This window comes from Pan paniscus, chromosome 20 (genome assembly GCF_029289425.2).
Source record: "Pan paniscus chromosome 20, NHGRI_mPanPan1-v2.0_pri, whole genome shotgun sequence".
Classification (NCBI taxonomy): domain Eukaryota; kingdom Metazoa; phylum Chordata; class Mammalia; order Primates; family Hominidae; genus Pan; species Pan paniscus.
The window spans coordinates 61,254,814-61,777,559 of record NC_073269.2 but is presented as its reverse complement, the minus strand read 5'-3'; the positions used below and the strand labels follow the sequence as shown (position 1 = coordinate 61,777,559).

Sequence of the window (522,746 nt, the reverse complement as noted above, 5' to 3'; positions counted from 1 at the left end):
TCCACCAGCTCCTCTGCTTAAAATCCTCCCTATAGTATAACTCCCTCAGCCTGCCATGAAAGGCCTCTCACAACCTGGCCTCAGCCACCTTTCCCACCCTTGCCCTCACCCAACCTGTTCCAGACAGCTGCAGCGAATCATTCTGACTTCTCCATTTACACCTCAAATCTTGGGCCACTGTGACTGATTACTCATGTCCCCAAACTTCAGTTCACACTGCATATTCATATCCAGGGTCTCGATGAATCCTCTCAACGGTCCAGCGAGGCTGGCAATCAGATGCACTCCACAGCGCAGAGGGGGCAGAGGCCACTCAGATCTCCGGCCGGAGTGACCGATTGACCCCCGCTCCAGCACCCTCACCTCCCTCTGGCTGCCCAAACCCTCCCCAGCCTGCAGTCTGGCTCCTGCCTCCTTCAGGAACCTTTTCCTGGCCACCCCCTCTTCTCAAGGTCCACTATTCATCCCACTTGGTCTTCCCATGGGAAATAGCCCCTTCTCCCCTCGGGAAATAATACAGTGATGCCCAGGCCTGTGCCTCTGCGGCAATTGGATCCAAGAAGCCCACCCTCAAGGCTTTCCGCCCTCCTCTTCCTATACCTCGTTCCCTGGTCACCGTAGCCCCTCCCCAAGCCTCCTTCGCAGGGCCTCTCAGTTTCCAACGCCCACTGCCCTGGGGGCCACTCTGTCCCACACCCCAAGTCCCTCACTTGGGCAGGACTCTTAAGAATGCCGTCACTGCTGAACCTGCTCACTCCCCGCAATCCGGCCCGGTCTCCCTATCCCTACGCAGCAAACTTTCACGTCCGGAAGCGGCCGCAGTGACGACTTCCGGGATGCTCCGACTTCTCCGGCAGCTTCCGGATTCGGAGAGCAGCAGGAAAGCACTCGGGCCAGAAACGCACCCACAAGAGAAAGGTTCCTGCGTCGCGCACCTTGCTACTCCACACACACACTACACAAAAGTTAAAATGAAATCACTATTTGGCGCCGTTCCGGATGCTGAGGGAGGGAATACAACAGAGATGGCTTTTGTCAAAAAAAAAAAAAAAAAAAAAAAGGACTTATTTCTTTTTTTTTTTTTTTTTTTGAGACGGAGTCACGCTCTGTTGCCCAGGCTGGAGTGCAGTGTGTGATCTCGGCTCGCTGCAACCTCCACCTCCCGGGTTCAAGCTATTCTCCTGCCTCAGCCTCCCGAGTAGCTGGGATTACAGGTACACACCACCACCCTCGGCTAATTTTTGTACTTTTAGTAGAGATGGGGATTTCACCATGTTGGCCAGGCTGGTCTTGAACTCCTGACCTCAAGTGATCCACCCACCTCGGCCTCCCAAAGTGCTGGGATTACAGGCGTGTGCCACCGTGCCCGGCCAGGAAAGACTTTCTAGAGTAGGAAAGACAGTACAAAGTCTTTCTACAAATAGGACCTGAAATCAGAAAGGTCTAGTGATTTGTCTGTTGCTACAGAGCAAAGGCAGAGGGCTGAAATTCTTCAACTCATGAGACAGTTGAAGACAGTCAGGCCCTAACTCTTGATTTGCTCCATGGCAAGAAAATGGAGTACCGTATCCCTATTGGTTAGGTGGTAACGCCAAGGCCATAGAGGGGCAGTCATTGGCCCTGGATCACACTGCTAGTCAAAGCCGGCTAGTAGGATGTAAAGACTTTTATTTTAAAAGTCTCAGGGCTGCCAAATTCATTATGCCAAAAGGAAGGTTAAGCCTGGAGACTGAGTTATGCAACACTGCTATCTGCTTCCCAAATCAACAGCTGTTGCTTCACAACCTTGTGTCAAAGCATTACACGTTAGCCAGACCCTCACAGAAAAACAAAGCGCCTCAAGTATCTCCACATGACCACCAGTACAGACTGTTTGCTGTCCTCCATCCTCCCATAAAACAAGAACATGGGCTGAGTGCTGTGGCTCACGCCTGTAATCCCAACAATTTGGGAGGTCGAGGCGGGCGGATCACCTGAGGTCAGACGTTCAAGACCAGCCTGGCCAACATAGTGAAACCCCATCTCTACTAAAAAAAAAAAATACAAAAAAAAAAATTAGGCGTGGTGGCGCACACCTGTAATCCTAGCTACTTGGGAGGCCCAGGCAGGAGAATCGCTTGAACCTGGGAGCTGGAGGTTCCAGTGAGCCAAGATGGTGCCACTGCATTCCAGTGTGGATGACAGAGTGACTCTGTCTCAAATAAAAATAATAAGAAGAAGAAGAACATGTCCCTTGTAACTTTAGGTTTGCAATCTAAGTCTAGCTCCTAAAACTAAAGTCTGTTAGGTTTCACACTGATAATGCTTATCTTCCCAGGTACAGAACAAAAACGATGAGCTCAATCATTCTTCCATCTGTCACCCTCTTCCTACCTGCCTTCCCTCCTTTAAGGAAATGTATAAATACTAAGCCTCCTGAAAACCTTTCCATAAGCCACAGAGGTTTTCTGTGACTCTTGCCTTTCCCAGGTCTGCCCTCAAGCTCTGGATATATGAGCTCTGGAGTGATTGAGGCTCTTGCCTCAGTAACTTATTTTGGTTAACAATGATGTCACTTCCCTCTGCAAGGCTACGTGATGGAGGGAAATGATATCCAGCTCTAAAGATAACCTAAAGAGGCCGGACGGGGTGGCTCACACCTGTAATCCCAGCACTTTGGGAAGCTGAGGCGGAGGATCATCTGAGGTCGGGAGTTCGAGACCAGCCTGACCAACATGGAGAAACCCCGTCTCTACTAAAAATACACAATTAGCCGGGCGTGGTGGCGCGTGACTGTAATCCCAGCTACTCAGGAGGCTGAGGCAGGAGAATTACTTGAACCCAAGAAGCGAAGGTTGCAGTAAGCCGAGATGGCACCATTGCACTCCAGCCTGGGCAACAAGAGTGAAACCCTGTCTCAAAAAATAAATAAATAAAATAAAGTAGGTGGCCTCAGCCTTCTCAGCCAGCCAGGATATGCTGGGCCAACTCCTGGAAATGTTGGGAACAGTGGGCAGAGAGGCAGTGACCGTCCACCCAGCTGGTTAGCCTGTGTTGGCAGAGGCTGCTGGAGTACTTAAAAGACCTTTCCACTGGACCACACACATGTTCATATCATAGGGCCAGGAGGATGCTGAGTGTGAGACATGATGCTGTGTGAAGTAGAGCAGGCTTGTGAAGGTTTGTAGGAACTCAGGGCAAGGCTGGGAACTGGGCCCTCTTTCTTTGCCTCCTCCTGAGCTGTCTTCTTAAACCACAGTACTACATGTGTAGGGCACCCCCTGGTGGTCAATAAGGTAATGACAGTTTGGACTTAAGGATACAAGTGAGGACAAAATAGGTGAGCAACTCATCCTGGTTTTGGAGAAGTCCTGGGACTATCCAGTTTTAAAACTGAGAGGAAAAAATAAAGAAGAACAAGGCAAGAAAATAGATGTCTTAGATTTGGCAAATCACCACCATCTGGCTGTTGACAAGGAGACAAGTTATTCCCATTTTATCGATGGGGCTGCTGAGACCAGAGAGTAAACTGCCCATTCACAAAGTCCAGCAGGTGCAGAGTTAAAATAGATTACCCGCCTCCTGAGTGAGACTAACGGGGGAAAGAAGACCAGCAGTTACCCTAGGTGGCAAGTAAATCTTTCTCACTTTTTTTTTTTGAGAAGGAGTTTCGTTCTCGTTGCCCAGGCTGGAGTGCAATGGCGAGATCTCAGCGCTGCTCACCGCGACCTCCGCCTCCCGCGCTCAAGCGATTCTCCTGCCTCAGCCTCCCGAGTAGCTGGGATTACAGGCATGTGCCACCACTCCGGGCTAATTTGTATTTTTAGTAAAGACGGGGTTTCTCCATGTTGATCAGGCTGGTCTGGAACTCCTGACCTCAGGTGATCCGCCCGCTTCGGCCTCCCATAGTGCTGGGATTACAGGCCTGAGCCACCGCACCTGGCGGATTGATCTTTATTGGACACCTGCTGCGACAGTGAACCCTCCTAGGCCTCGTGGGGGCGACAAAGACCAAAATATCAAAATGTCTCACCCACCTTAGAACCTGGAAGAAGCAGGTAGGGACTACTGTGTTTCCTCTAGCCTGCAGAAGCTCAAGTTCAAAGACTCGTTCAGCCTCACTAAGGAACCTTACGTAACTCACGACTAGAATTTGGAAGAAGGCCCTTTGGTTTCTCAAATTCAGCAGTAACATTTCACAGATAAGGAAACTGAGGACCAGAGAGGTTGAATGAAATTACGGCGATAGGCCTGGTGCAGTGGCTTACGCCTGTAATCCCAGCACATTGAGAGGCCGAGGTGGGTGGATCAGGAGGTCAGGAGTTTGAGCCCAGCCTGGCCAAGATGGTGAAACCCCGTCTCTACTAAAAATACAAAAATTAGCTGGGTGTGGTGGCAGACGCCTGTAATCCCAGCTACTTGGGAGGCTGAGGCAGGGAACTGCTTGAACCCAGGAGGTGGAGGTTGCAGTGAGCCAAGATCGCGCCACTGCACTCCAGCCTGGGTGACAGGGCGAGACTCCGTCTCAAAAAAAAAAAAAATAAAGAAATTATGGCGGCTAGACACGGTAGCTCACGTCTGTCATCCCAGCACTTTGGGAGGTCATATCGGGAGGATGGCTTGAGCCCAGGAGTTCAAGACCAGCTTGGGCAACATGGTGAAGCCCTGTCTCTACAAAAAAATACAAAACAGCCGGGCATGATGGTGTGAACACTTGTAGTCCAAGTTACTCAGGAGGCTGAGGTGGGAGGATCACTTGAGCCCAGGAGGTCGAGGCTGCAGTGAGCTATGATTGTGCCACTGCACTCCAGCCTGGATGACAAAGCAAGACCCCATCTCAAAAAAAAAAAAAAAAAAAAGAAACAAAGAAAGAAAAAGAGACCGGGCGTGGTGGCTCACGCCTGTAATCCCAGAACTTTGGGAGGCCGAGGCGGGCGGATCACGACGTCAGGAGATCGAGACCATCCTGGCTAACACGGTGAAACCCTGTCTCTACTAAAAATACAAAAAAAAAAAAATAGCCAGGCGAGGTGGCGGGTGCCTGTAGTTCCAGCAACTCAGGAGGCTCAGGCAGGAGAATGGCGTGAACCCGGGAGACAGAGCTTGCAGTGAGCCGAGATTGCGCCACTGCACTCCAGCCTGGGCGACAGAGCAAGATTCTGTCTCAGAAAAAAAAAAAGAAAGAAAGAAGGAAAAAGAAAAAGGGGCCGGGCACAGCGGCTCATGCCTGTAATCCCAGCACTTTGGGAGGCCGAGGCAGGCGGATCACTTGAGGTCAGGAATTCGAGACCATCCTGGCCAACATGGTGAAACCCTGTCTCTACTACAAATACAAAAATTAGCCGGGCGTGGTGGCAGGCGCCTGTATTCCCAGCTACTTGGGAGGCTGAGGCAGGAAACTCGCTTGAGCCCAAGAGGTAGAGGCTGCAGTGAGCCAAGATCGTGCCACTGCACTCCAGCCTGGGCGACAGAGTGAGACTCTCTGTCAAAAAACAAACAAACTGGCCCGGCGCGGTGGCTCACGCCTGTAATCCCAGCACTTTGGGATGCCGAGGCGGGCAGATCACGAGGTCAGGAGATCGAGACCATTCTGGCTAACACAGTGAAACCCCGTCTTTACTAAAAATACAAAAAATCAGCCGGGCGTGGTGGCGGGTGCCTGTAGTCCCAGCTACTCGGGTGGCTGAGGCAGGGGAATGGTGTGAACCCCGGGGGCAGAGCTTGCAGTGAGCCGAGATTGCGCCATTGCACTCCAGCCTGGGAGACAGAGCAAGACTCTGCCTAAAAAAAAATAAATAAATAAAAAATTGCATAGTAAACATCCATATACCTACCATACCAGGTTTATAGTTTTTAAATATCATCTGCAGTTTGATCCTGAAAGGTCATCATGTTCAGCCGATTATTTTTTTAAACTGCTTTATTGAGGTGTAATTCACATATCACTACATATATAATTCGCCCATTTATTTAGAGGTGTGTGTGTATGTGTGTTTGTTTTTGAGACATATTCTTGCTCTGTGCCCAGGCTGGAATGCACTGGCACGATCTCGGCTCACTGCAACCTCTGTCTCTTGGGTTCAAGCGATTCTCCTGCCTCAGCCTCCGGAGTAGCTGGGATTACAGGCCCAGCTAATTTTTGTATTTGTAGTGGAGACGGGGTTTCACCATGTTGGCCAGGCTGGTCTCCAACTCCTGACTGCAGGTGATCCTCCTGCCTTGGCCTCCCAAACTGCTGGGATTACAGGTGTGAACCACCACGCCTGGCCTCTTTGTAGTTTTTTTGAGACGGAGTCTCACTCTGTTGCCCAGGCTGGATTGCAATGGCACGGTCATGGCTCACTGCAGCCTCAACCGCCTGGGCTCAGGTAATCCTCCCACCTCAGCCTGCTAAGTAGCTGGGACTACAGGCATGCACCACTACACCGGGCTTTTTTTGTTTTTGTTTTTTGTTTTTGTTTGTTTGGTTGGTTTTTGGTAGAGATGGCTGTCATGATGTGTTGCCCAGGCTGGTCTGGAACTGCTGGGCTCAAGGGATCCTCCTGCCTCTGCCTCCTAAAGTGCTAGAATTAGAGGCGGAAGCCACTGAACCCCACCCAATTCAACCATTTAAAGTGTATAATTCAATAGTCAGTATATTCATAGTTGTGTGCACATATCATGATAGTCAACGTTAGAACACTTTCATCACCTCAAAAAGAGATCCCATGCCCTTTAGGTATCACTCCTCTATTCTTCCTTCCCCCCAACTCTCTATCCCCACCCAACCTAAGGAACCACAAAGCTACACTCTGCCTCTATAGATTTCCCTATTCTGGTATTAATAGAATCTTAATAATATGTGGTCCTTTGTGCCTGGCTTCTTTCACTTAATATATTTTTAAATTTTATTTTATTGACATAATATTTTACGGAGTTTGGGGTACATGTATTTGTTACACGCATAGAATGTGTAATGATCAAATCAAATCGGGGCATTTGGGGTAACCACCATCTTGAGTGTTTATCATTTCTATGTGTTGGGAACATTGCAAGTGCTCTCTCCTAGCTACTTTGAAATACACGGACTGGGCGTGGTGGCTCACACCTGTAATCCCAGGACTTTGGGAGGCCAAGGCGGGTAGATCACTAGGTCAGGAGTTCTAGACCAGCCTGGCCAACATGGTGAAACCCCGTCTCTACTAAAAACACAAAAATTAGCTGGGCGTGGTGGGCACCTATAATCCCAGCTACTCAGGAGGCTGAGGCAGGAGAATCGCTTGAACCCGGGAGGCAGAGGTTGCAGTGAACCGAGATCGAGCCACTGCACTCCGGCCTGGGCAACAAGAGCGAAACTCCATCTCAAAAAAAAAAAAAAAAAAAAAAGTATGTCTTCTATGTAACTATGTTGGTACCCATTAACCAACCTGCATTCATTCCCCCCTTCCACCACACACCCTTCCCAGCCTCTAAGTTAGCATAATGTTTTAAAGGTTCATCCATGTTGTCATGTGGATCAGTATTTTATTCATTTATGGCCAAATAATATTCCACTCTATGGATATACCACATGTTGTTTATGTTTATGGACATCTGGGCTGTTTCTGCTTTTTGGCTGTTAGGACTAGTATTTGTTTACAAGTTTTTGTGTGAATGTATATTTTCAGTTTTCTTGGGCACATAGAAAAATGAAAGGGAGAGGAACTGCAGAGCCATCTAGCTAATTCTATCAGCCAATTTCTTTTAAAAGGCAGGAAATCTAGGCTCCGTGAGGAGAAGTGAAGTGCTCAGGTTTTACAGGAAGATAGAGATGGAGAGAAGCGAGGCAAATCTGATTCCAAGTCCAAGACTCTTCCTGGCATTTTCTTTTCTTTTTTTATTTTTTTCTTTTAAGATGGAGTCTTGCTCTGTCTCCCAGGCTGGAGTGCAGTGGTGCAATCTTGGCTCACCGCAACCTCCGCCTCCCCAGTTCAAGCAATTCTCCTGCCTCAGCCTCCCGAGTAGCTGGGATTACAGGCGCCCACCACCACGCCCGGCTAAAATCTTCTTGCAATTGTCTAATGGCTCCGTGTAGCAGGGCTTCTAGCCTCAAGTCACGCAATAGCCTGTTAGTGTTATGCCAGGTACCGAGGGACTCAGAAGCCAGACAACAGGTGAAAAGGCAAGGAACCCAGATTCATTTTTAAATTTTAAAATTTTACATTTATTTTATTTTATGTTTATTTATTTGTTGAGATAGGGTCTCACTTTATCACCCAGGCCAGAGTGCAGTGGTGTGATCTTGGCTCACTGCAGCCTCAACTTCCCAAGCTCAAGCAATCCTCCTGCCTCAGCTCCCCAAGTTCCTGGGACTACAGGCGTGCTCCACTGTGCATGTTAATTTTTGTATTCTTAGTAGAGAATACCAAGCCCAGCCAGAACCCACATTTATTGAGCACCAGTTGGTTCCAGGCATCACACAGACCTTCGGCATTCTCAATCAGTGGCATTCTAACTACAACCCTGCCAAATGACATTATGGTGCCCACTTTGTAGATGTCAGCTAGACACTTAGAGGGGACATTGCTTGCCCAGAGTTGCACAGCAAGCGGATAAACGGATCTGGACCCAGGTTTGCCTGATTTGAAAGCTTATGGTAATTCCACTAAACAGTGCTCTCCTCTGAAAATATTTAATAGCTTTAGTGGGGGTGGGGAGGAAAAAAAAGGCAAAAAAATACTCAATAGCCTTAAGCTCTGGTACAAAGTTCTTCTATCTGCATGAATTCAATTTCTCACTCATTCATTCACCAAACACTCACTGAGCCATATACATGCCTTCTCTATAGGGATGTACAGAGGGGATACAGAGATGACATACTTCCAGCTCTCAAAAAAGGGAAACCGGAGGATGAGTTCTGGGTGCTATGAATGATCTCTTTTCATAAAGAGCTTCTCAATAAGAAATAGACCAGGCGCAGGGGCTCATGCCTGTAATCCCAGCACTTTGGGAGGCCGAGGCGGGCCGATCAGCTGAGGTCAGGAGTTTGAGACCTGCCTGGCCAACATATAGTGAAACCCTGTCTCTACTAAAAACAAAAAACAAAACAAAACAAAAATACAAAAATTAGCTGGGCTGTAACACCCTGGGAACAAATCCGAACGTTCCTTCTAAACCAACGCAGGCCGACTCGAGGCTCTAGCAGTCAGTGGAACCTCAGCGGAACTGAAGAGGCTTTGCTTTGTTTCCACAGTAAAGGTTTTTGTGGTTACCTCTGCACCACTTGCGATAACGTAATGACGTGTCACACCTGTAGTCCCAGCTACTTGGGAAGCTGAGGCAGGAAATTTGTTTGAATCAAGGAGGTGGAGGTTGCAGTGAGCTGAGATCACGCCACTGCACTCCAGCCTGGGCTGTTTCTCAAAAAAAAGAAAAGAAATGAAATTATTTCACACCCAAGAGATTAGCAAACATTTTAAAGTTTGAGTATCAGATATTGATAGGAATGTTAAGCAACAAAGGTCCCTATTTATTGCTAGTGGGAGTGCCAAATGGTAGTAATTATTATAGCTAACTCATAGCACCTGCTGTGTGCCATATATTGTCCAAAATACTTTATATATAATGACTTCTTTAATCATCATAGCAACTGTGTGAAGTAGGTTTTATTATCACCCTCATTTTGCAAATTAGGAAACCTGGACAGAAAGAGCTGACTTAAGCATTAGATACAGTAGTAGATACAGTGCCTAGGGCCCATGATACTCTTAGGGACCCACAACATTTAAAAATTTATTTTAGGCCGGGCGCAGTGGCTCACACCTGTAATCCCAGCACTTTGGGAGGCCGAGGTGGGCGGATCACCTGAGGTCAGGAGTTCGAGACCAGCCTGGCCAACATGGTGAGACCCTGTATATACTAAAAATACAAAAATTAGCCGGGCATGGTGGCGGGCACCTGTAATCCCAGCTACTCAAGAGGCTGAGGCAGGAGAATCGCTTGAGCCCGGGAGGCAGAGGTTGCAGTGAGCCATGATCATGCCACTGCACTCCAGCCTGGGCGACAGAGTGAGACTCCATCTCAAAAAAAAAAAATTATTTTAAAATCAAAAGAAAAGAGGGGAAATATAGCTTTGGAAGACCAAGGCAGAAGGATCGCTTAAGGCTAGGAGTTCAAGACCAGCCTGGGCAAGGCAAGACAGCAAGATCCCCATCTCTATAAAAGAAGAAGAAAGGAGGAGGAGGAGATAATTCAGCCTAAGTGGTGTTTATCTTTATTTTATACCAATATATCACAAAATATAATTTCATATATATTTATGAATGAAATGATCATGATTAGGATCATGTTTAAGTATCTCCTGTCCTGCCCTTTCAAGAAAACTATTTAAAGATGTTTCCAAACTCTTCCATATCTCTTCTCAGTGGTTTGTCACAATGCTTCTACAGTGCTATACAAAAGAAAGAGAAATGGTCCAGAGAAGTGTAGTGACTTATCCAAGGTGACACCACCAGAATGACTAAACGGGGCAGCTAACAAGAGCCCCGTCCTTGATGCTGCCGAAAACCCCGCGTTTTTGAGCTCTTTCCTCCCAAACATAACATCAGCTTGCGGGTTTTTGCGTCCTCCCAGGACCACCTGTGTTGCTGTTTACTGAATATTTTTCTCTACACTGCCTTTTTTTTTTTTTTTTTTTTTTGACAGAGTCTCTCTGTCACTCAGGCTGGATGCAGTGGCGAGATCATGGCTCACTGCAGCCTCCTCGACCTCCCGGCCTCAAGCGATCCTCCCACCTCAGCCTCCCGAGTAGCTGAGAATACAGGCATGAGCCACCGCACCCGGCCTACACCGACGTTTATAAACTTGGCGTCATTACGTTGTCATGAGCAGTGCAGAGGTAATCACAAAAACGTTTACCGTGGAAACAAAGCAAAGCTTCTTCAGATCTGCTGAGGTTCCCCTGACAGCCAGAGCCTGGAGTCGGCCTGCGTTGGTTTAGAAGGAACGTTCGGATTTGTTCCCAGGGTGTTACAGGCATCCAACAGAGCGTACCCTCGGAGGGACCGACAGGTAATTAGAGAGGGAACAACTCACATTCTCCCGGGCTCAGCCGCCACGCCCCGCCACGCCACGCCCCCTGCTGCACCACGCCCCCTCGCAGCCCCGCACTGCGCCTGCGCAGTAGCTCTTACGCCAGTTCGAGCCCCACCCCCTTTCAGAGCGAACATTGTCCTTGGGGGCGGGGCTTGGGCACAAGATGGCCGCTGCGCGCCCAGAGGCCCAGAGTCCGAGCTCACCGACCCCGGAGTCGCGATCCCAGGAGCCACTGGACCTGGTGCGGGCAAGGAAGGGGCCTGGGCGTGGGGCTCGAGGTGGGAGGAGGTCGTAGTGTAGGGGGCGGGTCCGGGGCGTGGCCTATGAGGGGGTGGGCGGGGGAGGTATTTAGTGCTATGGCCCTGGGGGTGGGGCTTCTTGGGGTTTCGCGAGGGGCGGGGCAGGGGAGGAGACTATGCCATGGTGGGCGGGGTGGGGAGGGACCTATGGGTGGTGGGCGGTGCCTGGATGGGGGCGGAGTCTGAGGACGGTGTTGTCTTGTGGGGCGGGTTTGGGTCCAGGGAAGGGGGCTTACCAGGGATAATTTGCATAATTTGGGTGGAGCCTTGTAAGGGGCGGGGCCTCATAAATTCTAGGGCTAATTCTAGGGTGGAAGGTTGGGAAGGTGACCCTGAAAAACGTGGGGGATTATGATTGGAGCACCTATGTTGGGGTAGGGGATAATTCTTCAAGGGTCTTAATGATGCTTCTCGAATGCCCAAGGGAGAATTTGGGGGTAGAAGTGGGTGGTCTAGGTGACTTTGGAACTTCCTCCACGTTCCCCCACTCAGAATTAGACTAATTGAGGACATTCATTCATTCAACAAACATTTACTGAGCTCCTACTTCGGCTCTGTAAATAGAGAAGTGACCAAGACAGACAAGGGCTGTGTTCTTTTGGAGCCTGCAGTCTCTTGACAGGAGAGAGACAATAAAGGAGAGTTACTGTGATCTGTTCTATAAAGGAAATAAAAATTCAGCTAATTTCTATAAATTGAGCCAAGAGTGGGGGTGGGGCAGCTAAATTTAGACGAGAGAAGTCAGCTGGGTGCCGGCTTATGTTTAAGCTGGGGTCAGAGAGATAAGTGGAGCTACATCGCCACAGATATTATAGTGACGATTTGGGATAAGTCATTTGGAGCCATTGGAGGGTTTTGAGTGCGAAAAATGACTTGATCTGATTTACATTTTCAAAAGACCTTCAGGCTATTCCTGGGAGGTGGGTTACAAGCCAGCAGAAGTAGGAACCGAGATGCCCTTGGGTTTTTCAATTTTGGAGGCGCCAAGTGATGGGGCTTTAACTAGGGTGGAGGAGAAAAGGTGGGATCCATGATATATTTTGGACAGGAGAGGAAACGTTGATGAGGATACAACAGAATCCTGGAGGATGGGCCGGGCGCGGCGGCTCATGCCTGCAATCCCAGCACTTTAGGAGGCAGAGCCAGAAGGATCTCTTGAGCCCAGTAGTTGGAGACCAGCCTGGGCAACATAGTGGGACTCCCTCTACATTAAAAATAATAATAATAATTTTTGTTTGTTTTGCTGTCTAAGATGGAGTCTTGTTCTGTCGCCTGAGCTGGAGGGCAGTGGCATGATCACATCTCACTGCAACCTCCACCTCCTGGGTTCAAGCGATTCTCGTGTCTTAGTCTCCCGAGTAGCTGGGATTACAGGCAGCAGCCACAACACCTGGCTAATTTTTGCATTTTTAGTAGAAACGGTATTTGCCGTGTTGGCCAGGCTGGTTTCGAACTCCTGACCTCAGGTGATCTGCCTACCTCAGCCTCCCAATGTGCTGGTATTACAGGCCTGAGCCACCGTGCCCAGCCAGAAATAATTTTTTTTTTTAACTAGCTGGATGTGGTGGTGCATGCCTGTAATCCCAGCTACTCAGGGAGATGAAGTGGGAAGATCGCTTGAGCCCAGGAGGTCAAGATTGCAATGAGCCACGATCGCGCCAGGGCAACAGAGTGAGGCCCTGTCTGAAAATAACCGAGGAGCCCAAGCTTTAATAATTGGGGCGTGCTGGGGCGGTCCTGAGGCAGGTTCCACAGGCTCCTCTTTCTTCTCCTCTTGCCCAGGTCCTGGTGCCTGATGACTGCCGGCCTGGCACACCCCCGAGTGACCTCATCGAGATCCAGGTGGTGAAGGTGACGGACACCACGCTGGTCCCTGAGCCCCCGGAGCCAGGTTCTTTCCACTGTGCCTTGTGCCCTGCTGCCTTCCGGCTGGTTTCCGAGCTGCTGTTCCACGAACATGGCCACTTGGCTGGGGCCGAGGGAGGCGGGCAGGGTGGGGACCCGAGCCGGTGCCACGTGTGCGGCCACAGCTGCCCGGGCCCCGCCAGCCTGCGCGCGCACTACAGCTTGCACACGGGGGAGCGGCCCTACCGCTGCGCGCTCTGCCCCCGCGCCTTCAAGGCCTTGGCGCCCCTGCTCCGGCACCAGCACCGGCACGGGGTGGAGCCGGGCACCTCTCGGAGGCCTCCGGACGCAGCGGCCGTTGCAGAACAGAGGCCCGGGGTGGCCCCGGAGAGGGCGGAGGTGGTGATGGCGGCGGCGGCGGCGGGCGCAGCGGTGGGGAAGCCTTTTGCCTGCAGGTTCTGCGCCAAGCCCTTCCGCCGCTCCTCAGACATGCGAGACCACGAGCGCGTGCACACTGGCGAGCGGCCATACCATTGCGGCATCTGCGGCAAGGGCTTCACCCAGTCCTCGGTGCTTAGCGGCCACGCCCGCATCCACACTGGCGAGCGCCCGTTCCGCTGCACGCTCTGCGACCGCACCTTCAACAACTCCTCCAACTTCCGCAAGCACCAGCGCACCCACTTCCACGGGCCGGGGCCGGGGCTGGGAGACTCTGGAGGCCAGCTGGGCTCGTCGGCGGCTGAGGGGTCGGGGAGCGGGTGTGGGGTAGGGGACCCTGCGGAGGAGGGGCGGGGGGAGACCGCGAAGGTGAAGGTGGAGGCCGACCAGTAGGCTGCAGACCAGGGACATGGGTTAGTTAAGGCGGAGGTAGGAGGCCGACCCGGGGAGGGGGACGGGGGTGGGGAAACGGAGGCAGGGGACAGAAGAGGGGAGATTGGGGGAGAGATGACAGCTGCAGGGATGGTTGTGAGCCGCTAGTGATGGAGAGCAGAGGGAGAGGGCCAGGCTCCAGACTCCCACACGCCCACACAGCACCTCTGCCAGGCCTAGGAGAGGACAGGTGCAGCTCTTGCAGCTCTGCGAGTGTGCGGCCAAAGGCAAGGCCCACGGGCTGGATGTCACTTCCCCGACTGCCTCTTGGTTGGCTTGTCCTTGTGCAAGACCCAGCCTGTCACGACAGAACCTGGGCACTTCAGAGGAGGAGCCAGGATCGAATGGAAGGGGGGAATTGGGGTCCACCATAGTGTTCTGCTCTGGTCCTCCATGGGTGGACCAGGATGGAGTCTCTTGCCTACCTCACTGCATTGCACTGGACCTGGGATGCCTATCCACCCTCAGGCAGAAGACACTTACCAGGTTATCTGTGAAGAGACTCTGGGATCCCATCACCTCAAAGCCAGAGGGTCCCCAAGTCACCGCTGAGAGCACCTGAGCCTCAAGGATGTAAGCCTGACCATAGGATCTTGACTCCAACAGCGGCAACCCCCACCCCCACCCCCATTGTGGTCCGTCCTTAACCCATCCACTCTTCTTCGGAGGCAACTGAGAACACATAAAGCAAGCAGCTACCTAGCATCCCCCTCCTAAAGCTTTAGACTCAGAGCCCAGGGTCCCCCACAAGCCTCAAGGTAGCCTCAGGTTTCTCTAATTTCCTCCACTCCCAGTTCGAAGCAAACAGCTTACTGCCTAGTCCCCGCCAATCCCAAGGGCGGGCGGGCTGGCTGATGGCAGCATGGTGGGCTGGCCTGGGTGTGGAGTGAAAGAGTCACTGTGGTGGGGGCGAGAGGAGGACTTGGGAGCTGGAGGTGTGACACCTTCAGTTCTGTTCCTATTAAAGGACCTTCTGAAGGGCTTCTCTGTCGCTCTTGTATTCGGATTGTCCGCTTTGGGGAGTTGGGGGAGGAGGGGGCCACACCATGGTTTTGCCACCAGCAGTGAGTTGCATCATATCTTCCTCCAAGCTTCTGTTTCCCCATCCTCAGAATGGGGGGTGAATAGGCCCCACTGTGGTTACGTGTTATGTGGTTCAGCTGTAGGAGGGGGGGGGTCAGGGAAGTTTGGCAAAAGCACACTCAATGTGCTTTGCATGCTTGTTGAGTGAGAGCCTCTGATTTGCACACCTTTCTGTTCACCCAGTGGGCCCCATGAGATAACTCACAGGCAACTCACAATGTGAACAGAACGCATTCCATTTTCCTCAAAGATACCTCCATGCTTCTGATGTCATTGGCACCACCACCCAAGCTGGATACCTGGGCAGGTTTAAACCTTCTTCATCCTCATTCTTATGTCCAATCCCTTATCAGTTTCCCTCAGTTGAGCCAGTTAATATCTTTGGAACTGGAACGTGTTTTCGGCATCACTACACTTGTAGACCAGCAGTGGTCTCGCACACAGCCAACTCACAGCAGTCCAGTGCCTGCATTTTTTTTTTTTTTTTTTTTTGAGATGGAGTTTTGCTCTTATTGCCCAGGCTGGAGTCCAGTGGCACAATCTCTGCTCACTGCAACCTCTGCCTCCTGGATTCAAGCAATTCTGCCTCAGCCTCCTGAGTAGCTGGGATTACAGGTGGGCGCCATCACGCTCAGTTCATTTTTGTATTTTTAGTAGAGATGGCGTTTCATCATGTTGGCCAGGCTGGTCTCAAATTCCTTACCTCAGGTGATCTACTCGCCTCGGCCTCCCAAAGTGTTGGGATTACAGGCGTGAGCCACTGCGCCCGGCCACCTGCCCTCTTCATTCTCCATATGGCATCAACGCAGATCCTTGTCACCAAGCCACAGCTCCTTGTGGCTTTGAGACGATTTGGAAATGTGAATGCCTACAGGAGCTGGGTGAAAATGCAAATACACGAGCAAGATGGCCAGGTTCAAGGGGAAAATATCAGCAACATGAAATAATGGCGATTGCCACCAGGTCTCAGAATTGGTATTCAACAAATTGGAGAGTGCCTCTTCAGAAGAGGGTAACGGCTGCTCAGCTCCAGAACACAGGTTGGGTTGCCACATCTTCCAGTTTCTTTCAGAAGTTCCATTAGTTCACATTATGTAAAATCTTTTGATTTCCCAATGTTGGCAGTCAAGTCAAACTTTTTAAAAAATGCACAGACTAAACAAAAATGTGTTGGTGGTCATATTCGGCCCTGCAGCTGCCAGTTTCCAGCCTCTAGCCTATAAAATCACCCAAGCCCCACAGTTTGGAATTCAAGACCCTTCAGGGCTTAGCCCCCAAGAACCCAACCTCCAGCCATAGTAATTTGTCTTAAATGCTCCAGAATAGCAGGGTTTAGTTCAACACACTAAACTCTCCGCCTGGAAATCTTTGCCACTTCTTTTTTTTTTTTTCATGTTTATTTTTTTGAGATGGAGCCTTGCTCTGTCGCCCAGGATGGAGTGCAGTGGCATGATCTCGGCTCACTGCAAGCTCCGCCTTCTGGGTTCATGCCATTCTCCTGCCTCAGCCTCCCGTGTAGCTGGGACTACAGGCGCCCGCCACCTGCTCCCACCACCACACCTGGCTAATTTTTTGTATTTTTAGTAGAGACAGGGTTTCACCGTGTTAGCCAGGATGGTCTGGAGCTCCTGACCTCGTGATCCACCTGCCTCGGCCTCCCAAAGTGCTGGGATTACAGGCATGAGCCACTGTGCCCGGCCTCTTTGCCACTTCTTTACCTGGAAAACTCCAGTTGGTTTATGTCATCGTTCAGGGATCACCTTCTCCCCAAGAAGCTTTTCTAGCCCCCCTTCCACTCTGACAGGTGACTCCTCTGTGCTCCCTCAAGCCTTAGTGATACATCCAAGTCCCTTACACTGTGAGGCTCCATTTCCATGTTACTGCTGAACCCTGAACCCTGGAGGCACTGGCACAACGTCTGTCTCATGCTGGGTCTTCAGCATTAAAACATGGAGCCACACAGGGTAGCTGCTCTCCCATGGGTCACACAGGACTCACCCAAGCAGCGCTCTTACCTAGTTTCATCTTCAAGTTTCTTTTTTTCCTTTTTTTTTTTTTTTTTTTTTTTTTGAGATGGAATCTCGCTCTTGTCGCCTAGGCTGGAGTGCAGTGGCGCAATCTCAGCTTACTGCAACCTCCACCTCCTGGGTTCAAGTGATTCTCCTGCCTCAGCCTCCCGCGTAGCTGGGATTACAGGCGCATGCCACCACGCCCAGCTAATTTTTGTACTTTTAGTAGAAAGGATGGTTCACCATGTTGGCCAGACTGGTCTCGAACTCCTGACCTCAGGTGATCTGCTCGCCTTGGGCTCCCAAAGTACTGGGATTACAGGCATGAGCCATTGCACCTGGCCTCATCTTCAAGTTTCTGTACTGAAGTACTCTGGGACTGAAGTCCAAATTATTTATTTGTTGAGATGCAGTCTCACTCTGTTGCCCAGGCTGGATGCAGTGGTGCGATCTCAGCTCACTGCAATCTCTGCCTCCTGAGTTCAAGTGATTCTCCTGCCTCAGCCTCCTGAGTAGCTGGGATTACAGGCGCCCACCACCATGTCCAGATAAGTTTTGTATTCTTAGTAGAGATGGGGTTTCACCACTTTGGCCAGGCTGGTCTCAAACGCCTGACCTCAAGTGATCTGTCCGCCTCGGCCTCCCAAAGTGCTGGGATTATAGGCGTGAACCACCATGCCTGGCCTGGAGTCCAAATTCTGTGGATTTTTGAGATGTCCCTGGAGCACCTTTGTTCTTCAGGACCCCAGGCCCTTCTTCTAACAAATGAGATAACTAAACACACATTGCCAGGCATACATCTCGCTGTTCCCAGAGCCAACATGAGCTGTGAACGGGCTTTTGAATCTCCCAATCATTATCCTGGAGGACAAGTGCTAAGAGGGAGCTGTATCATGACCATCAGTCTGCACATGGTTGTGAGGCAGCCACGGCAGCCAGATGGGAGTTCTCTTTCGTGTTACTTGAGGCCAAGGGGCACGTCCAATTCATCTGTTTCCCCAGTGCCCAGCTCAGGGCCTGGCAGGCAGGAGGCCTCTGGAAGTGGTGGTGGAGTGAACAAAGGCTGAAAGCATCAGGAAGGGGAAGAGTCGGGGCATGTTAAGTCAGTTCCTGAGAGCAGACACTTACCTGTCTTGTCCATCTCCATTTGCCCAGCTCAGACTAACGCTGGGAATACAGCAAATCCTCAGTAAGTCCCTGTTGAATGAGAGTGAGTGAGAGACAGAGGCGCCCGGCATCAAAACTGCAGAGGAAACAAGTTTTAACTTTGTGCTTTGCCACCATGTGATCCCCACTCTCCCTGGGTGGGATGCAAGGATGGACTCCAGCGGCCCTCATGGTAAGATTTATTATTCTCCGCTTTGTACAAGCCGCGTCTGCCACCCCGCCCCCCACCCCCCCACCCCAAAAAGCACCCAGCACTCCCTTGTGCCCTCCCAACTCTGCTCATACTCCACTGTCCAGCCAGATTCCTAAGGAGGGGGAGGGGCGATTCAGACCCATCTCCGCCAAAACTTACTGGGGGCAGAGTGCTGCTGGGGCGGGGGCTGATGCGGGTCACAAACGAGGATTGGACGGAGGATAGGGTTCAGTGTCTGATGGGATGAGGGGAGGGCAGAGAGATCGAGGATGGGAGTGATTCAGTCTTGAGCCTGTCGGGCGTGCGCCCTGAAGGTCGCCAGTCCGTCTGAAGTTCTGAAGGATGGGGCAACAGCGAGGAGGGGGGAAGAGTCTGATCAGTCCTGGGAGGTGGGAGTCCAGAAGGGGGCTTTTGATGGGAGTGGGATGGGAACCCCTCGGTCAGGCATCCTTCCCGGCCAAGGTGCCCGCCCCTGCTCCAGGCCCCCCGAGGTTCTCGGCCTTGTGCGCCAGGCGGTGTTTCTTGAGGCCGTAGGTGTTGGCGAAGCCCTCGCCGCAGGAGGAGCAGCGGAAGGGCCGGCCGCCCTGGTGGGCAGCCAGGTGCTTACGGAAGTAGCCGGGATCCTTGAAGGCCTTGAGGCAGGCGGGGCAGCGGAGCTCGGGCCGCGGCGGCTCATGGGCGCGCTGGTGGCGCAGCACGGAGCTCAGGTAGAAGAAGCCCTTGCCGCAGTGCTCACAGCGGTAGGCGCGCTCGCCCAGGTGCAGCCTCTGGTGCTCCAGCAGGTTGGAGCGGTAGCGGAAGGTCTTGCCACAGGCGCTGCAGCGCTGGGGCCGGGCCACAGCGTGCAGCCGCCGGTGCTCTGCCAGGCTGGACGACTGCGCGAAGCGCTTGGCGCACACGCCGCACTTGAAGGCCCGCTCGCCAGTGTGCACCACGCGGTGCTGCCGCAGGTACCAGGAGCGCAGGAAGCCTCGGCCGCACACGCCACATCGGTACGGCCGCTGTTCCGTGTGGCAGCGCTGGTGGCGCATCAGCAGGGCTGCCTCCCAGAAGCGCTTCCCGCACACCGGGCAGCGGAAACCCCGCTTCTGCCGATGGCTGCGGCGGTGTAGGAGCAAGTCGTAAGCGCCCGCGAAGCTCTGGCCGCAGAGGCCGCAGCCCAGGGTCCGTCGCACCAGGTGCACGTACTTGTGAGTCACGAGGCCCAGGAAGTGCTTGAAACTCTGGCCGCACGTGGCACAGCTGAAGCGCTCGGGGCCGGAACTGGCACCCCCGCCAGCACCTGCCACCGCCGCCCCGCCTGCGTCCTCACCCCCAGACACCCCTGCCAGTGCCGCCACGGCCGCCCCCACCTCCCCCGCCAGCCCGTTGTCCAGCACGCTGGCCGCATCCGTGCCGCTGGAGCCGTCCGGGGGCTGCAGGCCGCCGGGTGCGGGCGGGAGCAGGCGCTCGGGGGCGGCCTGGTGGACCAGCTTGTGCCACATGAGGTTCTCGATGAAGCCGAAGGTCTTGCCGCAGGCGTCGCAGCCGTATGGCTTCTCTGCCATGTGGACCTCCTTGTGACTCATGACGTGAAAGAGATCCGGGAAGTGCTCGCCGCAGTCCGAGCAGGCGTAGCTCAGCCCATCGGTGGGCCCTGCAGACGTGCCCGAGGCCCCGGGCCCACAGGCCCCCGGTGTGCCTTGGGTGGAGGGGAGGCCGGCTGCCCCGGCCAGGGCGCAGGGCAGCTGGAGCCGGTGCACCTGGCGGTGGCGGGTGAGGCTCTGCGGGTAGCCGAAGACCTTGCCGCAGAGCTCGCACTTGTAGGGCCGCTCGCGCGTGTGCACCACGTGATGCTTGCTCAAGTGGAAGGATTCGCGGAAGCGCTTCCCACACACGGGGCACTGGTGCGGCTTCTCGCCCGTGTGGATGCGCTCATGGCGTTTCAGGGTCTCGCGGCGCCCGAAGCCGCGCCCGCAGATGCCGCAGCAGAACGTCTTTCCCGGGACGCTGGCGCCCGAGCCTCCCGCCCCGCTGGTCCCCGCGCCGCCGAGCAGCAGCGGGTGAGCGCCCAGGAGCGGGACGGGCACAGCGCCGTACACCACCGCCGCCGCGGCCGCCGCCGCCTTCTCGCTGTCTGTGGTGGGAGGGTCGGGGGGCAGGAGGTACGGGCCCGGGGGGAAGGTGGGCGGGGGCTGCGGGGCCGAGGACGCCCCGTCCTTGGGCGCCTCCGCAGCGGCAGCGGGCGGGGCGTGGGCGGCCTTGTGGCGGAGCAGGCTCTGCGGCGCCGAGTAGGACTTGCCGCACAGGTCGCAGGGGTACACGGGCCGAGGCCCCCCGGCGCCCGCCCCCGCGTGGGCCGCCTGGTGCTTGAGGAGGTAGGAGGCATCGCGGAAGGCTTTCCCGCAGATGCCGCAGGGCAGGCGCAGGAGGTCGGCCGAGTGCGTCTTCACGTGGCGCTTCAGACTCTCCCTGCGGTTGAAGCTTTTGCTGCACACGGAGCAGGAGAAGGGCTTCTCGCCCGTGTGGATGATCTGGTGCTGGTGGAGGTGACTGGGCTTCTTGAAAACCTTCCAGCAGAGTGGGCAGGCGAACGGGCCATCGCCACCCCCGGTGGCAGGAGGGGGCACCCCAACACCAGCAGGGGCGGCGCTCCCGTCTGCGGAGGGGGCAGGCGCCACGGGCGTGGCTGGAGGGCCCGAGGACACCGTGGAGGGGGCGGCGGCGGTGGCAGCGCTGGCAGCGGGTGCTGGGAGGCCCAGCGGCGGGAGCTGGGGGCCGGGCTGGGGCGGGCCCCCCGCGGCCGGTGGCACGTCCTTGTGGCAGCGGCGGTGGCGGATGAGGCTGGACACGTGGTTGTAGGTGCGGCCGCAGACGCCGCATTCGTAGGGCCTCTCCCCCGAGTGCACCAGCATGTGCTGGACCAGATGCGAGGACTGCTTGAAGGACTTCTGGCACACGCCGCAGGGGAAGCGCCGCTCCATCAGGTACTTCAGTCTCCGGAAGTAGCCCTTGTCGTCCTTGGTGGGGTCGCAGGCCGCCGCCGCGGGGGGTCCTGGCGGGGTCTGCGAGGGGGCAGGAAGCGGCCCTGGGGCCCCCGCGGGAGCGCCCAGCCCAGGCGTCACCCCCGGCCCGGACGCGGGCCCTCCTCGCTTCAGGTTCCCAAACAAGTGCTGGTGTCCCGAGAGGTCCACGATGCCCCACTGCGGAGTGGGGAAAGCAGCGTCAAAGAGGGGAGGAGGGGGCGCCCCGAAGGCGGGCGGCAGGGGCGGATCGGGCTTCTTGGCTTGGGAAGAGGAAGAGGACGAAGATGACGACGAGGAGGACGAAGAGGAGGAGGAGGAGGACGAGGACGAGGACGAGGAGGGCACCTCCGCCTTGGGCTTGAAGGTGGACTGGGGCGGGTAGTCATACTGCGGGGGAGGGGGCTGCGGCGGGGGCTGCGGCGGGGGGCCGGGGGCGCAGGGCAGGGCCGCCACCGCCTTGGCGTGTTCCCCATACAGTTCCATGGGCTCGAAGCGCTGGTGGTTGAGGAATTCCAGGAAGTCGAAGGGGTAGCTCTGGAAGTGCACCCCGTCCTCGCCCCCGATGCCGCTGCTCCCGCCACCCCCGGCGCCGCTGCCCGCTGGGTTCGCCTCCATCTCCGGCGGGTGGGAGACGGGAGACCCTGTGAAGAGGAGGACGGGGCTGAGGACACGGCCGCGGCGCTGGGTCTCCCCGCAGGTGAAGGGAGCTGTGCGCCCACTCATCCATCCTTGTGCGGATCACCCCCTCGCCTTCCAGGTTTAGGCTTCCAGTGCCTCTGCCTGTCCACCCCAAAGGGCGGCCCTTCCTCTTGGCTCCCTGGCCCCAGGACTCTCCTACTCACCTTCACCTTCCCTCTCTGTGTTCTCAACTCCCACCCACTCCCCACCTCTTTTCCTTCTCTAATTCCTTCCATCTCTCCCCATCTTTTCTGGGGTCCTGACACAGCTTTGTAGAGGGGACCCTCTCCTCCACACCACCTGCAGGCCCTCTACTTTATTATTTGTAGAAACGGGGTTTTGCTTTGTTGCCCAGGCTGGTCTGAAACTCCTGGACTCACGCCATCCTCCAGCCTCCACCTCCCAAAGTGCTGGGTGATTACAGATGTGAGCCAGCGCGCTGGCCTGGGCCGTCTCTACTTTCTCTCCTTTTCAGACTCCAATTGTCCAAGCATCCTGGGGGCCTCTGGACTCAGTTTTCTTTCCAAACCCTCTCAGACTCTCTGCTGTCTCTCCATACTCCTGCACCCTACCCCACCCACAGCCCTCCGTCCTCATCCCTTCAGGTTTTATCCTAAAATGAGCATAATGATAAGGGGAATCACAGTTTCTATCAGCGTAATTAGGAGGGAGGACTCTGGGGCCAGAATCAAATGTAAGCCCTGCCACTTTCTAGCTGTGTGGCCACGGGCAAGTGACTGAACCTCTCTGTGCCTCCATTTCCTCATCTACACCTGGGGACCACAAAGCACATGCCTACCTCACAGGACTGTGAGGATTCAACACACACATATGTGCAAGGCTCTTAGGGGGCGGTTCCTGGCACTCTGTAAGCACTCAGTACATAGAAGGTATGGACTGGGCACAGTGGCTGACAGCTGTCATCCCAGCACTTTGGGAGGCTGAGGCAGGAGAGCTGCTTGAGCCCGGGAGGTGAAGGCTACAATGAGCTGTGATCACATCACTGTACTCCAGCCTGGGTGACAGAGCAAGACCTTGGCTCTAAAAACTAAAATTAAAAAATTGAAGACATGATACTGTTATCACTGTTACTACTAGTAGTAGAAATGGGGAAGTCAGGACAAGCCTAGAGAACTGAAAAAAGTCAGTATGGGGAGTGCACTCTTTTAATATTAATAGACGGTAGAAAGGAGAATTTGCTTGCCTGGGAGAAACAAATTCCAGCAAGGGGGCTGGCATATAGTCAGAAGGTGGTCTGATACAATCAAAACACAGACCCTGGGCTTGGACAGACCTGGGTTCAAATCCCATCTCCACTGGGATCCACACTTTCTCCATGTTTAAAATGGGGGGACCCCTATACCGCAGGGAGATTCAACAGGGTTGGAACAGAACGTAATGAAACACATGCATCAGCAGAACGCATTCAACCCCCTGAGCTATTTGTACCATCCATGACATCACACACCTGGGCTAAGCCTAGCAACAGGAGCAGGGAGCTTGAGTTCCATCCTTGCCCTTAGTGGGGCTTCTCCTGACCCCCGCCCCCCATGTCCTTGCCCTTAGTGGGGCTTCTCCTGACCCTCCACCCCCGGCATCATTCTCTGGCACCTCCTTTACACGACTTTTCATTCCAGATGGCAGGTATCCGTGTGTGTACCCCACACCACACCAGACCCTCAGCACCCGTAACTGATCTCCGAGTTCTTGGTCTACTTGCTGGCCTGGGGAAGCACCTCCACCAAGTGGGCGGAGGGTGAGTGGGTGAAGGGCCCATGAGGTCTGACCCGCTTCCTGTCCATCATCCCTACCCGATGGGGGCCAGGCTCTAAGCCCAGCCCACTATGGGGGTCAAGGGGGTTCCTACCAAGGCCTGGACCCTTTATCCTCTATCCATCGGGCTGCTCTCTCCTCCCACAGGTGAGGGGTGAGTGTCTCTTCCACCCCCACCCCAAACGCCATCCTGGAGTGAGATATTTTTAGTCTCCAGCTCCGGGTGTCCTTGTCCTTGGACAAGACTCAACATCCCATGCCCTTCACACCCCCTCCGTTTAATCTGATCTCCGGAAAGAGGACAGGCGTGGCTGGGGTGGTAATTGGAAGGCTGTAGGTGGAACCTAAGTTGGGGAGACAGCTCTGGAGGGGGCTGACTGGCCAGGGAGGCAAACACAGGCCATAAGGATGCAGGGAATAGGGGGTGATTTAGGGCACTATGGGGAGGGAGGGCAAGAGTGTTTGGGGAAAGAAGCCCCTGACTAGCTTGTCTCCACTAGAGCACAGGTTAATCATAGCTGTCACTGATTGGACATCTCCTAGAGGCCCGCCACGGTTCTAAGCACATTACACATATTAATTCACTGACTCCCCACAACTCTAAATAGGGGCAGCTGTTCCCGCCGTTGGGTAAATTAGAAAACTAAGGCACTAAGGCATGGAGAGGCAAAGTGAGTTGCCATGGTCACGGAGTAAGAGTCTGGATCAATGGGCTTGAACCCCATTCCCACCCTTGCCCCCACAGCAGTGTTTCACTGGGCTGTTCCCTGAGTGAACAAAGGTGAGGGGAGAACTATCAGGATAAGAGCTTTATTTAGGGATGTCTTCTGGGTTATGAGGGGTGTCTATACAAGGGGCCTGGTGGGAGAGGGTGGTGGTTACTTTCTCTTCTGCCTACAGTGTTCTTCGCCAGATTTCAACAAGACTCCCTCTGGAGCCTCCTTGGGTCTCTACTCAGCACTCCCCACCCCATCACTCTCCAGTCCCTCATCCAGCCGCAGGTGTTTCATTATAGTTATTGCCACCAACTCATGTCATTCCTTTTCTGTGTGTTTACTGTTTGGCCCCCCTCTAGGAAAGCAAGGACTTGGCCTGTCTTGCTCGCCCCTGTGACCCCAGCACTTAGCGTAGCACCTGGCCCAGTGTGGGTGCTTGACAAATATCTGCTGGTATGTGAAAAGGAAACACCACCTTCCTAAATTACCAATGGGTCCACAAAGAAATCATACATTAGAAAATGCTGGCCAGGTGCGGTGGCCCACACCTGTAATCCCGGCACTTTGGGAGGCCAAGGCGGGAGGATCACCTGAGGTTAGGAGTTCGACACCAGTCTGGCCTACATGGCGAAACCCCGTCTCTACTAAAAATACAAAAATTAGCCAGGCTTGGTGGTGGGCGCCTGTAATCCCAGCTACTTGGGAGGCTGAGGCAGGAGAATCACTTGAACTCGGGAGGTGGAGGTTGCAGTGAGCCGAGATCGTGCCACTGCACTCCAGCCTGGGCAACAAGAGCTCGACTCCATCTCAAAAACACAAACAAACAAAAAGCAAAAAAACTGCTTAGCAATTAATGAAAATGAAAACACAACATACCAAAGCTGAGGAGGTGCAGCCAAAGCAATGCTCAGAGGGAAATGCACAGCTGTGAATGTCTATCTTGATATTTGTGGAATGAACAAAGTGATGAGACTAAGCTGATCAAACTCCCAGAGGAACGGAGGGGGACATGTAGCAGAAATGGAGCTAAATGATCCCAGGAATTCCTGGGAGAAGCAATTCTGGGGACAGTGATGTTATGAGGAGGGCACTGAGGGCAGGGTGTGGAGATGCTGAAGGGGATACATCAGTGGTGGACAGAATTGATCAGGCTCATGATAATCTCCACTAGGAAACCAGAAACATTCCCTCTTTCATACAACTCAAGCCTAAACTGGTATCTTTTTAAGAGGGGATGTCATAGGAGGGTTTTATGCGGAGAGAAGCATGATGGGGAGGGACCCACCCCTCCACCACCACCACCAAGGGACAGGAGTCCCACAGCAAGTGTATTAACGGTTCACATTTATTGTTTGACCAGTTTGATATTTGTTATTGCCTGGAGGCAGCACAGTCCTGTACCATGACTGGGCCCATCTTATAAGTGGGGAAACTGAGGAGCAGCATGGGGAAGGCATTCCTCCAAGGTCATGTGGCCAATAAAGAGGAAAGCAGGTAACTGATTCCAGGTCTTTCTGATGCCAGACTGTGGGCCGTTCTGCTGCAACAACGCTGCCTTGTGATGAAATTCTGGTTTGTTAATAAAGAGTAACGTGCGCATATAACACTGGATGTGTGCTTTCTACCAGCCCAGCACTCTTGTAACTCTGATGTGTGTGAGCTCAACGAATCCTCCCAGTAACCCTAGAAGATGGTTACAAGCATTGACTCTGAAATACAAAGGAAGAGATTGAGGGCCAGAGAGGTAAATTAAACTTCCAAAGTCAGGCCAGGCATGGTGGCTCATGCCTGTAATGCCAGCACTTTGGGAGGCCAAGGTGGGTGGATCAACTATAGTCAGGAGTTCGAGACTAGCCTGGCCAATATATAGTGAAACCCCGTCTCTACTAAAAATAAAAAAATTAGCCGAGTGTGGTGGTGCACACCTGTAGTTCCAGCTAGTGGGGAAGCTGAGGCAGGATAATTGCTTGAGCCCAGGACACAGAGGTTGCAGTGAGCTCACGCCACTGCACTCCAGCCTGGGTGACAGAGTGAGACTCTGTTTCTCAAAAACAAACAAACAAACAAACTTCCAAAGTCACATTGTTAACTAGTGGCAGGGCCAGTGGTTGAAGAAAGGCAGCAAGACTCCAGAGTCCCATCACATGCTGTCTTTCAGTATTTCTCCCTCCAAAATGAAGGAGGACCCCCCCCCATCCCACTTCATACTGAAAACATGCATTGCTCCACCCATCTCCCTGCCAACAAATCCCAAGTCTCTTGGCTTGACCCAAGACCAGAACAAGTCACCAACATTTGTTGACCTCTAACAAGCATTGTACTTAGGTGCCTTATGTGGCTTGTTTCATTCAAACTTCACAACAAATGTGTTATTATTATTCCCATTTTACTGACAGGAGGACTATAACCAAAGCATGTCTATCCTCGGTCCCAAACCAAACAGTAACCCCATCTCATTCAAAAGCCACAGTCCTGACTGGGCACAGTGGCTCACGCCTGTAATCCCAGCATTTTTGGAGGCCAAGGCAGGCGGATCACCTGAGGTCGGGAGTTTGAGACCAGCCTGACCAACATGGAGAAACCCCATCTCTACTAAAAATACAAAATTAGCTGGGCGTGGTGGCACATGCCTGTAATCCCAGCTACTCGGGAGGCTGAGGCAGGAGAATCACTTGAACCCGGGAGGCAGAGGTTGCAGTGAGCTAAGATCACACCACTGCACTCCAGCCTGGGCAACAAGAGCGAAACTCCTTTTCAAAAAAAAAAGCCACAGTCCTTACAATGACCTCCACAGTCTCCTGGCTGCTCTTCCCATGTGCCCACTCTATTCCTGCTGCAGGGCCTTTGCGCTGGCTGTTGCTGTTGCCTGTAATATTCTGACTCTCAGGCAACCATCTCGCTCACTCCTTCACCTCCTCCCCATCTTTGGTCAACTGTCTTCTCAATGAGCCTCTCAGTAACCAATGACCTGTCACCCAGGCCCACATCCTCATCTCCCTAACCCTGCTTCATTTCTCTCCTTACTGCTCAGCATCATTTATAACCTCACATAATCTACTTCTTTGCCTTGATTTTGTTGGTCTCCCCATCCAGATGATCGGCTTCCTGAAGGCAAGGATTTTTATCTCTTGCTCACTGTTCCATCCCCAGGACCTACAACAGTTCCTGGCTTGATACATTTTTGTTTGAAGAAGTGAATGAATGAGGCTAGGAAAGGAGGGAGTGATTTGCTCAAAGCTGTGAACCCCAGTGGAATCCAGGGCTCATCCTCCTAATCACTTCGCTCCTGGGGTTGGGGCGCTGTTAAGAGCAGCCCCCCAGTGGGCCACAGTTGTCCAGGAGAAGGGGACTTTTTACTCTTGTATAACTTTTTGGTGTGTGGCTTTTGGGAGGGACAAGATGACAAGACATAGGAAAATCCTGGGGGAGGCCATCCTGAACCACAGCCCCCCAGGTCTATCTCTTTATCCCATGATATTCTGAACACGCACATATACTCTTGGTTTTTGTTTTTATTTTTTTTTCACTGCAGCCTCGAACTCCTGGGCTCAAGCAGCCCTCCCACCTCAGCCTCCTGAATAGCTGGGACTACAGGTGCACACCAACCACCCCCAGCTTTTTTTTTTTTTTTTTCCTGTAAAGACAGGGTCTCACTATGTTGCCGAGGTTGGTCTTGAACTCCTGGCCTCCAGCGATCCTCCCACTTTGGCCTTCCCAACTGCTGAGATTACAGGCATGAGCCACCTCGCCTGGCCTGTATTTTGTCTTTTAATCATCTGCCCCCTCAACTAGCATATCCACTCCATGAGGACAGGGATTCTTGTCTATTTTGTTCTCTGTTGTACCCCCAATGTAAAGTAGGTGCTCATTAAACAGTTGTTCGACCAGTGTTTACGAATGAACGTATGAATGAATGAAGAACATTCTGGGCTCGGTAGAGCTGACAAAGGCTAGATAATTTATCCCAGTGCCCTCACCTCCAAAGCCTTTTGAGACCAAAGCTTCCTTCCTCTTGTTCTTGCCTTCAAATCTTCCACTCCACCCTCACCGGCCTCCCCTGCTGCTCCTCCACTCACCGTGCTCACCGCCACTTCAGGGCCTTTGCACTTGTTGTTCTTGCTGCGTGCTCACCCAGATCTTTGCATGGCTAAGCTGCCTCTCGTAATTCAGCTTTCACCTCTAAAGTAGTTCATCAGGCTCTCAGAGAACCCACAAAACCCCGTGTATCTTTGTCGACTCGTGTCTGATCAACTAGACTGAGACCCCGCACAGTGAGAACACGGTGTGTATCGACCCCCTTCGTGGCTGTATATTATACCCTTCAGCTAGAATAGTGAATATGCGTTCAACGCAGAAGGGATGCCTACGAGAAAAGAAGTCACACCCTAGTGAAGTCCAGGGTCTTCCCTAGGGAGTCCAGGACGATAGCCTGAGAGCTGGGTGAGAAGCTGCAGGTCAGGGCAACAGTTGTTCACGCCATAGGAAGAGGATGAGGCACATTCTGGGAAGGAAGGCTTCACCGCGTCACTGCGGGACACTGTTCTGTGGCAGAAGCAATGAAGACGGGCTGACCGCGATGAGGGTGGGGTGAGAGGAGGTACGGGAGTATTTCATGGGAGCCTGGAGCTAAGCAGGCGGATATTTCTACCTGAGGCGGGAGAGGATGTGAGTGTGAAGGAACTCTAGAGGGAGCTGTGCCGCTGCGATGGGGGGGTGGCTTTGAAAGGGGCATTCTTAAGGGGAATCACTGGAGGACCTGCAGAAGGGAAAAAGGCATTCTTGGTGCTGACCAGAATAGAAAGTATTTTCACACCCACGAAGGGGCGTTCTGCTGGGGAGGGAGGTGGTCAGGGCCATTGGGGGCTATTGCTGTATGGACAGAGATAACGGGGGACAGTTCTGCTGCAAGGCACTAAGGAAACACTCTGGGGAGAATTATATAGAGGATACTAATAAGAGGGTTCACGAGCAGCTGCCCTACATGGGGAGGGGCAATGCTGATGGCATCTGGAGGCTGACCTGGAGGAAGCAATGACGGGGAGCGCTATGTGGAGGGGATCCTACGAGGAGGTATCATTTGGGGGCCCTGGCAGCCGTTTAGGGGATCGCCACGAATGAAAGCGCTTTGGCAGTCATCCTAGCTGGGGGCGTTCATGGGGGAGCTATCTGCAGTGGTCCTACCGGGGAGCAGTGATTGGGGGTCCCTTGGCAAGGGCCCGGCGGGAGCTGCACTGACTTGCTAGGGGTTGGGGGACGTTCTGGGGACCACAGCGGGCCAGGGCGGGGCCCCCCGCCCCCGCTGCACCCGGGCCCCCGGGCCACGCACCCCGTCACTCACCGGCGCCGGGGTCTCCGCCGGGAGGAGGCCGAGGAGGCGGAGGAGGCGCCGCCGCTCCGGGGAGACCCGAGGGCCCGACCGGAAGTGCCGCCCCCTCCCCCCTCCCCGGCAGCCCCGCACCGCCCGCCTGCCCGCCCGCCCGGAAGCGGAAGTCGCGCCCGTTCCCGAGGCGCCGGCGTGGAGGATCGGAAAGAGGAGGCGGTGGCGGGGACCAGGAGGGGGGAAATGCGCTTGCGCACTGACTCGGGGACGCGAGCGGTGAAAGCCCGGGCCGCTTCCGGTGGGCGAACTGAGCCAGGTGCGCCTGCGCTTTGAATGCCCGCCTCTTCTCCGGGAACCCCGCGACACGCTCTGGGCGTCCGGTTAAGCCACACCTCCGGCTCGGGTCTCACACTGAAGCCCCGCCCCCTGGCCCTGAACCACGCCCATCTCACAGCGTGATTATAAGCCCCCTACTGCCTCAAAATCTGTCTTCTTCCCCTCGCCCTCATGCAGTTTCTCCTGTTCTTCCCCCTCTCCAAGCTCCCACTCTCTGGAACTTCACCCCTCCCTAAGCCCCGCCCCCTCCATCCAAGCCACGCCCCTTGCATGTAAGCCCCCGCCCCTTCACCCCATAGCATTTAAGTTGCACCTCGTGACTTTTGAGTGCCTCCCACCTCTAAAGCATTCTTTTAAATCGGTGGTTGTCAAGGATAGTTGGGAGGCCAGCAGCATCCGGCTGCCTGCTCAGACCATGCGGAATAGAAGCCCTGGGGTTGGGGGTCTAGGGATCCGTGTTTTGAAATACTCTGATTCTGCTGCATGCTGGTCAAGAGCCATGGATTTACCACACTTGACACTGCCCGCTCATATAATCGCTATAATCCCGGCTCCCAACTCAGCCCCATCCCAAACAGCCAAACCCAGACCCATTCAGCCCCTCCTGCTAAGCTTCCACTCTCCCAGGAACTTCCCTTAGATTAAGTACTTCCTTCTCTCCCCACCGCCTCCATAGCAGTCGTGCGCCCCCCTCAGCACCTTCTAAGTCCCACCTCTAATACCCTGTTCCCTCAGAGTTTCTCCTTTAAGCCCCGGCCCCCGGCCCTCGGCCCTGAACCACGCCCACCTCAGAGCTGAATTATTATAAGCTCCGCCCCTCACCTTAAAATCCGTTCTCTTGGCCTGGCGTGGTGGCTCACGCCTGTAATCCCAGCACTTTGGGAGGCCAAGGCAGGCGGATTGCTTGAGCACAGGAGTTCAAGACCAGCCTGGGCAATATGGCAAAACCCCGTCTCTACAAAAAAAAAAAATACAAAAATTAGGCTGGACGCGGTGGCTCACGCCTGTAATCCCAGCACTTTGGGAGGCCGAGGCGGGTGGATCACGAGGTCAGGAGGTCAAGACCAGCCTGGCCAAGATGGTGAAACCCCGTCTCTACTAAAAATACAAAAATTAGCCAGGCGTGGTGGCGGGCGCCTGTAATTCCAGCTACTCGGGAGGCTGAGGGAGAGAACTGCTTGAACCCGGGAGGCAGAGGTTGCAGTGAGCCAGATCGCGCCACTGCACTCCAGCCTGGACGACAGCAAGACTCCGTCTCAAAAAAAAAAAAATTAGCTAAATATGCTGGCGCCCGTCTGTAGTCTCAGCTACTCCGGAGGCTGAAGCGGGAGGGTCGCTTGAGCCTGGCAGGTCGAGGCTGCAGTGAGCGGTGATAGGGCCACTGCACTCCAGCCTGGATGACAGAGCGAGACCCTGTCTCAAAAAAAAACATTATCCGTCCTCCTTGCCCCACTCTCACGCAGTTCCTCCTGTTCTTCCCCAGCTCCAAGCCCCTACTCTCTATTAGATCAACTCTATCCATCCTCTTTAAACCGCTCTCACTTTCTGCGGACCAACCCCTAAACCTCTTTAAGCCCCACCCAACTCTAACCCTCTTCTAAGCCCCCGCCCCAGGTCCCAGCCTAACTGCCCCGCAATCTCAGCCCCACCCCTCGCTCCTTAGCCCCGCCCCAAGCCACACCCCTTATCTCTAAACCTTACCCAGACCGTCAGTTCTGCTCATACCTTTGTCTTAATTTTTCCTTCCAAACAGTAGGTCCTCAGGACAAGGAGGTGGGGCAAAGTGGCTGCAGAATTTCTGGGAATTGGCTAGGAGAGAGGCGGTCGGACCTACAGTCAGGTCTGCATGGAAGGTTCAATGTTTTTAGTTAGATTGGATGTGTACTGGGAATACAGCTGACCCTTGAACAACAGGGGTTTGAACTGCAGGTCCATTGAGAGGCGGACTTTTTTTCACCCAAACACCGGTGGAACATACAGTATACGAAGGGCGGATTTTCCAACATCCGCGGGTTCCGCAGGGCCCACTGCTGGACTTGTGTATGCCCAGATCTTGGTATCTGCGAGGTTCGCGGAACCAATTCCCCGCGGACTCCGAGGGACCTCTGGACTTTGGGGTCTGATGGAGACGGGGAAGGGGCCAAGGTTCCCCCCAAAACCATTCTTTGGCGAGCACCACGCTCATGAGGCACAGGAAGTGGGGTCCTCTCCAATTCCCCGCACTCCCGACAGGACGGTGTAGCCGAGGAAGAACATTTGAAGGCAGGAGAGGATGGCATCCCGGCACGGAACACACACAGGCAGCCAGCAGGCAGAGATTTATTTCCACAGCCCCTGCCTCCAAGGGTCTGTTAGTCTGGGGGAGGGGGGCTGAAGGCAGCTGGACCCAAAAGTTTAGGTCTCCACCCTCCACCTGCTCCCACAACGGGAAGACCACCAGAAACAAGGGTGTCCCGGCCCCCTGGCTCAGGCCCAGCACCAGCCAAACTCCCTGCTCTAAACCTGGCCCAGGGAGCGATGGCCGGGGGTGTGGGTCAGGCCGGCTCCCCTTTCCCCTCTGTCTCGTCCTCTTCCTCGGCCCCTGCTGTGGCCGGGATGCCCTCCTCGTCCCACGGCGGTTCAGACCCTGGATCTGGTGCACACAGGGGTACCCCCATGGCCTCCGGGTGCTTGCGCTTGGCATGGCGCCGGAGCGTGTTGGCCTCTGTAAAGCGCAGCCGGCAGATGGGGCACTGGTACGGGCGCTCCCCCGAGTGCACGCGGTGGTGGTGCGCCAGCTCGCCCGCCTCGCGGAAGCGGCGGGGACACAGCGGGCAGCGGAAGGGCCGCAGGCCGGCATGGATGTTGCAGTGCCGCCGCAGGTGGCTGGAGCGCTTGAAGGTCTTGCCGCAAACCTTGCACTGGTGCGGCTTCAGCTCTGAGTGCGAGATGCTGTGGCGCTCCAGGTCGGAGAGGTAGGGGAAGGCCCGCAGGCACACCGGGCAGAAGTGTGGGGCCTTCCTGGGGCCAGAGCCCTCAGGCCCAGCCGCTGAACCTTCAGAGACCGTATAGGGCACACCCTGATCATCGATCAGGAGGAGGTCGCTCCCACCACTGCTGCCTACTGGGGCTGTCACCCCCTGCACCTGCACCAGTGGGGGCTCCTGCCCTGACTTGGGGGGGCGGCCCCGTTTGCGAGGAAGGGAGGCCTTGAGTGTCCGATTTGAGGAGGTGGCTCCCCCAGGACGACGGCCTCGGCGGCCCCGGGGAACAGGAGGAGGTAAGGCCAGAGGTTTCTCTTCCTCCCCGGGCAAAGGCGAAGGCAACGGGTCTGGGCTGGGGGTGTCCATTGAGCAGTGGGGGGCTTGGGTCTGGGCACTGGAGCCAGCTAAGAGGAGAGAGGGGCAGAGTCAGTGCTCACAGGGTCTAGAGCACCCCTGTGTCCCCCAACACCTCGCCCATCCCTCTCTCCAAGTCTCTTGACAAAGGTGTGTTTGACATTCATCCAGATACACAATTTTAGCTATGCTGGTGGGTAAAACAGTGAGATGATCTTATATCAGCTGATAAACAGGCACTTCCCTGAGCTCCACCAGACATCCCTATGCCTCCCTAACTCTCCTTCTGGATCTAGAAGTTCAAGATCAACATGAGCAACACCCCTCCCCACCTCCCCCCAAAAAAAACCTTCCAGAGAGGATAGAGTCCAACTGAGAGTGCAGACCAGTATTGTGATCCTTGAAACGGAGAGCCCATCAAACTCCAGAGCCATAGAGGCCTCACGAATGCTCTCATCCCTCCCTGCTGACTGGCAGAAGTGGGGAAGGGGTTCCGGAGTGGAAAAAAGGGACTGGTCCCAGGTGATACTTGACCCTGATTCCTGGATGAGGAAACACATCTGCGATGTTAAGAGCCTGGGCCCTGGAGTCAAGACATCATTCGTTCAAATCTTTACTCTCTGCGTGGCCTTGGGCAAGGTGTTCGCTTCTCTAAGCCTTAATCAAGACTTTTGCAAAATGGGACACATAGTTCTACGTACTTGCCCAGACATGCCATGAGCATAATAACCACAAAGTGTTCATACACAGAAGCTTTCAGGACACATTAGCCATTGTTATCAGAACAGCTAAGCCTCACATCAACCCTCTGAATAGGGCATATCTGTCCCATTTTGCAGATGGGGAAACTGAGGCACAGGAAAGCCAAGTCAGTTGCCTAAGTTCCTCTGCCAGTAAATGGCAGGGCCAAAACTGGAAACAGGTCTTGTGACCCGAATGTCCCAGAGAATGGAGAACAAATAAACCCAAGGAGGAAAGGGGACATTACGAGGGCTCAGTCCTAGGTTTGAATTCAGCTCTGCCTGTAACTAGCAATTGACTTTGCCAGTTTCCTCCTCTGAAAAGTGAATAAACCAGGGTTGTCAGGAGAATCGAATGAGACAGTGGGCTTTAAAATGCCCCTCGAACACTGCCTGGTGCACAGTAAGCACTCAATAAACTTCACCAACGCCACCACCATCTTCCCGGCGCCCACTCAGATACTGGGAGCATGGGATTGGGGTGTAACGGAGGAGAAGGGGAGGCACAGGTGCAGCTGGAAGCAGGTGCTGTAGGTGCCCCCCTGCACCCCCCCCCCCTTTAACAGCCACATAGACTGCTGTCCAGAGAGGAGCAACCACCTTTCCATACGGTTCGCTCCCACGGGGTAGCCTAGTCTAGGAGTCTGGTCTTTCGAACGGTGGAAAGGGGGAGACTGGTCCCCCGACCCTCCCCGTCCCCTCGCCCCGGTACTGACGCGCCCATCGGCCCCCGAGCTGCGAAGCCCAAGCGCGGGGCGGGCCCTGCGGGGGCGACGGCCAATGAGCGGCGCCGGGTAAGCGGGCGGCGGGGGCTGCCAGGAAGGGGGTCTGCGCGCGCGCGCCCGGACGGCTTCGCGGGGCGCGAGCGCGGGAGCAGGAACAGGTGTTGGAGGCGCGCTCCGGGAGCGCGCGGCCCGGCCTCCCCTACCCCCACACTCCCCCTCCCGCCTGCGCCCCCCGCCTCTCGGGTACCTCATTTGCATGTCGCCGGGGCTCGCGAGTGTGCGCGCGCGCGGGGGCAACGGGGCCGGCGCGTGGGAAGGGGAGGGGGTGAGGGGGCCCTGCCCCTCGGCGGCGGCGAGGCGGGGGCGGCGGCGCGCGGTGCCGGCCCCGCCCCTCGGAGAAGCGCCGGGCCCCTCCCTTCCTGCCCTTCCCGCCCGCCTGCGCGCCCGCGGGAAACAAAGGGGACTCGCTGGGTCCTAACGACCGGTCGCGGCCACGCCCGGAAGCCGCGCCTGCGCACCGGCGGCCCTGGTGTGTCCCCATTGGGAAATAACCCAGCACCACATCCCTAACCACCTCGAAACGCCTTTCCTCTCACAAAGCACACAGTCGGGTGACCCAATCAAAGACAGATACCGAACGATGAGGAGCGGGAAAATGGCTGCCCAGTGCCCGTAATTAACATGGCACCGGAGAGGCTTCGAAGCCCATGGAGGGCTAAGTGGATAAGATGGTGCCGGTCTTTTCCAGCTCTGTATTGCAGTTGGCGCACTTCGCTTTCTTTTTTTCCCTAGTCCAACTGTACATCCTAATCGGGGGAGTCCGAGGCTGTGAAAAAGAAATAGTATCTGCTCTCATTTACGTTAGCATCGCCTAGTGTCCCCACGGAGAAGCCGCCGCGCTCTCAGCTCCTTGCCCTTAGTCTGTACGGCGCCGTGCGTGTCCCTAAGCCCCGCCCCTTCCCGTTGCCCTCACCCAAGATGGCGCGGGCCTGGCTTCTTCAACCTCCAGGGCTGGGAGAGGAAAGGGAAAGAGGGAGAAGGGCGGGGATGAGGAAGGGGAGCCAAGAGGGCGGGAGAAGGGGGGAGTACGGCGGGGGAAGGGAGCTGAGGCGGAAGTCGAGGGGCCCCCCGGGTGGAAGTGACGCTGCCCCCGCTGCCCAAAATGTCGGCGCCCAGAGGGAGGTGTAAGTAATTAAAGAGGAAAGCCGACGGACTTCCCCGGCCTCGCGGGGCCGCCCCGGGTCTCCAGGACCAACGCTCCGTACGAGCGAGGTGGACTCGCCTGGCTCCGGGGCCTGCCCCACCTGCCCCCCAACCGGGCGCCCAGGGCTGCACCTTTTAGGGGCAGGGGGAGGGGCACAAAAGGCCGGCTCTCGGGGCCTGGGGCCTGGAGCAGACTGGGCAAGAGGGGGGGGGGCCCGCTCCTCAGGCTGCGGGGTGGAGGAGGAGGCGGGGCCTAGTGGCTGCTGGGGCGGAGCAAGGGCTGGGAGGAGCCTGAGTTGGGCGGAGCTTAGAGTGGAAGTGGGAGGGGCGTGGAGGAGGGAGAGTCTGGATAGAAAATGGGAGGGTCTTAGGCAAAGAGGTGGGGTTTGATAAAGGGGCGTGGCTCAGAAGGAATGGTGGGTAGGCCCTGGATTGAGGGGTGGAGGGAAACTCATTGAGGCTGGTTGGGTAAAGGGAGCCCAGGAAGCAGGAGGGAGGAGTTTAGAGTAGAAGGGATGGAGTTTGTCTGGGGTGTGGCTTAGAGAAGTAGGTAGGCCTAGTGAGGGGGGTGGAGTTTAAGGGTGTAATTTGGAGGGGTTTAATGCAACTATCAGGTCTTTATAATGAATTGGAAAGGACTTGCAGGGGATGGGAATAGACTTCGTAGAGAAGGCCTGAGAAGGTGACGGGAGTCCAGTGGAGAGTCTTAGAAAGGATGTGGCTTCTTTAAAGGAAAAATTGGGTGGAGTTTTGGAAGTGGGTCGTAGTGGACCCAAGAGGGGCTTAGATAAGTCAAATAACTTAGCAATCATGGTAGGACTTAAGGAGGAATCCAGGAGGAACTTACGGGATAATAGTCATCCAAACAGCTTACTTGTTGCGTCTTTGCTGTGCACCAGCTTAAGTAGGCACGTAGCATTTATTGCCACAATTTTACTTAATTCTCGCCACCACTCCATGAGGTAGGTACTACTATTCCCATTTTACAGATGAAGAGTTTTTATTATCTGATGTTACAGGACTAATTGTGGTCTCCCTGCAAGGATGACTCCAGTGTGCTTAGCCCCAAATGTTTGCCCTCCCATTCGCTAAGTGGTCATCCTGGAAGAGGAGTGGGAGGAGCTTAGAGGGGAGTGGGAGGGCCTTTTGGAAGGAAAAGGGCTTGGCAAAGAATACAAGATCCTCAGGGAACACTGTGGGGGACTTTGAAGGGAGTAGGTGGGACTTAAGGAGGAGTGGGAGAGGCTTAAATTACAGTGGGAGGGGCACAGAGAGCAGTGGCCGCGCATTGGCGAAGAGCGAGGAGAGGCTTAAAAACACTCCGTGGAGTGAGGAGACTGTGAAGTGATTAGGAAGATTTTGCCAGAGGAGTGGAGCCGCGAGAGAAGGGTTTCTAAGAGAGTAGGAGGATTTTAAAGAACAATGAGAGTGGCTTAGAGAGGTGGGCAGTGGGAGGGTCTCCCAGGGGACAGGTGGTGGGTCTGGGAACCTGGGAGGAGAGAGCTGATGGGGAGGCGACCCCCTCACCTGCTCCTCTGTCTCCCCACTACTCCAGAGAGAGCCCCCACATACCACTGTATTCCCCGCCACCATGGATGACGTCCCCGCCCCAACCCCTGCACCAGCACCGCCCGCCGCTGCCGCCCCCAGGGTCCCGTTTCACTGCAGTGAATGTGGCAAGAGCTTCCGCTACCGCTCAGACCTGCGGCGCCACTTTGCCCGGCACACAGCGCTCAAGCCCCACGCATGTCCGCGCTGCGGCAAGGGTTTCAAGCACAGCTTCAACCTAGCCAACCACCTGCGCTCGCACACCGGGGAGCGGCCCTACCGCTGCTCTGCCTGCCCCAAGGGGTTCCGCGACTCCACCGGCCTGCTGCACCACCAGGTGAGTCCCACAGGCCGGCCCTAGGCTGGCCTCCCTGGTCAGGACTACGGTGGGATCCCGCGCCCCACTGTACTCTGGGCAAAAGGAAGCTGGCCCAAGGCCTAGGCGCCCGCCTCCTCCCATTAGAAAATGTCCCTCCCTCCCTACCAAAGCACCCTGACCCTTGAAAGCATGCGCTATTTCTCATTCAGTAACCAGCAACCCACGAACTGGAACATTCATAGTAAATTTCCCCATCTATAGGCTCCTCCTGGCCCCATCTCCCTGCCAATACCCCGCGTGCACGCACCAGCATCTGCAATCTAGTGTTTATCCTTTCCTTCCTTACCGTTTTAAGACATAGGTTTATCAGGTGTATACTTAATTCCTTTATTCATTGATTATCAGTTATATACTTAATTCCTTTATTCATTGACTATCAGCTTTCCCTGCACCAAACGGCTGTGTTGCCAAGGCAAAAGCAAATTCCATGCCTTCAGAGAACTTACTTTCTTTTGGAGGTGGTCAGTAGCCAAGTAGACAAGAAGCAAGAAAGCAAGTATGCTGGCAAGAATGTTCTGGAAAAAGATAGGAAGGAAATTTTAAGAAAAAAATACTGGCCAGGCACAGTGGCTCACACCTGTAATCCCAGCACTTTGGGAGGCCGAGGTGGGCAGATCATGAGGTCAAGAGATCAAGACCATCCTGGACAACATGGTGAAACTCTGTCTCTACTAAAAATACAAAAATTAGCCAGGCGTGTTGGCATGCACCTGTAATCCCAGCTACTTGGGAGGCTGAGGCAGGAGAATCGCCTGGACCCGGGAGGCAGAGGTTGCAGTGAGGTGAGATTGCACCACTGCACTCTAACCTGGGCGACAGAGCGAGACTCAGTCTCCAAACAAACAAAAAATACAAATCAATGTGTGAGAGTAAAGAGAGGAGAGCTATGGGCTACTTCAGACAGGGTGGGGAAGGTTAGGGCAGGTGATACTTGAGCCAACCTGCAGTGTGAGGAATCCTCCCTGGGAAGAGCATTCCAGGCAGCAGGAACAGCAAGTGCAAAGGCCCTGAGGAAGGAAGGAGTGTGCTGTGTTCCAGGAAGTGATGGGAGACTGTGGGGTTGGGGTGGAAGGAGGTAAGGTGAAAGATGGGACGGGCTAGGTCACACTCTATGTGCCAGACACTTGCACAACCAGGGTGAAGAAAACCAGGCATCTACGGATGGTCTTTCACACTTGGCTGTCCTCTCTGTCCCCATGCATCTGCCTTGGTTCAGGACTTCACATCCTGAATGTTGGCCCCGGCATTCTCAGTGGTCTCCCTCCTTCCTGTCTCTCTCCCTCATGTCCAGTCTCTGCATCTATCACAGAGTGACCAGGTGACCCCTGCTTAAATCCCTTGATCCTTAGGATGAAAGGGGAGCTCCTTAGCTTGATGCAACAATTGACAGTCCCCTGAGGGGCCTCACCCCCACCCACCAGTAGGTTGTGATTCAACTGAACCATTTCATGAGCACCTACTGTATTTAGATACAGTGCTAGGCTCTCTGGGGGAAAAAATAGCTAAGGGAACAAAACAGATACAGTCCACCCTTTGTATGGCCTCGAGTCAAATGTGGGAGATGTGAACTGAACAACCAGGTTAATCAATGTTAGGCTGCAGCCGAGACGTCTGAGGATGGAGGATAACCATATTCTGAGGCTAATGCAAGAGAGATCTGAAGCAGTCTGGATCGGGGATGGGGTCAGGGATGCTTTTCCCGAGAAAAAGGTGAGGAATGATCTGCCTCTGGGGTCCAAGGCTTTCCGGATCCAGGGAACAAGATGTGTACTTTCAAGGAAGCAAAGCAGGCTTTGGAGGAACTGGAGGAAGGCCAATGTGACTGGAGCATGGAGAAGCAGAAAGTGTGGCTCAGGAGAAGTCTGGAGAGTGCCGGACCCTGGAAATACAGCTGTGAGCAAAACCAATGTGGTCGCTATTTTTATCGTCCTTAGCTGGTGGGGAGACAGACAACACTCAAGTTATATGTAGACACTAAGTGTGCTATGAGCCATAGGCTTTAAAGAAGGAGGGTGGAAGAGGATCACTGATGAGCCAGGGGGCCAGATTCCGGGAAGGGTTTCCAAGGAGCTGACAGATAAATAGACCTACGGGCATTCCAGGCAGTGAGAACAGCATGTACAAGGGCCCTGGGACCAGCATAATCTTGTTGTGTTAAAAGAGTAGAGAGAGAATAAATTTAGTGACAAAGAGGATAGAGATCCCTACACCCACACTGTACAGCAGGTGCATCCAGTCTGGAGCCAGAAAGGCAAATGAACATCACTTCCTGTTCCTTCTTCAGATCTGTGCCCCTGGCAGACATTACTAATCAAGCACTGCACTCTTTCTCATCCAGCCTCACCCTTCTCCTCACAGGCCTCCAGGAAGACATTACCATACTCACAAATCTCTCTCTGCTATTCCAAAATCTTAAATCAACAAGGACAAATATCAATACAAAAAACCTCTCTAAGGCACGGTTTTACACAGTCTACAAGCCTGGCAATGCCTCAGAAAAAAATACAGATTCCTGGACTCCCTCCTGGGAGATTCGATTCCCTAGACTTGGAAGTGATTCCCTGGATCTGTATGTGTGAAAAGCGTTCAGTGGGAGAAACTCTGAGCAGTAGCCGGATTCGGTTCAAAATCACTTCTCTGCCCTAACACACCTAAGGGCTGTATTCAGCTCATGATAACTGGCTCGGGATAGCAGGGCTTGACAAGGGAGAAGACACACCCTGCTAGGGCTGGCTGCTGTGTCACTTTAGAGCTGCACTGTCCAGTATAGCCATTAGCCACAGATAGTGATTTCTTTTTTTTTTTTTTTTTTTTTTTTTTTTGAGACGGAGTCTCGCTCTGTCGCCCAGACTGGAGTGCAGTGGCGCGATCTCGGCTCACTGCAAGCTCTGCCTCCTGGGTTCATGCCATTCTCCCGCCTCAGCCTCCTGAGTAGCTGGGACTACAGGCGCCCACCACCACGCCCGGCTAATTTTTTGAATTTTTAGTAGAGATGGGGTTTCACCGTGTTAGCCAGGATGGTCTCGATCTCCTGACCTCATGATCCGCCCGCCTCGGCCTCCCAAAGTGCTAGGATTACAGGCGTGAGCCACCGCACCCGGGCTTTTTTTTTTTTTTCAGACAGAGTCTCGCTCTGTCACCCAGGCTAGAGTGCAGTGGCACGTCCTTGGCTCACTGCATCCTCCACCTCCCGGGTTCAAGTGATTCTTCTACCTCAGCCTCCTGAGTGGCTGGGACTACAGGTGCCCGCCACCAGGCCCGGGTAATTTTTGTATTTTTAGTAAAGGCAGGGTTTCACCATGTTGATCAGGTTGGTCTCGAACTCTTGACCTCAAATGATCCACCCACTTCAGCCTCCCAAAGTGCTGGGATTACACACGTGAGCCACCGCACCCAGTCGTGGTTTTTTTTGTTTTGTTTTTTTTGAGACACAGTCTCACCCTGTCATGCAGGCTGTAATGTGGTGGCATGGTCACGGCTTACTGCAGCCTCAAACTTCTTGGCTCAGCCTCCCAGGTAGCTGGGACCACAGGAGTGTGCCGTGTCCAGCTAGTTTTTAAAATTATTTGTAGAGACAAGGTTTCCCTGTGTTGCCTGGGCTGGTCTCAAACACCTAGGCTTATGCAATCCCAGAGTGCTGGGATTACAGGCGTGAGCCACCATGGCCAGCCAGGACATGGTCTTTTTAAGGACCGAAAGAATCTACCGTGACCCCAAGCAGAGAGTGATAGGACGAGCGTTTCCCTAGATCATGGCCCTGTAGGTGTGACAGAGAGCTTGTGCCACAACCCTCTGGGAGTCCAGGAATCCGTTGTCCGGGCTAGGTTCTCAGCCCTGACGTTGTGCCCTTCCTCCCGCACCCCTAGGTCGTCCACACTGGTGAGAAACCCTACTGCTGCCTGGTCTGCGAGCTCCGCTTCTCCTCACGCTCCAGCCTGGGCCGCCACCTCAAGCGCCAGCACCGTGGGGTTCTCCCCTCTCCCCTGCAGCCCGGCCCTGGCCTGCCCGCCTTGAGTGCGCCCTGCTCCGTCTGCTGCAATGTGGGGCCCTGCTCGGTGTGCGGGGGCTCAGGGGCCGGCGGCGGAGAGGGCCCCGAGGGGGCAGGCGCGGGTCTGGGCAGCTGGGGGCTGGCAGAAGCGGCAGCTGCGGCCGCGGCCTCCTTGCCCCCATTTGCGTGCGGCGCCTGCGCGCGGCGCTTCGACCACGGCCGCGAGCTGGCGGCCCACTGGGCGGCGCACACCGACGTGAAGCCCTTCAAGTGCCCGCGCTGCGAGCGCGACTTCAACGCGCCCGCGCTGCTGGAGCGGCACAAGCTGACGCACGACCTGCAGGGCCCGGGCGCGCCCCCAGCGCAGGCCTGGGCCGCGGGGCCAGGCGCAGGGCCCGAGACGGCGGGCGAAGGCACCGCTGCGGAGGCTGGCGACGCTCCTCTGGCTTCGGACCGCAGGCTGCTCCTGGGCCCCGCGGGGGGCGGCGTGCCCAAGCTCGGGGGGCTGCTCCCCGAGGGCGGTGGGGAGGCGCCTGCACCTGCGGCGGCCGCCGAGCCCTCGGAAGACACCCTGTACCAGTGCGACTGCGGGACCTTCTTTGCGTCGGCCGCGGCCCTGGCCAGTCACCTGGAGGCCCACTCGGGCCCGGCCACCTACGGCTGCGGCCACTGCGGGGCTCTGTACGCGGCGCTGGCCGCCTTGGAGGAGCACCGGCGGGTCAGCCACGGTGAGGGCGGCGGGGAGGAGGCGGCGGCCGCGGCCCGGGAAAGGGAACCGGCGTCCGGGGAACCACCGTCTGGCTCCGGCCGCGGCAAGAAGATCTTCGGCTGCTCCGAGTGCGAGAAGCTGTTCCGCTCGCCGCGAGACCTGGAGCGGCACGTGCTGGTGCACACTGGCGAGAAGCCGTTCCCGTGCCTGGAGTGCGGCAAGTTCTTCCGCCACGAGTGCTACCTCAAGCGCCACCGGCTGCTGCACGGCACCGAGCGGCCCTTCCCTTGCCACATTTGTGGCAAGGGCTTCATCACGCTCAGCAACCTCTCCAGGCACCTGAAGCTGCACCGGGGCATGGACTGACTGCCAGGCTGCGTGCGCCCTGCCCTCCACCCAGCCACCTGGACTCGGCCTGGACCAGGGGACCTCGGGACTGCGCGTGAGGCCCCGGCCCTCCAAATCCAAATCCAGACGCAGGCCCTGAAATGAGGGGACCCTGACTGGAGAGGTGGGGGCCACCAAAAACCCACAAAGGCCCCGGAGCTGGGGGACCACAAACAAACAGGGTCCTTAGCTGGGGCAGGGGAGCCCAAATCTAGGGAGAGACTCCTGAGCCTGAGGTCCCTGGAATGAGTGTGGGTAGCCCTAAGTCCCCAAGACATGGGGACTTTGCAGTGAGCAATGGGTCTCCACAAGTACCTCTCATCTTGAGAGCCCTAATAATAAAAGATGGGCACCCACCCCCACCAAGGGAAGACTGCCCCATTCCCTGAGAGCCATCATTCCTAACGACCTTGATCTGGAGAATGTGGAGGGAGCATGTCCCTGAATTTTCCTAGATCCCTCCAAATGCCACCCACCAGAGTCACTGGTGACCCCAGAAAATGGATATAGCCGAAATCTGCCTTTCCCCTTTTTCATTCCCTGTGCTGAAAGAGGGACCAGGGTAGATGCCCCCTGCCCTCGAATCCCCCCTCCCCGACTGTGGAATGGATCGGCCCTAACGATCTTCCCCACCCCAAACACTAGAATAGACTGACCTGAAATCCCCTTGCCCAGTAGAATGGACTGATCTATATGCACACACCCCCATCACATGGAATGGGCTGGTCTAGGCTGTGGCCTGCCACCTTCCTTAGAGTGAATAGGGCAGACACTCCTCTCTTTTCCTGTAGCGTGTGGACCGGTCCACGCAATTCTTTATCCTGTGAACTCATCTGAGTGGGAGGTGGTGGACACTGGGGTTTCCCTCCCTCTCTCCGTAGCATCCGTTGGTCTTTCTCTCCATCTCTGTTGGTTTGTCTGTCTCTGTCTTCCTCCCAATCCCTAGGGGAAGGGGGCACTTGGCTAGGGGGTGCCCCTGTGAGCCTCGACCTTGCCCCCTCGTCCCTCTCCCCAGTGTTTCCAGGACCCCCAATAAACCTTGTCCTGTCAGTCGCTGATGCCTCATTTTCTGATCCTTGGCTCCAGGCGGGGGGGGATGGGGAATCTCTTAGGACAGACTCCCTAAATAGAGACGGGTCCTCGTTTTCTCCTGAGAAGTTTCAAAGCTTTGAATAGTACATGCCCTTTTAAATTAGAGTCGGTTTAGGCTGGGCTTGGTGGCTCACACTTGTAATCCCAGCACTTGGGGAGGCCGAGGCAGGCGGATAACCTGAGGTCAGGAGTTCAAGACCATGCCTGGCCAACATGGGGAAACCCTGTTTCTACTAAAAATACAAAAATTAGCCGGGTGTGATGGCACATGCCTGTAATCCCAGCTACTCGGGAGGCTGAGGCAGGAGGATCTCTTGAACCTGGGAGGTGGAGGTTGCAGTGAGCCGATATCGCACCACTGCACTCCAGCCTGAGCAACAGAGCGAGACTCTGTTTCATAAATAAATACAATTAGAGTCGGTATCAATCAAAATGAGTCCCGTCCCTTAAATACATGATCCACCTCCAACAGACAGACACGCCCCCTAGAAACTAGACACGCCCTTTAGAAGTCACCAATCTTATAGGACACACCCCTTGGAAACCAAACTGCCTCATTAGAGGCGTGTCTGAGCAGAGGCCCCGCCTCTTAGATGCTGCCTTGGACCCTATACCAGACCCCCAGAATAGGACTCGCTCATCAGAGAATTGGGGGTGGGGGTGCCTTCAGACTGTCTCCTGCACACTGCATTGCATTCCCGCACTGAAGGCTTATTCTGAGCCAGGCATTGGAACTCCCTGTGGGGATCATCCCAGCCCTCCTGGGGTTTATGTTCTGTCGTGTAGGCGACGGGTATGGAGAAAAGAGGAATCAGGTAAATGTAGAAAATAATTTCAGATCGTCCTGAGCATTCTGAAGGCAATAGGGAAGGGTGGTAAGAAAGCGAATGGCCACCTTACTCACTTTTTATGCCACCTTACTCACTTTTTATGCCACCTTAGATGGGGTGGTCCACGTGGGCTTCTCGGCGGAGGTGGCATTTGATCTGAGCCCTGGAGGGTAAGGGTGAGCAAGGACCGGCCAAGAGGATGCTCAAATGGACACAGGAGGAAAGTGAGCTCAGGGAGGGAAGGATGAGATGAGGTTAACAGGTGGGTAGACGTCACATCACAGTAAGCCAGGCAAGCCAAAACAGGTGTTTGACTGTGTTCTCTGGGTGATGGGAAGTAAAGTGTTAATCGAGGAGGGAAGGGACCACCCTTGCATCTTACCAAGATCCCTGTGGCTGCTGAGTGTAAACGAAGCTGCAGGACGCAGAGTCAGGAGAGTGCAGCGCTCCTGCAGTCCAGGAGAAACTTGTGGGAGCCTAAACCAGAGTGACCAACAGAAATCACGCCTGTAACCCCAGCACTTTGGGAGGTCGAGGCGGGAGAATCACTTGAGCTCAGGAGTTTGAGACCAGCCTAGGCAACATAGTGGGACCCTGTCTCTACTAAACATAATAAAATAAAACAAAACAAAGAAATGGGTGGGTTGGAGATGAACTCTGGAGTACGAATGCAGAGGACTGGTTGTGTGCATGTGTGTATTGGTTGGGGGTGAGTGTAATGGGAAGGGAGAAATCAGGAGTAAATGGTTGAGTGGTGGCATTTCTTACTAAGACCAGGAAACTGGGGGAGGACACATTTAAGTAGGGGTTTAGGAGAATCAAAGTTTCCTCCCCTTTAGTTCCTTAAGATTTTTTTGTTTGTTTTTGAGATAGGGGCTCACTCTGTTGCCCAGACTGGAGTGCAATCGTGTGATCTCGGCTCACAGCAACCTCCACCTCCTGGGTTCAAGTGATTCTCATGCCTTAGCCTCCCAAGTAGCTGGGATTACAGATGTGCACCACTACACCTAGCTAATTTTTGTATTTTTAGTAGAGACGGGGTTTCACCATGTTGGTCAGATTGGTCTCGAACTCCTGACCTCAGGTGATCGATCTGCCCGCCTCGGCCTCCCAAAGTGCTGGGATTACAGGTGTGAGCCACTGCACCCTGCTGAGTTTCTTAAATTAAATGCCCCATAGGTTGCCATTCTCAAATATTGAACATACATATATCCTGTGATGCAGGAATTCTACTGCTAGGCGTAAATGCTAACTCAAGTCCCCCTGCACCCAGAGACATACAAAAACATTCATAGTAGCAATACTTTCAACCCCAAACTCAGGACAACCAAAATGCCCATCAGCAATACAGTGGATAATTAGCGATGGCATATTATGCAGTGGAATACTATACAGCAACAAGAATGAATGAGCTGCAGATAAACACAGTATCATGAATGAAAGTTACAAAGATACAGGACCCAAAAAGCCAGAAACAGAGCATGATTTCATTTACATAACATTGAGGCCAGGTGCAGTGGCTCACGCCTATAGTCCCAGCACTTTGGAAGGCCAAGGCAGGAGGATTGCTTGAGTCCAGGAGTTCGAGATCAGCCTGGGCAACATGGCAAGACCCCGTCTCGAGTAAAAATACAAAAAATAGCCAGGTGTGGTGGCGTGTGCCTGTAGGCCCAGCTACTCGGGGGGCTGAGACAGGAGGATCGCTGGAGCCTGGGGTAGGGGGACGGAGGTTGCAGTGAGCTAAGATCATTCCATTGCATTCCAGCCTGGCCAACAGAGGGAGACCCTGTCTCCAAAAAAAAAAGCAAACCCATTATAATGCACATAAAACTAAACTGTAATGTTGTTAAGGATACATTGTCAGTAGTAAACCATATAAAAAAGCAAGGACAACAATGTTCTATAAAACTCAGAATAGTGGACTGGACAAGTTAAGCGGGAGGGGATATCCTGGAAGTTTCCACGGTTGCTGATAGCCGACAAAGTTCTAGTTCTTAATCGGATGATCATTTTATAATTATTTATTCAATTGTGTGTTTGTATTGTGCATTTTTTGTCTGTGTGTCTTATATTTCACAAAGAAGATATTTTAGGCTGGGCGAGTTGACTCATGTCTGTAATCCCAGCAATTTCAGAGGCTGAGGCAGGAGGATGGCTTGAGCTCAGGAGTTCGAGACCAGCCTAGGCAACATAGTGAGATCCTGTCTCTACCAAAAACAAAACAAACAAACAAACAAAAAACCGGCATGGTGGTGCACGCCTGTAGTCCCAGTTACTTGGGAGGCTGAGCTGAGAGGATCACTTGAGCTCAGGAGGTCGAGGTTGCAGTGAGCTATGATCGCACCACTGCACTCCAGCCTGGGCGACAGAGTGCGACCCCGTCTCAAAAATAAAAAATAATTCCGAACGTGGTGGCTCACGCCTGTAATCCCAGCACTTTTGGAGGCTGAGGCAGGCGGATCACTTGAGTTCAGGACCACCCTGGGCAATATGGTGAAATGCCGTCTCTACTAAAAATACGAAAATTAGGTGGGCATGGTGGTGCACGCCTGTAATCCCAGCTACTCGGGAGACTGAGGCGGGAGAATCGCTTGAACCTAGAAGGCAGAGGTTGCAGTGACCCAAGAACATGCCACTGCACTCCAGCCCGGGTGACAGAGCGAGACGTCCGTCTGAAAAAATAAATTAATTAATTAAAATTTAAAATATAAATTAAAAAAGAAAGAAAAAGAAAGGAAAATTTAAAGGAGGAATTTAAATTTCTGGGAGGAGAAAACAAGTAAGAGTTTAGCACTCAAGGGAGACTTTTTGAATGGAGATCCACTGTTGCCTGTTTGAAAAAGCTCAACCTTTGGGAATAAAATCAGCTAAATCTTAGAGATATTCCTCTCCACTCTGCAACCGCCACTCAAAAACCAGACATGCTTTCTGGTTTGAGAAAAAAAGTATCTTCTTTCGAGAAACAAGGCCCGCCCACTTCGAAGCAGGCACCGCCCCCAGGGACAAGACCCGCCCACTCCGAGACCGGCTTAGAGACAGGCTCGGCCCCGGAGCTGCGCACTGGAAAGGCGCCAGCGTTGCCATGGAGATGGCCGCCGGCCAGGGAGTAATGAATAGGGACCTCGCGAGGCTGAGGTTCCCACCCACCTCACCTGCACCACAGTCCTTTCTCTTCTGGGGCGGTAACGAGAAGGACCCATCCCGTTTCCTCCGAGTCTCACAAGCGCCCGGTGCTGGGCTGGACACTGCACCCAACGCGTCACATAGCGGCCCCATTTTATAGATACGCTGATTGAGGTTGGAGGGGGGGTGGGAAGCGAGGAGAGGACAGGAGCGGGAATTTTACCCTGAGGACGATCTCAACCGTTGCAAAACATTAATTACCAGCCAGACGCCGGCGACTCACACGCCTGTGTTTGGCGAGCTGATTCCTGCGTGCAGACCTTGGAGCCAGCCAGCGTCCTGCACGCTTGCCTGAGCGGGAGTCTCCCCCGGGCCCCCGAGCCTTCTTCCTTTCAGGAACAGCCTCACTCCTCCCACCCTTCATCCCTTTTTATTCATCCACAAATGCTTGTTAAGCCCCTTGTCTGTCCCGGGCAGCCACCTGTGGGCAGAGCCGTTAAGCAAACAGGCAAAACAAGCCCCTTCCCTTGTGGAGTTTTTATTCTAGTGGCAGGGGAGATAGGGAATCCATGGGACATTCACACGTTGCCTAGTGTGTGTTCGTGATAAGTACCATGTTGAAAATTAAAGGCCGGCGCCGTGGCTCACGTCTGTAATCCCAGCACTTAGGGAGGCCGAGACGGGAGGATCACCTGAGGTCGGGAGTTCGAGACCAGCCTGACCAACATGGCGAAACCCCGTCTCTACTAAAAATACAAAAAAGATTTAGCTGTGCGTGGTAGCAGGCGCCTGTAATCCCAGCTACTCGGGAGGCTGAGGCAGGAGAATCGCTTGAACCCAAGAGGCGGAGGTTGCAGTGAGCTGGGATTGCACCACTGCACGCCAGCCTGGGCGACAGAGCGAGACCCTGACTGAAAAAAAAAAAGAAAGAAAGAAAAAAGAAAAAAAGAAAATTAAGGCAAGGTGAAGGCCAGAGGGTGACGAGAGGCTATTTTAGCCTGGGTGGACAAGACAGGTGTCTCCAGGAAGCTGTAGGAGTGAGGGACGTAAGCGAAGCTGGATGGAAACCTCGGGAGGGCTTTCCAGGCCGGGGCAACCGCAAGTGCAAAGGCCCTAACTCGGGACAGAGCGGAGAGGGCGGTGTAACGCGGAGAGGAAGGTAGGAAGGCAAGCAGGGCCTTGAGGACGGAGGTGCACGTGGGGGTCATTAGGGAAGCTCTGGGTGTTATTCCGAGGGAGTTGGGGAGCCATGGACGGGAGGGTGTTGGGCTCAGGAGTGAGGTGATATGATTTCTGGGTGCTGGAGGCTGCACGGGAGGGAGGGGGGCTTGGAAGCAGGAGAGCCAATGAGGAGGGGGAGACGGTGGGCCTGGCATCGGGGAGTCCAGCCCTGAGCCAGTCAGCGACAAGCCCCGCCCCCTGCCCAGGGAGCCGCCTTCCCAGCCGGAGGTCGAGGGGCCCAGGCCCCCCTCTAGCACCTGGGCCCGCGCCCCTCCTTCTCCCAGCTCCCCGCCTCGGTCTCCCCAGCATCCGGCCCGGCCTCCACGCGGGTCCCACAGGAATTTCTCTAAAACACTAATCGGATCATGTGACTCTCCTGCTTAAAACCTTTTCAATGGCTTCTCAGTGCACTCGGAATGAGTCCAAGCTCAGCCTGGACTCAGAGGCCCGGCACGGTCGCTGGGTGCAGCTCTGGCCTCTCTCCGCCACACTGGCCTCCTTTATGCCCTAATGCAAGACCCCCAACCCCATCCCCCGCCATGTGCTGGGGAAGCAGAGCACAAACCCCCTTCCATGTGCTGTGCTCTCTGCTTAAAGTTTTCTTTTCTATCACCTCCATTCCTGAATTCATTATTATTTCTCCTCCTCCTCCTCCTCATCCATCTTTCAAGCCTTCAAAATATAGATGATAAAATAGTACACACATCCTTGGTATACACCCAAAAGAATTAAAAACAGCTGTTCAAACAAAAACTTATACACCAATGTTTATAACAGCACTATTCACAATAGCCCAAAGATAGATGCAACCCAAATATCCATCAACAAATGAATGGATAAACAAAATGTAGGTGACAGCGGCCCTCCACATCTGTGGGTTCTGCACCCTAAGATAGGAGGCTGTAAGGGACTCGATCACCCAGGGATTTGGAATCTGAGGAGAGTCCTGGAACCAATCCCTTGGACACCGAGGGATGACTGCACTCACGCAGAGGAATACTATTCAGCCACAAAAAGGAGTGAAGAACCAACTCATGCCATGGCACGCATGAAGCTTAGAAACATTATGCTGGCCGGGTGCGGTGGCTCACGCCTGTAATCCCAGTGCTTCAGGAGGCCGAGGTGGGCTGGTCATCTGAGCCCAGGAGTTCAAGACCACACTGGGCAACATGGCGAGATCCCATCTCTACCAAAAACAAAAATTAGCCAGGCGTGGTGGTGCATGCCTGTAGTCTCAGCTATCTGGGAGGCTGAGGTGGGAGAATCGCTTGAGCCCTGGCGGTGGAGGTTGCAGTGAGCCGTGATTGCACCAATGCACTCCTGCCTGGGCAACAGAGAAAGACCCTGTCTCAATTTTTAAAAAGAGGGGGTGCAATGTCCTTTGTGGAGGAGGAGGAGAAACTTTTATGCAAAGTGAAAGAAGCTAGTCACAAAGGAACACATATGGTATGATTCCATTGATATGAAATGTCCAGAATAGGCAAATTCATAGAGACAGAAAACTGATTATTAGTTGACAGGGGCTGGGGATAGAAGGAAGTGTGGGAATGACTGCTGATGGGCTTAGGGTTTGTTTGGGCTGATGAAAAGGTTCTGGAACTAGGCTGGACACGGTGGCATACGCCTGTAATCCTAGCACTTTAGGAGGCTCAGGTGGGAGGATTGCTTGAGACCAGGAGTTCGGACCAGGCTAGGGAACAAAGCAAAACCCCATATCTACAAAAAAAAAAGAAAGAAGGAAAGAAAGAAAGAGACTCACGCCTGTAATCCCAGCACTTTGGGAGGCCGAGGCAGGTGGATCACCTGAGGTTGGGAGTTTGAGACCAGCCTGACCAACATGGAGAAACCCTGTCTCTATTAAAAATACAAAATAAGCTGGGCGTGGTGGCACATGCCTGTAATCCCAACTATTTGGGAGACTGAGGCAGGAGAATCGCTTGAACCCAGGAGGCGGAGATTGCGGTGAGCTGAGATCATGCCATTGCACTCCAGCCTAGGCAACAAGAGCGAAAGTCTGTCTCAAAAAAAAAAAAAAAGAGTTCTGGAACTAGACAGCGTGGATAGTTGTGCAACATTTACTTAGTGCCATTGAGCTGTGTGATTTAAAATGGTTACAATTATAAATTTTAAGTGTATTTTACAAAAAACATGTTAAAATACACACACCCATATTCTGACTACCAGCTTTGAAATATTAGGGATACAAATGACTCCCCGCGGACCACCCCCTCCAAGATCTGATTGCCTCTCCTATCTCAAACATAACTTATATCTTGAATTTGGCGCCTATTATTACCACAGACATTTTTAGACTTTTATTCCATGGTATATATTCTTTAAAATATAGTATTATGGACAAGGTGCTTTTAAAAAGCATGCTCCTAGTCTGGGCACAGTAGTTAATGCCTGTAATCCCAGCACTTTCGGATGCTGAGGTGGAAGGATTGCTTGAGCTCAGGAATTCAAGACTAGCTTGGGCAACAGAGTGAGACCCCATTCCTATTTTATTTATTTATTTATTTATTTATTTGAGACGGAGTCTTGCCCTGTCGCAGGCTGGAGTACAGTGGCACGATCTCGGCTCACTGCAACTTCCGCCTCCCGGGATCAAGCGATTCTCCTGCCTCAGCCTCCGGACTAGCTGGGATTGCAGGCGCGCACCACCATGCCCAGCTAATTTTTGTATTATTAGTAGAGACGGTTTCACCGTGTTGGCCAGGCTGGTCTCGAACTCCTGATCTCAAGTGATCTGCCACCCTCGGCCTCCCAAAGTGCTGGGATTACAGGCATGAGCCATCACGCCCGGCCTTTTATTATTTTTTTTAAATCATGCTTCTGATCCACTATCATTTCTCCTATCTGTTTGTGAAGTGAAACTTCTTACTGAGACTCGCTAGGTTTGGAAACTTCTAGTATCTCACTTTTATCCTCTGTAAAAGGGAAAAATAATGGTACCTACTTCATAAAGCAAGGAGTAAATGGGTTCACATTTGTAATACGCTCACAAGAGTAAGCTATTATTTTTCATTTCATTTATTTTTATAATCCCCATGTATTTCTTTTTCCTTTACTATTTTCTTTTCTTTTTTTTTTTTTTTGAGGTGGAGTTTTGCTCTGTCGCCCAGGCTGGAGTGCAATGGCACGATCTCAGCGCACTGCAACCTCTGCCTCCCAGGTTCAAGCCATTCTCCTGCCTCAGCCTCTTGAGTAGCTGGGATTATAGGCATGTGCCATTATGCCTGGCTAATTTTTGTACTTTTTGTAGAGATGGGGTTTCACCATGTGGGCCAGGCTGGTCTTGAACTCCTGGCCTCAGGTGATCTGCCCACCTGGGCCTCCCAAAGTGCTGAGATTACAGGCGTGAGCCACCATGCTTGGCCTCCTTTACTTTCTTGAGTATATAGCACATTCACACGGTTTTGAATTCAAAAAGTACAAAAGGCTGGGCACACTGGCTAATGTCTGTAATTCCAGCACTTTGGGAGGCCGAGGCAGGTGGATCGCTTGAGCCCAGGAGTTCAAGCCCAGCCTGGGCAACATAGGGAGACCCCATCTCTACAAAACATACAAAAATTAGCCAGACATGGTGGCACACTCCTGTAGCCCCACCTACTCAGGAGGCTGAGGTGGGAGGATTGCTTGAGCCCGGGAGGTCGAGCAGTGAGCCGAGATCACACCACTGCACTTCCTCCAGCCAGCCTGGGCAACAGAAGGAGATCTCATCTCAAAAGAAAACAAAACAAAACAAACAAAAAAACAAGGATAGAGTGTAGTAAATTTCTGTCCTGGAAGTTAGACTATGTTGCCAGTTTCAGTTTCTTCTCTCTTGTTCCAGTTCATCTGGACACAATCCCAGAACACACACAAACCCAGAACAGGCTGCAGGCTGTACTTGACCTTCCATTTTTCTCTTCTACAGGTTATCACTTGGAGACTTACCATATATGCACACGGTGAGCTTCTTTGTTCTTTTCTATGGACACCTAGTATTCCACTGGGTGGATCAGTCATGATTTATTACTCAGCTCTCCTACAGATGGGTGTTTAGATTGGTTTCAGCTGTTTGCAGTGATGTGCAGGACTGCAATGATTAACCTGGTGCAGACATTATTTTGTGCAGTTCCGAGTAGATGCCTCTGAAGAATAAATTCCTGGAATTGCTGGCTCGGTAAGAATGTTCCAGGTTCTACTTGCCCCAGCCGTGTATGAAAGGACCTGTTTGCTCGCACTGTCATTAGCACTGTTTGGCAGGAATGTAACCTTAAACAAACAGCGTCAAGCTGTGGGTATACTCCTGCAAAATGCCTTTTCTGCTCCAGAATAGGTTTCTGAGATGTCGCCAGGTTGGTTTCATTCTGCCAATTTCAGCTGAAACATTGCTGCCTCCAGGAAGACCTCAGGAATCACCTCCTTCCAGTGTGAGCTCAGCTCAGTGCCTTCTGTTCTCTGCATTCTCATAGCAGTTCCCTGCCTCGGAGCACACGTTCCCCCACATGCACTGCAGCGTGATTGATCCGTGTCTATCTGCCTTCCCCATCAGACAGTGAGCTCCAGTTTTTGCCACTGTGACTCCAGCACCAAGGACAGCACCAGCCCATAGTAGGTGCTCAGTAAACATTGGCTGCTAAGGTCCCAGTGAATATGCGTATATGTAGACAAATATATGCAGGCTGGCCCGTAGTAGATATTCAGTAAATATTGGTCGCTTAGAGTTGAATGAGTATATGCAGGGGCTTTCACAAAGGGGGAAACCGAGGCTCAAAGTGGGAGACTCCTTCACCCAGACAGCCAAGGGGGAAGGCTGGAGCCAGGTTCTGATCCAGAGTGCCAGTACTTTCTGAAGCCTCTGTCACTGATTCATTCATCTTCCTCCCCCAGCCACTCCCCTGGCCTGACACAGTGCCTGGCACAGACAGGACCTGATAAATGTGTATTTGTTGAAGGAATGAATGAATATGTGTGTGTGCATGTTGGGGAGCCGGGAGTAGCTGGACCCAGTGTTCCAGGCCCTCAGCACCCTCCGCCCTCTGGGAGCCCGGGGGACAGACCCCCAGCCCCCTCCCCTCACAGGACCCTGTAGTGCAAGCTGCCTTCCCTCCCCTCTCCAGGTTCCCCGTCCTCCCGCTTCCGGCTTCCCAGCCAGTCTTTCCTCTTTCAGGCTCCGAGGAAAGGCCAGGTTTCCGGGGGGAAGGCTTAGGCAGTGACACCGAGCCCAGCCTCCTCCTCCACCCCCCACCACGCTCAGGCCCCCCTCCCTCCCCGCCACCACCGTCCGCGTTTGGCCGGCCGTGGGGAAGGAAGAAAGGAGCCAAGGAGGCGAGGTAAGAACCCAGCCCCAGCGACCAGGACCAAGCCCCAGGCCCAGGGCTGAGAAATCCTCGAGGCCTCGACCCGGCCCCAGTTCTGCTGATCATGCCTTCGGGGAGCTGCAGGCTTGGCCCGGAGATCGGCCCCCCTCTAGGACCTGGGACCCCCGACCCCCACCAGCCTCCCTCCCGAGTCCAGAGGTCCGGCCCTCAGTCGCGTCCTCCCTGGGGATTCCCGGCAGCTGGGTCCCCAGCCCCCACCTCCCCCTTGTCCTGGGAGCCCAGCCCCCTCCCCAGCCCCTCCTCCACCGGGACCCAGGAATCCACACCTCCTCCATACCAGAGTCCAGATTCCCCAATCCGTCATGACCTGGACCCAGGAGTCTCAATCCCCAGCTCCCATCCCCATCGGTCCCAAGAGTCTGGGCCCCTAGCCCCCTCCCAACTCAGACCAGAAGTCTGAACCCTCCTACTCCCCGACCTCTCCCAGCCCCTGGCCTCTGAGAACACACTCTATTTCCGGGGCCTACCGGCTTCGAATCCCACCCCCTCCACTCAGGCCCCATGGGCTGTGTCCCAGCCCCTCCCAAAACGTTCAGCCTGGCCGGGGGACCTGGAGCAGAAGCGGTTCGCTGACTTTGTCCCCCTCCGTGCCTCTGCCCAGTTCACTCCCTCTGTGTGTCTGTCTCCCTGTCTCCCCGGCCCCCAAACCGCCACTGCTCTTCTGATCTCTGCGCTTGCACTATCTCTGCCTCTGGTTCTCCAAGTCTCTTTGTTTCCTCTTCTCTGTGTCTCTGTCTCTCTGCTGGGTGTTCCTCACTCTCCTCTGTCTCTTCTATGCTCTGCCTTTCACCATCCTGTCTTTCTGCGACTCCTGGTCTCTGTCTGTCCATCCCCACTTCTCCGTGTCTCCCATCTCTGCCTTCTCCTGTCTCTATTCCCTGCTCTGTCGCTCTGTCTCTGATCTCTCTCCTCCTGTCTCTCCATCTCTGGCCTCCCCTCGGTGTCTCTCATCTTTGTCTGTCTCATATCTCTCTCCTGGCTAAATACCTGACCCTCTCTGCCTCTCCATCTCTGACTGTCTCTGCTTCTCTTTCTGCCACACCCCACGCACCTCTTTTTACCTCTGCCCCGCTTCCCATCTCTCCCCTCTCTCCCCACAGGCATGGATCCGCAGCCTCCTCCACCCGCCCAGGGCAGCCCACCTCACCGTGGCCGAGGCCGGGGCCGTGGCCGAGGCCGTGGTCGAGGCCGTGGCCGTGGCAGGGGGGGCGCTGGAGCCCCTAGGGCGCCCCTGCCCTGCCCCACCTGCGGCCGCCTCTTCCGTTTCCCCTACTACCTCTCCCGGCACCGGCTGAGCCACTCGGGGCTCCGGCCCCACGCCTGCCCGCTGTGCCCCAAGGCCTTCCGCCGGCCGGCCCACCTTTCCCGCCACCTGCGCGGCCACGGGCCCCAGCCCCCGCTGCGCTGCGCCGCCTGCCCCCGCACCTTCCCAGAACCGGCCCAGCTCAGGCGCCACCTGGCTCAGGAGCACGCGGGCGGCGAGGTCGAGCTGGCCATCGAGAGGGTGGCCAAGGAGACGGCCGAGCCCAGCTGGGGCCCGCAGGAAGAGGGCTCGGAGCCGCCTACCACGGCTGCAGCGGGGGCCACGGAGGAGGAGGCGGTCGCAGCGTGGCCTGAGACGTGGCCTGCGGGGGAGCCTTCCACGCTGGCTGCGCCCACCAGCGCCGCGGAGCCCCGGGAGTCGGAGTCGGAGGAGGCCGCGGCCGGGGCAGCAGAGCTGAGGGCCGAGCTGGCGCTGGCGGCCGGGCGGCAGGAGGAGAAACAGGTCCTGCTCCAGGCAGACTGGACGCTGCTGTGCCTGCGCTGCCGCGAAGCCTTCGCCACCAAGGGCGAGCTCAAGGCGCACCCGTGTCTGCGCCCCGAGGGCGAACAGGAAGGGGAAGGGGGGCCCCCGCCACGCCCCAAGCGACACCAGTGCTCCATCTGCCTCAAGGCCTTCGCCAGGCCCTGGTCCCTGTCGCGCCACCGGCTGGTCCACTCCACCGACCGCCCTTTCGTGTGCCCAGACTGCGGCCTGGCCTTCCGCCTCGCCTCCTACCTCCGCCAGCACCGCCGCGTCCACGGCCCCCTCAGCCTGCTGGCCCCGCTGCCCGCGGCGGGCAAGAAGGACGACAAGGCCTCGGGTGCACGGAACTCAGCCAAGGGGCCGGAGGGGGGCGAGGGGGCGGAGTGCGTGGGTGCCTCGGAAGGGGGAGAAGGCGGGCAGAACGGAGGCGACGCTGCCCCGGCTCGGCCCCCCGCCGGGGAGCCCCGCTTCTGGTGCCCAGAGTGCGGCAAAGGTTTCAGGCGCCGGGCGCACCTGCGGCAGCACGGGGTGACCCACTCGGGAGCGCGCCCCTTCCAGTGCGTGCGCTGCCAGCGGGAGTTCAAGCGCCTGGCCGACCTGGCGCGCCACGCACAGGTGCACGCGGGGGGCCCAGCCCCGCACCCGTGCCCGCGCTGCCCGCGCCGCTTCTCGCGCGCCTACAGCCTCCTGCGCCACCAGCGCTGCCACCGCGCAGAGCTGGAGAGGGCCGCCGCGCTGCAGGCACTGCAGGCCCAGGCCCCGACGTCGCCGCCACCGCCCCCGCCGCCCCTGAAGGCCGAACAGGAGGAAGAAGGGCTCCCGCTGCCCCTCGCAAACATTAAGGAAGAGCCGCCCTCTCCGGGGACCCCACCCCAGTCCCCGCCGGCTCCCCCTGTCTTCCTCAGCGCCTCCTGTTTCGACAGCCAAGACCACTCAGCCTTCGAGATGGAGGAGGAAGAGGTAGACAGCAAGGCTCACCTGCGCGGGCTGGGGGGCCTGGCCTCCTGACCTTCGCCGCCCTGCCCTCCGCCGCTCCGCCTGAGCTCCCCGGTTTGCAGAATGGAGGAGGGAAGTTGAAGGAGCCACCTCCTCTGTCTACCCACCCGTCCCCTTGACGCCCTTGACACTAAGGAGTGGGGGGCCCTGGACTGCCCCTTCCTCCCCCATCGCCCGCCCCCAGAACCCCTGATGCTGGTTAGGAACCGCTCACCCCAACATGTGTCTTAAGGCAGGACGACTTGGAAAAAAAGGCGGCGGACAGTTGGCCAGAGGGATGGAGACTGGTGGGGACGCCCCCGCCTGCCTGTCCCCCGTTTCACACACTGGACACCATCACCTCTTTGGAACTGCCAGACCCTGGGGGTCCCCAGTGAGCAAAGGTCTGTCCTTGTCCCTTTGTCTGTCTGTGAATAAATGTGAGTTCGTGAAATCCAAGAGAGCGAGGTGTTCTGTGGAGGTGGGGCAGGCTGGGGGCGCTGGGGCGAGTCAGGATTTGTCCAGCCAACTCTGAACTTGGGTTCAGAGCAGGAAGGACACAGATGCATCAGAAAATATGTGGCCCTCAACCAAGCAAGAAGCCGGTGAAGGCTGGGTTGAGAAGAAACAGGAATGTGAGAAGATAGATCATCGTCACCGCTGCCCTGTGGAAGCTCCGCGCCTTACTCAGTCAATCTCTACCACACCCTTACTCTGTGTCAGCGGTGGTGCTAGGCACTGAGGAGGAGTCCAATACCTTCCTCTGAAAGAGCTGGAATTCTAGCCCTGCGTTGTCCAACATAACTTTTTTTTTTCTCAGAAAAGTTTCCATAACCTTTCTTCCCTCACTCTGTTGCCCAAGCTGCAGTGCCGTGGTGCAGTCATAGCTCACTGCAGTCTCAAACTCCCAGACCCAAGCAATCCTCTTGCCTCAGCCTCTCAAGGAGCTAGGACTACAGGTGCATGCCACCACACCCAGCTGATTGTTTCATTTCTTGCAGAGACAGAGTCTTGCTATATTGCCCAGTCTGGGAGAACTTTTTGTGATGATGGGATATTCTACATCTTCACTGTCCAATATGATATCCAGCAGACACACGTGGCTATTTCCGTTTAAATTTAGAATATGGAAATGTAAAGACATTAAGATGAAATAAATGTAAAAGTTCGGTTCCTCAGTCACACTCTTCACTCTTTTTTTTTTTTTTTTGAGAGAGAGAGAGTTTCACTCTTGTCGCCCAGGCTGGAGTACAATGGCACGACCTTGGCTCACTGCAACCTCCACCTCCCAGGTTCAAGGGATTCTCCTGCCTCAGCCTCCCGAGTAGCTGGGATTACAGGAGCCTGCTACCACAACCAACTAATTTTTTGTATTTTTAGTAGAGACGGGGTTTCACCACGTTGGCCAGGCTGGTCTCGAACTCCTGACCTCAGGTGATCCGCCCGCCTCAGCCTCCCAAAGTGCTGGGATTACAGGCGTGAGCCACCGCACCCGGCCTCAGTCTCACTATTTCAAGGGCCAAAGAGCCCCGTGTGGCTGGTGGCTGCCATATTGGACAGCACAGATCTAGAACATTACATCATTGAAAAAAGTCCTAGCAGGATGCAATATAGCACCAGGTATAAGGGCTACCAAGAGTAAACCACCAGACAGTATGATGGCAGAGCAGGACTGGGGGTTGGGGCTTCTCTGGCCAGGCGATGTTTGATTTGAATGAAGATGGAGGGAACCAGGTATGAGAAAGAAACATCTGTGAGAAGACAACACCAGACAAAGAAAAAACAGGGGCAAAGGCTAGGAGGTGGGTACTACAGGATTTTTTTTTTTTTGGACACAGGATCTTGCTCTATTGCCCAGGCTGGAGTGCAGTGGTGCGATCACAGCTCACTGCAGCCTCGACCTCCTGGCTCAAGGGATTCTCTCTTCTCAGCCTCCCAAGTAGCTGGGACTACAGGTGTGCACCATCATGCTTGACTAATTTTTATTTTATTTATTTATTTATTTATTCTTTTGAGATGGAGTCTCGCTCTGTCACCCAGGCTAGAGTGCGGTGGCGTGATCTCCTCTCACTGCAAGCTCCACCTCCCAGGTTCACGCCATTCTCCTGCCTCAGCCTCCCGAGTAGCTGGGACTACAGGCACCCGCCACCACACCCGGCTGATTTTTTGTATTTTTAGTAGAGACTGGGTTTCACCGTGTTAGCCAGGATAGTCTCGATCTCCTGACCTCGTGATCCTCCTGCTTCAGCCTCCCAAAGTGCTGGGATTACAGGAGTGAGCCACTGTGCCCGGCCATGCTTGACTAATTTTTAAATTTTTTGTGGAGATGGTGTCTCCCTATGTTACCCAGGCTGGTCTTGGACTCCTGGGATCAAGGAAGCCTCCTGCCACAGCCTCCCAAAGTGCTGGGATTACCAGCATGAGCCACTGCACCTGGCCATTACTACATATTTTAGAAACTGCAGGTAATTGGAGGTGAGGTGGGAAGTTTCAATTTCTACACATCTTCAAGTTGTTGGGTTTTTTTGGTTTTTTGTTTTTTTGGTTTTTTTTTTTTTTTTTTTTGAGATGGAGTCTTACACTGTCACCCAGGCTGGAGTGCAGTGGCATGATCTCAGCTCACTGCAACCTCCGCCTCCCAGGTTCAAGCAATTCTCCTGCCTTAGCCTCCCGAGTAGCTGGGGTTACAAGCACCTGCCACCGCACCCAGCTAATTTTTGTGTTTTTAGTAGAGATGGGGTTTCACCATATTGGCCAGGCTGGTCTTGAACTCCTGATCTCGTGACCACCTGACCTCATGATCCACCCGCCTCAGCCTCCCAAAGTGCTGGGATTACAGGCATGAGCCACCGCACCTGGCCCAGTTGTTTTCTTTTTTACCCATTTATTTAGGTTCCAGGAGTGGAAGGAAGAGGGATATCTCTCAGCTAATCTTCCTTAAACACCTTTCTCTTTCCTTCTCTTGACATCCTGCTTTCCCCCAGCACCTTCGATGATTCTCTCTTGCCCTATGCAAATAATGACGGGCGGGGTGCAGTGGCTTATGCCTATAATCCCAGCACTTTGGGAGGCCGAGGAGGGTGGATCACTTGAGGTCAGGAGTTCGAGACCAGCCTCACCAACAAGGTGAAACCCCGTCTCTACTAAAAATACAAAAATTAGCCAGGTTTGGCAGCGGGCGCCTGTAGTCCCAGCTACTCAGGAGGCTGAGACAGGAGAATTGCTTGAACCCGGGAGGTGGAGGTTCCAGTGAGCTGAGATTGCAACACTGCACTGCAGCCTGGGCGACAGAGCGAGACTCCATCTCAAAAAAAAAAAAAAAAAAAAAAAGACGTTGACTACTTAGGTACCTGCACACCCACAAGAAACAGCAAGAAAGGGGCAGAGCCTCCCCATTTTCCAGGACAACAAACTGAAGCTCTGAGAGGGAAGCTGTTTCCCCAGTGCGTCAACGATGCTAGATGGATCAAAGGAGGCAGAGAAGCGAGAAAGATGGTGATTGAGGGTCAAGGTGGGAGAGGATGACACCGAAAGCTTCAAATAATTCCACCTTCAATGATTTCACACATCTTGGCTGAGCCCTTAGCACTGTGCCGGCTTGTATGGATTAGTTTGTTTGTTTGTTTGTTTGTTTGTTTTTTGAAACGGTCTCACTTTTTTGCCCAGGCTGGAGTGCAGTGGCACAATCATAGCTCACTGCAGCCTCCATCTCTTGGGCTCAAGTGATCCTCCTGCCTCAGCCTCTGGAGTAGCTGGGACTACAAATTTGTATCACCATGCCTGGCTAATTTTTTTTTATTTTATTTTATTTTATTATTTTATTTTGAGACAGTCTCGCTCTGTCGCCAGGCTGGAGTGCAGTGGTGTGATCTCAGCTCACTGCAACCTCTGCTTCCTGGGTTCAAGCAATTCTCTGCCTCAGCCTCCCGAGTAGCTGGGATTACAGGCACCCGCCACCATGCCCAGCTAATTTTTTGTATTTTTAGTAGAGATGAGGTTTCACCATCTTGGCCAGGCTGATCTTGAACTCCTGACCTCGTGATCCACCCCCCTCGGCCTCCCAAAGTGCTGGGATTACAGGTGTGAGCCACCGCACCTGGCCTACTTTTTTCTTTTGTAGAGACGAGGTCTCACTATGTTGCCCAGGCTGGTTTCCAACTCCCGGCCTCAAGCGATCCTCCCCACTCAGCCTCCCAAAGTGCTGGCATTACAGTCATGAGCTACTGTACCTGGCCTGTCCCAACTGTTTATCACTGAGTTTAAGCCCAGTGCTGGATGTTGGGGCTAGTATTTGATGACACCCCTTAGGCACTCTTTTGACACCAACCGTCCAGCTCAGGAGATGAACAATAACCCAATATTGGCACGAATAGATTAGGGTTACCAAATGAGACTGGTTCCCCAAAGAACTAGATCCTATGAGAAACTATAACCAAGCGTCAAGTGTTGGGGAGATGGGAGGTTGAAGTCTGCTTTTATTACATCAAAGCTACTCCCTCCTCAGGAACCATCAGTGGCTCCCTATTACCATATCTTAATGTGGGCTCCTATTTAGTGAGAGCCTACCATGGCCAGACACCTTATCTATACAATGTCATGGACAAAACCCATCAAACGAGGGAATTACATAGCTCCACTTATAGAAGGGCCAGATTGGGGCTTAAAGCAAAGAAGCCATTTGTCCTGCTTCAGTAATCACTACTATGAAATGAGCCTTGCGTATTAAATGGGTTACTTAGTGGAAAGGGCTGAAGACAGTGCTTGGGCCTGGCAAGTAGTTGTTGCTGTTGGCCGGGCACAGTGGCTCACACCTGTAATCCCAGCACTTTGGGAGGCTGATGTGGGTGGATCATCTGAGGTCAGGAGTTCGAGGCCAGCCTAGCCAACGTGGTAAAACCCCATCTCTACTAAAAATACAAAAATAAGCCAAGCATGGTGGCATGTGCCTGTAATCCCAGCTACTGGGGAGGCTGAGGCAGGAGAATTGCTTGAACCTGGGAGGTGGAGGTTGCAGTGAGTCAAGATCGTGCCACTGCGCTCCAGCCTGGGTGACAGAGCTAAAAAAAAAAAAAAAAAAAATGGAGAGAAAAAGTTGTTGCTGTTGGTTGTTGCTGTTGGTACTTTTAGCTATTATTCTCCCTGGCTGGTATATACATGATCTCAATGAATCCTCACCGCTCCACGGGGAGGCAGGAAACACCCTCCCCATTTTCTGGATGCAGAGAGGAAGTTCCTTGTCCAAGATATCACGGTTACAAATTGGCAGACCTGGTCCTCGAACCCTTACCCAGGCCAATCTTACCCTCCCCGTCAGCTCCCACCACACAGCCCACTTTCAGGCCCCTTCCTACACACATGTTGGTCTCCAGGACCCGCGGGCCCCACCTCGGCTCTATGGGTTTGCCCACCCTTCTCATTGCAGATCTGCCGCCTCGAAGAGAAACATTTTCAGAACCAAATACAGAATTGACAAAGAGAAGACGGCCTTGGAGATAGAGCCCAGTTTTTTCATTGCGCAGGTGGAAAACTGAGGCCAGATGCGTGGGACAGACGCAGAGAATGATAAAGACACCAAATGACGGTGATTATTGAAGGAGTTGCGGTTATGTAGGGAACACGACCTGCCATTTGTCTTTCACTTGCTGAACACTTTACACGTACGATCGCAACCACATTTGTTTGTTTTTGTTTGTTTGTTTGTTTTTTGAGACGGAGTTCACTCTTGTTGCCCAGGCTGGAGTGCAATGGCACGATCTCGGCTCACCGCAACCTCCGCCTCCTGGGTTCAAGTGCTTCTCCAGCCTCAGCCTCCCGAGTAGCTGGGGTTACAGGCATGCGCCACCATGCCCGGCTAATTTTGTATTTTTAGTAGAGACAGGGTTTCTCCATATTGGTCAGGCTGGTCTCGAACTCCCGACCTCAGGTGATCCACCCGCCTTGGCCTCCCAAAGTGCTGGGATTACAGGCGTGAGCCACCGTGCCCAGCCTGCAACCACATTTGTTAATAATAGGAACCCACTTCTTGAGTATTCACCCTATGTCTGCTTCAAGGGTACTACGTAGATTAGCCCATTTAATCCTCACAACAGCCACATAAAATAGATACTATTATTGGCTCTGTTTTCATTTTGCCTTTTCATAAACAGCTTTACTGAGGTACCATTTACATATAGACTTCATCCATTTGGTCGTACAATTCGATAATTTTTTTTTTTTTTTAGACAGAGTCTCACTCTGTTGCCCAGGCTCAAGTGCAGTGGCTTGATCTCGGTTCACTGCAACCTCCGCCTCCTGGGTTCAAGCAATTCTCTGCCTTAGCCACCCAAGTAGCTGGTATTACAGGTGCCTGCCACTACGCCTCACTAATTTTTTTTTGTATTTTTAGTATGAACAGGGTTTCACCATGTTGGCCAGGCTGCTCTTGAACACCTGACCTCATGATCTACCCACCTCGGCCTCCCAAAGTGCTGGGATTACAGGCGTAATTTGATAATTTTTAATAAATGTACAGAGTTGTGCCTCTATCACCACAATCCAATTTTAGAATATTTCCAGGCTGGGTGTGGTGGCTCAGGTCTGTAATCCCAGCACTTTGGGAAGCTGAGGCGGCAGGAGCACTTGGAGCCAAGAGTTTGAGACCAGCCTGGACAACAAAGCAAGACCCTGTCGCTACAAAACATTGAACAAAAATTAGCTGGGTGTGGTGGCAAGTGCCTGTAATCCCAGCTACTTGGGAGACAGAGGTGGGAGGGTGTCTTGAGACCAGGAGTTGAAGGCTGCAGTGAGCTATATGAGTTGAAGGCTGCAGTGAGCTATGATCACACCACTGAACTCCAGCCAAGGCCACAGAACAAGATCCTGTCTCTAAAAAATAATAATAATAATTAATAAATTGATGAATTAATTAAAAATTTTAAAAAGAATATTTTGATCACCTCAAAAAGACATCCTGTGCCTGTTAATAGTCATTTTCCATTCCCACCCTCAGCTCTGGGCAACCACGAATCTATTTTGTCTCTATGGATGAACCTATTCTAGACATTTCATATAAATGGAATATGCCATATGTAGCTTTGGTGACTGCCTTCCTCCTCTTAGCATAATGTCTTCAAGGTCTATTCACATTGTAAATTGTGTCAGTTCAGTACTTAATTGCTTTTTAGTTGTTGTTGTTGCTGTTATTGAGAGAAGGCCTCACTCTGTTGCCCAGGCTAGAGTCCAGTGGTGCTATCATGGCTCACTGCAGCCTCAACCTCAAGTGATCCACCTCTCCCCAGTTTCCTGAGCAGCTGGGACCACAGGGTGCATCACGACACCTGGATAATATTTTTATTTCTTGTAGAGATGGGGGTCTCACTATGTTGCCCGAGCTGATCTTCAACTCCTAGGCTCAAGCAATCCTCCCACCTTGATCTCCCAAACTGCTGGGATCAAAGGCATGACCCATTGCACCCACCCTCTTCATTCCTTTTTTACAGCTGAATAATATTCCACTGTATGGATACACCACACATTGTTTATCCTCTCATCCGTTGATGGGTGTTTGTGTTGTTTCTACTCTTTGGCTGTTTAAGTAATGCTGCTGTGAACATGCATGTACAAGTCTTTTTTTTTTGTTTAGAGACAGAGTCTCGCTCTATCGCCCAGGCTGGAGTGCAGTGGCATGATCTCTGCTCACTGCAAGCTCCGCCTCCCGGGTTCATGCCATTCTCCTGCCTCAGCCTCCTGAGTAGCTGGGACTGCAGGCGCCAGCCACCACACCCAGCTAATTTTTGTATTTTTAGTAGAGACAGGGTTTCACCCTGTCAGCCAGGATGGTCTCAATCTCTTGACCTCATGATCTGCCTGCCTCTTCCTCCAAAAAGTGCTGGGATTACAGGCATGAGCCACCATGCCCGGCCTTTGTTTTTTTTTTTTTTTTTTGACGGGATCTTGCTCTGTTGCCCAGGCTGGAGTGCAGTGGTGTGCAGTCTCGGCTCACTGCAGCCTCTGCCTCTGAGGTTCAAGCAACTCTCCCACCTCAGCCTCCCGAGTAGCACGGATTACAGGGGCACACCACCACACCCAGCTAATTTTTGCATTTTTAGTGGAGACGGGGTTTCACCATGTTGGCCACGCTAGTCTCAAACTCCTGACCTCTGGTGATCCACCTGCCTCAGCCTCCCAAAGTGCTGGGATTATAGGCCTGAGCCACTGCGCCCAGCAACAGGTCTTTGTGTGGGCATATGTTTTCATTTCTTTGGGGCAGATTTCTAGGAGCAGAATTGCTAGGCTGTGTGGGAAGTGTGTGATTCACTTTTTAAGAAAGTGCCAGACTGTTTCCCAAAGTGGCTGTACCATTTACAGCCCACTAGCGATTATGAGGTTCCCAGCAGGCCCTGCTTTCCTGAGAAAACTCAAGTACAGAAAGGTGAAATGAATTAGCCAGGGCCACACGGCTAGTAAGTACCACGCCAGATTTGATCCCAGGCATTGTGACTGCAAAGCCTGGGCTTTGAAACTTTACACAATGCTTCATCCTTACCTCATTCATTAAGTTTTTTGTTTTTTTTTTTTTGGAGACAGAGTCTCACTCTGTCACCCAGGCTGGAGTACAGTGGCACGATCTCAGCTCACTGCAACCTCTGCCTCCTGGCTTCAAGCGATTCTCATGCCTCAGCTTCCCGAGTAGCTAAGATTACAGGCATGTGCCACCACTCCCGGCTAATTTTTTTATTTTTAGTAGAGACGAGGTTTCAGCATCTTGGCCAGGCTGTTCTCGAACTCCTGACCTCAGGTGATCTGTCCGCCTCAGCCTCCAAAAGTGCTGGGATTAAAGGCGTGAGCCACTGCGCCCGGCCTCATTCAGTCTTCCATTCACTCATCCTAAAACTCATTACTGAGCCTCTACTATGTGCCAGGCACTGTCCGAGGTGCAGCTTATTCATTGGTTAACAAAATAGATGAATCCCTCTTTAGGTGGGGCTTCCATTCTAGTGAGGGAAGTCAGGCAAGAAAACATAGCAGGAAAGTAAATTATAAAACGTCTTAGAGAAAGAGAAATGCTATGGAGAAAGACAATGCAAGACAGGGCATGTAGGAACTTCAGTTGTGTAGGCCAAGAGCTGAACGAGAGAGCAGTGCAGATAACTGGGATGTGTCCCAGAGGAAGGGCACATCTGATGCAAAAGTTCTGAGGAGGGGACATAGCTGGAGTGTTCAAGGAGCAGAGGGGCCAATGTGGCTGGAGAGGAGTGAGCAAAGGAGGGAGCAATGGGAGAGGAGGTCGAGGAGGTGATGGGGTACCAGATTGGGTAGAGAGTCATGAGAACCCAATTTCTGATCAAAATGAGATGGAAATCTTGGAGGAATTCATGCAGAGGCTGACAGGATTCGACGTTCCTTTTTCCTTTTAGTGTGTTATTATAAAAATATAAAAACATAAGGAAATAAAAATAATTGTGCAGCGAATGTCTATGTACCCATTCTCTACATTCATCCATCCATCCATGAACCCATCCATTCCCACATCCATCCATCCTTCCATACACCCATCTATCCATCCATTATCCATTCATCCATTCACTCATTTATCCATCAGCCATCCATCTATACATCCATCCATAATCCATCCATCTATTCATCTATTCATCCACCCATCCATCCATCATTTACCCATCTATTTATCCATTCACTCATCCATCCATCATCCATCCATCCATCTACTCACTCATCCAACCATTTACCCAACCATCCATCCATTCATTCACCCATCCACCCATTCATCCACCATCCATTCACCTATCCATCCATCATCCATCCATCTATGCATCTATCCATTTAGCCACCCATTCATCCATCCATCCATCCATCCATCCGTCCATCCACCCATTCATCCATCATCCATTATCTATTCATCCATCATCCATTCACCTATCCATCTATCCATTCACCCATCCATTCATTCATTCATTTATCCATCTGTCCATCTTTCCATCCATCCATCTATTCATTCATCCATTGATTCACCCATTCATCCATTCATCCATCCATCATCCATCCATCCATTCACCCATTCATCCAACCATCCATTCATCCATCCATCATCCATCCATCCATTCACCCATTCATCCAACCATCCATTCATCCATCCATCATCCATCCATCCATTCACCTATCCATTCATGCATCATCCATCCATCTATCCATCATTGCTTCATCCATCAACCATCTTTATAAAATTAATACATTTTATTTTTTAGAGAAGTTGTAGGTTCATAGCAAAATTGAACAGAAAGCACAGAGAGTTCTCATATATTCATCTTTCTCTATGCAACTTGCAATTCTCAAAGCAACATATCAGTTCACTTCACTCCTAAACACTTCAGCATGCGTAACATTTTTTTGTTGGTTTTTAAAAAATTTTTTCTTTTTTGTTTGATGTTTTATTAGCATGCATAACAAGATATCAAATATTTAAGCTGCTTGCCATTAGTAAAATTAAAATACAGTGAAATGCCACATTTCCCAAGTTACCTTTTGATACATTTGGACAAAGACATACACCTGAATAGCACAAACTCCCCTCTCCTGGTGTAACAGATTCTCCCTGGCTTCTGTGTGAATAGCCTGGTGGGGAGTGTGGCAAAAGTACCCATAAGCCCACCTGGTTTTCTTTCTTACATAAACTTTTTTGTTTAGAAACATTTAAGACGGGATAGTAGAGCTGCAGTGAGTGATAGTAGACTTGCTACAGACCCCTCACCCAATTTCCCCAAATGTTCTCGTCTCCCATTACCATGGCACGTCTGCCAAAACCAAGAAGCAAACACTAGTACAGCACAAAACTCTTCCCTTTACTCAGATGTCACGAATGTCCTTTTTCCATTCAGGATCCCACCCGGGATACCACATGGCGTCTCACTGTCATGCCTCCTTAATCTCTTACTGTCTGCCACTGTTTCTCAGACTTGCCTCGTTCTGATGACTTTGACAGTTTTGAGCAGTCCCGGCAAAGCAGACCACAGAAGTGTGCTGTCCCAGGGATCTGGGGCTGCAAGTCTGGGGTCAAGGTGTTGGCAGGGCCACACTGCCTCTGAAGCCTGCAGGGCAGGGGTGTCCAATCTTGTGGCTTCCCTGGGCCACATTGGAAGAAGAATTGTCACAGGTCACACATAAAATACACTAACAGCTGATGAACTAATACATAAATCAATCAATAAATAACAAAAACGCAAAAAAAAAAACCTCTTTTTTTTGAGATGGAGTCTCACTCTGTTGCCCAGGCAGGAGTGCAGTGGTGTGATCCCGGCTCACTGTAATCTCCAACCCTTGGGCTCAAGTGATTCTCCTGCCTCAGCCTCCCGTGTAGCTAGGACGACAGTTACACACACAAAATGCCCCTCTGGGCCAAGCATGGTGGCTCACACCTGTAATCCCAGCACTTTGGGAGGCTGAGGTGGGTGGATTGCTTGAGGCCAGGAGTTTGAGACCAGCCTGGGCAACATAGCAAGACACCACCTCTACAGAAAAAATTAAAAATTAAAAATTAGCCAGGCCTGGTGGCATACACCTATAGTTCCAGCTATCTGGTAAGCTGAGGAGGGAGGATCACTTGAACCCAGGAGTTAGAGAACCATTCTGGGCAACACAGTGAGACCCTTTCTCTTCAAAAAACATTTTTTTTTTAATTGAGATGGAGTTTCACTCTTGTTGCCCAGGCTGCAGTGCAGTAGCATGATCTCAGCTCACTGCGACCTCCGCCTCCCGGGTTCAAGCAATTCTCCTGCCTCAGCCTCCCAAGTAGCTGGGATTACAGGCGTGTGCCACCATGCCCAGCTAATTTTGTATTTTTAGTAGAGATGGGGTTTCACCATGTTGACCAGGGTGGTTTTGAACTCTTGACCTCAGGTGATCCACCCACCTTGGCCTCCCAAAGTGCTGGGATTACAGGTATGAGCCACCGTGCCCAGCCAAAAAATTTTTTTTAGTATGAAAAAAAAAATCCCTTCTCTTCGCCTCCTACCAGGAGGTGCGTGTTCTCATGTCTTCTCACCCATACTGCTAGTAACCCTGGTCACCTGGCAGGGGTGGTGTTTGCCAGCTCTCCCCACTGTATGTGACCCCCCTTCCTTTCCATTCATCCAGTCTTTGTAAACAAGCCACTGAGTGCAGCCCACGGGGCATTTGGGCTGTGGGGGAATTAAGCTCCCTTCTTCAGAATGGGGGAGTAGATAGATAGTTCTTAAGAATACAGCTGGGCGCGGTGGCTCACGCCTGTAATCCCAGCACTGTGGGAGGCCAAGGCGGGCGGATCACGAGGTCAGGAGATTGAGACCATCCTGGCTAACACGGTGAAATCCTGTCTCTACTAAAAATACAAACAATTACCCAGGTGTGGTGGCGGGCACCTGTAGTCCCAGCTACTGGGGAGGCTGAGGCAGGAGAATCACTTGAACCCTGGAGGTGGAGCTTGCAGTGAGCCGAGATCGCGCCACTGCACTCCAGCCTGGGCAACAGAGCGAGACTCTGTGTCAAAAAAAAAAAAAATTAGCTGGGCACATTGGCGCATACCTGTTATCCCAGCTACTCGGGAGGCTGAGGCAGGAGAATCGCTTGAACCCAGGAGGCAGTGGTTGCAGTGATCGTGCCACTGCCCTCCAGCCTGGGGGATAGAGCAGGACTCTGTCTCAAAAAAAAAAAAAAAAGATTTATTCTGTAAGAGAGATGTGTTCCTTCACCTTTCCCTGCTAACTCGCTCATCTGCCTCTTTCTTTCCCTTCCCCCCTCCCCCCCTCCCTCCCTTCCTCCCTTCCTTCTTTCTTTCGTTCTTTCAAGTCTCGCTCTGTCGCCCAGGTTGGAGTGCAGTGGTGCGATCTCGGCTCATTGCAACCTCCGCCTCCTGGATTCAAGTGATTCTCTTGCCTCAGCTTCCCAAGTAGCTGGGATTACAGGCGCGCGACACCACGCCCGGCTAATTTTTGTACTTTTAGTAGAGACAGGGGTCTCACTATGTTGGCCAGGCTGGTCTGGAACTCCTGACCTCAGGTGATGCTTCCGCCTCGGCCTCTCAAAGTGCTAGGATTACAGGCGTGAGCCAACACTCCCGGCCTCATCCTCATATTTCTTTGTATCAGTGTAGACACACAGATACTTATTTGATAATCTGCATTCGGGTCCAATTCCATGTGACTTGCTTCCTTGAAGCCCATCTGTTTCCACCTCAGGTGCTATCAACAAAACACAGACTGGTGCCCAAGGGGAAGCCGGGGACAGCCGGGAGATGCCACCGCAGCGAGAGCGCTCGGGGCTTCTGGGTGGGAGAAGGCTTCATACCAACCAGGGTGGAGCTGACCTGCGAAGTGTGAACCACTCTCCAGAGGGGCCCGAGGCTCCACGGGGACCCCTGCCTGCACGACCCCAGCGCCCAGCCCTCCTTCCCGGGCACCTCCCCCTGCCCGGCTCCCGGCCTCCCTGGGGCGAGCGGGTTGGAGGCCAAGTCCGGGCGCCTCCCCCGGCCCCCTTATCTCGCCACACCCAGCCCTGAGCCTGGCACAGACCCGGCTCCATAAATATTTGCTGCCGTTCGCCCCGCTGCTCCCGGCCTCCCAACCCAGGCTCCTCCCGCCGCTGGGCCTTAGTCCAGGCTGGGCCCTCCCCAGGCATCGGCTCTTTGGGCTCAGGGAGGGAGGGGGCAGTCTTGGAAGCAGATGAGGAACCAGGGAGAGGAGAGGGACCCACCCAAAGTCACACACAGTGGGAGGGAGAGAGACAGAGGGGCAGAGAGGGAGAGACAGAGGGGCAGAGAGGGAGAGACAGAGGGGGCAGAGAGGGAGAGACAGAGGGGCAGAGAGGGAGAGACAGAGGGGCAGAGAGAGAGAGACAGAGGGGGCAGAGAGAGAGAGACAGAGGGGCAGAGAGGGAGAGACAGAGGGGGCAGAGAGGGAGAGACAGAGGGGGCAGAGAGGTCAGAGGGGGATCACGAGAGATCCCGAGGTCAGGGGGATCACGAGGTCAGAGGGCAGATCACGAGAGACAGAGGGGGCAGAGAGGGAGAGACAGGGGCAGAGAGGGAGAGACAGAGGGGGCAGAGAGGGAGAGAGAGAGGGAGCAGAGACGGAGAGAGAAAGGGGGCAGAGAGTGGGAGAGACAGAGGGGGCAGAGAGGGAGAGAGAGAGGGGGCAGAGAGGGAGAGACAGAGGGGGCAGAGAGGAAGAGAGAGAGGGGGCAGTAAAGGGGAGAGAGAGGGGGCAGAGAGGGGGAGACAGAGGGGGCAGAGAAGGGGAAACAGAAGGGTCAGAGGAGGGGAGACAGAGGGGGCAGAGAGGGAGAGACAGAGGGGGCAGAGAGGGAGAGACAGAGGGGGCAGAGAGGAAGAGAGAGAGGGGGCAGAGAGGGGGAGACAGAGGGGGCAGAGAGGGAGAAACAGAGGGGGCAGAGAGGGAGAGACAGAAGGGGCAGAGAGGAAGAGAGAGAGGGGGCAGAGAGGGGGAGACAGAGGGGGCAGAGAGGGAGAGACAGAGGGGGCAGAGAAGGGGAAACAGAAGGGGCAGAGGAGGGGAGACAGAGGGGGCAGAGAGGGAGAGACAGAGGGGGCAGAGAGGGAGAGACAGAGGGGGCAGAGAGGAAGAGAGAGAGGGGGCAGTAAAGGGGAGAGAGAGGGGGCAGAGAGGGGGAGACAGAGGGGGCAGAGAAGGGGAAACAGAAGGGGCAGAGGAGGGGAGACAGAGGGGGCAGAGAGGGAGAGACAGAGGGGGCAGAGAGGGAGAGACAGAGGGGGCAGAGAGGAAGAGAGAGAGGGGGCAGTAAAGGGGAGAGAGAGGGGGCAGAGAGGGGGAGACAGAGGGGGCAGAGAAGGGGAAACAGAAGGGGCAGAGGAGGGGAGACAGAGGGGGCAGAGAGGGAGAGACAGAGGGGGCAGAGAGGGAGAGACAGAGGGGGCAGAGAGGAAGAGAGAGGGGGAGACAGAGGGGGCAGAGAGGGAGAGACAGAGGGGGCAGAGAGGGAGAGAGAGAGAGGAAGAGACACACAGAGAGACAGTGGGAGAGAGGGAGAGAAAGGGAGGGAGAGACAGAGAGATGGGAAGAGAGACAGAAAGACAGAGGAGATAGAGAGGGAGAGACAGAGACAGAGAGAGAGGGAGAGAAAGCCCTGGGCAGACAGAGACCCGGAGCGCGGGAGTGAAGCGGTTGGGCAGCCTCCAGCCTTCTGACAGTGGGATAATAACCCTGCTGCTATTTATTACCTCACCCGCTCACCAGTGCCAGCCACTCCACACACATCATTCACTCCTTTCATCTCCACCACTCTGTCGGTTCCTAGCACAGGCCACGCGCTCTCCTCTGCGGCCTCTCACGGACAACTCTCTTTGCCTGGAATGGCCTCCCACCCTTGGTTTCAGGCCTCCCTTTACATACACCCCCACGACCTTCCCTACCCCTCCCACAACCATCTCTCTCTCTATCAATCCCTGCTGTGGGCACAATTCTAAGAGGGTCCTCAAGACCCCTGTTCCCCGGGTGCTCACATCCCCGCTCCCAGCCCTTCAGTCAGACGCTGCTCTAGGTGCAGATTTACCCCAGGTAGAATTAATGTTCCAAGTTCAGGCGGGGAGCGGTGGCTCAGGCCTGGAATCCCAGCGCTTTGGGAGGCTGAGACAAGAGGATCGCTTGAGCCTAGAGTTTGAGACCAGCCTAGGCAACAAAGTGAGACCCTGCCATCTCTAAAATAATAATAATAATAAATAAGATTCCAAATCAGCTGACTTGAAAATAGGGAGATGCTCAGGCCAGGCATGGCAGCTCACGCCTGTAATCCCAGCACTTTGGGAGGCCAAGGCGGGCGGATCACGAGGTCAGGAGATCGAGACCATCCTGACTAACATGGTGAAACCCCATCTGTAGTAAAAATACAAAAAAGTAGCTGGGCGTGGTGGCGGGCGCCTGTAGTCTCAGCTACTCGGGAGGCTCAGGCAGGAGAATCACTTGACCCCAGGAGGCGGAGGTTACAGTGAGCCAAGATCGTGCCATTGTACTCCAGCCTGGACAACAAGAGTGAAACTTTGTACAAAAACAACAACAAAAACAAACAAACAAACAAAAAAAACCACAGAAGGGTGCTGTCCCAGGGCTCTGGAAGTCTGAGATCAAGAGGTCAGCAAGACCATACTCCGTCTGAAGCCTGTATGGGAGGGGTGTCCAAGATTGCGGCTTCCTTGGGCCACATTGAAAGAATTGTCTTGGGCCATACATGAAATACATTAACACCAACAATTACGGATGAACTAATAAATAAATAAATGCAAAAATGCAAAAAGAAAAATCTCACAATGTTTTAAGAAAGTTTACGAATTTGTGTTGGGCCACGTTCAAAATTGTCCTGGGCCGCATGTGGCCTGCAGGCTGCAGGTTGAACAGCCTTGCTGTGGGAGTGCTTCCTTGCCTCTCCCTAGCTTCCAGTGGTTGCCAGCAATCTGTTTGTTTGTTTGTTTGAGACAGGGTCTAGCTCTGTCACCCAGGTTGGAGTGCAGCACTGCGATCTTGGCTCACTGCGACCTCAACCTCCTGGGCTCAAGTGATCCTCCCACTTCAGCCTCCTGAGTAGCTGAGACTATGGGCAGATACCACCACACCTGGCTAATTTTTCGATGTTTTGTAGAGACGGGGTCTCACTTTGTTGCCCGGGGTGTCACCAGCCACCCTTGGCATCCCTTGGCCTGTGGCTGCATCACCTCAGCCTCGGCCTTCATCGGCACAGGCATCCTCCCTATGTGGGAATCTGTGTCCAAATCTCCCTTGTGTATATGAATAGCAGTCATACTGGGGTAGGACTCCTCCTCTCCAGCACAGCCTCATCTTAACTAATTTCATCAAAACGACCCGATTTCCAAATAAGGCCACATTCTGTGGTACTGAGGGTTAGGACTTCAACATATATATATATATATTTCTATATATATAAATATATATAAATATATACATATTTCTATATATATAAATATATATAAATATATATAAATATACATAAATATATATAAATATATAAATATATATAAAAATAAATATAAATATATATAAATATACATAAATATATATAAATATATAAATACATAAATATATACAAATACATATATAAATACATAAATATATAAATATATATATACACACATAAATATATATATATATATATATATATATATATATATATATAATTTTTTTTTTCCAGAGACAGAATCTCACTCTGTTGCCCAGGCTGGAGTGCAGTGATGCGATCACAGATCACAGCTCACTACAGCCTCAAACTTCTGGGCTCAAGCAATCCTCCCACCTTAGCCTCCCAAGTAACTGGGACTACAGGCATGTACCACCATACCCAGCTAATTTAAAAATTTTTTTAGTAGAGACAATGTCTCACTATGTTGCTCAGGCTGGTCTTGAACTCCTGGATTCAAGCAGTCCTCCAACCTTGGCCTCCCAAAGTTCTGGGATTGCAGGCATGAGCCACCATACCTGGCCCTAAGTCTTTTATATGTAGCAGTGGGCAGCTTCTGAAAATGCCCCCAGTGGTCCCTGCCTCCCAGTGCTCACACTTTTGAGTAATCCCCTCCCTCTGAATGTGAGCTGGACATAGTGACTTTTAATAGAATAGGGGAACAGTGATGGGATGTCACTCTCAAGATTAGGTTACAAAAGACTATGATTCCTGTCTTGTTTCTCTTTCTCTTCCCACCGTCACCCCCACTTTCTCTTTTTGGCTTGGCTTCCTGGCTTTGATGGGGCCAGCTGCCATGCTGGGAATTGCCCTATAGAGCAGCCCACGGGGTAAGGAACTGAGAGTGATCTCTATCCAACAGCCTGTGAGGAACAGAGACCCCCAGTCCAATAGCCTGTGAGAAACCAACTCTAGCCAAGACAGGAGTGAGTCCGGAAGCAGATCTTTCCAGTTGAGCCTTCAGATGAGACCTCAGCCTAGCTGACGCCTTGATGGCAGGCTTATGAGAGTCCCTGAAACAGAGGACCTGGCTGAGCTGGGACCAGCCTCCTAACCCAGAGAAATGATGAGAAATGGGTGTTGTTTTGAGCAGCCAAGTTTTGAAGGTAACTTCAGCAGTAGAAGCTAATCCACATGTATTAACCCACTTAATTTCTATAACAAGCCTAGGTGATATATACTGTTATTATCCCCATTTTACAGATGAGGAAATGGAGACACCGAGAGGCAGAGATGTTTGCCCAAGGCCAGTAAGTGGCAGGGATGGGGGGTAAAGCCAGATAGCCTGGCTCTAGAGTTTATACTTTTAGCCACCCCACGATTGTTGTTTCACTGTTAAATAATAATAACTGGCAGTCAGGTGTAGTGGCTCATGCCTGTAATACCAGCATTTTGCGAGGAAAAGGCAAGAGGATTGCTTGAGGCCAGAAGTTTGAGACCAGCCTGAGCAACATAGTGAGACTCCGTCTCTAAAACAAGAAAGAGAAAGAAAGAAAGAGAGAGAGAGAGAGAGAGAGAGAGAGAAAGGAAGGAAGGAAGGAAGGAAGGAAGGAAGGAAGGAAGGAAGGAAGGAAGGTAGGTAGGTGTGGTTGTTGGTGGTATGCACCTGTAGTCCCAGCTACTCGGGAGGCTGAGGTGGGAGGATTACTTGAACACCCGAGGTCAAAGCTGCAGTGAGCTCTAATTGCACCACTGTACTCCTGACGGAGCAACAGAGCAAGACCCTGTCTCAAATAAATAAATAAATAAATAAAGGCTGACATTCGTCAAAGGCATATCCTTTGCAATTTCTCCACATGTGTCTAGTCTCCATCATCACTCAATGTGATGATATATCTTTGTTTTCTTAGAATTACTTATAATTTTCAAATTTCAGTTGCAGAGAGTGGCATGGACGGCACCAGCTGACTCATAGCATGGCCGTCATTAGCCCTCGCCCCGCCACGCTGCAGCCCAGTGGAGAGAGAGCTGGACAGCATAGCACCTGTCCTCACACCTTTGCATCATCTGCTGAAGTCTCCCGTTGACTGAACCCAAAGAGAAGCCAGGTGGAGTCCAGTTGGCTGCACGCCTTCCAGTCAGAGGGGGTCACCCCAATAGAGAGGAGACTTAGATAGACAAACAGAAGCTGTCCGGCGCTTTCCGACTGCCTTCCGTTCCCATCACACACATGATGTGGCAAACGACATGTGGGAAGATCTCTCAGGGGTGTACACCCAGAAGAGGACGCCTCAGACCCATTTCCCCGCTACAGCCTCCATCTCCCCCACCAGTCTACCCCCTTCCCTTGACCAGCAATGCCTCCAGCTCCCTGCTTCCCCACGTCCTCAACCACTTCCCAATTTCTGCCTCTCTGATGGGTGTGAATGGGGTCTCCCTATAGGGGCTTACCAGGTGGTGGACGGGTAGCAGAACTGGCCTGCTCCAGACGCAGGCAATAAGGGAGGTTTTGGCTATAGAGGAGGTGAAAACAATAAAATGACCAACCAAAAGTTTGGTCTGCTTTTCTTTCTAATTTCTAAATTTTATTATGATTTTTTTTTCATAGAGATGGGTACTCACTATATTGCCCAGGCTGGTCTCGAACTCCTGGGTTCAAGTGATCCTCTTGTCTTAGCCTCCCAAAGTGCTGGGATTACAGGTGTGAGCCGCTGTGCCCAGCTTGGTCTGCTTTTCAGTGTCACCAAGTGCAGCAATTGTAAACAAGGTCAATGATTAAATATGTCTCCCTCAAAAACACTATACATATATATAATATACAAAAATTATATATAATATACAAAAATTATATATAATATACAAAAATTATATATATATATAATTATTTTTGAGATGGAGTCTTACTCTTGTCGCCCAGGCTGCAGTGCAATGGTGCGATCTCAGCTCACCACAACCTCTGCCTCCTGGGCTCAAGCGATTCTCCTGCCTCAGCCTCCCTAGTAGCTGGGATTACAGGCATGCGCCACCACGCCTGGCTAATTTTTTCTATTTTTAGTAGAGACGGGGTTTCTCCATGTTGGTCAGGCTGGTCTCGAACTCCTGACCTCAGGTGATCCACCCGCCTCGGCCTCCCAAAGTGCTGGGATTACAGGCGTGAGCCACTGCACCCGGCCGAAACTAAACATATTCTTAAAACACAATGCAGGCTGGGCACAGTGGCTCACGCCTGTAATCCCAGCACTTTGAGAGGCCAAGGTGGGCAGATCACCTGAGGTCGAGAGTTGGAGACCAGCCTGGCCAACATGGCAAAACCGCCTCTACTAAAAATACAGAAGTTAACCCGGTGTGGTGGCATGTGCTGCAATCCCAGCTACTCTAGAGGCTGAGGCAGGAGAATTGCTTGAATCCAGGAGGCAGATGCTGCAGTGACCTGAGACCGCGCCACTGCACTCCAGCCTGGGTGACAGAGCAAGACTCCATGTCAAAAAAAAATACATAAATAAATAAACCAGAATTCAGCACTCTTATTGGTATTGACTCAAATGAGTTGAAAACCTATGTCCACACAAAAACCCACATGTGAATGTCTACAGCAACTTTATTCATAATTGCTAAAACTTGAAAGTAACCGACCGGGCGCCGTGGCTCACGCCTGTAATCCCAGCACTTTGGGAGGCCGAGGCGGGCAGATCACCTGAGGTCAGGAGTTCGAGACCAGCCTGGCCAGCCTGGTGAAACTCCATCTCTACTAAAAATACAAAAATCAGCCGGGCATAGCGGTGCATGGCTGTAATCCCAGCTACTCGGGAGGCAGGAGAATCACTTGAATCTGGGAGGTGGAGGTTGCAGTGAGCTGAGATCGCACCACTGCACTCCAGTCTGGGCGATAGACTGAGACTCCGTCTCAAAAAGAAAAAAAAAGAAAGAAAGCAACCAAGATGTCCTTCAATATGTGAATGGATAAGCCGTGGTCCATCCATACAATGGAATATTATTAAGCAATAAAAAGAAATGAGATGACAATGAAAGGTTTTACTGAAAGAAAAAAAAAAGCTACCAAGCCATAAAAAGACATGGCGAGAACTTAAACGCATGTTTCTAAGTGAAAGAAGCTAATCTGAAAAGGCTGTACTGTTTGATTCGAACAATACGAGGTTCTGGAAAAGAGGAAACTACAGAGACAGGAAAAAGATCGGTGGTTGCCAGGAGCTAGGAGGGAGAGAGGGGTGAGGAGGTGCAGCCCAGGGGATATTCAGGGCAGTGAAACTATGATACTCCGTCTGATACTATAGTGGTGGGGACGTGTCATTATACATTCGTCTAAAGCCACAGAACATACAACGTCATGAACCGGGAGCGAGCCCTCATGTACACTGTGGACTGTGGGTGACGATGGTGTGTCCCATGCACCACCCTGGTGGGGATGTTGATAGTAGGGGAGGCAGTGGGGGCAGGGCAGGGAGTATAGAAGAACTTTGTACCTTCTGGCTGGGCGCGGTGGCTCATGCCTGTAATTCTAGCACATTGGGAGGCTGAGGTAGGCAGATCACCTGAGGTCAGGAGTTCGAGACTAGCCTGGCCAACATGACAAAACCCCGTCTCTACTAAAAATACAAAAATTAGCCAGGCATGGTGGCACATGCCTGTAATCCCAGCTACTCGGGAGGCTGAGGCACAAGAATCACTTGAACCGGGGAGGCGGAGGCTGCAGTGAGCCGAGATCGCGCCATTGCACTCCAGACTGGGTGACAGAGCGAGACTCTGTCTCAAACAAAAGATCTTTGTACCTTCTGCTCAATATTGCTGTGAACCTAAAACTGCTCTAAAAAATAAAGTCTATTAATTAAAAAAAAAAAAAAGGAAGAAACCCCCCCCAGCAGTCAAGAAAAAGATGCAGGTGATTATTACATGATGGTTATTGAAAATAGTTCTTCTATACAGGAGGGGGTGTTAAAAGTTAAAAACAGGCCTGATGTGGTAGCTCACACCTGTAATCCCAGCACACATTGCGAGGCCAAGGCAGGAGGATCGCTTGAGCACAGGAGGTCAAGACCAGCCTGGGCAACACAGTGAGAGTCGGCCTGTCTTTACCAAAAAAAAAATCAGCCGAGCATGGTGGCATGTATGTGTAGTCCCAGCTACTCAGGAGACTGAGGTAGGAAGATCACTTAAGCCTGGGAGGTCAGGGCTGCAGTGAGCTCTGATCATGCCACCGCACTCCAGCCTGGGTGACAGAGTGAGATCCTGCTTCAAAAAGATAAATAAAATTTAAAATGATCTGGGCATCTCACGGGCTGTGTTTGCTCTGGTCCCTCACTCACTAAAATGCAGGTTGCAATTTTTTTTTTTTTTTTTTTGAGACAGAGTTTCTCTGTGTTGCCCAGGCTGGAGTGCAGTGGCACAGTCTGGTCTCACTGCAGCCTCCAACTCCTGGTCTCAAGTGATTCTCCTGCCTCAGCCTCTCGAGTAGCTGGGATTACAGGCACTGGCCACCATGCCTGGCTATAGGCCAAATTTTTTTTACTGGCATTATTGAGATGTAATTCATATGCCATAAAATTCACCGTGTAAAGTAGACAAATCAATGGTTTCTGGTATAGTCCTAGAGTTTGTGCAAACATCAACATACTCTTTTTTCTTTTGGACAGGGTCTTACTATGTTGCCCCAGCTGGAGTTCACTGGTGTGATCTTGGCTCACTGCAACCTCCGCTTCCCAGGTTCAAGCGTTTTTCCCGCCTCAGCCTCCTGAGTAGCTGGGATTACAGGTGTGCACGGCCACACCTGGCTAATTTTTCTTTTCTTTCTTTTTTTTTTTTTTTGAGATGGAGTCTCACTCTGTTGCCCAGGCTGGAATGCTGTGGCACAGTCTTGGCTCACTGCAACCTCCGCCTCCCGGGTTCAAGCGATTCTCCTGCCTCAGCTTCCCAAGTAGCTGGGATTATAGGCACCTGCCACCACACCGAGCTAATTTTATGTAGTTTTAGTAGAGACGGGGTTTTACCATATTGGACAGGCTGGTCTCGAACTCCTGACCTCGTGATCCGCCCACTTCGAACTGCCAAAGTTCTGGGATTACAGGCGTGAGCCACTGTGCCTGGCCTAACACAATTTTAAAACATTTTTCATCACCCCCAAAAGAAACATTGCACCCCTTAGCCTTAGCCCCCCAATACTTGCCTCCTGCCCCCCATGTCCTAGGCAGGCGCAGATCTGCTTCCTGTCTCTGCAGATCCTCCCGAGGGCTGGAGTCGGCTTCGCTTTGAGGTGTGTCCCAGATGCTGCAGCAATGCTTGAGTCCGGCGTGGTAGCAGGTAGGTATCCATTGTTATTTATTATTTTTAATTAAATTAAATTTATTTATTTATTTTGAGACGGCGGCTCGCTCTGTTGCCCATGCTGGAGTGCAGTGGCATGATCTCGGCTCACTGCAACCTCTGCCTCCTGGTTTCAAGCGATTCTCCTGCCTCAGCCTCCCGAGTAGCTGGGACTTCAGGTGCGTACCAGCACGCCCGGATAGTTTTTGTATCTTTAGTAGAGACAGGTTTTCGCCATATTGGCCAGACTGATCTAGAACTCCTGACCTCAGGTGATCCACCCGCCTCAGGCTCCCAAAGTGCTGGGATGACAGGCATGAGCCACCACACCTGGCCCTCAATCATTATTTAATCGATCTTGTTTTAATTTGAATCCCAGTCACCACTGGCCTGGCCTCTCTTGCTACTGTTAATTTACTTATCCGCCAGGTCTCTGAACCCCTTCCTCACCTGCCAACTTTCCTGTCAGGTTGGCTCAGAGCCACTTCTAGGCCCCTCTTGGTCGCCTTTGGAAGAGGCACACCTTGCTTCTTGGCGGCTGTATCCTGGTTCACAGAACCTTCTGGGCACCTCCGGAGCAGGGACAGAGTCTGTCTGTGGTCTCCCAGCACCCAGCCTCAGCTCAGGGCTCTGCATACAAAGTCCCCAGGAAATGTGTGTTGTGTTTGAATGGAAAGAAGAGAAGTCAGCAACCTTGGCCTACACCTGCCCCTGGCTCCCGGCCCACAAACATCTACGAATAGCAGAGAGGCCGAGGGTGTGCACTGCAGGGTTGATTGGCGTTTGAGTCCCTCCTGCTGCTGATCTATAGTGAGACACCGGGCAGGAGGCTTAGTCTTTGTGAGTCTCACTTTCCTCAATGATGAAGCCGAGCTAATAATACGACGACCTCCCCAGGGTGCTGTGAGGATTAGCACTGGGGCTGGTAATACGTTCAGTAAATGCTGGCTATAATTATTGTTAATCACATGGGGTTTCTGAAGCCATTACAAACCTGCCATGTTCGGCCATCCATCCGTCTCCTCATTCCACACACGTTTCCTGAGAAACAGAGAGAGAGTCCAGTGTGCTCGGACATTCCGAGTTCTTCCATGTGCCTGGGTGTTGGGTGAGATGAGCCGGGTGGAAATAAGTTGCAACAGGTGCAGCTCCAGAAGGGCTCGGAGGCCAGGCGGGGGAGTGTGAACTCTATGCCAAGAGCAATAGGGAGCCATGGGAGGCTACTGAGGAAGAGAGGGCCTGGGCCAGGAGAGAGGGCCTGGGCCAGAAGTGAGTGTTAGAATGATGGCCGGTGTGGTGGCTCATGCCTGTAATACCAGAATTTTTGGAAGCTGAGGCAGGAGGATCACTTGAACCCAGGAATTTGAAACTAGCCTGGGCAACATAGTGAGAGCCTGTATCTATAGAAAATTCTAAAATTAGCTGGGGAGGATGGTGCACACCTGTAGTCCCAGTTACTTGGGAGGCTGAGGCAAGAGGATCACTTAAGTATGGGAGGTCAAGGCTGCAGAGAGCTGTGATTGCACCACTGCATTCCAACCTGGGTGATGGAGTGAGACCCTGCCTCAAAAAAGAAAGGGAAGGGAGGGACAGAAAGAAGGAAGGAAGGGAGGGAGGGAGGGAAGGAAGGAGGACAGGACAGGACAGGAGAAAGAGAGAGAGAAAGAAAGAAGAAAGACAGAAAGGAAGAAAGGGAAGAAGGAAGGAAAAGAAAGAAAGAGAAAGAAAGGAGGGAAGGAGGAGGGGGGAGGGAAGGAGGGAGAACCTTTGTGTGTCAGACGGGGCAGTCCAGAGGCGAGAGGGGAGGCCAGGAAGAAGCTGAGAAGCTGGGATGGTGATCCACACAGGAGAGGGTGAGGTCTGGGGAACAGCTTCAGGGCATGGAGAATGTAATAACTCTCATCCTGTGACCTGCAGACTTCTAGAGAGATCCATAGCTGATTCGGTGGCATCTGTAATCCCCGATGTTGTCTGCCAAACTGTGTGTTTCTATTTTTACAAAAGTAAATGCAAACAAGGTGAAAATAGTCCTGATGATATGTTTCATTTCACTCGACACACTCGATTCTCCTTATTCATGGTGGCCATCTTCCTTGAAGTTGCTGAGAACACCAAACGGGCAAATACCAAGCCATTGCCACTGGGGGAAATACAGGGTTAGATTCCTGCAGGCCGCTGGTTACATCTTCATCAAACAATCAATACCTCACTGACTTTGCCTTTCTGTTTAAAGACATCTTTTACAGACACGTTGTTGATTCATTGTCATTGAACTCACCGCCAGCAGGAGTACAGCTCATACCTGAATGAAGTTCATCTGACACACATGGACTCTTTCTTTCTTTCTTTTTCTTTCTTTCCCTCTCTCTCTCCCTCCCTCCCTCCCTCCTTGCTTCTTTCTTTCTTTTCTTTCTTTCTCACGGAGACTCGCTCTGTCGCCCAGGCTGGAGTGCAGTAACACGATCCTGGCTCGCTGCAACCTCTGCCTCCTGGGTTCCGGCAATTCTCCTGCCTCAGCCTCCCGCGTATCTGGGATTACAGGCGTGCACCACCACGCCCAGCTAATTTTTGTACTTTTAGTAGAGATGGGGTTTCATCATGTTGGCCAGGCTGGTCTCAAATGCCTGACCTCAAGTGCTCTGCCTGCCTCAGCCTCCCAAAGTGCTGGGATTACAAGCATGAGCCCCCGTGCCAGGCCAGATTTCCTACGTGAGGCACCGCAGAACATTCCTAAGCACTGAAGGGGACCCTGTTCAGCGCTGTGCGTGGGAGCCGAAGTGTAGAATCACCAACAAAAAGCACAAACCTGCAGAATCACCAACAAAAACCACAAAAATGTGAAAATCGCGGCACCAACATAAAAAAAAGAGACGCTTGTTTGTAGGAGCGGCTGACACGAAAAGGCGGAGCATCGCTTTCTTCAGCCTCAGCTGGGGATGTGTGCATTGGCAACTCACTTTTTTCACAGCTCTGGGCACACCTGCAAAAGCGCTCTTTTGTTATTGTTGTTGTTCTTTCCGCTCTTATTATTATTTTTTTTGTTCCACCTTGACAAATAAAGAATGTATACAATTGTTGTGTACAACATGATTTTTCTATTGTTTTTAAAGACAGGGTCCCGCCACGTTGCCCAGGCTGGAGTGCCATGCGTGTTTTTCACCAGTGCATCTCCAGCTCTTGAATTCCTGGCCTCGAGAAATGCCTCAGCCTCCTAGACAGACATGACATGAGAGCCTCCTAGACTAGACGTGTCCCACCATGTCTGGCTCACATGATGTTTATATAGATATACACATACACACACAGATTGGAAAATAGCTACATCAAGCTGTATAATTAACATATGCATTACCTCACGTGCTTTTTTTTTTTTTTTTTTTTGCAGTGAGAATTCTTTTTTTTTTTTTTTGAGACAGAGTCTCCCTCTGTCACCCAGGCTGGAGAGCCCCGGAGAGCAGTGGCGCCATCTCAGCTCACTGCAACTTCCGCCTCCCAGGTTCAAGTGATTCTCCCGCCTCAGCCTTCTGAGTAGCTGGGACCACAGGTGCTCGCCACGACACCCAGCTAATTTTTTGTATTTTTAGTAGAGACAGGGTTTCACCGGGTTAGCCAGGATGGTCTTGATCTCCTGACCTCGTGATCTGCCCGCCTCAGCCTCCCAAAGTGCTGGGATTACAGGCGTAGCCACCGCGCCCGGCTGAGGATTATGTTTCTTAAACAGAATGGTGGAGACATGAATACTCATTATATTTGGGGGATATGCGTGAAATATTTCATGTCACAGAGAATCCCAGCAAGGTTTTGTGCTGCGTGTGAGCAGGTCAGAGACGGCGATAAGACTTAGCACATGTGGCCTGTCTGTGCCTCGGGAAATAATAGTTCCTATGTCATAGGTAGAACATAAGGATTTAATGAGATTACTGCAAGGGTATACAAAGCCCCAGAATGGTACCTGGCCCATATTAACTGCTGTAAGCGCATTTGTCAACAACAATAATAATTGTTAAGCATTCACTATGCTTGGTGGTATGGCTTGTGTTTTCATCCATTCTTTTATTTAACAATATTTGTTCAATGTATACATGGTGCAATAGAAAGAACATAGCATTACTGTCTTAAAACAGGAGCAAAGGGCTAGCTGGCTCACACCTGTAATCCCACCCAGCACGCTGGGAGGCCGAGGCCAAGAGGATAGCTTGAGGCGAGAAGTTTGAGACCAACCTGGGCAACATAGTGAGATCCCATCTCTACAAAACACTTAAAAGGTAGTCAGCCCAGTGGCATGCACCTGTGATCCCAGCTACTTGGAAGGCTGAGGTGGGAGGATCTCTTAAACCCAGGAAGTCAAGGCTGCAGTGAGCTGTGACTGTGTCATTGCACTCCAGCCTGCATGTCAGAGTGAGACCCTGTCTTAAAAACAAAATTAAAAAAAAAACAGGAGTGGGCTGGGTGCGGTGGTTCACACCTGTAATCAGCACTTTACTCAGGAAGCTGAGGCAGGAGAATTACTTGAACCTGGGAGGTGGAGGTTGCAGTGAGCCGAGATCGGGCCACTGCACTCCAGCCTGGGTGACAAAGTGAGACTCCGTCTCAAACAAACAAACAAACAAACAACAAAAAAATAAATAAAAATCAGGAGTGAAAACATTTCCACCTTTCCTGCGAAGGTTGGTTAACTCATCAGGATGACTATTAAAGGCTGAGATTTTGGTCTACTAGTTTATAATCTAACTCGTTCCAGATAAAGCAAATCAGTTTAATGTTAACACTTTTTTCCTTCTGTTTTTCTTTTCACCTTTTTTGGCCCAAGGATGGAGTGGGATGGTGGGTGGGTTACACTGTCAACTGAACAATCTTTGAAGTGTAAATTATTTATATGTTCTTTCAGTATATATTTTCTTAATTGAATTTACTTTAAAAATAATATATAAGTATATATATTATACATAAGATATATACTACATATATCACTTAATATATAATATAGGATAGTATATATCATATCTAAAATAATTATCTTAGATATATTATAATGTACATTAGTATATGCATTATACATATCAATTTTCTTATCAACAGCGCTGTGGGTAGGAGCTGGGGATGACCTGCATTTCAGACAGGAGAAAACTGAAGCGCAGAGGCATCCCGGGAATTCAAGACCAGCCTCGAATTCCAACATAGTGAGAGGGTAGAGGCCGCATAGTGAGACCCCGTCCCTGCAAAAACTCTTCGCAACAATGACAATAATAGATGAAAACACAAGCCACAGCACCGAGTACAGTATGAGTGTTGGACACTATTATTATTGCTGTTGTTGTTAACACACTTAACTTGTGTGCCCTCGTTCGGCCAGGAGGGGACAAAGCCAGGAAACGGTCACAAAAGGAGGCCTCGGAGGCTGGTGGGCAGGACGGAGGGGAGGAGAGAGGCACACCGCCCAGCTTTAATGAGGGGTGTGTGTGTACCCTGGGGCTGCAGGACTGCAACCTCCCCCACCACACCTGCGTGCCGAGGTCACTCCGGGTGACCCCGCAGAGCGGCGTTACTAAATGGGGAGGTGCAAAGCTCTTCGGATCACCAGCGAGCGTCTGGGGGAGGGCTGGAGGCCCGCAGCGTCCCCTCTCACTCTCCTCCCGGGGGACCCAGGTGGCCGGCTCTAGAGTAGCAGATGCGCTTGCCTGTCGGCGCACAGCCAGCCCCGGGTCTCCAGTGGAGGAGCTCAGCTCGAGCCGGGCCGGGCACCTGAGGTCGGCCTCACAGGAGCTGCGTGGGCAGGGGGCACAGAGGGGCCTGGAGTCACCAGACCTAAAGGCATCCCAGCTCTGCCTCTCGCTGGCTGCGGCTCTGCGGCCCATGACTCTGCCGCTTCATGCCTCACTGTCCCCATCAGGAAATTGGAAACCATCATTCTACCGACCCAGGGCTTGTTGGGAGGACTCCACAAAGTCTTAAGTGAAAAAGAGAGACCGAGAGAGCGTGACCAGGGCCTGGCACCAAGCAAGCACCGAGTGTTACTATATTACTGTATCATCATCACTGTATTATTTCATTAAAAATTTTTGAATAAGTAACACATACTCACAGGAAAAATTCAAATAATGTAAAAGGCACAGTGGTAAAAAGTTCCCTGAAAGTCATACGGGATGTTGACGTTGATTCCTGACTCATAAAGCAAATAAGGCATTTTTTTTCTTTTTTTCTTTTTTTCTTTTTTTTGAGACAGAGTCTTACTCTGCCGCCAGGCTGGAGTTCAGTGGTCCATCTCGGCTCACTGCAACCTCTACCTCCCAGGTTCAAGCAATTCTCCTGCCTCAGCCTCCCGAGTAGCTGGGATTACAGGCACCTGCCACCATACCCAGCTAATTTTTGTATTTTTAGTAGAGAGGGGGGGTTTCACCTTGTTGGTCAGGCCAGTCTCGAATTCTTGACCTCAGGTGATCCACCTGCCTCCCAAAGTGCTGGGATTATAGGCATGAGCCACCGCGCCCAGCCAAGGCATTTAAAAAAAAATAAATGTGAGAAATTGAAGACAGACTTGTTATTATCTGATTTCAAGAAATTGTTGGGCTGGATACTGTGGCTCACACCTGTATTCTCAGCACTTTGGTAGACCGAGGTAGGAAGATCACTTGAGCCTAGGAGTTTGAGACCAGCCTGGGCAACACAGCAAGACCCTATCTTAAATTTTTTATTTAATTTAATTTTATTTTTTTAATTTAATTTTATTTTTTTGAGACAGACTCTTGCTCTGTCGCCCAGGCTGGGGTGCAGTGGCGCCATCTCGGCTCCCTGCAACCTCTGCCTCCCGGGTTCAAGCGATTCTTCTGCCTCAGCCTCTTGAGTAGCTGGGATTACAGACGCACGCCACCACGACTGGGTAATTTTTGTATCTGTAGTAGAGATGGGGTTTCACCATGTTGGCCAGGCTGGTCTTGAACTCCCGACCTCAGGCAATTTTGCCTGCCTCAGCCTCCCAAAGTGCTGGGATTACAGGCGTGAGCCATCACACCTGGCCTCATCTTCAATTTTGTTAAAAAAGTCATTATGACAATTTTACAGTAGTTGAGCTAGAAATTTTCCTTACTTTTATAGATAGGTACTCTCAAATGTTTGGGCACAATTCATCACAATGCCTGTAGTTTAGTTTATAACTTATAGCTTTTCATGAAGGAAAATTTCCAGCATAACCCAAAACAGAGGAATAAAATGAGTCCCTTCCATCTCACTTGTCTCACCACCCACCCACCCCCACCATACACACACACACACACACACACACATTTTCTTTTCTTTTGCCAGACTGTTTTTTTGTTTGTTTGTTTTTGAGATAGAGTTTTGCTCTTGTTACCCAGGCTGGAGTGCAATCGTGCCATCTTGGCCCACCGCAACCTCTTCCTCCCGGGTTCAAGTGATTCTCCTGCCTCAGCCTCCCAAGTAGCTGGGATTACAAGCATACACCACCATGCCCGGCTAATTTTGTATTTTTAGTAGAGACGGGGTTTCTCCATGTTGTTGAGGCTAGTCTCGAACTCCCGACCTCAGGTGATCCGCCCGCCTCGGCCTCCCAAAGTGCTGGGATTAGAGGCGTGAGTCACCGCGCCCAGCCAGCCAGATGATTTTAAAGCAAACACACCAGGCATCTCAGCATTTCCACTTCCAAAAGACTTCAGTATTTATCATTTACTTGAAACTAGTTTGTATGCCCCGTCGACAAAGAAATAAAGATCAAGAAAGTATGGCCAAGTGGCCACATCTGTGAAGTTTAGCCAATGGGTGTTCATGACAGCGCTTTTTTGTTTGTTTTGTTGTTATTATTTCTGTTTGTTTGTTTGTTTGTTGTTTGTTTTTGAGACGGAGTCCCGCTCTGTTGCCCAGGCTGGAGTGCAGTGGTGTGATCTCGGCTCACCACAACCTCCGCCTCCCGGGGTTCAAGCAATTCTCCTGCCTCAGCCTGCCCAGTAGCTGGGACTACAGGCACGGACAGCACTTTTTCTGCTTTTCTGTAGGTTTGCGACTTTCCCCAATCTAACCTCCGAACAGCAAAGGAAGTTCTACCTCTGCCCCTCCTTGGGTCCCTTCCAGCTCCCCAGAGGCCAGCGCCGCAGCCGGTTTCCTGCAGATCCTCCCAGCGCCTACGCGTCGCTGCCGTTGCTGTGTCTTTATTAATAGCAGGGCTGTAGTAGTAGTGGAAACACGAGTGGGGCAGGCAGCAGGCCTCTGAGTCACACAGGCCTGGCCCGGGGCCCGCTCCCCTTCTGACCTTGTGTAACACGATCGCTTCTTGGAACCTCAGTTTCCTGCTCCGTAAACTGGGGATAAATACTGACCCTTTGGGCAGCTGGGAGGCTCCAGTGTAAAGCCCCGCACAGGGCTAGGCGCCGAACAGGTGCTGAGAACATGAGAGCACCTCTGTCCCTGGCGCTTCCCACAGCTACTTCAGCTCCTGAGTCCTGCAGGAGGAGGGGCTGGGCCTGGACTCCTGGGTCTGAGGGAGGAGGGGCTGGGGACCTGGGTCTGAGGAAGGAGAGGCTGGGAGTCTATACTCCTGGGTCTGAGGGAGAAGGGGCTGGGAGCCTGGACTCCTGGGTCTGAGGGAGGAGGGGCTGGGGCCTGGACTCTTGGGTCTGAGGGAGGAGGAGCTGGGGCCTGGACTCCTGGGTCTGAGGGTGGAGAAACTGGGGGCCTGGACTCCTGGGCCTGGACTCCTGGGCTGAGGGAGGAGGTGCTGGAGACCTGGACTCCTGGGTCTGAGGGAGGAGGGGCTGGGGGTCTGGACTCCTGAGTCTGAGGGAGGAGGGGCTGGGGGTCTGGAGTGCTGGGTCTGAGGGAGGAGGGGCTGGGGGCTGGACTCCTGAGTCTGAGGGAGGAGGAGCTGGGGGCTGGACTCCTGGGTCTGAGGGAGGAGGGGCTGGGGGGTCTGGACTCCTGGGTCTGAGGGAGGAGGGGCTGGGGGTCTGGACTCCTGGGTCTGAGGGAGGAGGGCTGGGCCTGGACCCCTGGGTGTGAGGGAGGAGGTGCTGGAGACCTGGACTCCTGGGTCTGAGGGAGGAGGGGCTGGGGGTCTGGACTCCTGAGTCTGAGGGAGGAGGGTCTGGGGGTCTGGAGTGCTGGGTCTGAGGGAGGAGGGGCTGGGGGCTGGACTCCTGAGTCTGAGGGAGGAGGAGCTGGGGGTCTGGACTCCTGGGTCTGAGGGAGGAGGGGCTGGGGGTCTGGACTCCTGGGTCTGAGGGAGGAGGGCTGGGCCTGGACCCCTGGGTGTGAGGGAGGAGGGGCTGGAGACCTGGACTCCTGGGTCTGAGGGAGGAGGGGCTGGGGTCCTTGACTCCTCCTGGGTATGAGAGAGGAGGGGCTGGAGGCCTGGACTCCTGGGTCTGAGGGAGGAGGGGCTGAGGTCTGGACTCCTGGGTCTGAGGGAGGAGGGGCTGAGGTCTGGACTCCTGGGTCTGAGGATGGAGAAACTGGGGACCTGGACTCCTGGGTGTGAGGGAGGAGGTGCTGGAGACCTGGATTCCTGGGTCTGAGGGAGGAGGGGCTGGGGTCCTGGACTCCTGGGTCTGAGGGAGGAGGGGCTAGGGGCTGGACTCCTGGGTCTGAGGGAGGAGGGCTGGGCCTGGACCCCTGGGTGTGAGGGAGGAGGTGCTGGAGGCCTGGACTCCTGGGTCTGAGGGAGGAAGGGCTGGGGTCCTGGACTCCTGGGTCTGAGGGAGGAGGGGCTGGGGTCCTTGACTCCTGGATCTGAGGGAGGAGGGCTGGGCCTGGACTCCTGGGTCTGAGGGAGGAGGGGCTGGGGGCTGGACTCCTGGGTCTGAGGGAGGAGGGCTGGGCCTGGACCCCTGGGTGTGAGGGAGGAGGTGCTGGAGGCCTGGACTCCTGGGTCTGAGGGAGGAGGGGCTGGGGTCCTGGACTCCTGGGTCTGAGGGAGGAGGGGCTGGGGTCCTGGACTCCTGGGTCTGAGGGAGGAAGGGCTGGGGTCCTGGACTCCTGGGTCTGAGGATGGAGGAACTGGGGACCTGGACTCCTGGGTCTGAGGGAGGAGGAGCTGGGGCCTGGACTCCTGGGTCTGAGGGAGGAGGGGCTGGGGGCCTGGACTCCTGGATCTGAGGGAGGAGGGGCTGGGGCCAGCACTCCTGGTGTGAAGGAGGAGGGCTTTGGGAACTGTTCCCTGGTCCCTGGACACCAGCGCTCCTGGCCTCTGGGGCAAGACAGAGGCACTCAGCTCTGGGCCTGTCATCCCAGCTCAGGTGTGTGGAGGGGTCTGTCCCACCCTTTCCTCTGCCCTCAGGCCTGGGCCTTGTTGGGGGTTCACAATATGTTTTGTCCCGTCTGTCCTGGGACTGGAGCCCAGAGTCCAAGCTGGTCTAAGTTTGGAAGGGAGAGGGAGGGGGCAGCGGTCAGAGGGGGTGAGGGAGGGGTGTGGGGGGACAGGATGTCTCTGTCTCTGAGCTGTCACACACACCCCTGTCCCAGGCCCAGAGAAAGGGAGGGACAAAGGCTTTGAGAGAGAGTCAGGAACAAAGGGGAGGAGAGAGACGCAGAGACACTGGGGAGAGCGGACGGAGATGCCCAGAGGGGCCGGGAGAGACGGGAAACAGACAGACAGAGAGAGGGGAGCAGGCAGGGAGCAGAGCGTGGAGACACCCCCAGAGTTGGTGGAGAAAGAGTGGAGAGAGTGTGCGGGCAGGGGAGAGGGGCCGGCGACCCACAGAGACGGGACAGGGAGGGGGAGTCCCACCCCAGAGACCCAAGTGCAAGACAGAGACAGGGAGGGTGGAGAGAGAGAGACGGGGAGAGAACGAGACAAAGACGCACAAAGAGAGAGGATAGACGGAGCAAGAGAGAGGCTGACAGAAAGGTGTTCTTGTAGAAGGAAGGAGAGACTGGGGTTGGCTAAAGAGAGGGGAAGAGAGGGTGCGGGGAGTAAGGGCTATCACCTGGGAAGCACAGCAGGGAATACACCCAGAGGGTGGCAGGAGGGCACAGAGAGGCAGAGACACTCCTCCAGCTAGACAGACCCGGACAGACAAGGGGCGACTGAGGCTGACCTTGCAGACGAGCTTCCATCCCTTGGCTCTGCACGAGAACCTGTGGGGTGCAGGGGGCTGGTTGCTCTCTGGGGAGCCCTGACGGAGGGGGGTCCCGCCCAAGGGCCACCCCACATCAGGAAGCCCTGAGATGGAGCGCAGGGCCTCCGAGACCCCTGAGGATGGGGACCCAGAGGTGAGAGACGGGAGCCAGGGGAGGAAGACAGAGAGAGAAAAGAAGGAGAGAGAGGCAGGAGGCAACACAGGGAGAGAGAGAAAGAGAAACAGAAAACAGGGAAACGCAAAGACCTCAGAGACCCAGACCCAGGGAGAGAGGATGACAGAGATCCAAGGACACACAGCGAGACCAAGGCCCCCAGAGAAATTGACTCAGAAACACACAGCGGGATGCGCAGGGGAAGAGGACGGTGGAGAGAGAGACCAGGGTGGGCGGGGGGACTGTGTGGGCTGAGGATGCACCCCCACTCGGGGCTGGGGGCTCCTGGCCCGCTCCCACAGACAGGGGCAGGCGGGGCCTCTGTGGCAGTGACCCCTAACCTCGCCAGGACACAAAAACAGGTGGCCCGAGTCCGGGTGAGTCACTGTGACTCATCCTCCTCTCTGGGGACAGTGACCCCCGTCCCCTGCCCCACCCTCCATCCCGGGGCTGCGCCGTGACCTCCTCCCCCACCACTCTCAGTGGACCCCAGACGCGCCCCCTCCTCACCCTGCCCCTCTCCCATAGGAGGACACAGCCACAGCCCTCCAACGGCTGGTGGAGCTGACGACCAGCAGGGTGACCCCGGTGAGGAGCCTTCGGGACCAGTACCACCTCATCCGGAAGCTGGGCTCCGGCTCCTACGGCCGCGTGCTCCTCGCCCAGCCTCACCAGGGGGGTGAGTTCAGCCACCCAAGGGCAGCCTCCCCAACTGCCCCACAATAAGCATTCTCGGAAGCCACCCAGACAGGGGGCATTCCCAGGAGGAGCTGATGGGGACCCTTCTCGGTGGGGGTACTCTGAAAGTTAAGAGCTCTGGGATCTTCTGAGAAACACAGGCCCCACCCCAGAGAGGGCGAGGGGCTGCCTACGGTCCCACAGCAAGACAGGTATGCAACTCAATTTGGAACCCAAGTCACCACCGTGTCTCTTACTTGATGCCAGGGGAAACTGAGGCCCGGAGAGGGTGAGGCGGCTGTGCAAGCCCACGCCGCAGTCCGAGGCAGACCAGGGAGGGTCTTCAAAGAAGGTCTCCTCCCACCCACACTTCACAGACAGAGGAGCCCGTGCTGCCCATGAGAAGTGTGAGGCTCAGAGAGTTTACATGGCTTCCCTCAGGCCCCATAGCAGGACTGGAGCCGCCTGAGTGTCCCTCCAACCCATCTCCCCGGCAGGTCCAGCTGTGGCTCTGAAGCTCCTGCGTCGGGATTTGGTCCTGAGAAGCACCTTCCTGAGGGAGTTCTGTGTGGGCCGCTGCGTCTCTGCACACCCAGGCCTGCTGCAGACCCTGGCAGGACCCCTACAGACCCCCCGCTATTTTGCCTTCGCCCAGGAGTACGCGCCCTGTGGGGACCTCAGCGGGATGCTGCAAGAAAGGGTGAGGCCACGAGGGACAAAGGTTGGGAGCGCTTATCCCAGGTCCAACTCTGTCCCAAGCCCCATCTCTATCTCCAACTCTGACCCCCAAATCAGGGCCCGCCCAACCCATCTCCACCCTGAGCCCCCACATGACCTCCCCCTTTCTAATTCTCAACAAGGTTCCATGCCTGACCTCAACCCTAATCCATCCAATCACCCAAACACAATCGTGGAAAGGCAGGGAGCTGGGGGTGGGAATGAGGATGGACTGGAGTCAATGAAGGGGGTGGGGAGGGAGACAGGGTTGGGATTTTAGTTGACTCTGAGGTTAGGGTGTGGGCATGGGTGGAGTTGGGTGGGTTGAGTTTAGAGTTGATTATAGATTCATCGTGAGTATGGAGAAAAGCATGAATGGGGCTGCAGAGAGAAGCAGAGACGGTTGAGGATGTGTATATAGACTGAGTTGGAGATGGGCTGTAATGGGGTTTCTTCTAGAAAGGAGACCAGGTCAGGACAGAACCCATGATATTCTAGGGTCTCTCGAGTTTGGAGATTAGGGGTAGGGATAGTTTCAGGAATAGATTTTGGATTTGAGATAAAGTTAGGGATAAATGGAAGGAATAAAAGAAGGAAGGGGATGAGGAAGGTACATGTGGAGGAATGAGTCTCATTGAGAATTAGAAGGATGGAAGGATGGGTGAGTGGACAGATGGGTGGGTGAATAGATGGGTGGAAGGAAGGACTGGTAGATGGATGGGTGGGTGGATGGATGGATGGATGGATGGATGAAAGGATTGGTGGGTGAGTGGATGGATGGATGGATGAGTGGGTGGGTGGGTGGATGGAAGGATCCATGGGTGGATGGATGGGTGGGTGGATGGATGGATGGTGGATGGATGGATGGGTGGGTGGATGGATGGATGGGTGGGTGGATGGATGGGTGGGTGGATGGGTGGATGAAAGGATTGGTGGGTGGATGGATGGATGGATGAAAGGTTTGGTAGGTGAGTGGATGGATGGATGAAAGGTTTGGTGGGTGAGTGGATGGATGGATGAGTGGATGGGTGGGTGGGTGGGTGGATGAAAGGATTGGTTGAGTGGATGGGTGGGTGGGTGGATGGAAGGATCCGTGGGTGGATGGATGGATGGATGGGTGGGTGGATGGGTGGGTGGGTGGGTAGATGGAGGGGTGGATGGATGGATGAAAGGATTGGTGGGTGGATGGATGGATGGATGGATGGAAGGAAGGATTGGTGGGTGGATGGACGGATGGATGGATGGATGGATGGATCGATAGAAGGAAGGATTGGTGGGTGGATGGATGGGTGGATGGATGGATGAAAGGTTTTGTGGGTGAGTGAATGGATGGATGAGTGGATGGGTAGGTGGGTGGGTGGATGAAAGGATTGGTTGAGTGGATGGGTGGGTGGGTGGATGGAAGAATTGGTGGATGGATGGGTGGGTGGATGGATGCATGGATGGATGGATGAAAGGATTGGTGGGCGGATGGATGGATGGAAGGAAGGATTGGTGGGTGGGTGGATGGATGGATGGATGGATGGATGAAAGGTTTGGTGGATGAGTGAGTGGTGGATGGATGAGTGGATGGGTGGGTGGGTGGATGGAAGGATTGGTGGATGGGTGATTAATGGATGGTGAGTGGATGGGTGAAAGGAAGCAAGGGAGGATGAATATATGAATGTTGGATATTAAATAACAGAATAACTTATTGGATTGCTGACTGGTTGGTGGAATGGATGTTGGATGGACACACTGTTCAATACTGTTGGAAGGATAGATGGCTTCATGGATGAATTGCTGCCTGGCCAGCTGGCTGGCTAGACGGATAGATAATCAATTGATGAAATAAACTGGGGAATTTTAGAAAAGCCTCTGAGTTAGAGATGGGGTCTAGACTCATATAAGACTAAGATTAGGGTTAAGAATGAAATTTGAGTTCTCACTGGAGAAGATCTGGATGGTCAGTTTACAAAAGATATATAAGAAATGTTCACAGTGGGCCTGAGTGTTTGAGTTAGGAGAATCTTTGAAAGAAGCTAAAAGAAGGAGCTACTGGTTTTAACTGGGGTTCCAGTGGGGAAAACTGGGAGACCAGCTGGGAGTTGGTCTACAGGAGTGCAGATATGGCTGCAGGTTGAGGTTGAGGATGATGGAGAGAAAGTCTTTGGGAGCATGTGGTGGGAACACTGGAGGTAGCCACTAGTCTGGGGTTCTAGATTCTCAAACCCCAAGAGTCAAACTTTTAGGACTTAGGAATCTAGAGCCTCTTTCAAAAATTATTCAGAAGGAACCAACTGGTGCAGTGCCTCATGCCTATAATCCCAGCACTTTGGGAGGCCAAGGCAGGAGGATCGCTTGAGGCCAGGAGTTTGAGACCAGCCAGGACAACATAAAAAAGACAAAACCAAGACATTCTGACCCTCCTCCTGTCTTCTTGACCTCAGGGCCTCCCAGAACTGCTGGTGAAGCGGGTGGTGGCCCAGCTGGCAGGAGCTCTGGACTTCCTCCACAGCCGGGGGCTGGTCCACGCAGATGTCAAACCTGACAACGTGCTGGTCTTCGACCCGGTCTGCAGCCGTGTGGCCCTGGGAGACCTGGGTCTGACCCGGCCAGAGGGCAGCCCGACCCCTGCCCCACCAGTGCCTCTGCCCACGGCACCGCCTGAGCTCTGCCTCCTGCTACCGCCCGACACCCTGCCTCTGCGGCCAGCCATGGACTCCTGGGGCCTGGGGGTGCTTCTCTTCTGTGCTGCCACTGCCTGTTTCCCTTGGGACGTGGCACTGGCCCCCAACCCTGAGTTCGAGGCCTTCGCTGGCTGGGTGACCACCAAGCCTCAGCCACCTCAGCCACCACCACCCTGGGACCAGTTTGCGCCCCCAGCCCTGGCCTTGCTCCAGGGGCTTCTCGACCTGGATCCCGAGACTAGGAGCCCCCCACTGGCTGTCCTGGACTTCCTGGGGGACGACTGGGGGTTGCAAGGGAACAGAGAGGGACCTGGGGTTTTGGGGAGCGGCGTGTCCTATGAGGACGGGGAGGAGGGAGGCTCAAGCCTGGAGGAGTGGACAGATGAGGGTGATGACGGCAAAAGTGGTGGGAGGACGGGGACAGATGGGGGAGCTCCCTGACCAGGTGACGGAGACAGGTGGCCAGAGCCTGGGCCAGAGGCCCTTCCCCCAGCCCCCAGGGCCACCTGGATGGAGAGACAGCTGCACCCGGGAGGACAGAGAGGGAACACATTGCACTCTCCCTACGGAACGCTGGGCTTGGACGCGCATTCCTCTTCCAACTGAGGACCCAAGAGCCCAGCTCCTGCCCCTCCTCTCTCAGACGCAGGATCCAGGCTCCCAGCCCTTCCTCCCTCAAGGACCTTTCCTCTTCCCTCCGTCCAGAGTGTCTTCTTTTTTATTTTTATTTTTTTTAGACAGAATCTCGGTCTGTGACCCAGGCTGGAGTGCAGTGGCGCCATCTCAGCTCACTGCAAGCTCTGCCTCCCGGGTTCACGCCATTCTCCTGCCTCAGCCTCCCGAGTAGCTGGGACTACAAGCACCCGCCACCACGCCCAGCTAATTTTTTGTATTTTTAGTAGAGACAGCATTTAACCTTGTTATCCAGGATTGTCTCGATCTCCTGACCTCGTGATCCACCCGCCTCAGCCTCCCAAAGTGCTGGAATTACAGGCGTGAGCCACCGCGCCCAACCCAGAGTGTGTCTTCTTGAAGGAAGGCACTGGTCCCCCATCACCACTCACACCCTGCCTTGTGTGTTTCTGTGCTCTGAGGACATGCTGAATGCTCATCATGGACCTCTTTTTCTTTTTCTTTTTTCGAGGAGTCTCGCTCTGTCACCCAGGCTGGAGTGCAGTGGTGCGATCTCGGCTCACTGCAACCTCCCCCTCCCAGGTTCAAGTGATTCTCCTGCTTCAACCTCCCAAGTAGCTGGGATTACACCCGCACCACCACACCTGGCTAATTTTGTATTTTTAGTAGAGGTGGGGTTTCACCATGTTGGCCAGGCTGGTCTCGAACTCCTGACCTCAGATGATCCACCCGTCTTGGCCTCCCAAAGTGCTGGGATGACAGGCATGAGCCACCACGCCTGGCCATCATGGAGTTCTGATGGGATCACTCCTCTCCTCTAAGACCTTCCGTGGCTCCCGCTGTCCATGTCACAAGATCTGAACTTTAGGATCCGACACCATATAAACCTCACCCTCCACCTCTCCCATTTCTCTGGGCTGTGGGTGATGTCATGGGCGCCACTCATCTGTTCTGGACCTAAATCTACACATGTGAGAACACACACACACACACGCACATACACGTGCATGCGCACACACGCACACACACGCGCACACACACACGCATATGCACATGCGTGCACACACACACGCATGCACGCACAGCTGCTGCCAGACATTGGCGCACTGTGTGGCCTCCGAGAGCATCTTCCCCCTGTCCCATGGCTCCAGAAAGCGGCCCCCACCCCCAGCCCTCTCTGGCCTCCTGGGGAACTTGTATTAGAACAATCCATGTCTCTTTCTGACTGTCCAGGCTGGACCTGGTCTTCTCCGTATTTAGATCCTTCCCAGTTCTGCTCCCACAGAGCACCATGGACTGTGATTGTCCCAGCTCCATCCCCCTTTCTCAGACCCGTCAATCCTAAGAGCCAGGCCTGGTACCCATGGGTCTCCTTCCTCACCAAGGCCAGCCCGCGCCCCGCAGTCCCACGGCACCTCCCAGACAGGACACGGAGCCTGGCTTGTGGAGGTTCACGCCTGCAGGACGAGGACGAACTAGATCCAAATCCAAGACCCCAGCACCCAGCGGAGGGTCCAGAACTGGAAACTGTGTTTCCTAAGCAGGAAGGTATGCTTCCAGGCTGGGAAGTGAGCTCACTACATACGGACACGGCATCCTGGGCTCGATCCATCGTGGAAGCGCTGCTGAAATAACAGTCTGGTGTTGGCCCAACTGTGAGCCTCGTAGTTTTGACGAATGTCTCACGGTTTGCATCGCGATGCCGACACCGGGGGAGGCTGGGGGAGGGTGCATGGGAACTCTCCGCAGGATCTTGGCAACCATTTTATAAACCTAAAATGATTCCAAAATAAAAAGTTTATTTAAAAAAATGAAGTGACTTCACATCAGTCATGGCAGTATAAACCTGAAGGGTGGGCCAGACACGGTGGCTTATGGCTGTAATCCCAGCACTTTGGGAGGCTGAGGCGGGTGGATCACCTGAGGTCAGGAGTTCGAGGCCAGCCTGACCAACATGGTAAAACCCTGTCTCTACTAAAAATATAAGAATTATCCAGGAGTGGTGGCAGGCACCTGTAGTCCCAGCTACTCTGGAGGCCAAGGCATGAGAATCACTTGAACCTGGGAGGTGGAGATTGCAGTGAGCTGAGATTGGGCCACTGCACTCAGCCTGGGCAACAGAGCAAGACCCTGTCTCAAAAAAATAAAAATAGCACAGGCACAGTGGCTCACCTCTGTAATCCCAGCACTTTGGGAGGCTGAGGCAGGTGGATCACCAGGTCAGGAGATCAAGACCATCCTGGCCAACATGGTGAAACCCTGTCTCTACTAAAACATACAAAAATTAGCCAGGCGTGGTGGCAAATGCCTGTAATTCCAGCTACTCGGGAGGCTGAGGCAAGAGAATCACTCGAACCAGAGAGTTGGAGGTTGCAGTGAGCCGAGATCACGTCACTGCACTCCAGCCTGGGTGACAGAGCGAGATTCCGTCTCAAAAAGCAAAAAAAAAAAAAAAAAAGAAATAAAAAACCCTGAAGGGTGGGTGCAACCATCCCAGAAAAAAACAGGGGTCTGAAGTCCCACTGTGGCCCAAGGCTTGGGGACTTCCTAGTGGGGCTTAATCTCCCTGTGCTTACAGCAGGGAGGCACTCACTGGCCTGTATTCCTGTTGTGTGCTTTCAAACTATTTTTATTGTTATTCCTCTCTTTGGAATCAGGAGCCCTCAGGCCCTCCTCCCTCAGACCCAGGAGTCCAGGTCCTCAACCCCCTCCACCCTCAGGCCCAGGAGTCCGGGTCCTCAACCCCCTCCTCCCTCAGACCCAGGAGTCCAGGTCCTCAACCCCCTCCTCCATCAGGCCCAGGAGTCCAGGTCCTCAACCCCCTCCTCCATCAGGCCCAGGAGTCCGGGTCCCGTGTAGAAAATGAAATCATTTCTGGAACCCACCCCTGCCTTGACCCCACCCAGCTGCCCCATCAATGCCCCATTGACAGGTCAGACACAAGTGCTTGGAGAGGGGTGTCCAGGGGATCAGATGCTGGGGTCTAGTTTGGGGAAAGAATGAGACAATGAGATTCCAGAACGATGCAGTGTGGGATGACCTCAGACTCAGAGGGGCGGGAAGCAGGTGCTGGAGCAACTGGGAAGAGAGGCCTTGAGGGGGTGGGGAGGCCTCAGTTCTGCCGGAAAACTTCAGATGGGTGGGGGAGGCTGAGGCCTGGACTCCTGGGTCTGAGGGAGGAGGGACTGGGGCCTGGACTCCTGGGTCTGAGGGAGGAGGGGCTGGGAGTCTGGACTCCTAGGTCTGAGGGAGGAGGGGCTGGAGACCTGAATTCCTGGGTCTGAGGGAGGAGGGGCTGGAGACCTAGACTCCTGGGTCTGAGGGAGGAGGGGCTGGGGCCTAGACTCCTGGGTCTGAGGGAGGAGGCACTGGGGGACTGGATTCCTGGGTCTGAGGGAGGGAAAGCTGGGGGCCTGGATTCCTGGGTCTGAGGGAAGAAGAGCTGGGGGCCTGGACTCCTGGGTCTGAGGGAGGAGGGGCTGGGGCCTGGACTCCTGGGTCTGAGGGAGGAGGCACTGGGGGACTGGATTCCTGGGTCTGAGGGAGGAGGCGCTGGGGGCCTGGACTCCTGAGTCTGAGGGAGGAGGAGGGGCTGGGGCCTGGACTCCTGGGTCTGAAGGAGGAGGGCTCAACTCTTGGGTCAGGGTATTCACCTGACCACAGCCAGTTCCAGGAGTCATCGCACGATGTCGCTCTGCTCCCAGTGGGGGCAGAAGGGGCGGGCCCAGGGGCGGGGCCTTACGACCCCCAAAGTCGGGGCGGGGTCTTGCTCCTAGGCAGGCCTCTGCTGGCATGGGCCCTAAGTGCCGGGCACTGACCACAGCCGGCGGCCGAAGGGTCAGGAGGGCCTTGGAGGAGGTGAGGTCTGGAGGTCTGAGCCCAGATTGGGAGGTGGGCAAGGTGCCCTGGCCTGAGGTGGGCAGCACCTGAGGGTGACTGTACCAGGTGGCCCGAGTCCTCGGTCCCTCAGGGGAGCCTGGGCTGCACCTGGAGGCTGTAGAGCGGTGGAGGGTGAGGGAAACAGAATCAGGGGGTCCCCAGTTGTGTGAATTGTATGAGGTTCCGGGAGAGAGGTGGGCTGGGGGCCTGGACCCCTGGGTCTGGCGGAGGAGGGGCTGGGGGGCTGGGTCTGAGGGAGGTGGCTGGGCTGTGAAAGTGGGACCCCAGGCCTGTCAGGAGCTTGGGGACTGATCCCAAGTGCTCGGTCCCATGCAGGACCCAGGCGTCCCAGGCCCTCTGCACAGCCCGTCCTCCCAGCCCTGAGCCCAAGAGCACCTGTTTGTTCTCAGGAGACAGAGTCTACTCATCCACCCCCAGGGCCCAAGTCTGTTTGCTTTGGAAACAAGATGGGGGAGTCTCAGTTATCTGGTTCATCTTTCAACCTCAGGGTGGCGGGTGGCGGCCGCGGCACGCAGGGATGTGGGGGCAGGGACATCTGTGACCTGGGGCTTGAACTCACACCAGACTTGTCTCCCCACCTCTCACCAAGAGGGAGACTGAGTCACAATGAGAAGCGCGATGAGCCCCCAGCCCCTCCTCCCTCAGACCCAGGAGTCCTGGCCCCCGGCCCCTCCTCCCTCAGACCCAGGAGTCCAGACCCCCGGCCCCTCCTCCCTCAGACCCAGGAGTCCAGACCCCCGGCCCCTCCTCCCTCAGACCCAGGAGTCCTGGCCCCCGGCCCCTCCTCCCTCAGACCCAGGAGTCCAGACCCCCGGCCCCTCCTCCCTCAGACCCAGGAGTCCAGACCCCCGGCCTCTCCTCCCTCAGACCCAGGAGTCCTGGCCCCCAGCCCCTCCTCCCTCAGACCCAGGAGTCCTGGCCCCCAGCCCCTCCTCCCTCAGACCCAGGAGTCCAGATCCCCGGCCCCTCCTCCCTCAGACCCAGGAGTCCAGCCCCCAGTCCCCTCCTCCCTTGGGCCTGGGACCTGAGCCTGGGCACCCCTCTCTGTTCTCGCAGAGATGCCCGGCAAACAGTCTGAGGCAGGGCCGGCGGAGGCAGGGGCTTCGGAGGACAGCGAGGAGGAGGGTCTGGGCGGCCTGACGTTAGAGGAGCTGCAGCACGGCCAGGAGGCTGCCCGCGCGCTGGAGGACATGATGACGCTGAGTGCTCAGACCCTGGTCCGAGCCGAGGTGGACGAGCTCTACGAGGAAGTGCGTCCCCTGGGCCAGGGTCGCTATGGCCGCGTCCTTCTGGTCACCCATCGTCAGAAAGGTACGAGGCTGTGGGGCCAGAGGTGGCAGGGTTCAGCTGGGGGCGGGGCACGGGCCTGGGGTAGCCCAGGCTGGGAGGCTGGCAGGCCTGAATCAAGTCTTACCTCTGCCCTCCAAAGCTGTGTGTTTTTTGTTTTTTGTTCTTTTGGTTGGTTGGTTGTTTTTGAGACAGTCTGGCTCTGTCGCCCAGGCTGGAGTGCAGTGGCGCAATCTCACTGCAACTTCCACCTCCCAGGTTCAAGTGATCCTCCTGCCTCAGCCTCCCATGTAGCTAGAACTGTAGGCATGCACTACCACACCCAGCTACATTTGTGTGTGTGTGTATTTTTCTTTTTTAGTAGAGATGAGGTTTCGCTCTGTTGGCCAGGGTGGTCTTGTACTCCTGGCCTCCAGTGATCCGCCTGCCTCAGCCTCCCAAATTGCTGGGATTACAGGCATGAGCCACGGTGCCCTGCCAAAAACTGTGTGTTTTGAGGAACTCCCTTGCCCTCTCTGAGTCTCAGCTTCCTCCTTTGAAAAATGTGGGTGATGATTTCTACTTGGAAGAATGGTGGATCCTCTGAGTGAATGTGGATTGCTCTAGTTGCTGGGGGTGTATAATGCTGGGTAAGACAGAGCTCCCAGCTCAGGAGCCTCCTGTGGCAGCTGTAGTGGTCACCATGGGATGATGCAGAGTGAGGCTGTCTGCTAAGCACTTAGCAAGGCCGGCACACAGTGGGTGCGCAGGACAGCTCCCCACTACCCTGGGCCTTTCTGCCAAGCACTGTGTCCTTCCATGAAACGGAAAATAGGGAGGCAACCTGAGGTCAGTCAGTTCAGGGCACGCCTTCTGAGGCCAGCCCTGTGCTGGGGGGGTTGGGCGGGCAGTGGACCCAGAATTGAACCAGAGCCAGTCTCTGCCTTCAAAAATCTCCTAGCATGAATGCAGAAAAAGTGTGCATTCATCTGCTGGGGCTGCCATAACAAAGGCAGGCGCTTCCACAACAGAACTTTTGACTTTTTTCTTTCTTTTTTTTTTTGAAATGGAGTCTCGCTCTGTTGCCCAGGCTGGAGTGCAGTAGCACAATCTCAGCTCACTGCAACCTCCGCTTTCCAAGTTCAAGTGATTCTTGTGCCTCAGCCCCCCGAGTAGCTGGGATTACAGGTGCATGCCACCATGCCCGGCTCATTTTTGTATTTTTAGTAGAGACGGGGTTTCACCATGTTAGCCAGGCTAGTCTTGAACTCCTTATTTCAAGTGATCCTCCTGCCTCAGCCTCCCAAAATGCTGGGATTACAGGTGTGAGCCACTGTGCCTGGCCTTTTTTCTTTTCTTTTCTTTTCTTTTTTTGAGACAGGGTCTCGCTGTTGTCCAGGCTGGAGTGCAGTGGCACAATCATAGCTCACTGCAGCTTTGACCTCCTGGGCTCAAGGGATCCTCCCACCTCAGCTCTGCAAGTAGCTGAGACTACAGGCGCATGCCACCATGCCCGGCTAATTTTTAAATTTTTTTTTAAGATGGGGTCTCACTGTGTTGCCCAGGCTGGTCTCAAACTGGCCTCAAGTGGTCCTCCTGCCTCAGCCTCCCAAAGTGCTGGGATTACAGGTGTGCGCCACCGTGCCTGGCCAACAACAGAGCTCTGTTTCCTCACAGCTTTGGAGGCTGGAAGGCCGAGATCAAGATGTCAGCAGGGTTGGTTCTCCTGAGGCCTCTCTCCTTGGCTTGCATTTGGCCGTCTTCTCCCTGTGTCCTCACATGGTCGTCCCTCTGTGTGTGTCTGTGTCCTGATCTCCTCTTCTTATAAGGACACCAGTCACATTGGATGAGGGCCTGCCCACTCTAGTGACCTCATTTTACCTCTTTAAAGACCCCATCTCCAAATACAGCCACATTCAGCAATGGGGGGGTTAGGACTCCCACATACGAGTTTTGGGGATACACAATTCAGTAATAACACAGAGGGCAATAACACAGCCACACAACAGCACACCTCAGGAAGAGCTGCACAGGCAGAGATCCAGCCCTGGGTGCTCACAAAGCCGGAGGCATGAGCAGTAACAGGCGGGGGATTGCCAATGAGGCCCCTCCATGGCCGTTTCACTGAACCTGTATCTGGAGGCCTCCAGCACACCTGCCCCTGGGCTGCATGATGCTGGGGCCCTGAGCATGTCACTGTCGTTAAGAAGCTCAGGGCACCGTGGGGAGCATAGATGGGCAGGGATCGCCAACACCGGGTGGCGTGGCCATGGCGGCAGTGATCAGGAGCGCTGTGAACACGCGGAAGAGACCCCACTGCATCTGGCTGCGGAGTGGGCGGGGATGGCTGGTGTTTTTGATAAGGAAGGAACTTTTTCTTTTTTTTTTTTGAGACAGAGTCTCACTCTGTCACCCAGGCTGGAGTACAGTGGCACAATCTTGGCTCACTGCAACCTACACCTCCCGGGTTCAAGCAATCCTCCTGCCTCAGCCTCCCGAATAGCTGGGACTACAGGCAAGGCATGCACCACCACACCTGGCTGATTTTTGTATTTTTACTAGAGATGGGATTTCACCATTTTGGCCACGCTGGTCTTGAACTCCTGACCTCAAGTGATCCACCCACCTGGGCCTCCCAAAGTGCTGGGATTACAGGTGTGAGCCACTGCACTTGGCCTTTCTTTTTTTTTTTCTTCTTTTTTTCTTTTTTGAAGATGGAGTCTTGCTCTGTCACCCAGGCTGCAGTGAGTGGAGTGGTACAATCTTGGCTCACTACAACCTCCGCCTCCTGGGTTCAAGCGATTCTCCTGCCTCAGCCTTCCGAGTAGCTGGGATTACAGGCATGTGCAACCACACTGGCTAATTTTTGTATTTTTTAGTAGAGATGGGGTTTCGCCATGTTTGCCAGGCTGATCTCGAACTCCTGACCTCAAGTGATCCGCCCACCTTGGCTTCCCAAAGTGCTGGGATTATAGGCATCAGCCACTGCGCTGGGCCGATAAGGAGAGAATTTATCCCAGTTACACACGGCCTTGTGATGGGGAAGGTTGCACCCTGGCAGCTGATGGCTCAGAAATCAAAAAAACCAAGCCGGGCGTGGTGGCTCACACCTGTAATCCCAGCACTTTGGGAGGCCAAGGCAGGAGGATTGCTTAGAGCCTAGGAGTTTGAGACCAGCCTGGGCAACATAGCGAGACTGTCTCTACAAATTTTTTTTTAAAAACTTAGCCAGTTAGCAGGAATTTCTGGTGTCAGGGGAAAAAAAATCAGCTTGGTGTGCAATTAGCCCCGTGGTGGTGCACAACTGTAGTCCCAGCTACTCAGGGAGCTTGGACAGGAGAATCGCTTGAGCCTGGGAGGCGGAGGTTGCAGTGAGCCATGATTGTGCTGCCGCACTCCAGCCTGGATGACAGAGAAAGACCCTGTCTTTAAAAAAAAAAAAAAAAAAAAAAAAGGGCGGGTGTAGTGGCTCACACCTGTAATCCCAATGCTTCAGGAGGCTGAGGTGGGTCATCACCTGAGGCCAGGAGTTCAAGACTAGCCTGACCAACATGGTGAAACCTCATCTGTACTAAAAATACAAAAATTAGCTGGGTATGGTGGCAGGTGCCCGTAATCCCAGCTACTCGGGAGGTTGAGGCAGGAGAATCGCTTGAACCCGGGAGGCAGAGGTTGCAGTGAGCCGAGATGATGCCACTGCACTCCAGTCTGGACAACAAGTGTGAAACTGCATCTCAAAAAAAAAAAAAAAAAAAAAAAAAAAAAAAAAGGAAGACATCAGAAGTTCCTTCAGGGAGTTTAGCTTCTAGGAAGTCATTTCCACACGTGACAAAATCCACAATTCCTAATTGGCTTTCTTACCCAGTGTGGGTTACCTTTTCCCCAGGTGTCTCAAAAATACCTTTTTGCCTCAAACACGAGTTTGCTGTCATGAGAAGCCAAACGAGGTCATTGGAGAAATTTCATGGTATCCCTCCATCTCCATGGCTATAGGCTTGTAAGAAAGCAAGGTAGAAATTCACCACGTACTGTTATTATTTTATTTAATTTTTTACAGATGCCACCATGCCCAGCTAATTATTTTTTTAATTTTTTTTTTTCACTCTGTCCCCCAGGCTGGAGTGCAGTGGCGCAATCTCGGCTCACTGCAACCTCTGCCTCCTGGGTTCAAGCAATTCTCCTGCCTCAGCCGGCCAAGTGGCTGGGATTACACGCATGCGCCACCACACCCAACTAGATTTTTATGTTTTTAGTAGAGAAGAGGTTTCACCATATTGACCAGGCTGGTCTCGAACTCCTGACATCAAGCAATCCACCCGCCTTGGTCTCCCAAAGTACTGGGATTACAGGCGTGAGCCACAGTGCCCGGCCTTTTTAAAACTTTTTTTAGAGGTAGGGTCTCACTGTGTTGTCCGAGCTGGTCTCAAACTCCTGGCCTCAACGGATCCTCCTGCCTCGGTCTCCGAAAGCACTGGGATCGCAGGCCTGAGCCCCCAGCTGGTCCCCAGCGTGCTATAACTATTGGTACCGCTGGTGATGCTTGGGTGGCCATGCTGTTAGGATGGGCTCGGGAGGGAGGTGGGAGTTGGAGGAGGTGGAGATGGTCTATGGGAAAGAGTCCAAGCTGAGGGGCCATCGGGGGGACCACAGGGGAACACAGCAGCTGGCCCAGGTGGCCCTTGGCTGCTGCACGCCTCCCATACCTGTCCCTGCTTCCCCAGGCACACCCCTGGCACTGAAGCAGCTCCCGAAACCCCGCACGTCCCTCCGTGGCTTCCTGTACGAGTTCTGTGTGGGGCTCTCGCTGGGCGCGCACTCAGCCATCGTGACGGCCTACGGCATTGGCATCGAGTCGGCACACTCCTACAGCTTCCTGACGGAGCCCGTCCTGCACGGGGACCTCATGGCCTTCATCCAGCCCAAGGTGCGTAGGCAGACCCCAAGCCGCCTCCGAGTGCCTCAGCGGCCTCCCAGGAACGTCCTGAGCAGCCTGGGCCGCAGGAGCCACAGCCACTGCGTTGGGCCTCCCTGGGCCTCCCCTACCCCCCGGAGGCCCCTCGTGGGGCCCACAGGACTCGTGGAGTTGTTAGGCCTCTTTGGAGTTCATAGACATCACAGAACTCACGCAATACACCATGGAGACTCACCACCAGGCAGCCCCAGGTCACACTGGACCCCAATCAAGTCACAGGCCCTACAGGGTCACCCTAGGCCCCGCTTAACCTACAGGTCCTACAGGGTCACCCCAGACCCCACTAAACCCGCAGGCCTCACAGGTCACACTAGGCCTCACAGGGTCACCCCAGGCCCCACTAAACCCACAGGCCTCACAGGTCACACTAGGTCTCACAGGGTCACACTAGGCCACACTAAACCCACAGGCCTCACAGGTCACACTAGGCCACACTAAACCCACAGGCCTCACAGGTCACACTAGGCCACACTAAACCCACAGGCCTCACAGGTCACACTAGGCCTTACAGGGTCACCCTAGGCCCCACTAAACCCACAGGCCCCATAGGGTCACACTAGGCCTCACAGGGTCACCCTAGGCCACACTAAACCCGCAGGCCTCACAGGTCACCCTAGGCCCCTAAACCCACAGGCCTCACAGGTCACACTAGGCCACACTAAACCCACAGGCCCCATAGGGTCACACTAGGCCTTATGGTGTCACCCTAGGCCTCCTAAACCCACAGGCCTCACAGGTCACACTAGGCCTCACAGGGCCAACTATTCACCGTCTTCCTTACCGGCCTCAGTGTCCTGGGCCTGCTTCCCGGGCGGAGGAGAGGCCCCGCGGTCTCGGTTGCCTTCCGTGGCCCCGGGGCACTGGGCCCTGACCCCTCTCCCCGCAGGTGGGCCTCCCGCAGCCCGCGGTGCACCGCTGCGCCGCCCAGCTGGCCTCCGCCCTGGAGTACATCCACGCCCGCGGCCTGGTGTACCGGGACCTGAAGCCGGAGAACGTCCTGGTGTGCGACCCGGACTGCCGGCGCTTCAAGCTGACCGACTTCGGCCACACGAGGCCCCGCGGGACGCTGCTGCGCCTGGCCGGGCCGCCCATCCCCTACACGGCCCCCGAGCTCTGCGCGCCCCCGCCGCTCCCCGAGGGCCTGCCCATTCAGCCCGCCCTGGACGCCTGGGCGCTGGGCGTCCTGCTCTTCTGCCTCCTCACCGGCTACTTCCCCTGGGACCGGCCCCTGGCCGAGGCCGACCCCTTCTACGAGGACTTCCTCATCTGGCAGGCGTCGGGCCAGCCCCGGGACCGCCCTCAGCCCTGGTTCGGCCTGGCCCCCGCGGCCGACGCGCTTCTGTGGGGGCTGCTGGACCCTCACCCCCGAAGGAGGAGCGCTGTGATCTCCATCAGGGAGCACCTGGGGCGCCCCTGGAGGCGGCGGGAGGGCGAGGCTGAGGCAGTGGGAGCGGCGGAAGAGGAGGCTGGGCAGTGAGGAGGCCCCGGGGGATGCAGAAAGGGAAGCCGCCCCACCCGAGGCCTCCAAGGCCGACGGCTTTTGGTTTCTCCTCAGTGTGTTTACATCCATGGGGCTTGGGATTCCCCTCTGCGTCCTCCTCCTCTCTCCTCTCTGCAGGCTGCATTCCTCCCTTGGTCCATGAGGGCCTCAGACCTCTGCATGTCCCTCCATACCTGCCGCCACCTTCCCCAGGGTCTCAGACCTCCGCGTGGCTCTCGGGAGCTGCCGCCACCTTCCCCAGGGCCTCTGCACTTGCTCTTTGCTCAGGACACTTTAGGCTCATCCCCTCACCCCCTGCATTTTTATTTTTTTTTGAGACAGGGTCTCGCTCTGTCTCCCAGGCTGGAGTGCAGTGGTGCTATCTCTGCTCGCTGCAGTCTCAAAATCCACAGCTCAAGCCATCTTCCTGCCTCAGTCTCCTGAGTAGCTGGGACTACAGGCATGCGCCACCACGCTAGGCTAATTTTTAACTTTTTAAAGAGATGGTTGGGGGCGGGTCTTGCTATGTTGCTCAGGCTAGTCTCAAATTCCTGGCCTCGAGCGAGTCTCCCACCTCGGCCTCCCGCAGTGCTGGGATTACAGCTGCGCGTTGTAAATGCTTACTGTCTGCCTCCTCATCCCCTCACTCTACTGTTGCTCTAGGACGTGTATCCTCTTCTACCTGCATGGCTTATTTTTTTGTGGTTATTTTGTGAGCTCCTGGAGTCGGGGGTCTTTGCCGCCTTCCGTCTGCTGACAGACCCCATGTACTCAGCGATGGCCTGCAGCAGGGGTCAGGAAATGTCTGTTAAATAAATTAGCCTGTCTGGTGTGGCGCAGCCTCCCCTCCGTCCCTGTCCTCCCGCCGTCCTCTCTCCTTCTCTCCGGCCGGGTCTCCCTCCCACCTGGCACCACCCTCTCTGTGATGTGTTTTGCCTTCTCTCGCCCCAGCCACTCTGCAAATAAACTCCATCTGGCACTCAGATCCCAGTGCTGCTGCGAGTCTGTCTGCTCGGGAACGAGAAGGGGAGTGTGCATCAGAGGACGTGTGGAGGAGGGAGGGGGGTGCAGAGGTAGAGAGACAGAGACACAGAGAAACAGAGAGCAGGGAGAGATGGAGAGAGACAGAGACACACACACAGAGAAACAGAGACGGGGGAGAGAAAAAGAAGGAGAGATGCAGATAGAGAAACAGACACACAGAAAAAGAAACAGGTGGAGGAAGAGAGAGAGAGAGACAGACACATACAGAGATAGAGAGAAAGAGAAACAGAGACAGAGACAGAGAGAGAAACAGAGATGGAGAGAGACAAACACAGGAAGAGAGACACAGACAGAGAAAAGAGACAGAGAGGAAGGGAGAGAGAGAGACAGAGGGGTGAGGATGAGCTGCCTGAGCCTCCCTGCTGTCCTGCAGGGGGTCCTGATGGCAGAGCTGTGGGCAGGAGGGAGTGAGCCACCTGCTTCTAAGAATCCCTTTCCTTTACCAAACCAAAGTTTGTGTGCTAACAATGGAATGAAAGATATGGTCCTCAAAGCTTCCATCAAGGAACTCTATATGCATGTGTGCATGAGTGTGTGTGAGTGTGCATGTGAGTGTATGCGTGTGCATATGAGTGTGAGTGTCCACATGTGTGCAAGTGTGAATGTCGTGAGCATGAGTATGTGTGCACCAGTGAGTGTGCACGTGTGTGTGTGAGTGTGAGTGTGCATGCATGCGAGTGTGCGTATTGTGCAAGTGTGAATGTGTGTGCAATTGTGAGCGTGCGCATGTGTGTGCAAATGTGTGCAAGTGTGTCGTGTGAGCATGAGTATGTGTGCCAGTGTGAGTGTGCATGTGTGTCCATGAGTGTGCATGCGTGTGTGCGTGAGTGTGCACATGTGTGTAAGTGTGGATGTGTGTGCAAGTGTGTATGTGCGTGCGTGAGTACAAGTGTGCACATATGTGCAAGTGTGAATGTCCTGTGTGCATGAGTGTGTGTGTGCGATTGAGTGCATATGCATGTGAGTACAAGTGTGCACATGTGTGCAAGTGTGAATGTCATACGTGACCATGAGTGTGTGCCAGTGAATGTTCATGTGTGTCCACGAGTATGTGTGTGCATGTGTGCGCAAGTGTAAATGTGTGTGCATGTATGTGTGCACATGTGTGCACATGTAAATTCGTGGGTGAGCATGAGTGTGTACGCCAGTGTGAGTGTGCATGTGAGAGCATGTGTGTGCACGTGTGTGAGTGCATATGCATGGAAAGGAGGGAGGATGGCGTTGTGTCTCACTGCACGTGGATGACAATACAGCTTTGTGCCTGTTGTGTCTGCATGAGCATCCGAGCTTGTGTGTGCTGACGTACTTGTGTGTATGGGGAGTGAATGTGACTCGCTATGTGTGGACATCGGATCCGTGTGTGTGCGCGCATATGCCTGTCAATGTGTAGCCAGGGTGGGAAGGTCACGCAGGCGCCGCCGGCGGGCGCCGCCTGCGCCCTCTCTCCTTCGCACCTTCCTCCTCTCTCCCCCGCCCCTGCTTGGCAGCTGCCCTGTTTGCAAACACTGTCTCTTCCTCTCCGCGCCCTCCTTGGCCTCAGGCCCAGAGCAAGGCTACAACTCGGAGCTGGATCGTGTGTCCCGCACTCCCTGGCCCCTGCATACCCCTCAGGGCGCCTGCTGTGGCCACCGAGGTGTTGCCTGGAGCGGGGCTGACAGCAGGTGTGCTCCTGTGGAGTGACCCCAAGGAGCCTTCGAATCCAGGTTCAAGCCATAGCGTTGGGGCCTCTGACCTGGACAATCCGGGTGAGCTTCCTGGAGTAGGGATCATTGGGGAGAAGAGGGGAGTCAACAACGCGGGGCGTGGGGGGTGGGGGTGGAATACATCAAGACTTCCTGCCCCTTTATCTGTGAATCTGAAATAGCCTGAGCTGTTAGGCCAAGAATGTGTCCCAAAAAGCTGGAGGTGGCTCGATGCGGCATGCTGGGTGGGAGTGGAGACTGGGCAGGGGGCAGGGGGGCACGAGGTGTTGATTGCTGGTGGCAGCTGAGGATTATCTGGAAGGTGATAATGACCAGCCTGTCATGGGTGAAGCACAGGGGAGGACATAAACTTCCCAGGAATGGCCTGACCCCGGCAGGCAGGCAGGGACGACACTAATTAAGTAATGCTTAGTGCTGGCCGGAGGCTGAACCCCAACCAGGGATCTCAGAGGCCACGTCTGCTCCCCGACCTGTCCCCAAGATGGTGGCGGGGGTCCCTGGGCTCTGCCCATCTCACGCACGGGGCAGCCAGGTTCCCGCCGCGCCCACACACCGGGCCGGGGGGCAAAGCCTGGAGTCGAACCCGGCTGGGCTCCCACACATGGTCCCTGCTGTTAACCTGCAGGGATGTCCTGCCGTGCTCAGCGGGAGGAGGGGCTTGGGGGCACGGGGGTGTGGGTGAGTAGGCGGGTGGGGGTGAGGGTGTGTGTGCGGGTGATTGTGAGTGTGTGAGCATGAGGGAGTAAGCTTGTGAGCGTGAGCGAGCTGTATGTGTGGGGGTGAACATAAACGTTTCAGATTGAGTACAGGTGTAGATGTGAGTGTAAGGATGAGTGTGAGACTGTGAGACTATGTGTGAGAGATCAAGACACTGTATGAGAAAGCATGCACGTGTGTGAAAGAATATAAAAGCATGGGCGGGCGCGGTGGCTCACGCCTTGAATCCCAGCACTTTGGGAGGCTGAGGTGGGAAGATCACTTGAGGCCAGGAGTTTGAGACTAGCCTGGGCAACTAGTTGATTGAGAGTTTGTATTATCTTTTTTTCTTCTTTCTTTCTTTCTTGTTTTGTTTTGTTTTTGTTTTTTGTTTGTTTGTTTTTTGAGACAGAGTTTTGTTTTCGTCACCCCGGCTGGAGTGCAGTGGCACGATCTCGGCTCACTTCAACCTCTGCCTCCCGGGTTCAAGTGATTCTCCTGCCTCAGCCTCCAGAGTAACTGGGACTACAGGCGCCCGCTACCACACCTGGCTAATTTTTGCATTTTTAGTAGAGACAGGGTTTCACCATGTTGGCCAGGCTGGTCTCAAACTCCTGACGTCAAGTGATCCTCCTTCCTCGGCCTCCCAAAGTGCTGGTATTACAGGTGTGAGCCACCGTACCTGGCCTTAGTAATTTTGCTTTCAAGTATCATTATTTAAGAAATACATTTTGTAAGGCTATAGCTGTCATATATAGTGATTCCTCTGATGGACCTGGACAAAGTCAATTGAAAACCTCCTGGAAAGGATTCACCATTCTAGATGTCATTAAGGACATTCGTGACTCAGAGAAGGAAGTCAACATGTCAACATTAACAGGAGTTTGGAAGAAGTTGATTTCAACCCTTATGGATGACTTTGAGGGGTTCAAGACTTCAGTGGAGGAAGTCACCGCGGATGTGGTACAAATAGCAATGAAACTAGAATTAGAAGCGGAGCCTGAAGATGTGATTAAATAGCTGCCATCTCATGATAACACTTGAACAGACGAGTTGCTTCTTACGAATGAGCACCAAAAAAAGTGGTTTCTTGAGATGGAAAGTACTTCTGGTGAAGATACCGTGAATGTTGTTGAAACGACAATAAATGATTTAGAATGTTAATAAACTTAGTTAATAAAGTAGCAGCCGGGTTGGAGAAGATTAACTCAATTTTTAAAAATTTTTTAGAGTCAGGGTCTCGCTGTCCCCCAGGCTGGAGTGCAGTGGCACAATCATAGCTCACTGCTGCCTCCATCTCCTGGGCTAAGTGATCCTTCCATCTCAGCTTCCCAAGTAGGTGGGACTACAGGTGCACACCACCACACCTGGTTAATTTTCTTTTTTTTTGTTAGACGAAGTCTCGTTCTGTCACCCAGGCTGGAGTGCAGTGGTGTGATGTTGGCTCACTGCGAGCTCCACCTTCCGGGTTCACGCCATTCTCCTGCCTCAGCCTCCCGAGTAGCTGGGACTACAGACACCCGCCACCACGCCTGACTAATTTTGTTGTATTTTTAGTAGAGACGGGGTTTCACCGTGTTAACCAGGATGGTCTCGATCTCCTGACCTCGTGATCCGCCCGCCTCGGCCTCCCAAAGTGCTGGGATTACAGGCGTGAGCCACCGCACCCGGCCGGCTAATTTTTATTTTCTTTGTACAGACAGGGTCTTTCTATGTTGCCCAGACTGGTCTCAAACTCCTGGGCTCAAGTAATCCTCCTGCCTCAGCCTCCCAAAGTGCTGGGATTACAGGCGTGAGCCACTATGCCCGACCTTACTCCAATTTTGAAAGAAATTTTTACTGTGGAGTAAACACTATCAAATAGCATTGCATGCTACAGAGAAATCTTTCATGAAAGAAAAGAGTCAATTGATGCAGCAAACTTCATTACTGTCTTATTTTAAGACATTGCCACAGTCTCCCCAGGCTTCAGTAACCATCACCCTGATCAGTCAGCAGCCATCAACGTCGAGGCAAGATCCTCCACCAGCAAAACGACTATCACTTGCTGAAGACTCCGGTGGTCATCAGCATGTTTAGCAATAAAGTATTTTTAATTAAAGTATGTAATTAAATACCTTTTTCTTTTCTAGATAGAGTCTCGCCCTGTCACACAGGCTGGAGTGCAATGGCATGAGCTCGGCTCACTGCAACCTCTGCCTCCTGGGTTCAAGCGATTCTCCTGCCTCAGCCTCCCAAGTATCTGGGATTACAGGCACGTGCCACCATGCCCAGATTAAATACTTTTTTTTAGACATGATGCTATTGTACACTGAATAGTCTACCATATGGGCTGGGGCGGTGGCTTATGCCTGTAATCCCAGGACCTTGGGAAGCCGAGGCAGGCAGATCACCTGAGGTGGGGAATTTGAGACCAGCCTAGCCAACATGGTGAAACCCCATCTCTACAAAATACAAAAATTAGCCGGGTGTGGTGGTGTGCATCTGTAGTCCCAGCTACTCAGGAGGCTGAGGTGGGAGGATCGCTTGAGCCCAGGAGGTCAAGCCTGCAGTCAGCTGTGATTATACCACTGCACTCCAGGCTGGGCAACATAGTGAGACCCTGTCCCAAAAACAAAAGAAAAGAAAAGAAGAAGGCCAGGCGTGGTGGCTCACACCTGTAATCCCAGCACTTTGGGAGGTGGAGGTGGGTGGATCATTTGAGGTCAGGAGTTCAAGATCAGCCTGGTCAACATGGTGAAACCCCGTCTCTACTAAAAAAATACAAAAAATTAGCCGGGCGTGGTGGCAGGCACCTGTAGTCCCTGCTACTCCGGAGGCTGAGGCAGGAGAATGGCGTGAACCCGGGAGGCGGAGCTTGCAGTGAGCCGAGATCGCGCCACTGCACTCCAGCCTGGGCAACAGAGCGAGACTCCATCTCAAAAAAAAGAAAAAAAAACAAAAACAAAAATTAGCCGGGCATGGTGGTGTACGCCTGTAATCCCAGCTACTCGGGAGGCTGAGGCAGGAGAATCACTTGAACCTGGGAGGGGGAGGTTGTAGTGAGCTGAGATCGCACCACTGCACTGCAGCCTGGGCGACAGAGCCAGACTTTGTCTCAAAAAAAAAAAAGAAAAAAAAAGGCAGAATTTGCTTTGGTGGCTCTAGGCAGAGCATGAGATTCCGTGTTTGTAAACAGCTTCCACATGAGGCCAATGCTGCAGGCCCGTGGGTCATATTTTGAGATGCAAGGAATGTGAGATGACTTTAGAGTATGGATCCAGCATCGGGCCCAGCTCTCACTCACGCAAACCGCTTACCTGCTGCGTTCTTCGGGGCCTCCTGTGTCAGCGCTCATAGGAGATCACATCCATTGCCCAGGGAAAATCAAAGATACGTGTCTTCCTTCGTACCCCTTATCTGATGAAGGAAGTCCTCTCTGCTCCAACTTTGTTCTGTGTGTGTGTACCATAATGGCTGTTGAATTTCATCAAATATTTTTTTCTGCGTCAATTGAGCTTGCTGGGCCTATGCAGCTACTGTTTTGGGCTAGTTGCAAGCTGGCAGGCAGAGGATCGAGCTCAGCTGTCCCGTGGGAGGTGTCCAGAGCCAGGGCCAGCACTGGGCGGGGGCTGGCCACCCATTCTGGCCGTGGGCCCTGGGGCCAGATGTTTGGGCTTAACTGCCTGGCCAAGCAGGGATAGAGTGACTGGGTAATTAAGCACTCCCTTCTACAGAGCTGGCAGAAGGTGGCAGGGGGCGGAGGGGCCTAAGGCCAGAGTGCCCAACAGCACCCCCCTCCACCTCTGGCCTGCAGAGAGGGGCCGGGAGCCCGAACCCCAGGCTGGGCCCTCTGTTACTTTTGGTGGGGGGTGACCCAGAGCCAGCGTTCATCTGCTCCCACCTGGACCTGGAAAAGGAGCCGTTTTCTTCCATGTTGGGGTGCTGCCCTGTGACCCCCCATCTCCCCAGGGCAGAAGCTCTCCCCTCAGCCTCTCCAGGGAACCAGTCAGCAAGTTATTTAAGTCTCAGGGCTTAATGAGATCTGGGGAACAGAATTCTCAGCATGCTCGTTCGCCCGCTGGCAGGAGCAGACCGTCCATCTATCAGGACCCCCAGACGTTATCCGCACTCCGCCACCCCCCCGCCCAAGTAACTGGACCCTGTTGGCCTTTGCAGGACTGCGGGGGCGCCAGCCTTCATCACCTTCCACGACCTCTAAGCCGAGAGAGGAGGAGGAGGAGGAAATGGTTTCCTGCCTGAGGCTGCAGGACCCAGAATCAGAGTAATGGGGTCTTCCGAGACGGCCCCCAATTTACAAACCAGCAAGCTGAGGCACAGAGATGGGAAGGAGCCCACCCACGGTCGCTTGGAGTGGGGCAGTCATGGAATCCCCAATCTGGAAACGCAGGCCATGGTCAAAGCACGGAAATTCACATCACAGTATTCAGGGTTTGAGTCCCTGGCTCTGCTGTGTGCCCTTTGGCAACGGGCCTGCCCTATCTGAGCCTCAGAGTCCTTTCTGAAACGGGGATCAAAGTTTCTCCCTCAAAGGGCTGTGGTGAGGACTGGATGTACGTGGATTAACAGTCCATGCAGCGTTAGCACAGAAAAGTACAGGCAGGCGTGGTCGCAAGCACTGTCATTAACTGAGCACATCCTACATGCCACGGTGTCCTTATCTGCACTGCCACATTTAATCCTCACAACCCCATGAGGCAGGTGCTATTGCTCTACCCATTTTACAGGTGAAAAAACTGAGGCTCAGAGAAGGGAGGGAAACTGCCAGAGTTCCACAGCCGGGACATGGTTAATCCAGGACTTGAACCCAGGTCAGTCTGACACAGCCGTGGAATATTTTCTTTCTTTCTTTCTTTTTTAATAAAGATGGGGGTCTCACTATATTTCTGGTCTGGAACTCCAGGCCTCAAGCCATCCTCCCATCTCGGCCTCCCAAAGTGCTGGGATTACAGACATGAGCCACTATGGCCAGCCAAAATATTATTTTAAGAGCAAGGGCCCTGAGTGCCAAGCATGGCCCACCACGTGTTCCCTGAGTGATCTGGGGTGCACGACCAAACCTCTCTGTGCCTCGAAGCCCAGATCTGCAGAATGGGGATAAATACAATAATTGCTCTCACATGACGGGCGCTTATCAAGAGCCATCATAAGCACTCTCCTAGGTATTAACTTATTCAATCATTATAGCAACCCCATGAGGTATGTGTACTATTATTATCCCTGTTTTAAAGTTGGAGAAGCTCAGACCCAGAGGTTAAGTAACTGGCTTATGTTTACTCCCAGCAAGGACTCAAACTCAGGAATCCAGGCTGCAAAGCTCACCTCCTCATCTGCTGAGCTGTGGTAACACTACCTTCCTCAGCAGGCACTCGTTAAGACAAAATGACATCATCATCCATGCAAAGCTCTTAAAACAGAGCCTGACACATAGGAAGCGCCCAACAAATATTAGTCATGATGATGACAATGATGATGCACTCTTTCATTCAAAAGATATTTATTACTGAGTGTGTACTCTGCATCAGCTTCTGTCCTAGAAACTGGGCTTACATCCATGAACAAGGCCGTTTTTGCTCACACGAAGCTTCATCATTGTCACGACCATCACCATGATCGTCACCACCAAGATCATCTTTACCACCATAATCACCAACATCATCACCATCACCATCACCATCATTACCATCATTGCCTCATCACCAAGACTGTTCCTTCACAGTCATCACCACCATGATCACCTTTCACACCATCATTATCACCTCCACTACCACCATCACCGTCACCATCAATGTGACCATCATCACCATGATCACCACCGGCACCACCATCATCATCATCATTACCATCATTCCCTCATCACCATGACCACTCCCTCATGACCAGCACCACCATCATCACCATCACCACCACCACCATCATCGTGATGGTCACTGCCTCATCACCATGACCATTCCCTCATGATCATCACTATCACCATCACCATCATTTCACCATCTTCATCATCATCATAATTACCACCATCACCACCACCACTATCATCATGATGGTCATTGCCTCATCACCATGACCATTCCCTCATGACCAGGACCATCATCATCATCATGATAATCATCATCATCACCACCACCATCATCATCATCATGTCCACCGCCTCATCATCATGACCATTCCCTCATGACCAGGACCATCATCATCATAATCATCATCATCATGTCCACCGCCTCATCACCATGACCATTCCCTCATGATCATCAGCATTATTTCACCATCTTCATCACCACCACCATCTTACCATTATCACCATGATCCTCACCACAGTGATCATCATCCTATCATGATCTCCGTCGCCATCACCGTCATGATCATCACCATCACCACCCTCGTAATCATCTCCACCATCAACACTGCCTGGCATGGCTCCTGGGCTATTCACATATCAAAATCAGTCTTGTGATTCTGTCTTTCTAGGATTCCCCAAAAATACCATTCACACCTTGTTTTTAATTAGATACTTTGGGGTTTTTTTTGTTTGTTTTTGTTTTTTTTGGTTGGGGGTGTCTTAAGCCCCTCAAATCCTGGAGAGGGTCACACGTCTCCCCTCAGGGGTCTTTCTTCTTCCTCTGGGGTAGCGGTGGTTGGTGCAGGCATGCTGGTGGTCCAGGCCATCTCTGCCAGTCTCTTCACGGCCTCACCCAGCTGCCCCAGACCCCGGGCAGCTTCTACCAGCTGCGTCAGCCCCAGCAGCAGGGCTTGGCGCTCCTGCCGCTCCTGTTCCACGACCTGGGTCAGTCTCTGCAGCTGACCACCCACATCCCTCACAGCAGCCACCAGCTCCACCAGGGCAGGTGGCTCACAAGCCATGACCCTTACAGGTGGTGTTGGGGCCACACATGGACCATGGTGGCCTGGGCTCTGACCAGGAGTTGGCCCTAGGGTGAGGGGGTCAAGGGGAGGATGATCCAAGGGGTGGGCTGTGGGGGAAAGGAGGGGGTCAGGGGACACAGTGAGGTCAGAGGCTGAGTGTGGGGTATGGGTGGGTGGAGGGGTTAGGCTGGGGCTCTGGCTTCTGGGTGGCTTGAAGTCCTCAGTGGACAGTGGGTCCATGCTTGTGGCTGTGGAGGACCTGGAGGGGCTGGACTCCAAGGCTGGAGAGGGCTCTAAGGTGGGTATCTGGGATGTGGAGGTGTGAGGGGCAGGTGCTGTGAAGGTCAACTGGGGGTGCAGACTGGGCTTGACTGTTGGTGCTAGAGTGGGAGAGGAGAGTTCTGTCCCCAAGGAGGTTGGAAGGGACATAGTAGTGATGACAGGGGTTGAGGAAGGGTCAGGAGTTGTGGTGGGGTGAGGGGTCGTGGTGGGATCAGGAGTAGTGGTGGGGTAAGGGGTCGTGGTAGGGTCAGGAGTCGTGGTGGGGTGAGGGGTCGTGGTGGGGTGAAGAGTCGTGGTGGGGTGAGGAGTCGTCGTGGGGTGAGGGGTCGTGGTGGGGTGAGGAGTCGTGGTGGGGTGAGGGGTCGTGGTGGGATGAGGGATCGTGGTGGGGTCAGGAGTCATGGTGGGGTGAGGGGTTGTGGTGGGGTGAGGGGTCGTGGTGGGGTCAGGAGTCATGGTGGGGTGAGGGGTCGTGGTGGAATGAGGGATCGTGGTGGGCTGCATGGTGGTGAAGGGTTGAGGGGTCGTGGTGGGGTCAGGAATCATGGTGGAGTGAGTGATGGTGGTGGGTTGAGGGGTCGTGGTGGGGTGAGGGGTGGTAGGGAAGTGAGGGGTCACAGTAGGGTTAGGGGTTGTGATGCGGTCAGGGGCCATGGTGGGATCAGGGGTAGTAGTGGGGTGAGGGCTTGGGGAGGGGTCTGGGGATCTAGAATATTCTGAGACTGTACTGGAGTATGGAGTTGTGTCCAAATCTGGGGTTGTGTCAGATTCTGGGACCTGCTCTGAGGTAGGGGAAAGGCTGGTCACCTCCGACGGTGTAGAAGGGTCAGAGGTCAGCTCTTTGGGCAAGGTGGGTAAGGGCGTGGGTGAGAGCTCCGGGGTCAACGCGGGAACCACACTGGAGTCAGGGGTGGACAAAGCAAAGTCAGGGCTTGTCAAGATGAGGTCGGGGTTCGTCCGGGAGGCCGGGTCTGGGGTGGGTGGTGAAGTGTCCGGAGCGTCAGAGGTCGCCTCGGACGTCAAGGCTGAGTGGGGAGTGAGCTCTGGACTGGAGTCAGAGGTCAGCGCTGGGCCTGGGGGTCCCGGAGAGGCGGAGGGACCAGGGGACGGGGTTGGGGGCGCTGTCCTGGTCGCAGCGGGCCGCGGTGGCCGGCGCTCGGGCCACGGTTTCCTCGGGGAACCTGGAGGAGGAGGAAAGACAGACGGACGGTCTGAGGTCAGCCGGCTCCGCCCACCACGCGTCCCGCCCCGCCCCTCGAGGAGCCGACCAATGGAAAGGCACAGAGCCTCGAGACGTCATGGGTCACCGGCAGACTTCACCCGGCCCTAGGGCACCTCCTCCCTACGTCCTCCGATGGCTCCAGGCGCCACCTGGCGTCCTCCGCTGCGGGAGGATGCGGGGATGCTCCGGACTCGGGGATGCCGAGGGGCACGCGGGTTGCGGGAGCGGGTGCAGGAGGGTGAGGTGAGGGAGGGATGCGTGGGGTGCTGGGGTGCGGGAGGGGGCGGGAGTGCTCAGAAGCGTGCAGCATACGGGAGGATTCTGAGACAGCGGGGGACTGGGAGATGTGGGGAGCCAGGGGAGGCAGGGAGACCAAAGAGGGCTCCGAAGGGTAATGTTAGTAATCAAAATAAATACTTTTATGGATTTTTTTATTTTTTAAGATAAAGTCTGGCTGTGTCGCCCAAGCTGGAGTGCGGTGGCAAGATCATAGCTCACTGTAACCTCGAACTCCTGGGCTCAAGCGTTTTTATGCAATATTTTTAAACAATCAAAATTAATCCAAAAGATCCACAGTTAACCAAAGTTAACATTTTAACCAAAGACGGGATCCAACAGGGCCAGGATTATGGGGAGCCCAGCGAGGCGGATAGGATCCTGTCTTCAGTGACTTTTTTTTTTTTTTGAGATGGAGTCTCGCTCTGTCGCCCAGGCTGGAGTGCAGTGGCGCGATCTCGGCTCACTGCAAGCTCCGCCTCCCGGGTTCACGCCATTCTCCAACCTCAGCCTCCCAAGTAGCTGGGACTACAGGCGCCTGCCACCACACCAGGCTAATTTTTTGTATTTTTAGTAGAGACGGGGTTTCACCGTGTTGGCCAGGATGGTCTCGATCTCCTGACCTCGTGATCCGCCCGCCTGGGCCTCCCAAAGTGCTGGGATTACAGGCATGAGCCACCGCGCCCGGCCTTCAGTTACATTTTTGATACCGAGTTCATCATGGGTTTTTTTTTTTTTTTGCATTAATTTTCATTTTAAAAAATACTGTATTATGATATTATGTATCTTGATTTTGGCGTTTTGGGCACCCCCTTAAATTTTGGGCCTGAGTAGCAGGAGGAGCCTGACCCTCTTCTGGGGCTGTCTTCCAAGTGAGTGCCAATTTTATCCCCATTTTACAGAAGGAGGAAATTAGGACAAGAGGGCAGGTGACTCGCCCAAGGTCACACAGACATAGTTTGCAAGTTGCAGGGCTAAGACTTGAACCCAAGTTGTTTGCACATAGAGTCTAGGCAATGAAATCTCACATCTGCAGTGATGGGAATCCGCTGTGATCTACAGTGCCAATACAGTAGCCACTGGCCACATGTGGCTACCAAGCCCTTGAAATGCGGCCAGTGTGAATGAGAAACTGAATGTTTCATTTTCTTTTTTTTTTTTTTTTTTTGAGACGGAGTCTCACTCTGTCGCCCAGGCTAGAGTGCAGTGGCACGATCTCAGCTCACTGCCAGCTTTGCCTCCCAGGTTCATGCCATTCTCCTGCCTCAGCCTCCCGAGAAGCTGGGACTACAGGCGCTCGCCACCACGTCCTGCTAATTTTTTGTATTTTTAGTAGAGATGGGGTTTCACTGTGTTAGCCAGGATGGTCTCGATCTCCTGACCTCGTGATCCGCCCGCTTCGGCCTCCCAAAGTGCTGGGATTACAGGCGTGGCCACTGCGCCCGGCAAATATTTCATTTTCAAAGTGTTAATTCATTTAACTTTTTTTTTTTTTTTTTTTTTTTGAGACGGAGTTTCACTCCTGTTGCCCAGGCTGGAGTGCAGTGGCGCGATCTTGGCTCGCTGCAATCTCCGCCTCCTGGGTTCAAGTGATTCTCCTGTCTCAGCTTCCTGAGTAGCTGGGATGATAGGCATGTGCCACCATGCCCAGCTAATTTTTTTGTATTTTTAGTAGAGATGGGGTTTCACTATGTTGTTCAGGCTGGTCTTGAATCCCCGACCTCAGGTGATCTGCCTGCCTCAGCCTCCCAAAGTGCTGGGATTTCAGGCGTGAGCCACCATGCCCGGTGCTCTTAGCTACCGTATTGAACCACACAGATCTACAGATTTTCACTTGTTCCTGCAGGGCAGGGCCTTTCAGGCGCATCCCTTCCCCACCTTGTCCTTTGTTTGCAGGATTGGAGAAGTGGTTAAGTAAATGGCTTGTGCTCAAGGCAGGCTGTCCAAGTTTAAACCCCAGCTGCATGGCTTCCCAGCGGGGTGACCACGGCCAAGTTACTTCACTGCTTGAATCTCAGTTTCTTCCTCAGCTATAGACTGTGGATGATCAACGTATCTCCCTTGCAGAGCTGTCAAAAGGACTCAGGGAGACCGTGGTTGTGCAAAGCACTTAGCGTAATGTCTAGCATGGAATAAGCACTCTAATAATTATTGATGTCAGAGTCACTGATGTCTGTGCCTCAATTTCACTCATCTGAGAAATGGGCAAAATTATAGATCTACGTCATGGAGCTCATGCAGATTTCCTTCCCTCCTTTCTCCCTTCCTCCTTCCTCCCTTCTCTCTCTCTCTTTTTTTTTTTTTTTTTTAACAGAGTCTTTCTCTGTTGCCCAGGCTGGAGTGCAGTGGTGCGATCTCAGCTCACTGCAACCTCCGCCTCCCAGGTTCAAGCAGTTCTCCTGCCTCAGCCTTCCGAGTAGCTGGGATTACAGGCGCCTGCCACCACACCTGACTAATATTATTATTATTATTATTATTATTATTTTGAGACGGAGTCTCACTCTGTTGCCCAGGCTGGAGTGCAGTGGCGCAATCTCGGCTCACTGCAAGCTCTGCCTCCTGGGTTCACACCATTCTCCTGCCTCAGCCTCCCGAGTAGCTGGGACCATAGGTGCCCGCCACCACGCCTGGCTAATTTTTTGTATTGTTAGTAAAGACGGGGTTTCACCGTGTTAGCCAGGATGGTCTCGATCTCCTGACCTCGTGATCTGCCCGCCTCAGCCTCCCAAAGTGCTGGGATTACAGGCGTCAGCCATTGCACCCGGCCTAATCATGCTTAACTTTACTAAATACTGCTGGATTGTCTTTATCAAACAGCTCTGTCCAGTGGGGTTGCCTGTCTTCCCACATCCTCACTCACACTTGATAATACCCACCTTTCTCATTCTCCTCTGCACTTGCCATTGTTTTAATTTGTATTTTCTGGTTCCTGATGAGCGTGGGCATTTCTAAATACACTCAGCCATTTGGGCTTCCTTTTCTGGGAATCACCTGTTTTCCTCTTTCTCATCTAGGGTTTCCTATCATTTTCCTATTTGTCACAGTGACTTATGCCATCTAGGCTGGGGTTTCTCAACCTCAGTACTATTGTAATTTAGGGCTGGGTGGTTCTTTGTTATGGGGAATGTCGTGTGGATTGTGAATGTTTATCACCACCCCGGCCTCTACCGATCAGGTGCCAATGGGTAGCCTCTCACTTCCTGCCATGACAATCCAAAATATCTTCAGATATTGCCAAATTCCCCTTGGGGGCAAAATCGACCCTAGTTGATGACCAGTGGTCTAGATAAGAACCTCTTGGTTCTGTTTTTGTCTTTATTTGAGACAAGGTCTCGCTCTGGCACCCAGGCTGGAATACAGTGGCACAACCACAGCCTCGAGCACCCAGGCTCAAGGGATCCTCCTGCCTCAGCCTCCCAAGCAGCTGGGACCACAGGTGCGTACCACCACACCCAGCTAATGTTCATATCTTGGGGGGCTCACCATGTTGCCCAGGCTGCTCTCAAACTCCCGAGCTTAAGCAATCCTCCCAACTCGGCCTCCCAAAGTGCTGTGATTACAGGCATGAGCCACCATGCTCAGCTGATAACCCTTTGTTTTAGGGTATATTTCTGCTGAGGCTTTCTGGGGTAAGGGTTCCAGTGGGGAGTCTGGAATCCGTCTCTTTACCCCAGGACAAATACCGTCCCAGTCTCCTCACCCCAGCCACGTGTCTCACCTGTGTCTCCATGGACTCTCGGAGTTGGAGGACTGCCTGGGCTCCTGGTGGTGCCAGCCCCAAGAGTTGGTCCTAGTTTGCCTGCGGTAGGGGTCCCCTCAGCCAGGCCCCTTCCTGATGGTGTGTCCCACGTCCAGGGAAGCTTGTAACCATCTTTGCTGCCTAGAGAGATATGGGGAAGAGGGTTGATCTTCCAACTTCCCTTTGAGTTTGACTCCCCGTCTCTCTCCTCCTGGGCCAGCCCCAGTTCAGGCATCATCCCGTCTCAACTGCACCGCCACTGCAGCCCTCCCTGACCTCGTGGAGACCTTCTCCATTCAGCTGGGATGTTTTTGGCTACCAACGACAGAAACGGTCACTAAACTAGCACATAAAATGAAGGGCATTTGGGCCTGGCGCCGTGGCTCAAGCTTGTAATCCCAGCACTTTGGGAGGCTGAGGCAGGCAGATCACTTGAGGTCAGGAGCTCAAGACCAGCCTGGCCAACATGGAGAAACCCCATCTGCACTAAATATACAAAAAATTAGCTGGGCATGGTGGCACACGCCTGTAATCCCAGCTACTCGGGAGGCTGAGACAGGAGAATCACTTGAACCTGGGAGACAGAGGTTGCAGTGAGCCAAGACTGTGCCACTGCACTCCAGCCTGGGTGACAGAGCGAGACACCGCCTCAAAAAAAAAAAAAAAAGGAATTTGTTGTTTTAATTCCTCAAGGCTCCTGCCCTAGCGGGGGAAAAACCATAACATCTTTATTAATTCACTGCCTGGAACATCTCTATAATACTATTTTTCCTTTTTTTTTTTTTTTTTGGCCAAATGCACTTAATCTCTATATAATAGCAATTTTATATAACATATAAATGTATAATATATATACATATATGTATGCCATTTTATTTAGGGAGAATAGAATGATAATTCAGTCCTAGCTTTATACGAACAACGGCTTTCTTTTCTTTTCTTTTCTTTTTTTTTTTTTTTGAGACCAAGTCTCACTCTGCCGCCCAGGATGGAGTACAGTGGCGCGATATCGGCTCACTGCAAGCTCTGCCTCCCGGGGTCAAGTGATTCTCCTGCCTCAGCCTCCCAAAGTGAGCTACAGGTGTGAGCCACCGTGCCCGGCCTCAACAACAGCTTCCTTGAGATACAGGTCACGTATCATGCAATTCATCAGCTTGAAATTGCAACTGAGGGGGTTTACCCACTCACAAGCTTGCGTGACCATCGCCACAATCAAAATTGAGAACACGTTCATCACCCGAACAAAACACTCCATACTCATTGCCTATCCGAATCATCAAACCAACTTCCCCTGAGACCCTGGCCCCCCACACTGATCCTGGAGGCCTCTTAAAAACTGGCAGACACCTGCCCCTTTCCACCCTAAACCCTTCCATGAGTCCCCACGGCCCACAGACACCATCTTCCTTCATAACCAGCCCCTGCCAGCTTCTCCAGCATCGTCTCGTCCCACACGATGCTCTGCTCACACTGGACCCTGACCTTGAGTTAGGAGGGCAGGTTTGCAGTGTTTAGGCAGACGTGCCTGCTTCCACAAGCAATTCCACAAGGAGGTGCTGAGAAACCCTTACCCATGAGCCCAGGGATTCATGGGTACAAGGAGTTCACGGCAGCCATATTTGTGACAGCAAAACACTGGGAACAACCACAACGCGCAGGCTTTTCACACCTCCCAGCCTCTGCCCACGCTGCCGCCCCCACCCCGAATTCCCTTCCTCTTCATTTCCTACCCAACTGAGCCCGTTAGGATGTTTTCTCATTCCAAACGCAAAACCAGGCAGGAGGGCAGTGTCCAAGACCTTGGGCAAGTTGACCGATGTCGCCTTGAGCTCTGTGGCTAGTGGTCCCAATTACAGAAATCCCTTGCTCCGTTACCTGCTAAGACACTGCACGCTGATAGAACAAGGGTCAAATTTCACCCTCATGCCAGGCACAGCAGACACCTCCGCCATGCCTTCGTATTATTAACCATTCTTAATCAAATACATTTCCATTTCTATTAGACACCTTAAAAGGGTAGCTATAAAATCCTACCAGATATCCATACCCATTAGGAAACCTGAAAAACCATTAGTGGTAATGGCTGGGTGTGGTGGCTCACGCCTGTAATCCCAGCACTTTGAGAGGCCGAGGCAGGCAGATCACCTGAGGTCAGGAGTTCAAGACCAGCCTGGCCAACATGGTGAAACCCTGTCTCTACGAAAAATACAAAAATTAGCTGGGCATGGTGGCGGGCACCTGTAATCCCAGCTACTCAGGAGGCTGAGGCGGGAGAATCGCCTGAACCCATGAAGGAGAGGTTGCAGTGAGCTGAGCTCACACCACTGTACTCCAGCCTGGACCACAGAGTGAGACTCCTTCTCAAAAACAAACAATCAAACAAACATAAAAGCAAACCAAGAAACAAAAACAAAAACACCACCATTAGTGGTACTATTAATTAAAAAAGAAAAAAGAAAAAATAGTCCAGGGAAAAAAACCCATAGCAGTGAATCACTAAAGATGTATTTTCAGCTGGGCATGGTGGCTCACGCCTGTAATCCCAGCATTTTAGGAGGCTGAGGTGGGCGGATCACGAGGTCAGGAGTTTGAGACTAGCCTGACCAACATGGTGAAACCCCATCTCTACTAAAAATACAAAAATTAGCCAGGCGTGGTGGAACGTGCCTGTAATCCCAGCTACTCAGGAAGCTGAGGCAGGAAAATCACTTGAACCTGGGAGGCGGAAGTTGCAGTGAGCCAAGATCATGTCACTGCACTCAAGCCTGGGCAACAAGAGCAAAATTCCATCTAAAAAAACCAAAAAGATGTATTTTCAAGATGTTGGGTTTTAGGAAGACTCCATGAAGAACACAAATCAAGCTGGGCACGGCGGCTCACGCCTGTAATCCCAGCACTTTGGGAGGCCAAGGCAGGTGGATCACTTGAGCCCAGGAGTTCAGAACCAGCCTGGCCAACATGTTGAAACCCCGTCTCTACTAAAAATTACAAAAATTAGCCAGGTGTGGTGGGGCACACCAGTAGTCCCAGTTAACTGGGGGGCTGAGGCATGAGAATCACTTGAGCCTTGGAGGCGGAGGTTGCAGTGAGCTGTGATCATGCCACTGCACCCCAGCCTGGGTGACAGAGCAAGACCCTGTCACAAAAAAACAAAACAAAAAGAACACAAATTGAAGCCGTCTTCCTTTTAAAATGGCAGCCTCCTGTGTACTCTCAGAATGCACTGTCGGAAATCTGGTTTCTCATTCTCATACGCGTATTTCTTTCTTTTTTTTCTTTTTCTCTTTTTTTTTTTTTTTTTTTTTTGAGACAGAGTTTCGCTCTTGTTGCCCAGTGCAATGGCAAGATCTCGGCTCACTGCAGCCTCCGCCTCCCAGTTTCAAGCCATTCTCCTGCCTCGGCCTCCCTAGTAGCTGGGATTACAGGCGCCTGCCACCATGCCCAGCTAATTTTTTTGTATTTTAAGTAGAGACAGTGCTTAACCATGTTGGCCAGGCTGGTCTCGAACTCCTGGCTTCAGGTGATCTGCCTGCCTCAGCCTCTCAAAGTGCTGGGATTACAGGCGTGAGACTCCGTCTTGGAAAAAAAAAAAGAATAAAAAGATACACATAACTCTGGCTCATTCTGTGAACCTCTACGTACTACTCGATTGCATGGATATACAGCTGGGTATTAATCTATGCTCCTGTTGATGGGCATTTAGGTTACTCCCAGTGTTTTGCTATCACAAATATGGCTTCAGTGAACTCTTTGTGCCCATGTCCTTAGGCTCATGAGCGAGAATTTCTCGACGCCTCGTTGTGGAATTGCTGTATGGAAGCAGATGTATCTCCTTAGATACTGCGAACCTGCCCCGCTAAGTGTATGGGGATCCTCACTCACACCTTTATCCTACAGCCTTCATGCTGTCAGACGGTGTCATTTTTGCTGGTCTTATGGGGAGAGGGTGGCTGGGGAGGCTGCTGATTCACACAGATGGCCAAACTGATGCCCAGAGAGGGCAAGAAACTTTCTTGGGGTAACACAGCTAAGGGACAGCATCCAGCTCCAGACCCCAGCAGATCTACCTGGTTCTAAATGGTTCTCTTTCCCTCTGGGTACATATCTCCCAAGTCTCACCCCTTCCTTCCCTGGCAAGCCTTTATTCATCCTTTAGGAGTTAGTCCACAGGCCACGCCCTCAGGAGGCCTCCCCCATCCCCTGTGGATGAGGCCATCCCTGCTGTATAGGAGTTAGTCCACAGGCCACGCCCTCAGGAGGCCTCCCCCATCCCCTGTGGATGAGGCCATCCCTGCTGTATAGGAGTTAGTTAGTCCACAGGCCACGCCCTCAGGAGGCCTCCCCCATCCCCTGTGGATGAGGCCATCCCTGCTGTATAGGAGTTAGTCCACAGGCCACGCCCTCAGGAGGCCTCCCCCATCCCCTGTGGATGAGGCCATCCCTGCTGTATGCGCCCTGGATTCTACAGACCTAATTCTGTCCTTCCCACTCTCCAAGGCTAGAGCCAGTAAGGGTGTGGAATCTGGAGTCTGAATCCAAGTTCAGCCTTTTGCAATCCTGACCTCTCCCTACCTCAGTTTCCTTATCTGTAAAATCAAGCTGAGGATAGGACTCACCTCACAAGGCTGCATGGGGAGGAAGGGAGTTTAACCCCAGGATGCACTTTGAACAGCGCCTGGCCCATGGAGAGCACGCGATAAAATAGCAGCTACCATTATCCTCATCAACTTCCAACCTCTAAAGTTAATCTCATATTTAGTCCTGGATCCTCTTCTCCCTGCACGACCTCATAGGGTGATAAACCTCCGGTGATACCCCAAGCACGGGTCTCCCCGGCTTCCCAGCTGGCAGTGGCGGGAACTACATTAGACACAGCTGTCTATCTGTGCAGTCACATCCACTCCCACAGCTTCAAATTCCATCTCGCTAAGTTATATCCTCAGCCCAGGCGCTCCCTGGACCTCCAGGATGCACAGCTAATATCTCCTGATATCCCCACTCTGGCTGCTGTGCCCCCACCTCACAGAGCTCCCCGACCTGGTAAAAGGTACCCGTTCCCTGCCTCCCTCTCCTCACTGTCCCCAACCCATCACTCAGCTCCATCAGCTCAAACCCCAGAATATGGCTTGAATACATCCACATCTCCCTTGGTCTCCACTGCCACCCTGATCAGAGCCATTGTCACTCTCCCCTGGACCTCCCGGGCTCCCTGCATCCACGCTGGCCCCTACAGTCCATTCCCCATCTCCCCCGCTGCCACCGTTTCCACCCAACACTGCGCTCTAGTCCCATCCACCTTGTTGCTATTTCTTGAACCAGCAGAGCATGCACCCACCTCAGGGCCTCAGGGCCTTCTCACTTAAATGGCACCTTCTTAGTAAGATGTCTCTTTTTTTTTTTTTTTTTTTTGAGACGGGGTCTCACTCATCCAGGCTGCAGTGCAGTGGCTTGACCATGGCTTACTACAGCCTCAACCTCCAGGGCCCAAGTGATTCTTCTGCCTCAACCTCCCGGGTAGCTGGGACTACAGGAGCACGCCTCTGCTTGGTGAATTTTTTATTTTATTTTTATTTATTTATTTTTTTCGAGACAGTCTCTGTCACCCAGGCTGGAGTACAGTGGCACAATCTTGGCTCGCTGTGGCCTCCGCCTCCCAGGTTCAAGCGATTCTCCTGCCTCAGCCTCCCAGGTTCAAGCGATTCTCCTGCCTCAGCCTCCCGAGGAGCTGGGATTATAGGCATGCACCACCACACCAGGCTAATTTTTTTGTATTTTTAGTAGAGACAGGGTTTCGCCATGTTGGCCAGGCTGGTCTTGAGCTCCTGGGTTCAAGCGATCCCTCTGCCTCAGCCTCCCTAAGTGCTGGGATTACAGACATGAGCCACCACACCTGGCCATCCTATTTTAAACTGCAACCCTCAGTCTCCCCTGCCCCTTCCCCTGCTTTGCTCCCTAACGCTACCTCCCAGTAGTTAGTACATGCTCTGTCACACAGTAGGCATTTGACACACGAACTGACGTTTGTATCTCCAAACTCCATCATCCAGGAAGCCTGAAGAAATGCTGCTTCATAAAAATCCAAACTCCGGCCAGGCGCAGTGGCTCATGCCTGTAATCCCAGCACTTTGGGAGGCCGAGGCAGGCAGATCACGAGGTCAGGAGATCGAGACCATCCTGGCTAACACAGTGAAACCCCGTCTCTACTAAAAATACAAAAAATTAGCCGGGCATGGTGGTGGGCGCCTGTAGTCCCAGCTACTCGGGAAGCTGAGGCAGGAGAATGGTGTGAACCCGGGAGGCAGAGCTGGCAGTGAGCCAAGATCACGCCACTGCACTCCAGCCTGGGCAACAGAGCGAGACTCCGTCTCAAAAAAAAAAAAAAAAATCCAAATTCCACAGGCCTCCAATCTCATCTCCGGTGTCTCTCTAGACTTACAATGTCATCTCTCATTTGTTCATTCATTTGTTTAACAAATAACATAAAAATTAACTACTGAGTTTCAAGCACTGCCCTAGACACTAGGGATTCCAGATAGATCCATGATAGACAAGATAATATGCCCCTCGCCCAAAGATGTGTGTGCCCCAATCCACAGAAACTGTGAATATGTTACTTTACGTGGCAAAAGGGGACTTGTGGATGTAATTAAGGGTCCAGACCTTGAAATGGAGAAATTATCCTGATTAGCCAAGTGGCCCCAATCTAAGTCCTTAAACTCAGAGAACTGGCTGGGTGCCGTGGCTCACGCCTGTAATCCCACCACTTTGGGTGACCAAGGCGGGTGGATCACCTGAGGTCAGGAGTTCAAGACCAGCCTGGCCAACATGGTGAAACCCCATCTCTACTAAAAATACAAAAATTAGCCGGGAGTGGTGGCACACGCCTGTAATCCCAGCTACTCAGGAGGCTGAGGCATAAGAATTGCTTGAACCTGGGCAGCAGAGGCTGCAGTGAGCCGAGATCATACCACTGCACTCCAGCCTGGGCGACAGAGTGAGACTCTGTCTCATAAATAAATAAATAAAATCAGAGAACCTTTCAAGCCACAGTGAGAGAGAAAAATACGAAGGCAGAGGAAAGGTCAGAGAGATGCAATGTTGCTGGCTTTGATGATGGGGGATGGAGCCACAAGCCAAGGAATGCAGGTGGCCTCTGGAAGCTGGAAAAGGCAGGGAAATGGATTCTCCCCTAGAACCTTCCAAAGGGAACCACCCTGCTGGCGCCTTGATCTTAGCCCACTAAGCGAGTCTGACTTCTGACCTACAAAACTGCAAAATAATAAGTCTGCGTTGTTTTAAACCACTAAATTTGTGGCGATGTATTATGGCAGCAATTGAAATAGATACAGATCTTTCACAGAGCTTAAAGTCTAGCAGAGATGGATAACACCGATGAAAATTTCTGGCAATGCAAATTTCTCCCACCCTTTGCTTCTCTGAGAATTCATTTCTCCTTGTGGCCTGCTGATGAAATAATATCATCTCCCCTGTGAGGTTTCCTTGATTTCTCTACTACAAATAATCGCTCCTTCCCTGAAATCCTGCAGCTGTTGTTCGTTTTCAGCAAATAACCCTAACAAACAATATTCTGCGGTTTTAAACGATTTCACACACATTTTATTCATTGAATTGGGGCCTGCAGTCACCCAACTAGTTCTAATCCGGGTTGGAACCACGATTGGAACCTAGTAGGAGAGTCGGACTCCAGACTCGTGCTTCTATTTTAGCATATGGTTCCCAATCCAAGGAGCAAAACGTGTGAAATCACTTAAAACAGGTTATAATCGTGGCTCCTAAGTTAAACTTCTCTGAGCCTCACTTTTTACCCCATCTGAAACACAGGTGTAGCAACAGTTTCTATGGCCTGCAGTTGGGGTCATGCATGCCCAGCACAGACTAGGTGAGCTCTCGTTCCACTTTTCCAACAACCCTGGCGCCCCATTTTTTTTTCCAGAGAAAGAAACAGGTGGCCGGGCGTGGTGGCTCACACCTGTAATCTCAGCACTTTGGGAGGCCAAGGCGAGTGGATCACGAGGTTGGGTTTGAGACCAGCCTGGCCAACATGGTGAAACCCCGTCTCTACTAAAAATACAAAAATTAGCCGGGTGTGGTGGCGTGCGCCTGTAATCCCAGCTACACAGGAGGCTGCAGCAGGAGAATCGTTTAAACCTGGGAGGCAGAGGTTGCAGTGAGCTGAGATAGCGCCACTGCACTCCAGCGTGGGTGACAGAGCGAGACTCCGTCTCAATAAATAAATAAATAAAACAATATAAATAAGAAACGGGGACTCAAAGAGACCAAGTCACTTTTTCAAGGTTACGTTGCTCCTGAAGCTAAGAATGCATGCCTGCCTCGTCTCCCACCCCACCCCGCATACGCCTCCAAGTCTTCCTATTGATAAGGTGGCACACATGGCTGTCTTTTCATTTCACCGGCGCAGTTTGTAATTCTGCATTTATTTCTGCTCATTGGCTGCCTCCCTACCCTACGGGAGGGGTCCCGAGGCCGGACCCGCTGTCTCCGCAGCCGCTGTGCCCGGCACGTGCCCGCCTCCACCACGAGGGGGCGCCATGGGCTAGGGAGGCGCTGCAACCCTGGCAGTCCTTGAACCAGGAGCATCACCTCTCGGAGCTCCCGCTTCCGGCTCTGGAAACGGAATGATAGCTCTAACTCACAGCTGGAGCCCACCCACCCCCAAGTCACGGCGCCTCTAGGGCCTGCTTCCTCCCTCCCTTTCCCCACCTCAAGGCCCGCTTCTTGGGGCCTGGTTGCCCTTCGCCCAGCTATTATTACCGCGGGCGATGCGCCGGCTGGCCAATCAGGAGGCGCAACGCGCCTGTGACGTCACGAGGTGCGAGGCAGATGAACGCCTGCCCCATCCCGTCCCTCCATTCCCGGGCCCACCGCGCTTGCGCATGCGTGCTGAGCGCCAGAAAAAAAAAAAAAAGGCGGGAAAGGACGCTTGCGGCGAGACTCTCCTGCGGGAGCGGGAGGCTTGCGCTTCTCAGGAGGGCACAGGTACGGGGCGCGGGGCGACAGAGGCAGAAACCCAGGCAGTCCCAGACGGCGAGCAGGGCGGGAGAGTGGAAGGGAGGGAGAAGACGGAGAAACAGCGACTGCGACGGGCACAGAGGGAGGACAGAAACGCTGCCCCTTAGGTGGGGAGTGAAACCTCCCGTGAGGGAGCGGCGAGGGCGGCGGGGACGGTGAGAAACGGCCAGAGGAGCCCGCGGGAGACAGAAACGGAGGGAAGGGGGCTGACCATGAGAGAAACGAGGGGGAGAGAGAAGAGAGCACGCGGGAGACTGCAGGGAAGGCGCGGGAGATGGAGACTCAGAAAACAACCGTAAGAGACAAAGGAAAAGATACCACAGCCCTGGGCCTGGGGAGGGAACGCAGTGAGAAATGGAGACGATGAGAGTATGAGGTGATATAGCAAAACCGACCGTGAAAAATGGAGTGAGAAGCAGGTGGCGAAGCTGAGAACTGAAAGTGAAAGACAAGAGGACGGAAGATACAGAAACAGTTTGGGCCCAGTGGCTCCCGCCTGCAATTCCAGCACTTTGGGAGGCCGCAGCGAGCCGATGACTTGAGCCCAAGAGTTTGAGACCAGCCTGGGCAACATAGTGAGAACCCATCTCGACAAAAAATCAGGCCGGGAGCGGTGGCTCACCCCTGTAATCCCAGCACTTTGGGAGGCCGAGGCAGGCGGATCACGAGGTCAGGAATTTGAGACCAGCCTGGCCAACATGGTGAAACCCGTCTCTACTAAAAATACAAAAATTAGCCGGGAGTGGTGGCACACGCCTGTAATCCCAGCTATTCAGGAGGCTGAGGCAGGAGAATCACTTGAACCCGGGAGGCGGAGGTTGCAGTGAGCCGAGACCACGCCACTGCACTCCAGCCTGGGCAACACAGCAAGACTCTGTCTCAAAAAAAAAAAATTAGCCAGGCATGCTGGTGTGCATCTGTAATCCCAGCTATTCAGGAGGCTGAGGTGGGAGGATCACCTGAGCCTGGGAGTTCAAGGCTGCAGTGAGCTGAGATCGCACCACTGCACTTCAGCCTGGGCAACAGAGCAAGATCCTGTCTCAAAAAAGAGAGAGAGAAATTTACCATGAAAAATGGAGTGAGAAACAGAGGTGGTGAAGGTGAGATCTGAAAGAAAAGTGAAAGACTGAGGGGGAAAGACAGATAAATTGACCAGGAAAAACTAGGTGAGAAACAGAGATGAGAGTGTGACACTGATAATGAAACAAAAAGACAGAAGGACAAGGGAGAAAAAAATAAAGAGAAACTGACCACGAAAACTGGAGTGAGAAATAGAGGTAATGAGGGTGAGAAATTGAAAAAGAAAGACAGGGAAAAAGAAATGATGGGAATATGAAACTGACAACGAAAGAAAAAAAATGAGAAAGATGGTGAGAGAGAGCAAAAGAAATTACCATGAAAAAAATACAGCATAAAGACGAGTGTGAGAAATTGAAAATGAAAGGCAAAAAGAGATTGGCACAGAGAAGAAAAGATAGAGAATTTGATCATGGAAAATGAAGTGAGGCCAGGCATGGTGGCTCACACTTATAAACCCAGACATAAGCCCAGCACTTTGAGAGAGTGAGACAGGAGGATCGCCTAAGCTCAGGAGTTTGAGACCAGCCTGGGCAACATAGTGAGCCCGTCTCTACAAAAATTAAAAATGAGCCGGGTGTGGTGGCGCACATCTGTAGTCCCACCTTCTCAGGAAGCTGAGGCAGGAGGATCGCTTGGGCCCGGGCAGTCAAGGCTGCAGTGAGCTGAGATCACACCACTGCACTCCATCCTGGTCAATACAGAGATAGAGATGATGAGGGTGAGAAATGGATAATGAAAAAAAGAGACCAACAGCAAGTGAGAAACAGGAGCAGAGATGGATTCACAGGGATCCTGAGAGATGGGGATACAAGGAAGACAGGCAAAGAAAAAGGCAGAAGAATGTGGTGGCAGTGATGTGGGGGCCAGAGCGGGGCGTGGTCCCAGGTGTGGAAGGAGCTGCAGCAGCAAGACAGAGGCCACAGAGCAGAGGGGGATGGAGCTGTGGCCCTGGAAGCTGATTCTGCTGGCCAGAGGGAGGGGATGGCCAGGGTAAGGAGAGAAGCTGCACTCCAGGAGTCCCCACCTCTGAGCCACACCAGGCCCGGACCAGAGCGTGAGCTTCAGGAATGGGTGAGGTTTCGCTTGCTCTGGGGGAGCTGGGGTGGGGACGATGATGTGATGACAGAATGGCCCTTGGTTGTGGGTTTGACTGAGGGCCCCAGGCTTGCATATTGTGTGGCTTACAGGAGGGCCATGGGCTCAGGATTGCTGAGCTTAGCCTGATCTCTTAGATGGTGTCCTTGGCTCTGAAGAAGTGTCACCATTGAGCCCAAGGAGGTAATGCGTTTCGGGTCTTAGGAGCCAAGGAAAACCTTTCCAGGGTGCCCCGAGGCCTCAGCCAGCTCATTGAGAAGGGTCTTTCTGGAAACCCTGCAGGGAAGCGAATGGAGGTTTATGGAGGCCCCCCATGGCCACCCCAATCAGGCCTCTCACCTGTGTCCGGCAGGCGCCTTGTTGCTGGGGAGGAGCTACCCGGGCGCCGGGTGGTCCTCCAGGGGAGAGTGTGTCCAGGTACCCCCGCTGTGGTAGTCCCCTTGGCCAGGTCCTCTGTTGAGGTGGGGTCCCAGGTCCAGGGGGGATAATCGTCATAGTCTGTGTAGCCTTTGGAGAAATTGGGGTAATGGTTGACCCCATCCTCTTTCTCAGAGGTCCTTGCTGCTGCTCTTCCCTCCCCTTTTGGAATCTTCTGGAGCAACTCTGGGATCTCCCCACCCCGACCCCTCATACCCAGTTCTTTAGAGTCGACCATGGTGCCGTCACCTGGCCCCACCCTGACTCCGTTCTCCTGGCCACCCCCGACAACCCCACCACCGCCGCCATGCCCTGGTACCAGTGCAGGTGAGCCCCACGTCTTCCTCGTGGTCACAGTTGTGCTTCCCCCAAGCCCCCGAGGGGCAGTCGCTCAGTGAGGCCTCGCTTCCCTTACAGCCCATGTCATCCAGCCAGATGGGCCCAGTCCCAGGGCCGTAATGGGTTTTGCCTACTCGAGGCCGGACCTTTCCACAGCCCAGTTCCCAGCAGGCCACAGTGGCGTCCTGAAGGTCCCAGTTGTCATCACACACTGTTCCCCAGCGTCCGGCATGCCACACTTCCAGCCGGCCAGCACAGCGGTTGGGCCCATCGGCCAGACGAACCCGGAACAGGCCTGCGTGGAAGGCCCTTAGGTCAGGAGGGAGGGTCAGCCTCTCCCATTCTCTCCCCACACCCCTCACGGCCACTCACCTGATTCCCCAGTGGTGCTAACACTGGGAGAGGGGGCCGGGTCTTTGGGTGACTCTGGAGACCCTTCTGGGATCTCAGCAGATGGCTCCAGGGAGGCCTGAGGGATACTCTTGATAGTGGACTCAGAGGTCATTTCTTGGGGGCCTTGAGTGGTCAGCATTGCCATGGTCTTAGTGGTCCGTTCTCGGGGGGCCTGAGGGGTCAGCGTGGCAGTGGTGTGAGAGGTCCATCTCTGGGGGGCCTCCGTGGTCGGCCTTCTGGTAAACTCAGAGGTAGGTCTTCGGGAGGCCTCAGTGGTCAGTGCTGTAGTGGTCTGTGAGGTTAGGTCTGGGGGGCTTTGGGCCCTGGAGTGTTTCGTGGTTGGCATCACTGGGGGTTGAGTGGTTGGTCTCTTTGCATTTTTTGTCACCCACTTCTTAGTACTCTTAGGCATTTTCCCTGGGGCCTTCGTGGTTGTTTTCTCCAGAACACTGGCAGTCACACTTGCAGAGGGCTTGGTGGCCAGCTCTCCCGGGAGCCAGGCATCCCGATCTCTCCCCAGTCCAGGAATCCAGCTCCAGCTGAAGGGGTCTGAGATGGAGTCCAGGCCTGGGGGCTCTGGAAGGTGAGTGGGGCAGGAAGAGAAGATGGAGACACCATGATGACAAGATCATCTACCCAGGCCCCTCCTTCTCTCCAGTCACTCACCCAGTTCCCATTCATTCATCATTCATTCATTTATTGTCACAAATATTTATTGAGCACCTCCTATGAGCCACACACCATATTAGACCCTCGGGTAGCCTATGGCAAGCCAAACCCGACACTGCCCCCGCCTTCTTGGCATTTACAATCTGGACATAACTGACCCCCTCACCCTTTCACACCTGACCTCTCCTCTCCATCTCCTCAGCTTCTGCTCTGAGTCAGGGCCTCATTTCCTATACCTTCTGACAGGTCTCCCTACCTCCCTGTCAATTCTTACTGACCACCAGTGGGGTACCCAGGTCCGACAGGCCACTCCCGAACTCAGAATCCTTCTGTGGTGCCCCCGTGGCCCTCAGGAAGACGGGGACAGAGGGAAGAGCCGTAGCTTCCAGCAGAGGTGATGCCTCCATCCTTTGAGACACCACTCTCCATCTTCCATCTTTCTGATTAGCACACGTGTGCAGTAAAGGATTAACCTTGCCCAAAGAAAGGTTTAGCCTTTTCCCCGGCTCCTGGGAGATGACTTCGAAGCCTTTGGAACACCTTGCCTGATAAGAGATTTTTTTCCCTGGGGCACTTGGGCCATGCCAGATCACCTGTGCTAACAGTGTGATTTATGGTCAGCCACATGTACGTGGCCAAGTCCCCACGAACACTCTGGACGCCAAGGCTCGGGGGAACTTCCCTAGTTGGCAGTTCCTCATGTGTGTTGTCCCACTTCGTTGCCGGGATAATGAAGTGCTGTCTGCATAACTCCACTGGGACAGGACAGTTGGAAGCTCACACCTACTGTCTCCTGAGCCCTGCCTCAGGCGCCTCTTCCCTTGGCTGATTTTAATCTGTATCCTTTCACTGTGATAAACGATAACGCTGAGTGTAACAGATTCTTTGATTCTAAGAGTTCTTCTAGCAAATTATTGAGTCTGACAGTGGTCTTGGTAACCTCAAACTATAACGAGTCACACAGGTTTGCAATGATTTGTTAGAGTATTTCTCTTCATGAGCTGTGAGCTATTCAAAGACCAAGACCATGTTCATTCCATTCATGAGCCCAGCATGAGGACCCTGCACCTGGCTCAGCCTCTGCAATTTAATAACAGGCATTGCCTGAGTTTATGTTAACTGGCTCTCACTTTGGCTTCTTTCCATCTCCCAGTGCCCTGCCTGCTTCCTTTCATCTTAGGAAAGCTAAAGCTCCTTTCTTAGTGGGAGATTTCCTTGATTCCTGGAAGGAAGAGGAAGCAGAAGCTTCTCTGAGTGGGAATCCCAGATCTGCCAGTTAGTTGTTACTGTGTGATCTTGAGCAAGTTACCCAACCTCTCTGTGCCTCAGCTTCTTTATCAGTAAAATGGGCATAACACACACCACCCTAGACTTATTATGTGATTTCAATGTGGTTATATGTGCAAAAACACCCAGCACAGGGCTGGGGCTTAGGAAGCACTCAATCAATGTTAGTGCCCATGTTAGTTACTGTTCCCCTCCAGGAAGCCCTCCTGGAGTCAACAGATAGCTAGGGCCTCCTTACCAGTGCAGGTGACCCCAACATCCTCATTGTGAGCGCAGTTGTGCTTTCCCCAGGGAGCAGCAGGGCAGTCGGACAGTGAAGCCTCGGTCCCCACACAGCCCACATCATCTAGCCAGATGGGGCCCGCACCCCAGCCAAAGCGGCCAGCAGCAGGGTCTGGCTGCCGAGGTCCACCACAGCCCAGCTCCCGGCAGACCACAGCTGAATCCCGCATGTCCCAGCTATCGTCACACACGGTCCCCCAGCGCTGGTCATGCCACACCTCCAGTCGACCTGAGCACTTGCTGGGCCCAGCCACCAGGCGCAGCTGGGGGGACCCTGGGGTAGAAGAGACCCAAAGAATTAGAGTCGGGGAAGCCGCCCAGCCTCCTGACTCTTCATCCACCTTTCCCTGCCCCCATCTTCCTTTCCACTCATCCATCTAGGCCTTCCCTCCATTCATCCATCCTTTCCTCCAGGCAGCAAGTATTTCATGAGGCCTTTGTTGTGCCATTTTCTGCATTAGGCATGAGGGATAATGAGTCAGGCAGAGTTTGGAGGATCCTCAAAAAGCTACACATCAAATTACCATATAATCTAGAAAGTCTGCTACTAGGGATATACCCAGAATAAACTGAAAACAGGTATTCACACAGATACCAGTATGTGAATGTTCATAGCAGCACCATTCACAGTAGCCAAATAGTAGTGGTCGTACAGCATTTTGAATGTATAAATACCACTTAAGTTCTATACTTAAACTGGTTAACTTTATGTTACATGAATTTCACCTCAATTAAAATAAGTCTTTTTCCATGCAGTTGTTCACCACCCTTAATTTTCTCTCATTATTATTCGTTTAATAAGGGTTTTTTTCTTCTTTCTTAGATTTTATTTTCCTAACCACTAGACCACCAGGGATAATAAGGTGTTTTGTTGTTGTTTATGAGTCAGGCACAGCCTCTGCTTTGAAAAGCTCTCGGTCTTTAGGGAAAGTAGCATGCACACACTTCATTACAGCTCAGCGAGCTGAAGGGAGTAGTGGAAGTACCCAAAAGGCAAGGCAGACACACAACGAGGAGAAGGTGAGAAAAATTCTGCCTGAGGAAGCTGGAGAAGGCTTCTCAGAGGAAGTCCTTTAAAAGACAGGGAGCAGCAGGCCCGGCCCGGTGGCTCCCACCTGTTAATCCCAGCACTGTGGGAGGCCCAGGCGGGCAGATCACCTGAGGTCAGGAGTTCGAGACCAGCCTGGCCAACGTGGAGAAACTCTGTCTCTACTAAAAATACAAAAATTAGCCAGGCATGGGCCAGGTGTGGTGGCTCAGCCTGTAATCCCAGCTACTCGGGAGGCTGAGGCAGGAGAATCGCTTGAACCGGGAGGCGGAGGTTGCAGTGAGCCAAGATCGTGCCACTGCACTCCAGCCTGGGTGACAGAGCGAGACCCTGTTTAAAAAAAAAAAAAAAAAAAGACTGGTAAAAATGGTAAACTTTATGTCATGTATGTTTTATCACAATTGTTTTTTAAAGAACGTGCGCCCTGGAACAAGTGTTTTTGCTTGAATCCTGGCTCTCCCATTTCTCAGCGGTGCTGCCTCATCTGTAACATGGAGACCTGTCAGTACCCACACCACAGTGGCTGTAAGCATCACCTGGACTGAGACACGGAGAGAACTGGGAACAGCATCAGTCACCAGGAGCCAGTGCATGCTCGTTCAGTGTTAGCTGATATTATTATTCAGGAAAAGGGGAACGAGGCCTCTGGGAATGGTGATCATGGTGAAAATAAGTTGCTGCTTTTGTTCGGCCTTTTCCCATCTTGAGGAGACAGCTGTGTTAACCACGCCTTTTTATTTTCTGTATTTCTGATGCTTTGACATCTTGGAGCATTCCTGATCCTGAGGGACTGCCCCTCCCAGGGTTAGCTAATTCCTAGAGATGGTAAACTGCTTGAGCATGCCTTTTGTGTGCAAACCACCCTCTCCATTGGGCTCTCACACCCTGGGCCATTCTGCACCTGTCCTCATTGCCCCAGGGCCAAGTACCAGATGACTAAGGACAACCCTCTGAGTCGCCACCCTCCCCACCGGCCCCGCTGAAATTCTTCAAACCAACCAATTCTAAGCCTGCTCAACCTGTCTCACCTATTCCTTCCTGCAAAAAACACAAGAAAGACCCCTGCACCTGGCCGGGTGGCTCACGCCTATAATCCCAGCACTTAGGGAGGCCAAGACAGGAGGATCACCTGAGGCCAGGAGTTTGAGACCAACCTGGACAATAGTGAGGCCCTGTCTCTACAAAAAAAAAAAAAAAATAGCCAGGCTCGGTGGCATGCAGCTGTGTTACCCAGGAGGCGGAGGTGGGAGGATCACTTGAGCCCAGCAGTTTGAGACTGCAGGGAGCTGTGATTACACCACTGCACTCCAGCCTGGGCAACCAAGTGAGACCCTGTCTCTAAATAAATGTATAAAAGATTCCTGCCATGCTTCCCCCTCACTCCCTCTACCTCCTGCCTGGCCCTGGTGCTTCCCTGTGTGGCCCCGTGTGGCACGCCATCCTCTTGAGAACCGTCAGTCACAATCTTTTTAGTGGCTGTCATCTCCTGAGCTCCTGGCCTCACCATACCTCGGTAATAATAACACCTATATTTTAAAACAACAGTCCTTTCAATACTCATGAAAGAGACCAGGCACGGTGGCTCACGCCTCTAATCCCAGCACTTTGGGAGGCCGAGGCAGGCAGATGGTTTGGGATCAGGAGTTCAAGACCAGCCTAGGCAACATGGCAAACCCCATCTCTGCAAAAAAAAAATACAAAAAATTAGTAGTCCCAGCTACTTGGGAAGCTGAGGTGGGAGGATCACTTGAGCCTGCAGGTTGAGAGGTTGAGGCTTCAGTGAGCCATGATCACACCACTGCACTCCAGCCTGAGTGACAGAATTAAATCCACTCTCAAAAAAATAAAAAAATAAAAATAAAAATAAAAATATATATATATATAGGAAAGGAGGCAGGCAGAACCATTGATCACATTTGCTAAAGAACCAGAGACTCTGGAAAGTAAAGGTAATGTTTGAGCAGGGCTGTTCCTTGAAGCTGGCCTGAGTACCCCATGATGGATCCTACAGCCACACCGTGCAGCTCGGGAATAGAGCAGACTCTCAGCCCAGCATCCTTTCTCTTATCCAGGACTGGCTACAGAATTTTGGGGGCTTGGTAAATGACGAAAGTTAGGACCCCTTGTTCAAGAATTATCACACGCTCCCAGACGCAACAGCAGAGCATTGAACCCAGCTCAGTGTCCTGGGCGAGGCCCCTGTGCTCCTCTTCTCCACCTTTCTCTTTGCAAGAGGCCCCCCATGAGACAGTCTCAGAGCTGAGGGAAGGAAACAGAAGGAAGGACCCTGTTTTCTTGGGGAGCATGGAGGGACTCACCGGCTTCCGGTCCAGGCTCCCAAAGGACAGTAGGGGAGGCTGGAGGAGGTGAAACGCCTGCCGTCCCTGGAGCCTGGCTCGTCATGGTGGACGGGGGCCTGGAGGCAGCCTCCCTGGGCGTGGAGTTGTTGCTGTCCGTGGGGGCCGTGGGAGGGACGTAGCCCAGGGGCATGCCTGTGGAGCAGGGGGTAAGTGATTGCCACCCACACACACCCTCCATCCCGGAGCCGGCACCCCCACCTCCTGCGTCATCCTTCCTCAGTCCTCTCGGCTGCATGCAGAGATCTCTTCCTGCCCAACCTCCTCCCTAGACACAGCCCACGCTTTCCACATCCCTGACCTGGGGAGAGCGGGTGTGAATGCGGAGCACGGGAACAGAGAGAGCAGAGAAGCGGGGGTGACAGAGAAGCGGGGGGTGACCTTATGCAGAGGAGAAGGCTGGCTTCCGCCGGGGGCCAGGAAGCAGGGCCAGCCAGGGCAGCCACGGGGCTGAGGCTCATCCTCGCCTCTGTTTCCATTTGGGGCTGGATTGTTCTCAGCTGTGGGGGCGGCCTGTGCACTGCAGGATCCTAAGCAACACCCCTGGCCTCTAACCCCTGGGTGCCAGGAGCACCCCCACCCCCAGCTGTGACCATCAAAAATGTTTCCAAACACTGTCCAATGTCCCCTTGGGGGCAAAGCCACCCCCAGCTGAGAACCAGTGACGCAGGGTGAGGATTCAGAGGGGAATAAGATGGGGGAGTGGAAAGTCCGGAGAGAGGGCAGGAAGGGCGCGTAGGGACCCCCCCCGCCGAACTTGCCCCTCCGCTCCAAGCACCACCACGCCCACCTCCCGGTCCTCCACCACAGCCCCCTCACCGTCACACACGGCCCCGGCGTCCTCGCGGTGGTGACAGTCATGCTGGCCCCAGGGCCGAGCTGGGCAGAATCGTAAGGCCGTCTCGTTTCCCCGACACCGAAGGTCGTCCAGGATGATGGGTCCAGACCCCTCCCCAAAGAAGGCGCCCCCGGGGGCGGCCAGCGCCCCTCCGCAGCCCAGCTCCCGGCAGGCCACAGCGGCGTCTTGCAGGTCCCAGGCGTCGTCACACACCGACCCCCAGCGACCCCCGTGCCAGACCTCCAGGCGGCCGGCGCACCCGTGGGGGCCATCGGCCAGGCGCAGCCGGGGTGCTGGGCCTGGATAGTGGGAGAGGGAGCACAGGGCCAGGAAACGAGGGTGGATGAGCGGGGACTGTTATGCTCAGGCAGGCTGCAACCCCAAGATGACTCTGGGAAGCAAATATTCCATCTTCACTATCCAAATGAGGAAAAGGTTCCAAGACAGGAAGTCACTGGCCCGGAGTCCAACTCTGGTGCATCCCCCATATCCCTTGCCTTGGGGCGGTGGGGGCTGGGGACGCTGGGAGCTCTGGCTGTGGTCCCCTGGATCCACCTCCCATGCCTGGCCCCTCGGATCCTAGAGAGCCGGATTTCCAAGTCTCAGCACCACTGGCATTGGGCATCCTCCTTTATCGTGGCAACTGTCCTGCACTGCATCCTCTACCCACCACATGCCAGTGGCAACCCCTCCCCCTAGCTGCGACAACCAAAAACGTCTCCAGACATTGCCTGATGTCCTTTGGGGAGGAAGGGGATGAGAAAGCCCTCACTCCCTTGCCAGCTGAGAGCCACTAGTCTAGATATTAACCTCTCGCTGGCCTTAGGATACATAGGGTATATTTCATTTTTTTTATTTTTGGGGGGAGGGGATCTCACTATGTCACCCAGGCTGGAGTGCAATGGTGCAATCTTGGCTCACTGCAGTCTCGAACTCCTGGACCCAAGGAATCCTCCCCGCCTCAGCCTCTCCCAAGTAGCTGGGACTACAGGCATGCACCACCATGCCCTGCTATTTTTTTTTTATTTTATATTTTGTAGGGAAAGGGTCTCACTATGTTGCCCAGACTGGTCTTGAACTCCTGGCCTCAAGAAATCCTCCCAAAGCACGTGGGCTACAGGTGTGAGCCTGTAACCATGCCTGGCTCTTCGGGTACATTTCTGTTGGGGTAAGAGTTGAGTCATCATTGGAGGACTCTGGAGTCCCTCTCTCTGTCCCCCAACGAGGCAGGTGCAGAATTGCCCCCAGTCACTGTTCTAGAGAAGAGCACAGAACTAGGGAGGAGTCTAACACACCTCTCTGCTTTTCCTCATCTGCAGACAGGGGAGGGGAGCGTCTCCCTCCCAGGGTTGCCATGAGAATTAAATCAGATGCTGGCGAAGCTCCCAGCTTCACCAGGCGCCTTAGTTCATTTGTTTCCTTTCTTGGCACCTTCACCCTCTCCTCTCCAGAGCCTCAACTTCCCTCCAATGAACTCTGCTCTGAAGGTCCCACTTCTTCCCCCACAGCTTGTACACTAGGCACACGAAGGCACCACCCCCACCCCATACAAGCCTTCTCTGCTGCTCACTCCCACTCTGACCTCCGTGTCCCCACCACGTCCCTATGGCCGACTGTGCAGTGGGACAGGCATGGAGCGTGGGTCTATACAGACCCAGAAGGGTCAGCGGCTGGGGCTGGGGCTTGCTAGGCACCTGGGTCTTGGGCCATTTACGTCACCTCTCTGAGCCTCGGCCCCACATCTGTGAAGAGAGGGATGAGGATCCACCCCGTCCGGGCTGCGGGAGGCTCAGAGCGGCCCCAGGTAACGTGCACAGCGCAGGGCCCAGCATACAGCAGAGACTAGGGTCAGCCTCTTTCTCTCTTCTCTTCCCCCTGGATACCCACTGATGTCAGCATTTCCTACCCGTCCTGGGCAGGCACCCAGCTTTGCCTGCAGCCCCTGTACTGTCCCCACCCCAACGCTGATGAAATGCCAGGTGGGTGCCCTCTGCCTGCCGGCCTCCTACAGTCAATGGATCGGGCAGTCCAGCAGGGTGGGGCCTGGCCTTTCTCCTGTGGTTTCCAGGCCCTGCCGTGGTGGTGTGTAAAGATTTGTGGAAGGAAAGAAAGGAAAGAGAAAGGGAAAGAGGGAGGAAGGAAAGAAGGAGGGAGGGAGCCCCTGAGCTCTCACCTAACACCCCCCAACAGCTGTTTGCTGGGTTCTATCCCAGGTCCAAGGGGGGACAGGAGAGGGGAGGGACCCCCCTGGGAGACATGAGGGGAGGAGACCCCGCGCTGAGGGGGCGTGAATGAGGGGAGATGGAGGCTCACCCGTGGGTGTCCCCACCCTGCCTCAGTCTCCCTCCATGCCCCCAAGTCACCGCCCTCCCTCCCTCCTTCCCACCAGCTCCCTTGAGGATGGGGAAGGAGCAGAGGTTGGCCACAGAGACAAGGGGTCTCCGAGAGGGTCCCCTGCCGTGGCCAGCCCAGTGGCAGAGGGCAGGCAGGGCTTCTTGCGTTCCAGGACTTGGCTCAAGCCTGAGGCAGGCATTCTTAGCTCCATCGCTCCTTCAGGAAAACTGAGGCTTAAACAAACGGTCACTGGCCTAGGCCCCGGGACAGGGCTGAGCACTAGCCCAAGGCTCAAGCCTGCTCCTCCCATTCCTGGCAAGGAGAAGGGCAGGAGCTGTGGAAGGAGGGGCTGGAGAGCGTGGTGAGTGGGCGCTGGGCATGCAGAGAGCAGGCGGGCAGGAGGCAGAGCTGGGAGCAGGCCCGCTGCAGCTTCCTGGAGGGGCAAGAGGGAGCTGGGGTCTGAGGAAGACAGGAGGGGGCCAGGCCCCAGCCCGACGTACCGGTGCAGACCAGCCCCGCATCCTCGCTGTGGTCACAGTTGCTCCGGCCCCAGGGGCTTCGGGGGCAGTCTCGGAGGGCCTGTTCTCCTCCTCCACACCCCACATCGTCCATCCACACGGGCCCTGCACCAGGCCCGAATCTGGCACCGCCGGGGGCAGCCAGCGCCCCCCCACAGCCCAGTTCCCGGCAGGCTACAGCAGCATCACGTAGGTCCCAGCCGTCGTCACATACGGTGCCCCAGCGCCCGCCGTGCCAGACCTCCAGGCGTCCGGCGCACCTGTGGGGGCCAGAGACCAGGCGCAGCCGCTCTGTGGGGTGAGCAGGGAGGGGACGGTGTGGCCAGTGAGAAATGATTCAAACACCCCTTCCTCGATTTCCACCTGGGGAAACAGGCCTGAGGGAGCGGTGGCCTGAGATCTGTCCGCCGGCAGCCCGTGAAGAGGTGAGTCCACGACCTGAGCGGGCCAGGACACCTGGGCCTCCTGACAGGGCAGGAAGAAGAGGGGAGACCAGGCCTGGCCGTGTAAATCCCCGGGGGAGGGACGCGGGGAACACTGGGATCCCTCCAGGGATTTATTTATTATAAATATAAATAAATCAAGGGCCACAAGACAAGCCTAGACCTGCCCCTGTCCTCGTATTCAAAAGGACAGAGAAGACTCAGTGGAGGGCAGGTAATGTCCACACTGCTCTGGCTAAGGAGAGGGTGCCCGCAGGTCCTCAGTTTTTCTGGGCCCTGGGCCTCACAGCAACCAGCCTTGGGGTCGGGGGAGCCTGCAGGGAGCTTACCTTGGCGGGGGGCTCCTGTTGTCAGCAGAGGGGCCCGGGTGGACTTGGCCTGCTTGGGCCGGGGGCTCTTCTTCCGGGAGGCGTTCTGGGGGTTCCCAGCTGGGCGGGGGGCTGGGAGTGGAGACAGCCAGGGGTCAGGAGCTGAGCCCCTCATCCTGCCTCCCACCTGGGGGCCCAGGCCTCCGTCTCTGAGGGTCTGAAGTGATGGAGGACTCCCTAGGCTGTGAAGGAGACGGGGTGGGGCAGGGGGCGGGCTGTGTGCCCCCTGGGAGTTCATACTGCAGAGGTCCCTCTCCCCTCGGGGGGAGCAGGAGGGCACGCTGGGTGGGGGTTGGCAGGGCAGTCCCCTGGGCTCACCATGTGTCACCAGGGGCTCCTCCGTGCTGGGGCTCAGCTCCAGCAACAGCCCTGGCCAGGGAGCCCCATCCAGGGGAGATGTTGAGTCGTCCCTGGAGTTAGCCACGCGCTGACCTGCGGCGGGGGGGCAGGGACAGAAGCTATGAGGAGAGGAGGGGAATCCAGGCCATTTGGGTCCCTGGAAGAGGGAGTTAGCCACCTGGCTTTGGAGCGGATGGGAGGTTGGGTGTCTCTGAACTGCTGAACACTCAGACTTGCTGGGGCTAAGGACTTGGGGTTCCTGGGTCATCTCCAAAGGAGCTCCCCCTGAAGGAGCAGCCAGGGTGTCCTCACCTGCACAGACGACGCCCGCGTCTTCCTCATGGGAGCAGATGTGGGCCTTCCAGCCCCGGTGGTGGCAGAGGCCCAGCTGCCCCTCGTTGCCCCGGCAAGCCAGCTCGCTGAGCCACACAGGCCCTGCCCCCTCCCCGAAGAAGGCGCCTCCCGGGGCGGCCAGTGCCCCTCCGCAGCCCAGCTGCCGGCAGGCCACGGCGGCATCACGCAGGTCCCAGCCGTCATCACACACGGTGCCCCAGCGCCCGCCATGCCAGACCTCCAGGCGGCCAGCGCACCCATGGGGGCCATCGGCCAGGCGCAGGCGCTCTGAGGGTTGGAGGAATGGCTGTGACTGGGGAGGGGCATCCTGGGGGCCCTAAGGCCAGGGCAACTGTAGGGGCAGGTGGCTGTCCTGCAGGTACTGTCTGTAGGCCAGTGGCCCTGCTCACTGGCCCCTGGGCCCAGACTCCTGGGTGCTCAGAGAGATGCGGCCAGACACCTGGGGGATTCCCTCGTGGAGCTGGGGCCAAGGTCACAGTGGAATTTGGATGGGCCGGGGACCCAGTGGGGGTGAGGCCAGGCCTGGATGGGCAGAAGGGGGAGGCCTGGTGCGGGGAGGGGGGCAGATGGGAGGAGTCTGGGCACTTACCAACAGCCTGGATCCCCACCAGGGCCGCTGGAAGGGAGGGCGGAGGGTGGGGCAGAGTGAGGGGCAGGCCGGGGGTGGCCCTTTCTCCAGCGCAGGCCCCTCATCTTGAATACCCCAACACACACACAAACACACACACACACACACACACACACACACACACACGGTCCTCACACCTCTGAACCAGAAACCCCCACTGCTGGGAGGAAGGACTCTGGACAGAGGGGCTGGCTGAGACGCAGGTCTCTGAGGCGGGTGGGGCTGCAGATGTCTGGCCCCTGAAGTCAGGGCTGGGGACCACGGCTTTGGTGCTCCCACATGGGCTTGGCTAAAGGTCAGATGTCTGGGAGATCCCCCGCAGGGTCAGGGCTGGGGGGCGGGCAGGGGGCAGGTCCCTTGGGCTTCTGGGCTGGCAGAAGGCTGGGCAGATCGAGCAGGGATCCTCAGAAGGGATGTCAGGGTATGCAGGAGCACCAGCGACCAGTCCCGGAAGTTTGAGTCCCTAAACTGGACAAGCTAAGGGGTCAGAGGTGGGGGCCTAGGCCCCCTGAGTCCCCAAGGAGAACGGATCACTCACCAAGGAGGCAGGCCAAGACCCTCATGGTTGCAGCCAGGGCAGGGGATGGGGTGAAAGGGGAAGGAGAGCGGGGAGAGAAGAGGAGGAGGCAGCTGGGGAGAGAGGGAGGGAGGGAAGTGCCTGCTGGAGGCGCCCAGGCCCGAGGAGGAGCAGGCAGGGCTGGACGCTTTGCCAGGAGGAAGAAAGAGGCTGCAGGGAGGCGGCAGGGGACGGTGGGGGGGAGGGGGGGCGGGAGGGGGCTGGCCGTCTGCTGAGGCATGGGGGGGAGGGGGGTGGCGGGCGGGAGGGAGGGTGTCCAACTGCAGACACCCACACGGGAGACGGAGACGACGGCCAGGCAGGCTCCAGCCAGCAAAGTGCTGTGCCCAGAGATGCTTAGGGGGTGGCCGGCTGCAGGAAGGCAAAGGACAGGGGTTGGGGGACGTGTGCGGGGGGGCGCAGCATGAGCGGGAGGGGCGCCCACCTGCTGTCTCCTCTCTTGTCTGGTCAGGGAAATCCAGTGAGACCACTGCGAGGGTTGGGGGCTGGGCAGACCTGGGGCTCTTGGTGCAGCAGCAAGAAGATTTGCAGCCAGACACCAGGAGGGACTTCCTGGGTTAGGAAAAGAGACTGAAAGACCCGGCCCTCCAGTCCTCCCGCTCACTGGTGGATCTGAGTGTGAAGCCCCCAGTCCCTCCAGTCCTCCCGCTCACTGGTGGATCTGAGTGTGAAGCCCCCAGTCCCTCCAGTCCTCCCGCTCACTGGTGGATCTGAGTGTGAAGCCCCCAGTCCCCAGCTGAGAGAGGAGAGGTTGAACTTCACTGTCCCAGAGGGAGCTGGGGTCGGGGGATAAGCAGCACAAGGGTCAAGGCTTGGGAAGGGGAGGGGCTCCACACACTCTTCCACACACTCACACACACACACACACACCCCACTGCCTGCACACCAGGCAGCTGTGAGGCGGAAAAAATTCGGTAATGGGGAGCGTGACTCAGAAGGGCTGGCAGGGCCTCGGGCTGCCCCTGAGCTCACAGCCTCCCCTTCTCCCAGTCCAGCACCGTCCCCCAACAATTAATGTTAACTGGAGAAAGGAGAAGCCAGACAGAAATGGGCGGGGGGTGTCCGGAGACAGACTGGGAAAGCCATCAGAGAAGAGACAGGCACACAGCGGTTTCAGGCTTTATTAACAAACGGTGTAAAAAACCAGACGGATCTGGAGGAAGGGACAGGGCTGCCCGTCTCAGCTCTCAACCTTCCCAGAGAGGGGCCAGGCCTGGCAGCCCTGTGCGCGGCGCCCCCTAAGCAGTCAACCTTGTCCCCTCCAAGGACAGGCATCTGACCCAATCCAGGTCCCAGGGAGGCGGAGTCGCAAACCCTAACTCTGGGGTGTATTCTGCTCGGCCTCCTCTCCCCCTCCCCAAATAGCTCTCCCAGCCTGGGGCACGGACAGCACAGACTTTGCAGACATCACCCGGGGAGGTTTCTCAGTGCAGACAGGAGCTGAGGTAGGGGTTGGAGAGGCTGACCTCGAGAGGCCCCCGAGGGCCAGGAAGGAAAAGGAGTCATTCCACTCTGAGAAGCTCAAACACTACAGACTTCACACTGCTGACGGGTGGACAGAGGCCAGGCTCCTCCCCTCGGCAGGCCTCTGTTTCTGGGCCCAGGGTGGTTGAGGACTCACTGAGGGAGAGCAGGTAAAAGAACCCGCATACAGTAGGCGCTCATCAGGTGCTGGCGCCCCTCCCTCCTCCCCTGCCCTGGCTGTCAGTCTGTAGCTTCACAGGTCTTTGCTGAATTCCCTCACCAGCGTGTAGCCCAGGCAGCCCCAGCCCCCCTCGGCCTGGTAGCCACAGCCCTCCAGCATCCCTGCCACCCCCCAGGCGGCCACAGCCACGGGGACCACGAGCCGGGCCCGGGGCTCCCCCATGCCCCCAGCCCAGGCCCGAGCCCGGGCCTCCGCGAAGGCCAGCAGCCTCCTGCCCACGCCCCGGCGGCGGTGCCAGCGAGAGACAGACAGGCGGGTGACCCGGGCCCCGTCCCCTGCATTTGTGCCAGGGGCCAGAGCCAGGACCCCACACACGTCACCGGAGCCCCGCACGGCCACCCAGGGGCCCCCCAGGCCACCCGGCGGAGGCAGCGAGCCCCATCGGGCCCGCAGGCCCAGCTTCACGGCGGCCACAGCCAGGAACACCGGCAGGAGGAGGGCCAGGGCGAAGGAAGCCAGGACAAAGCGCAGGCCGCTGCTGGCCGCCGCCAGGAGGAGCAGGGCCGGCGGCCGTGTCAAGGCATGGAGGGCCACGCGGTTTTCCGTGTCCTTCACGCCGGCCTGTGGGCAGGAGGGGTGGCTCAGCCATCCAAAACGCTAGGGCCTCCTGGACAAAGAGAGGAGGTAGACCCTGCCCGGGGCGGGGTGAGGGCTCCCAAATGGGAAGGGAAGGCAGCACGGTACGATGTTCAGTGTGGCACACTGGGTATGGAGTGAATGAATGAACGAGAGCGAATGATGGATGGATGAGTGAATTAGGAGCTGTGGGGGCACTCAATTCAGTAGCAATGCCGCAGTGAGGCCCCAGGGAAGTAAGGACAGGGAGGGTGCCTCAGGCTGGAGTGGAGGCTGGAGGGAGGCTGCTGGGCTAGGTTGGGGTGCTGGGCTGTGCTTTGAAGAGTTGGGGTCCGAGGCACAGAGCTGGCTGTTGCGCTGGCGTGCACAGCCGACTGGAGATGGGAGACCAGGGAGGGCGTTGGTGCTGGGGTCCCAGTAGGGCTGGGGGGGTAAGCCCCCACCTGCCACACCTGCTGTGGTTTTCAGCAGCAGGGCGGCTGAGGCTCAGGAGGAAAAGATCCCGCTCCAGGGGTCCAGGCTGGCTCAGGTGGGTGGGAGGGGGTGGCTGAATCCACTTGCAATTCCCCCACTGCAGCCACTCCCAGGCCCCCTGGGGCCCCTGCCTCTCACCTTCAGCATCTCCAGCACCAGGGGCTTCTCATCTTCCCTCATCTCCCGCACTGACAGGTGGCTGGGGGCCATGGCAGCCCCCAGGCCCCCGCCCCCCAGAAGGGAGCTGGCGTCGTGCACCTGGTGAGAACATAATTAGGTCAGCGTCAGGGGGGCACCTCTGTCCCCAAAGCTCCCCCGAGGGGTAGGGAGCAGCAACGGCACTTCCTAGATCAGGACACTGAGAACCCTCGGGGCCCCCAAGCGAGGATCTCGGCAGGACAGGCGCCCCCCACAATACTCAGCGACCTTGCTAAAGTCTCCCGGGATCCCCCCTCTCCCGTATTATTCAGCGATCTACACTCCCAAACGCGCTGCGGACGCCAACACTGCAGCACGGGGCTCCCTCCCAGGCACTGGGGTCCACGAACACCCTCCCCACATGCCAGAGAACGGACCACGCTCGCTCCACCCCGGTCCCCAGCGCCCCCTCCCCCACAGTCGTCCCCGTCCCGCGCCACAAGAACAAGGACCAGCAAGCACCTGCACCAGTCGCCTTTGGTCCTTCGGCAAGGTTTCGGGAGCGGGTCTGGAAGAGGGTCGCGGGCGGAAGTGACGTCAGACAGCGCGCGGTGGGGCGGGGCGGCGCCCGCTCCGGGCCGTAGCAACCGTTGCTAAGCTCCCCGGAGGGCGGGCTGGGAGGAACCGAGCTGTGACCCTGCGGAGGGCCGGGAAGCGACCTCTCCTATCCCTAGAGAAGGAGCAACGGGGAAAGGGGACCTGGGGAAGAACGGGAGCGGAAGCCGGCAGGAGACGGGCGGCGGGCTGGGTACCAGCGCGAGCTCCCGCCCCACGTTCCCTCGTTGCTGAGGAACCTGAGCGCCGGGCGGCGACGCCAGCGCGTGGATTTTCATCCGTGCCGGGGCCTTCGCGGGAGGAGCCGGCCACGCTCAGCATCCTGGCGCCCGACTCCCCCATCCCCAGGGACCGCATTCCACCCACGGGGCGCCCGGGGTCGCAGAACCCTTCCGCTTAAGGATCCCCCTATTTCTCACACGAGGGGGGCATCGGGGCGACCTACAGTGAACAAGTAGCACTCCCTGGAGTCTGATGTCACCACCTCCCCACTATAATGACCCCTGCGTCCTTTTTTGGTTTCAGGACAGGGGAACTGAGCCCTACGTAGTGGCTGGCCCCAGGATGCAGAACAAGCCATCTGCGACCCAGGACGCAAGACTTAAGACTCCACGCTCCCAGGCGGGGGCTAGGACCATGACTTTGCCCCCTTCCCTCCCCTCAGGAAAACAAAACACAGGCGGGGAGACTCGGGTCTTTATTAGCAAGCCCAGCCTGCGGCACGCTGCCCCGCCCCGGCTGGGAGTGAGTCGGGGTCTCTGTGCTGGGCGGGAGGGGAATCACTGCCTCTCCTCAAAACGTGTGCACCAGCTGGACCGCGGGTAGAGTCTGGACAATCTGGATGGAGGGCAGGCCCTGAGGGGTCATAACACCAGGCCCAGCTCCTGCGGGGACCACTTGCACCATCTGGGAGGCTGGAGCCCCGGGGAGCCCCGCGGGGCCTGAGGCTGGGCCTGACGGCGGTGGGGCCAGGAGCTGCAGCGTGGCGGTGCCTCCTCCAGTGTTGCTGCTGTCCAGCAGCTCAGTGGCTGGGGCGCTGCGGATGATGAGGAGTTTCTGTCCGGGTGGGCCGGTGGCAGGCGGCTCGGTCAGCCCAGGAGGAAGTGTTTCTACCTCCTGTACGCAGAGTCGAGTCTGTTCGCCATCGGCCCCGCTCAGCACCAGCACGCTCTGCAAGCCCTCGTCCGTCTGGAGTGTCTCAAAGAGGACATCCTGGACCACACCAGTGCTGGCCTCACCATCCCCCGCCTCCCCGGGGCCCGGGCCAGTGAGCAACTCCTCAGCTGCCCCGCTCTGAACAACCAGCAGGTTGGGTGCCTCAGTAGCCACAGCTCCCCCACTGGAATTGGAGAGCTGGCCGGCCACGGGCTGGAGCTGGACCGTGGTCACCTCCTGTGCTGGCTGGAGCTGGACCGTGGTTACTTCCTGTGCTGGCTGGAGCTGAACTGTGGTCACCTCCTGCGCTGGCTGGAGCTGGACCGTGGTTACTTCTGGGGCTGGTCGGAGGGGCTGGAGCTGCACCCCACTCATTTCCTGTGGCCCTGCCTCCCCACCCCCTACATTCTGCAGAACGATGAGGCTCTGCCCTGCCCCGCTGGCCCCAGCGCTGGCTGCTCCCTGCACCCCTAGACCCCCAGGGCCTGGCAGCCAGACCACTCCCGCCCCCTGGCCTGCTTTCCCCACTGCCCGCGGGCCCTGCCTTGCACGGCCGCCCCCAGCCCCAGCGCTGGAGGAGGGCAGCAGGATGAGCTTGGGAGGTGCGGGAGGGGGCGGAGGTGTAGGGGGCTGCACGCTGCTGGGGATCAGCTGGAGGCCCTGGGCAGTTTGCACCAGGAGGAACGTCTGAGAGTTGGGCGCTGCTGGCCCCAAGCTCGGGGCCTGGGCCGTGCCCCCCGCCACCTCGAGGGAGAGCGTGGCCTGGAGGTGGGGCAGGACGTGGACATCTTGGGTGGCTGGCGGGGCCCGGGCAGCAGCCAGTGGAGCAGGGGGCTGGGGGCCGGCGGCAGGGGCTGTGGTGCTGGGAGGCGTGTTGGCCGGGGCGTGCGTCCTCAGGTGCCGCTGCAGATAGGCGGCCATAACGAAGCCGCGACCGCAGATGGGGCAGGTGAAGGGGCGCTCCGCCGAGTGCGTGCGCTGGTGCAGCAGCAGGTTGGAGGAGTGGGTGAAGGTCTTGGGGCAGAGCGGGCAGCGGAAGGGCCGCTCGCCCGTGTGCACGCGCTGGTGCTGCCGCAGGTTGGAGGTCTGCGCGAAGCTCTTGCCGCAGACACCGCAGGCGTGGGGCCTCTCGCCAGTGTGCACGTGGCGGTGGCGACGCAGGCACGACGTGTTGCGGAAGGCCTTGCCACACTCCCCGCAGGCGTAGGGCCGCTCGCCAGAGTGCAGCCGCAGGTGGTACTGGTAGTGGGACGACCACTTGAAGGTGAGGCCGCACTGGCCACAAGTGAAGGCCCGCAGGCCCGTGTGCACCCGCTGGTGGATGGCCAGCAGGGAGGAGCGCTTGAAGGCCTTGCCGCACTCGCCACACTGGTAGGGCCGCTCGCCCGTGTGGTCCCGCAGGTGGTAGCGCAGCCCGGAAGAGCCCTTGAAGGACTTGCCGCACTCGGCACATTTGTAGGGCCGCTCCGCAGAAGCGGGGGCGGACGGGGGTGGCGGCGGGGCGGGGGCGGCAGGCGCCAGCGGTTCCTGGGGGCAGGTCACCTCCGCAGCCTCAGCCTGCGGGGGCGGGCGCCCGGCCGCGGCCTCTTCCACGTGGCACTGCTGATGCGCCAGGAGGCTGGCCAGCTGCGGGAAGGAGCCGTCGCAGCTGCCGCAGCGGAACGCTTGCCCGCCGGCAGCCCCGTGGCTGTGCTGGTGGCGGGAGAGCCCAGCCACCGTCCGGAAGGACTTGCCGCAGGGCAGACAGGCAAAGCCAGGCGCGGGGGCGGTGGCGGGAGGAGGGGGCTGCGGCAGAGGGGACGGCGGCTGGTCGGCCTTGGGCGCCTCGGCGGGTGCCTCCTGGGGCTGGGGCGCCGCATCGGGCCCGGGGCACGGCTGGTGCTCCAGGAGCAGCTCCTCGCTGCTGAATCCCTGCTCGCAGCCATCGCAGCGGTACACCAGCTCCACCGTGGTCTCCGCCGCCGCCAAAAAGAGCTCAGGCACCACGGGCGGGGGCGGGGGCGGCGGGGCGGGAGGCGCGGGCGGGCTGTGGGGCTGGAGGTGCCGCTGCAGGTAGGCGTCGCACACGAAGACCTTGCCGGGCTCCCGGGGCTGGGGGGGCGGGGCCGCGGGGGCGGCACCCGGGGCGGGGGCGGGGCCGTGCGTGCGCTGGTGCAGCAGCAGGTTGGAGGAGTGGGTGAAGGTCTTGGGGCAGAGCGCGCAGCGGAAGGGCCGCTCGCCCGTGTGCACGCGCTGGTGCTGCCGCAGGTTGGTGCTCTGCGTGAAGCTCTTCCCGCAGACTCCACAGGTGTAGGGCCGCTCGCCGGTGTGCACGTGGCGGTGGCGCCGCAGGCTGGACGAGTTCTTGAAGGCCTTGGGGCAGTCCGGGCACGGGTAGGGGCGCTCGCCTGTGTGCTGCCTTAGGTGGTACTGGTAGTGGGACGACCACTTGAAGGCCAGGCCGCACTGGCCGCAGATGAAGGCCCGCAGGCCGGTGTGCACGCTACGGTGGATCTGCAGCAGAGAGGAGCGCTTGAAGGCCTTGGGGCAGTCGGGGCACTGGTAGGGCCGCTCGCCCGTGTGGCCTCGCTGGTGGTAGAGCAGGGCCGAGGAGCCTTTGAAAGCCTTGGGGCAGTCTGGGCACTTGTAGGGCCGCTCGCCTGTGTGCGTGCGCTGGTGGTGCAGGAGCCGGGACGACCACCGGAATGACTTGCCACACTCCCCACATTCGTACTGGGCCACCGGGGCAGGGGCCGCAGGGCCTGGCTTCTCCCCGGCCCCCTCCGCAGTAGAGGCCGGCGCCATGTCCGCGTGGGAGCCGACCATCACACCTGGGGGAGGGATTCTGGGTCAGCGGCTCACCCCCGCACTGGATCATCTCAACCCCAAACCCACACACGGGCTCTTTAAGGGACAGGGACTACCTCCCCAGGTCACCCACTTTGCAGGGGACCTTCCTTAGGATGAGGGTCTCCAATGGTCCCAGTTTGCTTGGGACTTGAGCAGGTGCCAGCGATACTGGACTTTCAGTGCTGAAATGGAAACTCCCCAGCAAACTGTGGCCACCCTCCTTAGGAGGCTAGCCAGGTCTGAGAAGGCTGGGGCCCGCCTTCAAGAGAGCAAGCACTGCCTGTAGGAGTCTGCTCCCTCCCTCTCCAGACAGGCAGGGTCCCTGAAGACCACACGCAGAGAGGCTCTCCTGGCTCCTCCTTGCTGCTCTCCCTCTAAGACCTTATCCTCCATCTCGGCCTCAACACTCCTCCCACTGCCATACCCTAAGCCTTTTCATGCTAACTAAAGCCTCCTCATGGGGCCAGGCACTGTGGCTCACGCCTGTAATCCCAGCACTTTCAGAGGCTGAGGCAGGCAGATCACCTGCAATCAGGAATTTGAGACCAGCCTGGCCAACATGGTGAAACCCTGTCTCTATTAAAAATACAAAAATTAGCCCGGCATGGTGGTGGGCGCCTGTAATCCCAGCTACTCAGGAGGCTGAGGCGGGAGAATTGCTTGAACACGGGAGGTGGAGGCCGCAGTGAGCCGAGATCACACCACTGCACTCCAGCCTGGGCCATAGAGAGAGACTCCATCTCAAAAAAAGGAAAAAAAAAAGTGTCCTCATGGTTGAGCCTGGAACAACCTACTTCCCAACACCACAAAGCCTTCTAGGTCACTCCAGCTTGGTGCTCCAACTCCCCAAATCCTTAGACTCCAGCCCATCTACCATCCAGTGCGCCCTTTCACCTCCAGCCAACCCACATCCTCACTCCTGCCCGACCCTGCACAAACGCTGCAGGTGGCCATGACAGGCACCCCCTTGCCTGGCCTTGCCTTGCCTGGCCTCAGTCTCACTTTTCCTTCAAGCCCACGAAATCTGCGGCCCCCTCACCATCACCCTCCCTGGCTCACACTACATGTCTCTGGCCCATGCACTCCCCAGGTGACTACCTGACATGCTTCTTTCTCCTGAAACCTCCAGCCCCTCCTCTCCCCTCCTGTTCTGGGCAGGCAACCCTGTCCTTGATCATGCCTCTGTGAAAATAAAAGCAATCAGACGCGAAGGTTCTCACATTCTGACCACGATACTAGTGGTTCTCAACTGGGACAAATTGTGCCTTCAACCCAGGGGACATCCCGCGATGCCTGGAGGCATTTTGGGTTATCTGTTAACTAGAGAGGCAAGTGCTCCTAGCATCTAGTGGGTGGAGGCCAGGGATGCTGCTCAACACCCTACAATTCACAGGACGGCCCCACAGCCGAGAACAATCCCATCCACAATGTCAGCAGTGCGAGGTCCAGAAGCCCTGCGCAATCCTTCCCCACAGGCCTGACCCAGTGCCCATGGACCCTGCCTTCCCACCCACATCCTCCACTTTTCCTCCTCTCCTGGACGTTCCCATCTGCAGAAGCAACAATCTATGTCTCCCATCTTTAAAAACCAAAAAGCTCTTCACTCCACTTCCCTGTCCAGCTGCAGACTCGTTTCTTCATTCCTTCACAGCAGAGCAGCTCAAGTGTCGGCCCGCTCTTTCCCAGCGCAAACCCCTTCAGTCCCACGCGGGTGCCCCCACTCCATGGCCTCGGCGGCGCGTGGCCCACAATGGCCCACTTGTCACTGGGTCCGTGGCCCGCCTCCCCCTGGCCTCCGGGATGCCTCGCTCCCTCGCCCTCCGTCACCTGTCACCCTATCTCAGTCCCCAGCTTGGTTCCTTCTCACCTCCCTGACCTCTAGATGTGGGAGCGCCCGGGGCTCCGGCACCACTTTGTCCTCTGTCTGTCCTGTCTCCCTGGGAGCCCCCACCCACTCTCAGGACTCCACTGTCTATGAACAACGACTCCAGGCCTCCAGCTCTACAAGACCTACCCTCTGAATGCCACACCACCTGCTACACTGTTCCACCTGGATGCCTCATTAGACACCTCAAACTTAACATGCCCAAAATCTAACTATGGTCTTCTGCTCCTCGCCCCCAACTTCTACTCCACCCATAGCTTCTCCATCTCTGAAAATGGCAGCCGTCTTCTTCCTCAGGCCAAAGGCTCCTCGCCTCCTCTCGATCGCCCCTGTCCGCAGATTCCCCTTCCAGCCGGAACATATCCGAGATCTGGCCGCTTCTCACAGGCCTCCACCTTGATCTGAGGCACCACTGTCTCTCTCCTAGGCAGCTGCAACAGCCTCCCCACGGATCTCCGTGTCTCCACCCATGCCCTGCCCACCCGTCTGTTCCCAATACAGCAACTGAAGCGAACCAGTCAACAGGGAGGGCTGGGCATTGCATTCCTGTACTCAGAAATCTGCCACAGTTCTGGTCTTCGAGCCTGCCGACTTCCTGCAGCCTGTCCGCTCCCTGACTTGTCCTACTGCTATCCTCACTGGCCACCTGCCCCTGGTCACTCTGGTCACCCAGGATGGCCAGGCACGCCTACTCCCACCTCAGGGCACCTGCCTAGAAGCACCCCCTTCCTTTCCACCTGTGCCCGCCACTCGCTCTTTCACCTCCGAGTCTTCGCTGAAATCCCCTCTGCAAGAGCTTCCCTGACAGCCCTATTTAAATCTACAATCCCTTCCAACTCCCCATTCCCTTTTCCTGCCTTATTTTTTCCCCCACAGCAATTATCACCTTCTAATGTACTAGGATTCTCAGCCTCAGCAGTGCTGAGATGTGGGGCCAGACCATTCCCTGTTGAGGGCTGTCCTGTGCACTGGAGGGTGCTCAGCAGCGGCCCTGGCCCCTGGCCTCGACCCACTGGACGCCTGACACTGGCCTATGAAGCCCTCCTCCACACGGTCCACAAAGCTCACTCCTGCACCTCCAAGTCTTAGCCGCAGTGTCGCCCCTGGGGAGCACCGCTGCCCCCAGATGAGAACCGCTACTATATAACCAGTGTGCTTTCTGTTTTATTCTGTCTCCCCATGCTAGAATGTCAACGCCGGGAAAATAGGGGCTTCTGTCTGGTTCACTGTTGTATGCCATCCCAGTGCCTACAATAATGTCTGGCAGAGTGTGTGCGCAGTAAACAAGTTTTAAATGAATGAAGGCTAGGCATCCCCTTCGGACAAGCTACAAGAACTTGTGTGGTTTTTTTTTTGTTTTTTTTTTTGGAGACAGGGTCTCACTCTGTCACCGAGGCTGGAGTGCAGTGGCGCGATCTCGGCTCACTGCAACCTTCGCCTCCCGGGTTCAATCGATTCGCCTGCCTCGGCCTCCCGAGTAGCTGGGATTACAGGTGCACGCCACCGCGCCCGGCTAATTTTTGTATTTTTAGTAGAGACGGGGTTTCACCATATTGCCTGGGCTGGTCTTGAACTCCTGGCCTCAAGTGATCCGCCCGCCTCGGCCTCCCAAAGTGCTGGGATTACAGGCGTGAGCCACCGCGCCTAGCCAAGAACTTCCTTTTTAAAAGATAAGTGTACCCTTTAATATGTAAGCAGGTTAGACCGCGCCACTGCACTACAGCCTGGGCAACGTAGCAAGACTCCGTCTCCAGAAAAAAAAAAAAAAAAAAAAAAACCTACTGATGCTAAGACGCTGCACGTGCCTTTGAGAAGGCCCAGCATCTCCTTAAAAGAGATATCCGTGCCCTGAAAGAGCGGGGTCCCATTTAACAAGAAGACATCCCCTTTAAAAGGCCGCGCCACACCCTTTCAGCCGGCTGGACCTCCCCTTTAAGGGGATGCTGCCACTGGAGACCCATCTCCACTTTTGTTGAGCTAAACTAGGGATCGCTTTGAAGCAACCAGGACTCAGGAGTTTTTGCTTCAATGTCTGGGAAACGGTCACTGGCCTTTAATGAGATAACCGCCTTTTAGGGGAAAAACATTGTTTTAAATCAGAAAGCTTCTGTAAAAATGCAAAGCCTGACCCGCCCTCTCAATGCAGCCCCTTGCCCTTTAAGAGGGCGGACCCGGCCTAGCTGGCAAAAGTCGGAGGTGAAATAGTGACTCCCCTTTAAGGTACCCCTTCCGGTTTCACGACCCCCCCCCCCCCCGCCCCACCCCCTGCAACGTCTCCGCCCTCCGGTCCCTCCCCCCCACCCCCACCCCCTCCGGTCTCTCACCTGCGGCCCCAATCGGGGGAACGAGGGTGGCAGCCCCAGGACCTTCCCGCGGGGGTCGACGGGAAGGTGGGGCCCCGGCAGCGGCGGTGCAGCTGTGGGGGCCGGGGAGTGGGGGCAGGGGCGCACTCCCTCCCAACGGCCCCCGGCGCGAGGCACCCAACCTTTATCGGCGGCCTCTCGCGCACACAAACCCCGACGTCGCCGTCGGTACGTCACAACGCACGTACTCCGAGTTCCCGCCCCCGGGCCCTCCCATTGGCTGTCCGAGGCCTCGTCGAGCTCGGGCGCAGGCGGTGCGCGGCATCCTGGGAGTTGTAGTTCTCCCAGTTGTGGTCGCGGACTCCAGCTGTCAGGTCTTGGGGGCCGAGGCCCCGGTGAGCCCAAGGCCAGGGACGGCCAGCTCGAGACGCGGGGTCGCAAGTTCCCCTTATTAATCCCGATTCCCTCTCATCTGCAAAAAAATCCTTCCATGCACCACGGTTGTACAAAAATTTCTCCCGTGAAGCGGGCCCCGCCCCCAGGGTGTAATCGCTCCAGCGGGAAACCGAGGCCTGGAGCGCTTCCAGTCCCTCGGTAGAGCCACTTGCTCAGGATTTTCGGGCGTGTGCTTCGTGCACGCTCATCCAGACGCTGCAGAAACCTGGTTCCTGCTGGGCAAAGGTCCGTTCAGGGAGGCTGGAATCCACAGACTCCTTGTGGGGCCTAGGGTTTTAGTGGGAGACCCAGCTGCTCCAAAGCCCCTTTCCACGCTCAACCCCCGCCCAACCCAGCGTTCCAGCCACACTGGCTTTTCTGAGGGTCATTAAACGCAGTTTCTCAACCAGAGCACTAGTGCCATTTGGGATGGATTCATTGCAGCGGGGACTGTCCTACACACTCTAGGGCCCCCACTCACTAGATGCAGGTAGCATCCCCAGCCCCGCTCCACACACCCCGTAGGAGAGCTCAGAACATCTCCAGATAGAGATTTTCGCGGTGGCTCACACCTGTAATCCCAGCACTTTGGGAGGCTGAGGCAGGCAGATCACTTGAGGTCAAGAGTTCAAGACCAGCCTGGCCAACATGGTGAAACCCCGTCTCTACTAAAAATACAAAAATTAGCCGGGCGTGGTGGCAGGCACCTGTAACCCCAGCTACTCAGGAGGCTGAGGCAAGAGGATCGCTTGAGCCCAGGAGTCGGAGGTTGCAGTGAGCCAAGATCGTGCCACTGCACTCCAGCCAGGGTGACAGAGTGAGACTCTGTGTTAAAAAACAACAACAGCAACAACAACAAAAAGAATATCTCCAGACATTGCCACATGTTCACTAGTTGAGAGCCACTGCTCAAAGGCAGTACCCTCAGCCTGAAGACCATTCTGCATGCTGTTTCTCAGGCCAGAAGGCCCTTCTGCCCTTAACCCATCCCTGCCCAGCAAGAGCCCACTGGAAAGCCTCCTGTGCTAGGTGGTGTCCCTCTTACATGCTCAGCGACATTTATCTATGTCCCATGACAGCGAGGACCTTTCGTGTCTTTGCTGCCCAGGTATTCCAAACAACCAGCATGGGCCCTGATGGAGAAGCAGACGGTACTTGTTTGTTGAATGAGTGGATTTTTCCAGCCTCCCACACCATTTCCCAAGTCCACAAGCAGGCTGGAACTCAGGGCTGATCTGCGGTGGTGTGGACCCACCCCTACCTTACAGGGTCTTGGTGCTGATGTCTCCGTGCATTCATGCATGTAAAAACCCTTGGCATCCAGCTCAGCCCAACATTCCTTTCACGTCAGCATTAACCACACAAAGCGGCTGCCATGCAGGGTGGGGACGTGGATGGGAATGCACTGCCCAGCTGGCTGCCAGGCTAGGAAAGCCCAGAGGTGCGGATCCCACTTCCGTCCCCCTTGCCTCGGGCCATTTTGGTCTCTGCAGTAGTGAAAGGGGCCCTCAGCTCAGCCCCCCTCATTTACCTGCCCACGCAGAGGCATTACAAAAGGGATGGGACACCCAGCCTGGGCAGTACAGCAAGACCTCATTTCTACAAAAAATAAGCTTCCTGTGGTGTACATGCCTGTAGTCCCAGCTACTCAGGAAGCTGAGGTGAGGGGATCGCTTGAGCCTGGGAGGTTAAGTCTGCAGTGAACCGAGATTGTACCACTGCACTCCAGCCTGGACAAGAGAGCGAGACCCTCTCAAAAAAAAAAAGAAAGAGAGATTGGCATGGCTAAGACTGGCTCTTACTCTCCTTAACATTCCCCACTTTGCAGCCAGAAGGTGAACAAAGGTTTTGAAGTCAATGGCCTTGGGCAACCTGCTGTCTCTGAAAAGGTGGTGTGGATTCAACAGGTTTGTTTTCAGAACAGCCTCGCAGCCCCTTGGAGACAGTGATGGGAGGAAACTCAGGCCAGCCTTGTGTCCAGCACTTTCCAGGCCAAGGAGGAGTCTCAGGGACCCAGATGGGGAGGTGGGGTTGTCTCCTAACCCCCTGGAACATCTGTGTAGCCCTTCAAGGGATGTTGTCAGGTCCCTCATGCTGACAAGTAAACAGAATCAGCTGGGTGCAGTGGCTCACGCCTGTAATCCCAGGCCTTTGGGAGGCTGAAGCAGGCGGATCACAAGGTCAGGAGTTCGAGACCAGCTTGGCCAGCGTGGTGAAACCCCCCGACTCTACTAAAAATACAAAAATCAGCCGGGCATGGTGGCGCGTGCCTGTAGTCCCAGCTACTCAGGAGGCTGAGGCAGGAGAATTGCTTGAACCCAGGAGGCAGAGGTTTGCAGTGAGCCGAGATCGTGCCACAGCACTCCAGCCTGGGCGACAGAGCAAGACTCCATCTCAAACAAACAAACAGACAAAAACAGAATCAAATAGCCAAAAACATGGATAAGATCACACAGAATCCTCAGCTGCAGCTGTTCCAGGCCCAGCAGCGCTCCCACCCACAGTCCAGACCAGGGCTCCACCCCAGGTCCTGCCCTGGGAGCTGGGTCATAGCAATGTGGAGGGGGAAAACCAATAAAAAACTCACCATCCCAGTGAGCTCACAAAACAGGGCATGCAGTGGTAACAAAGAAGACAGACTACCCGCTGCTCAGTGCTGCAGGGAAAAGCCCAGCGGGGGATAAAGCTCCAGGGCAGCAAGGGGACCTCCAGAGCCTCAAACGCAGGACCAAGCAGATGCCTGGATGCGCACCCCTGCACCCCTGCAGGCCCCAGACGTTTCTGTTTCTGGCCAACAACACCCCGCACCAGGTGTTTTGGGGGCACGGTTCCCCCCACCCCAACTAGATCAGCCTCCTTGCCCAGCCTCAGACTCTGAGCCCTGCCCCCTGCCAGACAGGTAAACCATTCAGCCCCTCTAGGTCCCCACCCTTTCCTGGGGACTGCGCTGTCACTTCCGCCCAGAGGCCCTGCACGCACTTGGGAGATTCTTCTCCATCCACCCCGATCCCAGGAGGATCAGCCGAAGGCTTTAGAAGGGACCTGCCACTCCCTTTCCCTCCCTCTCCAGAAAGTGGGGTCAGGGAGTGAAGGAGGGATCTGGAGTAATGACTGGATTCCCAGGGCCAGCGATGAAAAATAAAACGTCCTTTTCCAAACAAGTTAGGTAAGGAACCAGAGATGCATTTTAGGTTGAAGGCGGAGGGGACGGGCAAAGGGAGTCACCGGTTGCCGGCCATCCCCCGGAACAGGGGACCCAGGGGGCAGGCCCATGCCTCCCACAGACTCAGGATGCTTCCTTCTTTTTTTTTTGAAACAGAGTCCCATTCTATTGCCCAGGCTGGAGTACAATGGCACAATCTTGGCTCACTGCAACCTCGGCCTCCCAGGTTCAAATGATTCTCCTGCCTCAGCCTCCTGAGTAGCTGAGATTACAGGCATTTGCCACTATGCCCAGCTAATTTGGCTGGTCTTGAACTCCTGACCTCAGATGATCCACCCGCCTCGGCCTCCCAAAGTGTTCAGATTACAGGCGCGATCCACCGCACCTGGCCAGGATGCTCCCTTCTGACATCTCTTAAGGCCCCCGTGGCAGCCCCAGCCGGCCCCAAGCTAACGGGCCTCTCCACTCAGAAGGGGTGTGATCCCCATTTCACAGTGGGGTAAGGCAAGGCCCTCTGAAGTCTCATGGCCAAGCCACAGAACCAGGAAGTGATGTAGTGTCCTGTAACCAGGAAGGAATTCCTACAGCCCAGAAGTGGTTGGACCAGGAATGTGCCCAACCCCAGAGTCCACCCACTTCCAAGGCCTATCGAGCAGGTCTCACATGCACGGTCAGGCACTCATGGAGGCTGCCCAGGACATGGGAGCCAGGGGAGACTCCTCGTGCAGCCTGGGGGAAACCAGGGCAGACTCCCTGGAGGAAGCAACAATATACAGGGTTCCATCTGTACAGGTAAAACCTTCCTCACGCAGCCTGGGGGAAACCAGGGCAGACTCCCTGGAGGAAGCAACAATATACAGGGTTCCATCTGTACAGGTAAAACCTTCCTCACGCAGCCTGGGGGAAACCAGGGCAGACTCCCTGGAGGAAGCAACAATATACAGGGTTCCATCTGTACAGGTAAAACATTCCTCCATTTTAAGTGCAAAAACGGACGGGGACAGATATATGCTAAATTTCCTCCCTAAGAGTGGCTGCTACCTTCTACGATGACCCCCAGGGACCCGTGCCCCTGTGTGAGTGCCTTTGCATCATGTGGATGTGATGGTTATGTGATATGGTGAAGGCAAGGGGGATTGCATCTTGGCAGATGCAATCAAGGATCCTGAGGCCAGGCGCGGTGGCTTACATCTGTAATCCCAGCAATTTGGGAGGCCAAGGCGGGTGGATGACATGAGGTCAGGAGTTTGAGACCAGCCTGGCCAACATGGTGAAACCCCATTTCTACTAAAAATACAAAAAATCAGCAGGGCATGGTGGCGGGGCACCTGTAATCCCAGCTACTTGGGAGGCTGAGGCAAGAGAATCGCTTGAACCCAGGAGGCGGAGGTTGCAATGAGCTGAGATCGCACCACTGCACTCCAGGCTGGGCAACAAGAGCGAAACTCTGTCTCATTAAAAAAAAAAAAAAAAAAAGGATCCTGATTAGTGGACTTTGAGTTCATCAAGGGGAAAAGTGACGGTTAAATTTTATGCATGTACTGAACTGGGCCGCGGGATGCACGGGTACCTGGTTAAACGTGATTCTGGGTGTGTCCGTGACAGTGTTTCCGGAAGAGATTAATTGGTAGCGTGAGCCAAGCAGGCAGCCTCCCGCAGGGTGGGTGGGCCTCAGCCTCAGGGGAAGGTGGAACTCCACCCCTGCCCTCAGGCTTGAGCTGTAGCATCAATCTTCTCCTGCCCTCGGGCCTCCTGGTCCTCCAGCCTTCAGACTCACGCTGGAATCTACTCCATCAGCTCCTGGTTCTCAGGCCCTCCAACTACACCACTGGCTTTTCTGGTTCTCCAGTTTGCAGACAGCAAACATGGGGCTTCTTGGCCTCCATAATCACATGAACCAATACCTTCTAATCACTCTCTTTCTGGAGAGATGTATCTATATTGTTGTAGCTATTCATATCTATCGCTATCCTCATAGATCAATCTATGGATAAATAGATGGATGTATAGGTTGATTGATGGGTGGATAGACAGACATAGCCTATTGATTCTGTTTCTCTGGAGAACCCTGACTAATACAGGAAGATTACCCTGGGTGGATCTGACCGAGTCAGTGGAGCTCTTTAAAGCTGGGCCTAGAGATCAAAGATGGGAAGCACTGAGGTTCTCCTGCTGGCCGTGAACCCAGGGCTCCATGCCTTCCTCAGAAGCACGGAAATGAGGCCGGGCGCGGTGGCTCACGCCTGTAATCCCAGCACTTTGGGAGGCCGAGGCGGGCGGATCACGAGGTCAGGAGATCGAGACCATCCTGGCTAACACGGTGAAGCCCCGTCTCTACTAAAAATACAAAAAATTAGCCGGGCGTGGTGGCGGGCACCTGTAGTCCCAGCTACTCAGGAGGCTGAGGCAGGAGAATGACGTGAACCCGGGAGGCGGAGCTTGCGGTGAGCCGAGATCGCGCCACTGCACTCCAGCCTGGGCGACAGAGTGAGACTCCGTCTCAAAAAAAAAAAAAAGAAGCACGGAAATGGATGCTGCTATGTAAACTTGGGAGCGGACCCCAACCTCAGATGAGACCACAGCCCTGGGTCACTCGAGGATTGCAGCGATCCTGACCAGAGGACCAAGATACACCACGGCGCTGGACTCCTGGCCACGGAACTGTGAGATAATGAATGTACGTTGTTTAAAGCCATTGCATCAGTGGCTATTTCTTACACAGCGTAGAGAGCGAATACACTCATTATATATACGAGTCTGCTGGGACCCCCATAGCAAAGTCCCACACTGAGTGGCCCCAACAACAGAAGCTTATTTTCTCTCGGTTCTGGATACAGAAGTCCGCGGTCAAGGTGTCGGGAGGGTTGCTTTCCCCCGAGGCCTCTCCCCTTGGCTTGCAGACGCTTGTCTTCCTTGTGGGGCCTCCATGGTGGCCCCTCTGTGTGTGTCTGTGTCCTAATGTCTTCTATAAGGACACCAGTCAGATTGCATTAGGGCCCACCCTAATGGCCTTGTTTAACTTAATTGCCTCCCCTCCCCTCCCCTCTCCTCTCCTCTCCTTTCCTCTCCTCTCTTTTCTTTTCTTTCTTTTTTTTTTTTTTTTTTTTGGGACGGAGTCTCGCTCTGTCACCCAGGCTGGAGTGCAGTGGCCCGATCTCGGCTCACTGCAAGCTCCGCCTCCCGGGTTCACGCCATTCTCCTGCCTCAGCCTCCCAAGTAGCTGGGACTACAGGCGCGTGCCACCACGCCCGGCTAATTTTTTGTATTTTTAGTAGAGACGGGGTTTCACCGTGTTAGCCAGGATGGTCTCGATCTCCTGACCTCGTGATCCGCCCGCCTCGGCCTCCCAAAGTGCTGGGATTACAGGCTGAGCCACCGCGTCCGGCCCCTTTTCTTTTCTTTCATCGAGACGGAGTTTCACTTTTGTTGCTCAGGCTGGAGTGCAATGGTGTGATCTCGGCTCACTGAAACCTCCATCTCCCAGGTTCAAGTGATTCTCCTGCCTCAGCTTCCGGAGAAGCTGGGATTACAGGCATGAACCACCACATCCGGCTAATTTTGTATTTTTAGTAGAGACGGGGTTTCTCCATGTTGGTCAGGCTGGTCTCGAACTCCCGACCTCAGATGATCCACCTGCCTCGGCCTCCCAAAGTGCTGGGATTACAGGCGTGAGCCACTGAGACTCAGATTAATTGCCTCTTTAAAGACTTTCTCCTAATACTGTCTCACTCTGGAGCATGGGGGTTACAACTTCAACATCTGAATCTGGGGGGACACATGCAGCCAAGGCCTGCCTTCTCTCAGAAGAAGAGTTGTGAACCAAATACGACAGGGTTGGCCCCTCTGCGTCTGGGTTGGGAACACCAGGGTGATACACTGTGACTCTGCCATCTGTACATTTTTATAATAAATTTTAAGGGGGCCGGGGGCGGTGGCTCATGCCTGTAATCCCAGCACTTTGGGATGCCAAGGCAGGCAGATCACCTGAGGTCAGGAGTTCGAGACCAGCCTGGCCAACATGGTGAAACCCCGTCTCTACTAAAAATTCAAAAGTTAGCTGGGCGTGGTGGTGCACACCCGTAATTCCAGCTACTTGGGAGGCTGAGGCAGGAGACTCTCTTGAACCCAGGAGGCAGAAGTTGCAGTGAGCCAGGATTGCACCACTGCACTCCAGCCTGGGCGACAGAGAGAGACTCTGTCTCAAAAAAAAAAAAAAAAAAGACTAGGCATGCAGTGGCTCACGCCTGTAATCCCAGCACTTTGGGAGGCCGAGGCGGGTGGATCAAGAGGTCAGGAGATTGAGACCATCCTGGCTAACACGGTGAAACCCCATCTCTACTAAAAATACAAAAAATTAGCCGGGCGTGGTGGCGGGCACCTGTAGTCCCAGCTACTTGGGAGGCTGAGGCAGGAGAATGGCATGAACCTGGGAGGCGGAGCTTGCAGTGAGCCGAGATCGCACCACTGCACTCCGGCCTGGGTGACAGAGCAAAACTCCATCTCAGAAAAAAAAAAAAATTAAGGGAAACAAGGTCCCACAATGACTGGATGAGAGGAAGCAGATAGCAGATGAGCAGGTGGGGACAGGGAAGGACACACCCTGGGTTGTCCCTGGCTTCCTGGCCTGGCCCTGACACCCCCATCCAGATTGTAGGGGGATTGGAGGGTGGGGTCTCCACATTCCAGCTGTAGCAAGGCCTGCAAAGAAGGTTGGGTTAGACCCTGCCCCAAACCCTCTATGGTTCTCCATCATGCTTACCCTCATAGCCCAACCCTTGCCTGGCTCACAAAGCCCGGCAGGTCTGCTCCCCGCGCCCCCTCGGCTTCTCTGACTTCACCTCCTCCATTGCTCAGTAAAGCAAGGTGCTCAATAAATGTTTGTTGAATGACTAAATCCACCCCCAACACACACAGAATTTCAAGGGCTGGGATAGGGGAGAGGAGGCTGGGGAAGACCTTCCAGCACCTGGAAGTGCAGGTCCTCAACAAAGACCCCATGAAGCCAGCTCCCTGCTGTGGTTGATTGTTCTCAATGACAGGAGACAGGAGAGGGCTCCAAGTTCTCGGGCGCACCCCTTGAGCCGGGCCACCCAGCACCGGCCCGGTGGGTGCCCCCTGGTGGACAGTCCCGAGGCCGCAGCCTGCAGGCGGCCGCCCTGTGCATTCCTGGCCGGCCTGAGTGGGACAGAGCTGGCCGGCGGATGTTGCTCTTGGCCCCTGGACTGTGGAATGCAAATTTTGAAATAAGAGCTACCAGATGTGAATACACACGATAAAGTGTGTATCAAGGTAGCAAAGGTCATACCCCAGCCACGTGGCGGCGGCCCCTTCCCGGCCCTCAGAGCCAATCCTTCCCTTCCCATCCTCCAGAGACCCAGGGGTCTGCTCCCTTCGGCCTCTTGCCAAGGGACCCTGGACCCTTCCCTCTGTGTCTGAGACCTGGAGCGGAACAGGACAGGAAAACCTTCACCTTCAGGCCACCCCCAATACCACAGGTGTGAACCAGACTCACGGACATCTTGAGGCAGGAGAATAGCAGAGGAATTCGGGGGGCGAAGGGGACCGTTGGACATAGGTTAGCTTAAGCAGAAGCAAAACGTGCCAGATGGCAGAAGCAGGACATGCGAAATAAGGGAGGAAGCAGTGAGTTGGAACATGCAGGATAAGGAAAATAAGCCAGAAGGACTTGCAGTAGCAGTTTGGCCACGAAAAATAAAGCTGAAGATGAGCAATTTGGTCAAAAGAGATAAAGTAAGATTAGGCAAGGATGAGCAACTAACTTACAAGAGATAAAGTGAGGTTAAGCAAGTGATGAAAAACATATAAAAGACCATGAAATGTACGGCCAGGCGCGGTGGCTCACGCCTGTAATCCCGGCACTTTGGGAGGCCAAGGCGGGCGGATCATTTGAGGTCAGGAGTTCGAGACCAGCCTGGCCAACATGGTGAAACCCCATCTCTACTAAAAACACACAAAAGTTCGCTGGGCATGGTGGTACACGCCTGTGATCCCAGCTACTCTAGAGGTAGAAGCAGGAGAATCACTTGAACCCGGGAGACGGAGGTTGTAGTGAGCTGAGATCGCACCACTGCACTCCAGCCTGGGCGACAGAGCAAGACTCCATCTCAAAAATAAAAAATAAATTTAAAAAGAGTCCTTAAAAAAAAAAAGGCCATGAAATGTAACAAACTGGGGCTGATCTCATCTCGGAGAGCTCAGTCCGCTCTCCCCTCTGAGAGTGGAATACTGTGCTTCATAAACGTTTGCTCCTTTCCTTTGCTGTCTGTGCGCGTCTCATCCAATTCTTTGTTTTGGACACCAGGAGACTGGAACTGCACAGTACCATCCAGTAACAATCACACACGTGCACACACACACACACACACACACACACACACACACACACCATGCCCTGGGGAAGACAGAGAGACAGAAACAGAAAAGCTGAGAGACAGGCAGTGAAGAGCATTCAGAGTCTAAAACATAAACACTGAGAGAAACTCCAGAGACGGTGAAAGAGACAGAGACAGGGAGAGGAACCGGAACACAAATGGGAGAGATGAAGTCAGAGAGACAATACAGAGGAGAGAGGCTGGGCACAGTGGCTCTCGCCTGTGACCCCAGCACTTTGGGAGGTCAAGGCAGGAGAATCACTTGAACCCAGAAGTTTGAGACCAGCCTGGGCAACATAGTGAGACCCCATCTCTACAAAAGAAAAAAATTAGCCAAGCATGGTGGCAGGTGCCTGTAGTCCTAGCTTCTCAGGAGGCTGAGGTGGAAGGACCCCTTGAGCCCAAGAGGTCAAGGCTGCAGTGAGCCAGGATCACAACACTGCAGTGCATCCTGGGTGGCGGAACCAGACTCTGTCTCTAAAAATAGATATATACATACATACACACATACATAGATGATAGATCCATAGATAGGCAGGTGATACATAGATGATAGTTGAGAGAATTGTGGATAACCCAGGGATGGACAGAAAGCCAGGAGGAGCAGAAGAGGAACGAGCAAGGGTGGGCGAGATGGAGAGATAGCAATGGGGCTAGTGTGAGTCACAGACAGCTGGCAGGCAGAGGGACCAAGGGGCAGAGTACAAGGGGCTGTCTAGGAGGCTGGAGACCCTTGGAGACACCCGAGAGAAACATGGGAGGCCAATGATGTCCCCAACACAGACACCGGCCACACCAGGCCCAGCAGCCCCACCTGTGCAGTGGTTCAGCACAGTGGTAGTGTTGAGCATGGCAGGGGTAGCAGTCAACGTGTACATGCCATGGCTGGTGAGGGCACTGGGTGTCTGTCTGTCCTACTGCAGCTGGTCTCACCATGTCCTGCTGACAGGAAACTGGACCTCTGGCAACATCACTGGCTGCACTCAGCCCCAGCTCCCAATATGCCCCCACCTGCCTGCTGGCCCCCACCCTAGACCTGGTAGGACCTCAACTGCTGACCTTGCCCATAGTACTGCTGGCCAGTGAGCGGGCCTGGGAAGCAAACTCGTGATGTCAGGTTTAAATCCCTGCTTCAGGCAGGAGAATCAGCGCGTGCGGTTCTAGGTACTGAGCCGTGGTCATTTGTTACACCAATTTCGGGAAACATCCTGGCTTCCCAGAGCAGACCCCCGAGGGTGGGGGTCCAAGCAGAGACTGAGGCTGTCACACCCGGTGCTCCCCTACCCAACCTGAGACCCAGTGTCCCCGCTCCGGCCAACACCCTTCCAGAAACAAGGGGACCCGGCCCATCCTCTGCCTCCCACAGACACCAGGGGTCCCAGTGCCTCCATAAAACACCCTGGGGGAGACTGCGCCCTGTTCTCCCGTCCCCTCCCGTCCTGCCACACCCTTCCCCTCTCCTCCCTCACTCTGCTGCTCAGGATTCTATGAGCCCCAGGATTTCGGGGGTGACCCTCCAGGAGCCAACCCCTCCTGCTGGCTGGAGACCTCGGCCCGCACCAGCCCCTTTGGGAGCCTCGGTTTCCCCTCCTAAGGTGCCGGGCTGAGCAGAGGGAGGGAGGCACAGGTGTGTCTGAGGGTGGGTGGGCAGGTGCAGCCCAGCTCCCCTCCCTCCCAGCCCCCTCCCCACGGCTCCAATTAAGGGTCCTCCACGCTCAATCGCTGCATTTGACTTACTGGCGGCCTCGCCTCCCGAACGAGGCCTTTGTTCCCTTAATTGGCCATCTCCAGGCACCATTCTCTGTCCCCCCGCCGACGCACGCGGGTTCCATATCCCAGGTCCAACTATGCGCTAATTGGGCACTTAGAAGGTCCCAGAAAGCCCCCTCCCCTCCCTGTTCCCTGCCTTCCTATATTAGCCCCCACCTGCCGCTCCCTCAGACTTCAGGTCGGGCTCCTGGGAGGTGGGGACAGGGTTAGGGCACAGTGGGGAGGCCTTGGCCCAATTCCCAGCCCTGCCTCCTCCCCAGCCCGGGGTGCCTGGGCCTCCAGAGTCCCCTGCCCCTCCCTGCTCACAGATTTGGGGGGTGCTTTGGTCAGCAATATTGTGGGGAGTTACTCCAGACCACCCTGGCCATGCACCCCGGGGTCCCCGAAGGCCCTGGGGTCTCCGAGCCCGGCCCCCGGGAGCTGTGTGCCTTTGTGAGCGGGGCGGCCGCCCACATGCTGCGGGCCCTGCAGCCCCGGCGCACCCGGCCCCCCAAGAGGCGGCCCAACCACAGAAGGTTTCTGCACAACCAGATCTGCAGGTGAGGGGGCTGGTGGGGAAGGTGGGCACGGGACGGGGAAGAGGGGAAGGAGCAACCAGCACCCTTGGCTTGGGGAGACCAGGTACAGACAGAGAGGAGCAGCCCCCAGGGCTGGATGCCAGCAACAGTCAACGTGCATTTATTGAGTGCCTACTGTGTGCCAGGCCAGTTAGCAAAGCAGATAAAGTTCCTTGCTGTCGTGAAGGTTGTGTTTTCATGGGGGTGGCGGACGGTCAGGAATCACCAAAATAAATAACTAGCATGGTGTGATGCAACCACATAGGTGACCCTTGCAAATATGCTGGCCGGGGGTGGTGGCTCAAGCCTGCAATCCCAGCACCTTGAAAGGCCGAGGCAGGAGGATCGCTTGAGTTCAGGCGTTAGAGACCAGCCTGCTCACATCTGTCTTTACAGGCAGTTCACCAAGATTGAGGCCGCCACCCAGCGCCTGGCCCTCTCCATCCTGTCCCAGGAGGCACCTCCCCAGAGACCCTCGCTCCAAAAGCCACCCCCGCCGCCTCCATCCCCCTTCCTGGGAGTGGCCTGTGCTGTGGCCCCCACTGAGGCTCCCCATGCCAGCGCCAGCCTGAGTCTCGCTGCCCTGGACACCTCTACCCTCGACCTCTTTGACAACATTGCGCTCACCCCAGAGTGTGCCTCAATGCCATGGGACCCCTCCTCTGGTCCTGATGCTCCCCTGCCAGCGCCGGGTCTGTCCCATCGCGACCTGGGCCAGCTGGACCTGAGGCAGGTCCCACATTTCTGCGGCCCCCTGCCCCTTCCCCAGCATGCCCTGGGGGAAGAGGCTGATCTCGTGGCTCCCGACTGGGGTTGGGTGGACTGCTGGGAGGTGCCTCGTGCCTGGGATTCTCAGGGGATCCCCGAGGGTTGGGGGACCAGCTCCCCATGAGGCCAATCACAACCCAGCCCAGAACCCAGGACAAGCCAGGGGCCCCTCCACGACGGCTCTACAGCCCTCTCCAGGAGCCCCCAACCTGTCCGCTCCCTTCCTGGCAGCCCCTGGGAAAATAAACCAACCCAGACCCCCACTTCAGACCACTGCCTCAGGGGTCTCCTCCTGGGCCCAGGGGCCCCACCTCCACCTCTTCTTGCTTTCCTGCCTTCCCCCTTCCTTCTGCCTAGCCCCAGCTCGGCATCCACCCCTCACTCTCACCCAGGCTCACCTCTGCCTAATGTCTGCTCTCCTGTCATTTATTCCCAAAGATGTATCGAGCGCCTACTATGGGCCAGGCCCAGGTCTAGGACTTGAGGATTCAGCTGTGAACGAGGCAGACGGGACCCCTGCCTCAGGGAGCTCCCTGTTCTGTGTGCATGTGTGTGTTTTGGCGGGGAACAGACAATAAAAGAGTATATCCATGCATTTTTCAAAAAGCAAGATTCATTTCCAATTCAGATTGGAGTTAGTGCTGAAAAGAAAATAAAACACAAGGCCGGGTGCGGCGGCTCACACCTGTAATCGCGGCACTCTGGGAGGCCAAGGCAGGCGGATCACTTGAGCCCAGGAGTTCAAGACCAGCCTGGGCAAGAGTGAGACCTCCATCTTTACAAAAAAATTAAAAAATTAGTCAGGTGTGGTGGCGCATACCTGTGGTCCCAGCTACTCAGGAGGCTGAGGTGGGAGGATCGCTTGAGCCCGGGAGGTTGAGGCTGCAGCAAGCTGTGATCGTACCATGGTACTCCAGCCTGGGTGATAGAGCAATTTTTTTCTTTTTTTTTTTGATGTTTCAAAAAAATTAAAAACAGCGACCTGATGGAAGGGCTACCTGACACCAGGTGGTCAGGAAAGGTTTTGAAAGCCTGGAAGGTTGGGCCATGGGGAGTCCTAAGATTCCAGGCTGAGGCAGCACACGTGCAAAGGCCCTGCGGTGGGACATTGAGGGAACAGCAAGAGGGGACCCCTGTGGCTGGAGCGGAGTGAGCAGGGGGAGTGGTGAGAGGCGAGGTCTGCACGGACCAGGAAGGCCGACCGTGAATTGGGAGGAGTTTGGATTTATTCCAAGACAGATAGGAAATTCTCTCTTTCTCTCAACCTCCATTTCCAAGCACAGAGTCTAAATTATTCTAAACACCACCCGAGGAGGCAGGTGCTGTAGAGATGGGGAAACTGAGGCACCACAGAGCGCAAAGGACAGGGGGGTGTCAAATTCCTCACTTGATCGCTCCCTCAGCCAGCCCCTTCCTGGAAAGTGCTTGGGTATCTTTGTAAGCCTCCGTTTCTTGAGAGAGGGCCAGGGTTCGAACCGCAGACATGCCTCTACTCTAGGTAAGACGCCTCTCTCTCTCCCGGCCTCGGCGGTCTGCTCTGTGCAATGGGGCCGGCCGAGACGCCCTCTCTCCAGCCAGAGTCTGAGCCTTCGGAGACCACCGCGCGACTCCGCCCCGTCGGCCGCCACTCACGCCCTCTACGGCTCTCCATTGGCAGAACGACCTGCTGCCCCGCCCCCACGGTGCCTTTGCGAGCTAATCATTTTCTTGAGACTGACAGCCTTGCCGGCACCGCCCCCCCCTGGGGCGGGAGCAAAGCAGCGGCATATGCGGATTGGTTGAGAGGCAGGGGGCGGGGTGAGTTGGTGAGCGCCGATTGCGGGCAGAGGCAGCGGCACATGCGGATTGGCCGGAGAGAGGGGCGAGGCAGAGCATGTTGAGTGTCGATTGGACGGCTGGGCCCAAGTGGGCGGAAAACGGACGGTGCAGGGGGTGGGCCACGTGTCCAGCCCTAACGAAACGGTAACCAGCCCTGGGAAGCCCGCAAGAGGCCTCAGCGGTGGCCGTCCGAGCGCCGAGAGGTGAGGGTGCCCCCGCCTCACCTGCAGAGGGGCCGTTCCGGGCTCGAACCCGGCACCTTCCGGGTAAGTCCTCTCTCGCTGCTGGCGCTATTTGGAGACCGACCTTACCGCCTAGCAGATGGGGAAACTGAGGCTCTGCCTGGGCGTCCCGGGCCAAGGTCACAGGACCAGAAGGAGGACTCCACCTGGCCCCGCCAGAATTGGCTGGCCAGAGATTGGAAGCGTCCCCGGGTCGCGCCTGCCGCCTCTGTAACAGCGCTGGGGGGTGGGCAGGTTTAATCCCCATTTCTCCGACGAGAAAACTGAGGCTAAGACAAAGAGAAACTTGCCCAAGGTCACACAGCCGGGAAGTCCGGGCTCCGAGGCCGGGTTTCCGAGACCGGGTGGGGAAATCAACGGCCCTACCCCGCCCCCTGTTGCCGCCCACCTCCAGCCACGCCCCCTTTGGCCTTGGGTACCCTCCACCCAGGCTGAATCGCTCCTCGTTCCGCAGGACACGCCCAACCCTCTCCAGCCCAGACCTCCCCTTCACATCTCTCTCTCTCACACACCCACCCTTACCCCAATTTTTCATCTCCCAAAAACCAGTTCCCCTCCCCGGGATCCCCTATGAATCTTCAGATCATGCCCCTCGCTCGACCAGAAACTGGGGGCCTTTCTCCCCGACTTTCCCCACCGTCCCAGCTGCCCCTTCCTGACTGTCCCCTGTCCCACTGGGCCCCAGCGCCGACCTCCTGCTCTCTGGCCTTTGCCTCCAGTTCAACCGCACGGCGGGGGCCTGAAGCCATCTTTGTATTTTGCATTTTGAACACTTTTTCTGGAATAATACCACATACGCAGAAAATCGAACGGTTTGCAAATACACAGCTTAAATAAATATTTATAAAGGGAGCACCCTGGTGTAAACAAGTATCCAAAGAAAAAAGTCAAACATGCGCCACATCCCAGGATCTCCCGCCGTCGTCGTTTCCATCACTGTGGTCCAAGGGCAGTCACTGTCCTGGCTTCTGACGCCATAGGTCAGTTTTGCCGGGTTTTGGCTTTATGTCAACCCTTTATTGTATATAGTATTGACTAGACAACTTGTTGCACATTGTCCAGAATTCAGAAGAAACAGAATAGGACCCAGTGAAAAGGCTCCTACACACTTCCCCGGTGCCTGGTTCACCCGCCTGAGTCTCCCGTTTCTTGCTTGTTTGCCAGAGATAGCAGATATAGATATAGGCAACACAGACACATTTTCCTCTCCCTTTTTTCTTTGGCACAAAAAGGAGCATTCCATACACACTGTTCTGCTTCTTTTTCACTTCTCTCAAACATGTTTTCGTATTGTTACTTAAAGAGCTTCCTCGTAATTTTTTCTGGCTGCGAGAAATAACAGAGTATAGTGATGGCATGACTTACGTAACCAGTACCCTCATTGTGGACATTGATACTTACTTCTGCTCCTTTGCCCTGGGGAAGAGTCCTGTAATGAATAATCCTGTGTCGTTTCACATGAATGTCTGTAGGATAAATGCTTAGGAGCAGCTTTTGAGGTCAGAGGGTTTGTGTATCCATCATTTTGAGAAATGCAGCTGCTCGGCTGTCCCTAGGAGTTGTTGTGACCCACACTCCTACCAGGCCAGAGGGGAGTTCCTGGGTGCTCCACATGCCTGTCCTAGGCTTTTGGACATGCTGGCCCCCAGATCTGCCCCTCCATGGCTCCTCACTGCCCTCAGCAGAGAGACTCCAGGGCCCTTGTGACCCATCTGTCAGCTCTCCAGCTCCTGGTTCCCTCAGAACCATCCCGTGGGGCCCGGGTGTCCCAGGTCCCGCCTCCTGCACAGGGGAGGAAGAGTTAGCACATGAGTGGGCGTGAGAGGGTCACTCCATGGGGAGGAAACCGCAAGGGCTGTTTGAGAGGAGGGAGTGGCTGGGCTGAGGCTGGAGGGTCTTCAGAGCAGTGCGGGGCGGGGGGGAAAGGGGCGTCTGCATCTTAGTCCTGAGGACAGAGAGAATCCACGGGGGTCAGGGGACAGTTTGAGACAGGGGAGTAATAGTCAGCTTTGTGTTTTGTGAAAAGATCATTTTTGTGTCTTCAGTTTCTCTAGGAGAACACTGCAGCCCCTGCCAAGCTGTATCTGACTCCCTCCAAATCCCACTTATCACAGTTGTAATTATGGGATTAATTCACTGTGGTTTTGTTTCAGAGGGAGTTTCCATTCAATTTTATTTAATGAGATAAAATTTGCACAACATAAAATTGACCATTTTAACCATTTATTCGTTTTTAAACTTGAGATATGGCGCACATAGAAAACATTTGCTATGGTAGATGGATTATGTTCAAAGAATAATAGGCCAGGCGCGGTGGCTCACGCTTGTAATCCCAGCATGTTGCAAGGCTGAGGGGGGAGGTTCACTTGAACCCAGGAGTTCGAGACCAGCCTGGGCAACATAGGAAGACCCTGTCTCTAAAAATATAAAAATACAAAAATTAGCCAGGTGTGGTGGCATACACCTGGAGCTCTAGCTACTTGGGAGGCTGAGGTGGGATGATCACTTGAGCCCAGGAGGTTAAGGATGCAGTGAGCTATGATTGCGCCACTGTACTCCAACCTGGGTGACACTATGAGACCCTGTCTTAAAAAGAAAAAATAGTACAGGGAGGCCAAGGCAGGAGGGTTGCTTGAGGCCAGGACGAGAGAGAGAAAGAAAGACAAGGAACAACAGTGTCCTCACTACCCAGCTTTGAAAATAGCAGCTCAAGGCCAGGTGCGGTGGCTCATACCTGTAATCACCAGCACTTTGGGAGGCTGAGGCGGGTGGATCACGAGGTCAGGAGTTCAAGACCAGCCTGGCCAACATGGTGAAACCCCATCTCTACTAAAAATACAAAAATTAGCCAGGCGTGGTGGCACAAGCCTGTAATCCCAGCTACTTGGGAGACTGAGGCAGGAGAATCCTTGAACCTGGGAGGCAGAGCTTGCAGTGAGCCAAGATCACGCCACTACACTCCAGCCTGGGTGACAGAGCAAGACTCCATCTCAAAAAAAAAAAAAAAAAAAAAAAAAGAAAAGAAAATAGCAGCTTCTTGTTGAGTGCCCTGCCTCCCTCAGCTTCCCAGAACACCTTCTGTCTTGCCTCCATTGAGCCTCCAGGGTCTCCCATTTCCCTGGTGAATTAATGAATAAATGAGTTAAGTACAAACAAATTGTACACACAGACGGGGAGAGAGCTGCAGACAAAAGCCCAGCCCAAACCCTCACTTGTGCAGCAAACTCGGAGACCCAAAAGCTACGTCCCAGGGACGTAGGCCAAGACGTGCTGATTCAGGGCCCCTGCGGTGTAGACGCTCTGACAGCATAGACGCACTGACCGAGTGGAAGTCAGGTGTGCCCTGTATGGCTGCAGGACTTAGGGCAGGTTAACGGGCCCTCTGGGTCGAGGTTTCCTCCCCTGCAAAAGAATTGCTGGCCAGGTGGCTTCACCAGCCTGTCCTTTTTTTCTTTCTTTTCTTTTCTTTCTTTTCTTTTTTTTTTTTTTTACTTGTGGTAAAATGCACTTAACATAAAACTTACCCTTTCAGCCATTTGAAAATGCAGTGGAGCGGCATTCATAGTCATGCTGTTCTGCAGCCGTCACCACCAAGTCCCAGAGCATTTTCACCATCCCAAACTGAAAACTACACCCCCCAGCAGTCAACCTGAATTCCTCCCGGCCACAGCCCCTGGCAGCCAACCATCTGCTTTCTTTCTCTTTTTTTTTTTTTTGAGATGGAGTTTTGCTCTTATTGTCCAGGCTGGACTGGCAGTGGTGCTATCTCTGCTCACTGCAACCTCCGCCTCCCAGGTTCAAGTGATTCTCCTGCCTCAGCCTCCCAAGTAGCTGGGACAACAGGTGCGTGCCACCGTGCCTGGCTGATTTTTTGTATTTTTAGTAGATACGGGGTTTCACCATGTTGGCCAGGCTGGTCTCAAACCCCTGGCCTCAGATGATCCGCCCGCCTCGGCCTCCCAAAGTCCTGGGATTACAGGCGTGTGCCACCAAGCCCAGTCTCTTTTTTTTTTTGAGACAGAGTCTTGCTCAGTCACCCAGGCTGGAGTGCAGTGGTGTGATCTCGGCTCACTACAACCTCTGCCTCCTGGGTTTCAAGCGATTCTCCTGCCTCAGCCTCCCAAGCAGCTGAGTTACAGGCACCCGCCACTGCCTGGCTAATTTTTGTATTTTTAGTAGAGACAGGGTTTCGCCATGTTAGCCAGGCTGGTCTTGAACTGACCTCAGGTGATCCGCCCACCTCAGCCTCCCAAAGTGCTGGGATTATAGGCGTGAGCCACTGCACCCGGCCCCATCTGCTTTCTGTCTGTGGATTTGCCTGTTCTGGGCATTTCAGGAAAACGGGATCGCACACTCCGTGGCCTTTGTGTTGAGGTCTATCCAGGTTGTGGCCTGTGCAGGGTCCCCCTTCTTTCCTATGACTGAAGAATATGGCCTCAGTTTCCTCTTGGAGCGGGGTGAGGATCAGGGTGGACCCTTCATTCAGGAGGCCCTGGGGAGTGGGCTGGCCCAACACAGGAGGACGCCCAGCAGAGCCTCCGTTTTGGGGCTGATGGTAACCAGGGCTGACAGTAACTGGGGCTGATGTAACCGGGATCTGATAGTAACCGGGGCTGACGGTAACCGGGACTGATGTAACCGGGATCTGATAGTAACCGGGGCTGACGGTAACTGGGACTGATGTAACCGGGATCTGACAGTAACTGGGGCTGACAGCAACCAGGACTGATGTAACCAGGATCTGATGGTAACCAGGATCTGATAGTAACGAGGGCTGGTGGTAACTGAGATCTGATGGTAACTGGGGTTGATGGTAACCGGGGTTGATGGTAACCGGGGCTGATGGTAACCAGGATCTGATGGTAACCAGGACTGATGGTAACTGGGGCTGTTGGTAACCCGGATCTATTGGTAACCAGGATCTGATAGTAACTGGGGCTGATGGTAACCAGGACTGATGGTAACTGGGATCTGATAGTAACCGGGGTGGATGGTAACCGGGGCGGATGGTGACCAGGGTGGATGGTGACTGGGGTGGATGGTAACTGGGGTGGATGGTAACTGGGGCTGATGGTAACCGGGGCAGATGGTAACTGAGGCTGATGGTAACCAGGGCTGATGGTAACCGGGACTGATAGTAACCAGGGTGGATGGTAACCGGGGTGGATGGTAACCGGGACTGATAGTAACCAGGGTGGATGGTAACCGGGGTGGATGGTAACTGGGACTGATAGTAACTGGGGTGGATGGTAACCGGGACTGATAGTAACTGGGGTGGATGGTAACCAGGGCGGATGGTAACCGGGATCATGAAGCACTCCTTGACGTTGTGCACAGTCCTCAGCAAGGAGAACGCAGGGACCAGGAGAGGGACACCCGGAGCCACGTGTGGATGGGGCCCAGAAGGCTTCCCAAGGAAGTCACCTCCCTGCCGAATAGGACAGAAATAAGAAAGAAGCCCATTCCAGGCCCGGGGAACAGCAGACACAGAGACCTGGAGGTGGGAAGAAGGTTGGCAAGGTGCCCCGGGCCCTGCCAGGCTCTGAGTGTGAGGACCTGGACGCCAGCTGGAGACACTGAGAGGAGCCCTCGGGCCTGACCCACCGTCCCTCTGCCCACCCCCAGAAAATGGCGGCTGCCAGGCCCAGCCTGGGCCGAGTCCTCCCAGGATCCTCTATCCTGTTCCTGTGTGACATGCAGGAGAAGTTCCGCCACAACATCGCCTACTTCCCACAGATCGTCTCAGTGGCTGCCCGCATGCTCAAGGTATGACCTCAGCCCCCTACCCTCAGACCCAGGATCCAGGCTCAGCCCTCCACCCTCAGACCCAGGATACAGGCTCAGCCCTCCACCCTCAGACCCAGGATCCAGGCTCAGCCCTCCACCCTCAGACCCAGGATCCAGGCTCAGCCCTCCACCCTCAGACCCAGGATACAGGCTCAGCCCTCCACCCTCAGACCCAGGATCCAGGCTCAGCCCTCCACCCTCAGACCCAGGATCCAGGCTCAGCCCTCCACCCTCAGACCCAGGATCCAGGCTCAGCCCTCCACCCTCAGACCCAGGATCCAGGCTCAGTCCTCCACCCTCAGATCCAGGATCCAGGCTCAGCCCTCCACCCTCAGACCCAGGCGTCCAGGCCCAACTCCTCTTCCTTCAGACCCAGGGATCCAGGCCCACTTCCTCTTCCCTCAGACCCAGGAGTCCAGGCCCAGCTCCTCCTCCCTCAGACTCAGGAGTCCAGGCATAGCCCCTCGTCCCTCACACCCAGGAGTCCAGACCCCCAGCCCCTCGTCCCTCACACCCAGGAGTCCAGACCCCCAGCCCCTCGTCCCTCACACCCAGGAGTCCAGACCCCCAGCCCCTCTTTCCTCAGACCCAGAAGTCCAGGCCCAGCCCCTCTCCCTCAGACCCAGAAATCCAGGCCCAGCTCCTCCTCGCTCAGACCCAGGAGTGGCCCAGCCCCTCCTCCCTCAGACGCAGGAGTCCAGGCCCAGCCCCTCCTCCCTCAGACGCAGGAGTCCAGGCCCAGCTCTTCTTCCCTCAGACCCTGACCTTTCTTCCCCGTCACTGGCACAGGTGGCCCAGCTGCTTGAGGTGCCAGTCATGCTGACGGAGCAGTACCCACAAGGCCTGGGCCCCACGGTGCCCGAGCTGGGGACTGAGGGCCTTCGGCCGCTGGCCAAGACCTGCTTCAGCATGGTGCCTGCCCTGCAGCAGGAGCTGGACAGTCGGCCCCAGCTGCGCTCTGTGCTGCTCTGTGGCATTGAGGCACAGGCCTGCATCTTGGTGAGATGCTGACTGACCCCAGGGGTCCCTCGTTCTAACCTGGGACCCCCATCCTAAATAGAACCTCCTTCCCTGACCAGAAACCTCCACTTCCCTGCAGGACCCCCATCCTGACCTGGGCCCTCTCTCCTCACCTGTGGGCCCCATCCTATCTTGGATCCCCTCCTGACCTGGGGGCCCCCTCCTCTGATCCGAGCCTCCCTCCTCCCCATTCTGGGCCCCTAATTCTGACTCACCATCCCCAATTCCTTACCCAGGACCCCCGTTCTTATCCGGGGTTGGCCCTGACCTCTCTCTACCCACAGAACACGACCCTGGACCTCCTAGACCGGGGGCTGCAGGTCCACGTGGTGGTGGACGCCTGCTCCTCACGCAGGTGAGAGGGCCCCTGCCTGGGTGGGTGCACGTGGGGGCCATCAGGGGCTCCCAGGAAGGGCCACAGGCGGCATTCCCACCAGGGTGCCTGCGTGTCTGGGTGTCCAGACTGCAGCGTCCACACCAACCTTCCCTCCCTCCCTCCCACTCACAGCCAGGTGGACCGGCTGGTGGCTCTGGCCCGCATGAGACAGAGTGGTGCCTTCCTCTCCACCAGCGAAGGGCTCATTCTGCAGCTTGTGGGCGATGCCGCCCACCCCCAGTTCAAGGAGGTAATGCCTGCCTGGCCGCCCCCACCTCCCCTGCATCTGTCAAAGGTCTTGTCTTTGGGCTCTGAGAATACATCTCGGCACCAGCAGGCTGCCGCCTCCAGGGGGAGCCAGGTTCTTGGAGGGGAGGCTGCTGGTCACTGTCACTGCCATAAATCCATGAAAGGAGCCCACAGATAGACCACAGGGGCCACAGAGAACAATAAAATGGGGGAGGCGATCCAGAGGGTCAGGGCACAGAGGAGGGGGTTTGTATTGGAGGGTCTGGGGGGCATCCTGGAGCAGGTGACTTTAGAATGAACTGAAGGAGGGAGTGACCAGGCGGACACTGGGGAAGAACAGGTCAGCAGAGACCCTCTAGATAGAAGCCCCTTGACCCGTCCACACCCATCTCCAACTCTCCATCTCCTCCACCTCTGCCCCTTCCGGCCCGGGTGCCCCTCCTCCAGTTTCTCAGACTCCACTGGCCACCCTGCTACCGGGGTCAGCCAGGTACTGGGCCCCCCTGCTTCAAGCTGTTGGCCCTCAGGATGCTGGAGAGGCCCCAGACCTTGACATTCCCAGGCCCTCCCAGGTCTGCTCCTTGCCTTCCTTCTAGTTCAGCTCTGTGGGACATTCACCGAGCACCCACTCTGTGCCAGCCACTGTGGTGAGCCCTGGAGTCTGCAGCAATCCATGTTCAGTGACACATTGTGACCCCCAGCTGGGGCAGGAGTTGCAGAGGGATGAGCAAGAGTGGCAGAGGTGGCCCTGAATTCTGAGCTGCCGGGGAAGGGGGCATCAGGCACTCACAGTGTTCCCAGGGGAGGGGGACTGAGCTTTCTTTGAGGAGCTGTAGCAGGCCAGGGTGAGCACCACGCGGGAGGAGCCAGCAGCCTGTCTTCCCGCAGGAGTCAGAGCCCAGAGGTTTGGGATTTCAGCCACGGGCAGCCATCAGGGTTTGATGCAGGGGAGCTGGCCATATCAGATCGGCAGTTTACAAAGTTCTTTCTGGCCCTGTGTGACCAGTGGATTAGGGAGTGTGGCATAGAGGGGAGGAGGGAGACCTGTCAGTAAGGAGGTTAATTTGGGCGCCCAGGCAAGCGGTGATGAGGCAGTGGGGATGCAGGCTTTTTTTGTTGTTGTTGTTGTTGTTTCTTTCTTTCTTTCTTTCTTTTATTTTCTGGAGATAAACTTGCTGGGACTTGCAGATGGATGAAATGCGGTTGGTTGCTCATGTCTATCTAAGAGGCAGTTAGATAGATGAGTCGAGTTCAGGGGCAAAGTCCAGGCTGGATTTGTGAGCCGAGGGCCCAGAAGAGGGATGGGAGAAATGAGGTTACTTAAGAAGAGGAAGGTGTAGACAGGAAGCCCCAGCACAGAGCTGTCCACCCTTAGTGGTCCAAGCCCGCAAAGCACACCAAGATGGCGGGCAGTGAGGAACTCAACCAGTCACGTGTAATGAAAGGGAGGCCCCAGGAAAAGTCTTGAGAAGAGGGAGTGTTGTCTTGGGCAGCAGCTAGCCAGAAGGTCCGAGAGATGAAGACGGAGAGGTGTCCCTCAGATTTGTCATCCATGGAGATCGGGACCCTAGACGCTTCCTGACCCATCGCCCCCTGCCCTTACAGATCCAGAAGCTCATCAAGGAGCCCGCCCCAGACAGCGGACTGCTGGGCCTCTTCCAAGGCCAGAACTCCCTCCTCCACTGAACTCCAACCCTGCCTTGAGGGAAGACCACCCTCCTGTCACCCGGACCTCAGTGGAAGCGCGTTCCCCCCATCCCTGGATCCCAAGAGTGGTGCGATCCACCAGGAGTGCCGCCCCCTTGTGGGGGGGGCAGGCTGCTGCCTTCCCATTGGACAGCTGCTCCCGGAAATGCAAATGAGACTCCTGGAAACTGGGTGGGAATTGGCTGAGCCGAGATGGAGGCGGGGCTCGGCCCCGGGCCACTTCACGGGGCGGGAAGGGGAGGGGAAGAAGAGTCTCAGACTGTGGGACACGGACTCGCAGAATAAACATATATGTGGCTGTGGACCAAACCATTCTTGGGTTGGGGGGGGATCCCGGGGGCGACTGGGGGCTGCAGGAGGGAGAAAGCGGGGTCCCCAGCAGGTGGGGAGGGGGAGGTGCCTCTTCTCGGCTCGAAGCCGGCGCGAGGCAAAGGCGAGGGCTGGCGGCTGACACATCTGCACGGACGCGGCGCATCTGCTCGGAGGAGAACTGCGGCCGGGGTCGCCCCCAGCCGGCGCGCGCACGCCCAGCCCAGCTGCCGGCAGACACGCGCTCCGCCGCCGCCTCCGGCCGCCCCCCACGCCGCCACCCCCGGCTCCCCAAGGGTCCCGCATCCGGAAAGCGAGGTGAGCGAGACCGCACCCAGGTGCGGAAGGGAAACTGAGGCAAGGGGACATGGAGACGGGAGGAAGGAAGACACAGCCATGTGGATGGGTGGATGGATGGATGGAAGGATGGATGGACGGATGGAAGGAAGGGCTGAAAGCCTTGTAGTCCCGGCTCCCCCAGACGCAGGAGTTCCGGGACCCACATGGGGGCTCCCAGAATTCTGCAGATCTAGGAGTTGGAACTCTGCAGACCCCCAGGGAGAGCTCCTCCGTTCCAGATTTGCAGCCCTTGCCTCTTCCCCAACCTTGGAGACCTGAGAGGCCACCCCTGAGTCCTCAGAGACACCGGCGTCAGAGCTGTCAGTCAGCCCGCCCCGCGTTGGGCAATCGGAGCCCCCACCGCTGACCCTGGGAGCCCAGACCCCTCCCAGAAGGTCCGGTCCCCTGGCCCCCAGCGTCGGAGCGCCCAGCATCCCTCTCCCCAGGGATCTAGGAGGAGCCCCTGGGACCGGGCGGCGGCGCCCCCGGCCCCCGCCTTCCGGATCCAGGTGTCCCCCCTCCTCACCCCCCAAGCCCGAAGCCTCGCGTCTCCGGGGCCCCGCGCGCGTCGCCATGGCAACGAGAGTCTATTTTGCGCTGGGAACACACAGCTCCCGCCGCAGCGCCCCCCCCACCCCACCCCACCAACCCGGGCCTGAATGGGAGTGGGGGACCCGGGAGGGGGCTCGGGGGTCCGGGTCGGGGGCGAGTGGAGACACAGACACTCAGACAGAGATCAGACGACAGCAAACCTGGGACAGAGATAGAGACGTGGAGCCAGGAAGGAGAGACAAGCGGGATGTGGAGACAGAGGGGTGACGGAGACCGGGCGGGGGAAGGAGGGAAATGGAGGCGCGCAGGGAACTGAGGCTCGGAGCTGGGGATAGCCCGGGACAGAGGCGCCGGGACGGAGAGAGACGCGGAGAGAGACGCCGAGATGCGAGGAGACCCGCAGCGACAGACGAGGGCTGAGACCCCCGCTAGAGACAGAGACGGGCGGGGGAGGCGGGGGTCCGGGAGGAGGCGTGGACGGGGCGCCCCGGGACGCGAAGATGCAGAGACCCAGAGACAAGCACGCGGGCCGGGCGGCGCAGGGATCTGGGCGGGGGCGCCGGGACCCGCCGCCGCCTGGGCTGCGGGTCGGGGGAGGGTCCTCCTTCCTCGCTCGGTCCCTGCCTTCCCCGCGGCCCGCGAGGCACGGCGCCCCCGTGCAGCCCCCAGGGTCTCCCCGCCCCGCCGCCCCTGGCGCCCGGAACTGGGGTCCCCGCGCCCTCCAGCAAGAGCCCGCCCCTTCTCTCTGGGCTTTCCCCACCCGCCCGGGCCCGCCTCCTCTTGAACGCACACCCCTACCCCAAACCGACCTGTCAATCCCAGAGGATCTCCACCGTTCGCACTCGGACCGGCGCCCGCCCGGCCCAGCCCTGGCCTCTCTCTCCATACCCACTGCGCCCCTCAGCCCCCCACCCACCCCCTGCGGACCCCACTCCAGCCCAGCTCCCGAGACCCCAGAGGCGCCGACTCTCTCGGGCGTCTGTCCCCTCGGTAGGTCAGGTCCTCCCCTCTCTGGCTCTCTCTCCTCTCAGGGTATCTGAACCCCACTTCTCTAGGACGCTGCATCCCCTCTGAGCATTTGTCTCCCGCCCCCCGCCCGTCTCTTTTGCGTCTCTCTCTGGGTCTCTGTCCCCTTTGTCTCTGGGTCTCTGTCCCCTCTCTGGGTCTCTGTCCCCCCTCTCTCTCTGGGTCTCTGTCCCCCTGTCTCTGGGTCTCTGTCCCCTTGTCTCTGGGTCTCTGTCCCCTCTCTGGGTCTCTGTCCCCCTGTCTCTGGGTCTCTGTCCCCCTGTCTCTGGGTCTGTGTCCCTCTCTCTCTCTGGGTCTTTGTCCCCCTGTCTCTGGGTCTCTGTCCCCCTCTCTCTCTGGGTCTCTGTCCCCTCTCTGGGTCTCTGTCCCCCCTCTCTCTCTGGGTCTCTGTCCCCCTGTCTCTGGGTCTCTGTCCCCTTGTCTCTGGGTCTCTGTCCCCTCTCTGGGTCTCTGTCCCCCTGTCTCTGGGTCTCTGTCCCCCTGTCTCTGGGTCTGTGTCCCTCTCTCTCTCTGGGTCTTTGTCCGCCTGTCTCTGGGTCTCTGTCCCCCTCTCTCTCTGGGTCTCTGTCCCCTCTCTGGGTCTCTGTCCCCTTCTCTCTCTGGGTCTCTGTCCCCCTCTCTCTCTGGGTCTCTGTACCCTCTCTCTCTGGGTCTCTGTTCCCTCTCTCTCTGAGTCTCTGTCCCCCTGTCTTTCTGGGTCTCTGTCCCCCTGTCTCTGGGTCTGTCCCCCTCTCTCTCTGGGTCTCTGTCCCCTCTCTCTCTGGGTCTCTGTCTCCTGTCTTTCTGGGTCTCTGTCCCCGTCTCTGGGTCTCTGTCCCCCTCTCTCTGGGTCTCTGTCCCCCATCTCTCTGGGTCCCTGTCCCCCTGTCTCTCTGAGTCTCTGTCCCCTCTCTCTGGGTCTCTGTCCCCGTCTCTGGGTCTCTGTCCCTCTCTCTCTGGGTCTCTGTCCCCCATCTCTCTGGGTCCCTGTCCCTCTGTCTATCTGGGTCTCTGTCCCCCTCTCTCTGGGTCTCTGTACCCCCTTCTCTCTCAAACACACACAATCTGCCCTGCCTTTGGCTCTCTGTCCCCTCTCCCAGGACCTCTGTTTCCCCTTCAGTATCCCTGTCCCTTTCTCTGAGCTTCTGGGCATCCTGGCCCCCAGCCCCCAGCCAAGAGGGTTGGGAGGGGACGCAGCAGGTGGAGTGTGCAGCACAGAGCTGGGCAGGGGGCTGGTGGGGGGTGGGGGAGGAGCTCCCAGAAGCCCAGGGACCCTGCCCAGGCTGGCTCTCTGACCTGTGTCCCCACATCTGTGTCTGTCAGGTCCTGAGCTGGGGTTCAGCGGGGCATGCAAGATGCAGACGTGAAGCCTGGGGTCCCGGGCCCCTTCCCCCTCAGCTGTGGAGGAGGAGAGCGCCGTTGTGTGCGTGAGAGCCGAGGTGGGGGCGGGTGTGGGGCGGAGGTGTCACATGGCGCCTTCCACACTCTCCATTGCTGGTGAGGGTGTATTTGCACACGTGTGTGCACCCCTGAGGTTGCGTGGCTGTGAGCTGTGATGTGTGTGGTCGCGGGCCCACGTGGAGCCAGGTGGGGCAGGTCCCTGGTCCTGTCCCAGAGCTGTAAGTGGTCCCAGTGTGTAGGGGTTGAAATGTGCAGAAGCCCATGTTTGTGTTGTGTGTCCACGTGGAGTGGTGTGCATGTGCGTCCGTGTGCCGGGAGGAGGCCACAGGAGTGCCACCAGGTCCTTTCGTGTTGTGTCTGGGACTATCTGGGTGCCCTGTGCTCTGTGTCAGCGTGTTCGGCAGTGTCTCTGCGCAGCTTTGTGTGAGGTCAGGGAAGAATTCATCCAGTGTCTGGATGGGGCCGCTGTGTCTGCAGGTGCACGTCCTCTCTCCACCCACCTATAGGTGCTGCCCTGACCAGGAGGGGTAGAGAAGCTGTGTGTGGTGTGTGTGCGTGTGGTGTGTGTGTGTGGTGTGTATGTGTGTTGTGTGTGTGTGGTATGTGGTGTGTGTGTATCTGGTGTGTGTGGTATGTGTGGTGTGTGGTGTGTGTGTGGTGTATGTGTGGTCTGTGTATGGTGTGTGTGTGGGGTGTGTGGTGTGGTGTGTGTGTGGTGTGTGGTTTATGCACTGTGTGTGGTGTGTGGGGTGTGTGTGGTGTGTGGTGTGTACAGTGTGTGCAGTGTCTGGGGTGTGTGTGGTGTGTGTGATGTGTGTGGTATGTGTGGTGTGTGGTGTGTGAGTGTGGTATGTGTGGTGTGTGGTGTGTGAGTGTGGTATGTGTGGTGTGTGGTGTGTGAGTGTGGTATGTGGGGTGTGTGGTGTGTGCAGTGTGTGCAGTGTGTGGTGTGTGTGTGGTGTGTGGTGTGTGTGGCATGTGCGGCGTGTGCGGTGTGTGCAGTGTGTGGAGTGTGTGGGGTGTTTGTGGTGTGTGGGGTGTGTGTGTGGTGTGTGTGGTCTGTGTGTGGTGTGTGGTGTGTGTGGTGTGTGGTATGTTGGTGTGTGTGTGCAGTGTGTGCAGTGTGTGGTGTGTGGGCTGTGTGTGATGTGTGTGAGGTGTGTGTGGTGTGTGGTGTGTGGTGTGTGTGTGGTGTGTGTGGTGTGTGTAGGTGTGTGCGTCTGGTGTGTGTGTGGTGTGTGTGTGGTGCATGTGTGGTGTATGTGTGTGGTATGTGTGGTGTGTGGTCTGTGTGGCGTGTGTGTGGTGTGGGGGGTCAGTGTGGTGTGTGTGTGTGTGGTGTGTGTTTGTGTGGCCTGTGTGTGGTGTGTGTGTGTATGTGTGGCCTGTGTGGCGTGTGTGTGGTGTGGGGGGGGTCAGTGTGTGGTGTGTGTGTATGTGTGGTCTGTGTGGCGTGTGTGTGGTGTGGAGGGTCAGTGTGTGGTGTGTGTGTGTATGTGTGGTGTGTGTGTGGTGTGTGTGTATGTGTGGCCTGTGTGGCGTGTGTCAGTGTGTGGTGTGTGTGTGTGGCGTGTGTGTGTATGTGTGGTCTGTGTGGCGTGTGTGTGGTGTGGGGGGTCAGTGTGGTGTGTGTGGTGTGTGTTTGTGTGGTCTGTGTGTGGTGTGTGTGTGTATGTGTGGTCTGTGTGGCATGTGTGTGGTGTGGGGGGGTCAGTGTGTGGTGTGTGTGTGTGTGGTCTGTGTGGCGTGTGTGTGGTGTGGAGGGTCAGTGTGTGGTGTGTATGTGTGGTGTGTGTGTAGTGTGTGTGTGTATGTGTGGTGTGTGTGTATGTGTGGTCTGTGTGGCGTGTGTGTGGTGTGGAGGGTCAGTGTGTGGTGTGTGTGTGTATGTGTGGTGTGTGTGTGGTGTGTGTGTGTGTGGTGTGTGTGTGTATGTGTGGTCTGTGTGGCGTGTGTGTGGTGTGGAGGGTCAGTGTGTGGTGTGGAGGGTCAGTGTGTGGTGTGTGTGTATGTGTGGTGTGTGTGTGTGGTGTGTGTGTGTATGTGTGGTCTGTGCGGCGTGTGTGTGGTGTGGAGGGTCAGTGTGTGGTGTGTGTGTATGTGTGGTGTGTGTGTGTGTGGTGTGTGTGTGTATGTGTGGTCTGTGCGGCATGTGTGTGGTGTGGAGGCTCAGTGTGTGGTGTGTGTGTATGTGTGGTGTGTGTGTGTGGTGTGTGTGTATGTGTGGTCTGTGCGGCGTGTGTGTGGTGTGGAGGGTCAGTGTGTGGTGTGTGTGTATGTGTGGTGTGTGTGTGTGGTGTGTGTGTATGTGTGGTCTGTGCGGCGTGTGTGTGGTGTGGAGGGTCAGTGTGTGGTGTGTGTGTATGTGTGGTGTGTGTGTGTGTGTGGTGTGTGTGTGTATGTGTGGTCTGTGTGTGGTGCGTCCGCGTGTATCGCTGAGTTTGAGGGGAGGTGCGCCACTGCTCCTGCTCTCCCTCCCTGTCCCCCTGCTGTAGTTGTCAATGGCCTAGAGCTGTGTCTCCTTGGGTGTGTGCACCACGTGCGTGCAGTTGGAGCAGCCAGTGGGACTCTGTCAGCAGAGGGAGAAATCGTGTCCATGGAGCCTGGCGGAGGCTTGGCACGGAATGCAGAGTGAGCAGAACTGCCAGCCCATACAGCAGCCTCTGTGCAGATGAGACAAAGGCACTCCCCACCTTGCCCAATCCGCTCTCCCAGGTCTGTGGTTTGGCACGCAGATGGCACCCTTGTGTGAGCTTGGAAGGGGCACTCCTTACCCCAAATGGATGCAGCCCCACTGGCACACGCCCTGGGAAGCAGAGCCCAGCAGGATTTCAGCCTCTCAGCCAGACCCCCTTGTGCAGTGCACGACCTGCCCAACCCTACATGGTAGCCCTCAATGAATGAAGGAATCTGCAGTGCTGCATGCATGTGCCACTTCTGGAAGGGATGTGTCTCTGTGTGGGGGAAAAAGGCATCCATGCTGTACAGGTCACAGTGCTCAGAGACCTGAGTTCAAAACCCAGCCCCACTCTTTGGGCACCTTGGGTCTCAGGCAAATGATGTGACCTCTCGGAACCTCAGCGTCCTCATCTGAAATGAGTGTGTCAGTACACACACATGTGGCCAGCAGAGATGACAGCTATGAAAGTTGCAAAGCAAGTGAGGAATTGGGAGCATGTCTGGGGCTGCTGTTACCGCTAGGACAGGAAGGCTGGCTGAAATGACATGCTAGGGACACCCTGAAGGAAGGGAGAAAGGAGGCAGGTCAGAGCAGGATCTGTGGAAAGGAAGGGGCTCCCAGACGAAGGAAACAGCACGTGCACAGGCAGGAAGGTGGAGCGTCTTGAGCATGAACTTGGAAGGTATGAAGGGAAAAGGAAAGGATGAGAAGAGGAGCTACTGGCAGAGTTGGGGTTTTATTCCAGGTGTGACAGGGAACCAGAATGTGGACAGGGGAGTGGTTGATGCCATTTGACCTGTTTCCTTTTTTTTTTTTTTTTTTTTTTTTTTGAGATGGAGTCTCACGCTGTCACCCTGGCTGGAGTGCAGTGGTGTGATCTCAGCTCACTGCAACCTGAGCCTCCGGGGTTCAAGCGATTCTCCTTCCTCAGCTTCCTGAGTAGCTGGAATTAAAGGCGCCCACCACTGCGCCGGGCTCATTTTTGTACTTTTAGTAGTGACAGTGTTTCACCATGTTTGCCAGGCTGGTCTCAAACTCCTGACCTCAAGTGATCCGCCTGCCTCGGCCTCCCAAAGTGCTGAGATTACAGGCGTGAGCAACCGTGCCAGTCCCTGTTACCTTTTTAATTGTGGGGAAATACACCATTTAACCATTCTCAAAGTGTTTGATTCGGTGGCATCAGCGTATCCATCAGGTTGTGGAGCCATCACCACTGTTTAGTTCCAGGGTATTTTCCTCACCACACAAGGAAGCCTGGCCACCCTTTAGCGGTCACTCCCCATCCTCCTGTCCCCAGCTCCGGGCAATTATTAATCGGCTTTCAGTCTCTGTGGATTTGACTATTGTGATATTTCATATTAATGAAATCATACACTACATGAGATTTATGGCTGGACTTTTCCACTGAACGTCATGTCTTCAAGGTTCGTGCATGCTGTGGCTTGCATCTCAGCCCTTGGTACCTGTCACGGTTGAGTAATATTCTGTGGCATGGGTAGGCCGTCGTTGGTTTGTCCGTTCCTCCATAATGGGTGATTGCATTGTTTGCAGTATTTGGCTGTTGTGCAAGGTGCTGTTATGAACATTCAAGGATAAGGTTTTGTGTGGACACACGTTTTGAATTCTTTGGGGTAGACACTGCAGAGTGGAAGTGCATTGTAATCCTAGTTAACTTCTTATTTTTTTTTTTGAGACGACGTCTCTGTCAGCCCAGGCTGGAGTGCAATGGCACGATCTCTGCTCACTGCAAGCTCCACCTCCCGGGTTCACGCCACTCTTCTGACTCAGCCTCCCGAGTAGCTGAGACTACAGGCGCCCGCCACCATACCCGGCTAATTTTTTGTAATTTTAGTAGAGATGGGGTTTCACCGTGTTAGCCAGGATGGTCTCGATCTCCTGACCTCGTGATCCACCCGCCTCAGCTTCCCAAAGTGCTGGGATTACAGGCATGAGCCACCGCACCCGGCCAACTTTTTTTTTTTTTTTTGAGACGGAGTCTCACTCTGTTGCCCAGGCTGGAGTACAGTGAGTGCAATGGCATAATCTCGGCTCACTGCAACCTCCACTTCCGGAGTTCAAGCGATTCTCCTGCTTCAGCCTCCTGAGTAGCTGGGACTACAGGCGCACGCCACCATGCCCAGCTAGTTATTTTTGTATTTTTAGTAGAGACGGAGTTTCGTCATATTGGCCAAACTGGTCTTGCAAGTGATCATATTGGCCAGGCTGACCGCAAGTGATCCGCCCACCTTGGCCTCCGAAAGTGCCGGGATTACAGGCGTGAGCCACCACGCCTGGACCAATTCTAGTTAACTTTTTAAGGAACCGCCAAACTCTCTTCCACAGTGTGGGGTCAAGCCACTTCTAAGACTCCCATTAAACACCCAGGAGGAAGTGTCCAGTGGGCAGTGGGGTATTCTAGCACCGAGTCAGGGGAGGGGTCCAAGCTGGAGCTGAAAAGGAAAGGTGAGGCCCCAAGCAGGAGGGCGATGGAGCTCACTGAGGCTCTAGAAGGTTCACCTTCCAACCCTCTGCCCATCCCCACCAGCAGCAATGTTGTTGACAGTGGTGTGGTCCCTAGACACACACACGATGGATGGTGGCATATAATAGAAAATAACACCGAGTGATATTTATTGACTCAATCCCATCCACCCCCTCCATCCCTTTATGCTGCTTTCATTTCTTCACGGCTTCCTTCATCATTCCTTTTTATTTCTTCACAATTGGCGTCAACATGTGTCCCATTCATTTGTGTCCATCTGCTGACTGTCCCCCCTCACTAGCACGTAAACCCCCGTAAAGGCAGGAACCCTGTGGGCTTACTCACTGCTGCATCCTCAGCCCAGGGAGGCTGCTCAGGAGACATTTATTGAATGAAGATTTGCAGAACGAATGCACACCCCGCGCATCATGCCTGCTCCTGGGAAGCTCTATGGCAGCCTCTTGGCAGCTAGCTCAGGGCAGGGGCTGTTCAGATCAGGTTCTTGCAGAGAGGAAATGTAAGACTCCGTGGGCAGTCACCCCAGACCCCTGGGGGGTTCCTCCTGCAGGTAGAGCTCAGACGTTTCCTTCTCCCGGAACCCGAGGCCAGGCATCCTTCCCACCTCTATCATCCCTCTAGGTCCACGGGGGTGGGCGTGTCTGGGATTTGGCTGGACTGTTGCCATAGAAACAGCTGGAAGACCTGCCCACCACCACCACCACCACCAACTCCCACCTCTCTTCTGCATCACCTTTTCTCTCTCTTTTGAGACAGGGTCTCACTCTGTCAACCCAGGCTGGAGTGCGGTGGTGAAATCACAGCTCCCTGCAGCCTTGATCTCTGGGACTCAAGTTATCCTCCCACCTCAGCCTCCTGAGTACCTGGGACTATAGGTGCGCACGACCACGCCGGGCTAATTATTATTATTATTATTATTATTATTATTATTATTATTATTTTGTAAAGACAGGGTTTTGCTGTGTTGGCGAGGCTGGCTGGTCTCCTGCTTGAGCGATTTGCCCACCTTGGCCTCCCGGAGTGCTGGGATTTAGAGGCGTGAGCCGCCGCACCCAGACGACCCTTTCTCAGCCTGTATCTCCCTTCTGAAATAGCAGCAGCAGCAAACACTTTCATATTTCACCTGCAATATGCCAGGCACTGTTCTAAGCTCTTTACACATATTCCCTCAGTTCATCCTCCTGACCACTCAGAGATAACCATCCTTATCCCCATTTTACAGATGGGGGACTTGGGGCACAGGGAGCTTAGATAAGAGCCTGTCAGTGTCAGGCAGCTGGCAGGAGGTCCAGTCGGCAGAGGAACCACCCTGCTGTGGTTGTGGTTCAGCTGTGGACAGAGACGCCGTAAGAGTGGTGTGTGTGTGCGTGTGCATGCCAGGGAGAGAGAGAGAGAGACAGAGAGGGAGAGAGAGGGAGGGAGGGAGGGCACCTAAGATCCCTTGATTATCAGATCTAAATAAAGGAGAGAAATTGGCATTTCGGGGCACTGAGGACCATAGGGGTGTAAGTCAGTGGTTCTCCACGGGGGCAGCTGTGGCCTCCTCCCACCAGGGGAACATTTGGCAATGCCTGGAAACATCTTACATTGTCACAACTCGGGGGAATGTGGTGCTGCTGGCACGGAGAGGGCGCTGCTAAGCATCCTGCAGCGCTCAGGACAGGCGCTCACCACAAAGCAGCATCGCTCCCCGAATGTCAGTGCTGAAAAACCGTGCACTGCCTCTTCCCACCTGCCTGGTCTATAAACTCAAATTCTCAACTTCTCTCTCTCCTCCTCCCTCCCTCTCCTCCCCCTCCTCCTCCTCCCCTTCTTTTCTCCCTCCTTCCCTGTCTCCCTGACTCCTCCTTTCCCACCCACCCCTCATCTGTCTCGCTTCCTTCCCTCCCTCCGTGGTCCCCACTTCCCTCGCCACCCTCCCCTCCCCTTCGCGCGCCTCCCTCCAGCTGCCTCCCCTGCCCTCTCCTCTTCGCCGCCCCCGTTTCTTCTCCTTACATCGCGCCTCGCCTCGCTTCTCGTCCTAATGTCTGCACACCCCTCTGGTGTCTGTCGACCCTCCCAATCGCTTCTCCCGCATTCATCTCTCGCCTGATCCCGGTTCTGTCCGCCCATGCTCATTTCTCTCCCCCAGCCGTGCCCGGGCGCGTTTCCATTACTCTCCCATCGTCGCCCACCGCGCGTGGGGCGGCCAACTTGGGCCCACGCAGCTCAGCTCCCTCCGCCCTTCCTGCCTCCTGGCGCCTGTTGCTCCCCACACTCTGCCGCCCCCCGCCCGCCCTCCCCAGCCTCTCTGCCCACCCATCTCTACGTTTCTCACCCTCTGACCGTTTCTCTCCCGCCCAGCGCTCCAACCTCTGCTCTCGTTCTCCCCGCAGCCTGGCGGCCCAGTGCGACCCCCTGCAAGCCCCATGCCGGCCCTCCTGCTCCTCGTACTCCTGGCCTCTAGCGCCGGCCAGGCCAGGGCGCGCCCGTCCAACGCCACGAGCGCCGAGCCCGCGGGCCCGCTGCCCGCCCTGCTGGCGCACCTGCGGCGCCTGACCGGGGCGCTGACGGGCGGCGGGGGCGCGGCGAGCCCAGGCGCCAACGGCACCAGGACCGGCCCCGCGGGCGGGGCGGGCGCGGCGGCCCGGGCGCCCCCTCCCGCCGAGCTCTGCCACGGCTACTACGATGTCATGGGCCAGTACGACGCCACCTTCAACTGCAGCACCGGCTCCTACCGCTTCTGCTGTGGCACCTGCCACTACCGCTTCTGCTGTGAGCACCGTCACATGCGCCTGGCGCAGGCCTCCTGCTCCAACTACGACACGCCGCGCTGGGCCACCACGCCGCCGCCGCTAGCTGGGGGCGCCGGGGGCGCTGGGGGTGCGGGCGGGGGGCCAGGGCCCGGCCAGGCCGGGTGGTTGGAAGGGGGCCGGACTGGGGGTGCCGGGGGCCGCGGGGGCGAGGGCCCCGGGGGCAGCACAGCCTACGTCGTGTGCGGGGTCATCAGCTTCGCCCTGGCCGTGGGCGTCGGCGCCAAAGTGGCCTTCAGCAAGGCGTCCCGTGCGCCCCGGGCGCACCGGGATATCAACGTGCCCAGGTGCGTGTGCTCTCGGGCGGGAGGACTGCGAGCCTGGGGCGGGGCCCAGCAAGGGAGGTGGAGCCATCCGAGGAGGAGGGGCTGCAGGGATAGGGCGTGGTCAGAGACCCAGGTGGCGGCCGCCGGCGTAGCTGAAGGTGGGCAGGGGCTGAGAAAGTCGAGCCAGAGCCGGCCCGGCTGTTGCGGAGTGATGCAGGGAGAGGGAGAAGCTCAGACTCTCATTCATTCGACACATATTTCTTGAGCACCTTCTGTGGGCCAGGAGCTGGGGATACACCAGTGAACAAAACAAGGTCTCTGCCCTGGTGGAAAAGCCTGACTTCCAAATCCAAGTTCACAGCCTACAGGCTATGTGACAGTGGATGAGTTGCTTAACGTCTCTGTTCCTCAGTTTCCTGTCCGCACAATGAGACTAATCATCGTCCCCACCTATTCGGATTGTAATTAACTGAGTTGATTCGTGCAGAGTCCTGGCACACGGTAAGGGCTCATTAACTATCAGTGGCCCAGTCCGTAAGCATGTGCAGTGTAATTTTAGATGACTGCTGTGAAGAAAATCAGCGGAAAGTGTTGAGAGAGAGGGCGCTGGATTAGACGAAGTGATCCGAAAAGGCCTCTGAACGGAGACCCGAAGGGAGGGAGCGAACCACGCAGAGATCTGTGGGCGAGAGGTTTTGGGCAGGGGAACCGCGTGCAAAGGCCCTCGGTGGCCTGTAGGGCAGGGAAGCGCCCGTGCAGCTGGCGGCGGTGGGCAGCAGGAGGTGAGGAGAAGCAGGCGGGCCCGGGTTTATCCTAAGTGTGATGGGGCCACTGCAGGGTCCTGAGCTCGGGCGTGATGCCATCTGTCCATTTTTTAAATTATGCGGGCTGCGCGTGAGACTGGATTGTACGGGGCTAGGGTGGGAGTGGGGAGACCCGTGAGGGGGCTGTTGCAATGATCCAGGTGAGAGATTGCAGAGGTGGTGACTAGTGGTCTGATTTGGGATATGTTTTGGAGGTTCGATCCGTAGGATTGCTGAAAGGTATGAAGGTGGGGGAAAGAAGAGTCAAGGTGATTTAATGTTTGAGGTCCGCATCACTGGGTAAATGGAGCACCCTTTGTTGCCATGGGGAAGGCTGCAAAAGGAACGGGAATGGGGTCCCAGATTCAGGGTGGGGCGAGCCCACAGGGAAGTGAGAGGGACTACAGAAGCGATGGCTTCCACATGAGTTAAGGCAGCAGCGCTTCAAGCAGGAAGTGTGGCCTGAGAAAGGGGGTCATTCTAGGGGGTGTGGCCAACGAGAAAGGGGCGTGGCCAATGGCGAAAAAAGCAGGCTGAGTGACAGATTACCCAAGGGCGAGAGCAGGGAGCGGAAAGGAGCCTTCGTGGTACCCCTGCCACCCTCAGCCCCCAGGCCTTTGACCACCTCTCTGCCACCTTTAGAGCTCTGGTGGACATTCTGAGACATCAGGCGGGGCCTGGGACCCGCCCGGACCGGGCCCGAAGCAGCTCCCTGACCCCGGGGATCGGCGGTCCCGACAGCATGCCCCCCAGGACGCCCAAGAACCTCTACAACACCGTGAAGACCCCCAACCTCGGTGAGTGGAACGTGGGATCCGGCGCAGCCTCCGTCTCTGGCCACGCCCCTTCATCATGTAGCCCCGCCCTCCATGGCGGCTCCACCCCCATCGCCCAGGACCCGCCCTCACCCCCTACGCCCCCGCCTTGCACTGCCAGGTCCTGCCCTGCGAAAGGCGGACCGGGGCTAGGAACTCCGTAGAGAGCCAGACCCTCTCCTTGCCCTCCTGTGGACCCCCCTGGGTGGGCTCCATGGGCACCTTGGTGATGTAGGTTTAGACATTCTCAAGCCCCTGCGCTCGGTGTCAGACCACCCAACAGCCAACTACACACAAGGGCACAACTACCAAATTCGAATTTGTCAGGAGCCAGACCGACTGAGTTTGAATCCTGACTCTGCCACTGTGTGACCTGGGGCAAGTGACTTCACCTCTCTGGGCCTCAGTTTCTCCATCCGTAAAATAAGAAACATAACAATACTCACTTCATAGGGTTATAGTGAAGAGCAAATGAATTGGCGAGGCAGGTGTTTAGAATAATGTGTAACACAGAAAAAAATACTATGTAAGTGTGGGCTGTTGCTATTGTTAAATATATATAATTATATATTTAAAATATGATATATCATTTAATATTGTATATCATTTAAATATGATCTATATTATTATAATTTATGATGAATGCATCAGTGGAGAGGTCCAAGGAGCTGTCAGGGGAACTGAGAAGATGTGGTCTGGTTTGGGGGCAGAAGGGCTTCTCCGAGGGAGAGGTATTTGAGCAAAGGCCTGGAGGAGGAGAGGCGTCAGAAGGGCTTCTCCGAGGGAGAGGTATTTGAGCAAAGGGCTGGAGGAGGAGAGGCGTCAGAAGGGCTTCTCTGAAGGAAAGGTATTTGAGCAAAGGCCTGGAGGAGGAGAGGCGTCAGAAGGGCTTCTCCGAGGGAGAGGTATTTGAGCAAAGGGCTGGAGGAGGAGAGGCGTTAGAAGGGCTTCTCCGAGGGAGAGGTATTTGAGCAAAGGCCTGGAGGAGGAGAGGAGTTACTGGGGCTGGGAAGCGCCGGGTGGCAGAGCTTGTGAGGTGACCAGACTTGAGGCCAGGGAGAGGGTGGTTGGTGACCTCAGAGAGGGCCTTGAGCGCCAGGCTGGGCTGAGGAACTCCGCCTCCGTCCTGAGGGTGATGGAGAGCTGCGGAGGAGTTCCAGCAGAGGAGCAACACAGCCAGCAGTGGGTGGGAGAACCGGTCCTCTGGAACCCATGCAAAGGGCAGAGATGAGAGGAAAGAGGCCCAGGAGGAGGCTGGGATGATGGTCCAGGCAGCAAGAGGACAAGGACGGAGCTGGGATCAGGGGTGGAGAGGAGAAGAGATATCTGAGCTGGATCTTGAGGCAGATGGGAAGAAGGGCTTCAAGGCAGTGAGAACAGCATGGTGGCATGTGCAAAGACCCTGTGGCAGGACCACGCTGGGCTCACTGGAGAGAGCAGTGCAGCTTGAGGGAAGGGATGGGAGATGGGGCTGCAGACATCCAGTGGGTCCAGGTTTTGAAGCCTCAAACACCATTCCTGGGTTCACCTTTGTCCCGTGGGTGATGGCAAGCCAATGGGAAGGCTGTTGAGCAGTGGAAGGGCAGTTACTTCGGTGAGGCTGATCGTGGAGATGGATGGGCTGGATGGCCAGAGGCTGCTTTGGTGATCCAGGAGGGAGAGGACACATCAGGGCAGAGATTCAGATGTCAGAAGGAACCAAGTGGACATGAGTGGGAGGTGGAGGGAGGTAGCAAGGTGACCCCCTCAGATCTCTAGCCTGGGCACCAGGGAGAGGGGTGCTAGGAACTTGGGACAGACCACTTACCCAGCCCTGAGCCTGTGCCCACACTTTCCACCTTCAAGACCCCCAGCCTCAGTTTTCCCCATGTGGCCAATGGCATGGGTTGATCTGTGGAGCTCTAACGAGGTCCTGCATGTGGGGCCGACCTTGGGGCCAGAGTCCTTCCCAGAGATCAGGGCCACGGTGCCAGCTGGGAGTCAGTGATGGCAGTGACATCACCTCCCTTCTCGGTCCCCCCAGATAATCTGCACCACAGCTACCTGCACCTCAACGTCAACAGCCCCAAGCACCACGCCGCCACACTGGGTGCGGAAGAGGGCCCGGCTGCGGGAAAGAGCAGGCCTCCTTCCCTTCCCCCTTTGTGTTGGGCCAGCCATGCCAGGTGCCCAGTATAGAGCAGGAGTGAGACCCCTGTGAGCCCAGTCCTCATGGCGCTCATGGTCTGGCCAGGTCACCAAGTGAGCCTGTTTCCTCGTGTGGATGCCGAAAGTGGTCATCTCTCTCCCACATTGTTGAGGAGAGGGCGCATGGAGCCTGGGGCCAGGCACTCAGTGGGTGCTGACAAATGCCCAGTACCCCCCTCTTGGGGCCCTCTTCCCCAGCATCAAGCCCGTCTCCTGAGCAGAGGGGCTGGGGTGAGAAGAGGGAGCCTGAACTGCTGGAACTGACGGGCTACAATCTCAGATTTCTAACTCCCCAAAGAACTGCTGGGTCTGAGGGAGGAGGGGCTGCGGACCTGGACGCCTGGGTCTGAGGGAGGAGGGCTGAGCCTGGATCCTGGGTCTGAGGGTGGAGGGGCTGGGGGCCTGGACTCCTGGGTCTGAGGGAGGAGGGGCTGGGGGCCTGGACTCCTGGGTCTGAGGGAGGAGGGCTGAGCCTGGATCCTGGGTCTGGGGGTGGAGGGGCTGGGGGCCTGGACTCCTGGGTCTGAGGGAGGAGGGGCTGGGGGCCTGGACTCCTGGGTCTGAGGGAGGAGGGCTGAGCCTGGATCCTGGGTCTGAGGGTGGAGGGGCTGGGGGCCTGGACTCCTGGGTCTGAGGGAGGAGGGGCTGGGGGCCTGGACTCCTGGGTCTGAGGGAGGAGGGGCTGGGGGCCTGGACGCCTGGGTCTGAGGGAGGAGGGGCTGGGGGCCTGGACGCCTGGGTCTGAGGGAGGAGGGGCTGCGGGCCTGGACGCCTGGGTCTGAGGGAGGAGGGTCTGGGGGCCTGGACGCCTGGGTCTGAGGGAGGAGGGGCTGCAGGCCTGGACGCCTGGGTCTGAGGGAGGAGGGTCTGGGGGCCTGGACTCCTGGGTCTGAGGGAGGAGGGGCTGAGGCCTGAATTCCTGAGTCTGAGGTGGAGGGGCTGGGGGCCTGCACTCCTGGGTCTGAAGGAAGAGGGGCTGGGTTTCTGGACTCCTGGGTCTGATGGAGCAGGGGCTGGGGGCCTGGACTCCTGGGTCTGAGGGAGGAAGCTGACTGACCCTGGCCCTGCCCCCTCTAACCCAGACTGGCGAGCCTTGCCGCCGCCCAGCCCCTCCTTGCACTACTCCACGCTGTCCTGCTCTCGGTCCTTCCACAACCTCTCGCATCTGCCCCCGTCCTACGAGGCTGCCGTGAAATCCGAGCTGAACCGCTACTCTTCCCTCAAGAGGCTAGGTGAGTCCTAGCAAGGGCAGCGCGGCGGTGAAGGGGAGGGGGCGGGGCCAGAGCCTGGGTTCAGGACCGTGGACAGTGGCCCAAGAGCCTTCCAATGGTTTAGCTTCTCTCCCAGGTTTTACTCCAAGTTCGTTCTGGAATTACCTGTGGTACTTTTGTATCAGAATCACTTCTGATTTTTTTTTTAATGCAACCTTCTGGTCTCCCCTCCCAGGACATATTATGGTGTTCATCAGGACTTGGACTTGCAATTAATAGAAATACTACTTAAGCTAAAGGAAAAAAATATGTTGACTTGATCATGGAAAATCTACAGGTCACCAGATTGCGATGTGGCTGTTTTGGGGGCTCAAGAGCTGTCTCTTAGCTCTCTACGCCACCGGCGGGCCTCATTTTCAGAGAGTCTCCCCTCGTGGTGGCAACGATCACCCTGCAGATGTTCAGGCTGCCATTCTACCAGCTCAGGGACCCTGGCAGAAAAGAGTCTCTCCCAACAATTCCGGCAAAAAATCCCAGGCCTGGATGCCATTGGTGCAAGCTGGGTCACATGCCCATCCCTGAACCCATTCCTGTGACTCTCATTGGACATTTTGCAGTCCGTGGCCCATTGCTGACAGTGGAGCAGCCTTCAAACATCTTAAACTGAGAGCTTCACTAGGAAACACTTTTTCTTCTTTATTACCACTATGTTTTCAAGACAGGGTCTCACTCTGTCACCCAGGCTGGGATGTAGTGGCATGATCATCATTCACTGCAGCCTCTACCTCCCCAGGCTCAAGCATGATCCTCCCACGTCAGCCTCCTGGCTAGCTGGAACTAAGAGCTCGTGCTGCCATGCCTGGCTAATTTTTGTATTTTTTGTAGAGACGGGGTTTCACTGTGTTGCCCAGGCTGGCCTCAAACTCCTGGGCTCAAGCAAGCTACCCACCTCATCCTCTCAAAGTGCTGAGATTACAGGAGTGACCCACCATACCCAGCCAGAAACATTTTTTTTTTTTTTTTTTTTGAGACAGAGTCTCACTCTTGTCGCTCAGGCTGGAGAGCAGTGGCATGATCTTGGCTCACTGCAATCTCCGCCTGCCGAGTTCAAGTGATTCTCCTGCCTTAGCCTCCTGAGTAGCTGGGATTACAGGCGCATGCCACCACACCTGGCTAATTTTTGTATTTTTAGTAGAGACGGGGTTTCACCATGTTGGTAAGGCTGGTCTCAAACTCCTGACCTTGTGATCCGCCCACATCGGCCTCCCAAAGTGCTGGGATTAAGGCGTGAGCCACTATGCCCGGCGTTTTTTGTTTTGTTTCATTTTGTTTTTTGTTTTTTTGAGACAGAGTTTCACTGTTGTTGCCCAGGCTGGAGTGCAATGGCACCATCTCGGCTCACTGCAACCTCTGCCTCCTGGGCTCAAGCGATTCTCCTGCCTCAGTCTCCAGAGTAGCTGGGATTACAGGCACATGCCACCACTCCTGGCTAATTTTTGTATTTTTAATAGAGACGGGGTTTCACCATGTTGGTCACGCTGGTCTCGAACTCCTGACCTCAGATGACTCACCTGCCTCGGCCTCCCAAAGTGCTGGGATTACAGGCGTGAGCCACCGTGCTCGGCCCAGAAACGATTTTCATATTGTGACCCGTGAGACACACACACACACATATGTGTATATTTTTAATTACAGGAAAGCTTTGAAACTTTTTATTACGGACATTTGCAAACATACATGCGAGTAGAGAAAATTATAAAATGAGTCCCATGTTCCCATCACTCAGCCTTAATAATTAGCCACATTTTGTTAATCTATCCTCCCTCCACCCCACTTTTTGGTGGATCCTTTTTTTTTTTTTTTTTTTAACGAGACAAGGTCTCACTCTTCTGCCCAGGCTGGAGTGCAGTGGTGTAATCATGGCTCACTGCAGGCTCAACTTTCTGGACTCAAGCAATCCTCCGACGTCAGCCTCCCGAGTAACTGGGACTACAAGCATGAGCCACCATGCTTAGCTAAAATTTTTTTTTTTTTTTTTGTAGAGATGGAGTCTCACTATATTGCCCAGGTCGGTCTTGAACTCCTGGGCTCAAGGGACCCTCCTGTTCAATCACCCAAAGTGCTGGGATTACAGGAGTGAGCCACCTCATCTGACCTTGATGGATTCTTTTAAACTAAATCTCATCCTTTAATATTTCAATCACACACACACACACGCACACACACATACACACACCATACACACACCACACACACCACACACACCATACACACACACACCATACACACACCACACACACATACACACCACACACACCATACATACTACACACACACACCACACACACACCACACAACCACACACCCACACACACACCACATATACACCACACACACACCATACACACCATCCACACACACACCACACACACACCCACACACCACACACCATACACACACCACATATACACACACACCACACACACCACATATACACACACCACACACCACATATACATACACGCACACACACCACACACACCACACACACATACCACGCACACACGCACACACACACCATACACACACACCACACACACTACACACACCACACACACACCACACACACACACCACATACACACCCCACACACCACACAACCACACATCCACACCACACACACACACCATACACACACACCACACACACACCGCACACACCATACACACACACCACACACACCATACACAACCACACACACCACACAACCACACACAACCACACACACCACACAACCACACACACACCATACAACCACACACCCACACCATACACACACACACCACACACCATACACACACCACACACACACACCATACACACACACCACACACACACCATACACACAACCACACACCACACAACCACACACACACACCACATATACACCACATATACACCACACACACACCATACACACACACCACACACCCACACACACGCACACACACGCACACACACGCACGCACACCACACACACACCCACACACCCACACACACACCACACACACACCACATATACACCACACACGCACACACACCACACACCACACACACACCACACACCCACCACATATACACCACACACACACACACACGCGCGTCTGCAGTAAGAATTTTATGAACCAACACTTACCCCTGATTCCCTTATTACATAAACACTTTCTGATAGTTTTCTCTTCTGTTCTATTTGATTTCATTTTTCAAAACGCTGCTCACTACCCGCAAAATCAACTTCACAACCTAACAGGTCACAACTCCAAGTGTCAATCACATTGCTACAGGATGAGAGGGGGTCAGTGGTTCCCCAAAAGCAAGAGTTGGGTTCTACTCCCAAAAGAAGGGATAGGCAGAGGCGGGGGGGGGGGGGGCGGGAAAGAACAGGAAGTCCTCCACATCTACTGACCCAGCATTGTGGGCTGGGCCTGGGAATCTGCATTTTGGCCTCACAGCTAGCCTGATGCCCGGGATCCTTGTGGGGGCACAAGGAGCATAGGAGCGGGATGTGACGAGGTGGGAGGGGGAGGGCTCTGGATGCGCAGGGGACTCACGGCTGTGGCTTTTCCCCCTCTCCCCGCAGCCGAGAAGGATCTGGACGAGGCCTACCTGAAGCGCCGGCCCCTGGAGTTGCCCCGCGGCACGCTGCCCCTGCACGCGCTGCGGCGACCGGGCACGGGGGGCGGCTATCGCATGGAGGCCTGGGGCGGCCCAGAGGAGCTGGGCCTGGCGCCCGCGCCCAACCCCCGGCGGGTCATGTCCCAGGAGCACCTGCTGGGCGATGGTGGCCGTTCGCGCTACGAGTTCACGCTGCCGCGCGCGCGCCTGGTGTCGCAGGAGCACCTGCTGCTGTCCTCGCCCGAGGCCCTGCGCCAGAGTCGCGAGCACCTGCTGTCGCCCCCGCGCAGCCCCGCGCTGCCCCCCGACCCCACCGCCCGGGCCAGCCTGGCCGCCTCGCACTCCAACCTGCTGCTGGGGCCCGGGGGGCCCCCAACACCGCTGCGCGGGCTGCCGCCACCGTCCAGCCTGCACGCCCACCACCACCACGCCCTGCACAGCTCGCCGCAGCCCGCCTGGATGTCCGACGCCGGCGGGGGCGGGGGCACACTGGCCCGCAGGCCGCCCTTCCAGCGCCAGGGCACGCTGGAGCAGCTGCAGTTCATCCCGGGCCACCACCTGCCCCAGCACCTGCGCACAGCCAGCAAGAACGAGGTGACTGTCTGAGGCCAGCGCCGGGTCTTGGGGGGCTGCGGCCTCCGGGGCCCCCCGTCCCAGCCTGGATCCCCCGACACAGGCGCACACATGCCAGGGGCCTGGGGCCCAGATTGGCCCTTGGACAGGAGTGAAAGCCTCCTTCTGGGATGTCCTGGCAGACAAGATTCCTCCTCCTATTACTTCACTGCTTGAGCCAAGGCCTCCTTCCCATGATGTCATCCCAGAGGAAGAGGCCGGCCCATGAGGTCATCACTAGCAAAAATGTCTGTGTTCTGTGACGTCATCACAGGGACAAAGCCTCGTTCCCATGAGGTCATCACAGAGGAAGAGGCCGGCCCGTGAGGTCATCGCTGGAGGCCATGTCCATGTTCTATGGTGTCCTCAGAGGCTTCCTTCTTGTGGTGTAATAACAGAGACGACGCCTTGTTCCATGACATTCCTTCCTGTGGTGTCACTGCAGAGACAATCTCACCTGGATGATGTCATCTCTAACTCCAAGGCCTCTTTTGGCATCATCGCCATGAGGAAGATATTTTCTCCCTGTGTCTTTGCAGCAGAGAAGATGCCTCTGTCCTATGATGTCATCATTACAGACAAAGCCATCTTCCTGGGACACGTCGCAGGGGAAAATGCCTCACCGATTGTGTCCTCACTAGACATAAGGTCCCCTTTTCACAACATCATCACAGGGACCCTGCCTCCTTCCTGTGATGCCATCACCAGAGAAGGTGCCTTGCCCTATGACGTCATCAGAGGGACCGTGCCTCTTCCTGTGATGCCATCACCAGAGAAGGTGCCTTGCCCTATGACGTCATCAGAGGGACCGTGCCTCTTCCTGTGATGCCATCACCAGAGAAGGTGCCTTGCCCTATGACGTCATCAGAGGGACCGTGCCTCTTCCTGTGATGCCATCACCAGAGAAGGTGCCTTGCCCTATGACGTCATCAGAGGGACCGTGCCTCTTCCTGTGATGTCATCACCAGAGATGACCACCCACTCTGGGACCTCTCCAGGAGGAGGTTCCTTCTGTGATGTCGCCCAGATGCTACGTGCTCTGAGATGGCACAAAGAGATGCCTCCACTGCTGCCACCATGTTGTAGAAGGCAGGGCAGGCCCAGAGTCCAGGACCACCCCAGGGAAGATGCCAGAGAGCAGAGAGGGGCCCTGTCCTGAGATGTTGTCTGAAGGAAGCATCGCTGGGGAGCCGCCCATGTGGAGGGCCTCCTCCAGAGATGATGGTCTGTGTAGGCTGTTGGCAGTGACACCCCTACCCCCAATGCTGTGATGGCATCACCAGAGCTTCCTCCTCAGAGGCACTGCCCACTCTGGAAGGCCATCGGTATTGGTGTCACCAGAGTTACTGCCTTGTCCCACCATGACTTAGCTTGGTTGCCCCCTCCCCAGACTCCAGGGACATGTCCAGCAGGATCTCTGCCAGACCCTCTGAGGGGAAATGGGGCCTTGGATCCCACATCTGTGCCATGACTCCTGGGAGACAGGACCTCCAGATGGCCTTCTGCTCCCAGGAGGCCACTCTGGATCACCAGGATCCTGGAGTTCTGGCACTCATAGGTGTCCCATAGCCTGGCCTCACTTTTCTTTCTGCCATATCTAGAGACAATCACCTCTGTCAACAAAGTCCTAGCCTTCTACTGGGGGGAGGTGCTTGGGGTACACCTACTCTTGTCCTCACTGACACTGTCAGCATCACACAACACCTGCCACTCATGATGGCACCGCACCCGGGGTCAAGTGTTACCCATGTCTGAGGATGGAATCCTTCCCCAGGATTCCCTATGACCCACAACTATGGTATCATCTTCTTCCAGGATTTACCATGACTAATGGTGTCACCATCTGCAAGACTCCCCATAGCCAATGGTGTCACCATCCTCCATGATTCCTCACAACCATGGTGTCATCATCTTTCAGGAGCCACCACAGCTGACGGTGTCATCATCTCCTAGATTCCACCATGACCAATAATGACATTACCTTCCAGAATCCACTACGCCTGACAGAGACATCCTCTACTGAAATCCACTAGGACTGATGATGCCACCATTTCCCATAATCCCTCATGATTTTGGTGTCATCACCTCCCAAGACCCATGATGCCCAATAGTGTCATCATCATTTGCAGGGATCCATGGTGTCATCATCTCCAGGGATCCACTTCAACCATGTGCCACCACCTCCCAGGATTTCATTCAAACATGTGCCACTACCTCCCAGTATCCACTTCAACTATGGTGTTATCACCTGCCAGGATCCACGAGAGCCAATGCTGTCACCATCCACTAGGATCCACCATGACCCTGGTGTTATCATCTCCTGTGATCCATGAGGTCCAGTGTTGTCACCATCCACTAGGATCCACCATGACCCTGGTGTTATCATCTCCCAGGATCCATGAGGTCCAGTGTTGTCACCATCTACTAGGATCCACCATGACTCTGGTGTTATCATCTCCCAGGATCCATGAGGTCCAGTGCTGTCTGTCACCATCCACTAGTATCCACCATAACCCTGGTGTCATCTTCTCCCAGGATCCATGAGGTCCAGTGCTGTCACCATCCACTAGGATCCGCCATAACCCTGGTGTCATCATCCGTGATCCATGAGGTCCAGTGCCGTCACTATCCACTAGGATCCACCATAACCCTGGTGTCATCATCTCCCAGGATCCATGAGGTCCAGTGTTGTCACCATCTACTAGGATCCACCATGACCCTGGTGTTATCATCTCCCAGGATCCATGAGGTCCAGTGTTGTAACCATCTACTAGGATCCACCATGACCCTGGTGTTATCATCTCCCAGGATCCATGAGGTCCAGTGCTGTCACCATCCACTAGGATCCACCATAACCCTGGTGTCATCCCAGAGTCCACTGCAACCATGTGCCATCATCCCCCAAGAGCCATCATCTTAGGAGCCAAGTACCGTGACGGGCTGTATTTCAGTTGTCCTCTGGGGCCACATGGTACTTACAGTTGTTCACTTAAGGGGAACCAGCACAACAGGCCATATTCCCGTTTCCACTAAAAGGACAGGGGTGGGGCCAGCTGTCCCTCTCTGAAGACTTCACCCCTACTCTGGCCCTCCTTATGTCACTGCCTCACTCCTGACCGAAGATGATGCCTGCATCAATCCCACCACAGATGTGGCCTCAGCCAACCTCACCTTACCCCCCGGTGAGGCACCCAGGCCCCTCCTGACAGCAGCGCTGCCCCTCACCCAGCCATCTGATTGGTGACAGGGTCAACCCAGCAACCTCTCATTATCACCAGAGGGGAAGCATTTCAACCCTCAGGTGACGCCACTGCCCCCTGCCCAATCCCTGTCACTTGGGCCCCTACCAGGATCAGCACTCCACTGGCCCCGGCCAAATTCTCCTCAGAGATCCCTGACCCCCGCGGGATGGGTCAAAGCTGGTGACCGACCTGGGGCCTTCAGTGCTGTCTTCTGCTGGCCTCATCCTGCAGCAGGGACACTGGAGAGCAATGGTCCCTGCCAGCACATCTGCGGGGACCAGCGGTGCTCCTTCACCTCCCTCCCTAACACCCTAACACCCGGGGAGCCTCCGGGGGTGGCAGGAAGTCCCCAGCACCCAATGCACAATCTTCCCTCAATTCTCTTTGTACATAGCCATGTTGCGGGGGCGGCCATTCCCCCACTCTTAAAGGGCTACACGCCCCTCCCCCAGCCCCTAGGGCGAGGTGGGGGGGGCCTCTTCTTCCTCCCCTGGGCCGTCCCCCTCCCTCTTATGTCTCCCCGAAAACACTGGCACCTCACACTCCTTCTTGTCAGGAGCTTGGGGCAGACAACTGGCCCTTGGTTCCCACCACACTGAGGAAATGGGGGTTACCCAAATCCACCTGGGCCCTGGTGCCAGTTTTTCAACCCCACGGCTTCTAGCTGCTCTGAGGGGCTCCTCCCATCCCTTCCAGGGCCTCCCCAGCCCCGCACCGCTCAGGCCGACTGTGACTTCCCCAGAAAGGAGCCAGCTTGAGCACCCGCCCCCTCCCAGCCCCCTCCCCTCTGCTCAACACCTCCGCGGAACACTCAGCTTTCTCCAGCTGCCGGGATTTGGGGGTCTGGGCCTTTCAGCTTTTTTATCCCCCCTCCACTAGCTCTAGCCCAGCCTGGATTCCAGGGATCCCACCCCTAGCCCTGTCCCTATTCAGTCGGCACAGGCTGCCTGACCCTGGGGCCTTGATTTGATCTCAAATAAGCCATAGAGGAGAGAGGTCTTGAGGGGTGGGAGCAGGTGTGTACTGACAATTCCCCTCCACGTCTTGAGCTGGGACCTCGTCATCTGAGACTTCCCCATGCCCCAACAAATGCAAATGCACACAAACCCATGCATACACAAGCACACACACAAGCATCTCCCCGTCTGGTTGGGGGAGCATGGGAGGGGGCACTTCACAGGGAGAAGATAAATAGTTCCACACCTGAAGACCCTCCAACAGCTTCTGCCTCCCTCCTCATCACTTCCTCTCTCCACCCCCTCTCCAACACTGGCCCCTTCCCCTAATTAATTCCCTGGTGAGGACAGCCAGAGGAGCTGCGACTTGGTATTTTTTGGAATAAATAGACATTTTCCTGATCGAAGGTCTCAAGGCTTACTGTGGAGAAAGGATGGATTTCCACCCACGTTTATGGGTCACAGGGGAGGCCCCCTGGCCTCAAACGTGTAGCTGGGTGTAGTAGGTGGGCAATTTGCCAAAGGTTGGGCTTGAAGCATTTGTTCTCAGGCCAGGGCCCACCACCTAGCTAAGGGGTCAGGGGATGGATGTGGGGGTGCACTGTAGGGTGCTTCTAAGTTCTGGGTTTTGTCTTAAGAAAGCCCTCTGTCCTCTGAGCATGTGAGCATTTGTTTGTAGATTCTAGAGGTCACCTCCTTATATTCAAATTATTTGGCTGAATAGCATTAAAGCGTAGGGGTGTGGGTGGGGTGTACTAGTTTTGCAAAACTTCATGGCTCACGGTTCCGGAGGCTGGAAGTCCAAGATCAAGGAGGTGGCAGGCCGGCCAGGTGCAGGGGCTCATGCCTATAATCCCAGCACTTTGGGAGGCCAAGGCAGGAGGATCACCTGAGGTCAAGAGTTTGAGATCAGCCTGGCCAACATGTTGAAACCCTGTCTCGACTAAAAATACAAAAAAAAAAAAAAAATTAGCCGGATGTGGTGGCAGACACCTGTAATTCCAGCTAACCAGGAGGCTGAAGCAGGAGAATGGCTTGAGCTTGGGAAGCGGAGGTTGCAGTGAGCCGAAATCCTACCACTGCACTCCAGCCTGGGCAACAGAGTGAGACTCTGCCTCAAAAAAAAAAAAAGGTAAAAAGGAGGTGGCAGGGCTGGTTTATTCTTTCTCAAGAGGGGATCTGCTCAGGCCTCTCTCAGGCCTGGTGCTTGGTTGGTATCTTAGGCATTCCTTGGTTTGTAGCTGCGGTTCTCCCTGTCTTCACATAGTCTTCCCTCTGTGTCTGTCTGTCTCTGTATCCAAATGCCGCCCCACACTTTTTTTTAATTTTTTTGAGACAGAGTCTCTCTCTGTCACTCAGGCTGGAGTGCAGTGGCGCGATCTCAGCTCACTGCAACCTCCGCCTCCCGGGTTCAAGCGAGTCTCCTGCCTCAGCCTCCCAAGTAGCTGGGACTACAGGCGTGCACCACCACGCCCAGCTAATTTTTGTATTTTTAGTAGAGACAGGGATTCACCATATTGGTCAGGCTGGTCTTGAACTCCTGACCTCGTGATCCGCCCTCAGCGGCCTCCCAAAGTGCTGGGATTACAGGCGTGAGCCACCACACCCAGCCCAAACTCCCCCCTTTTATGATGACACCGACGACGTTAGATTCGGAGCCTCCCAGATAACGTCATTTTAACTTGCTCGTCTGCAAAGACCCTCTCTCCAAATAAGGTCACAGTCACAGGGACTGGGTAGTTAGGACTCAAACGTCTTTTTTGAGAGACATAATTCAACCCATAAGAGGAGGCATGGCGATGTCCACTGAAGTGTCCATTTTTATGACAATTAGGAAGCATTTTCCAACTGGACATGGTGGCCCACAACCATAATCCTAGCACTTTGGGAGGCTGAGGTATGAGGATTGCTTGAGGCCAGGAGTTCAAGACCAGCCTGGGCAACATAGCAAGGCCTCATCTCTACTAAAAATTTAAAAATAGGCCAGGTGTGGTGGCTCATGCCTGTAATTCCAGCACTTTGGGAGGTCGAGGCAGGTGGATCGCCTGAGGTCTGGAGTTCGAGGCTACAGTGAGCTATCACTGCATCACTACACTCCAGCCTGGGCAGAGTGAGACCGTCTCAAAAGTAAAAAATAGCCAGGTGTGGTGGCTCACGCCTGTAATCCCAGCACTGTGGGAGGCTGAGGTGGGAGGATTACTTGAGGTCAGGAGTTTGAGACGAGCCTGGCCAATGTGGTGAAACCATGTCTCTACTAAAAACACAAAAATCAGCTGGACGTGGTGGTGCGCACCTGTAGTCCCAGCTACTCGGGAGGCTGAGGCAGGAGAATCACTTGAACCCAGGAGGCAGAGGTTGCAGTGAGCTGAGATCGCACCACTGCATTCCAGCCTGGGCAACAGAGCAAGACTTTGTCTCAAAAATAAAAAATACAAAAAGGAAGCATTCTCCCTGCCTGCTTCCCTTTCCCACCCAGTGCATTAAAACATTTGCACAGTGCTGACGAGAGTTGCCTCCTTGCCTTAGTGCTCAGATGCAGACTCTGGCCAGGAGGGAAGGTTCCTCTATGTACCAATTTTATGAACTTTAGGAAAATTCTCCCTAGATGCAACTAAATGTTTGTCTCTAAGCTTCAGGCTTTCACCTTGCATCTGAGGGTTTGTTTGCGCATCACTCTGGAAAGAGAACTGGAGAGACACAGATAAAAGAGAGGCAGAAAAATACCATGAGGCAGCAACTACCCATCCCCAGTTTGAGACTCCAAGGGGCACGGTTGAATTTTATTTTCTGCTATGCCAGTTCACTAATTCAGTCAACAAAATACAGTGAACGGCACAAACAAGGTCCTTGTTCTTGAGGAACAAGTGAACCCATGGAAGTCCCTCAGTTTTCCCACAAACCTCTCTTGGCTTCTGTTCCTGGCAACCAAGTGCACTCTGACAATGACAGTGATTGTTATAGGGGAAAAAAAAATTAGAAAATCCAGAGAAGGAGATAACAAAATGGAGATCTCCTGATTTCTCACTGCTTAGAGTCAAATGCTGTTTACATTAGCTATGTTTTCTTCTAGAAATTTCCACATGAAAACAATTTTTTTTTTTTTTACAAATCAGCCTTCCTATATATAGACTGCTCTGTAACTTCTTTTTTCTTTTATTTCTTTTTTTATTTTGTTTTGTTTTTTGAGATGGAGTCTTGCTCTGTCACCCAGGCGGGAGTGCAGTGGCACAATCTCGGCTCACTGCAACCCCCGCCTCCCAGGTTCAAGCGATTCTCCTGCCTCAGCCTCCCTAGTAGCTGGTACTACAGGCGCGCACCACCATGCCTTGCTAATTTTTGTATTTTTAGTAGAGATGGGGTTTCACCATACTGACCAGGCTGGTCTCGAACTCCTGACCCTGTGATCCACCCGCCTCAGCCTCCCAAAGTGCTGGGATTACAGGCGTGAGCCACCATGCCTGGCCCATTTTTTTTTTTTTTTTTTTTTTTGAGACAAAGTCTCACCCTGTCTCCCAGGCTGGAATGCAATGGCGCGATCTCTGCTCACTGCCACCTCTGCCTCTCGGGTTCAAGCAATTCTCGTGCCTCAGCCTCCTGAGTAGCTGGAACTACAGGCATGCGCCACCACGCCCAGCTAATTTTTGAATTTTTAGTAGAGACCAGGTTTCATCACGTTCACCAGGCTGGTCTCGAACTCCTGACTTCAGGTAATTCTCCTGCCTTGGCCTCCCGAAGTACTGGGATTATAGGCATCAGCCAGCGCGCCTGGCCCCTGCTTTTTTCATCTAATAATAGAAGGACATCATGCCATAAGTATAGTTAACTTATCTGCACCCAACTGTATATATAGAAAGAGAAACAGAAATTTAATAGTGCAAGTAAGCTGTATAAAAGAGAATGAGGATGCCTTGGATGTTGCCCACATCACCCAGTGTGAAATAGTCTCCAAGGCTTATTGTTAAGTAAGAAAGCAAGATATAGAATAGTGTGCATGAATGCTACCATTTGTGTAAAAGGAGCGGGGGACAGAATCTGTATATAAATTTGCTGCACCAAATATTTCCAATTCTCCTCCTGGGCACATGGTAGGATTCTGTTTCCCTGCCCCCCGAAGTTAGCTGTGCCCGTGCGACTTGCCTTGGCCTATGAAGTGCGGGCAGAAGTATCTTTCCAGGCAGAAGCTTGTGAGAGACAGGGTGTGGTTCTCCCATGCTCTGTCTTTTCCCTCCTCCATGGGCACTGGCATATTTCAGGTCATAGCTGCTCTGCTGGCCTGAGTCCCAGGCAGATCAGCCAGGGCCCCAGAGTAAGGATGATGCCAAATAGGGGCTCCACCAGCCGCAGATGCACATGTAGCACAAATGAGAAATAAACTCTTGTTGCTTTAACAACCAGGGCTTTGGGGCTACTTGTTACTGCAGCCTAGCATAGCCCATTCTGGCTGACAGGGTTGCTTATGGAGAGGGGAACTGGATGGCTGGGGCTTTTTACTTCTAAATGCCCTTTTGCACTTCTGGATTTTTGTATCGGCAAGTGTACTCTCTACTGTTTTGTTTTGTTTTTTAGACAGGGTGTTGCTCTATTGCAGAGGCTGGAGTGCAGTGGTGCAATCTCAGCTCACTGCAGCCTTGATTCCCCAAGCGATCCTCAGCCTCCTGACTAGCTGGGATTACAGGTGCCCACCACCAGGCCCCCAGCTAATTTTTGTATTTTTACTAGAGACGGGGTTTCGCCACATTGGCCAGGCTGGTCTCGAACTCCTGACCTCAGATAATCTGCCCACCTCGGCCTCCCAAAGTGCTGGGATTACAGGCATGAGCCACCATGCCTGGCCCTACTTTTTTTTTTTAATAGAATTTTTAAATTCTGCAGCAGGAGAATCGCTTGAACTCAGGAGGAGGAGGTTGCAGTGAGCCAAGATCGCTGAGATCGCCGAGATCGTGCCACTGCACTCCAGCCTGGCTGGCAGAGTGAGACTCTGCCTAATAAATAAATTAATTAATTAATTAATTAACAGAAAAGAAAGAAAAAAGAATTTAAAAAAATATAAATGTAGAGATGGGAATCTGGCTATGCTGACCAGGCTAGTCTTGAACTCCTGACCTCGAGCGATCCTCCCACCTCAGCCTCCCACAGCGTAGATTTAAATGCAAATGGTGCAGACTTTGCCTGCCATTCCCCTCACTAAGCATATGCCAAGACACGTGAGAGAGATGGGCGACTGGAGTCTCATTCCTCTCCCTCAGAGGGTGATTAGCTTCCCACTCTGAATCGGAACTCCAGTGCTTCAGTGTATGTATTTTCATTCCTCATGGATGCCACATGCCAGCCAACGGATTCATTTGCGTTCAACAAGAGAAGAGCAATCTGCTCCACACCCACTGTGTGCAGGGCGGGCAAGTCAAGGATAAGATCTGACATGAGCATTCTGCCTTCAGTGTTCGCCTTTGTCACCTAACACTCGCTCAACTGGCAACCCGACTGTGCCAATAAATGCAGCCTCTCAGCAGCTATTCTGAACCCGCATTTGACGGGTGGGCTTGTGAACATCTCAAATCTATGCCAGATGTTGTGTGCATGCTTTTTCATTTCACTTTTCTTGACTTTATATTTCGAAATAATTTCAAATGTACAGAACAGTTACAAGAATAAGTCAAAGAACTTCTGTGTCATTTTCACCAACTCACCATTTGTTACCATTATATGACATCATTGTATGGTTTTCTTTCCATATAAATATTCATCTCGGCTGGGCACGGTGGCTCATACCTGTAATCCCAACACTTTGAGAGGCCGAGATGGGTGGAATGCTTAAGCTCAGGGGTTTGAGATCAGCCTGGGCAACATGGTGAAACCTCATCTCTACCAAAACAACAACAACAACAACAAAATATATATATATATACATGCACACAAAAAATTAGCCCGGCATACTGGCACACACCTGTAGTTCCAGCTACTCAGGAGGCTGAGGCGGGAGGATCGCTTGAGCCCAGGAGGTAGAGGCTGCAGTCAGCCAAGATCACACCACTGCACTCCAGCCTGGGCCACAAAGCCAGAACCTGTCTCATAAAAAAAAAAAAAAAAAAAAATGCCGGACATGGTGGCTCATGCCTGTAATCCCAGCACTTTGGGAGGCTGAGGCAGGTGGATCACCTGAGGTCAGGAGTTTGAGACCAGCCTGGCCAACATAATGAAACCCCATCTCCACTAAAAATACAAAAAATTAGCTGGGCGTGGTGGCAGGCGCCTGTAATCCCAGCTACTCAGTAGGCTGAGGCAGGAGACTTGCTTGAACCCAGGAGGCAGAGGTTGCAGTGAGCCAAGATCGTGCCATTGCACCTCAGCCTGGGCAACAAGAGCAAAACTCCATCAAAAAAAAGAAAAAAAAAAAAAAAAGCCAGGCGCAGTGGCTCACCCCTGTAATCCCAGCATTTTGGGAGGCCGAGACAGGCAGATCACGAGGTCAGGAGATCAAGACCATCCCGGTTAACATGGTGAAACCCTGTCTCTACTAAAAATACAAAAATTAGCCAGGCGTGGTGGTGGGTGCCTGTAATCCCAGCTACTCAGGAGGCTGAGGCGGGAGAATCGCTTGAACCCGGGAGGCAGAAGTTGCAGTGAGCCGAGATCGTGCCATTGCACTCCAGCCTGGGTTACAGAGCAAGACACCATCTAAAAAAAAAAAAAAAATCGTGGTTTTTTTTTTTTTTTTTGGAGATATTTGGGAGTAAGTTGCACCCATCACATCCCTTTACCCCTAGAGGCCATTCTGAAGAACAAGGCCACTCTCTTACACATCCACAGCATAATTATCACACTCAAGAATTTAGCATTGACCAAGTCCATGTTTGAATTGCATCAAGCGTCCTGCTACTGTCTTTCAGAGAAGCTTTCAGTTTGTGACACTCCAGGATTGGGTGTTGCATGCAGCTATTGTGCTTCTTGAGGTGGCTTCTTTTTTTTTTTTTTTTTTTTTTTTTGAGACAGAGTCTCGCTCTGTTGCCCAGGCTGGAGTGCAGTGGTGCGATCTCAGCTCACTGCAAGCTCTGCCTCCCGGGTTCACGCCATTCTCCTGCCTCAGCCTTCCAAGTAGCTGGGACTACACGTGCCCGCCACCAAGCCCGGCTGATTTTTTTCTATTTTCAGTAGAGATGGGGTTTCCCCATGTTAGCCAGGATGGTCTCGATCTCCTGACCTTGTGATCCGCCCGCCTCGGCCTCCCAAAGTGCTGGGATTACAGGCATGAGCCACTGAGCCCGGCTGAGGTGGCTTCAATCTGAAACAGTTACTCAGTCTTTGTCTTTCTTTTCTATTTTTATTTTTTATTATTGCACACAATTCACGCAGAGATTAGAGACTTTTTTTTAAGAGAAGGGGTCTCACTATGTTGCCCAGGCTAGAACTCCTGGGCTCAAGTGATCCTCCTGCCTCAGCCTCCCAAAGTGCTGGTATTACAGGTGGCAGCCACCACGCCCAGCCCAGTCTTTGCCTTTTTTAATGCTGATTTTTTAAAGAATCCATGTAGGCCATTTTATAGAATGTCCCTTGCATTTAGGCGCATCTGATGTTTCCTCATGATTAGATCTGGGTTACATGTGTGAGACAGGAAAACCACAGAAGGGACGCCAGAGTCTCAGCGCTTTGGCTGAAGGAAGCCCATGCTCTCATGCTTCCTGAAGTTCACGTGCTCAGAGCTCATATGCTCTGAGTGCACTCCACCAAGGCTGGAGTGCGGTGGCACAAACGAGACTCACTGCAGCCTGGCCTTCTGAGCACAAGCGATCGTCTCACCTCAGCCTCCTGAATAGCTGGGATTACAGGTGCACACCAACATGCCCGGCTAATTTTTAAGCTTTTTTTTTTTTATAGAGATGGGGGTCTCATTGTGTTGCCCAGGCTGGTCTTAAACTCCTGGGCTCAAGCCATCCTCCTGCCTCAGCCTCCCAAAGTGCTGGGATTACAGGTGTGAGCCACTGCACCTGGCCAACAACAGAAGTCTATTTCTTCACAGTTCTGGAGGCTGGAAGTCCAAGATCAAGGTGTCAACTACCCAAAGTGCTTGGATTACAGACATGAGCCACCACACTTAGCCTGATGCTATGTAGTTATCTTTTTTCTCCTCAAACTTTCACATGCTGCTTTGGCCTCCACTGATGATTCTCTTGGCTGAATCAATTTTTTTTTTATTTTTATTTTCGAGATGGAGTCTTGCTCTGTCATTCAGCCTGGAGTGCAGCAGTGTGATCTCGGCTCACTGCAACCTCTACCTTGCGGAGTCAAGCAATTCTCCTGCCTCAGCCTCCTGAGTAGCTGGGATTATGTGCCACCATGCCCAGCTAATTTTTGTATTTTTAGTAGAGACGGGGTTTCACCATGTTAGTCAGGCTGCTCTCAAACTCCTGGCCTCATGATCTGCCCACTTCGGCCTCCCAAAGTGCTAGGATTACAGGTGTGAGCCACCATGCCCGGCCTTGGCTGAATCAGGCAATGATGTTTGAATATTGGAAGTCTTCAAAGCATCTGAATATCACTCTCCAAAAGTTGAACAGCAATCTTCAGATGATAATTTTCCAAACTCATTATTCTTCTCACATGTATTAGTTAGCATTTGTACTTGCTTTTTTCGGGAAAATGGATCCAGTACTTTCATCAGATTCTTCGAGACACCAGTGATTCAAAAAACAACAAACTCTCCCTCATTTTCAGTGGCTATAGCATATTCTGTTGTATGGATGCAGCATAATTTTTTCCCAGTTCCTACTGCTACAGGATCTTTGGGGTGTAGATTTTCTTCCCCGCTGGAAACCTCTGTTGCCAATGATGCCTTTGCCTGAGTTCTTGTCCTGAGTCCAGGAAGAATGAGGTACGCAGACAAGTGAAGGGTGAAGAAGACAAGGATGAGCTTGATTTAGTGTTACAACAGCTCAGAGGACCCACAGTGGGTAGCTCCTCTCTGTAGGCAGGTCATCTGTTGAGTGTTCAGTTCTCAGCAGACAGGAGGTTCTGGAGAGGGTAGCTCCTCCCTACAACTGGTCATCCTAATGTCTGCAATTCTTAGCAGAGAGGAGGCCCTGGTGGGGATGGCTCCTCTCTGCCAGCAGGTAGTCTCTGCAGGTAGCTCTTCTCTGCCACTGGTAGTCCAGTCGTCTCTCCTCCCTCTTCCTTCTCTGGCTGTCCCCTGCCCTGCTCTGGCTGAGCCCAGAGCTTTTATGGGCCTCAGAGGGGAGGAAGTCCATGCTGATTGGTCCATGGGTGGCCATGGGCAGCCCAGAAGAGGCACCGCGTGTCCCCACTCTGGTCCTCAGGACTGATAGCCCAGCCCCCAGCCTTCAGGCCCTCCTTAGGACTGCCCCCTTCTGCCCAGGCCTCCTACTGCCATTCACAGCCCCGGGGCTCTGCCCTAACCACTGATCTGAGATGGGAGCAGGAGCCAGGAGCGGTGAGAAGCCAGGCAGTGGGAACAGGCACTCCTGAGACTGAAGGGATGGGGGGCCCTTCCTGGGGCCCCCAAGGGTGCAGGCTGCAGAGACTCTTGAGTCCCGTGCCTGGGAGGGCAGTTGCCACTGCACCCAGAAGCTCCCACCCCACCAATTCAGAAGGGGCAGGGCTCCCACTTGTCCCAGCTCCTGCATGCTCTGTGGAGCTGGAGGCCCAGATTTGCAGTACCGGGTCTGGTGGCTGCAGCGGCACCCAGGAGGACAGATCCTGCCCGTTCCTGGCACCGCCCCCCTCACCCCCAAGAGCACAGGGAGGCTCAGATCCACAGCCACAGTTTGGGTGACTGCAGTGACACCTGGGGAGCTCTGCCCCAACTCAGAAGGGGCGGGGCTCCACCGGCTCCATGAAACGTGCAGCCCCAGCTGCACCTCCCTGCTGCAGCCAGCATGATAGCAGCAGCCCCTGCCATCACCACCAATAGATGTTTGGGTTTTCCCTAGTTTTTACTACTCTAAACAATACTTGAGGAACATCTTTTTTCACACCACTTGGTGCATTCCCTTAATTTTTTCTTTTTTCTTTTTTTTTTTTTTGAGACGGAGTCTTGCTCTGTCACCCAGGCTGGAGTGCAGTGGCGCAATCTTGGCTCACTGCAACCTCCGACTCCCTGGTTCAAGCGATTCTCCTGCCTCAGCCTCCCAAGTAGCTGGGATTACAGGCACTGCCACCACATCCAGCTAATTTTTGTACTTTTGGTAGAGACAGGGTTTCGCCATGTTGGCCAGGCTGCTCTCAATCCCCTGACCTCGTGATCTGCCCGCCTTGGCCTCCCGAAGTGCTGGGATTACAGGTGTGAGCCACCGTGCCTGGCCACTCCCTCAGTCTGCCTTGGCCTCCCAGAGTGCTGAGATTACAGGTGTGAGCCACCGCGCCTGGCCACTCCCTCAATCCGCCTTGGCCTCCCGAAGTGCTGAGATTACAGGTGTGAGCCACTGTGCCTGGCCACTCCCTCAACCCGCCTTGGCCTCCCACAGTGCTGGGATTACAGGTGTGAGCCACCGCGCCCGGCCACTCCCTCCATTTTCTTTAGGATGAGCTCTCAGGAGATGAGTGGCAGGTGTATTTTGAAGACTTTTGCTAGACAATGCCAACTACGACTCAGAGGGCCTGTGCCAAGTCCATGTATGTGAAAATGTCCGTGTGCTCCCACCCTCCCCAGAACTGGGCATTTTTCTGTTTAAGCTTGGTGTGCGTCACCAGTGTTGGTTGCACAGTCATTACAAGAAATTCCTAGTGCACTCAAGAAGTCTCTGCCTTGTGCTCAGGGATTTGCGAAGCAGGATTGGCCCCCGGGTAATGCATTTAATTACTGCTGTGTCTGTCACTAGAGGGAGCACCCGATCCACTTAAGGGCCTATTTTTGCATTGATCAGGGCCTCTCCCACCCAGGAGAGTTCCAAGTTCAGCTCCAGAGGCACAGAGGAAAGTAGTTTTTGTCAATTACCTACCCCAGCGTGTGCAGACCCCTCAAGCTGGGAAGGTCACAAGTGTCTGCTCAGAAGTACTCAGGAACTAAGGAGCAGAGAACCTGCTACCAACCACAGACTAGCAGACACAGAAACTCAGGAAAGGATGCTCAACCTCACTGGGAAGAAAGGAGATACAAATAAAAGACGGGACACCTTGACTTGCCCATGATGTGGAATCTTTTGAAGACTGCTCATCGTCAGGCTCACTCCTGTGAGGGGACTTTGACACTGGCAGTTTCCTCTGCCTGGAATGGCCTTTCTCTGGATTCCCACGAAACTTGCTCTCTTACTTCAATTTTTTTTTAAACAAAGTCTCGCTCTGTCACCCAGGCTAAAGTGCAGTGTCATGATCTCAGCTCACCACCACCTCCACCTCCGCTTCCTGGGTTCAAGTGATTCTCCTGCCTCAGCCTCCCAAGTAGCTGGGACTACAGGCACGAATCACCACACCCTACTGATTTTTGTATTTTTATTAAAGACGAGGTTTCACCATGTTGGCCAGGCTGGTCTCAAACTCCTGACTTCAAGTGATCCACCCACTTCAGCTCCCCAAAGTGCTGGGATCTGGGTTTACAGGCATGAGTCACTTTGCCCGGCCGCTTCATTTGAATGTTTATTCAGATGTTACCTTCTCAATTAGTTCTACCATATTTAAAACTGTCCCCCTTGGCCAGGCGCAGTGGCTCACACCTGTAATCCCAGTACTTTGGGAGGCCAAGGCAGGCGGATCACGAGGTCAGGAGTTCGAGACCAGCCTGGACAAGATGGTGAAAGCCCGTCTCTACTAACCATACAAAAAATTAGCCAGGTGTGGTGGCGTACGCCTGTAATCCCAGCTACTCGGGAGGCCGAGGCAGGAGAATTGCTTGAACCTGGGAGGCAGAGGTTGCAGTGAGCCGAGATCACGCCATTGCACCCCAGCCTGGGCAACAGGGTGAGACTCCGTCTCAAAAAAAGAAAACTGTACCCCCACACCAGGTATGGTGGCTCACGCCTGTAATCCCAGCACTTTGGGAGGCCGAGGTGGGAGGATCTCGAGGTCAGGAGGTCAAGACCAGCCTGGCCAACATAGTAAAACCCCATCTCTACTAAAAATACAGAAATTAGCTGGGCATGGTGGTGCGCACCTGTAGTCCCAGCTACTTGGGAGGCTGAGACAGGAGAACTGCTTGATTCTCCTGGGAGAATCTCTGCCTGGGAAGCAGAGGTTGCAGTGAGCCGAGATGGCGCCACTGCACTCCAGCCTGGGCAACAGAGCAAGACTCCGTCAAAAAAAAAAAAAAAAAACTGTCCCCCTCACAACATTCCTGAACCTCCTTAACCTACACTAATATTTACAGCAATTAATATCTTTATTCTGTTTTTCAGACAGGGTCTAACTATGCTACCCAGGCTGGAGTGCCATGGCATGATCATGGCTCACTGCAGCCTCAACCTCCTGGGCTCAAGCAATCCTTCTGCCTCAACCCTCCTAAGTAGCTAGGACTATAGGCATGTGCCACCACTCCTGGCTAATTTTTAATTTTTTTGTAGAGACATGGTCCCACTATGTTGCCCAGGCTGATCTCAAACTCTTGAGCTCAAGTGATCCTCCTGCCTTAGCCTCGCAAAGTGCTAGGACTGCAGGCATGAGCCACTGTGCATTGCCAATATCTTTTAATACTACCAACTTGACTTACCTATTAGCCCAGGACTTCCCCAGTGTGAGCAGGCAAAGGCCTGCATCCTGGGCTGCCACTCAGTCCCAGGAAGACTTTTAGTCTCCCCGCTGGAACGGAAGCCCCAGGAGGGCAGGGATTTTGTTTCCTATCTTGTTCTCGGATGTGTCCCAAGCACCCAGAACAGTGCCCGGTGTATATCTGGTGCTAAAGAAATACGGGTTAAAGGAGCAAGTCACATCTTGGGAATCCAAATAAGGAGAACCCTGCCGAGGGCCACTGGGCAGAATGGCAAGCACGCATACTCTTTGATCCTGAAAGTTCCTCTAAGACTTTGTCCTTCGGAAATGCTCACGGCTGTACCCAAAGATGAACAGATGAAGGAGGATGCTCATGGCAGTGTCTAGCCATGCGCTGGGCTCAGCCTTGATGCCCATCGGTCAGAGAGTACGATGAAACTACAGTGGGATCTTTGACCTTTTTTGTTGTTTTTTGAGAGTTTTTGTTTTTGTTTTGCGACAGGGTCTTCCTATGTCACCCAGGTTGGAGTGCAGTGGTGTGAACACAGCTCACTGCAGCCTCAACCTCCTCAGCTCAAGTGTTTCTCCCACCTCAGCCTCCCGAGGAGCTGGGACTACAGGTATACACCACCATGCCTGGCTAACTTTTTTTTATTATTATTTTTATTTTGGCTGGGTGCGGTGGCTCACGCTTATAATCCCAGCACTTTGGGAGGCCGAGGCAGGCGGACCATCTGAGGTCAGGAGTTTGAGACCAGCCTGGCCAACATGGTGAAACACTGTCTCTACTAAAAATACAAAAATTAGCTGGGCGTGGTGGCGCATGCCTATAATCCCTATTACTTGGGAGGCTGAGGCAGGAGAAGTGCTTGAACCTGGGAGGTGGAGGTTGCAGTGAACCGAGATCACGCCATTGCCCTCCAGCCTGGGCAACAGGGTGAGACTCTCTCTCTCAAAAAAAAATTAATTTCTTATTTTTTTATAGAGACAGGGTTGCCCTATGTTGCCCAGGCTGGTCTTGAACTCTTGGGTTCAAATGATCTTCTCTCTGAGGCCTCCCAAAGTACTAGGATTACAAGCCTGAGCCACTGCACCTGCTCTATACTGTGATTGTATTGAGTGACACTTGCTGTGCAGCAGTTTAATTGAAGGCTACTGATCAATGTGGATGGGAAGGGCTGTGGAGAGAAGTGTGGATGTGGAGGGGAGGAAGGGAAGGAGGGCTAGAGCAGCACCTCCAGCCTTCATTTCCCATGCCTCAGTAACTGTGGATTTCCCTCCAAACACATATTTCTTTTGTAATTTAATACAGATGGACAGAAATGAAGATTAATTTCTGAAGCCAGAATTCAAGCCAAAGGGACAATTTAGGTTTCACTGAACAAAAGTAAATTCTTTTGAGATAGAGTCTCACTCTGCTGCCCAGGCTGGAGTGCAGTGGCACGATCTCAGCTCACTGCAACCTCCGCCTCCCAGATTAAGCAAGTCTCCTGCCTCAGCCTCCTGAATAGCTGGGATCACAGGCATGCACCACCGTGCCCGGCCAATTTTTGTATTTTTAGTAGAAATGCGGTTTCACCTTGTTGGCCAGGCTGGTCTTGAACTCCTAACCTCAGGTGATCCACCCACCTAGGCCTCCCAAAGTGCTGGGATTACAGGCATGAGCCACCACGCCCGGCCCTGAACAAAAGCGAGTTCATGGGTTACTAGTACTTAGCAAAGAAAGGGTGCCCTTTCCCAATCCCATCCTCTGACAATTCCTGTCTCCCAAAGGATTTGGAAGGCTGCCCATCACTAGACCACCTTCTGATTAGTTCTCACATCTGCTCCCTTCCCTCCACCCCTTTCCCAGATGGTCGCCACCCTCGCCAAGCCACAGTCCACTTGCTGCTGGATTTTCTGGTCCAATCTGGACCCTCCAGTCCAGTCTCTACCAGCAGCCCTGAGCTACAGTCCCAATATGAGCACCAAATCCAGTCACCCCTCTGCCCAAAACTCTTCAATAGGCCAGGCGCGGTGGCTCATGCCTGTAATCCCAGTACTTTGGGAGACTGAGGCAGGCGGATCACGAGGTCAGGAGATTGAGACCATCCTGGCTAACATGGTGAAACCGCGTCTCTACTAAAAATACAAAAAATTAGCCGGGCGTGGTGGCATGTGCCTGTAGTCCCAGCTACTCAGGAGGCTGAGGCAGGAGAATGGCGTGAACCCGGGAGGCAGAGCTGGCAGTGAGCCGAGATCACGCCACTGCACTCTAGCCTGGGCGACAGAGCGAGACTCCATCTCAAAAAAAAAAAGAAAAAAAAAAGAAAAAAAAAACCTCTTCAATAGCTCCCTAGAGCTCACGCACACTCTTCACGGTGGCCTTCTGGAGTCTGCAGAGCCTAGCCCTTCCCGGCCACCTCTCCCAACTTGGAACACTGTCCCTCAGATCTCTCTCTCTTTCTCCCATCCCTATGACTTTCTTTGAGTTTCCCCCATCACAGTAACTTTTTAAATTCTTACCAAAAAAAAAAAAAAAAATGCTTAGGCCAGGTGCAGTGGCTCATACCTGTAATCCCAGCACTTTGGGAGGCTGAGGCAGATGGACTGCTTGAGGCCAGGAGTTTGAGACCAGAGTGGGCAACAGGGAGAAAACCAATCTCTACAAAAAGCACAAAAATTAGCCTGGTGTGTTGGTGCACCCTTGTAGTCCCAGCTACTCGGGAGGCTGAGGTGTGAGGATTGCTTGAGCCTGGGAGGTGGAGGCTGCAGTGAGATGAGATCACACCACTGCACTACAGCCTGGATGACAGAGTAAGATCCTGTCTCCAAAAAAAAAAAAAAAAAAAAAAAAGATAAAGAAAAAGCTTAATTGAGATGTAATTCATGTATCATAGAATTCACCCATATAAACTACATAAATCAATGGTTTTTAGTATATATCCACAAAGTTTTGCGACCATCATTACAATTTTAATTGTTTATATTTCAATAGTTTTGGGGGTACAGGTGGTGTTTGGTTACATGGATAAGTTCTTTGGTGGTGATTTTTGACATTCTGGTGCATCCATCACCTGAGCAGTGTACACCGTATCCAGTATGTAGCCTTTTATCCCTCACCCCCTCCCAATCTTACCCTCCAGTCCCCAAAGTCCATTGTATCTTTTTTTTTTTTTTTTTTTTTGAGATGGAATCTTGCTCTGTGGCCCAGGCTGGAGTGCAGTGGCACAATCTCGGCTCACTGCAACCTCCATCTCTCGAGTTAAGGCGATTCTCCTGCCTCAGCCTCCTGAGTAGCTGGGATTACAGGTGCCCACCAACATGTATGGCTAATTTTTGTATTTTTAGTAGAGATGGGGTTTCACCATGTTGGCCAGGCCAGTCTCAAACTCTTGACCACAAGTGATTTGCCTGCCTTGGCCTCCCAAAGTGTTGGGATTACTACAGACATGAGCCACAATGGCTGGCCCCATTGTACCATTCTTATGTCTTTCCATCCTCATAGCTTAGCTCCCACTTATAAGTGAGAACATAGGGTATTTGGTTTTCCATTCCTGAGTTAATTCACTTAAAATAATGGCCTTCAGGACTGGGCGCAGTGGCTCACGCCTGTAATCCCAGCACTTTGGGAGGCCGAGGTGGGCGAATCACGAGGTCAGGAGTTCGAGACCAGCCTGGCGAACATGGTGAAACCCCGTCTCTACTAAAAATGCAAAAAATTAGCTGGGCGTGGTGTTGGGCACCTGTAATCCCAGCTACTCGGGAGGCTGAGGCAGGAGAATCGCTTGAACCCAGGAGGCGGAGGTTGCAGTGAGCTGAGATCACACCACTGCACTCCAGCCCAGGTGACAGTGCGAGATTCAGTCTGAAAAAAAAAAAATAATAATAATGGCCATCCAAGTTGCTGCGAATGCCATTATTTCATTCTGTTTTCTGTTTTATGGCTGAGTAGTATTCCATGGTGTATATATACCATATTTTCGGTATCCACTCATTGGGTGATGATGGGCATTTAGGTTGGTTCCGTATTTTTGCAATTGCAAATTGTGCTTCTATAAACATGCATGTGTATGTGTCTTTTGCATATGACTTCTTTTCCTCTAGGTAGATACCCAGTATTGGGATTGCTGGATCAAATGGTAGATCTACTTTCAGTTCTTTAAGGAATCTCCACACTGGTTTCCACAGTGGTTGCACTAGTTTACATTCCCACCAACAGTGTAAAAGTGTTCCCTTTTTACCACATCCATGCCAACATCTATTTTTTTTTTAAATTATGGCCATTCTTGCAGGAGTAAGGTATTATCTCATTGTGGTTTTAATTTGCATTTCCCTGATAATGAGTGATGCTGAGCAGTTTTCATATGTTTGTTGGCTGTTTGCAATATCTTCTTTTGAAAGAATTGTCCATTCATGTCCTTTGCCTACTTTTTCATTGGATCATTTTTTTTCTTGCTGATTTGTTTGAGCTCCTTGTAAATTCTGGATATTAGTCCTTTGTCAGATGTATAGCTTGCAAATATTAAAATAATGGCAAAAACCTCGATTTATTTTGCACCAACCTTAATATAAGGTGAGCGATGAGGATCCAGTTTCATTTTTCTACATGTGGCTTGCCAGTTTTCCCAGCACCATTTATCGGGTAGGGTGTCCTTTCCCCATTTTATGTTTTTGTATGCTTTGTTGAAGATCAGTTGATTATTGTGGCATGAGAGCAGAGGAAAAACATGGTTAACAGAGAGTATTCCCTACCTACCACAACATGTAGTTCCTTCTAAAATACCACGTTTTCCTTATTTATTATGTTTCATTTTTGGTTCTGTCTTCCTCAACTACAGTAAGCCCTTTGTCTATCTGTTCTCTGATGCATCCCAAGGACAAAGATCTTTGTCTATCTGATCTCTGATAAATCCCAAGCACCCAGATTGGTGCCTGGCACATAGTAGGTGCTCAATAAATATTGGTTGAATGTATAACATCTTCAGTCTGTCAGGCGCCCTGCTAGGGACTGAGGACAAGATCCCTGCTCTGCTGGGGCTAATCTTCTAGTTGGGAAGAGTCAAACACACAATCAGACAAATAATTGCAAATCCTGATAGATCATGAAGTTCAAAGAGGATGAAGCAAAGAGAGCATGGGAGGGGAGGAAAGAGGAGAGAAGCTGCCGTGAAGGGGTGACGAGTTAGGGTAAACCTAGGAGATGAGAAGAAGGAAAGGGGAAAAGCACGACCAGCACAGGGAACAGACTGTCCAACTGTCCTCAGGGTAAAAAGCTTGGCGTATTCCAGGAACAAACAGAAAAAGGCAAGGGAGCCTCAGGAGATGGTGCAAGGGCTTATGGGTTTTTGGGGAGTCTGGGGTTTATGCAAAATGTAGTGGGGAGGAGGACTCTTGAGTTTTCAGCTGGGGTGGGGCATGTGGGATATGTGTAAAGCAGGGAGCAAACTATAGCTCAGGGGCCTACTTTGGCCACTGCCTGTTTTTGGAAACACACCCATTAGTTTTCTTAGGAGCTACAAGGGCAGAGTTTAGTGAGTTGGACCAGAGACCAATGGACCACAGCATTGGAAAACCTTTTTGGAAAAGGTCTGCCTTCCCGGTTTTCAGGTGATTATTCAGGGTACAGGTGATCCCTCCCGCTCCCTCACCCCAAGTCCAATCTATACCAGTTGCTGTTGACATCATCTCATCACTTCCCCCATTCCTAATGCCACCAATCCTGCTTGGAGCCACCATCATCCCACCTGAACAAAGGTAATCACCTCCTCATTGGCCTCCCTGTTTCTGTTCATAAGTCTGAAGGAGTCATTCTCTGCTCAAAGCCACCAATGCCTCCCCATTGCTCAAAAAACAGACATACTTTTCACCATGGCCTAGGAGGCCCACCAGCACCCCCTCACCTCTCCCACCTCAGAGCCCTCTACTTGCTCTGCCTCACTCCAACCCAGGCTCGCTGGCCTCCTAATGTTCCCTAAAAGCACCAAGCACAATCTTCTCGACACCTGCTGTTCCCTTTGCTCAAAATGCTTTTCCCATAGACCTTCCAACAGCCCAAATGACCTTTCCTCAGACAGATTCTCCCTGCCCAGCCAAGGTAAAATGGCAGCCCCATCCCTCCCTCTCAAACCTCCCCCTCCCATTAATTGTTCCTGTCTTTATCACTTGCTGATTGTTCTTCAGTCTTTATCACTTGCTGACATGATGGTATAGACTTACTTGCTATCTGGCTCCCGCACCAGGATGTAAGATCCATGAAAGTCGAGGCTTTGTCCCTTTTATTCTCTGCTGTATCCCATAGCATCCTGACAGCTAGAGTGTAGACGCTAATAAAGAAGAACAAATGTATTGAATAAATGCAGGTATCCAGAAGGGATCATAATAATTAATAATATCCACCCATTATGGTTGTTACAAGGATTAAATGACATCAAGCATGTAAAGAAACTAGAACAGGGTCTGGCACACAGCAAATAATACATAATAACCATTAGTATTATCATTATTATTGTTATGTCTTTTGGGTGGATTTTTAAGATCAAGACGAATTTAGCCACTAGCTTTGCCTTGTCCCAGCTGGGGAACCCCGAGCAAGTCACTTTACCTCCTGCTCCTTCAGCTTCCTTGTCTGTTAATTGGGTTGGAATCCTCCACACCCAGCAGGCTAAAATTGAAGATCAGCAAAATGCTTATCGGCAAAATGGGATGACGTTGACTCTAAGCAGGACTGGTGGCATAGCGGATGGGAGGAAGTGATGAGATTCAGTAGATGACATCAACAGGAACTGGTATAGATTGGACCTGGGGTGAGGGAGCAGGAAGGGATCACCTGTAGCCATTTCTCCACAAACTAGTTATGATGATGACTTTTTATGCTGTAGCTGTTCCTTCAGTTGTTTTGGGTTTGTTTGTTTTGTACATATTGGTGGGGGTCTCTCACTATGTTGCCCAGGCTGGTCTTGAACTCCTGGGCTAAGTGATCGACCTACCTTGGCCTCCCAAAGTGCTGGGATTATGGGCGTAGTCACTGTACCTGACCATGTAGGTTTTGTTTTTTGGTTTTTTTTTTTTTTTTCCTTTTTTGTTTTTTGAGACAGGGTCTTGCTCTGTTGCCCAGGCTGGGGTGCAGTGGCGAGATCTCAGTTCACTGCAACCTCCACATCCCGGCTTTAACCGATTCTCCCATCTCAGCCTCACGAGTAGCTGGGATTACAGGGCTGCATCAACACACCCGGCTAATTTTTGTATTTTTAGTACAGATGGGGTTTCACCAAGTTGGCCAGGCTGGTCTCAAACTCCTGACCTCAGGTGATCTGCCAGCTTCAGCCTCCCAAAGTGCTGGGATTACAGGCGTGAGCTACCACGCCTGGCCTTGGCCACCACGCCTGGCCTTGGCCATGTAGATTTCTTTCACACCTTCCTTATTCCTTCTTCAGAAGCTGAGGCCCCATGACGGGAAGCTGGTAGCCAGGGGTCTTTTCAGGTACCTGTGGCCAAATTAGGCCCAGATGTTAATGCTCTCATCCATGGCTGAAAAAGGCCAAGAAACTAAGAAGAGCTGTGGACGCACAGACTGGCAGAGACACCGAGAGGGCACTGCGACCGCACTGCACAGATGAGCAAAGGAAGGCCAACTTCAGCATTCCCTCCTCCTCTCTAAGCCCCTCCAAAAGGCCTGCTCAGGGAGCTCTGGCCACCGTTCTCAAGCAATTGCCTGACGTTTTTACTGACACTGAGGGCTGGAGACGGTCCATTTTCCAGGCAGCTATGTGTCCATTTCCTAGAGAGGGAAACTGAGTCCCAGAGAAGGCGGGTGTGGCTGGAGGCCATGGGTCAGTCATAGGCATAACCATGCCGTGAATAAACGTCTTGGCACTCTCTGACTTCTTTCCCTGGCAACACAACGGATCCCAGTGCCCATTTGTCACATAAGGAAACTGAGGCTGGCGTCTTCGATGAAGCCTGGCAGGGGTGGGGGTCACACACGGAGTGCAAGGCTGTCCAAGCCTTCAAGGTCATTCTGACTGATCTTTGAGCCTTAGCAATACAGGACGTGGGTCCAAGAGCATTTCCAGCACAAAATGGCGCCTCATAGAAAAATGTAGCCGGAGTTCCAGCGCCCACCTCCACCACGGCTCAAAGGAGGGGGCGCGGGCGGCAGCGCACACTTCATTTGCATATACAAAAATCAACGAATTTCGTTGGCTGGCAGCGGTTTGATCTGCACGAAACTGGGTCGCCCTCTGACCGGTCTCTGTCAGCCATTGGCCCAAGCGAGTCTCGTGACCCACCAGTCACTAAAGCGCATCCCTATTGGCCCGAGCGCCTTCCATCACGCGTTTAAAACCCGGAGTCCCGCCTCCCCTCGCCACGCTCCAGCCCCCAGGAAGACCGTTAGTCGCGTGCGCGACTTCCTCAGCGTCAGGGCGCGCCCGCGCGTATGCCGGGCCGTGGCGGCGTCTCATTCAAACGGTCCAATCAGCGGCCGCGTCGCCTTCCCCGTCCCCCTTCCTCTCTTCTTCCCCTTTTCATCCCCTCCGTTCTTTGAGAACCCTCCCGACCCCCGCGGGCCCCCATTGGCCGGCCCGCTACCCAGCCCTCTCCGCCACTTCCCTCGCTTCTGACCATAGTTTGCGGGGAAGGGAGCGAGCGCGTCGAAAACCAAGGAACGTGCGCGCTGACGTCACGGTTGAGGCTCGGAGCTGAGGGGCCGCGGAGGGCGTGGCCTGCGGGCGGTTATAAAGAGGCCGTGGTGCGCGCGCGGCCGGCTCAGTGCTGCCGGGCACCGGGGCGGCGGGTTGGTCTACGCTGTGCGCGGCGGACGTCGGAGGCAGCGGGGAGCGGAGCGGGGCCGCCGGGGCCTCTCCAGGGCCGCAGCGGCAGCAGTTGGGCCCCCCGCCCCGGCCGGCGGACCGAAGAACGCAGGAAGGGGGCCGGGGGGACCCGCCCCCGGCCGGCCGCAGCCATGGTGAGCACGGGCGTTGAGGCCCAAGAAGGTGGTCGGGGGTGTCCCTGAGGGAGGAGGTGGAGTCTCAGGGGCCTCCGACGGGCGGCCTTGAGGGGTTTGAGGGCCAGCCTGGGGGTCCCTGACCCGGGATGGGCCCGAGGGCCTTCCCGCAGGCGGAGCAGGAGCTCGGGCGGCCCGCAGTCTCCCTGGCGGCGAGGGCTCCGGGCGCTTTGCGGCCCGCCCATGGGTGTTACCAGGAGCAAAGACGCCCCGCCGCCATCTCCAGACCTGAGCCGGGGTTTCAAGGATGCTCTAACCAAAAATTAGTGGAGAAGGGGGAGAGAGTAGATCTCTGGTCTACGTGGAACCACTGGGGACCAAGCAGGGTTAGGAGCGGGCTTTTGGGGGGGGGGGGGTTCTGGGGTGGGTGGAGTTATCTGCAAGCCCCCCCGTGAACCCGCCCCCATTTCTGTTGGAAACTCTGCCTGGGCTGATGGCCTGAAGCATCCTGGGTGAGGGTCTGGGAGTTCAAGGGTGATTGACAGCCTGGGGCCACTGAGTCAAGACTTGGGCAGTCTCAGCATCTTTAGGCCCTGCGGGAAGCCCAGCTCTTAACACTCGCTCACCCTGCTCTCCCATCCGTGCCCAGAACTCCAACGTGGAGAACCTACCCCCGCACATCATCCGCCTGGTGTACAAGGAGGTGACGACACTGACCGCAGACCCACCCGATGGCATCAAGGTCTTTCCCAACGAGGAGGACCTCACCGACCTCCAGGTCACCATCGAGGGCCCTGGTGAGTTTGGAAGGAAAGAGAGAAGGGGCTGCTGCTTAGATCCTCCATCACCCTGCTCTAGATCACCCTAGCGGGAAGTACCCATTACAGGCTGGCCTCGTGTCAGGTGTTGGGATGCATTGGTGGACAGGGCAGGACGCCACAAATGACAATTATGTACTCTTTTCCCATAAGGGTTGAGAAATACCTGGTCATTGAGTTAGTATATCATGGGACGGTACTCTAGATTTGAAGGAAGGCTTTCAGACATGGCTTCCCTGGACCTGAGGGTGGGTAGGAATTAAGTAGGAATGGGAAGAGAGTTCCAGGTGGTGGGAATGGTGTCAGCAAGGGCCTGGGAGGGTGGGCCAGGTGATCTCAAACTCCATCCTTCTGTGAGTGTCAGGGATGAGGAAACAAGCCAGATGCAGATCGTGGGGAGACGGGTCATGAATGATTTGCGGGTCACATGATTTGCGGAGTGATTTAGAATACTGTTTCATGCAGGCTACATTTCTGTTATCACCAGAATTCCTACAAAGTCAGGATTTCAGCAGAGCCTGTGAAGGAATGGTCTAGTCCACGGTGGTGATGGTGGTAGGTGGTCAGGAAAGACCTGGCAGCGGTGACAGTTGAGGTCCTTCATGCCTTGCTGCAGAGGGCGTGGGATCATGACAATGGGAAGGCTCCAGAAAGGCCCTTGGGCAGGTGGAGCTGGGCGCTTGGTAAAAACACATGAAGAAAGTTGATGATGAAGCTGCCAAGCTCTTTTAGGGCTTCTAGGCCTCTTCAAGGAGTTTGTAGAGGAAGCTGGTGGAAGGTTTAAAGCAGGGGTGTGACAAATCCCTCCAAAGTTCCTATTGACTGTAGTGAGGAGAGCCGGCCTGGCAGGGGGAAGAACCCAGAGGCCAGCCAGGAAGCTAGCCTTGGAGATGGGATGAGATTCGGGGGAGGACCTAGCAGGCCGGTGCTCAGGCTGCTGATGGGCTAGGGGAGGGACAATATTTTGACCCAAGCAAGTGGGTGAGTGGGAGAGGCGTTCACTGGGTTGGGAGGCTGTGGAGTTGACAGACAGTTGGATCCTTGATCTGAAAGGCATATAAATGGGCATCTTATAGGAAAGTGCGTACTTGGGTCCCTGCCACCTGGGAAGGGCCTGTGACTGGAGTGGTCACTTGGGCTGAGACAGGGGATCCAGGAGGGTGCAGACGAGCTTGATAGTGACACAGGTGGGGGCTGCAAGATGGGCATCATCTCTGAGGTTCTGGGGGAGGTCCTGTGGCCCCCTAGGAACCCAGCCATTCTTGCTCTTTTTTTTTTTCTCTCTAAACGGAGTCTTGCTCTGTCGCCTAGGCTGGAGTGCAATGGCACAATCTCTGCTCACTGCAACCTCTGCCTCCTGGGTTCAAGCAGTTCTCCTGCCTCAGCCTCCCAAGTAGCTGGGATTACAGACGTGCACCACCATGCCCAGCTAATTTTTTGTATTTTTAGTAGAGATGGGGTTTCACCATGTTGGCCAGGCTGGTCTCGAACTCCTGACCTTGTGATCCGCCCGCCTCAGCCTCCCAAAGTGCTGGGATTACAGGTGTGAGCCACCGCGCTTGGCTTTTTTTTTTTTTTTTGGAAACGGAGTTTCGCTCTTGTTGCCCAGGCTGGAGTGCAATGGCGCGATCTCCGCACACTGCAACCTCCCCATCCTGGGTTCAAGGGATTCTTCTGCCTCAGCCTTCCGAGTAGCTGGGATTACAGGCATGCACCACCACGCCTGGCTAATATTGTATTTTTTGTAGAGACGGGGTTTCTCCATGTTGGTCTGACTGGTCTTGAACTCCTGACCTCAGGTGATCCACCCGCCTTAGCCTCCCAAAGTGCTGGGATTACAGGCGTGAGCCACCACACCTGGCCTCTTGCTCTTAAGAATTCTACAGCCTAACTGGGCATGGTGGTTCACGCCTGTAATCCCAGCACTTTGGGAGGCTGAGGTGAACAAATTGCTTGAGCCTAGGAGTGCAAGACCAGCTTGGGCAACATAGTGAGACCCTATCTCTTAAAATAAAAAAGTAGCCAGACCTGGTGGCATGCCCGTAATCCCAGCTACTTGGCAGGCTGAGATGGGAGGATCACCTGAGCCCAGGAATTGCAGGCTGCAGTGAACTGAGATTGTGCCACTGCACTCCAGCCTGGGTGACACAAGAGACCTTATTTCAAAAAAAGAAAAAAAGAATCCTCCAGTCTGTTGGCAGAGTTGGCGGGGCACCCACCTGCATCACAATCAGACCGTGGAGACTGGACTTTGGGGTGTTGAGGTGCCTTGGGACTCCTGAGTGCCCTGACCCTGTACCCCTCCCTCCACTCCAGAGGGGACCCCATATGCTGGAGGTCTGTTCCGCATGAAACTCCTGCTGGGGAAGGACTTCCCTGCCTCCCCACCCAAGGGCTACTTCCTGACCAAGATCTTTCACCCGAACGTGGGCGCCAATGGCGAGATCTGCGTCAACGTGCTCAAGAGGGACTGGACGGCTGAGCTGGGCATCCGACACGTACTGCTGGTGAGTTCTGGGCTGGGGCTGGGCCTCCTGCCTCCTGCCTCTGGAGGTCTGCTGGTGTCTGAGCCATAGCGCTTTGTTTAGTTTTTCTGAATCAACTCTGAAGTGGTTGAAGGTTTCCACATAAAAATCCATGTTGCTAGCTTTCCTGGAAAGACAAACAGTGCCAGACCCAGGACACCCAAGTACTGTTGAGAAGTGCCCAGGAGCACCTTACTATGTAACGAGTGGTGAGTTTGTATTGTAGGATGGTTTTTCTCTTCTCCCTTTTTTTTAAAAAACAAGGATAGGGTAGGCCAGGTGTGGTGGATCACTTGAGCTCAGGAGTTCCAGACCAGCCTGGCCAACATGGTGAAACCCTGTCTCTACTAAAAATGCAAAAATTAGCCGGGCATGGTGGCACATGCCTGTAATCCCAGCTACTTGGGAGGCTGAGGCAGGAGAATCGCTTGAGCCTGGGAGGCGGAGGTTGCAGTGAGCCGAGATCGCGCCACTGCACTCCAGCCTGGGTGACAGAGTGAGACTCTATCTCAAAAAAAATAAAATAAGATAAAAAATAAAACAGGAATGGGGTCTCATTTGTTGCCCAGGCTGGTGTCGAACTCCTGAACTCAAGTGATCCTCCCACCTCGGCCTCCCAAAGTGCTGGGCTTATAGGAGCCAGCCACTGCGCCTACCCTGTAGGACAGTTTTCTGACAGGTGGAGGTCAAGGGTCTAGTTAGAAGCTCTTTCTTTTCTTTCTTCTTTCTTTCCTTTTTCTTTCTTCCCTTTCTTTCCTTTCTTTCTTTTTGTTTTAAAGATACTGGCTCTTTGTTGCCCAGGCTGGAGTGCAGTGGCGCAGTCATAGCTCACTGTAGCCTTGAACTCCTGGGCTCAGGTGATCTTCCTGCCTCAGCTTCCTGAATGGCTGGTATTACACACATGCACCACCATACCCAGCTAGTTTTTATATTTTTATGGTTTGCAGAGATGGGGTCTCATTAGAGGCTTTTTTGCTAAAGCTGAGCTTACATGCCGTAAAACTCAGTTCCAAAGTATACAGTTCAGTGGTTTTTTAATAGCGATAGGGTTCATAAACCAGTGTTTCTCAGCCAGAGGTGATTTTGCCCCCCAAGGGGTATTATGCATTGTCAGGAGACCAAAAAGGGTTGTCACAACTCGGGGGTGCCACTAGCATCTAGTGGGTGGAGGCCAAGGGTGCTGCCCAAATCCTGCAGTGTAGGAGATGGCTCCGTGACACAGAATGACCTGGCTGCGGTGTTGCCGAGGTGGAGGCGTCCTGGTCTAGGCTGGTGCTCCAGGCTGCTTACAGCCTGCTGCCTCCCCACCCTTCCCACAAGCTGAAAAAAAAAAAGTTAACCAAATTTCTAATGAGTCCCTGGGGCACATGGCAGAGAGGGTGGGGAATTGGGGTTTCCTGCCATGGGGAGGGAGAGGATTGAGCTCCCAGGTAAACAGACCCCAAACCCTTCCCTCCCACATGTACCGCCTCCCTTCCCCTGGGGTGTCATTGGAGGCTGCTGGGGACATTGGCACCGAGCTCCAGGCCTACTTGCTGCTAGGTCAGCATCTGGGCCTGTCAGGGGCTCAGCCAGCAAGAAGAGCAGCCAGACCTGCAGTTTGGGTGCCGTGATGAGAATTAGGGTGGGAACCTGCGTCCTGGTCACCATCAGTGATATCTGCTGAGCATCTGCTGAGCCAGGTACTGTGTGTGTGTCATAGTGGCCCCAGGGAGCAAACTGCTGTGGCCAGTTTGCCCAGACCCACTTCAGAGGATCCAGCTGGGGCTGCTGGAGGCCTGGCTGCAGGTCACACCTCTGCACTCCAATTTACCCCTCAGGACAGGCTGTGAAGGGGGTTGAGAGGAATCTCTGGACCACCCTCGAAGTGTACCTCAGCCAGCAGTCCTGGTGTCTTGCCCTCTTGTGTGTGGTCCAACCCAGCTAGAGTCTTAGGCTGTGAACTTCGGATTTCTGATAAAAGACAGAGGTCAGGATTTATGCTGTATCTGGAAAGATGGGGAGCTTTAGAGTCCAACACGCAGGTGTGATTTCCTCAAATCCTGAGGCCCTGGGGAAGTCTCTTCTCTCTGTCCAGGCTGCAGGCCTCACTCATTGAACCGGAGGGCCTCTAAGGTCATGCTGAACTGCATGGAGGCAAATTCAAAACCATAATAGGACTCAAGTCTGGGGCTCAGGCAAGTAATGGACTCCTGAGAGGGGGCCTTGGCGTTTCCCCCGTCACCCAGCAAGTTCCACGGAGGACCAGGGACATTTTAAACCATTGGGCCTATGGCATCGTGTCCTTTTGGGAACATCTGCTGTGAGGCAGGTCACATGAAGGTGGCCTCTGAGGGAGACAGGGAGCAAAGATGAGGGAGGATGCAGCATAGGTGGGGCCTGGATCTGCAGCTGAGTTGGGAGCAGAAGGAACAGCCATTGCGGAGGCCACCCTCTTGTGGAGGCCTGGGGGTCCCTGTAGGTTGCCCGACCCACTGTAACCCTGAGCCTCTTCCCACAGACCATCAAGTGCCTGCTGATCCACCCTAACCCCGAGTCTGCACTCAACGAGGAGGCGGGCCGCCTGCTCTTGGAGAACTACGAGGAGTATGCGGCTCGGGCCCGTCTGCTCACAGAGATCCACGGGGGCGCCGGCGGGCCCAGCGGCAGGGCCGAAGCCGGTCGGGCCCTGGCCAGTGGCACTGCAGCTTCCTCCACCGACCCTGGGGCCCCAGGGGGCCCGGGAGGGGCTGAGGGTCCCATGGCCAAGAAGCATGCTGGCGAGCGCGATAAGAAGCTGGCGGCCAAGAAAAAGACGGACAAGAAGCGGGCGCTGCGGCGGCTGTAGTGGGCTCTCTTCCTCCTTCCACCGTGACCCCCAACCTCTCCTGTCCCCTCCCTCCAACTCTGTCTCTAAGTTATTTAAATTATGGCTGGGGTCGGGGAGGGTACAGGGGGCACTGGGACCTGGATTTGTTTTTCTAAATAAAGTTGGAAAAGCAGCTTCTGTGTCTCACAGATGCCCCAGGACCGCTGCATGGTGCCATGTGGCTCTGGGAGTTTGGCTCCCCTGCACAGGCCCTGGGTCCTTGTAAAGCCTCATGGACTGCAGCAGTGGGTCCATCTAGCTCACCAGCCTTGCTGTTTGAGGTTTGGGTCCACCTCTTTGTTCTGTGGGAGTAGAGCAGTCACAACCCCTCTTTGGAGTCAGATTTCCAATCTAAAATGGGGCGAGGACCTGGAGCTGCTCCTGGTGGCCTGAGCGGCACTGCCCTACACTTCTCCCTCTAGAATAATGGCCACGTTGGTGTGGCAGTGGTATTCCTGCTCAGGACGGCCAGGTGCCAGCAGTCTGGCATGAGGCTCGCCTCGTCTGTCTGGTTCTGGACTGGGCCAAGGTTCGGTCCCCTTGAATCATCTGATCCCGCTTTGTGCTAAAGATTGGTTTTTCCCTTGTGGGCAGCAAAGCCTGTTCCCACATGTATTTCTGCACAACAGATCACAAAGCCAGTGGCATAAAACAACACCCACTTCAGACTTTGTGTTGGAAGTCTAGACACGGCTGAGCTAGTCTCTGCTCAGTGCTTTGCAGGCTAAAATTGAGGTATTGGTTGTTGGTGTTCCTTAGTCTGGGTCCTCTTCCATGCTCATGGTTGTTGGCTGATTTCAGTCCTCGTAGAACTAGGGTCTTAGCTCCAAGAAGCTGCCCCTCCTTGGGCCCTGGCAGGTCTGATTTAAGGGCCCATTCCCTTTGAAGTGCTCACCCGATTAGGTCAGGCCCATCCAGATACTTAAGTGATAATGACTAAATCACAGGGGTAAGATCCCAGCTTAGTCTTAGTTTCTGCCCTCAAGGGGAAGGGATTAACCTGGGTGTGCACACCAGGGGGTGGGGAAACTTCCCATTCTATTAATGCGTTTAGGTTATTTAGACCAATGTCTCATTAATTTAAAAAAAAATAAAAATAGGCCAGGTGCAATGGCTCACGCCTGTAATCCCAACTTTAGGAGGTGAAAGGATCACTTGAGGCCAGGAGTTAAAGACGAGCGTGGGCAACACAGTGAGATCCCATCTCTACAAAAAGTAAAATACATTTACAATAAAAATCTAAAAGTTCTGACCCATAGGAGAGTGGAAAACTCAAAGGCTGCTTTTGTCCTGAAAGAATTTGCCTATTCTAATAAAACAGCTGAGGTTGAAACGGCTCAGCCTCTGAAAGGGGTCTGACCCTTCCTTGAGCCCTTGCCTCCAGTGATAGTCTCCCAAGCTAAGGGAGAAAAGGAACCAAAAGTCTGCACTCCTCTCTACCTCTAGCAGTGCAGGGAGCGAAGGAAAGACAAGGGAAGAAACCCTTCAGATTTTCAGATCAAATTCACATCACTGGCCATCCAAGAAATCTTAAGCTCTGCATTTATCGTCAACCATTTCTGCATGAGAGAAGCAAACAGTCCTTGCTGAAGGAAGGTGCCTGCATCCTGGGCCTCGGAACCCACTGAAATAATTTAGCGAAGTGCATAATAAAAATAATATTTGCCCTTAGCCCTGACAGAGTTCCTAAATCCCTTGGAATCTCCTGGGTATTAATAGGAGCAGTCTTTGTCCTAATGAAGTCATCTGTGATGGGCCCCTGCGTAGCTTCAGGAAGGGGGTTGGTCACTAGAAATACCAAGACAGAATTAGACAGTTGGGAATTTCAGCCCCACCCATACCTACCAACCTCTGGGAAGAGAGGGGCTGAAGGTTGAGGTCAATGACCAATGGTCAATGATTTGTCTAATATGCCCATGTAATGAAACCTCCATTAAAACACTAAACAAGGTTGGGTGCGGTGGCTCACGCCTGTAAGCCTAGCACTTTGGGAGGCCAAGGCGGGCAGGTCACCTGAGGTCAGGAGTTCAAGACCAGCCTGGCCAACATGGTGAAACCCTGTCTCTACTAAAAATACAGAAATTAGCTGGACGTGGTGGTGCATGTCTGTAATCCCAGCTACTTGGAAGGCTGAGGCAGGAGAATCTCTTGAACCTGGGACACAGAGGTTTCAGTGAGCTGAGATCGTGCCACTGCACTCCAGCCTGGGTGACAGAGCGAGACTCCGTCTCAAAGAAAAGAAAAGAAAAGAAAAAAATTAGCCAGGCATGGTAGTGTGCGCCTGTAATCTCAGCTCTTCGGAGGCGGAAGTGTGAGGGTCACTTGAGATGGGCAGGTTGACGCTGCAGTGAGCTATGATCGTACCACTGCACTCCAGCCTGGGTGACAGAGGGAGACCCTTCCTCAAAACAAACCGGGCACGGTGGTTCACCTGTAATCCCAGCATTTTGGGAGGCCGAGGCTGGTGGACCACTTCACGTTGGGAGTTCAAGAGCAGCCTGCCCAACGTGGCGAAACCTCATCTCAACTAAAAATATAAAAATCAGCCAGGCATTGTGGTGCATGCCCGTAGCCTCAGCTATTCAGGAGGCTGAGGCAGGAGAATTGCTTCAACCCAGGAGGCAGAGATTGCAGTGAGCCGAGATTGCACCACCGCACTCCAGTCTGGGCAACAGAGTGAGAGACTGTCTCAACACCCCCACCACTCCCCCCAACACACGCAACAAAATGTATAAAGAGTTCCTACAAACGAATAAGAAAAAAACATGAAAAATTGGCAAAAACACTTGAACAAGCACTTCACAACACAGGAAATCCAAATGGTTACTCAACACATGTAAAGGTACTCAACATCATTAGTAACTGGAAAAATGCAAATGTAAACCAAGATTGATGCCATTATACTCCTAGAAAAACAACAAATCTAAGAATAGCAAGTGTTGGCAAGGTGGCGGAGCACTAGGAACTCCTATAGACTCCAGTTGGAACAGTGAGATGGTAAAGCCCGTTTTGAAACTTTGTAGTAAAGTCAAAAGAACTCAACTTATTACTCAACAACCTTTTTTGTTTCGATTTGGTTTTCATTTACATCGAGGTTCCCTTTGTTTCTGTTTCTTCACAACCATCCATGCCGGGGTAACTCCTTCCTGCATCTCAAGCCCAAATCCCACTCTAGAAATTCACATTCCCATTTCTTTCTTTTTGTTTTTTTGAGACAGAGTTTCGCTGTGTCACCCAGCCTGGGGTGCAGTGGCACAATCTCAGCTCATTGCAACCTCTGCCTCACAGGTTTCAAGCGATTTCATGCCTCAGACTCCCGAGTAGCTGGGATTACAGGCGTGTGCCACCAAGCTGGGCTAATTTTTGTATTTTTAGTACAGACAGGGTTTCACCATGTTGGCCAGGCTGGTCTTGAACTCCTGGCCTCAAGTGATCCGCCTGCCTCAGCCTCCCAAAGTGCTGGGATTACAGGCATGAGCCACCACGCCCAACCTCACATTCCCGTTTCTGACTGTATAGGACACAGGTTGTTTTCTTTAAGAAGATGCGGTATCACTATGTTGTCCAAGATGGACTCAAACTCCCGGGCTCAACTGATCCTCCCACCTCCCACCTCCCACCTCAGCCTCCCTAGTAGCTGGGACTATAAGCACGCACCACCATGCCCAGCTCTCATGTACTTGGACATACACAACAGGTTTAAAACATTTGTCCTGGCCGGGCGCGGTGGCTCACCTATAATCCCAGCACTTTGGGAGGTCAAGGCGGGTGGATCACAAGATCAGGAGATCGAGACTATCCTGGCTAACACGGTGAAACCCTGTCTCTACTAAAAATACAAAAAAATTAGCTGGGCATGGTGGCGGGCGCCTGTAGTCCCAGCTACTCAGGAGGCTGAGGCAGGAGAATGGCGTGAACCCGGGAGGCGGAGCTTGCAGTGAGCCAAAATCGCGCCACTGCACTCCAGCCTGGGAGACAGAGCGAGACTCCATCTCAAAACAAAAACAAAAACATTTGTCCCGATTACAAACAGTATAAACATGCTTGTATATTCAAGAAACAATACCATACAGCACAAACATAATCAAAACTAAGCAAGTCACAAAAGATACTACAGCTTGAATGCCTTCATACACAATTCAAAAATAGGCAAAAACAAATTCTCCTGCTAAACATACATATGGTGGTGGTAAACTATAAAAGAAAACAAGGAGGCCGGATGTAGTGGCTCACGCCTGTAATCCTAACACTTTGGGAGGCTGAGGCAGGCAGATGGCTTGAGCTCACAAGTTTGAGACCAGCCTGGGCAACATGGCGAAACCCTGTCTGTACAAAAAACACAAAAATTTTCTGGACGCTGTGGTGTGCACCTGTAGTCCCAGCTACTCAGGAGGCTGAGGTGGGAGGATGGCTTGAGCCTGGCAGGCAGAGGTTGCAGTGAGCCAAGATTGTGCCACTGCACTCTAGCCTGGACGATAGAGCCAAACCTTGCCTCAGAAAGAAAGGGAAGGGAGGCCAGGAGCCGTGGCTCACACCTGTAATCCCAGCACTTTGGGAGGCCGAGGCGGGGGGATCACAAGGTCAGGAGATCGAGACCATCCTGGCTAACACGGTGAAACCCTGTCTCTACTAAAAATCAAAATAATTGGCTGGGCGTGGTGGTGGGCGCCTGTAGTCCCAGCTACTTGGGAGGCTGAGGCAGGAGAATGGCGTGAACCTGGGAGGCGGAACTTGCAGTGGGCCACTGCACTCCAGCCTGGGTGACAGAGTGAGACTCGTCTCAAAAAAAAAAGGGGGGGGGAGGAGGGGAGGGGAGGGGGGGGGAGGAGGGGAGGGGAGGGGAGGGGAGAACTTTCCTAAAAGTGAGAATACTGTTTACCTCCAGCCAGGGTTGAATACTTGGGTGGTTTTGAGGGTCTGGTAGTCTTCCATTTCCTGACCTAGGTATTGGTTACATAGGTGTTTTATGATTTTTTAAGTGTATAAATACATTTTATGCACTTTTCTGCGTGCATGCTGTATTTCAGAATTTTTAATTTTAAAGTTTTTTTTTTTTTTTTTACAAGTTTACATTCTTGTTGCTCAGGCTGGAGTGCAGTGGTGCCAACATAGCTCACTGCAACTTCAAACTCCTGGGCTCAAGTGATCCTCCAATCTCAGCCTCCCAAGGAACTGGAACTACGGGTACACACTACCACGCCCAGCTAATTTTTTTGTACAGATGGAATCTCACTGTGTTGACCAGGCTGGTCTCAAACTCCTGGGCTCAAGGGATCCTCGCATCTCAGCCTCCCAAAGTGCAAGGATAACAGGCATGTGCCACCGCGCTCAGACAAAGGTTACTGTTAAGTCAAAAAAGCAAGGTGCAATATGCCTTGTATGGGACACTACCAGTCATGTAAGGAAGCGGGGGGCAAAATAATACATATATAAATTTCCTTGCATTTGCATAGAATTTCCCCAGAAAAATACACGAGAACCTGGTAACATTGGTTGTCCCTGATCAAGGGAACTGGTTGTCCCAGATACAAGAATGAAAGGGAGCCATTTCATTATAGAAATTTTTATCTTTAAAATGAGAAAAAGAGGCTGGGTGCGGTGGCTCATGCCTGTAATCCCAGCACTTTGGGAGGCCAAGGCGGGCAGCTCACAAGGTCAGGAGATCGAGACCATCCTGGCTAACACAGTGAAACCCCATGTCTACTAAAAATACAAAAAATTAGCCGGGTGTGGTGGTGGGTGCCTGTAGTCCCAGCTACTCAGGAGGCTGAGGCAGGAGAATGGCGTGAACCCAGGAGGCGGAGCTTGCAGTGAGCCGAGATGGCGCCACTGCACTCCAGACTGGGGGAGAGTGCAAGACTCCGTCTCAAAAAAAAAAAAAAGAGAAAAAGAAGGCCAGGCACAGTGGCTCACGCCTGTAATTCCAGCACTTTGGGAGGCCAAGATGGGTGGATCTCTTGAGGTCAGTTCAAGACCAGCCTGGCCAACGTGGTGAAACCCTGTTTCTACTTAAAATACAAAATTAGCTGGGCATGGTGGCGCATGCCTGTAATCCCAGCTACTTGGGAGGCTGAGGCAGAAGAATCGCTTGAACCCAGGTGGTAGAGGTTGTAGTGAGTCGAGATCGCACCACTGTACTCCAGCCTGGGCGACAAGAGTGAAACTCTGTCTCAAAAAGAAAAAAAAAAAAAAAAAAAGGAAAAAAAAGAAAGGCTACTATGCATCACATGGTATTCCAACTCTCCTTCCTTGAGACAAATGTTTGCATATTGTGACTATCCAGAGGCATTCGATGCATATACAAGCAAATACACATGCATCTTATTGTTTAAATATTTAAAAATATTTAACAGGAATGTTGGCATATCATTTACACTATTTGCAAGTTGCTTTTTTTCACTTAATATATTTTAGAGATTGGCCCAAAACATAACCTTTTTCATGTTTTAAAAATTCTGGGTGGGGCCAGGCACAGTGGCTCACGCCTATAATCCCAGCACTTTGGGAGGATTGAGCCCAGGAGTTCAAGACCAGCCGGGACAACATAGTGAGATCGTGTCTCTACAAAACAATTTTAAAAATTAGCTGGGTGTGGCAGCACACACCTGTGGTCCCAGCCTCTCTGGAGACTGAGGTGGGAGGACTGTTTCAGCCCAGGAGTTCAACGCTACAGAGAGCCTTGATCTTGCCACAGCACTCCAGCCTGGAAAACAGAGTGAGATTCTTTTTAAAAATATAAATAAATGAAATTCTGGGCTAGGTGCAGTGGCTCACACCTGTAATCCCAGCACTTTTAGAGGCCAAGGCAGGAGGATCACTTGAGGTTAGGAATTCAAGCCCAACCTGGGTAACACAGTGAGACCTTGTCTCTACAAAAATATTTAAAACTTAGCTGGGTGTGGTGGAGCACACCGGTGGTGCCAGCTACTTCGGAGACTGAGGTGGGAGGATTGTTTGAGCCCAGGAGTTCGAGGCTGCAGTGAGCCGAGATTGTGCCACAGCACTCCAGCCTGAGCAACAGACCTTTATCTTTTTGTTTGTTTGTTTTTGAGACGGAGTCTCGCTCTGTCACACAGGCTGGAGTGCAGTGGCGTGATCTTGGCTCACTGCTACCTCCGCCTCCTGGATTCAAGTGATTCTCCTGCCTCAGCCTCCCAAGTAGCTGGGACTACAGGCGCACACCACCACACCTGGCCAGTTTTTAGTATTTTTAGTATAGATGGGGTTTCACTGTGTTAGCCTGGATGGTCTTGATCTCCTGACCTTGTGATCCGCCTGCCTGGGCCTCCCAAAGTGCTGGGATTACAGGAGTGAGCCACCGCACCCAGCTGAGACCCTGTCCCTTTAAAAAAAAGACTTGTAGCTGGGTGCAGTGGCTCACACCTGTAATCCCAGCACTTTGGGAGGCCAACACAGGCAGATCACCTGAGGTCAGGAGTTCGAGACCAGCCTGGCCAACATGGTGACACCCCGTCTCTACTAAAAATACAAAAATTAGCCAGGCGTGGTGGCGGGCCCCTGTAATCCCAGCTACTTGAGGGGCTGAGGCAGGAGAATCGCTTGAACCCAGGAGGTGGAGGTTGCAGTGAGCTGAGGTCGCAGTGAGCCAAGGTCATGCCATTGCACTCCAGCCTGGGCGACAGAGCAAGACTCCATCTCAAAAAAACAAAAACAAAACAAAACAAAAAAAAAAACTGGTGATTGGCAGGGCAGGGGCTAGAGGGGACATGAGTGGGAGTGGCTGCTTCATGGATACTGGGTGTCCATTCGGGATGATGAAATGTTCTGGAATAAGATAGGGGTTGTGGTTGCAAAGCTTTGTGAAGACTAAAAATCACTGAATTGTGCACTCTAAAAGCGTGGACTTCATGTTATGTGAATTATACCTTTTTCTTTTTTTGGAGACAGTCTTCATCTGAGCCTAGGGACCAGCTAGGAGCTTCAGGGAGGAGAGAGGCCTCAGAGATTACAGCCTAAGGAGGCTGGGGAGACTGGACAGGGCCAGATCCCGGGCCTTGCTGGCCCTAGAGAAAGGTTTGGGCTTTTATTCCTCATGGGGGTCGGTTGGGGGTGCGTCGGCCAAGGGAGGATGACAGGTCTCATTTATCATTTGTAAAGATCAATTTGCTACTGTGTAGAGAACAGCCTGGAGGGACAGCAGGGGAGCGGGCGGGTGTGGGAAGCCGTTGGGAGCTGGGGCCGCTGGAGGTGTGATTCAGATATGCTAGGATGGCTGGGCCTGGGGGAGGGCCAGGTGTTCAAGAGGAACAGAGGAGAGGGGTGCTGGGGAGCCTCTGGGGGATTAGCCATTGAGGGGTGTGTTTAAATGAGTGGCTTCATCAATGCAGCACTGATGGCCATCGAAAGGGGCCCGCAGCCTGTGTGTGCTGATGGAGAGACAGCCCAGTGCATTAGGGAAAAGGAGCAAGGGGGAGGTTCCTGTTGCCATGATCCAATCTGTGTAAGACATTAAAAGATGAGGCTGGGGCCGGACGCGGTGGCTCACGCCTGTAATCCCAGCACTTTGGGGGACCGAGGCGGACGGATCACGAGGTCAGGAGATCAAGACCATCCTGGCTAACACGGTGAAACCCCGTCTCTACTAAAAATACAAAAAACATTTAGCTGGGCGCGGTGGTGGGTGCCTGTAGTCCCAGCTCCTGGGGAGGCTGGGGCAGGAGAATGGCGTGAACCTGGGAGGCGGAGCTTGCAGTGAGCCGAGGTCGCGCCACTGCACTCCAGCCTGGGTAACAAAGCGTGACTCTGCCTCAAAAAAAAAAAAAAAAAAAGATGAGGCTGGGTGCAGTGGCTCACGCTTGTAATCCCCACACTTTGGGGGACGAAGGCAGGAGGACTGCTTGTGCCCAGGACTTCAAGACCAGCCTGGGCAACACAGTGAGACCGTCTCTACAAAATACCTTTTTAAATTAGCCAGGCGTGGTGCTGCACACCTTAGTCCCAGCTACACAAGGGGCTAAGGCGGGACAACTGAGAGAGCCCAGGAGTTAGAGGCTGCAGTGAGCCGTGATTGCGCCACTGCACTCCAACCCAGGCAACAGTGAGACCCCGTCTCTTAAACAAACAAAAAGAGGAGATTTGCATGCATATGTGTGAAGTTTCCAAAAAGGAGAAGCACAGGTGGCTAACTTAGGGACTGGGATTCTGAGATTTTCTTCCCCTGCATACTCTTCTTTCATTTGCAGTTTTTCAAGACCACATGCATATTTCATGATGAAAGATTTTAGAGTAGATGATTTTATTCCAGTAACTGGCTACAAGAGAAACAGGGGAATCGATACCATTCCTGGGCAGCGCCAAACAGCCTGGGCTGGAAATGCAGCTGAGGACAGAATGATATTCACAAACACGGGCAGGAGGCTGGGAAAGCTCACAGCCCCACAGGACGGCGGGGCAGACCTGGAGCCACCAGGCATTACTGCACATGGATCTGGCATGTCTTCCAGGTGCTTGGGAAACATGAGCATTAGTTTGTGTACAAATTAGTCATAGGCATGTGAAGACATCTGTGATCATCTGAGTCCATCTGATCAAAATATTTATAAAAAGTCATTAATTTATTCCTACAATCAGGATTTGTGAGCACAGTCAAGCAGGTTTTGCACATTTAATCTTCTCATCAACCCTGAGTAGTAGGGTCTATTGACACGCATGTTACAGATGAGGGTACGAAGACACAGAAAAGTTGAGAACTTGCCCAAGGTTGCACAGCCACAGAGCAGCAGAGCCCTGACCCAGTAGATGCCAGCATGTCCTGTGAACAGAGCATGCCTCAGTCCCGAGTCTCTGCTGCTGTGGGGAGTCTGGAGTCCCCAGGGCTCTGCACAACTTTGGGCTTGGCAGCCTTCCAGGGTGCGCCCTACGCTCACTCACCATGCAGCTACTGGACTAAGAGCTGGAGAGACAGCAGTGAACACTGAGACACCTGCCTTATGCAGGGCTGTGAAAGGCACTCAAAATGGCCTTTTACATATGGGAAACTGAGGCACGGTGCTACTAAATGAGCTGCCCAAGTCCCCACAGCTGGGCATAACTGGCAGAGCTGGGACTAGAACCCAGGCAGTTTGATTCCTGGCTTCTGTGAACCATTAGCCCTGAGCTGGGAATGCTGCCGGGCATCACTCTTGGGGATAGGATGACCTGGGGGAGGTTCTTTCAGCACTCTGGATGTGTCCCCACTGCCTGGGCCTGGTTTCTGATGAGGGCAGCTACTAACTTTATCAGGGACCTTCTGTATGTGACAAGACGCTTTTCTTTTGTTCTCCAAATTTTGTCTTTGGCTTTCAGCATTTTTACTATGGTGAGCCTGCCTGTTTTTTTAATATCATGTTTTTGGTTTAACTGGTTTTCCAATTTCCAGGCCAACAGACATGACTTGTGTGAATAAAGCTGGCATAGATGGCCCCATCCAACATCTCCCTCTCCAAGATGAGGTCTAGAGGAGGGAAATGGTGTATCCACATTTGCTCAGCACACTGGGGACTCCAAACTCTCTGGGGCTGAGACCATCTCCCTCCCTCCAGCCCTCTCCTGGTTCCTCCACCCCAACCCACCAATAGCATTCAGATACCAGACGTGGCCTCCCCAGCCCAGCCACACAGACAGGCTGGCCACCCGCAGGAACAGAGGCCCACTAAGCTGGGCTGTGTTACGGATGAGACCAGGGGAGGCCACACAGCAGGGAGGATTCAGATAGGGATGGAGGAAGCCAGCAGGACTCCACAGGGGGTGGGGCCTAGAGGCGCAAGCCTCCAGGGCAGGCAAGGAGGCGGTTAAGGACTAGGCCTTCTGAGCAGCAGCAGCCACATCAGAAAGCCTGGAGCGCCTGTAATGCCAGCACTTTGGGAGGCTGAGGCAGGTGGGTAATTTGAAGTCAGGAGTTCCAAACCAGCCTGGGCAAAATGGTGAAACCCCATCTCTGCTAAAAACACAATACTGAGCTGGGTGTGGTGACACCCACCTGTAATCCCAGCTACTCGGGAGGCTGAGGCAGGAGAATCGCTTGAACCCAGGAGGTGGAGGTTGCAGTGAGCCAAGATCACACCATTGCACTCGCCAGCCTGGGCAACAGAGCGAGACTCCATCTCCAGAAAGTCTCCAGTGAGCAAACTCTCAGGACCGGTGGGCTTTATACATTCAATATGCACCATTCATTAAGCATCTTATTATATGCTGGTGTGCTAGACAAACCCCTTGCCCACCAGCACAAGACAAACATGACACAGATAAACCTGCCAGCTTGTTGGCTGCAAATCAGTGCTGTGGAGGACAACTGAAGCAGGTGCCAGGGGAGAGGCCTCACGAGAAGGGGCCATCTACTAACGTGAGCAGTGAGCTCTCCTTATGAAGGCGGAGTCCCAGCGGAGTGAGGCCAGCCAGAGATGGGCCTGAGTGGGACTGGGACAGTGCGGGGGGTCCTGAGCAGGTACCAAGTCACCCAACTCAGTTTTAAGGCAACACCTCTCAATCTGAGCTAACAGACCCAACTAAAGGAAGGACAAAGGAAATGGTAATTCACAGCAGACGGGCTGGCAAGTGGTCAGATTTGCTTTCCTTCAAGCTGGGCAAGACTGGAGCAGACAGGACTGAGGTCGGAAGGGCAGTAGGTCTGCCTCAAAACGCAGGGCTCCCAGCCCTGTATGACCCCAACCAATGGCAGATCAAGGCCCTGACAGTCCCCTTACCCTCAGTCAGAGCCGTGGGTGGTCTCAGACAGGGAGCAGAGTCCTTCTTTGAATCGGGTACCCCAGGATGGCAGGAACTAGGGGTGCCATGGATGCTGGATCCTTGGTCCCTGGCAGTGGCTGACAGAGGTGCCCAGGAAACACGTGAGGATCAACAGCAGGACTCTTTCCCCATCCAGGACTCGCTGCGTGTCAAGATGTCTTCCAGGCTGGAGTGCAGTGGTGGGGCTCATGGGCTCACTGCAGCCTCATACTCTTGGCTGAAGTGCCCCGCTCACCTCAGCCTCTACTCAACCTCTGAGGAGCTGGGACCACAGGCGGTGCACCACCACAGCCAGCTAATTTTATTTTAGAGACAGTGTCTCATTATGTTGCCTAGGATGGTCTCAAACTCCTGGCCTCACAAGCTGTAATAAAACACTAGGGACCCAACAGGCCAAAGGAAACAAGAGGGCTGGGCAATCAGGAAAGCTTGGGTGACAGGGTGGCCCAGGAGCGGCCATTGAGATGAGACCTGAGTGACAAGAGCCAGCTCAAAGGGACAGGGGAGGGATGGGGACACCTGGAGGACGGGAGTAGGGGGACAATGCTAAGGCCGCTCAATGCCTGCTGGCTGTACCCTGGGGCCGCCATCTCCCTTACGGGTATAAGCCACCACCCACCAAGTTGCCCATCTCAGAGACGAGGTTGCATCAAGTAAAGCCCATCCCCTCCAAATGTGGCTGCACCCACTCCCTGGATGCAAAGTCATCTCATCTTGACCGTGATGTCTGTCATCCCCCAGGTCTTGGGAACACCCCAAGTCCCCAAACCGTGCTACAGCACCAGGGCCCAGGGCCCAGCCCTCAGCCTGCACCCTTCTGGGCTAGAAAAGGCCTTTCTTCTTCTGAATGGAAGCCACTGCCCCAGCTGGGATTCTTCAGGCCACCTCACAATGGGACAGTAGGTCTCGATCACAAGTCAGCAAGCTTTTTCTGTGAAGACAGTGACCCTTGCCCTCAACAGGGCCAAGGCAGCTACCCCACCCCTCCTGCATGGCCAGCCACTGACATCACCTCCAGATGGACAAGGTGACATGCAGAGTTTTGATGACATGGCCTGAATGACAACACACAGGGCCAGAGCTCCCCAGAGCGTTTCAAAAAGGGAGGCCCAGTCGAGGCAGGTGAGAAAACCAGCTGACTTTATTGCTCTGGGGGCAGGGGGCTCAGGAGCTCTTGGTGGGGCGGGTCCGCTTCCTCTTCACCATCACAGGCTTCTGGCTGCGCAGGATGGCGCTGGCCCTGCGGATGGCTGCCTGGGGGCGGGGGAGCAGAGCAAGGCTCAGCCCATACACTCCACAAGCCGCCCCCTAGGCCCATGCTGGGTGTGGGGAGTAGGCTGAAAGCAAGAATCCATCCCTCTCCAGCCCATATTGCAACCAGTAGTGGGAGGCCCTTCCCCACAGCACTGGCCAGTCTCCCCAAGCCTGATCCCCAAACCCCAGCTCACCATGCGCAGGTCGGGGCGGTACTTGTTCTTGCGGATCATGTGTCTGATGCTGCTGAGCGTGGCGCGAGCATTCTTGTTGATGGTGGTCCGCACATAGGAGGTGGCAGGCTTCCGCTGGCCTGGTTGGGCGTCAGGGAGGTCCTGGGGTCAGTCCACCTAACCTGCACCTTTAGCGCACCTCGCAGGTGTGGACAGTCTCACACTGAGAAGCTGAGCACCCTGGGCCCGTGGCGGGTGCCTGGGCAGGCCAGCAGGTGGCTGTTTTCACACCTGTCCGTTTCACAGAGACTCACTCGTCATCACGGAGTACTGAGGACACAGCTTCTACCACACTCATAGCCCAATTCTGTCCACCATGAAAACACTCCTTTCTCATGCCAGAAAGCTGCTGCTTCAGTTAGGATCTGATCCAGGTCTGGCCAGAGCCCACGCTCCTGACAATGGGTATGAACAGCTTCCCAGGAACCCCAGGCCCATCCCCACAGCAGTGGTTCAACATCAGCTTGGCTGAGAGGCCCAGCCTCACTCAGGCCAGTCCCTTAGTCTAGGAAGGGCCACCCAAGTATTCGGCAATCCAGAGGGGAAAGCTTTCAGGACTCCCCAGAACGGGGTCCCCAAGTGCCAAGCAATTGGCTGCTCCCTGGACTACGTGTCCCTGAGACAGGAGGATCACTAGCCAACAGACTGCGTTTGTTGCTGCCACTGAATAAAAGGACCCTTGGCTCTGAGGCAGTTCCAATCAAGGACCTGAGAAAAACTCACTCTAAAAAGAAAATACAGCCCTGTCAAGAACACATGTGAAGCTGGACTCCTTCATTAGAGACCCCCGACTCACACGAACATTCAGGGAATCCCCAAAAAGGCCTGCACCTGACAGCACAATGTATGGAGTGGGGTCCTCAAGACCTCTTCTCCAACCTACACAGGCAAAATGGGAATCAAATGGCTGCAACCAACCCAGCCTGTCCCCTCCTAAGTGTGGTAGCGAGGGCCCCTCCCCTGTTGTGCCTCAATCTTCCCACCTGTGGGATGAAACCATCCATCCCCACCCTGACTTGCTTTGAGAATTTCATCTGAAAACATCAACCCCGTGCCTTAACTCTCAACAACCACCGAGGAAGTTCAGGTCCTTTTTCGTTTCTCCACTTTACAGGTGAGGACACGGGCTCAGACGCGCGCGGCTCACAGAGCTGACAAGTCGGCCGAGAGGGAAGCCGGTTCCCAGACCAACACCCTGGCGCCAGGGATGCCCGCCGCGATGGCAGTTACCGCTCTTCCTGCCTGAGAGTAAAAAATCACAGCTCCCTGACCCGGGAAAGGGGCCGCTCTTTGGCCCAAACCAGACAAAACTCACCGGATCTCCGCTTAATGACCACCACGACACCTTTGCCGTCGGCTGCCGGCTCCACGCCCACAGTCTTGCGGTGAATCAGTCCGTTGTAGCGGAAGGAATTGCGGGCCTTCAAGTTATTGGGCTCCTGGGAAAGAGGCGGCACAAGGCATCGTGAAGAAGGGACCCGGAGACATGCGAAGGTCCCGCCCTCTGACCCAGAGTCAAGAGACTCAGGACCCTCCTCCCGCAGGAGCCACGCATCCGGGCCCCACTTACAGTGCTGTAGGTCTGCTTATTCCTCTTGATCAGGAAACTGGAGCAGTTCCGCACGACCATCCATTGCAGATGCGCAGACATGGCGGCGGCTGCGGGGAAACGGACACATGGAAAACGTCAGACACAGAGAACTAAAGCAGCGTTAGGCCACGGGCCACGCTCGGACAGCAGAGGAAGAGAGCGACTGGGAACGTGGGTGAATGGGAGACCCCTGAGGGCAGAGAGCGACCTAGAACTCTTGTCAGGCGGGACTGAGTGACCTAAGGCGGCGGGACCGAATTCAGGCAGCCGAGACTAACTGCGGCGAATGAGAGTGAGGGGAAAATAACTTGAAAATTCACAACGACTTCACGGGGAGGGGTTGGAGTCCGCCAATGACCCTTGAGGCGCAAGGGGAGAAGGCAGGCAGAGGACTGAGAGGGAGTGCGCGGCGGGCACGAGATGGCGACCACGCGAGGAGGACGGACGCTCACCTCCTTTCGCAGCTGCGAGCTGAAACGGAAAGAGGAAGGGGGGGGGCGGGGCGACGCCTTTAATACCGTACACGCATTTCCGCTTCCTCTCCGGGCGGGCGTGACGGGAGTTGTCGGTCCCCACCTCCGAGGCGGCTCGATGATGTTCGGCTACTTCCGCCGACCAATCGCTCAACGCTCGGGAATATTCGGAACTCTTCGGTTAGAGGGCCGAGAGCGTATTCCGGGAACCGTTCGGAAGTTTTCGGAACTCTACCGCTGGATTTCCGAGTGGCTCCAATTCGAGAGGTCCTGGGACCCATACCTCAGCGTTGTCTCTCCGGTATTGCTCACCCAGCACTTGTCACTGTGATTGGCATATGATGGGCGCTCAACAAACATTTGTTTTATGAATGAACTGGTGAATGCGTGAACTATATAAGCCTAGCCCCGGCACCTTTGGATATTTCCGGTCTTCGTAAGCCCTCGCGGTGATGGCCAATGAGGGCGCCGAGGCCCGCTCGGGTATTTTCGGAACCCTCCGGAAACGCTCTTGGGAGAGGTGTGTATGTTCGGAAATACTCCGTCTTCATTCGGAATCCCTCGGCTAATCCCGGCAGCCCTCTTGCAGTTCGCCCTCCCCAGGGTTTTCTTGAAATAAAACTCTTTAACTGTTTAAGCCTGGGGAGAACCTACACGGAAACTTCTCGCTGACTGACACCCCAGGGGAGCGCGGATGCCCTCTAAGGGAGAGTTGTTTGGAGGGAGGGAGATTTGCATGTGGCTTCTCTTGGCTCCCTTTAGGATTCTATAGATTTGCCGGTCCTCTTCCCTGCCCTCCACCTGTGCCTCCAGCCTATGGTGTGCCTGTCACACCCCATCAGCTCCCTGGGAGGTTATGATCCGTTGTCAGGGCCACCCTAAAGGGGCAGGAGCCTTGCCTGATATTTCTCTGTGTCCTCGGCCTCACCCACGCGGCATGGTGCTGGGGAGGCCTCAGAGACTCCTACTGAACAAAAGGAATGAGGGTGCCTGTGTCACCTCCCCAGGGCTCCTTAACTTGCGGTTACACCTGGGCACTCCTTGGGGCAGGGGCTTCGTCTGGTCCATAGGACTATCCTCCATAGGACAGTCGGGGTTCGCCCAGCTTCCTCCACGGGTGCGCTCTGGACCTGATGGGTCTCGTCCGTCCTTGTGCCCGTGGCTTCATTCGCTGAACACAGGAGACCCCAGAAGACACGCGCTGAGTGAAGGAAACTCAGCTTCCGCGGAGCCCGGAGCTTCCCCTCTTAGATCACCCCGACTACTGGTTCTCGCGTGCCAGAGCTCCTTGGTGTCTAAAGGCCTTGTCTGATCTGCACTGTCTGATCTGCACAGGCTTCGGGAGGCGGACACTGAGCAGAAACAACGCCACGCCCGGCTCCGAGTGTCCCATGCTGCCACCACTAAAATGCCCTGATTTTTGGCCATATGTGACCTCCCTGGGTGGCACGGGCCCTAGGCACCCGTGGCTGTGCGCCTGGCTACCACCAGCTCAGGCTTCTGAGCAATAGGCCCTGCACGGAAACCACGGCCAGGGTAACCCCGGCCGGGCCGGTTCGCGCCCAGCCCGGTTCAGGTGACCAGGCGGGAGCTTGGCACACCTGGCGCCGTCCCCTGACCCCGCCCCGGACCGGGCCGCACCCCGGAACGCTCTCTCTGGGCGCCAGCGGCGGCGGTGCAGGGCCATGGCGGCGGCGCCAGCGGTGTGCGCCTCGCAGGGGACCCCGCCGGGTGCACCGTCCGCGCCGGCGGCCGCGCCAGCACCCGCGGCAGGCCTGGGCCGCTGCCGGATGGCGCTGCTGCTGGCCGTGGCGCTGGATGTGGCGGGCATGGCGGCGCTGCTGACTGGCGTGTTCGCGCAGCTGCAGGTGCGCGGCCGCGACTTCGGGGACCTGCTCATCTACTCGGGCGCGCTGCTGGTGTTCCTGAGCCTGCTGGGCTGGATCCTCTGGTACACCGGCAACATCGAGATCTCGCGCCAGGAGCTGGAGCGCGACTACGGCCTGCGGCCCTCGGCGCTCGCCCGCCTGGCGCGCAAGCTCTCCCGCCGCTGGTCGGCGCCCGCCGCCGCGGGCCAGCGCCCCGCGCCCGGCTCCCGGAGAGCGCGCCGAGCCGCCCGCGCGCCCCCGCCGCCCGCCGCCGGCTCCCGCCGCGTGCGCCTGCAGCTCGCCACGCTCGAGGCCGGGCCCGGGGCGGCGGGCGCGGGCAGCGAGTGAGGCCCAGGTGAGGGGCGGGCGGGGCAGGGCGGGGAGACGGAGGGACCGAGGGAGGGACGAGAATGGAGACAGACGGGGGAGCGATGGATAGATGGAGACAGAGAGCGGCCATGGGGAGGTAGAGTCCCAGGGAGGGGTGGAGACAGGGACGGGAAGACTCTGGCGGAGAACCGCAGACACAGCAAGCACAGGTGCATACGTGGGGGAGGCTGTGAGACCCTGCCCCTGGCGATGGGAAGTGTGGGGGTCGAGTCACACAGTTAGGCCCCCCGCACGGGGAGAGCCCCAGCCTCCAGGTACACCAGGCCCCATTTTTTGTTTTGTTTTGTTTTGTTGTCGTTTGGGGTTGTTTTGAGACAGGATCTCTCACTGTCACCCAGGCTGGAGTGCAGTGGCGTGATCTCAGCTCACAGCAGCCTCGACCTCCTAGGCTCAAGCAGTCCTCCCACCTGAGCCTCCCAAGTAGCTGAGAATACAGGTGCGCCCCACCTTGCCAGGCTAATTTTTGTATATTTAGTAGAGACGGGGTTTTGCCATGTGGGCCAGGTTGGTCCCCACCTCCTGAGCTCATGCGATTTGCTCTCCTCACCCTCCCAAAGTGCTGGGATTACAGGCGTGAGCCACTGAGCCCAGACCAGGCCCCATTTAATCCTCTCCATGTAACTGGTCTCCGAGGTCACTACTATTACCATCCCCATTCTGCAGTGGAGGAAACTGAAGCGCAGAAAGGCGCCACATTTGCCCAAGGCCACACAACACGTAGGTGGAGGAGCTGTGATTCTCCTGACCTGTAGGCCTAGGAAAAGAGGAGCTGGGATTCTCCTGACCTGTAGGCCTAGGAAAGGAGGAGCTGGGATTTTCCTGACCTGTAGGCCTAGGAAAGGAGGAGTAAGAAGGACCAACAGCAGGAGAAATGAAGCCACCACACATTCACTCCCCTTTCCCCTCTACCTTCTATCTCTTTCCTAAACACACCTTTCCAGCTAGCCTGCCTCTGCTCAAAGACCTGCTGTGGCTCCCTCTTCACCTTTGGTTAAACTGAAGCACTCACTGGCCTGTGGACCCCCCATATTTTGGCCCCATTTCTCCTGCCTCTCTGCACTAATGGTGTCTCTCAGTCCACAGATAGCCAGTTGGTCCCTGTTCCTGCTCTTCTCTATACCAGGAGTGCCCTTGGCTGTCTCCACTCCACCCAGAAAACTTCTCACATGTTTAAGATTTAACTTAATTTCTCTGGGTCTTCTCTGGGTCTTCATATTGTCTGAGCGACCCCTCTTGCTGCTTATATGGCCATGTGCTGTGTCTATGTTGTTACTGTCTCTCCCACCTGACAGGGAGTGCCTTGAGGGTAAGACCTAGGTCCCTAGCATCCTTGTTCCTAGCATTGCCCAGCAAAAAGTGTGAAATCAGGAAAGGTTGATGGTTGGGTAGGGAAGTGGAAGGATGGATGGAAGAACGGATGGCTGGATGGGTGGATGGGTAGATGGATGGGTGGTTGGATGGATGAGTTGGTTGATGGATGCATGGGTGAATGGATGATAGATGGGTGGGTGGGTGGATGGGTAGATCGATGGGTGGGTGGATGGATGAGTTGTTTGATGGATGGATGGGTGAATGCATAGATGGGTGGGTGGTTGGATAGGTGGATGGGTAGATGGATGGGTGGATGGATGGGTGAATGGACAGATGGGTGGGTGGGTGGATGGGTGAATGCATGGGTTGGTTGATGCAGGGATGTGGTTGGATTGATGGATGGATGGGTTGTTTAATGGGTAGATATGGGTAGGTGGTGAATTGGGGAATGAACCATGAATGGATATGGTTGGAGAGGGAGCCCTGCCTGATAAAGGGGCAAGAGCTTTTCCTGATACTTCTCTGTGTCCTCGGCCTCACCCATGCAGCATGGTACTGGGGAGGCCTCAGAGACTCCTACTGAACAAAAGAAATGAGGGTGCCTGTGTCACCTCCCCAGGGCACCTTAACTTGCGGTTACACCTGGGAACTCCTTGGGGCAGGGGCCTCGGCTGGTCCATAGGACTATCCATAGGACAGTCAGGGTTTGCCCAGCCTCTGTGCGCTCTCTGGATAGATAGGTAGATGGGTGAATGGGTAGTTGAATAGATGGTTGGGGCTGAATGATAAGTACACAGATGAGTGGATGAATGCATTTAATGGCACATGGATGGTTGGGTGACTGAATTCATCTCTCAAATAGGGTTTTGGTAAAAGAATTAAACCCTATTATCCTAGGACGTTCTATGTAGGTAAATAATTAACTTTTTTTTTTTTTTTTTTTTGAGACGGAGTTTCACTCTTGTTGTCCAGGCTGGAGTGCAGTGGCACAATCTCGGCTCACTGCAACCTCTGCCTCCCACGTTCAAGCAATTATCTTGCCTCAGCCTCCCGAGTAGCTGGGATTACAGGCATGCACCCCCACACCTGGCTAATTTTGTATTTTTAGTAGAGACGGGGTTTCTCCATGTTGGTCAGGCTGGTCTCAAACTCCCAATCTCAGGTGATCCGCCCACCTCGGCCAACCAAAGTGCTGGGATTACAGGCGTGAACCACCATGCCCGGCTGGAATTAACTTTTCTCCTATGCATCCAGAATGCTACCAGTTATATATTATTCTTTGTGAGATTTGGGGAAATAGTCACCCCAATCATGTGCTACGTGCCGTGATTCAGTGAAGGAATTGGGGTAAGAAAGCATGAACATCTGCTTGCACGGGTGAAGCGTAAGCTAACATGAAGCTTGGCATAGAATGCAAACATAAGCACCTGTAGTTACTGTTACCTTTGGAAACCCTGGCTGAGCCCAGTGGCCCACGCCTGTAATCCCAGCACTTTGGGAGGCCGAGGTGGGAGAATTGCTTGCTTGAACCTGGGAGGCAAAGGCTGCAGTGAGCCAAGATCACGCCACTGCACTCCAGCCTGAGTGACAGAGTGAGACCCCGTCTCAAAAAAAGAAAGAAAAGAACATCCTTTATGAGGTTGGGCATGGTGGCTCATGCCTGTAATCCCAGCACTTTGGGAGGCCGAGGTGGGTGGATCACCTGAGGTCAGGAGTTCGAGACCAACCTGGCAACCATGGTGAAACCCTGTCTCTACTAAAAATACAAAAATTAGCCAGGCATGGTGGCGGACGCCTGTAATCCCAGCTACTAGGGAGGCTGAGGCAGGAGTATCACTTGAATCTGGGAGGCGGAGGTTGCAGTGAACCAAGATCGTGCCACTGCACTCCAGCTTGGGCAACAGAGCAAGACTCCATCTCAAAAAAAGAAAAGGAGAGGAGAGGAGAGGAGGGGAGGGGAGGGGAGGAGGGGGGAAGGGGGAGGGGAGGGGGAAGGGGAGGGGAGGGGGCAGGGGGAGGAGAGGGGGGCAGGGGGAGGGAAGGGGAGGGGCAGGGGGAGGGGAGGGGCAAGGGGGAGGGGAGGGGCAAGGGGGAGGGGAGGGGCAAGGGGGAGGGGGAAGAGGGAGAGGAGAGGGGGGAAGGGGGAGAGGGGAGGGGAGGAGGAGAGGGAAGGGGAGGGGGGAGGGGAGGGGAGGGGAGGAGAGGAGAATCCTTTATGTAGCTTAAACGTCTAACACAGCTGCACAGGCCTCCACTCTTGGAGCCTCCACCAACGACTCAGACCACACTGACTCGAACGTAGGCCCCACTTACGAGGAAAATGGGCCTGTTCAAACCCAGGACTCTTGTTTACTGGGGAGAGTGAGCAGCTTCCAGCACATGAAAGACAGAGAACCTGAATTTTAGCAGAGGGACCCACAGATTCTGGCTCTGGTAGCCCCCACAACCTCCGAGACCACCATGAGTAGCCGGGCAGAGCCACCCCCATCACTCTGTTGTTCAGGCTGGGGTGCAGTGGTGCAATCACAGCTCACTGCAGCCTCCACCTCCTGGGCTCAAGCAATCCTCCCACCTCAGCCTCCCAAGGAACTGGGACTACAGGTACCAGAGACGGGGTCTTCCTATGTTACCCAGGCTGGTGTCAAACTCCTGGGCTCAAGTGATCCTCCTGCCTGCAGCCAAAATGCTGGGGTGAGGGTCTGAGATGAGGATCACCATGCCCGGCCTCCTTCTGTCTTCTCTGTGTCTGCCTGTCTCCCTCTCTCTCACTCTTTGTCTCTGTGTCTCTGTCTCCCAGGTCTCTTTCTTTGTCCCTGTGCTTCTGCCTTTCCCCTTCTGCATGTCTTCATCTCCCCCTTTCTGCCTCTCCCTGGCTCGCATTCCCTGTCTTCTACCCTTGGATTTCAGGGCGTTAAAGGTACACACGCATGCACACACTCAGCAAATAGGGGCATGCAGGGATGAAGGAGCAAGTGTGTGAGTCCATGTGAGCGGCAAGGGCGGGTGGATGGGGCTCCCTGCCTCTGCCCCCCCAGGCAGAGAGCCCGGAACAGGGATGGGAGGGGTTCCTGAGCAGTTGCTCACTCCACCCTCCCTCCTGCAGACAACCCCTCGGCTCCAGCTGTCAGGACCGGACTGAGATGTGCAGCTGCCCCTACATCCGTGGCCAGACGGACGCTCCCTGTACCCCCTCCCTCCTCACTTGGATAAAAAGCAGATTTGCCTTAGTGCTGCATGTCTGTCTGGGAGAGGGACCCTGCTGGGGTGGGAATGGAGACGAGGTGGCTTGCTTCCTTCTAGCACCCAGGTGGGCCTGGCCACACCTGAGGTGAGGCTGCCCCTGCCCTGGGGAGACCAGGAGCCCTGGGGATATAGGAGCCTAGCCTTATGCTGGCCCCTTCTCAGAGGGGACCAGAGAGGGGGCGGGGGATAAGGATCTTAGCCCAGACCCTCCACTCTAAGCCCCAACATCCCTGTGTGAGTTTGGGTTCACTGAGAAGCAGACACGGAGACAAACTGGACTTGCAAGATATGTCTTGGGGGAAACACTTTTGTAGGGTAGCTTGGTGCAGGGAGAGGGAGGGAGGGATGGGTAGGACTAGTCTTAGACTGTACCGCACCTCCAAGAAAATTGCCACTGGCCCCTGGGGAGCTGGGAGCTGAAGTCATCGTCCATGAGAGAGGCCCCTGCCCTTCGAGAAGGCACCTGTACCCGGAACCCCCACCCCTTGCCTCGCCATGCTCAGTTATTGGTGGAGAGCAACCCATGGTAATCTAGGTGCATCTGGGGTGGGGGCGGGGGGCACTGTCAGTCACTGGCACTCCATGTAGGAGACTGAGGGGCATGTTTCCACAGCTGTGGCGTGCCCCTCTCCCCGCCCAGTCCAGGCACCCCTCAGACCCTGCCACCCCCACATACCCCCAACTCCCTCATTTCAGACCCGCACTCCAGCACTCGTACACCTCTATCCCCTCAGTCCAGGGCCCCCATGATCACAGCCCAGGACACCCCCATGAGCGCAGATTCCCCTCAGCTCAGATCCTCCCCACTTACCTCCCAGATCTCTCTTATTCCAGGGTCCCCCTCAGCTCACAACCCCACGGCCACAGCCTGGGGCCCCCTAAGCCTCCATCCCTAAGCCCCCTCCAGCCCCCACCTGTTACCCCAGCCTCTGTGTGCACCATGCCCCCTGCTCCCCACGGCTTTCAGAGAAGAGAACACACGTCCGTCCACCGTATCTGTATTGAGCAGTCTCCCAGGGACTCCCCTAATCCTCCTCTTCCTCGCCCTCTGTCTCCTCACCCTCCTCCATCCCTTCCCCCTCGGTGCCCCCCTCCACATCCCTGGACTCTTTGGACAGGGCGACTGGCACGCTGCCCGTGGACGGCGTCTTCTTGGTCCCTCGGTGCTTGGAGAGCAGCGAGACGGACTTGGACATGTCACACGGACCCGCCAGGAAACCAGGCATATGCAGCACGTCCCGGCGCTTGGCCCACCTGCAGGGAGCGGACGGCTCAGCCCCCGCCCTCCGCCGGACCCTCCCCCTGGGGGTGCAGGCGCCCGCCCTATCCCAGGCCCACTCGCCAGAACAAGCAGATGCTGCAGCTCAGGAGGAGGAGGCCGCTGCACATCCAGACCAGCGCCCACATGTGCTTCCTCCGCACGTTTTCTGGACAAGGGAGGCAGGGTTAAGACCCGGGGCTCCCGACCGCCAGACCCATGCCCCAGGGACCTGGGGCCAGGAGCCCTCACCGTCTGGACGCTGGTGGTAGCAGACCCCATTGCGGTAGCAGCACCGGAGACGCAGGCAGAGGTTGGGGCTATCGATGGCCGCCTGGCCCCCACAGCTCTCCCGGTCCCATATGTCACCCTCACAGCCTGGGGACCAACCACCAGTGGCTTGCTTCATCACAGCGCCCCGCTCCGAAGGCCTCATACACGGGATTCCAAGGCCATGCTCCCAGGCTGCCTTCCTGGTGCTTACTCTGTGCAGGGCCCCAGGGGTCCAGACTCCATCCCCTCCTCCCTCAGACCCAGGAGTCCAGGCCCCAGCCCCCTCCTTCAGACCCAGGAGTCCAGGCCCAGCCCCTCCTCCCTCAGACCGAGGAATCCAGGACCCCAGCCCCTCCTCCCTCAGATCCAGGGATCCAGGCCCCCAGCCCCTCCTCCCTCAGACCCAGATGTCCAGGCCCAGCCCTCCTCCCTCAGACCCAGGAGTCCAGGACCCCAGCCCCTCCTCCCTCAGACCCAGGGCTCCAGGCCCAGCCCTCCTCCCTCAGACCCAGCGGTCCAGGCCCCAGCCCCTCCTCCCTCAGACCCAGGAGTCCAGGCCCCAGCCCCCTCCTTCAGACCCAGGAGTCCAGGCCCAGCCCCTCCTCCCTCAGACCGAGGAATCCAGGCCCCAGCCCCTCCTCCCTCAGACCCAGGGCTCCAGGCCCAGCCCTCCTCCCTCAGACCCAGGGGTCCAGGCCCCAGCCCCTCCTCCCTCAGACCCAGGAGTCCAGGCCCCAGCCCCCTCCTTCAGACCCAGGAGTCCAGGCCCAGCCCCTCCTCCCTCAGACCGAGGAATCCAGGCCCCAGCCCCTCCTCCCTCAGACCCAGGGGTCCAGGCCCAGCCCTCCTCCCTCAGACCCAGGAGTCCAGGCCCCAGCCCCTCCTCCCTCAGACCCAGGGGTCCAGGCCCAGCCCTCCTCCCTCAGACCCAGGAGTCCAGACCCCAGCTCCTCCTCCCTCAGATTCAGGGGTCTGATCTGGGCTCCCCTCCCTGGGTGACCCAGTATTTCAGCGGCTGCTCACTCCATGGGTAGAAGAATCCCTGGATTCCATTTCCGTCTGCGAGAGAAAGGGCAGTGTTAGGGCTGTGTGGAGCCGGGCGTCCCTCCTCAGCTCCCCCGCCTCACCAGCCCCTCACCTGCCGAGCCCTGCAGCAGCAGGAGCAGGCCCAGCGCTGGGATCCCACAGCCCAACATGTCACCTCCCCAGACCCCTGGGGCCACTGTGGGAAGAGGCCTTACAGGACATCACCCCAGCAACCGGCCCCGCCCGCCTGCCCGCCAGGCCCCAGGATTGTGAGTTCTGTTGCTAGGGAGTCAGGGTTGTGCTAGGGAGTCAGGGTTGTGCTAGGGAGGTGGAAGGGCTTCACACCAGCCTGGCCATGCCTGGTCTAGGGTGTTGATTCTTTAGGGACCTGGTAGAAGAGTGGGGGCGTCTCAGGTTTAGAAGAGCCTCTTTGGCCACTTACGGCGGGAAAGAGAAGTCTGGAAGGGCGTGGGAGTCTGGGGCGTGTCTCCATATCACCCGGGGCGCCCTGAGGGGTGGGGAACTGGGAGGCTTTGCTAGGGAGTTTCTTTCCTAAGGAAACTGATACCTGAGAAGGTGGATTCGGGTGGCCCGAAGGTTCAGGAAACCCCGTTGCTAGGGAGTTTTTTGCCTTAACAACCAGGGGAAGGGGAGCTGTGAGACACAGAGGCCTCACTGAGCCCCATTGTTAGGGAAGGTCCCCCCCGCAATGAGAAGACCTGGGAGGGGGATGAGACAAGGGGCCGGAGCCTAAGTCCGGGGGTCTCCTGGTCCAGGGGTCTTGAGAAAGGCTTTTCATCTCAGCCCTGCCAGGCCTGCTGTCTAGGGAATGTTGAGCAGGGAAGGTGATAGGGCTGGGCGCGGTGGCTCACGCCTATAACCCCAGCACTTTGGGAAGCCAAGGCAGGCGGATCACCTGAGGTCAGGAGTTCGAGACCAGCCTGGCCAACATGGGGAAGCCCCGTCCCTACTAAAAATACAAAAAGCAGCTGGGCGTGGTGATTACTTGCCTGTAATCCCAGCTACTCGGGAGGCTGAGGCAGGAGAATTGCTTGAACCCAGGAGGTGGAGGTTGCTTGAACCCAGAAGGTGGAGGTTACAGTGAGTCGAGATCGTGCCACTGCACTCCAGCCTGGGTGAAGGAGTGAGACTCTGTGTCAAAAAAAAAAAAGAAAAAAGAAAAAAAAAAACAAACGGGGAAGGGGACAGGCCATGTGGGCCCCTGCTGAGTTTGAGGGCCTGGTGGGCCAGAGCTGCTCGGAGACTGTAATGGTGGCTCCTGGACAGGGAGCCCACATTTCCCTCCTGGATTTGTTTCCCCATCTGTGAACAGAGGTTAGAGAGTGGTGGGAGGGAGTCGGCCAAACGGAGATCCTGAAGCTTCCACATTGATTCCCCCCACCACTCCCCAGTGACTGAGAGAAAACTTGGCTTCCAAGAAGAGGAAACCGGAATGGGGGGCTGGGTTGGAACCATAATCCCTAGTGCACCCCAACTCATCCATTCAGCTTTGCAGCACAGTGAGGAGGGAGTCTCAGCTCCCTGGGACAGTCTCTGGGCTAGAAATCCTGCATCTGAAGGAAAAGGGGGTTGTAAACTCAGACACCTGCATTAGAGGGAGAAGGGGCTGGAGCCTGGACTCCTGGGTCTGAGGGAGGAGGGGCTGGAGCCTGGACTCCTGGGTCTGAGGGAGGAGGGGCTGGGGGCCTGGACTCCTGGGTCTGAGGGAGGAGGGGCTGGGGGGGTCCCAGACTCCTGGGTCTGAGGGAGAAGGGGCTGGAGCCTGGACTCCTGGGTCTGAGGGAGGAGGGGCTGGGGGGTCCCGGACTCCTGGGTCTGAGGGAGGAGGGGCTGGGGGGTCCCGGACTCCTGGGTCTGAGGGAGGAGGGGCTGGGGGGTCCCGGACTCCTGGGTCTGAGGGAGGAGGGGCTGGGGGGTCCCGGACTCCTGGGTCTGAGGGAGGAGGGGCTGGGGGGTCCCGGACTCCTGGGTCTGAGGGAGGAGGGGCTGGGGGGTCCCGGACTCCTGGGTCTGAGGGAGGAGGGGCTGGGGGGTCCCGGACTCCTGGGTCTGAGGGAGGAGGGGCTGGGGGGTCCCGGACTCCTGGGTCTGAGGGAGGAGGGGCTGGGGGGTCCCGGACTCCTGGGTCTGAGGGAGGAGGGGCTGGGGGCCTGGACTCCTGGGTCTGAGGGAAGAGGAGCTGGGGGGTCCCAGACTCCTGGGTCTGAGGGAGGAGGGGCTGGGGCCTGGACTCCTGGGTCTGAGGGAGGAGGGGCTGGGGGCCTGGACTCCTGGGTCTGAGGGAGGAGGGGCTGGGGGGTCCCGGACTCCTAGGTCTGAGGGAGGAGGGGCTGAGGGCTGGACTCCCAGGTCTGAAGGATGGGGCTGGGGGGTCCCGGACTCCTGGGTCTGAGGGAGGAGGGGCTGGGGGCCTGAACTTGTGAGTCTGGGAGGATGGTCTAGGAGCCAGACCCCATTTCTCAGGAAGCCCCGTGGGGTGACTCCCCGTGTTACCCATCTCTCCTGTAAACATCCTGGTGGGTACTGAGTGGGCCCCGGGCTGCCTTCGTCAGAGATGACACAGGTTAGAGGGGGCTCTGCAGGGGGCCGGGGGTGGGGGTCAGAGGGGTTGTGGGGCTGAGGCCGGGCAGCTGCTGACCGTTTCCTGTGTCAACATCATCTGGACCCACTTCCCAATTCCCGGGATTCCTTAGGGATCAAGGAGGGGGTGGGGGGCGGGGCCGCCTGGCCTTGGACCGCGGCTTGGGACTGGGGGGGCCCCGCCGTCACGGCCCTCACCGCTAATGACAGGTTTGGGCTGCCTCTGTGGCCGGCCTGCCCCGTCACCCCCCAGAGGCCAGACAGGACCCCCCAGGGACTGACAGACGGACACACACACAGCCTGGGACCTGCTGACCTCACACCCTGCCGGCTCGGCTTCCCCCCGGGGCCGCGCGGGAGCCAGGACTCCCTGGCCATCCCCCATGTCCCCGTGGCTTCTCCCCAGTGTCTGTGACCACCCCAGGGCCTGGGCCCTGGCTGCCCAGTCTGTTTCCGAGCCTCCAAGCTGGTCTCTAGCTTCCACTGGGTTCCGTGGCGCTGGCTGCCTCCTGGGGCCTTTGCTGCCCCTGTCTCTCCAGCTCTGTTTGTCTCTGTCATCTGTCATTTTCTTGGGACTCCCCAGTCCCGCCTCTGGGTCTCTTTTCTGATCTTCATCTCTTGCTCTGTCTCTCTCTTTCTCTTTCTCTTGTTTGCACAGAAGTAGCCCAATGTGTCCCACACTGGCCTGGGCAGACCCAGGAGTTGCCAGTCACTCCCAGCCCCGTCACTCTGCACCCGCCCCATCTACCTGTACCTCCTGCAGCCACACTGCGGGGACGGAGTCTGAGCCCACAACCCAGGGCTGGGGACCCAGACGAGACAGGAAACTGGCAGCGGCTGGGACCCCAGATTTGTCCCAGACCCATGACCTTCCCCACACATGCTCCCCAAAGTGCAGAAGGGCCCCAAGATCCTCCTCTACCTTTCTTGAACTAGAATTTAGGGCCTGGACTCCTGGGTCTGAGGGAGGAAGGCCTGGGGGCCTGGACTCCTGGGTCTGAGGGAGGAGGGGTTGCGGGCCTGGACTCCTGGGTGTGAGGGAGGAGGGGCTGGGCCTGAACTCTTGTGTCTGAAGGAGGAGGGGCTGGGCCTGGACTCCTGGGTGTGAGGGAGGAGGGGTTGGGGACCTGGACTCCCGGGTCTGAGGGAGGAGGGGCTGGGCCTAGACTCCCGGGTCTGAGGGAGGAGGGGCTGGGGGCCTGGACTCCCGGGTCTGAGGGAGGAGGGGCTGGGGGCCTGGACTCCCGGGTCTGAGGGAGGAGGGGCTGGGGGCCTGGACTCCTGGGTCTGCGGGAGGAGGGGCTGGGGGCCTGGACTCCTGGGTCTGAGGGAGGAGGGGCTGGGCCTAGACTCTTGGGTCTGAGGGAGGAGGAGCTGGGGGTCTAGACTCCTGGGTCTGAGGGAGGAGGGCCTGGGGGCCTGGACTCCTGAATCTGAGGGAGGAAGGGCTGGGGCCTGGACTCCTGGGTCTGAGGGAGGAGGAGCTGGAGACCTGGACTTCTAGGTCTGAAGGGGGAGGGGTTGGGGGCCTGGACTCCCGGGTCTGAGGGAGGAGGGGCAGGGGGATTGGGCTCTGGTCCCTGTAGGTGGACGGGGCTGGCATTACCAGAACCCTTTTCTTGCTCCCCAGCTGGCCCCAGGCCAGTCCCCCATACCCTCGGGCTAGTCCATCCCCCAAGCTGGTGGCCTGAGTCACCTTGGCTGGTCCCGCCGGTCTGGGGGGGGGCTACGTCAGCTCTCCCCTCACTGACGCAGCCTTGGGCCCCCCACACTGACTCAGCCGGAAGCAGGCCCCCTGAGGGGCGGAGACCCAGTGGTCAGAGGCCTGGGTCCCAGCAGGAGCCGGTGCTGGGGAGGGCCCCTGGGGGGCCCTGAAAGGGGTGGCTGTGACAGACCAGAGAGAGGGAGAGAGAGCTCTTACCTGAGGCGATGAGGTCATGTCCCACCGTGGGGGGGCTGTGACCTCACCTCCTTGGGGACCTGAGCAGTTGCCCTTCCAGTGGTGCTGGATTGGGAAGGGGAAGCCTCCAACCAGCCCGGCAGTCTCGGAGGCTGACACAAGGGGGTCTGCACAGAGCCTCAGAGCCCCCACCACCTCCGCGCTCTCAGTCCCATCCTGTCCTTCCCTGCCGTCTAGGTCTGGGAGCTCTCGGGGACATGGCTTGGTACCTCTGCCCCTCGCTTGCTCTGTGGTGAATCCCGGGTCTCCTCTGCCCCCTTGCCTGGGACTGGTCCACTGTGCGCCTGGGTAGGCGTCGCTGCCTCCACCCTGGCCTGCGGGTCCCCTCCCCCCTGCACTCCTCTCCTGCCTCCACCTCTGTGCGGTGACGTCCAGGGCTCTGGCCCCGGTTCTGGCCACTGTCTCCGTGTCCCCACTGTCCCGTCTTCACCCCATCTTGCTCCTGCCCCATCTCTCTCGAAGGCAACATCTTTTTCTCTGTGTCCCTGATGTGTTCAGAAAAGTTAACGAGGGGAATAAGGATGGTCAGCACTGACTTTGTGCTTCACGTGAATGAGCTCGCTTTATCCTCATTGTGGCATTTAGGCGGATGAGGGTGCATCATTAACCCCCCTTCACAGATGAGGAAACTGAGGCACAGAGGGGGAGAGTCGCACATGGAGGTCTTGCCTCTATGGAGTGTCTCAGCGCCTCTTGGTCCTCAGTCTCCGTCTCTCCTCCTCCTTCCTGTCTCCACCTGCCTCTTTGAGAAAGGCTTTTCAAAAGGCCAGGCGTGGTGGTTCACACCTGTATTCCCACCACTTTGGGAGGCTGAGGCGGGAGGATGACCTGAGCTCAGGAGTTTGAGACCAGCCTGGGCAACATGGCAAAACCCTATGTCTACTAAAAATACAAAAAATAGCCAGGCATGGTGGCGGGTGCCTGTAATCCCAGCTACTCAGGAGGCTGAGGCATGAGAATCACTTGAACCTGGGAGGCGGAGGTTACAGTGAGCTGAGATCACACCACTGCACCCCAGCCTGGGTGACACAGCGAGACTCTGTCTCAAAAAAACCAAAAACGAGGCCAGGCACGGTAGCTCACACCTGTCATCCCAGCACTTTGGGAGGCCGAGGCAGGTGGATCACGAAGTCAGGAGTTCGAGACCAGCCTGGCCAACATGGTAAGACCCCGTCTCTACTAAAAATACAAAATTAGCCGGGTGTGGTGGCGCACACCTGTAATCCCAGCTACTTGGGAGGCTGAGGCAGGAGAATCGCTTGAACCCGGGAGGTGGAGGTTGCAGTGAGCCGAGATTGTGCCATTGATCGTGCCATTGCACTCCAGCCTGGGTGACAGAGTGAGATTCAGTACCAAAAAACAAACAAACAAAAAATGAGAAAGGCTTTTACTCTCTGCCCCCATTGCTGAGTCCCCAACATCTCAGCGTCTCTGTCTTTCTTTTTTTTTTTTTTTTTTTTTTTTTTTTTTTTTTTTTTGAGACGGAGTCTTGCTCTTTCGCCCAGGCTGGAGTGCAGTGGCCCGATCTCAGCTCACTGCAAGCTCCGCCTCCTGGGTTCACGCCATTCTCCTGCCTCAGCCTCCCGAGTAGCTGGGACTACAGGCGCCCGCCACCGCGCCCAGCTAATTTTTTCTATTTTTAGTAGAGACGGGGTTTCACCGTGTTAGCCAGGATGGTCTCGATCTCCTGACCTCGTGATCCGCCTGCCTCGGCCTCCCAAAGTGCTGGGACCACAGGCGTGAGCCACCGCGCCCGGCCGTCTCTGTCTTTCTAATATCTCTGTCTCCCCATTTCTGTCCCTGGGGCCTCTCCGTCCCTGTCACTCTGCCCCGTGTCTCTGTTTGCCTGGTGCCTTTCTTCAGCTGCTGCGTCCTCTGTCTCAGAGTCTTGGTGTCTCTGTTCCTTTCCCCTCGGGGTCTCCCTGGGTCTCCCCAAGTCCCTCCTGCTGTCTTCCTCCCGCTCTCTGATCTCTGACTCCCAGAACCTCTCCCTCTGTCTCCAGGGCTGCCCCTCTGATCCTCTCTGCTTCTCTGGTGTGTCTCTGGCTGCCTCCATCTCTGTGGATCTCCGTCTCCGTCTCTGTCTCAGTCTCTCCTTCACTCTGTGTGTGTGTGTGTGTGTGTGTGTGTGTGTGTCTCTCTCTCCTTCCCTTCCACTCCCTCTTCCTCCTGCCTCCACCTCTCCAGGCCCCTGTCTTGTCCCTCCGTCCGGCCTTTCTCTGCCTTTCCGTCCTCCTGCCTCCCCATCTCTCTCTGCTAGTCCTGGTCCAGCCGGACCCCCACCCACAGTCGGGCCCCAGCGCTTGAGCCTGAGTGTCTGCTCCGGCCCGTGGAGGTGGAGGGAGGGGACGCCAATGACCTCACCAGCCCCTCTCCGACCACCCCCCCCCTTTCCCTTTTCAACTTTTCCAACTTTTCCTTCCGTGCCCTCCTCCGAGCGCGGCGGCGTGAGCCCTGCAAGGCAGCCGCTCCGTCTGAATGGAAAAGGCAGGCAGGGAGGGTGAGTCAGGATGTGTCAGGCCGCCCTCCCCTGCCGCCTGCCCCCCGCCCGCCCGCCCCAGCCCCCTATATAACCCCCCAGGCGTCCACACTCCCTCACTGCCGCGGCCCTGCTGCTCAGGGCACATGCCTCCCCTCCCCAGGCCGCGGCCCAGCTGACCCTCGGGGCTCCCCCGGCAGCGGACAGGGAAGGGTTAAAGGCCCCCGGCTCCCTGCCCCCTGCCCTGGGGAACCCCTGGCCCTGTGGGGACATGAACTGTAAGTTGGTTCATGGGGAGGGTGGAGGGGACAGGGAGGCAGGGAGGAGAGGGACCCACGGCGGGGGTGGGAGCAGACCCCGCTGAGTCGCACAGAGAGGGACCCGGAGACAGGCAGCCGGGGAGGAGAGCAGCTTCGGAGACAGGAGGCGGCGGAGGAGATGGGCAGAGAGAGACACAGACAGGAGCGGATGGAGGCAGCCAATCAGAGGCGCCGCAGGAGGGACGGGCCAGACAGGGCCCCGAGAGGGAGCGAGACGCGGAGACCGAGCAGGGGCAGGGACGCAGGGACTGGTGCCGGGCGGGAGGTGACCCCCATCGGCCCAGGCCCCAGGGAGCCCACGGGGACCGGGAGACTCCCTGGGATTCCGGCAGAGAGGCTCCGGAGGGAAACTGAGGCAGGGTCCGCGGAGAGCGGAGCAAGCCAGGGAGTAGCGACCCCAGCCGCGGGGAGGAGAGAGACTGGGCGCGGGAGGAAAGCGGGGAGAGCCGGGCAGATGCGGCCGACGGACGCGCGGACAGACCGACGGCTGGCGGGGCCGGGGGGCGGGCTGGGGGTGTGCGAGGCGCGGGCGGCCGGGGAGCGCTGATTGGCTGGCGGGTGGCCGGGTGGGCGGGGCGGCCGGGGTGGGCTGCGGGGAGCGAGCTCCGGACCCCCGCGCCCCCCACGCCCCCCGCCGCCAGCTCTCCCGCTCCCGCGGCCCGGCCGGGCCCGTGGCTCTGCCCCTCTCCGCCCAGGTGCGCTGCGGCCCGGGCTTCTGCCGCCCACCCGGCGGGGCTCCTGGGAGGGCGTCTAAGGGGTCTCCCGTGGGAGAGGTCCGTGTCTCCGGGGCTCCGTCCTGGCTTCTGGCTCCTTCCCCTGCTCCCAGCCAGCTCGGGCTCCCGCGGCCCGGGGAGGGGGCAGGTTCTGGCCTGTGCCTCCCCCACCATGCCCCGCCCCGGGGCCCAGATTCCGGCGTCCGGGGGCGGACGGGAGACGCCCGGCCCGTCTACCCGCCCCGGGCCGCGTCTGCTCCGACGGGCGGGGCACCCAGAGCCAGGGAGGGAGAGGGAAGCCCGCCTGGCCCTGCGACCTGCCCGCGGGCGTTCCACCCTGGGACTTAAGACCTCCAGCTCCATCCTCCCTAAGGCCGGGAGTCCAGGCCCCAGACCCTCCTCCCCGAGACCCAGGAGTCCAGACCCCAGTCCTTCCTCCCTCAGACCTAGGAGTCCAGGCCTCCAGCCTCTCCTCCCTCAGACCCAGGAGGAGTCCAGGCCCCAGTTCCTCCTCCCTCAGACCCGGGAGTCCAGGCCCAGGCCCTCCTCTCTCAGACCCGGAGTCCAGCCTGAGCTCTCTGCCTTATCCTGCCCCCAGGTGTTTGCCGCCTGGTCCTGGTCGTGCTGAGCCTGTGGCCAGATACAGCTGTCGCCCCTGGGCCACCACCTGGCCCCCCTCGAGTTTCCCCAGACCCTCGGGCCGAGCTGGACAGCACCGTGCTCCTGACCCGCTCCCTCCTGGCGGACACGCGGCAGCTGGCTGCACAGCTGGTAGGAGAGACTGGGCTGGGGCCAGCACAGGAGTGAGAGGCAGAGAGGAACTGAGAGGAGTCTGCGGGCAGCCACTTGGAGGGGTTCTGGGCTCTCAGGTGGCAGAGTGAGGGAGGGGAAGAGTTGGGGGCCTGGCGTGGGGGATGGAGGGAGCCCCGAGGCTGGGCAGGGGCCACCTCACAGCCTTTTTTCCCTGCCAGAGGGACAAATTCCCAGCTGACGGGGACCACAACCTGGATTCCCTGCCCACCCTGGCCATGAGTGCGGGGGCACTGGGAGCTCTACAGGTAAGGGCAAGGGAGTGGGCTGGGGACAAGGTGGGAGGCAGGCAGTGAAGGGGGCGAGGAGGATGAGGAGCACTGGCAGGGTGTTCTCTGATGTCCCGGCTCTATCCCCAGCTCCCGGGTGTGCTGACAAGGCTGCGAGCGGACCTACTGTCCTACCTGCGGCACGTGCAGTGGCTGCGCCGGGCAGGTGGCTCTTCCCTGAAGACCCTGGAGCCCGAGCTGGGCACCCTGCAGGCCCGGCTGGACCGGCTGCTGCGCCGGCTGCAGCTCCTGGTATGTCCTGGCCCCAAGACCTGACACCCCAGACCCCCACCCCTGGCCCCAAAATCCTGTGGCCTGAGTCCTTGAAGCCTGAGACCCCAGACCCGAGTGCAACAGCCCCACTCTGAGACCCTGACACCCTAACAGCCCCGCTCTGAGACCCTGACACCCTAACAGCTCCGCTCTGAGACCCTGACACCCTAACAGTCCCGCTCTGAGACCCTGACACCCTAACAGCCCCGCTCTGAGACCCTGACCCTGCAGTCCCAAGATCCTGTGGCCCTGAAACCCTGAGGCCCTAGACCCCCAAATCCTGCCCAGAAACTTCAAATTCTCACCCAAGACCCTGAGACTCCATCATCCATGGCCTCAAAGTCCCCAGATCCCAGCCCCTAAGACCCAAGACCCCATCCTGAAGCCCAAAGCCTTGAGAATTCAAATCCTCACCTCAAGACTTGGAGACCCTGGCCCCATGACATTGAAAACCATGGACCTGGCCAGGCGTGGTGGCTCACGCCTGTAATCCCAGCACTTTGGGAGGCCGAGGCAAGTGGATCACCTGAGGTCGGGAGTTCAAGACCAGCCAGACCAACATGGTGAAACCCCGTCTCTACTAAAAATACAAAATTAGCCAGGCGTGGTGGTGAATGCCTGTAATCCCAGCTACTTGGGAGGCTGAGGCAGGAGAATCGCTTGAACCTGGGAGGCGGAGGTTGCAGTGAGCCGAGATCGCACCATTACACTCCAGCCTGGGCAACAAGAGCAAAACTCCCTCTCTCAAAAAAAAAAAAAAAAAAGAAGGAAAAGAAAACCATGGACCTCCAGACCCTGAGACCCCAGGCCCCAGCCCTGAGATCCTGACATCTTAAAGATCCCAGGCCCTAAGATACAAGACCTTGACCCAAAGCCAGTCTTGGGACCCTGGCTGTACAAACCCAAGACCTCCAGGACCTAGACCCCGAGCCCTGAGGCCCTATGTCTCACTCCCAACATCGAAAACCCTGACACCTCAGATCCTGAGCCTGCGCCTGTACGACTCCAAGACCCTCACTTCCAAAGCCAGGCCCAAAGCCCTGAGACCAGAAGACTTCAAACCCTGGTTCCTGGGCCTAAGTCCAAAGACCCTGGATCTCAAATTCCAACTTCTAGCTCTGAGACTCCAGCCCTCACCCATGAGTTCCTGAACTTGAACCCAGAGACCCCACCTCTAAGACTTCAGCCTTGAGATCCAGGGCCTGACCCCAGACTCGAGCCCACAGACCTCAGATACTGTCTGTAAAACCCCAGCTCTGGTGGGGCGCAGTGGCTCATTCCTGTAATCCCAAGGCAGGGGAGGCCAAGGCAGAAGGACCTCTTGAGGCCATGAGTTTGAGACAGCCTGGGCAGCATAGCAAGACTCTGTCTCTTAATTATTATTATTATTTTTTGGAGACAGAGTCTCGCGCTCTGTTGCCCAGGCTGGAGTGCAATGGTGCCATTTCGGCTTGCTGGAACCTCTGCCTCCTGGGCTCAAGCGATTCTCCTGCCTCAGCCTCCTGAGTAGCTGGGACTTCAGGCACACACTGCCACACCCGGATAATTTTTTTGTATTTTAGTAGAGACGGGGTTTCACCGTGTTGCCCAGGCTGGTCACAAGCTCCTGAGCTCAGGCCATCCACCCGCCTCAGCCTCCCAAAGCGCTGGGATTACAGGCGTGAGCCCCCGCGCCCGGCTTCTTAATTGTTCTAACAGCAGCAACAACAACAAAAACCCAGCTCTGAGATTCTAGCCCCGGCGACTCTAACAGTCCCAGGCCCGAACCCTCACCTAGAACCGAGATGCCAGCCCTGACTCCACAGACTTCACCCCCAACCCCCACACTCAGCTCTGGAAGCCTGTCCTGACTCCAGCCTCCATTTTCGGAACCCCACAGCCTGAAGAGCTCCCGGCCTAAACACTTCACCCCACGTGCCACAGTCCTCCTGTGAATATGCAGCCCCGATTCAGCCGCAGCTCCACATCACCCCTGCCCTGCACCCCCGCTGCACCCCCTACCTGTGACTCACCTCTCTCCTCTCCCCACAGATGTCCCGCCTGGCCCTGCCCCAGCCACCCCCGGACCCGCCGGCGCCCCCGCTGGCGCCCCCCTCCTCAGCCTGGGGAGGCATCAGGGCCGCCCACGCCATCCTGGGGGGGCTGCACCTGACACTTGACTGGGCCGTGAGGGGACTGCTGCTGCTGAAGACTCGGCTGTGACCTGGGGCCCAAAGCCACCACCGTCCTTCCAAAGCCAGATCTTATTTATTTATTTATTTCAGTACTGGGGGCGAAACAGCCAGGTGATCCCCCCGCCATTATCTCCCCCTAGTTAGAGACAGTCCTTCCGTGAGGCCTGGGGGGCATCTGTGCCTTATTTATACTTATTTATTTCAGGAGCAGGGGTGGGAGGCAGGTGGACTCCTAGGTCCCCGAGGAGGAGGGGACTGGGGTCCCGGATTCTTGTCTCCAAGAAGTCTGTCCACAGACTTCTGCCCTGGCTCCTCCCCATCTAGGCCTGGGCAGGAACATATATTATTTATTTAAGCAATTACTTTTCATGTTGGGGTGGGGAGGGAGGGGAAAGGGAAGCCTGGGTTTTTGTACAAAAATGTGAGAAACCTTTGTGAGACAGAGAACAGGGAATTAAATGTGTCATACATATCCACTTGAGGGCGATTTGTCTGAGAGCTGGGGCTGGATGCTCGGGTAACTGGGGCAGGGCAGGTGGAGGGGAGACCTCCATTCAGGTGGAAGTCCCGAGTGGGCGGGGCAGCGACTGGGAGACGGGTCGGTCACCCAGACAGCTCTGTGGAGGCAGGGTCTGAGCCTTGCCTGGGGCCCCGCACTGCATAGGGCCGTTTGTTTTTTGAGATGGAGTCTCGCTCTGTTGCGTAGGCTGGAGTGCAGTGCGGCAATCTAAGCTCACTGCAACCTCCACCTCCCGGGTTCAAGCAATTCTCCTGCCTCAGCCTCCCGATTAGCTGGGATCACAGGTGTGCACCACCATGCCCAGCTAATTATTTATTTCTTTTGTATTTTTAGTAGAGACAGGGTTTCACCATGTTGGTCAGGCTGGTTTCGAACTCCTGACCTCAGGTGATCCTCCTGCCTCGGCCTCCCAAAGTGCTGGGATTACAGGTGTGAGCCACCACACCTGACCCATAGGTCTTCAATAAATATTTAATGGAAGGTTCCAGAAGTCACCCTGTGATCAACAGTACCCGTATGGGACAAAGCTGCAAGGTCAAGATAGTTCATTATGGCTGTGTTCACCATAGCAAACTGGAAACAATCTAGATATCCAACAGTGAGGGTTAAGCAACATGGTGCATCTGTGGATAGAACGCCACCCAGCCGCCCAGAGCATGGACTGTCATTCAGGGAGGCTAAGGAGAGAGGCTTGCTTTGGATATAGAAAGATATCCTGACATTGGCCAGGCATGGTGGCTCACACCTGTAATCCTGGCACTTTGGGAGGACGAAGCGAGTGGATCACTGAAGTCCAAGAGTTCGAGACCAGCCTGGGAGACATGGCAAAACCCTGTCTCAAAAAAGAAAGAATGATGTCCTGACATGAAACAGCAGGCTACAAAACCACTGCATGCTGTGATCCCAATTTTGTGTTTTTCTTTCTATATATGGATTAAAACAAAAATCCTAAAGGGAAATACGCCAAAATGTTGACAATGACTGTCTCCAGGTCAAAGGAGAGAGGTGGGATTGTGGGTGACTTTTAATGTGTATGATTGTCTGTATTTTACAGAATTTCTGCCATGACTGTGTATTTTGCATGACACATTTTAAAAATAATAAACACTATTTTTAGAATAACAGAATATCAGCCTCCTCCCCTCCAAAAATAAGCCCTCAGGAGGGGACAAAGTTGACCGCTGATTGAGCCTCTCAGGGCTGTGCACTAAGTGTGGGCATTTTACTTACACAATCCTCCTGGACTCTTGAATATGCCCTGTTTTACAGGCAAGGGAAACTGAGTCTCAGACAAGGAGTGGGGACTCTGTTGCACAAAGTCACACAGCTAGGGAGAGGTGGAAGTGGGATTCTGCGCCGCGTCTGGCTCTTTCCCAAAGCTCTCTTTGCAAGTCGGTGTTGAGGAATCCTCGCCACATGCACACACATGAGATATGGAGAAACAGGTTCAGTAAGGATTTGGGTCTTACCCAGGGCCTACAGAAGGGTCAATGTCAGAGTAGGGACGATAATTCAAATGCTTTAGTTACTTTTCCCTTTACCATAACCCAGACAGACTTCCAGGGGCCCCGTGTTGTCACTAGTTTGAGTCTGGGGTTGGAGGTGCCCATCCTGGGCCCGGAGTTTTGATTCACGCATCATAGCCCTCAAGACTCCAGGCTGGCCGGGCGCGGTGGCTCACGCCTGTAATCCCAGCACTTTGGGAGGCCGAAGCGGGTGGATCACTTGAGGTCAGGAGTTCAAGGCCAGCCTGACCAACATGGAGAAACCCTGTCTCTACTAAAAATACAATCCAGCTACTCGGAAGGCTGAGGCAGGAGAATCGCTCGAACCCAGGAGACGGGGGTTGCGGTGAGCCGAGATCACGCCACAAACAGCCCTGTGCAGTGCGGGGCACCAGGCGAGGCTCAGACCCTGCCTCCACAGAGCTGTCTGGGTGATCGTGCCTCCGTGGAGGCAGGGTCTGAGCCTTGCCTGGAGCCCCACACTGCATAGGGCTGTTTGTTTGTTTCTGAGATGGAGTCTCGCTCTGTTGCCTAGGCTGGAGTGCAGTGTGGCAATCTAAGCTCACTGCCTGGGCAACAAGAGTGAAATTCCATCTCAAAAAACAAAAAACAAACAAACAAACAAAAAACTCCAGGCTGTATCCCTGGAGGAGAAGGGAGCCCACAGTCCCCGGAGAGTTCCTGGAAGAGGCCCCTGTGTGTCCGATGAGGTCACAAAGCCCCTCCACCAGAGGCTCCTCCCCCAGACCCCTGCTGTCCACCCTGGCAGGGCCATGGCGGAGGCCCGAGTCTCCCAGCCTGGGGCATCTCCACGCTCTGTAACGCTGAGCTCCAGGCACCCGTGAAGCCCCAGGGGTCAAGGCTGGTGGGCCGGGGCTGGGAGGCCTGCACGCCTGGGTTCTGGGTCCCTAAACCAGTACCCAACCACCACAGCCACCATGATCTGGCTTAGAAACAGGAGGTGCCTTGAGCCGCTCCAGGGCACCCCGAAGTGGGTCCCCGTTCTGGGGGAGCTGCAAAAGACCCTCCAGAAGGGCGAGTACCTGCCCCTCCGTCCGCTGCCCATGTTCGAGAGTAACTTTGTTCAGGTCTCCAGTTCCCAGTGCCCCGGGGCTGAGAGGGACAGAGGGGAAGCAAGGCCCCCCGTGCTGGGGGATCTTGAGAGGGAATGGGATTTAGCAGTCCCTGTGTGGGGGACGATCAGGAGGGAGGCTCAGGCTGTGGCTGCTGGAGGAAGGAGTGGTCCCAGCCCCCTCTCCCTGGCTGCCCCAGGTGACCCATCAAGGGGGCCCGGTGTTCGTGAATCACAGAACCAACCGGCTGGCCATGGGCGTGGCCGCCTCCCTGCCAGGCCTGGTGTTGCCTGACATCTTGCTGATCGGCCAGCCCGCCGAGGACAGGAACTGCTCGGGCCTCGTGCTGACCAGGTGCCGCATCCCCCAACCCCTCGGCCGCCCCCTCCACCCCTCCTGCTCTAGACGCTCCCCTCTCCCTCTCCCAGGATGATCCCCCTGGATCTCGTCCACCTCTGCGTCCATGACCTCTCTGCCTGGCGCCTGAAGCTGCGCCTGGTCTCGGGCCGCCAGTACTACCTGGCCCTGGACGCCCCCGACAACGAGGTGGGCTTCCTGTTCCACTGCTGGGTCCGCCTCATCAACCTGCTTCAGGAGCCGGCTCCCACCTGCACCCCCAGGGCCACGCGCACGGCCCCCCTGGATATGCCGCTGGCCGAAGCGCCTGCCTCCACCTGGCACCTGCAGGTGGGATCCCAGCTCCACAGACCAGGGCATGGCAGGCCCCAGGAACCCTCCGGCCAGATCCAGAGGGGACTGGGACCAAGAGCCCAAAGTCTAGGCCGGGGGCCTGGACCCCTCAGTAGAGGGAGGAGGGGCTGGGGGCCTGGATCCCTGAGTCGAGGGAGGAGATGCTGGGGGCCTGGACTCCTGGGTCTGAGGGAGGAGGAGCTGGGGGCCTGGACCCCTGAGTCGAGGGAAGAAGGGCCTGGGGTCCTGGACTCCTGAGTCAGGGGAGGAGGGGCTGGAGGCGTGGACTCCTGGGTCTGAGGGAGGAAGGCCTGGGGGTCTGGACTCCTGAGTCAAGGGATGAGGGGCTGGAGGCCTGGACCCCTGAGTCAGGGGGGAGGGCCTGGGGCCTTGGACTCCTGGGTCTGAGGGAAGAGGGGCTGGGGGGGTCTGGACTCCTGGGTCTGAGGGAGGAGGGGCTGGGGGACTCCTGGGTCTGAGGGAGGAGGGGCTGTGGGGTCTGGACTCCGGGGTCTGAGGGAGAAGGAGCTAGGGGCCCTGGACTCCTGGGTCTGAGGGTGGAGGGCTGGCAGTCTGAACTCCTGGGTCTGAGGGAGGAGGGGCTGGGGGACTCCTGGGTCTGAGGGAGGAGGAACTGAGGCCTGGACCCCTGAGTCAAGGGAGGAGAGGCTGGGGCCCTGGACTCCTGGGTCTGAGGGAGGAGGGACTGGGGGCCTGGATTCCTGGGTCTGAGGGAGGAGGGGCTGGGGGCCTGGATTCCTGGGTCTGAGGCAGGAGGAGCTGGATCATCAGGTCCTGGGAGCAGGAGGGGGCCTAGGCCTCTGGCTGGGTAGGTTATGGAGATGTGGAAGCCCGGGCCCCTCCTGCCTCCCTCTATCTCTGCAGGACCAGCCAATCAGCAGACATGCAGGTGAGCAGGCCCTGCTGTTCATCAGGACCTCTGGGTTCTCCCCCTCGCAGGGACAGAGCTGCACCCTTTGGCTCTTCCCCCTTCCTTGGTGGGGCCCTCCACAAGCTCCTGGGGTAGGTCCTCGTGCCCTCCCCTGGGGTCCCTGACCCAGGATGTCTCCTCTCTTCCCAGTCAGGGTTGCTGAGCACAACTTTCCCCGTAAGACGGTGGCCGCTCAGAGACAGAGGAAGGCCAAGGTGAGCCGGCGGGGCGGTGTGGGCCCGAAGGGCTGCCCCGTCTAACCATCCCTTCCTCACCCACTCCAGGCGCTCAAGCGCAGTTTCAAGTCTCAGGCCGTGGGCGACTCTGTGCCCCTCATCTGGTCGCAGCTGGAGCATGCCGACGTCAGGAAGAAACCTGCAGAAAAGAAGTGGGCGTGGGGTCTTGTTGCCGGTGGGTGGGTGGGAGAAGGTGGGAGACCCCAGCCCAGGTACCACCAAAGTCCCACGGTATTGCTCCTGCAGGTCCCACTCAGACCCCCGCCCCGACAGAACTCACACCCAAATCCGCTTGCCTGGTAAGACCAACCCACCCCACCCCCTGCCACCCTGTGTGGCTCTGGTTCCTGCCCCAAAGGGCTCAGACGGCTCCCCCATCCAGAGAAGACCAGCATCACCACCTGGACCATCTTCAGCATCATTTCCAGCACTGCCAACCAGACACAGTCCTCTCCAAAGGCCAGCCTTATACCCGGGGCAGGGCCCAGGCCCCAGAGCTGAGGGAGGAGGGGCTGGATGCCTGGACTCCTGGGTCTGAGGGAGGAGAGGCTGGGACCTGGACTCCTGGGTCTGAGGGAGGAGGGGTGGGGGGCCTGGACTCCTGGGTCTGAGGGAGGAGGGGTGGGGGGCCTGGGCTCCTAGATCTGAGGGAGGAGAGGCTGGGGGCCTGGACTCCTGAGTCTGAGGGAGGAGAGACTGGGGCCTGGACTCCTGAGTCTGAGGGAGGAGGAGCTGGGGCCTGGACTCCTGAGTCTGAGGGAGGAGGGGCTGGGGGCCTGGACTCCTGGGTCTGAGGGAGGAGGGACTGGGGGCCTGGACTCCTGAGTCTGAGGGAGGAGGAGCTGGGGCCTGGACTCCTGAGTCTGAGGGAGGAGGGAGCAGGGGTCTGCCCTCCCGGGTCTGGGGTCTCCATGCATCCTGACCATGTATCCTCTCCCCTCTGTCCACCTACAGGCCTGCACATCTGCATGTGATGAGGCCACAGGCCAGGGACATGTGGTTGAGAGCCCTTCACACTGTGTCTCAGCTGACCGCCCTGATGGCTTCTTTCTGGGCTCCTGCAGCTCCCTGGACCCGTGCCTGTGGCATCAGGACACGGAAGACCTCATGGACTCTGAGGGCAGCACTTTGTCGTCGGCTGCCTCCGGCCTGGCTCCCTATCCCCCGGCTGCCTGCCTCTCCACACCCTACTCTTCCATCCCCAGGGGCAGGGAAAAGGCCGGGCCTATGGGCTCCCACCAGGGGCCGGGGCCACCACCCTGCCAGAAGGCCCCATCTGGCCCTGTCACATCTTGTAAGGCACCATTCCTCGTTGACCAGTCCCAGAAGCTCCCAGCTGTACCTGCTTCATCGTGGAAACCCCCACCTGGATTGGCTCCTCCCCAGAAGGCCCCAGCTGCGTCAGCTCCTCCCCGGAAGGCCCCAGCTGTACCTGCTCCATCCCAGAAGGCCCCAGCCATACCTGCTCCAACCTGGAAGGCCTCAGCTGCGTCAGCTTCTCCCCGAAAGGCCTCAGCCCTACCTGCCCCACCCCAGAAGACCCCACCCCCATCTCAGAAGGCCCCATCTGTACCTACCATTCCCCAGAAGGCTGTGTCCCCCACTGCTCCAAAGAAGAAATCTCTGCTCCTCCCTGCCCCATCCCAGAAGGCTCTGCCAACCTCACCTACCCAATACCAGATGGCGCTGGGCCCGCCTGCCTCACGGGGGAAGCTCCCTGGCGATTTTGACGTGTTGCCAACAGGAATTCCTGGAAGAGCCGTGCTGGAGAGAAGCCAGTCTGGAGGGAAACCGGAGCCGGCGGTGACGGTGCGCACCCAGGAGACAGACGTGGTAGAGATGACGACTCAGGCCAAGTCCCCGGAGTCGCCCTTCACCGTGACCCAGAAGGAGTCCAAGGACATCCTGATTAGCCAAACCGAGGAGGTGACCCCGGAGGCCTTCAGGGGCCAGGGGAAGTTGGAGGACCGGGCCCACTGGGTGAAGCTTGAAGAGAGGTCCCAGGACCTGCCTGGCGTGAGATCCAAGGAGTTGGAGCAGCGGAAGAGATGGGTCAAGGCGAAGGAGCTGGCCGTCGAGGGCCCCTCCCAGGAGCACAGCAGGCCCTTCTCTGTGGAAGCGCTCACCCTCGCCAAGCTCATGATCACGGCCAACTCCAAAGAGCAGCGCTCGAAACCCGCTGTGGTCTCACTTCCCTCCTGGCTCTTGGCGACTCCGCAGGCGTCGGCCACGTCCATGATGGCTTCCGTGCCCTCCCGCCCCGGCCAGCTGTCCTCACTGGAGGGGAAGCCAGTGGTGGTCAGAGAGCAGCCAGAGTCGCACACCTGGGTGAAGGAGGGCAAGCGGCCATGGGGCGAGATGAAGGAGCGGCCATGGGGCGAGATGAAGGAGCCACCCTGGGACCCCGAGGGGCCACCCAAGGTGCCCTTTCGCTCCAAGCCCACCTCTGCCAGTCTGAAGAGGGAAGGAATCTCCCAGGCGCCTATCCCCCTGACCGCCTCACCGTGGGAGGACTTACGGCCATCGCCCCTCTCGGAGACCCCCATCTCAAAGATGGAGGCCACAGCCAGGGCGTCCCAGCAGCCCAAGAGGGTGTCGCAGGAGCCCGTGAGGATGCCAGCCCAGCACCCCCTGGCCACTGTGGGGTCGTCTTCAGAAATTCTTTTGCCCATGCTCTTAGAACTTGAAACTGTGAGGAACACGGCCACCAAGGCAGAGGAGATACAGGAGGAATCGGGCGTCTTGAACCTTCTGCCCAGGTAGCAGGGGTTAGCAGCTAGCATTTACTGTGAGCTCTGCTGTTTATGAGACAGAGATGATCACTCCTTCCTTTCACTTTTTTTTTTTTGACAGGGTCTCACTCTGTCACCCAGGCTGGAGTGCGGTGGTATGATCTTGGCTCACCGCAACCTCCGCCTCCTGGGTTCAAGCAATTCTCCTGCCTCAGCATCCTGAGTAGCTGGGATTACAGGCGTGCGCCACCACGCCCAGCTAATTTTTGTATTTTTAGTAGAGATGGGGTTTCACCATGTTGGCCAGGCTGGTCTTGAACTCCTGACCTCAAGTGATCCACCCGCCTCGGCCTCCCAAAGTGCTGGGATTACAGGCGTGAGCCACCACGCCTGGCCCCCTTTCACTCTGATATATAGTGAGTGCCGACTCTGTGCCAGGCATTGTTCTAGGCAGTGGGGATACAGTGTCCGACCATGGGGCTGGTGGTGGTGGGATGTGCTCCTGGCTTCTAGCAGGTAGAGACCAGGGATGCTGCTCAGCAACCCACAGTGCACAGGACAGCCCCCACCACAGCCCAGGTGCTCTAGGGAGCCCTCACTGAGCTGGGGTTGTTTGTGTGAAGACCTGGAGGAGAGGACGGAGGAAGCCATGAGGACATCTGGGGGGAAAGCATCCCAGCGGAAGGAACAGCCACTGCAGTCCCTGAGGCAGGAGTGTTTGTAATGTGCTGGACCACGGGGATCCCGGGGTGGGAAATGATGTCAGAGGTGCAGCAGGGGGGCGCCCATCATGGAGGACTTTGCAGACAATTTTAGGGACTTTGGCTTTGACTCTGAGCGAGCTGGAGGGTTTGGAGCAGAAGAATGATGGAGACTGATTTATGTGTGAAGAGGCTGCCTCTGGCTGGGGCATGGAGGACGTAGGGGGGCAAGAGTGGGCACCTGGAGGACAGAAAAGGCCACAAAGACCCCATTTCCATGAAATGTCCATAACAGGCTGACCCGTAGAGACAGAAAGTGAATCGTTGTAGGCCAGGGGTCTAGTGTGGAGGAAGCGGGAGTGACTACTCACGGGTTGGAGGTCCCCTCCCCTCCCCTCCTCTTCTCTTTTCTGACAGAGTCTTACTCTGTCGCCCAGGCTAGAGTGCAGTGGTGCGATCTCAGCTCACTGCAACCTCTGCCTCCTGGGTTCAAGCAATTCTCCTGTCAGCCTCTTGAGGAGCCGAGTAGCTGGGATTATAGGCACGCACCACCACGCCCGGCTGATTTTTGTATTTTTAGTGGAGATGGAGTTTCACCGTGTTGACCAGGCTGGTCTCGAACTCCTGATCTCAGGTGATCTGCCCATCTCGGCCTCCCAAAAGTGTTGGGATTACAGACGTGAGCCACCGTGCCCAGCCAGGTTGGAGGTTTCTTTGTGGGTGATACAAATGCCCTGGAACTAGGTAGAGGTGGTTGCATGACATTGTGAATGTGCCAAATGCCACTTTAAGGGGTACATTAAAAAATGGTAACACGTTTGGACAAAAGAGTGAGACCTCATCTCTACAAAATATGAAAACAAAAAAAGTTGGTGGCTCACGCCTGTAATCCCAGCACTTTGGGAGGCCGAAGAGGGTGGATCACGAGGTCAGGATTTCAAGACCAGCCTGGCCAAGATGGTGAAACCCCATCTCTAGTAAATATACAAAAATTAGCCGGGCATGGCGACGGGTTGCAGTGAGCTGAGATCGTGCCACTGCACTCCAGCCTGGGCAACAGAGCGAGACTCCGTCTCAAAAAAAAAAAAAAAAAAGTTAACTAGGCATGGTGCCATGTGCCTGTGGTCCCAGCTACTCTGGAGGCTGAGGTGTGAGGACTGGTTGAGCTGGGAAGTCGAGGCTGCAGTGACCCACCATCATGCCACTGCACTGCAGCCTGGGCAATAGAGTGACACCCTGTTTCTTTTCTTTTTTTTTTTTTTCAGAGATGGGGTTTCGCCATGTTGGCCAGGCTAGTCTCAAACTCCTGACCTCAGGTGATCCATCCGGCCTCCCAAAGTGCTGGGATTACAGGGGTGAGCTCTATTGCCAGGCTAGAGTGCAGTGGTGTGATCGTGGCTCATGGCAGCCTTTATCTTCCTGGGCTCAAGTGATCCTCCTGCCTCAGCCTCCAAAAGCCCAGCCAAGTTTTTGATTTTTTTTGTAGAAAAGAGGTCTCACATGTTGCCCAGACTGAAGTGCAGTGATGCCATCACAGCTCACTGCAGCCTCAAGCTACCCAGGCTCAGGTGATTCTCCTGCCTCAGCCTCCTCAGTAGCTGGAATCACAGGCACGCACCAACACGCCTGGCTAATTTTGGTATTTTTTGTAGAGATGGGGTTTCACCATGTTGTCCAGGCTAGTCTCAGACTCCTGGACTCAAGCAATCCTCCCGCCTCTGCCCCACAAAATGCTAGGATTACAGGCATGAGCCACCGCACCTGGCCGGGATTCTTAATTCGTACATTTGGCTGTCAGTGTGAACAATCCTGAGTCAGGCCTGATATTAACCAGGCAGGAGGGAGAGAAGCTTAGCAGGGATCTAGAGGTGAAACCACCTGCCCAGATTCCAGTTACTTGTCTGCCCCTAGAGCCAAGACTCATTGATTCCGCCTCGGATTTATTGTGCATTTACTACTGCCAGACTCTGCCCCAGGCAGATACAACAGTGAGCCAAACACACAGCAAGACCCGCCCTGGGGGACGCTCTCCTAAGCCAGGCATCTGCAGCTCTTAAAGCCCTGGGTACCCCTCTCTCCCTACCCTGTCCCCCAAAGCTCTCTCTGGCTTGCTTTCTCCCTGCAGCCTGCAGCACTCCCAGCACTCCGAGTGGCCGGATGCGGGGGCTTAACCTCAGTTGGAAACTGTCCAGAGGAGCCCAGCGCTGCCAGGTACGCTTTAAGACCCTGGAGATCTGCCTTAGACCTGGGGGCGGGGGGAGGGGGGCGAGGGAGGAGGGTGGGGGGGGCGGGTAACGGAGGGGGGAGGACGAGGGGGGCGGGGGGGTTCCCAGGAGCCCGGACCCCACCGCTGCTCTTTCCTCTTAACCCCACAGGCCCCGAGGGTTCTGTGCGCACCGACTGTAGGAAGCGGAATGTTGAAAGCCGCTTGGGGGGATTTGCCCCCTCTGGTAGATACCAGAACTATGGATATGCCTTTATATATTGGGGGGCGGGGGGGCGGGGGCGAGCCCGTGGAGCCGCCCAACTTCGCAGAGATTAAAGCTTGAGCCTGAGACTCAGCGAGTCGCACCTCGGTGCCTGTGTGCACGCGCAGGCCCCCGAGGGGGCGTCGGGGGAGCAAGGGGTGGGGTGGGGGCGCCCCTACCAGCCCCGCGGTGCACGACGGCTCCCATTGGCTGGGGCTCGGGCGTTCTAGCCAATCCGGCCGCGGGGTACGTTTCTCCTGACCCGGGTGGGACCGCACCCCGCGAACTCAGAAGCGAGAGGCACCCCGGGACCATCCCACAGCAGATCCAGTGGCCGCCAACGTCAGGCTGGTGAGGGCACGACGGGTGGGGTTCAGGGGCGGGGGTCAGGATGGGGAGACGGGTCGGAGCGAGGGCGCCCCCTCGGCCCCACGGAGTCCCCGTCCCGTCCCGTCTCGCAGGAGTTGCCTCCTTCGTGGATGTTGGATGTGGAAGCCCAGGAGCCCCCCAAGGGGAAATGGTCGACGCCGCCCTTCGACCCGCGCTTCCCCAGCCAGAACCAGATCCGTAACTGCTACCAGAACTTCCTGAGTGAGACCTGCTCAGCCAGGTTATGGGAGGAGCAGGGTGTGACAAGGGAAGGCAGGGAGGGGCACTCCCACCCTAAGTCCCGCGGAGACCGTTAGGGTGGGAGGCAGGGCGGGTCTGGGTTGGTGGGGGCGGGGCCTGGTCGAGAAAAGGCGGGGCTGAGCCTGGAGGGGCGGGGCGAGGTTGGTAGGGGCGAGGCCTGATCTGGAAGGTGCGGGGCCGAGTCGTGAAGGTGCGGGGCGAGGTAGGTAGGGGCAGGGTCTGGGTAGGAGGAGCAGTGTGAGGGAGGTAGGGGTCGGGGCCTGGCTGGGAGGGGCGGGACGGAGGCCTCCAGGGGAGAGGGAGGCGGGACGAAGCAGCGAAGAACTGGGAGGGACCGAGCAGTGGAGGGGCGGGTCCTGTCCTGGAATGGGCGTGGCTTGCCGCGTGACCCCCGCCCGCCACAGACTACCACCGCTGCCTCAAGACCAGGACCCGCCGCGGGAAGAGCACGCAGCCCTGCGAGTACTATTTCCGCGTGTACCACTCGCTGTGCCCCATCAGCTGGGTGAGTCGGCAGAGGGGGCGCCGGGCCAGGCGTGCGCAGGGCTCGGCCGAGGCTGAGCCGGCGTCCCGCTCCCTGCCTTTCTGCTTCCCAGGTGGAGAGCTGGAACGAGCAGATCAAGAACGGGATTTTCGCCGGCAAAATCTGACTGCCCCAGCGCGGCTTCCTCTGAAGATGCAGTGACCTTGCATCTTTTTGTCTCGCGGAGCCCCGGGTCTCGGTTATCCACCCCTACCTCCCAGTGTCTGAGCCACGAATAATGGTATGCTGTTACTGATGTTTCTTCTTAATGCCCAGCCAGCGATGCGTCGTGGTGGTGGTGGGGATCCTCCGTGTGCCTGTGTCCGGGCTAACGCTGCTTTTTCCGATAAGGGGCAGGTGGGGGACTGCTGCTCCATCAGGTAGCAGCAGGCAGTCAAGGCCCTAAGACAGGAAGCCGAATGCCTCCCGTCCCCCTTTTCCCTCTCCATTCCAGCAGGTAGATGCTTCGCGTTGACAGCTACGAGCCAGCCCAGGGTCCCCAGTTCTCAACACTGTCCCACCCAGATGGCTCCAAGGTGCTCCTGCCTCCAATCACCACACCTACCTCTCACCTCAGTCCTTTCCCTACTCCCCTCCTGCCTGGACCATCTCCCCAGGCTCCTTCCCCATCCCACCCCTGATCCATCCCATCTCGGGTCCTGACGGGTCTTCTTTTTACCACCCAGCGCTGACTCCATCCCTTCCTCCCCCACTCTCTGGGCTCTCCACCACTCTCCATCATGACCCCACTCCCACCTGGCTCATTTCCCCTCCCAGAACATCGAGATCCCCATCATGTGAGCCAGCTTATTCCCAACAGAATCCCCTGGTGTCCACCCTTTCGGCACCCGCACCCACAGCCAGGCGTAGCAGCCTGCTCAGTTCTCCAATGCATCAGGTTCACCCCGCACCCCCACCCCGCAGAGGCCGCTGTCAGTCTCTCCCACCACACACATCGCCGCAATTTCTCCTGTGACCCCCGCCAGACTGCCAGCACCCAGAGGACGCTCAGAGCTCCCTCGGAATCATTCTTTACTCCTTCCCCATCCCGGCAGTAACACGGAACCGCATTCTGGTTCCAGACGCCCTTTGAAGTCTTGCGTCTCCCCAGGCCAAGGAGTGCCGCTTGACAAAGCCCTAGGGTTCCAGCCTGGTCCTGCTGAGGGAGCTGTGAGACCAGTCAGCCTGGGGTGCTGGTTTTCCTAACGGGTACTCCCTGAGCTATCAGCCTCCCAGAGGGGCTCCTAGGAGGGGGAAGCCCCATCCTCTGACTGAAGCGGTCCTATGAGGCCCTGTTCAACCCCAGGGTTCAAAGGTGACTACAACTAATCATGACAACTTGCAGGGTGACCCTAGACAAGCTTCTTGACCTGTGTGAGCCCGAGGTTCCCCAAGGCAAACCAAGATGGCTCAGGGCCCCATTATCAGAGGAGGTGGGGCTGGGTGAGCTCAGGGGGCTGACTCCATCCTGCTCCCTGCCCCATGATGACCTGTCCATCACCTGCCCTCCATGCTGCCCAGGACACACCCTAGATGAGCCATCCCCCAGGATGACGCCACCTCTGAGATCTTGGCCTCCTGGCTCCGTCTCTGACCACAACCCAAGAATGGGGTGAGGGCACAGGGTGTGGACTCAGCTACAGGAGGGCTTCCTGTTCATGCAACGTCCCCAGAGCCTTGACGAATGCACAGAGGCGCTGGCAGAACCACGGGGGCAGGACCCCTCTCTGAGTCACAGAATGGAGCTAAGTTGGTGAGGTCACCCAGGTAACATCCCAAGCACAGGGTGCCACACCTGTGCAGCTACAGCAGCCTCCTGACCTCCCCAGAGCCGTGTCTAGAACCCATTTTTGCCCTGTTGGCCAGGCTTCCTCCTTCCTCCTCCTCCCATCATCCTATCTTCACTGCCTCCAGACCTCATCTCAGCACATTCTCACACTCCCGACACCCTCTGCAGCCGCCACTGCCCCACTGATGCCTGAGCCAGGGGCAGGGGCAGACCTGCCCGGCCTGGCCTCCAGCCTGGTGGACCATCACCTGTGCAAACTCCGAACACCTCCTCCAGGTGCTCCGGCTGGCTTTCCCTGGTGTCCAGTAGCCGCCTCCTGAGACCCCTAATGCCAGCCTCACAGTCTCAGCAACCTCCCAGGTCAGAGAAAACCAAGGCCACTCTACTTATTCCCGCCCCCACCCAGAACACCTGCATCCTTGTTCGCTCAACCTCCTCCTCCCGCCTTCTTTCTCTACTCCTTTTCCTCTTCTTTCTCTTCCTCCAGCCCCATCTCTTCAATCCTTCCATCATCCACTTTCCCCTCCCTCTGCGGTTCTTCCCTCAGAACCTGCTCCGTCCTCCCGGCCTCCAGACCACGGATCCTGAAGGCCACCTGCGCCGCCTCCCCTGCTCACTGTCCCCCGGCTCCTAGGGACCGCACCTTCGCCTCCTCTCTCTGGGTTTCCCCCTTTCCCATCCTGAAGGTGGCAGAGCCCGAATGGTTCTGAGAATGAGTTCAGTCTAGGCCCTGAAGCTACTAACCATGTGGCCTGGGACAAGTTCCCTAGCCCCTCCGCGCTGTGGCCTTTTCATCTGAAATATGGTAACAATGACATAATAATGACACCTCACTTCCTAGGGTTGTGGGGAGTATGGTGATGTGAAAACATACAAAGCAGTTAGAACAGTGTCTGGCCCTGCTCTTCACAGTGTGTGGGGTCTCTAGCCATAGAGACAATCTGAGTCACTCGAATCAGCATGTCGGCCCAGTTCTGGTGCCCCATATTGTGCTGGACAGTGAGACTGATTGACCGGACAGACAGCCCAGGGATGACCCCATAAACCAGTCCTGGAGCTCTTGGAGGCATCTGGTTACTAGCTTGCAGCATAAAGGGCCAGAGTGCCCCCACAGGGAGACACGGGGTCAGGGTGGGGAGTCCTTGGCCAGGGCCCTGCCTGCCTGCCAAAGGCTGAGAGCAGTTCTAGTGCCACACACCCAGGTCAGCGCTGGTTGTATTTCCTGTTTCACTAAACTTCTTTCCACCTTCACCTACAGCCACCAGCCTTCGAGTTCCTTGTTTCCCTTGCTCTGGTCTCCACGTGTATGATGGGGTTCTCAGGCCCAGGCTTCGACCAGAGGACCCTCTGCCACCACCGTTTCTTCCTGTCCTTGAGCTACCTTGGTGAACTCATGACCCCAGGCCCCTGCTCCACCAGGATGTCCCCCAGGTCCTGCCAGCTGGGAAGTGCCAGCATGAACGCCTCCAACTTCGTGGAAGCCAGGGTCCCCTGCAGCTGAGGGACGCCAAGCAGACACACCTGCCCTCCCCAGCCAGCTCCTGTCTGTATGGGCAAGATGACTGAGAGCGCCCACGTCCCTAAGGCTGTCCTGACCCTCCATGCTGCGACAAGGACAGGGAATGGTCACTATGGGCCTGGCGTCTCCCCTCCCCCACCACCCAGTGCTGCCCAGCTCAAGCCAGAAGCTGACTTTGGCCCCCATGGGGACATCAGGCAAGGTCTGGAGACATTTTTGGTTGGGGCAGAGGCATGCTCCTGGCATCGAGTGGGTGGAGACCAGGGAAGCCACTCAACATCCTGCAATGCATGGGACAGGCCCTGCCTAGAAACACCAGCTCAGCATGGCAGCAGTGCGGAGGCCAGGAAACCCTGATCGCCAGTTTCTAACGCCCTCACCATTTTTATTTTTATTTTTTTTGAGACAGAGTTTCGCTCCTGTCACCCAGGCTGGAGTACAATGATGCGATCTCAGCTCACTGCAACCTCTGCCTCCCGGGTTCAAGTGATTCTCCTGCCTCAGCCTCCCGAGTAGCTGGGATTACAGGCATGCGCCGCCACACCCAGCTGATTTTGTATTTTTAGTAGAGACGGGGTTTCTCCGTGTTGGTCAGGCTAGTCTCAAACTCCTGACCTCAGGCAATCTGCCCACCTCAGCCTCCCAAAGTGCTGGGATTACAGGCATGAGCCACTGCACCCGGCTCGCCACTAGTTTTTAGCCCTTTTTGTTGGGGGTGGGGTGGGGGCGGAGGAGAGGCGGATACAGAAACTTGTGAGAATGTGATGAACGCTCTGAACCCCCTATAAAAAATGTGCATGTAAATATATACTCTCAACATTTAAAAGATTTCAGAAGGTTCCTGGAAATTCCAATGTCCACCCATGAGTCCTCAGCTGAGACTCCCTGCTCCGCTGCCCTCTTTGTCTAAGAGCTGTGGCAACAGCACCTGAATTTCAGAAACAAAAGGCTGGGCGCGGTGGCTCACACCTGTCATCCTAGCACTTTGGGAGGCGGAGGCAGGAGGATCGCTTGAGCTCAGGAGTTCGAGACTAGCCTTAGCAACACAGTGAGACACAATTGCTACAAAAAGATTTTAAAATTAGTTTGACGGGGTGGCGTGTGCCTATGGTCCCAGCTACTCGGGAGGCTGAGGCAGGAGAATTGCTTCAATCCAGGAGGTGGAGGTTGCAGTGAGCCGAGATGGCGCCACTGCACTCCAGCCTGGGCCACAGAGCGAGACCCTGTCTCAAAAAAGAAAAAAAAAAAAAAAAAAGGAAAGAAACGAACAGCATGGCTTCAGTTCACTCAGAGACAAATCCTTGGGGACTAGCAGTGGAGCCATCTCTCTGCCGTTTGATGGCCTGGAGCTCTCTCCGTCCTTATTTTTAACATGAGAAAGAAAACAAACAGGGCTTAGCAGGATTTGCATTATAAGAGTAATTTTCTCCTTGCAAAAGAAATAGAACAGGCCATATTATCCAACGTATCTAATGAGTTTTAAAGTAAACAAGGTTTGACCCGTTCTCAACTGCCCCCTTGTCCCCGCCTCCCAGGGCCACCGCTGAGGTGCTCACATGGGTCTCGCTGTGGCCACTGCTCCCGTTGCTCCCTCTCCACCAGGGCCAAGGAGAGCTTCCTGATACCTGCAGCCTGGCCTCGTCCACCTCCACAGTAAGCTTGTTCAAGGCTGGCAGATGCGGAGGCGCACATGGGGGGCCTGGAGCCAGCAGGTGACCTGTAGCTGCCCAAGTGAGACGGGCTAGGTGGCCCAGTGAGAAAAGTGTCTGGGAGAAGCTGGAGGTACCTGGGATCAGGGATTGCTCACAGTCAGCCGCTGTTTTTCCTTTTGCAAAACGAGGCAGCAGGCAGAGCTAAGACGCCCTGGCAAAATCCAGATCCTGGAGCAGACCTGAAGAAACAAGATTCATCTTCCTGGTCTCACACACGGCAAAGCCCGAGATGCCACAGCTGAGGAAGGTCCTGTCAGCGCCGCCTCCCCCAGGCCCGGCTCTGGTGTCCTGGGCAGCCCTCACACCCTCACTCAGCCAGGCCCCCAGCAGTCTCTCTCCGTTTGGAGTGAGACGTGGGAGGGGCATCTCATTGAGAAGCGCGAGAAGGGAGAAGGGCCCTCAAGTCCCCACGTGGCCTTGGCAAGTCACTCTGCTTGCTAAACGATGTTGACCTCGCCTGGAAAATGGGAGGACCCACTCCTAGGAGAGTATGGGTCTCAAGGCATTTTTACAAGCACAGCCTGAGTGGGGACGGGGCTCCAGCCTCAGTCCCCTAGTCCATCACGCTCCCAAATCCCTCTCCCGACAGCTCTCAGGGCCGAAGGCCTGGGTTGCCTCCTCCCCCTCTCACCAGCACAGCTGAGGGTCTCACCCTCCTCACATCCCTTCAAAACATAAGCCAAAACCAAAAACCGCCAAGGGTGCTGCTTATAACAAGGTTTTAATAAAATAAAAAGTTCAAGTGCTTCCAATCCCCCAACATACCCCTTTCTGGTGTGGGGGAGGGGAGGGAGCTCCCCACCCCAATAGCACCAGGATAGCACCATGAGAAAGATGAGGTCACACCCGGCCTCCCTGAGACCCACGGGGGGTGGTGAGGGGAACATGCCTCCAGACACCCCCCAACCTTCCCCCCACCGCAGACAGCTGCAGAGCTGAGAGCGAACCCAGTCCCCTCGTGAGGGCAGTCTCTGGGGAGTGCCACCCCCTACATCAGTTCCACCTCCTCCTGAGGCCTGTACTTCTGGGGAGATGCCGTGGGGTGGCCCCTGCCCCTTATGGCTTTGCTCCCTGGGGAGGAAGGGGCTGAGGGGGGCGGATGGCTCCTGCAGTCCTGAGGCTGGGGCAGGGGTGGGGAGGGCAGCAAATGGCCGGGGCTCCCTGTGGGAGTGGGGGTGGCTCAGGGGTCAGCAGTCACAAAGGGTCAGGGCTCAGATCCCTGGGGGTGTCCAAACCAACCCCATTCCAGGGTCAGAGCTATGCTGGAGTCAAGGGTCAGCTCCCTTCCAGAGGTCCAAGGGCTCCTTCTGGAGGTCCTGGGTAGCAGCTAGGAGAGAGACCCTCTCTCCCTGCTGGGCCTCCCCGTCCGGCCTGTCACAGCTCTCCACCGCCGACATCCAGGTCGATGGAGCCGTGGCTGACCACCAGCCGTAGGCGCTTGGGTGGGGAGAAGGGGGCAAAGGCGAGGGCCTGCTTCGGGATCAGGATGGGGCCTGGGGTCCCAGCAGGGGCTGGGGTGGCTGGTGGGGCTGGGGCCAGGCGACGAAGGTCCACACGCACCACGTAAGGCAGCCCATAGCGCCGGGCCCAGTGCCAGTCCTGCTGAGGGGCCCAGCGGGCGTGGGGGGGCTGGCCCAGGGCCACCAGGGCCTCTCCTTGCAGGCGGCAGTGGGGGCCACAGCCTCCCCATCGGTGCAGGGAGACGCGGGCAGCGTGGTGGGTGGAGAGCACTGGGGCCCTCCGGGGCCGGGGGCGTCGGCGCTTCCGGGGCCGCACTCGGGGCTGGGGCTGAGGCAGCCACTGGAGCCAGAGGGGTGAGGTGTCTGGGCGGGCGCTGCAGGCTGGCAGGCGCAGGGGCTGGCAGGCGGCTGTGAAGGCCCAGGTGGCAGGGAGAGGAGGAACAAAGGAGAGGTGAAGTCAGTGCAAGCTGGGCCGGTCCTCCTCTGGACAAGGAGGCAGCCCTGCCCTGCACTCCCCAGAGGAATGATGCGGCAGAACTGCTCAACAGCGAGGCCTGCCAGCGACTGAGGGTGGGAGGGAGGGTTCCAGGCTAGGCAGAGAGCTCAGAAGAAAGGAGACAGATGACCAGGAGCAGACAGGGGAGGGGCTGCCGGGATGGCAGGGAGGAGGGCTCACCGCAGAATGGGTCCCGGCGCAGCGGGGATGGGTGCACGCAGGCCCGAGGGCCCAGCAGGCCCTGTCGGCTGCCACTGTCCAGGCCTTGCTGCAGCCGCCGCTTGGTCTCACGCAGCTGGTACTTGTCCAGGGGCCGTGGTGGCAACGTGGGCTCCCTAGGCCTGGTTCGGAAAGCTCCTTCACCTTTCCTGGGAGACCGGGTGAAGGGGAGATGAGGCCGGGTGGAAGGGAGATGAGAGGCTGGGGTTGGACACACTCAGGGATGGGTCCCGAGGGTGCGTTTCTGGGCTCAAGAAGCCCAGACGCCCCGAACCCAGCCGCCTCTCGCCCGGTCCCACCTCTCACAGGTGTGGCATTCACAGTGCTCATTCTTCTCGCCGAAGAAGCCCTCGCCGTAGAAGCATGTCACCTCGTCCCCAGGCTCAATGTCCCGGAGCACCTTCACGCAGGCTGCGTTCCCATCTGCAGGCACAAACTGAGGGCCAAGCCCACTCAGCGCCCTGGCCCAGGGCACAGGGGAGGGCTCACCCATTCCCCACACCTGGCCGGGCACCCTGGCCCGGAGCGTCCTCTCCTGGAATGGGGCAACAGCTGAGCCCCTAAAAGTGGCATTCCGAGGCGGCTGCCTTGCCGAGGGCCTGTCCTTTGCCTGTAGCCCCTGGACAATCCACCCACTGGCTGGTTTCCACCCCTCCCTGCAGGACGATGATCTAACCTGACCTTCTGGCAGCGTGTAGTGCCAGCAGTGGTGACCACTCCCTCCAGCCTCTGTGGCCCAGTGCCAAGCCCCACCTCCTCTGCCACACCCAAGCCCATCCCCTCCTGAGCTGCCTGCCCCCCGCCAGACTGTGCCTTGGCAGCTGAGGTCCGAGCTCTGCCTGCTGCGGGCCGCCCCCGCTTCTCTGAGGCCTGCCTCACTCCACAGCCCAATCCCTGTGTGCTCTGGCCCTGCCTTTGGGATCATTCACCCAGGAGCTGCCCCACAGGCTCCTCCTAAGCCCCACACAGCTGCGCCTTCCTCCCTGTTCCCCGTCTAGGAGGGGGCATGACCACTGTCCACCCATCTGTCCATCTACCCATCCACTCAAGCCTGACATTTGCCTGGGAGTAGCCCTCGCCACCTGCCTGCCTGACGGCCCCCAGACCAACCGGCCACTGCCTTCTGAGTGTGCCACCTCCCGTATCCTCATCCTCCTCGCCTCCCTGAGACCCCTACTAGAGTCAGCCCCTCATTACCTCTTTGTGGCCACCCTGCCTACAGCCTCTCCCCTTCCTGCCAAGCCTCCTGCACATGGGCCTCCAGGGTGACCTAAAAACCAAGCTTCCCATTATACACCCTGGGGGGAGCTTCCATGGCTCCCTGGCCCGGACCCCAAGGCCTTGCTGCCCGATCAAAGCCATTGCTGGGCACCCCCAGCCCTCTGGTGTGCCGTGTCCTGCTAGACGCCCCCCTTTGCCCCTGATTTCCTTTAACACCTAGGGAAATTCTACTCCTCCGTCGATGCCCAGCATGGCTTCTGTGAAGCCAGATGGTTCTAGATCGCTGGAGAGCTGGCCGCCCTCTCGTGTGCTCAAGGTGGCTGGAGCACACTCATCCTGCAGAGCCTCTCCGAATGCCGCCTTTTGTTTCCATCCCCCCCAGTGTCTGTGTGTGGTGTCAGACCAGGGCCACGCATTCGCTGTCCAAAACCCTCCGGCACACTTGACCAGCCTGCAGAGTTCCAGAGATCCTCACCAACCCCATCTGAGATGAAAAACCAAAGGCCAGGGGTGGCATCGCCAGGAACCCAACTCAGTTCTGACTCTGGAGCCAAAAATCTGGATCCCTTTGTCATGCCTCCCGGGGTGCCCCATCGAGGTCTGTGCTCCAGAGGGTGCACCCTCAATGCCGCCCTGGAGCCAACCCTCCTGATTCCTTCTGCTTCCGGGCTACAGGACAACCAGCGGCCTCTCCTGGGCATGTCTGGACAGTGTCCTGAGTCCTGGCCCCTGGGGCTCTCTGGCCTCCCTGCTCCTGCCACCACAGCTGCCTGCGTTGTTCCCTGCAAGGCCGGGGGCTCCCAGCACAGGGCCCTGCCTCCCTGCCACACTCCCTGCCCAAATTGGCACAGCTCCCAGCTCGGTTTTCAGAGAAGAAAGATGGCCAGCAGCTGGCAACCAGGGTTCCAGTGCAACTGCACAAACAGCCGGGCAACGCTGGCCAAACTGGAACCCCTTCCTCCTTTCTGGTAGCCTTGTGAGCAAATACCCACTCTGCTCCTTCCAGGACCCGTGGGAAGCCATGGAGACATGGGGCAGCATTTGGCTCTTTTTTTTTTTTTTTTTGAGATGGAGTCTCGCTCTGTGGCCCAGGCTGGAGAGCAGTGGCATGATCTCGGCTCACTGCAAGCTCCGCTTCCCAGGTTCACACCATTCTCTTGCCTCAGCCTCCCGAGTAGCTGAGACTACAGGCACCCGCCACCGCGCCCGACTAATTTTTTGTGTTTTTAGTAGAGATGGGGTTTCACCGTGGTCTCCATCTCCTGACCTCGTGATCTGCCCACCTCGGCCTCCCAAAGTGCTGGGATTACAGGCATGAGCCACCGCGCCCGGCCAGTGTTTGGCTCTTTACTGACCAAAAACCCTTTCCCCAGGCCACAGGCACCCTTTCTTCCTGCGTGCCCTCTCCTCCCGAGTCCCAAGGCCTTACCTTGCAGTTGGGTTTGCAGTCTGGAGCCAGTTGGGGCAGGAGAGAGAAGAGAGGTAGATGAGCTCGGCAGCTCAGTCGCAGAACCCTCCCACTACACCCCTCCAGCCCTGCCTGGCTCTATCCCGTCCTGCCCATCCACCTGCCTGACCCTCACCATGGTTGATGAAGGCGGCTGGGCCCAGCCACAGCTGAGCACTCCGCTTGCGGGTTGAGTACATGATGCTGAAGTCATTCTCACCGGCCCTCAGCAGCCCCTCATCTGCCTCCCGCAGCTCTGCAATGCAGCCCACCAGCAGCTCCAGCTTCTCATTCTTTTTCCTGCCAAGAGGCCAGGGGGCGGGGCTGTGGGCGATGCCTGGCCTCCTGCAGGTGTTCAGGGGACTCGGACCTCCGGCACAGAGGCACCCAGGAAGGAGGGACTCCTGGGCGCTGGTGCTGGCTATTGGCGATCCATCTTCCAGATCTCCCTCTTCCCCTCCCGCCTGGGTGGGCTTCCCTGCTCCAGCCCACAGCCCCACAGGACCCTTCTACTGAAAGCCTTCAGGACAGCACGCACACAGCAGATACAGCCCCCATTCTCTCCCCTCGCTCTCATAGCACCTCCTGCCCCCAGTTCCCTCCTGCCTGGACTACCCCCTACTCGCCCCACCAGACCCTCAGGCGGGTGCTTCCCCTGTCAGTGTGAGCCTCGCCCTGGGAGCACTTGCTCATTCCTCACAGCTCCCCTGCAGCATGTACCAGCTGGGACCAGTAACTGCATGTTGACTTGTCTGCCCCCCACCTCCTCACCAGACTGTGAACCCCGCAGGGGCAGGGGCAGGGGCAGGGACAGGGACAGGGACAGGGGCAGGGGCAGGGGCTCCTCACTGCACTCAGGGGTGTTTAACATGTGGTGGGGGCTCAGGTCACAAGGAGGTAAGGACAGCACAGCCCTGAGCAGAAGCCTAGTTCTTTCCTGGAAGCCCCAGGAACCCTGGGGTCACATCCGGGGTCTCCTGCTCCAGCGGCACCACGGTAGCCACAAAGGTCTTCCGGGATTAGCCCCACCACCTTCCTAGGATGCCCGGAGGACCAGGCCCCTCGCTTTTCCCTGGTTGGCCAGTCCATGAACAGAGGGTCTCTCTTGTCCCCTCTGAGCTCTGTCTCCTCTAAGGATACCCGCAGGGAGTCCTGCCCTCTTACCAAGCACGAGTGGACACGATCTTGGCCCCGTTGGTCTCCATGGAGTAGCGCGTGCAGGGCAGGATGGTAAAGCCACTTTCCGGCAGGAAGGCACGGAGGTAGCGATAGACCTGGTGAGGGTGAGGGTGGGGGTGAGGAGGCGGGACAGGGGCATCTTTGGCCCTCTCTCTCCAGGACTCTAGGCCTGCCATGCCACTGACTCACTGTGTGGTCTTGGGGGCCTCATGTTCCCTCTCGGGGCCTCAGTTTCCTCATCCATCAAATGAAGAGGTTGGACTACATCTCAGAGGGCCCCCCCAACTCTCCTCTCCTAGGATTCTCTGAGCCTTGCCTCAGATGGTCCCAAGGGCTAGGAAGTCAGGGGGCCCCAGGGGCTGCGCTGAGGGACTCTAGAGCGTCTGCCAGGCGGGACCAGGCCCGGTGAGCGGGGAGGACACGCGGTGAGGGCGGGGGAGGGGAGGGTGCCCTCACGTGGGTCTTGAGGGCAGCCTCCTGCCGCGGGCCCCGGCTCTGGAAGTAGCGGGCCGTCCAGCCTCCCAGCGTCAGGGCCCGGTACGCAGCCTCCAGGTCCCGCTGCCTCAGGAAAGTTTCCAGCGCTGAGCGCAGGTGCTGCTGTCGCCGCAGGGGGGGCACAGGGCTGGGGGAGAGGGCATGCCTGGGTCCCAGGGCCTTCCCGGGCCCCGGCCCCAACCCCCACTTGGAGCTGAGGGGAGGACCAGGCTGAGGAGAGGGCCGAGGGGCGGCAGCGGTGCAAGGGGAGGGGTCCTGACCCCTCAGGCCCACCCTCGCCCCCAGGCCACCTCACCTGACGTTCATCTTATGGGTGCGGAAACCGAGGTAGGGGTCCAGGACGAGGCTGGTGGCCAGGTCGTCGTTCTCGCACAGTTCTCGTGCTGTCACTCTGTCGGGCCCCATGGTGCCCTGCGGACCATGCTGCCTCTGGCAGAGAGCAGGAGCAGGTGAGGCCAAGGCAGGCGCGGGGAGCCTGGCTTGGTGCTGACTCCACTCCCACGCTACTCAGAAGCCATGGGGGACGCTGGTGAGCCCCACGATCTCATCTGCAAAATGGGGAGAAAAGCAGTGCTGACTTCACCAGGCCGCTGGCGAAGATGGAATGCAACAAGTACTTCTGAGAGTAGGGAAAGCCCAGAACCATGTCAGCCATCGCCTTAGCTCTTGCTCTTGCTCCGCAGCGCAGACACAGACCCCCCCTAAACACACAACCCCCACATGCACACCCATGCACACTCAGACACACGCAGATGCCCCTGCCCATGTGCACAGAGACCCCCTACACACACACATCTCTGTGGGCCCAGAGAAGGCTGACTGATTGGCAGCCGGGATCACCCTAAAGGCTTAGCACCGTGGGGAGCCGCTTCACCTCTAGCCCTCAAGGAGGAAAAGTCAAAGCTTCCCGCCAGCCCGAGGTCCCGCCCTCCACCCCGACCTCGACCCAGCCTCGGTCTCCGCCCCCTGCCTCCCCGGCAGCCTTCGGGAGTGGTCTGGAGGCTCCGGGTGAAGCCCCAGGCAGCCTGGAGGCGGGTGACGGGAGGGAGGGCAGGGGAGGGATCCCAGCACCTGCTCCCTCTCCAAGGATTCCAGGGGAGGGGGGCTCAGAGGACAAAAGCGGGGGGTGGGGAGGGGAGCAAAGTAAGACTATGGGGAGGCAGCACAGGTCAATATTTACAAAAACATTTTTTTAAAGCGGAGCCAGGAGGGAACGGAGAGATGAAGAAAACCACCCAAACCCCTAACCCGGACGGAGGGCCAGCCTCGTCCCCGCACCAGGGCGCTCGAGGCTCATCTGCGCCCGGGAGAGGAGGAGATGGGGCAGGGCAAGGAGCGGGAGCTGCAGAGACGGCTGTGCAGCTGTGCAGGGGTCGGGGACAGACTGCGAGGCTGCGGGAGAGAAAGAGAGGGCGCTGCAGGAGGGCGCCAGGGACAGCGGGGAAGCTGGAGAGGGGGCTGGGGGCAAGGAGAGAAACGCACAGCGGTGGGCACGGCAGGGGGCTGTGGGAGGGAGAAGGCTTCAGCCGGGCCTGGGGGCGCTCAGAGGGGTGTGAGGAAGGGATGGGGGTGCCAGGGAGGACAGAGAGCGGGGAAAGGCCTAGGGACTCAGGGAGGAGCCAGACGGGAGACCTGGGTCGGGGGGCGGTCCAGGGATGGCGGAGAAGATCCTGGGTGTCCAGTGAGTGAAAGGCCTGAGAGGGCGGACAGGGGCCCAGGGATCCAGACGGGGCTTGGTGGGGTCCTGGGGGATCCAGGAAAGGGAGACCCTAGGGAAGGGCCTGGGGACCCAGGGAGGCGCCTGGGTAGGCGGTGAGAGCCCAGGGCAAGGGACCTGGAGGGTCAGAGGCCGACCTCAGGGTCCAGGGAGTGCCAGGAGAGGGACAGAGGGGTCAGGGAGAGGTTCTAGGGCACAGAAAGACCTAGAGGGTCCAGAAGGAGGCCTGGAGGGTGAGAGGAGGTCGGGGATTGGCCCTGGGAGTGCAGGGAGGTCCCGGGGGTGAGAGAGGGGTCAGGGAGAGGCCCTGAGGGTGCAGGGAGAGACCTGGGGGTGCAGGGAGAGGCCTGGAGGGTGAGGTCAGGGAAAGGCCCTGGGGGGTGCAGGAGGAGGCCTGGGGGTGCAGGGAGAGGCCTGGAGAGTGACAAGAGGTCAGGGAGAGGCCCTGAGGATGCAGGGAGGGCCGTGGACATAAGAAGGGGGTCAGGGCCCGGGTGAGGAAGCACAGGAAGGAGGCTGCAGTGCCGCGGAGCCCGAGGCCCGGCGAGGGGCCGGGAGACGTGGGCGCCTGGACACGAGGAGGGGCCGGGCGGGGTGGGGGGCAGTCGGGGCAGGGGGCAGTCGGGGCAGGGGGCGACTGGGGAGCCAAGGCGGCGCGGGGCTGGGGCCGTGAAGGGGCTCAGAGATCGGGCCCCGCGCCGCCCCTCACCCGCTTCTCCTCCTCCTCCTCCTCCTCAGGCGCCCGCGCCGCCGCCGCCAACACCTCCCACAGCCTCCTTCGGCTCTCGTCAAACACCGTCGCCGCACCTCCCATCTGCTCTCCGGGCCAGCCCCGCCAAGGCCACTGAGGCTTTCTATTGGCCACAGCCACCGCCACTCCTCCGTTGCTACGAAGCTCTCGGCGCTCCCATTGGCCAAGCCCCACTCTTTCCCTCCGCGCCCGGCTCTCGTCAATACACAGATAAAACCCCGCCACGCCCCCGCCGCCGTCAAACGCCGCGAACTGTTGTCAGTGGTTCACATCGCTGTCCTTTAGTCGCTGCCATGGAGACTTGTCCCGCCTTCGCTCACACTGGGGCTCGAAATCGACGCACTCATTGGCCGAAAGCGCAGTCTCTCCGGGCGAAACTCGGTTTGGGTCGGGTTATTCAGGTCCAAGTGGAAAGAGGGCGGGCTCTGCCAGCTCCAGTAGTCGTATATGATTGCCTGGCCTTGGGACAGCTCCTCTTTCCATTGGGTAAGGCCTCCGTCCATCACCATAGAGTCGCGGCCTCCCTATTCTATTTCTCCGAGGAAAGCTTCAGCCACAGGAGGGAGAAAGCCAGACCCGGCGGGAGGGAGAAAGCCAGACCCGGCGGGAGGGAGGCGGTGAATGCGCGCGCACCGCCATCCTTCTCCCCTCCCGACCCGCGAGGCCTGCGGTTACCAAGGCGACGAAACTTTATTGACAGCTCTGCCTGGCTACAAAGGGCTCCTCAGTCTCTCTCCCTCCCAGACCACCGTATCTCTCCCTCCCTCCCCGTTTACACCGTTGCGTTTTGGGAGTATCCACACGCACTCTGTGGGACCTTCCCGCGATATGAACGGGGTCGGATGGAGGGAGGGGAGGCTGAGGGAGGAGTGGGGACTTTTGAGACAAGCCCTGACTCCTGGGGCGCTCCCCTGGGGCACCCCCTAATTGGGATCACCCCCCCTACCTCAATCCTAGAGGCAAACGTAACTAACAATTCATCATAATTACGCCGAGAATAATAAGCTCCACACTCAGAACAGGCGGTCTTTGTTTGCTTGTTTGTTTGTTTCGCCACAGCCATTCTTCCCTTAACGACACTGATACCATCTTGGCAGTGCGTGCTCAGGCGATGTCGTCATCCTGCCAACATCCTAGAGCAACATCACTCACACCTACGTGGCAGGGCTGCTGGCACCTGGGCTGTAAGGTGGCCGGCGGCTCCTGGGCCACACAGCTGTGCAGCATGTTACTGTCCGGTAACACAATGTAGGCGCTTGTGTGTCTACACATAGAAAAGGTACCGTAAAAATTCGGTATTATAATTTTATAGGATCACTGTCAGACATGCGCTCCACTGTACAGCTATAGATCGTGGGCACTTAAAACAATGCATGGCACAGAGTAGGTGCTGTTTTGGTGTGCTGTTTTTGGTGTTTTGGTGTGTGTGTGTGTGTGTGTGTGTGTGTGTGTGTGAGAGAGAGAGAGAGAGAGAGAAAGAGTATCGCTCTCTCGCCCAGGCTAGAGTGCAGTGGAGTGATCTCGGCTCACTGCAGCCTCCGCTTCCCAGGTTCAAACGATTCTCCTGCCTCAGCCTCCCAAGTAGCTGGGATTACAGGCATGCACTACCACCCCTGGCTAATTTTTTTTTAGACAGAGTTCCCTCTTGTTGCCCAGGCTGGAGTGGAATGGTGCGATCTTGGCTCACTGCAACCTCCGCCGCCCAGGTTCAAGCGATTTTCCTGCCTCACCTCCCAAATACTTGGGATTACAGGCATGCACTACCATGCCCGGCTAATTTTTTTTTTTTTTTTTTTTTTTTTAGTAGATACGGGGTTTCACCATGTTGGTCAGGCTGGTCTCGAACTCCTGACCTCAGATGATCCGCCCACCTCAGCCTCCCAAAGTGCTGGGATTACAGGCATGAGCCACCGTGCCTGGCCTGTATTGTGTTTTGAGACAGGGTCTTCCTCTGTTGCCCAGGCTGGAGTGCAGTGGTGCAAGGATGGATCACTGCAGCCTCGACCTCCTGGGTTCAAGCGATCCTCCAGCCTCAGCCTCCTGAGTAGCTGGGACCACAGACGCATGCCACCACGCTCAGCTAATCCTTTAATTTTTGTAGAGACAGGGTCTCTCTAGGGGCTCATTCAAGTGATGCTCCCTTCTCTCTCTCTCTCTTTTTTTTTTTTTTTTTTCCGAGAGAGTGTCTTGCTCTGTCGCCCAGGCTGGAGTGCAGTGGTGCAATCTCGGCTCTCTGCCTCCCGAATTCAAGTGATTCTCCTGCCTCAGCCTCCTGAGTAGCTGGGATTAAAGGTGCCCACCACCACGCCCAGCTAGTTTCTGTATTTTTAGTAGAGGTGGGGTTTCACCATGTTGGCCAAGCTGGTCTTGAACTCCTGACCTCAGGTGATCCACCCACCTCAGCCTCCCAAAGTGCTGGGATTACAGGTATGAGCCACCATGGCTGGCCTAGGCACTTTGTTAATATGTACTGAATGAATGTATGAATGACCAACCAATAAGGATGAAGCTGACAGTCTCTGCATTGCTCTGTGACTTTGAGGAAGTGACTTGCCATCTCTGGGCTTTGGGTTCCCATCTATAAAACATAGACCATACACTTGTTTGGCTTCCAGCTTTCCACCCTTTGTTCATGCTATTTCTTCTCCAACAGGGACTATCCCCTAGCCCCATGCTTTACCTCCCTAATCTTTCATGAGCTCTGAAATACCCCCTAACTCAGGCAGGCACCACTACAGCTAAAGTCGACCAAACCTTTCTCGGGACCATCACTTTGACCAGGACCATGCCGGCAGAAGGGAACTGGGGCTGGGGACTTGCCATGGAGCAGCTAGAGGAGACAGAGGTGGACAGAGGTGGCCATACCAGAGCAAGGTGATGCCAACTGTAACTCCTGGTCATCAGTGGGGAGGGACAGGTGACCAGCTCCAGAAGAGAAAAGCAGCCTTACCCAGGGAGGGGGAAATGGCAAGCATAAAGGACTTCATAGAAACTCAGCTAACTGGAAAAGTCGTATCAGTCTGTATGAAGTACAGTCCTTCTACTAGTGGGTGGGTGTACACTCTAGAGAAACTCTCCGACTTGGAATAAAGAGATAAATGCAAGAATGCTCGCTATCGTGTTTGTAACGGTGAGGAACTGGAAACGGTTTCCATCACCCGAAGAATGGAAACATGGATCCTGGTATATTGATACAGGGGAACACCATATGTCAGTGAAAGTAGATGCACCAGTGTCCCATATATCACCCGGGACAACCCGTAGTTGCAGAAGTCTACAATGCCATTGACACGAAGTTTTAAAACACATACAATGGCCGGGCACAGCGGCTCACGCCTGTAATCCCAGCACTTGGGAGGCCGAGGCCGGTGGATCACCTGAGGTCGGAAGTTCGAGACCAGCCTGGCCAACATGATGAAACCCCGTCTCTACTAAAAATACAAAAATTTACCCGCACATGGTGGCGGGCACCTGTAATCCCAGCTACTTAGGAGGCTGAGGCAGGAGAATTGCTTGAACCCAGGAGGCAGAGGTTGCAGTGAGCCGAGATTGCACCACTACACTCCAGCTTGGACGACAAGAGCGAAATTCCATCTCAAAAAACAAAGCAAAACAAAACAATGGTTGCATGTGGATACATGTGGCAAAAGGATACACAGTGAAGGGCATGACTAACACAGCATGGGGAGGGAAGCGGCCGCCCCTGAGGGTGGGGAGGGAAGAATGCAATCGGGAAAGCTACACGGGACATTGGTATTTGGAAATTTTGTTTAAGCCCTGCGGTGGAATCCATGAGTTCATTTTTATCTCTATTTTTTTTTAACTACACCTGTAACAAAACTGCATTTCTTTCTTTCTTTTCTTTCTTTCTTTCCATTTCTTTCCCTTTCTTTCCTTCCTTCCTTCTTTCTTTCTTTTTCTTTTCTTTCTTTTTTCTTTCTTTTTTTTATCTTGAGACAAAATCTCGCTCTGTCGCCCAGGCTGGAGTGCAGTAGTGCGATCTCAGCTCACTGCAAGCTCCGCCTCCCAGGTTCCCGCCATTCTCCTGCCTCAGCCTCCCGTGTAGCTGGGACTACAGGTGCCCACCACCACGCCCGGCTAATTTTTTGTATTTTTAGTAGAAACGGGGTTTCACTCTGTCAGCCAGGATGGTCTCGATCTCCTGACCTTGTGATCCACCCACCTTGGCCTCCCAAAGTGCTGGGATTACAGGCGTGAGCCATCGCGCCCGGCCTCTTTTCTTTCTTTTTTAGTTATTTGATTTTCAATCCCACTGACATGAGTTCATCAGTTCATTACATTTACTGTCTGTTCTTTTTTTTTCTTTTTTCTTTTTTTTTTTTTTGAGATGGAGCCTCGCTCTGTCGCCCGGGCTGGAGTGCAGTGGCGCAATCTCCGCTCACTGCAAGCTCCGCCTCCCGGGTTCACGCCATTCTCCTGCCTCAGCCTCCCGAGTAGCTGGGATTACAGGCGCCCGCCACCATGCCCGGCTAATTTTTTTGTATTTTTTTTTTTCAGTAGAGACGGGGTTTTACCATGTTGGCCAGGATGGTCTCGATCTCCTGACCTGGTGATCCGCCTGCCTCGGCCTCCCAAAGTGCTGGGATTACAGGTGTGAGCCACTGCAACCAGCCTACTGTCTGTTCTTTTCTGTTTTTGTTTGTTTGTGTGTTTGTTTGTTTTTGTTTTCTTAGAGACGGAGCCTCACTCTGTCGCCCAGACTAGAGTGCAGTGGCGTGATCTCGGCTCACTGCAACCTCCGCCTCCCGGGTTCAACCAATTATCTGCCTCAGCCTCCCAAGTAGCAGGGATTATAGGTGCCTACCACCACGCCTGGCTCATTTTTTTTGTATTTTTAGTAGAGATGGGGTTTCACCATCTTGGCCAGGCTGGTCTTGAACTCCTGACCTCATGATCTACCCACCTCGGCCTCCCAAAGTGCTGGGATTACAGGCATGAGCCACCGTGCCTGGCTACTGTCTGTTCTTTTCTGTAAGTCAGAAATATTTCATAATACAAATAAAATTTTGACCCACCAATTCCACTTCCAGGGTTTTATTCTTTTTTTTTTTTTCTTGAGACAGAGTCTCATTCTGTTGTCCCGGTAAGCCAAGATGGCGCCATTGCACTCCAGCCTGGGCGACAACAAGCAAGACTCCATCTTTAAATAAATAAATAAATAAATAAAATAAAACCTTCAGACCTCCTGGTTATCATGAGAACAGCATGGGGGTTCACCATGATTCAATTTCCTCCACCTGGTCCCCCCTTTGACAAGTAGGGGTTATGGGGATTAAAATTCAAGGTGAGATTTGGGTAGGGACACAGAGCCAAATCATATCACTCAGCATTGTTTAAAAAACAGAAAAGTAGGTCGGGCGTGGTGGCTCACGCCTGTAATCCCAACACTTTGGGAGGCCGAGGCGGGCAGATCACCTGAGGTCAGGAGTTCAAGACCAGCCTGGCCAACATGACGAAATGCTGTCTCTACTAAAAATACAAAAATTAGCCGGGCGTGGTCGTGGGCGCCTGTAATCCACCTACTCAGGAGGCTGAGGCAGGAGAATCATTTGAACCCAGGAGGCGGAGTTTGCAGTGAGGCGAGATCACACCATTGCACTCCAGCCTGGGAGACAGAGCAAAATGTCAGAAAAAAAAAAAAAAAAAAACAGAAAAGAATGTCCAACAATAGGACATAGTTGGACCAATTCTAGCATCTCTCAATCTCTCACAACATGGAATAACATGAAAGCTGTTACTGAACTCTTACCACACAGCAGCCACTTTGCAAATAGCCCTGTGAGGGAGGGGCTGTTATAATGCTCATTTTACGGATAAGCAAAGTGAGGCTTACAGAGATGATGTAACTGGCCCAGAATTAACATCCAAGTCATGGGACTCCAGAGTCTGGTGCACTTTGCACTCTCAAGCTCCCGGCCGCACTGCCCAGAAAGAAACCAGCTGCTGAAAGCTGGCGGGGTGGGTCTCAGACTTCAGGTGGCATAATAAAAAGAAGGAATGACTCATGCTGGGACATGGATGGCCCCTGAAAACATCATGCTAGGTGAAGGGAGCCAGAGATGAAAGGCCACATTCGGTACGACGCCATTTCTATGAAATATCCAGAGTAGGTAAATCCATAGAGACACAAAGCAAATTCGCGGTTGCAGAGGCTGGGGCAAGTGACTGCTAACAGGTATGGGCTTTCCTTTTGGGATGATGAAGAAGTTCTGGAAGTAGATAGTGGTGATGGTTGTAACTAATACCCCTGAACTTTAAAACAGTTAAAATGGGGCCGGGCATGGTGGCTCATGCCCGTAATCCCAGCACTTTGGGAGGCTGAGGTGATTGGATCACCTGGGGTCAGGAGTTTGAGACCAGCCTGGCCAACGTGACAAAACCCTGTCTCTACTAAAAATACAAAAAATTTGCCAGGCACTGTGGCAGGCACCTGTAATCTCAGCTACTCGGGAGGCTGAGGCAGGAGAATCACTTGAACCCAAGAGGCGGAGGTTGCAGTGAGCCGAGATAGCACCATTGCACTCCAGCCTGGGTGACAGAAAGAGACTCCGCCTCAAAAAATAATAAAATGGTAAATAAAATAAGATAGTTAAAATGGTATATATATATTTAGAGACACATATAAGTGTCTCTCTGTCACCCAGGTGGAAGTGCAGTGGTGTGATCATAACTCATGGCATGGCCTCACGACATTGCTCACATACCTACCACCGAGTTTTGCACTTTAAAATAATTAAAATGAAAATTTTAACCAATTAATTAATTTTTGAGACAGCGTTTCACTCTGTCACCCAGGCTGGAGTGACACAATCATAGCTCACTGCAGCCTTGCTCTCCTGGGCTCAAGCAATTCTCCCACCTCAGCCTCCCAAGTAGCTGGGATTGCCGGCACATGCCACCACACCCGGCTAATTTTTAAATTTTTTGTAGAGATGGGATTTCCCTATTCTGCCCAGGCTGGTCCAGAACTCCTGGCTTCAAGCAATCCTCCAGTTTCAGCCTCCCACACACGGGGATTACAGATGTGAGCCACGGCATCTGGCTGTAAAATGGTGAATTTGATGTTTTTTGTGTTGAACTACACACACAAAAAGAAAAAAAGGTGGGGTGTGGGGAGTCAAAGTCACCTTGGGAATGTGATTAAAATACAGATTCCAAGGCTCAGCCTCAGCGGGGACCTGGTCAAATATTCAATAATTTTTGCTTGTTTGTTTTAAATAGGGTCTCACGCTGTCGCCCAGGCTCGAGTACAGTGGTGTGGTCCTAGCTCACTGCAGCCTTGACCTCCTGAGCTCAAGCCATCCTCCTGCCTCAGCCTTCTGAGTGGCTGGGACCACAGACATGCACCACCACATCTGGCTTTCTTATTTTTTGTAGAGATTAGGTCTTGCCATGTTGCCCAGGCTGGTCTTGAACTCCCGGGCTCAAGCAATCCTACTGCCTCAGGCTCCCAAAGTGCTGGGATTACAGGCATGAGCTACTGTATCTGGCCCTATAAGTATACTTATTGTATACTATATATTAATTTATATACACACACGGACCTATATAGCTATATCTATATACATATATGATTGCATACACACACACACACCTCATCATTCTCCTGCTCAAATTTTGCAATGAATTGATATTTTGTGGTAGCCAGCTCCCAAAACGGCCCTCAGTGACCCCCCATTCTCCACTTCTTTTTTTTTTTTTTTCTTGAGACAGTCTCGCTCTGTTGCCCAGGCTGGAGTGCAATGGTGTGATCTCAGCTCACTGCCACCTCTGCCTCCTGGGTTGAAAGGATTCTTCTCTCTTTCAGCCTCCTGAGTAGCTGGGATTACAGGCGCGCACCACCAAGCCCGGCTAATTCTTGAATTTTTGGTAGAGACAGGGTTTCACCATGTTGGTCAGGCTGGTCTCGAACTCCTGACCTTGTGATCCGCCCACCTCAGCCTCCCGAAGTGCTAGGATTACAGGTGTGAGCCACCACGCCCGGCCCCCCATCCTCCACTTCTGGGATTCATATCCTTGTGTGGCTCTTTCCACCTCCAACAGTGCTGAGCTGTGTAACCAACAGGATATTGCAAAAATGATGGTGTGTCAAAAGTTAGATCCTAAAAAAACTCTGTGGCTTTCACTTTGCTCTCTCTGGGATGCCCATGTCAAGAGGACGTTGCAGGCTGGGCACGGTAGCTCACACCTGTAATCCTAACACTTTGGGAGGCTGAGGTGGGTGGATCACCTGAGGTCAGGAGTTCAAGACCAGCCTGGCCAACATGGCAAAACCCTGTCTCTACTAAAAGTACAAAAAAAAAAAAAAAAAAAATTGCCGGGCATGGTGGCGGGTGCCTGTAATCCCAGCTACTTGGGAGGCTGACCAGGAGAATCATTGAACCCGGTGGGCGGAGGTTGCAGTGAGCCAAGATTGCGCCACTGCACTCCAGCCTGGGCCAAAGAGCGAAACCCTGTCTCAAAAAAAAAAAAAAAAAAAATATATATATATATATATATATATAGAGAGAGAGAGAGAGAGAGAGAGAGAGAGAGAGAGGACATTGGAGCTGCCCTGCGGAGAGGTCCATGTTTCGAGGAACTGAAGCCTCAAGCCAGCAGCCAGAGAGGAGCTGAGGCCTCCCGATAGCTCGTCAGCCACGTGCTTGGGCCACCCCGGCAATAATCCTCCGGTGTCCATCAAGTCTTCAGGTGGCTGTGCAGCCCTGGTCCATGTCTTACTGCAACCTTCCAAGCACCCCAAAACCAGGATCGCTCAGCTAAGCCGTTCTGAAATGTATGACCCATAAAAACCAGGTGAAGTAAATGTTTATCGTTTTCTGGAGTTGCTGTGCTGAATTAGCACACGCCTAGATTAAAATCTAACTTTCTAGGCCGGGCGCGGTGGCTCACGCCTGTAATCCCAGCACTTTGGGAGGCCAAGGCAGGCGGATCACAAGGTCAGGAGTTCGAAACCAGCCTGGCCAACATGGTGAAACCCCGTCTCTACTAAAAATACAAAAATTAGCCGGGTATGGTGGCGGGTGCCTGTAATCCCAGCTAGTTGGGAGGCTAAGGCAGGAGAATCACTTGAACCCGGGACACAGAGGTTGCAGTAAGCCGAGAACGCACCACTGTGCTCCAGCCTGGATGACAGAGCCAGACTCCCTCTCAAAAAAAAAAATCTAACTTTCTTACAATAGCCCCCGGGCCCCGCCCAGTTTGTCGCCTCATTACCTCTCTCACCTGATTGGAACTATTCTTCCCACCACTCACCCTGGTAAGGTCCCACCATGCCTGGCTAATTTTTTGTATTTTAGTAGAGATGGAGTTTCACCATGTTGGCCAGGATGGTCTCAATCTTCTGACCTTGTGATCCACTCGCCTCGGCCTCCCAAAGTGCTGGGATTACAGGTGTGATCCACTGCACCCAGCCAGTAGCAGAGCTTTAAGTCAGCACAAGTCGCTTCTGAGAATGGGGCCCCTGGTGGCTACACAGGTTACCTCCCCCTGGCTACCACTACATATCTCTTTATTTATTCGTTTATTGCTGGAACATAAGTGCCAGGAGGGCAGGACCCTTGTCCTGTTCAGAGTTGAGTCTCAATATCAAAAAGCAGTGCCTGGCATATCACTGGCATGAGATAAAGATTTGCTGAATGAGGCTGGGCGCGGTGGCTCACGCCTGTAATCCCAGCACTTTGGGAGGCTGAGGCGGGTGGATTACGAGGTCAGGAGTTCGAGACCAGCCTGGCCAAGATGGTGAAACCCTGTCTCTACTGAAAATACAAAAATTAGCGAGGTGTGATGGCAGGCACCTGTAATCCCAGCTACTAGGGAGGCTGAGGCAGGAGAATCGCTTGAAACCAGGAGGCAGATGTTGCAGTGAGCCAAGATTGAGCCACTGCATTCTAGCCTGGGTGACAGAGCAAGACTCAGCCTCAAAAAAAAAAAAAAAAAAAAAAAAATTGCTGAATGAGTCAATGACTAACCACAACAATGCAAGAAGTCAGATCCTGAAGAAAAGAGGGAATATTAGGTCAAAAGAGGATTGTTATCCATTGAATGGGAGAAAATATTTGGAAATCATTATATCTGATAATGATCGCCTTATAATCCAGAATATATAAAGAATCCTTGGCCAGGCATGGTGGCTCACGTCTGCAATCCCAGCACTTTGAGAGGCCGAGGCGGGCGGATCACGCGGTCAGGAGATCGAAACCATCCTGGCTAACATGGTGAAACCCTGTCTCTACTAAACAAACAAACAAAAAAATTAGCCGGGCATGGTGGCAGGCGCCTGTAGTCCCAGCTACTCGGGAGGCTGAGGCAGGACAATGGCGTGAACCCAGGAGGTGGAGCTTGCAGTGAGCCGAGATCGCGCCACTGCACTCCAGCCTGGGCGACAGAGCAAGACTCCATCTAAAAAAAAACACAAAGAATCCCTAAGCCGGGCACGGTGGCTCACACCTGTAATCCCAGCACTTTGGGAGGCTGAGGCGGGTGGATCACCTGGGGTTAGGAGTTCGAGATCAGCCTGGCCAACATGGTGAAACCCTGTCTCTACTAAAAATACAAAAAAAAAAAAAAAATTAGCCTGGTATGGTGGCAGGCGCCTGTAATCCCAGCTACTCCGGAGGCTGAGGCAGGAGAATCACTTGAACCTGGTAGGTGGAGATGGCAGTGAACCGAGATCATGCCACTGCACTCCAGCCTGTGTGACACAGTGAGACTCCACCTCAAAAAAAAAAAAAAATTCTTATGACTCAATAATAAAAAGACAGACAACCGAATTTCAAAAATGAACAAAGGATCTGACATTTCTCCAAAGAAATATGCAAATAGCCAATGAATGCATGGAAAAATGTCCAACATCATTAGTCAGTAGGGCAATACAAATTCAACCCACAAGGAGACACCACTTCACACCCTCCAGAATGATTACCATCAGAAAGACACATCAAGTGGGGGATGGTGGCACAGGCCTGTAATTCCAGCTACCTGGGAGGCTGAGGCAGGAGGATCTCTTGAGGCCAGGAGGCTGAGGCAGGAGGATCTCTTGAGGCCAGGAGGCTGAGGCAGGAGGATCTCTTGAGGCCAGGAGGCTGAGGCAAGAGGATCTCTCTTTTTTTTTTTTTTTTTTGAGATGAAGTGTTGCTCTGTCACCCAGGCTGGAGTGCAATGGCGCAGTCTCGGCTCACTGCAACTTCCGCCTCACGGGTTCAAGCCATTCTCCTGCCTCAGCCTCCCGAGTAGCTTGGATTACAGGTGTGTGCCACCATGCCCAGCTAATTTTTTTTTTTTTTAGTACAGACAGGGTTTCGCCATGTTGGTCAGGCTAGTCTCCAACTCCTGACCTCAAGTGATCCGCCTGCCTCAGCCTCCCAAAGTGCTGGGATTACAGGCGTGACTCCCGGCCAGGCAAAGGGATCTCTTGAGGCCGGGATTTCGAGGCTGTAGTGTGCTATGATACTACCTGTGAATAGCCACTGAACTCTGGCCTCAGCAACAAAGCCAGATCTCATCCCTAAAAAAGATTGTAATGTAATTTTAAAAAGACCAATAATAGCAGGCACTGTTGCCGGTGTGGAGAGATTGAAACCCTCATGCACTGCTGTCAGGAATGTAAAATCGTGTAAATGGTGTACACATTGCGGAAAGTAGTTTAGCAGTTCCTAAAAATGTTACTATACGACCCAGTAATTCTACATCTAGGTAGAATGGTGGCAGGTGCCTGTAACCCCAGCTACTCGGGAGGCTGAGGCAGGAGAATTGCTAGAACCCGGGAGGCAGAGGTTGTAGTGAGCCGAGATCGCACCACTGCACTCCAGCCTGGGCAACAAGAGCAAAAGTCCATCTCAAAAAAAAAAAAAAAAAAAGAACATATGAGCAAATGGCTGGCCGGATAGGCAGGTGGGTGGATGAGTGGAGAAATAACTAGCTGGAGGAATGCACAAAGGCATGAACATATGCACAGATAAATGGATGTTTCAGGAGAAGGTTGGATGGGTGAAGACAGGGAGGGATATTCAAGGGCATTGCATGGCACATAGGAAGGAACCAAACTTTACAGCCAGACAGACCCAAGCTGCTCCACTCAGCAGCTGAGTGACATTGGGCAAGTACGGTAGCCAGGTGGCTCTCCCTTCCTGAAAGAACTTGGTTAGCAGGGAGGACTTCAGCTGGTCTCCAGCCTCCAGCAGTAGCACCTTCAGCAGTGTTTGATTTGGATTGATATTACATTCTTTTTATGCAGCCTTGACCGATGACTAAGCATGGGGTGGGGAGCAGAGCCTGGCCATTTCTGCCCAATGTGGACACCTCTAAAGTCAATGTGCTAAAGTGTTTATTTATTTATTAAATTTAACTTTTTGGCCAGGCGCGGTGGCTCTCACCTGTAATCCCAACACTTTGGGAGGCCGAGGCGGGCGGATCACGAGGTCAGGAGATCAAGACCATCCTGACTAACACAGTGGAACCTCATCTCTACTAAACATACAAAAAAAAAAAAAAAAAAAAATTAGCCGGGCGTGGTGGTGGGCGCCTTTAGTCCCAGCTACTCGGGAGGCTGAGGCAGGAGAATCATTTGAACCCGGGAGGTGGAGCTTGCAGTGAGCCGAGATCGCGTCACTGCACTCCAGCCTGGGCCAAAGAGCGAGACTCCGTCTCAAAAAAAAAAAAGTTAAATTTAATTTTTAAATTATTTATTTATTTATTTATTTATTTTTTTTTTTTTGAGACGGAGTCTCGCTCTGTCGCCCAGGCTGGAGTGCGGCGACGCAATCTCGGCTCACTGCAAGCTCCGCCTCCCGGGTTCCCGCCGTTCTCCTGCCTCAACCTCCCAGGTAGCTGGGACCACAGGCGCCCGCCACCACGCCCGGCTAATTTTTTTGTATTTTTAGTAGAGACGGGGTTTCACCATGTTAGCCAGGATGGTGTTGATCTCCTGACCTCGTGATCCGCCCGCCTCGGCCTCCCAAAGTGCTGGGATGACAGGCGTGAGCCACCGCGCCCGGCCCACTCTAAGCATTTTAAAGTATAATTCGGTGTCATCTAGCACAGTCCCAATGTTGCGCAACCTTCGTCTCTATTTAGTTCCAAAACAGTTTCATAACCCCCATAAGGAAACTCCAATTAAGCAATCATTTCCCATCCTCCCCTCTTTCCATCCCTTGCAACCACTGACTTGATTTCGGTCTCCGTGGACTTGCGTATGGGTGATCTTTGCACCACATTTCCCAGCTGACCTGACCAGGGTTCTCAGAACTGCACATGGTCTGTGATTCTTCCACTCTCCCCATCTCCTTTCTCCAGTGTCAGACCCAGACCCACTCACGTCGCAGTCTGAAGTCTCTCCCAGTCACTCCTGGTTTTTCTCCTCCTTTTTTTTTTTTTTTTTTTTTTTTTTGTATTTTTAGTAGAGACGGGGTTTCACCATATTGGCCAGGCTGGTCTTGAACTCCTGACCTCGTGATCCACCCGCCTCGGCCTCCCAAAGTGCTGGGATTACAGGCTTAAGCCACTGCGCCTGGCCTTTCTCCTCCTTTATCCTTCAGCAACCTCATCCCCAGTCAATCTCTTGCATTTCTTTTCTTTCTTTCTTTCTTTTTTTGAGATGGAGTTTCGCTCTTGTCGTCCGGGCTGGAGTGTAGTGGCACAATCTTGACTCACTGCAACCTCCACTTCCTGGATTCAAGCGATTCTCCGGCCTTAGCCTCTTGAGTAGCTGGGATTACAGGCGCCCGCCACCGCGCCCAGCTAATTTTTGTATTTTTAGTAGAAACGGGGTTTCACCATATTGGCCAGGCTGGTCTCGAACTCCTGACCTCAGGTGATCCACCCGCCTCAGCCTCCCAAAATGCTGGGATTACAGGCATGAGCCACCGGGCCCGGTCAGACAGGCATTCTTCTAGGGTCTTATGTGGATAAACCCAACAAACCCTCACAATTGCATGAGGGCAGACCATCATGATCCTTGTTTTGCAGACAAGAAAACAGAGGTCCGAGACCCGTCTATCTCTAGAGCTGTACATCCCCTCCCTGGGGAAGGTTCTGAGACCTCTGTGTTCCTAGACGTCTACATCCCCTCTCTGGGGAAACTTCCAGGCAGGGGACATAGACATCTAGGGATATAAAAATAAAAATAGGCCGGCCGCGGTGGCTCACGCCTGTAATCCTAGCACTTGGGAGGCTGAGGCGGGTGGAACACCGGATGTCAGGAGTTTGGGACTAGCCTGACCGACATGGAGAAACCCTGTTTCTACTAAAAAAATACAAAATTAGCCGGGTGTGGTGGTGCATGACTGTAATTCCAGCTACTTGGGAGGCTGAGCAGGAGAATCGCTTGAACCCGGGGGCAGAGGTTGCGGTCAGCTGAGATCGCGCCATTGCACTCCAGCCTGGGCAACAAGAGCGAAACTCCGTCTCAAAAATAAAAAATAAAAATAAAAATAAAAACCAGTCCCCACCACCAACCACAAGCGGTTTCCTCAATATGAAAGTGCAACGTCATCTTTCTCAGAGGAAAAGCACAGCCTCTTCCCCTTGGCTGAGCCAGGCCAGCAGCCCTAGCTTCTGGAAGGATCCTTCAGGCTCCAGACACCCAACCTACCCGTGGCCGGTGAGTGGGGCCTAATTCCCAACTTGAAAGTAGCCCGGCAGGCTGGAGCCCTGTCCCCTGTCCTCCCAGGGAGGGCCCAAGCAGGTCACATAAGCACCATGGGGACACCAGTGAGCCAAACTCATCTTTGTGCCAGGACACCGAGTTGGGTATGGAGGCTCAGAGCGGGGGCAAGTCTTCCTTAGGATCACCTGGGCTTTCTCGTCTTTATTATTATTATGTTTTTGGAAGAGAAGTGGGAATCAGCCAGGTGGCAAACACAGGACAGGGCAGGGCAGGAGATCAGTGTTGAGGGCCGACGGAGGAGCAGGTAGCATGGACCCCTCCCTCCCCTGGGCTCCCTCATAGCTTTGTGTGACTTCCTTTAGAGGAGCTGTCACCTGCTGATCATCTGTGTTGCCCACAGACAGGGATCCCCCTGAGGGCAGGGGGTGGCTCAGATTCATGTCTGGGCAAACGGAGACCTCTGGAAAAAGAAGCGAAAGGAGGAAGACGAGACCCAGAGGAGAGGCATTTGGCAGCAGAAGGGGTGAGGAGGACTTGGAGAGCTTTGCTCTCTATCAGCCCCACTGGGACAGGATTTATTTTTTATTTTATTTATTTATTTTATTTTATTTATTTTTGGAGACGGAGTCTCACTCCGTCGCCCAGGCTGGAATGCAGTGGTGCGATCTCGGCTCACTGCAACCTCCGCCTCCTGGGTTCAAGCGATTCTCCTGCCTCAGCCTCCCGAGTAGCTGGGATTACAGGTGCCCGCCACCAAACCCGGCTAATTTTTGTATTTTTAGTAGAGACGGGGTTTCACTATGTTGGCCAGGCTGGTCTCAAACTCCTGATCTCATGATCTGCTTGCCTTGGCCTCCCAAAGTGCTGGGATTGCAGGCGTGAGCCACCGTGCCCGGCCACCCAGCTAATTTTTTTTGTATTTTTAGTAGAGACAGGTTTTCACCATGTTGGCCAGGCTGGTCTCGATCTCCTGACCTCAGGTGATCCACCTGCCTCAGCCTCCCAAAGTGCTGGGACTACAGGCGTCAGCCACCTTGCCCAGCCGACCCTGGCTGTTTAAAAAATAAAAATAAAAAATAAAGGAATGAAACACTAATACATGCCACAACATGGATGAATCTCAAAAACATTACACTGAGCATAAAATACACCAGACGGGTTGGGCGCGATGGCTTCCGCCTGTAATCCCAGCACTTTGGGAGGCTGAGGCAGGGGGATCACTTGAGGTCAGCATTTTGAGGCCAGCCTGGCCAACATGGTGAAACTCTGTCTTTATCAAAAAATGCAAAAATTAGCCAGGCATAGTGGCGGGCACCTGTAATCCCAGCTACTTGGGAGGCTGAGGCAGGAGAATCACTTGAACCGGGGAGGAGGAGGTCCCAGTGAGCCAAGATTGTGCCACTGCACTCCAGCCTGGGCAACAGAGGGAGACCCTGTTTCAGAAAAAAAAAAAAAAAAAAGGTTGGGCGCAGTGTCTCACGCCTGTAATCCCAGCACTTTGGGAGCCTGAGGCGGGTGGATCACCTGAGGTTGGGAGTTCGAGACCAGCCTGGCCAACATGGTGAAACCCCATCTCTACTAAAAATACAAAAATTAGCCAGGCATGGTGGCGCCGGCCTGTAATCCCAGCTCCTTAGGAGGCTGAGGCAGGAGAATCACTTGAACCCGGGAAGCAGAGGTTGCAGTGAGCCGAAATTGCGCCACTGAACTCCAATCTGGGTGACAGAGGGAGACTCTGTCTCAAAAAAAAAAAAAAAAAAGAAAGAGGCGATGGTTGCGTAACATTGGGAGTGCACTAATGTCGCTGAGTCGCACATTTTTTTTTTCTTTTTTCTGAGACAGAGTTTTGCTCTTGTCACCCAGGCTGGAGTCCAATGGCATGATCTGGACTGACTGCAACTTCTGCTTCCCAGGTTCAAGGGATTCTCCTGCCTCAGCCTCCGGAGTAGCTGGGATTACAGGCTCCCGCCACCACACCCAGCTAATTTTTGCATTTTTAGTAGAGATGGGGTTTCACCATGTTGGCCAGGCTAGTCTCAAACACCTGACTCCAGATGATCTGCCCACCTTGGTCTCCCAAACTGCTGGGATTACAGGCGTGAGCTGCCGCGCCTGGCCGAGTCGTACACTTTAAAATGGCTAATGTTATGTGGATTTTATGTCCATTAAAAGACACGAGGTGGCATACTGAGAGAGGAGGTGGCTGGGACTTCTGTGTCTAAGGGAAGAGTTCTGGGGGCCTGGACTCCTGCATTTTGGGGAAGGAGGAAGGAGTTGGAGCTTGGACTCCTGGGTCCCCAAGGGTGGAGGCTCAGATCTGAGTCCAGGGGAGGATAGGGCTGAGAGTTTGGATGTTGAATACACAAAGCTGGAGGAAGGAAATTAGGGTCCCCCAAAGCTACGGTGCTGCCTGTGAGGTTCTAAGGAGACAGGACACGGTGGTTTGGGGATAGAGAGCCGTTAGGAAGTGGCAGTCAGACCAAAGGACCCAGGCAGTCCTGCAGCCTGGACTTTGCCTCTGCAGGATGTCTGCCTGAGCCCCACCCCGAATGCCAGCCCTTCTTCCCTGAGCTCACCCAGCCCCAGCTCCAGGACTGAGAGCCCCAGGAAGCTTGGAGAGGTGAGCATCCTGGGGAGGCCCTGGAGGCTGGGAGGTGCACGGAGGGGCTGGGAGGGCAGGGAGAAACTCCCCAAGCAGGAGAACATGTGAGCTAGGACTGAACACTGAAACAGGTGGAGAGATTGCTTGGAGTGGAGGACAGCTGGCCGATTAGATCAGACCCCCACCCGTGACGTCTGCCTGAGAGCCAATGGGGGCCCAGAGGCCGCAGCCACAATCTCATGCACCTGGGCCCTCCCCAAGGGGCTGGTTCTTCAGGTGTGAAGGGGAGGAGAGAGAAAGAGGAAAGCGAGAGGGGCCCAGCTTCAGCCCCTCTCATTCTCCTGCAGAGCCCAGCATGTGAGGCTTACCTGTCCCTGTCCCTGCTGGCTGGGCTATCTTGGGGTCTGGACCTCGTGAGTGTCAGAGGCAGGAGGGACTCCGGAGTCTAAGGAAGGAGGGCCTAGAGGTCTGACCCTGGGTCTGAGGGAGGAGGGGCTGAGGGACTGGACTCCTGGGTCCTGGGAAGAAGGAAGAGGCCATGACTCCAAATCCCTAAATACCAAGCCAGGAGGAGGTCAGAAGCTGAAGATGGCTGTTGGGAGAGAGAAGGAAAAGGGTCAGGCGGCAGGAGCAGTCTTTGTCTGGCTGGGGGAATTTTCGGATGGAGATGTCATCGCTGAAAGCTCCCTTCCCACCCATGCTCAGCCTGCCTGGGGAACTCCAGCAGTGAAAAGGAGAAGGGTGAGAGGCAGGAGAGTGGAGGGGAGGAGGCAGGGTTGTCAGTGCTCCATATCTCCCAGCCCAAAAACAGAAGCTGCACCCAGAGAGCAGGCGGACCTGAGGCCCTCACTCTTGGGTACCCGAGTAGGTAAGAGCTGGGAGGTTGGACATCAGGAGCTGGAGAAGAATATCTGTATTCTAGGAGGAACTGGGGCCCCGGAATTCTGGGTCTTCCAGGCTGGAGAGAGCTGGAGGCTCAGATTCCTGGTTCCTGGGGAGGGAAGGGCTGAGACTTTGGACGTTGAACCCACAAAGCTGGAGGAAGGAAGTTAGGGGCCCCTGAAGCTAAGGTGCTGCCTGCTAGGTTCTGAGGAGGGAGGACACGGCGGTTTGGAGGTAGAGAGCCCCTCAGGAAGTGTTGGTCAGACCCAAGACCCCAGGCAGCCCTCCAGCGCTCCAGCTGGGACTTTGCCTCTGCCTTGGCCTGTCTGAGCCCCATCCCGAATGCCAGCCCTTCTTCCCTAAGCTTACCCAGCCCCAGTCCCAGGACTGACAGCCCCAGGGATCTTGGAGAGGTGAGCATCTCCAGGAGGTCCTGGAGGCTGGGAGGTGCAAGGAGGGGCTGGGAGGACAGGGAGAAATTCCTCAAGCAGGAGAATGCGTGAGATAGGGTTGAACACTGCGGGATAGGTGGGGAAATTGCCTGGAAATGGAGAGCTGGCCAATTAGATCAGACCCCTACCGGTGACTTCTGCCTGAGAGCCAAGCGGGGCCTAGTGGTTGGGGCCACAATCTCATGCACCTGGGCCCTCCTTGAGGGCTGGTTCTTCAGGTGTGAGAGACAGGTGTCCAGCCTCAGCCCCGCTCCTTCACCTGCAGAGCCCGGCATGTGGGGCTACCTGTCGCTGATGCCTGTCTTCCTAGCTGTCTGGGCTATCTCTGGCGTCTGGATCGTGTGAGTGTCAGAGGCATGATGGACTCCTGGGTCTGAGGGTGGAGGGAGCTGGGGCCTGGATTTCTGGGTCTGAGGGAGGAAGGGGTTGGGGGCCTGGATCCCTGGATCTGAGGGAGGAGGAGCTGGAGGCCTGGACTCCTGGGTCTGAGGGAGGAGGGGCTGGGGGCCTGGACTCCTGGTCTGAGGGTGGAGGGGGCTAGAAGTCCTTCTTTGTTTGGTTAACAGAAGGAAAAGTTGTTGGCGAGAGTTGCCCACTCACTCTGATTTCCTCCGTAGTTTTGCCATTGCAGTGACCAACAGGACTGTGGACCTCAGTAAAGGCTTTCCCTACATCAGGTAATTCTGCCCGAGGGTAGGGATTTGGGGGTATCGCCGCTGCAGGAAAGTGGAGGCCCTAGCTTGGATTGCCCAGGATGACCCCTTTGTCTTCCCCAGCATCTGCGGATCCTTCCCCCCTCAGAGCTGCATCTTCAGCCAGGTGCTCAATATGGGAGCCGCTCTGGGTAAATATTGCCCAACCCTTTGGTTCAGTGCTCCCCAGCCCAGCCAAGCGAGTTCCGAAACTGCTCCTTTCTCAAACCCAGGAGTCCATGCCCCAGGCCCCTCTTTCCCCAAAATCCTGGAGTTTGCCACTTTCTCCCTCACCTTGCTCCCCTCGCTTCCCTCCCTGGGCCCCAGGAGTTCGGGGTGGGTCTCCCTCCCACTTCCTTCTCCCCTCTACTCCCAGCTGCGTGGATCTGCATTGTCCGTTACCACCAGCTCCGGGACTGGGGCGTCGGAAGGTGGCCTAACCAGCTGATCCTATGGACGGGTCTTCTCTGTGCCCTGGGCACCTCCGTGGTAGGCAATTTCCAGGTGAGACCCAGTTGGCGCCCAGGGTCTATCCCGGCCGGCGTCTGGAACTACAACTCCCAGCATGCCCGTGGCCATAGGCTTATTGTCTCGGGGGCTGGTTCCAGCCTGGCCCTCCTGGGACTTGTATTTTTCTTTGGCCAGTGGCCTTGGACCGGCTGGATTCCTTTGCTCTCTGAGTGGGGCACTACGAGCGAGGCTGTTTGTATGTAGGACTTCGTTGACTTCCAGGACGTTGGGATAATTTTCTGCCAGCCCCTCTCCCCAGCTTATTTAATGATGAAATTACTGGTCCAGGCGCAGTGGCTCATGCCTGTAATCCCAGCACTTTGGGAGGCAGAGGCAGGTGGATCGCCTGAGGTGAGGAGTTTGAGACCAGCCTGGCCAACCAACATGGTGAAACCCCGTCTCTCCTAAAATACAGAAAAATTAGCCGGGCGTGGTGGCAGGCGACTTAATCCCAGCTACTTGGGAGGCAGAGGCAGGAGAATCATTTGAACCTGGGAGGTGGAGGTTGCAGTGAGCTGAGATCGAGCCATTGCACTCAAACTTGGGGGATAAGAGTGAGACTTCTCTCAAAAAAAAAAAAAAAAAAAAAAGAAGATGATGAAATTACTGGCCGGGCTCTGTGGCTCACGGCTGTAATCCCAGCACTTTGGGAAGCCAAGGTAGGTGGATCACCTGAGGTCAGGAGTTGGAGACCAGCCTGGCCAACATGGTAAAACCCCATCTCTACTAAAAATACAAAAAATTAGCTAGGGGTGGTGGCAGGTGCCTGTAAGCCCAGCTACTCAGGAGACTGAGGCAGGAGAATCGCTTGAACCCGGGAGGCAGAGGTTGCATTGAGCCGAGACCATGCCATTGCACTCCAGCCTGGGCTGCACGAGCGAGACTCAGTCTCAAAAAAGAAAAGAAAAGAAAAAAAAAGAAATTAGTGAGGCTGGGCACAGTGGTTCATGCCTGTAATCCCAGGACTTTGGAGGCTGAGGCTTGAGCCCAGGAGTTCAAGACCAGCCTGGACAACATAGCAAGACTCTATCTCTACAAAAAATAAAGAATTAGCCAGGCATGGTGGCGTGAACCTGTAGTCCCAGCTACGCAGGAGGCTGAGGTGGGAAGATGGAGGATTGCTTGAGCCCAGGAGGTCGAGGCTGCAGTGAGCTGTGATTGTGCCACTGCACTCCAGCCTGGTGAACAGAGTGAGACCTTGTCTCCAAAAAGAAATGACTGAGATTTACTCATTCTTCATGTTAGGCACATTGATTGAGCATTTGGCAGCCATTGGCAGCAGGCTTTCCATTTTGTACATGACTTTGTTCCATCTCCATAAAGACTCTAGCTAGGTCACTCATTGCCCATGGACCACAGAGAATATATTTATATATATACATATATTGGAGATGGAGTCTTGCTCTGTCACCCAGGCTGGAGTGCAGTAGTGCGATCTTGGCTCACCGCAACCTCCGCCTGCCGGGTTCAAGCGATTCTCCTGCCTCAACCTACCAAATAGCTGAGACTACAGGCACCTGCCACCAGGCCTGGCTAAATTTTTTTTGTATTTTTAGTAGAGATGGGATTTCACCATATTGGCCAGGCTGGTCTTGAACTCCTGACCTCAAATGAACCACCCACCTCAGCCTCCCAAAGTGCTCCACAACTATTTATTTATTTATTTGAGACAGAGTCTTGCTCTGTGGCCCAGGCTGGAGTGCGGTGGTGAGATCTTGGCTTACTGCAACCTCCATCTCCCGGGTTCAAGTGATTCTCCTAACTTCAGCTTCCAGAGTAGCTGGGATTACAGGCGCTCACCACCACGCCCGGCTACTTTTTGCATTTTTAGTAGAGATAAGGTTTCACCATGTTGGCCACGCTGGTCTCAAACTCCTGACCTCAAGTGATCTGCCCACCTTGGCCTCCCTAAGTGTTGGGATTACAGGCATGAGCCACTGTGCCCAGCCCTCAACCTATTATTATTATCTTGCTCCTCTAAGGAATATTTTTAGACATTTCCCCCTGGTTATCCCCTCTTCCCATGAAATTTTAAGTATTTATTTTATTTATTTATTATTTGTTTATTTATTTTTGAGATGGGATCTTGCTCCGTTGCCCAGGCTGGTGTGCGATGGTGCCATCTCAGCTCACCACAACCTCTGCTTCCTGGGCTTAAGTAATCCTCCAGCCTCAGCCTCCTGAGTAGCTGGGATTACAGGCCTGAGCCACCATGACCGGCTAATATTTGTATTTTTTTTTTTCTTGAGATGGAGTCTCACTCTTGTTGCCCAGGCTGGAGTGCAATGGTGCGATCTTGGCTCACTGCAACCTCTGCCTCCTGGGTTCAAGTGATTCTCCTGCCTCAGCCTCCCAAGTAGCTGGGATTACAGGTGCCCGCCACCACGCCTAGCTAATTTTTTGTATTTTTAGTAGAGACAGGGTTTCACCATGTTGGCCAGGCTGGTCTCGAACTCCTGACCTCAAGTGATCTACCCGCCTTGGCCTCCCAAAGTGCTGAGATTACAGGTGTGAGCCACTATGCCCGGCAATATTTGTATTTTTTGTAGAGACGAGGTTTTGCCATGTTGCTCAGGTGGGTCTTGAACTCCTGAGCTCAAAGTGATCTGCCTGCTTCACCTTCCAAAGAGCTGGGATTACAGATGTGATCCACCGCACCAGGCCAAAATTTTAAGTATTTTAAAATTTTAATGGAATATGTGCTATGTATCCGTGAGTCACATACAATTGTAATATTTAAGAATTTTTCACCTGCAAGACCAATTTTTGGGGAAATGTCTATCCCCCGCCTTGAGAATGCAAGATTTATCCCACTCATATTTACTGAGCATCTACTATGTGCCCATCACTGTTCTAGGAATTGAGGCCACAGCAGTGAACAACAGATTTCAATGTCTGCTCTCGTGGAGCTGACAATAGCTGATGTGCTTAATAAGCCCATCACTGGGTATGAAAAGTTGGTGACCACTGTCTACTGCATTGGTGAAGGGCCCTGGCCCCTCTGGTGCCCCTTACCCTCCTTCCCAGAGTCTCCCTCCCAACTTCTCCCTTCTCCTCCCAGGAAAAGAACCAGCGGCCTACGCACTTGGCAGGGGCCTTCCTTGCCTTCATCTTGGGTAACGTCTACTTCTGGCTGCAGCTCCTCCTGTGGAGGCTGAAGAGGCTGCCCCAGCCCGGGGCTGCCTGGATTGGGCCACTCCGCCTGGGCCTCTGCAGCGTCTGCACCATCCTCATTGTGGCCAGTATCCTTCTTGTATCCGGGGTAGGGCTTGGAGGTGGCTCTTCACTGGAGTTGGTCTTCCTGCCTGGCTGTCTGTCACTGGGGACGTCTCTTCCTTTCTCTGGGCCTCACTCTTTGCACAGGATTATGGCTTTGTCGTCGAGAATGCCGACTTCGGGGTCAGGTTGCCCAGGTTGGAAGCCCCTGTCCTCCACACAGCAGCTGGGGGAAGCTTCTGCGGGCTGTTACTTCTCGGTGTCAATGGTTTCGTCATCCCTCAAATGTGGATAACGACAGGGCTGACCTCAGAGTTGTGGAGTGGATAGGATAATAGGCATACGGTGCTTAGATCTGTGCCTGGCACATAGTGAGTGACCAATAGACGCTGGAAGAATGATATACTAAGAACAGTCCCTTGAGGGCACCTGCTCTGTGCCAGGAATCATGGTGGTGGTTACGAGTGAAGACGGGTTCAGATAGGAAAAGTCTTTTGGCCAGGATGCGTGTGAGGTTCTGCAGTGGAGCTGGTGATAGGCTGCAGGTGGCTTGCACAGGCTCTGAGAGGCATTCTGTGAACTGCTCGTCCGAACTCCATGTCCTGTGATATCATGTGAGTAGCTTGAAATAGCCATCATGGGAGTATTTATACCACTGTAATTGGCAGATGCCACCAACCAGAGCCAGTTGTTAAACATTTACTAGCACACCACGTGATGCTTGACTCAATTCCAACTCATTTCTGAGCCATCCCCAGAACCCAGGCACTTTCCACCAGCACAGCGTACTTCTAGATGGGTCAGGTCACTCTCTGAGGCCTCAGTTTCCATATCCATAAAATGGATTTGCTTTTATCATCATGATATTTTTATTTATTTATTTTTGAGACAGAGTCTTGCTCTGTCGCCCAGGCTGAAGTACAGTGGCGTGATCTCAGCTCACTGCAACCTCCGCCTCCCGGGTTCAAGCGATTCTCCTGCCTCAGCCTTCCACGTAGCTGGGACTACAGGCACCTGCCAACCACACCTGGCTAATTTTTTTTTTTTTTTTTTGAGACGGAGTCTCGCTCTGTCACCTAGGCTGGAGTGAAGTGGCGTGATCTTGGCTCACTGTAAGCTCCGCCTCCCAGGTTCACGCCATTCTCCTGCCTCAGCCTCCCGAGTAGCTGGGACTACAGGCGCCAGTCACCATGCCCAACTAATTTTTTGTATTTTTAGTAGGGACAGGGTTTCACCATGTTAGCCAGGATGGTCTCGATCTCTTGACCTTGTGATGCGCCCACTTTGGCCTCCCAAAGTGCTGGGATTACAGGCGTGAGCCACCGTGCCTGGCCTTTTGTATTTGTAGTAGAGACGGGGTTTCATCATATTGGCCAGGCTGGTCTCGAACTCCTGACCTCATGATCCACCTGCCTTGGCCTCCCAAAGTTCTGGGATTACAGGCATGAGCCACCACGCCCGGCCTATTATTATTATTATTTTGTTATTATTATTTTTTGAGATGGAGTCTCACTCTGTCACCCAGGCTGGAGTGCAGTGGCATGATCTTGGCTCACTGCAACCCCCACCTCCCAGTTTCAAGCAATTCTTGTGCCTCAGCCTCCCAAGTAGCTGGGACTACAGGCATGCACCACCACACCTGGCTAATTTTTGTGTTTTTAGTAGAGATGGGGTTTCACCATGCTGGGCAGGCTGGTCTCGAACTCCTGACCTCAGGTGATCTGCCCGCCTCGGCCTCCCAAAGTGCTGGGATTACAGGTGTGGGCCACTGTGCCCAGCCTACAGTGATTAATTCTGATAGGTAGAGTGTAGAGTGAGAGAAAGGAGGGGCTGAAAACCCAGCCTTGGGGGGTCTTTCTCATTTGTGGGGAGGCCCAGAGTGTGCAGGCATTCAGAAGAGAGTACAGAGAAACCAGCTAAGGCCCTGTGTTGGTTGTATTAAGTGCATCCGTTTCTTGGAAATTTTCTCAGCAAAATGGAAATAGTGATTGTATTTCCTGGAGTGACAAAGTGTATCTTCACAAAATAGTTGAGAGGGCTGGCCCCTCAGCCCGGCCTATAGTGACTTGGGGTATGAGACCATCAGGTCTCCTTTGCAGGGGCCCTGATGGTGATCAGATCCAGCCCCAGATCTTCTGAACTAGCCCTGATGATCAGTTTAGCCACAGGGGCCTTCATTCTGTGGGACTCAGTAGTCTCTTGGGTGGGGTAGGTGGGGGAGGGAACCATAAAGACAGCTAGCTGAGTGTCATTAAGGGATGGACGTCTGTAAAGACGGGCTTGAGCCTGGCCAGATTCTGAGCCTGGCCTTGCAGAAGGAGCTGCTCGTGGGCTGGGAGGTTGAGGGCACACTGCAGGTACACACACCGAGCAGAAAGACCAGCCGAGGGAGGAGTGAGGCTGCTGGCAGGGCCAGGGCTGAGGATTCTCTAAAATAAGGGATCAGAGGCTTGGGTTTCTGCCTGGGGGTGATAGAGAGCCATAGGAAGTTTACGGTCAGGCATTGTGGCTCACGCCCATAATCCCAGCGCTTTGGGAGACTGAGGAGGGCGGATGACATGAGATCAGGAGTTCAAGACCTGTCTGGCCAACACGGTGAAACTCTATCTCTACTAAAAATACAAAAATTAGCCAGGTGTGGTGGCACACGCCTGTAGTCCCAGCTGCTCAGGAGGCTGAGGCACAAGAATCGCTTGAACCTGGGAGGCAGAGGTTGCAGTGAGCCGAGATCACGCCACTGCATTCCAGCCTGGGACACAGCGAGACTCTGTTTCAAAAAAAAAGACCAGGTCTCGCTCTGTTGCCCAGACTGGTATCGAACTCCTAGCCTCAGGCAATCCTCCCACCTTGGCCTCCCAAAGTGCTGGGATTGTAGGTGTGAGCCACCACTTCTCAGCCCCCTTAGAAATCCCTGAATGAATGGAATAAGCTGTCTGGGAGGGGTGAGGTGGTGAGCAGCTCCAGTGAGAGAAGTTCCAGAAAACAAGAGCTGTCTCTACTAGGCTGGAGCCTGGAGTCTGCAGGGGCTGGCAGAGCAGAAAAAGGTCTTAAGGAGCTAGTGGGGTGCGAGAACCAGAGGAGGGACGGGACAGACCAGGAGAGAAAGGCACAAGACATGAGGAGAGGGCTGGAGAGAGATGGGTAAGGCAGATAGGACAAGACTTGGGGTGACCAGCTGTCCAAGAAGGATGAAGAGAGGGCCGGGGGAGTGTCTGCTGGGGCACATGAGTGGATGGTGGAGTTGTCGTGGAGGAGGGGACACTCAGAGAAACAGATTTTACAGGGAAGAGATTAGGCTCTGGGAGTGAGCAGGAAGGGCCTGTAGGCCATGGGTAGTGGGGTGGATGTTCAGGAGAAAGTTGCAAAACACAGTCCGAGGCTGGCGGCAGGGAGGGAGGCATATTTAGGAAACCATGCATGTTTACAGGCAGGAGCAATGGCAGCTGGATGTCCTGGACAAGTAGGGAGGCAACCAGGCCCTTCCCTGGGTCAGGGAAGGGAGACGGAAACATTTCGGGATATTAGGAATGCAACAGTAACGGGGGTGCACGCAAAGGAAAGCATGTGCAAGCAGCTTGAGATGGAGACCGGCTGGAGAGCATCAGAGACCAAGGCGAGGCCCCGTCTGTGAGGAGCTACGGGGGAAGGGGAGAGCTGAGGATGGGGACACCCAGAGACGGCCTCCGCCCAGCGCGAGGCGGCACAGAGACCAGGCCGGGCTCCGCGTCTGTCACGGTAGCAGTGTGGCCCTTGACCCTGGGGCAGTGATCGTCCTCCACGCCTGCTCGCTGCGTAGCGTCTCTGCGGCCTGCGAGTGGGTCGTGGCCATGCTGCTGTTCGCGCTCTTCGGTCTCTTCGCCGTTGACTTCTCCGCCCTGGAGAGCTGCACCCTGTGTGTTCAGCCGTGGCCCAGCCTCAGCCCCCCGCCAGCCTCCCCCATCTCCCTGCCGGTCCAGCTGTAGCAGGCACCCTGACCCGGGCCTTGCCCTCACCAGTGAAGCAGGAAAGATGGGGCCAATCCCAGTGCCCCGCACCCAGCAAGATGAGCCGCTGGGGATCTCTCCAACCAGCTGGGGCTGCCGCTGACTGACCTGTAGCCGGAGGACCTGTGTGCCGGCGCGGAGGGCCTCTGAACAGCTGGTGGCAGCCGGCATCCCCGTCCCCGCCTTCGGGCCCTGCCCCTGCAACTGGGCACCCAGGAATCGAGAGGCCAAGGCCAGCCAGCTGTCCCTGATCAAGGCTATTTATTATTATTATCTTTTTTTTTTTTTTTTTTTTTTTTTTTGCCGCCGGCGGAATCAGAGACACGGACGCAGGCAGGATCACGCGAAACCAGAATTCCTTCCGGAGAGCAAATCCGTACAGAAGGTCGTGGGGGGAGGACCAGGGGAGGAGGGGCCCGGGAAGAGGGGGTTGGGGGACGACACAGGGACAGAGGGCCCTGTCCGGATCTGCTAAGCCACCCCAACCAGCTCCCGTCCCTCCCCCACCCCACCCCGCAGAGAGATTGATCAATAAATAAAATAATAAATTAATCAATAAATAAAATAGAAACAGCTCCCCCGCCCCCTGTTCCCCTAGAACCACCCCCAGTTGGGCACGGCCTGCGGAGCCCCATCCCTGCAGGGCAAGGCCGGTTTTTGTGTCCACCCCCCTCCCGACATGTTCCTTGGGCCTTATTTACAGATTCACAGTTGGGGGGCAGGGAAGGGGGGTGGAGGGGGGGTCCCCTCCCTCCCCGGCCCCGTGGGGTCAGGGCAGAGGGGTCCCGTTGGTGGCCAGGAGCTTCTTGTCCTTGGGGGGGCCTCGGCGGGGAGAGCTGCTCAGCTCTGGGTCTGGGCGGCCAGGTGGGGGCTGCAGGCTTCGGGGTGGGGCACCAGCAGGCCGGGTCTGGGCCCCGTTCTTCTCGTCTGCAAGGGAGGAAGAGGTTTTTCGTGGGTTCCGCAGCCCAGGGTTGGGGTTCCCATTACCAGGGGATGGGGGCAGAGTCTCCTCATCAGTCGGTCTCAGTAACCCCGAGGCTCTAGCTCCAATCCCTGATAAGGCCCAGTCCGTCCACCACCTGGCCTTGAATTGGTTACTTGGAGGACACACCCCAAGTGACAAGGCCTGGCTCCCCTAGGACGGGGGCTGCACCCTATGCCCCCTGCAACCCTGGGGCCAGGTTAGTCCAAGGGGGCCTGGGTCGGGCCTGACTTTAGGAGGCTCTCAGATTCTGGTTATGATACTGTTCGCTAGGAAACAGCCTGCCAGGACGGTGCTCAACGTTCACAGCAAGAGGGCCCCCCCGACTCTCTCCTACCCTGGTTGTTAGGGAGAAATGTTCCATGGAACTGGGCTCAAGGGAGCCTACTGGTGGAGGGGGGGTGTCTCAGGCCCCTCATGCTGGGCCAGCCTGACTCAGGTCACTCTCTCCTGGGTCCTGAGGCCACCTCCTCTTGGGGACTGAGGTGGAAACACTGGTTGCTGGGTGGTCTCCAGCAATTTCCATGGGGCCTAGGATGTTACCTGAGGTCCCGTGGCGGAGACCTCGTTTTTCTTTTAAGAGAAACTGAGTGGGCCAGGCGCAGTGGCTCATGCCTGTAATCCCAGCATTTTGGGAGGCCGAGGCAGGCAGATCACTTGAGGTCAGGAGTTTGAGACCAGCCTGGCCAACATGGTGAAACCCCATCTCTACTAAAAATACAAAAATTAGCCGGGTGTGGTGGCACGCACCTGTAATCCCAGCTACTCGAGAGGCTGAGGCGGGAGAATCATTTGAAACCCGGGAGGTGGAAGTTGCAGTGAGCTGAGATCGCGCCACTGCACTCCAGCCTGGCCGACAGAGCGAGATTCTGTCTCAAAAAAAAAAAAAAAAAACTGGGGGGCTTGTCACAGCAACCACGGTGACTCGGAGGCCTGCACCCCCCACTCCATTCTCCTTTATGAGACGGTGGCTGAGCCCCCCGGGGTGCCTGTCAGTCCTACATCTTCGAGGGTGTGCCCGTGTTGAGACCCCTGGTTGCTGAGGCCAGCTTTCCTTGGCAACGGGGTCCAGTGGACCTAATCTGCTTTCCGGTTGCCCCTAGCAACCATGAGAAAAGAGGGTTTCTGCACCTCAGCACGACTGCCACTTGGGACCCAGCGGTCGTGGGGGGCTGTTCTGTGAATTGGGTGTTTTGCAGCATCCCTGGCCTCCACCTACAAGAGGCCATTGGCATCCCCCTGTTTTCCCCAGTTGAGGGGAGGAAAAATGTCTCCAGACATTACTAAATGTCCCTAGGGGGTTGTGCTAGGCTGAATAACGGCCCCCTCCAAAGATGTCCACATGCAAATACCGAGAACTTGTGACTATGTTTCTTGATGCAGCAGAAGAGATCCTGTGCTGTGGGGAAGGTGAGGGACCACGAGTTGGGGGATTATCTTGGAGTATCTGTGCAGGTCCCACTGAGTCACCTTTTCCCAGCTAAGGTCAGCCAGAGGGATATATGGCGTCACTGGCTTTGAAGATGGAGGAACGGGCCTTAACCAGAGCGCCTAGGAACTGGAACACACAAGGAAACAGTCTCTGCCAGAGAGCCTCCAGGTGCAGCCCTCCAGGCACCCTGTTAGCCTGCAGAGACCATGTGGGACTTCTGACCTCCAGGACTGTACGAAAATCACTTGTGTTGTTTCAGCCACCAAGGCTGTGTCATTTGTTGATGGCGGCCATAGAAAACAAACACGGGGTGAAACCAGCTCCCCTAGTTGAGAATCACGGCTCCAGAGCAAAAGACCTGACCCTGGGACTCAGAGTTTCTGGTGACAAGGCCAAAGCTGCCCTGGCTCCTGGCCCAACGCTGGGCTGTTTCCTTTCAATGGGGTCCAGGGGTCCAGGAAGGGGCATGGGTCCTGTGGGGCTGATGCTGCTTGACTCCCCTCAGAGCAGACGGCTGTCCACGTGCCCTGCAATGGGGCCCAGTACCCTGTTTCACTGTGTCGCCTGTGACCCTGTGTCTCAGGAATGAGGGCTGATTTCCAGGGCAGGCGCTCTCTTCCCTTGAGAATTCTGGCTACCTCTGGTTGCTTGGGCAAGTGCCCCTTATGCTCTCTACTGAACACTGCATCCTCCCAAATTCATGTGCCGAAACCCAATCCTAAGGTGATGGTATTAGGAGGTTATGTTAGGAGGTGATGAGGTCATGAGGGTGGGGCCTTCATGAATGGGATTAGTGTCCTTAGGAAAGAGGCCCCAGAGAGTTCCCTTGCCCCTTCTGCCATGTGAAGACACAGCACCAACGTGCTGTCTGTGACCCAGGAAGCAGCTCTCACCAGGCACCAACGCTGCTGGCAGCTTGATCTTGGACTTCCCAGCCTCCAGAATTGTCAGCAATAAATTTCTGTTATTTGTAAGTTGCCCAGTGTATGGTATTTTCTTATAGTAGTCTGAACGAACTAAGACACCTTTGCAACAAACCCTCTGCTCTCCTGATTGCTAGAGAATTTGAGTCTTTGATGACCAGGACTGGGAGCCCGGGAAGGGCGGATTCCCCAGAGCAAGATCTTGCACATTCCCATGAACTCAGCTTAGAATTCTGGTTGCTAGGGACCATTAGGCCCTAGCCCCAGGGTGAGGTGACTTGTGAGACCTGCAAAGATGGTGACCAATTTGTCCTGGGTTTAGACTCAAAGCCCTGCATCCCAGAAACACCCTTCAGTCCCAAGCAAACCAGGACGGTGGGTCACCGTCCTCCTGGACAGAGGTCCAGAACCTCTGTTGGCAGGATGTTCCCTGACCCCCAACACAGAGCCTGTCATCTTCTTAGGGACTCCTGGGAGCCAGTCCTCAGGTTGCTAGGGAGACCCTCCTCAGGCCCCAGCCTCTCGGGGAACCTGCTCACAACTCTGCAGATAAGACCTCAGCTACGACAATGGTGAAGGAGCCCACCAGCTGGGCGTCCTCTGCAAACCAAACCCCAGAGCACCTGCTCATGCTGGACCTCTGCCCGCCACCCACCGCCCCCGCCACCCACGGCCCCCGCCACCCACGCCCCCCGCCACCCACGGCCCCCGCCACCCACGCCCCCTGCCACCCACGCCCCCCGCCACCCACGCCCCCCGCCACCCACGGCCCCCGCCACCCACGGCCCCACCACCCACCTGCCAGGGCCTGCACGGAGGGCTGGTCATGAGTGCTCAGGAGCTGTGCCTGGATGGTCTCCACCACTCGCTTGAACCGACGGCTGGGACCTGGAGGCACAGGCGGGCAGAAAAACACTGACTGGGGGTCCAGGACCGGGAAGGCCGTCCCAGCCTGCAGAACCCAGTCCCTCCACCAAGCACACAACACTCCCCCTGCATCTCCGTCTCCCCTGCTCCGCTGGGGCCACATCAATCCACGGTTTGCAAATGGGTCTGTGCTGCTATTTAAGGATCACGGTCAAACTCACATACCTTCAACTTAAAATAACAGGTGTTGGTTTCTATTCAAATAGATACTATTGCTTGCTGTTAGTTTCTAGCGGAGGCCATGAAGGACCAGAAATGTAAGAAAAATAAGTTGGAGCCAGGCACAGGGGCTCATGCCTGTAATCCCAACACTCTGGAATGCCGATGTGGGCAGATCACTTGAGGTTGCTCAGGAGTTCGAGACCAGCCTGGCCAACATGGCGAAACCCTGTCTCTACTAAAAATACAAAAATTAGCTGGGCATGGTGACGCATGCCTGTAATCCCAGCTACTCGGGAGGCTAAGAGAATCTCTCGAACCCAGGAGGCAGAGGTTGCAGTGAGCCCAGATCACGCCATTGCACTCCAGCCTGGACGACAGAGCAAGACTCTGTCTCAAAAAAAAAAAAACCAAACAACAACAACAACAACAAAAAAGAAAAATAAATCAGAGAAAGTCTTTTCTTTTTCTTTTTTCTTTTGAGACAAGGTCTCATTCTGTCACTCAGGCTGGAGTGCAGTGACGCGATCACGGCTCACTGCAGCCTCAACCTCCTGGAATCAGGTGATCCTCCCACGTCACTCTGGAGTAGCTGGGACTACAGGTGCATGCCACCGTGCTGGGCTTTTTTTTTTTTTTTAATTTTGTGTGTGTGTGTGTGTGTGTGTGTGTGTGTATATATATATATATATATAAATTTTTTTGTTTGTTTTGTAGAGATGAGGTCCATTATGTTGCCCAGGCTGGTCTCAAACTCCTGGGCTCAAGCAATCCTCCCACCTTGGCTTCCCAAAGTGCTGGGATTACAGGAGTCAGCCATCATGCCTGGCCTCAGAAAAAGTCTTAAAATTGAGAAAGGTCTGCATATTAGCCTATTTTTTTTTTTTTTTTTTGAGACAGAGTCTCGCTCTGTCGCTCAGGCTGGAGTGCAGTGGCACAATCTTGGCTCACTGCAACCTCTGCCTCCTGAGTTCAAGCGATTCTCCTGCCTCAGCCTCCTGAGTAGCTGGGATTACAGGAGCCCACCACCACGCCAGGCTTATTTTGGTATTTTTAGTAGAGACGGGTTTCCCCATGTTGGCCAGGCTGGTCTTGAACTTCTGACCTGCTCGCCTCGGCCTCCCAAAGTGCTGGGATTATAGGCGTGAGCCACCGTGCCCAGCCTTCATGTTAGTCTTTAAGGGGGACAGAAAAATAAAGAGTCATAATTGGTTTTGGTGACGGAACACCCACAGTTCCACAGCCGTTTGGTTTAGAAATCCTTGGGGCAAGCCCCTCTCCCACCTGTGACATATTAATATTGGTGACAAAGAGATCGGCGATATCCCTCCCTATCCAAACGCTCACTATCAGGACGGAGGGACCGAACAGAAAGCAGAACTGGAAGCAAGGTATTTTAGTGGTTTTCCTTTCTTGTGCCAAGTCTCAACTGGTCATGGCTGCCTGGAGTTAAAGTTCCTGAGGCTGCCACTGAGCTTAGCAGGAATAAGCACTGCCATCAGTTGGTGATGTCTGCTCTGGGCAGACTGATATTAGACAGCAGTATGCTGTGTCTTCACCCTTTGGCTCTACCATCTTAAAGTAATAGGAAGAGCTGGGCTCTCTCCTCTGAAGTTGGGAGGCCTGGGTTGGGCTGCAGCTCTGCGACAGTGTATTGTGTGACTCTGGCCAAGTCCATTGACCTCCCTATGACTCAGTTTTCTCCTCTGTAAAATGGGTGATTACTAACACCTCAGTAGGCTGCTTGGAAGCTTCAAGGAGATAATGCATTCATTATTTACACTGTAAATGCCAGGGAAATGCTGATGAGAGTGGGGAAATAGAGGATGGTCTTGTGGGGCAGTCTGTGTGGGCAGGAGGAGCACAGAGAGTCGGCACCAGCTGAACACCATTTCCTCCTCTTGCTGCTGCACTCCTGGGCCCCTACACTATCTCAGCTGTCGTGAACAGTCCCAGCACTGGGCTGCAGGCAGCCTAGCCAAGAGACTCACCCGAGATGAGAGTGAAGGTGACGGAGTAGATGCCACCACCTCCGCTGCCGTCCCGTCGCGGGGAGGGCTCTGGACCCTCAGAGGAGCTGATGTCCACCTGGAAGCGGACGGGCTTTTGGAAGACGGAGGGGCCGCCACTGGCCTTGTACTCGGCCCTGAAGCTGGTCTGTGACAGCACGCTGTGACTCAGGCTGGGGATCTGAGCGAGGTAGGAACACAGGAAGGGGTGAGCCCAGGGAACGGATACCCAGCCCCACGACCAGCTCTGGCCAAGAAACTACAAGTCCCATGAGCCACTGGAGGGAAAGAAGGACAGGAAATGCATTGGGAGGCCCCACTGCCTGCAAGGACTTGTAGCTTTCTCTATCCTATCAGCGAGTAAGGGAGGAATGGTTGGACATCCCCCTAACATCATGAGGACTCTGATAGCTAGGTGACAGCCTCAGACTCCAAGACCACATGAAACACTGCTTGCTCCCTTTACAAATGCTTCCCATAGCCATATCTGTCACAGAAACTCTAAGTCCCATCGGCCCCTAGGCATAAAACCACAGACCAGCAATGGGGCAGCCTTAACATTGCCTGGGAAGTTTCTTTGGCTAGTTTCAAACCTTGCAGTAGGGGAATGGGAACTCACCAATCCTTGAGGACATTGCAATTCAGGATCCTATCTCCCCAATTCCAGGCCTCTGGCCACGATAAATCTTTCCTGCCTACCGACTTCTAACCAACTCTGGCCATAAAACTACAAATCCCATGAGCCCCAGGAGGAAGCCAGGCCTATACTAAGGTGGTTAGCCCCAGGTGCTGCTGGGACTTGTAGTTCTGCGGGGGCCAGGCTCAATGGGGACCCAGGCCCCTCACCGACAGAAAGGCATGGACGATGTCTGCTTTGATGCTGCTGAGAGGTTTGTCCTTTAGCACGAGGAATATTTGTTCTTCTTTGTCCAAGGAGATGAAGTTCCCGAACCAGGAGCGTTTTGCCAGCCTGAGTGGGAGGGGGTGGTTGGAGGAGGGTTAGGAAGGCGCCGAGGGCATGAATCCCCTGCATCCCCACTCTTTCCTTCCCTGTGAGACTCACTCCGGGGAGGACTCTGGCGTCAAGCTGGACATCTCCTCAGCGGTAGGGACTGGTAGGGGGAAGGCAGAGAACGTGGTCAACACCTGTGCATCGTCCCAGTTGCCAGCACACAGGCCTGCACTCGCCCCCTCCCAGGGTTCCAGAGCCTTGGGTTGCAGCCTCGGCCAAGCCATCCCTCCTGGGCGGGGCTCACAAACCACGGGCCAATGGGAGGTAATCCAGAGCCCCAAAGGCGCGTGCCCTTCAATCGGGGTCCTCCTCCAGAGCTAGAGGCCCCACCTCTCTCCCCAACAGGTGCACCTCTGCTTCAAGCCCCCTCTTCTCTAGAACGTGGGAATCCAGGCCCCCAGTCCCTTCCTCTCTAGACACACCAGACGGACATCCCTGGGACCAGATTTTTAGCCCCTAGCCCTCTCCCCACATTAGGACTCGGCAGTTCATGCCCCCATACCCTGCATCTTGCGCCGGTGAAAGCGAGGGGAGCCCAGGAAGCTGTTGCGGATGGAGTTGAGACGACTCCTCCAGGCGGCTCCCCCGACGCCACCGCCGGGGCTGGGGGGTGGTGTTGTCCCCGGGGTCCCGGTGGGACTGGCCCGGGGCGTGTGCAGAGGCGAGTGCAAGGGGGTCCCGCCAGAGGAGCGCGGGGAGCCTGGGGGGCCGGGCAGGGGTGTGGAGCGGGCACTGGGGGGCGGGGGCTGCTCCCCGGCGCCCCCACCCCTGGGGCCCCGAGAAGGCAGCGTCTGCGTTTTGGAAGTCGGGGAGCCCCCGCCTCGAGCCTCATCTCCAGCCCCCGGCTCCGGTGAAAAGGAAAAGACCGGACTCTGCAGAGGACAGGAGACTGAGATGAGCGAGTGGACTACAACTCCCAGGAGGCTCTAGGAGCCCCACTCACACGCACACTCACGGACGCTGGCCCGGTGCGTGCTGCAACTTGTAGTCCAAGTATCCTCCTTCCCAGGCCCCAGTGCAAGGATAGCAAAGACTTTCTATCATGCTGTGGGCTGAAAACCCAGCCGGTGCAGAGACTAGTACACAGCAGGCACTCAACTAACTTTTGTAAAATCTCTTTAGGCATGCAATCCTAAGGAGGTAGAAATGGCCAATGGACCAAAATACTTTGGAGGCCTTGCGTCTTTGGCCCTCCAGGGACAAAGAACAAGTCTCAAGACTGCACAGGAATTGTAGTTTCTGCTACTCAATCTTTGCTCCATGTCTCCACCCCTTTCTCCTTCTTAAATCCCACTGGGGACCTGGCCTTACCCTTGGGCTGCTTAGAGGGCTGGAGGACAGACCCGTGGAGGCTCCACTGACGCTACGGGATCTGTTTCCAGGATAGATTAAAAAAAAAAAAAATCAGATGGGAGGGTTTCAAAAACCACAGATGTTCCCTCACTTCTACAGTCCTTCCAGGTGAGGAAATGAGGCCCAGAGAGGGGAGGTGAATTGTCCCAAGGACACAGCACATTTGAGGTAGAGCTGGGGTTAGAATCTTGAACTCCTAGACCCAGGGATTGTGGATCCTCCTGGAGGGACAGGGGCTCCCACCTCTGGCTGTGCTGGGCCATCTCCAAGGCCCGTCGGGTGGGTACAGGGGAGCCACCACCCCCGGCATCGGTGATGCTCAGGACTTCCATGGACTTCCGCTCTGGTCGCCGCTTCCCGTGACGGCTCAGCATGGGGGAATCCACACGCTTCCGGGGAGGGTCTGAGGGACAACAGTTTCAATCCAATCAAGAGATGGTTTCACCCAGCTGTGTACAACTGCCTCAGAAACTGCACACATGGGGAAACAGGCCTAGAGTGGAGAGGGGTTTTGATAAATGTCAAAGAGCAAGTCAAGCAGTCTAAAGCTGGAAGCTCAGAGCCTGCAGCCCCTTCTTTCCTTGGGAATCTGGGGTTCCCGTGGCCAGCCTCTTCCAATCTCGAGACCCAGGTGTCTGGTCTCCTAGCCCTGCCTTCTCACCAACATCATTCCGGGGAGGCAGGTCCTGGTCCTCACAGCTGGGATACCGCTCCTTCCGATCCAAAAGCAGATAATATATCATCTTTTCTTGGTTCTCCCTAAGGCAGGGGGTGGGAAAGGTGGAAAGAGGCAGCAGAGGGCTGAGGTCCAACATCAATGCTCAGAGGAGGTCTCCTCCGCTCCCTGTATTTCTGCCCATGGTTCCATTTTTTTCTAGGTATCAGTATGGTCAGTTTCTCTGGTTTAGGGTACATCTCAGCTGCGTTTCACTCAATTATAATAACATTGTAACACCTAACATCCAGGCAAGAACTATTTGTAAGTACTATGTATATGTAAGTACTATGTCGCAGCATCTATTAATACTTTCTCAGCGTGTTTCTGGGCCGTTTTCTCCGCTGGTTCCATCACTCCCAGGCGGGAGCTTCAAACCATGCCCCATGAGAGGCCAAGGTGCCTCGCCCAGCACTCTGCATGTGCGCAGGGAGCTGCTGCAGCTCGCCCCACGTGGGTACACGGGTGCAGGGGTCTTGGGGTCTTACTCCTCACTGCGCAGCTCGCGATGCAGCCTCTCGCGGTCCCTGAAGCAGCCTAGTGATGCCATGCTCTCTAGGACGTCGGGGTCCAGCTCTCCGTTGGATGGCAGGCTCCGCATGGCTACCCGGCGGCCAGGGGCTGGCTCCAGGCACGGGTCTGGCTCGTGTTTCCCGCCTCTGGGGAAGTGGAGAAACATTATTGGGAACCGGGCTTCTGAGATTAAGCATTCTTCATTCTAGACTCAAGGATCCCGGACCCCGAAATCCGAGTCCAGGCCCCGGCCCCTTCTCTCTCATACCCAGGAATCCAGACGCCCCAGACCTCGCCCCCCATCTCAGACCCAGGAGTCCAGACCTCCAGCCCCTTTTCCCTCCGACCGAGGGGTCCAGGCCCCCGGCCCCTCCTTCTTCAGACCCAGAAGTCCAGGCCCCCAGCCCCTCCTCCCTCGGATCCAGGAGTCCAGGCCCCCAGTCCCTTTTTCTCTCAAACCTGGGAGTCCTGGACTCCTAGCTTAGCCCCTCCTGCCTCTGACCCCTAGACTCCTTCTCTAGCTGTGTCCTCTTCCCCCAGGACCCATAAGTCCGAGTCCCTAGCCCGTTGCCTCTCAGGAACCCTGGCATCCCACCCCTCCCAGCCGCTTCTACTGCTTTGGCCCCTCCCCTATTTCCGCCAGGGACCCAAGAGTCCAGTTACCCCATACTCACAGGTACCAAGGATGTTTCTGAATTTGCTCCAGCTGTGAGGGTGGTGAGTCGTAGAGAAGCAGAAGTGAGGTCGTAGGCACATGTAGGCGCGCAATGAAAGACTGGGGTGGTTTTGGGGTCCCTGATCATCTCCCCGCCCACCCCACCGGGGGCAGGATGACATATTACATCGCCCTCTAGTGGCGACTGAGTGCATCGCCCCGCGCACGCGCGGTCTCCGTGTACCCCGGACCGGCCGCATTACTTTGCCGCATGCGCAGTGGCATCCTGTTCGTCTCCTTACTCCTGCGCCCTCCCGCTGCCTGGAGCTCCCCGCCCCAATCTTGCGTAGCCCCCTCCCCAGTTTGGAGCGGCAGCTGTGCCGGACCTTGGGCTGCGGCTCAGCTGGCGATCCCAGTCACCCTGGGGACTGACGAGCAGGTTCTGGAAACCCATCCCCATGACTTTTCTAGGGGGTTCTGTCTTCATCGGCCACTGTTCCCCCCTCCGCCGGTCCCCCCCACAACTCACACTGAGCCTTTTTTCGGGCTCCACTTCGATCATTCCCCTCAGGAGGCTCTGGCAGTCTGGAGGAATGAAGTGGGGCATGTGGAAGACGCCCCGTTTCACCTTCTCCAGCAGCTGACGGAGGTTGTCGTCATCAAAGGGCAGAGCCCCCTGGGCAAGAGATAACCAGGACCCCTCATTAGCACATTTCACCCTCACCACAAGCACTGGAGGTGGGGAACTACGGTGATCTCCACCTTACGGGCTGGGAAACTGAGGCAGAGAGAGGCTCAGCAATTTGCCCAAGGCCCCTAGCTCGTCCGTGGCACAGCAGGCACTTGGCAAGGAGCAGCTTGGAGCCCCGCTTACGAAGCTAGAATTGCAGCGTGGAGGCTGTTCCTTTTAGACAGCTTTCCCCCCACAGCAGTTTCGAAACGGTTGTCTCTCATTCACTCATTCAACAAAAGGTGAGCATCCGTTACAGGTCAGGGATCCAGCAGTGAACAAAACAGGCCTCTGCCCTTGCACAGCTCCAAACAAATAGCTATACAATGACGAGCGACTGAGTGAGGCTTCTCCCAGGAGGTGCAATGGGAGCAGAGACCTGAATGAGGCTGAGCCCTAAATCAATGACTGGTGTCCTTATAAGAGGAGAGGAGGACGCAGACACAGAGAACAGTCATGTGATGATGGAGGCAGAGATGGGAGTGATACAGCTGCAACTGAAGGAATGCCAAGGACACCAGAAGCTAGGAGAGGCAAGGAAGGATCCTTCCCTAGAGCCTCCAGAGGAAGCAGGGCCCTGCTGACACCTTTTCTTTTCTTTTCTTTCTTTCTTTCTTTTTTGAGATGGAGTTTCGTTCTTGTCGCCCAGGCTGATGTGCAATGAGGTGTTCTTGGCTGACTGCAACCTCTGCCTCTCCCAGGTTCAAGCGATCCTCCTGCCTCAACCTCCCGAGTAGCTGGGATTACAGGCATATGCCACTACGCCTGGCTAATTTTTGTATTTTTAATAGAGATGGGGTTTCACCATGTTGGCCAGGCTGGTCTCGAATGCCCAACCTCAAGTGATCCACCTGCCTCAGCCTCCCAAAGTGCCGGGATTACAGGCGTGAGCCATCACACCCAGCCTAATTTTTGTATTTTTAGCAGAGATGGGGTTTCACCACGTTGACCAGGCTGGTCTTGAAGTCCTGACCTCAGGTGATCTGCCCGCCTCAGCCTCCCAAAGTGCTGGGATTACAGGTGTAAGCCACCGCACCTGGTCCCCTGCCTTGCTTTGAATCCTTGCTCTGGGGCTTATACCTGCATGACCTCAGGCAAGTCACTGCTCTGAAAATGGCAATGGGTCATCACAGCACCCACCTCACGGACTGCATCAGAATGAACTGACCTAGTACATGACAGTGCCGGGCCCACAGTCAGGACTGTTACAGGCTGGCTGCTGTGAGGCGTTGACCATAGACCCCACCACATCCTGCATTCTGACGTAGCCACCAGCCATGAAGCAGGGGACAAAATCGCATCCCTGCCCTCCTGGAGTTGGCCTGGGACACTGCCTGACACACACTCGACACTCAAGTCATCAGCAAAGGTGGTGGAATGAGAAGAGAAGTTGCATTCCAGAGGGGACAGGAAACAAACAAGCGAACGTATCATACGGGACGGGAGGGAATGCTTCCGATCACCAGGGCAAGGGTTGGAGGGGAGCCAAGGTGACCCCCCATGGACAAAGACTCATGGGAGGTGATGGTGTGAGCCTTTGAGGGCTTTTCCGGGTGTTGCAAGCTCCCAGTTGCCCCTGGTATCTGAGGCCTGTGGACGGAGAATGGGGAGATACAGAGAAGGCACCTCTGAATGCCGATCTTAGGGTGCGGAAGCCTGGGTTTGACTTCTGGTTGCCTGATGCTCAAGCACAGAGCCTCAGTTTCCTCTCCTCTGTGAAACGGACATAATGATCCTGCCAGGAAGGGTACGGTATGGATTAAATATTATAACAACAGGCTGGGCACGGTGGCTGACATCTGTAATCCTAGCACTTTGGGAGGCCAAGGGGCGAGGATCACTTGAGTTCAGTAGTTTGACACCAGCCTGGCCAACGTGGTGAAACCCCATCTCTACTAAAAACACAAAATTTAGCCGGGCAAAGTGGCGGGCGCCTGTAATCCCAGCTACTCGGGTGGCTGAGGCAGGGGAATTACTTGAACCCAGGAGGCGGAGGCTGCAGTGAGCCGAGATCACACCACTGCACTCCATCCTAGGCGACAGAGAAAGTCTCCATCTCAAAAAAAAAAAAAAACAAACAAAACAAAAAAAAAAACCAAAACAAATTATAACAACAATACAGTTGATTCTTGTTATTCTTGAGAGTTCTGTTCTATAAAGTCACTGCAAACTCTCAGCTAGTGAACGAGTCACGGCTACTGGAGGAACTATAGTTAGTAAGCTTCCTTTGACCCTCTCGTCACATTTTTGTCAACCAGTCATTACATAACCTTGTTTGTATGTGTTTCTGTTTAAAGACACTTTTCTTTTTTTATTGAGACGGAGTCTAGCACTGTAGCCCGGAGTGCAGTGGCACGACCTCGGCTCACTGCAACCTCCGCCTCCCGGGTTCAAGCGATTCTCCTGCCTCAGCCTCCTGATTGGCCAGGCTGGTCTCGAACTCCTGACTTCGTGATCTGCCCGCCTCAGCCTCCTAAAGTGCTGGGATTACAGGCGTGAGCCACCGCACCCAGCTTAAAGACACCTTTCATCTGTACTGTGTCATTGATGCAGAACTCACGGCCAGCACGCCCATCTGAGGGGCTTTCTCCAGAAGGGACATCACAGCCTCCCGCGCTTAGGAACACCAGACGGCACTTCAGAAGCACTTGGCTTCATGGCCATTTTAAACAACGAAATTGCCACCAACAACACAAAAATGTGAAAAACACAAAATAGGTGGCACAAAATAGGTGGTGAAAGGGGGATTGTTTACAGGATGAGAGCTGAAACAGGGTCACTTTGTTTGACCTCAGCCGGGAACCTGCACCTTGGGTGGGCGGCTCAGGTTTCCCCTGCTCTGGGCATGTCTGCCAATGACTGTGAAAGCACCTCCAGGGCTATTTTGGGTTACAGATACATTTTGACAGGTAGGCAAATTTGCAAATATGGAATCTGCAAATGATGAGGAACTATTGGAACAAGAATAAACTACTAGGCCAGGTGCGGTGGCTCATGCCTGTAATCCCAGCACTTTGGAGGGCTGAGGTGGGCAGATCACTTGAGGTCAGGAGTTCAAGACCAGCCTGGCCAACATGGTGAAACCCCATCTCTACTAAAAATACAAAAATTAGCCAGAAATAACTTGAACCCAGGAGGTGGAGGTTGCCGCGAACAAGATCAAGCCATTGCACTCCAGCCTGGGCTACAGAGCAAGAATAAGACTTCATCTCAAAAAAAAAAAAAAAAGAAGAAACAAAAAAAAAGAATAAACTACTAATAATAATCATCAAGCATTGTGCCAGGGGCTTCACGTGCAGCATTTAATTTAAACCCTCACAGTGGGCTGGGGGCAGTGGCTCACGCCTGTAATCCCAGAACTCTGGGAAGCTGAGGCGGGTGGATCACCTGAGGTCAGGAGTTCGAGACCAGCCCGGCCAACATGGAGAAACCCCATCTCTACTAAAAATACAAAAAAATTAGCCAGGCGTGGTGGCAGGTGCCTGTAGTCCCAGCTACTTGGGAGGCTGAGGCAGGAGAACCTTGAACCTGGGAGGCGGAGGTTTCAGTGAGCCAAGATCGCACCATTGCACTCCAGCCTGGGCGACAAGAGCGAAACTCCATCTCAAAATGAAAAAATAAATAAATAAAATAAAAATGAAAACAAAACCCTTACAATGATAGGTATGATGTGTATTCCCATGGTGCAGATGAGGACACTGAGGGAAGGTGACTGGCTAGCTCAGGGAGAGGGAGCAGGGATTGGAACTCGGCTGGATGGGCTCCAGAACCAGGCTTTTTAGCCACCAAGTGAAGAAGGGCTGAGTTCTGAACATTCTTAGCTGGTCTCCAGAGCACCTCGGCTGCTCTCCCCATGGAGTGGTGAGCCCCAGGAAGGCAGCTTGGAGCTGGCCTCATTGCCCTTAGTATCCGTTATGTAGCCTGGTGGTTAAGAGACCAAGGACTGACCCCAGGCCTGTGGCTTATCAGCTGCATGCCCGTGGGCCAGTCACTTCCCCTCTCTGGGACTGCTGAGGGAATTGTGTGAAATAACATGATCGGAACAGTGCCTGACATTAAAAAAACTGCTTATGGCTGGGCGCGGTGGCTCGCACCTGTAATCCCAGCACTCTGAGAGGAAGAGGCGGGCGGAGGTCGAGTTCGAGACCAGCCTGGCCAAAATGGTGAAACCCCATGTCTACTAAAAATACAAAAATTAGCCAGGCGTGGTGGCACATGCCTGTAGTCCCTGCTACTTGGGAGGCTGAGGCAGGAGAATCGCTTGAATCCAGGAGGTGGAGGTTGCAGTGAGCCGAGATGGCGCCACTACACTCCATCATGTGTGACAGAGCAAGAATCCGTCTCAAAAACAAACAAACAAACAAACAAAAAAACTTATGTATTCTTTTTCTTTTCCACTTATTAATTAATTTATTTATTTTTGAGACGAGGTGTCACTCTGTCATCCAGGCTGGAGTTTGGTGGCATGATCATGGCTCACTAAAGCCTTGACCTCCAGGGCTCAAGCAATCTTCCCACCTCAGCCTCCTGAGTAACTGGGACTACAGGCATGTGCTACCATGCCTGGCTAATTTTTTTTTTCTTTTTTTTTGAGATGGAGTCTCTCTCTGTCACCCAGGCTGGAGTGCAGTGGCATGATCTCGGCTCACTGCAAGCTCCACCTCCTGGGTTCACACCATTCTCCTGCCTCAGCCTCCCGAGTAGCTGGGACTACAGGCGCCCGCCACCACTCCCGGCTAATTTTTTTGTATTTTTAGTAGAGACGGGGTTTCACCACGTTAGCCAGGATGGTCTCGATCTCCTGACCTCGTGATCCGCCCGCCTCGGCCTCCCAAGGTGCTGTGATTACAGGCGTGGGCCACCGCGCCTGGCCATGCCTGGCTAATTTCTTAACTTTCTTTTGAGATGGGGTCTTGCTTGCTATGTTGCCCAGGCTGGTCTTGAACTCCTGGGCTCAAGCAATCCTCCCACCTTGGCCTCCCAAAGTGCTGGGATTACTGGCGTGAGTCATTGCGCCCGGACAACTGCTGATTTATTCTCACTACAGGTGTTCACTGGGGACTTACATGTGTCAACTTTAGGTTTGCAAAGGCAAGCCAGCAAAATGAAATAAAACACACAAAGACAAATGCCCCAGACATCGGCCCTGACCTCAGGGAGTTGATGATACAGAAAGGAAGGGAGATGCCACTCAACGAATTAGGCAACAAAATGCATAGCGACAACTCTGATCGTTACCAGGAAGAAGGGAGCCTACCACAGGGGGGTCTGACCTTACAGGAGTCGGGGGGAAGAGCGGGGGCAGGGGAAGCTTCCTGGAAATGTGACAACTGAGCAGAGAGCTTGAAGAAGTCTAGATATGAACTAGGTGAGCAACAAGGCTAATGGATAGCAGAGTGTCCCAGGCAGAAAGGCCCTGTGGTAGGAGCAGGGCTGATAGCCTACGATCTGGCTATATATATATATTTTTAGATAGGGTCTCACTCTGTCGCCCAGGCTGGAGTGCAGTGACGCGATCTCAACTCATTGCAAACTCCACCTCCTGGGTTCAAGCGATTCTCCTGCCTCAGCCTCCTGAGTAGCTGGGACTACAGGCAGGCGCCACCAAGCCCAGCTAGTTTTTGTATTTCTAGTAGAGATGGGGTTTCACCATGTTGGCCAGGCTGGTCTCAAACTTCTGGCCCCAGGTGATCTGCCTCCGCTCGGCCTCCTGAAGTGCTGGGATTACAGGTGTGAGCCTCCGTGCCCGGCCTGGTTATACTTGTTATTACAGTATCGCAATGCCATAGAATCAGCTGGTAAACAGTCATTGTATCAAGCCCTCCAGGTGCTCCTGGATGACTTGTTTCTTTCTGGGGTTCTTCCTGGAGACTATCCCATAGTTCTTTTATCTTTTTAACCCACAGTTCTGTGAATGAAAAGGTTAGCTCCGCACAGAGTGGGGGAACTCCAGGATCTTGGTCTGTTGGTTAATGTAGTATCTTTCCCATTACCAGTGAAATATTTGAGAGATGGGCTGGGTTCGGTGGCCTCACGCATGTAATCGCAACACTTTGGGAGACTGAGGTGGGCAGATCACTTGAGCCCAGGAGTTTGAGACCGACCAGGGAAACAAGGCGAAACCCTGTCTCTGTGAAAAATACAAAAATTAGCTGGGCGTGTTGGCAAGCGCCTATAATCCCAGCTGCTCGGGAGGCTGAGGTGAGAGGACTGCTTGAGCCTGGGAGATTGAGACTGCAGTGAGCTGTGATGGCGCCACTGCACTCCAGCCTGGGCGACAGAGAGAGATCCTGTCTCAAAAAATAAATAAATAAATAAAAATAAAATAAATTCAGCTGCCGGGCACGGTGGCTCATACTTGTAATCCCAGCATTCCGGGAGGCCGAGGAGGGTGGATCACTTGAGGCCAGGAGTTCGAAACCAACCTGGCCAACATGGTGAAACCCTGTCTCTACTAAAGATACAAAAATTAGCCAAGCGTGGTGGCAGGTACCTGTAGTCCCAGCTAATCGGGAAGCTGAGGCAGGAGAATAGCTTGAACCCGGGAGGCGTAGGTTGCAGTGAGCCAAGACTGCACCACTGCACTCCAGCCTGGGCAACAGAGCAAGACTCTGTCTCAAAATACATAAATAAATAGGCCGGGTTCAGTGGCTCACACCTGGAATCCCAGCACTTTGGGAGGCAGAGGCGGGTGGATCACCTGAGGTCAGGAGTTGGAGACCAGCCTGGCCAATATGGCGAAACCCTGTCTCTACTAAAAATTCAAAAATTATCTGGAAGTGGTGGTGGGCGCCTGCAATCCCAGCTACTTGGGAGGCTGAGGCAGGAGAATTGCTTGAAGCTGCGAGGCAGAGGTTGCAGTGAGCTGAGATCACGCCACTGCACTCCAGCCTAGGTGACAGGGCAAGACTCTGTCTCTAAATAAATAAATAAATAAAATTCATAAATAAATTCAGGAGATGACCTGAGGATGGAAGGTACTGTCCTATGCTCCCACCAGGTGGGATTGATCTAGAAATGACAGGAGAGGTGAGGGCGCCTTACCACGAGCAGGGCGAAGAGGATGACTCCACAGCTCCACATGTCTGCCCGGCGGCCATCATATTTTTCCCCCTGGAAGGGAAGGCCAGTTGTGACTTCATCGCTCCTCACTGCTGCCTCCACCCCTTTCCCCTCTATCCGCCCCTCACTCACCTTAATCACCTCTGGACACGCATAATGGGGAGACCTGAGGGAGAGAGCTGATGTGAGCCTCCAGCCAGCTTCTAAACCCCTGCCCAGGGTCTCGGGAGCCCAGTCCCTACTCACCCGCAGCTGGTCTCCAGGAGGCTGTCCCCCACCTGCAGGGACGCCATGCCGAAGTCTGCAATGCGGATGTTGTTTTTCTCATCCAAAAGCAGGTTCTCGGGCTTTAGGTCTCTGTGGCTGAGACAGCCAGGTGGGACTCAGGCCTCTTCCTTCCTCCCAGGAGGCCCAGGCCCCACTGACTGGCTCTCACAGTGGAACACTTCTGCATACTTTTTGGATTTTTAGGAGATGAGAGACCATTTATTATCATTCATTAATTTTGGTCTTTTTAAAAATTTTTAATTTTTTATTTTATGTATGTATGTATTTATTATTATTATTATTATTTTTGAGATGGAATCTCGTTCTGTCTCCCAGGCTGGATTGCAGTGGCATGATCTCGGCTCACTGCAACCTCTGTCTCCTGGGTCCAAGTGATTCTCCTGCCTCAGCCTCCTGAGTAGCTGGGACTACAGGCCGCACCACCACGCCCGGCTAATTTTTGTATTTTTAGTAGAGATGGGGTTTCATTATGCTGGCCAGGCTGGTCTTGAGCTCCTGACCTCGTGATCCGCCCGCCTTGGCCTCTCAAAGTGCTGGGATTACAGGTGTGAACCACAGCGCCCAGCCTTATTTATTTATTTGTTTATTTATTTATTTATTTATTTATTGAGATGGAGTCTCATTCTATCACCCAGGCTGAAGTGCAGTGGCATGATCTCGGCTCACTGCAACCTCCGCATCCTGGGTTCAAGTGATTCTCCTGTTTCAGCCTCCTGAGTAGCTGGGATTGCAGGCATGTGCCACCACACCCAGCTAATTTTTGTATTCTTATTTTTTTTGAGACGAAGTCTCGCTCTGTTGCCTAGGCTGGAGTGCAATGGCGTGATCTCGGCTCACCACAACCTCCTGGGTTCAAGAAGTGCTGGGATTACAGGCATGAGCCACCACGCCCAGCTAATTTTTGTATTTTCAGTAGAGACAGGGTTTCACCATGTTGGCCAGGCTGGTCTCGAACTCTTCACGTCAGGTAATCCACCTGCCTCGGCCTCCCAAAATGCTGGGATTACAGGCGTGAGCCACCGCGCCCGGCCTGGAAACTTTTTATAATAGACAATCACAAACGTGCCCAAAACTGGAGAGAAAGTAAGAGGAAGCCTCACTTACCCATCGCCCAGCTTCATCCATGATCAGCTGAGGGCCAATCTGATCTCATCTCTGTCCCTTACATACTCCTCCCCAACCCAAATTAGTTTGTAGGACATCCCAGATGTCATATTAGTTTATCTGTAAGTATTTGAATATGTACAAAGTGAGCTATTTTGAGGTAAAGCTGATATGCAGCTGGTTCTTAAAATCCTTGGTTCCTGTCTTGGGACCTTCCCACCGCTGAACCAAACTCCTCAAGGTTTAAGGGTTGGTGTCTCGGGAGAGAGGGAGTGTAGGATTCTGCAGTTTCCATTTGGCCTGGCCATTAACTGGGTCATACTTGTTAAATACGTTGAATATCTCCCCCTAGAGGCCAGGGTTTCAATATCAGGGTTTTGACAATCTTGTCAACGGGAAGGTGTGGAAAATTTAAACAGGGCCGGGCATGGTGGCTCACGCCTGTCATCCCAGTACTTCAGGAGGCCGAGGTGGGTGGATCACCTGAGGTCAGGAGTTCGAGACCAGCCTGGCCAACATGGTGAAACCCCATCTCTACTAAAAATACAAAAAATTAGCCGGGCATGGTGGCGGGTGCCTGTAGTCCCGGGTACTCGGAAGGTTGAGACAGGAGAATCGCTCGAACCTGGGAGGTGGAGGTTGCAGTGAGCTGAGATCGTGCCATTGCACTCCAGCCTGGGTGACAGCGAGACTCCGTCTCAAAAAATAAAAAAAGACAAAAACCGAAAATTTAAGTAGGTGGCCTTTTTATCAACAAGCTTTACCCCAAGTCTGAGTCCCTCTACCGTGATCCCCACCCCATCTCCAAAACACATCTTAGTGAGAGAGATGCGCAAATGAAGGAGGCTAAAAGATGAAGGCATTCATTTTGTACCTTAACAGTTATAAAAACGTTGCACATTTAATATCTGATTTGGAGGCTAAAGTCAATTCAATGGAAAAAATAATAACTTTTCTTTTTTTTGAGACAGGGTCTCACTCTGTTGCCTCACTGCAGCCTCAACCTCCTGGGCTCAAGCAATCTTCCTACCACAGCTTCCCAAGTAGCTGGGACCACAGGCACACGCCACCACATCCAGCTAATTATTTTTATTTTTTGGAGAGATGGGGGGATCTCACTTTGTTGCCCAGGCTGGTCTCGAACTCCTGAGCTCAGGTGATCTGCCCGCCTTGGCCTCCCAAAGTGCTGGGATTACAGGCATGTGCTACCATGCCCAGCCAAAAAAAAAATCTTTAAAAGTGGACACATAGGCCAGGTGCAGTGGCTCATGCCTTGAGCCCAGGAGTTTGAGACAAGCCTGGGCAACATAGCAAGACCCTGTCTCAATAACTAAACTAAACTAAAAATAAATGAATAAATAAATAACCCTTACTCAACCCTTACTTCACACCATATACAAAAATTAACTTGAAATGGATGCCAGACCTAAATGCAAGAGCTAAAACCATACAACTTCTAGAAGATATACAAGAAGACCTTAGTGACCTTGAGTTGGGCAAAAGTTTCTTAAATAGGACAGAAAAAGGATGAGGTGTAGGCCGGGCGCGGTGGCTCATGCCTGTAATCCCAGCACGTTGGGAGGCCGAGGCGGACGGATTACGAGGTCAGGAGATTGAGACCATCCTGGCTAACATGGTGAAACCCCGTCTCTACTAAAAATACAAAAAATTAGCCGGGCGTGGTGGCGGGCGCCTGTAGTCCCAGCTACTTGGGAGGCTGAGGCAGGAGAATGGCGTGAACCCGGGAGGCGGAGCTTGCAGTGAGCCGAGATCGCGCCACTGCACTCCAGCCTGGGTGACAGAGCAAGACTCTGTCTCAAAAAAAAAAAAAAAAAAAAGAAAAAGAAAAAGCATGAGGTGTAAAATAAAAAAATCAACAAACTGGAATTTATCAAAATGAAAAATCTTTTGCTTTTCACAAGACTGTTATAAAAATGTAAAAACATGGCACAGACTTGGAGAAAATAATTTAAAAATGTATACTGATGAAAGACTTGCGTCTAGAATAAACAATTCTTTTTTTCTTTGTTAAATTTTCCCCCTCGTTCTTGCTGTCATCATACAGAATAATTTTTAGGAATAATTTTGTTCCTAGAGTAATCTCTTGTTCCTAGAATAAAAAATTGTTACAAATCAATAATAAAAAGACTAAATCAAATTTTAAAAAATAACTGAATTAAAGATGGGCAAAGAGGCCAGGAGTAGTGGCTCACGCCTGTAATCCTAGCACTTTGGGAGGCCTAGGCGGGCAGATCACCTGAGGTCAAGAGTTCGAGACCAGCCTGGCCAACATGGTGAAACCCCGACTTCACTAAAAAAATACAAAATTAGCCAGGAGTAGTGGTGTGCACCTGTAATCCCAGCTACTCCGGAGGCTGAGGCAGGAGAATCAATTGAACCTGGGAGGCAGAGGTTGTAGTGAGCCAAGATCACACCATTGCACTCCTGCTGGGCAACAAGAGCAAAACTCCATCTCAAAAACAAAACAAAACAATACAAAAAGGGCCATGTATCGTATGATTCCATTTATATAAAACGTCTAGAATAGGTAAATCCATACAGACAGAACATAGGTTGCCGGGGGCTGGGGGCAGGAGGGGAATGGGGAGTGACTGCTTACTTAATGGGTACAGGGTGAGAAAATGTTCTAAAATTCCACAGTGGCAGATGTATACCACTGCAAATATATCAAAAACCACTGAATTACACACTCTAAAAGGAGGAATTTTCTGGTGTATGAGTTATGTCTCAATGGGATAAAGGTTTGGGGGCCGACCACATGGCTTTTGCTCAGCCCTCCACATGCCCCCAAGGGCTGGTCTGCTGGGCAGCCCTCAGCCCCTCCTCCCCCTCAAGCTGCCCACTCACCAGATGGAGTAGCTGTGGCAGAAGTCCAGCGCAGACACAATCTGGCGGAAGAACTTTCGGGCCTCCTTGGGCGTCAGTCTCCCCTTCTTTACCAGGTAGTCGAATAGCTCACCCCCCGAGACGTGCTCCAGAACCAGGTACCTAAAGGATATAGAGGGGGCAGAGGGCTGGAAGGGGCATGTGGAGGACCAAAGGGCCTGGTCTCCCACTTCCACTGGCTCCTGGTGGCAGAGAACTCCAATTCCCATGATCCTTGGGAGAAAGAGACTCCAATTCCCATGGGTCCCTGGGAGGAAGAGACTCCAGTTCCCATCAATTCCTGGGAGGAAGAGACTCCAGTTCCCATCACTCCCTGGGAGGAAGTGACTCCAGTTTCCACCAGCCTCTAGGAAACCAAACTCAAGTCCCATTAGCCCTGGGCAGTAGAGCCTCCCATGTCAGCTTCAGAGGGGAACCAACACTTTGACTCATAATGGTTTCAGGAGATAAGGCGACTCTATTAGCACCTGAAGGTCAAAGATCCCAATTCTTATAGGACCCTGGGAAGTGAAGATACCCCTACTCCTATTAGCCCCTAGAAAGCCAAGCCTCTAATTCCCTCTGGGGTGAGGAAACTCAAATTTGAATTCATTTTCGAGTATTAACGATTGCAAGGTTGCACCAGTCCAAGCCAGCTTCTGTGAGGCAATAGACGACAACTCCCATCAGTGCCTAGAAGTTAAAAACCCCCACTTCTGGCCGGACGCGGTGGCTTATGCCTGTAATCCCAGCACTTTGGGAGGCCGAAGTGGGTGGATCACTTGAGATCAGGAGTTCGAGACCAGCCTGACCAACATGGTGAAACCCCGTCTCTACTAAAAATACAAAATTAGCTGGGCGTGGTGGTGCCTGCCTGTAATCCCAGCCACTCGGGAGGCTGACGCAGGAGAATCACTTGAACCCAAGAGGTGGAGGTTGTGGTGAGCCGAGATCGAGCCATTGCACTCCAGCCTGGGCAACAAGAGCAAAACTCTGTCTCAAAAAAACAAAACAAAAAAAAACCCCCAAAACCCACTTCCCATAAGCCTCTGGGACACGGGGTTCCAGTTTCCATCAACCATTTTTTTTTGTTGTTGTTGTTTGGAGTTTTTTTTTTTTTTTTTGAGACAGAGTCTTGCTCTGTCGCCCATGCTGGAATGCAGTGGCACGATCTTGGCTCACTGCAGCCTCTGCCTCCCAGGTTCAAGCAATTCTCCCACCTCAGCCTCCCAAGTAGGTAGGACTACAGGTGTACCACCACACTCAGCTAATTTTTGTATTTTTTGTAGAGACGGGGTTTTGCCATGTTGCTCAGGCTGGTCTCGAACTCTTCAAGAAATCCGCCCATCTTGGCCTCCCAAAGTGTTGAGATTACAGGCATGAGCCACCGCGCCTGGCCCCAAAAGCTCAATTTCTATGAGCTCTTAGATGGCTGGGATTCCTGCCCGAAGCATAAACTCCCATGGCCCTGCCTCCCTACGCCAAGAGTGGAGTGGGAGCGACCATGCACCGGTCCGGACAATAGCCCCTCCCTACCACCACACCTGGGAAAGCCTGAGAGCAGGTCCCATGAGCGCCGGGCAGACAGCTTCCTGTGTGGTGAAACCTGCGCCAGCATCGACGGACCTGATGTCAGTTCATCCGGGGGACTGGGTGCCGGGGGGGAGCACGAGGGCTGTCCCCTCTCCGGCTTCCCAGCCCAGCTGTCCTTTGGGTCACCAGAGTTTGGACAAAGAGGCCCATTCTCTGGAGTCTGGACAGCTGGACCCCCACCCCCATCCTTCCTGGTGGGTAATTGACTTTGAGATAGTGACTCAGACCTCCTAAGGCGGCCCATTGTTGGGGTGTCCAGCCACGGCACCCGAAGTTATGCCGGGGGAGGAGGGGGGCTCTCCAGTGCTCCAGAGTTGGGGTTTGGGAAGATCCTTTGGGCTTTGCTAGGCCCCTTGCCTTACAAACAGGAGGCATCTGCCCGTAGCAGATTGGGTCTGGTTGAGGGCACCCTGCTTGTCTAGCAGAGCGCATTCCATGCAGTGCCACAGGGCGAGGAGCTGGAGCTGGGGACACGGTAGGAGGATGGTTGCCCTTGGCCTCAGGCCCAACACAGCGTGACAACAGTGGGGTTCCCTGTGTGTCAGGGGCTTCCCTGTGCAACAGGCAAGGAACTGGGCCTTCAGCGGTCCAGCCTGGAGAGCTGCAGGTCCCCCAGGCCCCCTAGGCCCTGTTTCTGGAGGAGTCCCACCCTGGTAACCTGGAGAGGGAGGATGGGTTAGGGCTGGGTGTCTATAAATACCTACAAATATTTCTTGTTCTCGTAGACGTCGTGGAGCTTGAGGACATGTGGGTGTTCGATGAGCTTCAGGATGGCGATCTCCCGCTCCACCTGAGGGTCAAGAGGGGTGGGGACACGGGAAAAGAGGTCAGCACGGCCCCGTCCCTGCCCTCAGCCCCGGAGGCCCCCCCAACCCGCAGGCACACTGCAGCAGGCGCACACACCTTCATCAGCACCGACTCCGACAGCTTCTCCCGGTTCACGATCTTGATGGCGACCTTCTGACCCGTGATGCAGTGGACTCCGAGTTTAACCAGCCCTGGGGGAGCAGGGTGAAAATGTGGGGTGTTCCGCCGGGTCCCCTTCGTCCCCAGCGCCTATGTCCCCCCTTGGCCACCCTGTTTGCTCCTTCCTCCTGGGCTGGCTGTTTAACAATGGCCTGAACACATCAGACCTGAACTCCTGGGGCTGACAGCCCACACTCCCACAAAACCACCCTTCCCCTCCCTCCTGCCAGTCCGTTCCTCCTGACTGTCCATCCAGCCAGGTGCCCCTCTCCTCTGCCAGCCAACCCCTGGCCCTCACCCTCTCCGTCCTGGGGAGCCCGCCTGCCACACATTCTTTCCTCACCGTGTCTCCCCGAGTCTGTCTCCTCCAAGCCCCCGCACCCCCACTTTCTCTGTCTCTCTCCATCACTTCCTTGTATTCTCTGCTTTTCAGTCTTTTGGAGACCCTATGACTCCCAACGAATATAGTCTCACATTTGCCCCTCCCCAGACCACCCTCCACCTCCTCCTGAATCCCCTCCCAGTGAATATAGTCTCACATTTGCCCCTCCCCAGATCACCCTCCACCTTCTCCTGAACCGCCAGCTTCAACTGCCTTCCTGGGTCTTCTCTTCATGGCAGCCCTAACAGACAGCACACAGACACCAAGGGTATGTCCGGTCTCCTAGCCCACACCTCTCCTCAGGACCCTCGACTCCAGGACCTGAGCCCCCAAAGCCACAGACCTAGCCCTGACTAGCCCCTAAAGCTGCAGGCCCAGGCGTCCAGACCCCCAGCCCCTCCTCCCTCAGACCCAGGAGTCTAGGCCCCCATTCCATCCTCCCTCAGACCCAGGAGTCCAGACCCCAGCCCCTCCTCCCTCAGACCCAGGAATCCAGCCCCCCCAGCCCCTTCCTCCCTCAGACCCAGCACTCCAGACCCCCAGTCCCTCCTCCCTCAGACCCAGCACTCCAGGCCCCCAGCCCCTCCTCCCTCAGACCCAGCACTCCAGACCCCCAGCCCCTCCTCCCTCAGACCCAGCACTCCAGGCCCCCAGCCCCTCCTCCTTCAGACCCAGGAGTCCAGGCCCAGCTCCTGCTCCCTCAGACCCAGCACTCCAGACCCCTAGCCCCTCCTCCCTTAGACTCAGCACTCCAGACCCCCAGTTCCTCCTCCCTCAGACCCAGCACTCCAGGTCCCCAGCCCCTCCTCCTTCAGACCCAGCACTCCAGGCCCCCAGCCCCTCCTCCCTCAGACCCAGGAGTCCAGGCCCATCCCCTCCTCCTTCAGACCCAGCACTCCAGACCCCTAGCCCCTCCTCCCTTAGACTCAGCACTCCAGACCCCCAGTTCCTCCTCCCTCAGACCCAGCACTCCAGGTCCCCAGCCCCTCCTCCTTCAGACCCAGCACTCCAGGCCCCCAGCCCCTCCTCCCTCAGACCCAGCACTCCAGACCTCCAGCCTCCTCCTCCCTCAGACCCAGCACTCCAGGCCCCCAGCCCCTCTTCCTTCAGACCCAGCACTCCAGGCCCAGCCCCTCCTCCCTCAGACCCAGTCCAGGTCTGACCCCTTCTTCTCCTGTAACTCAGGAATTCAGGTCAGCAACACCTTCACACTCTTACCACTCAGGATCTGGGGCTTTGACCCTCTCCTTTTCCCTAGGGTCTCAGCTCCCAGTTACGGCCCAGTCGGTCCCCACTCCTGCCAGCTCTGGCCCTGAGCTTCATAGAGACTCTGGGCGTTCAGCTCCCATGTCACGTCCACCCACCATCCATCCGGCAGGAAGGAGGCCGCGGCCGGTGGCCAGCGTTCAGCAACAGCAGAGGATGAACGCCTTTTCCACAGCCGCTCCAGGAGACGCGCCTGCTGCAGCCCACCTTCCCACCCTCCATCCTGTTTCCCACTCTGAGCCAGCATGCCAGAGAAGGGGAGAATGTCCTAGGCCCCACGGCCCCTGTCACCCCAACCTGCTGCCTGGAGAGCTGGAGGCCAGAGGACAGTGGGGAGGGAAGAGGTTTCCCAGGATGGATGCACTGCACCCCAGTCTGCAGCTGTACTGCAGCAAGAACCTCAGGTCCCAGCCCGGCCCCACTCCGCAGGCCGCCTCCATCCCCTCCCTGGCCCTGGAGCCCCTCCAGCCTCTGCCCCTATGGGGACTGGAGCACTGGGGCCCCAAACTCCCTGTCCCAACACTCAAGGTTCCGACCGCCCTCCTCCCTCAGACTCAGGAGTCCAGGCCCCCAGCCCCTCCTCCTTCAGACCCAGGAGTTCAGCACCCCTGCCCCTCCTCCCTCAGACCCAGGAGTCTAGACCCCAGACCCTCTTCCTTCATACTCCGGAGTCCAGGCCCCCAGGCCCTCCTCCCTCAGACCTGAAAGTCCAGGACCGCAGTCCCTCCTCCCTCAAACCCAAAAGTCCAGGACCCTAGTCCCCTCCTCCCTCAGACCCAGAAGTCCAGACCCCCAGCCCCTCCTCCCTCAGACCCTGGAGTCCAGGCCCCCAAGCCCTTCTCCTTCAGACCCAGGAGTGCAGGCCACCAGCCCCTCCTCCCTCAGACTCCGGAGTCCAAGCACAGCCCCTCCTCCCTGAAACCCAGGAGTCCAGACCCCCAGGCCCTCCTCCCTCAGACCCAGGAGTCCAGGCCCCCAGGCCCTCCTCCCTCAGACCTAGGAGTCCAGTGCCCAGCCCCGCCTCCCTCAGACCCAGGAGTCCAGGCCCCCAGCCCCTCTCCTCCAGGACCTGAGTCTGCACCCCCCACCCCCTCCATCCAGGGACCCAGGAGTCTGAATCCCAAGTCCCTTCTCTATGAGGGGCCCAGGGGTCTGGGCAGCCAGCCCCTGCCATTTGAATACCCTGAGTCCCGCCTCTGCCGCCACCTCCACCCTGCCCCCCGCCCCAGGTGTCCCCTTCTGCTAGGCTCACCTGTCTGTCCTTTGCCCAGCGTCTTCTCCAGCCGATAGGGGCCCACATATTGGGCGTGCTGGGGTGGGTGGGGGTGGGGGTGGGGGAGGTGGTAGGCGGGAGAGCCCCCACCTCCCTCCTTGGCCCCGGACGACATGGTGCCCTTGGTCCCGGCCCGACCGGTCCCCCGGCCGCCCCCCCTGCGGCCGGTCGCCCCGTCTCTCCGGTGGGGGCCGGCGACCGCTCCGTCCCGGCCCCCCCGGCTGCCCCCCACCTCTCCGGGGGTCCCCAGGGGGCTGGGCTGGCCCCCCCCAGTCGGCGGGCCGCGGAGCTTGGGGAGGGGGGGCTGGCCCGGGGGGGTCAGGCCCCGGGAGTCAGCATGGCCCAGGGGGGCTGCGGGGCCCCCCCTCCCCAGCCCGTTTCTGGCCGGCCCCCCGCTTCCTGCGCCTCCCCCCGCCGGGGGGGTCTGAGGTGCGGGCCGGCGGATGCTGCAGGCCGAGGTCCCCCCCGCCCCCCCACGCGCCCTCTCTCCTCCGCCTCCTCCTCCTCTCCGCCTCCCCCCGCCACCTCGTCCTTTCTCTCCGGCACGCTGACATCACCATCCGGGGACTCCGGGCCCTTCCCCAAAGTTAACCCTTTCGGAGGGGGGAGGGGGAGCGAGGGGGGGGCAGGGGGCGGGCCTCCAGCTGGAGGGATGGAGAGGAGGTGGGAGGATGCAGGAGAGAGGATGGAGGGAAGGATGGAGAGAGAGAGAGAGAGGACCCAACAGATGGGGCAGAGATGGAGATACACAAAGAGAGATGCTGGCTGACACAGAGACGGGAGACAGGCAGAGACGCAAGAGGGATGGAGACCACCAGAGACAGGCTGAGGCAGAGAGGGAGGAAGGGCAGAGATGGACAGGGACAGAAGAGAAGGAAGGAATGGCAAGCCGGGAAAACAGACAGGGAGAGGGAGAGAAAGCTGCTGGAAGCCGACAGAGGGATGGAGAGAGTCAGAGATTCAGAGAGACAGAGAGAGGAAGACCAACCAGAGAGGTGGGGGAGAGGGGGCGCAGATGGAGCTGTAGAGAGGGCCAGGGGGTACACACAGGTGGAGGGACACGTGCTGGGGAGAGGTGGGGACATATGGAGGGAGACAGAGACAGAGAGGGGAAAGAATTCTTGGAGTTGCTGACCCAAAATTCATGTCTGTTTCCCCAGCCCCCTAAGGCCACCCATTCAGGGTAAGGGTAAGTCTGTGTCCCCACCAATGTCAAGGCCCCATATCTACCCACAGCCCAGAGTGATTTAGGATTCTCTTTACTTTACAGAGAAGCTTCCAGAACCCCCTCAGTTTCCCTGTGTTATGTTTTTAGACCCCCATATATTCTCTGTGCTCGTCATAGGGTCCTTTATATCTTCATGTGGACCCCAGTACAGCCCATACATCCCCACTGTAGCAGGTCCACAAGCATGTGCTCTGCCTGTGAGTAACCCGCCTGCCCCCATTAGCTTTCCGCATAAACCGTAGATCCCTCTATGTCATGTACCCGCAAGTGTTAGACACCCATTTAATTCTCAAGTCCCCTGTAAAGCACACCCAGGGCTGGGCAAGGTGGCTCATGCCTGTAATCCCAATACTTTGGGAGACGGAGGTGGGAAGATCAGCCTGGGCAACACAGTGAGACCCCATCCCTACAAAAATTTTTTTTAAAAATTAGCCGGGCATGGTGGCATGTGCCTGTAGTCCCAGCTACTTGGGAGGCTGAGGCTTGAGTCAGTGAGTTCGAGGCTGCAGTGAGCTACGTTTGCACCACTGCACTCCAGCCTGAGCAACAGAGTGAGGCCCTGTCTCTAACAAAAATAAAATAAAATAAAGTGCACACAGGAGCCTATTGGCTCCTGTGAGATTTCCCAGTCCCCCATTCAACACCTTGAGTCCACACATCTTTAATGAGTGCCAAATCTCAGCCAGGCACTGTTCCTGTTGGTAAGAACGTGGCAGTGACCTAAATCAGCAAAAAGGCCTGTCCTGTGGAGCTTCCATGCTGGTGGATGAAACAGATGATCAACAAGGTCAATAGGCAAAATGTATGGTGTGTTAGATAATCATGTCCGTGCTGAGGAGGTGACTACAGCAGGGAAGGGGGTTAAGAAGGGCCTGTTGAGCAGGGTACAATTTTAGGCGTCCGGCTTTTTTTGTATTTTTAGTAGAGATGGAGTTTCACCCTGTTGGCCAGGCTGGTTCTGTAGCCTTTTTTTTTTTTTTTTTGAGACGGAATCTTGCTCTGTCTCCCAGGCTGGAGTGCAGTGGCACAATCTCAGCTCACTACAACCTCCACATCCTGGGTTCAAGCGATTCTCCTGCCTCAGCCTCCCGAGTAGCTGGGATTACAGGCACCCGCCACCATGCCTGGCTAATTTTTGTATTTTTAGTAGAGATGGGGTTTCACCATGTTGGTCAGGCTGGTCTCGAACTCCTGACCTTGTGATTTGCCCACCTCAGCTTCCCAAAGTGCTGGGATTACAGGCGTGAGCTACCACACCTGGCCTGGTTCTGTAACTATTAATGAGTCCCTTTTTGCTCTCAAGTGTCTTGCTATAGATGAAAAATTATATGATCACCCTCTTTTTTTTGTTTTGTTTTGTTTTGTTTTTTGAGACAGGGTCTTCCCCCTGTTGCCTAGGCTGGGGTGCAGTAGGGCAGTCATAGTTCCCTGCAGCCTCGACCTCCTGGGCTCAAGTGATCCTCCTGCCTCAGCCTCCTGCCTAGCTGTGATATAAGCAGATGCCATCACACATGTCTAATTCTTGTATTTTTTTGTAGGGCTGGGGACACACTATGTTGCCCAGGCTGGTCTCGAGCTCTTGGGTTCAAGTGATCCTCCCACCTTGGCCTCCCAAAGTACTGAGATTATAGACCTGAGCCACTGCCCCCGGCCATGTATTATAAACTGATAGACTTGTACATAGATGTCCGTGTCCTAATTCCCAGGATCTGTGCATAAGTTACCTTGCATGGCGGAAGGGACTTTGCCCATGTGACTGAGATAGGGAGATTATCCCAGTTATTTGGGTGAGCTCGATGGAATCACAAGAGTATTTGTGAGAAGGAGGCAGGAGGAGCAGTCAGAGATGGAGATGGGAAGGTGGAAGCAGAACTTGGGGTGATGGGGCCACCTGTCAAAGAATGAGTGTGGCCTCTAGAAGCTGGAAAAGGCAAGAAAAACATTCTCCCCGAGAGCCTCCAGAAGTGATGCAATCCTGCTGACAGTTTGATTTCAGCCCCGTGAAACCCATTTTGGATTTCTGCCTTCCATAACTGCAAGATAATAAATGTGTGCTGTTTTAAGCCACCACATTCTTAGTAATTTGTTAACAGCAGCAATAGGAAACTAATATAATAGCACATCCACAGGCCCAGATGCATCTCACAGCACAGTGCTAGAAACACCACACACACACACACACACACACACACACACACATACACATACAACCTATCTGTTTGGTCTTCCTGTTTCTGCCCAAAATATCCCCCTGCACAACCACGCCCCGCAGGTGATTGATACGTTTGTGACTGTGTGCCCGTTTTGCGTTGAGCACAACCTTTTCCTGGAGGAAAACGCCTCCTATCCAGGATCAACACGGGAGTTTCTTTAAGCCCAGCCCAGGGCCAACACCTCTGCAGATCGGCCCGCACCAGCACGTGCCCAGGCCTAAACCCCACTTCTGGAGCACAGAGGCCTCGGGCCTCCCCACCAGGCTGGCTCCTCTGGCGCTCTGAATCTTGCTGGGCTCTGGGGCACTTTGCTTTCCGGCTCTAGGCCTCACGAATCCTCTCCTCTCCACCTGGCAGGACATGGGGAAGAGTCCATGAGGGAGAGGCTGGGTGATGAGAGGGATCCACGCCGCAGCTCCATTTGACAGATGGAGAAACTGAGGCCGAGAGAGGGGTTGCGGGGGGCATAAGGCTCACAGGCCAGCCATTACGGTTGCGACCCCAGGGCTCCTGTAGATGGGGTTGGTGGCCCCGGTGGAGGCGAAAGTCAGATTAGTTGGGGCGAGGTCCCAAACCCTCTAAGGATGACTGACAGCAATGAGTGGGAGGGGCCTGTAAAGGGGCCGGGGCCCAACTGGGAGAGTCTGGAAGGCCTAGAGCAGGGGCGGGAATCGTAGGGTGGGCGGGGTCAGACCTGGGGGCGGGGCACACGTTAGAAGAGGGGTGGAGCTTGCAAAAGTATCGGGGGCGGGACTCGCTGAGGTGCGAAAACTGGGCCAGGGGCAGGGCTTTGACCAGCTACTTGAGCGTGAAGGGGCGGGGCCCGCACGAAGGGGCGTCCCAGCTTGGAGGCGGGGCCCGGATGGGAGGGGCGGGGCCGAGTGCAGTATCCCGCCAGGTGAGAAGGGGATAAGAGTCGGGCGAGCAGCTTCAGCCGCAACCACGGCACGAAGTTGGGTGGGTACGCCTGGCACTTCCGGGTGAAACCGTGCGTATTTCCGGTTAAGATGGCGGCGCCCTGCAGAGTCAGGTGCGGACGACTTTGTCTGTAGGAGCGGCGGCGGCTTGAGGACCCGGGGAGGTGAGATCCGCCTTATTCCGGCGCCCCTCTTCGGAGAGGAGGGAGAAGACTTGTTGTTAAGGAGACCAAAGGGCGGGCTTGTTGCTACGGAGGCGGGGCAGTGAGGTTGCTAGGAGACGGGACGCACGCAGTGGAGATGGGGAAGGGGGGTTGTTGCCAGGGCGAGTGGGTGGGGCCTGTTGCTAGGGAGAAAGGAGAGGCTTATGACTTTGGGGAAGGGTCCTGTGGGTATGAAGGAAGGAAAAGGGGCTGTGGTTAAGTGGGCTGGGGGCAGAGTGGTTTGGGGTCATGGGGGGTCGCCGAGCTCCCCTAAAACGCCGCCTTCTCAGCAGACCCTCAAGAATCGACCCATCAGGACGCCAGAGCTGCTTCAGTGGTGACCACCTTCTCCCTCTAACACATTCTTCCCTTCTTCACAAACGGCCCATGTCAGACGAAGGCTCAAGGGGGAGCCGCCTGCCCCTGGCGCTGCCCCCGGCCTCCCAGGGTTGCTCTTCAGGGGGCGGCGGCGGCGGCGGCGGCTCCTCGGCTGGGGGCTCGGGCAATTCCCGGCCCCCACGCAACCTCCAAGGCTTGCTGCAGATGGCCATCACCGCGGGCTCTGAAGAGCCAGACCCTCCTCCAGAACCGATGAGTGAGGAGGTAAAGGATGGGGACCCAAGAAGCTGGGGTGAGGGGCCTGGGGACAGATAGAGTTGCCTTGGGAAGTGTGACTTGGGGAGTCACAAGAAGACTAGGGTCTTCTTGGGTGGGAGGCAGAAAACCAGGTGTGGAGGCATTGTGGGCTATAATTTGTGCTAGATGGGGTCATCGTTGACTGAAGGTCAGATCTCAAGAGAGTCTGAGGGGACATATCCTCTCCAGAGCCAGACTAACCTGGATTCAGCATTTCCAGCTGTGTGACCTTGGGTATATTACTTCATCTTTCTGAATCTCAAGTTCTTCATTTACAAATTGATAATAATAATAACTACCATATAGGGTAGTTCTGAGGTGCTACTTTAAGTAGGGCTGCACACAGTGCCCAGCATACAGACAGTGCTTCTGAAGGCAGCAGTGTGTTTTCATGAAGAGCACAGGCTCTGTAGTCAGACTGCTTTTTTTTTTTTTTTTTGGTGGGGGCGGGGTTGGGGTTGGGGGACACAGTCTCGGCTGGAGTGCAGAGGCGCAGTCTTGGCTCACTGCAACCTCTGACTTCCCGGTTCAAGCAATTCTCATGCCTCAGCCTCCCCAGTAGCTGGGATTAGAGGCATGGGCCACCATGCCTGGCTAATTTTCGTATTTTTAGTAGAGAAGGGGTTTCACTACATTGGCCAGGCTGGTCTCGAACTCCTGGCGTCAAGTGATCCACCTGCCTCGGCCTCCCAAAGTGCTGAGATTACAGATGTGAGCCAGCACGCCCAGCCTAGACTGCTTGGGTTTGATTTCAGGCTTTGCCAATTGCTGACTGTGTGACCTTGGGTAAGTCTCAACCTTTCTGTGACTCAACTTTCTCATCTGTGAAGTGGGGATAACAATGATATATACCTCATAGAGTTGTTTTGCAGATTCATAGCGATAGCTATTATATATAATGTTTGATAGACAATTACTGTATACAGAGCATTATGCTAACCCACTTACATATATGATGTCATTGAACCTTTACAACAGTGAGGCATGAAACAGGCACAGAAACATTAAATAGCTCACTCAAATTTACTTAGAACTGTGACTAAGGAGACCTCTGCTCCCCTCCCTCACCCCAAAAAATTCCAGCAGTCACTTATTAGCTCTCATCTCCTTTTTCTTCGAGATAGTCTCACTGTGTTGCCCAGGCTGGAGTGCAGTGGCCTGATCTTGGCTCACTGCAACCTCTGTCTCTCAGGTTCAAGTGATTCCCTTTGCTGCAGCCTCCTGAGTAGCTGGGATTACAGGTGCACGCCACCAGGCCTGGCTAATTTTTGTATTTTTAGTAGAGATGGGGTTTCACCATGTTGCCCAGGCTGGTCTCAAACTCCTGAGCTCAGGCAGTCTACCCACCTCGGCCTCCCAAAGTGCTGGGATTACAGGGATGAGCCACAGCTCCCAGACGATATTTGTTGACTGAAGGAACATCAGCCCTCAGTTGTTGGCTGTCTTTATTAATGGCTGTTCCTTTGTAATGAATGACTGATGGATCTCCTTCTTTCCTCCTCGCCTTGGTCTCCAGAGGCGTCAGTGGCTGCAGGAGGCCATGTCGGCTGCCTTCCGAGGCCAGCGGGAGGAGGTGGAGCAGATGAAGAGCTGCCTCCGAGTGCTGTCACAGCCCATGCCCCCCACTGCTGGGGAGGCCGAGCAGGCGGCCGACCAGCAAGAGCGAGAGGGGGCCCTGGAGCTGCTGGCCGACCTGTGTGAGAACATGGACAATGCCGCAGGTAGCCCGCTTCCCCCGCCAGGACGTCCTGCCCCTCTGTACATGTCCTGCTGCCTCTCAGCTCTTGCCCCTACTCTTGGGGCTCACACCGTCAGCCTCCCTGCTGCCCTCTCACCATCAGCCTGTTCGCCTCCATTGCCATAAGGAGCAAGGCTCCGCCTCACCCTCATGGCATGTGGAGTCCCCCACTTCCCTGATCAGCTCTGAGATGGCTGTTTCTCTCCTAGTCCTCTGGGTGTCCACTGCCACTCCCCAGAGTACAAGAGGGAAAGTGGCATGGGTGGGGTAGCAGAGAAGGCCTCCCCGGGGCGACGTTTGATCAGAGACCTGAAGTGAGGTGAGAGTTGTGGGATGATCTCTGGGAAAAGCATTCCAGACAGCAGGAACAGCCAGTGCAAAGGCCCTGAGGCCAGAGTGTGCCTGGTGTGTTCAGGAACAGCAGCCAGGCCCTTGAGGCAGAGTAGAGTGAGTGAGGGGCCAGGCGCAGGAAACAGCGTTGGGGTGGGCCTCGCAGACGGGGAGGTAAATGCTGTTTTACTCCAAGCAGCAGAGCTCACAGAAGGTTTGAGGAGAGCTCACTTCCATCTGGAGGGGTTGGGTGGTGCAGCAATTGAGGGTGTGGATTTGGGGTGTCACTTCCTTGGTTCATAGTTCAGGCTGTGCTGCTACATGGCAGTCTGGTTTGGGCAGGTCCTGATTACTTCCTCTTGTACGCAGGCTGGGCCGAGAGAAACCCCCAGGCCCGCACAACACCAGGCACTGGGTAAACGTAACGTGTCAGGCCTGGGAGTCAGGTGTCTTCATTTTGGACAGGGGCTGGACGGAGTTTGGGAAGCCCTCCTCTGTGAGCGCATTCAGCACCCCGGGAAGACCCGCAGTGCAGCCGCCACTTTTCCCCAGTGTTTCCCCGTCTTATCCGGGCAGAGAACTCCTGCTCCAATCCGCAGGATGGCTTTTAACGACTTTGCTCTTTCATTCATTTTTTGCTTGTTCAGGAAATATCTGTTGAGCAGCTGCTGTGTGCTAAGCACTGTGCTGAGTGTCCAATCATCACAGCAGCAGCAATTTTACACCTTATTAGTAATCAAATGAGAACGAAAGCCAAAGATACCACTTCCTCCCTGGCCTCGTGCGCTCTCTGTGTATATAAATATAAATATATATGTGTATCTTCTCTGTCTTAATGAAGATGCACAGTGCTGATGAAGGTGGGCTGAGGGGAACATCCTCCCATATGACTGTTTATACCACTTACAGTCAATTCACAATGTTGTGCAACACCACCTCTATTTCCAGAACTTTTCCATTGCCTGCAAAGGAGACCCAGCACCCATTAGGCAGGCCCTCCCCCGGTCCCCTGGCAACCACTAATCAGCGTTTTGGCTGTATGAATTTGCCTGTTCTGGACATTTCATATAGATGATTATAACATGTGACCTTTTGTGTCTGGCTGATTGTGCTAAAGGCGGCGTGCCCATGTTGTGGCGTGTGTCAGAGCTTTATTCCTTTTTTTTTTTTTTTTTTTTTTTTTGAGTCAGTCTCCCAGGCTGGAGTGCAGTGGTGCAATCTCAGCTCACTGCAACTTCCACCTGCTGGGTTTAAGTGATTCTCATACCTTAGCCTCCCAAACAGCTGGGATTACAGGTGCATGTCATCAGGCCTGGCAAATTTTTTTTTTTTTTTTTTTTTCTGAGACAGAGTCTCACCCTGTTGCCCAGGCTAGAGTGCAATGGCGCGATCTCAGCTCACTGCAACCTGTGCCTCCCGGGTTCAAACGATTCTCCTGCCTTGCCCTTCTGAGTAGCTGGGCTTATAGGCGCCCACCACCATACCCAGCTAATTTTTGTATTTTTAGTAGAGATGAGGTTTCACCATGTTGGCCAGGCTGGTCTTGAATTCCTGACCTCGTGATCCACTCACCTCAGCCTCCCAAAGTGTTGGGATTACAGTCATGAGCCACCGCACCTGGCCAGGCCTGGCATTTTTGTATTTTTAGTATATAACATAGCAAAAACCCTGTTTTGCTATGTTACCCGGGCTGGTCTTGAACTCCTGGCCTCAAGTGATCTGCCCACCCTGGCCTCCCAAAGTGCTGGGATTATAGGCTTGAGCCACCATGCCCGGCTGCTTCATTCCTTTTTATGGCTGAGTAATACTCCGTTGTATGGCTAGAGCAGTTTTTATTTATCCCTTTATCCTTTAAGGACATTTGGGTCATTTATGAATGATGCTGCCATGAACTTGAGTATATAAGTATCTGAGTCCCTACTTCTGGTTCTTTTGGGTCTGTGCTTTGGTGCGGAATTGCTGGGTCACGGGGAATCTGTATTTCATTTTTTTAGGAACTGCCATGCTCTCCAATACCACTTTATTTACAAAAACAGGAGGTGGGCTGTGGTTTGCTGACCCTGGGGACATTCAGATTGTCACAAAGACCAGGATCAGTCCTGGCATTTAGTAGTCTGGAGCCTGGGGCCCTAATGCCCCAAATGCTGATGGAATCGAGTTGTACTAGCCTTGGGGGGACCTCTGGTTGGGTGTTTGGAGAGAGCTGCGTCCCTGTGGGAGCCGGCCTGGCTCTCCCGGCCTCAGCAGCTGTAGTGGTCAGCTTAGGGCCACCTTAGCCAAGCACCACAGACTACTGGCTTTAAAAACAGAAATGTATTTTCTCACGGCTCTGGAGGCTAGAAGTCTGAGATCAGGGTGTGGGCAGGGCTGGTTTCTCCTGAGCCCCCCTCTCCTTGGCTTGCAGAAGGCATTTTTTGTGTCCTCCCTCCATGTTGTCCCTCTGTGGGTGTCTGTGTCCTCATCTCTTCTTCTTATCAGGACGCCAGTCAGATTGCATTAGGGCCCACCCTAAGGACCTCATTTTACCTTAATGATCTCTTCAAAGATCCCATCTCCAAAAACAGTCACATTCCAAGGTACTGGGGGTCAGAACATCAACCCATGCATTTTGGGGGGCACGGTTCAGTCCCTAACATCTGGCCTCTCTCTGCTCCCCTCTGTGGCACAGACTTCTGCCAGCTGTCGGGCATGCACCTGCTGGTGGGCCGGTACCTGGAGGCGGGGGCTGCAGGGCTGCGGTGGCGGGCGGCACAGCTCATCGGCACGTGCAGTCAGAACGTGGCAGCCATCCAGGAGCAGGTGCTGGGCCTGGGTGCCCTGCGTAAGCTGCTGCGGCTGCTGGACCGCGACGCCTGCGACACAGTGCGCGTCAAGGCCCTCTTCGCCATCTCCTGTGAGTGTCCGGGTGGGGCTGGGGACAGGGGTGCTGGCGGTGGGGGGGGTGCCGGGTGGGCCCCCGGGATCTGCTGGGGCAGAGGGAGAGGCATCTCCTTCCCTTGTTTGTTCCCATGCTTGTTGGACCCCTGCACGGCTGAGTGCTGCGAGCAGAGTGAGTGGCGCACTCGGCCAAACCCCCTGCTAGCCAGGCAGCAGACGTGACCACTTCCCGGGGAGACCACCCGGCCCTCAGCGTGAGCGCTTTGCACACAGCAGTTTTTCAGCTGGGCACTGTTCACACTGGCGCTGATTTACTCTCTCGGGGGCCGTCCTGTGCACTACAGGACATTGAGCAGCATCTGGTGGGTGGCCTCCAGGCCATGGAGAGACACTATCACCGCACCTGCCAGCGCACAAATGCCCCTAGATGTAGAAAGCCCCTTGGTCAGAACCCCTGCTGTACATGAATTCTTCTTCTTATTTTTTTAAATTTAACCTATATAGAGACAAGACTTGCTTTGCTACCCAGGCTAGTCTTGAACTCCTAGCCTCAAGGGATCCTCCCGCCTTGGCCTCTGAAAGTGTTGAGATTACAGGTGTGATCCGCCATGTCCAGCCACAAATTCTTTTTATCCTAATGGCCTGTGAAGTAGGGACCGTTTGCATCCTCCTTTGACAGGGGAAGAAACTGAGGTGTGGGCAGAGGGACACGGCCAGGTTTCTGCAGCTCCATAGGGCAGAGCTGGCCAGGACTCCCCCAAATACTGCCGCCTGGGACACAGGCACCAGGTCGGGCACAGGGACGGGACAAAAACCAACATCTGTGGGGCAGTTTCTCCATGCCAGGTGTTGACTCGCTGAATCCTTATGCACACCTGCTGAAGTTGGGCCCACTGTGTCTCCTCCACACGGGAGGGATCAGGCCAGGGGGTCCAGAGAGGACACGCAGAGCCAGGATCCCAGCCTGGTGGAGCTCTTCGTGTGTGCTGGATGCCTGCCTGCATTTGCTATACTAGCGCCCCAACTGGACTGTTTCCTTTTATTTTCTCTAACAGCTTTATTGAGATGTAATTCATAGGCCATATAATTCATCCTTTAAAAGTGTATAACTTAGTACTCTTGGCCAGGCATGGTGGCTCACATCTGGAATCCTAACACTTTGGGAGGCCGAGGCGGGAGAATTGCTCGAGCCCAGGAGTTTGAGACCAGCCTGGGCAACATAGGGAAACCCCTGTCTCTACAAAAATTAAAAAATTAGCTGGATGTGGTGGTGCGTGACTGTACCTCCATCTACTCAGGAGACTGAAGTGGTGGGATTGCCTGAGCCTGGGAAGTTGAGGCTGCAGTGAGCCATGATTGCATCTCCAGCCTGCGTGACAGAGCAAGACCTGTCTGAAAACAAACACAAAAACCAGAAAAACAACGTAGTACTTCTTAGTGTATTCAGTACTGTGCAGCCATCATCACTCTCTAATTTTAGATGTGATCAGACGCGTTTGGGGTGGTATGGCTATCGGCAGTCACTATCTAATTTCAGAACATTTTCTTCTTTTCTTTCTTTTTTTTTTTTTGAGACAGAGTCTCGCTCTTGTCACCCAGGCTGGAGTGCAATGGCGCGATCTCGGCTCACTACAACCTCCTCCTCCCAGGTTCAAGCAGTTCTGCCTCAGCCTCTCAAGTAGCTGGGATTACAGGCGCCCGCCACCATGCCCGGCTAATTTTTGTATTTTTAGTAGAGACGGGGTTTCACCCTGTTGGCCAGGCTGGTCTCAAACTCCTGACCTCAGGTGATCCACCCGCCTCAGCCTCCCAAAGTGTTGGGATTACAGGCATGAGCCACTGCGCCCGGCCAAAATTTCAGAACATTTTCATCCTCTCCCCCAAGCAGAAATTCTGTACCCGTTAAGCAATCACTCGGCGTCCGTCCTCTCCCGCAGCCCCTGCAACATGAATCTACTTACTGCCTCTAAGGATTTCCCTCTCCGGGACATTTGTACAAACGGAATCCCACACCGTGAGGCCTTTTCTGCCTGGCTCCTTTCATATGCTGCAAGGTCCCCGAGTGGTGGCGGGTGGCAGTGCTGTGTTCCTTCCTGCGGCTGAATGTGTCCTGTTGCGTGGGTCCACCGTGCCCTGCCTCTCCGTCTGCCTGTCTGCTGACAGTCCCTGGTTTCCTTCTATCTCTGGGCTCTCGTGCTCCTGTGGACATGGCTGCGCAGGTGTTTGTATGGACATTTGTTTTCCGTTCTCTTGGGTGTATACCTAGCAGTGGAGTTGCTGGGTCATATCGTAACTCTACATTTAATCTGTTCGAGGTTGGCTTTTTTTTTTTTCTTTTTTTGTTTTTTGAGACGGAGTCTCGCTCTGTGGCCCAGGCTGGAGTGCAGTGGCGCAATCTCGGCTCACTGCAACCTCCACCTCCCAGGTTCAAGGGATTCCCCTGCCTCAGCCTCCCAAGTACCTGGGTTTACAGGCACATGCCACCATGCCCAGCTAACTTTTTTTGTACTTTTAGTAGAGACGGGGTTTCACCCTGTTGGCCAGTCTGGTCTCAAACCCCCGACCTCAGGTGAGCACCTCAGCCTCCCTAAGTGCTGGGATTATAGGCATGAGCCACTGTGCCTGGCCTGAGGTTGGCTATTTTTTAATTCCAGCAGCCTATCTGGTCATTGAAATGGGGGCTGTGAGGGGGGTCCAACACACTCTTTCTCTCCCTCACCCCCATGTATCCTGAGTCCTGGAATCAGTGTTGTGTTCCTGGCAGATGGTGGCCCCAGCCATGCAGAGGCTGGGAGGAGAACAGGGAGGGTTTGGGTAGGAGGAGATTCCGGAAGAAGGAAGCATTCTGATGAGGCGAGGAAAGGAGCACTTGGAAAGTCACAGCCAAAACTAGGGTGACAGGGACAGACAGACATGGGGCAGCTCGGCCACAAAGGGCAGAGAGAAGGACATGGTGTCCCTGAGGGCCAGAGCAGGGTAGAGAGGGGCTGGCAGAGTTTTCTTCTAATAGCTTGCATTAAAAAAGAAGTCTTTAGGTCATCTTGGTGGTTCACACCTGGTCCCACCTACCTGGGAGGCTGAGGAGGGAGGATCATCTGAGCCTGGGAGGCGGAGGCTGCAGTCAGCTGAGATCGTGCCACTGCACTCCAGCCTGGGTGACAGAGTGAGACCCTGTCTAAAAAAAAAAAAAAAAGTCATTACATATTTTTAAAAATCTGTGAGACAGTCACATCGTTCACCAGGTACAAAAGAGTACATAGCAAACGGTCCCTGTCCCCAAACCTGGTCCCCATTCCAGAGAAAACCACTGTTATACCTGTTTCTGCTTCCAGAGATTTTAATAAATCTGTAAGAACAAATGTGGGTGTGTGTGGTGTGTGTGTGATGTGCGTGTGTAGTGGGGGTGTGGCGCGTGTGTAGGGTGTGTATGGTGTGTATGTGGGGTGTTTGGCGTGTCGTGTGTTAGTGTAGCGTGTACATGGGTTGTGTGGTGTGTGGTATATATGTGGAGGTGTGTGTGGTGTGTGTGTTGCATGTGTATGTGTGTGGGATGTGTGTGCTGGGGGGATGTATGTATATGTGTGGGGTATGTGGGGTGCATATGAGGTGTGTGTGTGTGGTGCGTATGTGTGGTGTGTGGATGTGCATGGCGTGTGTGGGATGTGTGTATGTGGTGTGTGTATACGGGGTGTGTGGTGTGTGCTTATGTGGAGTGTGTCGTGTGTGGTATGTGTGCACACAGACACACGGATTAATCTCGTTTCCTCAGATGTGCACGGCTGGCACAGGCCATCCTGACTGTGGCGCACCTTGACCTGCCTCTGTCCTTTTTTCTTAAGCAACAGTAGCTTATCTTTCCCCTTTCTGCGGGTGAGGAATGCAGCAGTGGCCCCTGCTGAGGAGGGCGGCTTCTGGCTTTGCGTCTTCATGAGGTTTCATGAGGTTGCATGAGGTTGTGGTCAGCCGTCAGCCGGGCCTTGTTCCCTGAAGGTCTCATTGCACTAAGCCCTGTGCACTGCACCTCATTGATCCCTCACAATCCCCCTCTGAGGAAGGGGTGCTAGAGATGGGCTTCCACCATGGCTCGCGCCGGGGCTAGCAGAGTTTTGCTGGCAGTTGTTGGCAGGAAGCTCGGGCTGCGTGAGCGGCCTCACCACGTGGTGGTCGGCTTCCCCAGCGAAAGTTGTGCACGATGCAGGGCAAGAGCTCTGGGAGCTTGGATGCCATTCTTTTTTTTTTGCTCGGGGGTAAAATTCACATGAAAATGTTAAAGTATACCATTCAGTGGCATCTGTCCTTTTTTTTGGTGGCTGCAGGGTATGCCATTGTGTGGCTGTCCAGTACCATTACTGGAGTTCCGTGCTGGGAGCCATTTGCAGGGTACGTCCCCTCAGCTCCTGCTGCCCGAGGCGGTGGTGCCACTGCCCTTCCCAGGACAGGAGGGGATGGACTCGCTCGCTCTCTGTGGAGCCACTCCAAAGTGGTTCCTTGTTACAGTCTACCAGAGTGGCACATTTATTACAATCGATGAACCTACATGGACACCTCAGTGTCACCCAGAGTCCATAGTTGACACTGGGGTGCACTCTTGATGCTGTATGTACTATGGGTTTGGACAACTGTATCATGACATGGATCCATACTGTAGTATTCTACAGAGGAATCTCGCTGCCCTACAAATCCTCTGTGCTCCCGCTAGTCATCCCACCCCTGAGCTTTTTACTGTCTCCATAGTTTTGCCTTTTCCAGAATGTCATATGCTTGGAACCATGCAATCTGCAGCCTTTTCAGACTGGCTTCTTTGGCTTAGTAATCTGCTTTTAAGGTTCTTCCATGTCTTTTCTTGGCTTGATAGCTCATTTCTTTTTAGCGCTGAATAAGCGTAACTTTTTTAAGGGAGATGTGTGGGCTGCAGTGATGACTTTGGCTTTCTTTCCAAAAATGACGGCAGCCATACTGTGATCCCTGCCCCCAACTGCTGCACAGAGAAGAGGGTGAATGCGGCGAGGGTGGGTGGAAGGTGGGCGGTGAGCTGGGGGGTTATGGTGATAACCTAGGCAAGAGATCAAGGTTGTGGTAGGGAGCAGTGGTTCTCAAACAGGGACAATTGTGTCCTCCACAGGACATTTAGACAAATGTCTGGAGACATTTTTAGTTGTCGCAGCTGGGAGAGAGGGACTATTGGCATCTACTGGGTAGAGGCCAGGGATGCTGCTCCATATCCTGCAATGCACAGGATGGGCCTCCCAACCCAGAGTGATCTGGCCCCAGATACCAACCGTGCCCAGGCGGAGAAACCCTGGCGTAAAGGGGACAGGTCTCTCCTGGGTACATTTTGAAGGTAGAGCTGACAGGCCTTGCTTACAGATTGAATGAGAGGAGTCTTTGTGTTTTCCAGTCCATGCATGCCTGTTCTTTTCTCTTTCTTTAATTAAATAACATTTGGCCGGGCATGGTGACTCATGCCTATAATCTCAACATTTTGGGAGGCCGAGACAGGTGGATCACTTGAAGCCAGGAGCTCAAGACCAGCCTGGCCAACATGGTGACACCCTGTCTCTACTAAAAATACCAGAAAATTAGCCAGGCATGGTGGGGCATGCCTGTAATCCCGGCTACTCGGTAGGTTGAGGCATAAAAATTGCTTGAACCCGAGAGACGTATGTCGCAGTGAGCCAACTGCCACTGCACTCCAGCCTGGGCGACAGAGTGAGACTCTGTCTCAAAAATGAAATAAAATAAACTAAAATAAATAAATATGTAACCCAATATGTCCAAACTATTATAATTTCAATGTGTAATTAATATGGACTATTAATGAGACACTGTATTTTTTGTCATGCTAAGTCTTCAAAACCTAGTGTGTGCATTTTACAAATGAAGCACATCGCAACATGCTGAGTTTTCAGGGGTATTGTGGAGTGCGCCAGAGCAACAACGTTGCGTGTGTTTTTCTTTTTTTGGTTTTCTTTTTGTGTGTGTGTGAGATGGAGTTTCGCTCTTTTTGCTCAGGCTGGAGTGTAATGGCGCAATCTCGGCTCACTGCAACCTCCACCTCCCGGATTCAAATGATTCTCCTGCCTCAGCCTCCCTAGTAGCTGGGATTACAGACGCACGCCACCACGCCCAGCTAATTTTGTATTTTTAGTAGAGATGGGGTTTCACCATGTTGGTCAGGCTGGTCTCGAACTCCTGACCTCAAGTGATCTGCCCACCTTGGCCTCCCAAAGTGCTGGGATTACAGGCATGAGCCACCGCGCCCAGCCAACGTTGTGTTTAATGGAAAATATTTTACACTGCTTCAGTTTTTCACCTTAAGTTTAAATGAATTGAACTTAAATGAAATGAACAACTCTTTTCCTTAGTTGCACTGGCCACATATCAGGTGTTTAGTGGCCACAAGCTACTAGCAGCTTCTGTCCTTCTTGGCCAGCACAGGCCTAGAGCCTACCTAGGAGGGGGCACCTTACTGGAGGTGCACTCCAAAGGTCAGTTCTCATCCTGCTGGGAGTCCTTCCAGAGTTCTCATTGCCCTCTGGATAAAGGTCATGCATGCTGTGTAGCCTGGCTCTTTAGGCCTCAGTTTCCTCATCTGTAAAATAGAATTCTGAAAGCACACACTTCCAGGATAATTGCGAGGATTAAAAGATGTTGCGGACTGGGCACGGTGGCTCACGCCTGTAATCCCAGCACCTTGGGAGGCTGAGGCAGGTGGATTATGAGGTCTGGAGTTCAAGACCAGCCTGGCCAACATGGCAAAACCCTGTCTCTACTCAAAATACAAAAATTAGCTGGGTGTAGTGGTGCATACCTGTAATCCCAGCTACTCGGGAGTCTGAGGCAGGAGAATGGCTTGAGCCCGGGAAGCAGAGGTTGCAGTGAGCCAAAATGGTGCCACTGCACTCTAGCCTGGATGATAGAGCAAGACTCTGTCTCAAAAAAAAAAAAAGAGAGATGACACAGCCGGGTGCAATGGCTCATGCCTGTAATCCCAGCACTTTGGGAGGCCCAGGCAGGTGGATCACTTTAGGTCAGGAGCTTGAGACCAACCTGGCCAACATGGTGAAACCCTGTCTCTACTATATATACAAAAATTAGCTGGGTGTGGTGGCAGGTTACTATAATCCCAGCTACTTGGGAGGCTGAGGCTGAAGAATAGTTTGAACCTGGGAGCGGAGGTTACAGTGAGCCAAGATTGCTCCACTGCACACTCCAGCCTGGGCAACAGAACAAGAGTCCATCTCAAAATGAAATAAATAAGTAAATAAATAAAATAAAATAAATTAAAAGAGATGATGCTTCCATCAATAGAGGAATGGATAAAATATGGTATATCCATACAATGGAATGTTATTCAGCCATGAAAAAGAATGAAGTGCTGATACCACTTACAACATGAATGAACCTGGAAAACATCATGCTGAGTGAAAGCAGTCAGACACAAAAGGTCACGTATTTTATGGACACATTTATATTAAATGTCTGGGACAGGTAAATCCATAAAGGAAGAAAGTATATCTGTGGTTGCAGGGGCCAGAGGGAAGGGAAATTGGGAATGACTGCTCATAGGTTTCCTTTGGGGGGTGATGAAAATTTCCTAGAGTTAGTGGTGATGGTTATACAACCCTGTGAATATCTTTAAAAGGCTGAACTGTGTGGATTGTGAATTATATCTCAAAAACATACTTCAAAAAAAGATAATGCTTGCATATGCAGGCCAATGGCAAGGGATGATGGTAGTTGGTGGTGATGATGGTGACGATGATTGACGATAATTATATTGTTAATGGTAATGATGATGGCGGTGATGGTGATGTGGTGGTGATGGTGATAGTGATGGTGATGTTGGTGATGTCATGGTGATGGTGGTGATGGTGGTGGTGGTGATGGTGATAGTGATGGTGGTGATGATGGTGATGTTGGTGATGGTCATGGTGATGATGGTGGTGGTGATGGTGGTGGTGATGATAGTGATGGTGATGGTGGTGATGGTGGTAGAGATGGTGGTGGTGGTGATGATGGTGGTGGTGATGGTGATAGTGATGGTGGTGATGATGGTGATGTTGGTGATGGTCATGGTGATGATGGTGGTGGTGATGGTGGTGGTGATGATAGTGATGGTGATGGTGGTGATGGTGGTAGAGATGGTGGTGGTGATGGTGGTGGTGATGGTGGTGGTGGTGATGGTGATAGTGATGGTGGTGATGATGGTGATGTTGGTGATGGTCATAGTGATGATGGTGGTGGTGATGGTGGTGGTGGTGATGGTGGTGGTGGTGATGATAGTGATGGTGATGGTGGTGATGGTGGTGGTGATGGTGGTGGTGGTGATGGTGATGGTGGTGATGGTGGTGAGGATGGTGATGATGATAGTGATGGTCGTGGTGATGGTGGTGAGGATGGCGATGATGATAGTGATGGTGGTGATGGTGATGGTGGTGATGGTGGTGAGGATGGTGATGATAGTGATGGTGGTGGTGATGGTGAGGATGGCGATGATGATAGTGATGGTGGTAGTGGTGGTGGTGATGGTGGTGGTGATGGTGATGATAGTGATGGTGGTGGTGATGGTGGTGGTGGTGATGGTGGTGGTGATGGTGGTGATGGTGGTGGTGGTTGTGATGGTGATGGTGGTGGTGATGGTGGTGGTGGTGGTGGTGGTGATGGTGATGGTGGTGGTGATGGTGGTGGTGATGGTGGTGATGGTGGTGGTGATGGTGGTGGTGATGGTGATGGTGGTGATGATGGTGATGGTGGTGGTGATGGTGGTGGTGATGGTGGTGGTGGTGGTGGTGGTGGTGGTGATGGTGGTGATGGTGATGGTGGTGGTGGTGATGGTGATTATTGTGGTGGTGATGGTGGTGGTGGTGGTGATGGTGATGGTGGTGGTGGTGGTGATGGTGTTGGTAGTGATGGTGGTGGTGATGGTGGTGAGGATGGTGGTGATGTTGGTGATGGTGATGGTGGTGAGGATGGTGATGATGATGGTGATGGTGGTGGTGGTGATGGTGGTGGTGATGTTGGTGATGGTGATGGTGGTGGTGATGTTGGTGATGGTGTTGGTGGTGATGGTGGTGTTGGTGATGGTGTTGTTGGTGGTGGTGGTGATGGTGGTGATGGTGAGATTGGTGGTGATGGTGAGGATGGTGGTGATGATAGTGATGGTGGTGGTGGTGAGGATGGTGGTGATGGTGAGAATGGTGATGATGGATGATGATTGTGATGGTGGTGAAGAGTTGTGATGGTGGTGATGATGATCGTGGTTGTGATGATGTTGGTGATGGTGGTTGTGATGATAGTGGTGGTTGTGGTGATGGTAGTGATGGTAGTGGTGGTGATGATAGTGATGGTGGTGGTGATGGTGATGGTGGTGATAATGGTGATGGTGTTGGTGGTGGTGGTGATGATAGTGATGGTGGTGGTATGGTGATGGTGATGGTGTTGGTGGTGGTGGTGATGATAGTGATGGTGGTGGTATGGTGATGGTGATGGTGATAATGGTGATGGTGATGGTGGTGATGGTGATGGTGGTGGTGAGGATGGTGGTGATGGTGATGGTGGTGATAATGGTGATGGTGGTGATGGTGGTGGTGGTGAGGATGGTGGTGATGGTGATGATGGTGGTGAGGATGGTGGTGATGGTGATGATGGTGATGATGATGATTGTGATGGTGGTGATGGTGATGGTGGTGATGATGGTGATGGTGGTGGTGGTGAGGATGGTGGTGATGGTGATGGTGGTGAGGATGAGAATGGTGATGATGATGATGATTGTGATGGTGGTGAAGATAGTGGTGATGGTGGTGATGATGATGTTGGTGATGGTGGTTGTGATGATGTTGGTGATGGTGCTTGTGATGACAGTGGTGGTGGTGGTGACTGCAAGCTCAGGACCTTTCCCCCTCTCCCAGGTCTGGTCCGAGAGCAGGAGGCTGGGCTGCTGCAGTTCCTCCGCCTGGACGGCTTCTCTGTGTTGATGCGGGCCATGCAGCAGCAGGTGCAGAAGCTCAAGGTCAAATCAGCATTCCTGCTGCAGAACCTGCTGGTGGGCCACCCTGAACACAAAGGTGTGGCAGCCCTTGAGTGAGGGCAGGAGTGGGGAGCAGACGCCCTGGGGTGGGTGCAGGTGTGGGAGAAGGGGAGGAACAGGCATCCCGGGGAGGGCATAGGAGATGGGTGGGGCTGCCCCTCTGACCCCTGCAGCCCTCCCCCCAGGGACCCTGTGCTCCATGGGGATGGTCCAGCAGCTGGTGGCCCTGGTGCGGACAGAGCACAGCCCCTTCCACGAGCACGTGCTTGGAGCCCTGTGCAGGTACTTTGGCTCCTTGAGAGGACGGGGCCTGGGGTGGGGGCCCCGTCCTCTCAAGGTGGGGGTGGCTCAGGAATCAGCCCGTAGGGACTCAGGAGTTGGGACCTTCCCGTGGAGAGGAAGGGTGTGGGGCCAGAAAGGAGCAGGAGTCAGGGAGCCTCAGTTTCCTCACCAGTAGGGCTGGCACAGAGGCCTTGCAGGAGGGAGAGAGGCTTTTGTACACACCCCCACCAGTGGATTAGTGTCTAATCAGATGATGCTGGAGTTCTGAACAGCACACCAGAGTTGACACACACCAGGCCCTGTGCTGAGCCCCTCAGCACCCACCCTGGGCCAGGGGCAGCGTGAGGTCCATTCCGCAGATGGGGAAATGGAGGCCCATTGTGGGGCAGCGACTTGCCTGGCTCCTGAGTGAGCCAGGGGACGGGGCGGGCGATAGGGTTGGGTCAGTGAGGCCTCTAGAGGGAGGTCCTAAGGGCCGCTGTCATGTCCCTCACAGCCTGGTGACAGACTTTCCGCAGGGTGTGCGTGAGTGTCGGGAGCCGGAACTGGGCCTGGAGGAGCTCCTCCGCCACCGCTGTCAGCTGCTGCAGCAGCATGAGGAGTACCAGGTACATGGGGAGGGGACGGGGTGCAAGGAGGACCAGGTGCAAGGGGGAGGGGACAAGGGCTCCAGGAGGACTAGGTGTGTGGGGAGGGGATGGGGTTCGAGGAGGATCAGGTGCCAGGGGGAGGGGACAGGGGCTCCAGGAGGACCAGGTACACGGGGAGGTGACGGGGTGCAAGGAGGACCAGGTGTGAGGGGCAGGGGATGGGGTTCGAGGAGGATCATGTGCCGGGGGAGGGGACAGCGGCTCCAGAAGGACCAGGTGAGTTGGGGAAGGGACAGGGTGTGAGGAGGACCAGGTGTGAGGGGGAGGGGCCTGGGGGGTGAGGAATTCCCCAGGTTAGACCAAGTGTGGTAGTGGGGACCCTAGTAGGGGCAGAGCCAGCCAGTCCTTGCCCTTGGGGGCTCCTGGGTCCGCTGGTTCAGGCTTTCATTCGTGTTCTCGTGCATTTCACTCATCTTCCATTCAGCAGATGTTTATTTCATGCCTAGCATTCGTCCCGTGCTGTGTCAGAGTAGGAGAGACAGCAAGGAGACAGGAGCTTGGAGATTCTTAAAGTGTTGCCCAATCATTGAATTATTATCTAAATTACCCAATACAGTTGTTTACATTAAGTAAATGTAAATTGAATATAATATCACTCAAATGTCTTAATGATTAACTATTTCATTAAATTGACAAGAAATAACAAATGGCAAAAAATAACCAATTATTTTAGGTAAATAACAAGTGATAAATAACAAGTCATCAGATATTTAATTAGATAAGGGGCAAATAAATAACTCATTAGATAACTAGATAAGTAACAAATGCTAAATCACAACTAATTAAAATTCAAATAGTTAACTGATTAATGCATTAATTTGTTGAAGTGAATGAATCAATGCTGGTGCTTCAGCAAAGCCGAGCTTAGCAAACGCACCCACCTCCTTGGGACGTTCTATTCTATTGAATTCATTCCTGTGTAGACACTGTCAAGTGTCTGTACGTATTGAAAGTGTACTACATGGCCAGGCATGGTGGCTCACGCCTGTAATCCCAGCACTTTGGGAGGCCGAGGCAGGTAAATCATGAGGTCAGGAGTTCGAGACCAGCCTGGCCAACATGGTAAAACCCCATCTCTACTAAAAATACAAAAAATTAGCTGGGCATAGTGGCAGGTGCTTGTAATCCCAGCTACCCAGGAGGCTGAGGCAGGAGAATCGCTTGAACCGGGGAGGCGGAGGTTGCAGTGAGCCAAGATGCGCCACTGCACTTCAGCCTGGGCGACAGAGTGAGACTCCCATCTCAAAAAAAAAAAAAAAAGTGTACTACATGAGAAGTTTTGACTTATGTATACACCCGTGGAAACATTCAAATTAGATTTGTAACAGATTTTACTAATGCTTTGTGAATAGGTTCCGTAGTCACATGGTTGAAAATACAAGACCCGCAGGAGGGTAAACAGTGAAAAGTCTCTCTCCTGCCCCTCCTTCTGGCTACCCAGTTGCTCAGGTGTCCTTCTTAAAATATTAGGTGCACACGAGCAAAGGTGCATGTGAATTCTCCTTTTTCTCTATGTTATGCAAAATAAGCCTGCCGTGCTGTGATGGCTGTTCTGCCCCTTGCTTTGTGGGCATTGCATGTCTCGCCTGCGGCTCTTTCATTTTGCAGCTGTACAGTGCGGATGGGCTCTTTTTTGTAGCATGGATATGCAGGTTGTTTCTACACTCTCGCTATGACAAACACTGCTGAAAGAATAACCTTTTGTATATGTTATTACATATGTCTGTAGAACAATTTCTAGAAGGGAAATGGCTGGGGTCAGGTATGTTAAAGGTGAAGGTTAAAGGGTTAAGGGCCGTTTCATTAGCTATCACCAAGCTGCTCTCCATAGAAGTTCAACCATTGACACTCCAGTCATGAGGGTGCCCAACTCCCCAAATCTTGGTCTGGACAAAGTGGCCTCAATGAACCATTTGACCTTTTTTCAAACTGATTGTTGAAAAGTAGTACTCCAGTCCAGTTTACATTTCTCCCATGAGTGAAATTTGGCATCTTTTCTCTTTCTTGTGAACTGTTCATTCTCATCCTTTGCCCACTTATCTATTTATTGGGTGATGGTTTTTGCGAATGACTTTTTTAAGCTCTTTAAGGGTTAAGTATATTAGCCATTTGTGCTATGAATCACAAATATTTTTCTCCAACCTCGTTTTCTTTTTCTTTTTTTGCCATGGGAGTATCTTTTATATTACGTAGTTTAACCTCTCAGTGCTTTCTTTCATGGTTTCTGGGGTTTGTATCCGCAGAAAGTTTTGAGCAGTGGTCCATATCTGGGAGTTAGAAAGAGCCCAAGAGTGCTGATATGAGGCAGACCAATGGAGTGAGACGAGTCTGGGGGACCCCGGGTTCTAGTTCAAGTAGTTCAGACACCAGTGTGAAGACAGTGAATCATGAATCTGAGCAGTGATTAAAGAAGCCTAACCTCTGGTGGGGGGGAGTGGGTGGTGGCCAGGAGAGAAGAGGAGTCACCTCTGGGTGCCAAGAATGCTGGAGGCAGGGTCTGGCCTCTGCACTCAGGCCCCTTGCTCCCTGCCCCTGCCCAATCCAGGAGGAGCTGGAGTTCTGTGAAAAGCTGCTACAGACCTGTTTCTCCAGCCCAGCGGACGACAGCATGGATCGGTGAAACCAGGTGGCTTCTTGCCCCCTTCTCCGTGGGAACCCCAGGCCTCTTGCCTCCCTCCCCACCTACAAGGCCCTCTCCCAAGGGATCGCAGGGCCTAGGTGCCTGGACCCAGGGTGTGCCAGCCCGTCTCTGTGCAGTCCCTGGAAGGGGCGCTGAGAAAGGCACCAGCTCCTTGGACCCCACCTCCCATGCTCTCACTCTCATCCCCGTTCTCTTGTCCACACAGCTCTTCCAATAAAGGTGTTTCTCTTCCTCCTTCTCCTCCTTCACTGCCGCCTTTGTCATCTCCTTTGGAGGGTGCATGGGGGACGGGAGGAGGGGCACGGGTTTAAGGGACTTGGGGAGCCACTGGAAGAATAATAAGTGTTGCTCTTTATCATCTACAGAGCCATTGTGTCATTTACTCTTCCCTGTCTTTCCTGAGCAACAGTGTGTGGGACATCTGTCCTTTTTTCGGCCACCTGGCAAACCTGAATTCTAGGTTCGAGGAATTTCCCAGGTTACACATCTAAATTTTCCCTAGGGTAGCCGCCATTTCCCTTCCCAGCATCCTTTGCTGTGGGGTAGTCATGTGACACTAGCTCCACAAATCAGAACTCTCTCTGGGAATCTGTTTTGTACACCAATCAGAACCCGCTGGTGGTCTAGCTCCTCTACCAATCAGAGCCCGCCGGTCGTCGGGCCAAGAGCTGGCGGTGGAGGGGCCCCTGCCCAGGTTCCCTTCTGGCTAGTGCAGGAGCAGCCACACCTGGCTTCTGGACAGGGCTGGCAGAGATTCTGGCGGGAGTGTCTGAGCCAGGTGCCGTTGATGGAGGCTGCAGTGTGTCTCAGGAGCAGGCCTGTGGCTGGGTGTGGGCTTCATTCCTGACTGCAAAGCGCCAAGCGGATTCTGTAGCTTTCTCAGAGACGTGGGATTGGGGCGGGAGGTGGGGGTGTCGGAGGCTGCCTCAATTCCTTTAATAAATTCCTTTTCTGTTTAGCTACAAGAAATTTTGTCATTTGTAGACAAGAGCTTTGACTGCTGTTGTTTTTCCAGAGAGGAGGCTGAGCTCAGAGGAGGCTGACCCCTGACCGAGTTCACAGCCAGGATTCACACCTGGGCTAATTCCAGAGCCATCCTCCTCTTTCTTTTTCTTTCTTTTTTTTTTTTTTCTTTTGAGACGGGAGTCTCACTCTGCCCCCCAGGCTGGAGTGCAGTGGCCCGATCTTGGCTCACTGCAGCCTCCACCCTCCGAGTTCAAGAGATTCTCCTGCCTCAGCCTCCCAAGTAGCTGGGATTACAGGCGCCTGCCACCGCGCCCGGCTAATTTTTGTATTTGTAGTAGAGACCAGGTTTCACCATCTTGGCCAGGCTGGTCTTGAACTCTTGACAGGGTGATCCACCCTCCTTGGCCTCCCAAAGTGCTGGGATTACAGGTGTGAGCCACTATGCCCGGCCAATCCTCTTTCTTGTATCCTGGTTTCCTAGGACAATTTGATGTCAGACTCATTCCTTTTGTGTGGATTGTTCTGGTGCATCTGGGATTTTTGAGTCTATTTGGATTGGTTTTTATCACCCCTCTTCCTAAATCCAGGATAAATTGAGAGGTAGCTGCAGGATCTGAGATCCTGTCTCAAGAAAAAAGTTGCAGTTGTAGTCCCAGCTACTCGGGAGGCTGAGGCGAGAGGATTGCTTGAGCCCAGGAGTTTGAGGCTGCAGTGATCTGTGATCGTGCCATGCACTCCAGCCTGGTCGACAGAGCCAGACCCTGTCTCTTAAAAAAAAGTTTCAATTCTAATGCAAACACAATGTATATCTGTGAGTTCTGCTGGGTGGAAATCCAGACTTCAGTCATTAAAGCCCCCACAGCTTCCCAGCTTCCATTTGAAGGGTAGGGACTATAGCCACATCCTTATCCCTCAGTTCCTGACCTCTGTGTTAAAACAGTGTGGCAATGATGCCATCATATTGTGGAGAAAACAAGGAAGCCAAATGCTGGGTAAAAGACAAAACATCCCTATAGAAAAAAGAGAAAAGGAAATGCCTCTCTGTGATGGTTCATTTCAGGTGTTGACTGGGCTAAGGGATGTCCAGATAGCTGGTAAAATATTATGGGTGTGTCTATGAGGGTATTTCTGGAAGAGACTAGCATTTGAATCGGTAGACTGAATAAAGATCTTCCCTCCCCAATGTGAGCTGGCATTATCCAATCCATTGAGGGTCTCAATAGAACAAAGAGGGCAAAGGAGGGGTGAATTTGCTCTTTTTTTTTTTTTTTTTCTCGAGACGGAGTCTCGCTCTGTCACCCAGGCTGGAGTGCAGTGGCCTGATCTGGGCCCACTGCAACATCCACCTCCCGAGTTCAAGTAATTCTCCTGCCTCAGCCTCCCGAGTAGCTGGGATTACAGGCGCACACCGCCACGTCCGGCTATTTTTTGTATTTTAGTAGACACGTGGTTTCACTGTGTTGCCCAGGCTGGTCTCAAACTCCTGAGCTCAGGCAATCCGCCCACCTCGGCCTCCCAAAGTGCTGGGATTATAGGCGTGGGGTCTTGAACTCCTGAGCTCAAGTACAGGCAGGCATGAGCCACCACGCCGGGCCCTTTGTTTTTGAGACAGGTTCTCGCTCTGTCTCCTAGGCTGGAGTGCAGTGGTGCAATCCGGCTCACTGCAGCCTCGGCTCAAGCGATTCTCCTGCCTTAGCCTCCCGAATAGCTGAGACCACAGGCGCGGGCCACCAGGCCCAACTAATTTTTTAAATTTTCTTTTGTAGAGACGGGGGTCTCCCTAGGTTGCCCAGGCTGGTCTCCAACTCCTGGTCTCATGCCATCCTCCGGCCTCGGACCTCCTAAAGTGTTGTGATTACAAGCGTAAGCCACCGCGCCCGGCCAATTCGCAGTCTTAAAACAAAAACAAAAACAAAAAAGTTCCTCGCGCCCACACGATTTTTACAGTAGGCCTCTAACATGGGTAGAGAGGGGGGCTATTAAAGTTGGGGAAACCGAGGCTCAAAGCCAGAGGGACCTTCATCAATCTAGACACAAGGTCTAGGAGGTCTCTTTCAGTTGATGCTATTAGAAGCTGCTTTGGGCGGAACTGGCAACACTAGCGACCCGGCCGGGACTATCGCCAGCAGACGGAAACGACTGAGGGCCCCTGAGGCTCGGAGGCGGCTAAGCGCGAGAGCCGGGCGGAACGAAGGTGCCTGGCTTTGGCTGGAGCGAAAACCAGGTCTGGATTTCACAAGAGCCCGACCCTGGAGCCAAAGCTCGACTATGATTAGAGGTGACAGAACAGCGAACGGATTTCCAAACGGAGCGAGTGGGAAGGGAAATCCTGGAGCGGAATATTCACGGGGCCTTGGAACGGAGCCGGTGCGCAGCTGCGGCTCACTGAGCTGTCTGGGTTTATTCCGGGGCAGACCGTTGGCACCAACGGGCGCAAGCGCGTCTACGGCGGCGGGGTTCAAGAGTGGGCGGTGTCGGGAGCGCCCGGGCGCACGCGCACTGCACCGCCCAGGCGTGCACCCCGCCCCCCGCACCTGCGCACCAACACAGCCGCGGGAGGGCGGGGCCTCCTGCGTCGTCCTGCGCTAGGGGGATTGTGGGATAGTGGCGGAGGGAGCCGGGCGTCGGAGGCCCTGAGGCCGGCCGCAGAGCCCGGAGATTGAGCGGCTTTGGGGAAGGGGTGGTTAAGGAAGTAGGCCTCGGCTTCCGTCGGTCGCTGCTCGGCTCTGCGGCCCGTTTGGACCGCGGAGGAGGTCGCCTTCTCCTCCCGTGGGGCGCTCGGTTGGACTGTGGAAACCGGGGCAACTTCCCCCGTCTTCCCGGCTGAGGCGCCTGCGCGGGCCTCGCGACCCGGCTCGCCAACCCGCCTCGGCCCGCACGCCCACCTCGCCTGCGGACCCCGGAGGTGCCTACGCGGACTAGTGACGCCCCCCGCCCGTCGGCAACTCCACCCGGCGCTGACCCCCTCAACTCTGCAGGACCCGGCGCGCGAGGACCCCACGACCTGCGGGCGCCTGCGCGGACCCCGCGAGCCCCGGCGCCTGCGCGAGTCCCCGACGCCGCCCCCGCCCCCACTTACCGGGCCCCGCAGCAGGGGCCGGAGCCGCCGGCGGCGGGGCGGGGGGGGCGCCCCGATGAGCCCCGAGTGCGAGGAGCCGCCGCCCCCCCTCGCAGGTGAGCGGCCCGCGTCGCCCGACCCTCTCCAGGGCCAGGCGCCCACGTCTTCCCCTCTCCGCGTCCCCTCAGGCTTTTCCCTCTCGGGACCCCCGCGGGTCTTTTCTGCTTCGGATCCTTTCCCTCCTTCCTTCGGGTTCCCTCTCCACGGCACCCCGTTTCTTCCCCCTCGACCCTCCCCAGTCTCTTAATCTCTTCCCCTCAGCTCCGCCGCCACCCTAGTCTCAGTCTCTTGCCCTCGGCCTTTTCCCACTCGCTCTCTGCAGCTGCGCTCCCCAGTCCCTGAGCCTCAGCTCCGCTCTCTTGCCTCTCTGGCCGGTTCCCCGGCCCCCCAGGAGTCTTTCCCCCTGGTTACCCTGGACTTTGCCCGCTTACGCCCTTCCCTCTCGCCCCGATCTCTGCCCCGCCACCTCTTCCGTGGCGCAGCCTCCTTAGATCCCCGGAGCTCAGGACTGGAGGAGCGGGGCTTGTTTTCACCTTGACCGACCCTCTCCCGCCTCCGGCTTCTTGTGCGAGGGACCTGGGAGCGGGGCTTCTCTGGAGCAGCCACCACTCGGGCCTGCTTCAGTGAGATGAAGCCTGCTGAGGGCAGGCAGGGAGCCTGGCGCTGGGCACCGAGGAGGGGGCATCAGCCCTAGGCCCTGCCCTGGAGGTGGGGCCGGTCCCTGGAGGGGGTACAAGGGGGTCACAATTCCTGCGTGTTGTGATCGAGGTAACTTAGGGAGCTGCAGGGGGCCACAGAGCGGGAGGCACTGGTGAGACTGACTGGACGGATGGCTTTTTCTGTCTAGGAAGGATGAGTAGGAGGTGACAGATGGAGAGTGGGAAGAAGGGCCTTCCGGGGGGGAAGGAGCAGCACGTGCAGATATGTCAAGGAAGGAAGGTCGGAGTCCTGAGTGCAGATGTATTGGCAGGGTGAGGGGCAGAGTAGTTCGGCCCGGCGTGCTTGTCCAGGCCTCGAATGGGACCTCTGGTTGGGGTCTTTCTTGCTCGCTCTTAGTACACACAGACATGACCATAGACACCCGCCTGAAAGGCAAGATGTTTCAGGAAAGGAAGCTGCGTAGACTGTCAGGTGCGGTACTGGGTTCACAGTTGTAGAGAAACTGCAGTGGGATTTCATCCAGCCCAAGGGCGAGGGTCTGTTAGCGTGCGCTGCAAATGCAGCAAGGACTCGAGATTGCCTGGATGACACAGGATGAGGACTTGGTTTACATACATGCACAACACACATGGAGACACGGCGCCCGGCCACGTGTGCTTACCAGTGGTGGGATGGCTGTTGGAGCTGCTTGTGCTGTTGAAAATGTTATGCTTTTTTTTTTTTTTTTTTTTTTTTTTTTTTATAACTCTAGTTCTGGGATTGGGATCATGAGAAGGCAGTCCAGCTAATTGTTAGAGGACCTTTTGCCAGACAGACCTAGGCCGAGTCCGGCTTCTGCCAAGCGAGACCTTGGACAAGTTGTTCCTCGTCTGTAAGTGGGGATAGCAGACTGCTCTCCTCAGGGGGTGGTTCTAGGGATTAAGTGCAGGGTTTGTAGAAGCCTGTGGCAGAATGCAAGGCACATGACACTCTGCAATCAGTAGCTGTTTTGATGATGATGATTTTGAGACTGGGTTTTGCTCGTTTGCCCAGCCTTGAACTCCTGGACTTAAGTGATCTTCCCACCTTAGCCTCCTAAGTAGCTAGGACTACAGGCACGTCCTGCAATGCTTGCTCAATTTTTGTGTTTTTGTACCACGCTTGGCTAATGTTTGTATTTTTTGTAAAGACTGGGTCTTGCTCTGGTGCCCTGCTGTGGTGCCCAGGCTGATTTCAAACTCGTGGGTTCAAGCAGTCCTCCTACCTAGCCTCCCAGAGAGCTGGGATTATAGGCATGGACCACCACACCTGGCCGTTCTTTCCATTATTATTTGATTTGGGAATGTCTATTGCAGTGGCTCTCAACTGGGGGCGATTGTGTCCCCTGGGGGACGATTGGCGATATCTGGAGATGTTGGTGGTGGTTACAACTGCGGGGAATGCTGCCAGTATCTGGTGAGTGGAGGTGGAGGCTAGGGATGTTGCTGAGTGTCCTCCAGTGCATGGGCAGCCCCAACACCAAAAAGAACCGTCCAGCCCAAATGTTAGCAGCGCAGAGGAGGAGAACTTTGCTCCACTGCTGGGGTATGGTGTGTCGTTGTGGCTTATTTGCTCTGTCGTGACTCATGAGCTGTGTGTTGGTGAGTTGTGTATTGCGAGTTACCACCATCTTTGTGGCCATTAGCTTTTGTTGGTTCATCTACTGTTTCTTTCCATTAGAGGAGAACCTGCTTGTCGGGTCCCCCTGCCCATTTTTTTTTTTTTTTTTCTTCCTGGGATGTGTGGCCCAGTGCTCTTAACAGAACACCTTTCTCTGGCTTCAGTTTTCATTAATTCAACAAGTAGCTTTAGTTGGGCCTGGCCTTATGCTAGATCCTGGGAAGTCGGCATGTTTCAGGGGGAGGCAGATGACTGAACAGGTACATCCTGTCACAGAGCCGAGGCTCACATGCTGTTCTAGGGTGACTGCGGGATGCTGTGGAAGCGGCATGGAGCAGGCCTCTAACACAGATGCAGGGGGGGAGGCTCCCTGGAGGAAGTGGTGTCTGTGTGGGGGCCTGAAGGACCCAGGAGGAGCTAGTCAGGCTCGAAGAGCTCAGGGAAGGAGGAGGGAGCAGCCCAGCCCCGGCTGAGGGCAGTCAGGTGTGACACCCACACGGGAGGTAGCAAGAGATGAGGTGAGAGAGGCCTGAGAGCTTTGGTGAGAGTGAGGGCCTTGCCAGAGTGGGAATCACTCGGCACCTGGCTTGATGGGGCTCACCTGCCTTTCCATGCCAAACCGTGGTTTTCCCTTTGCACACCGGTTTTGTGGGTCCTTCTCCAGAGAGTGCTGCCTTACAGTAACCCCATCTGTGAGGTATTTCCCGGATAAGGAAACTGGGGCTCGGTGGGGTGAGATCCTTGGTCTAGGCCACAGAGATTTCAGTTTGGGGAGGTCAAACGGGAATGCAAGCTTTTCTGACTTTGGATCACACTGTAACACTAACTCTGCCCCATTCTGTTTTTCCAAAGAGCTATTTCAAAATCTGTTCATTGGTCTTTTCCTTTTTTTCCTTTAAACCTGTGGCCAGTTCAGGAGACGATTTGAATGTGGATGTTCAAGTCCCCGTCCCAGTCCTTGGCCAGTGTTTCTAGACTCTTCTGTTTCCTAGTTATTCCATCCTCTGGGGTTGGACCAGGGCTGCTAGCTCCCTTGGGAGGGTGTGCTTCTGGGGCCAGAGGGGAGGCACTGAGGGTTCTCTTTAAGTGGGGACCCTCCCCAAGGCTTTCCCAAGCCACAGGAAAGCCCTAGCTCATGATCTTGTTGGGCCTTGGGCCGGTCCCCCTTCTCCTCTGGCCCCAGTGGCCCTTTCTACCAAATTGGTGTCCCTGATTCCTCCTTGCTGGGTGGGTGATGCTGGATTCTGCAGCCAGCACACACCGTAGGTCCTGCCCAGAGGTGGTGGGGTTGCCATTACTGTCACTGCATCCCTGGAATTGGGTGTTCCCAGCCCCCTTTCAGATTTGGCTGAGAGCTGACAGAGGCTTGGGGGACATTAGAGGGAGATGGTCTTGCTGTCCACCGGACTCTGGGCCCTTTAAGGAGCTGGGTGCTGGCCAGCCTGCTGCTGGTAGCAGGCTCTTTCCCTTCCTAGGGTACCGGCCAGGGGGCCAGGCGTTGGAGCTTCTGCTGAGCATTGGGACAGCTCAGGCAGCTGTTTCTGGAGGCCCCCTGAGGCATCTGTGCCCATGACCTCCATTTCTGGGTGCTCGTGGGTCAGCGCAGGTTGGGAAGGGGTGACAGATGAAGCATGGGCCCACCGGTTCCCTGGCGGCAGAGCTGTGCTTGGACGGATACCTGCAGCAGTGGGGATGGCTCTGTGGGAGCCGCAGTTAGTGCCTGTCCAAGCAGGGGAAGGAAGGGGCTGGCAGGCCCTTGAGGGGTGGCTGGTGTTGAAGGCCCTAAAACACCACAGCTAAGTCAGAAACCAGAGGCAATAGTGCAGAGCTGGTGGAGGGACAGCGGCAGAGGTAGTTTTCGTTTTTAATGGCTTCCTTTCTCATTTACAATTTCCCCTTCTTCCGTTTGCAGCCAGACTCATGGTTTTCAAACGGTAGCTAAAAACTAGTGGTAGTCACTTCCGCTTTCTTGAAGTTGCTAAAAGTTGCAAAGAATGGGGGTGGCGGGGTGCATGGCACCTGCCGTAGTATCCGAATGGTCTGAGGAAAAGTACTTGAGTCACTTAGGCAAATGGGTAGAGTCTTTCTCCTGCTCCTCTGTGTTTAGCACCATCACCTTTGGGGTAGTGACCGGTCCCCTACCTGTCCTGCCAGAAAGCATCTGGACGTGGCCTCAGGGTTGGACCGGAAGAGACTTGCACCTGCTGAGCTCCTGCTGTGTCAGGGCCACCTGCTTTAGCTCAATGCCTTTTCACAGCAGCCCGCCCTGGTGGGCTGTGTCTCCTTTTCACGGATGAGGAAATGAGACTCCGAGAAATCAAGTGCCTGCCCAGGTTCACCAAGAGAGTGAGAGTGAAACCCACTCTCCTGCTCCATTCCCAGGGATTCTAGCAGGCTTCATGAGGTTGGGAGAGGGGACTGAGAGGGCTTCAGGCCATAGTGCATTCAGAGGTTGTGGTGGGGGAAAGTTTTTTTCTCTTTTTTTCTGTTCTTCCATATTTGCATCTTCATTCTGTTTAGAGCCTGATAATTGAGGTTTGTAGAGTGTCGACCACTCAATTGCATTTGAGCCTTTCAGTCTACTCTGATTTTCAGAGGAGCCACTTGAGATGGAGAGTTCAGGGGGCTGCCTGGGTTCTCAGGGCAGGAGTTCTTGGATGCCATGCACCAGCAAGCACCCTCCCGTCTCGTTCTGGCTGCCCCTGCCCCAGTTGTCTGGGGAGCTCGGTTTGGAGGGGAAGCCTGACCTTTTTCCCGAAGCAGATGGTTAGTCTGTACCAGGGGTAGGGGGTTTGGGGGCCGAGGGCCATGCCTGTGCCCTTTAATCAGGTATCTTAGAAGTGAACGGTGGGCCTCAGTGTGAGAATTTCTGCCTGTTGTTTAGAGACCAGGGCACACTGGAAGCCTCTTGCTAGCCATGTGGCTCCACCCCCCTGGGCCCCTTTTCCACATGAGACTCTGTCGGAATAATAAGAATTCTTCCCTTGGTCTTGATGTGGAGCCGAGACAAGTGTCTGCAAGTGCGGGTCCATGGATTTTCTACAGATGCTGCTGCCTTGGTGCTGCTCCTATCCCGTCCCCACTGTGGAGGGGCTCACTTAGCTTAGAGCTGTTGGTGGTGAGAGATGGGGAAGGGGTAACCTGGGTGAGTGCCCCAGGGCTGAGCCTTGGCAGCTTCAGCTCTGCCAGGCTGGCCGGCATCTCATCAGCTCTGCGGACGCTGGGACATAGTGCAAGGCCTGAGCCTGGCCCTGGCTCTGTCCCTGCCATGGCCGATGGCCTGAGGCAGGTTTTTTTTTTTTCCTCCAACAGTTTTTATTGAGATATTCCGTACAGTTCATCCATTTAGAGTGTACAGCCAGGCGCAGTGGCTCACGCCTGTAAGCCCAGCACTTTGGGAGGCCGAGGCAGGCAGATCACTTGAGGTCAGGCATTCAAGACCAGCCTGGCCAACGTGGTGAAACCCCGTCTGTACTAAAAAAATGCAAAAATTAGGCCGGGCGTGGTGGCTCATGCCTGTAATCCCAGTGCTTTGGGAGGCCAAGGCAGGCAGATTACAAGGTCAGTAGTTCGAGACCAGCCTGGCCAATATGGTGAAACCCCGTCTTTACTAAGAAAACACACACAAAAATTAGCCAGGTGTGGTGGCGCACTCCTGTAATCCCAGGTACTCAGGCTGAGGTGGGAGAATTGCTTAAACCCGGGAGGCGGAGATTGCAGTGAGCCGAGATCGCGCCGCTGCACTCCAGCCTGGGTGACAGAGCGAAACTCTGTCTCAAAAAAAAAAAAAAAAAAAAAAAATTAGCCAAGCATGGTGGTGCGCACCTGTAGTCCCCACTACTCGGGAGGCTGAGGCAGGAGATATGCTTGAACCCGGGAGCTGGAGGTTGCAGTGAGCCGAGATCGCGCCACTGCACTCCAGCCTGGGTGACAGAGAGAGACTCTGTCTCAAGAAAAATAATAATAAATAAAGTGTACAATTCAGTGGTTCTTAGGGTATTCACAACGTTGTGGAAACATCACCACAATTGATTTTGGAACATTTTTTTAATCACCCTTTCCTTTCAGGAACTTCTCCCAATCCCCGCCAGCTCCTGGAAGCCTGTAAGCTCTTTTCTGTCTCTATGGATTTGCCTGTTCTGGATGCTTCACATAGGTGGAGGCCTGCAGTGTGTGGTTCCTTGGGACTGGCTTTGCTGGCATGGCATGGGCAGCCTATCGGCCTGCCTGGTCTCCCACAGAGAAAGAGGCTGTGTGTGTGTGCTTGCCACAGCCTTAGGCCGGAAATTGGCAGAGTCATGATAAATTTGGCGGTTGCCCCTTGAGATTATTCTGGTCCCAGGTACACCCAGATCAGGAAATCCATACCCCCTCCCGCTGCCGTCAGCACGCTGGTGAGTCACCTTTGCTGAGCCTGAGTTTTCTCATCTGTGACATGGACACTTGGTGGTCGGCCTGTCGCATTCCTTGTCAAGCGGGCTGGGAAGTAGGGGATGGTCCCTTGAGGAGGTCTAGCATCTGGGCAGAAGTGGGGAGGTGGGGAGTTACCACTGTGCACACAGAGGTTCCCGGAGCAAGGAAGGGAAACAGTTGTATTTCCTTGTGAGGTGGTGGTGCCTTCGTCACTCTTGACACAGGGGAAAATACACACCCATTGCCTGCCCAGGGTGATCTTGCACTTTCCCCCACCTCCTGATTTAGGGACCCCGTAGGAGTGGCTGGGAGGGGCCGGGGTGGGAGTGATTTCACTTCGTCAACTCCCTGACAGGTACGGCAGCCTCCTGCCTGGGAGGAGCTGGGGCCTTGTGAAAATGAGGTTTGCTTTTCAGCTAATACTTGTGAGCGTTTATTGCCAGGGCCAGGTTCCATGCTAGGTGCCGCCCTCAGGTGCCCATGGTAACCTAGGGGGAAGGTTCTAGAGGAAGCATTGTAGGGCCACGAGTGTGTACCTCCAGTGTTTCATTGCTGTGTCACAGAGATGCTTCCAGGCGGCAGGTCAGAACGCACAGCTCAGGGAGACCGGGAGACAGTGGTGGACAAAGGCGGGGCTGGGGGCTGCTTGAGCCAGGCAGGCCAGGGCCCTTCTGTGAGGTGAATGCTTGGTAAGAGATCCGAGGATGAGAAAGTGAGTTATTAGGACAAAGTCGCTGGGGTAGACCCAAGCTTAGTGTGTTCTGAAAACAGAAGGCCAGCTTGGCCAGGGCAAGTAGGGAGTGGGAGGCCATTGAGGGTCCCAGGCGCTGACCCGATGAGAGGGCGGTTCTGATTTTCCCTTCAGCAAGCTCTGCATGGCTGTGGGGAGAGGGAACGAGCGGGGGTCGCCTGTGGTCGAGTGTGGGGGGCCTACCGTCAAGTGGTGGTCATGCAGGCAGAAGGGGTGGGATGGTTATGTTTGGGGAGGTCAGCGGTGCCTGGGTCGGGGTGGGAGGCCTGATAAGTCCCTAGATTTCTGGTGGTGCTGGGTTGGAGGAGAACTCAGGCCTCTGGCCGAACTGTGCTGTCACAGCTGGGCTGTGAGGGTCCTGAGGACCACAGCCCTCCATCCTGAATCCAGGGATGTCTATTGAGTAAGCACTAGCAGCTGGGGACAAGGTGGACAGGGAGTTTACCATCCAGACAGGTCCCTTCAGGGTGGGCCTGGAAATGGCAGGCTCCTCCCTGAGGTGAGAGTTGGGGTCACTGTGGCCAGGGCTAGTCCCTCAGGCAGAGCGAGTGCTGGAGCCAGCTCGGCGGGAACTTGCTCATTCATCCCTTAAGTGTCCACTACACAGGCCCTGTGCTGGGACAAGGGCTCTGCACCCTGAAAATACAACTTCTGAAAGCTGAGAGTGCCAGCTTCACTGCCCGCCAACCCCTGGATCGGGGCATGGGCATTTACTTTGGTGTGCCTCAGTTTCCTCTCCTGTTAAATAAGGCCATTCCCTGGAGGGTGGTTGTGAGAGTTGGTGGAGGTGATGGCTGTGAAGTCCTTTTCAGAGCAGTCAGCACAGTGCAGGTACTGGAGCGCAGTGGCTGATACCATCGACATCATTGCCTGGAATGCCCCCATCCACCCAGACCCGCAGGGCCTCCTGGATATCCATCCAGCACTGTGCCTCAGGCAGCCACGGGCTGTGCAGGAGACACCTGAAGTGGCAGCCCCAGGAGCACTGGCGAGGTGGCATGGGACACGGCCTCCCCAGGGCACTGGGGTCACCGTGGGCGCGGAGGTCAGTCAGTGAGCTGGCTGGGCAGGGGCACGAGAGCCTGGATGCAGGCTTGGTGGAGTGCACATCACCGAGCAGGTGCAGGTACTCATGTTTGTGCTTTAAAAGGATTTTTTTTTTTCCAAGACAGAGTGTTGCTCTGTCACCCAGGCTGGAGTGCAGGGGCGCAATCTCGACTCACTGCAACCTCCGCTCCCGGGTTCAGGCAGTTCTTCTGCCTCAGCCTCCTGAGTAGCTGGGACTGTAGGCACACACCACCATGCCCGGCTAATTTTTGTATTTTTAGTAGACACGGGGTTTCACCATGTTGGCCAGACTAGTGTCAAACTCCTGACCCCGGGTGATCTGCCTGCCTGGGCCTCCCAAAGTGCTGGGATTATAGGCGTGAGCCACCACACCCGACCTTAGAAGGAATATTGGGAGTCTGGGCATGGTGGCTCATGCCTGTAATCCCAACACTTTGAGAGGCCCAGGTGGGCGGATCACCTGAGGTTAGGAGTTCAAGGCCAGCCTGGCTAACGTGGTGAAATCCCATCTCTACCAAAATAGAAAAATTAGCCGGGTGTGGTGGCAGATGCTTGTAGTACCAGCTACTAGGGAGGTTGAGGCGGAAGAATCGCCTGAACCCGGGAGGTGAAGGTTGAGGTGAACCTAGATTGTGCCACTGCATTCCAGCCTGGGCAACAGAGTGAGACTCCTCAAAAACAAAGGATTATTGGGAAAAGTGGACTGGTGAGGGGTAAGTGGTGAGTCACTGGGGGCTGTGGACTGGGACCTGGCAGGCCCCCCAGAGGAGCAGGGGTTCAAATGCCTGGAGGCTGCTGCTATCTCCCCTAGTCCTCCCGCTGCCGCCATGACTGTCGTTGGTCACGGAACTCTTCCCTTCGCTCCACCCTCAATTGTCATTGGCCAGGTGTAGGGACCCATATAGTGTTATATCAAGATTGTTGCCAATCTAGAGTCACCGAGGCAGACAGGCATACTGGGAGCAAGGTCTGGACTGCAACCTTCCGCGCTGAGCCCAGCCTTAGGGTGGTCAGGGTGGATGAGCGAGGAGATCCTGGCCCCAGGCTGGCCTGGCTTCAAGCTAGGCAGGAAGGAGAGGAAAGGAGGCCCAAGAGGCGTTCGACCTGCCTGAGGCCATGTGTGGGACTCTGTCCTGCGTGTTGTCAGCCCAGGCTGCTCTCCTAAGCTCCGATGAAGTCTCTTCCCTGGGCCTGGTGCTCCACGTCTCCCTGTCTCTTCCCTGGGGCCTGGGGCTGAGTCAGGCCTGGGGGCTGGTGGGCACTGAGGTGACAGGTCAGCAGGGCTCGAGGAGATGGTGGAGGCCTGTGCAGAGGGAATGACTGAACTGGAAGAAGCTGCACAAGGGCGTTGGAGGAGAGGGACTAGCATCTGTGCCTGGGAGTGATGGTGGTGAGGGCCTGCGGGAGAGGCACCATTGGTCTCTTGTGCCGGCTCTGCTCTGTTCTCAGCATCCTCTGTAGTGACTTGGGGGTAGCAGTGGCCTCTGCCTTAGCTGGTGATACAGTTGTCAGGAGGCAGGTAATGAGCGTGAGCTCTGGTCAGTGTCTTAACTGGTGAGAGCTCCCTGAAGCCTGTCTGCTGGGACCAGATGGCCTTCGAGATTCCAGGATGCCGCCTGACTTACCGGGCTTTGGTTGCCCCTTGTCCTGTGTGGCGGAGTGATGACAGCTTTCTTGGGGGCTGCTGGTGAGCTTGGACATCATGTGCACAGCACACGTGCAGAGCCAGGAGCATTGTCATCAAGTGCCCAGAGCACAGGTCACAGGTCAGGTCTGTAGTGGAAGGTCTGTGTGGAGGCTTTCTAGGGCTCTGCGGAGCAGTGATGTAGTACAGGGCAGGGGCTCAGAATGGAGTTGCCTGGCATCTTGTTAATACTCTGTGTGTGTTTCCTTATTGCCAGTGAGTTCCCGTGCACGTGCACGAGTGTTTAGGGGCTGGAACCAGGCTGAGGAACCAGGCACTGTCCTCCAGAGGGCGGGAGCCAGCTCCAGATGGGGACAGGGTCAGGGCCGGGTGTTGCCAGCTTTGTTCTTCCCCCACAGAATCTGTCTATCCCACCCTGGGTTCCTTCAGGTCCTGGTCAGTGACTATTCTGGGAGCCCCTCCCTTCCAACTTTTCCTCTTCCTTGTTCCAGCCCAGGTGCTGGGTGAGAGGATGGTTGGGGTGTGTTTGTGTGTGAGTGGTGTCCAGGCAACGGCCACAGCCTGGAGATGCACAGACTTCCTCTCTTCCCCCTGCCGCCGCCCCATGCCTCCCACGTAGCCTTGGGTGATTTGCTGGGCCAAGCAGCAGCCGTGTGCTGGAAGTCATCGGGCATTTGAGTTTGTTGAGCAAATACAGGTTGAAGCAAATTTGAAACCAGAGGTTAAGGCCCTGCCTCTGCAGTGTCTCTCCCAAAAGTAGGGATAGTGGACCCAGACCCTCATGGGGAGACAGGGCCCGAGGCCCCTCAGTGCACAGGGTCCAGCCTCTTCTTGCAGGCCCTGCACATGGTCCACACCTGGGGACTTCGCCAGGCCTGAGGCCTCAGGTGTGAAATGACCCCCTGGACCTCAGGCGAGGCGGCCGGGAGGCTGGAGATGGGGGAAGAGGGGCGGGCTCGAGGGCAACTGCAGGAGCCTGGTGCTCACTGGGAGACTTAAGCCTGAGTGATGGAGGCAGTGAGCCTGCGGGCAGTCCCGGGGCGGGGCCAGGCTCAGCATGAGGCAGAGGCCTGGGACTTGGGGAGAGGCTGTGCCCAAGGTGGGCACTCAGCCCCTGTGGTCAGTGCCTCGTCCAGTGGGGACTCCCTGGGGCATCTGACGCGGCGCTGGTTGTGTCTGTGCCTGCAGGGCGCCATGTTTTGGAAGTTTGACCTGCACACAAGCTCGCACCTGGACACGCTGCTGGAGCGGGAGGACCTGAGCCTGCCCGAGCTGCTGGACGAGGAAGACGTGCTGCAGGAGTGCAAGGTCGTCAACCGCAAGCTGCTGGACTTCCTGCTGCAGCCACCCCACCTGCAAGCAATGGTGGCCTGGGTCACCCAGGAGCCGCCAGATAGCGGTGAGGAGCGGCTGCGCTACAAGTGAGTTCCCCAGCTCCTGGCCAGCCCGTCCCTATCAGCATCACACATACCTTCACTACGCAAGCCTCACAGCTACCCTGAAATGCGTCAGTGTCAGTAAACTCCAGTTTGGGGATGAGGAAGACGAGGCCGGGAGCAGCCAGGCTCCTGCACAAGGCCTCACAGCTCACCGGGTGCAGACCAAGCCTGTGCTCTGGAGGGCAGTGGCACAGTCACCGGGTGCAGACCAAGCCTGTGCTCTGGAGGGCAGTGGCACAGTCACCGGGTGCAGACCAAGCCTGTGCTCTGGAGGGCAGTGGCACAGTCACCGGGTGCAGACCAAGCCTGTGCTCTGGAGGGCAGTGGCACAGTCACCGGGTGCAGACCAAGCCTGTGCTCTGGAGGGCAGTGGCACAGTCACGGGTCACGGCAGCCACAAATTCACGGGCCCAGGTGATCCTCCCGCCTCAGTTGCCCGAGTAGCTGGGACCACAGGCATGTGACGACATGCCCGGCTGGTTTTTCTCTTTATTCGCCGCCTTTTATTTTATTTACTTTTTATTAAACTTTTTTTGTATGTTTGTGAAACACTTGTCTGCTATTGACACTTTAAAGTTACTTATTTTTTAATCCAAGCGATGCTGAAAAGACACTTTTTTTTTTTGAGACTCACTTTATCACCAGGTTGGAGTGCAGAGGCACGATCAGCTCACTGCAACCTCCTCCTCCCAAGTTCAAGTGATTCTCCTGCCTCACCCTCCTAAGTAGCTGGGACTATAAGCCAGCACGCCCAGCTAATTTTTGTATTTTTGGTAGAGACAGGGTTTCGCCATGTTGCCCGGGCTGGTCTCGAACTTCTGACCTCAAGTGATATGCCTGCCTCAGCCTCCCAAGGGGTACCTCCCCACAGTCCTGGAGCAGATTGTGGCCCCTCAGGGCCTTGAGTGGCACGCTGGTGGGGCAGCTCTTGTCTTGGAGCTGTCAGGCACCGTGTGAAAGTTTGGAGGAGGGAGGCAGGAGGTGAGGTTGGAAGCTGAGCAAGGTTCCAGGAGTCAGCCGGAGCTGGGGCAGCGTACGGGGTTGCAAGTGAAGCCGCTGAGAGGCAAAAGGGATGAGTGTTAGCTGCTGGGGGATTGGGAAGCGCAGGAGCTTCAGGACCAGGCTTGTCTTGGGGGTGGTGAGGAGCCTAGGATGGGATGGTTGGGTGTTAGCAGGGTGGAGGAGGCCTGGTGTGGGCCCTTGTTTCTGCGTCACCCTGTCCTCTGCCCTTTCCCCTTCCTGGACAGGGGTCTCTGCAGCCCTAGAAACCCAGTGCCCGGTGCAGAGAAGAGGGTGGAGCCTTGCCGCCCCCCGCCTCCCGCCTCCGACCCGAGCCCCTACCCGCCTGTGCTTGCCTCCCAGGTACCCCAGTGTGGCCTGCGAGATTCTGACCTCAGACGTGCCCCAGATCAATGACGCCCTGGGTGCTGATGAGTCCCTTCTGAACCGGCTCTACGGCTTCCTGCAGAGCACCGGCAGCCTCAACCCACTGCTGGCCAGCTTCTTCAGCAAGGTCATGGGCATCCTCATCAACCGCAAGACAGACCAGGTGCCCTGGCCCCCACCCTGGCGCCACCATGGGTTGAGGGGTGGCGGCTGGGCCAGGCCCTGTGCATGACGCAGCCCGTGTGCCCCCAGCTCGTGTCCTTTCTTCGGAAGAAGGATGACTTCGTGGACCTGCTGCTGCAGCACATTGGCACCTCGGCCATCATGGACCTCCTGCTGCGCCTGCTCACCTGTGTGGAGCGGCCTCAGCTGAGGCAGGACGTTGTCAATGTGAGCAGGGCCGGCTCCTCTGGGGGTGGGGGGCTGGGCGTGGTGGACAGTGTTGCATCCCTCACCTTCTCGCCCTCAGTGGCTCAACGAGGAGAAGATCGTCCAGCGGCTGATTGAGCAGATCCACCCGTCGAAGGATGAGAATGTGAGTGCTGCCGGTACCCCTGCAGCTTCCCCTTAGAGTTCCTTCCCCATGCCCACTTCCCCACTTTTAAAAGAGGAATTGGGGCTGGACGCAGTGGCTCACGCCTGTAATTCCAGCACTTTGGGAGGGCGAGGCGGGAGGATTACTTGAGCCCATGAGTTTGAGACCAGCTTGGGCAACATAGTAACACCCCGTCTCTACGTAAAAACTTAGCTGAGTGTGGTGTTGCACACCTGTAGTCCCAGCTACTTGGAAAGCTCAGGTAGGAGGATTGCTTGAGCCGGGAGTGAAGGCTATAGTGAGTCATGATCACACCACTGCGCTCCAGCCTGGGTGACACAGTGAGACCCTGTCTCAAAAAAAATTGGTGAGAAAAGAGAGCATTGAGAACCAGGTGTATCCATGCCCTTTGAGAAAAGGAAAGAAACTTGACTCAAGTGATTCTCCCACTGTGGCCTCCGAAAGTGCTGGAAAGGTTTTTTTCATGACCCAGGAACTTGGCACATAATGCCTTGCAGGGAGGGGCCCTCCTCATCGCCTGTCCAAGCGCTGGCCCCACATCCGTCCCTGCCCACCCTGGCCTGTGCTGTTGCTGGGCCTGGCAGCTTTTTCCCTGTCTCCTACCTGATTGAACCCCTTGCTGTCCTTCTAAGTGTCCGTCCAGCAGCCTTGCTTTCAAGGGCCCTCACATCCTCCCCTTTAGCTCTGGGGGACCCCATGTCCATGTGTTTCTCCAGCTTGGGTCTCCGTCTCTGTCCTGGTGCCCAGCACAGGGCCTAGTGTAGAGCGGGTGTTTGTTTGTCAAGAGCCTCAGATATCCGAGGCCACTGGGAGCAACATGTCCTTCCCAATGCCAACTTCTGCCTCAGAGGCGCACAGGCTTGCAGAGCAGAGATGGCTCTGGGCTCACCCAGGCTGGGGCCTGTCCCTGTGAGGGCCCTGAGGCATGGCCCAGGGCCACACTGCCAAGCCCTTGCAGCTGCCCGTTGGGTAGACTCAGCTCTGCTTATGCTTTTCTCTTTTCTCTCTTTTGTAGCAGCTTTACTGAGATGTAAATTGCACAGCATACCACTCACCCACCGAAGCTTACGATTCAGCGCTTTTAGGGTATTCAAAGCGTTGTTTATCATCTTGTTGAATTTAGGTTATTTTTTATCACTCCAAAAAACAAGTCCTGCCTGTAATCCCAGCACTTTGGCAGGTGAGGCTGGAGGATTGCTTGAGCCCAGGAGTTTGAGACTAGCCTGGGCAACATAGCAAGACGTTGTCTCTACAAAAAATTGAAAAATTAGCTGGCATTGGTGGTGCACACCTGTAGTCCTAGCTACTCAAGAGTCTGAGACAGGAGGATCTCTTGGGCCCAGGAGTTCAGGGCTGCAGTGAGCTGTGATGGCACCACTGCACTCAAGCCTGGGGTGATGTAGAGGCCGTGTCTTTTTTTTTTTTTTTGAGACAGGGTCTTGCTCTGTTGCCCAGGCTGGAGTGCAGTGGCGTGATCTTGCCTCACTGTAGCCTTGACCCCCCTGGGCTCAAGCAATCCTCCTGCCTCTGCCTCGTGAACAGCTGGAACTAGAGATGCACACCACCATTCCTGGCTAATTTTTTTGTATTTGTAGAGATGGAGTTTTGCTATGTTGCCCAGACTGGTCTCAAACTCCTGGGCTCAAGTGATCCTGCCGCCTCGGCCTTTCTTCCTTTTTTTTTTTTTTTTGAGATGGAGTCTCGCTCTGTCTAGAGTGCAGTGGCACGATGTCGGCTTACTGCAGCCTCCACCTCCCAGGTTCAAGCGATTCTCCTGCCTCAGCCTCCCGAGTAGCTGGGACTGCAGGCGCCTACCACTGCGCCCGGCTAATTTTTTTATTTTTAGTAGAGATAGGGTTTCACCATGTTGGCCAGGCTGGTCTCGAACTCCTGACCTCATGATCCACCTGCCTCGGCCTCCCAAAGTGCTGGGATTACAGGCGTGAGCCACCGCGCCTGGCCCCACCTCGGCCTTTCAGACTGCTGGGATTATAGGCATGTGCCATCACACCCAGCCGAGACCCTTTCTCCAGAAAAAATAAAAAAGATACCCTGTATTCATTAGCAGCCCCTCCCGATTTTCCCCTTTCTCTTCTCAGCCCCCGGCAACCACCAGACTATTCTGTCTCTGTGGATTTGTCTTTGGACGTTTCATATAATTGGAATCATGTACTACGTGATCTGTGTCTGGTTTCTTTCTCTAGCATGATGTTTTTGTGGCTCATTCATGTGGTTGCATGTATCAGTTTCACTCCTTTTCCTGGCTGATTAGCACTCTCCTGTGTGGATAGACCAGCTTGGGCATATTCACTCATCAGTCAGAGCCTTCTGGGTCATTGTGGGCGGTGCTGCCAGCCCTGTATGCGGTCATGAGGGCCTTGTGTGGATGCCTCCTGTCCTGGGGAGCCTTTCTGGCTTCCTGTTCTCTCCACCATCTTCCCTCCAGCAGTTGGTGCCTCTGTGCCCCCCTCCTTCGTAACACGTGTCCCTGTGTCTGGGTGACCATTTTTCCCTGGATGGTCAGCTCATGGGAGGGGCTCCCAGCACCAGGCTGCAGAGGGCCCGGTGGCCCGACCAGGATCCTCACCTGTCTCTCCCCGTTCCAGCAACATTCCAACGCATCCCAGTCCCTGTGTGACATCATCCGCCTGAGCCGGGAGCAGATGATCCAAGTCCAGGACAGCCCGGAGCCTGACCAACTGCTGGCCACCCTGGAGAAGTGGGTGTGCGGGCAAGGCTAAGGCTGGCGGGAGCTGACTTGGGGAAGCCCTGGGCCCCTGGCCCCTCACCCTGACCGCTGCCTCTGCCCCCGCAGGCAGGAGACGATTGAGCAGCTCTTAAGCAACATGTTCGAGGGGGAGCAGAGCCAGTCTGTCATCGTCAGTGGGATCCAGGTGCTGCTGACCCTGCTGGAGCCCAGGAGGCCGAGGTGAGGGATACGGGCCACAGACCATGCATGCTGCCCATCCCCAGGGGCTTTCCGGCCCCTCAGAGGCGGGTCTCGGTGTCCACCAAGAGAAATCCCCGCCCGTGGCACCTTGCTCTGTGGCTGCCTGTGCTCCCTGCACAGTGGACAGTACGGGGCCGAGGGAGGAATCTTCTTGTCTGCTTTGACAAGTGAGGGCACTGAGGCTGAGGCCACTGCTGCAGCTTGTGTTGGGAGGGACCCCAGGCCCCCGTGCCCCTGCCTTACCACACAGGCCGCTAGCCTGTTGGGTTTGCCTTCCCGCCTCCACCCCTCACCCGTGCTCTCACAGTGGACTGCCAATGCTGCCGCCTGGCGGGCTCCCCACCCCAGCCAGGTGTTGTCTGAAGGGCCTCAGAAGAGAGCGGCGCTGGGGGCGTGTGGCTCCTCATTTTCCTCCAGACCCTGCAGACGTGGTCCTTGTGCCTACTCCTGTGTGGGCGCACAGGCCATCTAGGCTCACTCCGCCTTCGACCCTGCCCTGCTGCAGGTCCGAGTCCGTGACCGTGAGCAACTTCTTCAGCAGTGTGGATGGGCAGCTGGAGCTCCTGGCCCAGGGGGCCCCGGAAAGCACTGTGTCCAGTGTGGGCGCCTTGCACGCCCTACGCCCGCGGCTCAGCTGCTTCCACCAGCTCCTACTGGAGCCTCCCAAGGTCAGGGCTGTGGGTTCTGGTCCTCGGGGAGGCGGGGGAAGCAGGAAGGGCAGCCCTTGGGAATCAGGCCTCCCTGTATCTGCAGCTGGAGCCGCTACAGATGACGTGGGGCATGCTGGCTCCGCCTCTGGGCAACACGCGGCTGCACGTGGTCAAGCTCCTGGCCAGTGCCCTGAGCGCCAATGATGCAGCCCTGACGCACGAGCTCCTGGCGCTGGACGTGCCCAACACCATGCTGGTGCGGGGACTGGACCGGGCTGGGGGTTCGGGGGCTGGGGCGGGGACTGGGCTGAGGGTTCAGGGGCTGGGGTGGGGGCTCGGCTGGGGGCTCGGGTGTTGGGGGCTCGGCTGGGGCGGGGACTCTCTGGAACCAATCCTGTGTCCCCCCATAGGACCTCTTCTTCCATTATGTCTTCAACAACTTCCTGCATGCCCAAGTAGAGGGATGCGTGAGCACCATGCTGAGCTTGGGGCCACCTCCCGACAGCAGCCCTGAGACGCCCGTCCAAAACCCTGTTGTGAAACATGTGAGCTGGGACTCCCTGGTCCCCCTCCTCCTGGGCCCATCCCCTGTGGGCGCACCCTCTCCAGAGGCCTACCCCTCACTCCTTCCTCCCACAAGTGTTTGTTGGGTAGTGTTAGGTGCCAGCGCCCAGATGGGGTGTGGGAGGCATGGCCAGGGAGAAACGCGGATGAAACATGCAGGTGCAGGGAGCAGTGGGCTCCTGACTTGAGCTGAAGAGCTAGGGGTGGGCGGGAGCAGACCTGCGAGCAGCTGAGTGTGCATGAGTGCACACACGAGTGTGTGTGTGAGCGTGTGTGTCCGTGCAAGCATGTGTGTGAGAGCATGTATGTGTGTGAGTGCACACGAGTATGTGAACATGTATGTGTGAGCATGTGTGTGTCCGTTAGTGCATGTGTGTGTGTGTGTGTGTGTGTGTGTGTGTGTGTGTATGCACCACATATTCTTTTGTAGAAAGACCAGAGAGACTTGGGTGGATGCCAGGGTCCCAAGCCCCAGCTTCCATCCCTCCTTCCCATCCCTGTCTCTGGATGAGCGGGGGCCTGGTGAAGCATCTGCTGAGGAAGGGACCCCTGCTGCAGTGCAGAGCTCCCCACATGTGTGCAGACCACCCCTCCAGGCCATCCTGTCCTGCTCTCCCGCAGCTGCTGCAGCAGTGCCGCCTGGTGGAGCGGATCCTGACGTCCTGGGAGGAGAACGACCGTGTACAGTGAGCACCTGCTGCCCTTCATGTCTCCAGGGGCTGGGGCTGCCTGGGTGGGGGGCCGGGCTGGGGCTGGGCATCCCTGGGTCCAGTCCTGGCTTGCAGCCGCGGCCTTCACTCTTGCCAGGTCTGCGGGAGGCCCTCGGAAAGGCTACATGGGCCACCTGACAAGAGTGGCCGGCGCCCTGGTGCAGAACACGGAGAAGGGGCCCAATGCAGAGCAGCTGCGGCAGCTGCTGAAGGGTGAGGGTCCCCAGGCCGGCCTGAGGGCTAGGTGGGGGGCTTGAAGCCCCGAGATGCCTCACGTCTTCACCCCTCTCACCTAAGCAGAGCTGCCCAGCGAGCAGCAGGAGCAGTGGGAAGCCTTTGTATCGGGGCCCCTGGCGGAGACCAACAAGAAGAACATGGTGGACCTGGTGAGGCCCAGCTTCTCTTCCTGCACTCCTCCTGCTGCTTCTCTCTCTTGGGCCAGTCTTAGCCTCCCCCCGCCCCACCGCCACCGATAGCTGCCTGCCCACCCTGGTCTGGGGGCTCTAGCAGGCCCTGACGCCCCCTCCTCTCCCCAGGTGAACACCCACCACCTACACTCCTCCAGTGATGATGAGGACGACCGGCTCAAGGAGTTCAACTTCCCTGAGGAGGCTGTGCTGCAGCAGGTGGGCGTGGGGCTATGTGGGGCTGTGCTGGGCTATGCTGGAGTGGGGTCCTGCCCAACTCCCTCCAGCCCTAACCTCCGCACCCCCACAGGCCTTCATGGACTTCCAGATGCAGCGCATGACCTCTGCCTTCATTGACCACTTCGGCTTCAATGATGAGGAGTTTGGGGAGCAGGAGGAGAGTGTGAAGTGAGTGTCTCCTGTGCAGGGTCACAGCCCTGTCCTGCCTCTGCAGCAGCAGGCGCGCCTACTTGTATCTGTCCCCTGCACGCACCTACATGCCCTGTGGGCTCAGCCTGCAGCTGTGGCCCCTCCTGGGCACGCGTTGGCCATGGCCTTGTGTGTGTGTCTGCAGCCTCGTGTGTCTGCCTCCTGTTACATGAGTTCTAGCTCTGCAGTCTCTTCTCTCCGAGGGGCAGGCTGTGAGGGTGGGGCACAAACATCTTCTGTGCTGGGGACACAGAGCGGGTCCCTCCCACTCCTGGAGCTAGCCTTAGGGGTCCCAGGCGGGAGGGGCTCAGGGTAGTGGGGACCAGCAGTGCTGGCGCAGGGACTGTGGGGCAGAGCTGCACCTCCGTGGATGCCCTCTGGGTCAGGAGTCTGCCAGACATGGGGGTCCAGTTTTCCCCTCCACAGGCCTTGGGGTAACAAAACTTTTTTTTTCCAATTACCAATTCTGCTTGTTTTGATTTGTGGGTCAACCACATCTTAATATCAGTCACCTCTGGGTGTTATGATCATTAACTTTTCTGAGTTTCTTGCCACAAGCATCTGTTGCTTCTGGAGTCAGAAAAAAGTGGCTGGGCGGAGTGGATCACACCTGTGATCCCAGTACTTTGGGAGGCCGAGGCAGGCAGATCACCTGAGGTCAGGAGTTCGAAACTAGCCTGGCCAACATGGCGAAACCCCATCTCTACTAAAAAATACAAAAATTAGCCAGGCGTGCTGGCAGGTGCCTGTAGTCCCAGCTACTTGGGAGGCTGAGTTAGGACAATCGCTTGAACCTGGGAGGTGGAGGTTGCAGTGAGCCGAGATTGTACCACTGCACTCCAGCCTGGGCAACAGAGCGAGACTCTGTCTTGCTCCCCACAATGAGCTCATTTACGGCCAGGGAGACTGAGGCCCCAGGACATAGCTGGTTAGTGTGTGGGAGCTGGATGGCTGCCCATGGCTGCCCCGGGGTCCCTGTACAGCACAGCGTGAGGGACACCACGATGAGGGATAGTCAGCTGTTCCTCGCTTAGTCCACAGCTGGACAGAGGTCCTCTCAGATGCAGACGTGATATCCCGTGTTTGCTGCTTCTGTGCCCAGCATGGAGACTTGCAGAGTGTTGGTCTTTGTGGGTCAGTGGCCTGTGCCGAGACCCCTGGAGAAGATGCTCAAGTGAAAACTGGGCTGGACACAGTGGCTCACATCTTAATCCCAGCACTTAGGGAGGCCGAGGCAGGAGGATCACTTGAGTTCAGGAATTTCAGCCCAGCCTGGGCAACATTGTGAGACCATCTCTGCTTTTTTTAATAAAAATAAAAAAAGAAGAAAACCCCACCCTGGCAGGAGAATGAAGGGATTGACTGGTAGATGGCATTGGGATCACCAGCTGCCCCTTTCGGGATGAAACTGTTAGCTTTTCCTCTACCAAGCAAATTCCAGAGGGGTTAAAAAGTTAAGTGAACAAAACTAAACCCAGAAAGAGTTCCGGAATGGAAAGTGGATGACTGGTTTGATCATCTCAAGGCTGAAGATGCTGCCCCGCATAGCTCTTGTAGCAGAAGCCAGGTCAGCTGAGGCTGCCAGTGCCACGGGGACATGGGCTGCCCTGCCCTAGACCCACTGTGTGCCCAGCGTGGTCTCTGCTCCGCTGCTTCTCAGTGTCTAGGAGGGACTAAGGACACTTGCCTTGGAAGGTGGTTGTGAGAATGAAGTGCGTGAGTAATGTCTGTCACATACTTAGTGTCCTTTAAGAATTAACTGTCCTTTATCCATTGATCTTTGTGGCAGAATTTTTCATGAATTTGAGACAAATGATCCCTTGAAGTGTCCGTAACACATGGGACAGAATGTGGACCCTGATCACTACACCCTCGTGGTGAGGGAGGTGGGGCCGTGGCAGGCACAGTTTAAGTTCTGACGTGATTCTTTTTCCCATAATTTAGAATTTCAGCCGCGGACCGTAGACATCTTGAGGTTAGGGGATGTGCTTTATTGGGCTGTAGCCTCACATTCTGCTTGTGCCTGGCTGGTGTGAGTGTCAGCCTCCTACAGATGCCCCAAGGATGGGGACAAGGGCATGGATCTGAATCCCTCTCTGGCACCTGTCCTTGGAAGAGCCTGAGGAGAGTCACTTAACATTTCCGAGCCCCATTTTCTCACTTCTGTAGCCAAGGGAAACAGCCTACCTCAATGAGTGGTTTTAAGGATTTAAAGTGATCATATGTGAGATGTTGATATTCATGTATGCGTTGCCCCTTAGGACCAGTGGTTCGGGTTGTGTGTGAATTTGCAGATACCAAATCTGCAAGTAATGAGGGTCACCTCTGTGTTGAGTGAAGAAAGAAATGTGGCCTGTCCGGTGCCGCCCCCACCCCCAGCTGGGCCTTCTCACCATGCCTTGCCTGTCCTGTGCCGCCCCCACCCCCAGCTGGGCCTTCTCACCGTGCCTTGCCTGTCCTGTGCCGCCCCCACCCCCAGCTGGGCCTTCTCACCGTGCCTTGCCTGTCCTGTGCCGCCCCCACCCCCAGCTGGGCCTTCTCACCATGCCTTGCCTTCTCTCCTAGCGCACCTTTTGACAAGACAGCCAACATCACCTTCTCCCTCAATGCTGACGATGAGAACGTGAGTACTGCCCTGTCCCCTGGTTGTGGCGGGTGGAGGGGCGTGGGGCTGTGGGCAGTGTGGCCCATCCTCCCACCCCTGTGCCCTGCAGCCCAACGCCAACCTACTTGAGATATGCTACAAGGACCGCATCCAGCAGTTTGATGATGATGAGGAAGAGGAGGACGAGGAAGAGGCCCAGGGCTCAGGGGAGTCTGATGGAGAAGATGGCGCCTGGCAGGGCAGCCAGCTGGCCAGGGGGGCCCGTCTGGGCCAGCCCCCTGGTGTCCGGTGAGTCCCCCTCCAGTTTCCCTTCTCCAGGCTTCCACCACACGGCAGGGCCAAGGGGTCCCCCAACACATTTGGACTGAGGCTGAAGTGAATGAAGAAAATAAGGAACCTGCATTGGTGTGTGTATTAGTTGGGGGCACTTTCACTTTTGAGTGATAGAAATCTAATTCAAGGCCAAGCATGGTGGGCTCATGTAATCCCTGAGTGCCTGTAATCCCAGTACTTTGGGAGGCCAGGGCAGATGGATTGCTTGAGCTCAGGAGTTTGAGACCAGCCCTGGGCAACATAGGGAGATCCTGTCTCTACAAAAAATACAAAAGTTAGATGGGCATGGTGGTGTGCACCTGTAGTCCTGGCTACTCGGGAGGTTGAGGTGGGAGGATGGCTTGAGCCAGGAAGGCAGTGGTTGCAGTGAGCTGAGATCATACCACTGCACTCTAGTCTGGGCAACAGAGCCAGACTTGTCTCAAAAAAAAGGGTAGATGATGCATTAAGAAATCAACAAATTAGCCGGGCACAGTGGCTCAAGCCTGTAATCCCAGCACTTCGGGAGGAGGCCAAGGTGGATGGATCGCTTGAGCTCAGGAGTTTGAGACCTAGCCTGGGCAACATAGCGAAACCCTGTCTCTACAAAAGTTACCTGGATGTGGTGATGTGTGCCTGTAGTCCCAGCTACTTGAGAGGCTGAGGTGGAAGGATCGCTTTAGCCTGGGGGGCGGAGGTTGCAGTGAGTTGAGATCGCACCACTGCACTCCAGTCTGGGTGACAGAGACCTGGTCTCAAAAAAAAAAAAAGAATCAACAAATTAAAAAAAAAATCAGCCGGGCACGGTGGTTCACGCCTGTAATCCCAGCACTTTGGGAGGCTGAGGCGGGCGGATCATGAGGTCAGGAGATCAAGACCATCCTGGCTAACATGGTGAAACCCCGTCTCTACTAAAAATACAAAAAATTTGCCGGGCGTGGTGGCGGGCACCTGTGGTCCCAGCTACTTGGGAGGCTGAGGCAGGAGAATGGCGTGAACCCGAAAGGCGGAGCTTGCAGTGAGCCAAGATTGCGCCACTGCACTCCAGCCTGGGCGACAGAGCGAGACTCTGTCTCAGAAAAAAAAAAAAAAAGAAGAAATCTAATTCAAATGAGTTAAGTTATGAAAAGAAAGGGATAATCTCTGTGGCTGAAAAAATAGGCAGGTCCTTGAGGTATGGCTTGGTCTGTGTGCGTCTCTCTCTTCCCGCCTCCCTGTCTCCTTCCTTCATCCCTTCACTTCACTTCCTCGTGTTAGCTCTCATACATGTTTTCCTAGAAAGGGGGGTAAGATGGTCCCAGGCAGCTTCTCTTTTCTCTAATTGCAGTAAAATGAGAGATGATGACGTCCCTCTCCAATCAGGCTGTGATGAGATTTTAGTGCAAATGTTACATTGTTTTTTTTCTTCTCTTAATACTGGCCGGCCCCAGAATCGCTGTGATGAAATGGGTTCATGCCATGTAGATTTGACAGCATGAACACTAAGTCATCATCCGCAACTGAGTTTTTGACTCATGACTTTTGATTTCGGAATTAGGCTGTTTTCACTTTTTATTGACATGTAACATGCGTATAGATAAGTGTACATACAGATCCTGAGTGTGTGGCCAATGGATATCCTTCCTCAGTGCCCAGACCCAGGAGCAGGACCTTCCCAGTACCCACATCCCCTCTGTTAGCCAGTATCCTCCCTTCTGAGGGTAAAGTTGTCCTGGCTTCTAACCCTGTAGATGAGTTTTGTCTCTGTTTTCACTTGATATAGCATACAGCATCTCCTTTTATGTCTGACCTCTGTTGCTCAACACTCTGCTTGTGAGCTCCTTCCCTGTTGTGTGTTTGGGTGCCCCTGGCTCTCGTGCAGTGGGGCAGTGCCATGCATGATAAGCCGCAGCTGAATTGCTTGTTCTGCAGTTGACAGGCCTTTGGGCAGGTTCCTGTTGCTCGCTGCTGTGAGTGCAGGCGCTGTAAGTGTAGCCGCTGTGAATACCCTTGCACATGTTGTTGGTGCACAAGTGTGTCACTGCCAAATCCAGCATCTTGACTTAGCCCTTTGTTTTCTTCTAAGAGTTTTATAGCATTATTTCTATGGTTTCCCATTCATTTTGAGCTAAATTTTGTATATGATGTGAGGTGGTCCACCTTCATCCCTTTACATATAGATAACCAGTTTTCCCTGCACCAGTTGTTGAAGACACTGTCCTTTCTCCACTGAATCATCTTGGCACCTGTGTAAAAAAGAAATATTTGACCATATGTATGAGTTTGTTTCTTCCCTCTCTGTTCTGTTCTATCAGTCTGTGTGTGGTTTTTATCCAGTACCACACTGGCCTGGTTGCTGTTGCTTTATAGTAAGTTTGGAAAATGGGAGGTTTGTCGGGCACGGTGGCTCACACCTGTAATCCCAGCACTTTGCGAGGCCAAGGTGGATGGATCACCTGAGGTCAGGAGTTTGAGACCAGCCTGGCCAACATGGCGAAACCCCATCTTTACTAAAAATACAAAAATTAGCCGGCTGTGGTGGCGGGTGCCTGTAATCCCAGCTACTCAGGAGGCTGAGGCAGGAATATCACTTGAACCTGGCAGGCAGAGGTTGCAGTGAGCTGAGATCGCACCATTGCACTCCAGTCTGGGTGACAAGAACGAAACTCCATCTCACAGAAAAAAGAAAATGGGAGGTTTTAGTTTTCCAACCTTGTTCTTCTTTTTAAAGATTGTTTTGCCCTATTTGGGATTTCTTGAGATTCCATATGAATTTTAGGATCAGCTTGTCAATTTCAACCAAGAAGCCACCTTGCGTCTTCTAATACGTGAACATGGATGTCTTTTTATATAGGTCTTAAAATTTCTTTCAACAATGTTTCGTAGGTTTTAGAGTATGAGGCTTTGTATTTCTTTTAAGTTTATTCCTGTTTTCTTCTTTCTGTTACTATTGTAAATGGAATTTTCTTGAAATTGTTTTCAGATTGTTACAAGTGTATGAAAATACAATAGGTTTTTGTATGTTGATCTTTCATCCTGCAACCTTGCTGAACTAATTTATGAGTTCTGATAGTTTTAGTGGACTCCTTAGGATTTTCTATGTACAGAATCGTGTCATGTGAATAGAGTTCATTTTCCTTCCTTTCAAATCTGGATGCTTTTAATTTCCTTTTCTTGCCTGGTTGCCCTGGCTAGCCTCCGGTACAATGTTGAACAGAAGTGGCAAGAACAGGCATCCTTGTTTTGTTCCTGATCTTAGGGGGAAGCATTCAGCGTTTCGCCATGTAAGCGTGCTGTTAGTTGTGGGGTTTTGTAGATGCCTTATGTTAGGTTGAGGGGCTTCCTTTATACTCCTTAGTCGTTGAGTATTTTAGTTTACTTTTAACTATATACAGATATATTACTTTCCAGTTAAAGTAGTCAGTTACTCTGTTAAGACAAAAATATTGGGTCAGCATTTTAGACATAGTATATAGGCCCATACTGCATCTTTGGATCAGCGATGGACCACGTATGACAGTGGTCCCGTGAGATTATAATCCTCTATTTTTGCTGTGTTTTTCCTATGTTTAGATACACAAACATTTGCTATTGTTAGAATTGCCTGTAGTATTCAGTACTGTAACATGCTGTATAGGTCGGTAGTCTAGGAACAATAGGCTACACCACAGAGCCTAGGTGTACAGGAGGCGCCACCATCCAGGTGTGTGTAAGTGCACTCTAGAATGTTCACACAATAGCACAATCGCCTAATGATGGCGTTTTTCAGAGTGCGCCCTCGTTGTTAAAGCTTAGTTGTAATGTTACTTTGCTAACCCCTTCCCCGGTTGATCAGCACGTAGGTTGCTTGGATTTTCTTCATGCTCACAGGTGTGTGTTAGTCAACATTCAGCCAGTGTTTTTGGAGCAGCTATGGGTGCCTGGTGGTTTCTCAGGGCTGAGGATACAGCAGTGGCAAAAGTCAGCCATCTCTGCCTTCTTGGAGTTTCTAGTTGGAGGGAGAGAGTAGTGTGAAGCCTCTGTCCAGAGGGTGGGCCTGCTGGTGGGAAGGCCTGTCACTGTGGTGACCGTGTGAGGTGACGGCTGGGAGGTGGCTTGAGAGCTGGTGAGTGGGTCTGTCTGCTCTGGTTGCCATGGCTGAGGCTCAGCCCACTTCCCCAGGGCCTGCCCTCCACGGATGACTGGGGACGGACGGTCTCCTTACGGCCGCATTCTGTCCCTGCCCGCCTGTGTTCTTGCCGTTGGCTCAGAACTCCCTCTCCCAGCCTCTCCTGGTGTCGTCACACCCCAGGCTCCCTGCACCCTTCTGTGACCTGCCTGTCATCCCAGCCCGCTCTCCTTGGGCTGACCCTGGGCTGCAGGGAACAGGATGGGTGTCGGCCGGTCTGTCCCACACAGCTAGCTGACGAGGTGGTTTCTGGGGCAGGAGTGGAGGCAGCACAGACAGTGAGGACGAAGAAGAGGAGGACGAGGAGGAGGAGGAAGACGAGGAGGGCATTGGCTGTGCAGCCCGTGGAGGGGCCAACCCCCTGTCCTACCCCAGCCCTGGCCCTCAGCCTCCAGGTGAATGAATGGGCGGTGTGGTCAGGTGTACACAGGGCTGTCTGCCTGCTACTGGGTTCACCCTCCATCCCGCTCCCCCACCTCTATCCCAGGCCCCAGCTGGACAGCCACCTTTGACCCAGTGCCTACAGATGCCCCGACCAGCCCCCGAGTCTCCGGGGAGGAAGAGCTGCACACTGGGCCTCCAGCCCCACAGGGGCCCCTCAGTGTGCCCCAGGGCCTCCCCACTCAGAGCCTGGCCAGCCCTCCTGCCCGTGATGCCCTGCAGCTCAGGTGAGAACCGGATGGAACGGGCCGAATGGTGCTGGTATCCCGAGGCCAGGAGGTGGCCATGGGGTCCCCGTCCTCTCATAGGCTCGAGTGCTAACCCTAGCTGCCCCCTTGGGCTGCCTCTCTCGCCTACCAGGTCTCAGGACCCCACACCCCCCTCAGCACCTCAGGAAGCCACAGAAGGCAGCAAAGTCACGGAGCCCTCAGGTGAGCCCCGCTTTGCCCTGCCCACCCGCAACCCTGGGCAGAGAGAGCAGCCTGGCCAGCTCCGAGCTTGCTGGGAGCTGCAGCTGAGATCTCTTATCCCCCACAGCCCCTTGCCAGGCCTTGGTTAGCATCGGGGACCTTCAGGCCACCTTCCACGGGATCCGTTCTGCCCCCAGCTCCTCGGACAGGTGAGCAGCGAGGTGGGGCTTGCTGAGGCGAGGTGCCTAGTATCAGGAGAAGTCTTTTCTCCTCTTTGGTGAGGTGGGCTCTGGGTTCATCTTGTCCCTGAGCTACTCCAGGTCTCCTTTGCAGGACCCCCAGGCCCAGCCTCATGTTGTGCCCCAGCCCCTTGCATTCTGTAGGCTGGTTCTTCTCTTAGTAGCCTGGGATGCTTGGGGCCCTTGAGCCCCAAGGTTGGGAAAGGCTGGTTGGAGGGTGTGAAGGATTGGGAGGGTGAGAGCATGCAGAAGACCCTTTGGGGCTGTCTCAGCCGGCCTGGAGTACCTCCTCCACAGGGACAGGAGGTGGGAAGAGGGGTGCTTGTCTTCCTGTCCAGGGCTGTGCTGTCCCTCCACGCTGAGCCAGCTGCGTCCTCGGGAGGCCCCTCCCCATGGGGCAGGTGGCAGACACACACCCAGTGAGCCGACTGCAGTCGGGTGGGACGTGAGGGTGTCAGCAGGTGACGGTGGGGGCCACGCTGACAGCTGCACCTGCCTTTCACCCACAGTGCAACCAGAGACCCCTCTACCTCTGTCCCAGCCTCCGGGGCCCACCAGCCCCCCCAGACCACAGAAGGGGAGAAGAGCCCAGAGCCCTTGGGGCTTCCCCAAAGCCAGAGGTGAGCACCAGGGCAGCAGGGTGGGGGAGTGGGGGTGGGGCTGGTGGGGCAGGAAGTGACCTCTGCACATCCCCTCTCTCCCCTGACAGTGCCCAGGCCCTCACGCCTCCTCCGATACCCAATGGCTCTGCCCCGGAAGGGCCTGCATCCCCAGGCTCCCAGTGAGTGTGGCTGCAGCCTGGGGCTGGGTAGGTGGGGCTGGGCCTGCGAGACCCTCACACGACATCTCCCTCTGTTTCCAGATAGCTGCCTGGTGCGGCAGCGGCGGCCAAATCTTCCGTCCTCCCATGGATCTCCCGGGGTGGGGGCAGGGCGGGTCCCACGATGGCCCCCATTGCCCTCATCACCCTGACACCCCCACATTCTCTCCTCTGGACCCCCAGGAGGCTGGTGCCAGGGAGACAGGCCCAACCCACCCCCATTTGCACTGAGAAGAGAAGTTTTGGAGCGTTGCCTCCTAGAATAAAGATACAGAGAGTCAAATAGAGAGAATGGAGAGAGAGAAACATATATTATATATTATATAGAGAGAGGGAGGAGAGCGAGAGAGAGTGAGGACACCGAACTGGGCTGGCGGCTCCAAAGCACAGCCTTCCCTGTTCCGTCCCAGCGGGAGCTGGTGTTAGGGGTCCCAAGGTTGCCACCCACGTGCCCAGCTGTCCCACGCTGCAGCGCAGACGGCCACGCCCACACCCGGCCTTTTAGCTCAGGTCCACCATGGGGGACGGCCCAGCGTGGGTGGGGGTGCCAGAGGGTCCCGAGTGGGGGCCGTGCCTTTGCCCAGACCCTGCACTTTCAACCAGGCCAGTCCGGCTCTGGGGAGCAGGGGCCTCCCCGGCAACACCCCCAGGGGCCTTGAGGGTCTGAGGTCCCAGCCCTGTTGCCAAGTGGCCTTGTCCCCAGCTCCCTCCTCCCAGGCTGGTGTGAGTGTGCGTGCGTTTGTGCCGAGCTTCTATTTCATATTGCAAATATAAATAAAGGAAGGCAGTTTACGATTCTGCTGGTCAGACCTTACGTTCTGGGATGCGGGGTGGGGAGCCTCTATTATCCCTGCACCCCAGAGGCTGGGGGTGCTCCTGACCCAGTCTGCCCCCACACTGTCCTGCCAGAGGGAGCCCTGTGGCTGCAGAGGCCCCAGGCTGGGCCAGGCACTGGCTGTGAGGGCTCCTGCCAGGTCTACCCCACCTGTGGGCAGGGCCTTGGGCAGAGGATAGAAGCCACCGACAGGCTCAAATCCCTGCTCCTGCCCCTGCTTACCCCCAGTAACCAAGCCCAGCATTGAGGCTGGGCACTGGCGCCCAGTAGGTCTGAGTCTTTCAGGTAGAAGGTAGAAGTGTAGGCTGCGTGTGCAGCGAGTGGCACCGGTGAGCGGCGCTGGGAAACCGGAGCGTGTGGACCGGGCCATGAGGACAGCGTCCTCACTGGGGTGGCAGTTGGCTTGGAGGTCACCTGGGGGCTCGCTCAGCTAACAGGAGAGGGTGCTTGTTCCCCGCATTCGTGGTGGTCCCTCCTGGTCACCCATCGAAGCAGTGTTTGTGGTGGAGCCCCTGAGGGCTTGGTGGGGTTGAGCAGAATGAGGAAAGGTTTCATGGAGCAGGGAGGGAGACGGCTAGGGCAGCAAGTGAAGGACAGACTCGCCTTCCCATCCCTCCAGGGGCACTCCTGCCAGCCAGCCCCTCTCCCGCTTCCCATGATGGGGTGGCTGTTGGAATTCTGCACCCCATCTCTTCTGATTGTCGGGGCCCAGGACAAGGGGACAGGCATTTGTGGGCCTAACCTCCCCAGGCAGATAGGAGGAGGAAGCCATGTCCCAGCAGGCTAGGGCAGAGGGACCCCCAATGCCAACAGTGCTTTATCAGCGGGCGCCAGGCAGGGCCATCCCCAGGGTGAGGACAACATCTCCCTGGGCCCTGTTATCAGTCACAGAGTCCACAGGACGCTCCTTGGGTTAACGTGTAACCATGAGCCCTCCCCTCCACCCCCTGAAGCCACTCGCTCCCAGATTAGGTGGCTCTGGGGCTATCCGGCCAGCATGGACGCTGGCAAAGCGGGGCAGACCCTGAAGACTCACTGCTCAGCCCAGGTGAGAGCCTTCTGAGCTGTGCCTGGGGCTGGGGGGACAGGGCCCTGGAACCCCAGCAGCCGGCGGGTCTGGGAGCTGCTGTCCTTGAGTTGGTTGGCCCCTGGGAAGCTGGGTTCTGGCAGCCTGGTCCCTCAATGGGTCTAGCCTGTACGGCTGGGGTCCCAGGTGGGGGTGGGACAGGAGCCATGAGATCTGAGTCCCAAGAATGGGGGCTGGGCTGGGTTTCGGCTCAGTAGCTCCCCACTCCCCAAAGCGCCCAGATGTCTGCAGGTGGCTGAGCCCCTTCATCCTCTCCTGCTGCGTGTACTTCTGCCTCTGGATTCCCGAGGACCAGCTGTCCTGGTTCGCTGCCCTGGTCAAGTGCCTGCCCGTCCTCTGCCTGGCTGGGTTCCTGTGGGTCATGTCCCCAAGCGGGGGCTACACCCAGCTCCTCCAGGGAGCCCTTGTGTGCTCGGCTGTGGGGGACGCTTGCCTCATCTGGCCGGCAGCCTTCGTCCCTGGTGAGTGGAAGGTGCTGTGACGCTTTCCAGATGCCCGTGTGAGGGAGGCCCCAGCACTTGGATGGGAGCCTGGGTGCAGAGGGCTCCTGTGAGAGCTCCAGTGGTCAAAGGCACGGTGGGGGGCGCAGCCGTGACCGAGGCAGCTCACGCTCCAGCGAGGGGTGGGGGCAGGCGGTGTTAGGGCAGTAGCTGAGGTGGCGCAGAGGGCAGTGAGGACCCGCTGGAGGTACTGCAGTTTGAAGCAGGGTTGCTGAGGAAGGCCTCACTGAGGAAGTCACATTTGGGCAGAGCTGAAGGGCTGTATGCCTGTGTGGGGGAAGGGCGAGCGTAAAGGCTCCGGGGCAGGGACGTGTCAGGTGCTTGTAGCCCAGCAGGCCAGGGTGGCTGGCGCAGAGTGGCTGGTGAGCTGGAGGCCATGGGGCTTTGGAGGCCAAGGGAAGGTGGGGCCTCCTGGCGGTTCTGAGCAGAGCAAGGATGGACACTGCATGTGGGGAGACCTGCAAGGAGGCTCGGCCAGGGTAGGGCCTGGTGCTCTGGGATGGTCCTTCTCTTAGGCCCTGAGGGGTGACCTCGGGGCCATTCCCAGGATGGGCCTTCCTCACTGGTACCCCACCCCTCTCCCGCCAGGCATGGCCGCCTTTGCCACCGCCCACCTCCTCTACGTCTGGGCCTTCGGCTTCTCTCCCCTGCAGCCCGGCCTGCTGCTGCTCATCATCCTGGCCTCTGGCCCCTACCTCAGCCTTGTGCTCCAGCACCTCGAGCCAGATATGGTCCTTCCGGTGGCAGCCTATGGGCTGATCCTGATGGCCATGCTGTGGCGCGGCCTGGCCTGGGGCGGGAGTGCCGGCTGGGGCGCGCTGCTCTTCACGCTCTCTGATGGCGTGCTGGCCTGGGACACCTTCGCCCAGCCCCTGCCCCATGCCCGCCTGGTGATCATGACCACCTACTATGCTGCCCAGCTCCTCATCACACTGTCAGCCCTCAGGAGCCCGGTGCCCAAGACTGACTGACTAGGGAGCTTGAAGGGCCGGTGTTCAGGCCCTCTCCTCCTGCAAGGACCTGGGCCTCCCAGCCCAGCCCAGCCTGAGAAATACCCTCAGCAGCGAAGCTTCCTGACGCCTGTCTGCAGGCGCTGCTGCCGCCGTTGCTTCTGGCTGAAGACGTTTGAGGACGATTTGCGGAATTCCAAGTCCACTACTGGGTTCCAGCTGCCTTCCCCCGGTTCTGACTCCAGATCCCTGGCTCCTCAGCCAGGCCCACATGGAGTCCTCCCAGCCACCAGCCTGCCTCCATGTTCACTGTCGGCTCCACAGCCTGCCCGCCCCCTGCTGCTGCTCTGAATCTGTTTTCCCTGTGGGTGTGGAACCGTAGATGTTGCTGTTACCGTAGGAGAGGCCTCGGGGAGGGTCATCATTGTGATAAACCATCGCAGTTAATGACAGCAGAAGGTTCTTTGTCGCTCCCCATGGACCAGGCCTGGTGCCCAGTGGGACCCTCCATGGCCCTCTGGTGGGGGGATTCGGGGGGATAAAGTGAGGATTGTGCAGAACTGAGCCAAGAGGACTGTTTGGTCTTTGTGTTAGTTTCCTGAGGCTGCTGTCACAAATTACCCCAAGCCAGATGCTTTGAAACAAGATGAATGGACTCTCCTGCAGTTCTGGAGACCCAAAGTCCAAAATCCGGGTGTTTTCCGGCCCATGGTCCCTCTTGAGGCTCCAGGGAAGAATCCGTCCTTGCCCTCTCGGCTTCTGGAGGCTCCCAGGAATCCCTGGCTTCCATCGGCCTGTGGCTGTGTCTCTCCGTCTTCATGTGACTGTCTTCAACTGGCAGCCTCCCTCTGTGTCCGCATCCTTCTAGGGACACAGGTCATTGGATTTAGGGCCCACCCTAAACCCAGGGTGATTCCATCTCAAGATCCTTAAGTATGTCTGCAAAGCCCCTATTTCCAAGTAGTGTCACCTGCAGAGGTATCTGGGGTTAGGACTTGGACATATCTTTCTAGGGGACACAACCCGCTGCAGTCACATGCAGTATCGGGAGAAGGGTGGGAGGCTTGAGGATGAGGGGTCTTGGAGGAGGGAGGGCGGCAAGGGGATAGGAATCAAATGGGAAGGAGGAACCCAGCTGTGCTCCTTGTCAAGGCTGTGTGACCTCGGCAAGCTGCTATCCCTCTCTGGTCCTCAGATTCTGCATCTGAAGACTTGACAGGGTCCAAGCTGCTCTCCAAGACCCTATTTGACTTCTGCATCCATGATGTGCTTTCAGTGACTCATAGCAGAGGGGCGACTTCTCCATCCATGGTTAGCATTTAGAGACTCTTACAGCAGAGAGGCGACCTCTCTATCCATGACCTGCATTTAGGGACTTTTAGAGCAGAGGTGACTTCTCCATCCATGACCTGCATTTAGGGACTCTTACGACAGAGGCGACTTCTCCATCCATGGCCAGCATTTAGGGACTCTTACAGCAGAGAGGTGACTTCTCCATCCATGACCTGCATTTAGGGACTCAGATGTGAGAGTACAGAGGTGGGAAGGGAAGGTGGGGAGCCTGGAGGACGGGGACCAGGAAGGAAAGTGAGGACAGGAATCCACAGTTGGAGTGAGGAGAAGTGAAAGCTGAGGGATTTCCTTGAGGAAGGGTCAGGCATGAGGAGGATCCGAAGGATTGGACTCAGGTTCAAAACCTCCACTTCCTCCTCATCTCCTACCCTCTCCACTCAGACCTGGTGAAAGGTGGGGAAAGAGGAAATTGCGCAGTGAAGTGTAGCAGGAGGGACGGGGGTCTGGGTGTGCAGATTCCAGGGGCACGTGGGGCCTGCAGACATGAGGGGTTCCTGGAGGTGAGGGAGGAGGGGCTGGAACCTGGACTCCTGGGTCTGAGGGAGGAGGGGCTGGGGCCCTGGACTTCTGAGTCTGAGGGAGGAGGGACTGGGGCCTGGACCCCTGAGTCTGAGGGAGGAGCTGGGGGCCTGGACTCCTGAGTCTGAGGGAGGAGGGGCTGGGCCTGGACTCCTGAGTCTGAGGGAGGAGGGGCTGGGGGTCTGGACTCCTGGGTCTGAGGGAGGAGGGGCTGGGGGTCTGGACTCCTGAGTCTGAGGGAGGAGGGGCTGGAGCCCTAGACTTCTGGGTCTGGGGGAGGAGGGGCTGGGGGCCTGGACTCCTGAGTCTGAGGGAGGAGGGGCTGGGGCCTGGACTCCTGAGTCAGGGAGGAGGGCCTGGGGGCCCGAACTCCTGGATCTGGGGGAGGAGGGGCTGGACTCCTGAGTCTGTGGGAGGAGGGGCTGGGGGCCTGGACTCCTGAGTCTGAGGGAGGAGGGGCTGGAGCCTGGACTCCTGAGTCTGAGGGAGGAGGGGCTGGGCCCATAATCCCTGGTGTTTGGGGAACATTCTGGCTTTTGGTCCCTGGGCTCTGTGGGGTCGGCTGTCCAGAGCGACGGGAAACTGCTCTCCTGTTGGCATCCAGCAGCCCCAGCGTCGTGTCCCTCCTCCCTGATTCTGGTCCCCCGACGACCTTTCATCTGACTTCTCAGAGGTCTGCTTTCTCATGATCTGATTCGTGTTTCTCTAAAGCGGGACTCTCGGAGGTGCTGCGCACATCCCTCTCAGGCTCCTTCCAGCCCTGCCGGGACCCAGACCTGGGGCAAGGGGCAAAACGCCGGCTCCATCTTCCCTCCCAAGCCGGGGTGGCTGGTGGGGATGAGGCAGGGTGGGACTCAGCAGCCTTCATCCCGATCCTGCAGGTCAGACCACCGTGGGTCTGATTCCCCATCTGGGCCCTCCCCAGGCCCTCGGGACCACGACAGAGGCCACAGCAGCAGGTTAGTGACCCCATCAGCCTCCATCCTGCACGTCTAGGAAGGGCTGTGGGATTCCGTCTTCTGTTTGCCGCAGAGGCTTCTACCCATGTCAGCCCCCAAAGCAGACAGAATCATGAGTGTGGAGGCTCGGACCTCCAGCTCCATCACCCTGAGCTGGGCAGCCCCAAGGGCCCAGACCGGCAGACTTCCATCTACTGGGTCCAGGGGCATGGCCAGCGGGAACACAAGCACGTCACACTGCTGGCTCGTGGTGGAGGGCTTCAGCCTGGGACCCTCTACACCACCTCTGTGTGGGCCAAGAAGAAAGGAATAGGTGGCCCCAGGGACGACCTGAGCATGTCTACAGGTAAGAGGGGCCACCTTTCCACTGCCCAGCAACATGTGCATGTGTGTGCACATGCACTTGTGTGTGCGTGTGTGTGCGCGTGCGTGCGTGTGCACATTTGTAAAAAGTGCCAGGCTGTGCACTTTATTCTCATTAGAGCCACAAACAAACTTTATCAAATGACTCTCTCCTTTCCACATTCCCAAACTAGTCCCTGGCCTGGTCACACCGGCTCAGACCACCAGCTCCCTCACCCTGAGGGCCCCGCAGGCCCAGACTCCAAGACCTGCCCCTACTGGCTCCGCTGGGCCAGTGACTCCTCAGACATCAGGGTGCCTGCGGAGGGCCTGGCTGCAGGGACGCAGTACCTCAGCATGTGGGCCCAGAAGCATGAGGTCAACAGCCCCAGCCAGATGCTCACAGAGGCCACGGGCGAGGGGTGAGAGCACTCTGGGCTTGGGGAGTAGGAGGCCTCAGGAGGCCTCTGGCATCGGCCCCACTGATAGGGTGCATCCTTCCAGAGCAAGCAGGGCTGTGGGAAGGAGGGGATGCTTCCCTTTGCTCTGGAGGCCCAGGGACTATGGGGTGTGGTCTGTGAAGCAGGTTCACTGTGCACTGGTTACCAACTTGCCAGAGTCTGATGAGACAGAACGCCACACGCAAAAAGTTACATGAAGTGGGCTTGTTTCTCACAGATGGGCAGCAAGGGACAGCAGAAGCCCAGGGTCCGTTGTGAGCTGGTCCCCCAAGGCTTAGGAAAGTGGCCTAGGGAGGATAGGGTCAACTGTGTGTGCCTCATTTGTATGGCAGCTGAGGGACCCCAAAAAGTACTCAGCCCTGGGTTTTCTACTCTGGGGGAAACCTGAGTCACCGGGCTCAAGCATTGAAGGGCATCCTGTTTCTAGGGCAGGCAGGAATGGAGCCCAGGCCGCCTGGCCAGTCCCTCCATATCTCCGGATGTTGCATTCCCAGCACATTCTACCGTTACTCTTGAGAACTACAAGTAAGAGACAACTGGGTCTGTTTAAGGCCACTCAGATAACCTTCCTGCAGGAACCCTGACCCCCTTCCCTTCCTTTCCTTACCCGGCCAGGTCATGGATCTGAGGATACAGGCTCAGACCCTGAGTTCTGTTACACTAAGGTGTATATCCCCCCGGGGCCCAGACCCCCACACCTACACCTACTGGGTCCAGTGGGCAGGGACCACAGCCCCCAGTGGGACCAGAAGTGTGGCAGAGATGGGGTCGTGGTGGAGGCCCTGGAATCTGGGGCTTCATAAACCTTCATTGTGTGGGCTGAAAGGCGAGGTGGCTCATGCCTGAAATCCCTGCACTTTGGGAGGCCGAGGCGGGTGGATCACCTGAGGTCAGGAGCTCGAGACCAGCCTGGCCAATACGATGAAACCCTGTCTCTACCAAAAATACAAGAAAATTAGCTGGGCGTGGTGGTGCATGCCTGTAATCCTAGCTACTCAGGAGGCTGAGGCAGGAGAATCACTTGAACCCAGGAGGTGGAGGTTGCAGTGAGTCAGGATCGCACCACTGTGCTCCAGCCTGGGCGACGAGCAAAATTCCATCTCAAAAAATAAATAGTCGGTCACGGTGGCTCACGCCTGTAATCCCAGCACTTTGGGAGGCCAAGGCAGGCAGATCATGAGGTCAGGAGTTCAAAACCAGCCTGGACAACATGGTGAAACCCTGTCTCTACTAAAAATACAAAAATCAGGCATGGTGGCACATGACTGTAATCCCAGCTACTCGGGAGCCTAAGGCAGGAGAATCGCTTGAATTCGGGAAGTGGAGGTTGCAGTGAGCCTAGATCGTGCCATTGCACTCTAGCCTGGGTGACAGAGTGAGACTCTGTCTCAAAATAAATAGCCTGGTGTGGTGGCTCACGCCTGTAATCCCAGCACTTTGGGAGGCCGAGGCAAGCAGATCACCTGAGGTTGGGAGTTCGAGACCAGCCTGACCAACAACATGGAGAAATCCCGTCTCTACTAAAAATACAAAACTAGCCGGGTGTGGTGGTGCATGCCTGTAGAATTGCTTGAACCCAGGAGCCGGAGGTTGTGGTGAGCTGAGATCGCACCATTGCACTCCAGCCTGGGCAACGAGCGAAACTCCATCTCAAAAATAAAATTTAAAAAAAATAAATTTTCTGCATCTTAGCAGGTTCTCCTGTCTCCCCTCCAGTTTGTACCTCCCTTCCCCAAGAGTGACCAGTCTCCTGATCTTTATCATCGTAAATTAGTGTAGTCTGTCCTTGAAACTTCTCTAAGTGGAATTATACAGTATGTAGTTATTTGATTCTGGCTTTCTTCACTCAACATTGTGGATGAAATGTGGATCCATGCTGGGTGTTTTTATTTTTATTGCTGTGTACTATTTATCGCATGAATGTATTACAACTTATTGTTTCATCCCTCCCTTCATGAACATTTTATGTTTCTAGTTTTGGGATACTATGAATGAAGCTACCATGAACATTTCTGTCCATGTCTTTTGGAGCACACAGGAAGTTCTTTCCCTCAGATGTCTGCCTAGCAGTGGAATCGCTGAGTGATGGTATACGTACCTTAGGCTTTCGTAGTTACTGACAAACCATTTCTCAAAGCAGCTTACCAGTTTACCATCCTGCCAGCAATGTGAGGAAGCTTCATTTGCCCCATATTCTTGCAGATAGTTGGTTGTTCGTCTTTTCCATTTTAGTTCTTCTGCTGCAGTGTTCTGGTGCTTCCTTGTGGTTTAATTTCCATAATGACTAATGAAGTTGAACACATTCCCATTTGTGTGTGTATGTGTGTGTGTTTGTGGCCATTTGGATATTCTTGGTAAAGTGTCTCTTCAAATCCATTGCCCATTAAATGGGTCTTCTGCCTTCCTTAATTTGTAGGAAGTCTTTGAAAATATAAAGGGCACAGCTCTTTTGTCAGATGTTTGTGTCACCAAGTGTCATCATGGCCTAGTTTTAACTCAGGGCTCTGCTAAATCACATGGGATCACAGGTGTAGAAGGGTTTGCTTTCCGAGAGGACTGCAGAGATTTCCCCCACTCCCCTGCTCCAGCCTTCCCTTGTCTCATAGAAACAAATGTAGGGAATCTCTCTTTTCTCCTGCAGAGTCCAGGGTTGCTAGAGGACTGAGAAAGGCTGTGCTATGTTTTCTCCTCAGCGCCGAGAGAGACTGGGTTTTCCCTGAAAATGACAAACTTGTCAGGTGCGCCCCCAACAAACGCGTATTCAGCACCGAGGACAGCAATCCCAGGAGCTGCCAGAGCCTACAGGCCCAGAAATGGCTGCAAATGGGCGGAGCCATGCTGTCTGTCCACCTCTCCCTGTGTGATCTGGGGTCGAGCCTTCCTTGCTTTCTGCTGTGGTTTCACCCCTCAGCTTAGACTTTAACAATAGCAGAAGATGATCAGTAAATACGTAAAATGGAGACATGATCAAGGAGGGGAGAGGTGGGGACACGTGTGTGTGACTTCTGGAAACACTTTAGGACAGCTTCATCCCTCACCTGGATGCCCTGATGAGCATGGTAGGGAGGAGCCCCACAGTCTGCCTTCCTCACTATCCTACACTTCCTTATTCCAGGACACTGGCAAAAATTATGTGGCCCAGCATGCCCCCCAGAGCTGGCCTCTGTTGGATGCTTCCCACCTGTAAGATGACAAAGAGCTGTGGTTCCTGGTCTTTCTCCCTCCTTGCTTCTGACCATGAACACAGAAAGGTCGCTAGCACCCTTGGATCTTGGAAGAGGGAAAGACAGGAACTCCACAGTCCTTTCCTCTGAGCTACCAAAGCATTCTTCCCCTGCCTCAAGTCAGCATCATTTGGGGAATGGAGCTGAGAAAATTTATTCTGGGTGTGGAAGAAGGAATCTACCAAACCCAATGCTCCCTGGGTTCTGAGCAGTGGGGGTGGGGTTTGGATTGTGCCATAGTTTTGAATCAATACTTTGAAAGCACTTTGGGGCTGGGTGCGGTGGCTCATGCCTGTAATCCCAGCACTTCAGGAGGCTGAGGTGGGCAGATAACAAGGTCAGGAGATCGAGACCATCCTGGCTAACACGGTGAAACCCCGTCTCTACTAAAAATACAAAAAATTAGCCAGGCATGGTGGTGGCTACTCGGGAGGCTGAGACAGGAGAATGGTGTGAACCCGGGAGGCAGAGCTTGCAGTGAGCCGAGATCACGCCACTGCACTCCAGCCTGGGCGACAGAGTGAGACTCTGTCTCAAAAAAAAAAAAAGAGAAAAAAGAAAAAAGAAAGCACTTTGGGAGGCCAAGACAGGTGGATCACTTGAGGTCAGGAGTTCCAGACCAGCCTGGCCCATATGGTGAAACCCCATCTCTACTGAAAATACAAAAATTAGCTGGGCATGGTGGTGGGCGCCAGTAATCCCAGCTACTCAGGAGGGTGAGGCAGGATAATCGCTTGAATCCGGGAGGTGGAGGTTGCAGTGAGCCAAGATCGTGCCATTGCACTGCAGCCTGGGTGACAGAGTGGGACTTTGTCTAAAACAAAACAAAAAACACTAACAGATGAATCTACCTGGGGAAGTATGTCTTTTTCAGGGGGCATAAAGCTCATCCCTGCTATTATGAACTGAATTTCATCCTCCTTCAAAAATTTGTAAGTTGGCGTCCTAACCTCCAGTACCTCAGAATGTGATTGTATTTGGAGACAGGGTCTTTGAAGAGGAGATTAAGATAAAATGAGGTCACTTTGAGATGCTGAGGCAGATGGATTGCTTGAGCCCAGGAGTTTGAAATCTTCCTGGGCAGCACGGTGAGAACCCCATCTCCCCAGATTTTTTTTTTAATTAGCCAAGCTGGGCATGGTGGCTCACGGCTGTAATCCCAGCACTTTGAGAGGCCGAGGCGGGTGGATCACCTGAGGTCAGGAGTTCAAGACCAGCCTGGCCAACATGGTGAAACCCCATCTCAACTAAAAATACAAAAAAAATTAGGTGGGTGTGGTGGCAGGCACCTGTAATCCCAGCTACTCAGGAGGCTGAGGCAGGAGAATCTCTTGAATACGGGAGGCAGAGGTTGCAGTGAGCTGAGATCATGCCATTGCACTCCAGCCTGGGCGACAAGAGCAAAACTCTGTCTCAAAAAAAAAAAAAAAAAAAAAATAGCCGGGTATGGTGGTGGGCACCTGTAATCCCACCTACTCAGGAGTCTGAGGCAGGAGAATCGCTTGAACCTGGGAGGCAGAGGTTGCAGTGAGCCGAGATCGCGGGACTGCACTCCAGCCTTGGCAACAGAGCAAGACTCGGTCTAAAATATATATATATATATATATATATATATATATATATATATATATATATATATATTTATAAATAAATGTAAGCCAGGCATGGTGGTGTGCCACTGTAGTCCCAGTTACTCAGGAGGCTGAGGTGGGAGGATCACTTGAGCCCAGGATGTAGAGGCTGCAGTGAGCTGTGTTCGTGCCACTGCACTCCAGCCTGGGAGACAGAGTGAGATGCTGTCTCAAAAAAAAAAAAAAAAAAAAGGTCACACTAAGGTGGGCCACAATCCAACCTGACTGGTGTCCTTATCAGAAGAGGAGGTTAGGACACAGACACATGGAGGACAAGGGAGAACACGGCCATTTGCAATCCAAGGAGAAAGAGGCCTCAGGAGGAACCAACCCTGCCCACATTTTCATCTTGGACCTCCAGCCTCCAGAACGGTGGGAAAACACATCTCTGCTGTTTGGGTCACCTAGTCTATGCTCTTTGTTGTAGTAGCCCTAGCAAACGAATATACCAGTTTTTATGGAAAACCACACAGCGCCCAGATTCCTGGGTTCTGAACAATGGGGGATGGAATTTTCTCATAGTTTTTTTTTTGTGTTTTTTTTTTCTTTTTTCTTTTTTTCAGACGGAGTCTCGCTCTGTCGCCCAGGCTGGAGTGCAGTGGCACGATCTCGGCTCACCGCAACCTCCGCCTCCCGGGTTCAAGCTATTCTCCTGCCTCAGCCTCCCGAATAGCTGGGATTACAGGAGGCTGCCACCACGCCTGGCTAATTTTTGTCTTTTTAGTAGAGACGGGGTTTTCAAAACCATATTGGCCGCACTGGTCTCGAATTCCTGACCTAAAGTGATCCACCCGCCTCGGCCTCCCAAAGTGCTGGGATTACAGGCGTGAGCCACCGCGCCCCACCCGAAGTTATTTACTCAAGACTCAAAAAAGTTATCGATGATCCCATCTGGAGGAAATATGTTTTTTCCATGGGACGCTAAGGACATCCCGCCTTCCCCATCCCCCGCAGTCACTTTTCTGTTTATTACATCAGCCTGTGTTCCCACCACGAGTGCTGCTCTGGGGTGCAGGGCGCTTTGGCCCTGGGTTGGTAAGATTCGCTAAAGACGGTGGCGTGTTCTCTCCCGAGTCTGCGTTGTGGGGTTGGTGGGGCTTTTCCATCGGGAGCCGCACCAGCCACCCTGGCACCGCACTTCCAGAAGCGCGTCAGCACCAAGGACAGCGCCAGGGAGCCTTGGCTGCAGGGACGGAGCCCCAGATGTGGCTGAGAAGGGGAAGAGGAAGGACAGTCGTGCCCTGGAGCCTGCGACCGCCACGCCCTTGTTCCAGCCTCAGCCTTCAACCCCCTACACAGACGCCCAGTGAGCACTACGTGCCGCACGCAGGACTGAGGGGTGGAGAGTGGGAGGCCATGGGTGTCAACGTAGGGTCCCTGGAGGTATTGATTCAGAGGGCAGTAGCCCCCGGGCAGGTCCTGGCTGGCCCCACCCAGGACCTCAGTCGCTGACCTCAGGACACGGTCCAGGCTCTTTCTATTCACGTCTGTGCGTGGCATCCTCCACGATACAAGTGAAAATCACTATTCCCCGCCTGCCTGGTGTTGGCAGCCCCCCCCCAGGAGGCTCCCTGCCCTGGCTCCTCATTTCTCACCTCAGTGCGAGCATGGATCTAGGAGAACCCCAGCTCTCTTACAAGTTGATGAGTCAGGCCCCTGTCACTTCCTGGATCTTTCAATCCTGGCTGCCCGCAAGGCCAGGAAGAGCGAAAACAAGGGCTGGATTCAGTGGAAACACGGCAACACAGGACACAGCCACAGCGTGAGGAGCGAGCAAGCTGGAAAACCTGGATGGTGGTCTGGACTGGTTCACCTGCAATGAGATCAATGATCTAATCGCGGCAGGCGTGGTGGCTCATGCTTGTAATCCCAGCAGTTTGGGAGGCTGACGCGGGTGGATCACATGAAGTAAGGAGTTCGAGAACAGCCTAGTCAACATGGCAAAACCTCGTCTCTAGTAAAAATACAAAAATTAGCCAGGCGTGGTGGCCAAGGCAGGAGAATCGCTTGAACCCAGGAGGCAGAGGTTGCAGTGAGCCGAGACGGTGCCACTGCACTCCAGCCTGGGTGACAGAATGAGATTCCATTTAAAAGAAAAAAAAATCTAATCCTGGATGAGAGTCCAGGGAAAGTGAGAGTGGAGAAAGCTTACATGAAAAGGCAGACCAGATCCCTGAGTGTGGACCTGGATAACGTGACACACGTCATCAGATTCAGATGAAGGGGTATTGCCTGAAGTTTCATCAGCCTTCGGTGTGGAGTTGGCCTGATGTCCCCCAAGATGAATAGACTCGTCTCTACCCAAAGAAGCTTCTTCCACTCTGATAAAGGAAAAATAGGCAAAGCCACAGACAATGTGATGAGTATTATAATAAGAGATTTGTTTAGTTTGGCTCCAAACATAGGAGGGAGTAGCCAACTGTATCTGGGGTCAACCAGAAGTAGAAAGAGAAGTAGGCCCTGGCTGGTGGAGAAAGATTTTAACAGGCAGAGGGAACAGTGTGTGCAAAGGCCCTGAGGTTTGAATCCACCTGGAGTGCTAAGAAAAACATGCACGGACATCTGTGTAGCTGGAGTAAAGATAGGAGAAGAGGCTGGTGAGATGGGCAGAGAGCAGATCTGAAAGAACTCCAATCTCAAGGTAAAGACATCATTCCTTCATTCATTCAACAAATCACTGAGAAATTAATAAACACCTGTAAGTGTCCATTCCAGTGAGGATAAATTGCTATCCAGGAGTGAGGGGGAACAGCGTGATGTCTTATGGGTTGATAAGATGACCGAGGTCCCAGACAGTCTAAAGGGAATCACACTGACCTTCTGTCACTGTTGGAATAAAGAACACTCTTCATTCAGGCTAACTTCTATAGGCAAAACGCCTTTTCCAGTTCATTAGCTGAATATCAGGTGCCAGGGGCTGTGCTGATTTGCGAAGGAGACCTTACCCTGAGAAGACCAGCCACCTCCGAGGGTATCACCTTTTTTTTTTTTTTTTTTTTTTTTTGAGACGGAGTCTCACTGTGTCTCCGAGGCTGGAGTGCAGTGGCGCCATCTCTGCTCACTGCAAGCTCTGCCTCCTGGGTTCACGCCATTCTCCTGCCTCAGCCTCCCGAGTAGCTGGGACTACAGGCGCCCGCCACCACGCCTGGCTAATTTTTTGTATTTTTAGTAGAGATGGGGTTTCACCGTGGTCTCGATCTCCTGACCTCGTGATCCGCCCTCCTTGGCCTCCCAAAGTGCTGGGATCACAGCCGTGAGCCACTGAGCCCGGCCGGTATCACCATTTCTTCTGTCTTCCAAGATCCATAAGCTCCTGCATAGATTAATCATGTGAATCAAAGGATAATGTTTAGGAATCACCCTCCCATATCCCACCCCCGTGTTTTCCAAGGCTTGATGCTGGCGCTGATCTCTGTGATTCCCTGGGTTGACTATTTGGGAAGGATGATACTATGGTTTGGATCTGTGTCCCCACCAAATCTCATGTTGAAATGGAATCCCCAGTGTTGGAGGCCGGACTTGGTGGGAGGTGTTAGGATCTTGGGGGTGGACCCCTCATGAATGGTTTAGTACCATCCCCATGGTGATGGGTGAGCTCACAAGAGATCTGGGTATTTTACAGTACGTGGCAAGGCCAGGCGCGGTGGCTCACACCTGTAATCTCAGCACTTTGGGAGGCCGAGGTGCATGGATCGCCTGAGGTCAGGAGTTTGAGACCAGCCCGGACAACATGGCAAAACCCTGTCTCTACTAAAAATACAAAAACTAGCTGGGAGTTGAACCCAGGAGGTGAAGGTTGCAGTGAGCCAAAATGGTGTCACTGCACTCCAGCCTGGGTGACAGAGGGAAACTCCATCTCAAAAATTTAATAATAATAAAAAAAATAGAAGTGTGTGGCACCTCCCGTCCTGTCTCTCTTGCTCCTGCTTTCGACATGTTATGTGCCTGCTCCCTCCTCACCTTCCGCCATGAGTGGAAAAGCTCCCTGAGGCCTTCCCAGAAGCTGAGCAGATGCCAGCACCACGCTTCCTGTACAACCTGCAGAGCCGCGAGCCAATTAAAACTCTTTTCTTTATAAATTACCCAGTCTCAGATATTTCTTTATAGCAATGAAAGACTGGCCCAATATAGATGGGGGAATTTCTAGGGGCTTCCATTTCTTCTTCCCACCATCAAAGCTTTCACACTACAGATCAGGGAAGCCAAAGCATTGTGTCTGCCATTTTATGAGTATGTCGATTTCAACTTCACTCTCAAGGCCTGAGGAAGGAGCCACACAGGGTCTTTAGAGTCCCATTGACCCGCTGTGTGATGGTCTTTAGGTGAACCCTCCGTTCATTACCTGACAGCCCCAAGCACACCAGTCAGACCATGATTCACGGTGACCTTTGTGTGCCTCCAAATTACGATTGATTCAGAGTCAGAGTCCAGTAGTCTTTTCTCTTTCTCTCATCCCCAGCGACCATGGATATTGGCCTTTAGGAAAAACTGGGAGGAAGGTTTACAGTATGTACTTTGACTAGTATCAGTGAGTCCTCCCTGAGGGAAAAGCATCCGCTACATGGAAGGGGTTCCAAGACTGAGAACTGGCTCAGGACTGGTAACAGGTGCGAGGCTTTAGGGGTGGACGTCGCTGGTGCTTCACCCAGGTCTCCTTTGCAGGCACTGAACACTCATTCTTAAGCAGTGTTGGCTGCTTGCAGATGCCACATTCTCAAGAGACTTGCTCTTGGCTGGGCGCAGTGGCTCACACCTGTAATCTCAGTACTTTGGGATGCTGAGGCAGGTGGATCACATGAGGTCAGGAGTTCGAGACCAGTCTGACCAACATGGTGAAACCCCGTCTCTACTGAAAATACAAAAGCTGACCGGGCACAGTGGCTCATGCCTGTAATCCCAGCACTTTGGGAGGCCAAGGCGGGCGGATCACGAGGTCAGGAGATTGAGACCATACTGGCTAACATGGTGAAACCCCGTCTATACTAAAAAATATAAAAAATTAGCTGGGCATGGTGGCAGGTGCCTGTAGTCCCAGCTACTTGGGAGGCTGAGGCAGGAGAATGGCATGAACCTAGGAGGCAGAGCTTGCAGTGAGCCGAGATCGTGCCACTGCACTCCAGCCTGGGCAACAGAGCAGGACTCTGTCTCAAACAAACAAACAAAAAACCAAAAAAACACAAAGTAGCTGGGTGTGATGGCAGGTGCCTGTAATCCCAACTACTCGGGAGGCTGAGGCAGGAGAATCATTTAACCCAGGAGGTGGAGGTGGAGGTTGCAGTGAGACAAGATGGTGCCACCGCACTTCAGCCTGGGTGACAGAGTGAGAGTGAGATTTCATCTAAAAAAAAAAAAAAAAAAACTTGCTCTCAACCTGAGAGGAACGTGTTTTACTAGGAAAGTCATGAAACTCTCACCCCTGGAGAAGCCCATAGACAAAGATTAGAGGTTAAAAGTTCAGATCCTGTCTCTGTGATGGGATCCCTCTGAAGTGATAGCCTCACTTGGCTCCTTCCTCTGCCCCATACTGCTTTCATCACTCTCTGTCTTCTGAAAGCAAACCCTCAAACAGTTCATGAGCATCTGAATCCCTGCCTCAGGCTCTGCTTCTGGGAAACCTGAGCCCAGGCCCTCTGCTGCCCCACTGTGGTGACTCTGGTTCCTGCTCACCAGACCTAGAGACGGTATCATTACATACACCAAACAACGCTCTCTTGGTGCTTCTCATCACACAGGTAAGAGGAATTGAAAAGAACTCAGGTGATGAGGGTCGTGCTAATGGGACTCTCATTAGTGGCTCCGTGGAAATTTCTGTTCTTAAGGGGAAAAGAGGAGCACGGCCGAGTCTCTCCTGAGGTTGCTGCTAAGATGTTGGCTGGGGCTGCATTCATCTGAAGGCGGGACTGGAGTTGGAGGGCCCGAGTCCGAGGTCCTACAGGTTTTGTTTTTGATGTGCCTTCCCCATACACAGGCAGCTGCTCCAGGAGGACTTTGGAAGCTGGGGAATGTGGGCCATTTTGTGGAGTGGTTGATTTTTTTATTGTTGCTTTTTGTTTTTTGAGAGGGAGTATCCTTCTGTCACCCAGGCTAGAGTGCAGTGGTGCGATCTTGGCTCACTGCAGTGTCCCCTCCTGGGTTCAAGCGATTCTCCTGCCTCAGCCTCCTGAGTAGCTGTGATTACAGGCATGCACCACCATGCCCGGCTAATTTTTGTATTTTTAGTAGAGATGGCCACCATGTTGGCCAGGCTGGCCTCGAACTCCTGACCTCCTGCCTCAGGTCATCCACCTGCCTCGGGCTCCCATAGTGCTGGGATGACAGGCATGAGCCACCATGCCCGGCCTAGGAGTTGGGTTTTGAAGAGAAAGTAAGTAGGGTGTGGTAGGACGGTGGGTGTGGAGTCCATGTAAGTGATGCATTTTTTTTATAGACAGGGAGGGCGAGCATGTTTATAAGTTGGGGATCTAGATGGGAGGGAAGAGAGAAAGATAGAGGGAAGAGACAGTGAGGAGGAGGAGGAGGACCAGGAGAGAGAGGGAGAGAGAGAGATTGAGAGAGAGAGAGAGAGAGACATCAAAAAGTATAGGGGAGACAGCTGGGTGTGGTGGCTAATGCCTATAATCCTAGAACTTTGGGAGGCCAAGGCGGGAGGATCACTTGAGTCTAGGAGTTCGAGACCAGCCTGGGCAACAAAGCAAGACCCTGTCTCAATAAAAAAAAATTTTTTTTAAGATACAGGCGAGAAACAGAGAAAGGTTAAAACAGAAACCCGAGCAAGTGATTGGCACGAATTACATCCGGTGCCCACTGAAAGGAAACTTCTCGCAACCAAACCCTTCTGTATACAGATGGGGAAACTGAGGCTCTCAGAGACAGAGAAACTGACTTCTCAAAGCGGTGGTGTGAGAACTTATTTATTTGTTAATTTTGAGACAGAGTCTCCCTCTGTCACCCCAGCTGGAGTGCAGTGGTGCAATCACAGCTCACTGCAGCCTCCACCTCTTGGGCTCAACTGATCCTCCCTCTTCAGCCTCCTGAGTAGCTGGGACCACAGGTGTGCACCACCATGCCTGGCTAATTTACTTCTACTTTTTATAGAGATGGGATCTCTCTATGTTGCTCAGGCTGGTCTTGAACTCCTGGGCTCAAGGAATCCTCTCATCTCAGCCTCCCAAAGTGCTGGGATTATAGGCATGAGTAACCATGCTCAGCTGTTTTGTTTGCTTTTTTTTGTTTTTCTTTGAGAAAGAGTCTTGCTCTGTCACCCAGGGTGGAGTGCAGTGGCGCTATCTTGGCTCACTGCAAGCTCCGCCTCCCAGGTTCACACCATTCTCCTGCCTCAGCCTCCTGAGTAGCTGGCAGTACAGGCGCCTGCCACCACAGCCAGCTAATTTTTGCATTTTTAGTAGAGATGGGGTTTCACCATGTTAGCCAGGCTGGTCTCGAACTCCTGATCTCAGGTGATCTGCCCACCTCGGCCTCCCAAATTGCTGGGATTACAGATGTGAGCCACCGCACCTGGCCATTGTTTTGCTTTCTGAGACGGGCTCACTCTGTCACCCAGGCTGGAGTGCAGTGGCACAATTGCAGCTTACTGCAGCCTTGACTTCCCAGGCTCAGGTGATCCTCCCATCTCAGCCTCCCGGGTAGCTGGGACTACAGGCGTGCACTACCATGCCTGGGTAATTTTTTCTTTGTTTTTGTTTTTCTTTGTAAAGATGGGGTTTTGCTATATTGCCCAGGCTGGTCTCAAACTCCTGGGCTCAAGTGATCCTCCCACTTCAGCCTCCTGAGTAGCTGGGCACACACCAATATGCCCGGCTGGGGTTTCTATTCTTCACTTCTGCACTATATGTGAGATGAAGGCAGTCCACGTGTGCACATAGTAAGTCAACAAAAACACTTTGAAAAGCCCTGGGTGTCAGGCCCCTTCTGAGCACAGGTGGCCTAGGGATGAACTAAAAATAAACATGACTAAGATTTATCAAGTGTTTAAAATGGGCCAGGCATTGTTCCAAGACTTTCGAGGTAGTAACTCATCTATTTCTCTTAGCATATTTACAAGGGTGCCCATTCTTTAGAGATGAGGAATCTGAGTCACTGTGGATTTAAGTCATTTGCTCAGGGTCACAGAAGGATATGCAAATTGGAGAGTCTGGGGTGTGGAAGATAGTGCACAGGGTCCTGACCAGGCTAGAAAGGCCCCAGGCCCAGCGTGGGTCATTTCCAAGCTGAATCCTAGTGGAGGAGTAGGTAGGAGACTGTTGCGGGGAAAATAGGCAGGTGCACCTGGCTGGGGAGACAGTCTAGGCAAAGGCCAAGAGGTGGGAGCCCGCTGGGCTCATTTTGTGAGAGCTGCAGGGGCTTGTGGGAGATGGAGAGGGGAAAGGCCTCAGAGCCTGAATGGAAGAGCGTGCTCCAGGGACGGGGGGCGTGAGGTCTAAGTCCCAGGCTGCTCTTGATGTGTGATCACCCACCAGGGAGGCGAGGGAGTCAGCTGGCCTTTCTCTCAGCACCCCCTGCTCTCATCCTCTGCCCCACGTCCCGCATCCGTGCAGCAGTGGGGCGTGGCACCCGGTACCTGGGGTGCAGAGGGAGATTTCAGGGGACAAAGTGGAGTGGGCTGGGGGCTGGAGAAAGGATCGGAGGCGTCTCCAGTGTCAGAGCTAGAGGCAGCGGTGAGGGAGGAAGGTGAGGGCCAGCGGGGCAGGGCTGGGAGCTGGGTTCCACTTCCTCCTCCTCCCCTTCCCGCCCTGGCCTCTGGCTTCACCAATGATCTGGTAAAGGGGAAATTCTTGAGTGTAAAGTCCAGCAGGTGGAAGGACTAGGCCTGGGACTCCTGGGTCCCCGGCAGTGTCTGGAGGCATGGCTGGGGCTGGCAGGGGCCTCGGGGTCTGGGGGAACCTGGTGCTGCTGGTAAGTGCTCCCCACCCAGAGCGGGCTCCCAAGGCAGGGACTCCCAGGTCTGAGGGAGAAGGAGCTGGGTCCCTGCACCTCAATCTTGAGGAAGTAGGTGCTGAAGATCCCGTGGAGAAGGAAGAGGGCTTCAGGCTTGGCAGAGACTGTAGGAGAGTCTTACACCTGGGCTCTTAGATACTGTCATGTCTGCTGCGGGGGACACCGGCTTCACCCGGGCTCTTAGACATTGTCGTGTCTGCTGCGGGGGACACCGGCTTCACCCGGGCTCTTAGACATTGTCGTGTCTGCTGCGGGGTACACCGGCTTCACCCGGGCTCTTAGATACTGTCATGTCTGTTGCGGGGGACACTGGCTTCAGGCGACACACAGCTGTGCTCACGGACAGGAAGCAGCCACTCCTCCCTCAAACCGAGTCCAGGCCCCCAGCCCTTCCTCCCTCAGACCCAGGAGTCCAGGCCCCCAGCCCCTCCTCCCTCAGACTCAGGAGTCCAGGCCCCCAGCCCCTCCTCCCTCAGACTCAGGGGTCCAGACCCCAGCCCCTCCTCCCTCAGACTCAGGAGTCCAGGCCCCCAGTCCCTCCTCCTTCAGGCCCAGGGGTCCAGATCCCCAGCCCTTCCTCCCTCAGACCCAGGGGTCCAGGCCCCCAGTCCCTCCTCCTTCAGGCCCAGGAGTCCAGACCCCAGCCCCTCCTCCCTCAGACTCAGGAGTCCAGACCCCAGCCCCTCCTCCCTCAGACTCAGGAGTCCAGACCCCCAGCCCCTCCTCCCTCAGACCCAGGAGTCCAGGCCCCCAGCCCCTCCTCCCTCAGACTCAGGAGTCCAGACCCCAGCCCCTCCTCCCTCAGACTCAGGAGTCCAGACCCCAGCCCCTCCTCCCTCAGACCCAGGCCCCCAGGCCCTCCACCCTCAGGCCAAGGTTCCTGATCCCCAACCTTGGTTTTTTTCTCTCTTCCCAGTCTGTTCATTGCTCTCTGCCCTTGGTTTTCCAAGGACATATATTTCGGGAAATGAAATCATTAATTTTATCTCTCGGCCTTATCGGGTGGAGCCAACCCCAGCTCCCTAAGCTCCACTCCTGCCATGCTCCCCCTTCTCTCCTCGACCCAGGAAAGACGGTTGGGGTGACCTTCCTGACAGCCCAGCCTAACGCTGGCCCCTCCTTCCCATGCAAGGGTGACTCATGGGGCGGGGACCAGCCGCTCCTCCTAGCCCCGCGGCCTCACTGGGCAGAGGAGTGGTTGAGAGGCTGACTCTGTTTTCTCTGGGTTCCCTCCAGGGCCTGTGCAGCTGGACAGGGGCCAGGGCGCCCGGTGAGTGACCCCTGCCTGAACTCACTGCCCACTCGAAGAGGTGGGACCGCAACTGCCGTGAGCCTCTGGGGGGTCCCCGTGGGGTCCAGTGGTCCATGGTAGGGGCTTATGACCGCCGTTGTTTCTGGACTTGGGGCATGAGCTCAGGGGGTTGGGAGGGATTGTACTGACCTGGTTCCCTTTTCGTCAGACCCTCCTTCCCAATTCTCAGCCCCCAACCCAGGGAGGAACCTGACAGTGGAGACTCAGACCACCAGCTCCATCTCCCTGAGCTGGAAGGCCCCTGATGGCACAGACTCACAGAACTCCAACTATTCGGTTCAGTGCACTGGAGATGGTGGCAGATCAGAGACTCGAACCACAAGATACACCGTCATTGTGTATGGACTTGGACCCGGGTCATTGTATACGTGTTCTGTGTCGGTGGAGAAAGACGGAGTAAATAGCTCTGTGGGGACTGTCACTGGTGCCACAGGTAAGAGGCAGCCGCTGTTTTGTTTTATTTTTATTTCTTTTATAAGGACAGTGGTAGGGGGTGGTTGAGAGCTGATAAAATGTGACAGGTTCTTTAGTCCAATAGAAACACAGTGGAAGCCACACGTGAGAATTTCAATTTTCTATCAGCCACATAAAAATAAGTACAAAGAAACTGGTCAGCCTGTCTCTACAAAAAAATAAAAAAGTAGCTGTGGTGGCGTGTTCCTGTGGTCCCATCTACTCGGGAGGCTGAGGTGAGAGGATCGCTGGAGCTCGGGAGGCAGAGGTTGCAGTGCGCTCTGATTGGACCACTGCACTCCAGCCTGGGCAATAGAGAGAAACCCTGTCTCAAAAAAAAAAAAAAAAAAAAAAAAGAAAGAAAGAAAGAAAGAAAAAACAAAAGAAAAAAAAAGAAAAGAAAAACAAATAAACTAAATTACTATGAGACATTTTATGTAGTCCATCAGATACAATTTTTTTTTTTTTTGAGGCAGAGTCTTGCTCTGTCCCCCGGGTTGGAGTGCAGTGGCATGATCTTGGTTCACTGCAACCTTTGCCTCCTGGGTTCAAGTGATTCTCCTGCCTCAGCCTCCCGAGTAGCAGAGACTACAGGCATGTGCCACCACGCCCAACTAACTTTTGTATTTTTAGTAGAGACGGGGTTTCGCCATGTTGGCCAGGCTGGTCTCGAACTCCTGACCTCAGGTGATCCGCCTGCCTCGGCCTCCCAAAGTGCGGGGATTATAGGTGTGAGCCACTGCACCTGGCAGATAGAAGATATTTTCATTTTCACTTGTAATCAATACAAAAAGGATCATTCAATATATACACCAAGTATATACTCACACACACACAAATATATATAAAGGATCAATGAGATAGTTGACATTCTTAATTCTTAATTTCATACCAACTCTTCGAAAGCCGGTGTGGATCTTACACTAACGGCTCATCTCATTTCACAAAAGCCACCTCACGGTGCTCAACACTCACGTGGAACTCGTGGCTGCCACACTGGACAGTGCAGAGCTGAGCCTCCCTGCCTCCACCTGCTGGATGCAATGGTTAAGGAAGGGCTGGAAAGTTCGAGGGCCAGAAACTACAACTGATTTTCCCTCCTGTACTGGTTTTCAGCTCCCAACCCAGTGAGGAACCTGAGAGTGGAGGCTCAGACCAACAGCTCCATCACCCTGACCTGGGAGGCCGATGGCCCAGACCCACAGAACTCCACCTACTGGGTTGAGTACACTGGAGATGGTGGCACAGCAGGGACTCGAAGCACAGCAAACACCAACATCACCGTGGATGGACTTGAACCCGGGTGTTTGTATGCGTTTTCCGTGTGGGTGGGGAAGAATGGAATCAACAGCTCCCGGGAGACTCGAAATGCCACCATAGGTGAGAGGCAGTTGCCATTTGTTTTGCTCTTACTTGTTTAAGGGACAGTAGGCAGGAGAACATGGCCGATTGTCTAGTCCATAGTCCCTCTGGGCCACATTGAGCCAGGTACTCATGTCCACATCCTGGGGCAGTCTCAGCTCAGGTGATGAAGAAGGAATGAATGTCCATGGTACCTCCAGCTGCTAAGCTGGGGCCGGTCTGTGTCTAGGACTCTCTAGAATGTGGACCATAATGCCAAGGGGCACCTTCCTGCACCAACAGGAATGTGTAGGGGCCAAGGCACGTTACCTGAGCTTTCAAGGAATTAGATACTGTGAGTGGGGACACTCTGACCCTCTGACTCTTCTTCTAGTCCCCAACTGTGTCACATATTGAGGATGGAAACTGAGATCATCAGCTCCATGATCCTGATGTGGACAGCTCCCTCTGGCTAGATCTCCATTGTCCGATATGGTAGCCACCAGCCACACGTGGCTATTAAATTTAAGCTCATTAAAGTTGCATGAAACTGCAAATTCAGTTTCACATTTTGTATGTTTGAAAGCCCTGTTGAAGGGTTTCCATTTCCTTCTCTGTTCTCCTACCATACTGGAAGGTGGGAGAGCATTTCCATCATTGCAGAAGCTCAGTTGGAAAGCGTTGGCTCAGGTCTTTGCTACTGAAAGTGTGGTCCATGTGTGGACAGCATCCGTGTCTCTGAGAGCTGATGGAAATACATTGGCAAGTGACACTGGTGGGGAAAAAAAAGGGTGGGGTGGAGTGCAGACTCTCAGCTCCATCCTAGCCCTGCTGAGTGAGAACCTGCATTTCACAAGGTCCCTGTGAGATGTACACACAGCAAAGAATGAGAAGCCCTGGTCTAGACCATACACTCTGCATCTACTGGCATCAGCTGTTGAGGGACAACTAGGAACTCTGATGATCAAGTATGCTCACTTGGCCGGGCACGTTGCCTCATGCCTGTAGTCCTAGCACTTTGGGAGGCTGAGGTGAGAGGATCACCTGAGGTCAGGAGTTCGAGACCAGCCTGGCCAGCATGGTGAAAAAATATAAAAATTAGCCGGGTGTGGTGGTGCAGACCTGTAGTCCCACCTACTCAGGAGGCTGAGGCAGGAGAATCACTTGAACCCGGGTGGCGGAGTTTGTGGTGAGCCGAGATCGTGCCACTGCACTACAGCCTGGACGACAGACAGAGACTCTGTCTTGAAAAAACAAACAAACAAAAAGCTCACTGGCTGCCCCCGTTATGTTCTGTAGTCCTGCTTATATTAGATCTTTCTTCCTAATTTCTCAGCCGCCTACCCAGTAAGGAACCTGACAGTGGAGGCTCAGACCACCAGCTCCATCTCCCTGAGCTGGGAGGTCCCCGATGGCACAGATTCACAGAACTCCACCTATTGCGTTCAGTGCACTGGAGATGGTGGCAGAACAGAGACTCGAAACACAACAGACACCAGAGTCACCGTGGATGGACTTGGACCCGGGTCATTGTATACGTGTTCTGTGTGGGTGGAGAAAGACGGAGTAAATAGCTCTGTGGAGATTGCCACTAGTGCCACAGGTAAGAGGCAGCCGCTGTTTTGTTTTATTTTTATTTCTTTTATAAGGACAGTGGTAGGGGGTGGTTGAGAGCTGACAAAATGCGACAGGTTCTTTTGTCCAATAGAAACACAGTGGAAGCCACATGAGAGAATTTCAATTTTCTATCAGCCACATAAAAATAAGTACAAAGAAACTGGTCAGCCTGTCTCTACAAAAAAAATTAAAAAGTAGCTGTGGTGGCGTGTTCCCGTGGTCCCATCTACTCGGGAGGCTGAGGTGAGAGGATCGTTGAGCCTGGGAGGCAGAGGTTGCACTGAGCTCTGATTGGACCACTGCACTCCAGCCTGGGCAATAGAGAGAAACCCTGTCTCAAAAAAGAAAGAAGGAAGGAACGAAGGAACGAAGGAAGGAAGGAAGGAAGGAAGGAAGGAAGGAAGGAAGGAGGAAGGAAAGAAACTAAATTACTATGAGATATTTTATGTAGCCCATCAGATACAATTTTTTTTTTTTTTTTGCTACAGAGTCTCTCTCCGTCGCCCAGGCTGGAATGCAGTGGCGCAATCTTGGCTCACTGCAAGCTCTGCCTCCCGGGTTCACGCCATCCTCCTGCCTCAGCCTCCCGAGTAGCTGGGACCACAGGCGCCCACCATGTCACCTGGCTAATTTTTTGTATTTTTAGTAGAGACGAGGTTTCACTGTGTTAGCCAGGATGGTCTCGATCTCCTGACCTTGTGATCCACCCGCCTCGGCCTCCCAAAGTGCTGGGATTACAGGCGTGAGCCACCGTGCCCGGCCCTTTTTTTTTTTTGGGACGGAGTCTCTGTCTCCCAGGCTGAAATGTAGTGGCACGATCTTGACTCACTGCAACCTCCGCCTCCTGGGTTCAAGTGATTCTCCTGCCTCAGCCTCCTGAGTAGCTGGGACTACAGGCATATGCCACCACGCCTGGCTAACTTTTGTATTTTTAGTAGAGACGGGGTTTCGCCATGTTGGCCAGGCTGTTCTTGAGCTCCTGACCTCAGGTGATCCGCCTACCTCGGCCTCCCAAAGTGCTGGGATTACAGATGTGAGCCACCGCGCCCGGCAGATACAAAATATTATCATTTTGACATGTAATCAATATAAGGAAAGAATCATTAAATATACACACTGAGTATATACCCACTATATATATATGTGTGTATGTATATATATGTGTGTATATATATATGTGTATGTATATATGTGTGTGTGTATATATATATGTATATAAAGGATCAATGAGATAGTTGACATTCTTAATTCTTAATTTCATACCAACTCTTCGAAAGCCGGTGTGGATCTTACACTAACGGCTCATCTCATTTCACAAAAGCCACCTCACGGTGCTCAACACTCACGTGGAACTCGTGGCTGCCACACTGGACAGTGCAGAGCTGGGCCTCCCTGCCTCCACCTGCTGGATGCAATGGTTAAGGAAGGGCTGGAAAGTTCGAGGGCCAGAAACTACAGCTGATTTTCCCTCCTGTACTGGTTTTCAGCTCCCAACCCAGTGAGAAACCTGAGAGTGGAGGCTCAGACCAACAGCTCCATCACCCTGACCTGGGAGGCCGATGGCCCAGACCCACAGAACTCCACCTACTGGGTTGAGTACACTGGAGATGGTGGCATAGCAGGGACTCGAAGCACAGCAAACACCAACATCACCGTGGATAGACTTGAACCCGGGTGTTTGTATGCGTTTTCCGTGTGGGTGGGGAAGAATGGAATCAACAGCTCCCGGGAGACTCGAAATGCCACCACAGGTGAGAGGCAGTCGCCATTTGTTTGATCTCTTCTTTGTTTAAGGGACAGTAGGCAGGAGAACATGGCCGATTGTCTATTCCATAGTCCCTCTGGGCCATATTGAGCCAGGTACTCATGTCCACATCCTGGGGCAGTCTCAGCTCAGGAGATGAAGAAGGAATGAATGTCCATGGTACCTCCAGCTGCTAAGTTGGGGCCGGTCTGTGTCTAGGACTCTCTAGAATGTGGACCATAATGCCAAGGGGCACCTTCCTGCACCAACAGGAATGTGTAGGGGACAAGGCATGTTACCTGAGCTTTCAAGGAATTAGATACTGTGAGTGGGGACACTCTGACCCTCTGACTCTTCTTCTAGTTCCCAACTGTGTCACATATTGAGGATGGAAACTCAGATCATCAGCTCCATGACCCTGATGTGGACAGCTCCCTGTGTCTATATCTCCACTGTCCGATATGGTAGCCACCAGCCACACGTGGCTATTAAATTTAAACTCATTAAAGTTGCATGAAACTGCAAATTCAGTTTCACATTTCATGTGCTCATAAGGCCTGTTGAGGGGCTCCCAGTCCCCGTTTCATCCTCCACGGTGCTAATGCCTACCATATTGGAAAGTGAGAGACCATATTCATCACCACACAAAGCTCCCTTGAGTCTCTCTTATTTTTTTCTTTTTTTTAGAGCTGGAGTCTCGCTTTGTCATCCAGGCTGGAGTACAGTGGCAGGATCGTAGCTCGCTGCAGCCTCAAATTCCTGGGCTGAAGCAATCCGCCCACCTCAGCCTCCCAAGTAGCAGGGACTACAGGCGTGGGCCACCACGCCTGACTAATTTATTTTTTTTAGAGATGAGGTCTTGCTGTGTGGTCCAGGCTGGTCTCTAACTCCTGGCCTCAAGCAATCTCCCTACCTCAGCCCCGCAAATTGCTGAGATTACAGGCATGTAATCTCACATGAAATGTAAAACTGTGCTGGGTCATTGGGCCTCTCTTAGGCAGTAACCCCAGGCATAAAGGCTTCACCTTTATGACCTAATCTTGTGAGGGCCCTACCTCTTAATGCTATTCCATTGGAGATTTTTATTTTTTTTATTTTTTATTTTTATTTTTTTTTGAGACGGAGTCTCGCTGTGTCGCCCAGGCTGGAGTGCAGTGGCGCGATCTCGGCTCACTGCAAGCTCCGCCTCCCAGGTTCACGCCATTCTCCTGCCTCAGCCTCCTGCGTAGCTGGGACTACAGGCGCCCACCACCACACCCAGCTAATTTTTTGTATTTTTAGTAGAGACAGGTTTCACCGTGTTAGCCAGGATGGTCTCAATCTCCTGACCTCGTGATCCACCTGCCTCGGCCTCCCAACGTGCTGGGATTACAGGCGTGAGCCACCGTGCCCGGCCTCCATTGGAGATTAGGTTTCAGCGTGTGAATTTGTGGGAGGGGACACACATATGGAGGCTATAGTACTACTCAAATTATGACCCACGTGTGAGCAGCATCAGTGTTCTGGGGAGCTGACTGGAAATGAGAGATCTCAGCTCCACCCCAGGCCTACTGCTCAGAACCCGCATTTAACAAGATCCCCTGTGAGATGTGCACACATTAAAGTTTTTTCTTTTTCTTTTCTTTTTTTTTTTTTGAGACTGAGTCTCGCTCTGTTGCCCAGGCTGGCATGCAGTGGTGCAATCTCAGCTCACTGCAAGCTCCGCCTCCCAGGTTCAAGTGATTCTCGGGCCTCCGCTTCCTGAGTAGCTGGAATTACAGGCACACATCACACCATGCCCAGCTAACTTTTGTATTTTTAGTAGAGACAGGGTTTCTGCTAAACCCCATTGATCATGTTGCCCAGGCTGGTCTTGAACTCCTGACCTCAGGTGATCCACCCGCCTCGGCCTCCCAACGTGCTGGGATTACAGGCGTGAGCCACCACGCCCGGCACATTAGTCTGAGAAATACGGTCTAGAACATACACCCTGCATCTGCTGGCACCAGCAGTTGAACAAGAGCTAAGATGGTTGAGGGCAGTGAGGGGCCCACTCCTGCCCCGTTCTGTTCTGTATCTCTGCCAACATAGGATCTTCTTCCTACTTTCTCAGCCCCCAACCCAGTGAGAAACCTCCATATGGAGACTCAGACCAACAGCTCCATCGCCCTGAGCTGGGAAGTCCCTAGTGGCCCAGACCCTCAGGACTACACCTACTGGGTAGAGTACACTGGAGACGGTGGTGGCACAGAGACCCGAAACACAACAAATATCAGTGTGACAGCTGAGGGACTTGAGCCCGGAACCTTGTACACATTCTCTGTATGGGCAGAAAAAAATGGAGCACGGGGCTCCAGGCAGAATGTCAGCATCTCCACAGGTAGGAACCCTCAACGGCCACTCCCTGTTTTGGTGAGAGGTTAAGAACCAGCAGGAGCGGCGTGGCACCTCCTCTAGGCTCTGGCTCTGTAGTCCGTAGGCTCTGCAGACATCTGCCTCTCCAAGTCCACAGGACAGATGTAATCACAGCTGGGGGCTGGCTCTGCCCTGAAGAAGAAGAGAGCCCATCCAGACTTCTCCCGCTGAGTGTGGGGCTGTGGGGACACAGGCCTTTTCTTTCTTTCTTTCTCCTTCCCTTCCCCTTCCTTCCTTCCTTCCCTTTCCTTCCTTTCTCTCTTTCTTTCCTTCTCTTTCCTTCCTTTAAAGCTTTCCTTCCTCCCTTCCCTCCTTGTTCCTTCCTTTCTCTCTTTCTCTTTCTTTCCTTCTTTTTCTTTCTGTCTCTCTTTCTTTCTTTCCTTCTCCTTCCTTCCCTCCTTCCTTCCTTCCTCCCTTCCCTCCTCCCTCCCTTCCTTTCTCTCTTTCTTTCTCTTTTCTCTTTCTTTCTTTCTTTTCCTTCCTTCCTTCCTTCTTTTCTTTCTTTCCTTCTTTTCTTTCTTCTTTCTTGAGACAGAGTTTTCCTTTGTCACTCAGGCTGGAGTGCAATAGCACAATCTCAGCTCACTGCAGCCTCTGCCTCCTGGGCTCAAGCAATTCTCCTGCCTCTGCCTTCCAAGTAGCTGTGACAACAGGCACGCACCACCACACCCAGCTAATCTGTGTATTTTTAGTAGAGACAGGGTTTTGCCATGTTGCCCAAGCTTGCCTTGAACTCCTGGCCTCCAGTCACCCACCTTGGCCTCCCGAAGTGTTGGGATTACAGGCGTGAGCCACTGCGCCCGGGCTCTCTCTCTCTCTCTCTCTTTCTTTCTTTTGAGACGGTCCTGCTCTGTCTCCCAGGCTGGAGTGCAGAGGCACAATCATAGCTCACTGCAGACTGAACCTCCCAAGCTCAAGCGATCCTCCCACCTCAGCCTCCCTAGTAGCTGGGACTACAGGCATGTGCTACTATGCCCAGCTAATTTGTTTTAATTTTTAGTAGCGATAGGGTCTCACTATGTTGCTCAGGCTGGTCTCAAATTCCCAGGCTCAGGCAACCCTCCCGGTTTAGCTTCCCAAAATGCTGGGATTACAGGCCTGAGCCAGTGTGCCCTGCCAGGAAGTGTTTCTGGATGAGCTGGGCTGCACAAGGACAGGGCATATCACCGTGTTCTGGACTCTTGAGGACTAGGGGATGTGGAAATCCTGACTCTGCTCCCTCTCCCAGTCCCCAACGCAGTGACAAGCCTCAGCAAGCAGGACTGGACCAACAGCACCATTGCTTTGCGCTGGACAGCTCCCCAGGGCCCAGGCCAGTCTTCCTACAGCTACTGGGTCTCATGGGTCAGGGAAGGCATGACTGACCCCAGGACCCAAAGCACCTCAGGTACTGACATCACCCTAAAGGAACTGGAAGCTGGCAGCCTGTACCACCTCACCGTCTGGGCCGAGAGGAATGAGGTCAGAGGCTATAACAGCACCCTCACTGCAGCCACCGGTGAGACACAGTCGGTTCTGAACCCAGCTCTATTAGGATGGGGGAAGGAAAAAGATGAAAGGACTTTGGGAGCTCCTTGGGAGATGAAGAGTACCCATGGGCCTCTCCAGCCTCACCGGCCGGAGCTTAAACCTGTAGGTCCTGTTCCTAGTGGGTGTCGTTTCTTAGCAGACAGGGCTTTCCAAGCTGTGGGACCTGTTTTTTCTCCCTTTGGGAAATGGACTCTTTGGGGTCAGGGGGAGCCCCCAATTGTCCAGCACCACCTCTCAGGAGCTGACAAAGTCACCAGCTGGACAATAGCCAACAGCTGGTCCCGGGGAATTAGATGAAGCGAGAGGGCCCCACCTCTCAGCCTAGGCACGGTGGGTCCCGCTCATGAGAAAAATCAAAATCACTCTGGAGACTAGGTTCATTCTTTTTTGTGTGTGTGTGACAGGGTCTTGCTCTGTTGCCCAGGCTGGAGTGCAGTAGTGTGATCATGGTTACTGCAGCCTCGACCTCCTGGGCTCAACTGATTCTCCCACCTCAGCCTCCTGAGTAGCTGGGACCACAAACATGCGCCACCATGCCCAGCTCATTTAAAAAAATATTTTTTGTAGAGAGAGGGTCTCATTATGTTGCCCAAGCTGGTGTAGAATTATTGGGCTCAAGTGATCCTCCCACCTCGGCCTCCCAAAGCACTGAGATTACAGGAGTGAGCCACCATGCCTGGCCTGAACCTGGAACTCTTTAATCCTTGGTCATTTGGGCTAAAAAGATGAAATTTGTCAGCTCCCTCTACAAACGTGGTGTGTCTAGAGTGAGAAGACACCCTACCTGGGGTTCCTGTGGGAAAGAAAATACAGAGATCAGATCTCGAGGGCCATGAGAGGTGGAGGACTACAAATCCCATCACACCATGGGGCCATGACTTCATAAGCTGAAGCGATACAAAGAATCCATAGCCTCATGGGAACTGTAGTTTCAGTCGGTGGAATTGGTGTGCATTTGGGAAGAACAGAAAGATGACAAGGTGGGACCCAGGGCTGTAGCCAGGGGACGGAGAGGGCTAGGAGATTCTGGTCCCCATGGTCTTTGGGTATCTAGACTCTTTCCTGTGGTTCAGCCTCCTTAGCCACTGGAGCCATCAATAATGGATATCTCAGCTTTGCTGTGGGGGAGAGGCAGACAGGCTGGGGGAGGAGGGTCTTCGAGGATACCCCCTTAGGCCTCTGTTCTCACTTCTCAGCTCCCAATGAGGTCACAGATCTCCAGAATGAAACTCAGACTAAGAACTCAGTCATGCTGTGGTGGAAGGCCCCTGGAGACCCCCACTCTCAGTTGTACGTATACTGGGTCCAGTGGGCCAGCAAGGGACATCCCCAGAGGGGGCAAGATCCCCAAGCGAATTGGGTCAACCAGACCAGCAGGACCAATGAGACGTGGTACAAGGTGGAGGCCCTGGAACCCGGGACGCTGTACAATTTCACCGTGTGGGCAGAGAGGAATGACGTAGCCAGTTCCACGCAGAGCCTCTGTGCGTCCACATGTGAGAATCCCCTTCCTGCCTTCAAGTGGTGAACTGGGCTTAGCTCACAGTCCTTGCGAGCTGAGAGATGAATGGAATACAAATCCCATCAGGCCACAGGCCATGACTTCAGGAGCTGCAGTGATGGAGGAGCCCAAGGCCTCATGGGAGTTGTAGTTTAAAAGGACTTCTTTGTGTCCATTCGGGGAGGACAGAAAAGGAGGGAAGATGAGGTAGTTTGGATTTGGTGAGGAAGGGATGGGCTCGTCTCAGAAAGCTGGGGGTGGGGGTGGAGGGGGTGGAAAGCCACCTTGGATGGCGCTGCTGACCTCTTGCTTCCTTCACCCAGACCCAGACGCAGTCACCATCACTTCCTGTGTCAGCACCTCAGCGGGCTATGGAGTCAACTTGATCTGGTCCTGCCCCCAGGGAGGCTACGAGGCCTTTGAGTTGGAGGTGGGAGGACAGCGGGGCTCCCAGGACAAATCTTCATGTGGGGAGGCTGTGTCTGTGTTGGGTCTCGGGCCGGCTCGGTCCTACCCAGCCACCATCACGACCATCTGGGACGGAATGAAGGTCGTGTCTCACTCTGTGGTCTGCCACACCGAGAGTGCAGGTGAGCGGAGCCGCGCGGGCCAGCCAGCTATGATGAAATTCTCCGTAGACCCCATCAGGCCCCATTGTGAGGAAATCAGTGGGACTCTTTTGTTTCTCATTTCCTTTGAAACATCTTTTTTTATTTTGTATTTTGAGATGGAGTTTTGCTCTTGTTGTCCAGGCTGGAGTGCAGTGGCACGATCTTGGCTCATTGCAACCTCTGCCTCCCGGGTTCAAGTGATTCCCCTGCCTCAGCCTCCTGAGTAGCTGGGACTACAGGCACGTGCCACCACGCCCAGCTAATTTTTGGATTTTTAGTAGAGATGGAGTTTCACCATGTCGGCCAGGCTGGTCTCGAACTCCTGACCTCAGGTGATCTGCCTGCCTCAGGCTCCCAAAGTGCTGGGATTACAGGTGTGGGCCACCGCGCCATCCACAATTCACCACTTAAAGGTACAATTCAGTGACTCTTCTTATATTCACAGCATTGTGCAACCATCATCACTATCAATTTTAGAACATTTTCATTACCCCCAACAGAAAGCTCACCCCGCTGAGCCACCAATCCCTAGTTCTCCCATTCCCCAGCCCCCAGCCCTCGGAAATCTCTCATCCACTTTCAATCTCTATAGATTTGCCTCTCTGGGACGTTTCATTAAAATGCAATCATAGAATGGGCACAGTGGCTCATGCCTGGAATCCCAGCACTTTGGGAGGCTGAGGTGGAAGGATCACTTGAGCTCAGGAGTTCGAGACCAGTCTGCGCAACAGAGTGAGACCCCATCTCTACATTTTAAAAAATTAGCCAGCCGTGGTGGTGTGTGTCTGTAGTCCTAGCTACTCAGGAGGCTGAGTCAGAAGGATCACTTGAGCCCAGGAGGTTGAGACTGCAGTGAACTATGATCGGGGCCACTGCACTCCAGCCTGGGTGAAGGAACGAGACCCTGTTTCAAAAACAAAAAAAATGCAATCATACATTATGTGTTTCTTTGTGACTGGCCACTTTCACTGAGCATAATTTGTTTTTTTGTTTTTGTTTTTGTTTTGAGACTCACTCTGTCACCCAGGCTGGAGTGCAGTGGCATGATCTCTGCTCACTGCAACCTCTGCTACCAGGGTTCAAGCAATTCTTGTGCCTCAGCCACCCAAGTATCTGGGATCACAGGCATGTGCCACCATGCTTGGCTAACTTTTTATTTTTTATTTTTTGAGGCGGAGTTTCACTCTTGTCGCCCAGGCTGGAGTGCAGTGGTGCAATCTCGGCTCACTGCAACCTCCACCTCCTGGGTTCAAGCGATTCTCCTGCCTCAGCCTCCTGAGTAGCTGGGATTATAGGCGCCTCCTACCACGCCCAACTAACTTTTATACTTTTAATAGAGATGGGGTTTTGCCATGTTGGCCAGGCTGGTCTCGAACTCCTGACCTCAGGTGATCCACCCGCCTCGGCCTCCCAAAGTGCAGGGATTACAGGCGTGAGCCACCATGCCCAGCTAATTTTTTTAATTTTTTTAGTAGAGATGGGGTTTTGCCATGTTGGACAGACTGGTCTCGAACTCCTGACCTGAAGTAATCCTCCTGGCTCCTCCTCCCAAAGTGTTGGGATTACAGGTGTGAGCCACCGCACCTGGCCTACCCATTCATTTTTATCCATTCATTGATCCAGTTGATGGATCAGTTGAGTAGTTCCACTTTTGACCATTATGGGTAATGCCGCTAGGAACGTTTGTGGATAGGTTTTGTGTGGACGTATGTTTTTATTTCTCTTGGGTCTATATCCAGTAGTGGAACTGAGGGATCACATGGGAACTATACATTTAACTACCCCCCACCCCGGGTTTTTTTTTCCTAATGTGGTTGTATCATCTTGCAGTAATCAATGGGGTACTTGAAGAACTTTGGAGCTTAAGCTTTGGAAAGACCTGGCCATGTACCAAGACCATGGCCATAAGCTTCACTTTGCCCCATCAATCACTTCCTAGGAATAGGGTTTCTTATGAGATTGGGTCTCCAATCTGGAGAGAGACTGGGGGTTGATGTGGTGACCAGTGGATGCTGTTTGAACTGGGCTTTGCCAGACCCCATTGCTTAGAAAGTTCTCTCCCTTAGTAACAAGGATCCCTGAGAGAACAGGTCCTCTAGTCCAATTCTGTGAGGCCAAGTCCATTCTGTGAGGCCAAGTCTCCCGTACAGGTTGTAAGACCCTTCAGTTCCCTGTCAACAAACACACTCTTCCCAGGATTGCTGAGAAGCTGCAGCTTGGGGGCCTTCAAGGCTGATGAAGATGGGCCATAGGCTTGAGCCTACCCTAAGATGAGACATCTAATGACAGATCTTGGGAGGACTGTGCCATCAGAGCCTGAGAGCACCCATAGACACCACCAGATCAGCCGGGCGCCGTGGCTCACGGCTGTAATCCCAGCACTTTTGGAGGCCGAGGCGGGCAGATCACCTGCGGTTGGGAGTTCAAGACCAGCCTGACGAACATGGAGAAACCCTGTCTCTACTAAAAATACAAAAAATTAGCTGGGCGTGGTGGCGCGTGTCTGTCATCCCAACTACTCAGGAGGCTGAGGCAAGAGAATCACTAGAACCCAGGAGGAGGAGGTTGCGGTGAGCCGGGATTGCACCATTGCACTCCGGCCTGGGCAACAAGAGCAAAATTCCGTCTCAAAAAACAAACCAAGAAAAAAAAAAAAAGACACCACCAGATCTCGGTAGGCTCCGCTGCTGGGGAGTCCTTCCCCAGCCAGCAGGACCTCTGAGAAGATGAAGCCTCAATCTGGGGAGAACGGAAGCCGTCCATGCCAGGGACGATTTCACAACCAGCAAAGTGTTTCCTCCGCCTCGGCACTACAGACGTTTCCGGCTAGATCCTTCTTTGTTGTGGGGGGGCCGTCCTGCGCATTGTAGGATATTGAGCTGAACCTCTGCTTCCCACCCTCTATGTGCCAGCAGCACTCCCACTTCCAAGCTGTGACAACCAAAAGCATCTCCAGACATTGCCCGGTGTCTCTTTGGGAGCAAAATCACCCTTGTTGAGAACCACTAGTCTAAGCTAAGGAAGGCAAGAATCACTTTTTTGTTTTGTTTCGTTTTGTTCTTTTTTGAGACAGGGTCTCACTCTGTTGCCCAGGCTGGAGTGCAGTGATACGATCATGGCCCACTGCAGCCTTCACCTCCCAGGCTCAAGTGATCCTCCTGCCTCAGTCCCCTGAGTAGCTGGGACTACAGGCATGTACTACCATGCCCAGCTATTTTGTTGGGGTTCTTTTTGTTTGTTTTGCTTTCTTTTTCTTTTTTTTTTTTTGAGACAGAGTCTCACTCTATCGCCCAGTCTGGAGTGCAGTCGTGCAATCTCAGCTCACTGCAGCCTCCACCTCCCGGGTTCAAGTGACTCTTATGCTCAGCCTCCTGAGTAGTTGGGATGACAGGTGTGCACCACCATACCCAGCTAACTTTTGTTTTTTTAGTAGAGACTGGGTTTTGTTATGTTGCCCAGGCTGGTCTCAAACTCCTGGGCTCAAGTGATCCACCCACCTCAGCCTCCCAAAGTGTTGGGATTACAGGGGTGAGCCACCATGCCTGGCCAGGAGTCACTCTTCAGCAACCAGGTCACCTGTGACAATGATGGATAGTTGACCCTTGAACAATTGTCCCCTACACAGTAGAAAATCTGCATATAACAGCCGGGCATGGTGGCTCACGCCTGTAATCCCAGCACTTTGGGAGGCCGAGGCAGGTGCATCAGGAGGTCAGGAGATCAGGACCACCCTGGCTAACACGGTGAAACCCCGACTCTACTAAAAATACAAAAAATTAGCCAGGCATGGCGGCGGGCGCCTGTAGTCCCAGCTACTCGGGAGGCTGAGGCAGGAGAATGGCGTGAACCCGGGAGGCGGAGGTTGCAGTGAGCCGAGGTCGCACCACTGCACTCCAGCTTGGGCGACAGAGCGAGACTCTGTCTCAGAAAAAGAAAAAGAAAAAGAAAAAAAAAATCTGCACATAACTTTTGACTCCCCCAAAACTTAACTACTAATAGCCTACTCTTGATTGGAAGCCTTACCAATAACATAAACAACATACATTTCATCTGTAATATGTACTACATACTGTATTCTTTTTGTTTGTTTGTTTGTTTGTTTTTGAGACAGAGTCTTGCTCTGTCACCCAGGCTGGAGTGCAGTGGCGTGATCTGGGCTCACTGCAAGCTCCACCTCCCGGGTTCATGCCATTCTCCTGCCTCAGCCTCCCGAGTAGCTGGGACTACAGGTGCCCACCACCATGCCCTGCTAATTTTTTGTATTTTTAGTGGAGATGGGGTTTCACCGTGTTAACCAGGATGGTCTCGATCTCCTGACCTCGTGATGCGCCCATCTCCGCCTCCCAAAGTGCTGGGATTACAGGCGTAAGCCACCGCACCTGGCCGTACTATATACTGTATTCTTATAATCAAGTAGCTAAAGAAAAAAATGTTATTAAGAATATCCTAAGGAAGAGAAAATGTACTCGCTATTTATTAAGTAGATGGTCATAAAGGTCTTCCTCCTTGTAGTCTTCGCGTTGAGTAGGCAGAGGAGGAGGAGGAAGGACAGGGGCTGGTCTTGCTGTCTCAGGGGTGGAGGAAAATCCATGGGTAAGCGCGTAAGTATAACTGGACCGACGCAATTCGCACCCGTGATGTTCGGGGGTCAGCTGTCTTTGGACCAGGCTCCTGGGGAAGAGGAAAGGCTGGGCAGGGTTGGAGACAGATGAGCAGCTCAGACCTGCGCTCTGAGGGTTCCCGATGCCTCCTCCCCACAGGGGTCATTGCCGGAGCCTTTGTGGGCATCCTCCTGTTTCTCATCCTCGTGGGCCTGCTGATTTTCTTCCTGAAGAGGAGGTGAGACTCAGCACAGGGCTGACCGCCTGGAGGGTGGGGGCTGGAGAAGAAGGAGGACCGCTGGTTGCAGCCTCACCCCCTGAGCCTCTCATCCTAACGTCCTTTTCCCAGGAATAATAAGAAGCAGCAGAAACCAGAACTCAGGAATCTGGTCTTCAGGTGAGCAGAAGGTCTGGGGGGCGCATCGGAAAGAATCTGGTCAAATCAAGGGGCGTTTGCTGGCGCCAGCTTGGTCAGAGGGTGGATCAATGCATTTACCCACAAAGGTCTCAGAAGGGGCCCATGCCTCTGCGACAGGGACCACGGCCCTTCCATCGCGACTCACTCCCCAAGCAGCCTGGGCCAGCGAATTCAGTTCTGGTCTCAACTCCCGGACATTCATTCATTCAGCAGATATCAGCTGAGCACCAGCATGTATCAGGCACTGTTCCAGGTGCCAAACAAACAGCAAATGAAACCAAGATTCTTGCCCGCCAGGGGCTTATATTCTAGTACAGGAGATATCAATAAACAAGATTGCTGGGTGCGGTGGCTCATGCCTGTAATCCCAGCACTTTGGGAGGCTGAGGCAGGTGGACCACAAGGTCAGGAGATCAAGACCATCCTGGCTAACGTGGTGAAACCCTGTCTCCACTAAAAAATACAAAAAATTAGCCAGGCGTGGTGGCGGGCACCTATAGTCCCAGCTACTTGGGAGGCTGAGGCAGGAGAATGGCGTGAACCTGGGAGGTAGAGCTTGCATTGAGTTGAGATCATGCCACTGCACTGCAGCCTGGGCGACAGATCGAGACTCCGTCTCAAAAAAATAATAATAATAAAAAAAGATCATAAAAAATATGATATAAACTTTCAGACAGGGCCAGGCATGGTGGCTCACGCCTGTAATCCCAGCTACTCAGGTGGCTGGGGCAGGAGAATCACTTGAACCCGGGAGCAGTGGTTGCAGTGAGCTGAGATTGCACCATTGCACTCCAGCCTGGGCAACAGAGTGAGACTCTATCTAAAAAAAAAAATATATATATATATATATAATTTATAACATATATAATATATAAATATATAAATTTATAATATATAATATATTATATGTTATATATAATATATATTATATATTATACAATATAAAATATACATTATATATAATATAATATATAAATTATAAATTATATAATATATAATATATAAATTTATAATATATAAAATATATAAATAAACTTGGAGACAAGGCAAAAGGAGGGGATAGGAAGGGTAGAGGAATATTTTGATATTCTTTTTTTTTTTGAGGTGGAGTCTTGCTCTGTCACCCAGGCTGAAGTGCGGTGGCATGATCTCGGCTCACGGCAACCTCCGCCTCCCGGGTTCAAGCAATTCTGCTGCCTCAGCCTCCCAAGTAGCTGGGACTACAGGCATGCACCACCACACCCGGCTAATTTTTGTATTTTTTAGTAAAGACAGGGTTTCACTATGTTGGCCAGGCTGGTCTCGAACTCCTGACCTTGTGATCCACCTGCCTTGGCCTCCCAAAGTGCTGGGATTACAGGCGTGAGCCACAGCCCCTGGCCTATTTTGATATTCTTCTAATGTGAAAATTAGAAGAAATTAGAAAATCAGATGAATTATTTTATTTTATTTTATTTATTAATTTGTCAAGACAGGGTCTCACTCTGTGGCCCAGGCTGGAGTGCAGTGGTGCAATCATAGCTCACTGCAGCCTCGACTTCCTGGGCTCAAGTGACCCTCCCATCTCAGCCTCCCCAGTAGCTGGGACCACAGGCACGCACCACAATGCCTGGCTAATTTTTTAATTTTTTGCAGAGATGGGGGTCGGGGGGGTGGTCTTACCAGGTTGCCCAGGCTGGTCTTGAACTCCTGGCCTCAAGCAGCCCTTCCACCTCGGCCTCCCAAAGTGTTTGCATCACAGGCGTGAGCCGCTGCACCCAGCAGGAATATTTTCGGCAGGATATTCAAGGAAAGCTTTGCTAACAAGATGACTAAGAGGAAGTCATCTGAGTACAGGCCTACGCAAGTGGGAGAGGAGCCGAGCACGCATCTGGGAAAGGCGCTCCGAGGACAGGGATGGGCGCGTGGAGGGCCTGAGGCAGCAGCACACGTGAGGTTCAGAGAACATCGTGCGTCTCCAACTGAGCAGACTGAGGAAGGGGAGGGCGGTGGGAAGTGAGGTCAGAGAGACGTCAGTGGGGCCACAGCAGGCACAGGCCTGTAGTTGAAAGTTAGGACTTTGGATTTATTGTGAGCTGAGAATTCTTGGAAGATTTTGAATAGGCTAGTGACACAGTCTAACATGTTTAGGAAGAAGTCTAACATGTGGAAGAGATTTGTAATAATCCAGACAAGAGGCCAGGCGTGGTGGCTCACGCCTGTAATCCCAGCACTTTGGGAGGCCGAGGCGGGAGGATCACTTGAGGTCAGGAGTTCAAGACCAGCCTGATCAACATGGCAAAACCCCGTTTCTACTAAAAATACAAAAATTAGCCGGGCATGGTGGCTGGCACCTGTAATCCCAGCTACTCAGGAGGCGGAGGCAGGAGAATCACTTGAGCTCCAGAGGCTGAGGTTGCAGTGAGCTGAGATCACACCACTGCACTCCAACCTGGGCGACAGGGTGAGACTCTTTCTCGAAAAAGAAAAAGAAAGAAAATGAAACTACAGGAATGGGCCAAACCCTGTAAGAAGTGTGTGTCCAGCAAGAAAAGTGGCTTGGGGTTGGACACTGGGGAACAGTTACCTTTTAAGATGGACAGAGGAGGAGGGGCCTGCCCAGGAAATGCACAAGCAGCAGCTGGGTAGGTGGGGGCCAAGCCAGGGCCGGGTGTTCCGAAACAGTGCAGATCCAGGAGAAAAGGCAGGCACAGGCGGTGGTGCTAAATGCTGCTGAGCAGTCAGGCCGGTGGGGGCTGAAACGTGGCCTTTGCAATTACGGATAGGGAGGCCACGACGATTTTGGAGAAAGGTGTTCCCTGGAGTAGTGGATATAGACTCCAGGCCATGGTGATAGGATGACAGGAAGGAGAAAAAAACTGGTCTGCATGAGAAGTGGAAGTGTAAGGCTGTCTGAATATGTTTATTATTTTTTATTTTATTTTTTTATTTTTTGAGACGGAGTCTCGCCCTTTCACCCAGGCTGGAGTGCAGTAGTGCGATCTCGGTTCGCTACAACCTCTGCCTCACGGGTTCAAGAGATTCTCCTGCCTCAGCCTCCCGAGTAGTTGGGACTACAGGTGTGCAACACCACACCCAGCTAATTTTTGTAGTTCTAGTAGAGATGGGGTTTCACCATGTTGGCCAGGCTGGTCTCGAACTCCTGACCTCAGGTGATCCACCCGCCTTGGCCTCCCAAAGTGCTGGGATTACAGGCGTGAGCCACCATGCCCAGCCCTCAAAAGTGCAAGATTAAAAGAGGTTATGGTCTTTTCTCCCTGCTCCCCCAAAACCTGTAGCTCCCCAGGGGACATCCCGGCTGAAGACTTCGCTGACCACGTCAGGAAGAATGAGAGGGACAGCAACTGTGGTTTTGCAGACGAGTACCAGGTGGGGAGAGGACAGAGGGGCTGAGCTCAGTCTCCCTCCGGTGGCCCACACCCCCACCCCCACCCCCTGGCAAGACCTCACGGCTTTCGGGATTAAGCAAAAGTAGCATCACATATGTCATTGGATTGTGCAGAGATTCCCAGCCATGTTATCTTTCCACTCACTGAAATCTTAAAATAATGGTGGGTCAGTCCTAAAGTAACTCTCTCTGCCCCCACCCAGTGAGTCCTTTCTCCCCTGACACCTGCTTTCTTGCCTGCCTGAAGAAGTCCCATGGTTCCCTAAATCCTCCCCAGTGCCCCACAGGGCAGGTGGCACACACATATATTCTGTTTTTGTGGGTGCCATAGAATCTCAGGGTGCAAGGGATAAACAAGGGGTGATGCCGAAGAAGACAAGGGGAGCTCGGGGGGTACCCTCGAGGGAAAGTAGAGAAAATCCAACACCAGGTACCCCCTCTCCCTGCATCCCCAGCAACTCTCCCTGGTGGGCCACAGCCAGTCTCAGATGGTGGCTTCGGCTTCAGAGAACAACGCCAAGAACCGCTACAGAAATGTGCTGCCCTGTGAGTCTCGGGTTCCCGCTGCTTTTGTCCCAGCCCTGATTTAGTCGGCACCCCACCCCAGTCCCCTTCTCCTACCCGCTTTGAGAAACAAGTCCTGCCCCCTACTGTGGGTCTCCTTTTTTTTTTCTTCCTTTTTTTTTCTTTTTCTTTTTCTTTTTTTTTTTTTTTTGAGACTGAGTCTCGCTCTGTCTCCCAGGCTGGAGTGCAGTGGCGCGATCTCAGCTCACTGCAAGCTCCGCCTCCCGGGATCACGCCATTCTCCTGCCTCAGCCTCCCGAGTAGCTGGGACTACAGGTGCCCGCCACCTCGCCCGGCTAATTTTTTGTATTTTTGGTAGAGACAGGGTTTCACCGTGTTAGCCAGGATGGTCTCGATCTCCTGACCTTGTGATCTGCCTGCCTCAGCCTCCCAGAGTGCTGGGATTACAGGCGTGAGCCACTGCGCCCGGCCCCCCACCTTTCTTTTTCTTCGAGACAGAGTCTCGCTCTGTCACCCAGGCTGGAGTGAAGTGGCACCACCTCCGCTCACTGCAACCTCCACCTCTCGGGTTCAAGCAATCCTCCCGCCTCAGCCTCCCTAGTAGCTGGGACTACAGGCGCCCGCCACCATGCCTGGCTAATTTTTGTATTTTTAATGGTGACCGGGTTTCACCATGTTGGCCAGGCTGGTCTCAAATTCCTGACCTCAGGTGACCCACCCACCTCAGCCTCCCAAAGTGCTGGGATTACAGGTGTGAGTCACTGCACCCGGCTGTGGGTCCCTTTGAGAGTCCTCCTGGCCTGCTCCCTGCAGCTGAGGTCCCTCCGCCCCTCTCAGTCCCTGTGTGGCTCCCGGGGTCTGCCTGCGTCTCGGCATGACTTTTGTCCATGGGTCTTGGTCTCGTCTCTGTGCCTCTCTGGGTCTCTCTGCCTGTGGTCTTGTCTCTGTGCCTCTCTGGGTCTCTCTGCCTGTGGTCTTGTCTCTGTGCCTCTCTGGGTCTCTCTGCCTGTGGTCTTGTCTCTGTGCCTCTCTGGGTCTCTCTGCCTGGCTAATGCTGGCCTCTTCTCCTAGATGACTGGTCCCGGGTGCCCCTGAAGCCCATCCATGAGGAGCCAGGCTCTGACTACATCAATGCCAGCTTCATGCCCGTAAGGTCGTGGTTGGGATTGAAAGGGTGCCCAGCAGGCCTGGAGAGATAAGAGCTGGCGGGGGTCATCGAAAGGCCCCCCTGACCCGCCTGCCTTCCTCAACCAGGGTCTCTGGAGCCCCCAGGAGTTCATTGCAACCCAGGGTCCCCTGCCACAGACGGTGGGTGACTTCTGGCGCCTGGTGTGGGAACAGCAGAGCCACACCCTGGTCATGCTGACCAACTGCATGGAGGCCGGCCGGGTGAGAGATCTGAGTCCTGGGTGCTGACTGGGTGCAGGACCCCGCCCCAAACACTGATCCAATGTAGACCCCACACCCAGACCTTACAGATTCCTCCAGGGTAACCCCAGGCGTCTTCAGTGTAGACCTGTTCCCCACTCTCCCCCCAGCCCATCTGCTGGTTCACATTTGGGGCCTAAAGCAGACCCCACAGACCTGGGTAAGAGGAGTTGTGTTCTCTGACCCCTCCTCCTCCCCCAGGTGAAGTGTGAGCATTACTGGCCTCTGGACTCGCAGCCCTGCACCCATGGGCACCTGCGGGTAACCCTGGTAGGTGAGGAAGTGATGGAGAACTGGACGGTGCGGGAACTGCAGCTCCTCCAGGTGCGTGTGTCCAGCCCCGTCCTGGCCCTCAGCCTTCCCCTGTGACATATGCCATGCATCCAGGACCCTCCACCAACTCCAACCTTCCACCCACTCCTCTGAGGAGCTGCAGTGTGCCCCAGGGAACCCGCTCCTGGTGCTAGAAGCCAGGTCCTCCCTACATTCATCTCCAGAGCCTGTGAGTGCTCCCTCCTTCCAGGTGGAGGAGCAGAAGACACTGTCTGTGCGCCAATTCCACTACCAGGCCTGGCCGGATCACGGCGTTCCCTCCTCCCCAGACACCTTGCTGGCTTTCTGGAGGATGCTTCGGCAGTGGCTGGATCAGACCATGGAGGGAGGCCCACCCATTGTGCACTGCAGGTGGGGACCAGCCCAGGACCCTCTCCCTTGAGAGAACCGCTCCCTTGGGGCTCAGACAGTTGTGTTAGACGGGACCCTGGGAACGTACAGGGGAGGTGGAAGAGGGAGAGAAGGAGGAGGTGGATGTGGAAGATAAAGGGGGGCGTGAAGCAGATTAAGAAAAGAAAAGGGATAAGGATGAAAAGATGGGAACGAAAGATGAAAAGGCAGGCCAGGAGCGGTGGCTCATGCCTGTAAATCCTAGCACTTTGGGAGGCCAAGGCGGGTGGATCACTTGAGTTCAGGAGTTTGAGAACAGCTTGGCCAACATACAAACCTTGTCTCTACTAAACATACAAAAATTAGCCGGGTGTCGTGGCGGGCACCTGTAATCCCAGCTACTCAGGAGGCTGAGGCAGGAGAATCACTTGAACCTGGGAGGCAGAGGTTGCAGTGAGCTGAGGTCGCACCACTGCACTCCAGCCTGGGTGACTCTGTCTCGATTAAAAAAAAAAAGGAAAAAAAGAAAGATGAAAAGGTAAAGGCAGAGAAGGTTGAATGCAGAAGAGAAGGGAGAAAGGATGAAGCCACAGGACGGGGATGTGGCCACAGATTCTGAGAAACACTGGAGACACTTCCCTGTGCTGGAGTGCAGGGCCTCCCCCCATCAACTGCTTCCCTGATATTTATTTATTTTATTTTATTTTATTTTATTTTATTTGAGATGGAGTCTCTCCCTGTCCCTCAGGCTGGAGTGCAATGGCGCAATCTCAGCTTACTGCAAACTCTGCCTCCCGGGTTCAAGCGATTCTCCTGTCTCAGCCTCCCGAGTAGCTGGGATTACAGACGCTCACCACCACACCCAGCTAATTTTTGTATTTTTAGTAGAGATGGGGTTTCACCATGTTGGCCAGGCTGGTCTCGAACTCCTGACCTCGTGATCCGTCTGCCTCTGCCTCCCAAAGTGCTGAGATGACAGGCGTGAGCCACTGCACCTGACCCTTTCCTGATATTTATGCTGAAGTCCCGTAGGTCAGATTCACCTAACGGTAACTATTAGGGAGATGAGGAAGAGTAACAGCCCCTGAGACTGGGGCTCTGGTTTCGGTCACAGTGAACATTTACACAGTCCTACTGCTCCTCATGGCAAAAGGGTGTCCTCCCCATTTTATTTTATTTTATTTTATTTATTTATTTGTTTGTTTATTTTGGAGGCAGAGTTTCGCTCTTGTTGCCCAGGCTGGAGTGCAGTGGCATGATCTCGGCTCACTGCAACCTCTGCCTCCTGGGTTCAAGCAATTCTCCTGCCTCAGCCTCCCGAGTAGCTGGGATTACAGGCATGTGCCACCACGCCCGGCTAATTTTGTATTTTTAGTAGACATGGAGTTTCACCATGTCGGCCAGGCTGGTCTCGAACTCCCAACGTCAGGTGATCCGACCACCTCGGCCTCCCAAAGTGCTGGGATTACAGGCGTGAGCCACCGCGCCCAGCAATGTCCTCCCCATTTTAGAGCTGGGTGGATGTCATCACATCATTGCATTCGTGTGCATATCCAGAAGCATATCTAGATCAGCCAAAGCAACAGAGACACTGAAGAGATTAGTAGCTTCCAGGTCCTGGAGGGTGACAGGCAATGGGGAGAGACGGCCTAATGGGCGTGGTGTCTGCTTTAGGGGTGATGAAAGTGTTTTGCAAGTAGATAGAGGTGGGGGCTGCACAGCGTTGTGAGTGTGACAAATTGCTCACGTTCAAATAGCTATTTTTTTGTGTGGAGACAGAGTCTCGCTGTGTCACCCAGGCTGGAGTGCAACGGTGCGATCTCTGCTCACTGCAACCTCCACCTCCCAGGTTCAAGCAATTCTCCTGCCTCAGCCTCTTGAGTAGCTGGGAATACAGGTGCCTGCCACCCCGCCTGGCTAATTTTGGTATTTTTAGTAGAGATGAGGTTTCTCCATGTTGGCCAGGCTGGTCTCCAATGCCTGACCTCCGGTGATCCGCCTGCTTCAGCCTCCCAAAGTGCTGGGATTACAGGCGTGAGCCACTGCACCCAGCTTAAAATAGCTAATTTATTTATTTATTTATTTTTTGGGGGGATGGAATCTTGCTCTGTCGCCCAGGCTGGGAGTGCAGTGATGTGATCTCGGCTCACTGCAATCTCTGCCTCCCGGGTTCAAGTGATTCCCTTGCCTCAGCCTCTCGAGTAGTTGGGACTACAGGCGCCCGCCACCACACCCGGGTAATTTTTTTTTTTTTTTGGTACTTTAGTAGAGACGGGGTTTCACCATATTGGCCAGGATGGTCTCAATCTCCTGACCTCGTGATCCACCCACCTCAGCCTCCCAAAGTGCTGGGATTATAGGCGTGAGCCACTGTGCCCAGCCTAAAATAGCTAAGTTTTTCACTGGGCACAGTAGCTCATGCCTGTAATCCCTGCACTTTGGGGGGCTGAGGTGGGAGGGTCACTTGAGTCCAGGAGTTTGAGACCAGCCTGGGCAACATGGCAAGATCCTGTCTCTATTAAAAAGTTAATAAGTTAGTCAGATGCAGTGGTGCATGCCTGTGATCCAAGCTACTCAGGAGGCTGAGACAGGAGGATCACTTGAGCCCAGGAGGTCAAGGGTGCAGTGAGCCGAGATCATGCCACTGCACTTCAGCCTGCGTGACAGAGAGAGACCCTGTCTCAAACAAAACAAAAGACTAATTTTTGTGTTTAAAGGAATTACTAAATGATTGGCTGTAGAGTTCCTCTTCCTGTATTTGAACCCCGGCTCTGCCACTTATTAGCTGAGTGGCCTGGGGAATGGGACTTCACCTCACTCAGCCTCCATTTCCCCATTTGTACAATGGATGTGCTAGTACATCCGACTTCTTAGGTTTGGGAGGAGTGAAGAAGGCCCATCAGGCACTTAGAACAGAGCCTAACAGATGGAAGGAACTCCAGGCATAGTTTTGTTGTTGTTGTTGTTGTCGTTGTTTTTGAGATGGGAGTTTTGCTCTTGTCGCCCAGGCTGGAGTGCAGTGGTGTGATCTTGGCTCACTGCAACCTCCACCTCCTGGGTTCAAGCGATTCTTCGCCTCAGCCTCCCAAGTAGCTGAGATTACAGGCATGTGCCACCACACCCGGCTAATTTTTGCATTTTTAGAAGAGACGGTTTCACCAGGTTGGCCAGGCTGGTCTGGAACTCCTGACCTTGGGTGATCCACCGGCCTCAGCCTCCCAAAGTGCTGGGATTACAGGTGTGAGCAGGCATAGTTATTGTCATCATTCAAACACAGATCCCTCCAATCAGCCATGACCCCGGAGCCTCACACTCCTGCCCCTTGGTCTGACCCTTCCCTTGTTCTGTCTAGTGCTGGCGTGGGCCGCACAGGAACCCTCATTGCCCTGGACGTCCTGCTCCGGCAGCTGCAGTCCGAGGGTCTCCTTGGGCCCTTCAGCTTTGTAAGGAAGATGAGAGAGAGTCGGCCGTTGATGGTGCAGACTGAGGTGAGGCAGCCCCTCAGCAACACAGGACGGGAGGCAGTGGGACGAGGGACCCTGGGGCTCCACGCAGCCCAGACTTGGGGGGACGCCTCTCACTCCCGTGCCTGCTTCCCAGGCTCAGTACGTATTCCTGCATCAGTGCATCCTGCGGTTCCTCCAACAGTCAGCCCAGGCCCCAGCCAAGAAGGAAGTCCCGTATGAGGATGTCGAAAACCTCATCTACGAGAACGTGGCCGCCATCCAGGCCCACAAGTTGGAGGTCTAAGTGACGAGGGGGCTGGGTCGGCAGCCCAGGCATCCTCAAGCTCTGGGCACCCACTTGAGCCCAGATTCCTGGAAGAGCAGAGGGCTGGGCTCCCAGACTCCTGGGTGCTGTGGGAGGAGGGGGCTGGGATCCCAAACTCTGGTTTCCCCAGGAGAGAGTGGTCTGGTGGGCTTCAGATGAGTCCTATGGGAGCTGGGGATCTGGATTCCTGGTTCCCTGAAGGAGGAGAGGGATGGTAGCTTGGGTTCCCTGGGTCTTTCCAGGATCCAGAAAGAAACAGGCTGGGGCCTGGATTCTGAGGCAGGAAGAAATTTGGGTCTGGAGTTCTGGCTACTTGAGGACCAAAGGCAGGAAGGATCCTGCCTTGATTTTACTTCAGAAACCAAATCAGTCTTCTATAATCTGGGGTCGGAGGGAGTCCCTGTGCCCAAGGTCTCTCTGCACCCCACCATCCACATGTATTTTTTCTTCTATCCCATAATTTATTAAATCACTGTTCTCCCCAGAGACAGTTGTCCCATGGATTTCTGGGTCTGGAAATAATATTGGATTGGGAGTAGGGATGGGTTCCTGGTATCTAGGGATCGAGGCGAATGTCCAGGAGGGGACTAGAGGGACCCACACATTTGCACATGAAAAAATGTAGGTTTGGGTGGTTGAGTCTCTCAGAGAAGGCAGTGTCCAGACGTCTGTGTCCAGGGTCTGGGCAGTATGGACAGGGCTCGCTGGAGCTAGGTGCTTGGAGACTTGCCTTCTGAGCTTTTCTTTTACTCTTCTTTGTTGTTGTTGTTGTTGTTTTGTTCTGTTTTTGTTTTTGTTTTTGAGACATGGTCTTGCTCTGTTGCCCAGACTGGAGTGCAGTGGCTCACTGCAGCCTTGACCTCCTGGGCCCAGGTGATCTTCCCACCTCAGCCTCTAGAGTAGCTGCGATCACAAGTGCGCACCATCACCCTGGCTCCTTTTTGTAGAGACGGGATTTTGCCATGTTGCCCAGGCTGGTCTCTAGCTCCTGGGCTCAAGCATCCCTCCTGCTTCGGCCTCCCAAAGTGCTGAGGTTACAGGTATGAGCCACCGCACTGGCCGCCTCCTGGGACTGGTGTTAGGGGAACTTAGAGGGCGATGTCTGGGGGCTGATAGCTGGGGACTTTGATGCTGAACCCTGCAGAGTCTGGGTCTCCAATGGGGGTCTGGGGTCTCCTAGGTCCTAGGACTGAGTATCCTGGCATGCCGTTCTTTGGGCTATACAGGGTGTGTGTCGTGTGTGTTGGGGCGGGAGGAGTGGAGTGGTCTGGACGGCCAACGACTGGACCAGAAGGCAGAAAATGCTAAAGCACCAGGATAAACATCTGTGGGCGTCATCGAGGTTCCCGGGTGGAGGCGGGAGGAGGGGCGGGGCAGGGCTTTCCGCCTACCCGAGACCAAATACGGGCACACACAATACACACCACACACGCGCGCACACGCACACGGGCACACACGCGCGCACGGGATCCTGCTCCGCTCCGCTCCGCGGCTCCCCCGCCCCGCAGAGCTCCGCGATCAGCACCCGGGACAGCGCCACCGCCCACGTGCAGGGGGCGGGGTCCGGGCGGGGCTGGCGCCTCGGCGTCTCCCGGGAGTGTCCCGTCCAGCCGCCGAGCAGGTAGGAGCTGCTGGGACCCCCGCCCTCAGCCCATCCGCATCCGCATCCCTAGAGGAAAGGGGTGTGGGAGTGGGGGCTGGGGCACTGGGGAGACAACCAGAGGGAGGGCAGCAGCCTGAAGCGGAGAGACAGGGATCTGGGGACGCGAGACAGGTATGGAGAAGACAAAGAGCCAAGGGCGGGGAGTGAGGCGCAGGCGGAGGGGAGAGGGAGAGACCCTGGAGACAGAGGCCAGGCGATAGGGAAGAGAGACAGGCGGGTTGGGGAGGCAGACACAGGGAAGACGCCTATGTGGGGTCAAGAGACAGCGTGGAGACCGAGGCGGTCACGAGAGCAGCACGGATGCGTGGAGAGACCAACAGGCCAAGAAGGATGAGGGGGCTCAGCACAGGCACCGGGCAGCCCCCGACCCGCCCTCCAGCAAAACTGGGGAGAGGGAAGAGGGAACGTGCGTCTCAGCTCCCAGGACCAGGTGCGGAGGGAGCAGTCGGCTGTGAGCGCTCGGACCACAGGCTGCCCCCTCCCCACCTCGCGGGACCTCAGGATCCCAGTCGGGCTATTGGGGGGTTCCCAGGCACCGGTGGGCCCCGGAGCGAGCCTGCCCCGCCGGGACTCCGCGTCTGTGCGTCAGCCCCGCCCGTTGTCCTGGCAACAACCCGTTGCCCGGGCAACCAGCTTTGCTCTCACCCCGCTTGAGAGGAGCCCGGCTGTTGCTCTGGGCAACGCGGTCTGCTGGTTCCCACGCCTGCCTTCGCTCGCTTCCGGTTCAGACCCTGCGGAGGGGCGAGGACGAGGCAGAAGTCAGCGGGATGCCTGTGGGGCCGTGGAGGAAGAGGGTATCCCTTTGGGATGGAACTAGGTCCTGGACACCCCCTCTCAAGTGCGGGGAGGCTGATACTACAACTCCCAGCATGACTCGCGGTGGCTCTCTGGTTTCTACGCGGCTGTTCGCGCAAGGGCCTCATGGGAGTTGGAGTTCTTTGTTGTGCATGGGGCTCAAAGGACGTCTGGGGTGGGAATGGGGGACTAGGGTGCTTGAGTGTCTCTGCAGAAAAGACTCTAGGACCCCGCCACCATGTTCCCGGAGCCCCCAACCCCGGGGCCTCCATCGCCCGACACGCCTCCCGACTCCAGTCGCATCAGCCACGGCCCAGGTGAGCAAGACCCGGGGGTGGGGGGCCGAGCAGAGAGAAAGCCCGGCCAGGATTCCGAGGGGCGGGATTCGGACGGGTGTACTCGGGCAGGCGGGCTGGAAAATCCGGCTGGGATCCCGGGTCGTCATCCTGGACTGGAATGCGAACGAAATGGGGTAAAAGGAAGGAACAGATTTGCAAAAAAAAAAAAATCGAAACCGGATCAAGGGGTGTTGCATGGAATGGGATCTTAGAATTGGAAGGTCCACCTAGCTCTTCTTTTACAGATAAGGAAACAGGCCCGATGAGGAGCAGGGCTTCTTGTAAAAGCATCAGGAGTTGAGCAGAAATGGGGGTCGGGGTCGGGTAAGGAAAGGCAGAACTAACAAGCAAGCAAATCCAGATGGTGTCAGCCTGGGTTGGGGCATCGAATCTCTCTAGAGGCCACATTAGGTGGAAGAAAAACACAGGAAGAAATGCAATGAAAATGGCTGGAGGGAAAAGGAGGCCAGCATTCCAGCTTCCACGTGTAATCAGGACTGAATCAGCCTGCGTGCTGCCCAGGCCTCAATGTGTGTTGTCTCCACCCCTCTGCAGTGCCCCCCTGGGCCCTGGCCACCATCGTGCTGGTCTCAGGCCTCCTCATCTTCAGCTGCTGTTTCTGTCTCTACCGGAAGAGCTGTCGGAGGCGGACAGGCAAGAAGAGCCAGGCCCAAGCCCAGGTCCACCTTCAGGAAGTGAAGGGGCTGGGCCAGAGTTACATAGACAAGGTGTGGCCCAGCCCAGCCCCTCCACCTGGCCCCTTCTCGCACCCTGCTCCTCTCAATGGCCCAGCTGGTCCCAGTCCCTGCTCCCTTCCGTCCTATAGGAACCCACCTTACTGGCTCATCCTCCCTGTGTGTCTAGCCCTCAACTGGACTCTGGGGACCCGGAGATGGAACAGAAGTAGTTGCTATTCCCAAGAACTTCCCAGTCTGGTGGGAGAGTCAGGCACTGACACAGACACTCACCACACAGGGTAATATGTGCCATACTACAGGGTCTCATAGGAGCACAGAAAAGGCATCCCACTGTATAGAAACCTACAGAAACATATAAATATTTGGCTCTGGGCCGGGTGCGGTGGCTCACGCCTGTAATCCTAGCACTTGGGAGGCTGAGGTGGACAGATTGCCTGAGGTCATGAATTCAAGACTAGCCTGGGCAACATGATGAAACCCTGTCTCTACTAAAAATACAAAAGCCAGCCATGGTGGCGTGGTATAATCCCAGCTACTCGAGAGGCTGAGGCACTGAAACCGGGAGGTGGAGGCTGCAGTGAGCTGTGATCGTGCCACTGCACTCCAGCCTGGGTGACAGAGCGAGACTCTGTCTCCAATAAATAGATAAATAAATAAATGGCTCTGAAAGCTGAAAACCAGCTTTGTGCCAGAATACTTTAAAATATGCTGATTTTTTTCAGAAAATGGGACATATTTACAGTAAGAAAAAGTTTAAAACAGAGGGTCAGACAGAGGAGGCTTCGTGGTGGAGGTGACTTCTGCACTGAGACCTGAGGGACAGAGTTAACTGAGACCAGAGAGAAGGACATTCTAGTCCAAGTTGGAGCATGTGTTGAGGCCCCATATCCAGATTCAGGCCCCATATCCAGATTCTGAGGCTTATTTGGGGAACAAAGAGTGATTTCTCACAATAGCTGCACTCTGGAGTGAAGTGTCTGGAGAACTCAGCAGTATCCATGTCATGAAGCTGATGAAAGCTACAAATATGTTTTGAGCATGAGAGGGACAGGGTCAGATGGTGTCAGGATGACTCCTCTGGAACCCTGTGTAGGACAGATATGCAGCGAGGAATCCAGGGACGAGGCCAGTGCAGCAGCAGCCTGGAGAGGATAAAAGACATTTGCATTGGATGAGGCCGTTGGAATGGAAAGTGGTCACTGCAGGGTCTGAAAATTAAGTCTCTCAGTGCAGAGTGCAGTGGTTGCCTGGGAGCCAGACAGCCCTAGGTTTCCAACCAAGAAGGACCATTTCCTGGTTGTGTGACCTTGGAGAATTCACTGTCCCTCTCTGAGCTTCAAGTCTGTGGTCACTAACTTGGTATTTCCCCTCCTTCCTTCTCAATAAGGAGCTGTTCAATTAGCATCCGTAAAGGATGCTATTTAGGGTCCTGGTGTCCAGCCCCATCCCTGTCCCTTAAACCAGTGATGTTCAAAGACCGTCTGCAGCAGAATCACACTGGGTACTTGTTGAAATGCAAATTCTGGCGCTAGCACCTGACCTATCAAGTCAGACTCCCTGAAGAGGTGACCTCAGACATTTTGCCACAGGATTCAGGGGAATTCAGGTTCACATTGAATTTTAAGAATTGCTGGCCTAGGTTAAGGAGACACCTTCTGCTTTTTCATTCAACTTTAGAATGGCAAGTACACAGTAAATATGCCATTTCTCCTCCATGTTTTGCTGTGCTAAGATCACAAGTAAACATGGCAGTTTGGACTAGCACCCCAGTACATCCATTAGCATGTGAAATAAAACCTGCATTATTCCTGTGGGCAATGGGACACTATCAGCACTTGTTTTAATCTAAGCATGACAAGCACATGTCTAGTCCCTGCCCATAGCAGACACCACTAATCAAACCTTCACAAACATACTGCATCTGTGTTACCACGTCTATTTCCTGCCTGTGGCAGACAGCACTAGTCAAATACTGAATCTGCTTAGCCTGTGAGAGCTCAGGTATAGCCCGAGGGACCTGTGAGCCTCCCTTGGCTTCTGAGCCTGATGGATACTGCTATCAGGGGAAGACTTCACCCACCCTTACCCCTGGCTCCCTAAGGTGCAGCCAGAAGTAGAGGAGCTGGAGCCAGCACCATCCGGGCCAGGGCAGCAGGTGGCAGACAAGCATGAGCTAGGACGACTGCAGTACTCCCTGGATTATGACTTCCAGAGTGGCCAGGTGGGTGTGGAGGAAGGGGATGCTTTGGAGGGAGGATCCCGGGGGTTCCAACCCCTTCTGAAAGGAGCCATGGAAGGGAGGCTAAGACTAGTGTTCCCCACCTCCCCCACTGTGCCTGGGCCCTGCAGCTGCTGGTGGGCATTCTGCAAGCAATGGGATTGGCAGCCTTGGATCTTGGTGGCTCCTCGGACCCCTATGTGCGGGTCTACCTGCTGCCGGACAAACGGAGGCGGTACGAGACCAAGGTGCATCGGCAGACGCTGAACCCTCACTTTGGGGAGACCTTCGCCTTCAAGGTGAGCTCCTGCCTTCAGGCCCCGTGTTCCATAGCCTGTGCCCAGTCCCTGGAACACTAGGGACCGACCCCTTCCGCTTTTCCTGGAGGCGGCCACAGCTCAGGTGGCAGCTACCAGCTCTGGGGCTATTCCACTGGACCCTGGGCACTACTGACTCCTGGGCTGTAGCCTGGTCCTTGGGCGGTACGATTTGGGTTCCACTGACCCGTGATTTTTTTCCGCATGGATCCCTGGACTTTCCCATTTGAGTTCCCCCAACTGTTCGCTTCGACCCTCGCTGCCTCACTCCACGCCTTCCTTCTGGTTGTGCTGTGCCTCACCCTATCTCTGACTTCCTGCTCTCTACTGCGGATTCTCTGTGCACTCCAGGTACCCTACGTGGAGCTGGGGGGCAGGGTGCTGGTCATGGCGGTGTACGACTTCGACCGCTTCTCTCGCAATGACGCCATCGGGGAGGTGCGGGTCCCTATGAGCTCCGTGGACCTGGGGCGGCCAGTGCAGGCCTGGCGGGAGCTGCAGGCGGCTCCGCGGGAGGAGGTGAGCATGCGCGGTCGCGCCCCGAGCCACGCCCCCAGGCCCAGCCCCGCCCACAACATCCTGAGCCAATCAAATCATAGGCTTTCCAGACCCTCAGGGCGGCGTGGATTGTACCCCTGAGGGGGCATGGATTGGAGCCGGGGCTCTGGTGATGGGCCTCTCTCCTTTCAGCAGGAGAAGCTTGGGGACATCTGCTTCTCCCTCCGCTATGTCCCCACGGCCGGGAAGCTCACCGTCATCGTCCTGGAGGCTAAAAACCTGAAGAAGATGGACGTAGGAGGACTGTCAGGTGTGTGGGAAGCAAGGGAATGGGGTGTGTGGGGATGGCGTGGGGTGGGTTCTCGTTCTGACAGTTTCTGAGCCTCGAGGGTTTCTTCGGGGACAGGGAGGCCCAGGCTGCCATGGAAGGCATGGATTTTGGCATAGAGCTAAGGAGACCCGAAGGGTGTAGGCAGTGTTTCTATGTTGGTCCAAGAACTCAGCAGTGGGGAGCTATAAGACTCCTCCTTCCTCTCCCCAGATCCATACGTCAAGGTCCACCTGCTGCAGGGCGGCAAAAAGGTGCGGAAGAAGAAAACCACCATCAAGAAGAACACTCTGAACCCCTATTACAACGAAGCTTTCAGCTTCGAGGTGCCCTGTGACCAAGTCCAGGTGAGCTCAAACCTGCCCTTCTCCAAGAGCCCAGACCTTTAGGAATCGCCATTGCTAGGCGGAGGGAGACTTTTTAGCATCTCCCTAGAAACCAGGTGAGGGGGTCTGAGGTTATGCTCTCAGTCTATTTCCTCCTATGAGGACCAGGAAGCCTCTTCCACTCCAGGAAGAGACTCCTTAAAATTGGGTGTGGGTATCCTATCTGCTCTAAGCGGGACCGGGATGCTCCACCCCTAAGCGGAACCAGATTCCCCACCCTAAGCAGGACCAGGATGCCCCGCCCCCAAGCAGGACCAGGATAGTCTGCCCCTAAGCAGGACCAGGATGACCCACCCCCAAGCGGGACCAGACTGCCCTGCCCCCAAGCAGGACCAGGATGCCCCGCCCTCAAGCGGGACCAGGATGCCCCACCCCTAAACGGGACCAGGATGCCCCGCCCCCAAGCAGGACCAGGATGCCCCACCCCTAAACGGGACCAGGATGCCCCGCCCCCCACGTGGCACCAGGATGCCCCACCCTCCTCAGGAACATGGTTCTAAGAAAAAGAGACCTCCCCTCACTTCTTTAGGGACGGCGCCTACCCTAGCCCGGCCCCTGTTAAAGTTCTGCAGCTTTGCGGCTCTTAGGAGGCTGCTGCCCCAGGAGGCGCCGAACACACCCGCTCCGCAACCGAGTCCTGAGGGTTCATTTCCTTAGAAACCTGGCTGCGCAGGAAGAAAGGCGCCAGAGCCTCCTCCTCACCGCAGGCTCCGTCCCTCTCGTCTCCCACCCACTCCCCCGTCCCGAGCTCCGGGGCCCCGAGCCCTCGGGTGGCAGCGAGAGGTACCCTCAGCCGTGAAAACGGACACCGCCCCTTCCGGGGCCTCCTCCCCTCACGCTCCTCTCTCCTCTTCCTCCCGCGCCCACCCCAGAAGGTGCAGGTGGAGCTGACCGTGCTGGACTACGACAAGCTGGGCAAGAACGAGGCCATCGGGAGGGTGGCCGTGGGGGCGGCCGCCGGCGGGGCTGGCCTGCGGCACTGGGCGGACATGCTGGCCAACCCACGGCGGCCCATTGCCCAGTGGCACTCGCTGCGGCCCCCGGACCGAGTGAGGCTGCTGCCTGCGCCCTGACTCCCACCCCAAGCCCCCGGCCAAGCCTGGACTCTAGCCCCTGACCCCAGACTCCCGAGACCGGCCGAAGCCAAGCCAGCCCCACCCTTAAGCTTCCTCTGACCGTTACCCTCCCCCCACCTTCCACCCCAACCATCTGAACCATTCCTGTCTTCTCACCCCCAACGATGCCAATCACGACAACTTTCCAGCACACTCCCCCGACCCCCGCAGCCACACCCAGATGCCCCAGGGACCCCTGGGAAGGGAAGGCAGCCTGGTTTCTCCTGCCCCCGGGTCCTGCCCCCTGCTTTGACAATCAGCCATCCTCGTCTGCTCTCCTCTCTCTTCCAACACAGCCCATCCCTGCACTGCTCCTGGGGCCAAATAAATATTCAGCAGCTCCGGTGGCCTGGGCCCATGCTCCTTGATGGGGGTGGGCAAGGGCTGGGGCCCAAGAGGAAACCTCGTTTCCAGGAATGGGCGCGCGCAGGGCGGTGTGAGTGCTGTTCGTCCTGAAAGCCTCTGAGAGAGACTGGCCTGACCCCATGGACTCCCTCACACTCTCACCCGTTCATTCCTCACTCACCACTCTGAGCCTGGGTTTCCTCCTCTGGAGAATGTTGGGATAATAATAATTCCTGCCACACGTTGGCTGTGAGGAGTCCGCGAGAATTCCCTTGCTTGTCCATGAATTTATCCACTCGCTTGCTCACCCATGACTCACATCGATTTTCATACCCATTTCTGCATCCCTCCCTCCCTCTCTTTTTTTCTTCCTTCCATTCCATATTCCCTGAGGTCTTCTGTTGAGTGCTGGGGCCCCAGAATATCCAAACACAGACCTGACCCCCCAAGCGACTTACTGCCATCAAAACAAAGGAGAGGCACGGAGCCAGGGAATACAATCTCCAGAGCCTGCGAGAGAGGTTGGAGTTCAGCAAGGAAAGCCAATGATTTCAACTTCACCTCTTTCTTTTTTCTTTTCTTTTTTCCTTTTTGTTTTATTTCTCTCTTTCCTTTTCTTTCTTTTTCTCTCTTTTTTTTTTTTGTTTGTTTTTGTTTTTGTTTTTTTGAGATGGAGTCTCACTTTGTCGCCCAGGCTGGAGTGCAGTGGCACGATTTCGGCTCACTGCAAGTTCCTCCTCCCGGATTCACGCCATTCTCCTGCCTCAGCCTCCCGAGCAGCTGGGACTACAGGCGCCCGCCACCACGCCCGGCTAATTTTTTTGTATTTTTAGTGGAGACGGCATTTCACCGTGTTAGCCAGGATGATCTCGATCTCCTGACCTCGTGATACGCCCGCCTCGGCCTCCCAATGTGCTAGGATTACAGGCGTAAACCACCACGCCCAGCCCTTCTTCTTTTCTTTTCTATTTCTTTTCTTTTCTTCTTCTTTTTTTTTAATTTTGAGACGGAGTTTCGCTGTTGTTGCCCAGAATGGAGTGCAATGGTGCAATCTCGGCTCACCGCAACCCCTGCCTCCTGGGTTCAAGCGATTCTTCTGCCTCAGCCTCTTCTTTCTTCTTTTTTTGACAGGGTTTCTCTGTGTACCCTGGCTGGAGTGCGGTGGGGCAATCATAGCTCACTGCAGCCTCAACCTCCTGGGCTCAAGGGATCCTCCTGCCTCAGACTCCTGAGTAGCTGGGACCACAGGCACATGCAACCATGCCTAGCTAATTTTTTCTTTTCTTTTCTTTTCTTTTTTAGAGATGGGGTCTTGCTATGTTGCACAGGCTGGTTTCAAACTCCTGCGATCCTCCTGTGTGAGTAGCTGGGACTGTAGACATGAGCCGCCGCATCTGACCTCATTGTTCTTTCAACGAATGCTGCCTCCTACTCTGTTTCTAGCAAAGATGATAGTTCCATTGGCTTCTACCTTATCTCATCCCATACAGAATTTTGGGTGGTGAACAAAGACCTATAAGATTTGGCCAGAGAACTCTCTGAGCAGCAGATTAAGTGGAGAATGAGGCAAAAATTACCCCCACGTACCAAAAAAGGAGGCAGCAAACAAACTTGCTCCTAAGCTTCCTGGTAGCCAATCGGGAAAGTGAAAATAGAACAGCTACACAGATTATAATATCCATGAGATTTTTAATTTTTCTCCAAAGGAATTCAGTAACTTTTCATGTGTGTGAGTGTGTGTGTGTGTGTGTGTGTGTGTGTGGCTGTAGAGCATGTCTTTATGAAGACAGCCCTTTATGTTACTACTATTACTGCCAATAATAATCCTCACAGCAAACTCGTGAAATAAACATGATCATTATTCCCAGTTGACAAATGAGTCCAAACTGTGCTTTAGAAAATTTGGGGCTGGGCGTGGTGGCTCACGCCTGTAATCCCAGCACTTTGGGAGGCTGAGGTGGGCGGATCACCTATGGTCAGGAATTCAAGACCAGCCGGGCCAACATGCTGAAACCCTGTCTCTACTAAAAATACAAAAATTAGCTGGGTGTCGTGGCAAGCACCTGTAATCCCAGCTACTAGGGAGGCTGAGGCAGGAGACTCGCTTGAACCCAGGAGGTGGAGGTTGCAGTGAGTCGAGATCGCGCCATTGCACTCCAGCCTGGACAACAAGAGCAAAACTCCATCTAAAAAAAAAAAAAAGAGAGAGAGAGAGAGAGAATTCCTGTGAAATGCTCAGAATCACACAGACAGAGAGCCTGTCTCTAAATCCTGGGATTGATTTAGATGGTGGCAATGGGGTCCTTGGGTCTCTGTCTCAACAAGAAAGCAGAGCGATAGAAGAATAAAACCATTACAAATGGCAGTCCACACTGGGACCAAAACGTAAAAAGGCTGACATAACTTAGGGAGGGTGGTCAGGGGCAGCCTTGCTGAGGAGGTGCGGTCTGGGCCGTGACTTGAATGACAAGAAGGAACGAAGCTTGCGAAGGTTAGGGAGAACAACAGTGGAATATTATTTGGTCATAAAAACAGAAGAAAGCATTGATTCATGCTTCAGCATAGATGAGTCCTGAAAATATTATGCCAAGTGAAGGAAGCCGGACACAGAAGGCTGCATAGTGCAGTATTCCATCCAAAAGAAATCTCCTGCACTGACAAATACATAGAGACAGAAAGTAGATTCGTGGTTGCCAGGGACAGAGGAGAGAGAAATGGGGAGATAAATGGGGTACGGGTTTTCTTTTGGAGTGATGAGAAAGTTCTGGAATTAGACAGTGGTGATGGTTGCACAGCATTGTGAGTGTACTAAATGTCATTCCCAATCAACTTAATAGTGTGTGTGTTTTACACCAATTTAAAAAGAAAACAAGGCCAAGCACGATGGCTCGTGCCTTAATCCCAGCACATTGGGAGGCCAAGGCAGGAGGATTGCTTGAGCCCAGGAGTTCCAGACCAGCCTGGGCAACATAATGAGACCCTGTCTCTACAAAAAATAGAAAAAAATTAGCTGGACATGATGATGCATATCTGTAGACCCTGCTACCTGGGAGGCTGAGGTGGGAGGATTGCTTGAGCCTGAGATTTAGAGGCTGCTGTGAGTTGTGATTATGCCACTGTATTCCAGCCTGCTCCACAGAAGGAGATCTTGTCAAAAAAAAAAAAAAAAAAGAAAGAAAAAAGAAAAGAAAAAGAAAAAGAAAGAAAAAACGGAAAAGAAAAATAAAAGGAAAGAAAAGAAAAACAGGCTAGTCATAGTGGCTCAGGCCTGTAATCCTAGCACTTTGGGAGGCAGGAGGATCACTTGGGGCCCAGGGTTAGAGACCAGCCTGGATAACCTCTCTATTTTTAAAATTTGTAAAGTTAGCTAGGTATGCTGGCACGTGGCTATAGTTCTAGCTACTTGGGAAGCAGAGGTGGGAGGATCGATTGAGCCCAGGAGTTTCAGGCTGGAGTACTCCAGCCTAGGCAACAGAGCAAGTCCCTGTCTTAAATAAATAAATAAATAAATAAATACAGCCGGGCACGGTGGCTCACGCCTGTAATCTCAGAATTTTGGGAGGCCAAGGCAGGCGGATCACTTGAGGTCGGGAGTTTGAGACCAGCCTGACCAACACGGAGAAACCCTGTCTCTACTAAAAATACAAAATTAGCCAGGCGTGATGGCACATGCCTGTAGTCCCAGCTACTCGGGAGGCTGAGGCAGGAAAATTGCTAGAACCCGGGAGGCGGAGGTTGGAGTGAGCCAAGATCGTGCCACTGCACTCCAGCCTGGGCGACAGAGCAAGACTCCGTCTCTAAAAAAATAAATAAATAAATAAATAAATAAATAAATAAAATGAAATAAAATCGCCGGCCTCGGTGGTTCACACCTGTAATCCCAACACTTTGAGAGACCAAGGCGGGCAGATCACCTGAGGTCGTGACTTGGAGACCAGCCTGACCAACACGGAGAAACCCCATCTCTACAAAAAATACAAAATTAGCCGGGCGTCCTGGCGCATGCCTGTAATCCCAGCTACTCGGGAGGCTGAGGCAGAAGAATGGCTTGAACCCGGGAGGCGGAGGTTGCAGTGAGCCGAGATCGCGCCATTGCACTCCAGCCTGGGCAACAAGAGTGAAACTCCCTCTTCTCTCTCTCTCTCTCTCTCTCTATATATATTTGTATTTTATTTTGTATATATATATACAAATATATATACAATATATTTGTATTTTATTTTGTATATATATACAAATATATATACATTTGTATTTTATTTTGTGTATATATACAAATATATATACAATATATTTGTATTTTATTTTATATATATACAAATATATATACAATATATTTGTATTTTATTTTGTATATATACAAATATATATACAATATATTTGTATTTTATTTTGTATATATATACAAATATATATACAATATATTTGTATTTTATTTTGTATATATACAAATATATATACAATATATTTGTATTTTATTTTGTATATATATACAAATATATATACAATATATTTGTATTTTATTTTGTATATATATACAAATATATATATTTTTTGTATATATATTTGTATATATATTTTGTGTGTATATATATATATATATATATACACAAAATAAAATACAAATACAAAAATTAGCGGGTGTGGTGGCAAATGCATGTAGTCCCAGCTACTTGGGAGGCTAGGACAGGAGAATCGCTTGAACCCGGGAGGCGGAGGTTTCAGTGAGCCGAGATCGCGCCACTGCACTCCAGCCTGGGTGTCACAGCAAGACTCCATCTCAAAAAAAAAAAGTCACTCTGGCTCCTTTGCTGAGAATTTGTTGGGAGAGTGGGAGAAATAAGGAGGAAAGGCATTAATTCTCCAGAGAGAAAGCCAGGATCTGGGGCTCTTGCAGGCTTAGAGCTGGCCTGGAAGGGGCTGGTTAGCCAGCCTGATTCTGCAGGAACGTCTGAGGTCTCAACCTTCGTTTCCCCAGTAGGTATTGTCTTCCCAGTGCCCAGATCTGCCCTCAGGAGGCAGATCCGCTGCACCTCTGCCCGCTGCACGCTACATTCCCATTTCACAGAGCAGCAGACTGAGGCTCAGAAAGGTGACTGGTCTAAGCTCATGTGTCTGGGCAAGGAGAGGAGGCAGAGAGCCAAGTCCCCTTGGGCGCTGAGCCCAGTGCTGGGTGCTGGGGTGATCTAGAGATGTGCCTCATTCAGACTTTGCCCTTTTTTTTTTTTTTTTTTTTGAGACAGAGTCTTGCTCTGTCGCCCAGGCTGGAGTTCAGAGGCGCGATCTCAGCTCACTGCAACCTCTGCCTCCCAGGTTCAATAGACTCTCCTGCCTCAGCCTCCGGAGTAGCTGGGATTACAGGTGCGTGCCACTACACCCGGTTAATTTTTGTATTTTTTAAGGTCGAGGCGCGGTTTCACCATGTTGGCCAGACTGGTCTCCAACTTCTGACCTCAAGTTATCTGCCCACCTTGACCTCCCAAACTGTTGGGATCACAGGCGTGGCCACAGCGCCCGGCCGACTTACCCTTATTTTAATGCAGTTCATTTAACTGTACGATTACAGAATTTACCTGTAATTTTTTTTGTTCATGTCAGAAGAGTAATGTGCCGATGTCGTAACAAGGTTTGAGGGAGGCACATCTCACGCATGCGCGTGAACACCTAATCATCCCGCTTAGAAACTACAAAAGGATCTAGCTGTAAGTTTAAATTATTGCTTCGTGTGACAATAACCAGCTCACAAATCCCTGAATTTTTAATGACCTGCACATCAGTGTCCCACCTGTGGGCTGTTCTGTGTGGTAGAGCCCACGTTGTGCTGGGGCGGGGAGCGGGCTCAGAAGCCTGCCATCTAAAGTCTAGACACTTCACTTTATTTGAATTGATCAAAATTCCGTTACGTACGAGCAAAGGCAGATGAAGAAAACAAAAAAACAAAAAACAAGAAATAAGATTAAGCTCCCTTCACTCTCAATGTTAATCAGCCCAGGCCTCCCCCATTCCAGAAATTTGGACCGACCCTGACTCCGCCCCAACCTGTTCCAGCCCCGCCCCTTCCCCCGCTGGCGCCGTCGTCATGACAACCGCGTCCACACGCCCTCTTCTCCTAGGTGTGGGGGAAGGCTGGCCCTCAGTGCTCCCATTGGCCAAAAGTTTGTAGAGGGCGGGCCTCGCTCACTCTCATTGGTCAGTTGCTCGCTGTGGTCCCATCCCTCATGCTTCCATTGCTTGATTCATCGAAAAGGGCGGGGACTCTGGGCAGCGGTTGTGGAGTGCCGCGGGTCCACAGTGCTGCACTGAGCAGAGAGGAAGGGGCGTCCCGGGATATTTGGAGGATAAAGGTGTGGGCAAGGTATCATGTGGAGGCAAAGGGGCGAGAAGTGAGGGGCGGTGAGAGGGGAGCGGGGCGGGCAATGTGTGGGATTCCCAGAATGTCTTTTCCGCAGGGTGATGACCACACCTGCCGGCTCCGGCAGGGGCTTCGGCTCCGTGTCCTGGTGGGGCCTGTCCCCGGCGCTGGACCTGCAGGCTGAAAGTGAGTCCCAGCACGCAAGGTCTGATACACCGTCTGCCTTCCCAGCCTGAGCAGACGGCCTTTTAGAGCTCGTAGTCCAAGCGTCGGTGGCAGGGGGGCGCTAACGTTCTCCAACGCTCCAGCGGCAGAGGGCGCGCTCCCAGGGGCAGCCCCGAGGTCCTGTCTGCGGACTACGAATCCCAGAATACTCAGAGGAAACACCTCCCCTTAGAACCTAGGCCACGGGCGGAACGCCTACTGGGATTTGTAGTCCATTTTTGTAGGGGATGCTACGGTGGACGCTCTGCCAACCACCATGGTGCCCCAGCCGGCTGTCATCTTGCCAGGTCCTCCTGTGGACCCAGACTCCCAGGCCGATACAGTGCACAGCACCCCCGAGCTAGATGTGCTGCTTCTGGGCTCTGTGGATGGACGGCACCTGCTGCGGACCCTGTCCCGAGCGAAGCTCTGGCCTCGCAGGAGGTTCAACGTGAGCTGGGATGAAGATGAGAGCCCAGATTCCCGAGTCCTTGAGGGAGGAAGGGATTGAAATTCTAAAACCTCAGGTCCAGGAATGAAGGGGCTGGAGACTCCTAGATCTGAGGGAGGCGGAAGCTGGGAGCGAACCCATGCGTCTTGGGGGAAGGAAGGGGCTGGGGTTTGGAACTCCTGGGTTCTATAGTGGGGAAGAGCTCGAGGATGAGGTCTTCTGAGTAATGGAAGGGAAGAGAGCTCTGGGGACACAGACTTCTGTGTTTGAAGGAAGAGGCTGGTGTAGAGAACTCGGGTGTGTGGAAGGAGAGAGCTGAGGGCCTGCTCTCCTGGGTCTCCTAGGGCCCAGGCAAACAGGTCTCAGAATTATTCTGCCCTGTCCATCCTTCTAGTTCTTTGTGCTGGAGAATAATCTGGAAGCTGTGGCCCGACACATGCTGATCTTCAGCCTAGCCCTGGAGGAACCGGAGAAGATGGGGCTGCAAGGTCTGTTGCTAGGACCCAGGCATTCTGACTGCTGGTCTCCTCCCCCTCCCTAGAGGGATTCTGGCATTTCAATGGTACAATTAAAAAGTTTGGTTATTTTCCTGGGAGGCGGAGGTTACAGTGAGCCGAGATCGCGCCATTGCACTCCAGCCTGGGCAACAAGAGCGAAACTCCGGCCGGGCGCGGTGGCTCACGCCTGTAATCCCAGCACTTTGAGAGGCCGAGGCAGGAGAATGGCGTGAACCCGGGAGGCGGAGCTTGCAGTGAGCTGAGATCGCGCCACTGCACTCCAGCCAGGGTAACAGAGCGAGACTCCGTCTCAAAAAAAAAAAAAAAAAAAAAAAAAAGAGAGAGCGAAACTCCATCTAAAAACCAAAAATGTTTGGCATTTTCCAGTGTGGTACCTCTGATGAAAAAAAAAATCCAATATATTTATTGATGATGGTCCCCTCTGATGTAATTTGCCATCTTAGAGCCTCAGCTCCTCCTACCTGTAAAATGGGGCTAAATATAACACATCTTAGAGCCACTTAGAAAATTCCAGGAGAGGCTGGGTGCAGTGGTTCACACCTGTAATCCCAGCACTTTGGGAGGCTGAGGTGGGCGGATCACGAGGTCAGGAGATCGAGACCATCCTGCTCAACATGGTGAAACCCCGTCTCTACTAAACATACAACAATTAGCCGGGTGTGGTGGCAGGCGCCTGTAGTCCCAGCTACTCTGGAGGCTGAAGCAGGAGAATCACTTGAACCCGAGAGGCAGAGGTTGCAGTGAGCCGAGATCACACCACTGCACTCCAGCCTGAGCGACAAAAGCAAAACCTCCATCTAAAAAAAAAAAAGAAAGAAAAAGAAAACAGGTTTGTTTGTTTATTTATTTATTTATTTGAGGCAGAGTCTTGTCCCGTTGCCCAGATTGGAGTGCAATGGCACGATCTTGGCTCTCCATAACCTCTGCCTCCTGGATTCAAGCAATTCTCCTGCCTCAGTCTCCCAAGTAGCTGGGATTACAGGCATGCACCACCATGCCCGGCTAAGGTTTTGTATTTTTAGTAGAGCCGGGGTTTCACCATGTTGGCCAGGATGGTCTCGAGCTCCTGACCTCAGGTGATCCGCCCGCCTTGGCCTGCCAAAGTGCTAGGTTTACAGGCGTGAGCGATCACACCCAGCCCCAAGAAAAGAGGTTTAATTGACTCACAGTTCCACAGGCTGTACAGGGAGTATGGCTGGGAAGGCCTCAGGAAACTTACAATCATGACAGAAGGCGAAGGGGATGCAGGCATCTGCTCCATGGCAGGAAAAAGGGCAAGAGAGGCAGTGGGGAAGAGCCGCACACTTGCAAATAACCAGATTTTGTGGGAACTCACTCACTATCATGAGAACAGCAAGGGAGAAATCTGCCCCCGTGACCCAATCACCTCCCACCAGGCCCCGCTTCCAATATTGGGGATCACAATTCAACATGAGATTTAAGCAGGGACACAGATCCAAACCATATCAGTCATTAATGACCCAGGGAATTCAGAGTACATTGCACAGTACAGATTGTTCAAAGTTCTTAAACAGTTAGAACTAAACTGATCTATTTTACTAAAGGCACATAGTTCTCTTCTATTAAGTTCTTAAACAACTAATATGAAACTATTTGTATGTCTATGTGTATATATATTATATACAAAGCTATATACAGTCATCCCTCAGTAACACTGGGGACTGGTTCCAGGATCCCTGCAGATACCAAGATCCAAGGATGCTCAAGTCTCTTATAAAATTGTGTAGTATTGCCAGGGGCGGTGGCTCACGCCTGTAATCCTAACACTTTGGGAGCCTGAGGTGGGAGGACTGCTTGAGACCACGAGTTTGAGACTGGCCTGGTCAACATAGTGAGACCCTGTCTCTACAAGAAATAAAATATTGGCCGGTCGCCGTGGCTCACGCCTGTAATCCCAGCACTTTGGGAGGCTGAGGCGGGTGGATCACGAGGTCAGGAGATCGAGATCATCCTGGCTAACACGTGAAACCCCGTCTCTACTAAAAATACAAAAAATTAGCCGGGTGTGGTGGCAGGCGCTTGTAGTCCCAGCTACCGGGGAGGCTGAGGCAGAAGAATGGCGCGAACCTGGGAGGCGGAGCTTGCAGTAAGCCGGGATCGCGCCACTGCACTCCAGCCTGGGCGAAATAAAACATTAGCTGGGAGTGGTAGCTAATGCCTAGCCCCAGCTAGCTGGGAAGCTGGAGGAGGAGGGTCCCTTAAGCCCAGGTGGTCGAGGTAACAGTGAACTATGATGGCACAACTGCATTCAGCCTGGGCAACAGAGTGAGACACTGTCTCAAAACAAAAAAGATGTACTTACAAATAGCCTGTACACATGGTCCCATACACCGCAAATCATCTCTAGATTACCTATAATATGTAATACAACGTAAATGCTTACACCATATTTTACAATTTGTATTATTTTTTACTGTTGTATTGTTATCTTTTCCCCCAAATATTCTCTGTCTGCGGTGAGTGTGGAATCTGCAACTCTAATTCCCTCTTCTAGGTGGTTATTTATTTATTTATTTTAGAGGCGGAGTCTCACTCTGTTGCCCAGGCTGGAGTGCAATGGCATGATCTTGGCCCATTGCAACCTCCGCCTCCGGGTTCAAGCGATTCTCTTGCCTCAGCCTCCCGAGTAACTGGGATTACAGGCGCCCGCCACCATGTCCGGCCCTGTTCTTCATGTAGTTTTTGGGATGCGTGGGGAGTTTGCGGGGGTTCATTGTTTTCATTATATGACTATGACATAATAACATATTAAGGGTGTAATTTCTGGGGTCCCTCCTCCACACATTCCCGCAATTATCTCCCTCTCTCCGTAGAGCGGAGCGAGACCTTCCTGGAAGTGTGGGGGAATGCGCTGCTGCGCCCGCCAGTGGCCGCCTTCGTGCGTGCCCAGGCCGACCTGCTGGCGCACCTGGTCCCCGAGCCCGACCGCCTGGAGGAACAGCTGCCCTGGCTCAGCCTCCGCGCCCTCAAGGTGCCGCCGCCCGGCCTCCATCTGGGATCGGGTGGCAGCGGGAAGAATGGAAGCGCGCAGTCCAAAGGACGTGCGTTGATGGAGCAGGCGGCGGGCTCGGGAGTTCGAATCCCAGTTCCCCGACTCCCACTGTGGGATTTGGCCTGAGGGCAGGAGGTGGCTTCTGCTTTCGGAGCCTCAGTTTTTCCATCCGAGAAACGGGGGAATCGTTCCCCTGTTCTGGGATGGAAGAGAGGGTCAATTAGAATCCGCTCTCCCTGCATCCCTCTCTGCCTCCCTCTCTCCCACCGCGTGCCTGGCCCCGCAGTTCCGCGAGCGGGATGCCCTGGAGGCCGTGTTCCGCTTCTGGACTGGCGGCGAGAAAGGGCCCGAGGCCTTCCCCATGAGCCGCCTCTGGGACTCGCGGCTGCGCCACTACCTGGGCTCCCGCTACGACGCCCGGCGCGGTGTCAGCGACTGGGACCTGCGCATGAAGCTGCATGACCGCGGGGTGAGGGGCCCAGGAGGAGGGGCTGGGGGCCTGGACCCTTGGGTCTGAGGGAGGAGGGGCTGGGGGCCTCCTGAGTCTGAGGGAGGAGGGTTTGGGGGCCTGAACTCCTGGGTCTGAGGGAGGAGGGCCTGGGGACCTGGACTCCTGGGTCTGAGGGAGGCTGGTGTAGGGGTCCCTCCATGCTCGGTTCACTGAGGGCTCCCTTCTTCCCGCCCCCCACCCCAGGCCCAAGTCATTCACCCCCAGGAGTTCCGACGCTGGCGGGACACAGGCGTCGCCTTTGAACTCAGGGACTCCAGCGCCTATCATGTGCCCAACCGGACCCTGGCGTCCGGTCGCCTCCTGAGCTACGTGCGTGTCCACTGCCTGTCCTGGCCCACTGCTGCTTCTCGGAGTCCTAGGAGTCAGGGTCCCCAACATCGACCTCGCCTGCCTCCTCTCTCCCTCCTTTTCCAGCGTGGGGAGCGCGTGGCAGCGCGCGGGTACTGGGGGGACATCGCCACGGGGCCCTTCGTGGCCTTCGGCATCGAAGCGGACGACGAGAGCCTCCTGCGGACCAGCAACGGCCAGCCAGTCAAGGTGCGCGGCGAGGCTGGGACTGGGGGTAGAGGTGGGGCTGGGGGGGTCGGTGGGTGCGCAAGGCCCCGTCTCCACAGCAGGCCCCGCCCCCAGCTCCAGACCCCGCCCGTCGCTTGGTGGGAACGACTCCATTCAGGGAACAGGCGCCATCCCCGCGGGATAGGTCCCGCCCCACTTCACATCCTCCAAGCAGCTGCGGGAGTTCTAGTCCTGGACCGAGGACGCCCAGCGTTCTAAGCCCCGCCCCGCTATCCTGGCCCCGACGTCTGGCCACGCCCCTTCTACTGTTAGACGGCCGGGGAGATCACTCAACACAACGTGACGGAGCTGCTCCGCGAGGTGGCCGCCTGGGGGCGCGCGAGAGCCACAGGGGGGGACCCGGAGGAGCAGCAGCACGCGGAGGGAAGCCCGGAGCCAGGGACTCCAGGTAAGCCAGGGACAACAACAGGTAAGCCAGGGACTCCAGGTAAGCCAGGGACTCCAGCCTCCAGGTGTTTCACACTGGAGTGTGGACTGACATGATTTGGAATGCCTGGGCAAGTGACGGCTTCTTGATATTCTGTCTCTTTTTCTTTCCCTCCCTTTCTTAAATTCTGAGAGCATGCTTAGAATTCTGAATTCCACTAGTAGAATTCTAATCTTATCTGCAGAGGGCTAAGCTATCCAAGAATATTCTCACAGGGTGCTGGGTCCCAACTCCCCCTTGGACAGCCTCCCACACCCTGGATCCTGGCTGGGCCTCCTTCCAGCCATCCTCCAACCTGGCCCTCCCTGCGTGTCTGTCTGACAGGGCATGTCACATGTGGCCCTGGCCACCCACCCTCTTTCCCTCTCTAGAGTCTCAGTTGCCTGATCTGTACAGTGAGTCTCTGCCTGCCAGGCTGACCTTCCCAGAACTTTCCAGGAGCCTACCTTAGAGGATTTTTTAAAAAGCTGCAAGAGGACAAAAAGTGTTATCTCCAAGTCCTGTGTGCCTGCCCAGCTCTGCCCAGCTCTGTGTATCTCTCTGGCTTTCCGCCCTTATGGCTCCGCCTGACAGAGGTGACCCCTCTATCCCCTTCCCCCAGCAGCCCCCACCCCGGAATCTTTCACCATCCACTTCCTGCCGCTCAATTCTGCTCAGACTCTCCACCACAAGAGCTGCTACAACGGCCGATTCCAGCTCCTCTATGTGGCCTGTGGGTAAGCGGGGAGGCAGCTGTGCTCACAAAGACCCAGGATCAGGCCCCCAGCCCCTCCTCCCTCAGACCCTGGAACTCAAGCCCCAGCCCCTCCTAACTCAGACCCTGGAACTCAAGCCCCAGCCCCTCCTCCCTCAGACCCTGGAACTCAAGCCCCAGCCCCTCCTCACTCAGACCCTGGAACTCAAGCCCCAGCCCCTCCTCCCTCAGACCCTGGAACTCAAGCCCCAGCCCCTCCTCACTCAGACCCTGGAACTCAAGCCCCAGCCCCTCCTCACTCAGACCCTGGAACTCAAGCCCCAGCCCCTCCTCACTCAGACCCTGGAACTCAAGCCCCAGCCTCTCCTCCCTCAGATCCTGGAACCCAGGCCCTAGCCCCTCCTCCCTCAGACCCAGGAGTCCAGGCCCCCAGCCCCTCCTCCCTCAGACCCAAGAGTCCAGGCCCCCAGCCCCTCCTTCAGACCCAGGAGTCCAGGCCCCCAGCCCCTCCTTGCTTAGACCCAGGAGTCCAGGCCCCCAGCCCCTCCTCCTTCAGACCCAGGAGTCCAGGCCCCCAGCCCCTCCTCCCTCAGACCCAGGAGTCCAGTCCCAGCCCCTCCTCCCTGGTACCCCAGAGTCCAGACCTCCTGCTCCCTTCTTTCCCAGGACCCAGACTCCAGTTTTGCCGCCCCTCCTCCCTCATTGTCTGGGATCCCAGAGCCCCATCCTCCCTCCGGATTTGGAGCTGAATCTCAGCCTGTCCTCTGTCCTCTCTGCAGTATGGTCCATCTTCTCATCCCTGAGCTTGGGGCCTGTGTGGCACCCGGAGGGAACTTGATTGTGGAATTAGCCCGGTGAGTCAGTGGGGTGGAGGGTGGGGAACATCCTGGCTGGGGATCAAAATCTGGGTCCCTGACAGGGCGCTTCCCGTCTGCAGGTACCTGGTGGACGTGCGGCAGGAGCAGCTGCAGGGATTCCACACCCGGGTCAGGGAGCTAGCTCAGGCAGCTGGATTTGCTCCACAGACCGGGGCCAGGCCTTCAGAGACCTTCGCACGTTTCTGCAAGTCCCAGGAATCAGCTCTGGGCAACACTGTCCCAGCTGTGGAACCCGGAACTCCGCCCCTTGACGTCCTGGCCCAGCCTCTTGAAGCCAGCAGCCCAGCCCTCGAGGGCCTGACCCAGCCTCTGCAGGGCGGGAACCCACACTGTGAGCCCTGCCAGCTGCCCTCTGAGTCTCCAGGTTCACTCTCAGAGGTTCTGGCTCAGCCTCAGGGGGCCTTGGCTCCGCCCAACTGTGAGTCAGACTCCAAAACTGGAGTCTGACCCAACCCCTAGACACCCCTTATCTCCAACTTCCAAAGTCAGGTTGTAGGATGAGAACCCGCTGATACCATTCTAAGTCCGCTGCTAGAGTCCTCAATTTTATTCTAATCATTCCCACTCAGTACCCGCCACCCCCACCCCGGGAGTGTTGGTAGACTTTCAAATTCCATTTCTGAGATTCTATGGTCTATTCCTAGAATTCTAGATTGTTCTCTCAGAATTCCAAATTCCACTTCTGAGGCTCTAAGCCCAGCCTAGGATCTGACACTGAGTCTCAGGCCCTTGACTTTGGCCCCCTTGTTCCCAGGCACCCTGTGGCTGACTGGGGGCTGGGGTGTCTCCTCACCAGGGCCTGGTCAGCACCCAGATGGTTCAAGTAAAGCAAGTTGTGTCCACCCTTCTGTGTGTCCAAGCGTCTTTCCTGTCCTATGTCCGTCTCCAGGGCTGGGAGAGAAAGGCCCAGGAGTGCTGGACAGAGGAAGCCAGAAACCAGATTCCTGGGTTTCCAAGTGGACGAGGGATGGATTTCCCAGTGCTATTGACTGAGAGCTAGCCCCCAGCACAGCTGCATCCTCAAATTAATCAACAACATTTATTGAGTGGCCTGGACTCCTGGGTCTGAGGGGAGAGGGATTGGGGTCCTGGATCTGAGGGGAGAGGGATTGGGGTCCTGGACTCCTGGTCTGAGGGAGGAGGAGCTGAGGGTGCAGACTCTTGAGTCTGAGAGAAGAAGTGTGCTGGGGGCCTGCCTGGACTCCCTTGTCTGAGGGAGGGGCTGGGGGCCTGGACCCCTGGGTCGGAGGGAGGAGGGGCTGGGGGCCTGGACTCTTGGGTCTGAGGGAGGAGGGGCTGGAGGCCTGGACTCCTGGGTCTGAGGGAGGAGGGGCTGGGGCCTGGATTCCTGGGTCTGAAGGAGGAGGGGCTGGAGGCCTGGACTCCTGGGTCTGAGGGAGGAGGGGCTGGGGCCTGGATTCCTGGGTCTGAAGGAGGAGGGGCTGGGGGCCTGGACTCTTGGGTCTGAGGGAGGAGGGGCTGGGGGCCTGGACTCTTGGGTCTGAGGGAAGAGGAGCTGGGGGCCCAGACACTTGAGTCTGAGGGAAAAGGGGGCTGGGGGCCTGGACTCCTTTGTGAGGGAGTGGCCAGGGTCTCCCAGGGTCCTGGGACTGAGGGAGGAGGAGGTTGGGAGGTCGGGCATTCTCTGGGTCTGAGGGAGGAGGGGTCTAGGACTCCAGGATCAGAGGGAGGAGGGTCCGGATTCCTGTGCCCGGAGGTGGCTGGTGATCCAGCTGGAGCAGGGCCCACCCCGCCCCTCACGCGCCCCCGTTATCTCGCATAGTGGGCAGGGGGAGGAGGAGGTGACAGTATATTTAGTCTGTGTCCTCGCCCTTTATCTCAGTGTCCTCGGGGAGTCTCAAGCAGCCCGGAGGAGACTGACGGTCCCTGGGACCCTGAAGGTCACCCGGGCGGCCCCCTCACTGACCCTCCAAACGCCCCTGTCCTCGCCCTGCCTCCTGCCATTCCCGGCCTGAGTCTCAGCATGGCGGATGGGTGAGTGATGCCCCAAGGCAGTGGGAGTTGGGGGCGACCTCCTGGGTTCCCAAGAGGGGTCGGAGCTCAGAGGCTGGACCCTTGGCCTGCGAGGTAGGGGTAGGGACTCTTGGGTGAAGAGAGGAAGTGGGTTTGCGAGTCAGACTCCTGGAACCCAAGGAAGGGGAAGCGGGGTCCCCCGACCTCTTGTTCAGAGGGGACTCCAGGGGTCCCTTAGGAGACAGACAGGACACAGCCCACCACTAACCCCCCTCCTTGGTTTCTCTCCTTCCAGGAGCAGCGATGCGGTGAGAGCAGCGGGCTAAGGCGTGGCTGGGACCCCCAGGGCCAGGGTGGGCGCTGCAGTGAGGGGTCTGGGGCGGGAGGCTGCAGCCCTAGCAGAGGGTGCGGTACGGTAAGGGCTGGGTGGGGTCTTGGTGGTGATGGGGTCCCCACTCCTCCAAACCCAGGCTAGGGAACCTCGCCCTGCACCAGCCCCAATCAGACGCCGCTCCTCCAACTACCGCGCTTATGCCACGGAGCCGCACGCCAAGGTGGGACGGGGCTTCCTGGGGGCAGAGTACAGGCGCCGGAGGGATCCAAGACCCTGGGAGTGGGGGGAGGAGCCAGGGCTGCGAAGGGGGCGGGGACTACGCGGAGGCGCTTCAGGGGAGGAGTTTTGCAGAGGGTCATGCTCGGATTGGTGACAGCAGCCTGCGGGCGGAGCTCCGTTGCCCTCGGACTTGCTTAGGGATAGATGGGAAGTGCCTATCCAAAGGAAGAGACCCGGATTGGTGGATGGGAATGAGGGGCGTGGCCTCCCGTAGACTCAGGGCTCAAGTTGGACATGGGCCCAAATCTGGACCGGCTGGGGTTGCTGGGGGTGTCTTGAGGTCCCCTCCACCGTCGTCTCCGAATCCCCCTCCATGATCCTTCCTTGCTCCATCTCACCCTGGCAGAAAAAATCTAAGATCTCCGCCTCGAGAAAATTGCAGCTGAAGGTGAGGACGGGCGGGACTGGGAAAGAGCAGGCAGGTGCTCAGGGGGCGGAGCTTGAGAATGGGTGGGGCTTTCGGGGTAGGTGGGCGGAAGTGGGCGGGGTTTGGCCGCTCGGGGCGTGGCTTTAGCGGGGAGTACTGCTCGGGGTGGGACGGGGCCTTGGAACAGTGGAGACCAAACTGGAGGGTTTAGAAGGGCAGAGGCGGTTCCCCACGCCTGGTCTTTATCCTGAAGCCCCGGGTGGGCTGCGCTTCCCTCCCACCCCTCTGCAGACTCTGCTGCTGCAGATTGCAAAGCAAGAGCTGGAGCGAGAGGCAGAGGAGCGGCGCGGAGAGAAGGGGCGCGCTCTGAGCACCCGCTGCCAGCCGCTGGAGTTGGCCGGGCTGGGCTTCGCGGAGCTGCAGGTACCGGCTCCCAAGGATGCGAGGTTTCTAGTCCCGGAATTCAGCAGTACAGCCTCTATCCCCTCTTCTGCTCGGGACCCAGGCGTCCAATATGGCTGTCCTTACCCAATTATATATGGTTCGTGGGACTCCTGGCCCCTAACACCCTTTGTGTGCAGGTCTGTGGAGTCTTGGCTCCAATCTACTCCTTCAGGACCATGTGGCCCTCCTATCCCAGACAGAAGCCCAAGCCCCAGCCCCTCCTCCCTTAGATCCAGGAGTCCAGGCCCCAGCCCCTCCTCCCTGAGACCGTGGAGTCCAGGCCCCAGCCCCTCCTCCCTCAGACCCTGAAGTCCAGGCCCCAGCCTCTCCTCCCTGAGACCCTGGAGTCCAGGCCCCAGCCCCTCCTCCCTGAGACCCTGGAGTCCAGGCCCCAGCCCCTCCTCCCTCAGACCCTGGAGTCCAGGCCCCAGCCCCTCCTCCCTCAGACCCTGGAGTCCAGGCCCCAGCCCCTCCTCCCTCAGACCCAGGAGTCCAGTCCCCAGCCCCTCCTCCCTCAGACCCTGAAGTCCAGTCCCCAGCCCCTCCTCCCTCAGACCCAGAAGTCCAGTCCCCAGCCCCTCCTCCCTCAGACCCAGGAGTCCAGTCCCCAGCCCCTCCTCCCTCAGATCCAGGAGTCCAGTCCCCAGCCCCTCCTCCCTCAGACCCTGGAATCGAGGCCCTCAGCCCCTCCTCCCTCAGACCCAGGAGTCCAGGCCCCCAGCCCCTTCTCCTCCCTCAAACCCAGGAGTCCAGGCCCCCAACTCCTCCCTCAGACCCAGGAGTCCAGGCCCCAGCCCCTTCTCCCTCAGACCCAGGAGTCCAGGCCCCCAGCCCCTTCTCCTCCCTCAAACGCAGGAGTCCAGGCCCCCAACTCCTCCCTCAAACGCAGGAGTCCAGGCCCCAGCCCCTTCTCCCTCAGACCCAGGAGTCCAGGCCCCCAGCCCCTTCTTCTCCCTCAAACCCAGGAGTCCAGGCCCCCAACTCCTCCCTCAGACCCAGGAGTCCAGGCCCCGAGCCCCTTCTCCCTCAGACCCAGGAGTCCAGGTCTCCCTGTTGTTGGTTCCCCCAACAACACACACCACGTTCCTCCTCCAGGACTTGTGCCGACAGCTCCACGCCCGTGTGGACAAGGTGGATGAAGAGAGATACGACATAGAGGCAAAAGTCACCAAGAACATCACGGAGGTGGGACGCATGGGCAGCTCGGGTACCTTCGGGGTAGGGTGAGATGGCTGGGACTTGGTCTCTGCCTGACCCCTTGCAGCTGCTTTTGGCTGCACATCCCAGGAGACCCAGGACAACTGTGAGCCTGGCAGGGCTGGGGCAGAAGGATGAGTACAATATAGTCAAGGAAAGCTGTTCTAGGCAGAGGGAACAGCACATGCAAGGCCATGGGTTGGGAAACAGAAAATACGTTAGTGAACATGCTCAGGGCATCACATGTTGGTAAATTAGCTCAGGCATTGGCCAGGGAATTGTGATTTGCATGTAGCTGGACCAGGTTATGCCAGTGGTTTTGAGAGGTGAGGCTGGAGCATATGAGGAGGGGGATTCAGTTCCAGGATTAGAAGCCTAGACTAGGAGCCTAAGCCGGGAAGAGACTGGATGAGGCCTCGGTACTGGAAGACGAGATAAGGAGAATAAAAAAGGAGTGTAGGATGGAGGAGTTGGGTGTGCGGGAAATGGAAGGAGGAGTACCCACCACCTTGTGCCCCGCCCCCCCAGATTGCAGATCTGACTCAGAAGATCTTTGACCTTCGAGGCAAGTTTAAGCGGCCCACCCTGCGGAGAGTGAGGATCTCTGCAGATGCCATGATGCAGGCGCTGCTGGGGGCCCGGGCTAAGGAGTCCCTGGACCTGCGGGCCCACCTCAAGCAGGTGAAGAAGGAGGACACCGAGAAGGTGAGTGTGGGCTAAGGCCAGGAAAGAGGATGCTGAGGGGAAGGGCTGTGGGTGCCAACAACCCTAGGGCCTAGCCTGAGGGCAGATGGTGCTTGGAGTTGGAGGTAGAAGCAGCTAGTAAGGGGTCCTCAGAAATGCAAGAGGAAGACAGGAAGTAGAAGGGGAAGGAAGACAGGAAGTGCATTAGGGCTACAGGAAGTCCATGTAAGAGCAAAGAGGTGCATGAAGGTCCAGGTGCAGTGGCTTATGCCTGTAACTGTTGAGGTTTAAAAAAAATTTTTTTTTAATTTCCTTTTTTTATTTTTTTTTGAGATGGAGTCTCTGCTGCCCAGGCTGGAGTGCAATGACACCATCTCGGCTGCTGGAGTGCAGTGACACCATCTCAGCTCACTGCAACCTCTGCCTCCCAGGATCAAGTGATTCTCATGCCTCAGCCTCCCGAGTAGCTGGGACTACAGGTGCACACCACCATGATGTTGTTTTAATTTCTACAAATTTGTTTTTAAAATTAGCCAGTCACGGTGGTGGCATGCAGCTTCTCAGGAGGCTGAGGCAGGAAAATCGCTTGAGCCCATGAGATCGAGGGTGCAGTGAGCTATGACTGCACCACTGCACTCCAGCCTGGGCAATACAGTGAGACCCTATCTTAAAGAAGAAGACAGGAAAGTTAGGAGTGGATGCCTGAAACCATGGATTGTACTGAACCCTATATGTAATTTTTTTTCCTATACACACATACATACCTATGATAAAGTTTCATTTCTAAATTAGACACAGTAAGAGATTAACAATAAATAACAATAAAAGAAGGTTGGGCGTGGTGGCTCATGCCTGTAATCTCAACACTTTGGGATGCTAAGGCAGGCAGATTGCTTGAGCTGTGGAGTTCGAGACCAGCCTGGGCAACATGGCGAGACCCTGTCTCTATAAAAAATACAAAAGTTGCCAGGTGCGGTGGCTCATGCCTGTAATCCCAGCGCTTTGGGAGGCCAAGGCGGGCAGATCATGAGGTCAGGAGTTTGAGACCAGCCTGGCCAACACAGTGAAATCCCGCCTCTAGTAAAAATACAAACATTTGCTGGGCGTGGTGGTGGGTGCCTGTAATCCCAGCTACTTGTGAGGCTGAGGCAGGAGAATTGCTTGAACTCGGGAGGCAGAGGTTGCAGTGAGCCAAGATCTCACCACTGCACTCCAGCCCAGGCAACACTGGGAGACTCCATCTCAAAACAAAACAAAACAAAACAAAAGTTAGCTGGGCATGGTGGCACACACCTGTGGTCCCAGCTACTCAGGATTCTGAGGTGAGAGGATGGCTTGAGCCCAGGAAGTTGAGGCTGCAGTGAGCCGAGATTGCACGACTGCACTCCAGCTTGGATGAGGCAGCCAGACCCTGTCTCAAATAATAATAATAATAACATAGAACAATTATAACAGATTGTAATAAAACTCATGAATGTGGTCTCTTTCTCAAAATATCTTATGGCACTGTAATCACCCTTCTTTTCCTTGTGATGTAAAATGACAGTGCCTATGTGCTGAGATGAGGTGAGGTGGATGACATAGGCATTATGACCTGGCGTTAGGCTACTATTGACCTGAGAATCCATCAAACTTATGAATTGCTTATTTCTGGAATTTTCCATTTAATATTTTTGGGCCATGGTTTACCTCAGGTAACTGAAACCACGCAAAGTAAAATTGCAGAAAAGGAGGGACTACTATAATAAGAAGAGAAGGAAGGAGACAGGAAGGGCATAAGGCAGACAGGAAGTGGAGGGGAAAGATAGGAAGTGCAGGAAGGAGACAGGAAGTGGAGGGGAAAGACAGGAAGTGCATGAGGGAGAAAGGAAGTGGATGGGGAAAGACAGAAAGTACATGAGGGAGACAGGAAGTGCTGGGGAAAGACAGGAAGTGCATGAGGGGGACAGGAAGTGCATGAGGGAGACAGGAAGTGCATGGGGAAAATTGGCAGGGATTATCTTGAAAAGACAGGAAGTGCTCCAGAACTAGACACTTAGACAGGCATCCAGGGTAGAGTGGCCCCACAGGCTGGAGGGAAGACAGGGATTCTTGAGAGACTGGAGACCAGGAAGAGACCCTAACCTCTGACTCATCGCCATCCTCCAGGAAAACCGGGAGGTGGGAGACTGGCGCAAGAACATCGATGCACTGAGTGGAATGGAGGGCCGCAAGAAAAAGTTTGAGAGCTGAGCCTTCCTGCCTACTGCCCCTGCCCTGAGGAGGGCCCTGAGGAATAAAGCTTCTCTCTGAGCTGAAAGTGACTCCATGTCTATTACCCAGGGCTTAGGCAGGAGAAAGATGGGAAGACTGCGGGTGGGGCTCCCCCAAAGCCACACAGCAGGTTGGGGACCAGATGGGTCTCCCATGTGAAGCACTCTTGGCTGTGTTATTGAAAAGAATCCCAGGGTTCATGAATTTGGAGAGCAGAGCTTTGTTTCTTAAGAAGCGGATCACAACCTGCAGACCAGAAGCATGGCTTCTTGCCAAAAAACAAAAGCAGGCACTTTAAGGGAGGGAAGGGCAAGGCAGGAATTTATGCTGAGTGGGTTAGCTAAGTGCACGTATTCAACTGGTTATAGAAGGAGCTATGAATATTCATGGACAGGTGGACACATGGACACACGCATGTGTGACAAGCAAACACTCATTTTTTTTTTTTTTTTTTTTTTGAGACGGAGTCTTGCTCTGTCACCCAGGCTGGAGTGCAGTGGCACGATCTCAGCTCACTGCAACCTCCGCATCCTGGGTTCAAGACATTCTCCTGCCTCAGCCTCTCCAGTAGCTGGGATTACAGGCATGCACCACCACGCCCAGCTAATTTTTGTGTTTTTCGTAGAGACGGGGTTTCACCATGTTGGCCAGGCTGGTCTCGATTTCCTGACCTCGTGATTCGCCCTCCTTGGCCTCCCAAAGTGCTGGGATGACAGGCGTGAGCCACCGCGACTGGCCGCAAACACATTTTACATGCATCCCACCTTCACTTGGTGGTGGAGGCTTAACATTTGAGTGCATTCCATTGAATGCATTCGTATCGAAACACGAAGCAAGGATATGAAGACACTCAGTGCACAGCCTCTGTCAACAGCCAGAACCAGTCCATGGTCTGCGGCATCTTATCAGGAGAAAGTTACTGAAATCAGTCTCTTGTTCAACTAATGCTGTAGTTATGCCTTGTGGAACAGGGGGTTCAGCTAGTCAGCATCTGGCAATGGATGGCTGCAATGGTTGTAATATTGCTTATCTTGAGGCCGGTGCTCGTTTAGCTGCTAGAAAAAGGAAAAGCCTTGTGGCAGTTGGAACATAGTCGATTATATAAGTGTAGGGATGCGTGGCTTAACCCTTGCCTGGCATGGCCTTAGGTCTTGTTTATAATTTGGTATCTTATTGCCACAAACAGTTCATTCCATCAGTCTTCTGATCTCTATTGTCACAGCTCCTCTGGCCCATGTGGAGTGCACAGAGATGCCAAGACTAAAGGTCAAAGAGAGAGACACACAGAGAAACAGACAGGCAGAGAGACATGACCGACAACAGAGAGACTGAGTTGGGAGTAGAGAGAGTAGGAGCCAGGCAAAGATCCAAAGAGAGAGGGAGAAAATACCACAAGATGCATAGAAGGAAGTGCAAAGAAAGGAGAAAAGAGAGACAGATATACTCACAGCAAGGTGCAGAGACATGGAGACCCTATAAGAGATGGAAATGGAGAGCCACAGAGTGGGAACTGCGGGCACTAAGAGAGACATGGAGAGAACTAGAAAGATAGAGATGTGAACACGGACACAGAGACCCAGAGCCAAAAAGAGACAGAAATGGGGTCATAGGTGGACAGAAATGCACAGAGAGACTGTGAGCCCCCACAGACACAAACGCTGAGAGGGGCAGACATGCAGAGACACCCACAGAAATGCAGAGACAAAACCACCCGGAGACACATGCCGAGAAACACACTGAGGGGCTCAGAAAGAGACAGATGCAGAGAGAGCCCAAGACAGACCCAGCAAGGGGCCCCGAGAAATGCACAGAAACACAAAGACCGAGACCACCAGAGACAGAGGTACGGAGAGGCGGGGAGGGTGAGGAAGCCTGCTCTCCAGGGCTGGCTTGAACCTAGAACTCAAGGTCATGGCTTGGCTGGGAAGCGGGAGGGGGATACCAAAAAAGATCAGTGTTAGATGGAGGTGGGGAGGGAGGGTAGGGAGGGAGGGTAGGTTTCACCCTAATTGACAACCCACCCTCCCCCTCCCCCTCCCCACACCTGCTTCCCGGCTTTAGTGCCTGTTGTCACCAGGATGGAATCCTGGCGGCAGACAAAGGGGTGGGGGTGGGGAGGGGGAGACAAAAAGATGGACAGAGACAGAGGAGGAGACTAAGAAGTAGAGACAGACACACAGAGACACACAGATGGAGAGCCACAGAGACAACAGAAATGGGGGTCCAGAAAGAGACCTAGATAGAAAGAGGGAACAGAGAGAAGAAAACAGGAAACATTCCTTATAGCCCATGTGTCATTAGTAGGTCCTCCAAGGACCTACTGTGTGCCGGGCATGGGGACGTCAAAGCACAGGGAGCTATAAGGGAGGTAGTTGGAGCACCATGGGAGCCTGGGACATGGGGTGGGAGCAGGGGCGGGGCTCCTGGGCCATGCAGTTGGGGTTGGCATGGGGTTGGGGAGGGGCCCACGGAGGCTTCTGGACTCTGAGTGTGGAGCCAGGGGCAGCAGGGCTGTCTCTGAACTCCCAGGCTTGTGTTTGAGCAAAGGAATTCTCTCCCCCTCCCTCTCCCCTCGGGGCGGGCCCGAGCCTCCAGCTATAAACTCCCCGGAGCTTCAGTGCCCTCAGCAAGGCTCAGCCTCAAGATTCACAGCATCTCAGACGCAGCCTAGGTAAGGGGCTCTGCGGAGCCCTGTGGTCTTCAAAAACCATGTCCTTGGGGGAGGGGGCAGGAGGCAAGTGGGGAAGATGTGGGGTGTGGAGAAATGGTGCAGAGGTAGGTGGGGCATACAACTGGAGGTCTGGGAACTTGAGAGGCTCAGACTTTAGGGGGACTCAGGATAGAGGGGAAAATACTAGGATTTGTGGGTTACACAAATCCTAACCCGGGGCTGCCAGGACTTGGATGTCCCAGAATAAAACCTCCTAGGATCTTGGGGTTCTGGGAATCTGGGGGAAATCTCAGCAGTCAGGGATATCTGGACTTGGAGGTCAAACAATGTGGGTGTCAGGATTTGGGGCCTCAGACTCTGACGGTATCAGGAATTGGGGGGTCTCAGAAGAAATTGGGGTTTTGGTAGTGGAGGGCTCGGAATCTGAGGCATTATGATAGAAAGCATGAAAACTTAGAGTGTCATTATCTGGGGTATCATGAACTGGGCCTCCGAGTTTGGGTATCAAGATTTTGGGGGTCTCATATTCTTGAGGTTTCAGATTTTAGGAGGTCTCAAGACCTGGGGGTGGTCTTAGGATGTCCCGGCCCATATCTGGACTATCAAGAACTGGGATTTCAGAATCCAGAGCTGTGAGGACTTGCTGGCCTCAGAAACACGGGCATCATAAATCGGGGTCTCAGAATCTGTGGGTATTGGGATTTGGGGCTAGGCACCCTGTGGCCTAGGGTGTCTCAGAGACTTTGAGGTCTAAGAATGTAGGGGTCAGGGTGAGGTCTACGGACAGAAGGTGCCCTTTATGCCCCTGCCCCCTGCGTGATGTATGGGAAGGTGAAAGGGGAGACAGGTGGGGAGGAAACCAGCCAGCGGGGTGGGGCGAGTGGGAGAGGGGATGCGGGTGACTAATTCTCCCAGAAGCCCCCCTTCCTCAAATCCCTTCTTAGGAAATGTCCTCGGTTTCACCATCTACGACATCCCCCCAAAATAGCTCCTGGGGGTGGGGCAGCTATTGTCTTGAGGCCACTGTCCCTTCTCAAATGCCTCCTCCTAATCCCAACTGGATCAGGTTCCCATGGACTTGTCATAAGACAAAAGAGGACAGCTGTGCTGAGGGGGCAGGGTCTGCAGCCTCCTGGCTGTGCCAGGACCACACCTACCAAGGTCTGTCCTCATGCATGCTTTAGGACAGCCGGCCCCCTCCCTCAGACCCAGGAGTCCAGACCTGAGCCCTCCTCCCTCAGACGCAGGAGTACAGGTCCCCAGCCCCCTCCTCCCTCAGACTCAGGAGTCCAGACTCCCAGCCCCTCCTCCCTTAGATCCAGGAGTCCAGGCCCCAGCTCCTCCTTCCTCAGACCCAGGAGTCCAAGCCCTCAGCCCATCCTCCTTCAGACCCAGGTGTCCAGCCCCTGGCCCCTCTTCCCTCAGACCCAGGCATCCAGGCCCGCAGCCCCTCCTCCCTCAGACCCAGGTGTCCAGGCCCCTGGCCCCTCCTCCTTCAGATCCAGGAGTCCAAGCCTCCAGCCCCTCCCCCCTCAGACCCAGGTGTCCAGGACAACCCATCTCAGTCTCAGGAGTCCACACCCACCCTCCCACACACCCCCAGCCCTATCCTCCCTCAGACCCAGGAGTCCAGGTCCCAGCTTCTCCTCCCTCAGACGCAGGAGTCCAGGGCTCCAGCCTCTCCTCCCTCAGACCCAGGAATCCAGCCCCCAGCCCCTCCTCCCTCAGACCCAGGAGTTCAGGACCCCAGTCCCTCCTCCCTCAGACCCAGAAGTCCAGGCCCCAGCCCCTCCTCCCTCAGACCCAGGAGTCCAGACCCCCAGCCCCTCCTCCCTCAGACCCAGGAGTCCAGGCCCCCAGCCCCTCCTCCCTCAGACCCAGGAGTCCAGGTCCCAGCTCCTCCTCCCTCAGACCTAGGAGTCCAGGCCCCAGCTCCTCCTCCCTCAGACCCAGGAGTCCAGACCCCCAGCCCCTCCTTCCTCAGACCCAGGAGTCCAGGTCCCAGCTCCTCCTCCCTCAGACCTAGGAGTCCAGGCCCCCAGCCCCTCCTCCCTCAGACCCAGGAGTCCAGGCCCCAGCTCCTCCTCCCTCAGACCCAGGAGGGCAGGCCCCCAGCCCCTCCTCCCTCAGACCCAGGAGTCCAGGCCCCAGCTCCTCCTCTCTCACACCCAGGAGTCCAGACCCAGGAGTCCAGGTCCCAGCTACTCCTCCCTCAGACCCAGGAGTCCAGGCCCCAGCTCCTCCTCCCTCAGACCCAGGAGTCCAGACCCCAGCTCCTCCTCCCTCAGACCCAGGAATCCAGACCCAGGAGTCCAGGCCCCAGCTGCTCCTCCCTCAGATCCAGGAGTCCAGGCCCCAGCTGCTTCTCCCTCAGATCCAGGAGTCCAGGCCCCCAGCCCCTCCTCCCTCACACCCAGGAGTCTAGGTCGCCCCCTCCTTGGGGCCCCACCCCACTGGGCCTCTTCTCTCTGGTCCTTAGGCCGCACCAGGATGTCGGACACCGAGGAGCAGGAATATGAGGAGTGAGTGCTGCACTGGGAGGGGTTGGGGCGTGCAGTGGTGGAGAGGCTCTCCCACCCCAGGTCTAACTCTCCTCTCCCTCCTCTCTCCCCACACCCGTCCGCAGGGAGCAGCCGGAAGGTGAGTAGGGAGTGGGCCGGCCCTATGGGATGGGGACACGCCCAGGAGCTCTTGGGAGGGGAGGCGAGGAGTGTGGCACTTTGGCGGGGAAGGGGCGGCTCAGCCGGAGGGCCCTCGCCCGCCCTCTCCGGGTCTGGCGCGTCTCCTCGCGCCATCCGTGCACCGCCAGGGGGAACGTGCCCATCGCAGCCGAGGCCAGAGGGTCCCCCGTCCAGCAGAGACTGGAACCCTGGTCTCTGGCCACCGCCCCCATCCCTCCCCCAGCTCCTAACGCCTTCTCTTCTGTGCCCCCATCTCCAGAGGAGGCTGCGGAGGAGGAGGAGGAAGGTGAGGTCCCGGACTCCGCAGGTCTGGAGCTGGGGGGTGGGGGGGCGGGGGGCGGGGACGCTGGGCCCGGGAGGAGGGGGCGGGATGGGGCTCCCGACGGCCTCGGCTCCCGGTCCTCTAACAGCCTCTCACGTCTCTTCCCTCTCTCCCCTCCCGCGCCCGGGCGTGGCCGCTCCCCCCTCGCTCCCCAAACCCTCGCTGCTTCTCCCTCCCCTCCCCAGCCCCCGAAGAGCCGGAGCCGGTGGCAGAGCCAGGTAACCGCGGCTGCTTCGCTTCCCGAGACCGATGTCGGGGGCCCGGGGGGACCCCCGATATCCTCGGGCCCCAACCTCCAAGACCACCCTTCCCTCCCTCCGCCCCCATAACCCGCCCCCAGGCCTGGTCCTTTAAGCCCCTGAGAGCTCCTGCGCCCTCTCGGGGCCGGGAAGGGAAATGGCCCCGCAGTGGCTTTAACCCTTTCCCTTCCTTCTTAAAGGGACCGACACCCAAGCCTTCTTCCCCAGTCTGGAGGAATCTTTATAGAAGGGTTGGATGTTTGCGGAGAAGCACCACCCCGTCCCCCCTTATCTTCGCCTCCAACCTTGTCTGTTATTTTCTCCCCCATATACATTCAAAGGTTGGGGCTTGGAATTTAGGATTGCAGAGGAGGCTAGCGCTGGGAGTCAGGGTCTCCAAGGTCGGAGGAGGGGGGGGTGGGCGGTGGGCAGGGGGCGAGCTGGGGAGAGAGCGCTGGGGTCACTGAATGAAGACAGAGGTTGGGACCCCCTGCACTGCTGGGTCCTAATGGAGGAGAGCAGGAGCTCTGGGCATATAAATAGAGAAAGGTCTGGGGGTTTGCACTCCTGGGTATGCAGACAGTGGGGGTGGGGGGTCCCCACACCAGTTCTGAATGTATATCTGATGCGTGTGACCCTCTTCCTCCTTTACAGCCACCCTGACTTTCCTTCCCTCTTTTCTTCTCCCCATCCCCCCTCCTCCAGAACTGGACTCCAGAGTCCTTCCCGGGGCTCCTGGGGGCCGAGGCTTGGGGGGTCCCTCCCCAGGGTGTGTCAGGCCTAGCCCCTCTCCTCTAAACTCTTGCTAATTATCTCTTTTTATCCCCCACCACCAACAGAAGAGGAACGCCCCAAACCAAGGTGAGATCCTACAGGGTGGGGGGCCCCAGTCATACATCTTCCTAAATATTCCCTCTACCCCCAGAGACAAGGTGTGAGAAAGGCAGAGATGGAGGGAGGAAATTGAAACAGCAGTCAACATTTCTCCTCCTCCTCCTCCTCCCTCCCCCTTTCCCTCCTCCCTCCTCTCCCTCCTCCTCCCTCCTCCTCCTCCACTTCCTCTTCTTCCCCTTCCCCTTCTCCTTCTCCTTCCCCTTCTTCTTCATCGTCCTCATAGTCCCCACCCTGTTACCCAGGCTAGAGTGCAGTGACCCAATCCTGGCCCACTGCCTCAACATCTTGGGCTCAAGCAATCCTCCCATCTCAGCCTCCTGAGTAGCTGGGACCACAGGCATGTGCCACCACACCTGGCTTTTTTTTTTTTTTCTTTTTGTAGAGATGAGGTCTTGCTATGTTGCTTAGGCTGGTCTCGAACTCCTATCCTCAAGCAGTTCTCCCACCTCGGCCTCCCAAAGTGCTGGGATTACAGGCGCAAGCCACCATGCCCAGCCAGTCTGTTTCCTTCTTTCCACCCAGTGGTCCCTCTTCCCCTCGCGCCTTTACCATCACCCCAGCCTCCTCTCTGGCCTCCCTGCCTGCAGCTTGTGGCTCATCCTCCTCCATGACTCGAGAGAGACTTTTCTAACACCAGAGCTAACCCTGCCCCTCCTCTGCTCAGAATCTTTCCTCAACTCCCCACTACTCTTAAGACGCAGTCAAAGCAACTAGCCGCATTCAAAGCCTTCCCCATCTGGCTCCAGCGGACCTTTCTAGCATCTGCCTTCCCCACTGACAGACACACAGCGTTTCATGGTTCTCTAGCCATGCCTGTGCTTTCATACCCCTGAGCCTTTGCACACACTGTGCCCTCTGCCTGCGCAGCGGCAGCTGGGAGGATCACTTGAGGATAGGAGTTCAAGACCAGCCTAAGTAACAAAATGAGATCCCCCACATCTCTACAAAAAAGTTTAAAAAATTAGCCGGGCACAGTGGCACATACCTGTGATTCCAGCTACTCAGGAGGCTGAGGAAGGAGGATTGTTCGAACCCAGGATTTGGAGGCTGCAGTGAGCTATGATTACACCACTGTACTCCAGCCTGGGCAACAGAGCAAGACCCTGTCTCTAAAACATAAATAAAAATAAGGGAATGGGGCCGGGCGCAGTGGTTCATGCCTGTAATTCCAGCACTTTGGGAGGCTGAGGGGGGCGGATTACCTAAGGTCAGGAGTTTGAGACCAGCCCGGTCAACATGGTGAAACTCTGTCTCTACTAAAAATACAAAAGAATTAGCCAGGTATTGTGGTGGGCACCTGTAATCCTAGCTATCTGGGAGGCTGAGGCAGGAGAATCGCTTGAACCGGGAGGCAGAGGTTGCAGTGAGTCAAGATCGTGTCATTGCACGGCAGCCTGGGCAACAAGAGTGAAACTCCATCTCAAAAAAAAAAAATAAAAGGGGTGGGGTGGGGTGGGGGAATGGACTGAGAGGGATTCCAAGGCAAAGGGACAGGACTTGGGGATTGTTGGGCAAGGGGAGGGAAGCAATGGGGACAACCCCGAAGGGTCTCTGGGCTGGGGAACAAAGTGGACAGTGGGGCTGCCATCTCCTTCTCAGAGAAGTTGGTGAGCTCCATCAGGACGTCATGTGTGGGAAGGTGGGAAAAGTTCAGGAGATACCTGTTAGCTTGAGTCTGGGGCTTAGGAGAGAGTCTGGACCAGAGACAGTTGGCGAGTCCTCAGCAGTTGATGATACCTGAAGTCATTGGAGTGAATGGCATTGATGATGAGAAAAGGGAAAAGGAAAGCTCACTGGCAGCTCACGGGGCTGTCGGGGCCAGGAGATAGGGATGGAACAGCCAGAGGGGTGGGAGGCAAGTCGGTATTTATTCCTGTACAATATGGTAAGCCATATTTTATTCCCACACATGACGCCCTGATGGAGCTTATCGACTTTTCCAAGATGGAGATGACGGCCCTGCTGTACACTTGGCCCCCTGGCCCAGAGACCCTTGGGGATTGTCCTCACCTCTTCCCTCCCCTTGCCCAGCATCCCCTAAGTCCTGTCTGCTTCATCTTGGAATCGCTCTTAACTGTCTCAGAAACCCAGAAAAGAGAATTCCAAGGAAGTGGCAGGAAATCAGAGCAGGCTGAGGGCTGAGCCTCAGAGCGGCACCACCCAATAGAAATAGATGGCAAGCCACACACGTCACTTACAATTTCTTACTAAAAGCTGGGCGCAGTGGCTCACGCCTATAGTCCCAGCACTCTGGGAGGCTGAGGCGGGAGGATCACTTGAGCTCAGAAGTTCAAGACCACCCTGGACAACATAGTGAAACGCCATCTCTTTTTTTTTTTTTTTTGAGATAGAGTCTCCCTCTGTCACCCAGGCTGGAGTGCGATGGCACGATCTTGGCTCACTGCAATCTCTGCCTCCGGGGTTCAAGCGATTCTCCTGCCTCAGCCTCCTGAGTAGCAGGGATTACAGGCACGCACCACCATGCCCAGCTAATTTTTTTTTTTTTTAATTTCTAGTAGAGATGGGGTTTCACCATGATGGCCAAGCTGGTTTTGAACTCCTGACCTCAAGTGATTCGCCTGCCTTGGCCTCCCAAAGTGCTAGGATTACAGGCGTGAGCCACCGCGCCCAGCCTGTGAAACGCCATCTCTACAAAAAATTTAAAAATGGCTGGGCGCAGGGGCTCCTGCCTGTAATCCCAGCACTTTGGGAGGCTGAGGCAGGCAGATCGCCTGAGGTCGGGAGTTCAAGACCAGCTTGGCCGGCATGGTGAAACCCCGTCTCTACTAAAAATACAAAAATTACCCAGTCATGGTGGCAGGCGCCTGTAATCCCAAGTACTCGGGAAGCTGAGGCAGGAGAATCACTTGAATCTGGGAGGTGGAGGTTGTTGTGGTGAGCAGAGATGGCGCCACTGCACTCCAGCCTGGGTGACAGAGTGAGACTCTCAAAAAAAAAAAAAAAAATTCTTACTAGGCATATTTTTTAAAGTACAACAATATAGGAAAAATTAATTTTCATAGCACAGTTTTTTAAATCTGTTATATAATGTTTTATCATTTCAACATGTAATCAGTATAAAACATGATTAGTGCCGGGCGCCGTGGCTCACACCTGTAATCCCAGCACTTTGGGAGGCCGAGGCAGGTGGATCACGAGGTCAGGAGATCGAGACCATCCTGGCTAACACAGTGAAACCTCGTCTCTACTAAAAATACAGAAAAATTAGCCGGGTGTGGTGGTGGGCGCCTGTGGTCCCAGCTACTCGGGAGGCTGAGGCAGGAGAATGGCGTGAACCCGGGAGGCGGAGCTTGCAGTGAGCCGAGATCGCGCCACTGCACTCCAGCCTGGGCGACAGAGAGAGACTCCGTCAAAAAAACAAAACAAAACCAACAACAACCAAAAACACATGAGTAGTGAGGTATTTTACCTTCTTTTGTGTGTTTCACTGACAGCCTGCCTCAGCTGGGACCCTCCACGTTCAGGAGCCTCCCGGGGCTGGCGGCTACCTCACTGGACGGCACATCCCGGAGGTGGGAGGTGGCTCAGGGAGGTCGGGCCACTCATGGTCTCTGTGTTTCTGTCCACTCAGCCGCCCCGTGGTGCCTCCTTTGATCCCGCCAAAGATCCCAGAAGGGGAGCGCGTTGACTTCGATGTAAGTGACAAGAGACCCCTCCGCAGGCGCAGTTGCTAGTTTTTAAGGGGCCTTTGTGTCAATCATGAAAAGGCGCCGGCCGGGCGCGGGGCCTCATGCCTGTAATCCCAGCACTTTGGGAGGCTGAGGTGACCCACCTGAGGTCAGGAGTTCGAGACCAGCCTGGTTAATATGGTGAAACCCCGTCTCTACTAAAAATACAAAAATTAGCCGGGCGTGGTGGCAGGTGTCTGTAATCCCAGCTACTCGGGAGGCTGAGGCAGGAAAATCGCTTGAACCTCGGAGGCGGAGGTCGCGGTGAGCGGAGATCGCGCCATTTCACTCCAGCCTGGGAGGAAAAAAAAAAAAAAGGCGCCGGTCCCCACTCCCCACTCCCGTCTTTGGGAAGCCTGTCCTTGGAAGAGCTGATTAGTGTCAAACACGAGGCATTGCTGCCACCTGCTGGATACCGTCCTGGGAAACGGGCCAGTTCACCATCCTGCATGGGGGAGGTGCTGGGAGGCTGCTGCCCCCTCCAGGGTCTCCTAGGACAGGCTCCCCGTGTGTCCTGCAGGACATCCACCGCAAGCGCATGGAGAAAGACCTGCTGGAGCTGCAGACACTCATCGATGTACATTTCGAGCAGCGGAAGAAGGAGGAAGAGGAGCTGGTTGCCTTGAAGGAGCGCATTGTGAGCCGAGAGTCCGGGTTCCCCCCGGTCTTCCTCCCTCCATGTGGATCCCTTGCATCTTGGGAGATGCAGATAATAGTTTTCCTTCTAGTACAGAGCTGAGCCTTAGGCTTTCGGGAATTCACCCAAGTCGGTGGCCACACTCCAACCTGTTTATTAGCCTACTCTGGGGAAGGAAGACTGGGGGTACGTCCCTGCACCCCCTTATGCTTCTCCGTTTCCCAGGAGCGGCGCCGGTCAGAGAGAGCCGAGCAACAGCGCTTCAGAACTGAGAAGGAACGCGAACGTCAGGCTAAGCTGGCGGTGGGTGCCTCCCCTGCCCTGAGAGCCCAAATGTTACTTCTTCAGCCGGATGCCCATTTTGTTATTATTATTATTATTACTATTATTATTACTCTTTGAAACGGAGTCTAGCTCTGTCGCCCAGGCTGGAGTGCAGTGGCACGATCTCAGCTCACTGTAACCTCCGCCTTCCAGGTTCAAGCGATTCTCCTGCCTCAGCCTCCTGAGTAGCTGGGACTACAGGTGCGTGCCACCACGCCCGGCTAAATTTTGTATTTTTAGTAGAGATGCGGTGTCACCATGTTGGCCAAGATGGTCTTGATCTTCTGACCACATGATCTGCCCACCTCAGCCTTCCAAAGTGCTGGGATTACAGGTGTGAGCTACCGCATCCGGCCTATTATTATTTTTTATTCATTTATTTGGAGATAGAGTCTTGCTCTGTCACCCAGGCTGAAGTGCAGTGGTGTGATCCTAGCTCACTACAACTAGGACCTCCTGGGCTCAAATAATTTTCCCACCTCAGCCTCCAGAGTCGCTGGAACTACAGGCTGCACCACTCTGCCCCACTAGTTTTTTTTTATTTTTTTATTTTTTGTAGAGACAGCATTTTGCCATGTTGTCCAGGCTGGTCTTCAACTCCTAAGCTCAAGCAATCCACCTGCCTTTGCCTCCCAAAGTGCTGGGATGACAGGCATGAGCCAACGTGCCCGGCCTGGATTCTCCATTTTCTTCTTTTTCCTTTTTATTATTATTATTATTTTTTTCTGAGACAGTCTCGCTCTGTCACCCAGGCTGGAGTGCAGTGACGCGATCTCAGCTCACTGCAACCTCTGCCTCCTGGTTCAAGCAATTCCCCTGCCTCAGCCTCCTGAGTAGCTGGGATTACAGGCACCTGCCACCAGGCTCGGCTAATTTTTATATTTTTAGTAGAAATGGGGTTTCTCCATGTTGGTTCAGGCTGGTCTTGAACTCCTGACCTCAGGTGATCCACCCCCTTGGCCTCCCAAAGTGCTAGGATTACAGGCATGAGCCACCATGCCTGGCCATCGTCATCATTATTATTACTATTATTATTATTATTTTATTTGAGATAGGGTCTTTCTATGTTGCCCACGTTGTTCCCAAACTCCTGGGCTCAAGTGATCCTCCTGCCTCAGCCTCCCGAGTAGCTGGGATTACAGGCACAAGCCACCTGCCCGTCACCCAGCTGTGAAGGGGATTTTGCAGATGTGATTAAATTAAAGATCTTGAGATGGGAAGGTTGTCCTGGATTATCTGTGGGGAAGGGCAAGATCATCACAAGGGTCCTTATAAGAGGAAGGCCAGAGGGTCACACTGAGAGATTTGAAGATGCTGCATGGCTGCCTCTGAAGATGAAAGAAGGTCCATGGGCCCAGACATGCAGGCAGCAGCTGGAAAAGGGAAGGGAATGAATTCTCCCCTAGAACCTCCAGAATAAATTGGTTCTGTTTACAACTTGATTCCAGCCCAGGGGCACCAATTTCAGATGTCTGATCTGCAGAGCTGTAAGATAACAAATTTGCATTGTTTTTCTGCCACTACGTTTGCAAATTATAGCAGAGATAGGAAACTAAGTTTAGGCGTGATGGCTGACGCCTGTAATCCCAGCACTTTGGGAGACCGAGACAAGTGGATCACCTGAGGCCTGGAGTTTGAGACCAGCCTGGCCAACATGGTGAAACCCTGTCTGTACTAAAAATACAAAAATTAGCTGGTAATGGTGGCACATGTCTGTAATCCCAGTTACTTGGGAGGCCGAGGCAGGAGAATCACTTGAACCCAGGAGGTGGGGGTTGCAGTGAACAGAGCAGAGATTGCACCACTGCACTCCAGCCTGAGTGACAGAGGGAGACTCCATCTCAAAAACAGAAAGGAAACTAATTCAGGTACGGAGTGCTGGGTGTACAAAAAGCCTCATGTCCACCATAAGGAGACGGGGCTCAGCCTGGACAAACCACTATTTCTGGAACATTCAATGAAGAGTTTCTCGAATGTCGTAATGCGTTCGCTAAATATTCCAGAACCCCTTCCTCAGGCTCAAGGCCATCAGCCTCTTTAATCTCCCCAGTCCCTGGCCTTATCACCAGTTACTTTCCTTGACCCCCTCAAAACAGATATTCTCATCTCCTGAGACTAAGGGCGACTGTGGCCCAGACAGGCTGAGCATCTGGAGTGAGATCATACAGCAGAGTTCACTATAGGCTATTTCAGGTTGGAGACATGCAGAAAAAGCAGGCATTTCTTCTCCATTTCGATGTTTTCTGGGAGGATATTAAGACCCAGAGAAGGGGGCCAGGTGCGGTGGCTCACGCCTGTAATCCCAGCACTCCGGGAGGCCGAGGCGGGCGGATCACTTGAGGTCAGGAGTTTGAGACCAGCCTGGCCAACATGGTGAAACTGCGTCTCTACTAAAAATACAAAAATTAGTTGGGCGCGGTGGCGGGTGCCTGTAATCCCAGCTACTCAGGAGGCTGAGGCTGGAGAATTGCTTAAACGTGGGAGGCGGAGCTTGCAGTGAGCCAAGATCACACCACTGCACTCCAGCCTGAGCAACAGAGCGAGAGTCCATCTCAAAAAAAAAAAAAAAGACAGAGGGGAAGGGACTTGCAGGTGGTCACACGGGGAGACCTGGCAGGGCCGGGAGGGGAGACCTGCGTTTCTGCTGGTTCTGATGTCCCAGCGGCCTCTGTGGCACTGGGTCTGCTGATCCCTGTGCCCCAGTTCCACATCCCAGGGCCCTCCTCCCTCAGTCCTAGAGGGGAGTCCATGAGGTTAACCCCTTACTTCCCACAGGAGGAGAAGATGAGGAAAGAAGAGGAAGAGGCCAAGAAGCGGGCAGAGGATGATGCCAAGAAAAAGAAGGTGCTGTCCAACATGGGGGCCCATTTTGGCGGCTACCTGGTCAAGGTGAGTCAGCCTGCAGGAGCCTGAGGTCTGAGTTCTGAGTGGGGAGAGGCTGGGGGCCAGATCTCTGGTTCCTAATGGAGGAGGGGCTGGGGCCTGGATTCCTGGGTCTGAGGGAGGAGGGGCTGGGCCCTGAACTCCTGGGTCTGAGGGAGGAGGGGCTGGGCACTGAACTCCTGGGTCTGAGGGAGGAGGGGCTGGGGCCCTGAACTCCTGGGTCTGAGGGAGGAGGAGCTGAGGGCCTGGACGCCTGGGTCTGAGGGAGGAGGGGCTGGGGGCCTGGACTCCTGGGTCTGAGGGAGGAGGGGCTGGGGGCCTGGACTCCTGGGCTGAGGGAGGAGGGGCTGGGGGCCTGGACTCCTGGGCTGAGGGAGGAGGGGCTGGGGGCCTGGACTCCTGGGCTGAGGGAGGAGGGGCTGGGGGCCTGGACTCCTGGGTCTGAGGGAGGAGGGGCTGGGGGCCAGACTTCTGGTTCCTAATGCGAGAGGGTCTGGGGCTTGGACTCAGTCTGAGAGGAGGGACTGGGGGGTCTGGACTCCTCCTGGATCTGAGGGAGGAGGGAGTGGGGCTGGACTCCTAGGTCTGAAGGAGATGGGCCTGGGGTGTAGACCTGTGGTCCCAACATGGAAATGGTCTGTGGGATCTGACGTGTGGGTCCCGACACGGGGGTGGTCTGTGGGATGTGGCCCCCGGTTTACTGTTCCGCCTCCCCCACCCTCAGGCAGAACAGAAGCGTGGTAAGCGGCAGACGGGGCGGGAGATGAAGGTGCGCATCCTCTCCGAGCGTAAGAAGCCTCTGGAAATTGACTACATGGGGGAGGAACAGCTCCGGTAGGTGCTGTGGGGGGCTCGGGGTGGAGGGGCCTGGGTGTGAGACAGGGGGATAAAGGAGCTCACACCCAGATCTGGGTGGGCAGATACTCTGGGTCTCAGCTCCGGTGCTGTGTGACTTTGGGCAAGTGGCTTCCCCTCTCTGGGCCTCTGCTGCCTTCTTTGTGAAACATGTCACTGAACCCACTTTTCGTGGCTGCTGTGGCCTGTAGCATCTGACAGGTGTTACCAAGGAAGCCAGACAAGATGACTTCCCTCCCCCCAGTTTAGGAGATTTTGTTAACTCCGTGATGTGCCTTGGAGCTCAGGATGGGCTGTGCCTTTTACCTAAATTCAAGCCAGGAATGCGGATGAGAATTTTCCAGCTGAGTCCCTCACATCTATAGCCAAGACAGCCTGCCTCTCATGAAAAGCCACAGGACGGCAGGCTGGTGGGGGCTTGCCTTCAGGAGCCCCCCTGTATCTCCATGTTCTCTGGCCTGGGCTGTGGCTCAGAAACTTCAACCACCCCAGAGTGGCGCCGTGATTGGGTTTGCCGCTTACACTGAAAGCCCCTGCCCAGGGCTCAGTGCCAGCTTTGCCGGCTGCTTTGTGATCTTCCGCACGTTACCTGACTTCTCTGGGGCTCCCATTCCTCATTGGCAGAACAAGGATATAATCACAAAATTCACCTCACAGAGCTGTGAAAGGGCAGTGAGATAGTAATAATAATTACAGGCTGGGCCTGGTGGCTCATGCCTGTAATTCCAGCACTTTGGGAGGCTAAGATGGGAGGATTGCTTGAGGCCAGGAGTTGGAGACCAGCCTGGGCAATGTAGTGAGACCCCATCCTTAAAAAAATAATAATTACAGCAGCAGCTTCCTATGGAGGGTTTACAACCCTGTGAGGTAGATACTATTATTATCCTTGTGTTAATAGTGAGGAACCTGAGGCACAGAGAGGTTAAGTAACCCTTCCAGGGTTGCACAGCTAGCAAGTGGAAGAGCTGGGATTTGAACCCGGCAGTCTGGTACAATAGTCCATAGTCTTTGCTAGTGTGCTGTAAAGTGGCTTGGTGGTAAATGTTTAACAGCTGCTCTCCAGGGGGCAAAATGTCTAGATTTAGCACGTGCCCATTCCCATGGTGTAAATACTTCCACCTTGCTCCTTTCAAACTACCCGTGTGGGGATACTGAGTGTGGAGACGGGAAAGGATGTGCACAGCAGGCTCCTGGAAGCCCTCTGGGGGCGCTGTGGGCCCTCCTTCCTGTGCACATGGTTCACGTAAAGTATTGTTGGCCGGGCGGGCGTGGCGGCTCACACCTGTAATCCCAGCACTTTGGGAGGCTGAGGCGGGCAGATCACCTGAGGTCAGGAGACCAGCCTGACCAATATGATGAAATCCCATCTCTACTAAAAATACAAAAATTAGCCGGGCGTGGTGGCAGGCGCCTGTAATCCCAGCTACTCTGGAGGCTGAGGCAGGAGAATCACTGAACCCAGGAGGCGGAGGTTGTGGTGAGCCGAGATGGCACCACTGCACTCCAGCCTGGGCGACATGAGCGAAACTCTGTCTTAAAAAAAAAAAAAAAAAAGGCTGAGGTGAGAGGATCACTAGAGCCTGAGAGGTTGAGACTGCGGTGAGCTGTGATGGTGTCACTGCACTCCAGCCTGGGTGACAAAGTGAGACCCTATCAAGAAAAAAAAGAAAGAAAAGAAGGAAGGAAGGAAGGAAAGGTAGGTTTTAGTCCAGGGCTGGTATGGCAATTCTACAGAATCAGAGACCAGACTCCTATTTTTTCTGCTTCACTCACTACTTTTAGCCCAATATTTCCATCCTCAAAATCACTTAGTCCAATATAGCTGCTAGCTCCAGCCTCACATGGATGATCCAAGCAGCAGAAAGAAGACGCAAGAGAAGAGCCACACAGTCTCTTTTGGAAGCCGCACCCAGTGACCTGCTTTCGTCTGAGTAGCCACCCCTATCTGCAAGGGAGATTGGGCAAAGTAGTTTTTCAACTCAGCCTAATGCACAAGAGGCTATTTCTAGAAGAAAGGGAGAAGGGCTAACAGGTAGGCAAGCAGCCATCTCTTCCACAGTTTTATTTCCATATTTTCTAGAGAAGGAAACAGGATTCTAAAGGAAGTCATGTGACATATTCATAAACCAGAGAATGGCATGGCTGGGAATTGAACCAGGGGCTTCTAATTGCAGAGCCTGGGCTCGCTCTGTTCTTTCTTCCTTTTCTTTCCCCTCTCCCCTCCCCTCCCCTCCCCTCCCTTCCCCTCTTCTCCCCTCCCCTCCCCTCTTCTCCCCTCTCCTCTTCTTCCCTCCCCTCTTCTCCCCTCCCCTTTCCTCCCCTCCCCTCCCCTCTTCTCTCCTCCCCTCTCCTCCCCTCCCCTTTCCTCCCCTCCCCTCCCCTCTTCTCTCCTCCCCTCTCCTCCCCTCCCCTATTTTCCCATCCCCTCTCCTCCCCTCTTCTCTCCTCCCCTCTCCTCCCCTCCCCTCCCTTCTTCTCCCCTCCTCTCCCCTCCCCTCTTCTCCTCTTCCCTCCCATCTTCTCCCCTCCCCTCCCCTCTTCTCCTCTCCCCTCCCCTCCCCACTTTCCTTTCTCCTTTTCTTTCCTTTCTTTTGTCTTGCTCTGTTGCCAGGCAGGAATACAGTGGTGCAATCACAGCTCACTGCAGCTTTGACCTCCCAGGTTCCTTCTGCCTCAGCCTCCCAAGTAGCCGGAAACACCCTGCCTGGCTAATTTTTTTTTTTAATTTTTAGCAGAGACGGGTCTCTCTGTGTTGCCCAGGCTGGTCTTGAACTCCTGGGCTCAAGTGATCTGCTGGCCTCTGCCTCCCAAAGTGCTGGGATTACAGGTGTGAGCTGCCGAGCCTGGTCTCTTAATCATGACACCCTTCTCTCCCCTTGGGAAACGCGAGAGCTCCAGCTCGGATATGGAGAAAGTGGGCACAGATTTTAAAACACTCGGCCTCAAATATGAACAAAATGGTGCCGACAACGCTGAACTCACAGTCTCGCTGTGTGGCTTTGGGTGGTTCCCACAACCTCTCTGGGCCCAAGTTCCTCTCCGTCCCTGGGCCTAGGGCCCGGTCTGCCTGGCTCCCTCCATCACAGCCCTCCTGCCCTGCCAGGGAGAAAGCCCAGGAGCTGTCGGACTGGATCCACCAGCTGGAGTCTGAGAAGTTCGACCTGATGGCGAAGCTGAAACAGCAGAAATATGAGGTGAGACCCAGCTCCGCAGGGAGGGAGGGAGGGAGGGAGGGAGGGCAGGGCTGGGCTGGGAGGGACCAGCAAACTCCAGGCAGGAGTGGGTGGCCCGTCCCCACGTCCCCACCGGCTGTCCCAGCATCTGTCTTCTGCCTCCGCAGATCAACGTGCTGTACAACCGCATCAGCCACGCCCAGAAGTTGTGAGTGTGACCGTCTCGAGCCCTTGCTCTTGTCCCTACCCTCCCACTGACTCTCAGGCCTCTCTTTCCCTCTCTCTGTGGGCTCCATCCCCCACTGCCTGAGTTTCTGCCCCTTTCTCTTTGTCCTTCCTTCTCTGTCCTCCTCTCTCTGCTCTCGGAATCCTGGGTCTCAGTTCCTTTTTCTTTTTCTTTTTTTTTTTATTGAGACTGAGTCTCGCTCTGTCACCCAGGCTGGAGTGCAGTGGAGTGATCTCAGCTCACTGCAACTTCCATCTCCCGGGTTCAAGCAATTCTCCTGCCTCAGCCCCCTGAGTAGCTGGGATTACAAGTGCGCGCCACCAAGCGTGGCTAATTTTTGTATTTTTAGTAGAGACAGGGTTTCACCATGTTGGTCAGGCTGGTCTCGAACTCCTGACCTCGTGATCCACCCGCCTTGGCCTCCTAAAGTGCTGGGATTACAGGCGTGAGCCACCGCGCCCAGCCGAGAGGGTCTTCCCTGAATCTCTCTCTCTGTTTCTCCACTGATCTCTTCCTTCCTCCCTCCTCTCCCTCTCCCTTCTCCTCCCATTTCCTGTGTCTTTCACCCTGGCCCTTCCTGCGTGTTACCCACCCATGCCCAGATCATCCAACCCTTCCTCCCCCAACCCTGGCCCCTGACTCATAAACATTCATCAGCTCCCCCATGAACACCCTGCACTCACCCCCAAATATCAGCTCCCACATGTCAGCAAGGCCTTTGACCACCAGCCGCTGCCCCCCAGTTGTAGAACCCAAAAGAGGTGACAGTTGTTTTGCTCACTGCTTCCTCTGGGCAGGGAGGGCTAATATTTTGGGGAATGGGCTTCCTGAATTGAGGGCCTGGGGCCCATTTCAGAGACTGGAGGGGCCCCTTTTTCCTGATACCACCTCATTCTTCTACAGCCGGAAGGGGGCAGGGAAGGGCCGCGTTGGAGGCCGCTGGAAGTGAGGATGCCGCCCCGGACAGTGGCACCCGGGAAACCTGGGAGTGTTTGTCCCATCGGTAGCTTGAAATAAACGCTCCCCTCAGACACCTGCTGGGTTCTCTGATGTTATTACGGTTGAGATGCAGCTGGTCTCTCCTGGTTAATTGACTTCTTATTACCAACAAGTTACTTGAAAGAGTGTCACCAATAATCATTAAAGTACGGCAGGCTGAACCTTCACACACTGCTGGTGGGAATGGAAAATGCAACAGCTTTGCAAGCAGCCTGGCGGTTCCTCAACAAGTGAAAGCATTTCCGCAGGACCCAGCAGTTCCCCTCCTGGGTGTATATCCAAGAGAACCAGGAACCTTTGTCCACACAAAAGCTTGTACATGAATGTTCATAGTAGCATTTTTATTTTTAATTTTTAGAGACAGGGTCTTGCTCTGTCGCCCAGGCTGCAGTGCAGTGGCGTGATCACGGCTCACTGCAGCCTTGAATTCCTGGGCTCAAGTGATCCTCCCACCACAGCCTCTGAAAGTGTTGGGATTTTAGGTGTGAATCACTGCACCGGCCGCAGCATCTTTTTTTTTTTTTTTTGAGATGGAGTCTTGCTCTGTCACCCAGCCTGGAGTGCAGTGGCATGATCTCAGCTCACCGCAACCTCCACCTCCCGGGTTCAAGCAATTTTCCTGTCTCAGCCTCCCAAGCAGCTGGGACTACAGGTGCCCACCACCATGCCTGGCTAATTTTTGTATTTTTAGTACAGACAGGGTTTCACCATATTGGTCAGGCTGGTCTCAGACTCCTGACCTCAGTTGATCCTCCCGCCTCAGCCTCCCAAAGTGGTGGGATTACAGGTGTGAGCCACCACGCCCAGCTTTTTTTTTTTTTTTTTTTTTGAGACAGAGTCTCACTCTGTCACCCAGGCTGGAGTGCAATGGCAAGATCTCGGCTCACCGCAACCTCCACCTCCCGGGTTCAAGCAATTCTGCCTCAGCCTCCCGAGTAGCTGGGACTACAGGCGCCTGCCACCACACCAGCTAATTTTCGTGTTTTTAGTAGAGACGGGATTTTACCATGTTGGCCAGGCTGGTCTCGAACTCCTGACCTCAAGTGATCCGCCTGCCTCAGCCTCCCAAAGTGCTGGGATTACAGCCGTGAGCCACCGCGCCTGGCCCACCGCTAGTTTTTCATAATAGCCAAAAGGCAGAAGCAACTCAAATGCTCATTAACTGATGAACAGATAAACATACGTTGGTTCATCCACACAGTGGAATGTTGTCTAGCCACGGAAAGGAATGAAGTGCTGACATGTGGTGTGACACGCACGAACCTTGAAAACATACTAAGCGAAAGGAACCAGACATCAAAGATCACGTATTATATGATTCCACTTATATGAATTTTCTAGAATAGGCAAATCCACAGAAGTAGGAAGGAGGTTCGTGTTTTTGAGGGGCTGGGGGACGGTGGGTAGAGATGACGGCTAAGAGAATGGCGTTTCTTTCTCGATGATGAACATGTTCTGGAATTAGATAGTGGTGATGGTTGCACAACGTGTGAATATACTGAAAAACTCTGAATTGTACTTTAGTTGGTACATCTTATGATATGTTAAGCATATCCAAATTAAGAAATTCAAAAGCAGGCCAAGCGAGGTGACTCCTGCTTGTAATCCCAGAACTTTGGGAGGCAGAGGCGGGAGGATCTCTTTTTTTTTTTCTTTTAGACAGAGTTTCGTTCTGTCACCCAGGCTGGAGTGCAGTGGCGCGATCTCGGCTCACTGCAAGCTGGAGGCGGGAGGCTCTCTTGAGGTCAGGAGTTTGTGACCAGCCTGGCCAACTCGAGGAAACCCTATCTCTACTAAATTACAAAAAAAAAGAAAAAAAGATTAGCTGGGCATAGTGGTGGCTGTAATCCCAGCTACTCAGGAGGCTGAGGCAGGAGAATCGCCTTCAACTGGGGAGGTTGCAGTGAGCCAAGATCACACCACTGCACTCCAGCCTGGGCGACAGAGCAAGACTCCATCACACACACACACACACACACACACACACACACACACACACACACACAATGCAAAAGTAAATTTAAAAAGGGACACATAAAGTTTCGTATGGGAGAGTCAGCTCAGTGACAATAAGTATTGTTTGCTGTTCTGCCTTTCTGACTTTCCATTTGGGATGTCTATTAGTGACCATGTAGGTCTGGCCACTGGGCCCTAAATCCCAAATAACCAGACAGTTGCTATGCTTTGAATGTATGTATCCCCCCAAAATTTACATGTTGAAACCCCTTGCTCCTTTGGCTGTGTGAGGACACAGCAAGAAGGCACCATCTGTGAAGCAGAGAGCAGGCCCTCCCTCCACACTGAGTCTTCTGGCGCCCTGATCGTGGTCTTTCCAGCCTACAGACCTGTGAGCAATACATTTGTATTGTTTGTAAATGACCAGGTCTACGGTGTTCTGTTACAGCAGCCCAAATGGACCAACACAACAGTTGATTTTCTTTTTCTTTCTTTCTTTTTTTGTTTTAATTTCTTTTTCTTTTTTTTTTTTTTTTGAGATGGAGTCTCGCTCTGTCACCAGGTTGGAGTGCAGTGGCGCAATCTCAGCTCACTGCAAGCTCCCACTCCCTGGTTCAAGTGATTCTCCTGCCTCAGCCTCCCAAGTACCTGGGATTACAGGCCCGTGCCAACACACCCAGCTAATTTTTTTTTTTTTTTTTGTATTTTTAGTAAAGACGGGGTTTCACCATGTTGGCCAGGATGGTCTTGATCTCCTGACGTCGTGATCCTCCCACCTCAGCCTCCCAAAGTGCTGGGATTACAGGCGTGAGCCACCGCGCCCGGCCTTCTTCTTTTTCTGAGACAGGGTCTCACTCTGTCACCCAGGCTAGAGCGCAGTGGTGCAATCACAGCTCACTGCAGCCTCAACCTCCTGGGCTCAAGCAGTCTTCTCACTTCAGCCTTTCAAAATGCTGGGATTGCAGGTGTGAGCCACTTTGCCTGGCTGACAATAGTTGATTTCTTTCACATGTAAAAGTCCGAGTTGGGATGATGGCTCTGTTTTGTAACGTTGCCTGGGTCCAAGCTCATCCTACTGTGTAGCTACTTTCCCCAGGGGGTTGCCTTTGCTCATAGGGTAGGATAGTTCCCACTCTGTTTCAGACCGCAGACTGGGGTAAAATGCAAGGAGACATGTTTACTCCTACTCAGTCTCATTGACAGAAGTTAATTACATTATCATACCCAGTTGGAAGGGATGCTGGTGTCCCGCGCATCTGTGTGAAGAGACCACCAAACAGGCTTTGTGTGAGCAACAAGGCTGTTTATTTCACCTGGGTGCAGGTGGGCTGAGTCCGAAAAGGGAGTCAGCAAAGGATGGTGGGATTATCATTAGTTCTTATAGGTTTGAGATGGGCGTACAAAATACATTCAAGGGTGGGGACAATATTACAAAGTACCTTCTTAAGCGCGGGGGGGGCGGGGAGGGGGGCGGGGTGTGGACAGAATACTACAAAGTACCTTCTTACGCGGGGTAGTGGGGGGGAGAATATTACAAAGTACCTTCTTAAGTGGGGGGAGAATATTACAAAGTACCTTCTTAAGTGGGGGGAGGAATATTACAAAGTACATTCTTAAGGTGGGGAGAATATTACAAAGTACCTTCTTAAGTGGGGGGAGAATATTACAAAGTACCTTCTTAAGTGGGGGGAGGAATATTACAAAGTACATTCTTAAGGTGGGGAGAATATTACAAAGTACCTTCTTAAGTGGGGGGAGAATATTACAAAGTACCTTCTTAAGGGTGGGGCAGAATATATGGTATCAGTTAGGGTGGGGCAGGAACAAATCACAATGGTGGAATGTCATCAGTTAAGGCTATTTTCCCTTCTTTTGTGGATCTGCAGTTGCTTCAGGCCATCTGGATGTGTACATGCAGGTCACAGGGGATATGATGGCTTAGCTTGGGCTCAGAGGCTTGACATTCCTGTCTTCTTACATTAATAAGAAAAACAAAACAAAATAGTGGTGAAGTGTTGGGGCGGTGAAAATTTTTGGGGGTGGTATGGAGAGATAATGGGCGATGTTTCTCAGGGCTGCTTCGAGCAGGATTAGAGGCAGCGTGGAAACCTACAGTGGGAGAGATTAAACTGAAGAAAGATTTTGGGGTAAGGGGTGATATTGGGGGTTGTTAGAAGGAGCATTTGTCCTTCTAGAATTACTGGTGATGGCCTGGATGCGGTTTTGTATAAATTGAGAAACTAAACGGAAGACACAAGGTCCAAATAAGAGAAGGAGAAAAGCAGGTATTAAAGGACTCAGAATTCGGAGGACCCAGGACATCCAATTAGAGAGTGTCCAAGGGGGTTCAGCATAATTACTTGCTTGGCTGGTGAGTTTTTGGGCTCTATCTTTGAGTTTTTTTGTGTTGTCATATACTAGGCCAGATTGATTTAGGTAAAAACAACACTCTTCATTTAAAAATATACAGAGTCCTCTTTTTTTCAGCAGTGAGTAAGTCAAGGCCTTGGCGATTTTGGAGGAAAGAGAAATGCAAAGCCAGCAATTGTTTGCTAAAGAAGGATTAGAAACGGCTAGGAGAGAGTGAGATGGATAGTGTGGTGGAGATAGCTGGGCAGAGGTAGAGGATGGCATAAGAATGGGAACCAAGGCCGGGCGTGGTGGCTCACGCCTGTAATCCCGGCACTTTGGGAGGCCGAGGCGGGCGGATCACGAGGTCAGGAGATTGAGACCATCCTGGCTAACACAGTGAAACCCCGTCTCTACAAAAAATACAAAAAATTAGCTGGGCGTGGTGGCGGGCGCCTGTAGTCCCAGCTACTCGGGAGGCTGAGGCAGGAGAATGGTGTGAACCCAGGAGGCGGAGCTTGCAGTGAGCCGAGATCGCGCCACTGCACTCCAGCCTGGGCAACAGAGCAAGGCTCTGTCTCAAAAAAAAAAAAAAAAGAATGGGAACCAGAATAACAGTGAGTATAGAAGTAAAGAACAGGACTTCATCAGGGTGAAAGTACTGGAGGGTATCTTGCCACTGAAGATCTATCCACTTCAAGAGAGACTTAAGGCGATTTGAGGTAAACCAGGAGCCACTAAATTACCGAGAGCCTGAGAGACTGCTTGGGTGATTTGACTAATAAAGGCCGGTCCGTTATCAGACTGTATAGAGGTGGGAAGGCCAAACCGTGGAATTATGTCTGACAGAAGGGAAGAAATACCCTCGGTGGCCTTCTCAGACCCTGTGGGAAAGGCCTCTACCCATCCAGTGAAAGTGTCTACCCAGACCAAGAGGTATTTTAGTTTCCTGACTCGGGGCATGTGAGTAACATCAATTTGCCAGTCCTGGGCAGGGGCAAATCCCTGAGCCTGATGTGTAGGGAAGGGAGGGGGCCTGAGCAATCCCTGAGAGGTAGTAGAATAGCAGATGGAACACTGAGGAGTGGTTTCCTTGAGGATAGATTTCCAGGATGGAAAGGAAATGAGAGGTTCTAAGAGATGGGCTAGCAGCTTGTAACCTACATGGAAGAGGCTATGAAATGTCGACAGAATAGAATGGGCCTGTGAGGCTGGAAGGAGATATTTTCCTTGGTCTGAGAACTATTTGCCTTGTGTGGGAAGAGATTGATGGGTGGACGTTTCAGTGGGGGAGTAGGTGGGAGTGACCGATGTGAAGGAGAAAAACTGGCCGTGAGGGATAGAAGTTGGAAAGCTAGCTGCTTCTTTAGCTACCTTATCAGCATAAGCGTTGTCCTGAGCAATGGGATCTGATGCCTTTTGATGGCCCTTGCAGTGAATGACTCCAGCTTCCTTTGGAAGTAAAGCGGCTTTGAGAAGAGTTTTTATTAAGGAGGCATTAATGATGGAGGACCCTTGCATAGTGAGGAAACCTCTTTCAGCCCATATAACAGCATGGTGGTGCAGGATATGGAAGGCATGTTTAGAGTCAGTATAAATATTGACGCGTAGTCCCTTTGCAAGAGTGAGGGCCTGAGTTAAGGCAATGAGTTCGGCTTGCTGAGAGGTAGTGGAGGGGGCAGAGCGGTAGCCTCAATGATAGATGTGGAAGATACTATAGCATAGCCTGCCTTTGCTGGTGAGTGGCGATTAGGCCTGGTGGAACTGCCATCAATAAACCAAGTGTGATCAGGGTGAGGAACAGGAAAGAAGGAAATATGGGGAAATGGGGTGAATGTCAGGTGGATCAGAGAGATAGTCCTGAGGGTCAGGTGTGGTATCCAGAATAATGTGGAAGGCCGGATTGAAGTCCGGGCCAGGAACAATGGTGATTGTGGGAGACTCAACAAAGAGTGAGTACAGCTGAAGGAGCCGGGGAGCAGAAAGTATATGCGTCAGGTATGAGGAAGAAAATAGATTTTGAAAGTTATGAGAACTGTAGAGAATGAGTTGAGCATAGTTTGTGATTTTGAGGGCCTCTAAAAGTATTAAAGCAGTGGTAGCCACCACACACAGGCATGAGGGCTAGGCTAAAACAGTAAGGTCAAGTTGTTTGGACAGAAAGGCTATAGGGCGCGGTCCTGCCTCTTGTGTAAGAATTCTGAGAGCACAGCCCTATACTTCAGCTGCGTGTGATGAAAAGGGTTGGGATGAGTTAGGGACAGCTAGTGTGGGAGCAGCTTTTAGGGCTGTTTTTTTTGTTTTTTGTTTTGTTTTGAGACAGAGTCTCTCACTCTGTTGCCCAGGCTGGAGTACAGTGGCACGATCTCGGCTCACTGCAAGCTCCGCTTCCCAAGTTCACGCCATTCTCCTGCCTCAGCCTCCTGAGTAGCTGGGACTACAGGCACCCGCCACCACCCCCTGCTAATTTTTTGTATTTTTAGTAGAGATGGGGTTTCACCATGTTAGCCAGGATGGTCTTGATCTCCTGACCTTGTAATCCGCCCGCCTTGGCCTCCCAAAGCGCTGGGATTACAGGTGTGAACCACCGTGCCCGGCCAGGGCTGTTTTTTAAGGAACGGAAAGGGGAGTGGGGAAAGGATTTAGGATTTATGGGGTCAGCTAGGTTTATCTAGAACAGAATAATGGGTTGTGGAGGGAGGTATTGAGGATAGGAGAGTATATGGGTTTGGCACCATGGGGTGGATAGGCAAGACAATTTGGTTGATAAGGCACAGATCCTGAACTAACCTGTAAGACTTGTCTGGTTTTGGATGGGTAGGATAGGGGAGTTGTAAGGAGAATTTGTAGGCTTCAAGAGACCATGTTGTAACAGGTGAGTGATAACAGGCTTTAACCTTTTTTTTTTTTTTTTTTTTTTTTTTGAGATGGAGTCTCGCTCTGTTGCCCAGGCTGGAGTGCAGTGGCGCAATCTTGGCTCACTGCAAGCTCTGCCTCCCAGGTTCACGCCATTCTCCTGCCTCAGCCTCCCGAGTAGCTGGGGCTACAGGCGCCCGCCACCACACCCGGTTGATTTTTTGTATTTTCAGTAGAGACGGGGTTTCACCGTGTTAGCCAGGATGGTCTCGATCTGACCTCGTGATCTGCCCGCCTCGGCCTCCCAAAGTGCTGGGATTACAGGCGTGAGCCATCTCGCCCGGCCTAACCTTTTTAAAGCGTGCTGTGGGATGGAATATTGGTGTTGAGTGGGGTAAGGATGATTAGGTTCTAATGGGATGGTAAGGGGTGCATGATCGGTCACCAAGGAGGGAGTAGAGGTGTCCCATACTTGTGGATTAAGGTGGGGAGATACAAGGGGAGGATGTGAAGGAGGCTTTGAACTGGGGAAAAGGGTGGCAATGAGGTGTGGCTGTAGCCCAGGAATGATCAAGGAAGCAGATAATTTGGTTATAATGTCTTGACCTAATAAGGGAGCTGGGCAGGTGGGGATAACTAAAAAGAAGTGCATAAAAGAATGTTGTCCAAGTTGGCACCAGAGTTGGGGGGTTTTAAGAGGTTTAGAAGCCTGGCCGTCAATACCCACAACAGTTGTGGAGGCAAGGGAAACAGGCCCTTGAAAAGAAGGTAATGTGGAGTGGGTAGCCTCCATATTGATTAAGAAGGGGACAGACTTGCCCTCCACTGTAAGAGTTGCCCAGAGTGTCTGTGATGGTCCAGGAGGCTTCCGAGGTGATCGGGCCGCGTCAGTCTTCAGCCGCTAAGCCAAGAAGATCTGGGAAGGAGTCAGTCAGAGGGCCTTGGGCCGGAGTTCCAGGGGCTTTGGGAGTGGCTGCTGGACAAGTTGGACAGTCCAATTTCCAGTGGGGTCCTGCACAGATGGGACACAGCTTAGGAGGAATCCCGGGCTGCAGGCATTCCTTGGCCCAGTGGCCAGATTTCTGGCACTTGAAGCAAGATCCTGATGGAGGAGGCCCTGTAGGAATGCTGGACCACTGCGGCGTAGGCATTTTGGAGTTCTCGTGTCCTGGAGATGTGGCTGGGGTTTCTCTCACAATGGAGGCAAGGAATTGCAACTCAGAAATATGTTGCTATGCAGCTGCCTCTACTCTATTAATGTACACCTTGAAGGCGAGGTTAATTAAGTCCTGTTGTGGGGGTTTTGGAGCTTTATTTAATGTCAGGAGCAGATTGGGTAATAAAATGCATATTGAGAATAAGAGGCCTTCTGACCCTTCAGGGTCTAGGGCTGTAAGGCGTCTCAGGGTTGCTGCCAAACGAGCCATGAACTGGGCTAAGTTTTTATATTTGATGAAAAAGAGCCTAAATGCTAACTGATCTGGGAGAGGTCGGATAAAGGAAAAGGAGCATTAACCTTGACTATGCCTTTGGCTCCAGCCACCTCTTTCAGAGGAAATTGCTGGGCAGGTGGGGGAGGGCTAGCTGCAGATTGTAAACTGGACTGGGTGTGGGGAGAGGAGGTGATAGAAGGATTACAGGGTGGGGGAGAGGAGGCTGAGGAAGAATTGGAGCCTGATTCAGCCTGGTGGGGAGCAACCTGAGGAGGAACAGTCTGGGGAGGAGGGGAGAGGTCAGATGGGTCGGTAGAAAAGGAAGATTGAAAAGACTCAGTGACGCTTGGGGTTGAGACTGAGGGGACAGGCAGGAGGGAAAGGAGGAGGATTTGGGACAAGTCGCATTAGGAACAGAGACTAGGGAGGGACCAATGTGTAAAAGAATGCCTGGATATCAGGTACCTCAGACCTTTTGCCCATTTTACGACGAGAATTATCTAGATCTTGTAGGATGGAAAAATCAAAATTGCCGTTTTCTGGCTATTTAGAACCATTGTCGAGTTTGTATTGGGGTTAAGCAGCATTGCAGAAGAAAATAAGGTGTTTAGGTTTTAGGTCAGGTGTGAGTTGAAGAGGTTTTAAGTTCTTGAGAACACAGGCTAAGGGAGAAGAAGGAGGGATGGACGGTGGAAGGTTGCCTATAGTGAAGGAGGCAAGCACAGAGAAAAGAGAGAGTAGAGACATGGAGAGAAGGGGTAGGGGGTGCTTGCCCCCCAGGAAAGTGGTGCTTGCCACTAAGGGTGAAGGATCAAGGCAAGCGTCCCCGCGGTGATCAGACACCTCTGAAACGTGGGTGAATAATCAAGCAGGCGTCCCCGCAGTGATTAAACACCAAGGGAAGACTGTCTTCCCGAGTCCGTGACCAGCGCTGGGGTTTTGGGTTCACGTATAAAACGCGTCTCCTCTGTCTCTACCAGAAAAGGAAAGGAACTGAAATTAAGAGAAGGGAGAGACTGAAGGGTGGCGCCAAGATTCAAAGGAGAAAGAGGTTGAGGGATAGTGAGAGAGGTTGTAGAAGAGAGTAAAAAGAGACCGCTTACCCAATTTAAAATTGGTGAAATATTCCTTGGACTGGTTGGTCTGAGGACCTGAGGTCATAGGTGGATCCTTCTCACGGTGCAAAAAGCAGGAGGACAGGGGATTTATCTCTCAAGGGAGGTCCCCTGATCTGAGTCACGGCACCAAATGTCACGCACGTCCATGTGAAGAGACCACCAAACAGGCTTTGTGTGAGCAAAAAGGCGATTTATTTCACCTGGGTGCAGGTGGGCTGAGTCCGAAAACAGAGTCAGCAAAGGTGGGATTATCATTAGTTCTTATAGGTTTGGGATGGGCGTACAAAGTACATTCTCAAGGGCAGGGAGAATATTACAAAGTACCTTCTTAAAGGCGGGGGAGAATATTACAAAGTACCTTCTTAAGGACCAGGCAGAATATATCGTATCAGTTAGGGTGGGGCGGGAACAAATCACAATGGTAGAATGTCATCAGGTAAGACTATTTTCACTTCTTTTTTGGATCTTCAGTTGCTTCAGGCCATCTTCATGTATATGTGCAGGTCACAGGGGATATGATGGCTTAGCTTGGGCTCGGAGGCCCGACACTGGGAAATGTAACCATTATTCTAGATGGCTATGCTAAACCCAGCATAAATCAGAGGTTCCATTATGTTGAGAAAGAAGGGGACAACGAATATTGGGCAACAATTTGTCATCTCTGCCACTGAAACCACTGCTTCTCTGTCCACTACATTTTATCAAAGGCAGAGTGTCTTGCAATCAGCTTGACTTGCAAGAGGCTCAAAGGCCTCTTGGAATGCCTGCATCAATTTGCTTTTGTGGCATAAAAAGTTACCCCAGGTGGGCGCAGTGGCTCACCCCTGCCTGTAATCCCAGCACTTTGGGAGGCTGAGGCGGGTGGATCACTTGAGGCCAGGAGTTCAAGACCAGCCTCGTCAACATAGTGAAACCCCATCTCTACTGAAAACACACAAAAAGTAGCCAGGCATGGTGGCTGGTGCCTGTAATTCCAGTTACTTAGGAGGCTGAGGCAGGAGAATCACTTGAACCTCAGAGGTGGAGGTTGCAGTGAGCCGAGGTCATGCCACTGCATTCCAGCTTGGATGACAGAGTGGGACTTGGTCTCAAAAAAAAAAAGCAAAGAAAAAAGAAAAAAGTTACCCCAAATATTAGTGGCTTGAGTCAGCAGTCATCTGTTTAACTTATGGTTTGAGGGCTGGGCGCGGTGGCTCATGCCTGTAATCCCAGCACTTTGGGAGGCCAAGGCGGGCGGATCATGAGGTCAGGAGATTGAGACCATCCTGGCTAACACAGTGAAACCCCATCTCTACTAAAAATACAAAAAAATTAGCCGGGTGTGGTGGCAGGCGTCTGTAGTCCCAGCTACTCGGGAGGCTGAGGCAGGAGAATGGCGTGAACCCAGGAGGTGGAGCTTGCAGTGAGGGGAGATCGCGCCACTGCACTCCAGCCTGGGAGACAGAGCGAGACTCCGTCTCAAAAAAAAAAAAAAAAAAATTATAGTTTGAGAGTTGGCAAATTGGGCTGGGCTCCGCTGGGAGTTCTTGTCTGGCTGATCTTGGCTGGACTTCCTCATGCATCTGCAGTCTCCTGGTGAATCAACAGGGGCTGGCTGTGGTCATCCCACCAGTGCCTCTTCATGTTCCCACAGCTGGACCCAGATCCCTCCTGATTATAATGGCAGTGCTAAACTAACAATGTCATTGAGGAGTTATGTTTGGCTGATAGTAAGAGACAGCTCCCCAAATAACAATAGTTTTGGTGAATTGGAGGTTTGTTTTCTTATATGTAACCTAAAAGACAAGAGGTAGGCAGTCCAGGGAAGGAAAGGCAGATCCCAACTGCCATCAGGAACTGAGGCTTCTAAGGCCAGGTGCAGTGGCTCATGCCTGTAATCCCAGCACTTTGGGAGGCCAAGGCGGGCAGATCATGAGGTCAGGAGTTTGAGACTATCCTGGCCAACACGGTGAAACCCCGTCTCTACTAAAAATACAAGAATTAGCCAGGCGTGGTGGCGTGCACCTGTAGTCCCAAGAGAATCGCTTGAACCCAGGAGGTGGAGGTTGCAGTGAGCTGAGATCATGCCGCTGCACTCCAGCCTGGGTGACAGAGCGAGACTCCATCTCAAAAAAAAAAAAAAAGAAATTCCAGTTCTGGATTTGACAGTCCTCAGATTGAACCTTGTCTTGGCCAATTTCTAGCTCTGTGACTGGGGCTAGTCTCTTAGTCTCTGCCTCCTGGAGTTGATGAGATGATGTACATAAAATATCTGATAGGCATGTGATGTTGGCTGTGAGCATCTTCATATGCTACTCAAGAACATCATCTTTTGCTCTTGTCTTTCTGTGGTAAAGGTTTTGTTTTCACTTCTAGGGCCTGCTGTTTGCTCTCAATGATAACAGTGGAATGTTGGTGCTTAACCTTGGAACTGCAGGCCCTCCTCACTGGTGTAAATAACCTCAGAAAGATAAGAAGAAAATGTTCCCACTTCTTCTGTAACAGCAGAAAAATAGATATTAGTCTGCACCATAAAGATGGTTCAGATAAGCAGGTGAAGTTAGAACATCCACAAAAGTATAAAATTGACTCTTCTGTCCTGTGTGGAGAGGGGTAAGAGTATTATAAGCCCATTCTGATTTCTGTTATTTTACTCTTTTTTGATTGTGCCAGTGCAATCCAGCCTGGGCGATGACAAGAGTGAAACTCCATCTCAAAACAAACAAACAAACAAACAAAAACAAACCATAAACACAAACTCATAAACAACATACATCCGGCCACAGACATGATTGCAAATACACACAATTATACATAAAGGCACAGAATACATACAGAACCAGAGCTACACGATAACACCCTGAAGACCGACTTCTTGTTTTCCTGGGGGAAGGAGGTTGGTGTGTAAGTATGTGGAAAGTGTGGGGTTCAGGGACCACACCTAAGAGCCACCAGAACTATCCCTTTCTATAGAAACAGGCTTCGTGGCGGATGAAGACCCCATCTTGGGGTTCCACCAGATATTCCTATTAAAGAACATCAGCTGGGTGTGGTGGCTCATGCCTGTAATCCCAGCACTTTGGGAAGCTGAGGCGGGTGGATCACTTGAGGTCAGGAGATCGAGACCAGCCTGGCCAACATGGTGAAACCTTGTCTCTACTAAAAATACAAAAATTAGCCAGGCGTGGAGCACGCCTGTAATCCCAGCTACTTGGGAGGCTGAGGTAGGAGAATCACTTGAACCTGGGAGGCGGAGGTTGCAGTGAGCCGAGATCACATCACTGCACTCCAGCCTGGGCGACACAGTGAGACTCCGTCTCAAAAACCAAACCAAACCAAACAAAACAAAACATCAGCGATGCAATGATGCTTGGGTTTGCACCAATGATATGCAGGCTTGCTCTGCACAACTTCAGCTGACCTCCTCTCCACTGGGCCCTCACGCTGCCTCCTCTTCCCTCCTCTTTCCAGAACTATTGCCACTCCTCCAGATATGATGCACAAATGAGCAGGGTCGCAGTGGGAGTGGGCGCAGTGTGCTGATGCCACCAAGGTGTTGTGCATGACGTCTGGACACTAGACTAGTTGCATGTAATGGGAGAAGTTTGTGTTGTACCAGCGCATGCCTTGGAAAGACTTAAGTAATGCAAAAGGCTGTCCTTTAAAAAAAAAAAATCTGGCCGGTTGCGGTGGCTCACGCCTGTAATCCCAGCATTTTGGGAGGCCGAGGCAGTCGGATCACGAGGTCAGGAAATGGAGACCAGCCTGGCCAACATGGTGAAACCCCGTCTCTACTAAAAAACGAAAATTAGCTGGGCGTGGTGGAGCACGCCTGTAACCCCAGCTACTCGGGAGGCTGAGGCAGGAGAATCGCTTGAACCCGGGAGGCAGAGTTTGCAGTGAGCCGACATCGCGCCACTGCACTCCAGCCTGGGCGACAGAGCAAGCCTCCGTCTCAAAAAAAAAAAAAAAAAATCTACTGACAAGTTGCTCTACTTAACCCAAAGAAAGTGAAGGAGAAAGCGGCTGCCTCACCGCCTAGACATTGAGTCGCCGGATGTTTCAATGCCTCATGATACAATAAAACCACAAAAATTTTCGTAACAGCAGCAGCAACAACAACAACAACAAAAGAGAAAGAG

The 522,746-nt window shown here is 54.7% G+C and overlaps 31 protein-coding genes, 4 long non-coding RNA genes and 1 other non-coding gene across 85 annotated transcripts; 24 read left to right on the top strand and 12 right to left on the bottom strand.

Annotated features, from left to right (window-relative positions):
- The first annotated feature begins 11,046 nt into the window (after positions 1 to 11,046).
- Positions 11,047 to 15,036, top strand: ZNF784 (zinc finger protein 784). The gene is made up of 2 exons (XM_003807093.4): positions 11,047 to 11,272; positions 13,113 to 15,036. The coding sequence occupies exons 1-2, from the start codon at positions 11,195 to 11,197 to the stop codon at positions 14,004 to 14,006; spliced, it is 972 nt and encodes a 323-aa protein (XP_003807141.1). The 5' UTR covers positions 11,047 to 11,194; the 3' UTR covers positions 14,007 to 15,036.
- Positions 15,037 to 17,160: 2,124 nt separating this feature from the next.
- Positions 17,161 to 32,238, bottom strand: ZNF865 (zinc finger protein 865). Of its 4 annotated transcripts, none has more exons than XM_055104221.2 (3): positions 30,008 to 30,129; positions 28,746 to 29,211; positions 17,161 to 22,143 (listed from the first exon to the last, which is right to left on the bottom strand). In XM_055104221.2, the coding sequence occupies exon 3, from the start codon at positions 22,115 to 22,117 to the stop codon at positions 18,938 to 18,940; it is 3,180 nt and encodes a 1,059-aa protein (XP_054960196.1). In that variant the 5' UTR covers positions 22,118 to 22,143; positions 28,746 to 29,211; positions 30,008 to 30,129; the 3' UTR covers positions 17,161 to 18,937. The 4 variants fall into 4 exon arrangements, with proteins under 4 accessions (XP_054960196.1, XP_054960195.1, XP_034801937.1 ...); XM_055104220.2 differs by having other exon boundaries at positions 28,746 to 29,425; positions 30,008 to 30,113; XM_034946046.3 differs by lacking the exons at positions 28,746 to 29,211; positions 30,008 to 30,129 and adding an exon at positions 32,051 to 32,238.
- A 390-nt stretch (positions 32,239 to 32,628) lies between these two features.
- On the bottom strand, positions 32,629 to 36,055 carry ZNF524 (zinc finger protein 524). Of its 3 annotated transcripts, none has more exons than XM_034946053.1 (2): positions 35,968 to 36,055; positions 32,629 to 33,692 (listed from the first exon to the last, which is right to left on the bottom strand). In XM_034946053.1, the coding sequence occupies exon 2, from the start codon at positions 33,652 to 33,654 to the stop codon at positions 32,860 to 32,862; it is 795 nt and encodes a 264-aa protein (XP_034801944.1). In that variant the 5' UTR covers positions 33,655 to 33,692; positions 35,968 to 36,055; the 3' UTR covers positions 32,629 to 32,859. The 3 variants fall into 3 exon arrangements, with proteins under 3 accessions (XP_034801944.1, XP_034801941.1, XP_034801942.1); XM_034946050.2 differs by having other exon boundaries at positions 35,742 to 36,025; XM_034946051.3 differs by lacking the exon at positions 35,968 to 36,055 and adding an exon at positions 35,355 to 35,666.
- FIZ1 (FLT3 interacting zinc finger 1) lies at positions 35,032 to 44,374 on the top strand. Of its 3 annotated transcripts, none has more exons than XM_034946049.3 (3): positions 35,032 to 35,176; positions 37,866 to 38,195; positions 42,104 to 44,374. In XM_034946049.3, the coding sequence occupies exons 2-3, from the start codon at positions 37,902 to 37,904 to the stop codon at positions 43,298 to 43,300; spliced, it is 1,491 nt and encodes a 496-aa protein (XP_034801940.1). In that variant the 5' UTR covers positions 35,032 to 35,176; positions 37,866 to 37,901; the 3' UTR covers positions 43,301 to 44,374. The 3 variants fall into 3 exon arrangements, with proteins under 3 accessions (XP_034801940.1, XP_034801939.1, XP_034801938.1); XM_034946048.3 differs by lacking the exon at positions 35,032 to 35,176 and adding an exon at positions 36,144 to 36,291; XM_034946047.3 differs by lacking the exon at positions 35,032 to 35,176 and adding an exon at positions 36,685 to 37,272.
- Positions 44,375 to 54,752: 10,378 nt separating this feature from the next.
- Positions 54,753 to 60,573, top strand: ZNF579 (zinc finger protein 579). 4 transcript variants are annotated; one of them, XM_034944942.3, is made up of 3 exons: positions 54,753 to 54,908; positions 56,057 to 57,702; positions 57,971 to 60,569. In XM_034944942.3, exons 2-3 carry the CDS (start codon positions 56,059 to 56,061, stop codon positions 58,250 to 58,252), a joined length of 1,926 nt encoding a protein of 641 aa, XP_034800833.1. In that variant the 5' UTR covers positions 54,753 to 54,908; positions 56,057 to 56,058; the 3' UTR covers positions 58,253 to 60,569. The 4 variants fall into 4 exon arrangements, with proteins under 4 accessions (XP_034800833.1, XP_034800835.1, XP_034800834.1 ...); XM_034944943.3 differs by having other exon boundaries at positions 54,778 to 54,908; positions 55,558 to 57,702; positions 57,971 to 60,573; XM_034944944.2 differs by having other exon boundaries at positions 56,057 to 58,176.
- A 30,225-nt stretch (positions 60,574 to 90,798) lies between these two features.
- On the top strand, positions 90,799 to 98,686 carry SBK3 (SH3 domain binding kinase family member 3). Of its 2 annotated transcripts, XM_063599693.1 has the most exons (4): positions 90,799 to 91,181; positions 92,707 to 92,857; positions 93,354 to 93,556; positions 96,003 to 98,686. In XM_063599693.1, exons 3-4 carry the CDS (start codon positions 93,542 to 93,544, stop codon positions 96,681 to 96,683), a joined length of 696 nt encoding a protein of 231 aa, XP_063455763.1. In that variant the 5' UTR covers positions 90,799 to 91,181; positions 92,707 to 92,857; positions 93,354 to 93,541; the 3' UTR covers positions 96,684 to 98,686. The 2 variants fall into 2 exon arrangements, with proteins under 2 accessions (XP_063455763.1, XP_054958851.2); XM_055102876.2 differs by lacking the exon at positions 90,799 to 91,181 and having other exon boundaries at positions 92,598 to 92,857.
- Positions 98,687 to 100,640: 1,954 nt separating this feature from the next.
- Positions 100,641 to 109,476, top strand: SBK2 (SH3 domain binding kinase family member 2). The gene is made up of 4 exons (XM_034946557.3): positions 100,641 to 100,733; positions 101,832 to 102,086; positions 106,763 to 106,965; positions 107,900 to 109,476. The coding sequence occupies exons 2-4, from the start codon at positions 101,834 to 101,836 to the stop codon at positions 108,488 to 108,490; spliced, it is 1,047 nt and encodes a 348-aa protein (XP_034802448.1). The 5' UTR covers positions 100,641 to 100,733; positions 101,832 to 101,833; the 3' UTR covers positions 108,491 to 109,476.
- Positions 109,477 to 118,433: 8,957 nt separating this feature from the next.
- Positions 118,434 to 148,882, bottom strand: SSC5D (scavenger receptor cysteine rich family member with 5 domains). Of its 5 annotated transcripts, XM_034946545.3 has the most exons (14): positions 148,698 to 148,877; positions 148,121 to 148,147; positions 147,490 to 147,798; positions 147,157 to 147,270; positions 146,800 to 146,910; positions 146,010 to 146,318; positions 143,157 to 143,474; positions 142,299 to 142,472; positions 138,889 to 139,206; positions 136,674 to 137,270; positions 136,282 to 136,596; positions 135,885 to 136,052; positions 124,299 to 124,460; positions 118,434 to 120,263 (listed from the first exon to the last, which is right to left on the bottom strand). In XM_034946545.3, exons 1-14 carry the CDS (start codon positions 148,720 to 148,722, stop codon positions 118,522 to 118,524), a joined length of 4,689 nt encoding a protein of 1,562 aa, XP_034802436.3. In that variant the 5' UTR covers positions 148,723 to 148,877; the 3' UTR covers positions 118,434 to 118,521. The 5 variants fall into 5 exon arrangements, with proteins under 5 accessions (XP_034802436.3, XP_054960192.2, XP_054960193.2 ...); XM_055104217.2 differs by lacking the exon at positions 124,299 to 124,460; XM_055104218.2 differs by lacking the exon at positions 138,889 to 139,206.
- A 961-nt stretch (positions 148,883 to 149,843) lies between these two features.
- Positions 149,844 to 152,458, bottom strand: NAT14 (N-acetyltransferase 14 (putative)). The gene is made up of 3 exons (XM_003807095.7): positions 152,152 to 152,458; positions 151,630 to 151,749; positions 149,844 to 151,002 (listed from the first exon to the last, which is right to left on the bottom strand). Exons 2-3 carry the CDS (start codon positions 151,699 to 151,701, stop codon positions 150,454 to 150,456), a joined length of 621 nt encoding a protein of 206 aa, XP_003807143.3. The 5' UTR covers positions 151,702 to 151,749; positions 152,152 to 152,458; the 3' UTR covers positions 149,844 to 150,453.
- A 467-nt stretch (positions 152,459 to 152,925) lies between these two features.
- ZNF628 (zinc finger protein 628) lies at positions 152,926 to 231,244 on the bottom strand. Of its 4 annotated transcripts, none has more exons than XM_063599689.1 (3): positions 229,277 to 231,244; positions 228,892 to 228,998; positions 152,926 to 156,209 (listed from the first exon to the last, which is right to left on the bottom strand). In XM_063599689.1, exons 2-3 carry the CDS (start codon positions 228,974 to 228,976, stop codon positions 153,037 to 153,039), a joined length of 3,258 nt encoding a protein of 1,085 aa, XP_063455759.1. In that variant the 5' UTR covers positions 228,977 to 228,998; positions 229,277 to 231,244; the 3' UTR covers positions 152,926 to 153,036. The 4 variants fall into 4 exon arrangements, 3 of the variants coding, with proteins under 3 accessions (XP_063455759.1, XP_034802439.1, XP_034802442.1); XM_034946548.3 differs by lacking the exons at positions 228,892 to 228,998; positions 229,277 to 231,244 and adding exons at positions 157,327 to 157,410; positions 160,438 to 160,920; XR_004668023.4 differs by lacking the exon at positions 152,926 to 156,209 and adding an exon at positions 224,294 to 227,353.
- C20H19orf85 (chromosome 20 C19orf85 homolog) lies at positions 172,346 to 174,096 on the top strand. The gene is made up of 2 exons (XM_055104216.3): positions 172,346 to 172,715; positions 173,130 to 174,096. The coding sequence occupies exons 1-2, from the start codon at positions 172,543 to 172,545 to the stop codon at positions 173,623 to 173,625; spliced, it is 669 nt and encodes a 222-aa protein (XP_054960191.1). The 5' UTR covers positions 172,346 to 172,542; the 3' UTR covers positions 173,626 to 174,096.
- On the top strand, positions 175,347 to 185,002 carry ISOC2 (isochorismatase domain containing 2). 6 transcript variants are annotated; one of them, XM_003807096.5, is made up of 6 exons: positions 175,347 to 175,585; positions 181,187 to 181,327; positions 182,138 to 182,347; positions 182,653 to 182,723; positions 182,877 to 182,994; positions 184,599 to 185,002. In XM_003807096.5, exons 2-6 carry the CDS (start codon positions 181,190 to 181,192, stop codon positions 184,677 to 184,679), a joined length of 618 nt encoding a protein of 205 aa, XP_003807144.1. In that variant the 5' UTR covers positions 175,347 to 175,585; positions 181,187 to 181,189; the 3' UTR covers positions 184,680 to 185,002. The 6 variants fall into 6 exon arrangements, with proteins under 6 accessions (XP_003807144.1, XP_063455761.1, XP_063455762.1 ...); XM_055104214.2 differs by having other exon boundaries at positions 175,409 to 175,585; positions 180,899 to 181,327; XM_063599690.1 differs by having other exon boundaries at positions 175,409 to 175,585; positions 180,851 to 181,327.
- Positions 185,052 to 206,244, top strand: SHISA7 (shisa family member 7). Of its 4 annotated transcripts, none has more exons than XM_034946552.3 (5): positions 185,052 to 185,327; positions 195,862 to 196,565; positions 197,990 to 198,144; positions 201,432 to 201,581; positions 205,201 to 206,244. In XM_034946552.3, exons 2-5 carry the CDS (start codon positions 195,895 to 195,897, stop codon positions 205,839 to 205,841), a joined length of 1,617 nt encoding a protein of 538 aa, XP_034802443.1. In that variant the 5' UTR covers positions 185,052 to 185,327; positions 195,862 to 195,894; the 3' UTR covers positions 205,842 to 206,244. The 4 variants fall into 4 exon arrangements, 3 of the variants coding, with proteins under 3 accessions (XP_034802443.1, XP_034802444.1, XP_034802446.1); XM_034946553.3 differs by having other exon boundaries at positions 185,193 to 185,327; positions 195,433 to 196,565; XM_034946555.3 differs by lacking the exon at positions 185,052 to 185,327 and adding an exon at positions 186,081 to 186,890.
- A 193-nt stretch (positions 231,245 to 231,437) lies between the features above and the next one.
- UBE2S (ubiquitin conjugating enzyme E2 S) lies at positions 231,438 to 237,944 on the top strand. Its single transcript, XM_003807100.6, has 4 exons — positions 231,438 to 231,640; positions 232,269 to 232,416; positions 234,754 to 234,944; positions 237,463 to 237,944. Exons 1-4 carry the CDS (start codon positions 231,638 to 231,640, stop codon positions 237,787 to 237,789), a joined length of 669 nt encoding a protein of 222 aa, XP_003807148.1. The 5' UTR covers positions 231,438 to 231,637; the 3' UTR covers positions 237,790 to 237,944.
- Positions 237,945 to 250,678: 12,734 nt separating this feature from the next.
- RPL28 (ribosomal protein L28) lies at positions 250,679 to 253,236 on the bottom strand. Of its 3 annotated transcripts, XM_003807102.5 has the most exons (5): positions 253,086 to 253,226; positions 252,613 to 252,701; positions 252,358 to 252,481; positions 251,004 to 251,122; positions 250,679 to 250,809 (listed from the first exon to the last, which is right to left on the bottom strand). In XM_003807102.5, exons 2-5 carry the CDS (start codon positions 252,691 to 252,693, stop codon positions 250,720 to 250,722), a joined length of 414 nt encoding a protein of 137 aa, XP_003807150.1. In that variant the 5' UTR covers positions 252,694 to 252,701; positions 253,086 to 253,226; the 3' UTR covers positions 250,679 to 250,719. The 3 variants fall into 3 exon arrangements, with proteins under 3 accessions (XP_003807150.1, XP_008957399.1, XP_054960187.1); XM_008959151.5 differs by having other exon boundaries at positions 250,679 to 251,122; positions 253,086 to 253,236; XM_055104212.2 differs by lacking the exon at positions 253,086 to 253,226 and adding an exon at positions 252,842 to 253,079 and having other exon boundaries at positions 250,771 to 251,122.
- Positions 253,237 to 254,701: 1,465 nt separating this feature from the next.
- TMEM238 (transmembrane protein 238) lies at positions 254,702 to 259,902 on the top strand. 3 transcript variants are annotated; one of them, XR_008622168.2, is made up of 3 exons: positions 254,702 to 255,329; positions 255,703 to 255,800; positions 259,779 to 259,902. XR_008622168.2 is itself a non-coding variant. In XM_055104211.2 (2 exons), exon 1 carries the CDS (start codon positions 254,792 to 254,794, stop codon positions 255,320 to 255,322), a length of 531 nt encoding a protein of 176 aa, XP_054960186.1. In that variant the 5' UTR covers positions 254,702 to 254,791; the 3' UTR covers positions 255,323 to 255,329; positions 257,623 to 258,464. The 3 variants fall into 3 exon arrangements, 2 of the variants coding, with proteins under 2 accessions (XP_054960186.1, XP_034802457.1); XM_055104211.2 differs by lacking the exons at positions 255,703 to 255,800; positions 259,779 to 259,902 and adding an exon at positions 257,623 to 258,464; XM_034946566.3 differs by lacking the exon at positions 255,703 to 255,800 and having other exon boundaries at positions 254,704 to 255,329.
- Positions 259,903 to 260,458: 556 nt separating this feature from the next.
- TMEM190 (transmembrane protein 190) lies at positions 260,459 to 264,188 on the bottom strand. The gene is made up of 5 exons (XM_034946565.3): positions 262,588 to 264,188; positions 262,473 to 262,508; positions 261,429 to 261,554; positions 261,261 to 261,345; positions 260,459 to 261,172 (listed from the first exon to the last, which is right to left on the bottom strand). The coding sequence occupies exons 1-5, from the start codon at positions 262,643 to 262,645 to the stop codon at positions 260,944 to 260,946; spliced, it is 534 nt and encodes a 177-aa protein (XP_034802456.2). The 5' UTR covers positions 262,646 to 264,188; the 3' UTR covers positions 260,459 to 260,943.
- Positions 261,524 to 275,721, top strand: IL11 (interleukin 11). 3 transcript variants are annotated; one of them, XM_034946561.3, is made up of 5 exons: positions 261,524 to 261,652; positions 271,147 to 271,319; positions 271,520 to 271,606; positions 271,718 to 271,879; positions 273,932 to 275,697. In XM_034946561.3, the coding sequence occupies exons 1-5, from the start codon at positions 261,631 to 261,633 to the stop codon at positions 274,100 to 274,102; spliced, it is 615 nt and encodes a 204-aa protein (XP_034802452.1). In that variant the 5' UTR covers positions 261,524 to 261,630; the 3' UTR covers positions 274,103 to 275,697. The 3 variants fall into 3 exon arrangements, with proteins under 3 accessions (XP_034802452.1, XP_003807149.1, XP_034802451.3); XM_003807101.7 differs by lacking the exon at positions 261,524 to 261,652 and adding an exon at positions 269,325 to 269,793 and having other exon boundaries at positions 273,932 to 275,721; XM_034946560.4 differs by lacking the exon at positions 261,524 to 261,652 and adding an exon at positions 269,811 to 270,100 and having other exon boundaries at positions 273,932 to 275,721.
- An 883-nt stretch (positions 275,722 to 276,604) lies between these two features.
- Positions 276,605 to 285,032, top strand: GARIN5B (golgi associated RAB2 interactor family member 5B). Its single transcript, XM_003807099.5, has 11 exons — positions 276,605 to 277,187; positions 277,372 to 277,526; positions 277,601 to 277,859; positions 278,748 to 278,772; positions 278,944 to 279,008; positions 279,078 to 279,181; positions 279,276 to 279,328; positions 279,412 to 279,488; positions 279,984 to 281,788; positions 284,588 to 284,673; positions 284,838 to 285,032. The coding sequence occupies exons 1-10, from the start codon at positions 277,038 to 277,040 to the stop codon at positions 284,631 to 284,633; spliced, it is 2,739 nt and encodes a 912-aa protein (XP_003807147.4). The 5' UTR covers positions 276,605 to 277,037; the 3' UTR covers positions 284,634 to 284,673; positions 284,838 to 285,032.
- Positions 285,033 to 285,120: 88 nt separating this feature from the next.
- Positions 285,121 to 290,391, top strand: LOC100983343 (cytochrome c oxidase subunit 6B2). 2 transcript variants are annotated; one of them, XM_055104210.2, is made up of 6 exons: positions 285,121 to 285,281; positions 285,392 to 285,521; positions 285,965 to 286,065; positions 286,157 to 286,324; positions 286,538 to 286,619; positions 289,131 to 290,391. In XM_055104210.2, exons 2-4 carry the CDS (start codon positions 285,410 to 285,412, stop codon positions 286,208 to 286,210), a joined length of 267 nt encoding a protein of 88 aa, XP_054960185.1. In that variant the 5' UTR covers positions 285,121 to 285,281; positions 285,392 to 285,409; the 3' UTR covers positions 286,211 to 286,324; positions 286,538 to 286,619; positions 289,131 to 290,391. The 2 variants fall into 2 exon arrangements, with proteins under 2 accessions (XP_054960185.1, XP_008957403.1); XM_008959155.4 differs by lacking the exon at positions 286,538 to 286,619.
- Positions 290,392 to 291,805: 1,414 nt separating this feature from the next.
- Positions 291,806 to 300,765, bottom strand: KMT5C (lysine methyltransferase 5C). The gene is made up of 9 exons (XM_034945096.3): positions 300,047 to 300,765; positions 297,916 to 298,168; positions 297,582 to 297,747; positions 297,111 to 297,220; positions 296,083 to 296,246; positions 295,929 to 295,948; positions 293,578 to 293,714; positions 293,240 to 293,427; positions 291,806 to 292,971 (listed from the first exon to the last, which is right to left on the bottom strand). The coding sequence occupies exons 2-9, from the start codon at positions 298,023 to 298,025 to the stop codon at positions 292,478 to 292,480; spliced, it is 1,389 nt and encodes a 462-aa protein (XP_034800987.1). The 5' UTR covers positions 298,026 to 298,168; positions 300,047 to 300,765; the 3' UTR covers positions 291,806 to 292,477.
- A 17,810-nt stretch (positions 300,766 to 318,575) lies between these two features.
- Positions 318,576 to 327,237, top strand: TMEM150B (transmembrane protein 150B). Its single transcript, XM_003807106.5, has 6 exons — positions 318,576 to 318,991; positions 319,268 to 319,327; positions 319,427 to 319,494; positions 319,719 to 319,846; positions 322,914 to 323,094; positions 326,834 to 327,237. Exons 1-6 carry the CDS (start codon positions 318,924 to 318,926, stop codon positions 327,028 to 327,030), a joined length of 702 nt encoding a protein of 233 aa, XP_003807154.1. The 5' UTR covers positions 318,576 to 318,923; the 3' UTR covers positions 327,031 to 327,237.
- A 153-nt stretch (positions 327,238 to 327,390) lies between these two features.
- BRSK1 (BR serine/threonine kinase 1) lies at positions 327,391 to 355,844 on the bottom strand. 2 transcript variants are annotated; one of them, XM_034946835.4, is made up of 19 exons: positions 355,261 to 355,844; positions 352,298 to 352,392; positions 352,099 to 352,184; positions 349,784 to 349,924; positions 345,770 to 345,886; positions 345,656 to 345,689; positions 345,506 to 345,574; positions 338,261 to 338,407; positions 337,751 to 337,782; positions 337,052 to 337,222; positions 336,510 to 336,607; positions 336,092 to 336,251; positions 335,807 to 335,867; positions 334,998 to 335,367; positions 334,547 to 334,595; positions 334,330 to 334,453; positions 333,466 to 333,664; positions 331,187 to 331,276; positions 327,391 to 327,978 (listed from the first exon to the last, which is right to left on the bottom strand). In XM_034946835.4, exons 1-19 carry the CDS (start codon positions 355,394 to 355,396, stop codon positions 327,821 to 327,823), a joined length of 2,337 nt encoding a protein of 778 aa, XP_034802726.1. In that variant the 5' UTR covers positions 355,397 to 355,844; the 3' UTR covers positions 327,391 to 327,820. The 2 variants fall into 2 exon arrangements, with proteins under 2 accessions (XP_034802726.1, XP_034802727.1); XM_034946836.3 differs by lacking the exon at positions 355,261 to 355,844 and having other exon boundaries at positions 352,095 to 352,184.
- On the top strand, positions 352,119 to 355,250 carry LOC117977117 (uncharacterized). Its single transcript, XR_004668088.2, has 3 exons — positions 352,119 to 352,220; positions 352,916 to 353,010; positions 354,001 to 355,250. It is a non-coding gene; the product is annotated as an uncharacterized LOC117977117 (long non-coding RNA).
- A 1,922-nt stretch (positions 355,845 to 357,766) lies between the features above and the next one.
- HSPBP1 (HSPA (Hsp70) binding protein 1) lies at positions 357,767 to 379,274 on the top strand. 5 transcript variants are annotated; one of them, XM_034944892.3, is made up of 8 exons: positions 357,767 to 359,803; positions 360,133 to 360,445; positions 361,995 to 362,199; positions 365,215 to 365,439; positions 375,335 to 375,490; positions 375,639 to 375,735; positions 376,232 to 376,343; positions 378,931 to 379,274. In XM_034944892.3, exons 2-8 carry the CDS (start codon positions 360,230 to 360,232, stop codon positions 379,003 to 379,005), a joined length of 1,086 nt encoding a protein of 361 aa, XP_034800783.1. In that variant the 5' UTR covers positions 357,767 to 359,803; positions 360,133 to 360,229; the 3' UTR covers positions 379,006 to 379,274. The 5 variants fall into 5 exon arrangements, 4 of the variants coding, with proteins under 4 accessions (XP_034800783.1, XP_063456717.1, XP_034800782.1 ...); XM_063600647.1 differs by having other exon boundaries at positions 357,767 to 359,908; positions 360,136 to 360,445; XM_034944891.3 differs by having other exon boundaries at positions 357,769 to 359,803; positions 360,136 to 360,445.
- A 3,297-nt stretch (positions 379,275 to 382,571) lies between these two features.
- Positions 382,572 to 412,145, top strand: PPP6R1 (protein phosphatase 6 regulatory subunit 1). 3 transcript variants are annotated; one of them, XM_003807107.6, is made up of 24 exons: positions 382,572 to 383,166; positions 394,474 to 394,706; positions 396,087 to 396,273; positions 396,363 to 396,500; positions 396,580 to 396,645; positions 399,273 to 399,385; positions 399,482 to 399,595; positions 400,122 to 400,284; positions 400,370 to 400,522; positions 400,677 to 400,811; positions 401,452 to 401,516; positions 401,638 to 401,753; positions 401,841 to 401,926; positions 402,077 to 402,166; positions 402,258 to 402,355; positions 404,942 to 404,999; positions 405,091 to 405,269; positions 409,699 to 409,835; positions 409,928 to 410,108; positions 410,242 to 410,312; positions 410,419 to 410,500; positions 411,040 to 411,150; positions 411,240 to 411,311; positions 411,393 to 412,145. In XM_003807107.6, the coding sequence occupies exons 2-24, from the start codon at positions 394,480 to 394,482 to the stop codon at positions 411,394 to 411,396; spliced, it is 2,646 nt and encodes an 881-aa protein (XP_003807155.4). In that variant the 5' UTR covers positions 382,572 to 383,166; positions 394,474 to 394,479; the 3' UTR covers positions 411,397 to 412,145. The 3 variants fall into 3 exon arrangements, with proteins under 3 accessions (XP_003807155.4, XP_054960181.2, XP_034802680.3); XM_055104206.2 differs by lacking the exon at positions 382,572 to 383,166 and adding an exon at positions 384,527 to 384,641; XM_034946789.3 differs by lacking the exon at positions 382,572 to 383,166 and having other exon boundaries at positions 394,547 to 394,684.
- A 140-nt stretch (positions 412,146 to 412,285) lies between these two features.
- On the top strand, positions 412,286 to 415,286 carry TMEM86B (transmembrane protein 86B). Its single transcript, XM_003807108.6, has 3 exons — positions 412,286 to 413,233; positions 413,487 to 413,733; positions 414,361 to 415,286. Exons 1-3 carry the CDS (start codon positions 413,183 to 413,185, stop codon positions 414,741 to 414,743), a joined length of 681 nt encoding a protein of 226 aa, XP_003807156.2. The 5' UTR covers positions 412,286 to 413,182; the 3' UTR covers positions 414,744 to 415,286.
- Positions 415,287 to 432,073: 16,787 nt separating this feature from the next.
- PTPRH (protein tyrosine phosphatase receptor type H) lies at positions 432,074 to 459,965 on the top strand. 2 transcript variants are annotated; one of them, XM_057300520.2, is made up of 20 exons: positions 432,074 to 432,124; positions 433,403 to 433,436; positions 433,648 to 433,911; positions 435,048 to 435,311; positions 436,609 to 436,875; positions 438,377 to 438,640; positions 440,726 to 440,992; positions 442,256 to 442,525; positions 443,754 to 444,053; positions 444,382 to 444,648; positions 449,430 to 449,508; positions 449,620 to 449,667; positions 452,967 to 453,057; positions 453,532 to 453,622; positions 454,673 to 454,749; positions 454,856 to 454,990; positions 455,231 to 455,353; positions 455,553 to 455,713; positions 459,045 to 459,180; positions 459,293 to 459,686. In XM_057300520.2, exons 1-20 carry the CDS (start codon positions 432,074 to 432,076, stop codon positions 459,440 to 459,442), a joined length of 3,339 nt encoding a protein of 1,112 aa, XP_057156503.2. In that variant the 3' UTR covers positions 459,443 to 459,686. The 2 variants fall into 2 exon arrangements, with proteins under 2 accessions (XP_057156503.2, XP_034800236.3); XM_034944345.3 differs by lacking the exon at positions 432,074 to 432,124 and having other exon boundaries at positions 433,194 to 433,436; positions 459,293 to 459,965.
- Positions 448,779 to 451,634, bottom strand: LOC134729575 (uncharacterized). Of its 2 annotated transcripts, none has more exons than XR_010110794.1 (2): positions 451,351 to 451,634; positions 448,779 to 449,680 (listed from the first exon to the last, which is right to left on the bottom strand). It is a non-coding gene; the product is annotated as an uncharacterized LOC134729575 (long non-coding RNA). The 2 variants fall into 2 exon arrangements; XR_010110793.1 differs by having other exon boundaries at positions 448,779 to 449,548; positions 451,351 to 451,628.
- On the bottom strand, positions 459,904 to 472,298 carry LOC134729576 (uncharacterized). Its single transcript, XR_010110795.1, has 2 exons — positions 468,346 to 472,298; positions 459,904 to 464,099 (listed from the first exon to the last, which is right to left on the bottom strand). It is a non-coding gene; the product is annotated as an uncharacterized LOC134729576 (long non-coding RNA).
- SYT5 (synaptotagmin 5) lies at positions 460,946 to 468,166 on the top strand. 4 transcript variants are annotated; one of them, XM_008959158.4, is made up of 9 exons: positions 460,946 to 461,084; positions 462,115 to 462,238; positions 462,815 to 462,987; positions 465,059 to 465,178; positions 465,307 to 465,474; positions 465,844 to 466,011; positions 466,186 to 466,300; positions 466,532 to 466,665; positions 467,577 to 468,166. In XM_008959158.4, the coding sequence occupies exons 2-9, from the start codon at positions 462,160 to 462,162 to the stop codon at positions 467,775 to 467,777; spliced, it is 1,158 nt and encodes a 385-aa protein (XP_008957406.1). In that variant the 5' UTR covers positions 460,946 to 461,084; positions 462,115 to 462,159; the 3' UTR covers positions 467,778 to 468,166. The 4 variants fall into 4 exon arrangements, with proteins under 4 accessions (XP_008957406.1, XP_003807163.1, XP_008957405.1 ...); XM_003807115.3 differs by having other exon boundaries at positions 466,183 to 466,300; XM_008959157.6 differs by lacking the exon at positions 460,946 to 461,084 and adding an exon at positions 461,110 to 461,237 and having other exon boundaries at positions 466,183 to 466,300.
- A 691-nt stretch (positions 472,299 to 472,989) lies between the features above and the next one.
- DNAAF3 (dynein axonemal assembly factor 3) lies at positions 472,990 to 482,650 on the top strand. Of its 4 annotated transcripts, none has more exons than XM_008959161.4 (12): positions 472,990 to 474,519; positions 474,614 to 474,702; positions 475,029 to 475,171; positions 475,566 to 475,659; positions 478,524 to 478,681; positions 478,989 to 479,171; positions 479,397 to 479,522; positions 479,628 to 479,750; positions 480,042 to 480,177; positions 480,821 to 480,932; positions 481,690 to 481,764; positions 481,848 to 482,650. In XM_008959161.4, exons 1-12 carry the CDS (start codon positions 474,383 to 474,385, stop codon positions 482,233 to 482,235), a joined length of 1,764 nt encoding a protein of 587 aa, XP_008957409.1. In that variant the 5' UTR covers positions 472,990 to 474,382; the 3' UTR covers positions 482,236 to 482,650. The 4 variants fall into 4 exon arrangements, with proteins under 4 accessions (XP_008957409.1, XP_003807157.1, XP_008957412.1 ...); XM_003807109.5 differs by having other exon boundaries at positions 480,818 to 480,932; XM_008959164.4 differs by having other exon boundaries at positions 474,416 to 474,508; positions 480,818 to 480,932.
- Positions 473,757 to 473,860, bottom strand: LOC112437916 (small nucleolar RNA U13). The gene has a single exon (XR_003026424.3). It is a non-coding gene; the product is annotated as a small nucleolar RNA U13 (small nucleolar RNA).
- A 978-nt stretch (positions 482,651 to 483,628) lies between the features above and the next one.
- On the top strand, positions 483,629 to 489,366 carry TNNI3 (troponin I3, cardiac type). Its single transcript, XM_003807117.6, has 8 exons — positions 483,629 to 483,783; positions 484,058 to 484,070; positions 484,233 to 484,316; positions 484,722 to 484,763; positions 485,034 to 485,165; positions 486,282 to 486,371; positions 486,912 to 487,088; positions 489,216 to 489,366. Exons 1-8 carry the CDS (start codon positions 483,773 to 483,775, stop codon positions 489,297 to 489,299), a joined length of 633 nt encoding a protein of 210 aa, XP_003807165.1. The 5' UTR covers positions 483,629 to 483,772; the 3' UTR covers positions 489,300 to 489,366.
- A 2,423-nt stretch (positions 489,367 to 491,789) lies between these two features.
- Positions 491,790 to 494,631, top strand: LOC129394694 (uncharacterized). Its single transcript, XR_008622035.1, has 3 exons — positions 491,790 to 491,991; positions 494,471 to 494,513; positions 494,618 to 494,631. It is a non-coding gene; the product is annotated as an uncharacterized LOC129394694 (long non-coding RNA).
- A 14-nt stretch (positions 494,632 to 494,645) lies between these two features.
- On the top strand, positions 494,646 to 508,947 carry TNNT1 (troponin T1, slow skeletal type). Of its 2 annotated transcripts, XM_008959169.4 has the most exons (11): positions 494,646 to 494,958; positions 495,180 to 495,212; positions 496,073 to 496,094; positions 499,720 to 499,783; positions 500,337 to 500,453; positions 500,679 to 500,756; positions 503,553 to 503,666; positions 504,385 to 504,494; positions 507,619 to 507,709; positions 507,856 to 507,896; positions 508,818 to 508,947. In XM_008959169.4, the coding sequence occupies exons 1-11, from the start codon at positions 494,661 to 494,663 to the stop codon at positions 508,861 to 508,863; spliced, it is 1,014 nt and encodes a 337-aa protein (XP_008957417.2). In that variant the 5' UTR covers positions 494,646 to 494,660; the 3' UTR covers positions 508,864 to 508,947. The 2 variants fall into 2 exon arrangements, with proteins under 2 accessions (XP_008957417.2, XP_034801233.2); XM_034945342.3 differs by lacking the exon at positions 495,180 to 495,212.
- Positions 508,948 to 522,746: the final 13,799 nt, after the last annotated feature.

Excerpts from the sequence above, each read along its gene's own strand:
- ZNF784 (XM_003807093.4), top strand. The coding sequence starts at position 11,195 with ATGGCCGCTGCGCGCCCAGAGGCCCAGAGTCCGAGCTCACCGACCCCG. Across the intron at positions 11,273-13,112 it reads CCCAGGAGCCACTGGACCTG|GTCCTGGTGCCTGATGACTG; the intron begins GTGCGGGCAAGG and ends CCTCTTGCCCAG.
- ZNF865 (XM_034946046.3), bottom strand. The coding sequence starts at position 22,117 with ATGGAGGCGAACCCAGCGGGCAGCGGCGCCGGGGGTGGCGGGAGCAGC.
- ZNF524 (XM_034946050.2), bottom strand. The coding sequence starts at position 35,790 with ATGTTAATTACGGGCACTGGGCAGCCATTTTCCCGCTCCTCATCGTTC. Across the intron at positions 33,693-35,741 it reads TTCCCGCTCCTCATCGTTCG|CTGGCTCCAGTGCCCAGACC; the intron begins GTATCTGTCTTT and ends CTCTCCTCTTAG.
- FIZ1 (XM_034946049.3), top strand. The coding sequence starts at position 37,902 with ATGGATGACGTCCCCGCCCCAACCCCTGCACCAGCACCGCCCGCCGCT. Across the intron at positions 38,196-42,103 it reads CCGGCCTGCTGCACCACCAG|GTCGTCCACACTGGTGAGAA; the intron begins GTGAGTCCCACA and ends CCGCACCCCTAG.
- ZNF579 (XM_034944943.3), top strand. The coding sequence starts at position 56,059 with ATGGATCCGCAGCCTCCTCCACCCGCCCAGGGCAGCCCACCTCACCGT. Across the intron at positions 57,703-57,970 it reads TCGAGATGGAGGAGGAAGAG|GCAGGACGACTTGGAAAAAA; the intron begins GTAGACAGCAAG and ends ATGTGTCTTAAG.
- SBK2 (XM_034946557.3), top strand. The coding sequence starts at position 101,834 with ATGCCCGGCAAACAGTCTGAGGCAGGGCCGGCGGAGGCAGGGGCTTCG. Across the intron at positions 102,087-106,762 it reads GGTCACCCATCGTCAGAAAG|GCACACCCCTGGCACTGAAG; the intron begins GTACGAGGCTGT and ends CTGCTTCCCCAG. Across the intron at positions 106,966-107,899 it reads TGGCCTTCATCCAGCCCAAG|GTGGGCCTCCCGCAGCCCGC; the intron begins GTGCGTAGGCAG and ends CTCTCCCCGCAG.
- SSC5D (XM_034946545.3), bottom strand. The coding sequence starts at position 148,722 with ATGAGGGTCTTGGCCTGCCTCCTTG. Across the intron at positions 143,475-146,009 it reads TGCGGGGCTGGTCTGCACCG|GCCCAGCACCCCGGCTGCGC; the intron begins GTACGTCGGGCT and ends CCCACTATCCAG. Across the intron at positions 136,053-136,281 it reads CGTGGGGCTCACCTGCACTG|GCTACACAGACTATGACGAT; the intron begins GTACCAGGGCAT and ends ATTTCTCCAAAG.
- NAT14 (XM_003807095.7), bottom strand. The coding sequence starts at position 151,701 with ATGGCCCCCAGCCACCTGTCAGTGCGGGAGATGAGGGAAGATGAGAAG. Across the intron at positions 151,003-151,629 it reads TGGTGCTGGAGATGCTGAAG|GCCGGCGTGAAGGACACGGA; the intron begins GTGAGAGGCAGG and ends TCCTGCCCACAG.
- C20H19orf85 (XM_055104216.3), top strand. The coding sequence starts at position 172,543 with ATGCACCCCGGGGTCCCCGAAGGCCCTGGGGTCTCCGAGCCCGGCCCC. Across the intron at positions 172,716-173,129 it reads CTGCACAACCAGATCTGCAG|GCAGTTCACCAAGATTGAGG; the intron begins GTGAGGGGGCTG and ends CTGTCTTTACAG.
- ISOC2 (XM_003807096.5), top strand. The coding sequence starts at position 181,190 with ATGGCGGCTGCCAGGCCCAGCCTGGGCCGAGTCCTCCCAGGATCCTCT. Across the intron at positions 181,328-182,137 it reads TGGCTGCCCGCATGCTCAAG|GTGGCCCAGCTGCTTGAGGT; the intron begins GTATGACCTCAG and ends TCACTGGCACAG. Across the intron at positions 182,995-184,598 it reads CCCACCCCCAGTTCAAGGAG|ATCCAGAAGCTCATCAAGGA; the intron begins GTAATGCCTGCC and ends CTGCCCTTACAG.
- SHISA7 (XM_034946552.3), top strand. The coding sequence starts at position 195,895 with ATGCCGGCCCTCCTGCTCCTCGTACTCCTGGCCTCTAGCGCCGGCCAG. Across the intron at positions 196,566-197,989 it reads CGGGATATCAACGTGCCCAG|AGCTCTGGTGGACATTCTGA; the intron begins GTGCGTGTGCTC and ends TGCCACCTTTAG. Across the intron at positions 201,582-205,200 it reads CTCTTCCCTCAAGAGGCTAG|CCGAGAAGGATCTGGACGAG; the intron begins GTGAGTCCTAGC and ends CTCTCCCCGCAG.
- ZNF628 (XM_063599689.1), bottom strand. The coding sequence starts at position 228,976 with ATGCTATGGGATACAGCAGAGAATAAAAGGGACAAAGCCTCGACTTTC. Across the intron at positions 156,210-228,891 it reads GTGCGGGAGCCAGATAGCAA|GTGTGATGGTCGGCTCCCAC; the intron begins GTAAGTCTATAC and ends TCCCTCCCCCAG.
- UBE2S (XM_003807100.6), top strand. Across the intron at positions 232,417-234,753 it reads GGTCACCATCGAGGGCCCTG|AGGGGACCCCATATGCTGGA; the intron begins GTGAGTTTGGAA and ends CCTCCACTCCAG. Across the intron at positions 234,945-237,462 it reads GCATCCGACACGTACTGCTG|ACCATCAAGTGCCTGCTGAT; the intron begins GTGAGTTCTGGG and ends CTCTTCCCACAG.
- RPL28 (XM_008959151.5), bottom strand. The coding sequence starts at position 252,693 with ATGTCTGCGCATCTGCAATGGATGGTCGTGCGGAACTGCTCCAGTTTC. Across the intron at positions 252,482-252,612 it reads ATAAGCAGACCTACAGCACT|GAGCCCAATAACTTGAAGGC; the intron begins GTAAGTGGGGCC and ends CCTCTTTCCCAG. Across the intron at positions 251,123-252,357 it reads GGTCATTAAGCGGAGATCCG|GCCAGCGGAAGCCTGCCACC; the intron begins GTGAGTTTTGTC and ends ACGCCCAACCAG.
- TMEM238 (XM_034946566.3), top strand. The coding sequence starts at position 254,792 with ATGGCGGCGGCGCCAGCGGTGTGCGCCTCGCAGGGGACCCCGCCGGGT.
- IL11 (XM_034946561.3), top strand. The coding sequence starts at position 261,631 with ATGCTCCCAGGCTGCCTTCCTG. Across the intron at positions 271,320-271,519 it reads GGCAGCTGGCTGCACAGCTG|AGGGACAAATTCCCAGCTGA; the intron begins GTAGGAGAGACT and ends TTTCCCTGCCAG. Across the intron at positions 271,880-273,931 it reads TGCGCCGGCTGCAGCTCCTG|ATGTCCCGCCTGGCCCTGCC; the intron begins GTATGTCCTGGC and ends CTCTCCCCACAG.
- TMEM190 (XM_034946565.3), bottom strand. The coding sequence starts at position 262,645 with ATGTTGGGCTGTGGGATCCCAGCGCTGGGCCTGCTCCTGCTGCTGCAG. Across the intron at positions 262,509-262,587 it reads GCTGCTGCAGGGCTCGGCAG|ACGGAAATGGAATCCAGGGA; the intron begins GTGAGGGGCTGG and ends TTTCTCTCGCAG. Across the intron at positions 261,173-261,260 it reads TGCAGCATCTGCTTGTTCTG|GTGGGCCAAGCGCCGGGACG; the intron begins GCGAGTGGGCCT and ends CGCTCCCTGCAG.
- GARIN5B (XM_003807099.5), top strand. The coding sequence starts at position 277,038 with ATGATCTGGCTTAGAAACAGGAGGTGCCTTGAGCCGCTCCAGGGCACC. Across the intron at positions 279,009-279,077 it reads AGAGACAGAGGAAGGCCAAG|GCGCTCAAGCGCAGTTTCAA; the intron begins GTGAGCCGGCGG and ends CACCCACTCCAG. Across the intron at positions 279,489-279,983 it reads AGACACAGTCCTCTCCAAAG|GCCTGCACATCTGCATGTGA; the intron begins GCCAGCCTTATA and ends GTCCACCTACAG.
- LOC100983343 (XM_008959155.4), top strand. The coding sequence starts at position 285,410 with ATGTTGGATGTGGAAGCCCAGGAGCCCCCCAAGGGGAAATGGTCGACG. Across the intron at positions 285,522-285,964 it reads CTGCTACCAGAACTTCCTGA|ACTACCACCGCTGCCTCAAG; the intron begins GTGAGACCTGCT and ends CGCCCGCCACAG. Across the intron at positions 286,066-286,156 it reads CGCTGTGCCCCATCAGCTGG|GTGGAGAGCTGGAACGAGCA; the intron begins GTGAGTCGGCAG and ends TCTGCTTCCCAG.
- KMT5C (XM_034945096.3), bottom strand. The coding sequence starts at position 298,025 with ATGGGGCCCGACAGAGTGACAGCACGAGAACTGTGCGAGAACGACGAC. Across the intron at positions 296,247-297,110 it reads ATCGTGTCCACTCGTGCTTG|GAAAAAGAATGAGAAGCTGG; the intron begins GTAAGAGGGCAG and ends GCCTCTTGGCAG. Across the intron at positions 295,949-296,082 it reads AGCCGCCTTCATCAACCATG|ACTGCAAACCCAACTGCAAG; the intron begins GTGAGGGTCAGG and ends AACTGGCTCCAG.
- TMEM150B (XM_003807106.5), top strand. The coding sequence starts at position 318,924 with ATGTGGGGCTACCTGTCGCTGATGCCTGTCTTCCTAGCTGTCTGGGCT. Across the intron at positions 318,992-319,267 it reads ATCTCTGGCGTCTGGATCGT|TTTTGCCATTGCAGTGACCA; the intron begins GTGAGTGTCAGA and ends TTTCCTCCGTAG. Across the intron at positions 319,847-322,913 it reads CCGTGGTAGGCAATTTCCAG|GAAAAGAACCAGCGGCCTAC; the intron begins GTGAGACCCAGT and ends TTCTCCTCCCAG.
- BRSK1 (XM_034946835.4), bottom strand. The coding sequence starts at position 355,396 with ATGTCGTCCGGGGCCAAGGAGGGAGGTGGGGGCTCTCCCGCCTACCAC. Across the intron at positions 336,252-336,509 it reads GCCTCCCCGGAATGATGTTG|ACCCTCCCCGGAAGCGTGTG; the intron begins GTGAGAAGGCAG and ends GTTGTCCCTCAG. Across the intron at positions 335,868-336,091 it reads ATGGCCCAGCACAGCCAGAG|ATCCCGTAGCGTCAGTGGAG; the intron begins GTGGGAGCCCCT and ends TCCTGGAAACAG.
- HSPBP1 (XM_034944890.3), top strand. The coding sequence starts at position 360,092 with ATGGGGGGTCGCCGAGCTCCCCTAAAACGCCGCCTTCTCAGCAGACCC. Across the intron at positions 360,446-361,994 it reads CAGAACCGATGAGTGAGGAG|AGGCGTCAGTGGCTGCAGGA; the intron begins GTAAAGGATGGG and ends CTTGGTCTCCAG. Across the intron at positions 375,491-375,638 it reads GGGCCACCCTGAACACAAAG|GGACCCTGTGCTCCATGGGG; the intron begins GTGTGGCAGCCC and ends CCCTCCCCCCAG.
- PPP6R1 (XM_003807107.6), top strand. The coding sequence starts at position 394,480 with ATGTTTTGGAAGTTTGACCTGCACACAAGCTCGCACCTGGACACGCTG. Across the intron at positions 399,386-399,481 it reads CTGCTGGCCACCCTGGAGAA|GCAGGAGACGATTGAGCAGC; the intron begins GTGGGTGTGCGG and ends CTGCCCCCGCAG. Across the intron at positions 410,109-410,241 it reads CGTGATGCCCTGCAGCTCAG|GTCTCAGGACCCCACACCCC; the intron begins GTGAGAACCGGA and ends CTCGCCTACCAG.
- TMEM86B (XM_003807108.6), top strand. The coding sequence starts at position 413,183 with ATGGACGCTGGCAAAGCGGGGCAGACCCTGAAGACTCACTGCTCAGCC. Across the intron at positions 413,234-413,486 it reads AGACTCACTGCTCAGCCCAG|CGCCCAGATGTCTGCAGGTG; the intron begins GTGAGAGCCTTC and ends CACTCCCCAAAG. Across the intron at positions 413,734-414,360 it reads GCCGGCAGCCTTCGTCCCTG|GCATGGCCGCCTTTGCCACC; the intron begins GTGAGTGGAAGG and ends CTCTCCCGCCAG.
- PTPRH (XM_034944345.3), top strand. The coding sequence starts at position 433,307 with ATGGGGCGGGGACCAGCCGCTCCTCCTAGCCCCGCGGCCTCACTGGGC. Across the intron at positions 436,876-438,376 it reads GATTGCCACTAGTGCCACAG|CTCCCAACCCAGTGAGAAAC; the intron begins GTAAGAGGCAGC and ends ACTGGTTTTCAG. Across the intron at positions 444,054-444,381 it reads GAGCCTCTGTGCGTCCACAT|ACCCAGACGCAGTCACCATC; the intron begins GTGAGAATCCCC and ends TCCTTCACCCAG.
- SYT5 (XM_003807115.3), top strand. The coding sequence starts at position 462,160 with ATGTTCCCGGAGCCCCCAACCCCGGGGCCTCCATCGCCCGACACGCCT. Across the intron at positions 465,179-465,306 it reads ATGACTTCCAGAGTGGCCAG|CTGCTGGTGGGCATTCTGCA; the intron begins GTGGGTGTGGAG and ends TGGGCCCTGCAG. Across the intron at positions 466,301-466,531 it reads GGACGTAGGAGGACTGTCAG|ATCCATACGTCAAGGTCCAC; the intron begins GTGTGTGGGAAG and ends TCCTCTCCCCAG.
- DNAAF3 (XM_003807109.5), top strand. The coding sequence starts at position 474,383 with ATGCTTCCATTGCTTGATTCATCGAAAAGGGCGGGGACTCTGGGCAGC. Across the intron at positions 480,178-480,817 it reads CCCGGAGCCAGGGACTCCAG|CAGCCCCCACCCCGGAATCT; the intron begins GTAAGCCAGGGA and ends CCCTTCCCCCAG. Across the intron at positions 481,765-481,847 it reads TTGATTGTGGAATTAGCCCG|GTACCTGGTGGACGTGCGGC; the intron begins GTGAGTCAGTGG and ends TCCCGTCTGCAG.
- TNNI3 (XM_003807117.6), top strand. Across the intron at positions 484,764-485,033 it reads CGAGAAAATTGCAGCTGAAG|ACTCTGCTGCTGCAGATTGC; the intron begins GTGAGGACGGGC and ends ACCCCTCTGCAG. Across the intron at positions 485,166-486,281 it reads TGGGCTTCGCGGAGCTGCAG|GACTTGTGCCGACAGCTCCA; the intron begins GTACCGGCTCCC and ends TTCCTCCTCCAG.
- TNNT1 (XM_008959169.4), top strand. The coding sequence starts at position 494,661 with ATGGGGACACGCCCAGGAGCTCTTGGGAGGGGAGGCGAGGAGTGTGGC. Across the intron at positions 499,784-500,336 it reads GGGAGCGCGTTGACTTCGAT|GACATCCACCGCAAGCGCAT; the intron begins GTAAGTGACAAG and ends TGTGTCCTGCAG. Across the intron at positions 500,757-503,552 it reads AACGTCAGGCTAAGCTGGCG|GAGGAGAAGATGAGGAAAGA; the intron begins GTGGGTGCCTCC and ends TACTTCCCACAG.